Below are 576,716 nucleotides of genomic sequence, written 5' to 3'. Positions count from 1 at the left end.
AATCTGCTCAATTGTTTTCCGATACCCCTTGATAAAAATGAACCTCACCCCCCCCCCTTTTTTGCTTTATTTAGGGTCACGGGTTAAACCGCGTAGCTAATAAATTTATATACACATTATTATTTATATCTCTCTTCCCTTCAGAAAAAAGTTTCTATCATTTTTCTCCATTTGTCAAGAAAGAAAAAAAACCCCAAAAAAATCAACTAAACGGATGAAAGATTTCTTAATTCAAAATTTAACAGATTATTTAGCTATTCAGTAAAATTTTGTTTGCTACAAAGAACAAGGATCACTTTACCCTTTTTTTGTTAAATAAAAAGGTGAATTATTTTTCAAACATAGCTGACAAGAATTTCGAGGAGTTTAATGAATTTAGTTAAAATTGTACTGAAAATAATTATTATTTTCAGTACAATTTTAACTAAACTCATTAAATTTCTCGAAAGAATTTAAATTTTCTTCGAAACGATTGAATTGCAATTTTTACAAAATTTAATAATTTTCCTATTATTTTCACAAATTATCAAGTTTAAATACTTTCAATATTCAATTTTATTTAAATTTCTCTAAAGAATTCAATTATTTTCAAAAAATACAATAAAACTCTTTATAAGAATTCAAATATTTTTATAAACAATAAAATTCTTTGTAAGAATTTAATTATTTGCAATATCTATTAAATTTTCATTAAAAAAAGGAAAGTAAATATCAAAGTACGATTTTTAAAATTAATATTCTTTAGCTCAAAAGAATTCAATTATTTTTATTAATAATAAAATTCTTTCCAGGAATTCAATTATTTTAATAAATAATAAAATTTTTCAAAAGTATTCAATTATTTTCAATTAAAGTTCTGGAATGAATTCAATTATTTTTATAAACAAAATATTTATTTCAATTATTGACAACATTCTTAATAAGAGTTCAAGAGTTCTTAATTTCTTTAGAGAAATTATTTTCAGTACAATTTTAACTAAATTCATTAAATTCCTCGAAAGAATTTAAATTTTCTTCGAAACAATAATTGAATTACAATTTTTACAAAATTTAATACTTTTTCTATTATTTTCACAAATTATCAAATTTAATTACTTTTAATATTCAATTTTAATTACATTTCTCAAAAGAATTCAATTATTTTCAAAAAATACAATAAAACTCTTCACAGGAATTCAAATATTTTTATAAACAATAAAATTCTTTGTAAGAATTTAATTATTTGCAATATCTATTAAATTTTCATTAAAAAAAGGAAAGTAAATATCAAAGTACGATTTTTAAAATTAATATTCTTTAGCTCAAAAGAATTCAATTATTTTTATTAATAATAAAATTCTTTCCAGGAATTCAATTATTTTAATAAATAATAAAATTTTTCAAAAGTATTCAATTATTTTCAATTAAAGTTCTGGAATGAATTCAATTATTTTTATAAACAAAATATTTATTTCAATTATTGACAACATTCTTAATAAGAGTTCAAGAGTTCTTAATTTCTTTAGAGAAATTATTTTCAGTACAATTTTAACTAAATTCATTAAATTCCTCGAAAGAATTTAAATTTTCTTCGAAACAATAATTGAATTACAATTTTTACAAAATTTAATACTTTTTCTATTATTTTCACAAATTATCAAATTTAATTACTTTTAATATTCAATTTTAATTACATTTCTCAAAAGAATTCAATTATTTTCAAAAAATACAATAAAACTCTTCACAGGAATTCAAATATTTTTATAAACAATAAAATTCTTTGCAAGAATTGAATTATTTTCAATATTAAATTTTCATTTAAAAAAAGGAAGTACATATCAAAATAATTGAATTCTTTTGAAGCATGTAAAATAATTTAATTCATTCATAGAATTTTATTAGAATTTTTAAAATTACGATTCTTTAGCTGAAAAGAATTCAACAAATTTTATTAATAATAAAATTCTTTCCAGGAATTTAATTATTTTAATAAATAATACAATTTGTTCACAAGAATTCAATTATTATTGTCATAAAAATTTCTCGAAAGAATTCAATTATTGTCAATAAAGTTTCTCGAAAGAATTAAATTATTTTCAATAAAATTTTTTAAAGAATTCAATTATATTTATATATATAATAATTATTATTTCAATTATTGATAAAATTCTTAATAAGAATTCAATTCTTTTTAATCCATTAATTTTTAATTAAAATTATTATTAAAAATTCTATTATTCTCAAAGAATTCAAAGAAATTATTCGAAACAATTAAATTATTTTCAAAAAATTTAATAAAATTCGTCGCAAGAATTAAATTTTTTGATAATAAAAATGTTAATTCAATTATTTTAAAAAATTTTAATAAAATTCGTTGTAAGAATTGAATTTTCTGATAATTTATAAAATTAGTCGGAAAAATTCAATATTTTCTATTCAATTTTAATATAATTTCTTGATAATAAAATTTTTGATTCAATTATTTTAAAAAATTTTTATTAAATTCCTTGCATAAATACAATTTTTTTTTTGAATTTTGATAGAATTCTTTAGAATAATATTCAATTTATTTCGGTAGAATTTTAATTAAATTTCTTGATAAAATTTAAGTATTGTCCAAAGTTTTTAATAAAATTCGTTTAAACAATTCAATCATTTTTAAAACTTAAATAAAATTCTACGAAAGAATTGAATTATTTTCAAAAATTTTAATAAAATCTGTAAAGAGAATTGAATTTTTTTCATAAGTTATACAAATCTTCGTAGAAATTCATAATTTTTTTCAATACAATTTTAATTAAATTTCTTGATAATAAAAATCTTAATTCAATTATTTAAAAAATTTATAATAAAATTCTTCGAGACAATTCAATTATTTTCTAAAGTTTTAATAAAATTCTTCGCAAGAATTGAATTTTTTTCATAAGTTATAAAATTCTTCAGAGAAATTCAATTATTTTCTACCATTTTAATAAAACTCATCACAAGAATTGAATTTTTTTTCTTAAGTTATAAAATTCTTCTGAGAAATTCAATTATTTTCAATAAAATTTTAATAAAAATTTCTAAATAATAAAATTTGTGATTCAATTATTTAAACAAATTTTATTTAAATTCCTTAGAAGAATTCTATTTTTTTCTAAAATTTGGATAAAATTGTTTAGAATAATATTCAATTCATTTCGGTAGAATTTTAATTAAATTTCTTGAAAAAATTTAATTATTGTCCAAAGTTTTTAATAAAATTCGTCCAAAAATTTTAATTCTTTTTAAAAATTTAAATAAAATTCATCGAAAGAATTAAATTATTTCAAATTCGAAATTATAAAAGTCAAAAAAAGGATCGAACTTTTTTTTAACAAAAATGTTTAAACTTTAAATAAATAGAAATTCTAATCAACTAAATCCGAGTTTAGTTAAAAATAAAACGAATTGGAATTCTTAAGATTTAAAATTTGGACGAATTAAATTCAAAGTCAATGCTAAGATTTTAATCGATTGAATTTATAGCAAATTAAAATTAAGATTTACAAAAATGTAAATTAATTAAAAGTTTTTAGAAGCTAAACTTTCGATTAAAAATATTTGAAAAATTTACAAAATAAGGGAAATTTTTTCCTTGCGCGTAAGCTAATTCTCTTTTTTTTGGCTGTGACAATTTACTAGTGTCACTATTAATATTTTATTAAATTTCGAAACATAAAGTCTTTCCGTTTAAGAAGAATTCCAAAAGTTAGCGTCGATGAAAAGCGTCAGGAAATTATCTCTTTCGCGAATTAAAAAAAAATTAAACAATTTCTACAAAGTTTTCAAAATTCGAACCGTTGTCAAAAAATAGAAAAATCTCCGAAATCGGTGACTAATTCCCTTTTTCATCAAAAATCTCGAAAACTAGTTTCCAATGCTGATCGTCGACGCCAACCTGAATCCAAATTCGAATTTCTCTATTTTAACAGAAAAAAGGACTAAATCAAAAAGTCACAGAATCGAACAGTAAATTATCAAATTACGATACGACTTTTTCGCAAAACAAAAAATGGATATAAAAACCAAAAATAGAGAAAAAAAATACTATTTTGGAATAAAACAAAAAAATTATCACCAAAGAAATAATTCATAGAAGGTACTTACTATAAGTCTGTTCTCTTTGTTTTCAAGGAGCTAGCGATAATTTCACCATGAATTTTAATTCAACAGCGCTCGAAGCGTTCATGAATTTTAATTTGCCTCTTTTCGCTTGGCCCCCGTCCTCTCCCTGCATCCTCTTTCCTTGTCTCGCTTCCAAGCTTTTTTCTCTTCTTCTCCGTCGAGAATCATCTTTTTTTTCTCTCTCTCGTTCTTTGCGCGTTTTTTCCTTTTGGGTTCATAGTAGTTGTGTCCCGTTACCAAAGAGAGAACAAGATTTCCTCCTTGAACAGCACTCGATGCCGCTTGTGACTCTTGGTCTCGCGTGTACGAGTTTTCGACGATTTCACACGTATTGCCATCACCATTCAGCGTCCCACTGGTCCTTCAAGTCATCTACAAGTTTATTCAAAGTTAGAATTTATCAATTTGGCAATTTAATTAATTTCATTTATTTTCATTATTTCAAACGAAAAATTGAATTTTTTTCTTAACTATTTATAATTGATTTCTCATTGTGCAATTTTTGCATTTTTTATTTTGTAATATTTAGATTCTTTCAAAACAGAATGAATTTTAGTTTTCATTTAATCGAATGATTCGCAAAAATGAAAATTAATTTTTATATACGAATCATCAATTCTCTATTTAATTAAATTGGAACTGAATTTCGCACCGATTTCCATTCAGGAATTTTTTCTAGACAAATTTTAATTTCATTTTGCAATTTTTCTGTTTTTTTATTATCAGAATTAGAAAAATAGAAAAATTATTCTGTTTGTTTTTCTTTTGTTTTTTATTATTAGAATTAGAAAAATAAAAATTGAAAAATTATTCTGTTTGTTTTTTATTATTTTCTATTATTCTAATTTTAAAAATAAAAAAAATCTATTAAAAAAACGGTCTGATTTTTTCTATTTTCTTTATTATTAGAATTGGAAAAATAGAAAAAACAAAAAAATCAGAAAATATTCGTCATAGAAAAAAATGTACAAGCTTCTATATTTTCGACTGAATTTTCATTATCAAAAGAAATATTTGCGATAATAACGAATAAAAAAAAGCACAAAACTAGAATGTCTTTCAAAAAAAAAAAAAAAAAAAATAAGACGTAAAATTGAAAATATTTTTAGAGATAGTCGCTGCATATGTAATTTTTACCTGGTTGAGACTTGGTTGCCTCTTGTTAGCACTTAATTAACTACCAGCGTCTTTAACCAGTCTCGAAAGATACGACTGTCTCATACAACAAAAAAAAAGGGAAGAGAAGAAGAAAAAAAAATCGTATAGAGAAAATGCATTTTGTGCTAAAAACGTTTCATATATTCTATGCACACGACAAAACCGGACGACATTCCACACAGCGAGGAAATAGAAAATAACAAGAATTTAATAACTTCCAGAAAAGTGACAATTTTTTTTTTTTAATTAGAAAATGAAAAAAAATTCGAAAAAGAAAAATCCAATTGTAAAAAAGTCTCCTAAGTGACACAAAACAAATTCAGAAAATGAAAATTCCAATTGTAAATTTTACTCTAAGATGACACAAAAAAATTCGGAAAATGAAAATCCAATTGCAAATTTTTCTCCAAAGCGACACAAAGAATTTATAAAATGAAAATTTATTTGCAAATTTGTCTCCAGAGCGACAAAAAGAATTCAAATATGAAAATTCTATTGCAATAAAATAATAATTTATAAAAATTTATAAATAAAAATTCAATTGAAAATTTGTCTCTAAAGTGACTTAAAAAATTCAGAAAATTTAAATTCTATTGCAAATTTTCTTCCATAGCGACACAAAAAAATTAAGAAAATTAAAATTCAATTGTCAATTTGTTTACAAATTTTTTCAAAAAAACTCAGAAAGTATAAAAATTCAATTTCAAAAAGCTACAGAAAGAATTTTAGAAACTAAAAATTCAATTGTACAAAATAAGCGACAATAAATTTATTAATAACAATTTAATTTCAAATTTGAACAATTTCTTTTCATTTAGAAAATAGAAATTTAATTGAAAAATAATCGACATAGAAAAATCGGAAAAGAAAAATTCAATTTGACAATTTTCCTTTACATAAAAAATTCAGAAAATTTAAATTTAATTGCAAATTTTTTTCCACAGCGATACAAAAAATTCATAAAATGAAAATTCTATTGCAAAATGCATCACAAAAAATTTAGAAAAAATTAATGAAATAGAAAATTCTAAGAATGCACAAAAAAAACTTTAATTGACTCAAAGAACCGATTACTTGTCTATTATATCAAATAAATATTTACACAAATTAAATAATTTTTATTTAAATCAAATAAATTGTATTGGAACCAATAAATTTTTTATTTGAAGCAAACACCATTAAATAAATAATAATTATTTAAATCAAGAAAAAATATATTTATTTGCTAATAGACAAGTAGTCGTTTATTTGAATGAAATAAATGTTTTTTCAGTGTGAAAATTCAATTCCAAAATATGTGATCTGATTAAGAAAATGAAAATTCAATTCAAAAGTAATCGAAATAGAAAATTAAGAAAATGAAAATTCAATTCCAAAATAATCCAAATACAAAAATTCAGAAAATGAAAATTTTATCCCAAAATATGCGACATAGTTCACAAAATGAAAATTCAATTCCAAAATAATCGAAATAAAAAATTAAGAAAATGAAAATTTTATTTCAAAATATGCGACATAATTTAGAAAATGAAAATTCAATTCCAAAATATGCGACATAATTCACAAAATTAAAATTCAATTCCAAAATATGCGACATATTTCAGAAAATGAAAATTCAATTCCAAAATATACGACATAATTCACAAAATAAAAATTCAATTCTAAAATACGTGACTTACATAAATCGCAGAAAATGAAAATTCAATTTCAAAATAATCGAAATAGAAAATGAAGAAAATGAAAATTCAATTCCAAAATGCACGACATAATTCAGGAAGTGAAAATTCAATTCCAAAATATGCGACATAATTTAGAAAATGAAAATTCAATTCAAAATATGAGTCATAATTTAGAAAATGAAAATTCAATTCCAAAATATGCGACATAATTCCCAACATGAGAATTGAATTCCAAAATAATCCAAATACAAAAATTCAGAAAATGAAAATTTTTATTCCAAAATATGCGACATAGTTCACAAAATGAAATTCAATTCCAAAATAATCGAAATAGAAAATTAAGAAAATGAAAATTTTATTCCAAAATATGCGAATTAATTTAGAAAATGAAAATTCAATTCCAAAATATACGACATAATTTAGAAAATGAAAATTTCTATTTTAAAATATGAGATACATAATTCACAAAATGAAAATTCCATTTTAAAATATGAGATACATAATTCACAAAATGAAAATTCAATTCCAAAATATGCGACATATTTCAGAAAATGAAAATTCATTTCCAAAATAATCCAAATAAAAAATTCAGAAAATGAAAATCCAATTCCAAAATATGCGACATAATTTAGAAAATGAAAATTCAATTCAAAATATGAGTCATAATTTAGAAAATGTAAATTCAATTCCAAAATATGCGACATAATTTACAACATTATTCAATTCCAAAATAATCCAATTAGAAAATTCAGAAAAAGGAAATTTAATTCCAAAATTTGCGACATAATTTAGAAAATGAAAATTCAGTACCAAAATAATTGAAATAGAAAATTTCGAAAATGAAAATTCAATTCCACAATCATCTTAATAGAAAATTGAATTGCAAAATAATCAACTAAAAAATGTGTACATTTGTCAGATATGGAAATTCGTCTCCAAAACAAAATTTTACACTCTTTTTTATCTTGATTTCACATATATAATATTGAAATAAAGTAAAAGTACATATCAGTTTGCACATTTCTCTCTCTCTCTCTCTCTCTCTCTCTCTCTCTCTCTCCAAAGTACTAAATAAATTATCACGTACTCATATCAAGTTTGATTGAGATCAACAACATTTGGTTTACATTTTGTGAACGAGCAATAGAAGAACAATCAGAGGGAAACAATATATAATATAGTGATTCTGTCTACACAAGGAAGATTTAAATAAAAAAATATTATGACTCAATATTTGAGAGGTAAATAAGAAATGTTGCCTTTGGTAATCGAAAGCTTATATATCGACTCACATACATATATATGTATATTCTTTTTTTTCGTATAATATAACCACACGCTTGTGTGTGCGCGCAAAATATGTATATACTCTCAAATAGGTGTCGTTTGTGCTTGGACAGGCGTATATTTGGTAAACATGTGTCTCACTTTTAGCTTCCTATCTGTGTGTGTATTGACAGTTGAAAATCCTAGATACAACACATTGCACGAGCAATGTTTACGGTATACATACAAATAATACACACACATACTTGTGTACATCATCATTGTTGTGTATTGCAAACGCAGGACAATTGCACCTGGTAATGTCAATTTGTTACCGTTTCTCTCTTTCTCTCTCTCTCTCACTCACTCACTCTCTCTCAATATAGTATAAAGATAAATATTTTACCGCTCATCGCGCGAGCTCACTTCTTTGCCCGATTTTCTTTTTTCGATATCAATCTCTCCAAACTCTTATAACGATTGACAAATATTTGCTGATATTGAATAATATGCCTTATAACATTTTTATCAACTTTAATTTTGTGTATTGTCCCTGAATACATATGAAATTAAGCTCAACATCTAAATTACACTCTAAATGCGATTTAGCAAAAACTAGCAACTTCTCACTCACTTTTTGAAAAATAAAATTAGCAATTTTTAAAATAATAGAACGTTAAAATTTTTAATTCAAATTTCTTTTTATAAAAATAAAATATAAATTGGAATATAATATTATTATAATATTTATAATATTTATAATATTTATAATATTTATAATTATTTTAATATTATTATAATTATAATAATCATATATTCTGACATATAAGGAATTCAGGGAAATGTCAGCAATTTTCATTACAATTTTTTAAAATTAAATTAATTGAAATTAAAATTAAAATTTGTATTAAAAGAAAAAATTTAACTTCTTAGATTTCTTAAAAAAATTCTGAATTTTTGTCTCTTTTTTGTTTGACTTATAAACTATAAAATTACCACGAATTCTAATAGAAAACCTTGAATTTTTTCCATTTCTGACAGAAATTTCTTTTTAAATAACTTAAATTTTGAACAACTGTCATAAAATAAATAAATAATTTTTTTCAAATATTTCAAAATTAATTCAATTTTAAAAGAGTTAAGTTTACAATTTTCATGAATAAAAATTAACTTCAAAAGGTTTCAATTTGAAATTTTATAAAAATTCAATGTTAAATAAATTTAATTAGAAATTTTTGAAAAATTTTAATAATTCAAAATCTTCTAAAATTAGTTAAATTTGTCAATATAATTTTAATTAATTATTGAAAATAATGGATTTGTAGAAGAATTTTAGTTGAAAACACTAAAAAATTGAATTTTGAAAAAGTTACAAATGATTGCAGAAATTCAATTATTTTTAAATTAAGTAATAAAACTCTTATCACAAAATTCAAATTATGTTCAAAATTTACACAAAAATCACGACAAAATCCCAATTATTATCTTTATAAATAAAAAAATTCTTCTTTGAAATTCAATTATTTTCAAAAATTTTAATAAAATTCTTGTCAAAATTTCAATTATTTTCAAAAATTTTCCTCATTTAATGATTTTTAATAGAATCTACTATTTTAATAAAAATTTCCCAAAAGAATTCAATTTCATAATAAAATATTTTACAAAAATTCTTTGTAAACATTCAATTATTTTTATAAATAATAAACTTCTTCGCAAGAATTCAATTATATTTTTATAAGTAATAAAATTCTTCGCAAGAATTGAATTATTTTTATAAATAATAAAATTCTTTGTAGAAGAATATTTATATAGAATAAATAGAAAATAGAAAATATTTTTTCAAAATATTTTCAATCTCGAGTATTTCAACAAAATTTCGCAAAAGAATTCAATTATTTAAAGAAAAATTTTTAATAAATATCGTCAAAAGAATTCAATTATTTTTATAAATATAGTAAAATTTCCATAGGAATTCAATTATTTAATTTACAATTTTCATAAAATTTTTCGACATAAAATCAATTACTTAAAAAGATTTTTACAAAATTCTTCGCAAGAATTCAATTATTTTTGTAAATAATAAAATTCTTCGTAGGAATTCAAATATTTTCAAAGAATTTTAATAAAATTCTTCGTAGAAATTTAATTTTAAAAATTTTTCGAAATATTTTCAATATTTACTATTTCAATAAAATTTCGCAAAAGTATTTAATTATTTTTAAAAAAATTTTAATTAAAATCGTCACAAGAATTCAATTATTTTCATAAATAATAAAATTCCCAATAGGAATTCATTTATTTAAAACACAATTCTCATAAATTAAAAAAAAATCAATTATTTAAAAAGATTTTTAAAAAATTCTTTGCAGGAGTACAATTATTTTTGTAAATAATAAAATTCTTCGTAGGAATTCAATTATTTTAAAAAAATTTTCATAAAATTCTTAATTTGACGTTAAATTCGTTTAACATAAATGTTATTTGACATAAAATTCAATTAACATAAATTTCTCTTGACGTAAATTTTATTCTAAATAAAAATTTTCATTTGTCACAAAGTTCATTTGACACAAAAATTTTGTCGTGAATTTAAAAAAAAACTAATCAGATATCAAGAAAATTGAGATGACCAATTTAAAAATTCGCTCCTATATTTTTATGTCAATTGAATTTTATGCCAAATAAGAATAATTATATTAAATAATTTTTATGTCAAATGAATTTTATACCAAATTATATTTATGTCAAATGAAATTTATCTCAATTATGAGTTTTATGTAAAATTAAATGAATGAAAAATGATTTTAATGTCAAATAAAATTTACATATGTCAAATGAGAATTATGTTAAGTTACTTTTATGTCAATTAAATCTTATGTCAAATGAAATTTATATCAAATAAACTATATACCAAATGTATTTTATGTCTAATTTAATTTATGTTAAATGAATTTTATTTCCAAGTCTAAGTAAATTTCAATCAAATTACATTTGTGTAAAATGAATCTAATGTTAAATGAACTTTATATCAAATGAACATATAATGTCAAATTAAATTTATACCAAATAACTTTTATATCAAATAATTTTTGTGTAATTCAATTAATGTCAAATGAATTTCATAGCAAATTCCTTTTATGTCAAATAAATTTTATATTCAATTTAATTCATGTCAAATGAATTTCATTTCTTATTTATTTATTTATTATTATAAAAAAAATTTTTAGGTCAAATGAAATTTCTATCAAGTGATTTTTATTTCAAAAGGAAATTCTATTAAATGATTTTAATGTACAACATGATATTTTCCAAATGTTAAATGAATTTTATGTTAATTGATATTTATGTCAAATTAATTTTATGCACAATGAAATTTTATCAAATAAAAATTATATGTTAAATAAAATTTATGTCAAATGAATTTCATGTTGAAGAAATTTAAGTGTTAAAGAGTTTCATGTCAAATAACAACTTTGTTAAACAACATTTCGGGAATATTCGTATCAAGTGACACAAAATTATTGTAATAAATTTTAATTCTAAGAAGAAATTCATTTGAACGTGCGGAACTTTAAAATAATACCAAAATAATATTTATTAATTTAGTAAAGATTTATTATTATTTGTTCAAAATTAATCGTTGTTTTAACAATAATATTTTTTAGTGTCCAGAGTTATTTCTCTAGATAAAATAAAAGCCACTTTTTTTCAAATTAATTCAGCAAACTAAATAAACAATTATAACTCACGAACGAATGAAGTAGAATTTAATTTAATTTTGATATGATGATATGATTGTACTTAGAAATGAGACAAGTGGATATAATTTGATTTTAGCAAACGACCGCAAAATGCTTTGTATTAGCACTGCACATATAGACACGTTCATTCCGCGCGACAGAAGTTTGACGACAAAATATTTGTCGTTCAAACAGCCCGGATCCTGAAAGTCCCTAGGATTGACGTTGCGTCAAGCCTCGATTTACTTGACCGAAGCACACTTTGGGAAAAAAATTTTCTTTTTTTTCTTCCAAGAAAAAATGACCTCATGGCACCATGACCTACCTCATCATTACATGAATAAATTCCCACAATATCATCTTCATCATCATCATCATCATTATGTACTTTGCAATTACAAATAAATCCTTCGAACGTGTTAATAATTCGCCAAGAAGAAATATTTTTTCAAAACATTGTCAGACTATAGTAGGATATAAACTAGAAAAAAACTAGTAGGCTAGAAAAATTAAAAAAAATTTGTAATACCAGAATCAAAATCAAAAGAGATATCAAAAACAGGGCTCGAACCAGTATTTTTGATTCAAAAATGAATTTCAGTTAAAATTTTGGATAATAATTGAATATTAAAAATACGGACTTTTATGAACCATTTACGGACCAATTACTGACAAAAATATAAACAATTCGAGTCAAATAAAAGAACATTTTTCTTAAAACTATAAATTAAATTTTTCATAATTCTATAAAACATGACCGAATGATAAAATCATTAACAATTTAATTATTATTTTTAAGAAAGTTTAACTAAAATTCTTCTTTAAATCAATTATTTTTAATAATTTTCGAAAAAGTTCTTTGACAATTTTCAAATCTATTTGTTTACAATATTCAATTTTATTTATAAAATTTTTTATTTTTTTTTTTATTTATTTACAATATTCAATTTTATTTCAATTTTTTATTTATTAATTTTTTATATTTTATTTTAATATTTAATTTTTTTTTTTAATATTTCAATTCTTTTATTCTTCAAATAAAAACTTAAAATAATATAAAAAAAAAATTCAGTTTAACTTTTTAACAAAAATTTCAAAATTCAATTATCTCTAAAAATTCACGCTATTTTGCTTTTAATCTTCAATTATTATCTAAAATTTTAACTAAAATTCATTTTTGAATCAAATTTCCTTGGAAAAATCTACTAGAATTAAATTATTTAAAGACAAAAATAAATAATTGAATGTTTCTTAAAATTCAATTCCCATAAAGAATATTCTATGAACAAATTTTTAAATAATTGAATTCTTTTGACGAATTTTGATATAATTTTTAAGAATAATTACATTTTTCGAGAAATTCGATTGAAATTGAATTAAAAATAATTGAAATTTTGCGATGAGTTTTATTATTTATGAAAATAATTGAATTATTTTTGATAATTTATGAAAAAGATCTTTGAGAATTTTCAAATTGATTTGTTTACAATTCAATTTTACAAAATTTCAATTATTCGTAAATTCTTCAATATTAAATATATATTAGAAAATAAAAACTTCAAATAATATAAATATACAGTTCAATTAATCTTTTTTCAATTCAATTATTTTCGATCAATATAAAACGAAATTTCGGCAAAAAATTCAATTATTTTCAAAAATAATAAAATTCTTTGCCGAAATTTAATTATCTTCAATTCAATCTATAGGTAAATAAAATTTCTCAAAAGAATTTAATTATTTTTATAAAAAATTTAAATAAAATTCGTCACAAGAATTCAATTATTTACATAGATAAAAATTTTATTCAAAATAATTGAAATTCTCCGGCGAGTTTTATTATTTGTGAAAATAATTGACTCCCTAACAAGAATTTTATTATTTTCGAACAATATTTAATTTTTGCGAAGAATTTATATTTATTACTCTTGAAAATAATTGAATTTCTGCAATATTTTGTAACTTTTCCAAAATTAAATTTTTCTTTCGTGTTTTTAACTAAAATTCTTCTATAAATGCAATATTTTTAATAATTTATGAAAATAAAAAAAATTTTAAAAATTTTCATTTGAAGAATTTTCAGAATTCAATTATTATTTCTAAAAATTCACGCTCCAATGCTTTTAACATTCAATTATAATCTAAAATTCTAACTGAAATCCATTTTTAAATCAATTTTTAATAAAAAATTCAACTAGAATATTCAATTATTTAAATAAAAAAAACAATTTATTGAATAATAATTGCATGCTTCTTAAAATTGAATTCTCATAAAGAATTTTATGAATAAATTTTTAAACAATAATTGAATTGTTTTGACGAATTGTATTAAAAATAATTAAAATTATGCAATGAGATTTATTATTTATAAAAATAATTGAATTCTTAAAAAAAATATTATTGTTTACGAAAATAATTGAATCCTTGTAAAAATTTAATTTTTTATAAAAATAATTGAATGATTGCGAAGAAATTTATAAAAAAAATTTGTAAATAATTGAATTTCTGTGAAATTTTTATTATTTTATGAAAATAATTAAATATAAATTTCAAGAATTTTGTTACAATTTTTGAAAATCAACTTTTGAAGAATTTATAATTAATTTTAATAAAGTGCAACAAAGCGAAATTTTGATATAGAAAATACTAAACTTTAAAAAAAGTTTTGTGAAATTTATTAAAGTTATATTAGAATTTAATTAATATTCTTGATATTTGATATAATTATACTAAATTTCACATAAGTTTTTTTAAAGTTTAGTATTTTTTATATCAAAATTTCGCTTTGTCGCACTTTTTCCCCAATTTGAAAATATTTTTACAAAATTTAATATATATTCTCTCTCCGTGTAGCTTCTAATTTTTTAAAATTCAATACTTTTAATATTTTTCATTACATATTTCCATAAATAATAACATTTTAGAATTATTTTTAACATTTTGGAGAAAACAATATTGTTCAAAATTTTTAATTAAAATTCATCAAAAAATTCAATAGTTATTCATAAATTTATTTTTTAAATTATACAAAAATTCTTTTAAGAAATACAATTATTTTCGAAAAATTACATTGATAAAATAATTTTAAAAACTAATTATTAGAATATTGTTTTGTAATAATATTTTAGGATTCAAAATTTACTTTTTGGACTTATTAAAATTTTTGAGAAATCATGGTCCTGTTTATAATTAAAATTCTTCCAAAATTTGTTCATTTTTATTTATACTTTTCCAAAATTCAATTATTTTTAAAAGATTTTACCAAATTTTAATTGTTTGGAAATTTTTCAAAATTGAAAAACTATTATCGTTCAAAAATTATTTAAAAATATTTTTAAAAAATTAATTGTAAGAATTTCTTTATTATAATTTTTTGATAATATTATACCTTAATAACTTAAAAAAATTATGGAGAGTCACAATTATAAAAAATTGAGTTTATGTATTTAAATAATTGAATTGTAGAAGAACTTTTGGAAAATTATTTAAATTAATTGATTCAGAGATGAAGTTTAGTTGAAAATTGTAGAAAATAATTTAAATTCAGGAAAGGTTGTAATTGTAATTTTTAGAAATTATTAAAATTCGTAAATTTTACTCATTTTCCGTAAACATTAATATTTTCCTGTAAAAAAAGAATTTTGTTAGGGAAAGTAATTTTAATGTCAGTAAATTGTCAGGGAAATTGATAAACTGAAACTTGTGACCACCCTGAGTAATAAATGAGCGCGAATTTCAATAACAAGGGTCTACAACAAAGACTAAAAAAATTCCATGATCCTATTAGAAATTCCGTAAGATTTCCATAATTCCATGAATCAAAATAAAATCCCGTGACAATTCCACGATTTCCAGGCTTTTCATGACTTATGTAAAAACCCTGTATATGCTTTTCGAAGAAGAATATATGTCTAAAGTAGAAAAATTTAAAAAAAAAATTACAGATTGCGTAAATGTTAGAGGCACGTGTCGTGGAATGTAAATACTTGGCGCTACCTTGGTGCCACGTGTTAACCAGGCTAACCGAGATAATCACTCATTACAGACATTTAGCGTCGAACACCGAGAGAGTACTTGCGGTTTTTCTCGAGACGTGCGAGAGACTCGCTCTCTTATTGGATAAGAATAACATCACGTCAATAATTCCTACAGCAAACATATCGGTCACTCTGTTTAGCGAGTGATCTCAAAAAATTTTTTTGTCACATCTTTTCGAAAAGAAAAAAAAACCACAACTGTCTCTTCTTTCCAAGAAATAGCAGACACTCGTCAAAAAATTCATTCCTCATCTCAAGTGCATCTTAATTATTCTTATTCCACATATCAGAACCTTATACGCACAAAATATATACCTTTTCTGTCTCTAAACATATTCTCTTTAATGAAAAAGTATAAAAAGAGAGAATTAGAGAGAATTAGAGAATTTAGAAACAAGAGAAAGAGAAATAAAAAATTTAAAAATTGTATTTAGGTGCATTTTTTCAGATATGACAATAACACAACGACCATGTATGACATTGCGATGTTCGATCGCATTCACATGTGTGTTTGGAAGGTCGAGTGACGTGGTTCCAGTCCCGGCTGCGCAAATATTGATCGACGGTTGTCGTTGCGTTCGAAAAATTCCACCAAACTGATGGCATGAAATATAATTGACAAGGCGGACGGGCATACAAACAGGACATATACGTATATATACATATACGTATATATACGTCCTCCTTGTTCTTCTCTATCCCTCCACACAACGATTATTTATAGCCATATCCGCCATACTCTCAACGAGCCTCCATTTTGCTTTGCACATCCCCCTTTTCATCGTCCAGTATTAATCATTTCTTCTCGCATCAAACATCATTTTGCATTCCATCAAATATGAACTGGTGCATTATATGAAAAACGAAAATAGCAAATAAAAAAATATTATTATATAGAAGAAAAGTGCTCTTTCACTTCGTGATAATTTACATCTATAAACAGATGTTCCTATATAGATATCTGCGTGAACATTTCATAACTTACAGCTGTTACCTCAAAAACCGGCCTAATTCTTGATTCTTCCCTTTGAGGAGCACTTTTAGAGAGGTACTATAGTAATTAATCAAGTTAAAACTCTCATAATCAGTAAAAAAAAAGTCGAGTTGAAGTAACTAGAATTATACTGGTTATTCTTTATTTTTTCCAGTTAAAATCTTTATATTATTAAATTTTTATTGAATCATCCAAACAAATGGGTACTACATTTGTTTAGTACAAATAAAATACAAATAAAATTTTTCCTAATAACCACAAATGTCCTCATGGATTAAAATTACCTACTTTTCTCGAAAGTCTACTTTGAAAGGAGTAATACGTTTCAGGCTAAAAAAGCGAGGCGAAAGTAGAACTTTTCTTAACTACTCTGAACAAAGTAGCGAAAGAATAAATTTAGCGTGGCGAAAGTAAAACTTTTCTCGACTCCTCTGAATAGAGTGCTCATTATTCTCCTAGGGCAATAATGGTCACTTTATTGACCGTTTGCTGGTCAATAACGTACCCATTATTATCCTAGGGCAATAATTGTCACTTTGTTGACCATGGTCACAGGCCAATAATGTACTCATTTCCCTAGGGTAATAATGGACACTTTATTGACCATCTGAGCAGTATGGATCCTTAGCTTAGCATGCAAGTCAATAAAATACCCATTACAGAATTCGCACTCGATAATTAATTTTAAAAAAGTAGCAAACAGTAGCTTTCAAACTTAAAAAAATTAGTAAAACAGTAGCTATCGAAAAATTAAACTTGACGACAAAAAAAAACTCGTTTTAGACACTTCACAAAACTGACAAAAATTCATCCATTCTATATTTTATTTTCCTGACTTTTTTCCTAATTTTCATCCCAAAATATTTACATCTCTTTTATCCTGCTAATAAATTGATTTAACCTGCACACAAAAAAAATATATCTTTTTCCAAAAGAAATTTTCCTCTTAAAAAAAGAATATTTTTTTCAGTGTGTAACGAATTTTATTATTCATGAAAGAATTTAAAACTTTAAAGAAATAATTTAATTTTTGCGAAGAATTTTATAAAAATTTTTAAATAATTGATTTCCTTCGACTAATTTAATGCAAATTATAATTTAAATAATTAAATTCCTGAGAAATTTTTATAATTCATGAAAATAATTAAATTCTTACGAAGATTTTTACAAAAAAATTTTTAAATAATTGAATTCTGTTTGGAAATCTTTTGAAAATAGTATAGATTATTGAAAATCATTGAATTGCGAAAAGTTTTTAAAAATAATTAAATTTTATAAACAATTAAATTTTTTGAGAATAATTGAATGTCTGTGTGGTATTTTATTAAATTTTTTTGAAAAAAAATTGAATTCCTAAAATGCATTTTATTATTTATGAAAATAATTGAATTCTTGCGAAAGATTTTATTAGAATTTTTTAAAATACATCATTTAATTTCCAAGAAGAAATTTATTACTTTTTACAAATAATTGAATTCTTGTAATGAATATTGTTATTTATGAAAATAATTGTATTTTACAAAGAATTTTATTAAAATGCCTCAAAATTCAATTATTTTAAAAGAATTTAATTACACACTAAAAAAAAAGTTTTACTTTCAGCCTCTTTTTGAGGCTGAATTTAAGGTGTAAACGGAGTCAGACTATTTTTTCCTGTGTAGAATTGTATTTAAAATAACTGATTTTTTTTGAAAAATTTTATTAAAATATTTAAAAATAATTGAAATCCTGTGAAAAATTCTAATACTCTTGTAAACAATTGAATTCTTCCAAAGAATTAAAAAAACATTTTTTTTTAAATAATTGATTTTTTCGAGGAATTGAAATTAAATTAAATTGAAACTACATTTCTTTAGCAATTCCTATTAAATATTGTATTAAAAATAATTGAAATCCTGTGATGAATTTTATTATTTATGAAAATAACTGAATTTTGCAAAGAATTTTATTAGAATTTTCAAAAATAATTGAATTTCTAAAAAGCATTTTATTATTTATGAAAATAGTTGAATTCTTATTGCAAAAGATTTAATTAAAATTTTTTAAAATAATTTTATTAAAATGCGTCAAAATAATTGAATTTTCGGGAATAATTTTGTTATTTATCTTTAATAATTCAATTCTTTCGAAGAATTATTTATGCAAATAATTGAATTCTCGGGAAGAATATTATTAAAAACTGAAAGAATAATTGAATTATTTCAAAAAAATTTCATTAAAATTATATTTAAAATAATTGATTTCTTTTGAACAATTTTATAAAAATATTCGAAAATAATTGAATTCCTCTGAAAAATTCTAGTATTTTTGTAAATAATTGAATTCTATTAAAGAACTTTAAAAAACATTTTTTTAAATAATTAAATATGTTTGACAAATTTTAATAAAATTTTTAAGAATAATTACATTTTTTGGGCAATTCTTGTAAAACTGTATTAAACATAATTAAAATCCTGCGATAAATTTTATTATTTATGAAAATAATTGAATTCTTTTATGAAATTTTATTAAAATGTTTAAAAAGAATTGAATTTCTGTGAAAAATTTTGTTATTTTTGAAAATAATTGAATTCTTGTGGAAATTTTATTTGTGACAATATTTAAATTTTTCTATTAATTAATGTAAAATAGTATTAAAAATAATTGGTTTAAAAAATTTTTTTTTTTGAAAATGCTAATTAATTGAATTCCTGTGGAAATTTTGTTAGTTAAGAAAGTAATTGAATTTTGGATGAATTTTATCAATTTTTTTTTTAAATTATTGAATTCATTTGTGAAATTTTATGAAAATGCTAGATATTGAAAATAATTTATTGAATTTCGAATACTTTTTGAAAATAATTGAATCGTTTTAAAGAATTTGATTATAATTTTTGAGAATAGTTTTTTGATTTCTAGTATTAGCGAATTTAAAGTAGTGGAAATTGTAAAAAAATAGAAATAGTAGTTTTTAGTTGCTGAAATCTTAAAAAGTACTTAAATAGTAGCATAATGTAAGAAAAGTACACTAGAACTCCGGTTTAACGGACATCGCTTTAGCGGATTTTTTGGGTTGTGATTAACGATTCTCTTTGTCCTTTGTCCACTAAACCGGCGTTCGAGTGTAGTAATTAGTAGGTTTTAGTAGATAAGTGCGAAGAGTTGCACTATACTATTTTCCGTCTATCGCCACCCGTGAAAAAAATAGAATAACAAAAACTACATAGCAGAAAATCATCGCACATGTCATCTGACAATATTTCCGGTTATAGTGAAAATTTAAACGACAGAGGGTTGATTAAGAGACGACGATGGACAAATTTAAATGCGTCAATAATATTTAAGTGTGTTTACAAAAACGGTTTAGCGCCATCCGTGAAGTTGGAAATTCGAATAATAAATACGAAAATCGCGTCCCCTGAATTTCGAACGTTGCTGCAGGGGGGCCTTTTTTTCAAGTGGCAGTGTACTACTTTCCTCTTTTTTTTTTTTCTTTTAAAGGGGTAGTGAGCATTTACACGGCACCCAGCTGTGCCTCCTAAACTCTAGGACATGGTGTATTACGTACCATGGCTTACCACGGGGGTGGTTTTGACGCGTGCTACCCTTCCTCGTCCGTCTACCACCTGTTCTTTACTCGATTCATATTATAACAACACAAAATAGGGTACTATCCTTCAATTATGTCTATACCTAACACTGACCGCCGACAAATTGATATCACGATAAGATTTATCTAATAAAGTGACTAAAGTGATCTTGAAACCATTGATTTTCATCCCCCACTAAACAATATATACTGTATAACGTCTAACCAATCAAGTATTATATACAGAATCTCAAGATCAAGATTTATCAGCAGAAGTTTAACAAACGACTTTTTCTTTAAAACACTAAATTCAAACACAAACTTAAAAGCATTAAAGTGCAACGAATTGATATCAAAAATGTGGATCAAATCAAACATTGATCCAAATTCTCGGCATCAATTTGATTCGCTTTAGTATCAATTTGCTACTTTCAAGAAAACTGTGAAATAATTCAATCGCCGCATTTGGTTACTATACCTGAAAAGATTAATTTTTGTTCCGTTAAAACATGGCGAAAATAACAAAATTCCTTTCTGACAAATAATGATCAACCAATTGAATCGCATCATCGTAATTTCGGGCATTATAATTGAAATTTTGTGTACTATTGCGAGGAGAGGATAGAGATTCAAATTTTCACCGAAGCAGAGAGCCGAATACAATGTTAATCGCATTATCGTTTTATTGTCGATAAATCAGACAATTAGCGACCGTAAGCGTATCGTAAATCGGAATTATCTCTCATCGATTGAACTGAAAAGCGCGTTAGTTCTCTTTCTATATATATATATATGCGAGAGAACATATTTGTTGCACGCATATCAGATATGAACATTTTGCGGTGACAAACCGATGATTCAACAAAAGTTATCGTAAAAATCTTCACAATTCGAAAATAATCCAATTGTTCTCTATATGTAGACAATTATTCATTCGTATTGTGTATTAATTTAATCTCTCAGGAGGTAAAAAGTGATCGAAAGTACCTGGGATAATTAGTGTGGGACAAATAGATATAGTGGAATTTTTAATTTTGTTTCTGGATTTTCGTTTTATTTAGAGGTATATTAGTTGTTTGCGCAAATTGCCACTACACCGAATTGCCATTTATCCGAACTGACATTTAACCATTTTGCCAATCAACCGAACTGACATTTAACCATTTTGCCAATCAACCGAATTGAAATTTAACCATTTTGCCAATCAACCGAACTGACATTTAACCGAATAGCCATTTGAACGAATGGCTACTAAACTAAAGTGCCATTTGTCCGAACTAAAATACAACCAAATCTGTAATTATTATTAACTAGTCAAGCAATAAAAATTGGTCGGCAAAATTTATGCCAATTCTTTACAACATTAAAAAAAGTCGAAGAAAACATCAGCGAATGAAGTATATATCTATATACAATGAGAAAGAAATTTTCTATTATAGTACTCGGGTGAGAGAAGACTTGTCGAAAATAATTATGTTATCTTTCTTCTCACACTCGGTCCCTTGGAATATATCTGAGCTTTCCCACACGCATAGTCCCGGCTACTTAAAAAGCAATTACCGTTGGAGAGGGGGAAATTAATCACGATTCGCTACTCGACGATGTAAACCACCTTTCGATGGTACTCCCTTATAAGGGTTCCGACGGTACATGAAACCACTAAATTCCCTGAGGCTTTTGTCGTCCACGTATGTCACAAGAATTTTACACACCATTTACCGCATTGATTCCTTTTTTGACTCAATTTGATATCCTTAGAAAAACTGTGTTAACAAATTTTCTTCGAAATATTCTAACACCGTACGGATGTAGAAATTACCATCCACGCGTCTCTTAATTCCTATGAACTCGTCTCATAATTAATTTATTCTCATGAATAAATAAAAAAATGGATTATAATAAAAAAACTTCAAGTGTCATATAAGGACAAGTTTCAGTCAACCATATTAGTCAGGTTATTAAATTCAAAAGGCACTTTCGAGTCTCGCAAATAGCTTATATATGAATGGTATTACTGAATTGATGAACACGCCCGAGTATTAATTCCCCGGGGCGTTTTTCGTCCTTTCCAATAAACGTTCACGTGAGGACGACTCCAGTTATTTCCCATGCATTCGTCACGATACGTCTTTCGTTTATTTCATCGAGAGAGTATATACTGTATTATACATAGTGTAAGGGGTGGATCAGAGTAGGAGACACGCGTATACCTACTGGACCACCGCACTGGACCCTTTGCGAAAGAAACTGATTTCCGTATGGTACACACGCGTGTACTAAAAGTACATCATATAAAGTTTGGTGTATGTGTGTGATACTAGGCCATAGGGTTGCTTCAGGGAAAAGTGGATACGAAAACTTGGAATGTTTTGACAGGGCGCGTACACGTGGCGAATAGCTGTTTGTAAAACATTGCAGCCGCCTTTGTTACACCGTTATTAACCGCCTTGCAGCACGTGACCTTTACGATTGTTCGCATTGTTGTGGCTTGAGGACCAGAGAGTGATATGCCCTTGTCACCTCTACGCTGTGATTTTTATGATTCCCTTTATTGAAACTCGTCTTGTCGATAATCTAATTGAAATTAAGTTCGAGATTATTATACCCTCTTGTATATAGGAGTAGCTTAAACGAGAATCATTGTTTCGATTCAAAGTTGTTTCTGTACCTGCAGATTTCTGCAGCGACAGTTACCCAGCCCCCACTCTGGACTAAAAAAGCGTCGGTAAATGTCGGTGCAGGAATCTGTAAAGAACCAGCCTTGCCAAAGTGCCTTTGTTCCCCCTCCTATGGTTTAAGTCTAGGCTAACAAGTGTCGGTAAATGTCGGTGCAGAAATCTGTAGATAGAACCAGGAACCTAGCAATTCGTTCGAGTATCAATTTGATGAAACTAAATTCAATTAAATAGCAAAATAAACTCGACTGCCATACAAATCCAACAAGTCAATCATCAAATCTTCATTATACTTTAATGAAAAATGAGCAATACTTGAAAAATTCAAAAACTAAAATTTACTATCGACGCACAAACTTTTGATACACACTCTCTTTCTCTTTCTCTCTGAAAAACTCGAGGGATATACGATGAGAGATGAAAAGTTTGAGGAGTTTTCAAGTACTTACATTTTTTTTTCTTTGTTTCTCTCTCTCTCTCTCTCTCTCTCTCCTTTTTTTTAGATGGTGAGACCAAAGTGAATCGCGGTGAAAACGTGACGGATACAATGTCTGTATTGTTTGTGTAATGAAAGTAGTAACCCACAGTAACCCGCATTTTGTTTACACGAAGTAAATAAGCAAACAAGAAATTGCAGCGGCTCGTCCATTGACTTTGCCTGGAAGGCCTCTCCTGGGCGACGATTAAGAACACCCCTTTGATGGAAAACAAGAAAAAAAATAAGACTCTTCTTTTTAAAACCTATATAAGATAATAGAAATAAATTTTATCAACAACGTGGTTCACTTGTCAAGCTATTATCTCATCGATCACAACAGGAAAATGTATAGATTCTCCGTAGAGACAAAACTTGTTTTGGCCTCAACATTAATAAAAAGTTTAGAACAGAAAATTTTACAATAAAATCAGTTTGCAAAACTAAAGACTAAATTAAGACTAAATTAAAACAAAATTAAAACTAAGATTTATGTTTAAAAGATTCATTTCCTTACGGATTTCGTCATAAAAATTAATTTAATTCACAATTCATAAAAAGTAACCACAGCCGATAATCAGCAGAAGATGAAAAATTATTTTTTGAGCGAACTTTAACAACTTTAACAATATTTAATAATTGTACTAACAATTATTGTTAGTACAAGAATTATTTGCTGGTCCCAAACTGTAGCTAGAAGAATTCCAATTAATGTCTGCGTAATCAAAATTAATTTAATTTGCAATTCCTAAAAACAAAAAGTAACCACAGCCGATAATCAGCAGAAGATGAAAAATTATTTTTTGAGCGACCTTTATCTTCTGTTTACTAACAATTGTTAGTACTAAAATTTGTTACTGGTTCCAAACTATTGCCAGAACAATTCCAATTAATATCTGCGTAATCAAAATTAATTTAATTTATAACCTTTTTCTAAATTCCATACCTTTTCCAGGTTTTCCAGGATTTTCAGGCTCTGTGACAACACAGTTTTCCTGAAAGTATCAAATTGATACTAAAGTGGATCAAATTGATGCCAAAAATTTGGGTCAATCTTTGATTTGATCTCTATTTTTGGTATCAATTTGTTGCACTTTGATACTTTTAATTTAACAGTGAACCATGTATAAATTAATGGGGAAGAAATTTTTACATTGTAGCAAAGAATAAAATTATTACGGAGGTAAAAAATAAATCTCGTGTATAATTCATTTTGATCTAAAATGAAATGAATTGGTTATAACTTGAGGTTATACTTGTGGTCAAGATGACCGAAGAATAAGGTCACGAAAAGAATAGGGCTTATAAACGTGATGATTCCGAATGGCCCTCTCGCCATTATATTATTAGCCCTTCTCGGGAAAACTATACCGACAATAACCATCATCACATTTCTTCTTCTTTTTCTTCTGTCTGACAAATGGGGATCTTTATTGGCAAAAGCTGCTAATTTGACAAATTTTTCTTTTTCTAATTAATTAATTCTTTTATGCTATATGACAGAAAAAAATCAAAAGGCTGCCTTTAAAATACTTTTCAGCATTCTGCTAAAATTAATAATTTTAATTTACCTAACAAACCGCTAATGGAGGTAAATTTTTTGCCCATCGTAGACTATAAACCTCATCAACCAAACTAACAAACTTTGAAAACGTTCGGGTACTCAACGTTTAACTTGAACCTCCTCCAAAATTAAGAATTCCTTTATCAGTAAACTATCAAATTGCTTCTAAAACTATTCAATTTTCACGGCATTAAAAAAAATCGAAATTATCCAGTGTACAATCAGGTCATCGTACTGAACACAGTGTTACAAAAAAAAAGAACACACCGAGTGCTTTATAACAATTGTTTAGATTTGATCGGTGAGTTAATTGCGATAATTCAAAAATAAAGGGGACGTGTCTCCTATAGTGCGACAGGGGTCATATATAAACTATAACATATGCCGTTCTCCATGTTAAATAATCAGACCTGTACCTCGTCAAGATCTCAACGTGTATTCGTATACGTATATATGAGTGACGAGGTTTCGTGCAACACGTTAGGTTGTATAACTTGCTCTGTCCGAGTAAACTTGCGTCACACGATATCCGCCATATGCTTTGCTTTTGCAAACGGCGTCAATCCGTAGTTCGTTTGCTCTCGCTCTTTAATTATTCGTCGAGCTGCCTAATTGCAAATTTCGCATGCTGTACATTTTCCACCGTTTCTGTTTCATTTATATAATACATCTTCTCTTGATGATAAAAAAAAGCAACAAAAAAATTATAACTCATCGAAATTATAATTTCAAAATTTAATCTCCTTTATTGCATTTAATTTATCAAGTAATGTTCATTTAAATCATAATTCAACATTGATTCAATAATTAATCATTCAATAATCATTCACAATTCCATAATTGAAACTGCGGAAAAGCAGAAAAAAGGAAACAACGAATATTATTCCTAATATTCCGTAGTTTTCTTATTTGATTACTAAAGAAAATTAGACCAAAACGGAAATTTTATTGAGAAAGAAAGATTTTTGCGAATATAAGTTATAATACGTGGCTAAAAATAGAATCATACACCTATATATATGACTGTGGGATTTTATCGGGGAGAGATTAAAGAGGGTCAATCGTCGGCTAATCTTTCGTTTTCTCTGGTGGGTGCTTCGATAAAACGATGAACTCATATTAGCAGCGAGCAAGTCGATACCTCGATAAGGTTCTAATCGATAAACGTTGGTTGGTGGGTGAAATTGGTTGGTTGACTGAGGACTGACTAGCTGCCAGGGGTTTTGTATGTGAATATATACATATATACCTTTGGATAGGAAGACTGCCAGGGCAAAGCTGCCAGTATAGATTGAGCAAACAGTGCATTTACAATATATGTATGGAACTCAGCTAGCTTCTGAATTTTCTCACCGTCAATCGATAACGGTAATCGATTTCCGATTAACGATTATATCACGGAAAGAAATAGTTATATACTTCAAATGTATATTCTCGCTTTTCACTTCTCCAGACACCTGTTCTTCAAATGCTTTATTTAAAAATACACTTTTCTAAAAAATTTATACTATGTTCTCTTATTGACACTCGACAAAATTCTTAGTCGATTTTAGTACATCTTGGGAGATTTTAGCAAATTTTTAGCAGATGGACAATAAAATTTCTTCAATTTTATGAGATTTTTGTACCGATAAATTTGGACCTATTCATTGGAGTCGGCTCTCCATTATTCGCTAACGGATCTTTTGGCTTAAGGTCGTAAAAAATTCATTACTCACCCGAGGAGGAATCGATCGCGAGTCCATGTAATTACGTATACCAATTACCAGGGACGTTGATCTCCAGCTTTCGAGTGACCATCCCTTGAAGACATAAGATCGCCATCCACCATTTTCTAAAAAAAAATAAACGAAAACTTTATGTATTTTTCCTTTACGCTACGCAATTTTACAACATTTGACGGGATTAGCCCCTTGAGTCACTCGGATTTTTTCCCAAACATTAAAAATTACTCATGGGAGAATCTAGTGTATCACCTTTTTGAAGAATTCATCACTAAAATTACTGACTCAACCTATAGATTAATCTACGATTTTTGTTTTATGATTTTTAACCTACGATTAACGGATGAACGTTTTTTTTTATTAACAGATTTATAAATTTATAGAATTAACGGACTTTTTCTACATTTGATACCATTTAACATTTTCGGACAATTTGTAATTATCAATTATTATAATTACAATTTGACAAATTGTCTGCTTTTTGTATATAATTTTCGTTTCCTCCTATAAATTGAAACAAGAGAAAAAAAGAATTACCCAACAATTTCCTGAAGATTTAAAAGCAATGCAAAAGAAAAGAGAACATATAACTTGGCGCGAAGAGTTATTTACTTATTCACTTGGTTGAAAGATAAGATTTGTACCAACATACCAGATAAGATTCTTTTCTCAGAAAATGACTCCAAAGATGCCGTGTACCGTCGACTAAAGCCATTACCACGCAGGAGGCGAAGGAAAATGATTCACAATCCTCTAATGACCCCAGGAAATTTACTCTTCGATTTCACAATCGAATATACTTCCGTCACAAGCATCATCCGTTCCCTCCTAAATTTCTCTCCACGTCATAAAAAAAGTCCAAGAACTAAGAAAAAAAATAAATAAAACACGAAAAATGAATAAAAAAAACTTGAAAATATTTATTAAAATAAAAATTAAATAAATTCTTAAAAAAAAAACCCCCAAAATACGAATAAAAATAAAAATAAGAAAATCATTACCACAAACGAAAGAATACTAAAAAAGAAAGAGATTTTCTTAATTAATCGTCATCGATATGCGGAAAAAATGGTTCTCATCCTTGACAATTAACAAGGGAAATAATTAAACGAATAAAGGAAAGTTAATTTAATTTGCCAAAACTCGTTCGTTGAACTAAATACAATTTCGTTAATTAATTGTATCAACTGCTGGCAAGGTAACGAAGCAACGAAGTGAACCTGATTTGGCTAACGAGGCAAAATCTTCTTAAATTAAAGAAAGCACTCGCCGTACCTTTCCGCCATTACAGATTCACTTTGTCCTCCTCGTTCCACACCCGCAGCTCTGTTCAACTTTAACGAGAATCGATTCACAATTATTTCCTTTTAATTCATCATCATTATTTGCCACTCACTCACGCGAACTTTCTTATTTCAACTATTTTTTTTCTTTTGCTATTTTTTTTCTCTTATTATTTTTAATTCAAAAAACACGGACATTAAGTCTCTTCTATATAGCTCAACGGTCAATAAAGTGCCTATTATTATCCTAGGGCAATAATTGTCACTTTATTGACCATGATCACAGGTCAAAAATGTACTCATTACCCTAGGGTAATAATGGGCACTTTATTGACTATTCTATATTTTATTTTCCTGACTTTTTCCTAATTTTCATCAAAAATATTTACTTCTTTCTTATTCTGCTAATAAATTGAAGAATTTTAAAAAAAATTTTAAATAATTGAATTTCTGAGAAATTTTTATTATTCATGAAAAGAATTGAATTCCTACGAAGATTTTTACAAAAAATTTTTAAAATAATTGAATTCTGTTTGGAAATTTTATGAAAATATAGTAGATATTGAAAATCATTGAAATCAAATGCAAAAAGTTTTTAAAAATAATTAAATTTTACAAAGAATTCTATTAAAGTTTATGAGAATAATTAAATGTCTGTGTTGCATTTTATTAAATTTTTTTAAAAATAATTAAATTCTTGTGGTAAATATTGTTATTTATGAAAATAATCGAATTTTACAAAGAATTTTATTAAAATTCATCAAAATAATTGGATTTTGTTATTTATCTTTAATAATTCAATTCTATGGAAGAATTATTTATGTAAATAATTGAATTCTTAGGAAGAATTTTATTAAAATCTAAAAGAATAATTGAATTATTTCAAAAAAATTCAATTAAAATTGTATTTAAAATAATTGATTTCTTTCGAACAATTTTATTAAAACATTTGAAAATAATTGAAAAATTCTATTATTTTTGTAAATAATTGAATTCTTCCAAAGAATTAAAAAAAACATTTTTTTAAGTAACTGATTTTTTTCGAGGAATTGAAATTAAATTAAATTGAAACAACATTTCTTTAGCAATTCCTGTAAAATTGTATATCAAAAATAATTGAAATCCTGTGATGAATTTTATTATTTATGAAAATAATTGAATTATTTTTTAGAATTTTATGGAAATTTATAAAAATAATTGAATTTCTCAGAGGAATTTTATAATTTTTGAAAATAATTGAATTATTGCGAAAAATTGTATTAAAATATTAAAAATATTTGAATTTCTGTGAAAAATTTTGTTATTTTTGAAAATAATTGAATTCTTCATAAGAATTTCTTAAACATATTGTTTTAAATTAATTTTTTCGAAATATAATAAACATTTTGAAAATATTTTTTTAAATAATTGAATTCTTGGTGATAAATATTGTTATTTATGAAAATAATTGAATTTTGCAAAAAATTTTATTAAAATGGCCTCAAAATAATTATTTATGTAAATAATTGAATTCTTGGGAAGAATTTTATTAAAATCTAAAATAATAATTGAATTATTTCAAAAAAAATTTAATTAAAATTGAATTTAAAATAATTTATTTTTTTCGAACAATTTTATTAAAATATTTGAAAATAATTGAATTCTTCCAATGAATTTTATTAAAATTTTCAAAAATAATTGAATTATTACAAAAAATTTTATTAAATTTTTTAAAAAGAATTGAATTTCTCTGAAAAATTTTGTTATTTTTGAAGATACTTGAATTCTTCATAAGAATTTTATAAACATTGTTTTAAATAATAAATTTTTTCGAAATATAATAAGTATCATGAAAATTTTATTTTACATAATTGAATTCTTGTGGAAGACTTTATTTGTAAATATAATTGAATTTTCCGTTCAATTAATTTAAAATAGTATTAAAAATAATTGAAATTCTTCGATGAGTTTTATTATTTACGAAAATAATTGAATTCTTGCTTAAAATTTTATCAAAACTTTTGTTAAAAAATTAAATTTGCATGAAAAATGTTATTATTAGCGAAAGTGAATTATTGTGAAGAATTGTATAATAATTTTGTTAAATAATTGATTTTTTCGAAATTCTTTTGAAAATGCTATTCTAAATTAATTGAATTCTTGTGAAAATTTGATTATTTATAAAATAATTGAATTTTGGATGAATTTTATCAATTTATTTTTTGCTAAATTTTATGAAAATACTTAGGTATTGGAAATAATTGAATTGAATCTAAAAAAGGGGACCCAATTAGTAGCATAACGTAAAAAAAGTGGTAAATAGTAGGTTTTAGTAGATGAGTGCGAAGCCTGCCATTATTTTATTAAAATCTAAAAGAATAATTGAATTATTTTCAAAAAATTTCATTAAAATTGAATTTAAAATAATTTATTTCTTTCGAACAATTTTATTAAAATATTTGAAAATAATTGAATTCCTGTGAAGCCTGCCATTATTACCCTAGGGCAATAATGGTCACTTTGACCTCTAAGTCTGGTCAATAAAGTACTTATTCCCTAGGGTAATAATGGTCACTTTATTGACCATCTGAACTGTATGGAGGAACATAGCATACATATAGGTAGCGACTATTATTATTATTTTTATTTTCTCACACTATAATTATTAATATTATTTCGCATATATTAACAACAACAAATGTGAAATCTTGATGGGATATCTATATCCAATGGTTATAGAAATATTCTCTACGCTAACGAAACTTACACACGCGAACATCTTCACTTTCTTCGACGTTATACCACTCCGAATAATTGAGGGGGGCTAATGGATACCCGCTTCGAGTTTTGTTTGCACAGTTTTAAAACACGAGCGTGGAGTACGGACGTTTTTCGCGAAAGAGCCGAGGTCGAAGGGGCTTCGGTATATATCTTCTCTTTCTGTCTCTTCTTTTTTTTTCTCTACTTTGCGTGTGACTGGAGTCAAAAAAAAAAAAAATAAATAAAAAAAATAAAAAAAAGAATCCAAAGATAGCTCTATAATAGATATTTAAAATGACTCGAGTAAGAGAAAAATGCAGAGGCGAAAACATCTTCAAATAAAAATTTCTTAATCGGAAATTAAAAATAAAACATTTTATTATAATTTTAATTTCACTGGCAAACTATTTATTGAATATTACATTTCAATACTTATTAAATATTAAATTTAAAGATTTATTAATTAAACTTTAAATATTAATATTTATTTAGCATTAAATTTTAATACTTATTAAACATTAATTTTATAATATTTACTTAATATTAAAATTCAATGTTTATTATTTATTCGAACTGCCAGTAAAATAAAAGGACTTAAATGTACTTATAAATTCTTAAAAAAGTACTTAAATGTACAATTATTATAAATTGTTAAAATTTAAAAATTTACTTAAATGAACATAAAAATTGTTATAAAATGGAAATATTATTTTTAACGCTTTGCGCGCTATAAAAGAGAGACCATTTTTTTTTTACTGAACATCGCATGTTTCTCAGGGGCCATACTATCTTATCAAGACACGACGCAGTCTCTCTTATCAGAGAAATATATTTATGGGATGGGACATGAACCTGGAGGATAGGTAGATATTAAACAAAAAAGTTCATATACAATGAACTGAAAGTGTAATATAACTTTGCAATATTTTCACGTACCTTTCCTTATACTATTAAAAACGAACTTAAAAATTAAAAACTAAATAGAGAAATACATTTTTTAAAAGAATAATTTTTTCAAAAAATTAAAAAAAATAAAGTTGTAAAAATACTGAAATTTATATCAAAAATTTATGATTTCTTGAGCAATTTTCTAAATTTCCACTATAATATTAAACCGAAGCATTGACATATACGAAAACTATGAAATAAACTAAAACACGATATATAAGGTTATTTACTCAAGTGTCAGGCGTTTCGTCAATCAGTCCTTGCCACTAATTAGGCGCCATAAATTTTAATTCACTGTTTCGATCGTTGCGCAATTACAAATGCGCGCATCAAGGCGAGACACTAAAATATTCACGTTCTCGTGATATAAAGTACACAAGTATATAGAAAAAATATAAAAAAATATTTTCTATTTAAATTGAAAAATTAAATTAAGAACCAAAATTATTGTTTTTACAAATGCCTTATAAATTTTTTCTTTTTTTTTCGAAACTTCAATGAAAAATTAAATGCGTGTATTATGTCAATTCATACATTCGTATATTATATAGTTTGCAGAAGAAATTATAAAATTAAATTTACAAAAAGAATAATTATTATTTAACAATATTGTGAGAGCTAATAAAAGTTTATTTGAAGAAATCAAAATTTGTTTGCATTTAACAAATTTTTTATGTAAATCAATAATAAAATTTCATTCTTTTGTTAGACAGTTGCTGCGCTTAATTAAACCATATTTCTTTAAACTCAATTGGGATATTTGTTATTATAAATTTATAAACGGATTATTTTTTCTCGTTTAATATAATCATTATATTGTATATTTAAAAGAGAAACAAAAAAAAAATGTTTGAAATAATTTTCTTTAATTCATTGAATAAAAGATTTAACCTAAATTGACACAGACAAATAAAACACATGTTTTTACAGAAAAAAAGAAACTATTTATATCTGGAATGAAAGATTTCTTGTTTTTTCCAATGACTTTCAAGTTATTGTATATATGAGTAATATTTTTGTATTTTGGGACAATAAGAATTGGGTGACCTATTAAAATTGATCAGAATAAAAAAAGAAGAAATTATTATTTAAGAAATGTTATTATACCTATAATTGACGTTCAAACTTCAAACTAATTTCCATTTAAGCAAATTGTCATTAAACCGAATTTGATATCAGGGTTGCAACGTTTTTGCTCTTTTCAACTTCCCTGACTTTTCCAGATTTTCCAGGTTAAAAAAAAGGAATTTTTCCAGATTTTAAAACGAAAATTATTCGGAAACATCAACAACTTCATTTTTAAATAAATATTTAATCATTATTTTTTTTATAGAAATTAAGATATTCAAAAATTTGAAATTCAATAACATATAAGAATATTTATTATAAAACATGAAGATATCGATCACTCCGAGTCGAAGACTCGAAGAGATTGCTTTCTTCATGTTTTATAATAATTAAAACTTGCTACTTTGTTACTGTAACTTCTTCAATTTTTTTAAAAATAATTTTTGAAAAAGTTCTTTGAGAATTTTCAAATCCTTTTGTTTACAATTTAATTTTACGAAATTTCGATTATTTTGAACAATTTTTAATTAAATATTTATTAGAAATTAAAAACTTCAAATAATTAACAAAAACTTCTACTAAACTTTTTGAAAAAGAATTAATTCTACAGAATTCTTAATTCACACATCAGAATTCTTAATATAATACTTTTAATATTCAATTATAATTAAAAATTTCTGACTGAAATTAATTTTTAAATCAATATTTATTAGAAAACTCTAAGAGAATTCAATTATTTAAATACAAAAATAAATAATTTATTGAACAATTAAATGTTTCTTAAAATTTAATTTTCATAATGAATTTTATCAACAAATTTTTTAATAATTGAATTCTCTTGACAGATTTAAAAAAAATTTTTAAGAATAATTTCACTTTTCGAGAAATTTGATGAAAATTGTATTTAAAAAACATTGAAATTCTGCCAAGAATTTTAGTAAAATTTTTGAAAATAATTGAATTTGGGAAAAAAATTTTATTGCTTACAAAGATAATTGAAATTTTGCCGAGAATTTTTGTAAATTTTTGATAATAATTGAATTTCTGCGATGAATTATAGTATCTTTTGAAAATAATTCAATTCTTGAGACGAATTTTATTAAAATTTCATTTTAAATAATGGGATTCTTTTGTGAAATTTTATTGAAATAGTAGACATTGAAAATAATTGAATTTTGACAAATTTTTGAAATTAATTAAATTTTTACGGAGAATTTTATTAAACACTAGCTATCGTGCCCGTCTTCGACGGGTTTTAGTTTTTACCGATATATTCAACATTTTTTCTATTCTTTTATGGCATTTAGTTTCAATATTTTTGGGCTCTTAAAAAATACTTTACTTATTTAATAGTCTCCATTTTTTGGTAAAAAATCTAAAATTGTCAAAAATTCGAAAACCCGAATTTCTTAAAATTCAACATTTTTTCTTTTCTTTTATGGCATTTAGCTTCAATATTTTTGTGCTCTTGAAAAATACTTTACTTATTTAATAGTCTCCACTTTTTGGTAAAAAATCTAAAATAGTCAATAATTCTCAAAAATTCGAAAAACCAAATTTCCTAAAATTCAACATTTTTTCTTTTCTTTTATGGCATTTAGCTTCATTATTTTTGGGCTCTTCAAAAACTTTTACTTATTTAATGTTGCCAATGTTTAATTTTATGGAAATCTATGAAAATAATTGAATTCTTGTGAAGAATATTTTTTAAAAATAATATTCAAAAGAATTTAGTAAATCGGAAGAATTTTGCTATTTATGGAAATAATTGAATTCTTGTAAAGAATTTTTTTTACAGTTTCTAGAAATAATTGAATTCTTTTGACGAATTTTAATAAAAATTTTTAAGAATAATTACATTTTTCGAGGAATTTGATTAAAATTGTATTAAAAATAATTAAAATTCTGCAATGAGTTTTACTATTTATGAAAATAATTGATTATATTACGAAGAAATTTCTAAAAATAAAATTATAATTACGGTGACTAATTTCCTTTGATTATTTTCGAAAAATTTTAATAAAATTCTTTAAAAGAATTTAATTATTTTTAATAGAATGTAAAGAAACTTCAATTATTTCAAAGATTTTCAATTATTTGTTTATAAAAATTCAATTATCTTGAAACAGCAGAATTGAAAATTTTTAAAAATCTTATTTTTTAGAATTTTCAAAAAAACTTTGCGAAAATCCGTTTTTATTAAAAAAATTTAAGTGTGTATCTTTTTTTAAATTAACTAATAAAAATTTTAATTATTAATCTTCGCACAAAGAAACACGAATACATTAGAATATGACTCTTTATAAAATTCAATTGTTTATTAATTATTAAATTAAAATACTTTGAAAATCTGATTTGTTAAAAAGTTTTTAATGAAATTCTTTAACAAATTTAATTATTTTCAGTTGAATTTCACAAAATTTCTATTAATTCGATAATTTTTTAAAAAGTTTATTTACATACTATATTTGAATCAGTGACTGATTGTTTACTATCAAATTAATTATTTTTAACTAATTCAAATTGCCATTTAACCGAATAGCCACTCTAGTGAATTCTATTAAACCAAATTGCCATTTAACCGTTTAACCGTATAGTGACAACTCGGCCAAATGGCAACTCGGTTAAAGAGCAATTTTCTTTTATTCGTTTGCAGGAAAAGAATATATTTTTCCCTCAATTTTGTTGTGACAGTATAAATATCGACCATCATAGATATACTAAATATATAAAGAATCAATTGAAGATCTTGTTAGAGGACGATTTCTGTGTTAGTTTTTACTGATTCTCCGGCATATATTTGGAGAGACCTTAGTTTTATTTGTTGGCATTAAAAATGTCAACCCCCTAGTACCGTCAAGGAGCACGCTTTTAAAGGAGGTGGTTTAGTCTCTTCTCCTTTCCCTTTTAAAAGAATTCAACACCTATTTTATTGTCCCTGTGATGCATAATGTGGCAACAATACTTCCTCCCTCATTTTCTCCTCACCCTTTTATTGTTTATATATATATGTAGTTTAGATATTTAAATCAATATTTCTTCTTGTTGAAAAAAAGCGAAAAAAAGAAAAAAAAAATTTTTTCCTGAATGCCTATACATACAATTTACTTGAAATTGTGAAAATTTATTGTTGACTTTTTGTTTACGTGTCTCATGTTGAAGATCACTAAATTGTAGATATTTGCTGTTTATTCTAGAGTTGGCAAAATTAAATTTACTATATTATCGGGTAATTTTTGAATTCAGGTAACCTTATGAGTATTTTAAATTTCCTTTTTTCACCATTTGGAAAATTGATAATTATATGACACTGTCAAACGTTTTGACGTTATATTATCGTTAATAATACCAATAGGTGATTTATCGAAAAGTAATGTAGGTCGGGTGTAAATAAAACTCATTCATTTTATCAATTGATTGTTATCGATGATAAAAACTATCAATGATATCAAGCTACTGACATTCTCTAGAAATGAATATACATCTAACGACAATGATGTATATTATTTATATATATTAGAGTGTGCGGAACATATATATATATGTTGTATAGTGTGTACATTTGTCTCAACAGATATTGTTCTCCCAATGATCAAGGCTTATTGCTCTTAAATCCGTAACTAAAGTCAGTGTTTTTATCGTTGAAAGGGTCGAGAACCTCATATCGGTCAATGATGAGACAATAAGCAAACTTTCTTATAGAGAGGATATTTTTATTCCCTTTTTATATATATATATATATATATATATATATATATATATATATATATATATATATATATATATATATATATATATATATATATATATATATATAGATGCATTCTCATCACATGAGAAGGTATTCATTTACAAATGACTTATTTATACACAATACACCTTGCTTCTATTACAGAATTTCGTTTGCATAATTTTCGCAAAGCAAATGAATAATTTCATTCATTCATTTGCTTTGCGAAAGTCGAACATTTAAGCATGTTTCGAGCACGTGTTCTTGTTTCTTTTTTGGGTTAAAAATTTTGAGACGTTTTAGGGTTCGAACTAGGTACGTAAATCCTGTAAAGGTCCGTAAATTTGCTCAAAGTCCATAAAAGTCAGTTTTTTTTTAAAAAAAGATCTTTAAAATCCGTAATTTAATTGAGAGAAGACGAAAAGTTCGTAAACTTTACGATATAATTTGGAGAATTTCAGAGAAATTGATGCAAATGATTGCAGAAATTCAATTATTTTCAAAAGTAATAAAATTCTTCGCACAGAAATTCAATTAATTCCAAAATTTTTTTAAATTCTCGTAAAAATGTCAATTATTTTTAGAAATAATTAAAATTTTCTTCGTAATTCAATTATTTTCAAAAATTGAAATAAAATTCTTGGCAAAATTTCAATTATTTTCAAAAATTTTCACAAATTCAATGATTTTTCAATATCTACTATTATAATAAAATTCTCCAAAAGAATTTAATTATTTAAAAAAAATTTAATAAAATTCTACGCAAACCTTTAATTATTTTCATAAAATAATAAAAATTTCACAGGAAATTAAGTTATTTAAAAAATTTTTTTATTAATTTCTTCGCAATCCTTCAATTATTTTCATAAATAATACAATTTTTACAAGGATTCAATTATTTTCGTAAATAATAAAATTCTTTTTAGGAATTCAATTATTTTAATGAATAATAAAACTCGTTGCAGAGTTTCAATTATTTTTAATAAAATTTTAATCAAATTCCTCGAAAAATGTAATTATTCTTAAAAATTTTAATCAAATTCAACGCAAACATTTCATTATTTTTATTAATAATTAAGATATCACAGAAATACAATTTATTTATTAGAATTTAAATATTATTTTCAATACATTTTTAATTAAAATTCTTCAAAGAAATAAATTATTTTCAAAAATGTTAATGAAATTCTTTGTACTTATAATGAAATTTTTTTCAAAATAATTTTAACAAATTTCTCCGTAAAAATTTAATTAATTTCAAAAATTTGTCAAAATTCAATTATTTTCAATGTCTACTATTTCAATAAAAATTCACAAAAGAATTCCATTATTTAAAAAGAAATTTTAATAAAATTCGTCTCAAGAATTGAATTATTTTCAAAAGATAATATAATTCATCGCAGAAATTAAATTATATTCAAAAATTTAAAAAATTCTCGTAAAAATTTCAATTATCTTATTATAAATAATAAAATTTTTCACCCAAATTCATTTATTTTCAAAAATTTTAATAAAATTCTTCGCAGAATTTCAATTTTTTTTAAAATACAATTTTCATCAAATTTCTCAAAAAATTAAATTATTCATAAAATTTTTATTATAATCTGTGAAGGGAATTCAATTATTCAAAAATTTGTTGATAAAATTCTTTACGAAAATTCAATTTTAAGAAACATTCAATTATTTTATAAAATATTACTTCCTCATAGAGGAAGTATTTATTTTTATATTTAAATAATTGAATTCTCGTAGAAATTTCTTATGAATTTTAGTTAAAATTTTAGATTATAATTGAATATTAAAAGCATTAAAGTGCGAATTGAGAATTCTGTAGAATTAATTTTTTTCAAAAAATTTATGAGAATTTTTTTTTGATAATTATTTCAAGTTTTTAATTTCTAATAAAGTTATAATTTAAAATTGGCGCAGAATAATAGAAATTTCGTAAAATTAAATTGTAAACAAAAGGATTTAAAAATTCTCATAGAACTTTTTCAAAAATTATTTTTAAAAAAAATTGACTTAAAGAAGAATATTTTAGTTGAAAATTCTAAAAATGAATAATGAAAATCAATTGTTATGATGAAAATAATTTTTTGAAGAAATTACAGTACCAAAGTAGCAAGTTTTAATTATTATAAAACATGAAGAAAGCGATCACTTCGAAGTCGAAGATCGATATCTTTATGTTTTATAATAATATTCTTAAAAGTTATTGAATTTCAAAAGGTTTAAATTTGAATTTTTTTAAAATCTTAATTTCTATGGGGAAAAAAATGTTTAAATATTTACATATTTAAAAAAGAAGTTAAAGGGTGCGCTGAAACAAAGCATTAAGCGACAATTTTTCCTACACGTTAGATTCGCATCAAATTTGCAAAATCCTTTTCTGTACAATATAATATAGTTAAATCAGTAAGAAATTCTTACTTAGTTAAACTTTATGATGATTACAAGAAATTTTTTATTATCAATAAACTGATATTAATTATTGATATTTGGCTCTAAAAGTTAAAGTGTCGTGTTGGCGGATACATCTTTGTTTCAGCAGGCACCCTTCAGTTATTGATGCTTTTGAATAATTTTATAACTAGAGAAATTCGTAAATACAGGACATTTTATTTGAGTATATCTAATAACTTTTAGAGTGAATCCAGAATATTCGTTAGGGTCAAGAAAAAAATCAAAATCAGTCACGAAAAAGTCTGGAAAATTAATTTTTTGTAGCAACCCTGTTACAGCAAACTCACAACATCTTATTATAATAGTTATGTACATATATATTTAAAACAAGTGTCTCCAATATTTGTACATAGTATGAAGAAAAGGATAAGACTCGAATTATCCGGTGTGAACGAAGCTCCCGGGTACCCAAAATATTTAACCTGCGATTAACCGCTCGTCGTATACAGAGTGATTCAAGAATCAAACACCAGAGAGTCAACCGCGGGGTATACTGGGTACATATTGTACCGAATACGAACTTAGGTTTACATATATATATATGTAACTTGGCATATATGTCTATAGATATGTAGAATATAATAGTATGCACACATTCACATGTTTAATCATACACGCACACACATATATACATATTTTGACAACTTTGTGTGTATATATATATATCTATAAACCTTCAAGTGCTCCATAGTAAAGGGAGAAAATGGTGAATCAAGAGAGAAAGCGAGATGGAGAATTTTAGTGATTGATGTTTGAAAGGGAGGTGCAATAGAGAAAGTGAATGTGAGAGAGGAAGACGATTTGTGGAAACAGAAGGAGAAAGAGAGAGAGAGAAAGAGAGAGAATGAGGGAGAGAGCAATAGACGCGTAAATGGAAAGAGAGAAATGGAAGAGATGTTGCTGACATTGCTTGAACATATTTGAGTTGCTCTGCTCTCATGACCAAATATTTATTTATTTGCCAGCGAATACATCGCATTTGTATTAACTTGCGCAGTGCAATTCTCTTCTCTTTCTCTCTTGCTCGCTAATTTTCATCGTAATTCCCCTAACTGCTAATTAATCGCGTATTCCATTACCTCGCCTCAATCATAAAAATTATCAACTGGTTAAAATTCCTCTCAAACGATTAGTTAACGATTCTGATTGCGTACTTGCTATTTTGCATAACTTATACCGCACGTTACATTATCACTGCAGCTATTATTAAAAAAAAAAAAACACTTCGTTTTGTAATTAATGCCAAATTGCCAACTATTTGAACAGATCTTTCACATTCGTGCATTGACCATTACTAATTAGTAATTACTAATCACTAATTAGCGGTAGTTCATAGTTTCTTTATTTCAAAACAAACAAACCTTTTTTCCACACAACAGAAAAAATTCGAATTTATTCTAATCTTTACCATATTTTCAAAGTTAGGATTACTATTATTTTAACCGAAACAACTAAAAGTAGACATTTTGTACTTCCAAACTTTTTATACCATATTACCAGAGTTAGGATTAGTATTATTTTAACGAAAACAACTAAAGTAAACGCATTTAAACAAAGATTATTTAAACAAATGAATCAGTTAAAATCAAGCATTTTTCGATTATTTTATTGATGTGTTATTTAAACATAACTTATTAATAGAAGTTTGTGAATTTGACAATATTTCTGTATATATATTATTCCGTTTCTGGGAATATTTGTTAGCAAATAATTGCAGAGTCATAAATGGCACGTGAGCTCAATTGAGCCAAGTTACGTTATTAGGATAAGTTGAGTTAAGAAAGGTCAGGACAGGAAGTCAAAGTTACAATATTGCCAACAAAATCCAGTAAACTCTCGAGCCAAGCGTTACTCCAAATATTACCAACTCAAACAACCATCCAAGTGAACCTCTCATTCTCTCTCTCACTCCCTCTCACCCCCCCGAGTACTCCCCACCCTCGAATCAAAGGCAAAGATTTGTTCGGTCAAATAATAGCTTGAGCGAGTGAGTGAGACAGAAAGAGCGAGAAAACCATTTTCAGTGTGTCTGCTAGCTGATATGTGTGTCTGTGTGTGTAATACGAATCTTATGAGCTGATAAACCATCATCAAATACGCGAAATCGAAACGAAAATCAAGTCAAACACTTTTCCGAATAGAATTCCCCGAAAAACATTGTTTTACACAGCTATTAAAAATAATTCATTATTCTATTAGTGCGGGTGATTTATGGGAATTTTTATTATTGAGTTTCTTACGCATATTCTGATAAATAAAAACGGGACAGTTGCATTTGACCACAATTCAAACTGTATTTATAGAAAAACTCCAAACTAAAAAATTAATTTTTAATAATAACTGATACCGTTCTATAAAAATTTGTCAAGAGAAAATTCTGCCAAACGATTTTTAATCACCGGAATATACCAACAAATGACATATATATATACAGGGCTGCCAGTGTAAAAAATTAATTTTGTTTTTCCCTGACTTTTCCCTTATTTCCAGACTGATTTTAACATTTTCCCTGCGACCTTAAAAAATATTCTGATTAACTCTAAAAATAACTAGACACTCAAAAAACTGTTCTATTACATTTATATACAAATTTTTTTTAAGCTAAAATTATTCGAAAACAATTTTTTTTTAAATATATTTAACCACTATTACTATTCCATAGGAATTAAACATTTCAAAATATTTCAAATTCAAACCTTCGTAAAATTCAACAATTTATAATTTAAATTTCCATTATATAAAAAAAAAAATTTACAAAAATTTTAATAAAATCCTCCCCAAGAATTCAATTATTTTTACAAGTAATACAATTTTTCACATGAATTCAATTATTTAAAAAAATGTAATAAAATTCGTTGTAAGAATTCAATTATTTTCATAAATAATAAAATTTTTCATTGGATTTCAATTATTTTTAATACAATTTTAAATAAATTCCTCGAAAAATAAAATTATTTTCAAACATTTCTTTCAAGAATTCTATTACATTTTACAAATTTTAAAATTCTTCGTTGAAATTCAAATTTCAAAATCTACTATTTTCATAAAATGTCTCAAAAGAATTCAATTATTGTTATAAATAATAAAATTCTTCACAAGATTACAATTATTTAAAAGAAATGTAATAAAATTCGTTGCAGGAATTCAATTATTATATTCATAAATAATAATATTCTTCATAAGATTTCAATTATTTTTAAAAAAATGTAATAAAAATTCGTCGTAAGACTTCAATTATTTTCCTAAATAATAAAATTCTATGAAATTCTATGATGAGTTTTATTATTCAAGAGAATAATTGAATCTCTGTAAAAAAATTTTATTACTTATGAAAAATAATTAAAATATTGCGAAAAATTTTATAAAAAAAACTTGTGAATAGTTGAAAAATGTAAATTGTAAATAGTTGAAATTTTTATAATATATATATGAAAATAATTGAATTTTGGAGAAGAATTTTATTATTTTTAAAGATAATTAAAATTTTGACGCGAATTTAACTGTTTACATTAAAAATTTAAATGTTATATTACAGTTATACAACAATTAAAATTTTTAACGATTTCGATTTAATAATCTTTTAAAATTTAGTTACTTCTAAAAAAATCGTACTATAACGCTTTTAATATTCAATTATTATTTAAAAATTCTACTAGAATTTGTTTTTAAATCAATTCTTATTAGAAAATTCAACTGAAATTAAACTATTTAAATACAAAAATAAAATAATATATTAAATAATAGAATATTCCTCAAAATTTAATTCTTATAAAGAATTTATCAATTTTTAAAAAAATAATTGAATTTCTCAGAAGAATTTTATTATATTTACGAAAATAATTGAATTTTGGCGAAAAATTTAATTTAATTTTTTTTTAAATAATAAAATTCTAGTTGAAAATTTTATTATTTATGAAAATAATTGAATAATTGTAAAGAATTATCAATTTATTAAAAAATAATTGAATTTCTAAGAAGAATTTTATTTATTTATGAAAATATTTGAATTCTTGAGAATAATTTTAAAAAAATTTTTAATTAATTGAATTCTCGTGAAAAATGTTATTATTTGGGAAAAAAATTGAATGATTGTAAAGAATAAAAGAAAGAATTCAAGAATTTATCAATTATTTCTAAAAATAATTGAATTTCTGAGAAGAATTTTATTATTTCTGCGAATAATTGAATTCTTGCGAAGAATTTTATTTCTTTTTAAAAATAATTCAATTTTTGTGAAGAATATTATTAAAATTTTTAAAAGCAGGTAATTGAATTGTTGAGAAGCATTTTATAATTTATGCCAAAATAATTGTATGCCTGGAATTTTATTAAAATTTTTATAAATAATTGAATTTTCGCGAAAAATGTTATTGCTTGTGAAAATAATTCAATTCCTGTGAAAATGTTATTATATATTATAAAAAAAAGTTGAATGTTTGCGAAGAATTTTATCAAAAATCTTTTGTGGAATTTTATTAAAATTGCAAAGTTATTGAAAATAATAAATTTTCGTAAAGTTTTTAAGAATATGTAATTGAATCATTTTAAATAATTTTATTAGAATTTTTAGAATATTTTTTTATTTCAACTATTAGCGAATTAAAGGTGATGTAAATTTCCCCAAAAAATAAAGAAAAAACTACTTTTTTCTTTATTTTTTGGAAAAAATTTGTCTGAAAAAAAATATCCAAATAGTTTATTTGACCACTAGGTAAAAATAATAACAATTCTCTCCCGTTACGTGCAAAAATTCAGCCGAATTACATCAGAGTTCAAGCATTGAAAAAAAATACTACTTCCTCTCTAATTTTTCCAAGAAGTTTCAAAAAATAACGCAACATACTCCATATCTCTTTCAATTATAACCTTTTTTTTCTCTGTTTTGACACGTTACCTCAAAGTGAAATAAAAGAGGATGTTTTCTCAACTAATAGAACCTAAATTTCTAGATTACATACAGAAAAAAAAATCGAAGTCTTGTTTTTGTGCAGGTGCAGACTTTGAAAATATATAATTCAAGAGAAGAAAAATATATTAACGAAAATGAGGAACAAGAGTTTCAAAAAATAAAAAAAAAACCTATAGTTTCTCATCGTGTGGCCAGGTGTCTATTTGCGTATGTCGAAGATCGTCAAGTGGCGAAAGATTTTCCATATAAACACACGATCTTTGTCGGCACAGTGGGTGGCTTTTTTTTACCTATATATGCTCTCCAAAAAGTTGGTCATCTTTTTCTCACACATCTATATTTCATTCTTTTATGTTTATCAATCTCATGAGAAAATTTTCCTCGGCAACAGGTCTGCTTCTCTCTCACTCTCCCTCAGCTTCAATTATAATATACTATATTTGTTCTAATTTTTAAACTGGTTTTTATGAAAATGAAAACTTATACTGAATGAATGAAATTTCCCACACTTATTAGAAATTTTTTTTAGTATACTAGTAGTGAAGGGGTTCATTCACAAAACGTATTTTTTAACAATCAGTTAAGTTTCATTGTTTACCATTACGAAAATTTTTATGATCGAATAAACATTTACTGAACTGTAAATTTATTAGATGTACTTTCAAACCAGAATTTTTGGTGAACTAAATTTTCCTACGTCGCAAAAAGTTTTAAGCAATTTAAAGCAGAAAAATTTGGTGTTCCTCATGAACATTTGGTTTATGAGGGACACCAAATTTTTCTGCTTTAAATTGCTTAAAACTTTTCTAAACCAAAAATATTGAAAAAATACTGATTCCTCTAAATTGTTTAGTAGAATTTTCATTTAACATATAGAATTTTTGTCAACGAACCTACGGACCATATTTTTTAGAACTCAAAAGCAGAACTCGGAATTCAGAATCAGATTTTTCATTCAACAAAACATCCTAATGATTTTTATTTAACTGCATTTTTTTTTTATTTATCAGTATGCGGTTTATAGATCTTTTTGAAAGGCAATTAAAGCAAAAAGCTTTTTTTATTATTGAAAATGCTCGAGGAAAAAAATATTCACATACACTCATGTATCTTAAAAGTTTTCTATATATATTGATTGATATATGTTTGTGATGAACACAAAACTATATAACCAACGCGAATAGACTCGAGCCCTGAAACGACGATGAAACACACCGAGCCAATATTGGCGCGGAAATTACGTAAAACAAAGGAAACGCTTCTCTCTCTCTCACTCTCGACAATTCGCTCAATCGATGGCAGTTATTGTGCAGCAAAGAAAAAAAAGAGCAAAAAAACCGAATCAATGAAAATGTTGATAAATTTCTATATTCATTGATTGAAGAAAATAAATTTTTCACCATTTTTCACTTGGTTTACAACAATTTTCATCAGAGTTACCACAAATATTTAATTTTATTTTTCCCCGACTTGTCCCTGATTTCCAGACAAAATTTTGACTTTTTCCCTGACCCTGAAGAATATACAAATTTCTTTAATTGTAAAATTATTCAAAAACATCAATAACTTCTTTTTTAAATAAACATTTAATCATTATTATATTTTTCCGTAGGAATTAAAATTCTTCAAAACAAATTAACCTTTTTGAAATTCAATAACTTGTAATAATTTAAATTACCATAAAACTTTTTAAAAAAAAGTTAATTATTTACAAAAATCCTTCGCAAGAATTCAATTATTTTTACAAGTCGTAAAATTTCTCACAAAAATTCAATTATTAAAAAAAAAAAATGTAATAATATTCGTTGCATTATTATTATTTGGTATAATTCATTTATAAATCAATTTTTATGAGAAAATTCTAGAAGAATTTAATTATTTAAATTAAAAAATAAATAATTTATTGAATAATTGAATGTTTGTTAAAATTGAATTCTTCTAAAGAATTTTATCAACAAACTTTTAAATAATTTAATTCTTTTGACAAATTTTAATAAAATTTTTAAGAATAGTGACATTTTTTTATTCAAATTTTTTTAAATAATTAAATTTGACAATAATCAATTATTAATTGTAATTAGTTGTTTTATTAATTGTATTCTATGATCAATTTCATTATAATTGTTCAAATTCATAAAGCATTTTATTAAAATTTTGTTTAAATATTGAATTCTAGAGAAAAATTGTATTATTTATGAAAATAATTAATTTCTTGTGAAGAATTTTATTCCAAATTTTTTAAATAACAGAATTCTTAAGAAGAATTGCATTGAAAGTAATTAAATTATAAAGGAAATTTTTATAAAAATTGCAATTTTATTAACTAAATCTTGTAAAGAATTTTAGCAAAATTTTTTTAAATAATAGAATTTTTTAAAGAATTTGGATATTTTATTTAAATTTTACGAAATAATTGAATTTCTCAGAACTATTTTTTTCAATTCTCTGAATATATTTGAATTCTTTCGAGAAACTTCACCAAAAAATTAAAAATGATCGAATTGGTGTGAAGAAATTTATAAAAAATTAGTATTTGAATTCCTGTTAAATTTTTATTAAAATTTTGTTTAAATAATTGAATTCTTTTGGAAAAATTTATTAAAATAGATGTTAAAAATAATTGAAATTAGGAAAACTTTTGAAAATAATTGAAATTTTGTCCAGAATTTTATTAAATTTTTTGAAAATAATTAAATTTTTGAGAAGAATTTTATTATTTTTAAAAATAATTGAAATTTTGACAATAATTTTTTTTTAATTTTTAAACATAATAATTCAATTTCTACGAAGAATTTTATTACTTTTGAAAATAATTGAATTCTTGCAATAAATTTTATTCACGTTTATAAAAATAATTGAATTTCGATGAAGAATTTTATTATTTATAAAAATAATTGAATTCTTGAAATAAATTTTATTCACGTTTATAAAAATAATTGAAATTTTTCAACAATTTTTATTCCAGTTTATTTTAATAATAATTGAATTTTGGAGAAGAATTTTATTATTTATAAAGATAATTAAAATTTTGACAATATTTTTTTTAATAATTTTTGAACATAATTGAATTTCTACGAATAATTTTATAACTTTGGAAAATAATTCAATTCTGGCAATAAATTTTATTCTCGTTTATAAAAATAATTCAATTTCGGTAAAGAATTTTATTATTTATAAAAATAATTGAATTCTTGCAATAAATTTTATTCAAGTTTGTAAAAATAATTGATATTCGGTGAAGAATTTTATTATTTATAAAAATAATTGAATTTTTGAAAAGAACTTTGTTAATTTTTTTTTAAATAATTGAATTCTTGCAACAAATTTTATAAATATCGTTTTAAATAATTGCTATTTTTCGAAAAATTTTATGAAATTTTGTATTTTAAATAATTGAATTCCTGTGAAAATTTTATTACTTATGAAAATAATTGAATTATTTCGATGAAATTTATAAAAAATTCTCAAGAATTTTATTAAAATTTTTTTAAATAATTGAATTTCAATGAAGAATTTTCTTATTTATAAAGGTAATTGAAACTTTGACGAGAATTTAAAAAAATTTTCAGCATTTTTCCTTGATTTACAATAATTTTCTTCTAAATACAGTCGAACCTTAATGCAGTTTTTGACCAATGGATAATTTTTACAATACCAAAAAGAAAAACCAGCTAATATTAAAAGACCACCAAGAGAGATAAACCAATATTATGAATGACACATCATTTTCCCTCTATATTTTGACTAACCTTCTTAATATCCCAAAGTCAAAAATCAAAAGTGCAACCGACACTTTAAAAAAAGGATTTTCTCCTCTTGATCTCAAATTTTCAAATTTCTACTGTCAAAAAATATGAGGGACCCTTTTTTTCAAAGACTAAAGATATCTTTGGTTTTTTCAAGTGCCTTGAGGTCCCATTACACACACTGCAAGTAGTATATATCACTGTCCCTTCCGACAAAATTCAAAAAAAAAAGAAAGAAAGAGAAAAGACAAAAAAAATGCCGCTGTTTGTAGCGCAAACATTGGATCGTGCGCTCTCGTCTCTTTTACCTGGGCCTTTTGGTGCCCAGGTCCTAAAAAAAATATTCCAACAGATTGAGATTGTACCTAAAGGTACTTAGCGGCTTTCTCAAAGTTTTTTTCCTTTTGATTTTATTTTATTTTTTCAAAAGAAAACGCGACACTCTTCATGTGTCTCTTAAAGTACAATAAAAAAACTAATAAACGTGTCGCGTGTATTTAGCGTGATTGCGTAATAATGAAATATAACCTTGAATTCTAAGTACAATTAGATGTACCATGTTAAAGGTGAGTGGAAAAATAATTTATTTATCGCAATGTATAAAAAATTTAAGAATAATAAATTATTATTTTTCCCCTTAAAAAACAGATGATATTACATTTTTTTATATTTAAAAGAAAATTATTCTTCTTCTACTTTAAAAATTGAAAAATTGATAATAGAACGAAGGAGAAACTAATTTTATGTTTACACTAGTGACAGAAAAATTTAATATTCAAATTAGACGAAGGTTGTGAAAAACTCTTAATTTCAAGCTATAATTATGCGGAGGCTATCTGTATAAGACATATTTTCAACTGATAAAAAAAGTGGTTATTTACGAAACCTGTGGTAATTTTACCAGATGTTTTTTTTCATTTTCCAAAAAAGCAGGTCTTGTCTTTATATAAGAAACTATATTTCATATTTGAAAATATTTCTGTTAATAAATTTTTCGTTCAATTTCAAAGTTCTACTTTTCCGAGGATCCATTTTAATTATAAATGAAAAAAATTCCTTTTATTTATAAAATTATATTTAAGAAATATTTTCCCCTTTTTTATTAGTAAAATATTACTAATTGTTAGAAAAGTTTTACTTATTTTCTACAGTAGAATTTAATTAATTGCAATGAAAAAAAAAAATTATTTGATTCAAACAAACGATATTATACTTGACTTATTATCAATTAAATATTTACTTAAATCAAATAATTTTTATTTGAGACAAATAAATATGCGGTAATTGCTTCAAACACTGAAATTATTGGTTCAAATACAAAGTAACTTAAATAAAAATTATTTGAAGTAAGTAAATATTTTATTTGAAAATAAGGCAAGTAATCAGTTATTTGATTCAAATTATTTTTTTTCAGTCTGCTAGTTATCTATAATTCACTAAATGAATTAGTAAAACTTATTTATATCGACTTTTAATAAAATAGTTCTAATATAATCATCAGTTAAAAATCATTGTTTTAACTGGCAATCAGTGACACACCTTTTCCTTCTGAATCAGTTAAAATTAAAAATAACTGATTTTCAATGATCCACAAATTTTGAACTGAACGAAATATCTTTTATCACAAATAATTTCGTAAATTACTGATTTGCAATGAAAATTAAAATCTTTAATTTTACATTCAGAAACTTTGCAATTAATTTTTTTGATAGTAACGAAAAATTATTGATAATAATAATAATGATGATAATAATAATAAAAATAATAATAATAAAAATAATAATAATAATTAAAAATTGTAAAACCGACAACGAATATATATATAATACCTATAGAATATTGTCGTGATATACTGAAAGCTGGCTTATTTGCGTGACGACAGGGCTTGTTTGATTAACGATAAACGAACTAGAATCCGGCGCCCGTCGCTTATGATACTCTTCAAGGTGCAACACTTTAAAGCTTTGCCTGTTCTCTCTTCCATTTTATAAACACATACATATAAATTTTTATCGTCGAAAATACATTCCCTGGAAATGCATCTTGCATCTGATAAGTAAAATATATAATCTTCCCATAATATTTAACATTTTTGCTACTATTTTATAAGGCAATAAGCTGCCTAGGTAATAAATAAACTCAATTCTGGCTATACAGCAATTAGTAAAGAATTTTACAGATATAATCAAATCAAATTTTACTAGTTCAAATTTAAAGAGTGCCTGATATCCCAGTAGCCGTTCGCATTTCTTAAGATTTCTTCTATGATACCCGTTCAGAAATTTTCCTAGTTCTTCAAATTGAATTGGTGGTTTAAGGGGCCAGACAGTTTTCCTAGTTTCTAGGCCTACGCTTAGAAATTTTCCTACTTTGCCCTATTTAAAATAATAAGGTTTTAGTATTTTAGTATGGTTAAAGCTTTATTTTTAATATGGCTTAAATCCTTATTTTTAATATTGGTAAAGCCTTATTTTTAACATGGCTAAAATGTAATAAAAAAATAATTGTGGACTAAACTAAAATAAAAGTGGACAACAACTGGTACATCCACAGTATACCTATACACAAAAACGAAAAATTTGTCAAACTCTTCCGAAAGAAAAAACACGTCTTTTATCTAAATGTATATATGTGTATAGAGCAATAATAAATCTTTTATTTTCAAGTACAGGAGCGCTTCCTTTTCAGAGGGATGATGCCAAATGACTGGTTGTACTTTAGGGATGGTTGAATAGGAATACGGCTTAAGATCGCACCGTTTAACACCAGGGTTTTTACTTCGACCCCCGCAGACACACCGACTCGTCACACCCCCAAATAAAGCCCCCATGAAATGCTAACTATACGTGTTGCGGGCTCGCCCTTTTTCTCCTCGGCATTCATCAAGTTCACACGAGCACACATCCATATATACATATATATTTGGAGAAAGAGAGAAAAACAGAAATGCATACAAGATCGCGGGGGTGCATTCAGAAATGTAGAGAGAGAGAGAGAGAGAGAGAGAAACAGAGTCGACGTGTATATATATAGTTGTCAGTGATTCAGTCGAGGGACCGATGCTGAGGGATTGTTCGTGGAATTAGCAGGAATATAGCAGCATTTAGTAGCCGGGATAAATCGTTCCAGTTGTTTGTCGCGTCTCCAGCTTCCACGGGACATTTCCCGCTTCGGCGATCAAGCCAATAATTTCGCCATTTGCTTATTTCTCAATAGATGCTGTACAGCATCTATATGCTGTACAGCATCTATATGCTGTACAGCATCTATGCTGTACAGCATCTATTGAGCAATAAACAAATGCCGAAATTATACTCACATTCCAGTAACAATAATCGATTTCTACGATAGATACCGCAAAACCAGAAAGAGAAACAGTTCGAACTGTCTTTTTTAACTCATTAGTTAAAAAAATCTGTTCGAACAAAAATTTTATCACAATTTTAACATCTTAAACCCTCTTCTGATACTAAAGGCACTTATGGTAAAAAATCATCATTTTGAACGGTAACAAATTCTATAGTACATTAAAAGAAACTGAACATTATACTTAAGTACATACACTATTTTAGTTTCAAGATAAAATTAGTAACGCGATGAATAAAAAGCCAATTGATTTAACCCAGCACACAACATACAACAGAAAAGCTAAAAATCAAAAATGATGGACGCCAACTATTCCTATCAGAATGGCACAGCCCGATCGACGCTGGGTTGAATCTATTATCCAGACTGACCTCCCGTCACGGACTCGATGATGGATGATGGTGATTAATAATACCATGTCCTGAATCTCTCTGAAACCATCCGCCCACCTCCTCTCATGTAAATATAATGTCCTTCCTTGTTTATCCACATCGTCGATATTTCAAGGAAGAAGCAAAAAAAAAAAACCATACTCATCAAGCCAAAACACTATCTATACATAACACTGCGGGAAATTTTAATCTCCTAAATTGCCTTCTATCATAATTACGAAAAATAGGTACGAAAAATAGGTACAAAAAATCGAGCAAAAGGAAAAAAGTCAGAAAAATGAAAAAGAGAAAAAAGAAACAGAGAAAAGAAGAGAAAGAGAAAAAAAGAAACAGGAAAAAAGAGAAGAGAAGAGAAAGGTTCAAAAAATCGAGCAAAAGGAAAAAAAAAGAAAAAGAGAAAAAAAGAAAAGAAGAGAAAGAGAAAAAAGGAAAGAAGAGAAAGAAAAAAGAGAAAAGAAGAAAAAGAAAAAAACAAAATTGAAACACGAATTATGTACTATATAGAGATCTATCAGTGCAACGTGTCATAGCGAACGGCGCGTGGATTTGCGGGCCGACGACCTGGGGTTGACCAGGCTGTCGATGGTCATTCCGGAAACCTGAGGCAAGGGACATCCCTCCTCTTTATCGTTCATGACGATCGATCCCTCAACAATATTCATTTACTCTAGAAAATATTTTTGCATGAAAACAAAAAGCAGCATTTATTTTGCGCAGCAAAAACGAATAAAGCAACTTTTACTATACTTTCAACAACACTGCGAGAAAAACAATTGATATTGACTACTGTTCAGTTAATAAAACGATCACTACTAATTTTTATCACTTTAGCCATTTAAATAGTAACCTAACTACATCCAGTTTCACCAACTCCGATTAAAAGTTAATCAATGATTAATGACATCAGTCTAACGACTCATGTTTGGTCGGTTAAGGATTACTGATTAACTTTTAATCGCGGAGTTGATGAAACTGGCCCTTGGTATACAATATGTTGCCACCAAAAATTTAATGTTGTTTTCTCTGATTTCCAGGCAGAATTTTGATTCTTCTTCCTGACCCTAAAGACAAAAAATTCACTCTCAAAATTTAACTCAAAACAATGTTTCCTGATCTGTGGCAACCCTAATATAGTTTAGAACTCTTCTTAGTTCAAATCAAAACTAATTTATATATCGAAAAGTACAGTTAAAAGAATAAAAAATACAGTGAATATACAAAAGAATAATTTCCATCCAAAAGAATATGAGAAATCAGTAGTCAATGTTTATTCTTTGAGAAGAAAAAAATAAAAATATTGTGACGAGAGATTAATTCGTAAACATTAAATCTCGAATTATAAGAACACAGTGGATCTGGCGTTGATCCTATTAAGGACAATAATAGCGCATAATTGGGTATGGTCATGAATTTAAGCTCTCGGCATCATTCTCGCCAGGGGAGCAACACGAGAAATGCAACATGTGCGATCTCTGATCCCTTACACCTGATATCACACTGACACTTATTCCCTTTTCTGATTTCCACTCATTTCATTTATCCTCCAATTTATCCAAACAAGAAGACAAGCCAAATGAAAATGAAAATCAAAAAAATTAATTCGCAAATTAACCATATAGTCAAGGGAAAAAAAGGAAAAACAATGTACATCTATATAAGTCATGAAGAAAAATATTCCCTTGGGTATAAAAATTCATATATATTATACTTTATATAGCGTGTATTCAACGTTTAATAATGTATTTCGCGTAGGATAAAAGAGCGTTCTACGCGGATATATGTACGAAAAGATAAAAAAAGAAAGTATACCCCAAATGAATTTCTGGAGAATGAAAACCGCAGATTTAGGGAACCGAACTCTCCGCTTTCATACATGTATGTTGTGTATATATAGGTATATAAAGACGTGATGGAATTTTCTACTATTGAAATTAACCACCAACCGCGCAAATCACAATTGGAACTGTAAAAAGCGCGAAAACGGGAAAATAGTATAATGAAAGAGATGCGTAAGTTTATACCAGTCACAAAATTGTGAAGCGCGACGCGACGTGAATAAAACGATATTAACTTTAGTAACCCCACTTTATTTTCTCTAACTTTATCCAAGTTAAAAAAAACTATAAGAAATAATATTTATAACAATAACAATAATATTAATAATAATATTAATAATAATAATAATAACAGTAATGGTAACAATAAAAATACAAATTATAATTACAATTATCAATAATAATAATAAAATTGCTAAAAATAATAAATTAGCAAACTAGTGTTCGAAAAAAAAGAAACAAATTGACAAAGTTTGTCAATTTTCGTCCCGAAATCTTTGTCCCGAAACGAAAGATTAGATAGTCATTCATAAAGTGTGAACAAATAATTAAAAAGTAATTACGAAAAAAAATAAATATTAAACTACATATATAAATAATCAAATAAATTCGATAAATAATATACAGCGAAATTGAGTGAAAAAACAAGAAAACAAGAATCTCTGAAGAAAGCAAAAGACTAAATTATCCCTTTCGTCGTCTTTTAGACAAACCCTTAATTTAAATAACTCTTCTCTTTACAGAGGATATGCAAACAATTTCAAATAATTGTTCAACATTTTTTTGGTATTCAAATATTTGAAAGCTGAAGGTTTTAATTAGTTCAACGCGGGTACTGGAAGTAAAGAGAAGTTCCATTTTTTTCTATCGCACTTACATATACATATATATAAAACCTTTTAATATTAGAGGTTATATATATACGCGACGAGGAATATATAAATTTTTATTAATCTTTTTTTCTCCCAGTTTCCTTTAAAGCCACTATTCATAATTAATTGGAGCTAATAAATATACAAATGCTTCCGACAAAATATATATATAGAAGATATATATATGCGTAAATATAATCTCTACGAAAAAATGCTAAATTATAAATTCTAATAATATGTGCGAAAAAGATTTAATGCACACTAAATTATCATATTATTAATCATTGCTGGCGATTAGAAAATTTTGATGATTCATTATTATTGATAACAGTGAGAGGAGATTAAATTAGAATTTAAGTTGAAAGTAAGATTGATATCACTTACACCTGTATACAAATATGAGAATTAGCATTTGGCATAGTAGGCGAATTCTTATTTTATAGAACTAATGTTTAAGTGGATTTCGGATTAATCGTATATTGTCACCGAATCGAATTGCCATTTAACCACGTGGTCTGATACTTCTTTGAATTGCTATTAAGCTAAATTGCCATCTTACCGAATGGGCGAATTGACAATTTGCCATTTTACCGAATTGCCACCTAATTATGCCATTCAACCGAATTGACACACAATTTACCATTTTACCGAATTGCCACACAATTTGCCATTTTACCGAATTCTAATTATATGTCATTTTACTGAATTGACATACAATTTGCCATTTAACCGAATTGCCACACGCAATTATGCCATTTTACCGATTTGCCATTTAACCGAATTGCCATACAATTTGGCATTTAAACGAATTGACACTCAATTTTCCATTTGATCGAATTGCCACCTAATTATGCCATTTTACCGAATTGTCATACAATTTACCATTTAACCGAAATGACATTCAATTTGCCATTTGATCGAATTGCCATACAATTTGCCATTGAAACGAATTGACACTCAATTTGCCATTTGCTCGAATTGCCACTTAATTATGCCATTTTACCGAATTGCCATACAATTTGCCATTTAACCGAAATGACATTCAATTTGCCATTTGATCGAATTGCCATACAATTTGCCATTTAAACGAATCGTCAACTGATAGAAATTGAAAGTTAACTAAATTGCCGCGTTCAAACAAATTGCTTTTCAACCGATTAGAAAACTAACTGAACTGACACAAGGAGCAAATTGCCAATTAATTGCATTGTTACTTATCCAAATTGTCATTCAACCAAAATGGTATTTAACCGAATTGTCATTTGACCGAATTGCTATTTAACCAAATATCCATTTTACCGAATTGCCTCACAATTTGCCATTTGAACGAATTGCCGCACAATTTGCCATTTGAACGAATTGCCGCACAATTTGCCATTTTACCGAATTGCCTCAAAATTTGAATGCACTAAAGTATTATACCAACGAAATTGTTAAACAATTTCGCTAAACCACCAGCTCGATAAAGTGCGTATAATATGGCAAATCGGTCGAACGGCTATCTGGCTATTTATAAATACAATCGATTCCCAATTTGTTCAATTGGAAGTTAATTTTCCCGCCGACAATTTGCATAGAGTCAAGTGCCATTCCAGTTAATTCCCAATTGGCTCAAGTACCACTTTGATTATTTGTCACTTTAGTGCCAAATACTTCGACAATTTGGTATTTCAGTTCAAATTCGCCTTGAACCTTTAGGACAAGAAACGGAACCTAAATTGAAACCGCAAACTTAAACCAAATCAAAATTTGAAACACATGATACGAAAAAAGAAACTTGCTGAATGGATCGACTTTTCCAGAGAAACTTCCCATATCAATTTGAATGCATAAAAAGAATGCATAAAATAATTAGATATGTTATCCATAGAAAATAATTGATAGAAACCTAACGTGAAGCCAATTGTAGGAAAAAAAAGACAGTACACTCCTTTTAGTGAACAAGAATGAGTGAGTAGAATTCTCCTCGGCACATAGTGATAGTGAGGAGGAAATATATACGTGTGTGTGTATATATTTGTGTGGGTAAAGAGTTCGAGGGCTAGTTGGTGCGTGAGTGCATGGGAGGAACACGGCCATGTTGAATGAGCCTGCGTAGTGAGGTCCTCCTCTCTCCTCATGGCAAGTCAATACCTCGTACATTGAATCCCCTTACCCCGTACACTTCCTCGAGGTTCTCGCGAGAACATTTCTCTCGTCCAACCAGAAAGCGAGCTGATATACCCGCCGTAGCGATGGCAACGCTTGTTCTTCCTTGCTAAAGTCGCTTCGCGTTCTCCCACCTCCTACACACCAATATATATATATATATATATACATACATACATACACACAATTCTCCCTCCTTGCCCCTCATAGTATTTCAGCGCAGAGAAACTCCATCCTTTACCCAACACCTTCTTTTCCTTTTATATTCCATACATATATATTTATACGAAAAAGTAGGAAAAAAAAGAAGATAAAGAAGAGAACCAAATACGCAAGAAAAGCTCGTCTCTACTCGCCTCTCTAAATCCACTATACATCCCGAGAGTGACGCCAAGTCGACAACATTTTCATCGCGCATATCGACTACTATTCTTAGTTTTTTCCCTTTAAGCCACGTTCGCGTTTATGAAAATCATGGAAAATGTAAAAAAAAAAAAATACACTCTTGTTGTTGTTATTATTATTGTTAATAATTATTATCACTATTATTATCATAGTTATTATCATTGTTTTAATCTTTGTTATTATTATTGTTACTGTTACCATTACTATATTGTACGGGAAAAGAACCGAACCCAAAGCTAAATGCTACAAATGTCACTAAATTAACCTTTAGAGGGCCGGTAAATCTGCATAAATTTTAGTAGTTTTTTATTAAGAAAAATTTATAAATAAGAAGTCAATTCGATAAAAAGATGGTGGCCACCATTTATTTTGACGAATCTTTTTATTGAATTGACTTTTCCCCGGCCCTCTAAAAGTTAACGAAATTTTTAGTTTCAACTAAACAACTTGCTGCAAGTTTGCTGTAAACTAACAGGTTACTTGCCCCCCAATTTTGGGGTAAAAGTGTCAATTACTGCCCGATTGCAGTCAATTTGCCGTTGAATATCGCAAATACGACATTTAATGTTTATTGGAGGGTGTTTAAACAAATATACTTCCAAATAGATGAAGAACATTTGAGCTCAATATTGTGTCCATGCTTCATGTCAATTTTACCAATATTATGTCGGGCAATATTGCAGACTTCGCATTACTCATCTATACTAAAACCTACTATTTACTATATACTTTTTTCACAATTTGCTACTATTTGAATACTTTTTTTTTAGATCTATGACACTAAAAGCTACTTTTTTCCTTATTTTTTGAGGAAATTTGCATCACTTTAAATTCGCTAATAGTTGAAATAAAAATAAATTCTAAAAATTCTAATTAAAATATTTAAAATAATGATTCAATTATTCTTACAAACTTTTCGAAAATCAATTATTTTCAATATCTGTACATTTTAATGAAATTCCACAAAAGATTTTTGATAAAATTCTTCGCAAACATTCAACTGTTTTTTATAAATGATAACATTTTCACAGGAATTGAATTATTTTCACAATTCACAAGCAATAACATTTTTTGCGAAAATTCAATTATTTATAAAAATTTGAATAAAATTCCAGGCAAGAATACAGTTATTCTCGCATACATAATAAAATGCTTCTCAACAATTCCTCTACAGGGTGTCTAACAAGGACTGAGAAAATAATTCCCTGACTTTTCCATGACCTTTCCCTGACTTTTAATAAAAAATTAAAAAACCTAATTTTTTAAAAATTCAACATTTTTTCTTCTCTTTTACGGCATTTAGCTTCATTATTTTTGGGCTCTTCAAAAACACTTCACTTATTTAATAGTCTCTATCCTTTGGTATAAAATTTAAAATTATTAAAATTTATCAAAAATTCAAAAACCCAATTTTTTTAAAATTCAACATTTTTTCTTCTGTTTTACTGACATATTCAACAATAAATTAATATCTAATGATAGAAATACAGACTATAATCAAAAATCTTCTAAGTTTTGTTAAATTAAAAAAATTCTTTATTCACAAAAATTTTATTTATTTTTGTATACATTTTTAGAAATTTTTCTGACTTTCAATGAAATTCTCCGACATTCCTTGACTTTTCCCTGACCAAAAAAATTCCCTGACTGTTAGACACCCTGCTCTACTTTTAAATATTTTAATAATATTCTTCACAAGAATTTAATTATTTAAAAAGAATTAAATAAAATTCTTCGCAAGAATTCAATTATTTTGCAGAAATAATAAAATTCCTCTTAGAAATTCAATTATTTTTTAAAAAATTGATAAATTCATGAATATTTTATGCAACTCAGGCGTATAATGGTCACTTTATCTACCTGTACAAGCGCCTACTATATTTCCCCATTATAACCCAGCTGTCAATAAAGTGCTTATTATTACCCTAGGACAATAAAGTACTAATTATTGCCCTAGGATAATAAAGTACTAAATATTGCCCTAAGATAATAAAGTACTTATTATTGCCCTAGGACAATAAAGTACCAATTATTACCCTAGGGCAATAAAGTACCCATTATTACCCTAAGGCAATAAAGTATACTTTATTGACCAGCTGAGTTACATGTATTTTTTTAATTTAATGAAAAATTAATTAAAAATAAAGCAAGAACTCTCTAAAAAAGATATTACTATACCAGGGGACAATTCTTCTACTTATACGTGCTACAAAAGATGTTAAAACAAATGAGAACCTTTTACGTCGAAGAGAATAAGTGTCGAAAAATGTAGTACTATTACTACTGACGCTTTTCGGTATTCATGAATGAAGGACAAAAGTGAAAAATTCTTCATTCGAGTATATCAAATCGTATACTTTTCCATTATTCCCTTCTCGTATCTTTCCTTTTTTTTTATTGTCTTTCTTCCTTTTTCCCCAAGACTGACTTATCATGAGTGTCTACGCGCGCACATTGAAGCTTTACTCTCCTACTCTCTCTCTCTCTCTTTCTCTCTTTCCCTCTCTTTAAATATGCAAGCACCCGCGAGACACGTAAGTCTCCCATGTTCTTCGTGCTTTCTTTCCCTTTTTCCCATTTCCTCTCTCCTCGTCTTTCTTTTATTATTTCTCTTTTTCTTTCACATGCACATTCTCTTATGATGATGACTTCTACGAAACTACGGAGAGTATAACTACTAACGCCTTAAATAAACTGCTTCCGGCTAGTTTACGCCAAAAGCAGGCGACGGGGTTTACTGCGCGATATTTTTTAGTTTTAGTAGTTGTTTTTTCTTTCTTTTCTTTTTTTTTTCTTTTTTTACTTTAGAATTCGAGGTGCGGCAACGTAAACGTTTTAAAGTGTTTCCTCGCACTGTGTGACTCTCTCCAGGGAATAAATTATTTCCAAGTCCTATAGCTCCATCAGGAATTCTATATTATATTATTCTTTATTTTGTCTCGCAGTTTTTAGTTTGACTTTTTTATTTTCGACAATTTTTACTTTTTTAGATAGGCCTGATTGACATTAAACGATAATTGAATTAAAAAGAGGGAGGTAAATAATTATTATGTACGAAAAACTAAATTTTTACAGGGTTGCCACAATTCAGGGAAAAGTCAGGGAAAGTAGAATTGGTCAGGGAAAAAGTCATCAGAGATTTTTATTAAAAGAACTGGAAAAAATCAAATTTTTAGAATTCATATGAAAATTCAGAATTTTTGGTGTCTTTTTTGTTTGCCTCATAAACTATATTATAAAACTACCACGAATTATAATTTTTTCTAATTCTGACAAGAATGAATTTTTTACTATTATTTAATCAATTCAAAAGTTTTAACGCAATTATCTTGATACATAACAAAATTCTTCGAAGAAATTCAATTATTTCTAAAAATTTTAACGAATATCTCGTCAAGAATATTCAATTATCTTTACAAATAGCAAAATTTTTAGCCAAAAATTCAATTATTTTCGCAAAAATTTAAATAAAATTCTTTGCAAAATTTCAATTATTTTCAAAAGTTTCTCTCAATTCAATAATTTTTAATACTTACATAAAATTTATCAAAAGATTTAATTATTGAACAAAATTTTTGATAAAATTCTACGAAAACATTCAATTATTTTCCAAATTCATCACAAGAATTCAATTCTTTTGAAAAGGTAATAAAATACTTTGTAAAAATTAAATTATTTTCAAAAAATTTTTTTTAAATTCTTGTCAAGATTTAAATTATTTTTATATAAATAGATAGGAAAAATTCTTCTCAAGAATAATTAAGTTACTGTCAAAAATTTTAATAAAATTATGGCGAAAATTATAATTACTTATACAAAATTTAATAAAATTCTTTTCATGAATTCAATTATTTTCAAAAAAATTCAATTATTTTCATAAATAAAAAAATTTCTATAAGAATTTCAACTATTCTATAAAAATTTTAAAACAATTATTCCAAGAAATACAATTATTTTCAACATTTTTGATAAAATTCTTTACAAAAATTTAATTATTTTAAAACATAAAAAAATTCTTCACAAAATTTCAATTATTTTCATAACCCAATAGGAAATTTACAACTGGCGTAGTACTGCGCCAGCACTGGCAGCACTGGCGGCAAGGCTGAGAGCCAGCACTGGCATGGCACTGGGATGATAACGCCGTCTGGCGCTGCCGAAGTACTGTCTGTCAGTGCTGCCAGACAGCGCTGGCGCAGCACTGGAGCAGTGCTGGCTGAGAATATATTGCCGCAATAAATGCCGTATTGTTATTAATTAGTCGTCAATTCATAATTATAAATAATTTAACAGCAAATTGGTAAATAATATTAATAAATAGTTATTATTCATAAAATATTTATCTTCTTAAAGAAATTGTATTAAAGATGGAGACTAACAATGGATATAGTAAATGAAGTAGAAAAAAATTGTTTATAACATTTAAAAATTAAATAATAAACAATTACAGTAAGTGTGCATTAGATTTTCATAGTTTAGTACCTAACGATTGGAATCTAGAAATATCGCAAACCTATGAAAATAAACAAAATTGCTGACGAGGGGAATCGAACCTACGACCTACGGACTAACAGACTAACGCTCTAACCACTATGCTAACGACACATATGTACAGTAAAGTATTAATATCTCAGTATCATTCAGACATACAATTATTGAGTCAAAGATGAGAAAAAAATAGGGATACGTTAGAAATAGTAAATTGAAATAAAATAAATTAAACTAAATTTTTAATAATTAAATTAAATTACTTTACTTATTGCATTTAACATTTTACGTAATTCTTAAATTACGTGGTAATTTTTTAATACTTTTTTATTCATAGTAAGAAGTATAATAGTATTTTAATAGGAACCAAATTATTATTGAGATTAAAGTTTAAATTTTGTTTATAATTTTAATTTGTTTAAATAATTTATTATTTACAAAATTAGAGAATTGTGTTAAATTATTATTAAATTTAATAAGAATAAAAAATGAACAACTGAAAAGTAAAATATTAATTTTTTTCAATAAATTTATATTTATAAACATTTATAAACTTTTTTTATAATTTTTTTCAAGTTTATGTCAATAAAGCAATGTTGGCAAAGAGCGTCATGAACAATTTTTCTCTACTCAGCCAGCACTTGCCGCCGTGGCTTGTCCAAGCTTTGGCGAAACAAAAATTCTGTACTGCGCCAGCACTAAGTGTCGAGGCTCGGCTAGACTACGCCGAACAATCGTCTGAGTACTAAGCCAGTGGTGAACATCGGCACTACACTGGCATTTCCCATTGGGAAATAAAAGAATTTCTAGAAGAATTTCAATTATTCTATAAAATTTTTATAACAATTATTTCAAGAAATACAATTATTTTCAACAATTTTGATGAAATTCTTTATAAAAATTCAATTATTTTCAAAATTTAAAAATTTTTTCACAAAAATTCAATTATTATCATAAATAAAAAAATTTCTAGAAGAATTTCAATTATTTTATAAAATATTTTAGAAAAAGGACAATTTCGTTCAAAACAACCATTTAAATTTTTATATTACAATTTTTTGCATTGGATTTTTAATTTTTTTTTTTTTTTATAGTTTTTGACCAGGACAAAAAATCCAAAAAAATAAATCCAAAGTGAAATTTTTTTTTTACTATTTTGGATTTCATTTACTTTGGATTTTTTGATTTGGACTTTTTGTTTTGGATTTCTTTTGTCCGGATACCATTTTCATAAATTATTATAAATTCATCTAAGGAAATTCATCTTAAATTCATCTCAGGAATTCAATTCCTTTTCAAAATTTTAATAAAATTCTTCAAAAAGTGTTCAATTATTTTCAAAAATTGTTATACAAAATTCTTCAATATAATAAATTTCAATTAAATTTTAATTAAGTTCCTTAAAAAGAAATTAAATGTTTTTAAAAGTTGATTAATAAAATTCTTCGTAAAAAATAAATTTTAAGAAACATTCAATTATTATTTTTCGTACTTTTAACTATAACAATACTGTAGAATTAATTTTTTTAAAAAAAATTTAATTCAATTCTCTTTGTTGAAATTATTTGAAGTTTTTATTTTCTAATATATATTTAACTGATGAAGAATTTCCGAATGATCGAAATTTCACGTAAAATTGAATTGTAAACAAATGGATTTGAAAATTCTCAAAATTCTCAAGAAGAACTTTTCAAAAATTATTAAAAAGAATTTTAGTTAAAAATTCTAGAAAATGTTAATTGAGTTGAAATGATGAAAATAATTTTGTAGAAGTTATAATAACAATATTCTTATAATATAAAATAATGATTTTGTCACTCGACCAGTTTTAATTATTTTAATTATAATATAAAACTCATAAGCTTATGAGTTCAATTTGAAAAGGTTTGAATATGAAATTTTTGAACATCTTAATTAAAAATAAATAAATTATTATTAAAAATAATGATTGAATATTTATTTAGAAAAGAAGTTATTAATGTTTTTGAATAATTTTACTTTTGAAGAAATTTGTAATTAAATGTAATTTATGTATATGTATCAAATGTAATTTGAACATTGTTTTGAGTATTTAATCATTTTTAGAGTAAATCAGAATATTCTTTAAGGTCAGGGAAGAAATCAAAATTCTGTCTGGAAATGTCAGTGAAAAACAAAATTAAATTTCTGTGGCAATTCTGTTTTAACAAATTTCGACAAAATTAGACATAACCCGCACGAAATTATTTAAACTGTTCTTCCTATTCAAATGGGGAATTAAATTTAAATTACACGCCAGGTACAAATTCCGCACAATAATGGAATAAGTAACAAGGGTCCTTAAACAATCCTTTTTGCAAATATATAGTGAGCCTAGTGTGGTAAAACTTATCTTGCTTTTAATTCATATCGGGGTGGACCCTATAATATTAAGACCCTGGATTACATTCTAATTAACAAGGAGTTTGTCGTGGTGACCATTTTCTCTGGCTCTAATCCGTTTACGAAAATTTCAATTTCTCTCCTCACTTAAGTAAACTACAATTTCTATAGTTTTATCTGTATAGATATATTTTCACATACCTTATGTAATACATCTGTATATATATAGATCCACATACCTTAACACACGAGATGAAATTGTTCCTCCAATACTGAGATCAAATTATAAACGATAAATGATAGACTTTATCTTTCTCCGCAGGACCGCAGTGGCACTATATAGATGATTAGAATTCTGCAGCTTGGGATGAAATGTCCATATCAAGAAAAAGGAGCGCACTTGTCGAGGAATTTAATTTTCATTATTATCGGCGCGATATTGTCTTCCACTCTTCCACATACACACTCACCAAAAAAAAAAATGTATCTATAACAAAAAATAAAATACACACTTTAAAAAAAGTATTCTTCGGTAATTAGTCCTGAGATCTAAATTTTAGCGCAGTCAATATTTAAATATATATATATCAAAGTTATAGTGACACTCTTTTTGTAAACTATTAAAAACTTTAGAAATATTTTTAATAAAAATTTTAATTTCAAAGAATTTAAATATATTAATCAAATTTTTAGTTCTATTTATTAATTAATTTTCAATATTTATAATTCTATAATTATTTATAATCAAATTTAAAGAGTTTGACAATTAATATAAACGACTTTTAATTTTTAATTTACTTTCCATTTCTAAATTTTTATTCTGCTCAATTTTTTTACTGCGTCATAGAATTAATTTCTTCACTATATAAAATTGATATTTAAAATATCCTATTAAGAAATAGTATCATTTGTGGATTTTTTAACGAAAAAGGTTCTTTTTTTTTTCTTTAGTCCGTAAATTATAGGATATAATTTGGAGAATTTTAGAGAAATTACAAATGATTGCAGAAATTCAATTATTTTCTAAACTAATAAAACTCTTCGCAAAAATTCAATTATGTCAAAATTTTTTTAAAAATTCTCGACAACATCTCAATTATCTTTAGAAATAATTAAATTCTTCTCCGAAATTCAATTATTTTCAAAAAATTTTAATAAAATACTTGGTAAAATTTCAATTATTTTCAAAAACTTTCCTCAATTTAATGATTTTTAATATCTACTATTTTAATAAAATATTCCAAAAGAATTCAATTATTTAAAAAAAAAATTTAATAAAATTCTACGCAAACTTTTAATTATATTCATAAAATAATAAAAATTCGCCAGAAATTCAATTATTTACAAATTTTTTATAAATTTCTTCGCAATCATTCAATTAGTTTCATAAATAATAAAATTTTTACAGGGATTCAATTATTTCCAATAAAATTCTTTTTAGGAATTCAATTATTTTCATAAACAATAAAATTCGTTGCAGAATTTCAATTATTTTAATCAAATTCCTCGAAAAATGTAATTTAAAATTTTTATTAAAATTCGTCAAAAGAATTCAATTATTTAAAAAAATGTAATAAAATTCTACGCAAACCTTTAATTATATTCATAATAAAAATTTCACAGGAATTCAATTATTTACAAATTTTTTGTAAATTTCTTCGCCATTATTTAATTATTTTCATAAATAATAAAAATTTTACGGAAATTCAATTATTTTCGTAAATAATAAAATTTTTTTTAGGAATTCAATTATTTTCATAAAAAATAAAATTCGTTGCAGAATTTCAATTATTTCAATATACGATTTTAAACAAATTCCTTGAGCAAAATGGAATTATTTTTAAAAATTTTATTAAAATTCGTCAAAAGAATTCAATTATTTAAAAATTTATTGATAAAATTCTTTATGAAAATTCAATTTTAAATAATATTCAATTATTCAATAAATTGTTTTGTTTTTATTTGAATAATTGAATTCTATAGTAGAATTTTCTAATAAAAATTGATTTAAAAATGGATTTCAGTTAAAATTTTAGACAGCAATTGAATATTAAAAGCAATTAGCGTGAATTTTAAAAAATAATTGAATTTTGAAAAGGTTTCAAACTAAAATCTTTGAAAATCTGAAATTTTCATATTTTTAACTAACAATTCTGTGGAATTAATTTTTTTGAGAAAGTTTAATTGCGGATTTTTTAAAAAATTATTTGAAATCTTTATATTTTCTAATATTATATTTTAATAAAGAATTTACGAATAATTGAAATTTTGAAAAATTGAATTGTAAACAAATGAATTTTAAAATTCTCAAAGAACTTTTTCAAAAATTATTCAAAATAATTGATTTATAGAAGAATTTAAATTTAAAACACGAAAAAAATTTTTTATTTTGGAAAAGTTACAAATTATTGCAGATATTTAATTATTTTCAAGAGTATAATAATGCGTTCTTCGCAAAAATTAAATATTGTTCAAAAACAATAAATTTCTTCTTAGGTATTCAATTATTTTCACAAATACTAAAATTTATCGGAGAATTTCAATTATTTTTAATACAATTTTAATCAAATTCCTCGAAAAATGTAATTATTCTTAAAAATTTTATTGAAATTCGTCAAAAGAATTTACTTTTTGAAATATTTATTGGTAAAAATCTTTACGAAAATTGAATTTTAAGAAACATTCAATTATTCAATAAATTATTTATTTTTGTATTTAAATAATTGAATTCTAGTAGAATTTTCTAATAAAAATTCATTTAAAAATAGATTTCCGTTAAAATTTCAGATATAATAATAATAATTGAATATTAAAAGCAATATAGCGTGATTTTTTAGAAATAATTGAATTTGAAATTAATTTTTTGAAAAAGTTTAATTGAATTTTTTTTATATTATTTGAAGTTTTTATTTTCCAATATATTATTCAATTAAAGAATTTACGAATAATTGAAATTTCGTAAAATTGAAATATTGTAAATTTAATTTGAAAATTGTCAAAGAACTTTTTCGAAATTTATTAAAAATAATCGATTAAAAGAAAAAATTTAGTTAAAAACAGCGAAAAAAAATTTAATTTTGGAAAAGTTACAAATTATTGCAGAAATTCAATTATTTTCAAGAGTAATGATATTCTTCGCAAATATTAAATATTGTTATCACTCGGTCATCTTTAATTCTTATAAAACATGAACGAGTCGAAGACTCGGAGTTATCGATTTCTTCATGTTTTATATTTATAAAAAATTTAATTTATAGTTTGAAGTAAAATGTTTTCTTATTTGACTCGGACTGATTATATTTTTGGCAGTAGTTGGTCCGTAATGTTTCATTTTTGGTCCGTAAAGTTCGTATTTTTAAATACTTTCACTGGTTCGAGCCCTGCAATTTGGCAACGTATATTTTGCTCTATTTGCAATTCCGAATTCGGTTAAATGCGGTAATTTGGATATACAAAACGAAAATTTACTATTTACTGCACTGTAAAACATTTAGAGAGTTGACGGTCAATGGAGTTGGGAGTGAAATTTTTCTAGTTAAAAATCAACTCCAAAAGGGAGTTAATTATTAAATTAACTCCCTTTTGGAGTTGATTCTCATTTTTACTGTGTAAATTTTAACTCCCTTGGCTTTAACTCCCAAATGGGTGTGACTTTTATAGAATCCCCTGGGGAGTTAAACTTTAATTCCCTTTTTTTGCAGTGTACGAAAATTTTTCTAAATCAATAAAAAAATGTTACTATAATGTAGGTAATCAAATTTTTATGTTTCAGCTTTCCTAGATCATGGTAAAGCTTTCTTTTAAGCTGCGAGACATCAAGTTCACCCTCAAGCACTCACTAGAATCACAATAAGCTAACTTATATCCAATTTATCATTTATATTAAGCAAAATTGATATCCTATCTATACAACTTTCATAATACATGAATAAAATGGATCGAATTTTTTTTCCTTATCGATTACAAATACGCGAACGATTATCATCATAGAGAGTAAAATTATACCCAAACACATATGCACTCACAGCGAGCATATGCACGAATCATCCCTTTTTCTCTCTTATACACACCGACATACCCAATTATGCTTTATGCATTTCCCTCTATACTCTCTCTCTCCTCCACTAGTATACCCAACCCAATATATCGAGCAAAAGCTCGTTTCACGTTATTTATGTATGTGTGCATGCAGGTGTAATGCTCTGCCTGTTTCACATACACTCATATACATATAGCATATACATATGTATAAAAGTACACAAGTACGCGTGGATCCAGATGTATGCATGCGAAAGTGTGTACAATCAAACATTGTTCATGATTTAGTCAAATATTGGCGAAATACACAGCTTTGTAGTACCTCCCTCTCGATGTATCTACCTATGTATCATCGTGCCAAATAATCCGCGGTAGATTGCACTTCGATTGTCCATTGGTTAAATAGCACTCTTTTTTTTTTAGTATATACACATATATATTCGACAAAAAAAAAAAAAAATTTTTTTTTCTGTTTTCATGTCAATAACGATAAATATTTGCTTAAATATATGTACACAAAAGCTCATATTGTATATTAAATGTTACACTCTATTAGTAAAGCAATATATATACACAATTTAAAAATTAAATAAAAAAGTAGCAAATAATTTCTCCGCACTGTTTGTTGTTTGCCCGAAAAGAAAAAAGGATCTCTAATTTGTTTAGCATATAAACTACAAATGCAATCTACTTATAATGTAATTAATATACAACTAAATCATTATAATTTGAATTCTTCGTTCTTGTAATTAAAAATATTATTCGAAAAAAGAGCCTAACACTACTCTCTAATTTTTAATTTTTAATTAAGTAAAACTGTTTACTAATTTGAATTAACAACAAATTTTTTGCTTTTGAATTAGTAAATTTTACTTTTCTGACTTTTTTTTTTACTTTTCTGAATATTTATTATATTTTTCTGCTTATGATTTTTATTATAAGTAAAATATTTCTGCATATTAGTAAAACCTAATTCAGAAGCAAAAATTAAATCACTAATTCAAAGAATATGTTTTACGAATTCAAATTAAGAGAACAGACTTTTTTTATTTATTGCAAATAAATTTTATATTAATTAAATTTCATTTGGTTCAAATAAATTTTCTCTGGGAGAAATAAATGTACAAATTCAATTATAAAACACAATTTTTCTGCAGATATCAAATTGAGACAAAAAAAAGGAATCAAAACGTTGCAACGTTTTGATTCTTTTTTTTTTGTCTCAATTTGATATCTGCAGAAAAATTGTGAATCCGCGAAAAGTGGAAAAATTCCTAATGACAATTTTCATTACAAATTTCTTATTTTCTTGCAATATCTATACATTATATTAATTTATCAATATAGAATTTATCTATACATCAGTTTCATCATACTATTTTATTGTGATTACAAGTATAAAATAACTCTGAAAAATATATTTATATATCTATATACCTTCAACTAAAAAGGATTTCTGAGGCTGACGTCAAAAAAAAAGATAAAATTCAATGTCATTTTTAAGCTTTTGTAATAGAACTCTAAATATTTTGTGTACTATACACATATATGTGAACGCCAAAGGTGTAAATGTGTATAATAAAGTGCGAGTGTAAGAAAGTTAATTATAGAACGATTATCATTCTCGATATCTCAATGCGAATGTATGTCTGACTAAATAAAAAAATAATTTTTTTTTGTAAAAAGAAAACATCTTATTCTTTAGAGGGCGAAAATTTTGCACAAGTCTCGTATGCAAATTGTATACATTGTAATTAAAATTTTTTTTAAAGAATTCAATGGCATTACGAAATTATAATTCTTAATTTAATATTATTTATTATTTAATTAATGTTTAATTTAATTTAATTAAAATATTATTATAAAATTAAATATTATTATTATTATAATAAATATAAAATTGTAAATATCGAAATTATATATATAGAAATATTGATTAATTATAATTAATATTAATAATTAAGATTTCTCAATTCAAAAAAAATTTCTCTGATTTAACCAATTTTTCTTTGATTCAAACAAAGTTTCTTTGAATCCAAGAAATTTGTTTTTTAAAACAAAGAAATTTTATTATTGATATAGGACGGAAGAAATAATTATTTATTTTAAAAAGAAAAATATCTTTGAAACAAAAAAATTGTTTTTGAATCAAATAAATTTCTTCCTGAACACCGTTTTTCGTCTCAATTTGATATCCTTAGAAAAACTGTGAATCAAATAAATTTTCTTTGTATCTAATAAATTTCTTCTTGAATCAAATATATTTTCTTTGTATTGAATAAATTTTTTCATGAATTAAATAAATTTTCTTTGCGTCAAATAAATTTTTTCATGAATCAAATAAATTTTCTTTAGCATCAAATAAATTTCTTCCTGAATCAAATAAATTTTCTTTATATCAAATAGATTTTCTTTGTATTGAATAAATTTTTTCTTGAATTAAATAAATTTTCTTTGCATTAAATAAATTTCTTCCTGAATCAAATAAATTTCTTCTTGAATCAAACAAATTTTCTTTGTATCAAGTAAATTTCTTCTTGAATCAAATAAATTTTCTTTTTATCAAATAAATTTCTTCCTGAATTTAAAGCGAAGAAAAAAATCAAAGCAATAATAATTTCTCCATAATTGTCACCAAAATCATTTTTCTGGGTAAATTTTATAACTATTTATTAAAATAAAATATAATTATATAGTCACTTTAATATTATAAATAATAATTAGCTGTTAATTAATTTAATTAAAATAAAAAAAAATTTTCCATTCGGAAAATAGAAAAGGTAGAAAAAAATATTCGAAATAGATGTTCATAGAAATACGTGAATTTATTGAAACATGTACACCTCTCCTAGTTCATCTCGTCGTCATCGTTTTTTTTTTTTTATTATTTTTTTTCTTTATTTTTCGTTTCATTTTCATGATGGACAAAAAGGTATTTTCTTTTAAAATCAAATCTCGATTCTCGTTTAATATTTATATTTATATGTATATGCAATGTTAGAAACTACAAAGAAAAAAATATATATTTTATAATATAAGAGAAAACAAAGATTCAACAACGATGAAAAAGTCATGAAGTGTTTTTTGAGATTTTTTTTTATCCAAAAAAATATACATTTTTTTTCTCGCGCGCACTCTCAATATAATTTCACAGAAATTTTCACAGTAATTTTTTATTTTTTTAAATTTTTTTTTCTCTCTTTTATTGCTGCAGATAAACTGAAAATTTATTGCGAAATAAATCTTATAGATAAATGTGTGTTACTAATAATGTACAATTAATAAGTGTCAATAAAGAAAAAAAAATTTTTTTTTCTTAATATTCTACATGTGTGTATTGTTTTTTTTTGTTTTGTAAATTTTTTTTTAAATGTCTGATATTTACAGATGCATTATCGATTTTTGGGCATACTTCAAAGGTTAAAAAATTTTTCATTCTTTTTTTGAAAATAAAATTTCGATATTATTATAATATATATGTATAATATACATATATTTTTAAAAATTTCTATCAGAATTATTTTCGTCAATAAATTGCGTCTAAAATACCTTATCAAAGTTGAAACCGTTTAGGATGAGTTTTATCTTTTTGATAAAACGAGTTCGGTATTTTTAAATATATTTTCTATAGTATATATATAAACGCACCCCGATTATGAGGAATAAAAATTTGAAACTAATTTTCCATAGCCTTTGAAATATGCAATAAAAAGTATTTCTTTACGTCGTTTCTCTAGCTCAATAATATATATCTATATATATATAATATCGTCAAAGATTCCATTTACATATATATCTATATATTTATTTATAATATTTATATTTTTTTTTATAACATGTATATTACTGTGCATTATACGCAATAATGTCCGTGCGACTATCTACAGATATTGTACAAAAGCACCAAAAAATGACAAAAAAAACGTTCTTTTTTCGGTGCTACTTTTCTCTTAAAAAATAATACAATAAGAAAAACGAAAAATATAATTTACATCATTGCAGACGAATATTAATATATTTTTTTTTTTTTATTTTCTTTGTAATATATATCTCGCGAGAGTCAATATATACATTTTTCATTCAATATAATATATAATATAACGTCTGTGAATTTTTCTTATCGCAGGTTTCTTTTTGTACCTTGAAAATAAAATCCGTCAAATAACTTATATTATTATATGTACAAGCCTTCAAAATAACGATTCAATTTGACTATTGCCTCTCTCATTTTTTAAAAAAAAGAAAAAAAAACATTTAATCTATTTTTATTTTTAATTTAGTCCCATTTTTGAATTTTTCTTTTTTTAATTACACCGAAAAGAAATTAGCAAATTGTAGAAAAAAAACTTTACAAATTATACTAAAGGGAAAAAATTTAATTTTCGAAAAATTTTAAACTCTTGACTAAAAAATTATTCTGGAAATGTTTCCTTCAAGTATTATTATTTAAATTAATATTTGCGAAAAATAAATATTTACCAAAAAAAATATTTAATTAAAAAATTATTAAAATAATTATTAGTAGATTATTAATAATTATCAATAAATGTTAAAAATAAATATTATTAATAAACATTATTAATAAATATTGATAATTTTAATAAACACTGTTGTCAAATAAATATTTATTTGATATACAATCTTTTTAATTTGATTTATGGATTCAAATAAATTCAATTTCTTCAAATGCATTTTTTTCTTTTCAAATATTGTAAATTTTGAAACATTTCCCCTTCTCATATAAATTGTAAAATAATTTTATAAAATATGATAATTATTTTTTAAAATACAAAAATTTTTTTTTGGTCTAAATTGTGTAGAATTATTATAATTTGTAAAAACGGTGAATTTTTTTTTTGCATTTTTTTTCGTTAATATTTTGTGAATAATATGGGACCTAAACTACAACTCATTACATATAGATATATGTGCAAATGCGTTCATTTTGTTAACTTAATTTTCATTTCACGAATTATCACAATTTTCGCTCTTCTCAACCAACACCATCGTCGTATCGTTCAATTTGCACCACACACTCGCGATTACGTTAATTTAACGCTTCTAGTTTTCAAATAATAAACTTTTTTTTACGAGAGACTCAATACTGTATATAATTGTCGATGACTTTTCAAAAAAGATCATTTCTTTTCAATAATAATTTATTTCAATAATTTTTTTTAAATCATTTTTTAATCATTTTTTAAATCATTTTTTAAACCATTTTTAAATCTCATTTTTTAAATCATTTTTTAAAATCATTTTTCAAATCATTTTGTAAAATTATTTTTTAAAATCATTTCTTAAATAATTTTTTCAGTACACAATTTTTGTCCAGTTAACACACACAATTTTGAATTAAAATAATTTTAACTGACGAAAATTGACTAACGAATAAAATATTTTTTAATTCGGAGAGAAGAATTTAAACAATTTTTTTTAACACTATTACAAACAGTGACATTTTTTTTATAGACAAAAAATGAAGGATCGTTTTATAAAGATTTACATATTATATATATTTTTTCGTATTGTAAATAAAATGCGGAAATATACTGTTTGACAATATACACATGTTTTGTTTAAGGTTTATAAATCAAGCGACGATAACTTGAGGACACTCGAGAGATCAATGACCACAAAAAAGAAAAAAAAAAAAATTACTCTTACAACAATCATTATGATCAAACAAAAGTCCACGCTAGAGAATGTGTTTGCTAGTGCTAATCTAAAAATCAAACACCGATATCGCTCTCTATCGTCTCGATCTTGCAAAGTCTGAGCGTATTACGAAGTCAAGTTCGAGGATAAATTGGCATTTTCATTTTCATTTCCGGCAATAAAAAAAAATCAGTTTTTGATTTGGAAAAATAATTTTTGAAATGTTTTCACAATATTTAACAATAAACTATTAATTCTGTTATTTAAGGTCCGTGTAAAGTTAGCGTCGACGTTGAGCGTCGCAAACGATTTTTTCAGCAAAAGTTTTTAGCAAAAAAAAAAAAAGAGAGAAACAAAATTGTGTTCTGAACTTTTTTTTAATTCCCTCGGTGAATGAAAATTAACCTCTTAGTTTAGTCAAAAAATCACAAAAACTCCAAAGAATAGTTTTCGAAGTTTGCGACGCTAAACTTCAGGGACAATATATACTGAACCCTCAATAATTGCAAGAAAATTTTTTTCATTGCATAAAAAAATTAGTCTTTTTTTATATTTCCTTGTCATTAAATAATTTTAAATATTCAAAAACGAACGAAACTTTTTTTTTATACATCAGTTAAAAATCCTATAGATATAGTTTTGAAAATAAAATTTAAAAATAACTAAAAGTTTTAAAGCCATTTAGAAGGGCGTCGCTACTTTAAAAGAGAAAAAGCAAAAAAAACTATAATAAACGATTTTCGAAATCAAACAAAATAAAAGTTAAAAAAAAATTAAAATATTTGTTTTTTAAACTACTTTTTTATAATCAACTATATCGTAGGAATTCTAACAAAAAACAAATTTCGTCAAAAACCAGCAACTATCACGATTCAAGTATTTACTTTCCTTCATTTTTCACATAAATATATTCAAATAAATAAATTCGTTTAACGAAAAAAGACAATAGATTAAAAAATTCAATAACGTGTGGCATTTTCGTGGTCAATGAGAAAACAAATTTTCAAATTTTTAATTATATTCAAAATTCAAATTGGAAGATTTCAATTAAATTATCTGAATGTTAGCGTCGACGCTTGGCGTCGATAGCAATTATTTAGTTTTTAGCAACGAAAATTTCACTAAATTCACTTTTTTTATTCACCTGGGGACTTAAAAAAATTTTTCAGAACACTTTTTAACTTGAAATCTCTGAAAAAATTGTTTAATTTGGTTTTTGTATAAAAAAAAGATGTTTTCCGACGCTTAGCATCGACGTCAACTTCAAGGACCAATTAAATTGTAAATTTGTTCATCAATTGTTTCCATAAACTTTAATTTTCATTTTCTTTTCAACTTTTTGAACTTTTTAAACATTTTCACTGCTAATAAGTCACTCGTTGTAAGAATATATTTTCTGAATATTAGAAATGAAAGTTTCTATAAATTTACAAACAGGGATTGTAAAAATAACTGTATATAATAAGTGTGATTTAAGTGAAAAAAGCGACAAATAAGTCAAAAAGTGCCAATAAATTTATTTAAGTTCAAAATAAGTGATTTAAAGTGATCTCTAAATCTGAATTAATAGTTTTCTACTAAATTAAAGAATGCGAATTCGTTTACCATTTAAATTGATAAAATTTTACTGATTTTCAGTAGAAAACTACTGCATTTTAGTAGCAAACTACTCATTTTCGTAGAAAACTACTAATTTTAGTTGAAAATTACTAATTTTAGTAGAAAACTACTAAATTTTTATAGAAAATTACTGCACTTTAGCAGAAAACTATTTTTTAGTTCGAAAACAACAAATTAATAGTAAAAAAAACTACTAATTGAATAGTAGAAAAATATTAACTGAAAAAGTAGTTTGACTCTTTTAATAATTATAGATTTTTTTATACATTTACTAATTTACTATACGAATTTAGTAATTTTCCTCTATTAAATTAGTAGTTTTGTACTAAAAAGCAGCAAAAATCTTTGCTATTTAATTAATAAACAAAATCCGTTGCCTCTAATTAGTAGAAAACAACTAATTTATTATTTTTCTATATTAACTATAATTTACTACCAATTAGTAGTTTTTGACTATCAAATTAGTAGTTTTTTACTAAAAATTAATAAAATCTTTGATGTTTAATCGGTGAACCAATCAATCTTCTACTATTTCTTAGTAGAAATCTACTAAATTTTAGTAGAAAACTACTTTTAAGTTTGAAAACTACGAATTGACAGTAAAAAAACTACTAATTTAATAGTAGAAAAATATTAACTGATAGAATAAAGTTTCACTCCTTTAATAATCATAGATTTTTTCTATATTTACTTTATTTAAATTAAAAAAATTTTTTTTTCTATATTAGTAGTTTTCTACTATCAACTTAGTAGTTTTTTTTTTACTAAAAATTAATAAAATCTTTGCTGTTTAATCGGTGAACCAATTCGCATTCTTTAATTAGTAAAGAAAACTACTAATCAGATTAAGAGTGACAAATAAATGTCCCAAAGTTGTTGAAAATTAATGAAAATAGCAAATAAAAAATTATAAACCAACTTAAAAGTTGCAAACAAGTTACTAATGAAGTAATACAGTTATTCTGCAGAAATCAAATTGAGAGGAAAAACGAATCAAAATGTTGCTTCGCAACACTTTTGATTCGTTTTTCCTCTCAATTTGATATCTGTAGAAAAACTATGATAATCAAGTCATAAAAGAACATGGAAGAATTTAATTAAAAAGTAATCATAAAAAGTAAACAAAAATTAACAACAAGTGACTTAGAGCATCAAAGACACTGGGAAAAAAATTTATTTGTGAAGTTTCTAAATGTAAAATTGAAGTTTTCAAATTTCACTGTAATCAGTAATTGATGAAAATATTTTTGATAAAAAATATTTCTTTCATTTGAACGCTCAAAACTTGTGGACCATGAAGAAAACATTGCTGAATAAATTACCAAAAATGAATATAATATTTAAAAAATTTTGTATAGAATTGAAATAGAGATAAAAGTGGACCTAAAAGTATAACCTACAGACATCGAATCACCTCGTTAATGAAAATTATATAATGAAAAAATTAAAAACGTTCCTACAGAGTGTCATCTTCATCCTCGTCGTCCTCCTCTTCTTCAACGTCGTTCCAACATGAAGCACCATTATCGTTATCAGCCCGACGACGTGAAATGTAATCAGAACAATTTGGGACGGTGTTGGAAGCGGCGTAGGCCGCGGCAGCGACTCAGGCCAGAGCGTAAGGATGTGTGGCGTGATGTCACAAGCCCGGCGTGGCCGTCACAGAAGGAGGCGGCGGTGCACTTGATGCACTAACACTACTATGATGATACAATTGACTGTGATAATAATCCTGATGATGATTGGCCATATTGTGCATTGGTCCAGGATTTGAGCTGTGTAATCCATTGTGATGATGATGTCCAGGTGGTATCGAATGTGGATGTGGATGATGTGGTGAACCATAATTCGAGTAACTTTGATGTAATTGCTCGTACATTTTTATTTCTGGTGGTTTTGTATCCTGGGCACCTGGCGATGTACCAGCTGCGCCTGGAAGTAGCCTCGTGATACTGAAGGGATGATTTGCAGCCGGGAATGTTGGCTCTTGTTTCAGTGTTCCCGCCATACTGTGATGAAGACCATTGGGATCGCTGAGAAGATGTGGATGAAGACTTCTTCCAACCATTGCGGCTAATTCATCGTGCGCTGCACCGAGATCGGTGCCCAATAGACCGCCAATGTCCGATGTATCACTCTTGAGATTCGTGTGATGCGGATGAATACCGCCGGCATGGTGATGATGGTGATGATTCACGAGTGAATGGAGATCTTTCTCATCTTGCGGCTGACCGTGATGTAGGGACGATGGTGTTTTCTTGCCATGACTGAGTTCATGGGACGGAGGACTTCCGTGACCGGAACCAGCGCCCGAACTATGATGACCTTGATGTGTGTGCTTTGTGGTTTGCCTGGTGAGTTCTTTCTTCTCGTCCTTGAACCTCTTCTGACGTCTCAGGTAGCAGCCATTTTCGAACATGTTCCCACTTTCTGGATGCAGAGTCCAGAAGGAGCCCTTGCCGGGCTTGTCGGGTGTTCTTGGTACTTTGACAAAACAATCGTTGAAACTGAGCGAATGCCTGATGGAATTTTGCCAGCGTTGTTGATTTTGTCTGTAGAATGGAAACAGGTCCATTATGAATTGATAGATCTCGGAAAGTGTGAGCATCTTTGTGGGTGCATTCTGTATGGCCATGGTGATGAGGCTGATGTAGGAGTACGGTGGTTTCGCGTGGGTGTAACTTCTCCTGTATGATTTGTCAGTTCTGGCTCGTTGTAATGCTGAATTCGGTGAATCTGGTTCGGTAAGTGAAATTCCCGAATCGGTGATTCGAGAGCCAGCTGTTGATGCAAGGGATGCATAGCCGCCGGAATTCATGCAAGCACCACCACCACCCATCACCGAACCACTGTAACTCATTCCTCCACTTCCCATTGACGCCATTCCGATTGCAGAGCTCATGCTACTAATGTTAAAGGCCCCGGGACTTTGAGGACTGCAATTGGGTCCAACACCCATTGACATCCTCTCCATTGGCATCATGGGCACACAACTCATTGAATTAATGGAGCTGTACGACGGCGCCATGCTGCCCATGTTTGACATGGCAGCGCTCGTCATGGCACCGCCAAGGCTGCCAGCATCGCTGTACAGCTTCTGCGACTGAAGCATTGTCATAGAGCTAATTGGGGGTGGGAAATCCTGTTGTTGTCAAACTGGAATCATGTAAATAGCCAGCGTGGCGATATAATGACGACAAAATAGTTCGTCAACACACTGAACCCCACAGTCACTGACGATAAACACTGATCCGTTGCATAATAATGTTTTAAAGACAAAGTCACACTAAGTTTAATTTCTCAATCACTTGTTTCACACTGTTATCACTGTTTAGTTATACGTCACTATGAGATTCTTCAACACAATCTATTTGCAATTGTCACAAGTTAACTGAAATGGACAGTTGGTTAGATTGCCAAAAGTAAAACAACAAACAATCGCGACCGATCCGCCTACGAATAAACCAACCGCAGTCCTTAGCGAACAATGTCCGCGACACACGACACTCAATGACGTACCGATAGGGGTAATTGTTGTTCCAACACAACACGACGCTCTATGTAACGACACACGTTTGGAATCGCGGTTATTTGCAGGTCTGTTTGAGCGGGCGCACCCTCTCACACTCACTCTCTCCTTCTTTCTCTTTTTCTCTCTCTCACTCTTTCTCCTCTCTCTGTGTAATGTAGTGTGGATGGAGGCCGGTTAGCGAGTGTACTCCGGTACTCTTGAGCTGCCGAGTCTTGTTCAAACATCCCCCTCTATAATGACTACGCTATCGAGGTTCTAAGCTCCTCCTTCACGTTCCCTTCCAGCCAATCGTGTCACAAATTCATGTTTCAGCTGTGGGAAAACTTCCCTTACGAGCACCAGTGACGTAACAAAATGGGCGTGTTCACACGATAAACGTTTCGGATGTAGGTGGCCCCATCCCTGGGACATGTGTTACATGTGACGCTTAACGGATTTCTCTAAACGCAGGCGCATCGTACAGAAAAAAAAACATGAAGCTACTTGCGCAGTTTGCAATGCCTTTTACCTGGTGATATCCGACGTCACGACGATCGCGACGACGACGAAACGATATACCAAGGCGTCGCGTGTCATGTCAACTGCCACTCATTTGACACATCGCGAAACGCATCCTTGTGAAATTTTTATCTTTCTTTTTTTACTAATATTTCCCTAAATACCCTCTCTTTCACAAACGGTCGCATATAGAAAAAACGTTGCAATTATTTTTAAAGAGGTTTTTGCGAAAAATTCTTGTGAAAAAAGTATGAAAAAAAAACGGGAGCCTCTTGGAAATAAACATGTGTCACAATGAAAGGTAATTATACTCGGAATTAATAAGTAAAATTACACTGGTTTTCAGTAATTTAAAGTATATTGTTCTTTCGATTTTATAGATCATAACGCGAATAAATGAATCGCTGAGAGAAAAAAGGATAATTCTGTAATTTCCAATTCAGCAAAATTTCTATTTGCAACAATCAAATTTTGCTTCAAAAATCAAACATTTAATTTCTACACTAAAGATTACAGATGCAATTTTCAAAATATAATCAAAAATTTATAGTTTTCGATAAGGAAAAACTGGTTGCACGAGTTTTGTTGTTGGCCAAATATTTTTCTCCTGTTATCGCGAAACAATTAATTAGCCAAACAAAACATTCAGATTTGCTATCACTCAATTCGTTTCTGTTTGTTTGCTACAATAAAATTTTGCCTCAACAATATACTCTTAATCCCTCAACTATAATTTAAACAAGTTTTTCTGTATGTTATTTAGTTCAGAGTTTTCTTGAATGTATCAAATTGATACCAAACAAAATAAGTGTTAAAAAATTGCTGTTAAATTTTATAGTTGAACTGCATATAAGGAAAAATGTTTGACAAAAAAAAATAGTTGTAGAAAACAAAAAATTTTTAGTCATACAATAATTTTCTTTGACACAATAAAATAAATAAAATGTATGCTACAATAAAATTTTCATAATATAGTTTTGCTCCTTCAACTAAAATTTAAACAACAATTTCACTGTTTTAAAGATGTTTCATTTAAAGATGATCGAAAAAATTGCAGTTTTGCATTAAAAATGTGGATTAGCAACTATAGTTACTAATAATTGAAACTCTATTGAGACATTTAATTTTGCATTGTTCAAAACAAACATTCATTAAACAAATACAAACCGAAATCTGTTTGTTGTTGAGAAAATTTTTCTCTAGTTTTCCTCATAACTAAAACATGTTCATTGATCTACACACGGAGAAAAATATAAAGTAACTTTTACTACTTTTATAGTAAAAAATTTCCGGTAGATCATTTCTGGTAATTTTTACTACTTTTGGAGTAAATTTTGCTATGTTTGAAGTACATATTTCTAAAAATTAGTAAAATTTACTTCGAACGTAACAAAATTTACTCCAAAAGTAGAAAAAATTAACGGAAATGCTTTACCGGAAATTTTTTACTATAAAAGTAGTAAAAGTTACTTTATATTTTTCTCCGTGCAAATAAAAGTACGACTTCAAAATCTTTCTGCCAAAACGAACACGAACATCATTTATTCATTCAGAAATAAAAAAATATTTGATATTATAATCATTTTCATCATCATACTACATATTCCATTTATCTTTATTCAAACAAAAAATCCCGTGTATAAATTTAATGTAATTACGCTTTTATTTGCCAACAAGACAATAATCTGTTAATGTCATTAAAATAGTTTGAAAAATTTTGTCGATTCAATTGCAGACAAGACGAAAACAAACACCACCTAAAAATCTACATCTTCAAATCTAAAAACAGGTACTAAAGGTTATTTACTTTTTGCGGCTTTTGCGATAAACACTTAAAAGGTTTATTATACACCCCAGGATTATCCTTTTCTTTGCTTTGTAGGTGTGCATTGTACATTCGTTGCAAGCGCAACTATAATAGAAAGTGATGCACAAAAAGTTGGCGCCCCAAATCTTCATAAGAAACTCGGGGTTTCTTAATATTCTCTTTTTTCAACGTCTGTCGAGAGAATCGCTTTTTGCTATCTTTCTTGAGCGTCATCACTATATAGCAAAGTTTATCTATTTCAATAGATTCCTTCACTATGTCCTTAAATACAAATTCTTTAAAAATTTGTCTGATGACTAATGGGAACAACAACTACAACGACGACGACGACGAAGACGAAGACGTCGACGAGGAAATATTTATCTACATACCATCTCTACTGCACTTAGAATGAAATTATGCACAGATACGTCATTTATTTAGACACACAAACATAATATAAAAGCAGAAAATATTTCTTATCAAAATTTTTTTTTCTCCAGGACAAACTTAATTAAATCTCTTATTATATGATGCAGACTTTTCCTTGAGGAAATTGTATATATTATCTTTAAAAACGAGAATATGTAGAAAAATGTTTAAATTTTTCTTTCAAATCCTAAGCAAATAGGGAATTTTGTATATGAGGAAAAAGAAAAATTTTCCTTTCCTTCAAAAAACTAACATTGCGGATATGCACTTGTTGTATAAATAAGGTGTAAATTTTCGCTTATTTAATTTTCTTCTGTTTGTTGCATTTCTCTTATATACAAACGAGTATTTGATCCGATTTTTCAAGTATATGTAAAAATACTAAAAGATTAAACGAAAGGGTGCGAAAATGTCGAGTAAATAAATTCATCATCTCATATAATAATGGTATAAATGAAAGTATCGAGAAAAAAAGTTTAGAGAGTGAGAGTGGGGCATAAAGAGTCAAGATGAAAAAGCAAACTCAAATACCAATAAATATGCATAGCTACTTATTTGGTATGTATTTCCAGAGACCGCGACTAGTGCATTAAAGTTAGATCCATAGTACCCACCTGAACTGGGGGTCTTTATCGAGCCTCGAATTGTTTGCGGAATGAAAATATTGTCCTTGTAAACAAGTGGTCGTATTGTGCTATCCCAGTATTCTCGGTTGTAACAAATCGTCCTCGCGGTAACAAGTGTTTCGAGTCGACCTCCTATCGAAATGCGACTTCAGAGATAAATTATTATATGTTATAAAAGGTACTTTTATTGTTTAATTATACGAAAACAAGAGGAATTATATGATAAATAGTCGTAATTATCGACAAGTGTATATCTTTTATGGAAATCTAATAGAATTTAATGTAGAATAATTTACTAAATTCACTAATAGCAATTTTACTACCAACTTACTGACAATTTACTGTCAGTTTACTAACAAATTTATTGTAAATTCACTACCAGTTTACCACCATTTTACCAACAGCTTACTACCAATTTTCTACTAATTTACTACCGCATGATTTTTAGTCCATACAGTAGGTTTCAATTCAATCAAATTTGCATTTAACCAAATTATATTTTAATCAAATACTTAACATCCTAACTTTTTTGCTACAAACTATATCAGGACTCGAACCAATGATGGGAGTATTTAAATTCCAAAATTAAATTTTTTTTCGTGTTTTTAACTAAAATTCTTCTTTAAACTGATTATTTTTAATAAATTTCGAAAAAGTTCTTTGACAATTTTCAAATCCATTTCTTTACAATATTCAATTTTACGAAATTTCAATTATTCATAAATTCTCCAATTAAATATATATTGGAAAATAAAAACTTTAAGTAATAAAAAAAAATTCAATTAAACTTTTTAAAAAAATTAATTTCAAAATTCAATTATTTCTAAAAATTCACGCTATTATATTGTTTTTAATATTCAATTATTATCTAAAATTTTAACTGAAATTCATTTTTAAATTCAATTTTTATTAGAAAATTCTACTAGAATTCAATTATTTGAATACAAACAAAACAATTTATTGAATAATTGAATATTTCTTAAAATTGAATTTTCATAAAGAAGTATATCAATAAATTTTTAAATAATTGAATTCTTTCGACGAATTTCAATTAAACTTTAAGAATGATTACATTTTTCGAAAAAATTCGATTAAAATTGTATTAAAAATAACTGGAATTCTCCGATAAGTTTTATTATTTGTGAAAATAATTAAATCCCTAAGAAGAATTTTATTATTTTTGAACAATATTTGATTTTTGTGAAGAACATTATTACTTTTGAAAATAATTGAATATCTGCAATAATTTGTAACTTTTCCAACATTAAATTTTTTTTCCGTTTTATTATAACTAAAATTCTTCTTTAAATAAATTATTTTTAATAACTTTTGAAAAGTGCTTTGTGAATTTTCAAATTCATTTTTTACAATTCAATTTTATAAAATTTCAATCATTCGTAAATTTTTTAATTAATATATATTAGAAAATAAAAACTTAAAATAATTTTTTAAAAAATTCGCAATTAAACTTTCCCATAAAAATTAATTCCACAGAATTGTCAGTTAAAAATATAAAAAATTAAGATATTCAAAGATTTTAATTTGAAACCTTTTCAAAATTCAATTATTTCTAAAAATCTACGATCTAATGATTTAATATTCAATTATAATCTAAAATTTTAACTAAAATCTACTTTTAAATTAATTCTTATTAAATAATTATACTAGATTAACAGGGTTCCTACAGAATCTGGAAATCATGGAAATGGTACGGAATTTTTAAAAGGCTTCTGGAAATCAGGGAAATCATGGAAAAGGCCTGGAATTTTTAAAAGTATTCTAAATTTTTCTGTTTTCTATTTTTTCTCTTGAATAGAAATCCAAATAATAATAAAGCTAAATGGCATAAAAGAGAAGAAAAAATGTTGAATTTTAAGAAATTCGGATTTTTGAATTTTTGATAATTTTCGATAAATTTTAGATTTTTTACCAAAGAGTCGAGAATATTAAATAAGTAAAGTATTTTCCAAGAGCACAAAAATAATGAAGCTAAATCCCATAAAAGAGAGGAAAAAATGTTGAATTTTAAGAAATTCGGATTTTTGAATTTTTGATAATTTTCGATAAATTTTAGATTTTTTACCAAAAAGTCGAGACTATTAAATAAGTAAAGTATTTTCCAAGAGCACAAAAATAATAAAGCTAAATACTATCAAAGAGAAGAAAAACTGTTGAATTTTAAAAAAATCGGTTTTTCGAATTTTTGATAAATTTTTATAATTTTAGAATTTTTACCAAAGGGTGGAGACTATTAAATAAGTAAAGTGTTTTTAAAGAGCCCAAAAATAATGAAATTAGATTTAAAATTCCACTGGAATTTCGTAAAAATTTGACCTGGAAATCATGGATAAGGTAATGGAATTTTAAATTCGGATTTCTGTAGGAATCCTGTAATTAGAATTCAATTATTTAAATACAAAAATAAATAAGTTAATGAAGAATTGAATGTTTTTTAAAATTCAATTCCCATAAAGAATTTTATGAAGAAATTTTTAAATAATTTAATTATTTCGACGAATTTTAATAAAATTATTGTAGAAAATAATTGAATTCTTTCGTGAAATTTTATTAAAATTTTGTTAAAAATAATTGAACTTTTGCAAAAAATTTTACTATTTATAAAAATAATTGAATTCTTCCAATGAATGTTATTATTTATTTAAAAATAATTGAATTCCTAAGAAGAAGAATTTTATTATTTTTGAAGAATATTTAATTTTTGCGAAGAATAAATTCTTGAAAATAATTGAATTTCTGCAATAATTTGTAACTTTTCTAAAATTAAATTTTTTCTTCATGTTTTTAACTAAAATTCTTCTAGAATGCATTTTATGAAAATAATTAAAGGTTTGCGTAGAATTTTATTAAAAGTTTTTTAAAAAAATGTAATTCTTTTGGAAAATGTTATTAAAATAGATATTAAAAATCATTAAATTGAGGAAAGTTTTTGCAAATAATTGAAATTTTGCCAAGAATTTTATTAAAATTTTTAAAAATAATTCAATTTTGGAGAAGAATTTAATTATTTCTAATTTTCTAAAGATTATTGAAATTTTGACGAGTATTTTTTGAAATTTTTGAACATAATTTAATTTCTGCGAAGAATTTGTCTGTATAAATAAAATTTGGTCGAAATGTTTGGTAATAATTTAATGTTAGATCATTATTTTTTTCAGACATAATATATAACTTTCTGTTATAGTGTATGAAGAATATATTTATATGCGCAACATTAGAGCGCATATGATTAAAAATGCAGAAAGAAATTTTTGAACACACGATTAGTTTTATCAAGTGAAAGGATTATTCTGAAAGACTGTTTTCTTTTTTTCAAGTTTGAAGAGCCTGACCTAACAGGGTGCCATGCCGCTTGATAAAAGTGTTTTGTCATTTTTATAAGCGAGACAATAGAAGAGCGGCACGGGCGAGCACTAAAGTATATATCTACATTCGGCATTGTCAGCGAGAACTTTGTGAGTATAGAGATCCTTCAGTTTAGAAGAGATGACTACCTGGTACTGAATGTGGGTGGTCCCATCTTTTTCTTGTATTATTAACACCGATGATAACCAGACGCATGGAAAAATGACTCCTCTCTTATCCCTTTTCCTCACATATACACAGACACTATCATCATAAACTTCAAGATAATATTTAGACACTTTATTAGAGACTATAATGTCTCTAATAAAGTTTCTACCATCATATAGATTAAGATGTTAGGAAATTATTCTTTTTTTTTTGAGAATTCTACATTAACATTGAATTCGAATAAACTAATAAAAAGAAAGAGATAAAATTAGTCAATAAAAATATTATCAAGTTTAAAATTTAACACCTATCTTTTAACAACATTGTAACAATACTTTCGGTCCGAAAGAGTGAACGAAAATTGTCAAATAGTACAAAACTTAATTTATACGCAACAAAGCAAAGCTTTTCCTCTTACAATAAAAAAAAAATATGTAGTAAAAATTAATTTGCTTATTTATAAACTATTCAAAAAAGCAATAAAACCAATAAACAATAAATTAACCGTCTATCAAAAAATAATGTCCAAACTTCTTTGCAAAAAGGAAATTATTTATTTTTTTTTTAGGGGAAAAATCAACAAACTGCATATATACAGTATCCAATAAAGAAGGCAATATCAAATATATTTCGTAAACAAAAGAGAAAGAAAAATATCAAATTTTCATGATACGTGATATTTTTAAACTTTTCCCTCGAGTCCTTGTCAATTATTGTTTTTGAACGTGACCAAAGGAGCAGCGCACCTGATTTTACAAGAACGCCGCGGCATTTCTTTAAGGGGGAAAAAAAGAAGAAGAAGAAGAAAAAATTGACTTTTGCTCGGGATTTTCGTTTTTGTTATTCGTACGCGTTAAAACAACAAATGTCAAGGAGTTACAAAAGGCAAAACCTTTCTAATCGTATATGACAGGTATTTTTAACTCACACAATTCCCATTTTCCCCTAAACCTTATTTTAGTAATACGCGATTCTCGGTATATATATTTATTTCTAGGATTAAATTGACTTTTGCCGCATATATTATTGAAAATTAAAGTTAATTTTATATGTTTCATAAGTTCTTTCTTACCGAGAAGAAAATTAAATTATTAGTGCTCACGCATTTTAAAATTGCATTGAGATTCCTTGGAAAATAATAGAATTAATTAGTGCAAACGACAATAATAATAATAATAATAATAGTAAATTCTGAAAAGAATTCTGGAATTCCCTGCGTGCATTATTAGTTGAAACCGTATATTTTCAAACGTGACCTGTTCCTCACAGCTTAAGTTTAATATCTTATGACAACAAACAAACAATGGCCAAATTGCTAAATCACTACAAATCCGATGAAAAAAAGACAAGAAAGATGTTTTCAAAATCAACATTCATACATATTTTTCCTGCACCTTTCAATTATTTGCTGTAATTATTTTACCGAAATTTGTATATAATTACAAATTTTTATTGTCCCGGAATTCTCTTTAAACCGAATTTTCTTCCATTTCTTACACTTTAACAAATTTTTTTATATATTTAAAGAAACACTTTTCCTTTTCTCACTGTAAATTTAACTTTATGAAAAATGTTAGCCAAATAAAAAATTTTATAATAGCCGATAAAAAATTTTTATTAAGCCACATTTTTATTCTTCCAAATATATGTGCGGATTTAGCACAATTTTCCTTCAAAAAAAATTTATTTATCCTAATTTTTTTTTGACAAATTAAAAAATTTCTTTGCCATATAAACTAAAATATTTCGTTTTACCAAAAATTTGATTAATGAAATTATTTAAATGCAAAAGTTCAATTATTTTTAATAATTCTAGCAATTGATAATTTCAACACTTCATGATTTCTCTTTAAAGTTATTAAAATGAATTATTAAAAATATCCAACCGACAACATTGGAAATAATTAAACTTTAAAAAATTATAATAAAAAAATCCCTAAAATTAGTTTTTAAAAATATTTCAAAATAATTTTTTAAATGATAATACATTTTTCAATATTGTACGTAATTAAGAAATTTCCAAATTGTTCAAATTTAGTAAAATCTTTTGACAACAATTGACTTTTATAAAAGAATTTTTAAAAAATATTAAAAAACAATCAAGTTTTTCAGGAATTTTTATTAAAAATTAAGAAATTTTTTAATTTTCTTGAAAATATTTAAAATAATTCTGAAAAATTAGATTTTATTAAAACATTTCTTGTAACTAATTATTTTTTGATAAATATTTGATTTTTTAGAAATATGTAATTGAAAATATTGAAAACAAAATTGAATTTTAAAAAATTATAATTAAAAACTTCTTAGAATTAGTTTTTTAAAATAAATATATATAAATTTTTTATTGAAGTTAATTTTCATTTTCTTTTCATTAAAATTTTTGAGAATTAAATTGTTATAGAAATTTTGCAATTAAAATTTTTTTAAATTTTATTTTCAGAACTGTTAATGAATTAATTAAAAAAAACAATTGTTTTAAATAAAATTTTACGAAATTTCAATTTTAATAACAAGCCTCGGACTTTTTTTTCTCATCAAATTTAAATTTACTTGATTTCAAACATATAAATAAATCTACAAATGGATTCCAAAATTTTTACTATTATAGTTTTTATGAATAATTAAATTCTTTCGACGAGTTTCTTTAAATTTTTTGAAAATAATGTTTTTTGTAATAATTTTAATTAAAAATTTGGAAAATAATTGAATTAAACAAAGAATTTTTTCAATTTTTAAAAATAATCTTGTCTGTTCATAATTATAATTGAAAATTTGATTAATTCAATTTTATTAAAATGTATATAATTGAATTTCTGCAAAGAATAATTTTACTATTTATAAAAGTAATTGAATTCTTCCAAAGAATGTTATTATTTATGAAAATAATTAAATGTTTGCGTAGAATTTTATTAAAATTTTTGAAAATAATTCTTCGACGAATTTTAATAAAATTTTTAAGAATAATTACATTTTTCGAGGAATTCGATTAAAATGGTATTAAAAATAATTGAAATTCTGCAATGAGTTTTACTATTTATTATTTTCGAAAAATTTAAATAAAATTCTTTAAAAGAATTTAATTATTTTTAATAGAATGTAAAGAAATTTCAATTATTTCAAAAATTCTCAATTATTTGATTATAAAAATTCAATTATCTTGAAACAATAGAATTTTGCTAAAATTCAATTTTATTAAAAAATTTTAAGTGTGTTCCTTTTTTTAAATTAACTAATAAAAATTTTAATTATTAATCTTCGCACCAAGAAACATGAATTATTTTATAATTAATTATTATATAAAATTTATCAATTTTTAAATTAAAATACTTTGAAAATTCGATTTGTTAAAAAGTTTTTAATAAAATTCTTTAACAAATCTAATTATTCTCAGTTGAATTTCACAAAATTTCTATTTATTCGGTAATTTTTTTAAAATTTATTTACTAACTATATTTGAATCAGTGACTGATTTTTTACTATCAAATTGATTATTTTTAACTAATTCAAATTTAGAGAACAGTATATATAAATATCTATAAAAATTGTAATAAAAAGCGATTTTTTAAAAACAAATTAAAATAATAAAACTTTTTTTAATTTGGTGAAAAAGTTCCCAGTTTGGCATAAAATTCCTATACCTTATTCCCGGTCAAATTAAATTCCCGGCTAAACTATACTAAATTAGATTTAAAGAGTACAAATCCGTACAATTAAATAATTTCATGTAAATTAAAATTTTAAAAAATGCAGGTATTTGAAAATTTACTTATACAAATTTCGGTTAAATGAATAATCTCGGCAATTGAAAAGCTTCGGGAAAAATAAATTTTACCCTACGGTTTCTGAAATAACAATAACAATGAAACGTGAGAAATAGTTACAGCAAAACATTAAAAGCGCATAAGAGCAAAAAAAAAAAAAAGAAAAAAGAAAAAAAAACGCAAGCAATTTTTCCATTGCGTAAACCCATTGCACAATATTCTCACTTTCATAATTTTCACCCTTTCACAATTTCCACTAGGCTATAAACATTGAATTTTCGAAAATGTGCAGATTATAAAGGATTTGTAAAGGAATCTACGTCTCGGCTTAGGATAATCCCTATACAAAGCGCGCGCCCAACGGATAGTATCACAGTGTAAACTAAAAGATGTCGCGAGACTCTCGACATTGCATTTTCAACCAAAAAGCCAGCCACACTTTTGCACCATGAACATCATGTGCCTACCTACCGAAAATCTTTATCTTAATTGCTCGCCCAAAAAAAAAAAAAAAAAGAAAAAAAACAGAAAAAAAAACCGGAAAATTTCCCCTTTTCCTCCAAAAATTATACCAAAGATACATTTCTCGAATATAATACAAAAACGTGATTTTAATTTTGGGATTCTTATAAGAAGATTTAGGGATCTACTTAAAGGACTGAAATTTAGTCTCTGAAAAAAAATCATGATTCGGGTGTGCCCTATCAGTTGCAACAAGAAGCAGGCGTGAAATCACAGTGAGTGCGTGCTTTCACAGAGTTTTCCCAGATTTGCAACCCCAAATTATTGACCCCTCACCTTTCTCTACCCTCTCGTATAGCCAATGGATCTAATCAAAATAAAAATAATAGACTACTCTCCCTCACTCCCCTTTCGTACTATATATACACTATGTGAATTTTTTTATTTCCTCTAAAAAGAAGATCCCACATATATACAGAAATTATAGAAATCCTCCCACGCGTCGTCAAATCGTAAATTTCCTCTTATCACAACATTTATAAACTGCAAAAAATATATAAATATTTATATATATGAGAATGCATAAATTAATTGGAAATAAAACTGCAATATTTTATGAATATATAGGGAATTCAATCAAGGGTGCATAACAATATTTCAAATAATGGTATTATTGAAAAAATTTCCGCCTTAATAAAAAGAGGGTGTGACTAAATATTTATTTAACCCACTTGACACTTGACCCTTCGCTGATATTTCATCGAATTTTCATTCAACCAAAATCTTACATATATCAAAAATCAGGCACTGAAAAAAATTTATTTGCATCAAATAACCAATTACTTGTCTATTATCAAATAAATATTTCCTTAAGTCAAATAAATTTTACATATTTAAACCAATAATTTCAGTATTTAAAGCAAGTATCATTTAATTGACTTAAATAAAAATTATTTGATTCAAGTAAATATTTACTTGAATCAAATAAATTTTATTTGAACCAATAATTTCAGTATTTAAATTAAATATCATGTAATTGACTTAAATAAAAATTATTTGATCCAAGTAAATATTTAATTGAAACAAATAAATTTTATTTAAACCAATAATTTCAGTATTTGAAGCAAGTATCATTTAATTAACTTAAAAAAATTAGATTCGAATAAATAATAATACCTAACAATAATAATAAATTTAAAAATAGACAAAAGTAATCGGTTATTTGATTCGAATAAATTTCAATCAGTGTAAATTTTATAAAAGTATTTTACAATTTCAAGGAGAAAATGCAACACAGCCAACTAAATTATTTTTAGTTTTAAATAAAAATGCTATTCGAAACAAAAAAAATGTTGTTCAAATTAAATTTTAATTGTTTAATAAAAATGTTATTAATAAAAATGTTATTTGAAAAAAAATTGTATTAGATAAAAAAATTTTTATTTGAACCAAATAAAACTTAATTTAAACCAAATAAGATTCATTTGCATCAAATAAAATTACTATTAAACCAAATAAAATTTATTTGAAGCAAATAAAATTTTTATTAAACCAAATAAAATTTAACTTGAACCAAATAAATTCTAAAAATAAAATTTGGTTCAATTAACATTTAATTTGAACCAAATAAATTTTAAAAACAAAATTTGGTTCATGCAAAATTTAATTTGAACCAAAAAAGACTTTATTTAAACCAAATAAAATTTCTATTAAACCAAATAGAATTTTATTTAAACCAAATGAATTTTAAAAACAAAATTTGGTTCAATTAAAATTTAATTTGAACCAAATAAAATTTAAAAATAAAACTAGGTTCAAACAAAATTAAAAAATAAAATTTGGTTCAAATAAAAATTGAATTGTTAAAAAAAACTTTCATTTGTAGGGGAATGTAGTCAAGGTTGGCCTACTGTCTAGGTAGGCCACTCGCGTTTTTTTGTCAAGTTCACTAGCGCCACCTACGCGCATTTTTGTCGAAGCTTGTCTTAGTGAAACCTAACTTTTTGTTCAATTACATTTTCGGAAAATCGAAAATTGTGTTTTCTGTGACGTCGGTACAAAAAAAGCTCAAAAAAAGTTTTGTGCATAATGTGAAAAACCATTAATAAAAGATAAAAAACAAATTGAATCGTCAAGGCAAGTATGCAGAAAATTTGTGGGACTCATGGTTGAAAGGAAAACAAAGTAAAAAATCGAATCCCGAAACGTATTTCTTTATGGTTACAACAATTCGGTAATGTTACTTACTGTCAAGGTCGGCCACTATGTGTTTAAAATGCGCAAAGTTGAGGACGAGCTACTTCATTTGCAAAAACTGCAATTCTGTATAACTCATAATATAATTGATCATCTTATTAATATTTTTATTTAATTTTATTAATATTTTAGTGCAAAACTTTTTTTTATTTATATTTATTTTTTTATATTGTTTATTGTTATTATTTTGTTATTTCATTAAGTTACAAACTGTAAACAATAAAGAATCAATTTTCCGTAACTCCAAACATGTTATTTTAGTTTTTAACGATTAATGCCCTTTGAATTTTAAACATGGCCGACCTTGACTGTAATGGCCAACCTGGACTACAAATTTTTTTTTTTTAAATCTTTATAACTTTTTCATTTTTAAACCTGTCAATTTACTTTGTACAGAAAAAATGTTCCTATTAAACAGGACTTTCCAACCATATACTTCAATTGTCCAAATTCATTTTTAAAAAAAAGTTATAAACAAAAGTCAAAAAGGTGGCCGACCTAGACTATGTTCCCCTACCAAATAAAATTTCTATTGAAGCAAATAAAATTTTTATTTAAAACAAAAAAAATTTAGTTTGAACTAATTAAATTTTATAAATAAACTTTGGTTTAAATGAAAATTGAATTGTTAAAAAAAACTGTTTTTAGAAAAAAAAAACTTTTTATTTGTGCAAAATAAAATTTCTATTAAAGCAAATAAAATTTCTATTTAAAACAAATAAAATTTAATTTGAATTGAATAAATTTTAGAAATAAAATTTGGTTAAATTTTAATTTTAATTTGTTTTAAATAAAAATTTTGCTAGTCAAGAAAACTTTTATTTGAACCAAATAAATTTAAAAATTTTGAAACAAATAAAATTTAAAAATAAAATTAGTTTCAAATAAAATTAAAAAATAAAATTTTGGTTCAAATTAAATTTTAATTGTTTTGAATAAAAATTTTGCTAGTCAAGAAAACTTTTATTTGAACCAAATAAATTTTAAAAATAAAATTTGGTTTAAATAAAAATTAATTTGAACCAAATTCAATTTTAGAAATAAAATTTGGTTCAAATTCAATTTTAATTGTTTTAAATAAAAATGTTTGTTCGACAAAAAAAACCTTTATTTGAACAAAATATAATTTCATTTGAGCCAAATACAATTTACGTTCAATCAAATAAAGTTTTAATTATTTAAAATAAAAATTTTATTAGACAAAAAAACAATTATTTAAAATAAAATTTCTAGTATTTTAAATTTTATTAGACAAAGAAAATTTCACTTGAACCAAATAAAATTCAAATTGAATCAAATAAAAATTGAAAAACAAAATTTTGTTCAAATTAAAGTTTAATTTGTTTTAAATAAAAATTGTATTAGACAAAAAAACTTTTATTTGAACCGAATGTATTTTAATTTGCAAAAAATAAATTTTAAAAATAAAATTCTGTTCAAATGAATTGTAATTTGAACCAAATAAAATTTAAAAATAAAATCTAGTTCAATTTAAATTTAAATTTTATATTAATTAAATTTTAATTGTTTTAAATACTAATTTTACTCGACATAAATAAAATTTTTTTATTCGAACCAAAGAAAATTCAATTAGAATCAAATTAAATTTTTATATTTGAACCAAATAAAATTTTACTGGAATCAAATAAAATTTATATATTTAAATAAAGAATCAACAATGCGAAAGAATGAAAAATCGAAAAATCGCAAATATATATATATAAAACACATATTGTTGCGCTGCTCACTTGATCAAATTACCAACAGATATATTTAATTTGTGCAAACAAATTTAAACAGAGAATACAATTATTGTCACAATCTACTTATCAAGATACACATATAAATTACTTTTCGCGCTATGAAGTACACACCGTACATACATATAGTTTGCAAGCATGTGAAAATAATGAGGTTATTTAAATTCTCTTATTACTTTAAATAAATGAATAAATATAAATATATACACAACAAAAAATAATCAATGACTACTCTTTTATATATATATATGTGATAGGTGAAAATTTAATTTACGTTTCTTTTTTCTTACTGCGTTATAGTTATTTATTTATTTATTTTATTACTTCTGAATATAAGTCAAGTGTTTCAACAAACTTTATTTATCCCAAATAAAGAGTTATTTGCTTCGAATCAACATACATCCTCTTACATCTGATGTACATAAAAAGTGTGCTTTAAAAAGTAAATCTATTATTGCATTTATTTAATGGATGAATCAATATTTTTCAAGATACTTTCACAAATATACATAATATGCGTATATATATATACTTCATTGTTTAATGGCAGATTATATACTGTTCGCACAAATCTTTTGCGGTATTTAATTTTTCTCTTTTCTAGAAACTCATTTCTTAATCGTTTTTAATTCTAATTTATTTATTTATTTATTTATTTATTTATTTATTTATTTATTTATTTATTTATTTATTTATTTATTTATTTATTTATTTATTTATTTATTTATTTATTTATTTATTTATTTATTTATTTATTTATTTATTTATTTATTTATTTATTTATTTATTTATTTATTTATTTATTTATTTATTTATTTATTTATTTATTTATTTATTTATTTATTTATTTATTTATTTATTTATTTATTTATTTATTTATTTATTTATTTATTTATTTATTTATTTAACAATAGGGACATTTTTTCGGAAATTAGCTAAAAAAGAAAAGATTTACTGATTTAAATTTACACCCAGAAAAAAATAAATTTGACAACTGAAAATTGTATTTGTTTCAAATAAAATTTTATTTGGTTCAAAAATAAAAATTTTATTTTTGTCGAACAGATTTTAATTAAAATCAAATATTTTAATAGACTCTGAAATGAATTTATTTTCATTTTACCGAAATAAATTCAATTCGGTTCAAATTAAATAATTAATAATATTTTTTTCCATAAACTGGCTTTCCTAAAAAATAAAAATGAATGAAAATTATTCCTATAGGAGTCATTAAACAATTTTCATGAATGAAATCTTGAGAAATATATATAAACAAACAAGAATGCGGCACGAGCTCCCGTCTTTTGTAATATCCTTTAACGACTCTACTATTATATATAATTATTATATTATTTTGAAAACGACTGACCGAGTCATAAATTATTCTATCTCAAAATTCTTTTCACCAAAAATGTGTCATCTGAATCCTTGGTCCATAGGTCCTTAATTTATGACTCAGTTTTTTTTTTTGTTACAAATACAATATGAATTAGTCACACAATATATAGATCAGTCACACTATAATTATCGCAGTTTAAAAAGTGATACAGTTCTTCTTTTTTCCGAATGACGTGTTATTTATTCTTTAAGCATAAATCTGTATTTTGTCGATATAGAGAAAAAACGATAATATAGTGTCAAAAGAAGAAACTGAACAAAAGATTTTGAGTCAATCTTCTGGAAACTTTCTCTCTTTGACTCAAGACCAATAATATGATGATAATATAATAATGAAAAGGCGCGTATCTTAAAAATGTGTTTTTCTCGACTATATAAGATAAAAAAAATTCCATCAATATATTTATTTAATTTTCAAGATTGGAAAATAATTTTTCAATTCTACTTCAAATATCTCACAAAATTCCAATAATTAGAGTCAAATATATTATAAATAATTTAATCTACAAAATTGATAATTGATAATTAAATGTGCAATGTTAAACTATTAGATCATTAATGTTCATTTACAAAAAAATGAAATTAGAATAGAATATATTTATTAATTTAGAAAGTTTAATTATAAATATTAAATTAATGAATAAAAAAATAATTACAATTGAATTTGTTTATTTAAAGTAAAAATAGAAAGTTTAATATTAAAAAACAATAAAAATTCCAAATCGACAAAATTGATAAACATTTTCTTTTCTTTTCAATATTGCAATGAATCACGTTTACCTTCTATTATATACAACAAAAATAGAAAATTTCAGTTAAATATTTGTTTCGAATTTTTTTTATGAGTAAATGAGAAAATTTTTAACTTGATATTTGGTATTTGGAGTTTCATACTCAACAAAAGCTGCGTTCCACAGTTATGTTAAACTACGTGCGGATCGATTGTGCAAACAAACGAACCATCCCCTCGCTTTTTGAGTCTCTCTCATCCTCACTCTCTCTCTCTCTCACTCTCTCCTCTCTCTCTCTTACACTCACTCACTCACTCTCATCACAATTCTGCCTTTTATATTTCAGTATATATCGTTGAAACGATGAAAAAAAAAAATTTAACCATGAGTAAAAAATTGAGACAAACGTAAAGTTTGCAAATTTTTTTTTCAATTTGCTTTAAATATTTCGTTTATTCATAAATAAATATTTATAATTTGCAGCCGGAGGAAACTTTTATTTGAAGCAAATATAATTTATTTGAGTTAAATAAAAGTGTATTTGTCTCAGAATCTATTAAATTATTTATTCGTTTTAAATACAAATTTTATTCGATAGAAACTTTTTATTTATAACAAGTAAAATTTTTTTGCCATCAAAATCTATTCCAAAACTACTAAATTATTTATATTAATTAAAAAATTTATTCGACAAATAAAGTTTATTTGGAAATCACTAAATTATATAAAATTATATAATTAAATTATATTATATTAAATTATATAATTATATTATAATAATATAATAATAATAAATAAAATTTATTTGAAACACAAATTTTTCTGCAATCAAAATCTATCCGAAACTACAAAATTATTTATTTATATTTGAATTGAAAATTTTATTCGACAAATAAAATTTATTTGGAAATCACTAAATTATTTATTTGTTTAAATTTAAAAAACTACCAAATACCAACAAATAAAATTTTTAATTCAAGCGAATCAAATTTATTTGAAACAAATAAAAAGTTTTTTGTAACAAATAAAATTTATTCGTAAATTACTAAATTATTATATTTCTAATTTATAAATTATTTGATTTAAATTTTTAAAAAATTAACAATTTATTTCAAGCGAATAAAATTTATTTGAAACAAACAAAGTTTTTTGGAACAAATAAAAGTTATATTTGCGATTTACAAATTATTTGTTTAAATTAAAAAAAAAAAATTAACAAATACCACCAAATAAAATTTATTTGAAAGAAATAAAAAGTTTTTTGAAACAAATAAAATTTATTTGAAAATTACTTATTCATTTGTTTTAATTAAAAAAAAACTACCAAATAAAATTTACTTCCAGCGAATAAAATTTATTTGGAATTTACAAATTATTTGTTTAATTAAAAAAAATTAACAAATCACACCAAATAAAATTTATTTAGAAATTACGAAATTTGTAATTAAAAATGTAAGTTTTAATTAAAAATTTTATTCAACGAACAAAAAGTTTAGTATATGCTCTGAAACAAATTATATCTTTTTCTAAATGTATTTTTTTGTATGTATAATTTGTTTATTTATAAAAAAGATAAATGCTCGGCATTAATTAAAAATCACAAATTTAAAAAAAAAAATTTCTCGTGATGGAAAAGTGAATTAAGTTTTTTTTTTATCAGTGAGCAGGTGGTGAATGAAATGTCGAATTAAATTGGCAACGATTTCTTGACGAGAACACCCCCTTCTAACTTTCACGCTAACTCAAGATCGTGTCAAGTCGATTTTAATAATTCCTAATATAACTCAATCCGATGACTTGGCTACAATTTTCACTCTATACTCACATCGCACGAGACTAATAATTTAAATTCGAAATTAAATCATCAAATTAAATAAATTGATTCCTTCAAACCTTGCACATAATCTCAAAAAGAAGAACTATTAATATCATAACCGTAATTATAATTAAATTAATTTTTATTAATAATTCAATGAAGAATAAAATTGTTTAGAAATGTTTCAATTTTTCATTTTCCTGCAATAATTCTGCATATTTTTCTAGTTTAGAAAATAAAAAAAATTAAATCCATTTAAAAATTTAATCAATTTAGAAATCAATTTTTTAGACTAAATATTTAAGCGAAAAATTACTAATTATCGCCGAATAAAATTTTCTACTAATTTAAATTAATGAACGACTAAACAATTCAAAAAAAAATTGATTCAGTGAAAAGAAACAAAATTTGTCATTTTCAAAAAACTAATATATATAATTTTTTGAAAAATATTTTCCCTTTTTTCCATTTACGATCCGTTTATCGTACAAAGAAATATAATGGAACGAATAAATAAACTTTATTATTGTATAACGTTAAAACTGTTATTTAAGAAATGAGTTGTGAAAAATTTACGATAAAACATATATTTTAGAAGATCTCTTTGTTGTTTTTGTTCTTTTCCTTTTTTCTTTTTTTTTGAAAAAAATAGAAGTAATGACAGACCGCAGTTGTAAAATGATAATCTATTTAAAGTGGCGGTATTCTTTTTGATCGTTTTTTTTCTACGTAACAATTTTCGACTACTTTGAAAATATTAGAAGATTCTATCTTATATATACCATATATACTAACGGCTATAAAGTATAAACTCACAGCAGACCTAACACTAAGGTGTCATAAATGCAGATAAGAGAGAATAATGGGCTTTCCGGTTTTTACCCGGGTGAAAAGCATAATTTACTTTACGACATGTAAAACCTGCGAAAACGCCAGTCTCCAAAAAAAAAATAAAAAATTTTTCTGTGTTTTATACGTATACTTTTAAAAAGTATTATCTCCGAAAAAAAATAATTTCTCAATTGTGTTTTTCGTTGGGCAGATAAGATTTTTTATTTCAAATGATGGAAAATAAGTAATTTTTATATAAATTTAAACGAATCGTTTTGCTTAAATTTACAATTAACAATTCACTAATTATTACGAATACGAAAAATTGAAAATTAATTTCAAATCAAACAATTTATCTAATATTTAAAAGTGCGTGTGGTTTATTTTTCTTTTTTTTTTGTAAACTAACCACTTCTTTGTTATTACTTTGGGGATTTTCTTTTTGGAAAAATTGTCTTATAACAATAATATATACGAACAGGGTCGATTATAATAACTCTCGAGTTCAGTGGTTCTCCCTAAAGTATTTCTAGAACGCGCGGGGATCTTTTATAAAAACACTTTATTCAGGAAAAAAAAATTCAACTTCAATCAAAAGGTCACTTTTTTCATGTTTCGAGAAACTCCAAAGGGACCTCTGAGATTTTACATTTTTTTTTCTTTGTGAAAAATCCCTAACGAATAAAATCAAGTTTCTGATGTTTCACCACATACTTTAGAGAAAAGAATATCAATTTAAATATTTAAGTATTTAACTTTTTTTTTGCTTTTTTACTATTATTTACTAAATATTATTTAAATATCTAGAATTTTTTTTTGAATTTAAAATTATTTTTTTCATTTTTATTGAGAAAGTATTGTTTTTCTATTTTACGAAAAATTAAAGCAAATCCCGCAATTAGCCCTTAAATTATAATTTATTTAAGAATTTCTGTATAATTGTAAAATTAATCGAAAACATCAATTATTATTTTTCCATAGGAATGCAAATTTTAAAAAATTTAAAAAATTTTAATTTGAAAATTCTACGAAAATTTAATTATTTAAATACAAAAATAAATAATTTATTCAATTCTCATAAAGAATTTGATGAACAAATTTTTAAATAATTAAATTCTTTTGACGAAATCAAATAACATTTTTAAGAATAATTACATTTGTCGAACAAATTGGATTAAAATTGTATTAAAAAGTAATTGAAATTCTACGATGAGTTTTATTAATGAAAATCATTGATTTCCTAAAAAGAATTTTATTATTTATGAAAATAATTAAATTTCTAAAAATAATTTAATTATTTATGAAGATAATTAAATTCTTGACTAGAATTTTATTAAAATTTTTGTAAATAATTTAATTCTTTAGAATAATTTTAATAAAATTATAAAGAATTGAATTTTTTGAGAAATTTATATTAATTATTATTTAAAATTTTAACTGAAAGTAATTTTTAAATCAATTTTTATTAGAAAATTCAACGAGAATTAAATTATTTAAATATAAAAATAAATAATTTATTGAATATAATTTAATGTTTCTTAAAATTGTACTAAAAATAATTGAAATTCTGCGAAGAATTTTATTCCTAATAATATGAAAATAATTGAATTCATAAAAAGAATTTTAGTATTTATGAAAATAATTTAATTATTGCGAAGAAATTTATAAAAAATTTGTAAATAATTGAATTCCAGTGGAATTTTTATTATATTTATGAAAATAATTAAATGTTTGCCTGGAATTCTGTTAAATTTTCTAAAAATAATTAATTAAAAAAGATTTTAACAAAATTCGACGCAAACCTTTAATTATTCTTTTGGAAAATTGATCATTGATATTGAAAATCATTAAATTGAGGAAAATTTTTGTAAATAATTGAAATTTTTGCAAAGAATTTTATTAATATTTTCGAAAATAATTGAATTTTGGAGAAGAATTTTATTATTTTTAAAGACAATTGAAATTTTGACGAGAATTTTTTTTAATTTTTGAACATAATTGAATTTCTGCGAAGAATTTGATTATTTTTGAAAATAATTGAATTTCTGTGAAGAATTTCATTATTTTTGAAAATAATTGGAATTTCTGCTATCATTTGTAACTTTTCTAAAAAAATGTAATTATTTCAGTGTTTTTAACTAAAATTCATATTTAAATTTATTTTTTATTAATTTTTATTCATAATTTATTGAATTCAATTAAAATTATAATTTTGCGTGAAGTTTTTTTTTCTATTTTTCAAAAATCTAAATTCTTTAAAATTTCTAATTAATAAATTCATTGAAAATTGAAATTTTATAAAATTTTTATTCAATTAATTTTAATTTCTTTATAATTATAAATAATCAAATTAAAAAAATACAAATAATACAAAAATGGATAAATAAATAAAATAAAAATGTCCTTCGTCCAAAACAGTTTTCTGAAAACCATAAAAAAAATAAATTTTTTCCGTCGTTAAAAAAAATTGTTTTCACTTCCTTATAATCGTGTTATTATCACTATCAACACGCAATTATTTTTCATGTTTCAGGGGATTCTCGGTGGAAGTGGATGAGACATTTATATATAACCGAAGATACATACGCAAGAAAAACACTATTCTCTTCCGGTTAATCATAACATGAAGTAGATCCAACCTTTACCAATAATGTTTAGAAGAGAAACGATGAGACTATGTATAAGATAATATTTCTCTACTTGATATTACTTTTCGACAAAATAAGATAAAATATAGATTTTTGACAAAATATGTTTTATATTTTTTCAATAAAAATGAAAAGAATTAATTTTGAATATAAAAAATATATATTTTATTTCAAATATTACGACTTTTTAAAAAACCTATTCCTATTTATATTATTTTTTCAGAATTTTCTACGCATATTTATAATTTTTCAGACGTTTCCATTTTATTTTACGAAATTAAAATTCGACGCCATTGAATTCTTTTTATATTTGTATAATAATAAAATTTGTTTTAAATTTCTACTTACTCATTTAAAAAATTTGTTGTAAATTTCTACTCACTCGTTTAGTTTCCGGTTCAAGTACCATTTTCCCGAGTTTGCCATCAACAGCAAAAATAACTATTTCGATGTTTTCGTCTTTTTATGTAGATTAATTGCAAATTGTAAATGTCCAGTCTTCCATTTTTTACCTACAAAAAAACATATCATAAGAAACAAGAAAATAATAAAATACTTATAAATAAAAATATAATATTAAATACGAATTTAATTAACAAAAAATTTGTTTATTAAAAAAGTAATTTCAATTAAATTTACCGCATTGTTATAGATAAAAATAATTAAAATAATAATAGCAGAAAAACTGTCAAGATAATTTTCTTCAACAATTTAACAGAAAAATAATAACTTGTAACATTCGTAATTTTTTTTTATCTCTTAATACTATGTAAAGTTTCCTCATTTTTCAAAGTTATAAAAAAAAACTCTTCTAAAGATACTGATGTGTTCTCTTTGCACAGTAATGGGATTTATACAATTAACCTACTTAAATTTAAAATAAGATAATACGAGAAGGTATAAATTAAAAGAAAACATTTAGTATTTTGAAGTTCAAGTAATTTTGAAAATAATTGCGAAAAATAATATTCCTGTTGTCCAAAAAAAGAGGAAAAAATGTATGAAATTAAAAAAATGTAATTCTTAGTGCGATATATATAGCAAAGAATATAATTTCGTTTATTACGTTCAATTAAGAAATTAAGTTTATAGAAGCAAGGAGAAATATAACAGCCATTGCTTCGCATGATGAGGCTAATGGAAGGTTTGTAACCTGAGAAGCTATATCAAGAGGAGGAAAAAGAGGCCGAGGGAGAGGCCCCCCTGACAACCTCTAAGTGACCCAAAGCTCTTTCTCTATCAACCAGACCCCTTTCTTTTCCCTCCACGCACATCCCTTTATATGAAATCTAATAACCATACACTTAATACACATTTTACCTTTCCACCCTCAAATAATCCCTTAAATTCCAAAATCCTCTCATATTCATTTTAAAACACATTAGAATCCATATAAATTATTTCATTTTTAATTAATTGACAGGCACATTTTCACGGAAAAATAATTTCAAAATCTTATTTTTTAACTAATATATATTCGTATTTTCTTCTTTATTTTTACTATTTTAAAATTTGCCTTTTGATATTTTATTAATTTTCTTTTATTATTTATTTACAATTACAAATTATTATAACAGGGTTGCCACAAAAATTTATAATTTTGTTTTTCCCTGATTTTCAGACTGACTTTTTCCCTGACAATAAAAAATATTCTGATTCACTCTAAAAATGATTATTAGATACTCAAAAATATTTAATCATTACTATTTTTTCATGGGAACTAAGATTTTTGAAATTTCTAATTCAAATCTTTTGAAATTGAATAACTTACAATAATTAAAGATGACCGAGAAATAAAATCATTATTTTATATTACAATATAAGAATATATGTTACTAAACTTCATTAAAATTATATTTTCATCATTTCAATTCAATTATTATTTTCTAAAATTTTTAAATAAAATTCTTCTTTAAATAAATTATTTTTAATAATTTTTCAAAAAGTTATATTTGAGAATCTTCATATAATTCATTTGTTTACTATTCAATTTTACAAAATTTGAATTATTCGGAAATTCTTCAATTCAATTCCTGTGAACTTTGTCAAAATTGTTTTTAAATAATTGAATTCTTTTGGGAAATTTTATTAAAATAATAGATATACAAATTATTTAATTAAGAAAAATTTTCGAAAATAATTGAAATTTTGCAATGAATTGTATTAAAATTTTTGAAAATAATTGAATTCTTGCGATGAATATTATTATTTATGAAAATAATTGACTTCCTCCAAATTATTTTATTATTTATAAAAATAATTAAATCCCTGAAAAGAATTTTATTACTTTTGAAAAAAAAATTGAATTACTGCGGCGAAGAATTTAATGCCAAATTTTAAAACATTTAATTTTTTCGAAAAAATTTATGCAAATTCTATTTTAAAGAATTAAACTTTTGTGAAATTTTTATTTGTTTGGAAAATAATTTAATGTTGGTATTACTTTTAAAAATAATTGACTTCTTGTGACGAATACTATTATTTATGAAAATAATTGAATTTTACAATCAATTTTATAAATAAATTCCTGAATATAATTGAATTTCGGTGAGGAATTTTGCTATTTATAAAGATAATTGAAATGTTAACAATTTTTTTTTTAGATTTTTTGAAAATAATTGAATTTTTGCAAAGAATTTGATTAATTTTGAAAATAATTGAATTTTTGTGATGAATATTTGTGAAAATAATTAAATTTTACAATCAATTTTATAAATAAATTCCTGAATATAACTGAATTTTGCTATATTTATAAAGATAATTAAAATGTTGATCAGAATTTTTAAAAAAATTTTTGAAAATAATTGAATTTCTGAAAAGAATTAAGATACTTAAATTCTTTCAAAGAATTGCGTTAAAATTTTTTAAATAGAAAATGTTACAAAACAAATGGATTGAAATTAAAGTCCGAAGAAAAGAAATTTAATCACTAATTGAAAAAATTTGTTTAAAATTATTTAATTCAATATTAACAAAATTCATTATCAAAATTTAACATTAATTGTATTCATTATTGAAAAAAACAGTTCACTGTAGTGACACCAGTAAAACATTGTTAAATAAATGATTCCAAAAAATAAATTGAAACTTAAAGTCAAAAAGGAAAGAAACATAACCTCAAATTAGAAAAATTTTAAATTAGTAAATTAAATATTGACAAAATATATAAAAAAAATTTTTTTTAACGAAATTCGGAGAAAAATATTGTACTTTTCGCTCAGACTATCGTATACCATGTTTTAAAAATGAAAAATGAGAATAAAAACGATCCGTGGTGATCGGTCACCACCTGGCTTGTATGTCCTAATCAAACATAGGTATACAAGAAAAATTGTGCAAACAATATTCACCCGTGAGTAGAAGCGGAAAATGACGTTAAAATTGATGAAATTATGATCAATTGGAATAAATTTTGTTTTTTCACTTCGAAAAAGAAGTGAAATGTTGAAACCCAAAACACGTTTTTGTCTAAATCGTATCAATTACCTATATATTATTTCGCTCGCTTCGATTATTTTTAACCGCAATTACCATTTTCGCCTTATTTTCTCACATTGTTTGCCTATTTCTAGCAAAAAAAAACGTTAAATAAGCTTAAACTGTAAATTAATTGATAATAATTAAAGTTCCAATCGAACTTTTTATGTACAACGAAATGTACGACTGGTTGCCTGATCAAGGGGCATTAACAAGTACGTATCCAATACATACATATACTGAAAATTTTACAATCCCAAATCTGAAAAATATTGATTTTTCAGATTTAGGATGAAAAATATTCAGTATACCAACAATTTCCTTCGTATATTGCGAATACAAAGGGAAATAAACATATTTTTGATTGCAAATTTGCGTAAGTTCGCAATCAATGCCTTGAGTATTGTCTTACCGTATTTGACTCAATCCATCAATATTTTTATCAAATCAATACAATATTTGTCGTATTTTTCACAAACTATCCATAATTGAGATAATTTATGAAGAAAAATAAACTAAAAGCTGTAAAATACTTACTAAAAATGAAAACTTTTGAGAGAGAGGAAAGAATACGTCCGGATTGATCGGCAGCCATCTTGGTTATATCTCGAATGCTGCAATCGATTGTTGGGCGCGACTCTCTCGAAGTTTCGATATTCGATATGGACTAACTTCAGAGCACTCCGCGATTCTAACCTGAAAAAAACAGTTTTGTGTTATTTGTGTTGTTGGTGTTATTACAACATTGACAATTAAACGCACTTTGCTCTTTTATTGAATAGTATATCTAAACATGCATGTTTGAGTTTCTGAATAATTTATATTGATTTTTAATATTATTAATTGTGCAAAAAAATGGGAAACAGTTCCAGTTTATTGTTGCGGGAGGAGGAAATTGCTCAAATTCAGGAAGCAACTGGATGTTTGTATTATAAAAATTTTATTATTTACATTATGATATGATTATGGTTATCAAAAGTGTAATTTAAAAATAATGTCCTACTCGTTAAGTATTTTAAAAAAGTGGAACATTACATTCTCAGCATATTTTTGACATCGAAAATCAATTTTTTTTTTATAACTATTAAAACTTTTTATTATTGCAATAATTATCAATAAATGTTACGTCATTTTTTATTGTTACGTCAAAGTAAATTGTCATTTTTTGCTCTTTAAAATTGAATTCTCTGAAGTATTTTATTAATTTTATTAATAAAATAAATGTATTGAATTTTTTCTTATTCAGTTACTCCGAATCAAATTGAACGTCTCTACAGTCGATTTACAAGTCTTGATCGTGGAGATTGTGGAACATTGAGTCGAGAGGACTTTTTGAGAATACCGGAATTGGCAATAAATCCCTTGGGTGATAGAATTGTTAATGCATTCTTCGATGAAAGCGGCAATGATCGGGTTAATTTCCTTCAATTTATGCAAGTGCTTTCTCACTTTAGGCCTATTAAGAAGAATAGTCCTAATCGTTTAAATTGCAGACAGGAAAAACTGAGATGTAAGTCAAATCAAAATGTAAAAATATAAATATAAAATATCTTTATATACTTTGAAAAATATTCAAAGTATATTTTTCTTTCAGTTGCATTTAAAATGTACGATCTGGACAATGACGATTTAATTTCAAAAGAGGAACTATTGGCTATTTTACACATGATGGTTGGGGCGAATATAAGGTAAACAATTTCATCAAGTTAATAAATAATTTCAATCAAATTTCTCGATTACTAAAAAAGAAACTTGTATTATTTAGTGAGGAACAATTAACGAGTATTGCAGAGCGTACAATTTTGGAGGCAGATGAAAATGGCGATGGAATGATATCGTTTGAAGAATTTTGTAAGGCACTGGAAAGAACGGACGTCGAGCAAAAGATGTCTATTCGATTTCTCAGTTAAATTAAAATTTTATTTATTAAAATTCTGGTCAAGTGGAAAAAATTTTTAGAACATCTTGTTTTGAATTTAAATCCATAAAAGCAATTGGGTAAATTATTTTTTCCCGATTGGCCAAATCAAAAATAAGTTCTAAATTAACGAGCAATAAATTAATTGCAAGCTTCTCCCAAAAAAAAAATTAATATAAAAAGCATTTTTTGTTTGTAAAGAGAAAATTAATAGACGAATGTATTTAAAATACATTCGAATTATTATTTATTAAAAGTGACCTTGTGTTTCTATAATGTAGTTATGTAAAATATTATTTTTGGTATTGAAACAACAATACCATAAGTGTGTAAAAAATGGTTAAAGTTTGTGAAATATAAAAATAAATATAATAAATTAAAGTATCAAACTTATTTGTGTTTATTTTATATTAATAGTATTAATATATTAATTTATTAACTTGATATTAAAATTATAATATAATAAAATTATGTAAATGTTAATCACATTAATAATAAATTAATATTAATTCAAAAGATTATTTATATTAATAAACAAATTTGGAAATTTGGTAATATCTTTTAGAAAAATAATTGAAATTTGGTAAAATCTTTAAAAAATAATTTAAATTTGATAAAATCTTTGAAAAATAATAATTGAAATTTGATGAAATCTTTGAAAAATAATTTAAATTTAATATAAATTTTTTTAAAATAATTGCGTTTTTAAAAACTATAAAGAAAATAATCAAATTTTTGAAGAATTTTAATTACCTATAAATAATTTCTCCAAAATTTTAATAGGTTTTAAAAAAATTTTAATTTACTTTGTTTAAAGGTAATTGAATTTTAAACAATTATTATAAAACAATTTTAAAAATTCGTTTTTTATAAATATTTAATGTAATTTTTCGAAAATAATTGAATTTATAAAAAGAAGTTTTGTATAATTTAAAAAAAATATATTTAATTTTTTGAAGAATTTTAATTAAACATTTTGAATATGATTATTTTCTCCAAAATGTTTTTTTTATTATTATAAATAATATTATAAATTATTATTTTTTGTATTTATTTGAATTTTCGGAAATATGTAATCGAAAATATTGAAAATAATTGAATTTCAATAATTAGAATGAATGAAGAATTAAAATTTTTGAGAATTCAATTATTTTCAAAATTTTGCAAATTGAAAAGTTGATTTTTCAAAATTTATAATAAAATACTTGAAAAAAATCAATTATTTTCAATTGAATTTTACAAAAATAATAATAATATTATTGAATAATTATTATTAAAAATAATGAAATAATATTAAGTAATATTAATATTAAAAATAATAAAATATAAAATAATATTTTTAAATAATTTCTATTATTCAAAAGCTTTTTAATTGTATATTTCGAAAATTTCATTAGAAAAATTATTCAAAAATAACTTTTCAAAGAATTTTGTCTATTATACTTTTCAAACTAATAAAAATCGAAATAAGTTGCAGTTTATACCAAAAATGTGGTATTTTGTCGCATTTGTAAAAGAAAGTCGAAAAAGTCGTATTTTTTAAATGTAATTCGATAAAAGTCGCATTAAAAACGAAAAATGGAAATTATCAAGTCACCTATTTTATTAATAATTATTTAATTTTATAATTTTTTTTACAATACGAGTTTTTAAAAAATGCATTGTGGTACATTACATTGGAATAAGTTCACGACAATAACCTCCACTTTCTTAATATACGTAAACTTGTTTCATTAAATTAAATTTAAGATTTATAATTACAATATAAATTTCTTTCTTCTTTTTTTTTTGTTGCACATACTTCTACATAATCTTAGAATTTAAATTTAAACAGTGGACGAGACAGCTAATTTTTTTAGATGCTCCATAAACACTTGAAGACTCACATCGTCTGTTAGAACAGGAGCTCCACTTTCCTGAATAAAAAATAAAATAACAATCAGAGAATAGAAATTAAGAGAAAAATATCACGTAAAAAATCATAGAAGCAAATATCAAAAAAGCACCTTCACCATTTCGAAAAATAGATTATTTCACGTGTGACTTTTTTAGCATTTATTTTCTTTTAATTTTAATTGCGCATATTTCTCAATAAAATTATATACATTTTATTATTATAACATTTATCAAGAATAATTTGACATTAATTGATATTTACAATATTATCTAATATCAAACTATTTTGTGATAAAATTATAGTTTTCTTGTTAATGAAAAGCGTAAATATATATATACAAAGATGTTATGTTTGAATGATAATAATTCGAATGATAAAGGGCAAAGTAGAGGTGATTTAAAAATTTAGTGTTAGTTTAAAGTGCGAAAAATTATGAATTAAAATAATATCTTTTTTTTAAAAAAAGACATTTCACCAAAAAAGACCCCATAAAAAAGTATTCAAAGGAAAAAAAATTTTATTTTCTTAAAAAAACACACCCCGCTAGGAATCGGCATCCCCTGGTTCACAGGATCATGGTAACATAAAATATCATTAAATCAAATGATTGAAATGATGTTACATTTACAGCTTTATTAAATGATTTTTCAATAATTAAAAATTGTCTCTTATTTTTGATAATTATGAAACAAAAATTCTTTTACATTCTCGTCAGATGAGAAAGTATTAAATTCTTTTCTAATTAATAAAATAAAAATTGAATATTTGAATAATTTTAAAAAAAGTGTCAACTTACCGCTCCATAAGCGTACATATTATTATGTGTTTGACTTGGATTCACTTTACTCAATAGAAAACGAGCTTGCGAGCCACCTTGTTCCGTGTCAATGTACCTGGGAGCAGGAAATCTTACTGCTAAAATTTCATCTGCATCATCTTTTGGAGCAACGAGCAATTGACGGAAATTCTCATACTCTGGAAGATCCTGATATTTGGACTGTCGCCATTGTGCTATTGTCTAAAAATAAAAAAATATTTCGTGTCAGTTTTTAATTAAATTAATTCTTTTCGTTACTTTATTAAATATATTCTTTTGAATTATTAATAATCAATGATAAATAAATAATCACAACATACTTCTCCGTGGAATATTAAAATTTGGAAAAAGGTGTCCATCAAAAGAATTCTATCAGGTTGAATTGACGAAGTGTCAAGTAGAACTGGTTCAGGTGGACCACCAAAACCATAACTGTACAAAATGGGCTGAACCATAATCAAGGAATTAGTTAGGTCTTCTCTCATTAACATATGCCTGAAACAAAATTATATTAGCATTCTCCTCTCAGATAATTATTTTAGTCTTATTAATACTTATTTACTAATTAATAAGAAAAAAAGTTATTTTTCTTTAAAAATTGCTCACCTGTAGAAACTTGTTTCATCAGGAGAATTATTAAATACTTGAAGAAATTGCGATCTACGCAGATGATACATAAACTGAGGGTATAAAGAGAAATTTTCAGCGAGTCTAAAGCTGTTCGGATCGTCTTTCGAATATTCTCCGAACTTCTGGCACTAAAAAGTTATTTCAAAAAAAGATTATTAATTATGGAAGATGATTTTCGTTTTTAATCAATTTTTCCAGACATTAATAAAAAGAATCATAATTCAAATAAAAATTATTATAATTTATACTTGTCTCTACAGGGCTCGAACTGGGTCCGTAAATCCTGTAAAGGTTCGTAAATTTGATTCAAGTCCGTAAAAGTCAGTTTTATAAAAAAAAAAGGTCCGTAGAGTAGGTAATTTAATTGAAGAAAGACGAAAAGTTCGTAAATTGTGCGATAAAATTTGGAGAATTTAAGAGAAATTACAAATGATTGCATAAATTCAATTACTTTCTAACGTAATAAAATTCTTCGCAGAAATTCAATTATGTTCAACAATTTTTTTAAATTCTCGTCAACATTTCAATTATCTTTAGAAATAATTAATTTCTTCTCCGAAATTGAATTATTTTCAAAAAGTTTAATAAAATTCTTGACAAAATTTCAATTATTTTCATAATTAAGAATATTCATCGCAAGAATTTAATTAATTTCAAAATTAATAGAATTCTTCTCCGAAATTCAATTAATTTCAAAATTAATAGAATTCTTCTTCGAAATTCAATTATTTTCAAAATTAATAAAATTCTTTGCAAAAATCCAATTATTTTCAAAAAATCTAAAAAATTTATCAACATTTCAATTATCTTTATGAATGCGAATAGCAAAATTCTTCAACAAAATTCAATTATTTTCAGGAATTTTAATAGAATTTATAGCCAAATTTAATTATTTTCATAAATAATAGTATTTGTCACAAGAATTCAATTATTTTTAAAATTAATAAAATCCAATTATTTTCAAAAATTTTAATAAAATTCACAGCAAAATTTAAATTATATTTTCAAAAATTTTTATTAATTCAATGATTTTCAATATTCTACTATTTTAATAAAATTTCCCAAAAGAATTCAATTATTAAACAAAAATTTTGTTAATATTTTACATGAACATTCAATTATTTTCCAAACAAATAAAAATTTCATAGAAATTTAATTATTTAAAATAGAATTTGCATAAATTTTTTCGAAAAAATCAAATGTTCTAAAATTTGGCATTAAATTCTTCGCAGTAATTCAATTATTTTGAAAAATTTAAAAATCATTTTCAGGAATTTAATTATTTTTATAAATAATAAAATTATTCGGAGAAAGTCAATTATTTTCATAAATAACAATATTCATCACAAGAATTCAATTATTTTCAAAAAATTAATAAAATTCTTAGCAAAATTTCAATTGTTTAAGAAAATTTTCCAAAAGAATTCAATTATTTTAAAAAAAATTTAATAAAATTCTTTGCAAGCATTCAATTATTTTTATAAGGAATAAAATCTTTCGGTAAAGTGCAAACAATCAATTATTTAAAAATAAAGAATTTATAGAAGAATTTTAGTTGAAAACACGAAAAAAAATTTAATTTTGAAAAAGTTACAAATTATTGCAGAAATTCAATTATTTTCAAGAGTAATAATATTCTTTGCAAAAATTAAATATTGTTCAAAAATAATGAAATTCTTCTTAGGGATTCAATTATTTTCACAAATAATAATAAAAATCATCGCAGAATTTCAATTACTTTTAATACAAATTTAATCGAATTTCTTGAAAAATGTAATTTTATTCTTAAAAAATTTATTAAAATTTGTCGAAACAATTCAATTATTTAAAAATTTGTTGATAAAATTCTTTATGAGAATTGAATTTTAAGAAACATTCAATTATTTAATAAATTGTTTTGTTTGTATGTTAATAATTGAATTCTAGTAGTTTTCTAATCAAAATTGAATTTAAAATGAATTTCACTTAAAATTTTAGATAATAATTGAATATTAAAAGCATTAGAGCGTGAATTTTGAAATAAATTTCGTAAAATTAAATATTGTAAACAAATGGATTTGAAAATTATTAAAGAACTTTTTCGCAAATTATTAAAAATAATCGATTGAAAGAAGAATTTTAGATATTCTTGAAAATAATAATTGAATTGATAATGATTTTATCACTCGGTCATCTTTAATTATTATAAAACATGAAGAAACGATCACTTCGAGTCGAAGACTCGGAGTTATCGATATCTTCATGTTTTATTGTTAAAAAATTTAATTTATAGTTTTAAGTCTTACTAAGTCTCTTATTTGTCTCGGACTGGTTATATTTTTGTCAGTAATTATTAATCTTTGGTCCTTAAAGTCCGTATTTTTAAATACTTTCACTGGTTCGAGCCCTGTCTCTGATAAATGAAGGGAAAAAAACTCACGAGTCTAATTAGCATTCTATCAACCCAACGAAGAACATCAGCTCCATCGTCAGATTCACTTCTAAATACTGCTAATCTCGACATTAAAACTGCAGCTGCCTCTTGATCGAATCCTGCACTCACGTGATGTAAAGACGTCGATGCATCAACCCAACTAAAAAGAAAATTTATATTCAATTTCAATAACTTAAAAAAAAGAACCTTTCTTAAAAATAATTTATTATTATCACTAATTTTGATTAAAATTTTTGAATTTAACTCACTTTCTCGCAATTGTCGTGACACGAATTCTCCGTTGACCGCTGCAATGTTGATACTGAGTGATAAATTGAATACAACCCCGACCACCTTGAGGAATTGGCGCTGCCTGTTGATTGACGACATCGAAAAATAATGCCGTCGTTGTCGAGGGTGTTAATGAGCAAAATTTCCACTGACAAGTACCACCCAAACCAATTTCCTGATCAGCGACACTCGCGCCCTTAACGCCAAGCGACACACACGGACCAATTGCGCCGCAAACTTTTATTTCACGCGATGTTTTCACCTCGAGCGTTGCATTAAATGCCATTTTCAAATCGCCCTTTGAATCCTTTGCAAAGACACGTTGCCACGTTTGTTTGAATAATGTTGAATTGAATGAATCGCCCATCACCATATGACCGCCGGTTGAATTGCAACATTGTCGCATTTCCAAGAGGCCAGTTTGATCGAGAGCACAGGAATAAATATCAATGACGTGACCATTTGCCGCTGCACGCGCAGCTAAACCGTCATAATGTTTTGTCGCCTTTTTCAAATGTTTCGCATTGTCCTTGTGTATGTCGTGATGGGATCTTATCGGTTGACGGAGATCGTCAGTGACAACTTGGCCCGGTCCTTGGGAGCATGGACCTCCAACGAAGAGCATAATTCTTTAAGAAAGAAAAAAAGAAGAAAATATTAGCTATGATTAATTAAATTAACAAAAAAGAAAATAGTCAAAATTAGCTATTTTTCAGTTAAAGAAAAGAATAAGAGAGGAAAATTGTTGGTATTTTTCTATTTACCTTGCGCCAGTATTTGCGTAACTGGCCTCGAGTAATCCGGTCGCAACCGCGAGGGCAACGCCCGTCGAGCGGAGATAACGTTTACCGGACGCAACTGGCCAAGGATCTTTTTGCAATTCTCCTAAAAGATCAGTTAAACTCATGTCACATTTGTGAATCGGCTGAAGGAATCGATTCGCAGGTGGCAACGGTTGTGCGTTTGGTCCTCTTTGCTGATTCGGATTTTGTCCGGGAACTGGCCTTCCAATGCCTGAAAATACGAATAAAAAATAAAATAAAAATCCAAATGAAAGAAAAGAAAAATATAAATGCAAAGCTAATAAAAATGCGAATGAAAAAAGAAAAAATCCAGATTGTAAATAAAAGGCGAAAGGCAAATGATAAATTAAAGAGTTCGGAAAAAGGCAGAGCTCGAACTAGTGAAATTATTTAAAAATACGAACCAAACATGAAAAATTAAGAACCATTCAAGGGCCAATTTTTATAATTTTCGAAAAAGTACTTTGACAATTTTCAAATCTATTTGTTTACAATATTCAATTTTACTAAATTTCAATTATTCGTAAATTCTTCAATTAGATATATATGTGAAAATTAAAACTTCAAATAGTATAAAAAAATTAAATTAAACTTTTTCAAAATAATTAATTTTAAAATTCAATTATTTCTAAAAATTCACGCTACTAGAATTCAATTATTTAAATACATAAACAAATAATTTATTAAACATTTGAATGTTTCTTAAAATTTAATTCCCATTAAGAATTTTATCAAAAAAAATTTAAATAATTGGATTCTTCTTCCGACGAATTTTAATAAAATTTTAGAGAATAATTGAATTCTTTCGTGAAATTTTATTAAAATTTTGTTAAAAATAATTGAATATTTACCGAAAGTTTTACTATTTATAAAAATAATTGAATTCTTCCAAAAAATGTTATTATTTATATAAAAATAATTTAATTAATTTTTTTTTTTAATAATTGAATTTTTTTGAAAAATGGTATTAAAATAGTAAATATTAAAAATCATTGAATTGAGGAAAATTTTGGAAAATAATTGAATTTCGGAGAAGAATTTTATTATTTCTAAAGATAATTGAAATTTTCACGAGAATATAAAAAATTTTTTGACTATAATTGAATTGTTGCGAAGAATTTTAGTACTTTTGAAAATAATTGAATTTCTGTAATCATTTGTAATTTCTCTAAAATTCTCCAAATTATATCGTCCAATTTGTGAACTTTTCGTCTTTTCTCAAAAAAATTAAGGACCTTTTTTTTAAAAAATTGACTTTTACAAACTTGAAGCAAATTTACGGACCTAGTTCGAGCCCTGTCAAAAAGGGAAAATAAATTTTGTTTAAATAGTGAAAATACAAACCTAACATATCTTGGATTTGCTTAGGTTGAAGGTCCTTGGTGCCTCGGAATACGTAACTTTTACTGCAACCCTCGCAACCTAATTCATGAACTTGAACCATTTTGCCGAATGTAATGAGTCCAATTAGAGCATTCGGTGGAAGCAAAGACAAAGACATTTGTAGGGAATCTTTCAAAGCGCCCAATTCTTCATCATCCATACAGGTATCGACGACAAGTAAGAAAATCGGTGGCAAACATTGTGCTCTCTATTGAAAATTAAAAAAAATAAATAAATAACAAATTAAAAATACACTCGGTTCAAGTAAAATATTAATAAACCGATTAAATAAATAAATAAATTTCTATTTCAATTATTGTATAGAAAATACGTTAATACTACTCTCGAAAATAAACAGAAAAACTCACCATAATCGTATACTCGATTGTCGAGTACATTGGAATTAATTCAGCCGGTTGATGTTGTTCAGAAATCGCAGCATATTGAGGTGGAAACTGTTGACGATAATATTATTAGAAAATAGAAATAGAAATAAAATAGAAATAAATATAATATAAAAGATAATATAATAGAAAAAATAATAAATCATTAGATTTTCTATCGAATAAAACGGAATCTTACTGGATTTCTTTGAAAGCAAAAATTGCAAACCCAGAGTTTTGCACGATAATCAACTTGACAGAGAGGATTTAAAATTGCTCTGCAATTTGGCCTATTACATGGCACCGGATCATATTGAATAGCTGGAAGATCGCTTCTTTCTTTAATTGGCTGATAAAGTGTTCCTAATGACACAACAAGTCGTGTTGCATCAACTCGTGACAATGGCCAAACATTCCATGTAAATCGAACACCATCGCGATCCTCATTTTGCTGTATAAATTCCTCATAAGTTGTCATTTTACTGGAAAATAATCGTCTCAATAAACAAACAAAATTTGCTTATAAATAAAGAAAAATTACATCCTAATCAATTTGTCAATTAAAATTCCTCTTCAATTCCAATTAATTAACATTTAATTATTAACGAAGAATAAATAACACAAACGAACTAATAATACAAACTAGAAATAATAGAAACTAAAAATAATAGAAACTAAATATAATAGAAATTAAAAATAATAGAAACTTAATATAATAGAAACTAAAAATAATAGAAACTAATAATAATACAAACGAACTAATAATACTACAAACAAAGTAATAATAATACAATAAAATTAACAAATTATATTCAAATATAACAAAACAGATTGAATACATATGACAAGTAATAAACCATACCAGATTGTTAAAATTGACCAAATTCCGAACCAGAAAGAAAAGACAAAAAATAATTGTTTCGAAATTTGGGTAAATAAACAAAATATTAAGGAAATATAACAATTAAGGAACAAATTGAAAATCTGACAACTTTACAATGATGGGTAAAAGGGAGGAAAGAGGTTAGAAATGTCAACTTACCAGCGATTACAATTCCCTTGTCGTTTATATTGACAAAATTAATTAACAAAAATATTTTAAACACTTTCTAACACATTTTTTTACAACATTTTTCACAAGCAATTAACAAAAAGAACTTATTAAACACACATTTTTTTTTTAATGACTCGTGTAGCCGTCACTTGGGCCACGTCACACTCGAATCTTTTGGTAACGATTGCAACCACTAGAGGCGTAAGAAGAGAGAAAAAAAAATTCGTCTGCTCCTTCAACAATAAACAAACAAAAATGCAAGAAACGCAAGGAACGCAAGAAATAAACAATAGGAAAAATATTATTATAAATGTTATAAAATGAAATCAACTTGAAAAATTGTTCTAATACGGGTCGAGGAGATAAATATTTTATTCACGATTTCAAAAACTTGAAAATAAGGTAAATTTGCAAAAACATAACCTCAAATGTCAAAAAAGTGTCAACTGTCAAATCATAACTAAACTTCTTTGATTAAAAATTATTATTATTGTATTTTTTTCATGAAATACAATCAATATTTAAAAGTATCTTCAATAAAATAAAAACCCCATAAATTCTAATTTCTTTTTCTTGTTTTTCTTTCAGATTTTAAATTCCCCGCCACAATAAGTAAACAATGCTTTTTACCATTAATTAAAATTATATTTTATTCCTAAACAATGAAATATCAATGTTCCAATTGTCAGAGTTGCTTATTCTATAAATATAAATAAAAAATTACCGATTGCGGGGCTGTTTTATAATTATGATGACGTAATCAATCCCCCTTCTCTCTCTACAATAAAATTGCCTGTTGATTGAGGGAGTTGGAACTCGGACTTTTACCCCAAGCTCCAGATCATTGTAAAACATTCAAGACGTTCTGCTTTTAATTATAATTCTGATTCTAGGTCAATTTAGTGTTAAATTGTTTTTTCTGTAAATTAAATTTATTTGTTAAAAATAAAAGAAAAAAAATGGCACGAGTTCTTGTTGGAGTTAAAAGAGTAATCGACTATGCAGTTAAGGTAGGAAAAAAATGACATCTGTCTGTATTTTTAAAATTATCTAGTATCCCCTGAATAAATTTAATTTTTTTGTTAAATTTTCTATTTAATCTTTAAATAAGAAGTAATTACAATAGTTTGTAATTACTACAATAATTATGCAAGAGATAATTATTTTTCAATGGAATTTTTTTATCTTTAATTATTTATAAATCAACATAAACGAAGGTCATCAGTTTTTAAATAGCTAAAATTAAATTAATTTTTATCGAAAAATACCTCTTTTGTATATTTTTAATTTTTTCGATCGTCTTTTTCATTGTTGAGAAATTATTTCAGATTAAAAACTTATTTGGACGTAAATTTTAATTTTAGAATTCACTGCAATTAATAAAATTAAGTTGTTTAATTAGAATTATATTTAATTAAGTTATTTAATTTTATGGATTTAATTTAATTTGGAATATAGATGTTAATTTCAATTTTTTTTTATCGATAGATTAGAGTAAAGCCGGACAAGACAGGAGTGGTAACAGAAGGAGTGAAACACTCGATGAATCCTTTCGACGAAATTGCCATTGAGGAGGCAGTTCGAATGAAAGAAAAGAAATTCGCTCAGGAAGTAATTGCCGTTAGTTGTGGACCAGCACAATCTCAAGAGACAATAAGAACCGCCCTCGCAATGGGCGCCGATCGTGGAATTCATGTCGAAATCTCCGGTCCGGAATACGAATCCCTACAACCAATTCACGTATCAAAAATTCTTGCAAAATTAGCACAAGAGGAAAAAGCAGATATTGTTCTCGTTGGAAAACAGGCGATTGACGATGACTGCAATCAAACGGCACAAATGATTGCCGGAGTATTGGACTGGCCGGCAGGAACATTTTGCAGCAAGGTAACAGATTTCTTTTTTTTAGTCAGAAAAATAGAAAATCATGGTTGCCACAAAAATTTAATTTTCTTTTTCCTTGATATCCAGACAAAATTTAGACTTTTTCTCTGACCATAAAGAATATTTTGATTCACTCTAAAAATTATTAGATACTCAAAAATGTCATAAAAAAATACAATAAAAAATAAATTTAACCAATAAATAGAAATTAACTACACGGTAAAAAAATATTTAAAAAAAGTCTCCAAAAATTTGATTTTTTGTTCAATTAATTTGAACCAAAAAAAAATGATCCACTAGTTTTGAACTTTCAAATGAAGGAAATATTTTTTATTAAAAATATTTTCATAAACAAAATAATCTATCTTTTTCTATCTATCTATCTATATTATAATAATCGTTGTATTTCGGTAGTAAGTTCGCGAATTGTTGTTGATTGCTTTTTTCTTTTCTAATTTTTTAAAAAAATTTTTCTTTTTAAATATTTTCAATTTTAAAATTAATTTATTGAAAAACATTGAATTCTTGCACAGAATCTTATCAAAAAATTTCAAGAGAATAATTGAAATCCTTCGAAGAATTTTTTTATTTATAAAAATAATTGAAATTTTAAGAAATAAATTAATTTTATGTAAATATTTAGAAATAATTAAATTCTTTTGAGGAATTCTATTAAAATTATTTTGAAAAGAATTAAATTTCTGCAAAGAATTTTACTATTTATAAAAATAATTGAAATGATCGAAGAAATATATTGAAATTTTAGGAAAAATTAAATTGTTTTGAAGAATTTTATGGAAAATTGAAATTGTATAAAGTTTCAAATTAAAAAATTTTTGAAAAACAAAAAAGACACCAAAATTCAGAAATTTCTTAGGAAATTTTATAAATTTAATTTTTCCAGAACTTTTAATAAAAATTCCTTAAAAATTCCCGGATTTTCCTAACTATAGACCTGACCTGACCCTGACCTGTGGCAACCCTGAAAATTAATTTCCAAAATATTCTCACAATTCTAAAATTAAATATTCAAATTTAGATTGAACATGGTCAGGGTGATTTGACAATAACCCGAGAAATTGACGGAGGATTGGAGACAATAAAAATAAAAACACCAGCAGTGTTGAGCGCCGATTTACGATTAAACGAGCCACGCTATGCGACACTGCCGAATATCATGAAAGCAAAAAAGAAACAAATCAAGAAAATGACACCAAAGGATCTTGGCGTTGACACTTCACCAAGAATAGAAGTCGTTTCAGTCGAAGATCCACCTGTTCGACAATCGGGTTCAATTCTACCCGACGTCGACACTTTAATCACAAAACTCAAAGAAGCCGGACACGTAAAATAATAATCAATCAAAAATTAAAAAAAAAAATTGTTCATAGAAACAAATTCTTAGATAAAAAAAATATAATACAATTTAAAGAAAATTTTTCGATAAACTTACAAACTAGATATTAAAAAGATGAAATAATCCTTACAAACAAGAATAAAAAGAACTATAAATATAAAGAAATTATAAATAAAGAAATAAAACTTACGAGCTATTAAAAAAAATAATTATTGAACAACGTGTGAATGAAAAAAACATTTTATCCGATTGCTACACTTTATTAAATAGTGATATAAACAGAATAACATTGTTTTTTGTACATTTTCAGAGATATATAATAATTGTACATTACACATTGTTTATAAATTTGTACCGCTCGGAGACGTAAAAAATGTCTCATAAAAATCATATTTTTTTAATAAAATACTCTCTTATACAATTACATATAGTGTTCTTTGGTAAAATTTCATATATTATAGATAAAATCTCTAATTTTTGATTGAATCCTGTCTTTCTAATTATGAAAAAAAAAAGAAAATAAAATTACTGCCATAAAAATCTTCTTTTTTTTAATCTAAATTTTCCTATTCTTCTCTTGGAAAATCGAAATATTGTGTAATTGACCTCTCTAAGATTAACATTTTGAAGAAGCGTAAAAGTGAATGTAGTTTTTTTTTAGGGAAATTGCGACAAAAATTGACGTCCACTAAAGTGTGATATTTTTTTTTTCTCTTTTTTGTTTATTTTGTTTCCCTTTCTATCTAGCTACATTTAAGGCCATAACATTAAGATTTGTTATACTAGTTTCTTTTAAAGAAATTTAGCGGTTGAAAATTTCTCTAAATCGAAAAAAACGGGAGGAATAGACATTTTACTAGATGGAAATATTTCTAACATTAAGATATAGATAATATTCAATTCGTATATAAGAAACAAAAATAAAATTTCCCCTTTGGAGAATATTTAAATATATATCTACGTTCATTAAAAAATATTTTGTCTACAATCTAATCCACTTTACAGAACGATTTTTCTTTTATCTCCACTGACGAAAACTTCTTTTTTTGTTCCGTAAATTTGAAACATTTACTCTACTTAAATAATTTGATTTTCCATTCATTTTTTTTATAAAGTACACTTTTTGTGGTATGCTTTTTTTTTAAAGAACAACTTTAACATTAAATGTATATTTTTCTCTTTACTCCCCTTAACAGAAAGTCGTCAATATTCGATGTCAGAAAAGAAAGATTTCGCAAAAATATAAAGTTTTAAATAATCAAAGGAAACAATTGTGAAATTTTGAAAATAATTTTTAAAAATAATATGACGACAATCTTTAAATGGTGTTCTTAATAAATATTTTCTTTAAATTGGTATTTATAAACTTCCTAGCACCATGATTTGCATGCAGGTTATTTCTTTTAAGTTAATTTTCAACTGCAAAAATTCTCATAAAAAAGAAATAAATTTCTTTCCCAGAGAATAAAAATCTTTTACTGAAACAAAATTGACAAATCAAAATTTTTGCTTAAATATAAAAAATAAGTTTCAAATTTAAATTTTACCAAAAGGTAAAATTGTGTATAAATTTCTTGTCCCGCATAAATCACACTTATAGAAAAATTAATATCGTTGTATTTAAATGTACTATTAAAATTCATTGGTCTGGACCACGCAGTCACGTTAAATATCATCAAAATTGGAAGAATTTCACGTCAAAACAGTAACTGACCTCGAGCCACAAGTTTAACTACTTGTAATTAAAAATAATGCAATAAAAAATAATACAAAAAATGTATTTAAAAAAATACAATACAAAATGTCATAAAAAAATACAATAAAAAATAAATTTAACCAATAAATAGAAATTAACTACACGGTAAAAAAATATTTAAAAAAAGTCTCCAAAAATTTAATTCTTTGTTCAATTAATTTGAACCAAAAAAAAAAAAAAAATGATCCACTAGTTTTGAACTTTCAAATGAAGGAAGTATTTTTTATTAAAAATATTTTCATAAACAAAATAATCTATCTTTTTCTATCTATCTATCTATCTATATTAATAATCGTTGTATTTCGGTAGTAAGTTCGCGAATTGTTGTTGATTGCTTTTTTCTTTTCTAACTTTTTTAACAAATTTTTCTTTTTAAATATTTTCAATTTTAAAATTAATTTATTGAAAATCATTGAATTCTTGCACAGAATCTTATCAAAAAATTTCAAGAGAATAATTGAAATCCTTCGAAGAATTTTTTTATTTATAAAAATAATTGAAATTTTAAGAAATAAATTAATTTTATGTAAATATTTAGAAATAATTAAATTCTTTTGAGGAATTCTATTAAAATTATTTTGAAAAGAATTAAATTTCTGCAAAGAATTTTACTATTTATAAAAATAATTGAAATGATCGAAGAAATATATTGAAATTTTAGGAAAAATTAAATTGTTTTGAAGAATTTTATGGAAATATTTGAAAATAATTAAATTCTTTCGAAAAATTATATTAAAGTTGTTTCGAAAAAAATTGAATTTCTGTAAAGAATTTTTTTTAAATTAAGCATCAGAAGAATTTTATTATTTTTTGAAAATAATTGAATTCTATCAATTTTTTAGAAGAATATATTTAAAAATTGCATTGAAAGTAATTTAATTTTCATATAGAATTTTTTAAAAATATTTTGAGAATAATTCAATTATTTTTAGAAAATTTTTAATTCTTGTTGAAATTGAATTTTATGGAAATTTTTGAAAATACTTAATTTAATTCTTTCGTGTAATTTTATTTAAATTGGATTAAAAATAATTTAATTCCTGCAAAGAATTTTACTATTTATAAAAAGTAGTTGAATTGTTTCAAAGAATTCATTAAAATTTTAGGAAATAATTGAATTTTATGAAAATATTTCAAAATATTTTAATTCTGCCGAGGAATTTAATTAAAATTGTTTTGAAAATAATTGAATTCCTGCAAAAAATTGTATTATTTATAAAAATAATTGAATTCTTTCGTGACATTTTATTAAAATTTTGTTAAAAATAATTGAATTTTTGCAAAAAAATTTACTATTTATAAAAATAATTGAATTCTTGCGAAGAATTTTACTACTTATAAAAATAATTGAATTCTTTCGTGAAATTTTATTAAAATTTTGTTAAAAATAATTGAATTTTTGCAAAAAAATTTCTTATTTATAAAAATAATTGAATTCTTCCAAAGAATCTTATTATTTATATAAAAATAATTGAATTCTTGCGAAGAATTTTACTACTTATAAAAATAATTGAATTCTTGCGAAGAATTTTACTATTTATAAAAATAATTGAATTCTTTCGTGAAATTTATTTAAAACTCTGTTAAAAATAATTGGATTTTTTGTAAAAAATATTACTATTTATAAAAATAATTGAATTCTTTAGAAAAATTATGTTAAAATTTTTGTAAATATAAACAATAATAATTAATTTTCTTTTGTACTTAATAAGTGAATATTAAAAATTTTGATTATGAAAATATTTTACTATTAATTTTGAAAGTGACACAAAATTTAACTTGAAGAAAAAATAAATAAATCCCTTTCATTTGAACATTCAGAACATTTCGGATCATGAAAAATAAAAGAATTCCAAAAAAGTAGCGACAAAAACGTTTGCTAAATATCTCAGAAGGATAATAAAATTCTGTACTAAAAAATTATCTACATTAATATTTTCCAATCGAATCGACTATTACTTGTATGAGTGACCGGTGGAAATGGCGGTGGATGTAATTGCCAACCATCAATACTCTCACGTGCCGTCAAACACGCTAAATATGGAACTCTTTGCACCAATCTGGTAACTTCCGCTGCTGGCGGTACTTTACCACCAGTCAATTGTTTCGTACAAGCCGCCAACGATGCGGCATGCGCAACAATTAATATATTACCCCCCGTATTATCAATAATATCCTTCATTAATGCATAACTTCTTTCATAATACTGAGCGGCATTTTCTTTCGATGGTAAATTTTCCGCCTTTATCACTGGACAATAATTAACGTCAATATTAAAACCAGCTTTCAATAATTCATCGGCATTCATCCATGTTGGCGTTCCATTTGGATACCAAGCGAGCCATTCAATTAAACCCGGTTCAATTTTAATCGGTACATCCCAATCGAGACCCTTGAGTATTTGCGATAATGTCTGAATACAACGTAACGATGGCGATGCAAATGCAACGTCGATTTTCACATTTGCCGCTTTCATTGCCTCGCCAACTAGACTCGCTTGTAATTCACCCAGTGTCGTCAATGGACAATCATTTTGAAAGTCTTGAATATTTCTCTGTGGTATTTCTTTCGGCATATTTAAATCACGACGTATGTAAGAGCCATTTGATTCGAAACAATAGGGAATCCATGCACCGAATGTAAAATCAACACGTTCCCCATGTCGGCAGATGAAAATTTGTCTCGAGGCAGTTGATGGCGGTTCAGACGCTTCCATCTGAATAAAAAGTGTTTGTTAATATACAGAAAAATATACTAGTACATTTTTAAAATAGTGACAAAAAAAAGTAAAAACAAGGTTGCCAGAAAAAAATAATTTTGTTTTTCACTGATTTCCAAGAAAAAATTTTGACTTTTTCCCTTGACCTTAAAGAATATTCTGATTCACTCTAAAAATTATTAGATACTCAAAAAAATGTTCTACTACATTTATTCACGAATTTTTTTAATTGTAAAATTATTCAAAAATATTAATAAACTCTTTTTTAAATAGAAAAAAGAATTCAAAAAAAAGAAAATAAAAAAAAGAGTTCAATTATTTTAATAAGTAATAAAATTTTCACATATGATTTTTCATATAAGATTTTAATTATTTTTAATACAATTTTAAATGAATTCCTCGAAAAATATAATTAATTTCAAAAGTTTTTTGCAAGATTTCAATTACATTTTACAAATAACGAATTTCTTTGTTGAAATTCAAATATTTTCAAAATCTACTATTTTAATAAAATTTCTCAAAAGAATTCATTTATTTAAAAAAATGTAATAAAATTTCTTGCAAGAATTCAATTATTTCCATAAATAATAAAATTCTTCACAAGATTTCAATTACTTAAAAAAAAATGTAATAAAATTCGATTCAAGAATTCAATTATTTTCATAAATAGTAACATTTTTCACAAGATTTCAATTATTTAAAAAAAATTCAATAAAATTCGATGCAAGAATTTAATTTTTTTCCAAAAATAGTAATTTTCCACAGAATTTCAATTATTCAAAAAAAATGTAATAAAAATTTGTTGCAAGACTTCAATTCTTTTCCTATTATCAATTATCAATTATTTCTTATAAATTTTACAAAAGTTCCTTGAGAATTTTCAAATACATTTGTTTAAAATTCAATTTTACGAAAATTCTATTATTCGGCAATTCTTTAATTAATTATTTAGAAAAAAAGGTAAAATAATTTTAACAAAAAAATTCAACTAAACTTTTTAAAAAAATTAATTCGTCAAAATTGTTAGTTAAAAGTATGAGAAATTTAAATTTTCAAAGATTTTAATTTGATACCTTTTCAAAATTCAATTATTTCTAAAAATTTATAATATAATGCATTTAATATTCAATTACTATCCAAAATTTTAATTGAAATTCATTTTTAAATCAATTTTTATAAGAAAATTCTACGAGAATTCAATTATTTGAATAAAAAAAAACAATTTTACTATTGCGAAGAAATTTATAAAAAAATTTGCAAATATTTGAATTTCTGTGAAATTTTTATTATTTATTAAAATAATTAAATTTTTGCAAAGAAAAAGATTTTTAAATAAAGATTTATCTTTATCTTTCTTTATCTTTTTTATAAAGATTTTTAAATAATTGAATTCTAACGAAGATTTTTACAAAAAATTTTTTAAATAATTAAATTCTGTTTGGAAATTTTATGAAAATAGAACTATTTTATTTTATTAGAATTTTTTAAATAAGTGAATTTCCAAGAAAAAATTTAGAATTTTATTAAAATGACTTAAAATAATTGAATTTTCGGTAATAATTTTGTTATTTGTCTTTAATAATAATTGAATTCTTGCGAAGAATTTATTGAAATTTTAAGAAATAAGAATTTTATGGAAATATTTGAATTCTGCCGAGGAATTCAATTAAAATTTTTTTGAAAATAATTGAATTCCTGCAAAGAATTTTACTATTTATGAAAATAATTGAATTCTTTCGTGAAATTTTATTAAAATTTTTTTAAAAATAATTGAATTTTTGCAAAAAATTTTTACTATTTATAAAAATAATTGAATTCTTGCGAAGAAGTATAAACAATAATAATTTATTTATTTATTAAATAAGTGAATTTTTCAAATTTTGATCATGAAATTATTTTAAAACTTTGCTAGTTTATGAAATAATTTTTAAGTAATAATGTTATGATAGTCCTTCAAGAATTAAGTTATTTAAAAAGGAAATTATTGTCAAAATAGAAAAAATTGAAGGTTTTGTATTAGAATTCGTGGTAATTTCCTAGTTTTTGATGCAAAATGGTAATTTTCTAGTTTATGACAATAAAATATTTAGAATTATTCTAAAAATTTAATTTTTTCCAGTACTTTAATAAAAATTTCTGACTTAGTTCTGATTTCGCTGACTAATTTTGCTTTCCCTGATTGTTCCCTGCCCTGTGGCAACCCTGAAAAAGGCAAAAAAATGACTTACAGGATTATTTTCAGGAGCGATTCCATCCGGAGTGTCAAGCGATTCAGTGCTCGATAAAACAGGAGGCCTTCGATTCTTAGGAATTTCATGTTCAACATTCTCCGTATTTCTATCAGCAATTATCGAAATTGACGTGTGCAATGTCCAGGAATCAGATTCCGCTGATCGTTTCGTATAATTCAGAGGCAAATAGCCAGAGATTCCGGTTAACCATGAAATACCCTCGACCCAACCATCGGGCGATTCATTGCATGCTCCTTCCGGTAAATAAATATAATCACCAGGTCTTAATTCCAATTCGTCATGTTGTCTTGGCCCGTGTGTATGCAATACCCCATGAACATGCATATTTCTCAATCGTGAATCCCTCGAGTACAATCTCAATTCCCAATTAATCGCTTGACTTGTCTCCAATTTTTCCACCATTGAACGAAGATGTTGAAAATGATTACTCGAAAATTGATAGGCAAGCGAAAGATGCAATGATTTCGTGTGCGGTTCAACTGTTATTCCGAGATTTGTTAATTTCTTACAATATTGGACGGCTAATGATTTCAACCATTTTGCTTGTTTATCCTCAACAAATAGTCCCATAAAATTTGGCGACACATAAGTTTCTAAATTAATGTACTCTGGACATTCGTTGCGATTCACTAAATTTTCAAGAGCACTTGCCATTTTTTCGGCCGTTTCGTCCGGTGCCTAAAAGAAAATCAGAAATTTTAAAAATAAGGCAAATTAATAATTAACAATTTTGATATATTTTGAATGTATTTTTAAAAGATTTTTAGTTTTAGCTTCTACGTTCAAAGATTGTTGGGTATACTTTGAAGAACGAGATGAGAGTAATGTGGGGCATGTAATTATGAGCTCCATTCCAACCAAGTTCTTTACTCTCGGTCCAAAATTTCACGAGACTTTCGGCAAAATGTCCAGTTGGACAGGCATACAATACGTATTCTCTGGGTTCATCGGAATTCAATGTTGGATCACGAACATGAGCAAGAAGCCAATCTGAAGCAAGTTGAACACTTCGATGTCCCGTTGCCGTCAATGCTTTCTCTCTATATTAACAAAACGAAAATGAGAACGTAAAAATTCTTAACCTTTCAAGAACAAACACAAAAAACTCCAGACAAAAAAGCAAAAATAATATTTCCCAAATGGAAATTTAGGCAAAAAGTACGAATTTTATAGTAAAACAAAAGAATTAGAAAAAAGGAAAATCGTACAGAACATTTTTTGACAGCTGTTTGTTTACACTATGAAAGAGGTGAAATAATTTCTGAAAAAAGGTGCTCTCTGCACTAAAAAATTTGTCTTACAATAAATGTAAAAAAAACACAAATTCACTTACGCTCTATGTTTTGGAAATCCTAATTGTAGTAAAATTTGCAACGGTGTGAGATGTTCTTTGGATATTTTTGTTGGAGTTGGATTCTTTCTCGGCGGTAAAGTCGCCATGACATCACTAATCACACAATTTTAATTCAGCTCAAAATAAAATATACACTTTTCTTTGGATATTATGCGCGAAAATATCAACAAAAATAAAAGAAACAGGTGTGTTACTTTCCAGTATTTTTTTTATATTCACACATAAACTCACACACACACACAGACACAGTTTCACAAAAGAAAAAAAGGGAAAAATAAATTATCACCCGTTTTTTTTTCACACGTGTCGTAAGCACGCGAAGAAATAAAAAAAAACCGAATTCCAGAAAAACCTATTTATTTATATATTTATATATAAATTATTTTCTAGTAATATTCATGCGTAAGCGCAATCGTGTAAACAACTTTAAAATCACAATCGTCTGAAATTTTCCCTTTTCTCACGTAAGATAGCGCTGGGAGTGAAAAATTCTTGTTTACAAATAAATGTCAAATGTCAAACGTGAGAATCATTTTTGTTTCCAAAAAAAAAAAGGGAATTCGGTGAATTTTAAAAAAGAGCAGGTATTTTTTTCTAATGTAAGTATAATTAACATTTTTGTTTCTTTAAAAACAGAAAATAATTAGTTGAATTTGGAATTCGAATCGAAATAAAAAATTCTAACCTCACTCTTTGACGGCGATCACATTCACGACGATAGAAAATAAAAAATAAATACAAAAACTGATAAAAACTAAGTAATGTAAATAAAATATAAAAATTATACAACTGTATATTCATATTTTATACACTTTAATATTGTCCCACGATTTTCTTCTATTTCTACTTTTTAATTTGATTTTTCCTCTTATTTTTTTTTTTTTTTAATAAAAAAATGTCGATAGTTATGTAATTTAATGAAATATTGCAGTTTAGATTGCACAATTACATTTTAGTTCGCTACTCTAAGAAATAATTCTACTAATTTTATAAATTACTGAATACTATACTAATTGTGTAAATATAGAAAATAAAATTGCATTTTATTTAGTATTAAAACAAAAATGTTACGTTTTACGAAATTTAAATTGTAAATTAGTATCAGAATATTATCAAGAATTTCAAATCAATGTCTAATTATGAAGAAAATACCAGGATTGAATTTTAAAGATTTCAAGCATGTTTTGGAGAAATTGAAAGAATTAACAACCCTAAGTGGATCTAAAGGTATTGTAAAGATGTAAATTATAAATATCAAGTGCTTAAAAAATAAATTCTGTTTCTAATTGAAAATATTGAAAATCACTGAATTCTTGCAAAGAATTTTACAATTTATAAAAATAATTGAATTGTTTTAAAGAATTTTATCACAATTTTAATAAAATTGAATTAAAAATAATTGAATTCCTGCGAAGAATTTTATTATTGACGAAAATAATTAAATTCCTTTGAAGAATGTTATTATTTATAAAAATAATTGAATTCCTTCCAAGAATTTTATTATTTTTGAAAATAATTGAAGTCTTGAGAAGAATTTTACAATTTAAAAAAATAATTGAAATGTTTTGAAGAATTTTATCCCAATTTTTGAAAATAATTGAATTCTTGAGAAGAATTTTACAATCTATAAAAATAATTGAATTGTTTTGAAGAATTTTATCCCAATTTTTGAAAATAATTTAATGTTTTGAAAGAATTTTATTAAAAGTTTTGAAAATAATTTGATTCAATCGAAAACTTTTATTAAAACGTTTTAAAATAATAAATTTTTCTTAAAAATTTTATCAACACTGTTGAAAATAATTGAATTTTATTTAATATTTTTAAAAATAATTTTATTTTTCGAGAAATTTTATTAAAATTTAATTAAAAATAATTTTATTCTTCCGAAGAATTTTAGTACCTATTTATAAAAATAATTAAATTCTTTCTAAGAATATTATCAGAATTTTTGAAAATAATTGAATTTAATTAATTTTTTTAAAAATAATTATATTCTGTCGAGAAATTTTATTAAAATTGAATTAAAAATAATTTTATTCCTCCGAAGAATTTTGTTATTGAAGAAAATAATTAAATTCCTTTAAAGAATGTTATTATTTATGAAAATAATTGAATGCCTTCGAAGAATTGTATTATTTTAGAAAATAATTGAATTCTTAAAAAAAAATTTTACAATTTATAAAAATAATTGAATTGCTTTGAAGAATTTTATCTCAATTTTTGAAAATAATTGAATTTAATTAATTTTTTTAAAAATAATTTTATTCTTTCGAGAAATTTTATTGAAATTGAATTAAAAATAATTTAATTCTTCCGAAAAATTTTGTTATTGAAGAAAATAATTAAATTCCTTTAAAGAATGTTATTATTTATGAAAATAATTGAATTCCTTTGAAGAATTTTATTATTTTAGAAAATAATTGAATTCTTGAGAAAAAAATTTACTCAAAAATTTTGAATATAGTTGAATTTTTCAAAGAAATTGTATTTAACATTTTGCAAAAAAAAAATTTTTAATTCTATAAAAATTAACTTAATTTTTCAAGAATTTGATTTAAAAATTGTGTCATTTTCTAATTTTTATAGAAAATAATTTAATATTTTACAAGAAATTTCTTAAAAATTGTGAAAATAATTGAATTTTTAAAATAAATTTTACAGCCAATTTTAGAAATAATTGAATTTTTGAGATTAACTAAATTTTAGAATTATTTTAATTATTTTTTAAATAATATTGAATTTTGGAATTATAATTGAAATTACCTAAGTTTTAAAGAAGATATTTGAATATTTTTCAAGAAACGAGAATGAAAAAATTTAATAATTGAAAATAATTGAATTTTTGCAAAGACTTCACTATTTAAAAAAATAATTTAACAGTTTAAAAAAAAATGAATAATTGTTTGAATAATTTGCATAATAATAATAAATTGAATACCAAGTTCCGCGCGCTAGTAATAATTTATAATTAATAATTAATTTAAAATTAAATAAGAAATGGAAACTTATAATCTAAAAATTTTTTTTCCTCAGTGTCAAAATTATTAAACCAGCAAGAAATGGAAGCGCTACCAAGACACGAAGCTCTAGAACCAATTTGCTGGCTAGAAGGAACATGGACAACGAAAAATGCCGGAAAAGGAAAATTTCCAACGATAAGTCCTTTCGAATATAACGAAAAAATGTCATTCAGTTCAGTTGGCCAACCAATGTTTAATTACAAATCAGAAACCTGGCATCCTGAGACAAAAAAGCCACTTCATTATGAAACTGGATTTCTAAAAATAATTCCAAATACAAATAAATTAAATTTTCTCTTGGCTCACAATTTTGGAGTGACGACAATTGAAGAAGGCGAAGTTTGCGATAAAAAAATAATACTGACAAGTCTCTCTGTCGAAAGACCGAGAGAGGGTACAAAACCACCGAAAGTCCTTCAGGTAATTCAACTTTAATTCCTTTTAATTAAAAAAAAAAATTTTTTTAATTTAATTAAATTAAAAGTTCAAGTTAAATTAAATGTTTAAGTTTTTCAATTTCTAACATTTAATAATTATAATTTTCATTGATTCAATGTAGACAAAACGAGAAATCACGCTGGTCGAGGATAATTGTCTAGAATATGTTTTCTACATGTCAACGGAAAAAACACCAGAATTAATGGAACATTTGAGAACAATTTATCATAAACAATAAACAATTTTGGTCAGAGAAAAAAAATTGGATCTATTCCTTTTAGTTTAGTCGCACAAACGAGATGCAATTTTAGAGTGAAGAGACGTAAAGGAATTCTTGTAACGAGCCTCCCATTATAATCTACCAGTGTCCTTGTTCTTTATTTCGTTTAAAGTTATTTCCATACTTTTTGTTTTCAACTGAAAATTAATGAAACTATAGTCTGGAAAGTAAATTTACGCCTGACACGCAACATGCCAGCATGCTTTAACATTTAAGCTTTTATGGGAGAGTGAGAGAATTACTCGACTTATTTGGCCCTCGGGGTCGTCTTCGATAATGAAGACAAAAAAGAAAAGAAAAATTAGCGACTAATAAGAATTCTGTAATGCAATTCAAAAACTCGACAAATTAAACGATTCAAATTTTTTAATTTAAGTTTCAAGACAAAATTTTCACTATTTTCGGAAATAATTTTTCTGTCAATTAAAATTTTTAATTTTAATTTAATTAATCAATTAATTAATTAATCAAATTAACTAAATTAAATCTCAGAAATCGTAAAGTTCATAACGTTTATAATCAACGACTTAGAAGAAAAAACATTTCTTTATTTAAATTTTTATATATTTTCGTATAAAAAATGTTTTACTCAAAATTGATTAAATTTATAATTTTATTTTTCAGAGAAAATAAATAATCAGAAAAAGTATTTATTTAGAAAATGTAATTTACAATTAAAAAAAGTACAAATATTTCAAAAAATAGATTTAAAAACTTCATTTGGAAATTAATTTTCAAATTCGTTTCGAAATAGAACAAAAAATGAATTTTGGAAAAAAATATAATGATTGAGAAAAAAATGAGAAAAAATATTAATTGCTGCAGTTCGGTGCTTTATAATCTCGGAATATTATTGCAGAGTCATTAAAGCATTATTGATTTTCTTATCTAAATCATGCGAAGTTGAAGGTATATGAGGTATAATGGTATTGGGAAGGGGTAGCACCTGTACGTCGACCTGCTGGAACAACCCTCCGAATGCGACAGTTGTTCATCGCGTCGAACTAACGAATGGTCGTGCCAGGAAAAAACTTATTTGCTTCCTGGTTTTTATAAATTTTCTCATAAAAATTATTTTTTCCCCATTGACAAAATTCTCTATCAATTTTTCACAGAAGCTTTACACACGTTAAATTAAAATTTAATCAAATTTTTTTCTTCAATATTTTATACTATAATAAAAAAATTTAATAATGCTTTGAATCATAATTTTTATGTTTGTTTTCTTTGATACGAATAGAAAAGAATTAAATCGTTTCAATTTAAAATTATTTTTTTATTCAATGAAATTTTTATTTTTTCAGTGAAATTTTATTTTTTTTAATGAAATTGAATTAATTCAATAATAATTAATTTATTCAATAAAAATAAATTTATTTTTTCAATTAAATTTTATTTTCTCATTCAAAATTCTGTTTTCAATGAAATTTTATTTTCTCATTCAAAATTTTGTTTTCAATGAAAATTGAATTTTTTTTAATATTAAAATTGTTTTCAAATAACAAATTTTTAGCGATAGCCTTTAAAATCTAACGCGAGAAATAAATTTATATTTCATAATTATATTTCTCGAAAATTGATCGAAAAAGATAATTTTTTAGAGAGAAAATTTAATAATTAAGTGCTACAGTGAAAATTTTGTTTACAGGAAAATTCCCTGAATTTTCCACTATTTGAAATGCAAAAAATACACTCTCTCAATGTCGCAGATTTTTCTAAAAGAAACGTTGTCAATGTGGCGTTTCAAATTCGAATTGTTTCGAATTTTTAATCTGTGAATTTTTCGTTCGTTTTGTTTTTTGCTAAAAAAAAAAAAAAAAGAAATGACGTTTCTTTATTACGACAAACGGGATTTTTATAAAGGAATGTTGGATATTCAAGAAAAATTGAGAAAGAGGTGCGTGAATTATAAATTTTCATAAAAAAAAAAATTCCCTTCTTTTGACAGTTGATAAACTTTTTTTGATTTTCATTTATTTTCCAGTGAAGAGGAAAGAATACGATTGGAGGAACGATTCAAATTATTGATACAAGAGTCAAAGAACAGGTACTTATGAAAAATGAGTATTTTTAGAAAAAAATTTCAAAAGAATTTTGAAGAATTATTTCTATTTTTTTGTCTTTTTTCGTGTCCCACTTTTAGAAAACTATCAAATTCTAGTCGAGATTGATGACTTTAGAGAATCGATAGCTCAATAAAATTTTGAAGGTAAGAAAGAGATGGAGAATTTTTCCCAAAAAAATAAATTTATTGTTTGCTTAATCGATTCTGCGACAAAATATTTGAATTAAATGCTGCAAAATTATTTTGTATATATTTAGAAATAGAAGAATTAAAAGCGACCTTCGTCTATCTCGTGACATAAAAATCACGACCAGTCGTTCAATGTCAAGCTATCATGTTTTGGGACTATAAAACTTCGTATTGTTATTTCTTTTTTCGTTTTCAATTCTCTTTTTATAGTTTCAGATAGAAATTAAGTCATTCAAGGTTTATATCGATTCGTCATTTTATTGAATATTGGGAATTTTTGAAAATAACTTTTTGTAATGATTGTAAATTTTGTTTCTTTTTTTTCTTTTCTTCTTCTAAAAGCTAAATGATTAATATTGTTTTTAGGCATGACGCTTGTATTAATAGACTTCGTCTAAGGTACATTGAATTTCTCGAGGAGCAACGCGATCGTGAAGAGAGGAATAATAAATTACGAGGAGCACTTGATAAAGTGGATAACCATTTGGCGTTAATCACTGCAAAAAGCAATCGTTTAAACGCACTTCGAGTAAGTTTTACTGCTTTTTGACTTTTCAATTGTCAATTAAGAGAAGAACGCGAGAGTGTTGCCAAAATCGATTTTGAGCTTTACTCAAATTAGGACTGCATGTTGGCTTGGAAATACATACTCAAAACCTTGAATAATTCAAGGTTACACGCCAAGTGCATACGTCCTCTTCCTATACTAATTAAAACAAAGTTTAACTTTTGTCTATTTTAACCAAAACTCTCCACCTGCCGAATAAACAAAATTTCTTTTCATAAACGCATTTTTTAAATTAAGAAAAATTTTCAGCTATTTTTAAATCACTTTAAATTACATTAAATTACTCGAAATTACTTTAAACTACTTTTTGGAAATATTGAACACGAATTTTCGTTTTCAGAAAAATTACGAGATATATCTTTTGCAAAATCGGATCAATCAACGTTCAACGGGAAGTTACACCGCTGACAGTGGAATAACGAGTCAAGATGAAAGATATTTTCGAAAAGATTTAATACCCTACAATCGGAGATATTCAGTTCAAAGTATTTCAATACCGCCGAGTACGCCAACAATGACAAATTTTCAAAGTCGAATTTTAACACCAACTTTACCAAAATACGAACCTAGATTCATTGATACTCCAAAGAAGGAAACATTAAATTTACCCTCACAATCATTCTACACTTCTTCTTCTTCGAAAATAAATCAAACACCGGAAATATTTTATCAACAATCGCAAATTATTCCCAAAATTCACATAACTCCATCCGTTTCAAAAAATATTCAAACCGATAATAAACCAATTAATTTATTTTTCGATCCATCCGTCATTTCAATGGAACCTGGCCAAATATCAGGAATTGGTCGAATTTCTTCTTATCAACCTTTATCCCAATATTCCAGTCCACGTGCCGACAGTAATATCAGTCAATATCTCTATAGCCTCCCCTTGCCAAAGATTAACGATTTTTTGGAAAATAAACGACAATCGAGTAATTTTCCATCAAAAATTGATAGCACTTATCCCGACTATTCGTGGAGGTCAATCGGCGAGTCTAGATTCGAGACCAAGAGTCCTCAATTCGAACGAAATTACAGACAGCAAAGTCAACGTTACGAAAATAAAACACCAAATCGTTTCTTCAAGAGATTTGATTTTAACACAACATTCAAGAGAAGTGATTACTCTCTACCATCGTCCAGAGAGATATTAAATTCCTCAAGGGGGAAAACTTCATGGAAACCAAAATCGAGTGGATATAAAAGTGACTATGATGTTTATGAACGATCAAAGAGAATGAATAGCGAAATTGATAGATATATCGGGAAAATAAGAAATCTCTACAGGGATTTAGATATTCATCATTATGACGATTTCGATCAGGAGCAAAATACGAGTGGCGATATTCTCAATGTTACACTATCCGACGACGAGGACGAGGAGAAATTTAAACAAGTTCCGAAAAAAGGGGATGAAAAGAAACAAATTGAAACAAAACGTTCGGATGTGAAATTATCTTCAGAGTCGCTTTCGAAGGAGGAGAAAACAGAAACTGAGAATGAAGTTGAGAAACTTCGCGAAGGTTTAGATCTAAAGATTAAACTTCCTGACGGTTCGGATCCGAAGAGTAAACTTCAAGACGGTTCGGATCCAAATATTAAACTTCAAGACGATTCAGATCCAAAGAGTAAACTTACAGACAGTTCGGATCCAAAGAAACTTCAAGAAATTGAAAAAAAGGAAAAAAAGGAAAAAAGTGAAATAAATGGAATAAATGGAACAAGATTGGTAAATATTCAGGAAGAAGTTAATCAAGAGGGAAGTAATGCGGAAAAAGAAAAAAGTGAGGAGACAAATGGAGAGCAAAAAGAAGAAACTGCGAAAGAAGATAACAGTGAATTAAAATCGGAGCAAGCGGAAAATTATCAGTACAATCAGGATTATAATTACGATCCAAATTACGAACAATATTCTGCTTACCCCGAAATGTATGAGCAATCCTATCAGAATCAAAATCAAACCTCTGATCAACAGGATCCCAGTCAACAATACGATCCGACTCAATATGAGCAAAATCAACAATACGATCCGACTCAATACTCTGCTAATCAGTACGATCAGGATCCTAATCAGCAATACGATCCGAATTCCGAATATAATCAGACTTCAGAACAAAATCCGAATTTGGAATATAATCAGAATTTGGAACAAAATTCAAATTCGGAATACATACAAGAGGGAAGTAAATTCAAAAGCGAAGAGTTGAAAGATTCAAAGCAGCACAGTCAGGAAATCGATCAATATAATCAGGATGCTAAAAATTCGGGGGAACCTTCGAAACAAGGAGATGGGAACCAATACGCACCTGCTGCGGCAGAAGATTATGCTCTGAATTCAAATCAGTACGATGCCAATCAACATTATCAGGATCCTAGTCATTACGATCCGAATCAGCAGTATCAGGATCCTAGTCAGTACGATCCGAATCAACAGTATCAGGATCCTAATGTTCAGTACGATCCAAATCAGCAATATCAGGATCCCAGTCAGTACGATCCCAATCAGCAGTATCAGGACCCAAATGTGCAATACGATCCGAATCAGGTTTATGATGCGAATCAGCCTTATGATGCTAATCAGCCTTATGATCCCAATCAGGTCTACGATCCAGCTTATGAAACAAATCAGAATTATGAGACAAATCAGACTTATGATTCTAATCAGACTTACGATCCTAATCAGACTTACGATCCTAATCAAACTTACGATCCAAATCAAACCTACGATCAAAATCAGTCCTACTATCCTCAATCACAGGATGAATCATATTCTCACCAAGATGAATCGTACAGTCAACAGGAACAACAAGCTTATAATTCTGATCAGTCTCATAATCAGAATTTAACATCGGACGTGATTCTGGAAGAAAGTTCGAATATCAGTGCTCAAGAGAAGAAGAATAATAAAGTGGAGGCGAATATTAATAATAGCAAAAAGAGTGTAATTACTTTAGAATCAGATACGGAGAGTACAATAGAGAGAAATGCATCGAATACTGAGAGTGATTTTGATTTTAATTAATTCTACAGTATATAGAGACTATATTCTATACAGAATATAGAGAGAGGTAATTTAGATAATAGGTATTTTAAGAATGAATTTTTTTCTCTCGTCCTTTTGGGTTTTTTTTTTAAAGAAAACAAATCTATATTGGACAAGTAGACAAATATCGATCCTCAAGTTGTTTTTGTCGATAATATTATTAATTATTTTGTCGATAGAAAAAAGAAATTCTAAACTAGATTTTTATTTTAGAAACTGAAGAGATTATCAGTTTTGTTATTATTTGTTAATGAAGAAGACAAATTTTCCGTCCATGAGAAAGAATATATTTTTTGTTAAGATCTAGTCAAATAGATTGTATATCTTTAAATTTAGAAATAAATTTAGATTAAGAAATCTTTGGCATTTTTTTCTTTTAGTAAACTTTAAATTGTTCTTTAAGCAAACATTTAGTGAACTTTAAATTGTAATTATTTGTAAATTTAATAATTGTTTTATATTAATTTTACTTTACGAACTTAAAGAGTAAAGATTCTTTTTAACGTTCAAATACTGATTGTAAAAAGAATTAAAAACCTAAAATTTCAAAACTATAATTAGTGACGCAAAATTGAAAAAAAAAAATTTTAATTCGAAAAAGAAATATATAAATTTCGTTATTTATTTGAACGTTCAGAACTTTAAAATCCTATATAGAAAAAAGTTCGTATTAATTAAATTTTACAAATAAATCTAATTTTTTCGGAATTAAAATTAATTACAAAGAAAAATAATAAAAATTATCTAATTAAATAAATCTTTCGAGAAATTTTTTACCCTTAAACTTTTTTGATGACATTCGTATTTCATTGTTTAGAATAAAAATTCAGTGAATTTGTTGTACATTCTGAAAATTGATTTTTAGCAGTTTAGTTTCGTGTCGACTCAAAACTAAATTAACAATCTAATTTAGTTTCGTGTCGACTCGAAAATAAACTAAAAAAACTAAATTTGTAAATAAAAAAAATTGAATTTATTTCAGTGCAGATCCAGGGTTGCCACAGGTCAGGGAAGTCAGGGAAACTAAAATTGTTCAGGGAAAAGTCAGGAATTTTGATTAGAAGTAGTTGAAAAAATTGAATTTTTAAAATTCATGAGAAAACACAGAAATGTTAATGTTTTTTTTTGTTTGCCTCGTTGCCTCGTTTTAAATAAAAAAACATTCAATTTTGTCTATTTCTGACAATAATTTCTTTTTAAATAACTTAATTTTCCAAGAACTATCATAAAATTATGACTTATAAATTATTTAATGAATAATTTTTACAATTTTCATAAAATACTAGATTGATAGAAGAATTTTAGTTAAAAATACTAAAAAAAAATTGAATTTTGGAAAAGTTACAAATAATTCCAGAAATTCAATTATTTTCAAAAGTTATAAAAATTCTTATCACAAAATTCAATTTTATGTTCAAAATTTACAAAAATATCTCGACAAAATTTCAATTATCTTTATACAGAATAAAATTCTTTGTAGAAATTTAATTATTTTAGAAAAATTTCAAAAAAATTCTTGGGAAAATTTGAATTATTTTCATAAATAATAAAACTCATCGCAGGATTTTAAATATTTTTGATACAATATTTTAATCGAATTTCTCGAAAAATATCATTATTCTTCAAAGTTTTATTAAAATTTGTCAAAAGTATTCAATTATTTAAAAACTTGTTGATAAAATTCTTTATAAGAATTCAATTTTAACAAACATTCAATTATTCAATAAATTATTTATTTTTTAATTTCAATAATTGAATTCTCCTAGAATTTTCTATAATAAAAATTGATTTAAAAATAAATTGCCGAAAAATCGATTTATCATTTTTGAAAATAATTGAATTATTGCAACGAATTTTATTACATTCTTTTTAAATAATTGAATTTTTTGAGAAATTTTACTACTTGTAAAAAAAATTAAATTCTTGCGAAGGATTTTATTAGGATTTTTGTAAATAATTAACTTTTTTTTGAAAAATTTTACGGTAATTTATATTATTACAGAACATGAAAAAAATTTGAATTTGAATGTTTTGAAGAATTTTAATTCCTAAAGAAAAGTAATAACAATGATTAAATATTTATTTCAAAAAGAAGTGAAAATTTTGTCTGAAAATCAGGGAAAAGTCAGGGAAAAATAAAATTAAATATTTGTGGCAACCCTAAGATTGAAAATAAATGTCGGAAAGAAATTTTTTGACTGACACTAAATGTTTAAGTTTTTCGGACTTTAGGCCGATAAAAAATAAAAGTAAAAATTAATTTAGTTTCGTTTTAGAATCGGTCCCTGCTAAAAATTGAATTTGACCTGAAACTCTTTCGTAAGTTTAATATAAAAATTCAGTCAATTTATTGTAAAATTCATTAAAAAACGAAATAATTTTCACTCCCTGACTGAAAATATTTTAATTCTAAACACTTATGTTTAAAATTAAAATAATCTTCTCCAATGGAATGAAAAAATAAATTAGTTTTAACGAAACATATGGTTTCAAAATTCTAATTGAATAAATTCGAGGCGAATTCCCGAGAAAACGAAAAAATGAGATTGTAGATAAATTTGAGAATATAAAATTATATCCGAATTTTACTTTACAATATATAGATATATATATGTATTGAAAAAAAGCCGGTAAAAAGCAGTCATTCATTGTTCTGAGGGGTTTTATGGATTTTCGCGGGGTCGAAGGCGTGAGTCTGCGCCAATCATTTGTCCCAATTCAGTGGCATCGTCGACAACGCTCCGCCAATGGTTGCAAACAGCGCAAAACTCAGCAAAACATTACGTGTATATCAACCATCTCATCTCAACTCCATACGCATTAAAACATTCTGTGTTAGTTTATAAAGAACAGTCCTTGACTTTATAACGTTTTCATTCCAGTAACTAATTCTATTTTACTGCATACAGTGGCGACGTGTCAACAAAAAAAATTATTCCATTCGAATTAGATTGAAAAAATTGTAATTTTCCCCGTTTAATTATATTTTTAATATTGCAGCAATTCTACCGACAAAAAAAAAACTTCCTCAAAAGTTATTTTCCCTTTTGACTTCTTTTCTTTGGATATTATTTCTCTCTAAAAGTAAAATAGTTCCATTGTTTTTAAATATCGTTATTATTGGCTAATTTAGAAAAAAGGTGCAACAAAGAGTGACCAAAAAAAAGTGTTGACAACGTGCGCGTGGTGAGAAAATTATAGTTGAAAACTGAAAAGAAAGAAAGCTATTGGTTGTGTCAGATTCCACGCTGTCAAACTACGTACACGCGATTCTTTAGCGGCACCCACGGAAAAATCGAAACTCTTTGTTTTGGTGGCTCATTTACAATTTAGAACAAAGAAAAAATTATTTTTCTAAATAAACAATTAGGTAACAATTTTTTATCTAAAAATAAATAATTTAAAATAATTAATTCTGAAATTTACGTATATTAATAAAAATATATAAAACGTAGGTATAACGTATATAATAAAATTATCAAAAAATAAAATATTTATAATTAGTAATTATTAACAATAAATAATTTAAAATACGAAAATACACGAATTAGCAAAAATTTATTTTTAATACTGTTAACGAAAAGTTACTCTATTTTCTTTTTGCATGTTTGGAAAAAAATATTCGAATCGTTTGCTTTTCCTTCCAAGAATTATTAAAAATTTTAAATAAATATACTTTTTTCAACCAATAGCTTTGTTTCTTTCTTTCTTTGTATTTTTGATTCGCTTTTACCTCGAATATATATCATCAAAAAGATTATTCGCGCTTGATTTATTTAGGAATGCCTTTGATTTCAAATCCACTCACCTGAAACAAAAAACAAAAACCAAACATCATAAATAAGTTATTATAAACTAAACGATTCGAAAGCCAGAACCCTCTCATTAAAAAAAAATAAATAAAGTAAAATTATTTCAAACTAAGATTTTAGACAAAAAAAAAAATTAGAAATGCTTTTCCTTTTTGGAAAAGAATTCTTTTCGGTAACTAATTAACAATTAAATAAAAAAAACTACAGTTTTCGATTAAAAAAAGATAATTACCACGAATTTCAAATCATATTTCAGGTGAAAATTATTTACGTTATTTTTAAGAAAATCGATAAAGAATTTTTGTTTCATGAAAAATAAATGACTTTCTGTATTATTAAGTATATTTCTGGAAATTATTTCCCACTGAGATCCAATGAAAAGGTTTCTCGCTTAAAGACTAAAAATATCTTTGATCGACCAGAGCGACCTTCTTTAAAATTTAAATGATTCACAAAATATTGCGAATAAAATAAAATATTTAGCAACATTATCTTTAGTTTAATGATTTATTGAGAAAAACGTATTTAATTAAAAGCGAATTGGAAAATACATTTTTTAAAAGGAGATTTTAAGAGAGAAAAAAAGAAAGAATTTTTTTATTTGCTAATTTAGTCATGGAGGATCCACTTTCTACAAATGGCAATATTAATGGTGAAAATGGTGCAGTTTATTTTGGTTTAAATGAAAATGAAGATGCTGACAGTACGAATCAAGCAAGTAACATCGATTCCAATGGCAGTAAGTAATTTTTAATTTATAAATTAATATAAAGATAAATCAGGGTTGCCACAAAAAAAATTTCCGAAGATAATTGAATTTCTGCGAAGAATTTTATTACTTTTGAAAAATAATTTAAATTTTGCAATCATTTGTAACTTCTCCAAAATTCAATTTTTTACAGTACTTTAATAAAAGTCCCTGACTTTTCCCTGACCTGTGGCAATCCTGTAAATTAAAATAGTTCACATTTTCTAATCATCACTTTTTAATTTTTTATCCCATCCATGAAAAAATTGACTTAATTATACATTAAGTTAATAATTGATTTTTAATTTTTAAATTAAATTAAATTTAATTTCAGCTTTTTAAAAAAAAAAAACCTAAATATATTTTATTTTTAAAATTCACTGATGAATTTTTTATTTTTTTTCCGAATAGAATTTTTAAGTGACTTAGATTCTTGCTAAAAAATATTTATATTTTATTAACAAATCAAACCTTGAAAATTTTGAAGGTTCATATGAACGACAGTATTTTTATTACTTTATTAAATTTGAATTACGAAATAAAAAAAATGTATAAATAAAATAAAAATAAAAAGGGTTTTACAAAATATTGTTTTTAAAATCAAAAAATTCAGTTTTAACCTAAAGAAATGGTCAGTTATAATATTTTTCATTTGAGTTTAATAATTTTTAAAAATATGGGAACAAAAAAAAATATTTCGTTAATTGAACGTCCAAAAATAGAAAAATAATAAATCTTTTTATGAATAAAAAATTACCTGGTGTTTGGCGATTTCTCGAAGAAAGCTCCAACTTGTTTGTGGCTATGAAAATTTCCTATTGTTTCCAACTTATTTCCGATTTGCAACGAGTCTGTAAAAAAATAATATTAATGAAAATTGTAGAATTTAAAAAATTTGAAATTTTGAATATTTTCTCTTTTTCTTTTGTATATAACACTAGAATTCTTCAAACAACAACAACAATGCTTTTACTATTATAATATTATGAGACGGGAACTTATGAGTAAACAAAGTAATTTAAAATTAAATTGTAGTCAGTTTAATGAGAGAATTTTTCTAAAACGTGTTAAAATTTTCGAAAATTTGAATAAATAAAAATAATTAATAATTAATAACAATAACATTAATACAAAAACAAGGAATTAATTTAATCCAATTTTTCAGTTTAACAAGAATTCATAAAAAAAATAATAGTGAGCAGATTTAATTTTAAAATTTCAAAAAAAGGAATAAATTCTATATTCAACTAACTTCATTTTTTTTAATTACTGAAAATTCATAGTTCTTTTAAGTGACTCAATAAATCGTTGTCAGATAATTTAAAAAAAACAAATTTGAAAGAGTGATTTTTATATTAAGATAATTATTATTTAAATAGTAACAAACAGAGAAAATTTCGATACAAAATGTATAGGAATTTAAAAACTCATTCTGTGGATTCTGATTCTGTAAAGTCTGATCGATCATTTGATTCAGAAGGTTAGTGACACGTTAAATTTTTTTTTTCTTACAACTAACAATAATTATTGTTGGAAAATAAAAAATTTTGCTTCCTCACGAGAAAACTTAATTTTTTTTGTATTTTCGAAACTGAAAAAACTTGTAAATGTTACTTTTTTTGTCACGTTGATTATTTAATTTTCCCTATCGAAAAATAAATTTTTGTCTCTCATTCCTTACATCAAAAATTTTTTTTGCAATCTGACAAAGATTTCTTTAAAATCCAGAATATAAAATTCATAACTGATAAAAAAAAGATAGAAATAATAATTAGCAAATAATTGATTTTATCAATTCAATTAACAGATTTATCTAATATTTTTATTTTTATCAATTTTTAATATCAAATTATGTACCTGAGTTTATTTGCTTTGAATAGAAATCGTTTCAAGTAAATATTTATTTGATAATTCATGATTCGCAAGTTTTGAACGTTCAAATGAAAAAAATATTTCTTTTAATAATAATTATTTTCAGAAATTATTGATTGCAATCGAAATTAAAAAATTAAATTATTTATTTAGAAACTTTATTAATAATTTTTTTATTGTGACGCAAAATTATTGTAGTAAAATTTTAATTTCAAGAAGAAGGAAATTAATTTCTGTCATATGAACTTTCGGAAATTTATTATCATAATTCGTTAAATAAACCAAAAAATAATTAATAATTAAATCAGAGTTACCACAAAATTTTAATTTAACCCTTTTCAAAATTCAATTATTTCTAAAAATTCACACCATCATGCTTTTAATATTGAATTATAATTTAAAATTTTAACTGAAATTCATATTTAAATCAAATTTTATTAGAAAATTTCCCGAGAATTCAATTATTTAAATACAAAAATAAATAATTTATTGAATAATTGCATATTTCTTAAAATTGAATTTTTATGAAGAATTTTATCAAAATTTTTAATAATTGAATTCTTTCGGCGAATTTAAAAAAATTGTAAGAATAAGTGCAATTTTATTTAAAATTGTATAAAAATAATTGAAATTCTGCGATAAGTTTTGTTATTTATGAAAATAATTGAATTCTTGCAACGAATTTTATTAAAAATTTTTTTAAAGAATTGAATTCCTGTAAAGAATTTTATTTGTAAAAATAATTGAATTCCGGAGAAAAATATTATTATTTATGAAAATAATTAATTTCCTGCGAAGAATGTTATTCAAATTTTTTTAAATAATTAAATTTTTTAAAACTTTTTAAAAATAATTAAATTTTATCTAGAAATTTCATTAAAAAATTGAAAATAATTGAAATCTGACAAAGAATTAAAAAGAAATTTTTTGTAAATAATTGAAGTGCTGTGAAAATATTTATTTTTGAAAAGAATTAAATTCTTGGAAAGAATTTTATTAAAATTTCTTAAATAATTGAATTGCTTCGAAGAATTTTATTTTTTACGAAAATAATTAAATTGTTTCGAAGATTTTTACAAACATCTTTTACAATAATTGTATTCTTAGGAAGAATGTTGTATTTTACGAAAATAATTGTATTCTATGATCAATTTTATTATAATTTTTCAAATTTATAAATTATTTTATTAACATTTTTAAAAATAATTGAATTCTCAAGAAAAATTTTATTATTTATGAAAATAATTGATTTCTAGCGAAGAATGTTATTCAAATTTTTTTAAATAATTGAATTCCCATAAAAAAAATGTATTATTTTTGAAAATAATTGAATTCTTAAGAAGAATTGTAAAAAAAATTAAATACATACATTTTGCAATAAAAATTAAAAACTTAAATTTTACATTTAGAAACTTTATAATTAATTTTTTTTACAGTGACGCAAAATTATTGTAATAAAAATTTATTTTGAAGAAGAAATTAAATAAATTTCATTCATTTGAACGTTCAGAACTTTAGAATCATATTACTAATAATTTATTATTATTATTATTATTATTTAAATTTTAATCATAAACGATTATTTTGAAACAATTACATACATTTTTTGGAAGTGTATAAAAATTTAGAAAAAATGAATTTTTCAAGTATTTACTAAAAAAAATATCTCAAGGACGAATCGAGTGAATTTTTGATAATTCGGATAAAATTAAGAATGAAATTTTGGCTTGATTATTAACTGAATGAGATGTTTAAAAACAGCTGACTGGCTTGAGTCCCATATTCACTGTTCTTAACATTCCTGATGCTTTTTATCACCTACAACTGACGTTTTGGCAAGTTGTTAAATGTGCACGTGTATTAGAATTGGAGTTTGTGGTACGTGAATAGAAATAAGACAAACTAGAGCAGACTCACGGCAGTGTCTCGGAATCGTCAGTTACGAATTGGCCATTCATTTAAACAATTTCCCATTTTTTTTAAAACAAATATTTGAATATTTATATTTATTTTCTTTATATAAACATTTATGTAAGTTATTGATTTCTACTCAAATTACCCAATATTGTGTTTCATATTTCACAGTGTTTGAAAAATCGATTTTACATAAAAAAAAAGAAAGAAAAGCGAGCGCAAAATCCACTAGTGCTATTTCGTTCATGCGACAAAAATGTGATTTTGTTATTTTGCGCAATATTCTTTTTTCTCGGGCAAGGAAAAAATTTACCTTTTTTTCTTTAAAACATACCGACACGAAATATTTAATTAACAAATATTTAATTAAATATTTCCTTTTAACACAATCGTTACTTGTTAATTAATTTTTAACTTTCTATTGGACGAAACGACAAATGTTTTGAATTTTTTTAAAGCTCTGAGTTTTTAGAATATTAAAAATATGAAAATAGGAAAAAAAAAATTTCTGGCACAATTTAACACTTGACTCTTGAAAAGGTATACTAATTTTTAATTTACACGTATATTTATCATAAAATCCTTCACGCTGGCTTTAGCACAGTGACGAAGTTGACGTCGATTAGTGCGCCAAAGGAATTTTTTTCAAGTGACACTGCAACAATTATTCCCGATCTGAAAAAGTGTTACAATTTTAATTTATTGTTTAAATAGTAAAATTTGCGAAAAGAAGTAGAATTTTACGAAATGTCTAGTAGAGGAGTTACTACTTCGAGGGATAGGCCATTCATTAGTATTTTGATTCCACAAAATCTTTTCATCGATCCTGATGAAGGTAAAAATATTATTTAAAAATCTATCTATTTAATTCAATTGAATTAACAATAATTGTTAAATAAATCCTAGATTTGTAAAATTGCGAGTAAGAAGAACAAAATAAAATTACTGACGAAATTCAAATAAATATAAAGCTAAGATATTTTTATTCTTTCTTTTAAAGATATTTTTATATTAAATTTTAATTTAATTTTATTTATTTTGGTTATTTTATATTTAATTTAAAAAAAAGTTAAAAATAGATTTTTCTGTCGTAGATTTTGTCTCGCGATTTTATAGGCTCGCGTTATCTTATCGTTTACTCTGTCGATACAGTGAATTTACTCAACTATTCCGCAGAGCTGATAAATACGTTTGCTGACATTCTAACATATAGAATTACATTTATCACTTGTGCAATATAATTGGTAATAATTTGCAGTCGCGTATTTTCATTGCTTTGGTAACTTTTTGATAGCTTAAAAAAAAATTTTTCTTTTAAAAAAAATAAAAGTAAAGTAAAATAAAAATAGAAAATATAAACAAAAAATAGAAAATAAATCTCATGGATATTAAGAACTTTTGGTTAAATAATGACAAATTTTCAACGTCTAAAAAAGGTAAATAAAAAAAAAATTGGTGGTAATTTTAATTTTTCTTCTACTAATTTCATTCTTTTGTACGAAATAAGATTAAAACTCTAGAATAGAGATTTTTATATATGAAATTATTTTTGCAAAATGAATTAAATTAAAGAGAAAAGGGAAATATTTTGAAAATCATTAAAATAAGTTAAATTTTTAGAATCGAAAGAAAATAAAATAATTTAAAAACTATTTTTTCGTCAAGAATAGATTTTCTGAAACTTTACTTCTTTGTTCAATAATGAAGATATTTTTTGACACGACGCCAATTGAGAATTCATTTAGAAATATTATTTTAACCACGAAAAATTCAATCCATTTTTCAGTATTTTTGATATTTTCTAAAAAGTCAATTTCAATATACACGTTTATTAATTAACAAAATTATTGATTCAATGAGGTTTATATTAATTTTCAATTTTATATTGTGGTTCACAAAACGTTTATAATCAACGATTTCAAAGAAAAAATGTTTTTTTTTTAATTTTTACTGTTTTGTACAAAAAATGTTTTGCACAATTTTTTCAAGAATAATTTGTAAACAAAATATTTTATTGTTTTCTTTAAGAAAAACATTTTCTTATTTAAATTTTAAATTTTGTACAAAAAATGTTTTGCACAATTTTTTCAAGAATAATTTGTAAACAAAATATTTTATTGTTTTCTTTAAGAAAAACATTTTCTTATTTAAATTTTAAATTTTGTACAAAAAATGTTTTGCACAATTTTTTCAAGAATAATTTGTAAACAAAATATTTTATTGTTTTCGTTAAGAAAAACATTTTCTTATTTAAATTTTTAGTTTTGTACAAAAAATGTTTTACACAATTTTTTGAAGAATAATTTTTAAGAGAAAAATTTGTAAACAAAACATTTTATTGTTTTCGTTAAGAAAAAATATTTCCTTAATCAAATTTTTATATTGTATTTCTGTATAAAAAATCTTTTACATAATTTCTTTCAAGAATAATTTGTAAAAGAAAAATTTGTAACAAAACATTTTATTCTTTTCGTTAAGAAAAACATGATTATTTAAATTTTTATACATTTATGTATAAAAAATGTTTTGCATAATTTTGTTAAGAATAATTTTAAAAAGAAAACTTTATTGTTTTCGTATAAAGAAAAACGTTTTCTTCTTCATATTTTTATATATTTTGGTATAAAAAATGTTTTGCATAATTTTTTTATCAATAATTTGAAAAAGAAAAATTGTAAATAATAAAATATTTTATTATTTACGAAAAAACAATTTTTCCCCTTCAATCGTTGAGCATAAACATATTGTGAACTCTATTGAGACGTAATTTTATTGGAAAAAAATATTATTTTAATTTTTTTCTTTTATAATTTCTCGGAAAAATATTCACTGATTCATCATTTAGTACAGCTGCTGAAATATATATAAAGTAGAATAATCAGAGGCTTATAACGAAGTAAAAATTATTAAAACTATAAATAAAATAAAGTATTCAATATTTTTAAGGAAAAATTTAAAAAAAACAATATTGATAAGCTTGTCTAAAAATTAAAAATTCTGTTAATTATAATGTATTTACAAAACAAGTTACGCAAATTCCAAATATAGTAAAAAAGATTATTTTATTCTGGTGTCAGATTGCAAATACTCGATTTATTCAGCAATTTATATTCTGAAAACTGAACGACACTATAGGAAGTCTATAGAATCTAGAAAATAGCGAAAGAAAGTTTTCTTCGGAATTCATTTGGTATTTTTCCACGATGAAATTTATTTGATTATTCACTTTGACACAAGTGTATATAATATTGAATGTCTCCACGTGTCTTTAATTTTGCTTCTTCGTGAGAAAGCTTTTTTTTTTAATATTTCGATATTAATAAAAAAAATTCTATTAAGAAAAAATTAATAAAATGAATAAAACTAATTTTTAAACGAATATAATAGTTACTATTTGATAATAATTATTTTAATAATTTTAGTTATAAAAATAATAATAAATAACTGTTATTACTCTATTAGTAATAATAATAAAAGAAGTACTAATAATAATAGAAATAATAAAAATTGTAATAATAATAAAGAATATCTATTATTACTAGATATGAATAATTCAATATTTCTCGTTTTAACCGTTATTTTCTCGCATTTATTTCAATACAAATGCTCTAGTTTTATTAACGTTCAAGAAACTCGATCACATTCCTAACATCGAGTACTTTCATCAAGAAAAAAAATTCTTGTTCAATACTCTTATCATTCTGAAAATAAATTTAAATAAATAATATTATTTTTCGCGATTTTTTTTAAAAAAACATAAATTGTTCACAGGAAAAAAAGAACTTTTTTCATTCGTATTTTTCAAATGGCGTGCATAGTAGTAATTTTATTCAATGTTTTCGAATGCGATTCTAAAATAGAAACGCAGTGTTACTATTAATAAAATCTTTATGCTATTTTGAATGTAAACATTTGTCTCTCGCTAGACAAAGAGAGTTCAAGTTCCTTCAATTAAATATTACTACTGAATGACTCGTGTGTCGTAATTTAAAATTTAATTTCATTTAATATAATTAAAGGGTGAACAATTTTAGTTAAAAAAAACTCGGGCTTTTCTATATTTTCAAAATTATAAACATATTTTGTTCGTGGCGAGGTAAAAAAACGTGCTTTTTTGCGAGAAAAACAAATCATCATTTTATGAAAAAAGATGCGAAATTGTCGCAAGTGGAAAAAACGCGGAATTGTAACATAACCTAAAAATTTTGTCTCACAATACTTATCAGTATGAATATTTTTTTGTGTAATTTTATATTTACCTCTTTAATAATCGTTAAAAACAATCTTTTCTTTCTTCTTTGGGACAAAACATTTCGTAAATTCACGAGACGATTACAGATGAACTTTGTGTCCCTGAGGTCCCTGAATGTGCTCTCTATCATTTCCAAATTGCAACTTTTTATCAATTTCCCCGTCCATAATTGAATTTCCCATTTATCACTTTTGAAATAGATGCAATTTTAGTTTCAAATGACGTATTTTATTATATTCTGGAATGTCCGATGGATGAAATAATGGTAAACTTTCGCAACAAACAAGCGACAAGACAGGCCAAGAGACGCTACAATGAACCGGAAGTAACAAAATATAACCGACAATCCCGCCATAATGATTATTGATTTTTTTTTCAAGGTCGTAATTCAAAATTCTTTTTTATTCCAATTAATTTAATTCGAGAGACTTTAAATAACTTCTATTAAAAATATAAAAAAAACAGTATATTTCTTGAAGAAACTTCCGTTTTTAATATTTCTATTATATAAACACAATTAATATAGAGATTATAAATTTTTAAACTTTTCCATCCCCTCTAAAACCCTTTTAACGAACTTTACAGTATTTCACTTCCGGTTTTTCAAATAAGTCAAATGTCCAACTATTTAATAAAAAAGTATTTTCTAATTAATTAATTAATTAATTTTCTAAACAAAAATCAATTTGAAAATTTATCATATTAGTAGAATTTATTATATCTTTATATAATTATACTAGAATAAGGAATATTTTAATTATAGTTTATATAAATATTCACGTAGTAGTTGTTACCATATATAGTAATATTTATTAAAGCATTTAAAGGGAAATGAACTTTGACGTGCAGAGAAATAAACAAAGATTAAATAAACAATTACGAAATGAATAAAAAAGAATTTTGAAATATATACAGTGTATATAGTAAAAGAATGAAGTTATCAGTGAAAAAAAGGAAATAATCTAAGAAACAGAGAATTGTTTGTTAATAACAAAAATGCCGCACGAAAATAATTGCAAACATGGAATTACAAAATTTATTCACGAAAAACCTCTTATTTTTATATATGTGTTTACAAGTGCGTGAATGCGGCCTTGATTATTCATGAAACATTTATGAGAGTACGAAGAGTGTTTTGTGTGCCAGCTGCACACACGAGCAGTCAGTAATTTCTATACTGGCGAAGGGGATGGTCAGTGCCCTTTATATTGTTGTGCGCATTTTTCTTATTTAAATCAGTGATTTTTTTCTCAGTGAATATATCCAATCAGAACTAAATTAAAAAAAAGGGAAACTGTGATTCAATATTCAACTCCCGGCGTATATTTTATTTCTTTTAAATTCGATTTTCGTGCTTTTCTATTTATAATCGTATTTGGAGGTTAGGAATTACTTTGTTTATTTTTGGTTTAATATTCATTGTGTCTTATACGCATTTAAAATATTGAGAAAGGTTAAAAACAGTGTTATATAACTTGATTGTTGTAAATTAAATTGTTTTCATTTTATTTTTTCATTATTTCACTTTTTTTCTTCTTTTATTGTTGAAAACTTTTTCTGGCTGAGTTAAGAAAAAAAGTTTATTTAACTTCTTTCTGAAAGTGTCACAAATAGTTTTATGTGATTCACGTATTTTATACTTTATTCTCTGGAAATTGACTCATCCTTGTCTGCTGTATTGCATTTTACGTGCAGAGATTCGAAAAGTGTGTTTTTGTAATAAGATTCTTGAATTTGATTTTAACTTCTAGTGAATCATAGTTTCCTATACTACAGATTCAAAATTTAAGAAGAATTTTACAGTTAATATTGTGATTATTAATCAAAAAATAGTTTTAAAAGGGGAAATTTTACTTTTTGTTTTTATTTTTTTACCTCTAGTAATTTTTTTCTGTGCAAATATATTAACATTATGGTTTTGGAGCGAGAAGATGAACTGTTTAAGACCGATTCATCAAGTATTGTAGAGTGGTTGCAGAAAAGTGGTCAATTGAAAATCGAGGGTAAAATTTAAAAAAAAAATACTTATTTTAAAAGGGATGATAAATTACGTAGAAAACCTTGAAAAAACCTGGAAAAGTCGGGGAATTTTTATCGGAATCCTGGAGAAAATTGTTGTTTTCTAAAGTTATTGTGATTATTCATGAAATCTAATTAATTTTTAGAATTCATAAGAAAATTTTGAATTTTGGTGTCTTTTTTTTGTTTGCTTCATAAACTAACAAATTTCCACGAATTCTAATACAAAACCTTCCATTTTTTTCATTTCTGACAATAATTTATTTTAAATAATTTAATTATCTTTAACAACAGTCATAAAGTTTTAATTCATAAATTATATTTAATGAATAATTTTTCTTAAATATTTCAAAATTAAAAAAATTCAATTCTTTATAATTTTATTAAAATTTATCTAAAGAATTAAATTATTTTCGAAAATTGTAATAAAATTCCAGTCAAGAATTTAATTATTTTAAAAATTTGTTGATAAAATGTTTTATGAGAATTCAATAAATTATTTATTTGTGTATTTAAATATGTGAATTTTCGTAGAATTTTTATATTAAAATTTTTGAATATCTTAATTTTTCATACTTTTAACTATAACAATTGGGTAGAATTAATTTTTTTGATAAAGTTTAATGGATTTCTTTTGCAATTATTTCAAGTTTTTATTTTCTAATTTATATTTAATTGAAGAATTTCCGAATAATTCTTATAATATAAAATAATTACTTTATTTTTGTAATTATTTTATTTTTATCTAGTTATAATGATTTTTCTCTAATAATAATATTTTTTCTAATAATAATTTTTCGATAATTTTCAGGGAGTGAAAGTCCGGTATTTGGTCATGAAGGTGGATCGGGAAGATTAGCATCTCATGAACTACCAAATGAAATTTCTGCACCATACGAAGTGCCACAATTTCCAATTGAGCAAATTGAGAAAAAGCTTCTTATTCAACGACAACTTACAGTAAAGTAAGCAATTTTTTTTCCCCAACGAGAATAATTTGAATTCCTCTTTTATGACGTGTTTGAAGAACAAAAATCCAAAAAGAAAAGAGATTTTTTCATTTCAAATAGCTTTTCATCATTTTCAACAACTTCCTTTTTTTTCGAGCTTAAAAAATGTTTCCTTTTCATAGTCGACAAAAAAGCTGCTATTTCTTGTATAGAAATTGAATCCTTCACACTTTTTTTTATTAGAAATTCTTAAACCTAAGAATACTTTGTGGATCAATAATGTTCCGCAGTACAACTCACGTTGCTTGATGTAACGCCCGAAACTAATTTAATAAAAAAAAAATTTTATCGGCACAAAATTGGAAATTTTAATAAATAAAAAATATTAATTTAAAAAAAAAATTGAAAAAATTACCTTGTTAATTATTATTGCTAGAGTATTTCTAATTTTTCCTTCTTTTTAAAATAATCTTTACTGAATTTGATTCATGATTGATTAGAAATTAATTAATAATTATTTTTGTCGTTGAATTATTAAAAATTGTCTAATTGGGAATTAATTAAAATTGATTAGTTTCAGTTTTTATTTACAATTGTAGAATTTTTATTGATAAGTGTGAAAAAAAGGTGTTCAGTTTGGTCATCAATTAATACACTGTATGTATATAGTTGTGTAAAGTAGGGGTTGCAACAACCGTAGGTCATCTCAGTCTTTGCGCGTCTGCCGAGTTGAGTGCAATGTTTTCGTTCTTCTTAACAACCCTTGGCATTCATTAAGAAAGAAAATAATACTTTGTAAATTTGTTATTAGGAAAGATTTATTAGTGCGGAAATTTATTCTTTTTCATTTATTTACAAACATTTTTATTTTTTCGGTTAATATTTTTTATCTAATTTATTTATTTATATGATGCTTTTTATTTAAAAAAAAAATTGTTCGTTAAGTGTTGTTAAATTTGAATCACCGGAGGGATAAATTCCATGACATCTACAATGTACAGTGAAAAATTTACGAGTAATAATTTTTATTTTGTTAATTATGTGACACATGTTGATTGTATTGAGAAAATAATTTACAGAGATTGATTAAATTATTTTAAAGAAAATAATGTTTGCCGGTGCCATCGAATCGAAACGATGGTTGAGAGATTGTAAAATACTCGTGAGGTAATTGTTATTTAAATTTTCATAGAATTATCGCAAAAGATAATTATTAAATATTATTCACTGTTTAATAATTTTTATCTCTTTTTTTTCTAAACCAAAAAAATTCTATTTCGTTTTGTCTACGTAAAATTTTATTTGATAACGTAAATTGAATTTTTAATACAAATTTAATTTTTGTTATGAAATTTAATTTATAATACAAATTTAATTTTTGTTATCAAATTGAATTTATATTAAAAAAATTCGTACTATCAAGAAAATTTTTCTTGCTTTGGAATTTTTATTTTAGTCTTATCCTTGAGAAAAGGGATATCTCGAATTTAAGATTGCAAAGTATGTGTTTATTTGAGATGAAAAATGTTGCATTAGATGATCTCTATCTGATATATAGTATTATCTGACGTCAATTCATATAATGTCTTATGCAGTTTATTTTGGAATAGTTGATATAGAATATCGTTCCATGAAACTAATGTTGGCGTGCGAATACTTATTATTGCTTCAACCTGATAACAAAATCTTCAAAATTAACAATCTAAACATTAATTCTCGTATCTTGAAGCTTTAATGGATTATCATTGTTGTTCAATTGAATATTTCAATTTAAATTAAATTACATACTCTCAATATTTTAGTAATAATTATTTAATGATAATAAAATTTACTTTTCACACTAAAAAATTAATAATGATAATAATAATTAATAATTAAATTTTGTTTTTAAATTTCATAACTGTAAAGAATTAACAACCTTTTTTTTTCTCATATTCTTTCTGTTTAAATTACGAAAATCTATTTTTAAATTGTCATTAATTTACCTATATTTGTCGCGAGGGTAGTTATGAAGTAAATTTTTGGCAATAATCATTTCTTAATGGGGAATGTAATTAATTAATTTAATAAATTACCCTGATAGAAGTGGTCAAGATATTTATGTTTCTTGAAACATGATTAATTTATTAGCTATAATTTATAAACAAGATTTGATACATTTATTTATTTCCTGAATAAATTTTAATTTTGCAGCCAGACAAGTTTATCAGCTTCTGTAAATTTTTCTTTGATATTTATATATTCGTTTATATTTATTAATTTTATCAATCAAAAACTTTAATTATGTTCTCTAAATTTTTTTTCACCAAACTATGAAATAATTTATAATAAATTTTGTTTGGTATAATTATTTATTTAGAAGAAATTTAAACGAATAAAATATTTTAGTTAATAACAGTGATAAAAATTTAAAGGCGGTAACAATTTAAAAATTTTTGTTTTAATTTAATTTAATTTTTAATTTCATATAAAATTTGTTGTATTTGAAATTAAAAGTTTTCTAATAGTAAAATGATTCGATTTCAGGGCTGCGAAGGATCTCGAGGAAAGACGCAGTCATTATGAGCCATCTATTGGACCAGGAGTGCCGGATGATATCGAACATCCCTTTAAACTTGAAGAGAATGACTTTGTACCGCATTTCCAACGAGTTTCCATTTCTGGAGAGGATACTTCCGGGGTAAATTTTACATACTAGGACAAATAATAATAAATAATAATTATTACTAGTAATAATTTTAAATTAGTAATATTATTACTAATAATAATATAAAGATAGTAATTATTACTAGTAATAATTTAAAATTAGTAATTATTACTAATAATAATATAAAAATAGTAATTATTACTAATAATAATATAAAAATAATTATTATTTCTAATAATAATTATTATTAATAACAATTATTGTTAATATCAATTATAATATTATTAACAATAAATATAAAGTAACAATAATATAATTGATAATAATAGAGAGAGATTTAACAGCAAAAAATTATTTTTCATTATTAAACGAATTATAAGAATTCTCTTCTCATTTTTCGCAAATTTATTAATGTTAATTTATTTTGCCAACTCTTAATTTTAAGGAAATTGTAAAGTGAGAAAAATAATTAAGAGAGATCAAGTTGTTAGATTAGTGAGCTTGATATACGTATCTCTTAATAGAAAAAAAAGATTCTTAAAAGAGAAGCCTGGAAAAGTCGGAAGAAACCCTTGTTAACAACCACCTTTCATCCCTTTCTCGATACGTTGCCTTGAAAGTCTCTTTAATCCTCACTTTTATAATCAACGTAGTTCACATTGACCTTGTCAGATGATGTCAGTCAATGGAATTTTCAATTAAAAGTGCTCAAAAATATCTCTATGAAAAAAATATGAATTTTCCTTCAATGTTGATGATAAAATTTATGAACAGAAAATTATTTACGAGCTGAGGAAAAATATTATTATTAATATTATTTTCATTATTAATATTAATGTTACTATTTTTATTATAAATATTAATATTATTTATTATTATATTATTATTATAGAGTTAATAATTCTTAAATTCTTCTTCTTAATTTCATTATTTACAGGCCTTGGAAATTATGACTTTTTCGACTTTTTTCGACTATTTTCAAATAATGCGATTTTTATCGACTTATATTAAAAAAATGCGACTTTTTCGCCTTTTTTTTACTTTTTATCAAAAATTTTATTTTTATTACTTTTATCATTATTAGTATTTGATTTGATTTATTGTAAACATGAGTGTATTGTTATAACTTTTTTAAATTATTTAATTTATAGTAAAAGATGAAAAATTTGTTTTAATTAAAATAATATAGTAGGAGATGTCAAATTTGTTTTTAAAAAATCCACATAGTTAATATTTTATATTTTATATATTTTTAGCTTTCGCCCCTGCACGAAATTATTTAATTTATATTATTATCTGAATAATAATCTAATAGTTAATTCGAATTATTATTTATTAATCAAATTAATGGGAAAAAGCTAATGATATGGAATTAAATTTTCGACGCACACATTTATAAAATATTATTATGTATATTCATATAAGTAGATTCAATTTGAGAGCGAACATAATCCTCATTGTGTAACTTTGATTGCATAATTTCTTAGTTCCTTACAAAGATAAATCTTTTGTTAAATGCAACAATAATTATTGTATTAATCGTTATAGAGAGGAAAAAAAAACAATCCAACTACTAAACTAGTCTATGATATTAAGAAAAACTAATAAACAAAAAAGAAAAATACTAATAATTCTAGAAAAAATATTAAATACTCGGGGGAAAAAAATATGAGAATAAATTTTTATCCTTAAGAATTTTGTTGTTTGGGAAAAAATTCCTTTTTAAATGAAAATTAATTGTATAATAGTTTCATTCGCATAATACATCCCTCTTGAAAAAGCGGTTCGATATGACTTACATCATAAGGAGACAGTGAAGGTCGTAAAATATGAATTAAGACAATAGAATGTCTTAGTTAATTTTTTTTTTATTTATTCATTTTTCTTTTTAAATAGAGCGATTAGTATTAGATATTTGATATTTATCTTTTTTTGAAATTTAATCGCAATAATAATTTTTCAAGTCTTTATATTTTTTTTAGTTTCTTTATTAATATTTTTTATTTAATGTATCGAATTATTTGTTATAATTATTATTTAGTCTTATTTATTAATTTATAATATTTTTCAGGTACCATTGGAAGACTTACATCAAGCATCGCAATTATTGGTTCAGGCACTGGCAACTCGCGAGAAATACATGAATAATTCCAAACAAACATTTCCGACAATTACGTCAAGATTTTTGCGAAGTGTTGACAAAAGGCCTCACTCGACAGGAGACGATTTTCAACACGATGATCGAAAGACCATTAAAGGTAAATGAAAAAAAATTATAATATTAATTAATTTTATAATTTTATATTTCTATATTTAATTTAATACTTAAATGAATTTTATTTATTTAGTTATTCCATTTCTACTTTTGGAGATTAATATCATAATTTGTAATAAAGTAATGAATAATTATTATTTAAATAGTAATCATTATTTTTAATTAAATAAAAAAATAACTTTAATTCATTAATTTTGCGGTTTATTTCTCAAGGAGCGAGTTCAACTTGTCTCAGTGATGAAATCTCAGAAATTCGCTCTGACGCAGACATCGACGCCGTCATCAAGAACTTGAATTTAACAGGTCCTTTTCCCTTCCCTTCCTTGTTTTATTCACTTCATTTAATCTTCTTTTTATTATTTTTCCTTCTTCCTTGACTAATGATTGATATTTTAATTTTAATAATCAAATTTTGTTTTATCCTCGTCTGTTGTCATGTTTCATAATTCTTTTTTTTTCTATTTTTTTCTGTCTGTTTTTTTTTGGAATTTTTTAAATACGTGTAAAATAAAAAAAGAAATATAATTTTGTCAAATACATGAATTATTAATTGTAGAATTATTTTCTCTCTAGATCATCCAGTTCACGTGCCAGCATCACGTGGCGATCCATGGGAATGTGAATTCCCACCGACGAAAAATTACCGAATTGCGCCTATTAATGGAGTTTTTAATTTATTCGCCACTGATGAAGATTTAGAAAATAAAAAACCAGTTCCTTATTCATATCCAGATTTAGCGACATTTGTCGGTGATATGAATGTTCTTTGTGCAATGATTGCCGATGGACCATTGAAATCATTTTGCTATCGAAGACTGAGTTATCTCTCATCGAAATTTCAATTGCATGTTCTTCTCAACGAACTTAGGGAACTCGCGAGTCAAAAGGCGGTTCCTCATCGAGATTTTTATAATATTAGAAAGGTAACGAGTTCATCATGATTTTTTTCTTTCGAATTTGAGTTTGAATTTCAATTTGAAATTTAATTTAGAATCGAAATAAAAATTTGAAAATTAAATTAATTAAATATTTCTGAGATAATGAGAATATGTTTAAAGAGATTGTTACTATTTTTTTTGAATAAATAATTTTTCTCTTTTAGGTTGATACACATATTCACGCGGCCTCTTGCATGAATCAGAAACATTTACTGCGATTTATCAAAAAGACGCTTAAAAATCACGCCGATGAAGTAGTGACATGTTCGAAAACTGGAGAAACAATGACACTTCGAGAAGTATTTCAGTCAATGAATTTGACAACCTATGATCTCAGTGTAGACATGCTTGACGTTCATGCTGTAAGTTTTCTCATTTTTCTAAATTCAAATAAAATTTTGAACCACTCACGATCAAAAAAAAAATTACAAAATAAAATTTCTATCGAAGAAAATTCGCTTAAATGGAAAATAAAAAATTGAAAAATAACGTAAATACAAATAAAAGAATAAAATTTATGTATTTATGTATTAATTACGTATTTTCTTTCAGGATCGAAATACTTTTCACAGGTTTGATAAGTTTAATGCAAAATATAATCCAATCGGTGAGAGTCGACTGCGTGAGGTTTTTCTAAAAACGGATAATTATTTAAATGGCAAATACTTTGCGCGAATAATTAAAGAAGTGTCGAGTGATCTTGAGGAATCAAAATACCAGAATTCTGAACTTCGTCTTTCAATTTATGGAAAGAGTCCCGACGAATGGGACAAATTAGCGAAATGGGCAATTGAAGGCGATGTTTCTTCTGACAATGTTCGCTGGCTCATACAAATTCCCAGATTATAGTGAGTTTATATTTTTAATTAAATTGATTATTATTAAACGTAAATTCTAAAATTTTTTATTTTCAAATTTAAATTTTTAAATACTTTCATAATCAAAATTTAAAAAATTCACTTATTAAGTATATAATTAATTATTACTGTTCATATTTTCAAAAATTTTTATATAATACTTCGCAAGAATTCAATTATTTTTATTAATAATACATTCTTCGGAACAATTCAATTATTTTCATTAATAGTACATTTTTCGGAACCATTCAATTATTTTCAATGCAATTTTAATAAATTTCAATATCTTTTTTAAAACTTCAAAAATTTCAACTATAATTCCAAAAATTTAATTTTTTAAAAAATAATTCTAAAATTGAGTTAATCTGAAAAATGCAATTATTTCTAAAATTGTCTGTGAAATTTTATTTTAAAAACTCAATTATTTTCAAAATTTTGAAGAAATTTCTTGTATAAAATATTAAATTATTTCTATAAAAATTAAAAAATAACACAATTTGTTTATATAAATTTAATTAGGTATGTCAATTTTTTAATTAAATTATTGAAAAATTATATTACTTCTTATAGAATTTAAATACTAATTTTTCAGCATTTTAAATACAATTTATTTTAAAGAATTCAAACTATATTAAAAAATTTTGATTAAATTCTTCTTAAAATTTTAATTATTTTCATAAAAATAAAAAAATTCTTCAAAGGAATTAAATTATTTTCATTAATAATAAAATTTTTCGGTGGAATTAAATTATTTTTAATTCAATTTTAATAAAATTTCTCGAAAGAATTCAATTATTTTTTAAAATATTAATTAAATTCAATTATTTTCGAAAATTCTGTTCAAATTCTTCGAAAGAATTCAATTATTTTTATAAATAATAAAATTCTTCAAAAAAGTTCAATTATTTTTAAATGCAATTTTAATAAAATTTCTCAAAAGAATACAATTATTTTTAAACATATTAAATAAAATTCAATTATTTTTATATAATTGTAAAATTCTTAGCAAGAATTCAATAATTTTAAAAATGAAAATATTTGATAAAATAGTTAGAAATTAAAAAAGCAAATATAATTTTATTTTTAGATTCTAATTACTTTCTTATATTTACAGTGATATTTTTAAACTAAACAAACTTATGAAGAATTTTCAAGAGATACTTAACAACATATTTTTACCGCTTTTCGAAGCGACAAACGATCCTAATTCGCATCCGGAACTTCATAAATTTCTTCAATATGTGAGTTTCGTTCAAATCAATGGTTCGAAATTTTTTTTCTGAAAGACTAAATTTTTTAAATTTTATTATTTTTATACTGAAAAATTTGTACTTTATAATAATTTTTAATAATAGGTGATTGGTTTCGATTCCGTCGACGATGAGAGCAAACCGGAGAATCCTCTCTTTGACAAGGACGTGTTTCCACCGGAAAAATGGGATGATATTGAAAATCCTCCTTATGGATACTATCAGTACTATACATACGCAAATATGACTGTTCTCAATCATTTCAGAGCGTAAGAAATCACTTGAATATTTTTCTATAGTAATTTATTAATAATATAAAATTAAAATAATAAAAAATAAAAATATAATATTCATCATTTTTAATTAATTAAAATTTTAAATTTAGTTTGGTCTTCATAAAGCTTTTTGGCTTTGAAGTATGACAAAAAAATCCTATTTCACAGTTTTGGCCCTTTTTTGGAAAAAGAATTATGAAAAATTTAATTTTATAAATAAAAAATTAAGTGTGAAAATAATGTTATTTATAGAGAACAAGGACTAAATACGTTTGTTTTGAGACCACATTGTGGAGAGGCAGGACCGATCCAGCACTTAGTTTGCGGTTATATGATGGCAGAAAACATCTCCCACGGTCTTTTGCTAAGAAAAGTACCAGTGCTTCAATATCTTTACTATTTGGCGCAAATTGGCATTGCAATGTCACCACTCAGCAATAATTCCCTATTTCTCAATTACCATCGCAATCCACTACCGGAATATTTGGCCAGAGGACTTTGTGTCAGTCTCTCAACTGACGATCCACTTCAATTTCATTTCACCAAGGAACCATTAATGGAGGAATACAGCATTGCCGCTCAAGTTTGGAAATTAAGCTCATGCGATATGTGCGAACTTGCGAGAAATTCTGTCATTATGAGTGGATTTCCACACAAGGTATACAATTTTTAATTCTTATCACTTTATTAATACACTGGCAAATGATACGCAATAATAAAAAATTACAAAATTTTTTATTTTCAAATATAAATTTTAAAATAATTTCATAAACAAAATTTTTTAAATTTACCTATTACGTACAAAATTAATTATTATTGTTTATATTTTCAAAAATTTTAATATAATTCTTCACAAGAATTCAATTATTTTTATATAAATAATAACATTCTTTGGAAGAATTCAATTATTTTTATAAATAGTAAAACTTTTTGCAAAAATTCAATTATTTTCAAATAAAATTTCACGAAAGAATTCAATTATTTTCTAAAATTTTAATAAAATTTCACGAAAGAATTCAATTATTTTTAAAAATAGTAAAATTCTTCGCAAGAATTCAATTATTTTTATAAATAGTAAAATCCTTTGCAGGAATTCAATTATTTTCAAAAACCATTTTAATTGAATTCCTCGGCAGGATTAAAAAATTTTCAAATATATCCATAAAATTCAATTATTTCCTTAAACTTTAATAAATTCTTCGAAACAATATTCAACTATTGTTATAAATACTAAAATTCTTTGCAGGAATTAAATTATTTTTAATCCAATTTAAATAAAATTACACGAAAGAATTTAATTATTGTCAAAAATTTCCATAAAATTAAATTTCATCAAGAATTTCAAATTCTCTAAAAATAATTCAATTATTCTCAAAATATTTTTAAAAAATTCTATATGAAAATTATATTACTTTCAATGCAATTTTTAAATATAACCGTCAAAAAATTAAAAGAATTCAATTATTTTCAAAAAATAATAAAATTCTTCTGATGAATACAATTATTTTGAATATGCTTAATTTTAATAAAATTATTTACAGAAATTCAATTATTTTCGAAACAACTTTAATTCAATTTCTCGAAAGAATTTAATTATTTTCAAATATTATATATAATAATCGTCGTGATTCCAGATTTCCGGATCTCTGTCCACACTTGAAGTTAGTTATAGTTATTCTTTTGTTTTTTATACGTTTTGATAGAAAATAGAAATATACATATACATATACATACATTATAATAATCGTAAGTTTCCTTTCCGTTAGCAAATTATCTGCATTCATTTGTTTGTTTTGAAAATTTAATTTTGTGGGTTAAGTATTGGCATTTTTTATATATTTTTTAATGTCAAACTTTTTAATGTGGAAAATACTTTACTTATTAAATTGTCTCGACTCTTTGGTAAAAAATCTAAAATTATCGAAAATTATCAAAAATTCAAAAATCCGAATTTCTTAAAATTTAACATTCTTTCCTCTCTTTTATGGGACTTAGCTTCATTATTTTTGTGCTTTTGGAAAATACTTTACTTATTAAATTGTCTCGACTCTTTGGTAAAAAATGTGAAATTATCAAAAATTCGAAAAAATTCAAAAATTTGATTTTCTTAAAATTCAACATTTTTTCTTCTCTTTTATGGGATTTAGCTTCATTATTTTTGTGCTTTTGGAAAATACTTTACTTATTTAATAGTCTCGAATCTTTGGTAAAAAATCTAAAATTATCAAAAATTCGAAAAAATTCAAAAATCCGATTTTCTTAAAATTCAACATTTTTTCCTCTGTTTTATGGGAATTAGCTTCATTATTTTTGTGCTTTTGGAAAATACTTTACTTATTAAATTGTCTCAACTCTTTGGTAAAAAATCTAAAATTAATGAAAAATATCAAAAATTCAAAAATCCGAATTTTTTAAAATTCAACATTTTTTCCTCTCTTTTATAGGATTTAGCTTCATTATTTTTGTGCTTTTGGAAAATACTTTACTTATCAAATTGTCTCGACTCTTTGGTAAAAAATGTGAAATTATCGAAATTATCAAAAATTCAAAAAATCCGAATTTCTAAAAATTCAACATTTTTTCCTCTCTTTTATAGGATTTAGCTTCATTATTTTTGTGCTTTTGGAAAATACTTTACTTATTAAATTGTCTCGACTCTTTAGTAAAAAATCTAAAATTATCAAAAATTCGAAAAAATTCAAAAATCCGATTTTCTTAAAATTCAACATTTTTTCTTCTCTTTTATGGGATTTAGCTTCATTATTATTGTGCTTTTGGAAAATACTTTACTTATTTAATAGTCTCGACTCTTTGGTAAAAAATCTAAAATTATCAAAAATTCGAAAAAATTCAAAAATCCGATTATATTAAAATTCAACATTTTTTCCTTTCTTTTATGGGATTTAGCTTCATTATTTTTGTGCTTTTGGAAAATACTTTACTTATTAAATTGTCTCGACTCTTTAGTAAAAAATCTAAAATTATCAAAAATTCGAAAAAATTCAAAAATCCGATTTTCTTAAAATTCAACGTTTTTTCCTCTCTTTTATGGGATTTAGCTTTATTATTTTTGTGCTTTTGGAAAATACTTTACTTATTTAATAGTTCGACTCTTTAGTAAAAAATCTAAAATTATCAAAAATTCGAAAAAATTCAAAAATCCGATTTTCTTAAAATTCAACATTTTTTCTTCTCTTTTATGGGATTTAGCTTCATTATTTTTGTGCTTTTGGAAAATACTTTACTTATTTAATAGTCTCGACTCTTTGGTAAAAAATCTAAAATTATCAAAAATTCGAAAAAATTCAAAAATCCGATTTTCTTAAAATTCATTATTTTTTCCTCTCTTTTATGGGATTTAGCTTCATTATTTTTGTGCTTTTGGAAAATACTTTACTTATTAAATTGTCTCGACTCTTTAGTAAAAAATCTGAAATTATCAAAAATTCGAAAAAATTCAAAAATCCGATTTTCTTAAAATTCAACATTTTTTCCTCTCTTTTATGGGATTTAGCTTTATTATTTTTGTGCTTTTGGAAAATACTTTACTTATTTAATAGTTCGACTCTTTAGTAAAAAATCTAAAATTATCAAAAATTCGAAAAAATTCAAAAATCCGATTTTCTTAAAATTCAACATTTTTTCTTCTCTTTTATGGGATTTAGCTTCATTATTATTGTGCTTTTGGAAAATACTTTACTTATTTAATAGTCTCGACTTTTTGGTAAAAAATCTAAAATTATCAAAAATTCGAAAAAATTCAAAAATCCGATTTTATTAAAATTCAACATTTTTTCCTTTCTTTTATGGGATTTAGCTTCATTATTTTTGTGCTTTTGGAAAATACTTTACTTATTAAATTGTCTCGACTCTTTAGTAAAAAATCTAAAATTATCAAAAATTCGAAAAAATTCAAAAATCCGATTTTCTTAAAATTCAACATTTTTTCCTCTCTTTTATGGGATTTAGCTTTATTATTTTTGTGCTTTTGGAAAATACTTTACTTATTCAATAGTTCGACTCTTTAGTAAAAAATCTAAAATTATCAAAAATTCGAAAAAATTCAAAAATCCGATTTTCTTAAAATTCAACATTTTTTCTTCTCTTTTAAGGGATTTAGCTTCATTATTTTTGTGCTTTTGGAAAATACTTTACTTATTAAATTGTCTCGACTCTTTAGTAAAAAATCTAAAATTATCAAAAATTCGAAAAAATTCAAAAATCCGATTTTCTTAAAATTCAACATTTTTTCTTCTCTTTTATGGGATTTAGCTTCTTTATTTTTGTGCTTTTGGAAAATACTTTACTTATTTAATAGTCTCGAATCTTTGGTAAAAAATCTAAAATTATCGAAAATTATCAAAAATTCAAAAATCCGAATTTTTTAAAATTCAACATTTTTTCCTCTCTTTTATAGGATTTAGCTTCATTATTTTTGTGCTTTTGGAAAATACTTTACTTATTAAATTGTCTCGACTCTTTGGTAAAAAATCTAAAATTATCAAAAATTCGAAAAAATTCAAAAATTTGATTTTCTTAAAATTCAACATTTTTTCTTCTCTTTTATGGGATTTAGCTTCATTATTTTTGTGCTTTTGGAAAATACTTTACTTATTAAATTGTCTCGACTCTTTGGTAAAAAATGTGAAATTATCGAAAATTATCAAAAATTCAAAAATTCGATTTTCTTAAAATTCAACATTTTTTCTTCTCTTTTATAGGATTTAGCTTCATTATTTTTGTGCTTTTGGAAAATACTTTACATATTTAATAGTCTCGACTCTTTGGTAAAAAATCTAAAATTATCAAAAATTCGAAAAAATTCAAAAATCCGAATTTTTTAAAATTCAACATTTTTTCCTCTCTTTTATAGGATTTAGCTTCATTATTTTTGTGCTTTTGGAAAATACTTTACTTATTAAATTGTCTCGACTCTTTGGTAAAAAATGTGAAATTATCGAAAATTATCAAAAATTCAAAAATCCGATTTTCTTAAAATTCAACATTTTTTCTTCTCTTTTATGGGATTTAGCTTCATTATTTTTGTGCTTTTGGAAAATACTTTACATATTTAATAGTCTCGACTCTTTGGTAAAAAATCTAAAATTAATGAAAATTATCAAAAATTCAAAAATCCGAATTTCTTAAAATTCAACATTTTTTCCTCTCTTTTATAGGATTTAGCTTCATTATTTTTGTGCTTTTGGAAAATACTTTACTTATTAAATTGTCTCGACTCTTTGGTAAAAAATCTAAAATTATCAAAAATTCAAAAAAATTCAAAAATTTGATTTTCTTAAAATTCAACATTTTTTCCTCTCTTTTATAGGATTTAGCTTCTTTATTTTTGTGCTTTTGGAAAATACTTTACTTATTTAATAGTCTCGAATCTTTGGTAAAAAATCTAAAATTATCGAAAATTATCAAAAATTCAAAAATCCGAATTTTTTAAAATTCAACATTTTTTCCTCTCTTTTATAGGATTTAGCTTCATTATTTTTGTGCTTTTGGAAAATACTTTACTTATTAAATTGTCTCGACTCTTTGGTAAAAAATCTAAAATTATCAAAAATTCGAAAAAATTCAAAAATTTGATTTTCTTAAAATTCAACATTTTTTCCTCTCTTTTATAGGATTTAGCTTCATTATTTTTGTGCTTTTGGAAAATACTTTACTTATTAAATTGTCTCGACTCTTTGGTAAAAAATGTGAAATTATCGAAAATTATCAAAAATTCAAAAATCCGATTTTCTTAAAATTCAACATTTTTTCTTCTCTTTTATGGGATTTAGCTTCATTATTTTTGTGCTTTTGGAAAATACTTTACATATTTAATAGTCTCGACTCTTTGGTAAAAAATCTAAAATTATCAAAAATTCGAAAAAATTCAAAAATTTGATTTTCTTAAAATTCAACATTTTTTCCTCTCTTTTATAGGATTTAGCTTCATTATTTTTGTGCTTTTGGAAAACACTTTACTTATTAAATTGTCTCGACTCTTTGGTAAAAAATGTGAAATTATCGAAAATTATCAAAAATTCAAAAATCCGATTTTCTTAAAATTCAACATTTTTTCTTCTCTTTTATGGGATTTAGCTTCATTATTTTTGTGCTTTTGGAAAATACTTTACTTATAAAATTGTCTCGACTCTTTGGTAAAAAATGTGAAATTATCGAAAATTATCAAAAATTCAAAAATTCGATTTTCTTAAAATTCAACATTTTTTCTTCTCTTTTATGGGATTTAGCTTCATTATTTTTGTGCTTTTGGAAAATACTTTACATATTTAATAGTCTCGACTCTTTGGTAAAAAATCTAAAATTATCAAAAATTCGAAAAAATTCAAAAATCCGAATTTTTTAAAATTCAACATTTTTTCCTCTCTTTTATGGGATTTAGCTTTATTATTTTTGTGCTTTTGGAAAATACTTTACATATTTAATAGTCTCGAATCTTTGGTAAAAAATCTAAAATTAATGAAAATTATCAAAAATTCAAAAATCCGAATTTCTTAAAATTCAACATTTTTTCCTCTCTTTTATAGGATTTAGCTTCATTATTTTTGTGCTTTTGGAAAATACTTTACTTATTAAATTGTCTCGAATCTTTGGTAAAAAATCTAAAATTATCAAAAATTCAAAAAAATTCAAAAATCCGATTTTCTTAAAATTCAACATTTTTTCTTCTCTTTTATGGGATTTAGCTTCTTTATTTTTGTGCTTTTGGAAAATACTTTACTTATTTAATAGTCTCGAATCTTTGGTAAAAAATCTAAAATTATCGAAAATTATCAAAAATTCAAAAAGCCGAATTTTTTAAAATTCAACATTTTTTCCTCTCTTTTATAGGATTTAGCTTCATTATTTTTGTGCTTTTGGAAAATACTTTACTTATTAAATTGTCTCGACTCTTTGGTAAAAAATGTGAAATTATCGAAAATTATCAAAAATTCAAAAATCCGAATTTCTTAAAATTCAACATTTTTTCTTCTCTTTTATGGGATTTAGCTTCATTTTTTTTGGAAAATACTTTACTTATTTAATAGTCTCGAATCTTTGGTAAAAAATCTAAAATTATCGAAAATTATCAAAAATCCGAAAAATTGAATTTCTTAAAATTCAACATTTTTTCCTCTCTTTTATAGGATTTAGCTTCATTATTTTTGTGCTTTTGGAAAATACTTTACTTATTAAATTGTCTCGACTCTTTGGTAAAAAATGTGAAATTATCGAAAATTATCAAAAATTCAAAAATTTGAATTTTTTAAAATTCAACATTTTTTCCTCTCTTTTATAGGATTTAGCTTCATTATTTTTTTGCTTTTGGAAAATACTTTACTTATTAAATTGTCTCGACTCTTTGGTAAAAAATCTAAAATTATCGAAAATTATCAAAAATTCAAAAATCCGATTTTCTTAAAATTCAACATTTTTTCTTCTCTTTTATGGGATTTAGCTTCATTATTTTTGTGCTTTTGGAAAATACTTTACTTATTAAATTGTCTCGACTCTTTGGAAAAAAATAAAAAATTATTAAAAATTATCAAAAATCCGAAAAATTGAATTTCTTAAAATTCAACATTTTTTTTCTCTTTTATACCATTTAGCTTTATTATTATTTGAATTTTTATTCAAGAAAAAAAATGGAAAACTGAAAAAATTTAGAATTTTTTAAAAATTACAGGCCTTTTCAATGATTTCTCTGATTTCCAGATTCTGTAGGAACCCTGCTTTTGTCTGACTTTCTTCTAAATTATCGAATTCAGTGATTTCTGGGGTGAATTTGGTTAAGTTTTAAAATGATTAATTTCTATTTGAATTCGTTTTTTTTGAATGTAGAAAATCTGATGTTAATTTATATCTTTTTTAGTTATGCACGGCAAAAAATATTTAGCTGGATGAACTACAGATTTCACTTTAGTAGCGAAATTTTTCAGTGCTTCAATTAATACTTTCGTTATTCTAGAGAAACTTATCGCCATTTCAAGTAAAACTTTTTTCAGTGTGTAATAATTATTATTTCTTTAAAAAGTATTTAATTTAAAATGGCTTTATAAAATAAGCAATGCAAAAGATGACCCAGATACTAATTGTAATTGTTCTAGCCATAGTTTAAGTCTAGTAATGTAAATTCTATTTAAATTGAGACCATTGAGTGAAATTATTTGAATTTTAGTTAGTTAAATCTCTTTGTTAGGTTATAATAATTATTTCTTTAAAATTTTTTAAATTGTTTAAAATAAGCAGCCCCATACAACATTCCCGCGCGCTTGCGCGCGGATAGTTTGGCTAGTTTCTATAAAATTCTTCAAAACAATTCAATTTTTCCTAAAACTTTAATAAATTCTTCGATCATTTAAACTATTTTTATAAATAGTAGAATTCTTTGCAGAAATTCAATTATTTTCTAAAATTTGAATAAAAACATTGAAAAAAATTATTTTTTTTTAAATAGTAAAGTCTTTGCAAACATTCAATTATTTTCAATTATTGAAATTTTTTTCTTCTCCTTTCCTTCTGGTTATTTAAAATATTTTTTTTAATAAAATTCCTTAAAAAATTCATTTATTTTTAAAAATTTGAATAAATTTTTGAAAACAATTCAATTATTTTCATAAATAATAAAATTCTTCAAAGGAATTCAATTATTTTAATTCAATTATTTTTAATTTCAATTCAATTATTTTTAATTCAATTCTAGTAAAGTTCTTCTCAAGAATCCAATTATTTTCTAAAATACTGAAATTCTTCGAAGAAGAATTATTATTATTATTATTTTTATTTTCATAAACAATAACATTCTTTAAAGAAATTCAATTATTTTCATCAGTAATAAAATTCTTCGGAGGAATTCAATTATTTTTAATACTATTTTAATAAAATTTCTCTAAAGAATCCAATTATTTTCAAAATTTTTAATAAAATTCTTTCAAAACATTAAATTATTTTCAAAAATTATGATAAAATTCTTCAAAACAATTCAATTATTTTTATTATTTGTAAAATTCTTTGCAAGAATTCAAGATTTTCATGACATTAATTTTAAAATAGAAATGATTTAAAAAGAAAAATCATTAAAAATGTTAGGAAACAAAAAAACAAACAACAATTAACTTCAAACTACGAACAGATTACCGGAATACAACGATTATTAATATAGATTTTCTTTATCTTTTTAGAGCAAACAATATTGGCTGGGTCCAAATTATACAAAAGAAGGTGTCGCTGGAAACGATATCACTCGAACAAATGTGCCAGATATTCGTGTTGCTTATCGATATGAGACAATGGTCGATGAGCTCTCCAATATTTTCAAAGTCGTTGAAAAATTAGATTCATTCTAGCGTCTACCGTTCTCTTGTGTTCCGTCCCTCGCCATCAATAGAGTTGAAATTTAATTGTTTCAACTCTTCAAATCTTATAAAAACGAACACAAGAACAAAATCGACAAGCTTAATTAATTTTCAAACGGATTATAAAATCCATTTTCCGCTTTGCGGCATTTATGGAAATTGATTTTCTCCAAAAAAAAAAAAATTTTACCTCGCAAAACCTAATGTTATCTCATATAAATAGTTTCTATTTTAACAATGGCTGTTAAATCATGTTTAGCAATTAAGAAAAATTATATTAAAAATCTATTTCTTATAAAGACGAAAAAAAAGTTGTACTTTAAAAGAGAGAAGATATTGTAAAAAAATAAAATTGTTTCTCAACAGACTTCTATGAATGACCAAAATAAATTTTTTAGTAACAGCTAAATTTATTAAAATGTTCAATTTTGGCTGAAATAAACTAGTAGATTGAATGAAAAATAATTTTTTTCCAATTTGCATAATATATTAAATGAGAGAAAATTTTAGCTAAGGCCTTTAAATTTATTTTATTACATTTTTGTACATTTATACCGCCATAATTTTTATTTCTTCATTAGAATTTCATTACAAGTGAGAAAGTAGGAATTATTTTATATTGCCAAATTGTAAAAAGAAACTTTATGACGCATTGCGATTGAAACTATTGTAAATTTCAATCATATAGTTTATATCCTCGATGATTTGCTTTAATTTGTATAAACTAGTTATGTACATCATATTTCACAAATTGGTTATTACATTCTGTAATAAATATTATAGACAAACATATTTTTTTTTATTTGATTTATTCAACGAAATTATAGAATGTATCTGTTTTTTTCTAATTTGATGCTTTATAATAAAAATTGTGTTTTTTCTCTAATTCATTATTGCGTTAATATTTCTGTTCCTTATCGAAAAAAATTGTCTAAAATTCTCTAATTATTTACAATTTCTAACTTTAATTAAAATGTCAAAAATATCAATTGTAATATACAATTGATATTTTTTTCCGAAAATATGTAATTTCTCTAGTTATTTAAAATAAAGCATTCGGTAAAAAATTTATTTTATCTAATTAAATAATTAAAAAAAAAAAATTTTCGTTATTAATTGTCTAAATTCTTTGGTTATTTCACTTTCTTTTCACTTGGAACACTTATTAAGTTTTGCTTAATTTTTGGTAAAATTTCGGTGAATATAATTGTTCCTATAAAAACGAGACTCGTTCCAACCCAATGGTATAGGGTGAATGGATTTTTAAAGTACAATATAGAAAATATAAGTGACAAAAATTTACGTAGAGTTACCACAAGTGTTACTGTGAGGGAAGTACACTCTGTCGTCAAAACGTACACCGATCCAATGCACATGTATCTGTTTGAAAAGAAAATATTAAGGAAAATAACAAAAATTAAATATTTAATGTAACAGTGAATTAAATTAACGATTTAATTAAATAAATCGATGTGTAGAATGTATAACTATTACTATTAGATATTTTTACTTTAATATAAATAAATAAATAAATCTTATCTAAAATAAATAGTGATCTAGTTATTAATTAATTAAATTTGAATAAATTAACAGGGTTGCCACAAGTCAGGGAATTCAGGGAAAAGTCAAAGAAAGTAAAATTGGTCAGGAAAATCAGGGAAAACTCAGGGATTTTTCTTAAAAGTACTGGAAAAAATTAAAAGTTTAGAATTCATAAGAAAATTCTGAATTTTTATGTTTTTTTTCTGTTTGCCTCGTAAACTATGAAATTACCACGAATTTTAATACAAAACCTTCAATTTTTTCTATTTTTGACAATAATTTCTTTTTAAATAACTTAATTTTTCAAGAACTATCATAAAATTATGATTTATAAATTATTTAATGAAACAATTTTCATAAATACTAGGTTGATAGAAGAATTTTAGTTAAAAATACTAAAAAAAATTGAATTTTGGAAAAGTTAGAAATGATTCCAGAAATTCAATTATTTTCAAAAGTTATAAAAATTCTTCACCGAATTTTAATTATGTTCAACAATTTTTAAAAAATTCTCTTCAAAATTTCAATTATCATTAAAAATAATAAAATTCTTCACCGAAATTCAATTATTTTTTAAACTTTTAATAAAATTCGTGGCAAAATTCCACAGGAATTCAATTATTTACAAAATTTTTAATAAATTTCTTCGAAATAATTCACTTATTTTCATAAGTAATAAAATTTTCACAGGAATTCAATTATTTAAAATACAAAATTTCATAAAATTTATCGACAAATATCAATTATTTAAAAAGATTTTTATAAAATTCGTCGCAAGAATTCAATTATTTAAAAAAATTTAACAAAGTTCTTTTCAAGAATTCAATTATTTTTATAAACTTGAATAAAATTTGTTGCAAAAATTCAATTATTCATATAAATAATAAAATTCTTCACAGAAATTCAGTTATTTTTATAAACTTAAATAAAATTCGTTGGAAGAATTAAATTATTTTCAAAAGTAATAAAATTCTTTGCAGAAATTCAATTATGTTCAAAAATTAAAAAAAAATTCTCTTCAGAATTTCAAGTATCTTTATAAATAATAAAATTCTTCTCCGAAATTCAATTATTTTAGAAAAATTTTAATAAAATTCTTGGGAAAATTTTAATTATTTTCATAAATAATAAAACTCATCGCAGGATTTTAATTATTTTTGATATAATATTTTAATCGAATTCCTCGAAAAATTTAATTATTCTTAACAATTTTATTAAAATTTGTCAAATGAATTCAATTATTTAAAAATTTGTTGATATAATTCTTTATGAGAATTCAATTTTAACAAACATTCAATTATTCAATAAATAATTTATTTTTTAATTTAAATAATTGGATTTTTCTTAGAATTTTCTAATAAAAGTTAATTTAAAAATGGATTTACAAATAATCGATTTATTATTTATGAAAATAATTGAATTTTTGCAACGAAACTTATTACATTTTTTTAAATAATTGAATTTATTTGAGAAATTTTACTACTTGTAAAAATAATTGAATTCTTGCGAAGGATTTTATTAGAATTTTTGTAAATAATTAATTTTTGTTGAAAAATTTTATGGTAATTTAAATTATTACAAAACATGAAGAAGGCGATCACTCCAAGTCGAAGACTCGGATTGATCGCCTTCTTCATGTTTTGTATTCTTTTAAGTTGTTGAATTTCAAAAAGGTTCGAATTTGAATGTTTGGAAGAATTTAATTCCTACAGAAAAATAATGACCTACACTGGGGTCAAAAAGTTTCAGTACATTTGTACTGATTACTGTTAAGTGCTCGCTTCACTTCAAATTCAAATATTTCTGTAAAAATAGATGTTAGAGCTATCAAATTAGGATCATTTTAAAGTTCAATAAATTTAGAGTCAAATAGGCTAAGATATAACCAATTTAATAGTGTAAATATTGAAAATATAATTCTTTAATGTTAGAGATTTTTCGTGAAAAATTTGATTTTGAAATCTGGAATTCAAGCGCACGCCAATTGAAGAAAATTTTTTTTTAAGCTTTGATAGTTGCACAATATCAAGTACAAATTCCATTCTTTAATTCTGGACCAAAATAATTCACATATATTAAGTATTTTCTTCAAATTCTATAAAAATAACTTCCTTTGCTCTCGAAATTTTTCAAAGAATATTAATTGCAAATTCGTCGTTTTCGTTCACTTGTTTTTTCAATTAACCACACTTTTGAAAAATATGCACCTTTTTTTTATTGAAAAATAAAAAATAGACACCTAGAATGAAAATAAGGAATAATGATAGAGTTAAAATTTGTAAAATTATAAGAAGAGGGATAAATTTCATGTAAATAACTTAAATTTCCTAAGATGAAGAGGTTCTATATTTTTCAAAAGTGTGGTTATTTGATAGAACAAGTGAATGAAAACGACGAATTTGCTATTTATATTCATCGAAAAATTTAGAGCAAGAGATATTATTTTTATAGAATTTGAAGAAAATACTCAATATATGTGAATGATTTTGGTCTAGAATTAAAGAATGAAATTTGTACTTTTTATTGTGCAACTATCAAAACTTAAAAAAAATTTTTCTTCAATTGGCGTACGCTTGAATTCCAGATTTCAAAATCGCAATTTTCATAAAAAAATATCTAACTTTAAAGAATTATATTTTTAATATTTACACTATTAAATTGGTTATATCTTAGCCTACTTGACTCTAAATTTATTAAACTTTAAAATGATTCTACTTTGATAGCTCTTACATCCATCTTTACAGAAATATTTGAATTTTAAGTGAAGCGAGCACTTAACAGTAATCAATACAAATGTACTGAAACTTTTTGACCCCAGTGTAAATATTTATTTAAAAAAGAAGTTATTGATGTTTTTGAATAATTTTACAATTAAAGAAATTTGTAAATAAATGTAATAGAACATTTTTTTGAGTATCTAATAATTTTCATAGTGAATCAGAATATACTTTAGGGTCAGGGAAAAAGTGAAAATTTTGTCTGGAAATCAGGGAAAAATAAAATTAAATATTTGTGGCAACCCTAATTAAGAAAAGTATTCTAATTTAAATTATTGTTTCTTAAGTCAAATTTTTTTAAAAGAAAAGGATACTGCGTGAGGACATTTCCAATTAAATAGACGACTAATTTTGGTAATTGCACTCCAATTAAGGGGACTGCTATTGGTGCAGAAGCTAATGCCACATTCCAATGTTGCCATATATTGGGTCCCAATGTGAGAAAAAATGGCAGTGGCAAAAGATGCTGAAAAATTAATAATTTAAATTATTTTAAAAATTCAAATTCAAATTATTGTTATTCAAATTATTATTTTTTTCAAAAAGGAAAATTATTTGTTTTACGAACAGTATAAAAAAGAGCTTCCTTAGGATGCTTTCCATAACGTTTATATAAAACTTCCTGATAAAGGCCCATTCTGGCACTGATAAAAAGTGCAACAGTTAATAAAATAATTCCAACAGTCCACCAAAAGAAATCGTCCCAAGGCGTCGTTGGCTGAACATTAACTGTTTGCGTCGATTTAATATCCTGTCCACTTATTAACGTACACAATGCAATTCCAACAGAAATCATAAAAACTGACAAATATTTACTAAAAGTATACGTCTTTTGTAAAATAATTATACCCATTATCATATTTGCTATAAGAGAACCCTGAAAAAGAAATAATTACAATTTTTCATTTCGTTTATATTCAAAATTTACAACTTTAATTCTTTTTATTCAAAATATCTTCTATTCAAAATTATAGTTGAATAGTTAGAAGAATTATTTTAAATAAAAAAAATTATTCATAAACAGAAAAATATATACTCACTGCTCTGAATATCATGTGAAGTGGCATAGGCACATTAAAATCGAATGCATAATTATTACATACACTACTAACGAAAAACATTGTAACTAAAATTGTATAATCCTTTAGTCCTATTTTTGGTTTTACAGTACCACATTTTGATGTAAATAAAAATCCTTCTATTGAAATGAATAAAAATTGGGCGAAAGTTATAAGATTCCCACTGCCAGGATCTCCACTGAAAAAAAACATTAATTAATAAATTAAAATTGTTCATTAATTACAAAAAAAAATTGTTACCCTATATTTTCTATATTTAAATTGAAAAAATCATGTTAAGAACCATTCTGCGATATAATAATCAAAAAGAGGTCAAAGAGATAAATTTCAATCGTTATATTAACATGAATATCTAAATTTCATGTGATAAATACGCTTCAATAAAGAAACTATTGAGAAAAGAAAAAAGTAATTCATTTAAAGCTTTATGTAATAAATCTTCTTTATAGATAATGTGAAGAATAAATTACAACTCTTAGTTTATTTATTAAAAAACTATGTTTCCAAAAAGTGAAATAATAATTAATAAAGGAAATATATTCTTTCTTATGTAATATGTAAATATTGCAAAATATGTCCTTTCGAATATAAATATATTATATGACTAGAATTACTAGTAATAATTTGCCAAATAGTTTTATTAGTAAAAGTTCACCTAATAAATGAAAATTTACCTAATAGAAGGTACTAATAGTAATTAAAGAATAATAAAATACTAATAGTAACAATTTTATTAGTAATCGTGATAAATCAATTATCATTTTTGAATGACGTGTCAGTTAAACGACTAACTTATGTTTATATAAAAATACTTCCAGTATTATTTTCCTCAGAATCTTCCAAAGTTTGATAAGTAATAATGAATGTAAATAACAACAATAGAATATAAAGTACGTAGAATATTAGGAATATTAGTCAAAATTATCAAAATAATTCTACTTGACGTTGACTATACTAGGTTAGAAAAGCATAAACATTTTAAATTCCATACTTACATGACAAGTAGTTCCAGAAATATAACATTTAAACAACAACCCAGAAAAACTAGAAAAATTGCTAAAGGTGCCTTGTTCATTTTCTTTTTGCTAATTTAAAAAAGAAAAATACTGTCTTTTATGTTCTAACCTATAAATTGCTTCCTCACTAAAAGAATATATAAAAATCACGAGCAAACGCTTATAACATCTGATTATGAACTAATATTACTCTGACGTTCTTTAAAGATAAGAAATAAATACTTTTGTTGCACTGTCATTTAGGTATATAGTCTTAATATACTTGAAATTACAGTTAATACCCATCATTACACACTAATTAGAAAACTTCATATTTTAGCAATGTTTTTGCATTGAAATGACCTTGAACTTTAAATTTATTTTTTGTGGAGAGGGAAAAAAGCGGCAATTTTCAAAAATTGTAAATCAGAAATAATTTTTATCTGTTACTATTTTTTTTTGTTTAAACAAAAATTATACGTAAACATTTTTTTGAAATAATTTCTTCTTTCCATCAGTAATAAATTTTCAAAGATGTTTTATTCAGAATTTTCATTGTGTAATTTCATTCATTTCATTTCATGCACTTCAAGCATTTCATGGTAAATATAAAAAAATTTTGTAATCTAATTTGAAATACAACTTATAAGTTGTTAATTAATTTATTTTATTATCATAATAATCTTTTAATAATATTTATATTAATTTTAGTAAAAGTAATGTTATAGAATTTAAAATTTTCGCGCCATTTAGTAACTCTCTATTCCGCCAGGTGGCACATTTTGGCGGTTAGTATTTATTGAAATTGTCGCAAATGTGTCAATCGTTTCGTTGTTTTGTTAATTAAAAAAGTATATATTAACCATTAAAATAGTGTACGGTAACTTAAATTTACTTTAAAAAGTTTATTTTTACTTATTGATATGTGAAATTAGTTTTGGTTTACTATTTTGATAGTGAAAACGGTCAAAACTCAAAGAGCGAAAGATTGCATACTTTCTAACCTAAAAAATTTAACGTGCAGCAATTTTAATAATATTATAGTTAAAGTGTAATTTTTAATTGTGCAAGTGTTTTAAAAAGTGAAATGAACTGATGTTCGTCTACGTGTAAATAAAAAGTGCCTTGAGATGAAGAATTTGAAAATGACAAGTGTGCCATCATTTCTCGTGAGTCAAAACAAAAACTTTTAGTCCTGATTAGATTTACAATTTATAAAATTAATTATGCCTTAAAATAAAGAAAAAAGTTGCCGAATAAGAATACATAGAGAACACTGTTGATTCGGTTAATAATTTTTGTAATAAACTAAATTGCGAAATTAGATTATTGTAACAAGTTTTGAATTTTCGCGCCAATTTAGTAACGCTCTCTTCCGCTAGGCAGCTCTGCTATTTTCCGTTTTGGCTTTTTGGCGCGCTGAGTAGCCATCAGTAGCCATTAAACGTCATAAGTAAACAAATTTATACAGTTCTCAATATTTCTTCATGTTTTATTTTATTGAAAAAGTGTATTTTAGTACAAATTTATACTATACAGTGACTTAAAATAACATTAACGAGTTTATGTCTACATAATGAAGTATAGAATTACTATTGCATTTCGTTTGTGAGTGAAAATTTAAACAGTGAAAGAAGTCGTCGAATTTCCTAACCTACAAATGTTAAAACCAAAATAATATCAATTATTAATGTTCAAATAACTCAAATACTTAAAATTAATTAAGTTTCAATTAAATAATTAAATTCAATTCAATTTCAATTAATTAACAAAGTAGTGGATCGTTGTTACATAATATTTGTAGTACACAAGAAGAGCGACGATATCGAGGTGAGAAATGTCTATAAATCTTTTAGTCAACATTTATTTCAACAAATCACTTGTAAGTAACAAGCCATTATTTCTACATAGGCATATTATCAGGGCCATTATTATTCCTATGCAATTTATACGCTTTTTTTTATAATTTATACAATCAGCCTTGAAATTAAGGCAAAACTCTAAACAATAATACATTTTGTATATACAATGTTTTTATTTTCACTTGTTGAAAATAATCACTTACATTAAAAAAAAAAAATATGCGCGTGCTTATAATTGTTAAGTTTTCTATATCACGTACATTTAATTAACTAAATAATCGACTAGGTAATATACAATTTTTTCTAAAATGGTAATTTTTATTTAACAGTCTTCTTTTTGGAAAAAATTAAAACAAACATTTTCTATTATTTCCCCAAAGTTCGTCCGATTTAAATAGAAGAATTTATGTTTTGTTTCAATGTTTTCAAATATTACACACTGGTAGAAAAATAAATTAACCATAAAAATTATGGAAAAAATAATTAAACATTTTAGTCAGGAAATTAATTATTTTCAAAGAATAAAATCAAATTAGCGGAAACTTTAGGGAAATTTGACCAAGTTGAAGTCCACAACGTTGATAAACGAAAAAAAATTGTTCACTTAGTAAATTAATTAAAAATGACGCATAAATATTGACACAAAAATATTTAGAAAAAAAATTGGTGTTTATATTTTGATAATAATTATTTTACAATTAAAAATTAAATTAAAAATAATACTTGAATGCATTAAATAAATTTTTTTCGTTGATAAACGTTGTGGACTTCAACTTCGTGAAATTTGTCGTTGGATTCTCTCGATCTCTCTGTATTATTCTCATAATTATCTTTTACTGTCTTGAAAAACAAATTTTTTTTGGTATTTTTTACCATCCGCCATTGCCTCTATCTTTTTTCAATATAATAATATATCGAGTGTTAAAAAATAATACATTACTTTCTCAGTGAAAGAGTTTTTTCTTCTCCTCCTCGCATTTTGTTGTATACTTTAAAAAATACTTATATATTTGTTCTATAGTATCGTAGATAATATCGAATAAAAAAAATGAATTATCAGTCATTTGTGCAGATCATAATTTTTTTTTACAGTTGTCTCGGTTTGATTTGAATAGGAATTCCACCAGCGTTATCAAGCACAAGATTTGCAACAAACTTGAGTTGATCTTCACTTTGAATGGAATAGACTTCAAATGCTCGAAGTATAGATAGAATTGTGACTTTAACTTCCATTTGAGCGAATTTCCAACCTATGCAGTTTCTTGAACCGGCACTAAATGGAATGTAGGTGAATGGCGGTGGTTTTGGTTTGTCAGGCAGAAAACGTTCGGGCATAAAAATATCGGGCTGAGAAAAATATCTTGGATCACGATGAAGTATGTAGGAATTTATCAACACTGTCGTACCCGCTGGAATTTCTTGTGCAGCTGAGGAGAGAATTTAAACAAAAATTTGGTATTTATTATTTAAAAACAATTTTTTTGTAAAATAATTTCTATCATAAAACAATTTTTTCGTAAAATAATTTTTATCATAAAACTATTTTTCCGTAAAATAATTTTTATCATAAAACAATTTTTTTCATGAATAATTTTATTTAATAAACAGGGTTGCCACAGGTCTGTAAAGTCAGGGATAAGTCAGAGAAAGTAGAATTGGTCAGGAAAATTAGGGAAAAGTCAGGAATTTTTAGTTAAAGAACTGGAAAAAATTGAATTTATAAAATTCATAAGAAAACTATGAATTTTGGTTTCTTTTTTATTTGCCTCATAAACTATGAAATTACTACGAATTCTAATAAAAAACCTTCAATTTTTTTTTATTTTTAAAAATAATTTCTTTTGAAATAACTTAATTTTTCAAGAACTATCATAAAATTATGACTTACAAATTATTTAATCAATAATTTTACTTAAATATTTCTAAATTAATTGAATTTTAAAAGAGTTGCGTTTACAATTTTCATAAATATATCAACTTCAAAAGGTTTTAATTTGAAATGTTAAAGAACTTAGATTTTTGAAAAATTATAATTATTCAAATTTCAATATTTATTATTTAAATTAAATTTTTCGAAAGAATATTCAATTATTTAAATAATAATTTAATAAAATTTTTCGCAAACATTTAATTATATTAATAAATAATAAAAAATTCCACAGGAATTCAATCATTTACCAATTCTTTATAAATTTTTTAGCAATAATTTCATTATTTTAGTAAATAAAAACATTTTTTAAAGATAGATTCAATTATTTTCATAAATAATAAAACTCATTGCAAAATTTTAATTATTTTTAATACAATTTTAATCGAATTCCTCGAAAAATGTAATTAAAAATTTTATTAAATTTCGTCAATAAAATTTAATTATTAAAAAATTTTTTGATAAAATTCTTTATGAGAATTTAATTTTAAGAAACATTCAATTATTCAATAAATTATTTATTTTTGTATTTAAATAATTGAATTATCTTAGAATTTTCTAATAAAAATTGATTTAAAAATGAATTTCAGTTAAAATATAGCGTGAATTTTTAGAAATAATTGAATTTTGAAAAGGTTTCAAATTGAAATCTTTAAAAATTAAAATTTTTTATACTTTTAACTGACAATTCTGTGGAATTATTTTTTTTTGAAAAAGTTTAATTAAATTTTTTTAAAAAATCATTTCAAGTTTTTATTTTTTAAAAATTGAATTGAAGGATTTGGAAATAATTAAAAATTCGTAAAATTGAATTGTTTACAAATGTATTTGAAAAAGTTCTTTGAGAATTTTCAAATCCATTTTTCTTTCGATGAATTTTAAGAATAATTTTTAAAATAATTACATTTTTCGAAGAATTTACTTAACATTGTATTAAAAATAATTGAAATCCTGTGAAAAATTTTATTATATATGTATTTATAAAAATAATTGAATTCTTACAACGAATTTTGTTACATTTTTTAAAAATAATTGAAATCATGTTAACAATTTTATTGTTTATGAAAATAATTGAATTCTCGCAACGAATTTTATTACATTTTTGTTAAATAATTGAAATCCTGTGAAGGATTTGATTAATTATGAAAATAATTGAATTCTTACAACGAACTTTATTACATTTTTTTTAAATAATTGAATTCTTTTAAGAAATTTTATTAACATAGTAGATTTTGAAAATATTTGAATTTCAGCGAAGAATTTCATTATTTGTGAAAAGTAATTGAATTCTTGCAAAAATTTTCCGATACTTTTTGAAAATAATTACATTTTTCGATAAATTCATTTAAAATTGCATAAAAAATAATTGAAATCCTGTGAAAAATTTTATCATTAATGAAAATAATTTAATTTTTATAACGAATTTTACAATTAAAGAAATTTGTAAATAAATGGAAAAGAACTTTTTTTGAGTATCTAACAATTTTTAGAGTGAATCAGAATATTCTTTAGGGTCAGGGAAAAAGTCAAAATCAGTCAGGAAAAAGTCTGGAAATCAGGGAAAAACAAAATTAAGTTTTTGTGGCAACCCTGATAAAATAATTTTTATCACAAAACAATTTTTTTTCATGAACAAAATTTTATTTAATAAAATATTTTATAAAATTTCTTTCATAAAAAAAATGTGATTTGGGGTGAATTATTTATTTAGTAAAATTAAAATTCCGTGAGTCGAAATTTTAGAATATTGTTTAGTAATTTTATTGTGAATTTTGTGCTAAATTTAGTGTTAGACTATTTCAATTAGTAGAATATTTTTCAATTAAAACTTACATAATTTAAGAGGACTGTAGATTTGTCTCGCAATTATTGGAGTAACTGGATAAATTCTCCAACTTTCTTTTAAGCAAGCATCCAACCAAACTAATTTCTGAAGAAGGTCCAATGTGAGTTCTTGCGTACCAATTACACTTTCATATTCGTCGATGATTAATTTCTGTCAATCATTAAATTCAATTAATTAATTGAGATAATTAGAAAATATAATTAAAAGAATAAAATTTTTATTTTGCATATAAGAATATTTTTTTGCTTATAAAATATTTATTTCGTTTGTAAAATATTTATTTTGCTTAAAAAATATCTATTTGGCTTAAAAAATATTGATTTTGTTTGTGAAATATTTATTATTCTAAAAAATTATTTTTTTGATTACAAACTATTTATTTCGTTTGTAAAATATTTATTTTGCTTACAAAAAATATTTACTTTGCTTGTAAAATATTTATTTTGCTTATAGAGTATTTGTTTTGCTTATAAAATATTTAATTTGCTTACAAAAAATATTTATTTTGCTTACAGAAAATATTTAATATGCTTATAAAATATTCATTTCGTGAATATTTAATTATTATATTTTACTTTTTCTAGTATAATTACCTGATATTCGGGATGTCTTCCTAATGCATAGAGAAACCAGGATACACTCGTAGCGATAGTGTCGTGTCCGGCGAACATAAAAGTATTCACTTCATCTCGCAAATCTTCGTCAGATAATGTTTCCCCATTGTGTGTCGCATCTAATAACAAGTCCAGCAAGGCTTGGAATTTTTTCGGTGTCTCATTGCAATTTCCATCGAATTTCATTGACCACTCTAGTTTCCTTTCGAAAATCACCTGCAGAAGTTGAAATTTTATAGAAATGTTTGGACAATTCCCTGAAATTTTCTTTTAAATGAAAGACATTTATTTCTTTGCTTCAATATTTTAAAAAATTGTAAAACAATTTACAAAAGAGAATAATAATTGAAATTAATTCACTAAATTGAGAATTAATTTCTTCACAAATTTAATTTATAAAAAAAAAAATTACATTTAAAAAAAATATAATTAAGAAAAGTAAAAATTCGTTTGACAAAATTGCAAATAAAATTGAAATGCCAAAAATTAAGAAAATACAGAACTATTAAAATTTAACACTTTTAGTTTCTTGAATAAAAATGAAAAATAGAAGATAGTTTCCTATATATTTAAAAATTGAATTTAAAAATTGACACAAAAGTTGGTCACTTGAAAAGATTTTTTTTTTTCGAAAAAAGTTAATGAAACCTTGAAGATTTTTTTTTCGCTTAAATATGATAGATTCTTTTTTTTTTACTCTTGCACTGACCTTGTCGACAAAACTGTGAATTATGTTGATCGAGCGTGCCTGTTCCTTTCCCCAAGAAGTCCTGTTAAAAATAGGATCCCATTTTATCCAAATGTTCGTGAACCTCATCTGCATGAGTTTCGATAATCTGGAAAAAAAGGAGTTCTTTATTTTTAATCCTTTTTTCTTTTTTTGTATTTTTTTTGTATTTTTCTATTAATAAATTCGTTTCTTTTATTTTTAAAATTTTTTCAATCAGTTTTTTTTTCTTGCAATTTTCAACTCACCTTTCAACAGCCAAGACGTACTCGTTTTTGTGATTCGTCTGAGCATTGATTGGATAGCCCATGGCAGTGTCTGTTTTAAAAAAGAAACTAAATTTAGCGAAAATGTTTTATTATACTGACGTAATAGTAACAATTTTAGTAAATAAATAAAAAATAGTAAAATTATTGAAGAAATAAAAAAATTGAATTAAAATTAGTAAAATAAAATAATAGAAAAATATAAATAATAAATAATAAATATTAAAATATCTTCTAATATTTTTTATTATTTATTCTTATTTATATTTTTCTATAATTTGATTTTACTAAAATTGAATTTTTTTTTATTTATATTTTATTTCTCTTATTTCTGAAACAAAATGTAGAAAATTAAAAATTTATAAGAATAAAATATGAAGATCGACAAATGAACACAGTGCAAATAATTTTTCTCTTTTTGGCAGATTTTTTTAACCTTTTTTTTAAGAAAATTGATATAACTACAATAAAAATGAAGAACAAGTCAAAAGAAAAAATTGATTGAAAGATAAAATTAATTACCAAAAAAAAAAAAATCAAATAGTAACTCTTCTAAAATGTGACTGATTGAATATAATTTTAATTCATTAATTACTAAGTTAATAAATTTAGAAAGAAAAAAATGTCTTTTGAAATAAATCTCTCACAATCGAATTCTACAGATTCTTTAGGAAGTATTCTACTTAGAGAAAATCCTCTTTGGAATCATCGCGTTAAACAATATGTCAGTAAATAATTGTTTTGAATATTAAGAAAGAAAAATTTTTATTTATAAAATTTATAAAAGAAAAATTAACCGCCATGTAAAATAAATGACAAAAATATTTAAATTCTCAGGAAAAACGTCCAAGGAAAATAAATTTAAATAATACCATTTCAAAGGCTTTAATTTCTGCAGTAGAAAGAACGAAAAAGGAAATTAATAAAAATCCTATCAATAATATATTTCGAGTGCGTAAATAATTTTAGTGAAATTTTTTTTTTTTTTTTTATAAATTCAATTCAATTATTAACTATTTCAAATAAAAATATATATGCAAATAAATTAAAAAACTTTTTTTTATAATTATAATTAGAAAAATAAATTTAAAAACTTTTTTTCTATAATTATAAAATTAGAGAAATAAATTTTAAAACCTTTTTTTCTATAATTATGAAAATAAATTTAAAAACTTTTTTTTATAATTATAATTATAGAAAAATAAATGTTTAAACTTTTTTTTTATAATTGTAATTAGAAAAATAAATTAAAAAACTTTTTTCCATAATTATAATTAGAAAAATAAAAAAAACTTTTTTATAATTATAATTAGAAAAATATATCAATAAAAACATATTTTTCAAATTTAGGTCAAATCGTCCGCATTGTTATATAAAATAACAGAACGAACTAATAAATTAGCACAACCAAGAATTCATATAAATCGTGAAAATAAATCTCCCCAAGAAACGGATTTTAATAAAATTAATCAAATTCTCGTCGCATCAAATCGTTTAATTGAACTCGCTAAGCCAAGAGTACCTTTTAAACAAAATTTAAAACCATCATTCAGCGTTTCTCCAAATGCCTTAAAAGCTATCGGTTTGTTTTCCCAAAACGAAAAAATAAAAACAATTATTTTTTGAATTTTCCAAAAAGGTCCCTTTTTTATTATTTAAAAAAAATTAGTTTATTAAAGGAATTATTATTTTATCATTTTATTACTTATTATTATTACTACTATTATTAAATATTATTAATATTATTATCATTAAATATTATTATTAATATTATTATTATATAAAAATTTTTTTCTTTTTCTTGTTAGCGACTCCGAGAATTCTTGAACTTTCAAAGCCTCGAATAAAAAAGAAATTAAAATTACAACGTAAAAGGAATTTTAATTTCTATGCGACTTGTAATTCACGAATCGAATTTCTCGCAAAGCCAAGACTTTATCACCATTATCATCATGAAAAAGTGAAAAGAAAATTTCCGAACCGAAAAACATTGTCAAAGAAAGCAAAGTAGGCTTTTATTTTTATAATTTTTCTATTTTTGTTTATAAAATTATTTATTTTTTTAATTATTATAAATATATTTTTTTGTTTAATTTAAAATTATAATCGTACGGTAGTTAATGATTAATTAATTAATTAATTAATTATTGATTTTGATGACCTAGAGAAGTTACTGTTCAATTTATTCTTGACGACATTTTTTTTTTAATTTATAAATATATTCATTTTATTCTTAAAATTAGAATTTAAATTTAGAAAATTCTCAACATTAAATGATTGATTAATGAATTTCAAAAATTGAAATAGTAATTATATATGAGTATTTAAATTATTATTAGAAACATTTAAATTATTTTTATTAGAAATATTTCAATGATTGTTATAAATATTTGAGTTATTATAAATATTTAAATTAATATTAGAAATAATTAAATATTTATATTATTAAGAAATATTTTAAACATTTTTATTATATAAATTAATCTATTTTTAGAAATACTAATATTTAAATTAATTTCAAAATTCTTGAAATAAATAAGTGTATTAAATTTATTTATAGACAGTATTTCTAATTACAAAATTTTCCAACTTCTAGAATTTTATTTTAATTTTAATAATAATGAATGATTTAATTTTGGAGTAAATTTTCTTTTCTCGATTTTAAATTCTATAAAATATTGTTGTATAGGAAAAAATATTTAATTTACCTCCCAAAATTTTTAATTGACAGAAAAAGAAATAAGAAGTCGCGTGTTAAAGAAAATTTCCAGAGAGAATATCAAAATAGTGAAGAGAATTATAATTTACATTCAAATTATTCGAGTAGATCGGTGATTTTAATTTCAAATTTTGATGAATCTTTGGAAAAAGTGAATTCTCGAAGAAATCGTTTTAAGAGAAAAATGAAAAGAAAATTAACATGGATGAGAAAATTTATCAAAAATTATCCGTTGAGCACTTATTAAGTAACAGTATTATTATAATATTTAATCATTGTGTCACATCTTAAAAAAAAAAAGATGCTTTCGATTACGATTATTATGATTAAATCATTGTATATCGAGAAATATATAAATAACATTTTTCTTTTAAATTTAGCAAACAATTTATATATTTAATCGAATTAAAAGTTTATTTTATTTCTTTATTCATATTTTGGAAAATAATTTTAAAAATATAATAATAACAACGAAATAAAAATTTAAAACAATAAAAAAATAATAATAGAAATAATAATAATAATAAAAAATAAAATGTTTATTTACTGTCCCTACTACTGTAGGGTTCGAGGCTATATAATAATTAAAATGGAGTAATAATTAAAAGTATAAAAAATGAAAATTAATAATAATAAAAGTATTTAATCAATTTTGCAATGTTGCAGAGAAAAATTAAAGCAATATTGTTGGATATTTATGGCGATATTTTTTTCTCCTATTTTGAATCAATTCAAAAATATTTTCTACATTTTATTCCAGTAATTATTTAATTAATAATAATAAATCCAACTTACTGCAAATAACATCGAGAGCCGCTCGTTTAGCATAGGGAACAATATCGAAAGCATTTTTTCCAATTTCCTGTTGCAAACAACCTATCAGAATATTAACTTCCTTCATTGTTATTTTGAGATAATCTCTCAAAAGTTCACAGTGAAATGTTGGCGACAGTAGTTTTCTTCTAGAGTGCCATTTTAAACCTAAAAAAACAGAAAATCAGGTGTTTTATTTAAAAATAAAAATTAGATTCAAGTAAATATTATATTATAATAATTTATTTAATAATGGACAAGTAATCGGATAAAATACATTTTTTTTCTCAGTGCATATATTTAATAATAAAATTTTCATTTAAAAAAAAGTACGATTTTTGGAAATTTAGACATTTTTTCTTTACTTATTTTGGTAAAAAAAAGAAATTTTTAGTTTATTTATTGTTTATCTTTTTAAAGCAACCTTGTGTATGTCTGCTCAAAGATTTTCGATGGAAAATAACATCTTGGCACGCGCGTTCATTTCTTTATCCATGAAACTTGTATAAAACGATAAGAATGCATAAACGCGATATTTAGCCTCGGGCTAATCAACAATCAATAAATAATCAATAGGGCAACTAAATTTACGTAAAACGTTCATCAAAAGTAAAAACAATGTTCATCATAATTTTATCCACACGTGGAACCTTTTAGAAAAAAAAAGAAAATACTTTTACTCCTTTTTGCTTTGCTTATGCAGCTATTATTTATTTACTATTTCTGAACTTGATTTCTGAAAATAATATAGATTTATTTTTATTTTATGTAGACTAATTAATTAACTAATCAATAATCACATACTTTTTAATTACTAATTATTATTTAATACATTAATAATTAAATACTTTTAATTTACTAACTGGTAAATTAATTAAATTAATAATAATATAGTAATTAGTAATTTCATTTAATTATAGCAAATTATTAAAATTATAAGCAATTATTAATTTAATTATTAGTAATTATAATTATTAGTAAATTATTAACTAATTAATGATTAAATGTTTTTTTAATTATTAGGAAAAGAAATTTAACCTGAAACAGCGATAAATTTCTCTAGAATAGCGATTTTATTTTCAAATAATACATTTTTAAAATAATTTCATAGTTAAAATTTAAAAAATTCTCTTATTAAGTACAAAATTAATTATTGCTGTTCATATTTTCAAAAATTTTAATAAAATTTCACGAAAGAATTCAATTATTTTCTAAAATTTTAATAAATCCTTCCAAACAATTAAATTATTTTTTTAAATAAAATCTTTTAAGTAAAATCTTTACAAAAATTCAATGATTTTCAAAACAATTTTAAATGAATTCCTCGAAAAAATTCAATTTTTTCTAAAATTTCAATAAATCCTTCGAAAAAATTCAATTATTTTTATAAATAGTAAAATTCTTCACAAGAATTCAATTAATTTTATAAAATACTAAAATTCTTTGCAGGAATTCAATTATTTTCAAAACAATTTTAATTGAATTCCTCGGATGAATTCAAATATTTAAAAATATTTTTATAAATTTTTCAATTATTTTCTAAAATTTAATAAATTCTTCGAAACAATTCAACTATCTTTATAAATACTAAAATTCTTTGCAGGAATTTAATAATTTTTAATACAATTTAAATAAAATTACACGAAAGAATTTAATTATTTACAAAAATTTCCATAAAATTCAATTTCAACGAAAATTTAAAATTCTCTAAAAATAATTCAATTATTTTCAAAATATTTTTAAAAAATTCTTTTTAAAAATTAAATTACTTTCAATGCAATTTTTAAATATATTCGTAAAAAAATTGAAAGAATTCAATTATTTTCGAAAAATAATAAAATTTTTGTGATGAATTTCAATTATTTTGAATAAACTTAATTTTAATAAAATTCTTTAAAGAAATTTAATTATTTTCGAAACAACTTTAATTGAATTTCTCAAAAAAATTTCATTATTTTTAAATATTTCCATAAAATTCTTCATAACAATTTAATTATTTCTTAAAATTTTAATAAATTCTTCGAAACATTTCAATTATTTTTATAAATAGTAAATTTCTTCGCAATAATTCAATTATTTTTATGAATAGTAAAATTCTTCGCAAGAATTCAATTATTTTCAATACAATTTTAATGAAATTCTTCTTCAGAAAATTTAATTGCTTTCAAAATTTTCAATTAAAATTATTATAGAATCTCCATTAGTTTAAAAAAAAATCAAAGAAATTCTTCAAAAGAATTTAATTAGGATTTTTTAAAATTTTAATAAAATTTTTCGCGAGAATTCAGTTATTTTTCTAAATAATAAAATTCTTTGAAGGAATTCTATTATTATCAAATATTTTGATAAAGTTTTTTGCAACAATTCGATGATTTTCAATACATTAATTTTAAAATTGAAAATATTTGCAAAGAAAAATTATAAAAAAGTTAAGAAACAAAAAAGCAAACAACATGTACTTTATTATTATTATTATTATTATTAGGTATTATTAATAATAATTTGTAGTTGTTTCAGGAAAAAAAATTTTTTTTCGTGTAATTAGTTAACTTTTCTAAAAAGAATTATTAATTTGGAAATTTATTAAACTCTAACTTGCAATTTTTGTAAAATAAATATTTTTTTCTAGATTTCTGAAAATTATTTCCGCATTAAATTAAAATTAAATAAAGTTGATATTATTGCAAACTAAGTAAAAAAAAAATTACCAAATAAATTGATTAAGAATTTGATAAAATTTTAATTATTAATAAATAAATAAAATTTAAATAAAAAATAGTGAAATTAAAAAAATTTGCATTTATTCAAAATTTAAAAAAAGGATAAAAATTTTTCTTCTTTTTTTTTACAAAATTTCTCTCTGTGTATTTTTATATTTTCTCGCGAGTGATTCACACTTTATTTCAAGTTCAATTTTACGTTACTATATAGATTTTGCCGGTGTTATAATTTAAAGCGAAATGCAAATCTATTTTCACATACAAATACACATTTAGATACAGTAGCGAGAATCATCGTCATTGATAAATTTCTGATTACTGAGGAATTATTATCTCGCGAAAGGATCTTTTATATTTCATTTCTGATTTATATCTTTTTCTCTTCTAATCTGAAAACGCGTCAATGAAAAAACTTGATTTTTTTTATTTTGTTATGTAGAAACAATAAATAATTATTTTTTTTAGAAATATTATTTCTTTAGAAATAATTAGGAATTTTTATAATTTATTTACTTACTGTTATTAATTTATTTGAATTAAAATTTAGAAAAAGAATTTTAATTTAAATAATTCGAGAAATAAAATATTTATTTATTTAGGTACAAAAATTAATAATCTATCGGGTGTATTTTTTGGTCCAAATAAATTCATAATAAATTAATAATAAATAAGAAGTCGAAAGATTTTTTCAAAAAAATATAAATTCAGTTTTCGAAAATTTGATCAGTATTTTTGTCCGTCTCTAAATTTTTGATCGTCGATAGAATTTTTTTTTTCTCAACCATTAGAAATAGGACTTTGATACCTAAAATCTGGTTTTATATCCTTTAATTATTCTCTCGATTCATTCACGATTTCACGTTTTTAATTTCGAGCGAAGGATTAACAGGATATGAAAGAAAAAAAAATAATGACAAATCCTTACCGTTACTTGTTATTAGTCCTGTACCAATCCAGGGCCTTAGGAATTCGTATTCTAGACTTTTGTCTATGTGAATGTTACTGCTCAGCAATGGTTGAACTTGTTCCACTCGATAAATCCACAAAAATGGCCTCATGCCAACCCAAGTTATAAAAATGTCTCCAAATTCTTTGCTCCATTTTATCAATTTTTTGAAAAATTCTGAAAATATATGCATTTCTTATTATTTCTCTGAAAAAAAAATTATTTTATTGAAAAAAAAACAGATTAATTGTTTATTATTAAATAAATATTTTCTTGAATCGGTTAATTTTTATTTAAATCAAATAAATATTTACTTGGATCAGTTAATTTTTATTTAAATCAAGTAAATATTTACTTGGATCAAATAATTTTTATTTGAAGCAAATAAATTTTATTTGAACCAATAATTTTAGTATTTAACGAAAATAAATTTTATTTGAACCAATTATTTCAGAATTTAATGAAAATAAATTTTACTTGAACCAATTATTTTAGTATTTGAATTAAATAAATTTTAAATTTAAATAACATTTAACTGATTTAAATAAACTACTAATTTAAAAGTAGAAAAACTACTAATTTAATAATAGAAAAACTACTAATTTAATAGTAAAAAAAATATTAATTTTACAGTAATAAACTTTTAATATTTTACTAAAAACTTAGTAGTTTTCTACTAAAAAATTAATAAAATCATTACTATTCAATTGGCAAACGAATCCGTATTTCTTTAATTGATAATTAAAATATTTAATATTAATTAACTGGTGAAAAAAGGTTTTTTCAAAACGTTGCGAACTTTAGCCTCATTAATTCGAATGAGCATTTTTGACCCGTGTAATTAGAAACAAATAAAAAATAAAATATTCATTATTATTTTGTTGCAAAAAAATAGAATTGTTTTCGAAATGAACGAAGTTAAAATTGTTGAGTGAACAAAATTTATTTATTTTTAAACTTTAAATTTTATTCTAGTATTATTGTATTAAAAAAATAATTTCCAAAATTCATTAATTTTTTAATAATTCAAAAATTTCCAAAATGTTTAATTTACTTTTTTTTTATTTTTTAAGACAGACAGTAATTTTTGAAAATATTTTTGTATATTATTATTGAAAAAATATTTTGTTCTTTTGAAAAATTCAGAATTTTTTGAAACTTCTATAATAAAATGAAAGATTATGGATTAATTTTGATATGTAGTAGTTAATTGAGAGTTCGATGACCCGATTTGGCAGAAAAAAAAAATGTTGGCAGCTTCCTGAGAAAATAAATTCGGTATTAGGCAATGATGAATTGAAGGTACAATATATGGGTGATACTACGATGAAAGATAGATTTTTTGATCGTTTTTGATTTTGTGGTCTTTGAATTTATTTAATTTTTCATGTTTTTTTTATGTTTTCTTAATTTTAAATTGATGTTTGTTATTTTCTTTTAATTTTAAAAGTGTATAGAAATTTTCCTTTGTTAAAGCTAAAATCAGTTTTTATTAATTATTTTTGGTGCAATGAAGAGTTAAACATCAGTAGTTTATACTGAAAATTGATCTTCTTTACGTATTTTCATTAAAAAAATAACTAACATAAGCTCAATTTTATTTGCTTCTTAGGAACCTTTCTCTGGAGCGCGTCACAATAATTAGTTAATAATTAACTATTAATTGTTAATTAATAATTAACTTTCAACAATTAGTTAATAATTAACTATTAATAATTAATAGTTAAATTTTTTTTCCTTTTCTTAAAAATTTTAGTTTATTTTCTCTAATTTTGTTTTTTTATTTATTATTTTATTTTTAATTTTAATTTATATATAGTTAATTATTAATAATAATTAACTAATTAAATTAATTAACTATATAAATTTAAATTAGAAATAAAATAATAAATAAAAGAACAAAATTCGAGAAAATAAACAAAAATTCATAAAAAAAAGAAAAAAATTTCCCTTTGAAAAAAATCTACTGTCCTTATTGTAGAATTGCCCTTAGCGATTTACAATAAAAGGATTATGATGTCCCGATCTTTGATCATAGAAAGTAGCAATGAGTGTGCAACGTGCAGCCATTTATAGTGCCGCTGACCGGACATTGACCGGAAAAAATGGCACGCATTTTTCTCGCGGAACCAGTTACATAGATGCATCGAGGGAGATGTCTTATGTATATGGCGTCCTTCGTTTAGAAGACTATATATATATACATATATACAACCATACGTATATTAATGTATTTAAAACTATCACTATATAATGCACGCAAGCAAAGTCATTCTCATCGTGTCATTGCGCTGCCAAGGCTGCACGTGTACGACCGCTTTTTTTCACGGGAACTTTCGATTTTTAAACGTCAAACAAAATTTCATTCATCGCCGTTCTCATTGTATTGACCCTCCTCCTCCCCCCCTCAAAAAAAAATGAAACGAAAATTACGTAATTTTATTTTTACTTCATATTTTTTGCAAAAAATGGGATAAACTATTTTTTTTTTTTCTTAAAAGCGGGAACTGAATGTAAATTAAATCGAAAATTCAAAATTTTTAATTCTTTTCTTCTTTTTAATTTTAATTTAATTAAAATATTATTTTTTGTTAGATTTATTATTATTTTATTATTTTTTGTTAAATTAAAAAGAGTGATAAAAATTGTAGCGTTCCGGGACATAATTTATTTTGCTGAAGTTAGCGTCGACGCTCGGCGTAAAAACTTATTATTTGAGGTTTTTAGAGATTTCCCTAGAGAGTTAAGAAAATTTTAATTCAATATAGGTTAAAAATCTGTAAATTTCGAAGGTTTTTTTAATTTTGACAAATTTTTTTTTTTATTACTATAAGTGGGAAAAATTGAAGTAAAATTTACTGTACTGTTATGGTAAAAGTTACTTTATATTTTTGTCCCTAAAAAGAAAATTACGAAATTTTATGTAAAATATTTTCTTCTTTTTTTATTTTCGGATTTAAAAAAAAAATTTTTTTTTTTTAATAATTCTTATTCTTCTTGTGACAATAAAAAATCATTTTGCCATCACTGTTGCTCTTATTTTACACGTGTGTGCTGTGCATTATTTGATAAGAGAAGTAAAGGGGGATAGATACATCGTAAGTCATTTTTTTTTCGACCCCAATGTACAACTTTTTATTCATTTCACGTCCTCGACCTATTTCTTCCAAATCATTCATGTACATTATTAACCATCAGTAATAATAATTGATGACTCTAAGTGTTGATTGAATGGAAAAAAAATCGCGCTCTTAGACTTGAAAATTGCATTTTCTTTTCTTTAAAGAAAACTTGCGACATATAAAATTTGAAATTTTTTTTTAATTCAGAGAAAATTTTCTTTTTTGATCAAATTTTTTGATTTAAGTTTTTTTTCAGTTAAAGTGAATAAAATTTGATTTTTGGTAAAATTGTTAATATATCGATGGTATATTATTATAAATGATAAAGAGTTGTAGAGAATAAATAATCGGGGAGCAATTTTATTTAATCGGAATCATGCGCGCAATTTAAAATTTTTATAATGTTACAATGATACATGTGTTATTTTGCCAAGAGTGCAATGATCGACCTTAATAGAGCGAGTATTCAATGAATTTGCTGAACGCTTGTCTTCCATGTCTAGTTTGTTATATCTTTGTTCTGATGGTTCGAGAAGAAAACCCTTTTTTTTAATTATAAATTTACTTTATAGTAAAATTTTTACCAAACTTTACTTTTTTCAATTTTTTTTTTAATTTTCTTAATAATTTTCTTAATTATTAATTATTTTCTTAATTATTAATTATTTTCTTAATTATTAATTATTTTCTTAATTTTCAATTATTTTCTTACTTTTTAATAATTTTCTTAATTTTCTTAATAATTTTCTTAATTATTAATTATTTTCTTAATTATTAATTATTTTCTTACTTTTCTCAATACTTTTTTCTAAATTCTTTTTCTTGAAACAAAAGAAAGGAAAATTTTCTCATTCAGAAAGAGAACTGAAATATTAATTTATCTTTGAATTTTTTTACGAATAAAGTATATTTTTTAATGTACAGAAAGAGCGCGCACAATTCAAATGTTTTGAAATTCAAAAAATTTTTCTCGAAATTATAGATGAAATTTGCAAATAATTTGAAATATGTTATCAGTGATATTTCAATCGTTTTCACTGATATCTAAAAATTTTTTATTGATTGTATCTCTATAAGAATTTATATATCTAAAATATTGCGGAATAAAGATTTTTCATTTTGATAAATTAATAAAATTAGTATTCATTAATTATAGGGATATTTATTATTATTTGTATAATTAAACAAATATGAGGAATTAATTGTTACTTGATATACTCGGCAGCAAAAATTTTTGTTCCCCTCCCATGGTAGTAAAATTAAATTTTTATTTTTATAAAACTTTATAGTATGTACTGAAAAAATTTATTTGATTCAAGTAAATGATTATTTTTCTATTTTGAAGTAAATATTTATTTGTCATAAATAATTTTTATTTTAATCATATAATTTTTATTTGAATCAAATAATTTTTAATTGAATCGAATAATTTTTATTTATATCAAATAATTTTTATTTGTATCAAACCATTTTTATTTGTATCAAATCATTTTATTGTCAATAAAAATTTTTTAAAAATTTGTCAAATACTCAAATTTTTGGTTCGAATAAAATTTATTTGATTCAAATACTGAAATAATTGGTTCAAATAAAAACAATTTGATTCAAATACTAAAATAATTGGTTCAAGTAAATTTTCTTTTCGTTAAATACTGAAATTATTGGTTCAAGTAAAATTTATTTTCTTCAAATACTAAAATAATTGATTCAAATTCTGAAATAATTGGTTCAAGTAAAATTTATTTTCGTTAAATACTGAAATTTTTGGTTGAAATAAAATTTATTTTCGTTAAATACTGAAATTATTGGTTAAAAAACTAAAATAATTGATTCAAACTCTAAAATTATTGGTTCGAATAAAATTGCTTTGCTTCAAATACTAAAATTATTCGTTTAAATAAAATTTATTTGCTTCGAATACTAAAATTCTTTGTTCAGTTAAAATTTATTTCCTTTAAATACTAAAATTATTGATTCAAATTTAATTTATCAGATTAAAAAGAAAATTGATTTAATTCAAGTAAAGCGCGCGTGAAAATTATATTATTTAATAGTAGACAATTAATCGGTTATTTGAATAAAAAAAATTTTTTTTTTCTCCCTCTATAACTATAATAAAAATGTCACTTTCAATAAATGCGAAAAAATTTTTAAAATCCTACCTTCCAAATCACAATTAAGTTGATGCGCGTTTCCAATAATTGGCACAGCAAACGGTGAAGGCACTTTTCTCAATGTATACAAAAAATGCGCTCTTTTCGCCAAAAGCATCAAGAAAATTGATGAAAGACAAAGCGAAAGAAGAACAGTAGTCCAAGAATTTATTATAAAACTTGTTTCCAAAATTGCCGCCATTTTTTCACTTGAAAAAAAACAAAAACCAAAAAGTTCTTTTTTTCCCGTAAAAATTCGTCTATTTTATCCGATCACAAAAATGGGGAAAAAAGAAAATTTTTTCAAAGGGTAAAAAAACACTTAATAATTCACGAAACCATCGTTTTTTTTGTTTGGAATTTTTTTTTTTTTTCGAAAATATTGCGGATGGAAAGGAGATGATAATTATTTAATTTTTTGAGTCGCGATGAGAAGACGGTAGAGTTGTATATCGTGAATCTGAGAAGAACGGTGTGTATATATACCACACGACCAGTGGCTAGCTCTCAGCCAATAAAGAAACACGTGGTCGGCTTCAACCTCCCCGATAACGCACACGATCGGTTAAGATTTTCTACAATCCAGTCCACGTGACACAGAACCACAAAAAAGAAAGAAAAAAAAGGAAGAATCACTCTATTGACCCTATCCTAAAATTCATCAGAACCATTTCAACCCCCTTTTAGTTTTTGTTTTTTTTTAATTTAATTTCGTGGTTTTATTCTCTTTCCTTTTTTCTTACGATGTACAATTTTTTTTTCTTACACTATACGTACTCGATAGTTCATTTCATATAGACAAGAATTTCTGTTTCATTTAAGCAGACTATACAAATAAGCTGTTATGCAAATTTTCGTAAATTTACTTGAATAAAACCTTATCGGAGTTTAGATTAATATACCTATATAAAAATGTTTTCAGTCACAATTCCGTTGATTTCGAAAAATGATTTTTGGTTTTTTCTTCGATTCACAATTGCAAGAAAAAGGAGAATTTTTTTTTGTTAAAATTAAGATCAATTATTGAAACTATTAAATTTAGAAATTTCTAATAAAGATATAATTACATGAAATTTAGAAAAAAAATATAATTTAGGCGATAAACAATTATTAAAGAAAACAATTTTTAAACAATACACATTGAAGAATAAACAATTAATCAATTTAGACGATAAACAATTATTAAAAGAAAACAATTATTAAACAATGAAAAATATTGAATTCAAATATTGAAGAATAAACAATTAATAAAGTTGTCGTAACGTAAAATGTTTTTATAGAAGATAGCAAAACTTTTAGGTTCCTTAGTAGATAAACATAAAGAAACCTAAAACTAAAATTTTAAAAAATTGTCCTTAAGGGCATTTGAATCATTATGACGTCACAGTTTGTTCAGTTCAAAGCATTTTGTTCTAAAACTAAAACGTCATAATGATTCAAATTTAATCAGTTCTACTATTGTTGACTTAATTGATTTTTAATAATATGAAATGAACTTTGAAAGAACATACAAACAAAGTTTGTTTTAAATATTTTACGCGTGCACTTTTCCCAATTAGAATGAAAGAAGCATATTATTAAAAAAAATTTAGGCGTAGATGCTTTCTTTATAATGTTAAAAAATTTAAGAACTGGAGGATAATAGAGGATTTATTCATTTATTTTTATGCAGTCTGAGTTTGAAAACGAGAACCAAGGACGTCTGGTTTTAGAAAAGAGGAGTCTAGACGAGAAGACCCTTTTTTTTGTACTAGACTAGTAGTAGGTCTTTGAGAACCGGGATTTCCCTATCTGCTAATGGTCTTATTTATTTTGTTTCGGAAAATTTGTTTTCTTTACTCAAACCCCTTTTTTCTCAAACAACTTGTTTCTGAAAAATGAATTTACTCCTTTAAAATAGAGGAATTTCGATAAAAATGAAAATAAAATTCTACTACTTAATTGCACTGTTAATACAGATCAAGATAATAGAAATTAGCTGACAATAGGTACCAAACAGGATATGAAAATTACTCAAAAAGCATATTTAGTGTAATTAAACTGAAGAATTCATTATCAAATATTCATACATAATACATTCGATATATGAATGAATAACATCTGCAAGTTTGTATTTTCCGAGAATAATAATAAAAAGAAAGAGGAGAGAATGTAGTACTGAATCTAGAGTATGTCAAGTATGAAAATGAAAAAAGTATTATATCTTATCGCAAAATCCCAAATCTCTATAGTTGTCATTGTTAGTTTAATGTTTTTTTTTTCTTTTTGGTATCTGTAGAAATTCAATTGCAACGAGTTTCTTTTTTTCCATCTCGATAGACACTTCTATGGCTGCTTTTGTTATTAAAAAAGGAAAAAAATGACATGTATCCCCAAAGAAAAGTATATATGCTTCTTTAGAAAATTATACTGTGAAAAGTTGAATTTCCATAAATTTTCGTTGCGGGGAAAATATAAAAGGCGAAAAATATAAAAATAACTACTATTGTCTTCTATAATAAAAATTGATTATAAACAGACTAATAAATATCATTCAATTTGATAAATGAGGATAAAAAACAAAGATTTAAAGCAATTTTTTTTTATTCTGACTATTATAATTAGGATTCGACACGTGTTTCATGACTTGACGATTTAAATCCACGAGGCGAATATGATATTATGAGAGATGAAGATTCTTGCAGGAGCAGTTTTAAATTAGTCCCACCAAAAATTTCGAGGAAATATTTTTCTTCTTTCGTTGATTTCTAACTGCTGGAGTAAATTAAGAGTTGTTTTGGATCTAATTATAAATTGAATACTGATCATCTGGCTATTTTAAACTTTTATTGGTAGTGTGAAAATTAGTATTTTTTCTGACAGTGAAAATATTTTCGATTGTCGCAGTTAGAAATATTAAATTCAACTCAATTTGAATTCCAAAATAAATTATAGTTTTTTGTTTCAGAATATCCGAAAGTGGTTTACGATAAATCAGAAATGATTCGCAACAAATTCGAAATGATTCTATTCTTTTCGAATAAGAACAAGGCTAAAAAGTATTATTTATAATTAGTAGAAGAAAAAACTAAAACTCACACACAGGGAAATTATGCACTAGAAAAGGCTATAAATTTCACTCTATTAACGAAATTTTAGTTGTTTCCCTTAACCCTCCATCCGTCGCACCTTTTTTTGTAACGCGATCCGTCGCAGGTGAGAGAAATTCTCACCCTCATAAATTAGTCCAAACTTGTTTTAAAATGCCAAATTTTTTTTTAAATGTTCATTAGAATTTCTAAACAACCTATTGGCAGTAAAATTAACTTTTATTTTCTGTTAATTATTTAAATAAAAAATTAATGACAAATGAAATCGAGTATACGCGGTCAGTCGCATGGTGAGAAGTTCCCTCACTTCGCGTCAAAAATCCTCGACATTTGCTGCTTTCAAATTCAATAACAAAGAAATTAAAATATAAAAAAACACAAAAATTGTTTTAATGTAAAGAAGAAGAGTGTTGTGAAAGGTAATGAGAATATGAAATTATAATTTTTTGTATTTTAAAAGTTATAAATAAAAAAAGAAACTGGGTGAGGGAAATTCTCACCATGCGACGGATGGAGGGTTAAGACTTTCGCTATTCTGTAAAATAGAAGAGAAATTCTCTATCAAGAAATTTTTAATTTTCGAATGGAAGCTCTTTTTTTGTTAGATCCAAAATCGAACAGGAACGTCGCTTGGAATCTGCAAATCGTGTTTAGTTTAGAAAATAATCTATATCGGAAATCAGCAGCACTCTATAAAATCTTTTTGTTATAAATCAGCAATTCATAAAAATATGATTCGTTTCAATGTTGTAGTTTACAATGTAGTAGAATTTTCCTTTGTTGACAAGAGTAACAAGAAACTGATTCAGCAGTCATTAGGGATTCTTTGTGGAAAATTTCTTTGATTTCTTGCATAACACTTCTGGATTTATTAATTATTCCTGAAGATAGAACGCAAACTGTTGTAGACTTTGTATTGCTTCAAAAATTTCAGACTTTACTAGATTTTGCTTCGAAATTAGTTGAGACATTACTGTACGAATTCCAATCAGAACAGCAACCGGACAATGTCTCCTAAGTTAGCGTCTTCAAATCATCTTCAAACTATTATTTCGGGTCACGAATTTCGATTCTTTCATTCATAGGACACCTAGATCTAGGGAGCTAAAAAAAAGTTCAGAGTAAATTTCCAACCTGTAATCTTTGATTCTTTTCGATTTTCGCGAAAATAAGTTTTCGACTCTGATGCGATAGGGATTTGTTGGAGTTCACAAACCTCCTATTTTGTGAACTTGGTTGCTAAAATCGATAGTAATTTCAATTGCTTAGTTCTCGTAAACTAATTTAGTATCCAAAGTTGTTATTGTTAATCCGAAAGATTAATAAAAATAACTATTTTTCGTATGCCCAAATGACCAAGTATGTAAAGAAATAGAAAATCTACATATTGTAATACCATCTGAATTGAGACCCCAGATGAAAAAATTTCGATTGGCACGTGGATGTAAATAATTCCCAAAAAGCCTTAGAATAAAAACAAGAATTCTTAAAAATACAGGAGCGGTAATAATTAGTATACAATCAATTCAAATAAAAACTGTTAGACAAAATTATCATTTCGTCATAATTTTATTCATGTTTCCCTATATAATGCTGCATAAATTAATACGGCATTTTTGCTAGATTGGATACATTAAATCACACACAATTAAATTTCTACGAAATTATAATAATAAAAAAAAACTTATTGACATCCAGTACGGTGAACTTTTCTCGATCGGATATCGAACTTTCCTCACGATATTTGTATAAATTAGATGGGCTTCCACGTGTGCGACCTCATCTTATTTGAATCATTGATCGTGCAAACAACAGTATTGCATAATGTGAACAGGTTTCCACGTGTAATTATAATAAGGACAGTATCTCAGAATATTTTTTCAAAAAAAGAAAAATTGCTTTTTTGTTTATATATAGGCATTGTTAATATTCATTTTGAAAATTTTACGCAATAGAGAAAAGGAATAAGTAGTATCGCGAAGGTGGAAAATCGTTACGTGCGGAAAAAGAAAAATTGTTCGTCTTTTTTCTATGTTGTCTAAAGATTGTTTAATCGATTTATCATTTTTTTTTCTAATGTCGCCTTTTTGACAAATTTAAAACCTGAATCATTTAGAAAATGTAAATTAAAACTTCTTTATTGACATGAATTATTTGTTATTTCATTTTGTAAAATTGTTAAAGACTATTATGTACGTCATCATTAGACGCGACGCACTTTTTTACTTTCTGAAAAATAATAGCAGGTATAGTTTGATTATTTTTTTTTTTTTTGCTTTTCGTAACTTATTGATTTACATAAAGAATAATGAGTGTTACATATATTTGAAATTTGGATTCGACAAATATTTGACTAACGTCACGATTTTTATGACCTTCGATTTATATAGGAAAACTACAACGAAGTTTCCAAAGTGTCTCGCACATGTTTTTTCGGGAATAAATTTTTTTTTAGTCCCTTTTTCTACTTCCTTGTGTTTAATTATAAAATTGAATAATTAGAATGCTATTAATAAATTTTTACGAGTCAGTGAACAGCTGCAATGTCTTATACAGTGAAATTAATTACATACAAGTGAAATTATATTGATTATCTTTAATGATAAATATGATCGTTTGCGATAAATTTTTTTCGTTTCTAGTTTTGTATATCGAGTACATTTTGCAGTCACTTAAGTGTAGACGAATTTTTGATAGTGAGTTAATTGATAATAATGACATACATAACTTATGATATAACTCGCATGTCAAAAAATTTCTTATCGCATAATTATTGTAGCGTTTCCTTTTCGCATATCAGCTGATTTCGAATTGATCATATATATATATTGGGTGGCTGTCTGGTCCACTAGCATAGATAACATTTCTAATTAAGATCCATTAGCGAAAATAAATGTTTCTAATTAATTTCGTGACTTGAAATCGTATCTTCTTGAAAATTCTATTGTCTGCATAGAAATTGATATTTAGGTACAATTTTCGTCTGCGTACAATAATTACTTGATCTAAATCATTGATCAAATAGCGATATAAATAGCGTTTATAAATTCTTTTTCTATTTATTTTTAGTTTAATTAAAGAAATTAATTTTTTGTTATCTTTAATAAGAATAAGATTCATTGGATCCAATTATACATTAGAGATTTATCTGACAATGCTGATCAATCATTTTATATAAAACGTTAACTATTTCAATACTTTTCTTGAAGGGGAGTGATATTAACTTATTTTATATTTCAAGTTGATTGAAACTTCTTTTTTTTGAAATTGAAATCTCTTTTTTTTCCCGCGATGATGATGATTCAAGAAACTGGGTCGTACTTACGATTCAGAAATAGTTTGATCAATAAAAGAAATTGACCGGTTATATGTACCATATACTGAATGCGCTCTTTTGTAGCGCACGTGTCGATCTGACTTCATCTTGTGTATTGAGTTTGCAAAATGAAATAAAAACTTCTTTCACAGACTTTGCAGACATATAGACAGATACGTAAGCGCATATAATGTCCAAACTTTCGCGATTATATATCCAGTCAATGAAAAAAAATTGTTTCCGCCTCAAACTGGTTTTTAAAATTTGCATATTTTTTTGTTTTTATTTATAGATTATTATATTTATTTTATTCATTTTATTCATATTTCATTGAAAGCAAAATGGTTGATGAAATTTTCTTTCTTCATTCATGCAACAAAATTCGGAATCACACATTTTTGTTGTGATCTCTTCCTGTTTATATACGCGGTATGCAATTTAAAGAAAAGAAAGTTTTAGTTTGTTCTCGATGGGCTGTTTTCGTTGATTACTTTTCTTCTTTGGTGAAATTGTGTTTTGGAAAAAAAAGTTGCTTTATCGTTACTAATTATTATGTTTGTGGTATTGTAATTTTTTCGGTTCGTTTATATTGCTTCGAGGAAGAGTGTAAAAATTGAATATGATTTCGGATTGTATATTTGAAATAACCCACTTATTAAACCCTAAATTTGAGTAAGGACGACGGGTCGCTTTCGAGTGCATGTTTTTTTTTCATGAAATCGCTTCGAAATGCAACATAACGTGTATTATGTGCCGAAATTTCGTTACCTCATCTCCTATCACCTGATCTGACTTTCGAAGGCCATTGTCGAGGATTTCCCCCTTAAAATATTCATTTTTTGCAATTCGGAAATTTTTTTCTGAAAAAAGGAGAGAACTTTCAATTATGCAATAAGTTTTCTTTTCAATTTTTTCAATTTAATTCCTCTGACGATAAACTACAGGAAATTCTATTATCACCGTAAAAAGATAAGTATCAATTTAGAATCAATTTTGGGTATTAAGGAGTCAATTGGTTCCAGTTTATTACCAGAAATCAGCTCTAATTTAGCACTTTCTTTTTACAATGATACTTTAGTTTGTAACTTCGAAAATCCTTTACTTAAAATAAAAATTTAATTACTGAATATTTTAAATTTTTATTTTTTACTTTCAAAATTGAAATCATGTCAAAAAGTCCGATTAATAGCATTGGACTTTTTGACATAATTCCAATTAGAAAATTGTTTTCATTTAGATTAGTTAAAAATTAAAAATCTATTAATAAAAAAAATTCCCAACTGTTGTTGTTTTGTTTGTATAAATTTTTTTGTTGAGAAAATTCTTTTGGTGAAAATATTTTACCTGGTCCCCAGTGTCTATAATTCCAAGGACGTGGCAGGGTTACACGTGCCAACGATTTCAGGGCGACAACCCCTGGCAAAACAATGTCAGTTTCAGACGGTTATCTCTAAACTGCATTCAATTCGATGGTATATTTAGTTTTACTGCCGGCGAATATTCATCAGGAAAAAAAATAATTCCTGCATCCTTTCATGCAACAGATACTATAATCATTGAAAAAAAAAAATCCCCTACCTTTAGAGGTATCGAGATTTAGCTAATAATAATAGATAATCAAGATAAGGGATTTTAGATTTTATCAACAAAAAATTATTTTTTTTTTGTTGTTGATCTTCTTTCTTAGAGAGACAATTTGTTTTGTGTCTAGATTATTGAATTGAGAGAAAAATTTGCGGTGCAAAGTACAAAGTACAGGAAATTTGTAACAACTTTTTTTTAGAGAGAGAGAGAGAGTTATGTAAAATTGTTTTTATTGTGTTACGAATTTTTTTCGTTTATGATTATTATTAGTTATGTAATTTCTTGACAAATTTTTCTCTAAATTTGTTTATGTTCAGAGAGGTGTATTTTTGTATGTTCTTTCATTGTTCGCATTCAAATCTCCAGTATTCGGTGATATTTTTAATGAAATAGCTACAGATGTTATATGTTAGAATTAGTTGTTCATTCGAAAATTAGTTCGTTAGGTTTTTTTCTTCAAAAATTGGATCAAAAGTTGGATCATTATCTAATCTTTGATCCTGTTTTGATTTTGGACAGAAAATTTTGATTCAAGGCAAAAATAGTTCGAAAATTTTGTTTTCCATAATGACATCATCCGGCTTTAATATTTCATTTTCTTTTTTTCCGTTATGCAAGCAATGATGATTCAATTTAAAAAGATCTTACTCGAGAAAGAAAAGATCTGTAGGTATAATACTTTTTGGGCGCGGAAAATTAAAAAGAAACTGAAAAATATGGAAAGCGATTAGGAAAAATTGTTCTAATATTACGTAAGCTTGAAATTTTCTGAAAAATGATATTATCTCATTATTTTTAAATGTGTCATATTTCTGTATATCTGGCCACGTGGATTTATTCAAATTTCATAAAAATTAAAAAATTAATCGTTTTTTAAAATGTGAGAAAAAGGAATCTTTCCTCAAAGCTAATGATAGTGATATACATTTATTATACTATGTTGTTTATGGAATGTTTACATTTTATTTTTTTTAAATAGAATTTTTAGGTACTGACTCAATGTTCTTTTGTTTTATTATAATATTGTTATCTTATGTTTCTAAGAATTGTGTATTCAATCTTTTCACAAAATTCTCCGTAGTAATTAAAATAAGTTATTATTATTTAAATTTTAACATTGTCTTTTTTTATAAATTTTTTCTTAAAAAAAAAATGGAATAGTAGAGTCAGTTTAAAAAAAATATAAATACACTAAATTAAGAATGAAATATTGTATTAAATCACAATAAATTGCATTGAAATAAATGTCATCGATATATTCTTATAATTTTAGAATGTATATATTTTTTTCGGCGAAGAGAAGCACGTGTTTGACCTTCATTTGACTTAAATGGGACCATTTTAATGCATTTCTGTATAACTGCATTAATATGCTGCGTTCTTTATTTATGGACAAAATGAGTGTCTTCATTTGGAATGAGACTGAGATAAGTGTGTTTCTTAAAGAGCATCATTATTATATAAAAGTTTCAAAAAAAATAAATAAATAAATTGTAATCATTAATAAATTAACAAAGTATAATGTATACAAAAACTATTCATTAATGCTAAAAGATTTTTGAAATTCTCATATTTTATTTATACCATATAAAAGGGCAGATAATGTTAATTGAAAGAAGAAGAAATTTTAGCGCCTATATTTCGGTTTATTAAATAAATTTAATTTATTTCTAATGTAATGTATAATATTTAATTTTTTGTCCTTAAATTTTATGTCTGATATGATAAATATTTTGAATTAGGTATACATGTATGCCTTCTAACTAGATTTGTCTGGAAAAACTGACTTTTCTTCTCTTGAGAAAAATTTACGTATTACCTTGACAATAAAACTTAAAAAGTATACATTTGTCAAAACTATTTTTATTTTACTTGAAAAGAAAGTTGTTTCACTTGAAAGAAGTCAAAAAATTATTGAAATTTTTTTCGATAATTTATTATTATTAATAATTTAATAATTAAAAATATTTAACATATATAATCATAAATATTTTATTGTGTTGTAATCTAAAATTATTATACTAAGGCGTCATGGTAGGCATTCGCATTAATATTTGAAACTTTTCAAAACCGAACGATATTCATCGCTGCAACAACAATTGGCTATTAATCGATGTTCGCGACAAGTATTCGCGTGTAGAAAGCTGCAATCGGCGAGTTGACATTGATAGGGTAATTGATAATTAGATGTCTTAGTACAACAGCAGGCGTCGTGCAAAAGTCTTTCTCCACAATAGGAATAAACTGAACTGTCGCACAATGGGCATCTTTGACTGTAAATGGAGTTTATTGTTTATTAGTCATTAGTAGAAAATTAGCATAATTAGAAAAAAATTATTCTCTAGTAAGAAATTAAGTTTTGTAATTTTAATTATAAGATATCTATTTTCCAAGTGTCTAGACATTAATTCAGAAGAATGATTAAAAATCATAATCATACTTACAATTAATTGAGTAATAATATTATTATAATTATTTGTTAATAATATTAATAATTAATAATTAATCAATTATTAATATTATTACTTATTAATTGATTAATAATTAAAAAATAAGTTTTATAATCAGTAGAAGAAAATTGAAAATAAGAAATTCATGTGCTTAATTAGGCAAAAGACAACAGCTTCCTTGTGAATGATTCTTAATTTTTTTATTTAATATTATTTTTCATTATATTTATTTATTTATTAATTTATTGATCAAACGAGACTATCAACTATTATTATTTATTAATTGATGAATATAATTTAAAAAGGTATAAGTTTTATAATCAGTAGAAGAAAAATTAAAGATATTAAATTCATATGCTTTAATAAAACACAACATAGATTCCTTACAAATAATTCTTAATTCTCTTATTTAATATTATTTTTAATTCCTTAATTTAATATTATTTTTCATTATATTTATTTATTGAACAAGCGAAACTAAATCAGGGTTTCTACAAGTCATGAAAAACCTGGAAATCATGGAATTATTGTCATAGGATTTCATTTTGATTAATGCGATCATGGAAATCTCATGGAATTTCTAATCGAATTATGTAAATGTTTTAATTTTTATTATAAACCCGTGTGATTGAAATTTGCGCTCTTTTATTACTCAGAGTGGTCACAAGTTTCAGTTTATCAATTTCCCTGACAATTTACTGACATTAAAATTACTTTCCCTATAACAAAATTCTTTTTACAGTAGAAAAATATTAATGTTTACGAAAAATGAGTAAAATTTACGAATTTCAATAATATTTATAAAAATTACAATTATAACCCTTCCTGAATTTAAATATTTTCTGCAATTTTCAACTAAACTTCATCTCTGAATTAATTAATTTAAATAATTTTCCAAAAGTTCTTCTATAGAATTCAATTATTTAAATACATAAACTCAATTTTTTATAATAATTGTGACTCTCCATAGTTTTTTTTAAGTTATTAAGGTATAATATTTTCAAAAAATTATAATAAAGAAATTCTTACAATTAATTTTTTAAAAATATTTTTAAATAATTTTTGAAGCATAATAAATTATTAAGCATATTAAATTATTATTATTAAATTGTTTTCCAATTTTGAAAAATTTCCAAACAATTAAAATTTGGTAAAATCTTTAAAAAATAATTGAATTTTTCAAAAGTATAAATAAAAAAGATCAAATTTTTGAAGAATTTTAATTATAAACAGGACTGTGATTTCTCAAAAAATTTAATAAGTCCAAAATGTAAATTTTAAATCTTAAAAAATTATTACAAAACAATTCTAATAATTAGTTTTTAACATATTTTATTAATGTAATTTTTCGAAAATAATTGTATTTCTTGAAGAAATTTTTGTATAATTTAAAAAAACTAATGAAGTTTTTGATGAATTTTAATAAAAAATTTTGAACATTATTGTTTTCTCCAAAATGTTAAAAATAATTCAAAAATGTTATTATTTTTGGAAATATGTATTTAAAAATATTAAAAAATATTGAATTTTAAAAAATTAGAAGCTTATTTTCATTTTTAAATTTACCTTTAAAGATTTTTCATTAAAATTAAAATTTCTTTCTTCCTTAAAATTTAATTTTTTTCACAAATAATAAAACTCATCGCTGAATTTCAATTATTTTTAATACAATTTTTTAATCAAATTTCTCGAAAAATGTAATTATTTCTTAAAAATTTTATTAAAATTCGTCGAAAGAAATCAATTATTTAAAATTTTGTTGATAAAATTCTTTATGGAAATTGAATTTTAAGAAACATTCATCAAATTATTTATTTTTGTATTTAAATAATTGATTTTTAGTAGAATTTTCTAATAAAAATTGATTTAAAAATTAATTTTAGTTAAAATTTGAGATAATAATTGAATATTAAAAGCAATATAGCGTGAATTTTTAGAAACAATTGAATTTTGAAAAGGTTTCATATTAAAATCTTTGAAAAATTAAAATTTGATAAAATCTTTTAAAAATAATTGAATTCTTGAAAAGTATAAATAAAAATGATCAAGTTTTTAAAGAATTTTAATTATAAACAGGACCATGATTTCTCAAAAAATTTAATAAGTCCAAAATGTAAATTTTAAATCTTAAAAAATTATTACAAAACAATTGTAATAATTAGTTTTTAACATATTTTATTAATGTAATTTTTCGAAAATAATTGTATTTCTTAAAGGAATTTTTGTACAATTTAAAAAAACTGATGAATTATTTGATGAATTTTAATTAAAAATTTTGAACATTATTGTTTTCTCCAAAATGTTAAAAATTATTCTAAAATATTATTATTTTTGGAAATATGTAATAATTGAAAATATTAAATTGAATTTTAAAAATTAGAAGTTTATTTTCATTTTTAAATTTAAGTTTAAATATTTTTTATTAAAATTTTTGATAGTTGAATTATTTTCAAAATTTACAATTCAAATTCTTCAAAAGATGATTTTCAAGAATTGTAATAAAATATTTGAAATAAATTAATTATTTTCAATTAAATTTGTAGAAACCCTGTAAATGCTTTATAGATCTTTATAGTCCCTTTATAATGTTTTATAGTTCCTTGACCAAAAAATGTATTCTTAAATTAAAATAAAAATATAAAATATTATACAAAAAAAATATATATCAAATACTTACTTAAATGGTAATGATATGTACGTTTTTGGGTCTTGAGTCGGTATCAGTTTTTGTAAGAAAGAAATGACGCCTAACTGACGACCACTTGGCATTACAGTCGTCGTGTTGTGGTCCTCAACACTCAGGGGCACTAAAATTAAAATTTTCTTTTCGTAATTTTAGCGATTATTGATAGTTAAATTTTCTATACTTCATGAATATGGATTTTGAATTTTAAAATTAGACCGAGTAGTGTAAAAATATCGATTTAGAAGGTTAATTTTAATTCACAGTTTTATTTATAGATAGGTATATAGATAGAGTTTAAAAAAAAGCTTTTGATAAATATGTTATTAAATAAATTAAAATAGCTAAAAAAGATAAAATCTAATAAATTGTAAGCAGAATAATAAATTGTTAATTATTTTTTCTAAAACAAGGAAAATTGTTAGTAAATATTTTTCGCTATTTCAGGAAAATATTTACTCTCTTATTCTCATTTTCTTTTTTTAAATAATCTAAATGTAGATTAATTAATTATTATTGTATTTTCATTTTAATTAGTAGCGTTTTTTTAAAAATAATTTTCTCAATTATTAATTTTTAAAAAAAAGTTTTTAATCATCTTTTTTATTCTTGTGATTTTGTGAATTATAAATATTCTACTAAACAAATGTTCTACTTACGTTCGTCGTCGGCGAAACAAAAATTTATAGAAACAAATAGAAGAATCACTTTTTTAAAAAATGGCATTTTTACTAATATGCTTTTAAAAATTAAATTGTTTAAAATTTTTCTAATTGTTTTTTTGCGCTAGGGATTTTTTTCCTCAATAAATTTCCCTTTTTGTTTGTGGTCCACGTTTAGCACTTGAAACTTAAAAGAATTGTGGACAATAAGGACTAAGATTTCTATGTAGATCAACGCGATTCCGTTATTCATAACTGCGAAAATCCTCCACTCTATTCTTGAATTTAAAGGAGCATGGCAGAAAAAAAGTTAACTGACTGTAAAAATTTTGTTAACTGATCTTGAAAAACAAGAGTTTTTTTAGATCAGTTGACAAAATAACGCAAATTGTTCTGTACTTTCTAATTAAAATTATTGCCTTTCTTAATTAGTAACTAGATTCTTTTTCTTTTTTATTTTGTTCAATTTTTTCTTTCAATTATTCAGTAATTGCTATTAAACTTTGAAACATTTTTCGCATTTTTTAAAAATTTGATTACTTTTTACTGTTTAAAATTTTCGCCTAATTTTCTAAAAAATTTTAAAACGATTTATTTTATTAAAATCTTGACATAGCAGGTAAATATTTATTTGGAAAAAATTGCTTTTGTTTCAATAACACAAATCGTTTTTTTTTCTAAATAAATATTGTTACTTGGAATAAATAATTACTTGGTAAAATTAAATATTCATTTGATAGTATAGTCATAAGTAATCGCGCGCAAGTAACCGATTATTTGAATTAAATAAATTTTTTTTTGTTTCCCTTGTAATTTAGTCATTATTAAACTACCTAATAGTTGATAGGAAATTAATCCCTGAACTTTTAATGATTCCCATGAAATTACAAAATGCTCAAAGGATACATGACCTTTGTATAATAATGATAAAATGTAGACAATGCTTTGCGTGCATGGTAATTTGCGTAATCGATTTTATATCCTATTACTTTCAAGTATTACCAAGAAAACTTTAAATTATAGTGCTAAACTTGCGTCGATAATAAAGCTCTCTGTCCTATCATTTTATCATAAGAACAATTATACACAACTTTGATTGTAATAACAAAAAAGCAACATTTCACATTTTTGAAAAATTTAAAATTCTCTTTTTAAAAAATGATTGTTTTTAAACATATTTTCTATTATTTTGCAGTCGTTAACATTTTTTTTTACTGCATGTTTCGTGTATGTTTAAAAATTGATATCCTTTATTAATATTTTGGAACAAGTAAATATTTTAGGGTTTAAATAACATTTTTTTATAAACTGTTTTAAAAATGGTCTTCAATTTTAATAGAAGTTATCGACGTTAAATAATAGATTTTTTTTTTTTAATTTTTCTAAATTGTTTAAAACCGTAATTGCACAGTTCAGCTTGAATGTATCAAATTGGATCATACTAAATTGAATCATATTGATGCCAAAAATTAGGATTAGTTTTTGGAACCACATTTTTGGTATCTGGTTGCAGTTTGATAATTTTATGTTAACAATATAATTATCAATTATTGCGAATGTGAAAGAAGTAAACAATGAAATAATACTATATTGAACAGAAAACTTATTTATAGCATTGAAAAAATAATTTATTAAAATAAATGACGCTGTACAGTTTTTTTCTTTTTTTTTGGTGTAAAAAGCTATAATTATGAAAATAATTTAAGCATCAGGAGGACGGTCAAGATCGTTGTAAAATTTATCTCCATGCGTGATGAATCTCCTGCTAAATATTTCCCTGAAAAAGAAAATGAATTATTTCAATTATTTTGTATTCTGAAAAGTGATTACGTGGATTATAAAAAATGCTCTCCTCTTATTTTTACTTTAAGATTTAATTTATGAAAAAATTTTTTTCCCCAAACATGCAGATTTTTTTCTTTTTTTTTAAACGAGAAAAACAGAGACATAATTTTGCATAGGAAGTAAAAATAGATATTTATTTGTATGTACTTACAATAAGAAGCTAAATGAGCATGACAACAGCATTCGCGAAGTCTTGTATATTCGGCACAATCTTTGGCCAGTACTTTACACATTTCCGGTCCTACTCTACATTCATGTTCCACGAACGGAAAAGCTTCTGTAAAATAAATAAAAATTGTTAGAAGAATAGAATATAGAATTTAGACCAATTTTTATATTTTTAAATGACTATTTCAGTGGTTAATTCTGATTTTTCCTAATTTTTCTTATCGAATTCTCATTTAGCCTAATGGTCTGATTCTTATTTGTCCTTATCTATACTTGACCTGAAGGCAAGTTAAAATTAGGTCAGAACTATATTAAGAAAAATAGGAATTAGGTCAAATTGAATGCTGTAAAAAGTTTCAATTTAGATTCGATTTTGGGTGTTTCAAATCTAATCGTTATGTGCTTCCACTTTGATACCTGCAATCAGCTCTAATTTACCTCTAATCAGCTCGATTTACTTTCCAAATATCAGGGCACGAACTAGGTCCGTAAATCCCGTAAAGGTTCGTAAATTTGTTTGAAGTCCGTAAAAGTCAGTTTTTTTTTAAAAAAAAAAGTCCGTAAAGTCCGTAATTTGATGGAGAAAAAACGAAAAGTTTGTAAAGTGTAAGATATAATTTGGAGAATTTTGGAGAAATTATACAAATGATTGCAGAAATTCAATTATTTTCAAAAGTAATAAAATTCTTCGCTAAAATTCAATTATATGTTTAAAAATTTCAAAAAATTTCAATTATCTTTAGAAATAAATAAATTCTTCTTTAAAATTAAATTATTATAAAAAATTTTAATAAAATTGTTAGCAAAATTTCACAGGAATTCAATTATTTACAAAATTTTTAATAAATTTCTTCGAAATAATTCAATTATTTTCATAAGTAATAAAATTTTCACAGGAATTCAATTATTTAAAATACAAAATTTCATAAAATCTTTCGGAAAATATCAATTATTTAAAAAGATTTAACAAAGTTCTTTTCAAGAATTCAATTATTTTTATAAATAATAAAATTCTTCACCGAAATTCAATTCTTTTTATAAACTTGAATAAAATTCGTTGCGAGAATTCAATTTATTATTTATATAAATTATAAAATTCTTCACAGAAATTCATTTATTTTTATAAACTTGAATAAAATTCGTTGAAAGAATTAAATTATTTTCAAAAGTAATAAAATTCTTCGCAAAAATTCAATTATGTTCAAAAATTAAAAAAAAAAATTCTTGTCAAAATTTCAAGTATCTTTATAAATAATAAAATTCTTCTTCGAAATTCAATTATTTTAGAAAAAAATTTTAATAAAATTCTTGGGAAAATTTTAATTATTTTCATAAATAATAAAACTCATCGCATGATTTTAATTATTTTTAATACAATTTTAATCAAAAAAATTCGTCGAAAGAATTCAATTATTTAAAAATTTGTTGATAAAATTTTTTATGAAAATTGAATTTTAAGAAACATTCAAATATTCAATAAATTATTTATTTTTGTGTTTAAATAATTGAATTCTAGTAAAATTTTCTAATAAAAGTGGATTTCCAATTAAAAATCTGAATTTTTCATAATTTTTTACCAATAATTCTGTGGAATTAATTTTTTTGAGAAAATTTAATTTTGAACTTATTTGAAGTTTTTATTTTCTAATATATATTCAATTGAAGAATTTACAAACAATTGAAATTTTGTAAAATTGAAGTGTAAATAAATGAATTTGAATATTCTCAAAGAACTTTAAAAAAAAAAAAATTAAAAATAATGAATATATTTATTAGAAGAATTTTAGTTAAAAACAGGAAAAAAAATTTTATTTTGCAAAAGTTACAAATTATTGCAGAAATTCAATTATTTTCAAGAGTAATAATATTCTTCTTAAAAATTAAATATTGTTAAAAAATAATAAAATTCTTCTTAAAACTTCAATAATTATTTTCACAAATAATGAAACTCACCACTGAATTTCAATTATTTTTAATACAATTTTAATCAAATTTCTCTAAAAAATTTTTTTTTTAATTTATTAAAATTCGTCGAAAGAATTCAATTATTTAAAAAAATTTTGACAAAGTTCTACACAAATATTTAATTATTTTCTAAAATGTAATTGTCCTTAAAAATTTTATTAAAATTTGTCGAAAGAATTCAATTATTTAAAAATTTGTTGATAAAATTCTTTTTGAGAATTGAATTTTAAAAAAACATTCAATTGTTTAATAAATTATTAATTTTTTTATTTAAATAATTGAATTTACTAATAGAAATTGATTTAAAAATGAATTGTTAGTTAAAATTTTAGATTATAATTGAATATTAAAAGCAATGATATAACGTGAATTTTTAGAAATAATTGAATTTTGAAATTATTTTAAAAAAAAAATTTTTTTTTATATTATTTTAAGTTTTTATTTTCTAATATATATTTAATTGAAGAGTTTACGAATAATTGAAATTTTGTAAAATTGAATATTGTGAACAAATGGATTTAAAAATTGTCAAAGAACTTTGTCCAAAATTATTATAAAAATAATCGATTTAAGGGCATTTGAACCATTATGACGTCACAATTTGTGCAAAGCGTGTGTTCTAAAGCTGTGACGTCATCATGGTACAAATTCCCTTAAAGAAGAATTTTATTTAAAAATTCTTGAAAACAATAATTTAATTGACTGGTTATATTTTTGTCAGTAATTGGTCCCTAATTTTTCATTTTCGGTCCGTAAAGTCCCTATTTTTAAATACTTTTACTGGTTCCTAAAATAATTTCTTTCTTTCATTTTCTATACTATAGCGAAATAATAATTAGGTCAAGTGAAGTTAGGCCAAATAGAAATTGGGTCAAATAAAACTAGTCGAAATAAAATAAAATAAATAATAAAATAATAAAAATAAAATTTAGAATTTAAGAGTTTGATTAGTAAAATGTGATCAGTATAGAGAAAGAGAAGAGAATATTAGCAAATTCATTCACTGGAACTAAAAATACTTGACGTAGGTATAAAAAAAATCACCCACGTTCGTTTTGCTAACATATGTATAATTTTTCCCTCAGTACCTACTGATTATTCTTTATCATGAATACAATTATGGTTATTGAGGATCTGTCGCAAGTTGTATGTACCGAAGACTTTTTATCAAATAAGATATAAGATTTATCGTGCATGTAGTTTAAGAAAATATTAGGTCATACGAGTCGAGAAATGGGTAGCGTTTAACAAGCGACACGAGAAGGGATTTAACACCGTCTCGTTGACAACAAAACGATCCCTCCGTTATATGATGAGATATCGAAGTTTCCGCTCGGATATCAATTTCACGTTGACAATATGCCGACTATATGCTTAATAATAATAATAATAATTTCAATATAAGATATAATTCAATCGGTTAATAATTTTCCATCCGTAATCTATGAGCTTTGAATACATTTCTTTTTTCAATTTTTGTAACATTCGCAGTACATCGCAGTTAAAATGAAAAATATGTTTCTTTTAAACTATTCCTTTTGTATCTTTTTGTATTTTTTTGTATCTTTTTGTATCTTTTTGTATCTTTTTGTACCTTTTTGTATCTTTTTCTATCTTTTTGTATTTTAAAGAATGTATAAAATTTTTAAATATATTATTCATTTCTATATTGTTGCATTTTATAGAAAATTGTATTTTCAAAAGACTTTTGCATTTAACTGAAATTGACAAGAAAACATTTACAATTCATAGAACATGATATAGTCGATCTTGAGAATTAGTTTGCATTATTCTGCACCAAACGTGTAGTATGCGTGTTGCAATGCAATTTTTTTTCTAGACTATCGTAGTATACGTGAGTTGCCTAGGTTAACCTCTGAAAATTTTTCGTTTAAATAAATTTGCAGCGAATATAAAAAAAAAATTGTAAATATCCAGAAATTAACTTCTAATATTTAATTTTGCAGCTAATTTATTTTATTTAATTGTAATAAAAAAATAAAGACTAAATTCTCCTCTTTCTTTCTTTGGTATAAAACTGGTAGTCTTGAATAAAGGAAACATTGCATAAAGATAACAACTTTTTTTTTTTTTTGCTTTTGTAGAATCGATAATTGAGAATAATACGTTTGAATTCGCGAAAATATTATCTAAACGGCAAGTTTATTGTGAATGATTCACGTCAGTAGTGAATCACACACTGTATCATTCCCCTCTTAAGAAAATTCAAGAAGTGCACACGTGCATTTATACGCATCGTACATACGTGAGTTTAAAATAAGCAGCTTGCAATTTGCGATACGAACGATTAGTTTCCTGAACAGGTGATTGCCCTTCCGTTCCAGCAATATTGTTCGGTTTAGAATAACAATTAAATGAAAACCGGTAAAGATAACAACAAAAAAGTGTCGATTTTTAAAGAAACAATATAGGTACGCAAAAACTAGAAAAAAGTATAGCGTAAGGTTTAGAGTTCTACTACTTTCTTTGATAATTTTTAATAATAAGTTTGATTCTTCAATATATATTATATACGAAAAAATACATAGGATAATACAAAAAAAATTAAGTTTAACGTAGAATAAATAAAATTAACGCAGGAGAGGAGAATTGAACCTAGAACCAACGCACTTGAAGTGCAACGCACTAACCACTAGACCACGTCACTCACTTAACTGTAAAAAACTAAAAATATTTTCAGTAATAATATTAATATAATAATATAATATAATAATATATATATATAATATATATAATATATATAATATATAATATAATATAATAATATAATAATATTAATATAATTATATTAATTAATAATATTAATATAATGATATTAATTATTAATTAATTATATTAATTTAATTTAATTTATTAATATTAATAACTTATTAATTAACTTATTAATTGTGTTATTATTATAAATGTATTAATTGTATTATTAATTTTAGCGAAATTGTAAAATAATAAAAATTTAAAAACTTATATATAGAACACAGAGTAATTAAACAAACAGAATATAGAATTGAGTACAAAGTGAAATCAGCAGAATTTTTGTTTCTAATAAATTAATTGCTTCTCTTTTTTTTAAATATTTTAATTTATTAACTGCAAGCTATTCGCAAAGAAAAAGTTCATAGTCGAGTAATAACATCACGTTTCTCTATTCACATAATATCATCGCGAAATATATACGCAGCTATAATACTGCATCGATCGTTTTGATATAGCAGGAGCGGATTTATGTCGTATTTTTGAGTTTAGAAAAGAAAAAAAATTTTAATAAAACTTTAATCTGGAAAGGATGGGAAAAATTATTAAAAAGTCGTCCGCTATTTCGAATTTTGAAAAAGTAACATCATCAGATTAGTAAACAGTGACTCCAAAAAACCTCCCGAATATCAAGTTTCAAGCTAGTTCAACGAATTTAAAATAATTTGTTCGCCATATTGCATCCGCCATTTTGAATTTTGAAAAACTGAATCTAAATATGAATTAGTTAAAAATAATTAATTTGATTGTAAAACATCAGTCACTGATTCAAATATAGTATGTAAATGAATTTTAAAAAAAATTGTGGAATTAATAGAAATTTTGTGAGATTCAACTGAAAATAATTAAATTTGTTAAAGAATTTTATTAAAAACTGTTTAACAAATCGAATTTTCAAAGTATTTTAATTTAATAATTGATAAATAATTGAATTTTATAAAGAGTCACGTTCTAATGTATTCACGTTTCTTAGTGCGAAGATTAATAATTAAAATTTGTATTAGTTAATTTAAAAAAACATACACACTTAAAATTTTTTAATAAAATTTAATTTTCGCAAAGTTTTTTTTTAAATTCTGAAAAATAAGATTTTCGAAATTTTTCAATTCTGTTGTTTCAAGATAATTGAATTTTTATAAACAAATAATTGAAAATTTTTGAAATAATTAAAATTTCTTTTCATTCTATTAAAAATAATTAAATTCTTTTAAAGAATTTTATTTAAATTTTTCGAAAATAATCAAGGGAAGTTAGTCACCGTATTTATAATGTTATTTTTAAAAATTTCTTCGCAATATATTCAATTATTTTCATAAATAGTAAAACTCATTGCAAAATTTCAATTATTTTTAATACAATTTTCATCGAATTCCTCAAAAAATGTAAATATTTTTAAAAATTTTATTCAAATTCGTCGAAAGAATTAAATTATTTCTAGAAACTGAAAAAAAATCTTGTCAAGAATTCAATTATTTTCATAAATAGCAAAATTCTTCAGATTTACTAAATTCTTTTGAATATCATTTTTAAAAAATATTCTACACAAGAATTCAATTATTTTCATAAATTTCCATAAAATTCTAAAAAAATAATTCAATTATTTTCAAAAGCAATAAAATTCTTCGCAGAAATTCAATTATGTTAAAAATTTTTTTTAAATTCTCCTCAAAATTTCAATTATCTTTATAAATAATTAAATTTATTGTTCTCCACAATTCAATTATTTTAAAAAATTTTAATAAAATTCTACGCAAATATTTAATTATTTTTATAAATAATAACATTCTTTGGAAGGATTCAATTACTTTTATAAATAGTAAAATTCTTTGCAGAAATTCAATTAGTATCAATACATTTTAATAAAATTGAATTAATCAAATTTTCAATTATAGTTATGAACAGACAAGATTATTTTAAAAAATTGAAAAAATTCTTTGTTTAATTCAATTATTTTCCAAATTTATAATTAAAATTATTAAAAAAACATTATTTTCAATAAATTTAAAGAAACTTGTCAAAAGAATTAAATAATTCATAAAAACTCTAGTAAACATTTTGGAACCCATTTGTAAATTTATTTATGTTCGAAATCAAATAAATTTAAATTTAATGAGAAAAAAAATGGTTTGGTTTTTAAAAATTTCTTCCTCCGTTTCCGAGGGCGTTAAAGGGTTAAATGGAACCAAATGTTTATTTAGATCAAATAAATATTTATTTGGTTCAAATAAACTTTATTTAGAATAATCCAAAGATAGGGTTTATAAAAAAAAATTTGAGTATTTTATTCAAACATAATTTTTCTCTAAGTGCATACAGACTGAAGTTCAAATATATTTGACTTAGAACCAACAAAACTTTTTCTTTGATTCAAAAAATTTGATTTGGGTTAAACAAAATTCTATTTGGTTCAAATAAATTTGATTTAGTTTAAATAAAATTCTATTTGGTTTAAATAAATTTTATTTGGTTTAAACAAAATTCTATTTGGTTTAAATAAATTTTATTTGGTTTAAACAAAATTCTATTTGGTTTAAATAAATTTTATTTGGTTTAAACAAAATTCTATTTGGTTCAAATAAAAGTTGTATTCTTGTGGATTAAAATTTTTATTTAAAACAAATAAATAACCAAGTTGGGTCGGAGACAGACTTTTATTTAATGGTTTAAATAAACCTTTTCTTTAGGTATAATATGTAGTACCTAGTAAAAATAAAATTTTATTTTACGATGAAAAAGGTAAAGTACGAAAAATTGAAATATTTTTCTTGTTTCTATATCGGCTTTTCTCCCAGGTGCGAATTTTGGTCGGCCGCCAGAGTTGGCAGGTCGGGCCCAGGTCGGCCCATCTATGGCTGCCAATAGGTCGGCAGCCAAAGTCGGGCCGACTTTGGTTACTGTTTCCACCCAAGGTTGGGCCGACTATGGGTGCCAGAGTTTAGAGAACCTAATTTTAGTTGGTCGGGCCGACTCTGGCCTGAGTCGGGCCGATGGTCGGCAAAACTATGGCAGCCAGAGTGTAAAAAACCTAATTTCTGTTGGTCGGGCCGACTCTGGCCTGAGTCGGGCCGATGGTCGGTAAAACTATGGCAGCCAGAGTTTAAAAAACCTAATTTCTGTTGGTCGGGCCGACTCTGGCCTCAGTCGGGCCGATGGTCGGTAAAACTATGGCAGCCAGAGTGTAAAAAACCTAATTTCTGTTGGTCGGGCCGACTCTGGCCTGAGTCGGGCCGATGGTCGGTAAAACTATGGCAGCCAGAGTGTAAAAAACCTAATTTCTGTTGGTCGGGCCGACTCTGGCCTGAGTCGGGCCGATGGTCGGTAAAACTATGGCAGCCAGAGTTTAAAAAACCTAATTTCTGTTGGTCGGGCCGACTCTGGCCTGAGTCGGGCCGATGGTCGGTAAAACTATGGCAGCCAGAGTTTAAAAAACCTAATTTCTGTTGGTCGGGCCGACTCTGGCCTCAGTCGGACCGATGGTCGGTAAAACTATGGCAGCCAGAGTGTAAAAAACCTAATTTCTGTTGGTCGGGCCGACTCTGGCCACGGTTGGCCCGACCATCTTAAAAAACATTTCTATACTGCCATGGTAGAAATTAAAAGTTTTTGTGTTAATTATTTTAGCTAAAATGGATTAAACAAAAACTAATAAACGTTATCTGATTTATTAATCGTTATGAATTACAAATTTCTTTTTTTAAATTGCAGCTTATAAATTCATTTTTGTTCTTAGGCTTTCATGTAAGCGTAGCGTAATGGTTAGCGTGTTAGACTTCGGTGCGTTAGGTTGCGAGTTCGATCCCTGCGAGCGTTAGAAATTTTAATTTGTATTTATGTATAAGATTGCGTCTAGTGTTAAGATGAATGCGATAAATAAATAAATAAATAATGAATATTAAGATATCACTTAATATCTGTTAATTGTAAAGTTAATAATTTTTTGCAAACGGTCGGCCGACTATTGGCTACCAAGGTCGGCACGACCATGGTTGCCAAAATGAAGCCGACCTTCTTTCTCATGGTCGGGAAAACTTTGGCACCCCTGGTCGGCCCGACTTTGGCAACCATAGTCGGCCCGACCATGTCAGCCACTGGACGGCGGGTGTTACAATTCGCTAGTTCGGCCGACCTTTGGCTGCCAAGGTCGGCACGACCATGGTTGCCAAAATGAAGCCGACCTTCTTTCTCATGGTCGGGAAAACTTTGGCACCCCTGGTCGGCCCGACTTTGGCACCCATGGTCGGCCCGACCATGTTAGCCACTGGACGGCGGGTGTTACAATTCGCTAGTTCGGCCGACCTTTGGCTGCCAAGGTCGGCACGACTATCCACTTGGTCGGCGCGACCATGGCCCGACCAACTTTTCGCACCTGGGCTGTTGCGTACTATTTTTTAAAAAACCATCTTGACATTATTCTTTAAAGTATATTGTGTATACTTTTAAAAAAAAGATACAGTCGTTACGCCACTACTCGTCTTAACCGAATTATTCATTATTCTCTCGTCCCCTATATCCAAAGAAGAGAAGCCTATAACGTTCGTAGTATTATTTCTAAGGTTCTATTCGCTTTATGGCATTAGATGCGCGACATTCAATGCAGCTCTATATATTTTCTTTAAATGTTGTGTAAAATTCAGAGAAAGAAACAGATGAATGCACACTGACAAAACAAAATTTGACAATTTTTGTTTATTATTTTTTTTATATAGTCACTTTTTTGGTATATCCTCTTGTATAGCCTCGAAGATTTATGTTTTAAAAACAAAAAATCACTAGTTTTTTTCCCTTTTTTTCTCGATCTTTATAGCATCGATGTTTCAAAAAACAGTGCAAACGTATAAAATATAACCTTTGTTTCTATAGCTTTCCCTACGGCCTTTAGTGCGACGTGTGATATTGTACTTTACGGTAATTTGAAACGACATTGATTGTTGTAAATGTATGCGCAATCGTTCTTTAATTTTTTTTTCTTTTGACACTTTACGCATGAATTGTCACCTCTAATTTTCTGTTTTTAGCTCGCAATAATTCAACCGTTTTAGGGTCAAATTTTTTCTGTAGCATACATTGACCATGTATTGACCTTTTTGAGATTTTTTTGTTCTTGTTTGTTTATTATTTGTTTTGTTCCGTTCGGTTTTTTTTAGTTTAAATGTGTCCTTGAAGTCTATCATAATATTTATTTATACCACTGAGGTTTTCAAAAATTTAGAGCGCAGTAAGAATTTAAATCTAATTTCAAATTTAGAGAATCTGTTTTAATTAAATTAATTTTAGATTAAGAGATTTTAGTTTTAAATTTAGAGAATCTGTTTTAATTAAATTAATTTTAGATTAAGAGATTTTATAGTTTTAAATTTGGAGAATTTGTTTATTTTATTTGTGAAAGAAGATTTATTTTATTTTTTGCAATAATTTTCTCACCATTGTAACTAAAATCACAGCAACAATGATCGGCAATGACACTTCCATCCTTGCAGTACATCATCTCCTGGGAGGTGCAAGCCTTACATCCAGGAATGACTCCTGTAGAAAAAATTCAATTATAGACAAATTTGCTTTTGTTAAATTTTTTACGCTCTTTCTTGAAGCTAAGAAACAAAAATATTAGGAGATTTTTTAAATATCTTGGATCACAAACAAAAATATTAGAAGAATTCTTAAAAATCTTGGAGCAGAAACAAAAATATTAACAGATTTTTAAGAAGCATTTTTAAAAATACTGGAGCAGAAACAAAAAGATTAACAGATTTTTAAGAAGAATTCTTAAAAATCTAGGAACAGAAACAAAGATATTAACAGATTTTTAAGAAGAATTCTTAAAAATATTTGAGCAGAAACAAAAATATCAACAAATTTTTAAGTAGAATTTTTAAAAATACTGGAGCACAAAAAAGATGAATCTGAAGTTACCAACGTTGATTCAACGAAAAACTTAAATAAAAATTTTCTCAGGATATAAATTTTTCTTGTATATTTTTAACCCAAGTAAACTCTCCAAACCCTAAAATAAAAAAAACGTGGGTAAAAAAGTGATTTTTTTTTTTTGACAAATTTTTTCCAAAAATCACGAAATTTTAATTAAATTCATAATTCCTCGCCTCGGTAGTCATTTTTTTCTTTTGATAATTGTTTATTCTAATGTCGAGTGCCATTTAAAAAAAATTCCAAGTAGTTCCAAGTCGGGGAAAGCACTGATTTTGGTTTTTTTATTGAAATTCCAAGATTTTTGGAAAAAAATTCGACAAAAAAAATAAATATCACTGCTTTCCCCGACTTGGAATCACTTGAAATTTTTTTAAAATAACGTCTAATGTCAAAATAAACAATTATCAAAAGAAAAAAGTGACTACTGAGGCGAGGAATTATGAATTTAAATGAAATTTCGGAATTTTTGGAAAATTCGTGACACAAAAAAAATTCAAAATCACTGCTTTCCCCGACTTGGAATTACTTAAAATTTTTCTTAAATAACGTGTAATATTAACATAAACAATTATCAAAAGAAAAAATTAACTACCGAGGCGGGGAAATTATTAAATTACTTAAAATTCCCGGATTTTCCAAAAATCCGTGACAAAAAAACCAAAATTACTGTTTTCCCCGATTAGGAAACGTACAAATTTTTTTTAAAATTGCGTCTTATATTAAAATAAACAATTATCAAAAGAAAAAAATGACTACCGGGTCGAGGAACTATTAATTTAATTAAAATTTCGTGATTTTTGGAAAAAATTAAAAAAAAAGAATAAAAATCACTACTTTCCCCGACTTGGAATCACTTGAAATGTTTTTAAAATAACGTCTAATGTTAAAATAAACAATTATCAAAAGAAAAAAATGACTACCGAGGCGAGAAATTATGAATTTAAATGAAATTTCGGAATTTTTGGAAAATTCGTGACAGAAAAAAATTTAAAATCACTGCTTTCCCCGACTTGGAATTACTTAAAATTTTTTTTAAATAACGTGTAATATTAACATAAACAATTATCAAAAGAAAAAATTAACTACCGAGGAGAGGAATTATTAAATTACTTAAAATTTACGGATTATCCATAAATCCGTGACAAAAAAACCAAAATTACTGTTTTCCCCGATTAGGAAAATTACAAAATTTTTTTAAAATTGCGTCTAATTTTAAAATAAACAATTATCAAAAGAAAAAAATGACTACCGAGGAGAGGAATTATGAATTTAATTAAAATTTCGTGATTTTTAAAAAAAATTTTAAAAACAATAAAAATCACTGCTTTTCCCACGTTTTTTTTATTTTAGGGTTTGGAGGGTTTACTTGGGTTAAAAATATACAAGGAAAATTTGTATTCTGAGAAAATTTTTTTTTAAGTTTTTCGTTGAATCAACGTTGGTAACTTCAGTTTCATCAAAAAAGTATTCAAAGATTTATTATTATGTATATAAATGAATTGAAAAAAAAGAAACAGTGGCACACTTTGTTTTATACCTGCACGTGCTTTTTAATTGAAAGTTACGTTTTCATTATATTCCCGATCGAAAGAACATTTATTAATCCGAACGGCAGTTGCATAAATACAAACGGTTATGCATACCATTTACATCTCTATTAGTTTCTCGTCACTTTACGCAACTGAGGGATAGAGACAGGCGTGTTAATTATTGTCAGACTTCTTTAATTCCTCTTTCTTCCTTTTATCCGGCTTCCAAGTGCTTTCTTCTATTTTTTTCTCAGCAAAAAGTTACGACTACAAACTTTATTGTATTTATTTTTTTTTATTTTCGCCTTTTCTTCCTCATACTATGGTAGAAAGTCATAATTTTAATATCGAAATTAATAAGGAAAAAATCAATATCAAGCGGATTCGAACGCATGACGATTGACCTGTGAACTATCAGCGCCCTAACGATCGCGACCAACGCAAACTCGACATTTTTTCCCCCCTTTTCGCAATTTTTTAATTTAAAAATTTATTTAAAAAATTATTAGTAAATTAAATAAAGTTGTAAAGCATTTGCAGTTTTAAGAAAAAATTTATTTTACCGAAAGCAAAAAAAAAAAAATTGTTTTGAAATATTTTTTATTAGGAAATCTATTATTTGGTTATTATTAGTTTGGAATTTATAGTGACAATGAGTAAACTTTGGATTTACAGAAATTAGTACATATTAACAAATAATAAGGATAAGATTAGATGAAACTAATTTTTTTTCTTGTGATTTTTTAAATAGAAAATATCTAACGTCTCTAATCTGTACAGAGGTGAAGTAGGGAATGTTTGCTTAAGAAACAAGGTGTTCTTTCAAGAACTGCAAATTCTAGGCTTGACTTTTCGAATATAGAAATACGTGTGTGGTAAATATTGTTTCTGCTTACACGCGTTTACTAGTTTTGTATATATAAATCGTACCTTTTCCGTCCTTGCCAACTGTCCAGGCAAAAAGAACGGTATACAATAAAATTTATTTCCTTTTTTTATCAAAAACGAATTTTTAGCTTTTTTTCGAGAATTTAAATAATTTGAATGAATTGGGTCCATGATGTTAACGTCGACGTTAAGTGTCTAAAAGAATGTCTTCCTGAAACCAGAAACAATTTTTTCGAAGACTTTTGGTTGAAGAAGTTATTCTGGGAAAATTTATATTGAAAAATTATATTTATATAGGTGAATTTAGCAATATTTTCGTCTCTAAAAGCGTTAAATGATGGTTTTTGACGCTTAGCGTCGACGCTAATTTCAGGAACGTAATTTTTTTAATTGTACACTAAAAATAGAAGAGTGCAAAACTTACCCGGATAGAGAGTGAGATTATGAGCCTTATTAATGGCATCTTGATAAATGACTCTGTGTTCCAATAAGTACTCATCATCGTGATGATGTTTTACCACAGAAACAGCTTCCAAATTATCGAAAATGGCGACTGTTAGGGCAAAAATTATCCAACAGCCAAAGGGGAACATGCTAAGGCCTCTTCTTCGTCATTCTTGAGTTCTTCAGTTCGTCACTAGCTCAAAATTTTGAATCTATCGAAAAGAAAAAATTGTCAACTTTCGTATTTCAATTACGTTCCTACTTTATGCAAAAAAAAAAATAATAAATAAAACAAAAAGTAATTTTTACTATACATTTTATAGCAGAATGAACTTGAAATTTTTACGTTGGTGGAAGTTCCGAACTCTCTAAATTTGAATTAGTAAAAATTTTTACTAATTTTAATTAGTGACTGACTTTTTGCTTTTGAATTAGTAAATCTTATTAATAAATAATAATTTCTACTAATTTATTATCATTATAAAATAAGTTGTTTTTCATTATTGACTTTCTGCGTAGACGCCTAAATTTTTATAGGGATCTAAAATTTTACCAGAAAAATTATTTTTTATATTATAGTGACTGACTTTTTGCTTTTGAATTGATAAATTTTACTAACAAACTAGTTGAAATTACTATTTTCTACTAAATTGTTAGTAAAATTTACCAACTCAAAAGCAAAAAGTCAGTCACTAAATCAAATTAGTAAATTCCGTTTTTTTTCTCATTAAATTTAAATTTATTTGTTTTTGAACATAATCAAAATCTACAAATGGCTTCCAAATTTTTTATTAGAGTTTTTATGAATAATTAAATTCTTTTGACGAGTTTCTTTAAATTTTTTGAAAATAATGTTTTTTTTAATAATTTTAATTAAAAATTTGGAAAATAATTGAATTAAACAAAGAATTTTTTTGATTTTTTAAAATAATTTTGTCTGTTTATAATTATAATTGAAAATTTTATTAATTCAATTTTATTAAAATGTATTGATACTAATTGAATTTCTGCAAAGAATTTTACTATATTTATAAAAGTAATAATTGAATCCTTTAAAAGAATATTATTATTTATGAAAATAATAAAATGTTTGCGTAGAATTTTATTAAAATTTTTGAAAATAATTGAATTGTGGAGAACAATTTAATTATTTATAAAGATAATTGAAATTTGGAGGAGAATTTAAAAAAAAATTTAAACATAATTGAATTTCTGCGAAGAATTTTATTACTTTTGAAAATCATTGAATTGATCTTTAGAATGTTATGAAAATTTAGAAAAATAATTGAATTCTTGTGTAGAATATTGAAAATAATTGAAATTTTGAGGAGAATTTAAAAAAAGTTTTAAACATAATTGAATTTCTGCGAAGAATTTTATTACTTTTGAAAATAATTGAATTGTTTTTTTTAGAATTTTATGGAAATTTATGAAAATAATTGAATTCTTGTGTAGAATATTTTTTAAAAATAATATTCAAAAGAATTTAGTAAATCTGAAGAATTTTGCTATTTGTGAAAATAATTGAATTCTTGACAAGATTTTTTTTTCAGTTTCTAGAAATAATTGAATTCTTTCGACGAATTTTTATAAAGTTTTTAAAAGAAGTTAATTATTTTTAATAGAATTTAAAGAAATTTCAATTATTTCAAAAATTTTCAATTATTTGTTTATAAAAATTCAATTATCTTGAAACAACAGAATTGAAAAATTTCAAAAATCTTATTTTTCAGAATTTAAAAAAAAAACTTTGCGAAAATTAAATTTTATTCAAAAATTTTAAGTGTGTATCTTTTTTTAAATTGACTAATAAAATTTTTAATTATTAATTTTCGTACAAAGAAACATGAATACATTAGAATGTGACTCTTTATAAATTTTAATTATTTATCAATTATTAAAATAAAATACTTTGAAAATCCGATTTGTTAAAAAGTTTTTAAGAAATTCTTTAATAAATTTTATTATTTTCAGTTGAATTTCACAAAATTTCTATTAAAATTCGATAATTTTTTTTAATTTCATTTACATACTATATTTGAATCAGTGACTAATTTTTTACAATCAAATTAATTATTTTTAACTAATTCTTTAGTTAATATAAATATCTATGAAAATTGAAATAAAAAGCGAGTTTTTAAAAACATATTAAAATAATAAAACTTTTTTTTAATTTGTTGAAAAAATTCCTGATTTGGCATTATGATGATAATATCAACTCTAAAAACTCCAAATAATTGTTTTCTACGCTAAATTTTGACGCTAACTACAAGAACATAAAATTTTCATAAATTTTTGTCTTGAAACAAAGAAAAAATATTTTTCCCACTGTTAAAATTTTTACAAATATGTTTGTATTAATGTTCTTTAAATTCTTTCTAGATTTATTATTAATGATTTAATTTATTCTTAATTTGTTAATCAAAAAAGTATTTATTATTAATGATTTAATTTATTCTTGATTTATTAATCAAGAAAGTATTTTTAAAAACAAGTTTAAAAAAATTTTTTTTAAATAAAAAATTTTATTGTTTTTTTTTGTGAAAGAAAATGAAATTTTCCTTTCGTGATTCTGTTACGTGAACAAAATGTGATACACTCAGAATAAGGGAAGTGGCTCCAACTTGGGTCACGGTTTAGATATCGATCGGCGAGGAATTCTCATCATTTTGAGGGGTGATTCATCCCCTTGACCCCCAGCACCCTTGATACTTAATTTTATTTTCCCTCTTACTACGCGGAGTCACGCGAAAGAACGCAATTTCTTTGTAAAATCAGTGCAAGCGTATATTTATATATATAGTAAACATCTGTTTCTGTTATATAATTATACACGCCATGTATAATAAATGCATTTCTGTTAATGACCTTTTTCATTTTTAATTCGTGAATTTTAAAAAGCTCTGAATAGAAAATAAAACCTGTTTTCTTATTACAAATTTTAATCCTGGTGACAATTTTATTTTTATGATTATTTTTCTAGCCAAAAAAAATTTGTTACATTTTTATTATTATTTTTCTAATAAAAAAAAATTTTGTTTGGCCTAATAGTCAATAAAAAATGAATAAAAAAATTTTTTTAACTCCAATATAAAGTAAAGGTTTATGAACAATAAATTAATGGATGAAGGAGAAAAATAAAGACAGTAAGTAAAAAACTTTATGTTTTTCTAAATTTTTTCTTCAATTAGTGCACTTGAGTTCTTGAAAAAAAAGTCTATAATAATGAATGATTAAATAATTGGACATTAAACCATAAAAGTGTCATGAATGTTTATTTCCCCTATATATATGATATTAACACGTGGGAATTATTTGGACACATAAAAGTGCCTAAGAACATTATGTGAGTCATGTGGTTTAACAAGAAAAGCGATCGGTAATTAAGTTCAATTAAAGACATCGTCCAAAGACTATGAAACTTGATCCCCCATAGAATATTGTTTTTTTTTGTCGCGGTTAAAAAAAAATTGTTTACACTTCAAAAATTTGGAAATAAGAGAAGAGATGAAAATACCGAATTTGGTTATTTCTAAATAATAAATATAAGGTCTAATTAATTATAAATTTATAATAATTTCATATTATAGTCAATTTAAGAAAATTTTTTAAAAAAGAGTCCGAATTAAAGTAAAATTGTCGAAATTGTATATATAAAAATTGCAATTTAAAATTTTTTATGAACCCTTTTGGTGTAAAAGACCCTTTTATACAAAGAAGCATTTTAGTTAATTAGAGGAAAATTCCACAAGAAAGCGGATGTACTTTATACAATTTAAATTATTATTTCATGACGTAACTATCACTTTCATTTAAAGAAAAATATTAACTATTTAAGTTTGAAATAAAAGTAGTTTTTAAATCATGAATAAAAATTGAATAAATGAAAATGTTAAATAAAAAATTATTGTTGATAAAAGAAATTTTTGAAGCCAATATATTTTTTATTATTATTATTATTATTATTATTATTATTACTATTATTATTTATTATTATTTATTTGTTGAATAAAGATCTTTAACTTATTTGTTTGGCCTATAATGACTAAATAAGTTTAAAATCTTTATTATTTAAAAAATATTATTAATTAAATAATAGTTAAAAACAAAATATTAAATGAAAAGAAGAAAAATGTTTGCCAATTCCATTTTTTTATGTATTACGAATTTTAGTGATGATAATAATGTAGTTAAATATTTACAGATACAATTAATAGACTAAAGTTTATCTTATTAGTTTATCTCATGTATTATTATTTAACTTGTCCGGCAATAAGCAAACAACACTATTTGTATTTTCTATATAGAAAATTTGTAAAGATTAAGATGTATTTATCTTTTGCTCTTTGAACTACTTTACACTTTTTCGGGTTGCGAGAGAGTCTATACGACACTTTTTTTTCTTATTTTATTCTCAAAAAAAAAAAAAAAATGATTGTCAAAGTAAAGGAGTTATCTTTCTATAGCTATCGATAAGGGCATGACCTACTCACGAAAAATACAATCATAAATGATGATGTTAATATTTTGTAACGTCTTTCTTCAGTAATAAAAATTTTTTATTGACAAATTTTAAAATTCTTTTAACAATATAATATCTTTTTTTAACAATAATATTATCTTTAGTAAATTATAACAATAATAATAATAATAATAATAATAAATATAATAATACCTAAATATAGTAATAATAATAACAATTTAAATATTATTATTATTAAATTAGAAAATTTTTTATTTTCAAATATAAATTTTTTAAATAATTTCATAATCAAAATTTAAAAAATTCACTTATTAAGTACAAAATTAATTATTACTGTTCATATTTTCAAAAATTTTAATAAAATTTCACGAAAGAATTAAATTATTTTCTAAATTAATTATAATAAATCCTTCGAAACAATTCAATTATTTTTATAAATAGTAAAATCTTTGCACAAATTCAATTATTTTCAAAACAATTTTAATTAAATTCCTCTAAAGAATTCAATTTTTCCAAAAATTTTTAATACATTTCGAAGAAATTCAATTATTTTTTAAAATGTAATAAATCCATCGAAACAATTTAATTATTTTTATAAATTGTAAAATTCTTCGCAAGAATTCAATTAATTTTATAAATAGTGAAATTCTTTGCAGGAATTCAATTATTTTCAAAACAATTTTAATTGAATTCCTCAGATGAATTCAAATATTTCTAAATATTTCCATAAATTTCAATTATTTCCTAAAATTTTAATAAATTCTTCGAAACAATTCAACTATTTTTATAAATACAAAAATTCTTTGCAGGAATTAAATTATTTTTAATCAAATTTAAATAAAATTACACGAAAGAATTTAATTATTTTCAAAAATTTCCATAAAATTAAATTTCAACAAGAATTTAAAATTCTCTAAAAATAATTCAATTATTCTCAAAATATTTTTAAAAAATTCTATATAAAAATTAAATTACTTTCAATGCAATTTTTAAATATATTCGTAAAACAAAAATTGAAAGAATTAAGCTATTATCAAAAAATAATAAAATTCTTGTGATGAATTCAATTATTTTGAATATGTTTTAATAAAATTTTAATAAAATTCTTTAAAGAAATTCAATTATTTTCAAAACAGCTTTAATTGAATTTCTCGAAAGAATTTCATTATTTTCAAATGTTTCTATAAAATTTTTCATAAAAATCTAATTATTTCTTAAAATTTTAATAAATTTTTCGAAACATTGCAGGAATTCAATTATTTCCAAAACAATTTTAATTGAATTCCTCGGATAAATTCAAATATTTAAAAATATTTCCATAAATTTCAACATATTTCCTAAAATTTTAATAAACTCTTCGAAACAATTCAACTATTTTTAGAGTCAAATTCTTCGCAAGAATTCAATTATTTTCAATTCAATTTTAATAAAATTCTTCTTCATAAAATTCAATTGCTTTTAAAATTTTCAATTAAAATTATTGAAGAAACTCCATTGGTTTAAAAAAAATTCAAAAAAAAAAAATTCAAAAAAATTATTCAAAAGAATTTAGTTAGGATTTTTAAAAATATAAAAGAAATATTATCTTTAATAATTATAAAATATTAATAATTGAATTATAATTAGAAATAAATTAATAACAATCTAATAATAATAATAATAATAATAATAATAAAATCAAATGTAAAGAAAAGAAAAAAATAGAAAAATAGTAATTAACAATATAATGAATAATAATAAAATTAATATTAATAATTATTAAAAATTATTTAAATTTTGTTATAATGTTATTAAATCGTTTTTTAATTCTTCCTCCAACTGTTTGGCTAAAAAAAATAATATAAAATTTTGTTAATGTTTTTTCTTGTTTGTTTATGTTTTTTTATCATTTTTGAATAATTCCTCCTAATGTTTGATGTTAAAAAAATATTAGAACAAAATTTTGTTAAATAAATGAAGTTGTTGAAGTTGAAGTCATTGTGAATGTTATTTTGTTTATGTTTTTTTAATAACTTTTGAATTATTCCTCCAAATGTTAGGTGTTTATCAAATAGTAATATAAAATTTTGTTAAAGTTTGCTAAATTTTGTTAAATTTTGTATAAATAAAGTTTTTGATGTTTAATGAAGTTTAAAGTTAAAAGAAAAAAGTTTCATCTGGAACAGCGATAAGTTTCTCTGAAATAGCGAAATTTTTAACTGAATCAATTAAAAATTTAGCTATTCTAACAAAAATGTTAGCTGCTCCAAAAAAAATTTCTTTTTTCGTGTACAAAATGATAGAAATCATTATTCTTACCGGCATCTCATTTACAAATCGAACACTTTTCCCCATAAATCCTCAATGTCGTCGCACCTCTTTCCACATTTCATTTAAAAAATTTCACTTCACTAAATGCATTTTATTTTTTTTTTTTTTGTTTCAGTTTACAAGAAGAGATTATTTCTACAAGTGGAAAAAAATATTGTAACAATAATTTATTGTTATTGACAATATTTATTTTTATTCTTTTGTTGAAGAATAAAAACTATGGCACGCAATCAAATTAGAAATAATGGAACTAGAGGAAAATTGTCATCTTTATAAGTCAGGTATGTGATTTTATTTTTTAAATTATCAAGAGCACTTTTATTCTTTTTTTTTCGTTTTGTTTGTATTAATGTATAAGTTACCGCCGCAAAACACAGTTGTCAATCGAAGGAACGAAGGCGCTCAACTGCGCCAATCGAGAATGGTTAGATTGGAGGGCTGAAAAGACTATCCACCACTAGCGACACACGCTTACCACTACCACGACAATCACTAAACATTTCTTATTCGCACATGTTTTATCTTGTTTTATCGTGCCGGGAAAAAAGAATAGACTATGCTCGTCAAAACACTTGAAAATTACAAATTTTTTTAATGGAGAAAGATTTTTCATTTAATTATTTTATTACTTAGCTGGAGAAAATTAAATAACTCTAATATTGAAACAATCCACTCTGTGAAAAATTGTTTTCTTTGAAATTTTAATTTAAATTTTATTTTTAAATTTATTAGTAAAAAAAACCGTTTACAAGAGCACTTAAAAACTATTTTTGACTGAATTTTAAACTCAAGAGAATGATTTTAAGTTCTAAAATTACCTAAATTTGGTTTAAAAACAAAATCTGAATCTGTTTATTTTTTAAAACCAAAATTATTGAAAAGTAGCCTATTTTTAAATTTAAAACTATGCAGGCTTCGCACTCATTTACTAAAACCTACTATTTACTACTTTTTTACGTTATGCTACTATTTGAATACTTTTTTTAGATTTCAGCTATTAAAAGCTACTATTTCTGTTTTTTTTTAGAATTTCCACTACTCTAAATTCGCTAATACTAGAATTAAAAAAATTTTTCTAAAAAATTATAATCAAATTCTTTAAAACGATTCAATTATTTTCAAAAAAAAATACTCGACATTCAATTATTTTCAATATTTAGTATTTTTATAAAATTTCGCAAAAAAAAAAGCATTCATGAAATAATTCAGCTAAAATTCAATTATTTTCATAAATAATAAAACTCAACAAAGAATTTCAATTATTTTTTAAACGATTTCAAATTAATTAATCGAAAAATTCAATTATTTTCACAAATAAAGTTTTCCAGAAGAATTTAATTATTTAAAATAAAATTTTCATAATATTTATTATATTTTGAAAAAATTATTTATTTAAAAAAATGTTTGTAAAATTTATATGAAGAAATCAATTATTTTCAAAAATAAAATTTTTCAATGAAATTCAAATCTTTTTAAACATTTTAATAAAAATTTTTGCAATAATTTAATTATTTTCGTAAATAATAAAATTCTTCTCAGAAATTCAATTATTTTTGAAAATTTTAATAAAATTCTTAGTAACTATACAATTATTTTCATAAATAATGAAATTTATTGCAGGATTTCAATTATTTTTAATACAATTTTACAGGAATTGCTTAAAAAAATGTAGGTAATTATTTTAAAAAATTTAACTTCAATTTCCCGAAAAAATCAATTATTTAAAAAATTTTGTTTTTAAAATTCTTTGGAAGAATTTAATTATTTACAAAAATATTAGAATTTTTCACAGAAATTCAATTATTTTTAAATATTTTAATAAAATTGTTTGAAAGAAATCAATTTATTATTTTAAATGCAATTTTAATAAAAATTTTTTGAATTAATTCAATTATTCTTTTATAGATTTTAATAAAATTCTTCCCAAGAATTCAATTATGTCGATAAATAACAAAATTATTCCGAAAAATTCAATTAATTTGAGGCATTTTAATAAAATTCTTTGCAAAATTCAATTATTTTTATAAATAACAATAGTCATTACAAGAATTCAATTATTTTTTAAAATGATAAATTTATTCTTGGAAATTCAATTATTTCTATAAATAACAATATTCATCACAATAATTCAATTCTTTATAAAAGTAATGAATTTATTCTTGAAAATTCAATTATCTAATTAAAATTCTAATAACATCATTCGCAAAAATTAAATTATTTTCATGAATAATAAAATGCTTTCTAGGAATTCAATTATTTTTGAAAATTTTAATAAAATTCTTAGCAACTATTCAATTATTTTCATAAATAATGAAATTTATTGCAGGATTTCAAATATTTTTAATACAATTTTACAGAAATTGCTCCAAAAATGTAATTATTCTTAAAAATTTAATTTCAATTCCTCAAAAAAAATAATTATTTAAAAGAATGTTTTTTTTTAATTCTTTGGAGAAATTCAATTATTTACAAAAATATAAGAATTTTTCACAGGAATTAAATTATTTATAAATATTTGAATAAAATTGTTTAAAAGAAATCAATTATTTTAAATACAATATTTTAATTAAATTTTTTTGAATTAATTCAATTATTCTTTTAGATTTTAATAAAATTCTTCGCTAGAATTCAATTATTTACATTAATAATTCTTCGAAAGAATTGAATTATTAAAAATAAATAACAAAATTATTCCCGAATATTCAATTATTTAATGAATTTTGAGTCTTTTTAATAAAATTCTTTGCAAAATTCAATTATTTTTATAAATAACAATATTCACCACAAGAATTCCATTATTTTTTAAAAAATAAATTTATTCTTGGAAATTCAATTATTTATAAAAATTCTAATAACATCGTTCGCAAGAATTTAATTATTTTCATAAATAATAAAATGCTTTTAGAAATTCAATTATTTAAAAAAAATGTAATAAAATACTACACAGACATTCAATAATTGTACAAAATTTTAATTGAATTCTTTGTAAATATTAATTATTTTAAAACACTTTTCGCAATTCAATGATTTTCAATATTTACTATTTTCATAAAATTTCCAAACAGAATTTAATTATTTAAAAATTTTTCTGTAAAAATCTTCGTAAGAATTCAATTCTTTTCATGAATAAGAAAAATTTCTCATGAATTCAATTACTTAGATTAGAATTTTCATAAATTTAGTCGAAAAAAGTGAATTATTAAAAAATTTTTATAAAATTCTTCGCAAGAATTAAATTATTTTTATAAATATTTAAATTCTTTCATGAATAATATAAAATTCGTTGCAGAAATTCAAGTTATTAGCAGGATAAGAAAGAAGTAAATATTTTTGGTGAAAATTAGGAAAAAGTCAGGAAAATAAAATATAGAATGGAATTTTTGTCAGTTTTATAAAGTTAAAGTCAAAGTTTTATAAAGTCAAAGTAGCATTAAAACTAAAAAAAAGTAGTAAAAAAGTAGTCATCGAAAAATTAAACTTGACGACAAAAAAAAAACTCGTTTCTTTTTGTCGTCAAGTTTAATTTTTCGATGACTACTTTTTTACTACTTTTTTTCAGTTTTAATGCTACTTTTTGCTAATTTTTTAAAATTAATTATCGAGTGCGAAGTCTGACTATGGTTTAAGTCATAACTTTAGTTTACTATTTAAAGCAGAAAGGAAGTCTTCACTTAAGATGCAACATTTTTAAGACAACCAATGCTGAATTTACTGTACAAATTTTTATGTTCACTGTTAACTTAATAGCATCAAACTGCAACGAATTGATACTAAAAATGTGGGTGAAATCAAAAATTGATCTTAATTTTTGGCATCAATTTGATTTTATTTTAGTATCAATTCGATGCTTTCAAGAAAACTGTGTTGAGAATTTCACAAGTATACGCAAACCTGAATTTAAGACTATTATTGCCTTGAAATAAGACCTTCTTTTTACACAACTATCAACTACACCCAGAGAAATGTTTTTATTTAAAGTTAAACCAATTTAAATAAAAATTTGTCTTCACACTCTAAATTTTGTTGAAACAAGTGCGCAGTTGAGTTTTGAGAACAAACGTATTTGTTATTTAAGAGAAAAAAAACTGCGTTTTTTCTACAACAAAGAAAGAAAAAAAGCGCCCCACCCTGTATATATAAAACAAGAAATCCCTTCTCACAGGATCAATAGGTAACATAACGAAAAGCAACCAGACCCTTTTCTTATACACATTCGAATATATGTCGTCCCTCTTTGACAATCTTCCTGCTTCCTCGTCTGTATAGACATTATTTTTTTCTTTCTATACTTTCAAATAAAAATATATACACATATAGAGAGATATGTGTTTGTGATTCACGCGCAAAAGGGATTTTCAGCTGCTTGAATAGATCCCCAATGTACATGATAAAGGAGCCTGCATGCTACGGATGAATGGTACAGGAGTTACAGACTCACAGTGACCGACGACGGTTTACTTTATGGTTTTTTTCATCATAATGAAAAAGGATCAAAGATCTTCTTTCAATCTTTGCTTTTTCTATTTCCAAAACCACCTTAAAAACCTGACCTTCTTTTCTCAAAAAAAAAAAAAAAATGTGGCATTGAAAATGTCTAATATCAAGACACGTGAATTCAGGGCATCGAAGGGGAATGAAAAAAATTATTTGGTATTTGTTGTTGATTGTTGAAACCGAATATCTTCTTTGATGCAGTGTATACGAGTGCTTGTATTTAGAAAGAAAATACCGCAATAATTTTGAAACAAAAGATGTGTGTTTCTTTAAAAAAATTATTTTTAGTTATATAGTGTTTCCATCACGATTAATATGGTTTACAAACTAAAATAATTATTTAACAAACTAAATTAATTATTTTGACCACATTAACTACAAATACAGTACAACTAATATTCACTAAAAAGAAGATCTTAATTTAAGATCAGTTTTAAATTCATCATTGTTTGCTTGAATGCATAAATGTATTATATAATCTAAAAATATTGCCCTTCAACAATTTTTATAATCATTGACTACACAAATTATTATAAGAATTTTGACAAATGAAAATCGTGTTAATTATTCTGATAAATCTGCTATTAAACAAGATTTCCTTTTAGTATACAAATTAAAAAATAAAAAATAATTTTCATCAGGGCAGAATGATTTTCTGCCCTGATAAAAATTATTTTTAAAAAAGTAATTATTAAATTAATAAAAAAAAAATTTTTTTTTATTTTTCATAATTTTTGTAAAGAATTTTACAAAAAAAAAAGAGTAAAGAGAGTAAAGAGTAAAGAGTAATTGTATTTAATTATTCAGATAAACATTTTGCTTTCTATATTAAAACAGAATTCCTTTAAGTATAAAATTATAAATAAATAAAAAGTATTTTTGAATTGTGTATAAAAAAACACTATTTCGCAAAAATGAATAGAATATATAACGAAAAAGATTGAAGGATATATGAAAGAATTTTTAATTTGTATGAAAAATGAATAGAAAAATTTCCAATATAAAAAGAAGTGCTTCCTTTCAGGGAAAGAGAGAGGAGGTAATAATTTAAATGTAATTTTTTCCGAGAGGAAGTTATATATTGACGAATTGAATATTGAATTTTACGAGTAGATTGAATTACTGCCATTGTTCATCAAATAATGAAAAAAAAAAAATAGTCGTATGGTATTTTATTGTTGCATGTCATCTTGTGATCATCATCTATGTGCAATAAATTCGTTATATTGTTACGTCTATATACGAGCAGCTTCCTGAAGAAGTGAATTTATTAAACGTTAATAGATCGAAAACAAAAATAGTCGACATTTTTCAATATAATTGTGAGAATAATGCATTATTTATATTTTCTCCTTTAATATTAATCACTTTCGATATTTTTTTACATTCTCATAAAAAAAAATGAGAAGATATTTTTTTACGCAAAAAAATTGTTGTAGATTCAGATTAAAAAAATTTTTCTATTGACATTCTTTTCAGATTAAGAAAAGATTAAAGTTATACAGAATTTATCAGTCATGTGAAAAATCTATTAGGAAATGAATAAAAAGCAAATAATGATTTTATCACTCGTTTATTAACAATTGTTAATAAATAATTTTTTAATGGTGCTAAACTATTGTTAAAACAGTTCTAAAAATTATCCGGGTCATTAGAAAAAATTAAATTCAAAATTAATAAAAAGTAACCACAGCCGGTAATCAGCAAAAGATGGAAAATTATTTTTTGATCGAATTTTATCCTTTATTTATTAACAATTTTGTTAGTAAATAATTTTTTACTAGTCCTAGACTATTGCTAGAACAGTTCTTAAAATTATTCGGGTCAACAGAAATAATTAAATTCAAAATTAATAAAAAGTAACCACAGCCGACAATCAGCAGAAGATAAAAAATTATTTTTTAATCGAATTTTATTATTTGTTTATTAACAATTGTAGGTAAATAATTTTTTACTGGTCCTAGACTATTGCTAGAACAGTTCTAAAAATTATCCAGGTCACCAGAAATAATTAAATTCAATATTAATATAAAGTAACCACAGCCGACAATCAGCAGAAGATGAAAAATTATTTTTTGATCTAATTTTATCATTTGTTTATTAACAATTTTGTTAGTAAATAATTTTTTATTAGACCTAAACTATTCATAGAACAGTTCTAAAAATTATCCGGGTCAACAGAAATAATTAAATTCAAAATTAACAAAAAGTAACCACAGCCGATAATCAGCAGAAGATGAAATATTTTTTTTTGATCGAATTTTATTATTTTTTTATTTACAATTGTTAATAAATAATTTTTTACTTGTCTTAAACTTTTGCTAGAACAGTTCTTAAAATTATCCAGGTAATCAGAAATAATTAAATTCAAAATTAACAAAAAGTAACCACAGCCGATAATCAGCAGAAGATGAAAAATTTTTTTTTGATCGAATTTTATTATTTTTTTATTTACAATTGTTAATAAATAATTTTTTACTTGTCCTAAACTTTTGCTAGAATAGTTCTAAAAATTATCCAGGTCATCAGAAATAATTAAATTCAATATTAATATAAAGTAACCACAGCCGATAATCAGCAGAAGATAAAAAATTATTTTTTGTTCGATGTTTCGCATTTGATTATGAACAATTGTTGGTAAATAATTTTTTGCTGGTCCTAGACTATTGCTAGAACAGTTTTTAAAAATTATCCGTATCATCAGAAATAATTAAATTCAAAATTTAGAAAAACAGGGTAGCCGCAAAATTTTATTTTTAAAATTCCCTGACTTTTTCCTGACTAATTTTTTATTTTCCCTGACTAACAAATTTTTGAATTATTTAATATTCTACATTGAAATGTCCGTAAGAAGGTATAAACTTATAAAAAATGTCACGTTCTAATCCTCCTGGTAGTAAAAAATTTTCCAGTCAGATTTATTATTTTTAACTGAAAATAAAGAGAGCATATTTGTGTATTAATTTTAAATCAAAGATTTTTAGTCATTATTCGATAAGAGCAGTAGTCAAATATTGAAATTAAGGTTGTTTTTCTATAATTAAGGCTTGCAAATTTAAAGACGTTTAATTACTTATTAAATAATTGGGTAATAATTAATTATTAAAATAACTAATTATTTACTTAATTATTAAAGTTATTAATTATTTAATTAATTGTTCAAATAACTAATTACTGAAATAATTATTGAATTGCTTATTAAAAGAATTAAAAATTGAATTATTGATTAAAATAATTAATTAAGGACTAAATTAATTAACAGAGTTGCCACAAATAATTTTATTTTTCCATGACTTTTTCCTGATTTCCAGACATCAGATTCAGAGTTTTCTCTTGAATTTTAAAAATTTAATTTTTTCCAGTACTTTTCCCTGATTTCCCTGACCAATTTTACTTTCCCTAATTATTCCCTGACTTCCCTGATTTGTTGCAACTCTGATTAGAGACCAAAACGAAAATTGAGACCATCGAAAAAAATATAAATTCAAATTTATATCGAGATTATATTTAATCATTTTAGTAAAAATTAAGGATTTAATTTTTTAAATTGATTTCAAAGACGTATCTTGAAATAAAGATTGAATTTTTATAGTGAAGATTTTTTTTTTGGAATATTTAGTGATTCGTAAAGAGCAGTGATATTTTTAATGTTAACCCGCATGCGTGTTTCATTAACATAATGTATTATTCTGTAAGTCGGAAATGGAATTTTTATCTTTTTAACAATTTGCTGTCCTCTTTTATATAATAATGTTAAAAAGAATATTGAAAATATCGTGCATTTTTTTTCGCTTGAACTAATTATAATTATATATCTGTATGATTATATTGTTAGAGTTAAAATTTTTTTTTCGTTGGAAGTAATTTAATGCATTTTTTATCTATCATCTATAAAATCATGGGTGTGTCATCAAATCACATAGCCTAGCCCACTTTTTTACATGCTCCAGTTCCATTTCATTGTTTTCGTACCATACACATTATCGGGATGATTAAACCATTTGTATTTAATTTTTTTTTGTTTTTATTAGTTTTTTTTATTGAAATTTAATAATAGTTTCATATGTCGCCTTTTTTGGATCAAAATTGACGCCTAGTGGAAAAAAAATTAAAGAAAAAAATTTTAATCCATTTTTGGTCACAAGTGCTAAGGCGTGATGTATACGAGATAGTGTCGTGCGTTCGAATCTTGTCTAATGTTACATTTTTTTAATTGCTAAAAATTTTAGGAAATATAATTCGAATTGAGAAAAAAAAACTTTTACACTCAATTGTTATGTAAAAAAAAACTTAAAAAACATTTTTTTTAAAAAAAGGAAAGAAATAAAATAATTGAAATTAGTGATGAAAGTGAAAAAACTTATGTATGAATGGAAAAATTAAATACAAATTGCTTGCTAAGGACATATTACTGTAGGCGGATTTAGTCGTCTTGTTAATTAATTGAGCGTTCTTCACTTCACCTTAATAGAACATAATCGACGTAATCTTTTTACTTTATTTCCAAGAATAATATTTTTTTATAATAATATAATATTTTGTATAGAGATATATAATTTCATAATAGATTATATTTTTAGATTTAACACATGTACATAAGTTTTATAAATAAATTTTTTCTTTATAGAGAAAAAAATACAAAAAATTAGAATGATTCAAATAAACTTATCTATTATAAAATAAACATTTATTTATATCAAATAATTTTTATTTAAATCAATTAAATCGTATATTTGCTTGAAATACTGAAGTTATTGATTGAAATAAAATTAATTTGATTGAAATAAAAATTATTTGATACAAATAAATATTTATTTAGACAAGTAATCGGTTATTTGAATCAAATAAAGGATCCTAAAGTTCTGAACGTTCAAATGAACGAAATTTATTTATTTCTTCTATAAATTAAATTTTTATTGCAATTATTTTGCGTCACTATCCAAAAAATTAATAACTGAGTTTCTAACCGTAAATATTTCGGTTTTTAAATTTTTTGTGATTATAGTAAGTAATTTATAAAAATATCTTCAATAAAAAATATTTCGTTCATTTGAACGTTCAAAACTTGGGGATCATAATTATTTTTCAATGTACTAATATCAATTGGAATATTATTTTTAGAATCAAACATAAAGTAATGAAAAATAAGAGAATTATATTCTTTTTTAATAATATTTTTTTTTATACGCGAAACTCTTTTTTATATCTTTTGGATGATTATTCACCCACGGTTTCTGGATGCGAGATAAGAATGGCAGTATATTTATTTTCTTGGTAGCCTTCACAGTTTATAAGGATCACGTTTCCAAGATATTCCAAATGAATGAAAGCAGAGCAAATATTTTTGCTTTAAACATACAAGAGCGAAAACTTTCTCAATAATTTATAGGAAAAATTTTTCTAATTTTAAAACAGAAAATTTTGAATCTATTTGGAATTTATTTATTATTTTTTTTTATCTCTTCTCATGGATTTTGTCTGCTAAAATAAATTTTATAAATAATTTTTATTCACGGCTAAAATTTTAGACAAAAAAAAATTCGGGAAGAAAAAAATTTTATTTCTTTTAATCAACTTTTTTCTTCGTTTTATTTATTTATAGACACAATTTATTGATTCTCTAGTTATTATTCTACTTATAATGGAATTGGTCGCAGGTGTTGAGTCGTTTAAAAGTGTGTTTATGTGTTTTGCGTTCGAATCCTTCTGACTTGGAAAAATTTTTTCGCATATATTTACACATATTTTTCACATATTCACAATTAATTGCACTTATAAATAATAAACAATTGAATCTATTTATTCATTAAACATCATTTTTAGGTTTAATAAACAATTTTTTAATAACAATTGTTAATAAACAAAAGATAACCTTCGATCAAAAAATAATTTTTTCATCTCCTGATGATTATCGACTGTGAATGCCGAGAATTTTACAATTTATAAAAATAATTGAATTTTTATTAAAACTCTTGAAAATAATTGAATTTAATTATACTTTTCAAAATAATTGAACTCTTCAGAGGAATTCAATTAAAATTGTATTGGAAATAATTGAATTCCTCCGAAACATTTTATAATTTATGGAAAATATTTTAATTCTTGCGAAGAATTTTCTTCTTCATGAAAATAATTGAACCTGTTAGAGAAATTTTATTAAAATTATCTTAAATAAAATTGAATTTTTTTCTAGAAATTTTATTAAAATTGTATTGAAAATAATAATTGAATTTATCAAATGAATTTTATTATTTTTACAAAAATAATTGAATTCTTGCCAAGAATTTTACAATTTATAAAAATAATTGAATTTTTATTAAAACTCTTGAAAATAATTGAATTTAATTATACTTTTCAAAATAATTGTATTTTTTCCAGAAAAGTTATTAAAATTGTATTGAAAATAATTGAATTCCTGCAATGAATTTTACTATTTATGAAATTTATTGAATTCTTGCGAAGAATTTTATTATTTATAAAAATAATTGAATTTTTTCGAAGGATTAATTAAAATTTTAAGAAATATTAATGAAATTTTTTCGAGAAATTCAATTAAAGCTGTTTTGAAAATAATTGAAATTCGTTTTAAAGAATTTTATTAAAATTAAGTATATTCAAAATAATTGAATTCACCAAAAGAATTTTTTTATTTTTTGGAAAATAATTGAATTCTTTAAATTTTTTTACGAATATATTTAAAAATTGCATTGAAAGTAATTTAATTTTTATATAGAATTTTTTAAAAATATTTTGAGAATAATTGAATTATTTTTTAGAGAATTTAAAAATTCTTGTAGAAATTAAATTTTATGGAAATTTTTAAAAACAATTAAATTTTTTCGTGTAATTTTATTTAAATTTGATTAAAAATAATTTAATAAATAATTTAATAAAACTTCTTTTGAAGTTTCACTTGCTAATAAATAAGAAAAGAAAAAATTTATTAAAATTTTAAAAAATAATTGAATTTCTGCAATGAATTTTACTACTTATAAAATTAATTGAATTCTTGCTTAGATTTTTACAATTTATAAAAATAATTGAATTGTTTCGAAGGATTTATAACATTTTAAAAAATAATTGAATTTATTCGTAATGTATTAAAATTTTTTTAAAAAATCTGAATTCTTCAGAGGAATGCAATTAAAATTGTATTGAAAATAATTGAATTCTTGCGAAGAATTTTACTATTTTTATAAAAATAATTAAATTGTTTCGAAGGATTTATTAAAATTTCGGAAAATAATTGAATTCTTTTCAAAAATTTTATAACGAATTAAGAAAAAAATTTAATTCTTTCGCGAAAATTTTATTGAAAACAATTCAATTTTTGCAAAAATTTTACCTAATTATTAATTTCGTACTTAATACGTGAATTTTTTAAATTTTGATTATGCAATTATTTAAAAATTTATATTTGAAAATAAAAAATTTTGTAATTTGCATAAGAATAATAAAATTAATTAAAATTGAGTAAAAATTAGATTTAGTTTCAAATTAATTAAAAATTAGAGTTAGTTAAAATTATAAATATACATATATTTATAATTTTAACTAAATAATTAAATAATTAAAAAATTACTAAATAATTCATTAAAATTATTAATAAATTATTAAAATTAGAATTTGTTAAAATTGATTAAAAATTGAAATTATAGTTAAAATTAATTAAAAATTAAAACTCGTTAAAATTAAATAAAAGTTAGAATTATTTAGTTTAAAAAAAATAGTTTCAAACTGTTGAGAACTTTTGAAACTATTTCGAAAGTAATCAACGCGACTCCGTTGATAAACTGTTGACGTGAAACTATTCTATCAGCAACTGATACATAAATTTTGTTTAGAAAACATTTTCCTAATTTAAAAAAAAATACTAATTTTATTGTTAATTTCTCTTTTTCCTAATTTCAGAATTTTTTAAATTTAGTTTAATTTAATTTTTCATAGTAAAATTTATATTTTTCTTATGTAGTTTTTTTTCATGAATTTATAGCTCATCACGTTTTCCCCTCTTTTTTCCCAACTAAATTCCTGAATCTTCAGATCAATTTCTACTCGGTTTATACTAATACCTAAAACGTCAGTGCTGTAAATAGAAGAGAATGTAATTGTCACTGTTGTAATATTGTAAAATCAAAAAGGCGCTGGTCGTCTCAGTGTATGCGCAGTAATTTTCTAAAATTTTAGTGTGTTTCAGTATATTGTAGTGTGTTATTATTTTGGAGCACATTACACGAAATCTTATTACAAGAATAGTGCGCATTTTGGAATTTTTAGACGAAAAAAAATGTCCTTTCAAGAAGTTAATAATCCTGTGAGTATAATTTGTAATTTATTTTATATACAAAAATATTTTTAATATATATGACCTACTTGTTTTCTTTTCGATAATTATTTGAAATATTGATTACAAACTGAAGGAAAAATTTATCAATACCTCTGCAACCTGTGAATATTAAATATTGTTTGAATACAGTTATAGTAATATTTATATATCTATATTTTTAATGTATATGTAATACAGCTTGTTGGTTTAATTTTATTTTCACTGTCAATTAAATTTTTCTGCTATGAATTTGGAAAGCGATGAACGTAAACATTTGTTAGTGCCAATAAAATTTATCACTCGTGGCAAAAGGAAAAATTTTCTTTATTTTTTTACAAGGAAGTTTGTTTGAAAATTTAGTTTCTTTTTACTGCATTAAAATAAGGAAAGAAATAATTTTACAATTATTATTTTATTTATTTATGTACATATATATTTTTTTTCAAAATTATATTTATTTCAAAGTTTTGTTTGTTTAAATTTTGTTTTTCATTAAAACAATAAAGAAAAAGTTTTACAAAACAAAACTATTTGTATGCAAATTTAGTTTTTTATTACATTAAAAAAAAAGGAAAAGAAATAATTATACAATTATTATTTTCTGAATTCAGAATTATTTTTTTCAAAATTATTTTGTATAAAAATTTAATTTTTCATTTCATTGAAAAAAAGGAAAGAAATAATTTTACAATTATTTTATTTATTTATTAATATATTTTTTTCTGAATAAACATTTGTTTCAAAATTTAGTGTTTTTATTGTATTAAAAAAAAATGAAAAGTAGTTGTTCAATTATTATTATTTTATTTATTAGCAAAATTATTTGTATGGAAATTTAGTTTTTTATTGCATTGAAAAAAAATGAAAAAGTTTTACAATTTTTACAATTACTATTATTTTACTTAATAACAAAATTATTTCTATGGAAATTCAGTTTTTTGTTGCATTTTAGAAAAATGAATAGAAATAGTTTTACTGCATTAAAAAATACTATAAGTTTACTTTAATTTGAAAATTTTTTATTTTTCCCGAATAATTGAGAGAAATTTTTTTTCTCCAGGATATTCCATACGTGGGAGAAGTCGAGGGCGGCGTTTTTCCAGGGAAAATGGTGAAAGTTCAAGGAAAAACGTCATCGGATGCTGTGCGATTTGCCATCAACTATCAATTGGGACCAAATTTAAATCCCAGAGATGATATTGCAATTCATGTGTCGCCACGTTTTAATGATGGAATCATGACGAGAAATCATATACAATTGATGAATTGGGGCGAGGAGGAGAATTTTGGTCCACTATTGATTCAACCTGGACAGGACTTTGAAATAATTATTCTCTGCAAATACGATTGTTTCAAAATTGCCGTTAATGGACGACATTTTGCCGATTTTATTCATAGACTTCCATTCCATAAGATTAGCCATTTAACAATTGACGGCGATGTGGAAATTTCTTCTATATTCTATGAATCAATTCCCGATCCACAACGTTCACAACACTCCTCGGCACCGCCTCCCATTCCTCATGATCTTCCACCAGCTGATTTTGGTCCACCGAGTAAGTTTTCTGTGAATGGAAAAATTTTATTTATTATTATTAATTAAAATTAAAAAAAAAAAAATTCATCAGTTTTTTTAAATTATATACAAAAATTCTTTTGAGAAATACAATTATTTTCGAAAATTTTTTCAGAACCTGGCAGTTTATATCCAAGTTTGGACCCTCAGGCTCCGAATGGAGCGCCACGTGGATTTCCTTCTGGAGGATATGATCAGCCTTCGAATTATGGACCAGGGGCTAATAATTCCGGGGGTTATAATTATCAACCTGGATATCAAAAGCAAGAACAAGAGGAGGACTCTGGTTTGGATAAAATGGGATTGGCTCTTGGAGGATTGGTCGCTGCTGGTGGAGCAGCGGCAGCTATTTATGCCTACAATGTAAATATTGACTTTGAATTTTTACAAAGCAGAAAATTCAGAAAATTCCAAATTTCTCCATTGATTGATAGACAAATTTCCTTTTTGTCAAATTTGCACCTTAGTTTAATTTCTAATTAGACGAATTTCCAGTTTACTCAATTTTCTATTATCCGAATAATTCGGATAATAATAAAATATGAATGAAAATTGAATTTAATGGAAATTGTCAGAGAAAAATTATTTTTCTCTGACAATTTTCATTAAATTCAATTTTCATTCATATTTTTTTTATATTTAGCAAAATATTTGCTAGCGAAAAGCAAAATTAATTAATATTTCGTTTTAAGAAAAGAAACTTAAATTTTTTTGTAGAAAAAAAGGAAAGGAAGAGGGAGGAAGAAGAAATAATTAAATTAACGAGAGAAAATAAAATTTTTCTTTTACAGAAGAAAAAGCAACGGGAGAGGGAGGAAGGTGACGGCGATCACGAGAAAGAGGACGCTTCCAAATCGCAAACAGAAGGTGGATTAAATTTAGGATCACTGGGCGCTGCCCTGGCGAGTAGTTTGGCAGCAAATGCCCTCCAAGGAGGAGGTGGTACCAGACCACAATCGGCTGGATATCCATCACAGGAATCCGGAGGCTTTTTGGACTCCATTCTTGGTTCACTAGGTACATTCTGAAAATAGAAAAAAAAATATTTTTTTCTTTACATTTTAACTCCTTATCTAAATTATTCTGAAAACCCACTAATTATTTTGAATAACAGATTATCTATAATTATACTACTAAAGTTACTAATGGACTCTCTCAAATATTTTCTTCCTAATTTCTTTCCTTAATTTCTACAAAATTATATATATATATATATATATATATATATATATTTGTAAAAGTACTTGAGGAATTTTTAATATGAAAGAAAAAGGAAAATATTTGAGTAGCAAGAAAAATCCATGTAATGAGTCACGCAATTGCGTGTTCTATTAAAAGAAATCTATTATTAAATTCAAGGTTCTATCAAAAAAGTCATCACAGATCATGAACTTATCACGAAATATTGTTGGAATAAACAAAAATTAATTTTAATCCAAAAATTTGAAAATGTATAGACTTAAAAATTTATATTCAAGATGGAGATTATTATCTTCATCTTGAATTTAAATTTATATGTCTCTCTCATTATTTTAGTTGACTACAAAACTTGATCTTAGATAAGAATGATTAATTTTTCAAGTAATTTAAACTTATTATCTTCATTTTCTATTCACTTCATTTTATTCTTTAACTACATAGTTCATTTTCGATTTTAGTACGTCGAAATTTTAATATATGAAAATTTCTCGTAAGAAAAAAAGGATTTTGAATTTAATATTTAGAAATTCCAGAACAATTTTTATATTACAATTTTTTCGAATATTTTTACAAGAATCTGTATTAATAATAATCGTATTTCGGATGAATGTTTTCAATTTGAAGTCGTTTTTCTTTCCTTATTTTGTTGGTATTGAATTTATTTATTGAATCGTTTCGAAAAATTTTATTACTATTTTTGAAAATAATCAAAATTTTTCCGAAACATTAAATTAAAGTTTTATTGAATGTAATTTCATTCTTATATTTAAAGAATATCAAAATTTTTAAAAATAATTGAATTCTTTCGAGAAATTTTATTCAAATTTCAAAATATTTAAATTCTTGCAAAGAATTTTATTATTTAAGAAAATAATTTAATCCCTTACTAAGAATTGAATTATTATTATTAGAAATAATTGAATTTTTGCAAGGAATTTTATTATTTATGAAAAATAATTGAATTTATAAGAAGAATTTTATTTTTTAGCAAAATAATTAAATTTTTTGCAAAGAATTTTATTAAAATTCTATAAATTATTTGAATTCAAGAAACTTTATTAAAATTGTATTGAAAATAATTTAATTCCTTGCTAAGAATTGAATTATTTATTGGAAATAATTGAATTTCTTGCAAGAAATTTTATTATTTATGAAAAATAATTGAATTTTTCAGAAGAATTTTATTATTTAAGAAAATAATTAAATTTTTTCCAAAGAATTATATTAAAATTTTGAAAATTAATTGAATTCGAGTAACTTTATTAAAATTGTATTGAAAATAAATTAATTTCTCGCTAAGAATTGAATTATTATTGGAAATAATTGAATTTTTGGAAGAAATTTTATTAGAAATTTAATTATTTTCATTACAATTTTAATAAAATTTCTCTAACAGGTCCAATTACTTTTAAAAATTGTAATAAAATTTTTATAAACAATTCAATTGTTCTCCATATGTTTTAATTAAATTCTTTGTGAATTTCAATTATTTTCGAAATTTTCAATTAAAATTATTTTAGAAAATTTCATTATTTTTACGGAATTTAATAAAATTCTTTAAAAAAAATATAGTTATTTACAAAAACTCTAATAAAATTGTTTAAAAGAATTTAATTTTCTATGAATAATTTTAATATAATTTAATAATTTAATTATTTAATTATAAATTTAATAATAATGTTTTAAAATACTCCACTATTTTCAAGAAAACTGAAATAAATTCTTCAAAACAATTCAATTATTTTCAAGAATTTTAATAAAAATCTTGACTAGAATTAAATTATTTTCAATACAATTTTAATTACATTTGCTCAAAAGAATTCAATTGAAAAAAATGAATTAATAAAATTCTTGAAATGAATTCAATTATTTTCAAATTTTTTTATAAATATTTTACAAGAATTCAATGATTTTTATTACATCGACAATTAAATTATTTCTTAAAATATTTAAATTCTTGAATAGAATTTTATTAAAACTTTTTTAAATAATTGAATTTTTGTCAAATTTTAAAAAATAAGTGAACTTTTGAGAAGAATTTTATTAAAATTGTATTTAAAATAATTGAATTTCTGTGAAAAATTTACTATTTATTGATATTATTGAATTTTTTCAAAGAATTAAAAAAAAATGTTTAAAAATAATTTAATTTTCCCTGAAATCCAATAAAAATTGTATTTAAAAGAATTGAATTCCAGCGAAAATTTCATTATTTTTATAAATAATTGAATTTTTGAATTGGATGTTATTAAAATTTTTTTAAACAATTATTGAACTCCTGTGAAAAATTTAATTATTTTTTAGAATAATTGAATTTTCTCGGAGAATTTTTACAATAAGATTTTTAAAAATAATTGAACAAATCAATTAAAATTGTATTGAAAATATGTGAAATCCTGACAAGAATTTTACTATTTGTATAACAATAATTGAATTTTTTACGAAGATTTTTATTATTTATAAATTGACTAAAGAATTTTATTAAAATCATTCAAAATTATTGAATTCTTCGCAAAATTCAATTATTTTCAAATTTTTATATAAATAAATCATTTTTTTATAAAAAGTTTTATTAAGAGAGTTAGGAAACAAAAAAGCAAACAGTAAGTAACTTCAAATTGCGAACAGATTACCGGAATACAACGATTATTAATTATAGATTATTAAAAAAATGAATTTTTGTAAAGAATTTTATTATTTATGAAAAATCATTGAAGTTTTGTAGTTGATATTTGAAAATAAAAAATTTTTTGTATATTAATAAATATTGTAGACGAACCTAAAATTTGTTAGAATATTATATCTTTAATAAATTATTTTTAATTAATTAGGTGGAGGAGGAGGAGGAGGACATCAGCAGCCATCCTCAGATCCTCTCGGTGGATTGGGTGCACTTTTAGGTGGAGGAGGACATCAGCAACCATCCTCAGATCCTCTCGGTGGATTGGGTGCACTTTTAGGTGGAGGTGGAAATCGTCAGCCATCGTCAGATCCACTCGGTGGATTAGGTTCACTTTTAGGTGGCAATCAATCGGGTGGTCATTCTGGCTCCGATTCTCTCGGTGGTTTGGGATCACTTTTAGGTAATTTCATGGGCGGTGGACATCAACAGCAACCCGCTTATCAACCATCAGGAGGCTATGGAAATAATCCACAGCCACAAGGCTCTCAAGGTTCCGATCTTCTATCAAATCTCGGATCATCTCTCCTCAGTTCGGCTTTCGATGGTCTAAGCAAACGCAAGGACGTGAGTAAACGAATACACAGAGTGTAAAATAATCTTCCACGAAATCTTCAAATTGCTTATTTTTTTAAGCCGCTCAATTTTATTCTAATCCTTTTCTTTTCTTGACTTTAGTTTAAAATTAGTTTCAGTTTAAAATTCTGTGATATTTGCATGTAAATATTTTTTTATACAATTAATTTTAATTCAAGACTGAAATTGTATATTTTTCTAACAAAAAAAAATGTAATTTTGCATGTTGAATTTTTGTAAAGAGTATTTAATAAATCAGTGAATTAATATTTCGGCTTTGCTCCTTTTTGGGGGTGAAAAGCAGCTTGTGACTAACCCTGAAAAATGCGATTTTTCCATGTAGGTCGACGCTTTTGTAAAAGAAGTTCGTCATATCTTAGAAGAGGTATGGATGTTGTTAATTTTTCCGATTTTCTGCTTCTGAATTTTTTTTTAAAAACTAACCGCTAATAGGATAAAAAAATTTCTGTATTGATTTAAGGATATTTTCCGCTTCTGAATTTTTTTTTTTTGACTAACGACTAATATAGAATCTGAGGATAAAGAAAATTATTTTATTAAGGAATTTAAATAATTTTTATACAGAATCCTCCTACACCTCATCATGAAGATCGTCCCTCGTACGCTCCGCCTCAAAATCCAGGAAGGCAACACGATTCAGGACCTCCACAATCTTCTCCACGATCACCGAGCCCTCCAGCGCCCGGTGGTGGAAAATTGTCCGCCGCTGAAATTTCCCGGGGGCTTGGTCTTGGAGACGATGAAGATTAGAAATATGCTTTTTTTTGCCAACAAAAATTGAATCTCAATTTCGAGGATACTTTACCAAAATTATTTATTTAAAAAATGAAAATTAATATTTGCAAAGCAAAAGAAAAAAGTAGAAATAGAAAAATTTTACATTCACAAAAAAATGTTTTTGCTGCGCTTTTAACACAAAATAGAACAAAATATATTCCGTATGTTGATGAATTACAGATTTTAAAAATAATAAGCTATTTTTTTACACCATGTTGAGAAAAATGCTACGATTTTTGATTTAAATGACAAAATCGGTGCACTAACTAATGTTTTTAAATATTTATGTAAACACGATTGCTTTTTTCAAGAGAGAGAGAGAGAGGAAAACAAAAGAGAATAAATAAATATTAAGGAAAGTTAAAAATTTATCAATCATTTTGACTCGATGAACTTGATTGTAATTTTTGCTTTCGTTTTCTCTGCAAAAAAAAGAAAGAAAAATAACATTAATGCATTATTTTGGTTGAAACCAATTTTTTTTAAATTTTTAGAAAACTTACTCTTCTATCGGCTTTTAAGGCGTGAAGTTGTTGTCTTCGTTTTCGTGTGAAAAAACCAAATTTCGTTAAAATTGAAATTAAAAATATTAAAAGAAGAATTCCAAAAAGTGTTGATAATATTAAAATCCAGGTGGCAACTTTTTGCTTAATAGGCAATCCTAAAAATGTTGTTCCCACTAATACGATGTTAGTTTTTGTCTCAATGACATTTGAAAATCCCTCGGATTTCGTGACAGTTACTCCTCCTTCCGTGATGAAGAATAAAATATCCTTCTCTTGCAATTTCATCGCTGAAAAAAATTTTCAGACAAAATTGAATTTTTATTCAAGTTTGCAAAATTAGTTTTCAAACTGTGACAGAAAATTAATTAAAAATTAAATATTTAAAATAAAAAATAATAATTGTAAATGAAATTAATATTATAGAAAAGAATAAATTGAAAAAATTATAGATTACAAATAAAAACAATTATAAAAAGTAAATTAAAATAATTTTTATTATATTTTTTCTTTACTTTTCTTTTTTTTAGCTCGCACACTTTATAATATTAAATCTTTATTAATCCATAATAAATGTTACAATTTTTGTAACTTTTATCATTTTTAATCTGAAATAAGTGAATTTTTAAAGAATTTTATTACATTTTTTCAAAATATAATTTAATTATTTTGAAGAATTTTGTTTCAAAAAATTTAATTAATTTACTAAAATTTTTTAAAAAATTGAATCATTTCAGAAATTTTATTAAATTTTAATTCCTGGGAATAATTTTATTATTTTTTTTAAATAATTGAATTATTTGGAAAAAATGAACTAAAATTGTAATAAAAATAATTGAATTTAATAAGCGAATTTTACCCAAAATTTTGAAAATAATTTTAAATTCTTTTAGAAGAATTTTATTAAAATTTTTTAAAATAATTGAATTACTGTGAAAAATTTTATTATTTTTAATAACAATTGAATTCTTGTAAATAATTTTAATAAAATTTTGGAAAATAATTGAATTCTTTTGAAAAACTTTGTTAAAAATGTATTTTAAATTAATAATTTAATTTTTTGGAAGAATTTCATTAAAATTTTTGAATATAATTGAATTTCTGCGAAGAATTTTATTATCTTTTTTGAAATAATTAAATTGTTTCAAGAAAATTAATTAAAATTCCCAAAAAACAATTTATAAATAAGTCTTGATAATTTTTTACTTACATTGAAGAATTTTCGGCTGAAATTCCATATTGAGAACAATTTTCATTGACGTTGAATTTAAAAGTCCCGTTAATTTACACTTGAAACTAAGACAGGAAATTATTGAATTTGAACAATTGACATATAATGTTCTATTTTCAGGTGGCATGTACTTAAAGGAATTCTCTCCATGATGGAAATTCTTGAAAATTTCGTTTTTCATTAATTTTTCAATATTCGTTGACATTGAAGAATTATGATTTTCTTTTGGAATTAAATTTTCATTATTTAATTGAGAACACAAAATTTCACGATCATCAATTAATCCTTTAATTTGTTGAATTTCAATAATTGGAAAATTATTTTTTCCATCTTTCAAGAGAATGGGAATTTTAAACAGTGCTTCAATTTCATCAATTGAACATGAGCCGAATTTTTGTATCTCATAAATGTGAGTGAAATTTTTTATCTTCATTATATTTTCCTCTTCTGTATAGGAATACGAATCCTCTTGAGCTTTCCTTAAAGAGAAATACAATTTTTTATTTTTCTGTTAATTTAATTTTGAAAATTAAAATTTAAAAATTAAATTAAATTTATTATAATTCAAATTAAATTAATATAATTTAATTTAATTTTAAAATGAAAAGAAAGTTAGTAAAAATCTTTTGAGTATTTTAAAAAAAATTAATTTTCAGTGTTATAGAATATTTATTAATTTATTTACCTAGTTAATTAGTTTCGTGCTTATTTTTATTCTTTTTTTTTCATATTTTATTTTTTATATTAATTTATTTTTTATATTTTATCAATTATTATATTAATTTTGTTTTAATTATTATATTTAATTTTATTAAACTCACCCCAATAAAAGCATATCGAGATCAATGGCAAAATGAATCGCGATTTTGAAATGATTATTTTCGTTTGAATTTTCACTTTGAGTGAAAATCAAAACTTCCAATTCACTTGATGTTGAATTGCACGTGACGCCAATTGTCGACAATTGTAATTCTATTGTTTTCTGTAATAATTCCAAAACAGTGAATTAAAATTTTAACTAATTGTTAAAATTAAAAGCAAAATTTAAATTAATAAATGTAACACAAAATTTTAATAAAAATTTTAAGTAATTTTAACAAAAATTTTAAGTAATTTAAATAAAAAATTAAAAATAATTTTAACTTCTCTCCAATCAATATTAATTTCGTCTTACGTTTTTTCGCAAAGGATTTCCAACATTACAAGTCATGTCAATTTCATTTTCATTGCAATCCGGTGGAATGTTCGCCAATTGTAAAGGCCTAGGAATAATTATTCGAATTTCACTTTTATACGCGGGTTCACCATCATTAACAATATTGATAAATAATGAAAAAGTCTTTCGTGATCCAAGAATAAAATGATTAATCGTCAAATCCGTGAACATTGTTATTGTTAAATTCGAAGTGCAAATATCATCATAGCCACACTCGACGGCAAATGGTAGCAATAATGATTTTTCAATTATTGAAAATTCTTTATTTATAACCGGACAGTTTTTGCAAAATTCGTCCTTGACAGTTGTTGAATTATCATTTGTATTTGTTGTTGAATTCAATTTCATTGAATTTAAATTCAATGAGAGCCATATTTCAAGTGGATTCATAAATTCTTGAATTTTATTCTGAAAAATAAATAAGTGAAATTTAATTTTTTTCAATATAGGTAAGAAAAAAAGAACTGGAAAAAATAAAAGAATTTGAAAATAGAGAAAAAGTATTACGTTTAAGTATATTTTAAAATTGTCACATAATTGTGTATCTTCGATTAAAGTTCTCTCGAGTTCATAAATCGTTGCATTGTTCGCTTCAGGTGAAAGTCTCGCCCTACCGAAAATTTCGTCGATTTTCCACTTTAATGTCACATCTGAAAGGTGAAATTCAAATTGAAATTAGTTTGAATTTGAATCTTTTGAAGAATTTTAATTCCTATTGAAAAATAATAATTAAATATTTATTTGAAAAAGAAGTGGCAACCCTGAAAAAGGAAACTTACTCAATTTATTCGGCACGTGTTTGCCACTGTAATAAAAGCAAACTTCAATGTCGAAAAATGAAGAACTCGCTTGTAATTTCGTTCTCAGGAGGGCTTTCATTTTTGTTATTTTCAAAGTAACAATTGGTTTTGTACGAAGAAGAACAACGGCGTCAGATAAATAGGCTCCAACAGCAATATCGGGATATCCATTTTTATCAATATCACGAGCTTCTGAAATTGAATTTCCAAATCCTTGCAAGTGTGACGAAATTTCCGAGGCGAATATTTTTTGACTCAATTGTAGACCATTTTCCGTTCCTCGATAAATAAAAATTGCACCACAATTATTTTCATACGGTGCTCCAATCGCAATATCGCCATAATTATCATAATCAATATCACCGATACAGGCTAAAGTTGAGCCAAATCGTCCTCTAATTGCCTCGCCATGAATGTACTGAGCTTCCAAATAATCCTGAAAATTAGAAAAATGGAAAATAGTATTATAAATATTTTATCAACTAAAATTCTGGTTTTTTCCAAACTACATCGTAAATTAAACTATTTTTCCTTAGAATTAGTTTTCTAATTATAATTCTAATTAAAATAAAAATGTTGTTAATTAAAATTAAAATGATATTAACTTAAATTAAAATTTTGTTAATTAACAGTAAAATTTTGTTGAAATTAATTAACAGTAAAATGTTGTTGAAATTAATTTTTCCAAATTGTTTCTTACATTATCGTTGCCCTTGCTACTGAAAACGTAGACTCTGCCCTCTTCCAAATTATTCGTCCACAATGGAGCACCGACAACTAAATCGTCTTTTTCGTCATTATTCAAATCGCACGACGCCAAAGTGTAACCAAAATATTCCCCGTGCTGCTCTCCGTTCAATGTATTTTTTATAATAAAATCCTGCTTGGTGCTTCTGTTCGGATGGGAGAATATTAAAACTCTTCCATTTAAATTATCCCCTCTGGGAATTCCCGACGAATACCATCGTTCTTCTCTTTGAAAATAACAACCAGAACTCACCGAGTATCCTAAAGAAATATTCAACATTAATATTAGTAACAATTTAATTTCTTCTAAATTCAAAAATTGCAAATTACAAAATTTTTTATTTTCACATATCAAATTCAACTAATTTTTAAATGATTTTATATTTAAAATTTTCAAAAATTAATTTATTAACTAAATAATTAATATTGTTTATTATTTTCAAAAACTTTAATAAAATTCTTCGCAAGAATTCAATTATTTTCAATACAATTTTAATAACGTTTCACAAATTTAATTTTTATTTTAAATTTTAAATAGATTCTTTGCAAAAATTCAATTATTTTCTTAAATAATAAAATTCTTAGCAATTAATTCAATTATTATTTTCAATAAAATTTTAATAATTTTTCACTAATTAAATTATTTTTTAAAAATTTTAATAAAGTTCTTCGCAAAAATTCAGTTTTTCTTATAAATACATAGTGAAATTTTTTGCCGGAATTCAATTATTTTCAACAAAATTTTAATGAAATTCAATAATGAAATTTTTAATTATAATTATTAACAGAAACGAATATTTAAAAAAAAGTTAAAAAAAATTCTTTGTTTAATTCAATTATTTTTATGATTTTCAATTAAAATTATTAAAAAAATTACATTATTTTCAGAAAATTTAAAGAAATTGTACCAAAGAATTTAATTACTTACAAAAACTTTGTTAAAATAAGAATTTAATTTTCTATTAATAATTTTAATAAAATTTAACAGTAAAATTATTTATTACAATTATTAACAAAATCGATTTGTATTAAAAAAATTAAGGAAATTGTTTTTAAAGAATTCAAGTATTTTCAATATTTTAATGAAATTTCTTGAAATAAATTAAATTATTTTAAAAAATTGTAATAAAATTCTGAGAAGAATTTAATTATCATTTAAAATTTTTAGGAAATTTCAACAAATCTGTATAAGTTATCACTCTATTGTTTTCAAAAAATTCAAAGAAATTCTCTAAAAGAATTTAATTAGGATCTGCAAAAATTTTAATAAAATTATTCGCAAATATTCAAATTATTTTGAAAAATTTTGATTAAATTCTTTATGAGAATTGAAATATTTTCAATAAAATTTTAATAAAATTCCTTTGAAAAATCCAATTATTTTCGAAAGTTTTAATAAAATTTTTTATCAAAACTTTAATTACATTTTAATAAATTGGAAAGTTTTAATAACATTTTTTAGCAAAATTTTAATTATTTTTATAAAATTATAAAATTTTTAGAAATTTGGTATTTACTTTATTTACCAGATTTTTGAAATTTAATTATTTTAAAGAATTTTAATAACATTTTTCACAAAAATTTTAAATAAAATTATTTAAATACTTTGAAAAAATTTAACTCTTTTTCTGAATAATAAAATTCTTACCAATATTTTTATTATATCATAATTAATAACATTTCTCGAAAGAATTCAATTATTTAAATAAATGTTAATAACATTATTTGCAGAAATACAATTATATTAAAAAGTTTTGATAAAACTTTAAGAATTTAAATATTTTTAATGTTATTTTTATCAAATTATCATGAGAATTCAATAATTTTTGAAGATTTTAATAAAATTTTTCGCAATAAAATTTAATTATTTTGAAAAATTTGGATAAATTTCTTTCCAAAAATTCAATTATTTCAAATTCAAAATTATAATTAAGAAATATTATAAGATAAAAAAATTTAAAACAAAATGATAGAAAAAATTTATAAATACCAAAATATTCATTGTAATGAATCGAAGGTTGCTCTTGTATGGCTTCAATTGTATCGTAAACATTATTATATTTAACTGAGAAACTTTTGATATTTTTGTAAATAATTTCCTCTCGCGTTGGCACACGCTCCTCGACTTGTACCAATAATGGAACACCAGTCCAATTCAAAATTCCCGGACTGCCAAGAATTAAATCCTCATTATTTGGCACCATGTGCAATGAAAAGCCCGCTTGTCCCATGGCAAAAAAATATTGATAACGTCCATCGACCATTTTCACTTGACGATAATAATAAAATGGCGATATTTTACTCTCAAACAATGAATTGATTTCCGTCTCGAAAAAATTCGAATCATTCGCACGCGTTCGATAGCAAATTCCATTTAAAAACCAATCATATTGATTTGATCTCCGTCGAATTCTCACCTTCCAACGAGGCGCACAAACCTTCAACAAAAAAGCAAAAATTAAAACTAAAATTTAGAAATTAAATTAGAAATGGAATTTTTTTTCTTTTTGAAAAATAAATAATAATAAATACCACAACTGTGGGATTGATTCCACTTTTGACAGCAATTGTAGCTCCGGTCCAGGCGTTATCTCTCAATTGAACAGCAGTGAGACTTCGAAATTTAATATCACCATCCTCGGTCGGATCCAAAATCCACTCCTTACAGGATTCATTTGACTGAATTGAACATTTAAAGATACTCCCGGGTTCAATGACCGTTTTAATTTGACTCACATTTGCCCGCGGTGCACCAACGAGAATTAAAGAATTTTCCAAAAAATTCTCATCAACATATAAAGCAACTGAAAAGCCAAAATAATTTTTCCTCCCATTTTCATTATTATCCTTGGGATAATGGAATATTTTTGCATTATCCACGTCGACATTATAGGCCCACAATTTAACAATCGACAACAATGAAATTAACAATAAAAACATTATTTGCTTATTTTAATCACAATATTTTCCTTTGATATTTAATTTTTTCTCACGAATCAAATTTAGATGATTTATTTATGAAACAATAGAATCGTCACTGTTTCCTCCCACACACTCAAGAGTTGTGATTTTGATAAGAGTAGATGACTAATTGAGTGTTTTTCCTTTTTTTAGAGAAGATTTTCAGAGAAAAAAAATCTTAAAGAGAGAAAGAAAAAATACAAGTTAGAATTAATTTATTTACTTGGAAATATTTTTTTTTAACTGTTTTTATAAAAAACAGCGATGGTGAATACAAGTACATATATGTGTGTTTATATACAAAGTAGTTTGCAACTATTGTATAACTATATATTGACTTCGAAAATTATCGAAGTTTAAAAAATTTAAAATTCAAAAATCGATAATTCTCGAGTTTTTTTTAAATACATCAAAGTACTATTTTAGTTCACCTAAAAACATTTAGATAACTATCTGAAAAATATTTAATCATTTTTAATCAATTTCTGACTCAGTTGTCGAATAAAAGAAAAATTACAGTTTTTATATTTATAAATAGAAAAAAATACAGAATCGTATAAGTTTTTTTTTTTCTTTAAATCAATTTTGAATCGAAATTTGAATAAAAATGATTGTTTTTATTTTAATTGAAAGCGATGATGGGTACAATGAACAATAAAATGTTAAAGAAAAGAAAAAACGCGAAAGAAAAAAAAATGAATAAAATAATTATATTATATATATGATAAATTTTCGTTTTGTTTGGGATTTTAACTTAGTATTAGAAAAATATCTCAAGGAAAAGGAATCACAGCTCCATTATTTACAAAGAGGAAAAAAATAAAAAAAAAGTGGTTAGATTTTTTTGTTTTTAGTCAGAAGAATCGGACGCTTCTGACATGGTACGTTTACGATAAGTGCGTTTTATAGCGTCAACTTTCTTTTTAAATGACTGAAAAGTTCGTAAATTTTCCTCGTCATCTGAAGTCTCGGCACTTTTGCTATTACTTTGGGCGGACGATTGACTTTTTTCTGATGTCGATATACCCATTCCACTGTCTGGAGTTGAACATAATTGTTTCGCTAATTTATTCGTTCGTTTTGCCGGCGTTTCATTTTGATTGCTTTCCGATTTAGTACCTAGAACTGTAACAATTTTTGATATTTTATTTTTAGTAATTTTATTTTATTCTGTATATATTTATTATTTATTCTACTTTTTTTAATTTTTGTTCTATTTTAGATTTTTATTAGTTCATTTTTATTAGAAAACAAAAAAATTAAAATTAAAATATACAAAATCCATTCAAAGTTTTTTTTGAAAATTATTGGAAATAAAAATAAAAATATTCGATTTCTAATTATTAATTCCAATAAATTGTAGGTACGTTATTAATACAATTTCAATGGTTTCTCTAAAGTCTTGAAATTTCAAAATGAAGAAAATTTATTTTTCAAATAAACTTTAATTTCTGAATAATTTCATTTTCAAAATTAAAAATAAATTCACTTATTGAACAAGTAAATTTTCGAAAATTTTAATATAATTCTTTGCAAGAATTCAATTCTTTTAAAAATTATAATAAATTTTTTTGCAAAAAATCAATTATTTTCAAAAATATTAATGAAATTCTTCCCAAATATTCAATTATTATTTTTAAACCAATTTTCATCAAATTCTTTGACAGAATTCAATTATTTTTTAACATTGTAATAAAATATTCGCAAAACCCGCAGAAAATCAATTATTTTCAAAACTTTTAATAGAATCATCTCAAGAATTCAATTATTTTCAAAAATAATAAAATCATTTGCAGAAATTCAATTATTTTCAAACAATTTTAATGAAATTCTTCTCAAGAATTCAATTATTTTCAAAACAAGTTACTTCAAATTTTTCGAAAGAATTGAATTATTTTCAAAATTTGTAATAAAATTCTTCCCAAGAATTCAATTATTTTCAAAAATATTCAAAACAATTTTCTTTAAATTTTTTAAAATAATTCAATTGCTTTTTAAAATTGTAATAAAATATTCACAAAACCTGCAGGAAATCCAATATTTTCCAAAATTTAAATAGAATCGTCTCAAGAATTCAATTATTTTCAAAAATTTTAATGAAATTCTTCCCAATAATTCAATTATTTTCAAAACAATTTGCAGCGAATTTTTCGATAGAATTCAATTATTTCTATAAAATTTAATTAAATTCTCCCCAATAATTCAATTATTTTTAAAAAAATGTTGAGCAAATTTTTCGATAGAATTCAATTATTTTCAAAACTTTTAATAATATTCTTCTTAAGAATTCAATTATTTTGAAAACAATTTTCAAATTTTATGAAAGAATTAAATTATTTTTTAAAATTGAAATAAAATATTCGGAGAACCCGCAAAAATTCAATTATTTTCAAAACTTTTAATAAAATTCTTCTTAAGAATTCAATTATTTTCAAAACAATTATCAAATTTTATGAAAGAATTCAATTATTTTTTAAAATTGAAATAAAATATTCGGAGAACTCGCAGAAATCCAATTATTTTCAAAACTTTTAATAAAATTCTTCCTAAGAATTCAATTATTTCCTTAAATTTTAATAAAAGAAATTTTTTGAAACAAATTACTTTAAAAAATTTTAATAAAATTCTATGCAAGAATAAAAATATTTCAGATCCAAAGTTATAAAAATTACAAAAATTATGAATTAATTTTAACAAACATATTATGTTTTATATTCATGAAGGAAATTTTTAAGCTATTTTATTAATTATTTAATTACTTACTTAATCTTTATTAATTAAGAATTATTGAATTAATCAGTTCAGTAACAATTTTCATGTTATAGAATTTTAAATTAAATTTAAAAATTAAATTCTGATTTTCAATTCAAAACATGAAATTTAAATTTCATTTATTTTAAAGTTCAAAACATTTTGAAATAAAATATCAAAAGAATTAGGAAACAAAAAAGAAATTGCGCTACGTGTATAAAGTTAATTTATAAAATTCTTAAATGTTTAATTTACGCTTTCGATTTTTAATAAAGTTAGAAATTTTTTTTAAACATTTTTGTCGAAAATAATTTATTCACTTGAACGTTTAAAATTTTTGGAACTTCACTAGAAATTAATTTGGAAAAAAAGAATTGAAAATATTCGCAAACGAATTCTTTCGAAAATCATAAATATAAATAAATAAATATAAATACCTATAAAATATTTATTTTTTAACATAATTATTTTGAATATTTTTTTAAATATTATTTTGAATATTTTTTTGAAATTAAAACGTATTAATTAAATAATTTGTCTTTGTTAATAAATAAAAAATGGTTACATACCCATTTCTTTCCACCACTCATCATCGCTTTCGTTTTCAACTTTTTGCTTCTTTTTACAACTCTTTCCACTTTCACGTTTAGCATGATGCTTACATTTTTTGTGCTTCTTTTTTTGACATTTTGGCGAACTATCTAAATCAACTTTTGTTATTTTCCTCTTAACTGCAGCACCATCATTATCATTATCATCAGAATTACTCTCACTCGATTGTTTATCCGAATACGATGTTGAATTGTATTTTGAAACCTGTGAAACAAGACCTGAACTTGTACTCGGTTGCATTGTATCCAATTGCTCATCGTTTTGAATTTCAATCAATGTCGATGATCTTTTTCTTGTTCTACTAGCACTCGTTGTGGTTGTTGCTGTTGTTGTTGCTGCTCCTGTTGTTGTTGTAGTCGTTGATGAAGATTTACTCGTTTTTCTCTTTGCGCCTTTTAATTTTGATTTTAATTTCGATGTACTTCCAGTTTCAGAAGCAGTAACAACACTGGCACCATTTGCATTCGGTGATATTGTTGCTGCCTCCGGTATTTCCTTACCAGCCAATCTCATTAATTTTGTTCGACAATTAATTATGAGACGTGTTATTCGATTTGGAGATTTTGATGAACGCTCGGGTGCCATTCCAGCGGATATATTTCGTGAATTAACCGTCGGGCCGAGAAATGAGAGCATTAATTGACGATCCGATGCTGTTGAATCTGGAATATTTTTTATATTAATAATAATTAATAATTATTTTTTTTTAATAAATATTAATTAATAATTATTTAATGAGGAATAAATTTGATTAAAACTACCATCTGAATCGGTTGCGTTGAAAGTATTATTCACGAGGGAATTATCATTATCGCTTGGTGTTTGCGGCGCTGTTACGTCCTCGGAACTCCAGTCTTCGATTTCACGTTGAACGAGAGAATCAAAAAAGGCCATCATTCGAGGATCTTCCTTTGTCGATTGATGACTGTAGTCGTGAGTCATAAAATGTCCACTTCGTAGAACCAATTCAATATATTCACTGTGCGCGAATACTCTTCGTTGCTTTTCCTGAATTCCGCAATTTTTCTACAAAAAGAAAAGAATTGTAATTTTTTTTGTATCCTCTATCGAAAAAATTCAAAAAATTAGTTCTTCAATTTTACTTTTAGTCCGCCCAAACATTCATAGCCCAGGGAAAATGGACTCCAGAGTTTGATCATTTTTTCCACTCCCGAGGATGCGAGAATACAACTACTTTTATTGTAACGCACTTGATTTACAATCGATCGATGACCGCATAGTTTCATATGTGCCGAATCTACCCACTGAATGTCATCGGCTGGTATTTTCCACATGTATAAATTAAAATCGTCAGAACCTGTAAGAAAAAAGAATTTTAAACTTTAATTTATCTCTCTCTTTAAATTAATTGACAATAATTCGCTTAGATTAAATATAAAACAAGGTAATAAAAATTAGGTATAAAATTGAGTTTAAAAAAATAAAATACTATTTATAGTAAAAATACTATTTTTGATTAAAAAAACATCTTGCCTGATAGAACATATTCATCATTGTCTCCTGCAAAGCAACAGGATTTCATGGTACAACTATTGTAGTACTCGTAGTGATCGAATTGACAAAGATGTTTCGGAGAATCGATTGAATACAAAATCGGTGGTAATCGCCTTCGAAGGGCGAGTAATTTATTTCCCGCTGAATTAAATCTCACGTACATACAACTTTGCGATGGTCCTTCCGTTCCATATTGTAAAACGGGTCTGAAAAATTGTACACAAATTTATAAGAATTTATTCTAAAATAATACAAAACAAACATAAAATTTATTCTATAATAATAATTCAAGAAATCGATATGTATTCGAAATCGACATATTTATATTATAATAAAAGTATTTATTATAGTAAATCGAGATAAAAGTATTTAAAAATCGAGTAACTTTTTGACCACTACTTTTTTTCAATAAGAAAAATTAAAAAATTAGAATTATTAAAAATTAGAATAGAATTAGAAATTTAAAAGAAGAATTACTTTAATGGTTTTCGAATGTCCCATATGCTGGCGCCTTCTTTTGCGTTTGCAGTTGCCAACATTTTCGAATCAATTGGATTGAACATAACAGAATGAAAAGCACTTTTATATTGTGCCAAACACAGAGACTCCTTGGAACCTCGAATATCGTAAATGAGAATTCTCCCATCGTCGCAAGCACTTCCAAAAACAAAATCATTTTGCGGATGAATTGACAGACCAAAAACTGCCTTCTCGTGGAGAAAATAATTTAGTGGATCTCCCCTAAAAAACAGAGAATCAAAGTAAAAGGATTTGTCAAATCAAACGAAATAAATTACAATGATAATAATCAAACTTTTTGAAAAAAATAAATTTTAAACAGAAAATAAAAATAAAAATATTTTAATTACATTTTTTAAAAAACCTAATTTATTCACAATTTCTAAATTAAATTATACAAAAATTCAATATTTTTGTAAAATTAACAATTTAAAATTTCATTATTTATTTTTAGACAGGAATTGAAATTTCAAATAAATTCAATGTAAAACCCTTTTCAAATTTAATTATTTCTAAAAATTAAAATTGCAAGTCTTCCAAAATTCAATTTTAATTAATTAATTCAATTCTTACTTGAATTCAGTTTTATAACATTTTTTTATTAAAATTATTCAAAACTTTAATTATTTTTATTGGAAAATAATATATTAATAACTTTTTATAATAAACATTTAAATACAATTATACTTTTACAGCGATTACAATTTTCAAAGTTTTGAATTAAAAAATCTTTTAAAATTGAATTATTTCTTAAAGTTACTGTTATAGTGCTTTTAATATTTAATTATTTTTCTAAAATTTCAACTAAATTTTTTGTTTAATTTATTTTTACCAGAATTCAAATTTCAAATACGAGAATTTATTTCATTAAACATCAAATTTTTTATAAAATTCAATTATTTTCAAAATTTTTAGTTAAAAAAATACAATTATGTTTTGAAAATAATTTTTAAAAGTGAAAAATAAAATTCTTCAAAATTTAAGTTTTATTTTAATCAAATCTGAGAAAAATTCCAATTGTTTAAATTTTTTAAAATCATTTTTGTAAATTAAACTAAAAATTTTAATTACAATTTTTCAAAAACTTATTTTTTTCAGAATTTCTAAATTAAATTTTTCAAATTGAAATAATGTTTGTTAAATAAATATTTAAATCTTACGTATTGCTATATATTTTTTCAAAGGAATTGAAATTTCAAATAACTTCAATGTAAATCCTTTTCAAATTTGATTATTTCTAAAAATTACAATTGCAAATCTTCCAAAATTCAATTATTTTATAAAATTTTTGATTAAAATTATTCAAAACCGTAATAACTTTTTAAAGGAAAGTAATATCTTAATATTACTTTATAATAAACATTTAAATATTATTAGATATAATTTTACAACGATTATAATTTTCAAAGATTTAAATTTAAAAACCTTTCAAAATTGAAATATTTCTTAAAATTCCTATTTTATAACGCTTCTGATATTCAATTATTTTCTAAATTCTCAATTGAATTTTTTTTAAATTAATTCTTAGCAGAATTTAACTACGAGAATTTAATTATTAAAACATGAAATTTTTTGTAAAATTCAATTATTTTCCAAATTTTTAGTTAACAATTCTTCAAAATTACAAATGTTTTGAAAATAATTTTTAAAAGTGAAAAAATAAAATTCTTAAAATTTTTTATTTTATTTGAATGAAATTTGAGAAAATTTCCAATTGTTTCAATGTTAAACATTATTTTTAAAACATAATTGTATTTTTGAAGAATTGTTAACTAAAAATTTGAATTACAATTTTTCAAAAACCTGGTTTTTCAGGATTTCTAAATTAAATTTATCAAATTTAGATATTTTTTGTTAAATAAATATTTAAATCTTACTTATTGTTATTTATTTGTCAACAGGAATTAAAATTTTTAAATAAAATGCAAAACCGTTTGAAATTTAATAATTTCTAAAAATTATAATTGATATTCTTCCAGAATTCTATTAGTTTTTTGAATTTTTAAATAAAATTAAAGAACATGATATTATTTTGTACACAAAATTAATTAATTCAATTAATTCTAAACCAAGTAAATGTTAAACTTACATTTTTTACAATTTAATGATCAACAAGTTTTGAATGTTCAAATTACAGAAATATTTTTTATTAAAAATATTGTCAGAAATTACTGATTGGAATAAAAAATAAAAATCTTAAATTTTACATTCAAAAATCTTAATTTTTACATTTTTTACTTTAAAAATTAATTTTTCTCCTCGTGAAGGAAGCTTCTTTTAAAGTGATGCAAACTTACTGAGATAAAAATTTAATTTAAAGAAGAAATAAATAAATTTCGTTCTTTTGGATATTCAGAAATATTTAAATTGAAAATAATTTAATAAATTTAATAAATTTAATTAATTTTAAATTGAAGAAGAAATTCCGTTAAAAATTTTAATGCAATTAATTATACAAATATTATAATAATTAAAATTGAAAATAAATTGTAATGGATTTGTTTTGAAACTAAATTTTCGTTAATTATTTTAGTAATTAATTTTCAGATATGAGGAGATGATTATTCTTACGTTTGAAGATTATGAACAATAACTTGATCGTCATTTCCGGCTGAAAATATTTTTGATGTACTGTTATCGAAACCTAAACAAAATATATTGCTTGAATGTTCGGCTCTCATCACGGCAGGTTTCTCCGTTCCCTGAATCGCTTGTTCCACTTTCCATAATAGAACTCTTCTGTCATCACCTCCTACAAAAAGATTTTTTTTAAAAAACATATTTCTCTTTTTAACATTTTTTTTTTACTTATTCCGTACTTTGGATTCTTTTTTTTTGCAAATTCAGCAAATATTTGATAGTTTAAGCAAGAAAAAAATTACGAAAGTGGAAAAATGATTTTAAATTAATATAATTTTTTCTAAAATTGAATATTTAATTAATTAAAATGGTTCCATATTGTAACGATTTTTATACTATCAATACTTGTTTTGTTAAAATTTCAAAAAAAAAAAAAATTAAAATAAAATCAATATGAGAATTGGGGAAAAAATAATTATTTTTATTCTTAAATTTAAAGGAAAGAAAAAATGTCACAATTGACATGAAAATATTAAACATTTCTGTAAGAATACATTTAAAAAAAGAATGTAAAAAAATATCGAAAAAAAGATTTTACTATCACTAATGATATCGAAATATTTAATGGATATTAATCGTTTTATAAATATTCCTTCAGTACTTCAATAGAAAGTGTTTTTAAAAATAAAATAAAAAATACAGAAGAAAATTAACATACATTATGGTTCGGGCCCAGAATATTCTCTTTCAAAAATAAATGATCGAACCAAATCGAGTCTTCGTTTTTATATAGAGAAAAAAAAATCTATTGAATAAAATTTTTTACCTGACACAAGAAGATCGCCGTACTTTGAAAATTCGATTGCATTCACGCATCCATAATGTGAAAGAAGATTTTTTCTAAAGAGATTTTCCGAATGTTCAAATCTTGCCTTTACCAATCTTTGACGATGATTAATTTTATCATTAATTTGTCGATTAATAACAAACGACAATGGATTGTAAAGTGTTGGATAAGCCATTTTCTTTTCGACTCCAAAATTTTATTTTTCCTCGCTATTATAATCTTTCCATTAGATTCTCACCATTCTCGAGCACTGTTACTTTCTTCATATAATTAATAAACCATTATTTGTTTATCAAAATTCTTCACCGTTTATTTAAAATAATTATGTTTGATTATCAAAAAAAAACCAATCTTAAATTCTCAATAATTTTGCAAATAATTGTGCAATTGAAACAAACATCGGACAAAATGACGGAATACACATACACACAATATATACTTGAAAAAAAACGTACACAGGAATATCCTTTCTTTGAAATCAGCTGATCTGATTTGTTTTCAGTCACTTCACTTTGCTCCAAGTTTGTGAATATTTTTCATTTCTCAACGTTTTCTGAAAGTTCTTTTGACTATTTACTTGGTCCATTATTAAAATGTTGAAAGTGTAAAATTTAACTTCGCATTAGAGAAAATAATTTTTATTGGGAAAAATTATAATTTATAAAGACAACCGGTGCTACTACTTTTCTGAAAGTGAATATGACAACTGGCGACGCGACACGGTTCACAAGAATACTTCTCACTGGACCACCAGGTATATATTTATTAATTTTGAATTATTTATTATAATGATTATCAATTTTAAAAAACACAAGATAAATCTTTTATAATTATAATCCGTATGTAATTGTATAGATAATTTTGACAGTATTTTTTTCAATTTTTTATTATTATTGACAAAATAATTATTCAGTAAGTTGTAAATCAATATTATTTAATTAATTATAATTGTTAATTTTACTGGTAATAAAACTGATTGCTCAGGGAGATCGATTCTAATTAAAGTAATTTATTCATTTTAATTTATTTCCAACTTCTACGATCGAGCAATTCTTTTGAGAAAGAGAAAAAAAATTAAGTAAATAAATTGAAATTTTTAATAAAATTATTTAATTTTTATGAAAATCTCCATAATTTTCTATATACTTTTGTGACGAATTCCAAAAAGTAGCAATAAATTATCACAGTTCAGTTATTTTTAATTCAATTAAACATTTAATTTTTCAATAAAACTCAATTTACTAAACTTTCAATTCTTATAACAATTAAAAATTCAATTTTTAAAATTAAGAAAACAAGTAAACATAACCTCAAAATTCAATTTATTATTTTGTTTAGTAATTTAGATAACTTGTAATTTCTTTAATAATTATGTAAATGAACTATCTTTAAATATTCTCCGATCATTTTAAATCAATAACTTTTCTTTTTAAATTAAACGAACACTGACAAAAGTTTGTTTACATTCATACCCATAACGTAGTGTCAATAACAAAATTACATTGCACTTAATGAAATGTAAAGATAATAAAACTCTTTTGATAAATAGCTTAATTGTGACCTAGTAAATGATTTACAATCACATTACAATTGTAAAGTCAATTAAAAACTTGGAATTAATTAATGACAAAACACGTTAGATCCAGTTTCTACTTTGCGTGCTCTGCATAGACTGACAGTTCTGTCAAGATTTTTCTAACTAATATAATAATATAAAATATAATACTAATATTTTTTAATAATTAACTAAATTATACCTTTTTAAATGATCTACAATCATATTACAACAATAAAAACAATTATTAATTGCGTTAATTAATTAATTTAAGTTAAAAGTCGTTAGTTCCGGGTTTGTCCACGAGATATAGGTAGATGTCGCCCCAAAAAACAGCCTTTTTTGGTAGTTTTTGAGTTTTCCATTAAATTCGTCTTCGTCCAAACTAGCGCCCTAATTGGCTAGATTCAAATTTGCGCGCGAACTGAGCCGGCCAATGAGAGTATTGTAAAACCTAAAGGCGCATTCACACATGGCACGCAGTAATTGGTCTGCTATTCCCGCGCTAATTTAAATCTAGCCAATGAGAACTCTAGTTGCGACAAAGGCGAATTCAATGCAAAACTCGAAAACTACAAAAAAAGGACGTTTTTTGGGGCGACATCTACCTATATCTTGCGGACAAACCCGGAACTAACGATTTTTTACCTTAATTAATTAATTAACGCAATTAATAATTGTTTTTATTGTTGTAATATGATTGTAAATCATTTACAAGTATATAAATTAATTATTTATCGAATAAAATTATTATTATGATGCTAAATAGTATATGGGGCATTCCACGCCAAGTCGGACACCTTTTGACTTTTGCATCTCCGATTTTTTTCAAATATTTTTTTTCTTTTAGTGCTCGTTGAAATGAGCTACCATGATTTTTTTGAAATTTTTTCATCAAGCGGTTTAAGAGATACAGGTTTTTGAAAAATCACGTTTTTTACGTAAATTTTTTTCTGAAATGCTTAAACTCGGACAAAAATTGATCAATTTTGACGTTCGATATATGAAAATTTTTGTTTTTACACGTAGTTTTTGATAAAAATATTAAAAAATTTTTTTTTTAAATTTACCAAAAAAAATTTAAATTTTAAAAATAAAATTTAATTTTTAAGAATGTATGTATCGATCGATTTTTTTCAAAATTTTTTGTGAGAAACTGGTACTAAATTAAGAATTTTTAAGCATAGTCTGATGATGGGCAAACGATGGGATCTATTTGTTTCTGATTTTTCAATTTTTATATTTATAGCTAAAAGTATGAAAAATGAATGAATTATCGTAAGAATGCAATAGAGAAGGACAGACAAAGCTCCTGTCCTCTTCTATCTCATTGTTTTGTTATAAGTTCACGTCTTAAGATTTCATTGTGCGTTGGCCTTTTTCTATTTTACGCGCTGCGTTCATCCGCTACATCTCAAACCTTTAAAATATTTAAACGGTCACGAAATTAAATGTTTTTCTACATATGAATATGCTTTCTCAAAATTACAATAAAGTAATTAATATCCTGAACGTCTTGTAATTCATTTTTCATACTTTTAGCTATAAATATAAAAATTGAAAAATCAGAAACAAATAGATCCCATCGTTTGCCCATCATCAGACTAGGCTTAAAAATTCTTAATTTAGTACCAGTTTCTTACAAAAAATTTTGAAAAAAATCGATCGATACATACATTCTTAAAAATTAAATTTTATTTTTAAAATTTAAAATTTTTTTGGTAAATTTAAAAAAAAAAATTTTTAATATTTTTATCAAAAACTACGTGTAAAAACAAAAATTTTCATATATCGAACGTCAAAATTGATCAATTTTTGTCCGAGTTATAAGCATTTCAGAAAAAAATTTACGTAAAAAACGTGATTTTTCAAAAACCTGTATCTCTTAAACCGCTTAATGAAAAAATTTGAAAAAAATCATGGTAGCTCATTTCAACGAGCACTAAAAGAAAAAAAATATTTGAAAAAAATCGGAGATGCAAAAGTCAAAAGGTGTCCGACTTGGCGTGGAATGCCCCATATATAATCATATTAGTATATGTTCCACCTGTCAGCTGTCAACACTGTTATTCTGTGTAATTGTTTACAAGTTTTACAAGTGTAGAAAAATCTTTAAAAATGTTTTATATAAAAAATTATAGAAAGAATAACAAATTTCAAAGATTGTTAATCATAAGATGGTATTTTAAAGAAATGTTATTACTTTTTTTAGTATGAATGAATAACATAAAAAAAACTTGTGACTGCTGATAGGTAATAATAAATATGTTTCTAATTATCCTAATTATTAATTTAAATTGTTTTCTACGAATTTAACATTTCTGCAAAGTGATAAATTTTTTATTATATTTTTTTGTTTTAAATAATGGTAAAATTTTTTAATTTTAGTTCAAAGGAAAAGAAATGATTTTTTTAGGTTATGTTTACTTTTTTTATTTTAATTGTAATTTAAATAAAGATTCTATTGTAAAGTTATATTATTATAGTTATGTTTTATAAATAATGAAATTATTAAATAAATTTTTAGATTGTCTTTATTAAATACTCGAAAAAGAAAGGTTTTGTTTACATTATTATTTAAAGCAATACAATATTTTTATTTTTATAGGAATTGGAAAAACAACGATATGTAAACAACTAATTTCCTTGTTAGAGAAACAATATTCCATTGATGGATTTTATACAGAAGAAGTTCGTGATTCAAGTAAAAAAAGAATTGGTTTCGATGTAGTTTCAATAAAAAATTCTGAAATTCGATCTCCACTTGCTCGTGTCGCGTAAGTGTTTCAAAATTCTAATTTTCTTTTTAAAAATTTCTAATATTGTATTTTTGTGTTTGATTGTAATTATAAAATTGAAAACCAGTTATGAATAATAATTATTAAATTTATTTTTTTTTCAATTTAGGAACGTATTGAAGCCACAACAATTTCAAAAACATTGCGTTGGAAATTATCACGTCTTTATTGAAAATTTCGAAAGCACTGCATTAGCAAATTTGGATTCAAAAATGGTGAATATAAATAATTTACAACAAAAAAATAATTAAATTTGCAAATTAGTTATTTAAAAAATATTTTGAAATTATTTCCTTTTTTTGCAGGACGTATTGTTTATCGATGAAATCGGAAAGATGGAATTATTCAGCGATAAATTTTTTTCTACTGTGAATAATCTTTTTTTTGAAGGAGACATTAAGAAGAACATTATTATCGCCACAATTCCTCAAATGCATAAAGTTCCACCGAAATATATTTCATTTTTTAAAAAATTTTACCAAGACTCTAGATGTAAAATTATTGATGTTAATCGTGAAAATCGAAATATTTTACCAAAAGAAATTTACGAAACCATTTGTCGAACATCTCCAAAAAATTGAAAATATAATTAAAAATATACCTCTAAGAATATAGATTTCGATAAAATTTGTAAAAAAAAATGTTACTATTTAATTAAGAAAGAATAAAATAATGATTTAAAATATTTTAGTCATGTTTATTCATTTAATTTTTCTTTTGCAATAAATCTTTTTAAATTTTAAACTTTGAATTATTCAAAACTAATATTTTCTTGGCAAAATTTTACAAGAATTAAATTATTTACAAAATTTTAAATAAATTTCTTCGAAATAATTTAATTATTTACATAATAAGTAATAAAATTTTCACAGCAATTCAATTATTTAAAATACAAAATTTCATAAGTTTTTTTTTGAAAAATATCAATTATTTAAAAAGATTTTTATAAAATTCTTCGCAAGAATTCAATTATTTAAAAAAAATTTAACAAAGTTCTTTTCAACAATTCAATGATTTTTAGAAATAATAAAATTTTAAACCGAAATTCAATTATTTTTATATTGAATAAAATTCTTCGCAAAAATTCAATTAGGTTGAAAAATTAAGAAAAAAATTCTTATTAAAATTTAATAATGATTATATATACTATTTAGCATTATAATAATAATCTTATTCGATAAATATTTCATTTATATACTTGTAAATGATTTACAATCATATTACAACAATAAAAACAATTATTAATTGCGTTAATTAATTAATTTAAGTGAAAAATCGTTAGTTCCGGGTTTGTCCGCAAGATATAGGTAGATGTCGCCCCAAAAACGGTCTTTTTTGGTAGTTTTCAAGTTTTCCATTGAATTCGCCTTTGTCGCAACTGGAGCTGTCATTGGCTAGATTCAAATTAGCGCGGGAATAGCAGACCAATTACTGCGTACCATGTGTAAATGCGCCTTTAGGTTTTACAATACTCTCATTGGCCGGCTCAGTTCGCGCGCAAATTTGAATCTAACCAATGAGGACGCTAGTTTGGACGAAGACGAATTAAATGGAAAACTCAAAAACTACCAAAAAAGGCCGTTTTTTGGGGCGACATCTACCTATATCTTGCGGACAAACTCGAAACTAACGATTTTTCACTTAAATTAATTAATTAACATAATTAATTATTGTTTTTATTGTTGTAATATGATTGTAGATCATTTAAAAAGGTATAATTTAGTTAATTATTAAAAAATATTAGTATTATATTTTATATTATTATTGTATTAATTAGCAAAATCTTGTCTGACCTGTCAGTCTATGCAAAGCATGCAAAGTAGATAAGCTGGATCTAACGTGTTTTGTCATTAATTAATTCCAAGTTTTTAATTGATTTTAAAATTGTACTGTGATTGCAAATCGTTTATTTGGTTACAATTAAGCTATATTTATCAAAAGTTTTATTATGTTTACATTTTATTAAGTGCAAGATTTTATTATTAACACTATACACATGTCATAGGAATAAATAGAAACAAAATTTTGTCAGTGTTTCTTTAATTGAAAAAGAGAAGTTATTGATTTAAAGAGCTCAGAGATGCGATAGTTTATTTACATAATTATTATAGAAATTACAAGTTCTCTGAGTTATCAAACAAAATGAGAAATTGAATTTTGAGGTTATGTTTACTATTTTTGTGTTGACAATTTCGTCATTTTTTATGGGCGCAGAAAATAAAAAAACATTTGAATAAGTATTTTAGAATCTTTGATTTATATATTCTACGTTCTGGATATGAAATCTTAATTAAACAAGGAAGAACACGACAAAATTAATGTTTAAAGAAGAATAAAATTGAAAAGTTTTTATTAAAAATTTGCTATAGAAAAAAATGCAGAATATGGTAAGTTTCAAGAATCATTTTAATTGTACCAAAATAAGAAAAGTAATGAAAGATAAAAAAAACTGTTCTTGTAAAACAGATTTATCAGTTTAAATATTCCCGGTCATTTTGTAAATTAGAGACGAAGTCTCTTTAATGGAAACGCGACTTAAAACTTGACTTCCCAGATGATGATGACTCCGATGACTCCCAAATGATTTACGACGTCAAAATAGGAGTGAAAAAAAATCGGAGCATGTCGCTCAGAGGTGGACTGATATCAGACGATAAGTGAATGTGTTTTACAAAGCAGTTTATTTATCGAGTTTAGTTTAATGTTTAATCACTGTTACTTTAGTTTGTGTTGACGCATAAGAAGAAGCCTTTTTTAATTCTATAATTGTTAATAAACATTTAGATCATGGCGTCCGCGAAGAGAAAGCAAGATGAGAAAAACCTGAAGACGTTACGCGAGCTGGTCTCGCAACCGGGAAACAAAGAATGCTTCGATTGCCGGCAACGAGGTCCAACTTATGTGAACATGACAATAGGATCGTACGTTTGCATGTCCTGCTCAGGATTATTGTAAGTTCATTCATTTTTCTCCACTTCCTGGTAACACACAAAAGACATCCGTTAATTCTGACTTTATCTCAAAGTTGTTTCCTTTTTTGATAAAGAGAAAGAGAAAAAAACGAAATAATTTTTAAATCAATTTTTTAACTATATAAATGTAAACCTTTAATTGAAAATGTTTTATTCTTTTTTGGTTTCATTGGTATTTTAAACTAGAAGTTTCTTTAAAGAATTTCCACTGACAGGTGGCTTTGTGTTTTTGAGAGTATGAATCAGAGTATAACAGTTGATGGAATTTCTCAGAAAAAAGAAAGAGATTTGACTCACAAAGTACAATATTTAGATAAATAATTTTTTTTTTTAATTTTCTTTTTTCGAAACAATTTTTTTTGGTCCAGTTTCATAACGTATACGTTTAGAAAAAAAAGATTAATTGCGTAAACGCAAAGTTTTGCAAGTTGTTTAATTTTTACTTGAATAAACAATAATTTTTCTTAATGCATTCTCACTGAGTTGTGTAATTTTCATTTAAATTGCAAACAGTATTTCCATAACCTTGATCAGAAATTTAATTTTTCTTCTCAACTATACTTTTTTTTTTATTTTTATTACAAATAATTTTCAAAGAAAAAAGAATAACAAATAGTTAAATACAAAAGGGGAATAATTTTTTTCCTATCAATTTTTTTAAAACTATGAGTCATAAGTGTGACAAGTAGGAGAGATTTTTATAGAAGAAAATAAATTTTCCATTATTTAAAAACAAAAGACCAATACTAAAATGATTTAGCACCTGGAATTTTTAATTTTTGTATCTAAACAAGTTTGCATATTATTTGTAGATATATGTTAAACGAAGAAGCATTAGTTTTTATAAATATATTACACAAATGCAACCTTTCACTCTCGACCTCGTGTTTATAAATGCCTAGCATTAGAAAATGAATTTCTAAAACAAACAGACACTGTCTAGACTTAATATTACATTTCAAAACTAAAATTCTGTGGAATCAGCAAAATCCCAAAGATATAGAATGTAAACTTTCGAGGAATGTGTGATAAAATATTTTGAAACTACTTTTTGAACTAATTTTTATGAACACAGGTCAGAGAAGTCAGGGAATTCAGGAAAATTAAAATTGATCAGGGAAAAGTCAGGAACTTTTATTAAAAGTACTGGAAAAAATTAAGTTTTCAGATTTTATAAAAAAAATTCTGAATTCTGAAGAAATATCAATTTTTTATCAATTTAAATATTGAAATTTTAAGAACAACTACTGCTTACAAAAATTCAATTATTTTCAAAAAATTTTTAAAAATTCTCGTCAAAATTTCAATTATTTTCAAAAATTTTCCTCATTTCAATTATTTTTAATATCTACTATTTTAATAAAATTTTCCAAAAGAATTCAATTATTTAAACAAAATTTTAATAAAAACTTCACAGGAATTCAAGTACTTACTAATTTTTTTATAAATTTCTTCACACCAATTCAATTATTTTTAATGTTTTAATGAAGTTTTTTGAAAGAATTTAAACATATTCAGAGAATTGTAAAAAAAAATAGTTCTGAGAAATTCAATTATAATTCGAAAAAATTAAATTTAATTTAAATTAAAAAATTTTTTAAATTAATTTTAAAAATTCTATTATTTAAAAAAATTTTGACAAAATTCTTAACAAGATTTATTTAATAAAATTGCAATTTTAATAAAATTTTCCTATACAATATAATTATTTTAAAAAATTGAAATAAAATTCTTAGCAAGAAATCAATTATTTTCATTAATCCTAATAAAATTTTTCTCGAGAATTCAATTATTTAAAAAAATTTGATGAAATGCTTTATAAATTTCTAAAAATCTTCGAAACAATTCAATTATTTTCGTAAAAAATAAAATTCTTCGAAACAATTCAATTATTTAAGAAATTTTAATAAAATTCTTTTCACAGATAAACATTTTCACAGGAATTCAATTATTTAAAAAAAAATTTCTTTTATTCTTCCTCAGATTTCAAATATTTTCAATTTTTTAATGAAATTTCTCGATGGAATTTAATTATTTTCAAAAAGTTTTTAAAAATTCTGAGAAATTCAATTATTCAAAAAAAATTTGAATAAAATTCTTTACAAGAAATTGAATATTTTCATAAATAATAATATTTTTCTCCGGAATTCAATTATTTTCACAAAAAAAATTCTTCACAGGAAATAGATTCTTTAAAAAAATGTTTAATGAAATTCGTTGCAAGAATTCAAATATTTTCATAAATAAAACTTATCGTAGAATTTCGTTTTATTATTTATACAATTTTAAATAAAATAATAAAAAATTGCATTTATTCTTAAAATTTTTGTTCAAATTCGCCGAAAGAATTTAATTATTTTTTAAAAATTTTGATAATATTCTTCATAAAAATTCAATTTTAAGAAATATTCAATTATTTAATAAATTATTCATTTTTGTATTTAAATAATTCAATTCTCGATAAATTTTCTAATAAAAATTGATTAAAAAATGAATTTCACTTAAAAAGTTTAAATTATAATTTGAATATTAAAAGCATCAGGTATATAGCGTGGAAAATAAAAGTCGGGGAAAAATAAAATAAAATTTTTGTGGCAATCCTGATGAAATTTCCTTTTTCTATTAATTTCTTTTCTCTTTCAATTTTTTGTTTGTTTGAAAATATCCTTAATGAAAACTTGTTGTTTGAAAGTAAAACTACCGTTAGTTGGAGAAAAATAATTGCCGTTATTTGTAATTTTGACTCTTTACTTTTAATCAATTTTCTAATATTTTCTTTTCGTAATAATAATTCTTGAACTTGAAATTCAAAATAGTAAAAAATTCGAATAAAGTAGATCGATAAGCATCGATAATTAGAAAGTCTCTCGAAACTGAAAGGAAGCACTTGAACGATAATTTTATCCTTAGTGACACAGTGACATGAAAAGATACGTGATGTTAAATAGAAACAAAAAGAACTTGTTTTTACAAGAGTTAATTAGTTGATTATCTGTCGTATGTATTTCTTTTTTTCTCTTTGACTAGAAAAATCAATTTTATTCTTCATGTTTCCTTTGTCTATTCATAAAATAGAAACAGTGTAATTAAATTTATAATTTGAGAGAATTCCAAAAATTTGTTGTTAAATGGCAACAATAGTGAACAATTACTTCTTTTTTTGTCCATAAAATATTTTTGTCCACTATTTTATTTACTCAGTGTAAAATAAAATATTGTTAGAATATGAGAATAAAATATTTGAATTCTATAAATATTTATCGAATAAAATATTTAAATTCTATAAATATTTATCGAATAAAATATTTAAATTCTATAAATATTTGTCGAATAAAATATTTTAATTCGACAATTAAATATAAACGCATTTTTTCTTTTTTTTCAGACGAGGCTTGACGCCACCACATCGAGTTAAATCAATTTCAATGGCAACATTCAATCTGGACGATATTAATTTTCTCAAGGAACGTGGAAATGAATATTGTCGAAGTACATGGCTCGCTTTGCAACCACACAATGATTTTACGTACGCCGATTCGAAGGATGAGCAAAAAATGAAGGAAATGATGATTGAAAGGTATGAAATGAAGAGATATTACATAACTCCGTCCGAAGTTTCAAAAAAGACAACAACAAAAACACAATCCAAAGAGTCGAATAATTCGAGCCTTACGAGAATTTCAAATTCTGAATCGCCACAAGCAACGTCCACGCCAAATTCAACATTAATTAATAATGAAACATCAAAATCAAATTCCTTTGGATCCATGGATTTTGTCGCAGATTTTAGTAAAGTTCCTGATCCCTATCTTCCAGCAACGCCAACCAACTACAATCAGCCTATTATTTCTCAGCCGTCGTTTGCGAATTTTGACAATAATCCTATTTTCAATTCACCTAAAGGTAGATTTTCTAGTTTTTTTTCAAAAAAAGAAAGAATTAAGAACGTATTTTTAAAAAATATAATTGAAAAAAGTATTTTATAAAATATATTTTATTGAAGAAAGTATTGAAAGAAAATATATTTTATTGAAAAAAGTATTTTATAAAATATATTTTATTGAAAAATTTCAGAATTGGGGTAAATTAAGAAATTCTAAAAAAGAAACTATTATTTCCAGGCACTGGAAGTATGAATCAATCGGCTGGTTGTTTATCGCCGAATTTTAATGGAATTAGTTCCCCACCATCGGAGGATCGTTACGCTGCACTAAAGGATTTGGATTGCTTAATGAAGCAAGCGCAAATAAAGGAAGAAAATCCTCCTGTTGGATCTACTACTTGGAATACGAATAACTCCAATTGTGAGTTTAGTTACGCACAAAATAAATTTTCAATTTTTAATTATTTTCCAAATAAACTATTTCTTTTTAAATATTTTCAATTTTAAAATTAATGTCATGAATGTTTCAATGAAAATTCAATTAAATAATTCAATGTTTTAAAATAATTGGATTCAATCCAAAACTTTTATTAAAACGTTGAAAAAAAGATTAATTTTTCTTAAAAATTTTATCAAAACTGTTGAAAATAATTAAATTTTATTTAATATTTTTAAAAATAATTCTATTCTTTCAAGAAATTTTATTAAAATTGCATTAAAAATAATTGAATTCCTTTGAAGAATTTTATTATTTATAAAAATAATTGAATTCTTGCGAAGAATTTTATCAGAATTTTTGAAAATAGTATTCTTTCGAGAAATTTTACTAAAATTAAATTTAAAAATAATTGAATTCCTCCGAAATAATCCTGTTTCTTAACAATTGAAGTTAAACATTTAACTAGATATTGAAGTTTATTAAAATTTTTAGAAAATAATTAAATTCCTTTTAGAATTTTATTACAATTTTCTAAAATATCAAAAAATTTTATTTATTAATTATTTTCATTATTAAATTTTTTATTCAAGAAATTTTATTAAAATACAAAAATAATTAAATTCTTTCGGAGAATAAATATTATTAAAGGATTTAACAATAATTGAATTATTTCAAAAAATTTCTTTAATTTATTGAATATAATCGATTTTGTTAATAATTGTTTAGAAAATGATTGAATTCTTTTGAAAAATGTTATTAAAAATTGGAACAAATTTATTTGAAATATTTCGTGGAATTTTATAAAAATTGTATTGAAAATAATTGAATTCCCATAAAGAATTTATCAAAATAATTGAATTTTTCCGAAGATTTAAAATTCTATGAAAAGAAATTTAATTCCCATAAAGAATTTATAAAAATAATTGAATTTTTGAAATAAATTTTACAATTTTAGAAATAATTGAATTTTTGAAATAAATTTTATAGACAATTTTAGAAATAATTGAATTTTTAAAATATTTTTTAATTTTAAATATTTTTCAAGAAATTTATTAAACGTTTTGAAAATTGAGGAATTTTACTGAAAATAATGTTTAATACCCAGAAGGAAACGAGAAGGAAAAAATTGAATGTTTGCAAAGATTTTACTATTTAAAAAAATAATTGAATTTTTCTGAAGAATTATATTAAAATTTCTGAAATTTTGATTACGAAATTATTTAAAAATTTTTGTAATTTGCATAATAATAATAAATTGAATAATAGCGCGTAACATTTGCGAGCAATAATAATAAATAATTAATAATAATTTTCCATTATAATTAATAATTATATTATTTCCAGTATCAAATTCCATTTGGGGTGGATATAATAATCAAGGATCTCAAGTTATTTCCAATCCGTTTACGGCTAATGATCTATGGCGACCGTCCAATAATTTAATCAATAATAATGTGCAAATTTCTGATAACACTCTTAATAATTCGGCAAATCCGTTTAGACAAATTCAATTTTCAGTCAATAACGGCAGTGCGTTTGGTAATGTATTTGAAATTTAATATTTAAAATACTTTCTTTTTATTCTTTCAAATAATAAACGAATTAGTAATAAAATTAATATTTTATTAATTAATAAAATTTAATGATTATAGACACACTTTGGGCATCGAAGGAATCGCGAAATAATGAGGATGTTATTCCATCTAGTCAACTAATGACGTCATTCCCGAACAAAACGTGGCAACCGTCAGTTGCCGCTTATCACGCAAATCCATTTGTCGTAAGTTAACATTTTTTTTTTTTTTTGCAACAATTTTACATTAATTATAATTAAGATGATTTTTAAAATTATATTGAAAAAAAAGTTGTAGCACTATAACGTAAACAGTGACTATTTAAAGCTGTTTTACTCATGACTTGAATATAATTAATTTTACAATGCGCTCATTCAGAGTCCATTAGTATTTTTATTATCGTATCAATTGAAAACAAACATTTAGATCATTCTTTGACAAATGGCAATTGACAAACGGAAAAAAAGAATGCTTTTAACACTTATTTCGAAATTGAATCAAAATTTTCTATAATTAAAAAATCTACTTTTTTCTCACTAATTTATTAAAATTTCATGATTCTAATTCTAAAGTTCTCAATTTGTTAAGAAACGAAAGAAAGAATTAAAAAAAATGAAAAGAACGGAATTTGTTTATTTAAAGTTTTTCGTATTTATTTATTATTTAAGTTCTCATGATCCTAAAGTTCTAAGAATTCACTTGAAGGAAATTTATTTATTTCCCTATCGAATTTACTTTTATTGTACAATTTTTGCATCATTCGAAAAAACTGAATTTTAGCTTCTTTTAATTAATTTTAAAGTTCGTATATGCAGAATAAAGAAATTTTAGTTTCTATTGCAATTATTGTTTATTTAAAAAGGTCATTTTGATAATACTGGAAAGCCCCTTGCGTGGTATTTAATTGAGATACGATCAATTTGCTCAATTCGGTTATTAGTATCTTGGCGCTTAAGTAATAAAGATGTTTATAATTTTTTTATCAGCAAATTTTCTTTCTCTCTTTTTTTTTCTTTCTTCTTTGTCTTTTAACGTCATAAGTCTTTTCGCAATACGCGTGTCAGAAACGTCATTTGAGCCGACAGTGCAATGTAGGAGCTTTAAATAGACTCGCAAATATATAGAATAAAAGCAGAAAGTACCTTATATAAGAGTTTTTTTTGTTTTTAAATAGCAATTGTTCGAAGCAAATTATTAGAGGACCTTTTCAGAATTAAAATTATATAAATTATTTATGTTTTCCTTAAAATATTTCAATATTCTTCAATTTATATTAATAATCGTTGTATTCCGATATTTTTTTCGCAGTTTAAAATCAATTATTTTTGTTTATTTATTTGTTTACTTTTTGGTTTCCTAATTTTTTTTCTCAATTTTTCTTTTTAAATAAAGTTTCGAATTTTTAAATTCATAAAATTCTGATTTCGTGCTTTAAATATTAAAAACTAACAAAAATTAATTAAACAAAATTGTTTTTAATTAAAAATTATTCTGAGTTAAAATTTTTACTAATTCAGATTTATCTAATACTAATTCAAATTTATTCAAATAATAAGTTTTTTAGAAATATTATCTCAAGAAAAATTTAGAAATTATATTATTTTCCATAATTTCTCGTTAGTAAGTGAATTTTTTAAATTTTTAAATTTTTGTTTAAAAAATGTTATCCTAATTTTATTAACTTTTATAAATTCCAATCAGAAATAATTTTATTTTATTAAAATTTTTGAAAAGAATTGAATTGTTTCGAAGAATTTTATTAAAAATTTTATTGGAGCAAATAATTCAATTCTTTCAAGAAATTCAATTAAAATTGCACTGAAATTAATTGAATTCTAATAAACAAATTTTATGGAAATAATTTTTGAAAATAATAAAATTCTGTAAAAATGCAAATTCAATTGTTTCGAGAGAAATTTTTTTCAATTCTTTTGAAGAATTTATGAGTTAAAATTGTACGGAAATAATTTAATTCTTTCAAAGAATTTAGGAATTAAAATTGTACAGAAAATAATTGAATTATCTCAGAAAATTTCATTAAAATTTTTTTAAATAATTAACTTCATCAAGAAAATTTGTTGAAATTGTATTGAAAATAATTGAATTTCTCTAACTAATTTTTTATTTACAAAAAAAAATTGAATTCCAGCGAAGAATTTTATCATTTTTGAAAATAATTGAATTCTTGATAAGAATTTTATTTACTTTCAAAAATTATTGAATTCCAGCGAAGAATTTTATTAATATGTTATAAAGTAGTAAATAATAATTAGTTAATAAGAAATCTTATTATCTTTTTTAATTTTGGAATCTAACATAATTCAAAAATTGTAGTTAATGTTTAAAAAAAAAAAAAAATTTGGCATAAATTAAATACAGCTTTCCGCACGCGTAACATTTGCTAATTATTAATACTTTGTTTTTCCATTACTCGTTTTTAATTTTTAATGCCAGTCACGAATCGATCGTGAGTTGGAAAAATACTCAAGTGATAACATTTAAAAATGTTTTGTAATCCTTCTTTTCAATTATCGCCTTTTTTTATATTTTATTCGTATTTTCAGTTTTTTTTTCCACAGAATTAATTTTCTCTTCATTTTATTCATTTCATTCACTTCATTCAGATTCTTTTGTGAGAATTTGAATTGAAATTGAATTAAAATACTTTCTAGTTGAAGTAAATAAAAGTTCATTTATCTAAAATTATGAATTTTCTTTCAGGTGGGATCTGGTATTGGCGACATGACAAGAAATTCGAACAATCCATTCTTGTGATCAAGTTATAAAACTCCTTAAAAAACAGACTTACGAACAAAAAAAAACAAATTTGCGAAAATTTAATTAAGCTTAGCTTAGTAAAAAAAATTGTTTTTTTAAAAAAGAAACATGACTTGATTGGCAATTAGTGCCATTAACGTTTACCCTTAGGAGCACCAATCTCTTCTATTCAATATAAAATAAGTAATGCGTTTATTTATGAAAAAATAATTTACAAATTAAAATATTACTGTTACCAGGTTTAATATATTAATGAAATATTTCAGCCACTTGCGACAATTTAATAAGTAATTTTTGTTTTTAGAGCTTTAAAATTCAATGGGTGAATGAAAATTAAAAAAATGCAAATCGAAATGAAAATGAAAAAAGAATTCCGTCGTTTCATTCCATCTAAATATTCAATGACATTAGATGTCAAACTAATTGTAATTTATATCAAATTATACGTATAAATTATTGTAATCGATATTTATGAAAATAATTTGAAAAGAAAAAAACTATTTCGAACAAGAAAGTATTAATCTGTTTTAGATTGGATCGCATGTGATTAGATAAGGGATCTGATTAGGAAAAATCGTATTATTTTTATAGTGGCGTTAGATAAAACAAAAAAAAATCTATTTTTGCGAATGTTCTAGTTTAAGTGAATTAAAAAAAAAATTGTTTTGGAAGCACACAGACTAATGTTTTCGAGAAATAAAATTACGACGATGGTAATAGTGCACACTTAAATACGTTTTATTCGCTTAGAAACTTTCTAATAAATACAAAATCACAAATGAACACTTAGTCTTTGTTTTTTTATTTAACTTATTACTGGTAGATCGATCATCATACTTGCATATTACAACTATAATTACTTGTTCGTTATACTTGAAGGCTAGATTATTGTGTATTTTACGAGTAATAAATTGTAAAAATGTGTTTTTTTTCTCGCGTCATTGCTGTTAAAAATTTTGGTATATAAATATGGAGTTTGACGCGGTTCTATGAGTATAAATTTAAAAAAAAAAGATTAAAAAGTACAAAAAAGAAAAAATCCTAGTTGACAATTTTTTTTATTTTTCGCTAATTTGTTCGGAAGCGTCGATGAGTTATTTTTGTTATTACTTAGAGTAATAAATTATTGGGGAGGGGGGGAGAGAGAAGGGAAATTGGTAGAGAGAGAGAGAAAGGGAGGAGAAAAATTATCGTGAAAAAACACACTATTATTACGACTTGACCAATTATGTGTTAATCGTTATTGTATAAATGTACGAGATGATATCGATATTATACTAGGCAGAGGCATCGCTTTTCACGATTATCCTAAAGCGCTCGAATCATTGCTGAGGACAAATTATTAGTTTAAATGAGATTATTAACCTAACAGCCGTTACTACTGGGATTGCCCTTTGGCAGAGGCCGCACCAGATATAATTTTTCGCCTTGTTTATTCGTGTAAATTGGAGCCCGCTGATAGTGATCGACAAGCTGATCCAGCGTGTGGAATTTCCTCTGTCCGATACAATACAAAGCGCCCTCGACATGTACCCTAAAATGTTTATTCCGTCCCGGTGCCTTTAGAGATACCGAATAGTCTCCCATCTGGAAAAAAAATTGTTTTTTAATTCAAAAGAACTTTTTTTTTCGAAAACTTAATTTCAAATCAAATGACAGGCTTTATTCTCGATGATTTACTTTTAAAAAAGTAGCTTTATGAATGAAAAAAAAGCAGTAAAAAAGTAGCTATCGAAAAGACTCAATTTTTTCATTATTTCTAAATTAAATTACATTTGAAAAATAGAATACTTTTTTTAAATATTTACAGGCCTCGGATGAGGTCTTTTTTGACTTTCTTCGACTATTTTCGAATAATGCAACTTTTATCGACTTAAATTAAAAAATTGTGACTTTTTCGACTTTTCTTCCAGATTTTGCAACAAAATACCACATTTTTAGTATAAAATACAACTTATTTCGATTTTTAAACTATGAAAAATATATAACTAATAGAAAAATGTTTCAAAAGTTATTTTTTGGATAATTTTTCTAATTAAATTTTTGAAATATACAATTAAAAAGATTTTAAATAATTGAAATTTTGTAAAATTTTATTAAAAATTATTTTTTTTCACGTATTATATTACAATTTTTGAAAAGAAAAATAACTTTTAAAGAATTTTAATTGACAATTTGGGAAGTAATTGAACTTCAAGTGTGAAAATAAAAATGAAACCTAACGAAAATTAGGTTATAAAAATAATATTAAAATATTTTTGAATAAACTAATTCTCAGAATGTTTACATTCAAATGTTTTGAAATTCAATTATTTTCAATATTTTTGATTTTCGATTAAAAAAATAATGACATTTTACAATTATTTTTAACATTTTGAAGAAAAAAATCATGTTTAAAATTTTTATTTAAAATTCTTCAATAAATTAATTAGTCTTTTTTTGAAATTATACAAAAAATCTTTTGAAATTTAATTATTTCTAAAAATTCACACTTCAACGCTTCTAATATTAAATTATTATCTATAATTTTTACTGAAATTCAATTTTAAGTCAATTCTTATTAGAAAGTTCTACGAGAATTCAATTATTTAAATAGAAAAATAAATAATTTATTGAATAATTGAATATTTCTTAAAATTGAATTCTTATAAAGAACTTTATCAACATTTTTTTTAAATAATTAAAACTAAGTAAATTATTTCAAAAAATTTTGTTAAACTTTTTAAAAATTATTAGATTCTATTTTATCAAGAAAGGTTTTTCAAATTCTATTAAAAATAAGTGAATTTTTGCGAAGAATTTTATAATAATATTTAAAAATAACATAATTCTTTCGAAAAATTTGATTAAAATTGTTTTAAAATTGTTTTAAAAATAATTGAATTCTTGCAAACAATTTTATTAAAATTTTTAAAAATAATTGAATTCTGGCAAACAATTTGATTAAAATTTTTGAAAATAATTGAATTACGACAAGTTTTTGAAATTAATTAAATTTCTAAGAAGAATTTTAATAAAAATTTTCAAAAATAATTAAATTCTTTCAAGAAATTTAATTAAAAATGTATTTCAAATAAATATTAAATTCTAATAAACAAATTTTATTAAAATACTTTTGGAATAATTGTATTCTTGAGAAGAATTTTATTATTTATAGAAATAATTGATTTTCGACAAATTTTTCAAATTAATTATATTTCTACAAAGAATTTTAATAAAAATTGTTGAAAATAATTGAACTGTTACCAAGAATTTCATTAAAATATTTGAAAATAATTAAATTCTTTTAAGAAATTTAATCAAAAATATATTGAAAATGCTTAAATTATTATTATTAAATTCTATTATTAGATTCTGCTAAACAAATTATGTGAAATTTTTTTGGAATAATTGAAATCCTGAAAAAAATAATTGAATTCTTGCCAAGAATTTATCACAATTTTTCAAAATAAGTAAATTCTATACACAAATTTTGTTCAACTTATTAAAAATAATTGAATTCTAAATTCTATTAAATAATTAAAATAAAACTAAATAATTGAATCAAATTCTATTGAAAATAATCGATTGTTTCCAAAAATTTATGGAATTTTTTGAATTCTTGAGACGAATTACATTAAACATTTTTTTTAAATAATTGAATTCTTCTGGGAAATTCTATCTGAATAGTAGATATTGAAAACAATCCAATTTGGACAAATTGAAAATAATCAAATTTTTACCATGAATTTTATTAAAATTATTTGAAAATAATTGAATTGTTACGAAGAATTTCATTAAAATTTTTTGAAAGCATTTAATTCTTTCAAAAATTTAAAATTAAAAACGTATTAAAAATAATTATCAAATTCTAATAAACAAATTATATTAAAATTTTGTTGGATTAATTGAATTCCTATGGGAACAATTTTAATGTTTATGAAAATAATTGAATTCCTGGGTAGAATTTTATTATTTAGAAAAAATAATTGAATTCCTGACAAGAATTTTATTATAAACAAAGAATAATTGAATTCTTGCGAAGAATTTAATTACAATTTTTTGAAAATAATTGAATTGTTATGAAGAATTTCATAAAAATTTTTAAAAATAATTAAATTCTTTCAAGAAATTTAATTCAAAAATGTATTAAAAATAATTATCAACTTCTAATAAACAAATTATATTAAAATTTTGTTGGAATAATTGAATTCCTATGGAAAGAATTTTATTATTTACGAAAATAATTGAATTCATGGGAAGAATTTTATTATTTACAAAAAATAATTGAATTCCTGGGAAAAATTTTATTATAAACAAAAAATAATTGAATTCTTGCGAAGAATTTTATAAAAATATTTTTAAAAAATTGATTTTTTTCAAATAGCTTTATGTAATTTGAGTTTTAAATAATTGAATTCCTGGGAAAATTTTATTATTAATGAAATTAATTAAATATTTGTAAATAATTTTATAATATTTCTTTTTAATAATTGAATTTTTTTGGGGAAAAGTTTTTATTATTAATATAGTAGATATTGAAAATTGAATTTGGAAAATGTTTTCGAAAACAATTGAATCGCTTGAAAGAATCTTATTAAAATTTCTTGAATTATTTCTAATTGTATTAAAACTTTTGAGAAGGATTTTTTTTCAATTATTAGCGAATTTAAAGTAGTGTAAATTCTCGAAAATAGAAAAAAGTGTCTTTTAGTGTAAAAAATCTAGAAAAAGTATCCAAATAGAGTACCAAATCGTTTTGAATTCAAATTCAATTTCGTTTTTTGAATTAAAAAAATAGTAAATAGGTTTTAGTAGTACGAAGCCTGAAATGAAAGTAAATAACTCACATTGGTTTCGCTGTCTCGTATCAAAAAATCGCCATCGTGTCCATGTTGATTGAGAAGCGAGTCACATTGCAAACGAGTGATTCTCCCATAGTACCAAGGTTTTCCAACGAGATGTGGCCTGTCACCAGGATCAGGCCTTCTTTCCAAAGAGTCGCCGACTCCCATTTCATTGCTCTGCATTCCCCGTTCGCGATATGGCTGCGTGAGATATTCACTGAGTTCCTGGAGGTAATTACGTGGAACAAGACCAATTTGTCCATGGCCATTTCTCGCCTTATACCATTCTGGATCGGCAGGTGGACGATCTAAAATCTCAAGTCTGTCGCCCTTCTCAAATGAGAGTTCCTGATCGTTATTCGACGAGAATGAATATAAGGCGACAACAATATCGAGAACATTCTCGGCCATTGCGTATGTGTGTAACGTATCGTCGGCGTCGCCCTCCTCCTGCGTGTAATTCGATGGGAACCATCCAGCTTGATTGCCACTTTGCCCTCGCCACCAGCCATCGTTACTCTTTTCGAGAATTAAAATTCGCGTTCCCTTCACTAAAGAAAGTTCATCGGCTTGTTGCGCTTGATAATTGTATTTAACGACAGCGGTGCCAATTGCTTCACTAGGATCTGCCGGCAATCGCCTTGCCATTATTGGCGATTCAACAGCACGGGACGGTGAATTACTTGAGGGCAATGTCTTTGAACCGGAACCTTTTTTAACCTTTTTCTTGATACTATCGAATATTGAGGGTTTCTCCTTTTTCACGTAATTACTCGGCACGTAGCCCGCTTGACCTCTTGCACTCTGTACTCGCCACCAATGCTTCGAGTCGTCCAGCAAAAGGTATCTCTCATTTTTACGAAGGTCCAACTCCTGTGCACCCTGAGCTTCGTAATCGTATTTGGCGACAACGTAACACACGTCGTCTTGACTCGTTTTACCTGCAATTATTCAATTCATAAGTTTTCCAATATTTTTTCTTCCAACAAATTTACTAAAATTTAAATATTCTTTCCGTTTTTACTAAATTTACTCAAATTTAAATATTCTTTCCTTTTTTTTACTAAATTTACTAAAGTTTAAATAAAATTTTTACCAAATTGACAAATAAATTTCAACACTTTTACTAAATAAACTTTTAAAATAGAAATTTTACTGGTAAAAAAAGAAAAAAAAGGTCAAACATTTAAAGCAAGTTTCAACAACAGAACAACAACAACAACAAAATAAAAACGTACCATGCTTCATGGCTGCCATGTGCGAAAACAGGAAGGTTTATACGACTGAGAGTGGTGTGAGTTCCGCTACTCACGTACTACTTGAAAGAATTGTAAATCTGCTTGTGTTGTGTCGACAGCACGAGTGCACCCGGCATTCATTATTTTGCTTTTTGTATTTAATCTTCCTACACCTTCTGATTTCTTGATTCAGGATCCATCGGCAAACAAGTGCGTTACCAACACTTTGAAGAAGAAAATAATTATTACATAATATTCGAATTTAACTGTGAAACTCTTCTAATTTTTATTTTCTTTATATTTTTCTTTTTAATTTTCAGTCTTGTACCGTTTTTTGTTTAGTAATTAACAAAATTACGAAAAATCCTTTTATTGCTGCGACACAAACTTTTATGTTTATTTAAAAAAAAAAAATAAACATGCAGTGCGGACTAACTACAATATCAGGGTTGGCACTAAAAAAATTAATTTTGTTTTTTCCTGATTTCTAGAGAAAATTTTGACTTTTTTCCTGAATCTAAAGTAAAATTCTGATTCACTCTAAAAATTATTAGATACTCAAAAAAATGTTCTATTTAATTTATTTACAAATTTATTCAAAAGTAAAATTATTCAAAAACAATAACTTCATATTTAAATAAATATTAAATCATTAATATTTTCCCACAGGAATTAAAATTTTCAAACATTCAAATTTCACGAATAATGAAATTCATCGCTGAAGTTCAAATATATATTTTAAAAATCTACAATTTTAATAAAATTTCTCAAAAGAATTCAATTATTTTTATAAATAATAAAATTCTTCTCAAGAATTCAATTGTTTTAATGAACTTTAATACAATTTGTTTATTAGAATTAAATAATTAAGTCAATTCTTATAAGAAAGTTCTACGAGAATTCAATAATTTAAATAGAAAAATAAATAATTTATTGAATAATTGAATTCTTTCGAAGAATTGCAATAAAAATTTCAAGAATAAATTGCATTTTTCGAAGAATTCATTTAAACTGTATTAAAAACGATTGAAATTAAATAAGTAATTGAATTTCTGCGACAATATTATTATTTATAAAAATAATACACAAAAATAAAAAAAAAAATTTGTAAAAATACAACTTCAATTATTCAATATGAAAAGAATTCAATTATTTAAAAAATGTAATAAAATTCGTTGCAAAAATTCAATTATTTTTATAAATAATAAAATTCTTCTTGGGAATTCAATTATTTTAATTAATTTTGATATAATTTGTTTATTAGAATTAAATAATTATTTTAAGTACATTTTTAATTAAATTTCTAGAAAGAATTTAATTATTTTTAAAAAAATTTTAATGAAATTCTTCATAAAAATCTGAATTAATTTCAAAAAATTTTAATAAAATTCTTGGTGGAAATTTAATTTAAAAAATTTGTCAAAATTCAATTCTTTGCAATATCTATTCTTTAAATAAAAATTCTCCAAAAAATTCAATTATTTAGTTTTATTTTAATTATATAATAGAATTTAGGAATTTATTTATTTTTAAAAAGTTGAACAAAATTTGTTGATAGAATTCATTTTTTTTAAATGTGATAAATTCTTCGTAAGAATTCAATTATTTTAAAGAATTTTGATATAATTTGTTTATTAGAATTTAATAATTATTTTAAGTACATTTTAAATTAAATTTCTAGAAAGAATTTCATTATTATAAAACATTTTTATTAAAATTGTTCTTAAAAATTTAATTAATTTCAAAAATTTGTCGAAATTAAATTATTTACAAAATTTTTAATAAAATCCTTCCCAAGATTCAATCACTTTTACAAGTAATAAAATTTTTCACATGAATTCAATTATTTAAAATACAAAAATAAATAATTTATTAAATAAATGAATGCTTCTTAAAATTTAATTAATTTTTTAAATTTTTAATTAATTTTTTTAATTTAATTACATTTTTCGAAGAATTCGATTAAAATTGTATTAAAAATAATTGAAATTCTATGATGAGTTTTATTATTTATGAAAATAATTGAATTATTGCGAAGATATTTATAAAAATTTTGTAAATAGTTGAATTCCTGTGAAATTTTTATTATTTATGAAAATAATTAAATGTTGGCCTAGAATGTTATCAACATTTGTTTTAAAATAATTGAATTCTTTTGAAAAATTGTATTAAAATAGTAGATATTGAAAATCATTTAATTGAGGACAATTTTTGAAAATAATTGAAACTTTGCCATGAATTATATTAAAATTCCTGAAAATAATTTAATTTTATCGAAGAATTTTGCTATTCATTTTGTATAAAGATAATTGAAATGTTGAAGAGAATATTTAAAAATATTTCAACATAATTGAATTTCTACAAAGAATTTTATTACTTTTGAAAATAATCGAATTTCTGCAATCATGTCTTCCAAAATTCAATTTTTTCCAGTATTTTAATAAAAAAATCTCTGATTTTCCCCTTATTTTCCTGACCTATGACAACCCTGTGTATAAATACATATTTCTAAGTGTCAAAAAATTATTTGGAAATCGTTAAAAAGAACGAATGAAAATAAATTACATACATACTGAAGACTAAAAGTTTGATAAATGATTAACTGAAAAAATAAATAAATTCGGAAATCTTAATTGAAACAATACGTGTTGTATCATCCAAAAAATAATTTATCGTGCAACTCAAACATTAACAAGACCAATATTTTATTTACTTTCACTGCAGATAAAATACAGAAGTTTTTGAAAAGACTTTTATGATTCATTAAACAAAATCTGAATCACTTTTAAGTTTGCTTACAAAAATATTATCACAAGTTTTATCAATTCTTATACTGCATTGTCATTCATTTTGTTTTAAAATCAAATAAACAATATGTTATTTAAAAATTCATCCAACTTTTTATTTGAAAAAAAAGTGAATAATTAAATTGAAAAAAGTAAATAATTAGTTCAAAGAAACGAAATATTCTTGTCTTATCATATAGAATTTAAAAAGTTAACATGAACTTGAACAGAGTGAATTAAAATTCGTAAAGTTATTTCTGGTATAAGCACTGAAAATCAATAATTCTAACCTCAAACTTGACATTTGGAATTCAACTCTCAACGATTTCGATTTCAACAAGTTCACAAAATACTTATCGATTTACAATTATACTATGTTTATTTTCGCCCAATAAACTAGATATTAAAAGCTTTAAATGCATGTGATGTTTATATAATACTTTAAAAAAAAACTAAAACAATGGAACTATCTCGTAAAAGATGTCATTAGAAATTCAACGCTCTGTGCACACGACGAATATTACATTGTAATAAGTATATTGTTTATTTCTGACCATGAAAGTTTAAAAATAATTTTTACTCTGTTAATTGTTATTTAGTATCATTAGAATAAAATAGAAATAGATAAAAATGTCACAAGTCCATCCAGTTTATCAGAGTGATGATTCATAGGCTACTCTACGTTTTTACTTTGTATTTAAATTCTTCCTTTTACATTCTCATTTTTTTTTTAGGAAAATTTCCAAAAATAGATTTTAAATAATAACAAACACTTAAGGAAATAAACACTTCACCAAATTTGTACTTTTAAAAACTAAATTCTAAGAGTAAAATTTCCAAAAATTGAAAAAAAAAATTTTGATTGACAAAAAAAATGTTTTAAAGTTTAAAGAGAATAAATACTTTATAAAGAAATAGGTAAAAAAAATACCGAAAAACTGTCGCATTTCATCAGAATGCACACAGATCGTAGAGGGCTTCCGGCAGGAAATACAACATAAAAATTCACAGAACTCAAAAAACTAAGTGCTACTAAACTAAATGATGGCCAAATGACAGCTGATCTGACACTTACCGATTTTTAAACTTGACATATTCCTTCATAAAGTACTCCAATTTCAAGCAGACAGGGCCGCTTGTTTTTCCCCCTCTCTACAAAGCAGCAGCAGCAGCAGCCATGAACTGCTGTGGACTTTATGGGGGAGCCGTTATGGGGAAAGAGGGACGAAATGGATACGGGGTACAGGGGAAAGGGAGGTATTTCGATTGAGGATATTATTATTCATCCATGTACGAGCCGGTTTTTTTTTCCTCGAGGATAATCCTGGAGTTCCAAATATCCCATGTACAATTCTTTATACAATGATAAAAAACACTCTTGAATTTTTCTACTCTTTTTCCAACGTCCAGGGTACGCCCTATTCACACGCCGAGAAAGCTACACACTGACACTGTTTATTATTTCTTTTCGAATTCAATGGATCTTTTTAGTTAACAAGACTGCTTACCCGCATGCAGAATAGTTCCGTTAAAAATGCGTTGGACCCACCCTTAAATATGTTCAGGAGAGAAATGATATTTCGCTCCCCGTGGCGAAGACGAAGACGTCCTCGTCGAGTGATTTCCGTCACTGATGGCGCCACATTCAACTAAACTTCATTGTTGAAACTTTTTTTGACACCGGTCATACGAGTTTATTCAAAAATATTTACAACTGAGTCATAAGTCTATTTATTTTCTCTAAAAATATTATTAATATAGAAATGTAATTTCAACTCTGGTTAAAAGCGTCAAAACATCACGATTTTGAGGTTATGTCAAATTTTTTTTTCGTTATTAATTTAAAATGTTTAAAATCCATAGAATCCACATAGGTAATTAAAAGAAATAATTTGTTAACCATTTTTAAGTATTAAGTCTTTAATTTACGAAAACAAATTCAATTTTTTGTTTTTTAATAATTAAAGGTAATATAATATATAAGAATATTGTTACTGTAACTTCTTTAATAAATTATTATCTTCATTTCAATTCAATTATTATTTTCTAGATTTTTTAACTACAATTATTTCTTAAATCAATTATTTTTAATAACTTTTGACAAAGTTCTTTGAGAATTTTAAAATTCATTTGTTTATAATTCAATTATACGTGAAATTTTGATTATTTGAAAATTCTTCACCTACATTAGAAAATAAAAATAATTTTGAAAGAATTTCGATTAAGTTTATTGAAAAAAAAATTAATTGCATAGAATTTGTAATTAAAAGTATGGAAAATTCAAATTTTCAAAGATTTTAGTTTGAAACGTTTACAAAATTCAATTATTTCTAAAAATTGCAATTATTAGTAACTTCTCTAAAACTCAATTCTTATTCATAATTTTATCAACAAATTTTTAAATAATTGAATTTTTTTGACGAATCTTAATAAAATTCTTTAAGAATAATAACATTTTTCGAGAAATTCGATTAAAATTGAATTAAAAATAATTGAAATTCTGAAATGAGTTTTATTACATTTATGAACATAATTTAATTATTACGAAGAATTTTATAAAAAAAAGTTTCAAACAATTGGTTGTTTTCGAAAAAATTTAAGGAAATTCTATTTTTAATAATTGAATTTCTGTGAAATTTTCATTATTTTAGAAAATAATTGAAATTTTGCAATGAATTTTATTAAAATTTTTGAAACTAATTAAATTATTGTAATGAGTATTGTTATTTATGAAAATAATTGAATTTTGCAATGAATTTTATTAAAATTCCTGAAAATAATTGAATTTTGTCGAAGAATTGTATTAATTTCTGAAAATAATTGAATTTTGCAATGAATTTTATTAAAATTCCTGAAAATAATTGAATTTTGTCGAAGAATTTTGCTATTAGTTTACAAAGATAATTGAAATATTGACGAAAATTTTTTTTAGATTTTTTGAAAATAATTGTATTTCTGAGAAGAATTTTATTAATTTTTGAAAATAATTGAATTCTTGTGATGAATAATATTAGTTTTGAAAATAATTGAATTTTTCAATGATTTATATTAAAATTCCTGAAAATAATTGAATTTCTGCGAAGAATTGTATTAATTTCTGAAAATAATTGAATTTTATTAAAATTCCTGAAAATAATTGAATTTTGTCGAAGAATTTTGCTATTAGTTTATAAAGATAATTGAAATGTTGACGAAAATTTTTTTAGACTTTTTGAAAATAATTGAATTTCTGGGAAGAATTGTATTAATTTTTGAAAATAATTGTGGCAATCCTGCAATATAATTACATAAAATTTTGTTGTAAATTTAATTTTTACAATCATAATAATTAATTCAACGTGTATAAAAATTAGTATTCATAATTCGTGCAAAAAAAACGTCTGAGTTTAAAAAGGCAAAAAAATTAAATTATATATTCAAACGTTATAATAAATAGATAATTTTATAAGGTATTTCTTTTTATTACAGATGTTTCATTACGTTAACATAACAAAGTTCTATACTTTCAAGGTACATGATGATCGTTACAATATGACGTCTACCTGTGAGATCTTTAAGGACCAAACGTAATGTTGGTGTGCGATTTATTAACAAAAAAAAAAATTGTCTCGATTCATTTATGAGAATCGTCTCTGGGGATTCATATTAAGGAAGCTAATTTCATTTAAATCTACACCACAATCTAGTCGTTGTATGTTAAGTCATCTAGTTTAAAAGTTGCTTTTGTTTGTATTTCTTTTTTTACATTTTAAGGCGTGTTTCAAACTTCTTAATAAATTCATTGTTTGCAGTTTACAAAAAACATTTCACACTCAATTTTCTCTTGCTATTTATCGATATATTAGAATACACTTGATTCCCTAAATCAAAGATTAAAATATTAGGGAAGAATAAATTTTTTATATTGTTCGACAAAAAAAATTATACACAGTATGGAAAAATATTCTCAAAGAAAAATTTGTGATTATTTGAAAATTTCGATTATTATTTACAATGTTTGCACATTTATATGAATGATTTTTTATAGCAGATGAATAATAAAGAAAAGCTTTTGTGAAAATTAATAAAATTAGAAAACATTCAGCAGAGACGATTCGCAACTAAAAGAATCGCAAAAAAAATATATACAAAGCAAAGTGTGAATTAAAAAAAATTAGAAATTGAATTTATTTTATCGAAAATATTGAAATTTTCAAAAATGATATGTTTTTTCGTCATTAAAATAAATTATTTTATTTCGAAATAAATTAATTCTCGTTTATTTAAAATATAAGAAAAAGTTCTGAATTTTTTTCGCTAATGGAAACTTTGTAACAAAAAAAACAAAAGCCAAATAAAAATTTATATTATTATTTTTTTTTTATTTTTTTATTTTTTAATAAACGCTTGGACATCTTGATAAAAGATTTAAAGCGATCACAGACAGAGGCATAAAACACGTGGGCGAGAAATCTGTGATTGGCAAGACGACAGCGGATTCTAATACTTTTCTAAAATTTCTTTTTTCATTCAATAAGTTTTAATCCGCCATGCAACTCTCTCATTTTTCTCGCCATTTCTATATCATTATAATAAGAGACTTTTCAATCGAATTTTCCTTTTTTCTATCACCAACTCTGTGTTTAAATTTTCAAAAAAATCTTCCTATATATGGAAATTATTAGTTGAATTAGTAAATTAATTAACTTTAAAGAAATCAATTTCAAATAAGAATGACTTCATCGATAAAAAATAGTTTACAAAATCCGTGCATTTTAAAAAACCTACGTTAAAAAAATTATAGGAAAAAATATAAAAAGGGTTTTTCTTCTTTTGTTTTCTGAAAGAAAAAAAATCGCACGTGTTGTAATTTCTTATTGGCACCACGTAGAAAAAAAATTCTTTCTCACAAAAATAGAAATCTAGCGAAATTTTTGTTTTGGAAATTTTATAAACTTAGTTGAAATATTATCTATGAAAATAAAAATACAAAAATTTCTCGTACCAGCGATTGTTACATTATTTGCAAAATAAAAAAATAGGAAGCATGACAAAAAACAAGTGCGGTTTTTTTCAACCTCTCGATCACAAATCTATTGGTATAAAACGTTATTTTAAAATTGCCGTCTTATACATTTGAAGGCACTGTTCAGGGGTTTGAAAATTGAAGAGAAAAAAATGTTTTTTTTTTCAAATTTGCACACAGAGTTTGATAATAGAATTTTCTCGATTTTCAAGACTCAGCACAATCCATATCACAAAATTGAAAATAGAGCAGGTTCAAGGTTTTTCTCTTCGATTATTGTTCCTAGTGACGAATAATCGAAAAATTGGGTCTGTGATCGGGACATGGAAATGCGTTGTCAGCGTTTAAAATTCAGGTTTCACTAATTCTTCTCACGTTTTTATTAAATATTACCAGTAACGCTATATTACACAAACGCTTATTAATTTAGAGGCACATTTGCTAAGGGTTTCGGTGCTTTTTTTTTGTTACTGAAAAGTTGCTCCCCCCGGACACGACAAATAAAATTTTCTTTTTCAAATTTTTCACTCGATTATTAAGCAAATTGTAAATAATTAAATATTTCTTGTATTTAAATAAAAAATTATATGGCTCGTGATTTATTTATTTGATTATAATCAAGTAATTTATTATTTTGAATAAAAAAAACTTTTTGTCGATAATGAACTGTGTATAGTTTGCTAAGACTAAAAAAGTAAAAATTTATTTTCAATTTTCAGCCTTTTTGACTAAAATTAGTTGTTCTAACTAGACAAATATTTTAATTCATTTAAGACTAGGGACGTTTTTGGAGAATAAAAGATCAAAACTTGAGAAAAGCGGAAAAAGTTTTGCGTTATTAGGAAGACCTTATTATTTATTTTCTAAAAATGCTCCCGATTGGAGAAACCTGAATTCCAAACGCTTTTTTTTACAGCACTGGTAACATTTACATCTCGAGTTTTTCACGGAATGTTTTTTTTTTGCCTTAATAAACTTGTCAGGAGTTTCGTCAAAAAGTTTCGAATGTTTTAAAAAGAGTAGAAAAGAAATTCCCGAGTTGTAAATGTTTCGTAAAAAACGTGTTGAGGCAGCTAAAGCATCTAGACCACAGAGCGTTTTTAAATTTTGCATGCGCACGACAAAACCTGCCACACATTTAAAAAATGATTGGACTAATCGCAACAGATTTATCGCGATAAAAATAAAAAAAAAAGGAGGTTCAGCCTTCTTTTCAAGTGTTCATTTTAAAAAGGTCCTTTGGAACGTAAGCTCAATAAGTAATCTCATGATTAAGTCGTTCCCGCCGAAAATCGCTCGCCAAACCTTGGAATCCAATTAATTTTTTTTCCAAGGGAAACATAAAGATTCTATAATATATTTTTTTTTTATCATAAAACTGCGGTACGTCATTTGGAAAATTTAACCTGCCGGATTCACCAGATCACGAAAACAGTCATGTTAACTCCATAAAGTTTAGATCAGGCCCTCTCTTCTTGATCCAAACATGTGGAGTCGATTGTTGAATCACAAAAAATATGGTGTGGTGATTATTGGAGGAATCACACGCTCCGAATCTGGCACCGCTTGAAATAGCACCGGTTTTCTATCGTCCACTGTTGTGAATTGCAATATACTCGCAATATTACCGCAACGATAACAATAATTCGGCGCTGACCACACTGTTATTAATTTATCATTGAACATGTACCTATAACCTAAAATTCGGTAAATTTATATTTTAGTATTGAATATTAATTGAAAAATACTATCAGGGCTCGAACCAATGAAAGTATTTAAAAATACGGACTTTACGGATCAAAAATTAAAAATTACGGACCAATTACTGACAAAAATATAACCAATCCGAGTCAATAAAATTCTTGCAACGAATTTTATTTCATTTTTTTAAATAATTAAATTCTTTTGAAAAATTTGATTAAAACAGATGATATCGAAAGTCATTGAATTGAGGAAAATTTTTGAAAATAATTGAAATTTTGTCAAGAATTTTATTAAAATTTTTGAAAACAATTGAATTTTGGAGAATATTATTTATAAAGATAATTGAAATTTTGAAGAGAATTTAAATAATTTGTGAACATAATTGAATTTCTGTGAAGAATTTTATTACTTTTGAAAATAATTTAATTTCTGTAATCATTTGTAACTTATTCAAAATTCAGGTTTTTTAGGGTATCTAAAATTTTTTAAATTATTAAATTTTAAAATGTTTTTATAATTCTCTTTTAAAACAATTATTTTTAATAATTTTTAAAAAAATTCTTTGCAAATTTTCAAACCGATTTGTTTACAATTAAATTTTACAGAAATTTGTATTATTCAGAAATTCTTCAATTAAAATATTATCTGTTAGAAAATAAAAACTACAAATAATTTTAAAAAAAATACAATTAAACTTTCTCAAAAAGAAATTAATTCTACAGAATTGACTTTATCAACCAAATTTACGGACCTTTACGGGATTTACGATCCTAGTTCGAGCACTGACAAATATATTTTATTAACATTAAAATTTAAAAAAATATACCTTCTTGGACTAATTGATGCGCTCTACAAATTAATTTCAGGTCATTAATTTCCGTGAACATGTGAGTTGCCTTACTCCCAAAGAGCCAACCCGCTCCACGTGGGCTCACAGTCCACGTGTCAACGTCATCAGGATCTGACCAAACCAAATCACAAAATGCACCTCTATGCGGTATTTCCTGATTTCTTTCAATCGTTCTAATTTGATCTAATGTCCTAATTAATGGAGATAAACCACCGTGTACACATAGAACTTGTTCATCGATTAACTGCAATAAAATAATGAATATAATATATTAACTCGCCAACAATACAGAAAAATAAAAAATAATTTTTGTTTACTTACGGCAGCAATTGTGAGCAGATCAAATACCCTACAGCAATATTTCCATGCATTCGCATTTCCATATTTATTTTGACACTCGTCTGGAATTTAATTAAAAAAAATAGCGCTTTAAAGAAAAGTGTGAGGAAAAGTAGTATTTTCTAATTGCCACCGTGCTTGAATGTCCTGCTGTTACATCTAAGACTCAATAAATTTTCCGTTGCTCTATTAATTACAAAACTAAATGGTGTCTGCTCTTCGCAATTGTTACTGAGTACCAAAGATGCTCTCAATCGAATGTAAGATTCATTACTACAACGAAGAATTATCTTCTGATTAGAATCATCGTACTTGAGAATCTCAAATTTATCCTTGCATCCCTCTTCGCCGACAAACTGTTTCAAACACTTCATTATGCAAGTTTCGATTATATTCGAATTCACCGATATTTGAGGTTCTTTTATAATCACAGAAATTTCTAAATAATACATTTTAATGATTTTTAGAAACTTTCGTTTGTTGTTCGTTCGAAATTTTAGGTTAGTTTCTTAAAAACATGTGCACTTCCGGCGTTATAAACATAATTATGCAATATATTTACAAATTGCAATTAAATAAGTATAACACTAAATTATCATTTAATTCAAGTATTCAAAGGGTTCAAGTATACAAAATATTCTCGAACAATTTGAAAGAACCGGAGAAACCGCAAAAGAACCACGTTTTCGAAAACTGATAATTAAACACTGTTGCCAAATTGAGCACAAAAAAATGGCACATGCGTAGAAAAAATGCCGCGTAATTTAAAAAAGAATGAGTAATGATTTTTGGAGCACAAGAAGCACAAGAGACACTATAAGGAAAAACTAAGGTGGCAATTATTGAAACAAAAATAGTTTCATTGCCGCAGAAGAAAAATTTGAAAAGAAATTTAAATTCTTATCGATTCAAAAGTGAAAAATGAATAGGAAAATAGAGAGCTTACCATAAAATCCATAAACGTGCGTAATTTGGCGAGACTCGTGATTTCCTCGCAATAAAGTTATTCTGTTGGACCATTTTGCCTTTAATGTCAAAAGACGAGTAAAAGTTTCTAAACTGTAATACCCTCGGTCCACAAAATCTCCCATAAATATGTAATTTGTATCGGGAATGGGACCTCCATTTCGGAAAAGTTCCTCCAGATCGTAAAACTACAAAAAATTAACTTCAATTAACTTCATTTTTTTTAAAGGAATTTATATTTATTATTAAAAAAGAAAACTAAATTTTAATACGATTTCTAAATTATTTTTCGACTTTTACAATTTCAAATTCTAAATTTTTCATCAATAGAAATTCACTAAAAAAATATACTTCTTTTGTTGAAAAATACAATAATTATTTTTAAATTTTCGGATAAAAACTTTGCAAGATTTTAATAATTTTCAGTGCAATTTTTAAAATTCAAAATATTGAAAAAGAAAATCTGAAGAATTTTTTTTTGTTTAGTTTAAAGACTTTTGAAGATAAATAAGAAAAGTTTGAAGATTTGTCGTTTTAATCATCTAATAGAGAGTACAACTGCAATTTACCAGGAGCACAAGAAGAGAAAGTTTTAATAATAAATAATACAGATTTACAATAACGAAAAAATTGATGCCATATCGTAAACTTTGATTTTGAGGTTATAAAAAATAATTTAAACTAACCTGGCCATGAATATCTCCACAGACGGTTACAGGTGTAGAAACTGGTTGAATATTGGACTCCTCTAGCAGTAAATCACAAACAATGTCACAAAGTTTCTGTTTTTTGAAAAGAAAAACGAATTAATAAGTGATAAGCAATAGGAAAATGTACGTAACCTATAAACTGTCATGATTGCAAACATCGCAAAGATTTATCAAAATTACAGCAAATATAATAATTTCCAAATGTGGAAAAATGGAAAAAAACGTTGATTATTTACCTTGAGATCATTTTCAGGTAAGTATTTGCATTCTTTAGCAATATCTATCCATTTATCGATGTCTGACATTTTGCTTTTGTGACGTCAAAATTTCACCGTAGCATTTACTTTCTATACTATTGTAAATTTTCGCAACCAAGTAAAGACAATTTGAAAATTTAAAGTGTTGAAGACAACAATTTACTCATTCGTGATTCAATGAAAAAGAATATATTCTTTAATAAAAAAAACGGCTATAGCAAATTACTCTGATTATTATGTGTATACATTATTCTGAATTTGTGTATGACTGTATGTGTGACATTAACACATAAAGTGGCGTTCACATTGTTCACATTAAATAGAAATAGTTCCAGTTTCCAAGACTAGAGGGACAAGAGTGACTAGAGGTGCTGTCATTTATCTGTCAAAATTGATCAAAATAAATGGATACATGTTAGATTAAAGTTTTTTATATTATTAAAAAGAGGTGTAGATTTACGACCTCAAAAATTGTATGTTGGGTGAGTTTTCCTTTTTTTTTAGTGAAGTTTTTATCAACAATTAACAATATAGTAATGTAGGAAATTCCGGTTTGACGGGAAGTAAAATTAGATAAAGACCCCTATGTTTGATTAACTTCTGCCGTTGATAATTAGTATTTAATGTATGTTAAGACGAAAATACATGTGTCTGGAAAACATATGTTTGTTATGCTAATTTCTAAGATCGAAATCAAATTTGTTTTCGGCCTCTTAAATATACTTAGTTCTCCGAACGTAACACTTAACCTCACATGTGAAATTCTTCAATAGTTTCAATCAGAAATAAACGTGTTTTAAATGTTTTACAAAATTTATTTTTGATTAATTTGCCCTAAAGAATTGAAAAAATTGTTTCTACATTTTCCGTAGCTTTTTTATTTTAAGAGTGAAAATTAATTAAATTTTTTTTTGCAGCACAATGTCAAGTATATATTTTGTCAGTTATTTACTATTCCTGAGTGTGTGCTTCGGTGAATATGAATGGAAGACGAAGAGACAGACGATATGTGGAGGATTGTTTCCAAAAATTTTCACAAGTTACGCACCATTGGGTAATTTAACGGAATATTTGTTTTACACGCCAAAAGCAGATATAAATAATTTGAAGCAATGTGTCGCTGATTGTTGTCAACAATCGCAATGTAATGTTGCTATGATTCATAATAGTACATGTTATAATGTACGTTGTGCAAATTCGAAAATGTGTATACCATTATATAGACCAGAATTTGCGAATAATAATCCACCGAGTATGGTACTCGTTAAGCCAGTAGAGGATGATGAAGAGTGGCAAGATATTTTAGAAATGGAGGATACAGAGTGAGTAATATGAGATTATCTCTCATTTGCATTACATTAAGTCACGAGTATATAACTCAATAAATTCAAAATTAATCATTTAAATATAAATTAATAATTCGAAAAAAATAATTATTTTCTCAACAATGGAAAATTAGGGAAATTTCAATAGTTTTTTCTTTTTTTTACAGGATTGGCACAAATATTTTAATTTTGTTTTTTCCTGACTTTTCCCGGATATCCAGAGAAAATTTTCACTTTTTTCCTGACACTAAAGAATTTTTACGAAATTCCAGTGAAATTTTAAATCTAATTTTTATTATTTTTGGGCCCTTTAAAAACACTTTACTTATTTACTAGTCTCCACTCATTGGTAAAAATTCTAAAAATTATCAAAATTTATCAAAAATTCGAAAAACCGAATTTCTTAAAATTCAACAGTTTTTCTTCTCTTTGATAGTATTTTGCTTCATTATTTTTGGGCTCTTCAAAAACACTTTACTTAATTAATAGTTACCACCCTTTGGTAAACAATCTAAAATTATGAAAAATTCAAAAAACCGAATTTCTTAAAATTCAACATTCTTTCCTCTCTTTTATGGGATTTAGCTTCATTATTTTTGTGCTCTTGGAAAATACTTTACTTATTTAATAGTCTCGACTCTTTGGTAAAAAATCTAAAATTATCGAAAATTATAAAAAATTCAAAAATCCGAATTTCTTAAAATTCAACATTTTTTCTTCTTTTTTATGGTATTTAGCTTCACTATTTTTGTGCTTTTGGAAAATACTTTACTTATTTAATAGTCTCGACTCTTTGGTAAAAAATCTAAAATTATCGAAAATTAACAAAAATTCAAAAACCCGAATTTCTTAAAATTCAACATTTTTTGCTCTCTTTTATGGGATTTAGCTTCATGATTTTTGTGCTCTTGGAAAATACTTTACTTATTTAATAGTCTCGACTCTTTGGTAAAAAATCTAAAATTATCCATAATTATCAAAAATTCAAAAATCCGAATTTCTTAAAATTCAACATTTTTTGCTCTCTTTTATGGGATTTAGCTTCATTATTTTTGTGCTCTTGGAAAATACTTTACTTATTTAATAGTCTCGACTCTTTGGTAAAAAATCTAAAATTATCCATAATTATCAAAAATTCAAAAATCCGAATTTCTTAAAATTCAACATTTTTTGCTCTCTTTTATGGGATTTAGCTTCATTATTTTTGTGCTCTTGGAAAATACTTTACTTATTTAATAGTCTCGACTCTTTGGTAAAAAATCTAAAATTATCGAAAATTATGAAAAATTCAAAAAACCGAATTTCTTAAAATTCAACATTTTTTCCTTTCTTTTATGGGATTTAGCTACATTATTGTATAGTCTCGACTCTTTGGTAAAAAATCTAAAATTATCGAAAATTAACAAAAATTCAAAAACCCGAATTTCTTAAAATTCAACATTTTTTGCTCTCTTTTATGGGATTTAGCTTCATTATTTTTGTGCTCTTGGAAAATACTTTACTTATTTAATAGTCTCGACTCTTTGGTAAAAAATCTAAAATTATCGAAAATTATCAAAAATTCAAAAATCCAAATTTCTTAAAATACAACATTTTTTCCTCTCTTTTATGGGATTTAGCTTCATTATTTTTGTGCTCTTGGAAAATACTTTACTTATTTAATAGTCTCGACTCTTTGGTAAAAAATCTAAAATTATCCATAATTCTCAAAAATTCAAAAATCCGAATTTCTTAAAATTCAACATTTTTTGCTCTCTTTTATGGGATTTAGCTTCATTATTTTTGTGCTCTTGGAAAATACTTTACTTATTTAATAGTCTCGACTCTTTGGTAAAAAATCTAAAATTATCGAAAATTATGAAAAATTCAAAAAACCGAATTTCTTAAAATTCAACATTTTTTCCTTTCTTTTATGGGATTTAGCTACATTATTGTATAGTCTCGACTCTTTGGTAAAAAATCTAAAATTATCGAAAATTAACAAAAATTCAAAAACCCGAATTTCTTAAAATTCAACATTTTTTGCTCTCTTTTATGGGATTTAGCTTCATTATTTTTGTGCTCTTGGAAAATACTTTACTTATTTAATAGTCTCGACTCTTTGGTAAAAAATCTAAAATTATCGAAAATTATCAAAAATTCAAAAATCCAAATTTCTTAAAATACAACATTTTTTCCTCTCTTTTATGGGATTTAGCTTCATTATTTTTGTGCTCTTGGAAAATACTTTACTTATTTAATAGTCTCGACTCTTTGGTAAAAAATCTAAAATTATCGAAAATTATGAAAAATTAAAAAAACCGAATTTCTTAAAATTCAACATTTTTTGCTCTCTTTTATGGGATTTAGCTTCATTATTTTTGTGCTCTTGGAAAATACTTTACTTATTTAATAGTCTCGACTCTTTGGTAAAAAATCTAAAATTATCGAAAATTATGAAAAATTCAAAAAACCGAATTTCTTAAAATTCAACATTTTTTCCTTTCTTTTATGGGATTTAGCTACATTATTGTATAGTCTCGACTCTTTGGTAAAAAATCTAAAATTATCGAAAATTAACAAAAATTCAAAAACCCGAATTTCTTAAAATTCAACATTTTTTGCTCTCTTTTATGGGATTTAGCTTCATTATTTTTGTGCTCTTGGAAAATACTTTACTTATTTAATAGTCTCGACTCTTTGGTAAAAAATCTAAAATTATCGAAAATTATCAAAAATTCAAAAATCCAAATTTCTTAAAATACAACATTTTTTCCTCTCTTTTATGGGATTTAGCTTCATTATTTTTGTGCTCTTGGAAAATACTTTACTTATTTAATAGTCTCGACTCTTTGGTAAAAAATCTAAAATTATCGAAAATTATGAAAAATTAAAAAAACCGAATTTCTTAAAATTCAACATTTTTTGCTCTCTTTTATGGGATTTAGCTTCATTATTTTTGTGCTCTTGGAAAATACTTTACTTATTTAATAGTCTCGACTCTTTGGTAAAAAATCTAAAATTATCGAAAATTATGAAAAATTAAAAAAACCGAATTTCTTAAAATTCAACATTTTTTCCTCTTTTTTAAGGGATTTAGCTTCATTATTTTTGTGCTCTTGGAAAATACTTTACTTATTTAATAGTCTCGACTCTTTGGTAAAAAATCTAAAATTATCGAAAATTATGAAAAATTCAAAAAACCGAATTTCTTAAAATTCAACATTTTTTCTTGTCTTTCATGCCATTTAGCTTTATTATTATTTGAATTTCTATTCAAGAGAAAAAATGGAAAACAGAAAAAATTTTGAAAATTCTAAAAATTCCAGGCCTTTTCCATGATTTCCCTGATTTCCAGAAGCCTTTTAAAAATTCCATACCATTTCCATGATTTCCATGATTTTCAGATTCTGTAGGAACCCTGAATTTAATCAGATGTTAATAAAAAATTCTTGAAAATAATTGAATTTTGTCGAATAATTGTATTAATTTCTGAAAATAATTGAATTTTGGAATGAATTTGATTAAGATTCCTGAAAATAATTGAATTTTGTCGAAGAATTTCGCTATTCATTTATAAAGATAATTGAAATTTTGACGTCAATTTTTTTTAGATTTTTTGAAAATAATTTAATTTTTGCGAAGAATTTAATTAATTTTGGAATATAATTGAATTCTTACTATGAATATTGTTATTAATGAAAATAATTGAATTTTACAATGAATTTTATTAAAATTCCTGATCATAATTGAATTTCGCTGTTTATAAAGATAATTGAAGTGTTGACGAGATTTTTAAAAAAGTTTTGAAAATAAATTAATATAATCATTTCGAATAATTTTCTTTTCCAGCAATAGACTGATGGATGTGGAAAACATAAATCACGCAGTTTTCGGGTTCGATGGAGTTCGATGCATAAATGGCCAAACCGATTGTGCAGAAAATGAAATCTGCCGGAAACGAAATACAAAATCGGAATTTGGTATCTGTGAGTGTTCGCGAGGATCTACTAGAAATATCGCCGGTGAACTTCTTTTTAAATTCTTCTATTCAAAAAGATTAAAAAATATTCTATTAAAAAATTGAGACTTATTTTTAAATTAAGAATTTAATTTTTCTTCTTTACATTAATTAGAAAATTTAATTTTCCTTCTTTAAATTAATTTAAAAATTCAATTTTCTTTCTTTAAATTAATTTAAAAATTCAATTTTCCTTCTTTAAATTAATATTAATTATATTTAATTTCCCTTATTTGATTGAGTTCTAGTTTTCTTTTTTAAAATTATTTTTAATTGGCAGGATTATGTACACAAAGTGAAGAGCAGGAAAATCGCGACTATGGAGTCACGCCGGAATATGCACAATATCATGGGACAAAAGAATCTGGTGCGTCGTCGATAAAACCCCCAATGAAGCAACTATTAGTTTCTGCCGTATCGAAAGAAGTGCGACTTCCTGAAAATGAAGTCACACTGTCGGCTTTTACAGTTCCTGCTGAATTGTCAGGGGAACATTATAATTATGCGTGGAGCCTCTTGAGTCAACCGGAAGGACACACAGGCACTATGACAGATCAAAATAGTAATACAGTTAAATTAAGTAACTTGTCTGAGGGCTTGTATAAATTTAAAGTCGCCGTTAATAGTCCAACTGCTTATGGAGAAGCTTATGCAAATGTCAGCGTTTTACCACGTAAGTTTTCATTAAAAATCTTATCATCATTTTATGGAAATGAACTTAACTATATTTTTTATTATTAACTATATTAATATAATTATTATAATTATTGAAGGAGAAAAAATATTTTTTTTCGAAATCCCCTTGTAGAGGACAAGTGTAAAATAAAATTTGTGATTTTTGTAGCAAAACGGATAAATCAAGCTCCGATTGCAATAATTTCGCCAGCATCGCAAGTCGTGAAACTACCAAATACCGGAGCCGTTCTCGATGGATCTTCAAGTAAAGATGACGATAAAGTTATTGCCTACCATTGGGAACTCCAACAAGGACCTATTGGCTATCAACCTAATCTTGTCGACACGCCTACTCTTCAACTCGACAATCTCATTCCCGGAAATTACACTTTCAAGTATGTTTTGTTCTTAATTTCCTCTTTAAACTTATAAACGTTTCCCTTGATTTCTTTCCTTTTCTTTTCCTTCAAACGAACCGATTTTTTACTTCTAACTTTTTTTTTCCTTTTGTTAGTTATTTACTATATAAATGTAGATATTTCATTATAAAATTTCCATTTTAAGTTTTTCACTCAGAAAAATTATTTTCGTGAATAAAAAACTATAAAGAAAATGAAAAATTAAAAAACAATGAAATGAACGAAAAGTAAAAAAAAATTATTTTCTACTTTTAGATTAACCGTTGAGGATTCGGATCACGCGACAAATTTCACAGTGGCAAATATAACTGTCCTGAAAGTGACTGATTATCCGCCAAGTGCGAATGCAGGACAGGATATAATTATTTACTTACCGCAAAATACTTTAACGTTGAATGGAAGTTTGAGCACTGACGATCGAGGAATCGAAAGTTGGCAGTGGACAAAAAGTCCATCGGACCAAAATAAAGCGGTTGATATGCAAAATACGCGAACGCCGTATTTACAATTGTCGAATTTAGAAGAGGGAATGTACACGTTTGTTTTGAAAGTCACTGACAATTCGGATCAGTCGTCGACGGCGGAAGTTCATGTTTTCGTTAAACCACCCACTAATAAACCTCCAAAAGGTAAATTATTGCAAAGAAGTCCCATTATTTACAAAATTAGTTAATTAATTATTAATAAATATTAATAATATTTACAATTACAAAATTGATTTTTTTACAGCAAATGCTGGAGATGACATAACAATTGCTCTACCACAAACTGAAACTGTTCTGAATGGCAGTCGCAGTAAGGACGATATTAAAATTGTTTCCTATCATTGGGAACAAATACGGTGAGAATATTTTTACCAATCTGAAAAAAATATTAACAACCTAATGAATAAAATAAAAAAAATTAATAATCTAATGAATAAAATAAAAACAGTTAATAACCTAACGAATTATTCATTGGTTATTAATTTTTTTATTTTACTTTATTCAACGAATTGTATTAATGGTTAATAATCAATTTTTCAATTAAGAGGACCCAGTAAGGCGGAATTTCGTGCAGTTAACGAAAGTATAACGAACATTACGAAACTTACTAAAGGAGATTACGAATTCAAATTAACTGTTATTGACGATAATGGAAATAAGGATTCTGATAAAGTGAAAGTGAGAGTAACGCAAAGTAAGTATTTTCATAAATTAAACATCAAAAAATAGTAGAAATTTTAAAATTTATATTTTTTCAGCGAAAAATGCTCCGCCGAAAGCAAACGCCGGCGGTGATCAGACATTTGTTGCTCCAATTGCGGCTGTGATATTAAATGGTTCACAATCCAGTGATGATTTAAGAATAGCGCAATGGTTATGGACTCGAGAACCAACGAGTCTTGCTATTGGTTCTATCGTTGAGGGAACTGATAAATCTCCAATTTTAATAGTCAGTATTTTTATTTATTTAAACCTAAAAATTTAATTTATTAAAATTACAGAATTTTAATTTATTTTTTTTTTTGTATTATATATTATTAAAGAAATATACATAAATTTCTTGGGATGTTTCGTTTCACTTCACTTGAGTAAATTCTTAGAAAACTATAACGAATTAAAAATTTTCGAAAGATTTTTTCATCAAGAGCTCATCAAATGAAATGTTTCTTTTTCAGCTAACAGACGTTGTTCCAGGCAGATATGTTTTTAAATTGAAAGTAATAGACGATGATGGTCTCACTAATGAGGATACAGTCTCTGTTATTATAAAACCTGGTAAAAATTGAATTAACTAAATTCTAAATATGAATTTAAAATTTTGTTCAATCACAAAATGATTCTTCAAATTAAAGAATTTTTATTTTTGATTAAAGTAAAGTAGAAGAAAGTAAAAATATTTTAATTTAATATAATTCAAATCGATACTTTAGTTTTTAAATAATAAATTCGATTAAAATTACGCCACGAATTATTTAATACGAATAACGTAAACTTTTTTCAGATCCACAACTCTATAATTTAGTTGAGCTGACGTTAAATGTTGGAGCTCATTTAATAACTGAATCACAAAAAAATTCTCTAGTTGTCAAATTACAAATGTTGCTTCGCGAGGAAGTGACAATTGTCGTTCGAAACTTAAAATCAGAGCCAAGAACTGGAAAACTCATTATCTTTTTCTACGTCGAGAAAAAAGATGGAAAATCAACAATGACTGGACCAGAAGTTGTTGACAAATTGAAGGAGAAAATGAGACAAGATTCGGGAATTTTACAATTGTCAGTTGCTAGAATTGAAACTGCCAAATGCCAGAATAATTGTTCCGGTAAACAAATTTAATTATAATATATTATATAATAATTATAATATATATTATAATTATTTCCTTTTGAATATTTTATATATTTTTTTTTATCTATTTTTGATAAATTTTTTATTCGTTTTTTTAACTAAAGTGGTATTTTAAACAATAATATGAAAACATTCTATTTAATAAGAATAAAATAGTATTTAAATAAATAGTAATAGCAAATTTTTAATTAACGAAGAATTTTTAATTATTAACTACCAAGAAGAGTGGAATAAATTCGAAATTACAAATTTTTAATTATTTTCTCCATTCAGGACACGGGGGTTGCGATGAAGAAACAAGAGAATGCATGTGCGAGGCATTTTGGATGCAAAATCTAATTCAAAAATACTTTGGCAATGGTGAATCGAATTGTGGTAAGAAATTTATATGTAAAAGATTTATTCCTTTGATTCGCTCCAATTTTTTCGTTTAATTGTAAAATAAATAAAAAACCATTTTTTACAGATTGGAGTATTTTGTACGTGATAATAGCTTTACTTTCTTTGGTTTTATGCTGGGTGGGATTCCTATGGGGATTAATATGTTTATGCCAGAGAATTTGTACTGGAAAAAAGCGAAATTCTCGCTCGAAGAAGAAACCGCCTCGTTATTCACTTCTTCAACCGGACGCTGATGAAGAAAGCAGTACATGTAAGTTTTCAAAAATTTTCAATTAATTTTAAATTAAATTATATTTAACATTTTCTCCATAATTTTATTGATTTTATTTCGATTAAATTCGTTTAGATTTTGAATTAATTCAGTAAGAAAATAATACAAGGTGTCTACAAATTTCTCCTTATAAAATTCTTATTAAAAGACAATTAACTGAAAATTATTTTTCAAGATTAAAATACTTCGATTGTGTAATAAGATAAATTTTCGTTTATCGAAAACAATTTTCTTTTTAGTCTCGCCGCACAAAATGGTTTTATCAGAATCAGACACGGATTCAGATGATGTTTTATTCGAGCATCGAAAGGGAAAAGTGAACGGCTTTGCGAAAAATGGCAAAAACCGAAATGGATTCATCAAAAGTGGCTTGAAAGTGAAAACATGAGGTAATTAACATTTTTCTAAATGAGACATATTTTATCATCATTATTTAATTAATCGAAGCAAATTTGTTTTACAGGAACAAATTAATAAACTGCGAGTGAGTTTTGCCAAAAAAAAAGAACATAAAAATAAACTAGTCAGTGAAGAGCTGTCATTCTCAAATCACAAAAATGAAGAAGAATAAAGAGAGGAAAAAGTGAGACGATACAGTGATAAAGGGAAATATTTTATTTCTCTACAGTCGACATCATTTGTAAAATAATTTTTAGTGAATACGCAAATAAGAAAGAAAGGATTGTCTCTTTCTCTCTCCATTATTTTAATAACGTACTTTACAATAATGTAATTCACACATTTGTATAATAGGTACGTATATAATAGTTACATAAGTAATGCATTGACTTTTTTTTCTTTTTTTTTTTATTTAAAAAAAAATCGAATGCAAAAAAAAAAAAATTTCATATGCTCCTCACAGATAGTTTAAATCGTGTATACAATATTTCAAAAAAAAAGAAAAAGAAACCGTAAAAAATTGGATTTTAAAAAAATCCTACGATTAGATTTATCTACTGTTAATTAAAAAAAAAAGTTTTTATCTTTGCAAATGTGATGAAAATTTTTTTTTTCTCAGGAAAATATTTTTCTAGTCCAATTTTTAACTTACTCTACTCTAATTTACTTACTTTTGCTTAAAAACTTGAAAAGTGTGTAAAAAATTAAGAAATATAGAATGGTTTCGTATCGTGCCAAATTGTTATTTGAAATATGTAGAGTATTTTTTTTTTGGTTAAATCAACAGTGTCTGAAAGATACTTTTCTAAATTTTGTCTAGTGTATTTCGAATATGTAATATTTAATATGCATTTATCGATCAATGAAAAAGGAATTTTACTGTAAATCGAAATTCAAAATGAACAATATTGTGTTTATTGTTAAATTTTTCTTTTAATTATTTATTTTTAGATTTTTAGAATTTTATTAATTGTAATTATTTTTAAACAAGTTTTTAATTCTCGACATTTTGATTAAATTTTCAAAAAAGGTACGATTAGGTTCATGAGACTTTTTGTCATTTTCTAAATTCATAGAAAGTCAATAATGAAATTGATGAAAGAAAAAATGTATTTTTAAGAAAGCAGACGTCATAACGGTTTTTAAATAAAAATTGTATGGTTTAATTTTAAGAATAGTTATAAATGAAGAGTCTGCATTATTTATTGATAAGTTTCGTTAGTTGAAAAAAAATAATCTATAATTTCGATGTAATTGACTAGTAGGGCATTTCCACGAAAAGAAATTCTATCCGCTGGATGATAAAAGAATTTAATATTATGCTGAAAATTAAAAACTAATTTGAAATTTTCAAGTCAATTTTTTGCTTCTATATTAATTAGAAGAGATGCACGGACAATTTTTTCGTGGAAATGCCCGGTACACAGTTTATTGAAGCACAAAAAGAAAAGTGAAAAGCTTTCTGGAAGCTTCTCGTGTGATAACATTCTTTTTAATAAAAAGACAATGTTTTAATATTCAACGTCGTGTGTAAAAGTGAAAAATATACGCAAATTTAAGAGAAGAAAGTATTAATGCAAACTTGTAGAATCTTTACTTTTGTTAATAAATATACTTTAACAAAACTATCTGTGTTTTGTTTTCTTTTATTATTCGTAGTCAACAAATTTTTTTCGACAATTTTTTTTTGTCAGTCGGAGAAAAGAAAATAAAAAATATCAGAGTCCAAAAAAGACTGATTTTTGTTGAATTAATGTAAATTTATAGAAAAAAAAAATGATTGTACGTCACTTACTTCCAATATCTAACTATTATTAGAAGTTTCATCCTTGGGTAGAACTCCATGTTCCTGATATTTTTTGTACAGAGGATCATTTTCCGCTACGGTAAATGTTAGAGTTACTTTTTGATAGTAATCGGGCATCATTTCGATATTTCCAATTACCGTGGAAAGTAAATGTGCCTTCTCGACAAATATTCCTGTGGAAATATTTTTTTTTTATTAGAAAGACTTTCTAGAAAAAACTTGAGAATTTACAGGCCTCGGATAGACTTTAAGGAGCAAAAAATAGTCTTTTTAGTCGATTAAAAATACAAAAAAAGTCGAAAAAGTTGTTTATTTAATTCATATGCAATAATTTCACAAGAATTTTATTTTGTTTTCTTCTGATTTTCCCCTTTCACTGATTTCAAAATTAAATTATTCAAAACTTGAATAATTTTATTAAATAAATATTTAAATAATTATTATTATTATTTATTTGTCATTTTTTTTTAAAATACTTGAAAAAAGTCATAATATCCGAGGCCTGAAATTATAATAAACAGTAAACTGTTAAGAATAAAAAATTTACCTGGACTGTCGAACATAATGTACGTGATATGAACGTGAAGGTGATAATAAGACGGACGATAATGTAAATAAAGTCGGAGACGATCTGCACTGATATTGTACTTTTTACGAATTGTCTCAATTCCCACGTCTCGAATGTTCTTAAGCAATGGCAAATGTGAAGCATTAAGCTCTCTAATTGATTTAATTCTCTTCAATGAGAGTACCAAAATATTCAAGGACTCTGGACTACCGTCCCATTTGAGATCAGGTAACATGATAAAACCATTTTCTTTATCTTTATCCTCATAAATTATTCTGCCCTGTTCAGCTTTGTGCTCCAAAATATTGTCCACCCACTGCAAACAAATATAATTCATAATATTCAAGATTGAATCCCAACTATTAGAATTTTGTAATTCTTTTATTAATTAATAATTTAAATATTTTATAATAATTCCGAATATATAATTAATTAACTTACTGTTAAGGAGAATTGTTGTGATTCTATAAAAGGAAGTGTTATATTTTTATAGATCTCGTAAGTCTCTTCTACGAAATGAAGTTCTTTTATGGAATATTTGTCTACGTGTGATTGGGTAGCGGGATGAATAACAATTGCATTGACACCTTGAAAAACAAAGGACGAACAATAATTAAAAAAAACTATTTATCAAATGAGAATAGTGAGTGCAAACAAATATACTTACCATTATGCTCCCTTGTCGGAAAACACTCATAATTCCCATAAATTCCATTTCGGAAATTTTGCCGAACAATTGTACCCTCATTGAGAAATCCACGATTTAGAAATATTTCCTCAGTGGGAAAGCATTTTTTTTCAAAAATAACAATTGCCGAACTATCGTGGCCGGCAAAATTGCCTTCAATAATAACTTGCTTTCTTGTACTATTTACATTGAGGATGCGTTTCATTTGAAAATTTGATAATTTAATAACACCCTTATGTATACTTGTGTCATTTTCAGGATTATCAGGATCCACTTTTTGCCTTTTTTTTGCTGGAGAATCATCCTTTAATGTTTCGACAATGTTTTTGTCCGCCATGTTTAAATGTACACTGATGATATGATACCATTGTGACGGACGCAATAGCATCAAAACTTTAAGGTGCACTCAGAACGTGCTCAACGCTCATTGGTGAATCAATCATTTACAGACAACTTCACAGTTTACCTATCTAGCAGACGATATAAACATAACCTAAAAAATGTTTTTTTAATTTTTCGAAAACTATTTTTATAATAATAAATATAAATAATAAATAAATAATACAAAACAAAGGAAAAAATGATATTTCGTTTACGACATTTCTCCACACAGTGTCTTCAGAATCTTAGTTCACCGGTTACATCAATTAAACGAATTAAACACCTTCGGTTTAAAGATTATCGATCTCTTTCTGTACAGTGAGTATATAAATAATTAATAAATAATTAAAATAACTACTATTCATAATTGAATTATTATTATTGTTTTTATTATTATTATTAATATTACTATTATTTATTATTCATTGAAACAAGTTACGTTAACTTGTTATTAATACTGTTTTTTAAATTCTTATTTGCAATATTATTATTAAAAAAATTGTATTTAATTGTATTTAATTAATTAGATATTTAATTAATGAATTAAAATGTTTACAGATCACGACCTGTTAAATTAGCCTTTATTTCCTACGAGTCAATAAAAGATGTGACACAAACGTCGAATTTGTGTCCAGTTATAATAATGCACGGTTTGCTTGGATCAAAAAATAATTGGAATTCATTGTCAAAAACAATTCATCAACAAACTGGTCGTAAGGTATAATTTAGAGAAATTAATATATATTTTTTTATGGAAAAAAAGGAAAGAAAATAAAAGTTCTTTTATGAAAGGAATCGTTGCGTGATTTGAAAAAAAAGAGAAGAGTTTTTTTTGCCGATCGAAATATAAGTGTATAATTTATTAAAAATTATCAATTAAAACGCATATAGGTGATAACTGTTGATGCAAGAAATCATGGAGATTCGCCTCATTCTACAGACATGTCATATTCACATATGTCTGAAGATATTGTGCAATTAATAAAAGATGTAGATTTGAAGAAAGTTATTTTAATTGGACACAGTATGGGCGGAAGTACAATGATGTATGTGGCATTAAATTATCCTCAATTAATTGAAAAATTAATTGTCGTCGATATGTCACCAGTGAGAGTGAGTCCAAGTCTCACTGAAATGATTAAATTATTTCACGCAATGAAAACAGTGACACTCGATGGTATTTTGACATTATCGAAGGCACGAAAAATTGCTGACGAACAATTGTCACAGTCAATTCCCTCGGAGAGAATTCGTCAGGTAGGAATTTTTTTTATCCCTCATTTCATTTTCTAATTTCTTTATTAAATACAGACAAAAAAAAAGTAACAAAAAGAATAATTCTTAATAATTATTTTCAGTTTTTGCTCATGAATCTTGTAGAAGCGAAGGCTGGTGTTTATAAATGGCGAGTGAATTTACCAATTTTAGAACAAAATTTCGCATCGAATATCGCTGTGTTTCCACAAGTGGAAGATCGTGTTTACACGGGACCAACGATATTTATCGGTGGCGAGGAAAGTGATTATTTAAAGAAATCAGATCACGAGAGAATTAGAAAATTTTTCCCCACCGCCGAATTTCATTATATAGCAGAAGCAGGACATTGGGTACATGTTGATAAACCCGGTGAATTTTTGAACAATGTCATCACTTTCATCAAGGAACCGTTAATTAAAGAATTCACTAATAATTAACCAAAAAAGAAAATAGAAAAAATCTTCCAGAACGGAAGACTTTTAAAGAATGAACTGGAAAAAAAAATATTTGTAAATTATTGAAATTTTAATAAAACTTAATTAAGGAATAGAGAAGGAAAATTTTTTTCGAAAACACAAATTCAGAGGTGAATTAACAGTGTGTATATTTTCATTTTTTCATCATCATCATCGAAGTAAAAACAAATTGAAAATAGAATGTGCAAATTTCATAATAGCCTAGAAAGCTTATTCTCTATGTACATTATTATAGTAAAATTAAATATTTTGTACAATTATCACAATTTTATAAGTGTAAAAGTGAATTCAATTTTCTTAATTTCAAATTAAGAAAATCTTGAAAGAAAATAGTATACAAAAATAATGTGCTTCTAAAAATTGAGTAACGCACTTGAAAACAAAACTTCAAAAGTGAGAATTACAGTGATTTTTTTTTGTTGAAAAATATAAAGATTGCAGTGAGATTGTTGAAAATTCTTTTTTTCAAAAAGTATTTTCACACACGTATGAAAAATCTAAAGAATACTATTTAAATTTTTTTTCAGTTTTGAAGTTCTTTTTTTAGTCTTTCTTTTCCATTCCTCCATTATAAGCGTAATCTGCTTTATTGTGCATTATCAATCGATTGTCAACAAAATAAAAAGAATCAGATCTCGTTTCGAATGGATTCGCTATCATTTCTGCAACTATTAAAAAACGATATTAGATTTTTTCTTATTTGAAAATTTTTATACTTTAAAAAAAGGAAAAACAAATATTTTCTGTGAGTAAGTTACTTTTGAATACAAAATCAAAAGAAGGGAAAAAAATATTTTAGAATAGTTTCGAAAAAAGAAATACTTACTCAAATCAGCAGGAAGTGTTGGAAATTCGTAAATATGTTCGCATGTATTTTTACTATTCGGTATGCAAAAGCCAAATTCAAAATCAAACGTCTTTAGTAATCGGTCACGAAAAAAGTGACGTTCAATCATTCTTAAATTATTGACTGGTTGATTTCCAACTAGAAATTCGACAGTTGCGCCAACAGTTTTTAATTTTAAAAATTGTGGCGTAAATTGATATCGAACAAAACGTCCAGCATTTGGATCTAAACGACCAGCCTCATCCTGCTGTGGTTCCTTACGCGGTGTATCATGTTCTAATTCGTGGAAAATAAATTGTTTTTACAGGGTTGCCACAAACGAAATTTCGATTATTCGAAAATTCTTCAATTATGTATTAGAAAATCAAAACTTCAAATAATTTTAGAAAAAATTAATTAAACTTTTTAAAAAATATTAATTCTACAGAATTATTAGTTGAAAGTATAAAAAATTAAGATTTTTAAAGATTTTAATTTCAAACTTTTACAGAATTCAATTATTTCTAAAAATTGTAATAACTAGTAACTTTTTCAAAATTCAATTAATTATCTACAACTGTATCTAAAATTAATTTTTAAATCCATTTTTATTAGAAAATTCTATGAAAATTCAATTATTTAAATAAAAACATAGATAATTTATTTAAATAATTGAATTCTTTACACAAATTTTAATAAAATTTTTAAGAATAATTACATTTTACAAGGAATTCGATAAAAATTGTATTAAAACTAATTTAAATTTTAAATTCTACAACGAGTTTTATTATATTTATGAAAATAATTGAATTATTGCGAAGAAATTTATAAAAAGGTTTCAAACATTTGTTTTTTAGAAAAAATTTATGAAAATTCTATTTTTAATAATTGAATTCCTGTGGAATTTTCATTATTTTAGAAAATAATTGAATATTCGTGAAGAATTTTGACAAAATTCTTACCATTCACAGGTGGCTTTGCAATTTCAAAGAGAACTGTTCCAGTCTCCAAGTCTCTTATTTGAAATCGTGTGAAATCAATTTCGTAGGTATTTTTTTCTGGTAGGCAAAAATATTCTGAAAAATAGGAGAAATAATCAAAATCAACAAATTAAAATTGAAATTTTTTTTCTTATTTCTTTAATATTTTAACATTTTCTTGAAACGTTTTTTTATAAACGAAATAAACTAAGATGAAAAATTAGAAGAAAAGAATTAAAAATCTTATTTTTATAAATAGAGAAGACATGATAAAAAGACACGTCAGCTTTTTATAACAAATACTCACTGTCTGTAATTGTTGGTAGTCGAAGGACCATTTCAGGCGTAACATAATTATTTTCATTATTTCCATTATCATTATCATCCTTGTCTTCTTCACAACTATTTAATGCAACATTCTCTTTATTTTTTTCCTTTATAATACTCATTATTGTCACTTTTTGTATATTATTTTTAACAAAAAAGACAATTATTTTTTCTGTTAAAACTAGTCAATTCTTGATGCTTTTAGTGTAGTCTTTTATTTTTTATATTTATAAAATGGATTGTAACAATAAATTCATTTTTTTTCTTTACCTACTTTGAACACTTGGAAAAAAATGTGTATTGTTTAGCTGTCAAATGTCAGGCAGTACATCTTTAAAATGACAAAAAAAAATCAATTTAAAGTGTGATGCAGGTAATTAAATGTATTAAATGTATTTCACATGCGTGACTTTTAAAATTCAACCAATCGCTGTGAGAAGTTTGTGGATATTTTTATTTTCTAGGGTTAGAAACTTGCATGTCAAGTGAATCCGACTTTGTGTTTTTTTTTATTTTTAATTTTTGGAAGTATTAGAATTTAATTGCAGACGAATGTTAAATAATTTTTTTGTATATTGTTAAAATATGTGCACAAACAGAGTTGCGATTGTTGCGATCACTTTGACAGATGATTCTAACCTATAAATTGTTTACTTTTCGTGCCACTTCTTATTTAAGGAATATGCATCTGTTCCTGATACAGTATAGGAATTACTGGCGCATTTTCATTCAAAATTTGAAAGACTCGGAATAGGAATATAGAATATTAATCGACCAATAAGAATGCTTCTTTATTATTTTCTAAGAGAATGCGCAACCTCTGTTTGGTTCTGCTGTACTCCTGATACTGCCCGCGAAAATTTAAAATATACAAGTAATGGCTAAAGGGGCAATTTGATTGGTCGTACATGAATAGTAATTCGAATTGCCTACATTTAGGGGTTAGATCCAACGGTCAAAATACGTGAAAAACGTAAACAAACAATTATTATTAACTTATTAATTACTGAAAATAAGTGTGTTTTATCCGTGAAACTAATTAAAAGGTTTAAAATAATTGAGAGCAGCAGATATACGAAATATATTTGTTATTCAATTGAAAAATCGTTGCAAAATTAAAATTTAACCCACATAACCTCAAAATACTTGCAAATTGCATAACAAAAGTAGAAAATTAGTTAAAACAATAATTATTGTTGCCGTATAATTATAAATAGTGGTAAAAAATCGTCAGTAAATATATTTTCTTGTATTTTATACTATATTTTTAATGCATTATACAAAAAATAAGTAACAATTAAACCGGCTTAATAAATCATGGGCGAAGGTAAGTAAATATCAATTATATTTTTTATTATTAAAATATCCTTTTTTGTTACTTAGCTATTCATTTTTATCTGTAAAATAAAATATTATAGAAATTAACTATTAGAAATTTATTAGAATTAATAGAAAATTAGATAAATGTAATTAATAGAAAGAAATGTAATTTATCCTTGATATTTAAAAATGTTATTCTACAGGTATAAATAATTTTATTAGAATGACACATTTTTGGAAGAGGAGAAAATATAAACATTTTTAGTGGAACAAATTGAACTTGAAATTTGACTTTTACAAATAATGCAATTCTGAATGAATATTGAGGGGAATTTTCTCATTCATTAGAACGAACAGGAAGTCCATATCCTCCGTTATACAGGAAAAGACGAACAATTGAGTTTTATAACAATTTGCACATATTGGAAAATATTTTTTCAAACTTCGTGGACCAATCGCCAAGAGTTGAGTGTCATGTCGATTAAAAAAAAAATTAATTCTCTATTGAATGTCTCGAGTCTTGAATAATCGTCGCCCTTACAATTTAAAACATTTCACCGTCCAGAATGAAAATAACAAAAGAATTTGTTTCAGGTAATTTTTAAATTTTATTTTGTTATTTTAAACAATTATTTAACAATAGATTTTTAAATTTACTTGTATTTTATTTTATCTAATTCATTATTTTTTTTATGCAATAAATTGCAAATTTCTCCAGACAAGAAATAATTTTACTTCTACTTTACTTTAATTAATTAACTGAATTATTTTTATTTTTAATTAAATTAAAAGAAAAACAACAAATTTTTTTAAAGATAAAAGAATAAGAACGATATATATGTAGAAAAATAGTCGAAAAAATTTCAAAAATATTCTTCGCGTGTTAAAGGTAGATAAAAGTTATTGTAATTTAATTTATTTCTTTGTTTATTTATTTATTATCAAATATCAATCAAAGATTTATTTTATTGTTGACGCAAGCGTATTTTAATTCTTTCTACACCCTTTTGTTGTTTATACGTTACCACGGAAACAATTGTAGTTGTTGAATGTGTCTAACATAATAGTACTAAGTTTATAGACAACTTTTTTTTATGAAACCATAGTGATCGATAAAATATGTTCAGGTAAATTTAATTTAATCCTTTAATTATAGAATAAGTTGAAATATTTTCTCTTTGAAAACATCTCTTTTCTTTTCATTTCGCGGTTTGTAGAATTCGCGACTAAATTGCACTTGGATTTTTTTTGCCGGCAGAAACATTTCGTTTCGAAAACATTGTGACGTCATAATTGTATGCATGTTACACAATATAGATGACCAAAGGGATCATTGTACTTAACTAAGGAAGTTGTTATCACAAAAGGGAAAAACCTGTATTTATGTCCTTAAGACAAATTATTTTTTTGAAATATTAGAAAAAATTTATTACATTTTTTTTATTTTTCTCCTTTCTTTTTTTCATTTTTATTTTAATTAATAATTAATTGTTTAATTACTGTTATCAGTACTTAATTGAAAAGTAATTTAATATTTAACTTCTATTAATTTTAAGTTCTTAGTTCTGAAAATAGTTTTTAATAGCTTGAAGAATTTTTTTTTAAAGTAATTTTCTTTCTTGAAAGCAATTTTCTATTTGAATAATTATTAATTTAATAATTAAATTAATTTCTAGTTCTTAGTTTTGGAAACAATTTTTAATTGTTTGAAGATTTTTCTTTAAAGTAATTTTCTTTCTTGAAAGCAATTTTCTATTTGATTAATTATTAATTTAATAATAATTTCAATTTCTTAGTTCTGGAAACAATTTTTAATTATGTGAAGAATTTTTTTTAAAGTACTTTTTTCTCTTGAAAGAAATTTTTTATTCGCAGAATTATAAAATTTAATAATTAATTTAATCAAAAAATTCGTTTTGTTTTCAGATTTTCAAAATGTTTGCTCGAGGGAAGGAACAAGATTATTTTAATTTTACTCTCCACTTTTTTTATCATCACAGTTTCGTCGACGATTCATTGTAATTCTCATCCTTGTGTGAATGGTATCTGTTTAGACGAAAACAACAGGTAAATATAAAAACAAAATGTATTTTTTCGAAATTTGAAAAATTTCTTTTCTATAAAATTTGTAATTATTTTTTTTTCAAATATTTACAAGCAAAGTCTTGATCATTATAATAATTAGTTTAAAATCTAATAACAAAAAAAAGGTTACATATTTCAAAAGTGTAACAAATTTTTGTTTGAAATTGATATGAAAATAAATAAAATTATAGAAATGGCAAATTCAATATTAAAATTAAGTAAAATTTATAAATAATTTATAAATAATTTATATTGTGTACGTAATTAAAAGAAAATTATTTTAAAATAGCTCATACTCGTGCTACTGTATCGATGGCTATACGGGACTCAACTGTGAAATTAATTTTGATGATTGTTGGTCTAATCCTTGTGAAAATGGTGCTACATGTTATGATGCTGTTGCAGCCTACAATTGTTCATGTCCTGAAGGCTTCGTCGGTAAGAATAAATTATCTAATTTCTGAAATAAAAAAATAATCATATTAATATTAAGATTATATAATAGAAATAATTTTTTTATCTTAATTCAGCCTTCTAATATTTATAATCTATATTAATAATCGTTGTATTCCTTTTTTGTTTCCTAACTTTTTAAATAATTTTTCTTCTTAAATGTTTATAAAATTTTTAAATTAATTAAATTCTTGTAAAGTATTTATAAAAAAAATTTGAAAATAATTAAATTCTTTTGAGAAAATGTAAATAAAATTGTATTGAAAATAATTTAATTCTTGGCAATATTTTTATTAAAATTCTTTAAAATCAAGATACTTAAATTAATTTTCAATTGTTTTAAATTTAAATAGGTTCTAATTGTGAGCAAAAATACAGCGAATGTTTAAATCAACCGTGTCTGAATAATGGAACTTGTGTGGATTACAATGGATTTATGTGCCAATGTCCTGAAGGATATTCAGGTTTTCTTTTCATATAATTTATAAAATTATAATTACAATCATAATTTACCAAGAAATATAATTAATAACAAATTTCTGTAATTTTTCAGGCGAATATTGTGAAATTGATGTTTCCGTTTGTAATGAAACAATTTGCAAAAATTCCGGCGAGTGCGTGGAAGGCCCGGGATCGACATTTTCTTGCCGATGCCCAGAAGGTACGTATAGAGAATATCTATACCAGATAATTAAAAAATTTTTTTTATTTAATTACCGAATATTAATTTGAATTAAATTCTCAATAGAAATTTTTTTTTGCAGGATGGACTGGAGAATTTTGTGAAGAAGATATAAACGAATGTCTAGGATCACCCTGTCAAAATGGAGGCCTTTGTATAAATATTCCCGCATCTTACACTTGCGCTTGTTTATTCGGTAAATTTAAATTATAAACAATTCGAAATATTGTTTTATTTTAATAACATTAAAAAATTCCGGAAAAAATTTGAAATACGATTAAAATAAACAGGAAATTTGATTTAATTTTAGGTTTCACCGGAAAAGATTGTGATAAAGTGATTATTCTCTGCGATCCAAATCCTTGCAAGAATAATGCAATTTGTCTATTCGAAGATTTTCAACCGATTTGCTACTGTGTTCCCGATTATCATGGCGTTCTTTGCGAATTAAAATATGACGATTGTGCGGCAAAATTCGCCAAATGCGAAAATGGAGGCACCTGTATCGATGGAATCAATTCATTCACCTGTTCCTGTCCAATTCAATACTCCGGCGAAATGTGTAATGATTATATTGGTTTTAATTTTTCGACAATTCCCCCTGAGATTGATGACAATTTCTCAAAATCAAGACCAACGACAATGCCAAGTGAAACGACGAGTGTTACAATTTCATCTGAAAATGTTATCACAACACCACCGACTTTTATCGATTCAAATGAAATTAATTTCACCGACAGTCCTCCGTTAATACCAATCACGAAAAGTGTTAACGTAACAATTGACATTGTCAGTCCAACAATTCCTAGCGTAAGTTTAAAAAAATTTGAATCAAAATTTTCAGAATTTGAAATTTGAACGATTATTGTACAAGTTTTCCGAAATATTTAATTAATTTTTAATTTTCAGACTGTCATGGGTCAGGTGACACCGAAACAAAATGAAACTAGTTTTGGTAATTTTTCAACACAAACGACAACGGAAATTTATGGGAAAAGTTTTAATGGTAATACAATTTTTATAGAAGAAACGATAACATCTGGTTTTAAGACAATGCCAATGACAACGACGATTTCATCGAATTTTTCCATTTCAACGACTGATCAGAAGAATTTATTGGAAACGACAAGTCCCGAGGAAATGACAACGATTGAGGATAAAATGCCAATTTTAACAACGACAATGAAATCAGTGTCGGTAACATCTTCCACTGAATCGAGTATTTTAACGAGTGAACTTTCAACATCATTCAAAAGTTCAATTACAACTGAAGAATCATTTCCAAAATCGACTTTTACAACTTTTGAAAGTATCACAATTACACCACCTACTGATGGCTATTTATTTGCCTGTAATCTTCAACAATGTGCCAATACCAGTCTTTGTTTGTTTAATTTCACAAAGGTAGGTTTATTAATTTTACTATCAAATAAAAATAAATTTTTTATTTACAATATAAACGGGACAATATTTATATTTATTTCAGTGCGATTGCAGTTATGAAAACAATTGCAAGCTAACTTCGAGTATAAAAAATGCCGCATTCAATGGAAAATCCTACATAAGACAGCAAGTGCCTTTTGCAAAAAATGACACTTTTCATATTGCATTGACAATCAGAACAAAAGCGAAGAGTGGAATTATTATTCATGCATTTTTCGATGACGAGAGATTTATTTTACTCTACGTAGAAATGGGACAATTGAAATTTCAATTTTCCTGCGGTCTTCAAACAATGCTTTTTGGAGAAATTGACTCGCCAATCAATAATGGTTTTAATGTTAATATTGAAATGAGGTAAGATTTTTTGCTATTAATTATATCTTTCTTCTATTATTAATGATAAATGAATTAATTTTTCCTTTTAATTAATTCTTTTTTTTATAGATTTCACTATATAGTGGAGGAAAAAACAGATAAATGCTCAGCGACATTATTATTAAACAATACAATGGCAATGAGTGGAGAACAAATTTTGCCGTCTCACGAAATTGTACCGCAAATCGCGAGACTTCATTTAGGTGGCATACCCATTGCATTTACTTACAATTTACCGGAAATTGCACTAGGATTTCTTGGCTGTATGAGTTCACTGAAGGTACAATATTTTTAAAATTCTTAATTTTAGAAAAAAGATTCAATTTTAAAGTTTGTAAACATTTTGGAATTAATTTTCTAAGTATTTTATTTGTTTCTTATTTATTTATTATTTATAATTATATAATTACGTAATTAAGAAAAATTAAGTAATTCTACAAATGCTTAAAAACTGTAATTAAATTAATTTATTCGTATTAAATTTATTGTGGCATTGAAATAAAATTTTTGTCTATTTTCAGATAAATAATATTGACAGAAATTTTGCGACAGATTCAATTGAAATATTCCAAGTAGAAGAATGTACATCATTTTTGTGTTTATCAAATCCTTGCAGTAATTCTGGAGCCTGCGAGGAAATGGACGGAACAATTCGTTGCAAATGTCCACTGGGGTAATAAAAAATATTTTTTAAATAAATAAAAAATAAAAATTATAATTATTATAATTATAATCATTAAAATTTCATTTTGCCAATAGCTTTTCAGGTGATTTTTGTGAAAAATCCGCATGCGACAATAATCCGTGTCATTTGGGGGCGACTTGTATAACATATCCAGGAACAACTTTTCTTTGCATTTGTCCTCTTGGAATGCATGGTCTTTATTGCGAAGAGGGTAAGAATTATTTTCTCTTTCCAAGTAAAGAGAATATAAATTGTAAAATTAATGTTTAATATTCTGTTTTAGATTTTGCGATATTACAACCATCTTTTTCAACATTCATGTCGAGTTTATCGTCCTATATGGCCTATGGTGTTCCTGCTAGTATAAGAGATGGAATGGAATTAAAATTCAGCGTATTGCCTCACACTGTCGAGCAAATTTCTCTAATCGCTTATTTAGGACAATCAGGAACTCGAGCTGAGATAACTGATCATTTTTCAGTAACTTTTGTTCGTGGCTATATAATGCTGACATGGGATTTAGGTTCTGGTAAGCGACAATTATCAAATTTAAAATTAAAATTTAAAATTAAAATTTTAAAAATTAAAATTTCAAATTTCAAATATAAAATAATAAATTTGTTATAATTTGGACAAAATCGATTTCCGCCAGGTATTCGAAGAATATTTACCGACAAGCCTTTGAATATGAAAACTCAAAAAGTTCATATTTTGCGAGTTGGGAGAAAAGGAAGAGAGGCTTGGCTCTCAATCGAAGGCATTGGAAATATATCTGGAGAAACTCCTGGTTCTCTCACAAGATTAGACGTCGCACCGATACTTTACATTGGTGAGATTTTACAATTATTAAAAACTTAATTTATATGAATTTTTATTATAGGAACCATTTAATCAAGAATCAAAAATTCTTTTTGCGAAGTTTGCGTAAAATTGAGATTTTCTGTGAAAATTCTTTTCAAATATTCAAAATATTCAAAATATTCAAAAAATAATGAAAATTTTTTTTCAGGAGGTCACAAATCGAAGAATTTTGAAAATCTTCCTCACGATTTGCCCCTTCATACGGGATTTTCGGGTTGTATATACGATATCGAATTACGCACAGAAGATAATGTCTTCCCAATTACTAAATCGAGTCCAGCGACCGGAAGAGGTGTCGGCGAATGTCATCGTGTCGAATGTTCACACAATTCATGTAAAAACGGTGCCGTTTGCTTAAATCACGGTCCAACGTACAGGTAAAAGAAAAATGGCCAAATTTTTCCCAAAAATGGAAAAAAGTTTCAAAAAAGCAAAAATTTTCTAATAATTACATTTCTTTCTTTCTATTTTCTTTCTTTATTTAATTTATTAATAAATAAAAAATTTATTCATTACGTTTTTAGTTGCATCTGTATGAAGGACTGGGAAGGAACCGATTGCTCGATACCTTCAGTGAATTGTACTTCGTCAAAGTGCCAGAAACTTGATAACTAGCGATTTTAAATACGTACAAAATTAAAAAAAAAGAAAAAAGCGCCAATTTAAATCAACTGAGAAGATTTGGTAAGCATTTTTTATACCTTTTTTTATATTTCCATTTTTCTACTTTCATCTAGTTTCGGTTGAGAGGTCTTAGAATTGGAATTTAAATGAATGAAAATTATTGCGGCGGCCAAACGTGTTTGCAAATCGTATTTACTAAGCTCGTGTGACCATTCCACGCGTCCCCAATGACTGATCTGAAATTTCATACAAAAAAGAATACATTTTAGAGATTTAATATTTATTAACAGGTAATATTATTTTTTTTTGTTCCGTTAGTAGTAAATAGTTATTCAACTTTTAGTTAATTTTATAACTACAGATAAAATTTATATTGATTTTTTATTGAATCGTTACATTCCAATTAAGTTCTTAAGAATCTAGAATACAATTTATGCCTAAGTATTTTATTTTCAAAAACTAGTTTTACTTTTCGATAAAGAAGTTCAATTTCAACAAAATTAAATTCATTTTTAAGTGATTATTCCCTGAAATTTAAATCTATAATTCTCTGAATTTTACTCTCTAAAATTGTTTTGTTTTTCGAATCAACAATAATTAATAAATTAATAATAAATTTTAATACCTGATATTCCTCTTCTAAACGAGAAAGATCAACGGCTTCTTCGACCCCGATCACATTTTCCGAAGCGGCTAGCGTTAGAATTACCGATTTTATCGTGTCCACGCCGTACTTAAAACCTGTGTAAAAAAAATTTCTTTTTTCACATTTATATACGATTTATAATTTTTTATACCGGTAGACAAAAAAAAAAAAATAATAATCTTACCGTGGATAGCTTCAAAATTATAAGAAAGTAAATGCTTTGTTATAATGTCTTTTGTATCTGACGTAACTATTGGAGCTTCTATACTACAAGTTTTAATAATGTCCACTTGAAATCGATCACAAAACCATTGTATTAAAGGATCCCATCTATTTTTCTGCAGACTATACAATTCCTCCTCGTCCTGAAAGAAACGATTTTTTGTTTCAAATCTTTTCTACATTTAAATATACAGTAAATTTTCGAATAAATATACACGTTAATTAAAAGAAAAATTCTAATTTAGAAACATTCTAATTTAGAAAAATTTTAATTTAGAAAATTTTTAATTTAAAAAGACTGTAATTTAGAAAAATTATAATTTAGAAAATTTGTAGCTTCATTTAGATAATTATTTGAAATGAAAAAATATCAATTTGATAAAAACTAAGATAATTAGATTATTACTAATTAGGATTGTCATTAATTGAAAGATAAATGAAAATTACCGCAGATTAATAAAATAAAAAGAAGGAAGTAATTTATTGAATAATTAGATTTTCATTTGAATCGACAAAAAAATGTGATAGAAAAGAAAAAAAATTTGCTTACATTTGACTGAAATAAAACTGTGTCTGTTTCTAAATACTGAACAATTCCGGATACAATATCCTCTTTTGTATTATTGTGAGGATTGTCCAAAACCGTGTTGCATAATGAGGTCTGAAAAGTAATTAAAAATACGTATAGAAAATAGCCAAGAAAATTAACAATGTTAAAATGGGTAGTTCTCTACAGATAAATTCTGTTTCGAATGAATAGAAAGAATATATATTAATAATACATATTAAATTACAAGATATATAAATAAAATAATAAGATTTAAAATAAGATATAAATTAGGATATAAAATTATATAAAAGTATACAAAAGTATACTAAAATTATATTATAGAATTAAATTAAAAAATAAGTTATTATAAAATTGACATGAATTATATAAAAATTATTATACAACTAATACAAAAAGTAGTATTTCAAATAATATTTTAAGTTTGTGAAACAATTTTATTAGAAACGGTATAAAGGGCAGTGGCAATAGTTTAATGATTTAAGTAGTTTATGTATAAGTTAATAAAAAAAATTATTGTACTTGTTGTTTTTGCTATGTAAATAATAAATAAGAATATAAATAATTTATTCTGAATTTTTATTTCTTTACCAAATGCATTCCACTTCTATTGATTGTTTCTTTTTGACTTTCCCATTCAACGGCTACTGCAAAAGCCAAAGGTTCACTGGAAACTTCAAAAACTTTTCCCTTTGGAGTTTTTAATTTTCTATGATCAAGGGCAATTTCAAATTTATCACCATTCGATAAAACTGTCGCCTGCTTGTAAAATCTTTTGACTGTAGCTGAAATATAAACAGTTTACAAAGATTAAATAAATAACATACAAGATAAAAAATAATAATTATAATAAAATAATAATAAAAAAAAAATTAAAAACAATAATAACAACAACGTAGGAATAATCATGTCAATAATAATTACAATAAAATAAAAAAATAACAATAATAACAACAACGGTAAGAGTAATCATAACAATAATAAAAGTAATCGTAATAATAAAAATAATCGTAATAATAAAAAGAATTATTTAATAAACTTAAAAGCATATTATTAAATTGATCTCTTACACAGTGATTTCAAAATAATTCAATAACAAATGACAGAAAATTTATAGAACAGTGTACGAAATTAATAATATTTATTGCACACATAATACTAAAGTAACATAAATGAAAAATAAGTAAAAGTATTAAAAATAAAGTAACATAATCATAAAAATAATTGAAAAAAATATGAAAAAACACATGTAATGAGAGTGAGGTTATGTTTACAATATTTAAAATAACTTTTTCTTACCCATATTTCTCACTTTCATTGTAGAGGGAATTAAAACTTTTAACTTGGTAAAAAACATTGTGGAAATATTTAACTGTCATTAATGATAAATGAGAATTATTATTAAAAAAGACTCGGTTTATAAATGTTATTTATGTTCGTCAGTCTCTTTTCCATTTATGGTACTCTCACAGCACTTCTGTAAGTGCAGTTGCCAACCAAAAGAAATATGAAAGGGCCTTTAATAAAAAATTTAGCGCCCGTTTTTGTTTGTGTAAAAATCGTCTAATTGAAAGAAAACAAAATACTAGACAATCAATTTTGACTTAACAAAGACAAAGTTATTTTAATATTAATTTTTTTAATTTGTAGCTACTTTTTTTCAATATTTTTTATTTTGTATTCAATATTTAATGTATAATTTAATATTCTATTCTGTATAATTTAGAATTGTAAAATACATTTTAATTTTATGTTTAAGGAATAGAAAATATTTTTTAAATAATAATTTACATTTTTCTAATTTGTATTTAATCTTTTTTTAATTAAACGGGAAAAATTGAATTCAAACGTTCCCGCCGTGTATTTTCATTCGCATGGGTTGGTAGCCCTGCTTCTTTCTGATGGCGTTGTTAACTTCACATATGATGCCGCCATTTTAGTTGTGTCTTTGGTGTCATATCGATCGCATTGCTGGAGCGCAATCCTGATCAATTAATCAATAAAAAGGTAAGATTTTCGTTAGTTTGATGTTCAATTTTGTACTAAATAGTTTATTTATCACTTGATTAATGTTTATTTCGTATATTTTTGATAAATTCTTGTTGCACTTTTCCTATGTCAAGAATCGAAAAACTCACCATTGTTTGGTTATGTTCTTTGAAACTTTTTATATTTTCTCCGTTTTTCCAATAAAAATATCAACTAATTCTCATCATTTGTTGAAAATTGAATGGAATTTATGCATTTTTTCTAAATATTGCTTTTGGAATTTGTGAATTTTCCAAAAATTTTGTTGCCATGTACAAGGGGCAATTCATAAATTACATAACGCTTTTTTTGGTCATTTTAGACCCCCCCCACCCCCATGTAACAAACTTTTACATAAATTAGCGCCATTTTTATAATGAGTGTAACAAATATCTTGACCCCCCACCCTTCCCCCTGAAGCGTTACGTAATTTATGAACGGCCCCCAAGTTTTTCGATTGTTTGACCATTGTTGCTAATGTTTTAATTCAACGAAAAAAACTTATTATTGTGTGTATATGTTTATTGTAAGCAGCTCAAAAATACAAATTAAAATGTAAAATAATAAAAAATTTTTGTTTCAGATTTACTCCTTTTCTTTAATTAAACGGGAAAAATTGAATTCAAACGTTCCCGCCATGTATTTTCATTCGCATGGGTTGGTAGCCCTGCTTCTTTCTGATGGCGTTGTCAACTTCACGTACAACGCCGCCATTTTAGTTGTGTCTTTGGTGTCATATCGATCGCATTACTGGAGTGCAATCCTGATCAATTAATCAATAAAAAGGTAAGATTTTTGTTGGTTTGATGTTTAATTTCGTATTAAATAGTTTATTTATCACTTGATTAGTGTTTATTTCGTATATTTTTGATAAATTCTTGTTGCACTTTTCCTATGTCAAGAATCGAAAAACTCACCATTGTTAGGTTATGTTCTTCGGAACTTTGATATTTTTTCCGTTTTTCCAATAAAAATATCAACTAATTCACATCATTTGTTGAAAATTGGATGGAATTTATGCATTTTTTCTAAATCTTGCTTTTGGAATTTGTGAATTTTCAAAAAATGTTGTTGCCATGCACAAGTTTTTCGATTGTTTGACCATTGTTGCTAATGTTTTAATTCAACGGAAAAAACTTATTATTGTGTGTATATTTATTGTAAGCAGCTAAAAAATACAAATTAAAATATTAAGTAATAAAAATTTTTTGTTTCAGATTGCTATTGTTCACTAGAGGAAAGTGATGTTGAATGCTCCCAAATGACAAAAAAGTAAATTTGAATGGATTTCATTGAAGGAATTCAGGGATTTAATTCTATGAATAATTTAAAGTGTGTTAGAAAGGTATAATGGTTTTTTGGAAGACCATCGTAATATTCTAAAGTGTACCAAAGATTATTGGTTTAAAATATTTTTTATTCGAAATTCTGGCTAATCGAAAAGATTATTTCTACTTTCATTTTTTGGATTTCAAGGTTAGTTTTTTTTCTATTACAAAAACTTTATTGATTAAGGAAATGTTTCATAATTTTTACATTGAAAATATCTATTTTTATTATGATTTAAAATGAATTTGATATTTTTTAAACAGTTTATTAATTTACTGTTTACAATTTTAAAATCAATCGGTGATTATTGATTAAAATTCAGTTAAACAAACTATTAAAATACTATTATTATTATTATTATTATTATTATTATTATTATTATTATTATTATTATTATTATTATTATTATTATTATTATTATTATTATTATTATTACTATTACTATTACTATTATTATTTATTACTATTGGTCGGTTAATAATTTAATTAATTATTAACTTTTTTGCTGATTTTTTTCAAATGAAAAGTATTTTTTTTACCTGAAAATAAACTTTATTTTAAATAAAGTCGATATTTTAAATTCTTTATCTGTTTATTCAGACTAAAATTTTTTGGAAGTTAAAAAATTATGTTTGCAATTCTTTATTGAAATTTGCTGAAGAATTAAAAAAATATTAATTATTTACTATTATTAATTATTATCATTTGCTAAATTATGTTTGAAAATTTTAATAAAACGGAAGAAAATCTTTCTTTTGTTTTAATAAGAATAAAAAATAAAAGAAAAAAACGATAAATATTTGGAAAAAAATGTTTTTTTTTGTATTTAAAAAAATAATTTTGTTTTCAATTAATATTTTAATTTTAAAAATATTTCTTAAACAAAATTTAATAGATAAATAAATAAACAATTAAAATTTGAAAATATAAATAAATTGCATTATTGGCACTGGGATATTTTTACAAAGATATTTTTTTAATTTTCAAAACGATAGGAATTAAAATATTTTCTTTTTAATGAATCAATTATTTAAAAATCGAATTAAAAAAATACCTTAATTATTTTCTGTCAAAATTGAAAATTACTCTATCAACCAGGAAATTTGTTTCCATCAGTTGGTAAATGGTTTTCCTACAATGCAAATTTAATTGATTAAAAAAAATTATTTATGACAAAATAATATTCTTATCTTCAAATTTTGTTTCGTAAATACAAACAAAAATTAATAATCACAATTCATTTTTTTTAATTTGATATCGATAGATGATAAATGAAATTTCTTCTTCTTCGAATCATTAGTCGGCAATATAATTTCCCGAAATTTCGATATCCACTGAAAATAATCCAGGGAACTTTTAAAATAAACGTAGCTTTAAAAAAAGAAATTTAAACGAAAATTTTAATTTCCTAAATAAATTTTAAAAAAAATTTTCTTGCTCTAAAATTGTTTATAGGACAATGTAAAGAAATTCTTCACTATTATAAAACAGAGACCGAAAAAATTTAATTATTCTAATTATTTATTATTTTCACTATAATTTTATGATCTTTTTTCATTCTTTTTTCTTATTTTTTATATTCGCGACTTCCGAATAAAATAAGGAAATAAAATTTAGTTGAAAAAATTAATTCTAGAGAATATATTTAAAAATAGGGTGAGGTAGCGAATAATTCACGTGACGTGTTTAATACAGGTTTTTTTTAATTTAGAAATTGTTCAAAGGAGACAGTGATATGAATAATATAATTATATATAGTTATATACAATGAAGAAAATCTTCCATTTATATTTTGTCTGAATAGCGATTTGTGCACCGACAGAATTCACCTAAGAATATTTAAATTTGACTCTTTAACGCAAAATTTATTACAAAATTAATCAATATAAACAATAGGATAATTATTTAATTAACGTTCTCACATATTCCAAAATATCGAGGTTTATATATATATATATTTTTTTTTTTATATTTTATATATATATAGAGAGAAGAATCTATATATAAAATATAAAGAATTAAATAAATAGTAACTGATTTTTATTTTCTTTTCGATTTTTATAATCAGAGACAATAACGTAAATTTTTTTTTTATTTATTCTATATATATATTTATAATAGTCTTTTTTTTTGTTCGTGCACTTTTGAACTTTGATTGAAAAAGAGTTATAAGTATAACAATTAATTAAGGGCTTTTTCTGCTCAATTAACACATCGGAGCTATAATGCAATCTTATACTTGGTGCATGTTTTTTTATTATTTTAATTTTTTTTGATTTGCTATATATCGAAACGCTCATTTTTTTTTCAATGATAAATAATATAATGGCAATAATGAATATCGATAACGATTGTAGATTGTATTTTTTTGTGGAAGATATGGATGCTATCGTATTTTTTTTTTTGGTTTTTTAATTAAATTTTTTATGAAGAGACGCTGGCGCGTAATTAAGGAGATGTCAAAGATCCTTACAAGCTAGATCGTCAATAAATCTCTCATATATCTTCAATATTTTTGTATACCTTATTTATTTTCTTTTTTTATCTTCGTATAATAATCATAAACGTACAATTTAAAACAATAGTGCAATAGTGTTTATGCAATGTACAGGATAATCTTTAAGCTATAATACAGTTCGAAATGAAATACAAATCAGTAAACTATTATTGCAGGTAATCGTTTCATTCTGCGTGTGATTTTTTTTTAAATACAATTATTTTCACTACTGGATGACAATGTCATTATAATTCATGTTCTTCGGTTCTTTTAGTTTTTTTTCTGTTTTTTTTTGATCGTACAATTATAGACCTCTCTGTTTTTTTTACGTGAAAGGATTTCTTTCTGAATGTTCTATCTACATGGTTTTTTTTATAGTTTGTAAAATATTATTACGTTTTAAGATATGATTTTTTACCTCGATCTCGATGTTGGCGAAATTGCTTTTTTCACTAACATCTCACGAGTCTGCGCTTTTTTTAATAATATACACCTTGCTCTTTCGAAGCTGTACCTTTTCTTTTAAATAATTAAAGCTATCGTCTATTTTCTATTCAGTATCTAAAAGAACCTATTTATGATTCGATGATTGAAAAATTAGACCCTTCTTCCTTTTTTTATTTTTTCCCCTTCGACCTCTCTAATAACCACTTCAATATTATTTTGGTAATTAATTCTTGAAAAGAATTCTAAAATTAAAATATGTAAATAAAAATATTTAAAAGAAAATAAAAAACCGAAAATAAAAGTTTATCTAAATCAGTTAAAAAAATAAAAATTAGATAAAACGAAAATAAAAAGAAATACAATTTGGAAATTAATGTTTGCTATTTTTCAGTCTTTCGTTTCTACTCTTCAATCCTTACAAATAGGGTTTCTAAAAATTTAAAAGAAAAATGATTGAGCGGTTCTTTAGGTGAGGGGAAAGGGGAAAATCGTCACTCGTATACATTAAAAAGAAAAATTATAAATTGGAAGAACGTCTTTAGGCTAAGATGATTTCTTTCTTTCTTTCTTTCATTTTTTTTTTAAATAATTTAGTTTGGTATTAGTGGTCTGAGATCGTATTTTTGTTTTGTTCTCTTTGACAGACCAGTGAAGGTCGGTCCCCGAAAGTCAATTCTTTTATTTTTTTTAAAAAAACGTCGAGTGTTTGACAAATCGAGCGTTTTCTATTGTTTCTTTTTTTTCTAGACGAATTAAGTTACAAGACGCTTGTAATATTTACAATATTGATATCGCATTTTTTTCGCAGTTTCGCTGCATTATTTATATATATATCATACTTGGTATGAAACTAAAAACAGAGAAAGAGATAGAGAGAGAGAAAAATAGGAAATTAGTACATTATTAACAAAAAAATTATAAGATCACTGGTCTCTCATTTACAATGCCCTACGATTTCAAAAAAAAAGAAAAAAAAACCAAAAAAAAAAAATGAACTTAGCTTTTTCGGACTAGAATTTAATCGAAGATTAATCGTGGCTTAATCTGGTAAATACTAGTTTGATTCATAATAGCGACATTATTTCATTCATTCGCTTTTTTTTTATTTATACACATACATTTTGACATTCGAAGAGAAGAAAAAAAAACATTTGAAAATTTATTCACAATCATTCGTTCCCTCAGTCGGACCCGCTTTTATCGGACTAATACAATTTTCAGTATTTTTTTTTTTCGACGATCATTTTTCTCTCGGCGGTTATTTTTGTTAGGCCTAAAGTCGTGTTTGCGTGTTCACGATTGTATCGTCCCTTATGCCGATAACTGCATTCGCGTGCGGGCAAATATATATATATATATTTATATGTATATATATTTTTTCCATATATATATATATATATATATATATATATATATATATATATATAGTTGAGGATTAAACTGTGATAAGTTAGTACACTGTACAAATGGTGTATTCTGTGTATTATAATTTTGTCTGTGTGTCCGTTTTTTTTCAATGTCCCGTCTTTTATATATATATACAATATTATTTACATGTGCGAGTTTAGAAAAAAAACCGCATTACCAACTCCCTAAGCTTTGTGCGTCGTCGTGGTAGGGGAAAGAAGAAGGGGGGGATTTTTTTTTTTTTTTTTTTGCAAATCTTTCTGTCTTGTCTCCACTGTCGCGCCTAAGCTCTATCACATTGGCTTCTCAAGCCTTTTCATCTCTCATTATTAACACAATAGCAATTAATAATTGTTTTATAATATTTAAATATATTGACTGTAGTCGTTATATTTTTTTAAAAATTTTATTTTTTTTAAAAAAAGGAACGAAAAATACGATTTTTAATTAGAATAATCACTGTGTTTAAAAAAAATATATTCAAAAATCATTTTCAAAAATTTTATTTCTCTAATTTAAAATAAGGAAAATAAAATATATTTACATTTTTTCTCGATTATTAATAAAAAAAAGAAATTATACATTTTTTTACTATTAAAAAATTACTTCTTTACTATTAAAAAATTAATTTTTTTGCTATTAAAAATTACTTTTTTACGATTAACGAAAAAATTACATTATTTTTTATAATTTAACAAAAAAAAAACCTTTTTTTACAATTAACAAAAAAATTGCTTTTTTACGATTAATAAAAAATTACTTTTTTACTATTAACAAAAAGAGTTATTTTTTTACTATTAACAAAAAGAGTCACTTTTTTTTACTATTATTAACAAAAAGATTTACTTTTTTACTATTAACAAAAAATTACTTATTAAAAAAAATTACATTTTTTTCCATAAAATTTAGAGGTGATTATTCTCTTAAGTAACTAAAAAAATTAAAAAGAAAAAAATTTCCGTTAAGTCTGAATTTTTGGCTAATAGGTCTTTACAATTCGCTACAATAGGAATTGGTAATTATAATACAACTAATTACAGAATAGTTACAATAATAATAGTAATAATAATGATAATTATTATAATTATAATTATAATGATAATAATAATAATAATAATTTTAATAATAATAATAATAATAATAATAGTAATAATAGTAATAATAATAGTAATAATAATAATAGTAATAATGATAATAATAATAATAATAATAGTTATAATAATAGTAAAATAATAATAAAAATAATAATATTAATAATATTAATGATAAAAGTAATAATAATATTAATAATAATAATAATAATGATAATAATTATAATTATTATAATAATTATAATAATAGTAATAATAACATTGGTAACGGCCTCAGTTTTTTTTTGCACGATTTCGTCAAACGAATCTCTTTCGAGCAAAAATTCTCTTTTTAATTCAATTATAAATACTCGGCAAGCAAAACGGACGAAGGTGTGTGTATTTGTTTTTTTTTATGCACGAAGAAATAGTTGTCTTTGCGCATTTTTTTTAAATAACGAATAAAACGAAGATAGGTAAAAATTCGAATTGGAAATATATGTTTATATATATAATAATATTTAACGTCAACAGCTTAACGGCTAAGAAGGAGAGAATGAGGGTTTTCAATATAAACGATATAACTTTTAATCACAATTATGCGACATCTCGCGTTCTTTTCGCATTTTCGTTAATTGCGCGAGATTTTTTTTTCAAAATTAATAATAAAAACTTGATCTAACAATTTTTAATATATAGAAGATTGCACTGATAACGAGAATTCATACAAAATTGGTTTATTGTGAGCTTTGATTTTTTTTTTTTTTTTGGTTTAGAAAGAAAAAGAAACCAAAGATGTATGAGATTCTCTTTTGAAAAATTCATTTTAAGGGCGAATCACATAAAATAAACGTTGGCTTTTAAGCGAACGTTAATATCGCAGTCCTTTAAAAGGAGTGAAATAGGCGCGTTTCGACACTTTCCTTATTCTTTTTTTTTCCTCTCAAAAACTTTGTTCGTTGCTCACTATCTTCTCATGGAGAAAAATGTCTCGTTACATTTACAACAGCCTATATATTTTTTTTGTGGTAAATGCAACATATCATGTTTTACTATATTTACAAGATTCTAATTTTACAATACTCTTGTTATACAACAGACTGTTGTAATGCTTATTTTTTGACAACAATAACTTTTTCCCCCCCAGTCATCACTTATAAATTTTTTTTTTTTGATTTTTTGTTGATCCACGGCCTTTTTTTTGCAAAAGAATCCTGATTTGGTTTTTGTTGATTCAGGTTTGTTTTGCTAATGCCCTGTCCTAGGCAGGACTCAGTCGTGACCGAATCCTATTGTTGGCTTTTTCGTTATAGAAAAAATAAAGGGGTAAACTTAACTTATTTATTAATAATCCCACGTTTCTTCGGGTTCGTGTTTGACGAGTTCTTTGGGACTCTCCTCGGTGGATTGTTGTGTCTGTTGTAAGGATGGTGGTCGCGGTGATGTTACGGGACTTGTTTGACCTGATTTTGGACTTGGAAGGGGACTGTCTCTGTCTTGGGGATTATTACCGGAGACGGATGAGACATCACTTTGAGCGTCATCGTCAAATCTGTCTTGTACGGGCGTTGGTTCGACCCTTACAGTCTCCTCATTTTCTCTCTTAACACCGTAGTCGTCGGTTTGCATAACACACACGCCGTTGATGATAACCTCATCGCCTGTTCTTGTTGGCTCTTGCCATTCGGGATTTACCCATTGGGGGGCTGCAGGTTTCCGCCTACTTGACCTGCCGGTTGTTGGTGCTGGTGTTTCGGTTGGTTCACGTTTAATACTGCCCGCTGAACCTTCGGAGTCTTCACTACCTAGATTACTCATTGCGTCGTCCTCGTCTTCGAATTCTTGCATTGGTTCACGTTTTAGTGAGCCCATTGAGAGATCAAGACCGGAACATTGTTCCTTGAGGGCATTGCCGACAAGGGCGGCGAGATTGGGATTGAAATAGGGTGGATAGGACATTGGTACGTTGCCTAAACATAGTCTTTCTTTTTGAATGTCGAGTAGTTTTTGATTTAGCATTAATCTAAATTGTACGGCGTCGAATGGTTGTCCGGGTTCACGGGGCGATTGTGGTTCGGGTTGACCGTGGGGTGGTTGTTGTTTTAACCTCATTCGATGATTGTGGAACCAGTTTGTTATTGTTCTTGATGAGAGACTCAATTCGCCGGCTAGGAATTCGATTGTTGAGACGTTGGGATATGGATCTAAGGCAAATGCGAGTCTTAGGGCTTCTTTTTGCTCCTCGCTGAAGAGAACTCGTTGTTTTTTGGCTGATGTTGGTCCGGGTCCGGGCGATGCCGAATGGTAAAATTCGGCAGTGTCGTTGCTCGATGTGTCGGAACTGTTGTCGTGTCCTGGACCACTGCTTCGTCGTCTTTTGTTAGCCTCTCGTCGTTCGTTCTTTAGGGCTTGCAGTCTATCGACATTGTGAGCGTCAGACAGCCAGAGTTGCATTCTGATGAAGGGTTCTCTTCCCTTTATACTCAGCATGTGCCAAGGTTTGGGTTTACTCAGGAGTTCACTGACGGAGCCTTGCGATAGTCCCAGTACAGCTTCGCCGAATATTTTCTGTCCGATATTGTTCGCTAGTAGAGCCTCCTTGATTTTTGTTGTTATTGTTTGGGTGTCGAGATCTTGGGTCAGGGCGGCCATTTCGTATACACTTGGTGATATATGAGGATGTAGACTTCTCAGTGGCGATGGTGCCATTTGATGATGGGGAGAATGGAGATTGATTTGTTGTTGTTGTTGTTGCTGTTGTTTTTTCTGGAGTTCTTGCATACTGAGTTGAGAATGTTGAAGATGGGGTCCAGATGGTGTTAGCATCATTGGTGGTGGTGGTTGTGGATGTTGAGAATGTTGAGGATTTTGTGGCGGTGGTCCAAGTTGCATCTGACTTTCCTGTTGATGCTGTGCTGCAGCAGCAGCTTGAGCTGCAGCCTGTACCGCCGCTTGAGCCTTGGCTGCATTTTGCAGTTGTTCCTGAACCAATTTTGTCGGCGGCATCGGTTTCATAGGTGTCCCACAAGCTGTAATTGAAAGAAACAAATATTTTAAAAATCCGCTTTTTTTTGAAATTTATAGTCTCGAAGCTCGTCAGAAAACTCAAGGTCCTACAATTACTAGAAAAATTCTAGTCGTGAGAGCTGTAGGGTCAAGGTTGGTTCTTTTTCTAGCTTGAGGTAATTAGTCTAATGAAAAAGTGACTATTTTTAAGTTTGTTTGTACAACGCAAATTGGTAGAATAACTTGGTAAAATGATAATGTATTCTAATTTGAAAATAATTACAGTCAATTACTTGGAAATTACGTGATAGTTAGCTACGACAAAAGAGAGCTCCCAAACTACGATTGAATAAAATAACAAAACATCTATATTGACCTGAGTTAAACTTACGAGGCAGGCCGCCGTAGCCGCCGGTCCTCATCAATTTCTCGGGTGCGATTTTGTACTGACTGGCAACCAATTTATGAACCGCGTTGTCGTCTTCGAGGAACATTTTCATCCTGATGAAGGGTTCGCGTCCCTTTTGCGTGAGCATGTGCCATGGTTTAGGTCTGGCGAGTAGGTCAGACACTGAACCTTGCGATAATCCCAATACTGATTCGCCAAACAATCGTTGTGAAATTGAATACTGTGAGAGTTGTTCTTTCACCTGGAAAAAATGAAATGAAATGTAAGATTATTTTTATACTTTTAATTATGGAATCGAATTGAACAGAACTTACCACTTTACTTACCCTCTTGACAATATCTTCGGTATTTAAATTATTGTACATGTCAAACTGCTGTTGCGTTATTGGAGGAAGAACGGCTTTAAGAGGTCTTTGGTTTGCCGAATGATGCGTCGGCGTGGACGGTTGACTGATCAAACTATTAGTGATGGATGCCATCCTTTGAAGGGGACTGGCTGCGGCGGCACCGGCAAATTCTTCACTCGGCGTCATTGCAGGTGGAAGAATTGAATTGCCTAATGGTGAACTGGCACTGGAACCACCTGGTGTCGATTGTGGACCAGTTGGTTCCTGCTTAGGCCTCACCAACGAAAATGCACTTCCAGCATGCCTCATAGCCTCCTCCATTTTCTCTTTCTCTTCCTCTGTCACTCCGTTCATCATTTTATTTCTTGGATCTAGTTTTCCTAAACTTAAATCTTGAACAACGCCACCATTTGTCGCGAGATGATGTTGTTGAAGTGCTTGTTGTTGCAAAAGAATACTCGGTAAACCAGACAGGGGAAGTCCACCTAACGTCGGATTTTGACCAGAGGCGACATTCAATTTTTGTAATTCTCGATGATAAGCGTCCAATGCCATACGGATTTCGTCCTGTGAACGTTCCATACCTTGGAGACCAGGCGTGCCACTGAAAAAGTTTGGAAACATCGCGCTACATTAATCGACGTCACGTGCTGTCCTCAATAAATTTCAATCGGGTCCTTATCTGAACCTACTTTTCTTTCGATTTTATAAATTTATAAATATTAACTTCCATTTTTATAAAACAAAAACTAAAAACTTTCGAGTAAATGATGATTGACACGTGTGGCATTTTTTGTGTCTATAAAAATAATATTGAAAAACTTTTAACATAAATATAATTCATCAATAATTAAAGAAGAGTAAGGAATTTTATAAAAATGAATGAAAATCGAGTTTCATTTATTTAAAAGTAAAAAATTTTGAATAAGTAATATTTTTATTGGAATTTTTAATAGAACATGTGACAGGTGCGATGAATATATTTCTTAAAAATATTTTAATTCAATTATTATAGATTCTAAATGTGATTCTAGTATAAGTTATTATTCTTAGATGATATAACATTCATAAATATCAAAAATAAACTGTCTCATTATTGGGAAAATCAATCATCACTTGTGTGTATTCACTAGTGGATTTTCATTAATATTGAAATTTTTCAAATCTTTTTTCAAATTTGATTTTAGAAGAAAATTTGATGGACGTAAAGAATTAAAATAGTCGAAGAGATGACCCGATTGAATCTCTTTTAAATGTTTAAAGTTAGGTTATAAATTTAGTTTTATTAAAAAATGTATCGCGATGGGAAATGTTGAGGATGAAATATATTATTTAGAGATGTGTCACCTTTGAAGGAAGTCTCGCGGTCCACGAAGATCGTCGACTCTTCGTCCCATGAGTTTAGCTAATTCTTCATGATAAATCCTTACAACTTTTTCCTGGGGAATGTCATCGTTCTCGTATTTCTTCAGTCTACGATTTTGACTGTCAAGCCTTTCCTTACTGAATGGACTTGGACAGCCAACACGACTTGGACTCTTGCTATCGGCATCGTTTGAGATCTCGTGTTCACCTCTTAATTGTAGGTGACCAGATTCCGAAAGAATATGAGCAAATCTTTCATCGTTCATGTCTGGTGGGCCGTCCTGAGGACCGCGAGCAAATGCTGGCATTCCCTGCTCCTTGCCTGAAACATACTCTACGGGTGAGGCACAACTTGTGGTGTGTTCTTACTCGGTCAGGCGTTTATAGAAATACGATTACATATAAACGTGCTGGGATGTAGTTATATCCAAACTAATCCTGTTCGTTTTATGAAATTATAAAAACTGCCATTGTCAATCATATTTTTTAAAGAGAGTATTTTTATATGCATCAAGATTTTATTTTAAAAGTTAACAATTGAAAATGGTAGTTTTGAATTTATTATAAAATTAGAAAAATCATACCCAAGCGATCGATTTACATTTTAGTGTTTTTGTAATCTTTAATGGAATCTTATATCAATCATGATCTTGGTATAAAATGGAGACTTTTTTTTCTCGCGTGACTGTTTAAACGCATTTGAGTTTAATTTACAACACCAAAAAATCTGAATCGATCGCATGTTAATGTCAAATAATTATTCAAAATCTTAATCTAAAATTCGTAATGTGATAATCAATATTCTAAATCTTGACAAAAAAAAAAAAGAGAGAGTTTATTATTACAAAAATACTTCGCACTGCCATTTCAAATATTTCCCTCATTTTCAAAGCGACGTGCCAAGAAATCAATCAATTAGTCTATTTTCGTTGACAACTGTCGACCTCGTGTTTCCGAGGAGTTTATCCAAAAGTCAATTGGATGTGTTACAAGAGGTTTCTTGTATTTTCAGAAATTGAGACAATAATAAATAAAATTATTTATAATTAAGAAAAATTTCGAAATGACAAATCAAATACATAGAGAGGATTGAAGAAAATAGAAGAGGGAAATGTTAAAATATACTTGAGAATTCAATATATATATCCTGGAGGTTCTTGAACACGATTTGCAATCAAGATCGTAAAAACAATTCTGATAGCCATAGGGGTCGAGGTTGAGAGCAATTAATGTAACGTAAAATCAATAACACCTTGGTGAATATGACACTCGAGTGTATTCCATCGACAATTAAAATTTCCTCTTCTCGGGATCTACTCCTATGGTCTTCTTCCCATATCCTCCGAACAAGATTTGTCCTACGTGATTTCCATCTAATTGACCAATCAGACGCATAACATTCGGTCAAATCAGCTTTTTGCTACCCGATTTTTTTTTCAAAAACTCAATTCAAATCAAGAATTAAAAAAGAGAAATTATATTAGTGATAAATTGTTCTTTAGAGAATTTTTTTTCGTTACAGTTACAAGGGAGTAATTATGCTTCGAGAGGCGTGGAATAATTTCTTGTTTTTAAAAAGTTTGAATTTGTTTACACGATGGTAGCATTTAAAGGATTCGAGAGACACGAGTGGGAGGAGTGGTGAATGCAGGATCGGTAGAAAGGAGGTTCGCGATACGAAGAAAGCCAACCATAACTTTGTACACCCAACACTTTGGTGCAATATGTCTGTGTGTACTGTCGCAACGTTTGAATCCTTGCCAGACATCGAAGAGCAATGGCTACTCGTGTGATTTTCATCCAACTCCGATTTCCAATCTAAACTAGTATCCGGAAAACAAATACTGAAATTTAACTACCACTACTTGAAATTCAAATCGACAATTAGAAAAAATCTAATACCCCTACCTCACAGAGTGAGACGCAGAGAAAATTGGTTCTTAATAAAGTGTTTGGAAAAATAATAAATACACAAAATAGAGCGAGACGCAGAGAAAATGTATCCTTAATAAAGTGTTTGGAAAAATAATGAATATACAATATAAAATTATATTCAAATTTGAAAAAATGGGATCAGATTTGTAGATTTAGTGATTGAATGTGACCGCCACTATATGCTTATTTGCCACGGATTGCGTTGAAAAAGTCAGAGCGATTTACGTTCCGCGCGATAAACAATAAAGAAACTATAATGCCGAGGAAGAATAATAAATAACGCGTGTACATGTATCACGCTCGGTTGAACCGACGCGTTCGATGACTCACTTCTCCGCCGATTTCCATTTCCGCAGGATGACGAAACGTTATTAATAACATAATTATTACAAACGTTACGGTTCGTTTCACGAACGCCTCAAATTGACTCTCCGACGCATTGAAATCTAGGTGCCAAGATATTTTTCACTAATAAGAATGAAAAAGAAAAAAAAAAAACAATCGGTCTTTTCTCGAGGACAATGAAGATTTCACGTGGAAAGAAAAAGAACACAATAACTATCATGAAGGAAATCATATTTTGCGGCAATTATAGTCTCGTAAAATTATCCCCGTGACATTTGTTTGTACGGCATTTAGATGCAATTCCTTTTTGATGAAATTCTATTCAAAAGTCTATGAATGATTTAGAAATTATTGATATGTAAATTACAAATTAGTTTTAATTTCTAGGATTCGTTTGTATTTATCTTGAATCTGAGTTCTTTATTAGGTCTTATTTCTTTATTAGAAAAAAAAATGTTGAAAAGATTGTTTAGAATCATGTGAGTGTAATTAGAATTTCATAATGATTTTTTTTCTCTCGCATAAATGAAAATTTAACGGGGGCGATATCTGTGGTTTTTTTTCTTATTGTTAACTGACAAGTGCGCGACACGATATGAAGAGTTAAATGAAACACAATAACGCGTACTGACAATAAGTTACAAAATGTGGTATAATTTCGTGGGAATGCGACCGATATATCCGCGCTGGAGTCTTAAGAAATTCACCGATTGTTGCCTTCTCGTCTTGGCGAGGCATTGAAATACCCACTTTGGTCGTCATTGTTGCCTGCGGAAAAGGCAATATGTACGCGAGCACCGACCGACGCTAGAAATCCGATAAAATCACCCGAGTCCCGCTAATGAACGAAATGAAACTCGTTCGCACCCGGTAGTTGTAAGTATTATGAGTTGTTCCAAGAGTGCTGTAATTGACGATGAAATACACACGGTTGGCAGTCCTCATTCCATTGCTCCTTAACAGTTTTCCCCGGGCACAATTAAAAAGCACCAGTTAAAATTGCTTAATAGAAAATACCACAGGTTGACACTCGCGGCAAAACCAAAAAATTGTTGCATTCCAATTATCAGTTTGGAATGTTGGGAAATCCTCTATATGGAGTTTATTACAAATTCCAGTGATGAATTCGATTCATTACGAAATCTTTTTATTTTCTTAGTTTTGTGAACAATTTTTTTTTTCGGGTGTCGTAAATCATTACTTGAGGTGCTTTTGTAAATTTTGCTTCTTTTGTATCTATTGAAATTTGAACAAAAACTTGATAACAATGATGATGGTAAGAGGAATAAGGTTTTCTTTAGAGTTTGATTAATCATCGGGGACTAATCGAGTGATAAACTAATAGGAAAGCTTTTCTAAATCTTTCAGCTATTTTAATCCCTATAAAAGCGATCAATGGGAATAATTTGTGAGATAGTGAAGAGGTTAAATGGTTAAGGGTTACTCTCGTTAGGAAACTTCCTTCCTGTCCTCATTGACCCTTTTCAGAGAATCCTCGCACTTGATTTACTGACAATGCTAACATTTTCATTCCATGTTTCGATACCTGTTACCGTAAATCCAAAGTTTTATTCTATTTTGTACTTAACTTTGAAACTAATTCAAAAATTAATTTGAAATTCATAGAAAAATATATTTGGTTCAAAATAAAATTTTGATTGACTCTGAGGTTGGTGCGATAAATAAAAATTGAATGTTTTGAAGAAATTGTGGAGTGACACTTCCGGTAAAAGTGTAATCAACGTAATCAAGCAAAAGTGTAAATTACCTTTCACGTAAATACAGAGCTGCTGGAATCTCTTCGGGAGTCTCTCCTCTCCGCGAAACCATCCAACCTACCCTCTAAACCCCCCTCCCCCCTGTTCTAAAACCCTCGCTTTCTATTCCCAAGAGCTATTAGTCTAAACAATATGGCTGCTAAACGCGGCAAAAATCGATAACAGCGAGGATGCAATCAACCTGGGAGATGTTGAAGAATGTCAGAAAAATAATTTTAACTTTCAATTTGTTTTTTTTTGAATTTTAACAAAGTGCCAACGAGTCCTATATATTAGCAGAATAGGTTTGTTAGTGGATCGATGAAATATTAATTTTCGGCAGTGCAAGGCGAAGAAGTATTTAGATTCCATTGTCATATTTTCTTTTTTCTTTTTGCTTTAAGTTGTCATAGTTTTGCTTTTTGGAAAAATATTTTTTAGTGACAAAAATATAAATTGACAATGGAATCTATTGGAAATAGACAGAGAGAGAGAGAGAGAGAGAGCGAGAGTGAGTGAGTGAGAGAGAGAGAGAGAAGAACTTACCTTTTTTAGGAATAAGGGACTTGAGTAGTAAGACAGCATTATCGTCGCAAGCCCAGCCGTGCATTTTTCTATAACTGTCTCTTCCTTTTTCAGTCAATTTGTCCCATGGCTTTGGTTTACTCAAAAGTTCACTAACTGTTCCTTGACTTAGACCGAGAACATATTTGGCAAATAATCTTTGTCCAATGTTGTGTATTGACAATAATTCACGTACTCTTCTTGCAATGTTTAATGTATCCAAGTTTTGTGATGCGTACTTGTCCATGTTGTACCGTAACATTTCCTGTAGTCTCGCCTCCATTGGATCGCCTTTTGGTATTAGGGATTCGCCGAGTCTTCCAGCCATGCCGGCGGCGCCGAATTCGTCACCAAATCTGAAGGGATGTGTCCTGTCGTCGAAACGAAAGGGGCCCTTTAGACTGTCGAGTACACTGAGTGCGCCAATGTTGTTGTTGGTTAAGTGATGACTATTGTTGTTGTTGTTGCATGATTCCTCGGCTGGACTTTTAGGTGTTTGGTTCGATAGATTTGAACCGTTGAGGGTTGAATCGATTGGTGTTGTTGTTGATGTTGGTGGCGGTGGTGGAAGAGTGGCTGGCGGTGATGTTAGTGCCGTTGATGATGGCGTTGGTGGAGCTGGTGTTTCATGACCGGGTATTGGTGTTAAGGCTTTTTCGGTTGCGTCCAATGAACCCAATGGTGTACTCGATTTACCAGGTGTATTTGGATCTGTTGGTGATGGAAGGTGATTTAGATTACTTGGTATTGTTGGCGGATGGAGTCCTAGAAGGTTTGATTGTGCTTGCTGTTGTTGGGAAGCTTGTGAGGTTTGTTGTGGCTGCTGTTGGCTCATGATCGTCTTTTCCAACGATCGCCTCCAGTTTGCGACAATCTCCTCGCCGAGGAAGGAACCGAAGGTTTCAACGTTTTGGAGAGGTGGTGGAAATAGGAGACTTGAACTTGTCGATGTTGCTGATGATGGTGTTGGAGTGGAGCGTGTTGGGAGAGTTGTTTGGGAGGTTACGAGGGTTACTGGTGGTGCGTTTACAACCCCGTGGGGCGAGGCGGTCGCGGCACGCTGCAGGGGTGACGATAGTCCACCTGCAACCACCAAACAAAACAAGGGATCCGGTCAACATCAAGACGTTTTTAAAAAACTTTTTTTTTTGGGAGTTTTTTTTGGAATATTTGGTTTTTTTGAAAGAGTTTTTCCCTATTTCTGAAAGAGTTTTCTCTTTTAAAGAGGTTTCTTGTTTGATGTGACTTTTCTTTTAAAGAAATTGTTCTTTTAAAGAAACCTTTCTTTCAAAGAGACTTTTCTTTTAAAGAAACCTTTCTCTTAAAGAAACCCTTCTCTTAAAGAAACCTTTCTCCTAAAGAAACCTTTCTCTTAAAGAGGCTTTTCTTTCAAAAGAGTTTTTCTCTTCTTCCTATAAAGCTGATCGAACACTTCGGATCCCGACACTCTCTTTTCAACCATTGAATCTTTATCATGAACCACTGAAATATATTGACTCGAGAATTGTAAATTTTGAGAATGGTATACATGGGATAATAAGATATGAAGGTGAGGGTTAAGTGTGTTCACAAAAAAATGGGGTTTAATTTTGGGAAATCCTGGTGTTGGTTTGAAGGATTGGGATGACGTTGCAGTATCTCCCTCTGCCTCTCCGTCTCGTTTTCACTGTCCTCCGATTTCGATTCGTAATAAACTCCGGTACACGAGACAATGGTTTTGGTACTGGTGCAAATATTGCGGAGGGGAAACAAAAACCGTCTAGAAAAAAATTTTTTGCGTGCTCGGAGATTTATCAGTTTCGGTTGTTTGCAGGTTTTGGTCGAGGTGATGGGAACTCCAGAATTTGGAGAGATAGAGAGAGATATATATATAGAGAGATAGAGAGAGAGACAGAGGAAAATTGACAGTAGGTTTTGTTTGGTTGCGTTTCTGTAAAAATATTTGGAAAAGGGCGGAGAGAGCTCGAGAGGTGATTGTGCAGCCTAAGCAATGTAGTGAGATTAAGAAAAACAAAAAAGAATTTTGGCAAAGGGAAGAGGCAAAATGAATTGATTAAAAAAATAGATAAAAAATGGATTCAAAATTGATTACAAAATTGATGAATAAATTTTGTTAGGTATTTAAAAAAAAGTTTCAAAAATAGTTTTTAAGTAGTTTTTTTTGATGGGTAGAAAAGAAATAGAATAAATAATGAACACAACCAAAAGCGGGGTTAGCTTTTTTTTTAGTGTATACTTGACGTTTTTCTAAAGGACTCGATTGGCCCCATTTTTAATTATTTTTTTTTCATGACGGAACCTCGGAGAGAGAGTCAGGGCCGAAGATCAGAGCAGCAGCATAGAAATTAGTTAGTCTTCCCTTTTTTATTTGGAATTTTTCGATTTCTTTTTAAAATTGTTGTCTTTATAGAAATTAGTATATTAGGGAAAAATTTACCTAGATTGTCGGGTGTGTTTGGTGGTTTGAGATTCTCCGCCTGTTGAAGTGCTTTAGAACGTTCCATTAGAAGGTGTTCTAGACTTTTTCCAGGTTCACTGGTGGGTATTTGCGAAAGATCGACAGACCTTACGACGCTAATTTCACGTTTGAGATCATCATAGTCTTTTTGCTTTTCTATTTTACTCTCCAGTCTACTGATGTGCTGTCGGCGCGCTTCTAATTCGTCCTCTAAACGCGCCGCTGTCTGCGCGCTCGATTCTTGAAGTCGCTGTAGACTTTGTTGAAGCCTTGATATTTCCTCCACCAATTGGCTAATCTGTAAATAGAAAAATTAGAAAATTAATTTACGAAAATTTATTTAAGAAGGTTTAGGAATTAAATTGTAAAAATTGAAGTGTAATTTTAGAATTCTTCTTCTTGAGAACCCCCTTATTGAGAAGAGGGGGAGGTTCTCAAGTTCTCTCAAGAGCTAATCCATTATTAATTTTATTGGAAATGCATTTCACTCGGGAGACTCTGTTGTAAGAGCATTAATTACTGGCATTGAATATAATTATCTGGGGTATTCAATTGATGTCCGATCGAGACAAAATGCCAATCAAGAATGAGTTCATCATCTATTTATTAATTACCTTATTTAGAATTGGAATTGTGTCTAGAAAAGGGTAGGAGAATTTAATTAGCATTCTTTTTGGAATTTTTGTTAAATTAAAAATTTGTAAAGTTTTGTTTATTATTATCGCACTTTTGGAAATTTGCGTGCGTATTTAAAAAATAATCGAGAATCCTTGACGAAGAGTTTAACTTAGTTTTCTTTTGTTCGTTTAGTTTATTAATCGAGGGCTGTTCAAGAGTCGATTGACCTCTGGTTATTCATAATCGATAAATACGAGCAACGTGTGCTTGACTTATAGGTATTTGCAAAGGTACTGATGTGCCATACATCAACTTCGATACAGCGAACGGCCACGTGGCCAAGTTCTCAAACTTGGTAATAGCGGTGACCATTAGCGCCAGTCCGGGGTCTTTGCGTTATAGTCGACAATTCCCTGCAATGGACAGGTGGAGTTAACACCCTCACGTTCGATGACCTGATGTCGATCGTTTTAGATTCATCTGATACTTTTTATTAGGAAATTGGAAAGAAAAAATAATGAAGAGAATTTGGTGTATTGAATATTATTAGGGCAGTAGGAAATTTGATGACTTTTCATCTTCTGGTATAGAAGTTACGTGAATTATAAAGACAATAACTTGAATTTGTTTCTATCATTAAGAAGTGAAATTTACAGTCTATAGTCGGTAAACAGTAAACGAAACTATAAGTAGCTATACCTTAGTGACATGTTTCTTGTATAGATCAAGTGTGTGGTTAGAATTAAATATTGAGGTGTCAAGAAGTTGTTGGTACAATTAGTAACTGATAAAGTTGTCACCATAAAACCGTTTAGGGTATATTTATAGTTTATTTATTTATTCCTAGTTTACCACTTTTCGAATTGAACATCTTTTATAAGTACAAGCAGAATTTCTTTCTACTTGTTCTAAAAAAATGTTTAATTCGAAAAGTAAATATATTAGACGATTTATTTACATTTCCGAGTAAAAATTGGTTTTTCAAGTAAAAATTAATGAATGCATAAAATAAAATATGTATACAAGTATAAAAATTAGGGAAAAGAGAAAAAAGTGGTGTAGGGAAACGACTTGATAGATGATGGGAGAAATCGGTGCGAGGGTGGAAAGTTTCTCGCGATATATAGGTAAATGTGACCGATGGAATAATAAGTATAAGCCAAAGCCGCGATGGCTATTGTTTTCTTGTGCTGTATATAAAACGGAGATAGACGGGAGGTGAGAAAAGAGATGGGTGGGGCCCTAAATCCTCAGTGATTTTTGCTATTTGCATTATGGGCGTCGAGCTTTTGTTTGTTGAGCTATTGATCACATTTTCTCCCGCGGTATAATCAATCTTCTCGCACACAAGGAATACTCTTGACACTTATGTGTATACTCTTATACACATATGAAACGTATACGAGTTGCACACGTTCGACAAATACGTCACACGTGAGCTTATATTAGACCTTCCCCTCATGTGCGTCTAATTTTTTAATCTTCATACATTAAAAACAAAATCAAAATTCTTCTCTAAAATCTTTTTCCGCGTTTATAACCCATCCCCTTTCTCTCTCTCTCTCTCTCTCTCTCTCTCTCTCTCTCTCTCTCTCATCTCGCCGCAGGAGAATGCCAATTAAAAGCCAAGCTGGAAAAGAAAGTTCAATCAATAGAAGGCCTTCATTTCTTTATCTTTCTCTTTTGCTGACTATCTCTCTCTTTATCATTTCTCTTACTGGTGAAACGAAGGGTTGCCGAAACTGGAAGTGGAAATTATGGGTAGGATTAATATGCAAGGACTGGATACGTGCGGTAGCAGGAGGATGCCAGTACAGAAGGAAGAACGGGGATTTGGAAGGGTAGTTGGCCAAGGCTGTAGGTTTCGATGGGGGAGGAGAAGGAGAAGGATTGAAGCAACAAAAGGGGTCGAAGGGGAAATATATAGGAAAAGGAGGTGGGGTGGGGGGGGGGTCTTCTCTCATCGTGGAATCAAAAGGGGTGTATGGTACTCGCATCTCATCCCCACTATTTTACCCTCCTTACAGGATACACGACTAACGGACACCCCTATCGATTTTACAACTCGATATATGTGAATACCCACTTGTCTAATGACTGATCGGGTTTAGTTCTAGCCCCCTCTCCTTCTCCTTCAGCCTCTCACTCTTTCTGTCCATCTTTCTCTCTGTCTTTCTCTCCATCTTCTATTCTATCCTTCTCTATTCCTGTCTTTCTATCCACTGTTCCTCTTTGTCTCCTCTTCGTCCCTTCTCGCTCTTCTTCTATTGTATCTCGTCTCATTACGTCATGTCTTCAACTAACATTTTCCTAACGGTGTGTGTGATTAAAAAATTCGATTTTTGTTCTTCTTTTCGACAATTTTTTATGGCTTAAGGGAAGATACGAACAATAGCTATCTGGCAAGGTACATAATGGTATTCGAGATGAAAAGGAAGGACAAAAAGAGATGGTCGTAACATAACGTAGAGGGTAAAAGGTAAAATGTATGATATTTTATTTTAGCGTTCATCTGGGCGCCGCTAGATAAGCCTCTGAGGATTTATGCTTATTACGAGAGTGCGGAGGGGTGGAGGAGAGGGATATCGAGGGCGAGATGAAGAGGGAAGGGTGGAATCTCTGCTCACTTTTGCCTGCTTTTGCCGAAACCATTTCTACATGCAGGATGTCTCGATATATATATACATAGAGAAAAAGAGAGAAAGAGTGGTCGTTGTGCGTATAATATGAAGGCCAGTTGTATAATACCAATGGAGAAACGACTTGCGACCGCGTGATATTGCCTCGACGTTTCAAATCATTTCGGAAAATCTCTCTCGAGTCCTTTCCCCGTGTACTTTCATTTTCGCTTCTTCACTTTCTTCTTTTTTCGGTCCTTTTTAAAAAATTATTTTTTTATACTAAGGGGTATTGTTTTATAAAAATTTTCTTTAATTGCTCATATTTTTGCTTGGGAGAGAAATTTTTTTTTTCAATTGCAGTTTTTTGGGGAATAATAAATTTTCAATCGTGCATGAAAGTGGAAAAATGATTCTCTCACGATCGAGTGGATTTTGCAAGTTTGGCGAATAAGTAAACTTGATCAGGCATCAGGGAAGCCGAGAATTAATATTAACCACATACACCCTATGATTCCGCATTACGAGGACCTACACGTTTATGAATACATACTTGCGCCCACCCCGGTTTTGCTATATACATACGTCGGTTCGGCAGAAGCCATATATTAGTCGGAGTATTCGCCGGAGAGAAATATTGAAACGAGAGAAAGGAAAAGGGGTAGAGAGAGAGAGAGAGAGAAGGAGAATCGAGACGCCCGTTCGACCGTGTAATACTCGGTAAAATTCGTAACAGAGGAGAACAAAAAAAAAAAGCAGCAAGTTTTCTAAAATGCCGATAAACGTTTTACCAATTTATAATCCTATTAATTTTTATCCAAAACATTGGATATTTTAAAAAAAGTATATATATATTGTGAATGTTAATTATTGCTATGCTGTGTGATACTTTTCTGAAAGTGTGAAACGTCAAAAACGCCTGCCAAGCTTTCTGGGGTCGTTTATTTCATAATCAGCCGGCTTTCGAATCGTCCCTATTGTGTCTGCCGCCTCGCATATTGACAGAATTGCTCGATACGAAATGCACGGCCGCTAATCTCTTGACATTTATGCGCGACTTCAATTTGTATACGTGTGCAATTCTTGTTTTCGTAGGTGTGAATCGTGAAACGAGAGAAGAGCTAGAAATGAAAGGGATGAGAGATAGAATTGTACAACTAGGTTCATATTGTCCTTTCTATGGCTAATGAGAAACTTGCAGATTTTCTTTTTTTGTGAATTCTCTCTATATGTGTGTTTCTCGAGAGACATAAGTCGAATTAGTATTCTCTGATGCGAAGGGAGTTCTCACGTATGAATTTTTTTTTGTCCTGTCATTTGTCTCCAATATCTCTCGCCGTCCAACGGACCCCTTTTGCCCGTGTCCATGGGGACGATATATCGAATAAGCCACAATGACAAAAAGAGTCAGTGTAGAGGAGGAGCCGCTCGTCTCTCGTCGAGTGGTGGTAATGGTGGCAGAGATGAGGAACGAAGAGAGAAACATTTAAAACCGAGATGCGAGGAGAAAGAGATTTGCATTTTGCTACAAAAGCGATGGGAGGGAGACAAGGGAGGAATGAGTAACGACACGTATCGTAACGTAAGGGCGATCAGGTGTGTGTATATATATGCACTTACACAAAGGAAAACTTTTAACGGCAGGCAAGTTCTTCTTCAATTAAAAACCCACCCTCGTCAAAGGGATGATGAGTCATCCTCACATCGACTTGTTTTTGCAAATAATTTTTCAATTCCCATTACGACCGTTTGTTCCAAAGTATATTCTTCGACAAAGGTCATCTTTGTCATCCCTCCCCCCCTCTCTCCCTCCTTCCGATGACATAGAAACAACTTCCTTTTTTATTAAAAGAGGAATTCACCTGAGGATTTTGGAAATAAAAATAAGGATATGTGCGGTCAAATAATAATATCATATAGAGTATGGAGATCCATAAATATATTTGACCGGTGCTTTAAAGCATTCATTGATCTAGTGGTCTTCTCTAAGGTACAACCCCCTTATCGTATAACACCCTTTCGGACGTTTCGACCCCTTGCCCTTCTCTCATCCTTTCCATTTCCATTCTCCCTCTTCCATCCTTTTGCCGTCGCTCACTCTCGAAATATTACCGTCGTCGGTGCGCATCCCCTTGGTACACTCTTACCATATACCTGTGCGCAGACGTCAATGACGAATCTCTAATTTTAATATCGCTCTAGTTCACTTTGAAGTATCGTTGTCAAGGGTAGAACACCCATTCTTATATTCAATCAACTCTTATCAAATTTTTTTTTCTCTTTCATTAATATTTATTTAGACTTGAATTTGTGATTTCAATTTGTGTATTTGTAATACAAAAAGATTGCAAATTTTTTTATATCTTATATTGAGTATCGATGTGACACTCTTGAAACATAAACTTAACTCTCTCTCTCCCCGTAGACCAAGTTAGTTTATTTATGACCGATCGAATCAATCGTTCTCGCCACGACATATCGCCACGTGTGCCAATCACATATTCTTAATGCTAAAGCAAGGTACATAAGAAACGACCGCGTAAAAGTATATAATTGAGTCGTTAAACGTTAGACCGAACAAATCGATAGGTTAAAAAAAATACTGTTATTTAGTTTGGTCTCATTTATAATAGAAAATAATATCAGGGACACTAACTGGCATGTAAAAACTCATCAAAACACGTCAAATATTTAACAATATTATAGGAACTAAATTTTAAAAGATTGGAATTTAGGGAAAATAAAAATTTGTAAAAGTCTATTTATAAATTAATCACTATGAATACGGTGAATAGTGATTTAATGCAGTCTTTAAAATTGATGGGTACGAAAAAGGATGATAGAAAAGGACGACAAGGGTTATAACGTCAATAGCGTGCAATCCAGCATATCGATAGCTAAATTGCTTCTGAATACGTATTTTTTACCCACGAAGTCAACTTCTGAATTGGTACCTTCATCTGTCAAATAAATCATCCATAATTTTTCAATTTACGATAAACGGAAATTATTTTCAATCTGACCTAGCAAAAAAGAGAGAGAGAGAAAGGGAAGAGGAGAAAAATCGAAATTACAAAATAAGAAAGGAGTAGAAAATAAGGAAACAGGATTCGGTTAGGTGGGAAACTTTTCGACATGAAAAAGTAAATAAGACAAATAAGAGAGAGGAGTGAAGGAGGGTGGGAGGGAGGAGAAAAGAGGGAAGAAAGTAAATATGGAAGAAAATATACAGAGAAGAATTAAGAACAAAGGATAAAACCAAGAAAACACCCTAACCTCAGGCAATGTCGTGGTGTTGGAAGGGTCGAAAGAAGTTTCTGACCCGCTTACTACAGGGGTTGCACGAGTCCGGAATTCCCGCTACTTTACAAGAGTTTCCGAAGTGGCGAAGTAGACGCTCTTCGACCCTCCACACCGCGTTGCTCTCCGTCTCTGTCTCCCTTAAGTCTCACCACCTTCCTCTTCCCCCCTTTCACTCCAGTTTCCTTTCCCCCCGTTTCGCCATTCAAAGCGCTTTCTTGCTCATAGTCTCTACGTTCTACGTTTAACCCTTTCCACGTGGTGAATGACCTACCCCCCTTTTAGTTTTGTCGCTCGAGGTTGAAAGTGAATGCGCCAAATGTGTTCAACTGGGACGTAATTATCGGGTGACACACATTACGCACTTGAGGCGTTCAACAAATACATACATTATCTATAATACCTCTCTCTCTCTCTTTTTTTTCTCTCTCTCTCTCTTACTTTCTATTTTTCTTTCTCTCTCTCTCTCTCTTTCTCTTTCTACCTCTTTCACCCCTCTGTGTATATATCCAGAGCAAATAATTTTATAAATAACAACACATCAATCATGCCTGTTTTTTTGCGATGATTTAAAAATCAAACCCGAATTGATTCCTCTATTTTTACTCCTTTTGGATTAAATATATTTTTCCGAATGACAAAGAGTAGTTTTTAATTCTTACGATATTGCTCTGTCATTTCAGATTTGATTTAGATATTGCGATTAATTTCGTTCGGTAGAAGTAGAAAGAGAATGAGAGAAGGAAACGCGTGCCGACTTGGCCATATTGGATATTGGAGGTGATTAATTAGCCATACTGTGAATGCGGATTTTTTTGCATCGATCAGAGGGCACTTTTCTTGTTCCTTCATTGCACCCTTCTTCTAGAATTGTGTTATATATATATGTATCTTGGAAAAGTTTAAAAGTTAACTTTTTCTTGAAAAAGAAAATCAGTTCAGTGGATCGACAGCCCTGATCATTGAGTATATGAATGTAGAAAGCAAGTCAGAAACCCGCATTGCTTTGGGCTAGCAACATAAGGGAGGGGGAGAGAGAGGTTGAAAAGGGTGACTTTGGTGGTGACTGTCGTGGTGGTGGTGGAAGGAAACAAGGTGAATCGGGTGTGAGAGAGAAATATATAGAGGAATGATGTGAGAGAGAGAGAGAGGAGGGAGAAGTCCCGTGGAGAGAGAAAGGAGCCGAGTAGATGGTTTCTCTAGTTTTGTCTCTCTCGGTATCTTATACTGACACGATAGCTCGTGCTTCGTTCCCTAACCCTTTGCTGGCAATTCATCCATCCACGTTCTCTCTCTTTATTTGAGTATAATTATTGATTATTGGACGACGGAAGGCTGGCTACTCTAGGAAGAGACGGAGGGTCTGGAGTAGGAGGTAGTGGAGAAAACCGGTACCACGTTCGAGAAGGGTTGTTTGGGGGTAAAAGGGGGTTGAAGAACGGTACGGGAGGATGATTAAGCTATATGCCTGGCATATCCCACCCTCTGTGTGTCTCTCTCCCTCTCTTTTACTCTCTCTTTCTCTCCTTTGCTCTCTCTTTCTCTCCTTTACTCTCTCTTCCTCTATCCTTTACTCTCACTGCAAAAGAGAGAGAGAAAGAAAGGGAGAGAGTAAAGGAGAGTGAAAGAGAGAGTAAAGGAGAGAATGAGAGAGAGCTCCTCGTCCCATTCCACCTTTCCCTTCCGTCGTTGGCCCCCTTCTTCCGATAGCCCTGTCTCTCTCCGTCTTTCTGAACTGACAATTAGACTGATAGGTATATCTTAGTCTGCTATCGATTTGATTCCACCCTATCGTGTGAGTATACACCAGCACAGCGGGCAAAATTTACATCGTGTATGCTACAACAGCAGCAACGTAGATGTGGGGCTGGTTTTCCAGTCCACCCTCCCTTCCATTCAGCGTCTCCTCCTTCGAATTCAAGTTTCTCCCTTGACCCCTCGCAGTCCATATACCCTTCTGCGTTCTTCCCCAGTCATCATACACCCTCGAGCAGCCTTCGATTATAACGGAAACCCCTGTACTCGTTTCTATAGCGGCAATACATCCGCCTTCCAAGGGGTTGATTAGTGCATTACCGCTTCGACTTATTCTTGTCAGAAATCTCGTGACATTTCAGAGTCTCCGATACCATTGCCACCTTTAGTCTCACTTTTTTTTATCTGTCTATTGCTTCGATATTTTCAATCTGTTTTATTTTTTACTTTATAACACAGTCTTTTTGAAAGTACCCCAGGTGGAAAAGTTAACGTTAGACTAACTTTAATCTCACGAAATTGTTTAGTTACTATCGTTAGTCTAACGTTAGTCTAACATTGGCCTAACGTTAGTTAACGTTAGTATCATTAGCTAACGTTAACTTTTCCACTTGGGATCAAATTGGTGCCAAAAATTAGGATCGATTTTTGATTTGTTTCCACGTTTTTGGTATCATTTCTTTTGCAATTTGATACCATTTAGTTACTATTTATTACTATATTGATACTATTTATTATATCGGAGCTTCTTTTTAACCCTCATTCATTTTTTGTTACAGACTTCATGGATTTGGTTGTGATTCAAAATACAAGGATTGATGTCATCCGGAGCTGATTGGAGACGCTGGAGATTCTACAAGGTTGGTGAAGCAGTTTTCGAACGGTATTTATTAATGACTGAGTTGGAAAAATAAAAATTTTAATTCAGGGGTCAAAATAAAACACGAATCACGAAATTCATGTCGAAGGATGATGACCCTTAGATTTTGGTATTTTTAAACTTTAGTAATTTTTGACTTTGGTTAAAGTTTACTTAGTTTCCCCCACAAGCAGGAAAATGCTGATCCTTTCAATCCAAGGCGATTGAACCCGCAATTTAAGATTTATATTAAGGGATAGGAAAAATTTTTGAAAACCGAAAATCCAGGACACTAAAAACCCCTAAAAGATTAACCGATTTTTTCCCTTCAATTCTAAACAATCGGTAGTTTGCACTTCTTTTAAAGTTAGAAAAAGCTAATTACAATTTTAACTTCCAAACCTTGTATTGTTGACAATTTAAGGAAGAGAATCCAATATTTACCTGCAACAGAAAAAGAAATAATTTGTTAGTATTTTTGAATTAGGCGTTTGCATAAAAAAGGGTGACGGTTTTTTTCAGTTTCTAATTTTAATTGTAATCAAATTAAATACCAAGGATATCAAATTGAGACAAGAAACGTATCAAAATTGATGCAAGGCAACAATTTTGATCGTTTGTTGTCTCAATTTGCGTACATGTTACAAGTAAAAACATTTCTACGGTTAATTAATTTAATTTTGCTAAAAATCAAGAATATCAAGTACCAGTAGCTCAAGAATAAAATACTTATCATAATTTTATTCAGAAAATATATTTTGATTATAGAAGAGTAAAAAAGAAAGAAAATAGTCCGGAAATTGACAATCATAAAAAGAATCGACACCCTGAATAATTTACTTGGAATTTTAAATAAAGATAAATAAATTATACGAGTATTTTTATCGACTTCCTTTCTGTAGGAACGATATCTTTAATAGGTTAATAATTTCATTAATCAATGATAGAAATCAAATATATATATATAGTGTCAATTGGATTTTGTAATTAGAAGCTTTAACTGACACGATTTTAATGTATAATTTTCTCTCAATTCAAATCTGAATTGAATAAATCTTTGAAAATATGAATTATAATATGAAAGGCAATGAGAAATAGTCATGACTTATTCTGTTCGAGGGATGAAATTAAAGTCGTATGATGATTAAAATCTGATTGAAAATACCGGTTATCGATGGTATTCAGACAATTCTCTCGTTGGTAATGTCGAATAATAATTAACGAAGTTAATCGACAGCAGGACGAGTGTCGACGGTACTTCAACACCATATCCCTCTATTTTTTTTCAACTCTTTTTTTTTCTACACTCCAAGCACTTTATATCATTATAACGCCGATAATGAAATTTTAACAGCATCGAATATCGATACGTCGACGTTATATCGCGCGCTATCAATCATTCTCTAATATGCATACACGAATATCTATAATATTAGCCCCTACACCCTTTTCACTTGATTTCGGTATAATTGACACCTGTCCGCCCTTACGAGGGAGAACGCACCTCTAGTTACTATTTATCCCTTTAAGTCAATTCTTCCCTTATATCAACATATTAACAATTTTTTTTCGAGACAATTTACTACATTTTCCAGATGATATTAAATTTAAATATTCTCTCTTTTTGTTAAAATGGAATTTATCTAATTATGCAATTATATTTTTACTTTATTAGATGAAAATTTATTTTCTGTTAAATTTCCATAGGTATTGGATTTATTTTTTACGAATTAAAGTTGCTTATCTTTCTTTGAATAATCTATTGATGTTTTCTTTTGTTTCGAATGAACGTTCAGGTTAAATATAATTTTGACATCTGGATATTTTATTGAAATTATTTTATCTTCATTTGAAGTAAAAACAATGTTTCGAATTTTTGGTAGACGGTTAATTTTTAACGTAAAACAGCAGTAAGTTTAATTATTCAATAATTTACATTACTCTTTCGATATAAATAAATGGAGAATTGATTCTTTCAGAGTTTTAAATCACAATAGATACAAAAGTAATAAATTTACCGATAAAATAGTATTTTATGAAAGCAAATTTTATAACAAACAGGTATTTGATTTAGTCATTTTAAAAATTTTTTTTACCACATTATTTATTATTTAAAATATTTCAAAAAAATTTTAATATTTTTTAATTATTTAAAATATTTCTAAAATATTTTTTTGTTTTGTAAATACTTTTTTTTAAAATCTTTTTAAGTTTTTTAAAAAACAAATTTTTTTCTTGAATAGAAAAGAGAGTTGTTGAGGCAAGTGAAGATAAAATTACAAGACGAAGTGATTCTAATGAAAGATGAAATATTTGCTCTTGAAGAAAAATTAGACGTTTATATTCGTGACATAAATGAAAATATCCGTTATCTGAATGAAATTGAACAATGTTTGGATACTCCGAAAACAAAAGATTCATAAAATTAACATTTTTTAAAAAAATGTTTGTATTCGATATGATAAGAATTAAAAATAATTACGGGTTTTATCTTAGGAATCAGAAAAAGAAAAATTTTCCACTAGCGTGAATTTATTTACGATATAAATGTCCGAGTTTTTTTTCCTTTTTTTTTTTAATATAAATATTACTTATTTTGCTTACAAGAATCATAAAACTTTGTCACAATATATGTATATGCTTTTGCAGATTTTGGCTTCGCTTGACATTTATTCAATTTTGATCAAATTGTATTTCTACATTGCAGTCATGTTACGTTATAAATTAGTTTAATTTCACGTAAATGAAGCGTAACCTCGATTTTAATAAAAGTCAATTTTCATCGTATGTATGCGTTCTTTTTTTTTTGTTTTGAAAAATTGGTAGTTTTCAAGTTTTCTCAAAAATTGAAAATTTGATTGAAATTTGATTGCAAAATTTTGTAGGTGGGTTTTATTTTGTAAATTGCTGAATTTTATAGTTGATTTATAAAGTTGGATTTTAATTTCAAAGAAGATTAACAATTAGAATAACAATTCGTGTTGTGAGAGAATTTTTTTTTGAGAAAAAAAATGTGTCAGGGTCAATTTGTTTTTATGGAGTAAATTGTTTCGAAATTTTTTCTATAATTGAATTTATATTTTTTCTAAGGATATCATAAATTGAGACAAAAAACGATTAAAATTGTTGCGATGCAACAATTGTGATACGTTTTTTGTCTCAATTTGATATCCTTAGAAAAACTAAATTGGTAAAAATGGTCTCTATAACTTTGGTGATTGACTTTTTGTTTTAGAATTAATAAATTTTTGAAAAGATTTAAATTGGTTAACGTTTTTAATTCTCCCTTTTATGAAAGTGAATCAGTTTTAAACTAATCAAAGTGGGTTATTGATGGACAGTGTGTGTGTGTGTTTTATTAACAAAAAGAAAATTATTGATTGTTGCGTGTTATAGTTGGGGGGTCGCGCGGCTAATGAACCTCGTCGATTCACAGAGACGTTAATCCCGCGAACAGGAGCGTTTTATCGCTGGTAACCCTCTCCCAAGTGACACGATGAATACACAGCTCGTCGTAAAAATCTCAGATATACCCATATGGACAGGTAAACGAAGCTTAGAGAGAGAAGGGGGTGTGTAGGAGGAAAGGGGGAGGGTTTACTCTCTCAGGGGTTGTAAATGTCCTGCTATGGTGTTTATATACACACACTCGTAAGTTTATTACTTTATGAATGATAGTTCGCCGGTAAACGAAAGGATCTACCTTAGCCCTTATATCTTGACGTAATATTTCGCCACACTGATCGGATAGAGAATCATCAAAGTGCAAGTGTGTACACCAGTACAAACGCTCTTCGTTGACAACCTTGTAAATCCATAAAGAAATTTGATAATAAATAGAGGGAAAGGGCGCAAAAAAAAAAACCCGTTTCATCCGAGAGGGTGTTCTATTTTATAATGCCAAGGGTTGTAAAAAGAAAACAAGATAAACAGCGAAAACAGTCAACTAACACTTTTTCCTCCTCTCCAGGATTGCAAGGTGAAAACAAATTTGATTTTTCCTTTTTTTATTGCCGTGAGAAAATTTTGGACCATTATTGATGATGTTTTTTTTTGTTATTTTAATTGGATTGAAAGATTAGAATTTTGTGTAGTATCAGAAAAAAGATGAGTTCTTTAATTGTTTAATTTTCTTGTTCCGTGGAAGCAATTGATAGGAGACTAGATTGAGTTTAGTTTGAGTTGGTTTGAATTGGTAAAGATTTAGTAAAAGTATGACCCTTTGGAGGTACTTGAGCGTGTTAAAGCGGGAGAGAACACCGAGTGATTGATCGCATATATTGTAGTCGTGTGTGTTAGTCAGGTTTCTGACATAATGCTCTCGTTTATACTCCGAGACGTTAGGCAGTGTCGGCGGCTCTATCGATAATGCCCGGATTCTAACAGGACGTTCAATAACGCGCGTCCAATCCATAAGTTATTAAGGCTTCGTGTGCGTTCGTGTAATACATAGGCCGATGTGTTGCCTACATGCGGGTGGCTTCTGGGATCGGTTACAATGACCCCGCAGGCCGCTTGAGTAAAATGAAATTACCTATATCCTCTTGCCTGATTGGCCGATCGTTCGACTTGTGAATTAAAAGTGTCCCCCCTCAAAGTGGACATCCTACGGGTCGTCGTCGTAGTCGTAGTCGTTCACGATTCATTCTCTCTTCCCCCTTTCAAAAGTTAGATTTACTCCAGAATGCGGGACTCTGATTTAAACCACTTAAATGTCGTTCATGATTTTTCGAAAAGGAAAAAAGAAATCATTGGCATTGTCTTGAATTTCTATAATTTTTAATTGTTATATTGTCGGTTGGAGATATTCCTGCGGGTTAATTACTAGGGTTTTTGTACAAGTCATGGGCTAATGCACCTTAATAGGTGGCGATTCTTTTTATGATTTTTAATTCCTGATCATTTTTCGGCTAATTCTCGTTATTATTCAAATAGGAATTTGTTTTTATCTTCTTCTTCGCGATTTAGAAATTTAGATGTTCGAAAATTTTGTTAGAAATGTAAGAATAATTGTCGGTTGGGTTAATGTGCGGCAGAATCGCGAGTTGTTTTTTTATCAGCACAGAGACACCGTGGGAACATAAAGGAAGGCGATTAGTGTCATTTGGAGAATGTTGGGGGACGCTTTTTTTGTTGCCCTTCATGGAAGAAATTCTCGATGTCTCTTTGGGGGCCTCTCTCTCTCTCTTTCTCTCTTTTTTTTTCTCTCTCTCTCTCTCTCTCTCTCTCCTCTTTTATAAACTTGATTCGGTGTAACGATGAAAGAGAGAAAAGTGTATACGCAATTGAACCACCTGCACATATAAGTGCATTTCGTGCGCTTGATATCAGGGAGGGATTTTACTTTGAAGATTGTGCAGGTGTCGAGTTTATCGACGCCGATAAATCCAATTTAAACTTACTGCGAGAAGTTTAATCGATTACATAGCTTATAGGAGCAAGTGGCCCTAACGAACCTTCTATTTCTGAATCGTATCAAACCTAATTATAACCACACCCGCGATTGTTATATAAAATTCAACCTCTGCACCGATATTTTCTTTACATCAAACCAAAAAACTAGGAAAAAGAGTAATCGATGTATATATCAACCCCCATGAGGGAGGGGGGGGAAATATCAAACCTTTTTTTTCTTTTTTTTATTGGCGTTCCGACGTAGTGGGTAAGATACGAGGGCTGATATAGCCATCACTGCACCCGGGGGGCCTACTCTGTTCAGCAATTAGAATATCTCAATTTAATCCCGTTAACCAATGTTTACCTGATTTTTTCGAGTTTGTAGTATTTATAATAAAGAACTTTTTTTCTCTTCTTCTTCTTTTGCAAATAAATCCCAAGGGTATTTTTCGCGGTAAGAACCAAAATCACTCGCCTTCTTATATTGATATAGCAGGACTATTAAACTAATGAATTTAATCAGAACGAATGAAAATGAGGCAGAACCGTGATCCCAATGTCGTATTTTCGTCTGGGACGATTATTGAAGATTAGATTTTTAAATTGAACTCGATATATAGAGAGAGAGACCTTTACCCTGGGTAAAGATATAGTTCGGGCTAAGGTCCCTCTTCGTAAAATTAGCATATCTCGCAAAGTGATCCCCGGACCCTAATTGAATTATTCTTAAATTCCCATAAAATCGCGCGAAAATTACCAGCTGTGAAAAAAATCCACCGCCCATTGCCATCACGAAAGCTACCGTGCGCTGATATCAGATGCCGAAGACTATCGCCTTGGGGGCATGAGAAAAAGGAGAACGAGTTTCGGCATATTGGACACGACTCATTTTCCGGAACGTTACACTCGCCTTTTCGGTGAGACGGAGGGGGGGGCAGGGGTCTCCTTTTTTTTACGACGTCGGTATTATTGATCGCTGATTTTTAATTGACGAGAAATTTATTGCCCCCAGCACGAGAGATTTCTTCCATAAAGTTTTCTTTTTTCTTTTCTTTTTCAAAGTTGCCACGGGTCAGGAAAAGTTACATATAATTGAAGAAATTCAATTATTATCAAAAAGTAATAAAATTCTTCAAAAAAATTCAATTATCTTCAAAAATATAAAAAAAAATTTCCGTACAAATTTCAATTATCTTTAAAGTTAATAAAATTCTTCTGCAAAATTCAATTATTTTCAAAAATTTGAATAAAATTCTTAGCAGAAATTCAATTATGTTCAAAAATATAAAAAAACTCGCGTCCAAATTTCAATTATCTTTAAAGTTAATAAAATTCTTCTGCAAAATTCAATTATTTTCAAAAATTTTCCTCAATTCACTGATTTTTAATATCTACTATTTTAATAAAATATTTCAAAAGAATTCAGCTATTTACAAATTTTTTATAAATTTCTTGTCAATAATTCAATTATTTTCATAAATAATCAAATTTTTTTTACAGAGATTCAATTATTTTCATGAATATAATAAAACTTGTTGCAGAATTTCAATTATTTTTAATACATTTTTCATTGAATTCCTCGAAAAATGTAATTGCATTTTTCAATTCTTGAAAATTTTATGAAAATTCGTCGAAAAAATTCAATTATTTAAAAATTTGGTGATAATGTTCTTCATGAGAATTCAATTTTTAGAAACATTCAATTATTCAACAAATTATTTATTTTTGTATTTAAGTAATTGAATTGTCGTAGAAAAAATTCAATTATCCTCGAAAATAATAAAATTCTTCTCTGAAATTCAATTATTGTCAAAAATTTGAATAAAATTGAATTTGGGACAATTTTCAATTATTTTCAAAAATTTTAATAAAATTCTTAGCAAAATTTTCAATTATTTTCAAAAATTTTCCCCAACTCAATAATTTTGAATATCAAATATTTAAATAAAATTTTTCCAAAAAAATTGAATTATATAATATAATTATTTTTATAATATTGAAAAATAAATTTAAAAATGTTTCGTGAAAAATTTTGTGAAAATTCAAATTACTTTTATATTTAAATAATTCCATTTTCGTAGAATTTTATAATAAAATTTAATTGAAAAATTAATTTCAGTTAAAATTTTAGATAATAATTGAATTTTTAAAAGGTTTCAAATTGAAATTTTAGAAAATTAAAATTTTTCATACTTTGAACTGAAAATTCTGTATAATTAATTTTTTTGAAAAAGTTTAATTGAATTTTTTTTAAAAATTATTTCAAGTTTTCATTTTTTAAATACATATTTAATTAAAAGATTTTCGTATAATCGAAATTTCGTAAAATTGAATTATAGACAAATTGTATTTAAAAATTCTCACTGAACTTTTGCAATAATTATTCAAAATAATTGATAATTGATTTTTTTCGAAGAATTTTAATAAAAATTTTTACAAATAATTACATTTCTCGAGGAATTTACTTAAAATTTTATTAAAAATAATTGAACTCCTGTGAAGAATTTTTTTTATTTTTGAAAAGAATTGAATTCTTGCGAAGGATGTTTTTTTATTGGTGTTTTCGAATAATTTTACAATTAAAAAAATTCATAGAACCTTTCAGGGAAAAACAAAATTGATTTTTGATTTCAACCCTGTTTTTTCAAAATTTCTTTTCGTATAATAAAAAATTTACTGTATTGAAGGAAACTTGATTTTTACTTTCGGATGTTTCGTTATTAGTTTTAGTGCTTTAGTTTACGTTTATCTTAGTTTCGTAGTATTTCTTGTTTCACCCATATTGGCTCTGATCGTGTTGATATAATGTATATATATAAGGGCAATCGACTCGGTGGTTACATTAGGCGAAGACGAATTAATTTCGTTGGTCATGAGATTAGGAATTCCGGCGGGGATCTCCTTCTCGTTCTCTCAAACCGTTTTACTTTGATTACATACCTAGCCATTAGATTCTTGAATATCTCAATGTTTATACAGATCGAAAATATAACATAAATAACAAAAAATATTTTTTATAAAGAAGATATTTTTTCTTATAAGAAGATTGAGGCGCATAATTTTGTTAAAAGGAATTTTGTTTATCCTTATACCTAATTTGTTTTTATTAAAAATCTTTTTTTTTAATTTATAAAGCAACTCCTTGAAGAGCATTTATGAATTCTTTATTTGAAATGTTCAATGAATATTGAGAGAAATAAATTCTTTTCTATATAAAGGGAAAAATGAAAAGCGATATATTGGAAAATGGCATTTCCGGTGTGTGTGTATGTAGAAAATTATTGTTTCACAGGTCAATCGTGGCAATAGAATGCGACCCATAAACGTCCACTTTGGCACGAGTCAGGTTATAATATGTGTAGTACCACTACGCAATCAATTACTAGAGCTAGTATCACAACTGCTCGATATAACGCGCGGGTGCCAGCATGTCACTACTACGTAACAATGAGTTTAGCGGCTATAGATTTTTTTTTCTTCTTCAGTTTATTAAATGACGTGGCTATCTTATGTTTATTTCAAGAAACCTTCTAGCTTAGACACACCGGAAAAAGGAACTTAAAAGACCTCGGCCGCGAACTAGCAAGCGCCGTCTTAACTCTATAACCCTTTCAATATAAATGCGAAATATATTATTTAAAATGTTTTTTTTATCCGCTAAATTATCCCTATTAGGGGAGTTTAAAGATTTTTATTTTCGATAAAGATTATTACATTTTTTATATATAGTGCTTTAACGTTCGACTTGGCCGAATGGGTAAAATTTACCAAATTAAATAAAAAAAAAAAGTTAACCATTTTTTAAAATTTAATTATTTTTTAATTGACTTAATATTTAATAGTTTTTAAAATTAATAACAAATTTTAAAGTAAGGACAACTCATTTTTCATTTGACTTAGCCAAATGTGTTATATTTTTCCAAATTTAAAAAAAAAAAAAAAAAAAAAAAAACATTTTTCTCAAATTTAACCACTTTTGAATTAACTTAATATTTAACAGTTTTTTAAATGAATAACAAACTTTAAGGTAAGGTCAAGTAATGTTTTATTTAACTTAGCCAAATGTATTAAATTTTTTCAAATTAAAAAAATTTTTTTTTTTTAATTAACAATTTTTTTTAAACTTAACCCCTTTTGAATTAACTTAATATTTAACAATTTTTTAAATAAATAACAAATATTAAAGCAAGGACAAGTACTTTTTCACATGAGAATAGCCAATTGTGTTATATTTTTCCAAATTAAAAAAAAAAAAAAAAAATTAACAATTTTTTTTTAAACTTAACCCCTTTTGAATTAACTTAATATTTAACAATTTTTTAAATGAATGACAAATTTTAAAGTAAGGACAAGTATTTTTTCGCATAACTTAGCCAAATGGGTAAAATTTACAAATTTAAAAAAACCATTTTTTTAAATTTAACCAGTTTTTTATTAATTTAACATTCACGAATTTTTAAATTAATAAAAAATTCTAAAGTAAGGACAAATATTTCATTTGTCACATTTTTGATAGTAGAGAAACGAGATTAATTTTCAAATCGAAGGCGGATTGAAAAGTTTTGCTGTCAATCAGTGTCGAGTTTAAGAGTGTCTGTGGCAAATGGCTTGAGGGGTCGATGCGATTGATTAAAAAGGGGGAGGGGGAGAGGACGAAAGCTTTTTGGTTCTAATTGCAGTAATTAAACTGAAGGACTTACCTCGACTTTGTATTAATTCAGAGACGGAAATATCCTTAGATTCTTTTTTTGTAAAAAATATTTTCTATTTTTAAAAAAATTTCTTTCCAGACTGAATTAATTAACTTTCTATTTAGTTGTCAATAGTTAAAGGTAAATTTTCTTTTTCTTGAAAAATTAGAATACGTTTGTAATTCACATTGTGCTATTTACGCGCTACACGAAGTGGCCGAATGACTTTGGATACTGAATGTGAATACGAGTTTAGTGGTTCTATCTCCGGTCCTTTTTTTTTTTATTGACTCCCAAATACAGTAACTTATTTCATGAAATCGAACTCGAGAGAAAAATTATGATTAGCCGAAATAAACTTATTTATTTCATCGTGATTGATAACCTCGACTTCCCGTTTAAATAAATCGCGTTAATACCATCGATTTCCTAATCGAGCTTAATATACAAATTATGAAAGATGTCTTTGTTTCGTATTTTATTTTTATTCTCAATATTCATTTAATAAGAAATTAATCGTAGTGTGTGGAAAAAGAAAAACAATATGTGGGAATTTTTAAATATTGTTTAATATTTTATTAGTTTATTATATACACTTGGGGCTTAAAAATCAATGATATTTATTTTAAGAAATTTTTATTCAATTATTAATTTGAAAGTAGTTTCTTTACAATTTTTTTCTTACATCATAAATTAAATAATTTTATTGAATTATTAAAAATTTGTGATTAATGATTTACAATCGTCGCGAAATGGTTTATATTTGTCTGGAAGAAAAATAGAAATTTATCTGTTAGTGAAAATAAATCTGTTTGGAAAAATTCCTTTGGTATAGAAATTTTCTTTATTGCAAATAAAATATCTTTAATTAAGAATTTTTTCGAAAAATGAATTAGAATCAATATAAGGAATAGATTTGAGAATAAAAATATCAATGATTCATATATATATGACAGTGGGAAGAGGTCAAGTGTTAATATCCATTGAGAAAAAAAGAGACCAATACAAATTTAAGTTCTCGAACTATTATCGTATCTTTGCGATAAAGATTCGTTTGGTTTCTTTTTAGTGTCGAATTACCGCATTGGTATTCATATAATTTCAAGCTTTGACATAATATAATCCCATACATCTTCATTGCTTCTTTGAGTTGAAATTATTTTTTGTTTTTTCTTTTTGTTTCGTCGACCTACTTCTCGCTAATCATTATATGGCAAAACTTTTTCCGTACACACAATATATTTCGAATTATCAAACTCACATTCTTCTCGGGCTTATATTTATAAACACTTAACGAAATTTTATCGATAGAATTCTTTTAAAAAATTTTTAATTCATCTTTGCATTTTCTATTCTTCTTTACTTTTTTTTTATTGAACAATTTTTTTACATTTCAAATATAAAAGAGAGTAATTTTTTTTAAGGTTGTTTCAAATTAAACGAATGGTAACAATTTTTATGGATTTTTTTTTGTTTTTATAGATTGAAATTGAATTTCAGTTTCAATTAAAACGAAATAATGATAGTTTTCTTAAGGATATCAAATTGAGAGCAAAATTGAAAAGAAAATTTTCCTAAAAAGAAAAAGAAAAGGGATATTGTATAAATAATAATAGGTAAATTGAGGGAATTGGAAGAATTTGCCATAAGTGTTGAGGGAAAGATAATGTTGGAGAGCGATCGGAAGACAAGTACTAACACGAAGCTACTTAGTCAATCGACCTCCTTTGGGCTTTGTGACCGTACTGAGATTGAATTACGATCAGTGATCGTCGGACAGAATCGCCCGAGGGATTTCTGACGGTCAGCGCGGATTGGATCTAAGTAAATGACAAAGCAGAGACACCCGGTATAGCAGGGAAGGAACGTGGCGACCGACCGGGAGTCGAGGACATAACAGACCGAAAGTGGCGAAGGAAGAGGGTGTATTGGGGGTTGGGGAGAGTGTTAGAGCAAGGGTTTCCTCGGCAAACCGCAATCTGTCCGTCCGTCCTTCCAAACCTCCATCTCCTTCTCTTTCTCTTTGCGCGTCGTCGTACCCCCCCCCTTTCAAGAATTCTGCCAGCTATCCTTTCGAGTTCACTTCTAACCAACGGTACGACTACGACGACGACGACGACGGAGCTCTTCTCTCCCTTATATACATTATCGGCGGGGGCGGTCGAGTGTGGCGGAAATCAAGTCCAATCCTATCTATCACTGACCAACAGTGGCTCTCTATCAACTCATTTCATTAACTGATATCAAACTCTATTCAAAACTGTGTATATATATACTTTCTAGTATCCAAATCAATGATCCAGTTTCAATTAATATTGTTTATCGTTGAAAAAATGGTTAATTGTTGAAAAAACTGGTGGATTGTTGAAAAAAATGGTTGACTGTTGAAAAAAATGGTTAACTGTTGAAAAAAATAATTATATGTTGAAAAATATGGTAAACTGTTAAAAAAAATGTTATACTGTTGAAAAAAATGGTTAACTGTTGAAAAAAATAATTAACTGTTAAAAAAATGTTATACTGTTGAAAAAAATGGTTAACTGTTGCAAAGATTGGTTAACTGTTGCAAAAAATGCGGTTAACCGTGGAGAAAAATGGTTAACTGTTGAAAACAGATAATAAACAGTAAAAGCAAATAGTAAAATAAGTAATAACGAAACTGATAAACTAATAATTTAATAACAGTTAAATTATAAAAATTAAATAAAAAAAATAAAAGTTAAATATAATCAAATTAAAAATTGATCTAAATTTTAAACATCAATTTGATCTAATGACACTAAATACTACTATTTTTCTTTATTTTAGGGGGAAATTTGCATCACTTTAAATTCGCTAATAGTTGAAATAAAAACAATAATTCTTAAAATTGTAATAAAATTCTTCGCAAGAATTCAATTATTTTCATAAATAATAATAATTTTTCACGAGAACTCAATTATTTAAAAAATATTAAATAAAATTCTTCGCAAGAATTCAATTATTTTCATAAATAATAAAATTCTTCTCAGAAATTCAATTATTTTTTTTAAAATTGATAAATTCTTGAATTCTGTCTTGAATTCTTGACAATTATTCAATTATTTTCCAAAATAATAAAATTTTTCACGAGAATTCAATTATTTAAAAAATATAAAATAAAATTCTTCGCAAGAATTCAATTATTTTCGTAAATAATAAAATTCTTCTGAGAAATTCAATTATTTTTTTTTTAAATTGATAAATTCTTGAATTCCGTCTTCAAATATTATTTTGCCAATTAATAAAATTTTTAACGAGAATTCAATTATTATTTAAAAAAATATTAAATAAAATTCTTCGCAAAAATTCAATTATCTTTAAAAATAATAAAATTCTTCTCTTCTCTTATATAAAAAAGTGATAAATTCTTTATAATTAAATTTTGAGAAACATTCAATTTTTCAATATATTATTTATTTTTGTATTTAAATAGTTGAATTTTAGTTGAACTTTCTAATACGAATTAAGAATTGATTTAAAAACGAATTTCAGTTGAAATTTTAGATACTATAATTGAATAGTAAAATTATGAATTTTTTAGAAATAATTAAATTGTAAAAGATTATTAAATTGAAATCGCTGTAAATTTTAATTGTTGTAAAATTGTAATAACATTTAATTTTTACTTTGAAAAATTGTTAATTTATTTTCTTAAGGGGATGTCAAAGTCGATGCGATTTTCCCATTGAAGCTCAATGCAAAAATCCAATCGACTTTGACATCCCCTTAATTCCTTTGAACAATTTAAATTGATTTTCATTAAATAATTTTATTTGTTTAGTTTTAAAAATTACTTTTAAATACAATTGTATTTTTTAGGATAAAAATTTAGAAAATAATTGAATTTTTCCAAAATTTAGAAGCAGGATTAGAATAAAAATAATTTTTTTTGATTGAAATCAGAAAATAGTCAGGGAAATATTGAATCAAATTTTTGTGAATCGACTAAAATAGTTTTTTTTTCGTTAAAGTTAATTTTTCAATAGATACTTTTTTTAGTATTAAAGCTGCTTTTTGATACTTTTGAGTTTTTAATTCAAATTTAGAGTCTAAAAATAGCAAATTGAGACAAAAAACGTGTTTTTGATTCAAAAGAGCCTAAAATTATCAAATTGAGGCAAAAAAACGCGTTTTTGATTCAAATTTAGAGCCTAAGGTTATCGAAATTTGATCCAAAAAAAAAAACGAATCAAAAGTGTTGCGAGGCAACACTTTTGATTCTATTTTTTGTCTCAAATTTTTGTAAACCTTAGAAAAACTATGTGATAAAATTCTAAAATTAACACAAAAACTTTTGCAATAAACTTCTAATAAATTACTTTTCACGATAACAATAATAGTAAAATTTTATGATAGACAATAAACGTCGAATAACAATTAAACTTTTAATTATTATTCGTTAACAGTTGAGCATCACGGAATAAATCGTATAATCAGTATTTCCGCTTTTGCGGTTGAATGTCCCTGTTTTCTAGACAAGGTTCACTAGTTGAAAACTTTACATGTAAGTAAACGCGATATGGCAATTTATTTCATCAAAAAAAAAAGAAGGAAAGAAAAGAAAAGAAAATTTTGCAAATTGAGGCAATGTTGGAAGAAATAAAATGAGGGGAAAAGAGTGGAGGGGGTTAGGACAAGAATGAAAACATTGCGAGGGAGATTTTCATGTCGAAAGTTTGTGAACTAACGGGGGGATGATTTTCAACGTTAATTTAATTAAATTAATTATATGCACACCTCGTCTGTAATGTAAATTGTGAGCAACTATTTATGTATATATGTACGAATGTATATATGTATATTTATATATATGTACATATGTATATAAAATATATATATAAAATATATATATATATTTCTGTGAATGTGTGTAGAAATGGAGTAAGGGAAGTAGAAGATAAAAGGGTGAGGGAAGGGGGTTAGAAAGGGGCTAGATGTGCGATCGCCAACTTTGATAGTTACATTTCGTCTGTCTATTCTGGGTACATTTGTCTATAGGAAAGTACACGCTCCACTGAATTTGGATTATATAAATTTTGTCCCGCAACAATCTGAAATGAGTATAGTTAATGTTAATTTATTTTTGACTCTAAAAGTATAGGTATTATTTTATGGTCAATTGTAAAGAAATTGCGGTCCTATTTTTTTTAATCAAATTCAAAATTTCATTATGTTAACTAATAATTAAATTTTGAATTTAATTTGATAGAAGGCTTGAGTATTTAATTTTGAACATTTTAAATAAAAAGTTGCATTTGAATAAATGTTACAATTTTTTGTTAGTGAAAAATATTATTGTTAAATTTTAGTTTATGTTAACTAAAATTATTATTAAATATTATTATTATTATTAATTATTATTTGACAAAAAATTTTAATTTTTATTTAAATCCAACTTTTAAGTGTCCAACGTGTTCAAAATTAAATTCTTCACCCATCGAAATAAATTTAAAGTTTGCCTTTAATTGAAGAAATTTTCTAACAAGAAGATATTGGTAAAATATTTGTAATAAATAAATAAATAAAGATTACTGGAAATTTTTAGTGGAAAAGAACAAAAAAAAGTTAGTTTACTCGTTTTGTGTGGTTGATAAAATAAATTAGTATTCATAGGAAATTCATAATATTAGTATTCATAGGAAGAGGGAAACGTTTTTTGTGAATTGACGATTCTTATCGAAGGCAAAACTTGTTGGTTATTGTAGAAAAAATTCAAAGCGATTGGGAAAAAAAGTGTAACACGACTATTTCGTTCATCGAGCGGACCAATTGCACGGTCGCGAATATTGCAGATTTATAACGGCAAAGTTGGAGAATAAGCCCTCGCACCCCTCTCACCCAACTTCTGTCGAGGTAAGCCGCGTAATCAAAAGGATGGATTTGGAGGAAAAAGGAGAATTTTCCACGCTTTCTCTCTCTCTCTCTCCCTCTCTTCCTCTTTTCTCTCTATTCGTCCAAAAATCGACACATTAGTGTAGAAAATATTTTCCTAATTTTTACGAATTTTGATTTTGATTTTTTTTTTTTGAAAAACTAAACTGAGTTGCAAATTTTGATTCTTGTTTTGAAAAGCAGAAACAACTGCGATACAATTTTGACTTTTGTTTTTAAAAACTCAGTCAGGGTGTCTACTATTTTCGTTCAAGAAAATTCCCGGTTTTTCCCGGCTTTGTCGTAATTTTTCCCGGTTTTTTAATCAAATTTAAATTTATTTGATTTCGAACATAAATAAATGTACAATTGGCTTTCAAATTTTTTATTAGAGTTTTTATGAATAATTAAATTCTTTTGACAATTTTAAATTATTTGAAAATGTTTTTTTAAATATTTTTAATTAAGAATTTGGAAAATAATTGAATTAAGCAAAGAATTTTTTCAATATTTTAAAATAAATTTGTCTGTTCATAATTATAATAGAATTATAATTAAAATTAAAAAATTGTCATTAAAAATTATAATTATAATTGAATCCTTCAAAAGAAAGTTATTATGTATTTTTTTTAAATTAATTGAATTGTGAAAAATAATTTAATAATTTATAAAAATAATTGTAATTTTGAGAAGAATTTAAAAAAATTTGTAAACAGAATTGAATTTTTGCGAAGAATTTTATTACATTTGAAAAAAATTGAATTATTTTTAGAACTTTATGAAAATTTATGAAAATAATTGAATTCTTGTATAGAATATTGAAAATAATTGAATTGTTCTTTAGAACTTTATGAAAATTTATGAAAATAATTGAATTCTTGTGAAGAATATTAAAAATAGTTGAAATTTTGAGGAGAATTTAAAAAAATTTTTAAACAGAATTGAATTTCTGTAAAGAATTTTATTACTTTTGAAAATAATTGAATTGTTTTTTAGAATTTTATGGAAATTTATGAAAATAATTGAATTCTTGTATAGAATATTGAAAATAATTGAATTGTTCTTTAGAACTTTATGAAAATTTATGAAAATAATTGAATTCTTGTGAAGAATATTAAAAATAGTTGAAATTTTGAGGAGAATTAAAAAAAATTTTTAAACAGAATTGAATTTTATTACTTTTGAAAATAATTGAATTGTTTTTTAGAATTTTATGGAAATTTATGAAAATAATTGAATTCTTGTGAAGAATATTTTTTCAAAATAATATTCAAAAGAATTTAGTAAATTTGAAGAATTTTGCTATTTATGGAAATAATTGAATTTTTAAGAAGAATTTTTTTTTCAGTTTCTAGAAATAATTGAATTCTTTTAACAAATTTTAATAAAATTTTTAAGAATAAATACATTTTTCGAGGGATTCGATTAAAATTGTATTAAAAATAATTGAAAGAAGAATTGAATTGAATTTTTTTTAATAAAATGTACAGAAATTTCAATTTCAAAAATTTTCAATTATTTGTTTATAAACATTCAATTATCTTGAAACAACAGAATTGAAAAATTTTTAAAATCTTATTATTCAGAATTTTTAAGAAAACTTTGCGAAAATTCAATTTTATTAAAAAATGTTTAGTGTGTATCTTTTTTTAAATTGAGTAATAATAATTTTAATTATTCATTTTTGCACTTTATAAAATTCAATTATTTATGAATTATTAAATTAAAAAAATTTGAAAATTGAAATTGTTGCGATGTATGTATAATGGTCTTAATTTGAGAATCTTAGAAAAACTATGAAAACAAAACGGTTCCAATTTTCACTTTCGTTTCGAGAATATATCGAGAATATTTAGAAAAAAAAGAGTTTTAAAAAGCTAAAAAAAACATTGTTACAATTTTCACTTTCGTTAAGTAGGCGACCCCCAGAATATTTGCTAAAAAAAAAGTAGAAAAAGAAATGAAATAAGGGTAAATACTAATGGATTTTTTTTTTTTTTTTTTTTTTTTTTTTGAGAAACGTAATGTGAAATAACGGTTTTGATGTTTATAGAAATACAAGAGGAGAGAGAGAGAGAGGCTCGTTTCGCGGGATTGAGTGTATAACAACTTTTGTCAGGGATGACGATTCTTGTGAGCCAGACGGTAAATACATTTTTAAATAAGAGTTTTTTGCCCTCTCTCATGGTCTCGGGATTTCGTCCCCGTATCGGGAATTATCCTTCGGTTTGTGCATTATCCTTCGAAGGCCAGGGTGGGGTAGCATCAAAAGGTAGCTTGACTCTGGATGGCTGCCTCATCCGCAACTCAAACCACTGTCTGACTTGCGCGAGCCTTCACTACTTAGTGCGCGAAACCAAAGGGAGAGAGATATCCTTCCATACTTTTCTCGTATTCGGACCAAAACTTTCACAAACATATATATTTCCACACAAACACACTCACATATCTATATATACACACACAATGGGAAATTTATCCCCGACAAATGTTTCCGTATTTGCTTTATCATAAAATAAATTTTTTTTTGGTTTTAATTAATTTTTCTTGGTTTTTTATTTTTTTTTTATTTTTGTGTTAAGTTTCATTTTATTTAAAATTTAATTTGAATTTGCAAAAAAAATGATTTGTATGTATACAATTTTCTTAATATAATTTTCTTAATACAATTTTTGAATACTATTTTTGAATACTATTTTTGAATACAATTTTTGAATACTATTTTTTTTCTTCGGAATATAATTTTAATTCTATCAGGAAACAGTTTCTTGATTCTTAAATCTAGAGAAGTAAATTTTGTTTTTTAAGGCGTCAGCTTGTTTTTTTGGTCTAAACTTTTTCTTCTTCTTCGCTCCTTCTCTTTTGAGCAACCTTTCTCTTTTTTACTGAGTTCAATTGTGATTGATCACCGACGGTGATTGAGGATTCGAAATGAAAGCCTCACGCGGTTTAAAGCCACAGAGACAAAAAAGAGGGCCGAGTGGAACCCTCATCTTCCTCTCTTCCACTTCTTTCCACAATGTTACCAGATGAATATAGTAAAATTTATACGAGTCCATATCGAGTCGATAAAAAGAGAGACAGACTACGGCGTCAACACAAAGGAGGGATTAATTTTAAATATAGTATATATATAGAGAGAGAGGGAAAGAGAGAGAGAGAGAGAAAGACGAAAAAAAGGGGTGAGTTTTGTGGATTGAGGGTCGAGAGAAGCCCTCCAGTTTGATAAGTAATGTCTTTCGTCGAGTGTATCCGAATATCTCTCGTAAAATGGAAGGTAGAAAAGATTAAATTATCCAGAGTGGTAAAAATCGATTCTTGATCTTTTGAATATTGTTCTCAAAGAGTTAATTATTAGATTAAAGGGAATATTTTTTGTGAGCTATCAAAATATTTAAAATGGACCATTGAATAATCGGTAATGGTTTATTTTTAATATTCTTACTGGTTTTCTAAAAATATTAAATTGAGACAAAAAACGTATCAAAATTGTTAACAATTGTTAACAATTGTTAACAATTTTGATACGTTTTTTGTCTCAATTTAATATTTTTAGAAAAACGTTGCTTCCCAAAAATTTTTATAAGTTTTCTTTCTCAATTTGATATCCTCAGAAATACTCTGAAATGGTAGTATAAAAATTAGTATAAAAAATCAGGGGATTTAGTAAAGATTGAGAAAAAAATTTCCTGACTTTTTCTGACTTTCTGCTAGGCTAACTTCTTATGCTATAATTGCTCCTTTCTTGGGGACAAATATTTTGATACTATTAAAAGAGTAGTATTTAAGAATATAGTATTAAAAACACCTGGCCACCCAGACTATTATTTCTTCTATTATTTACAGATTTACACTATTTGTATAGTCAATTACTTACAAATATACAATTTAAAATTACTAAATAATAGGATAAATAACAGTATAAGTGGAAATAATATTTTGATTGAAATTAATCTCACACTAAATATGTTTATTCAAGTGCAAAAATTTTCCAAGTGTCGAAATAATATTTGAAATAAACAAGTGTAATTTTTGATTTTTTGCCAAATCTACCAATCACAATTTGTTTTGCAGATATTTTTGTCTTCTTGACACACGTCTAGAATCAATTTCTTTTATTCTTGACAAATTTTGACATTTATTTCATATAATTATTTATTTACTTATTCCTCTCTATAATATCAGTGCTCGAACTATGTCTGTAAATACTGTAAAGATTTGTAAATTTGCTTGAAGTCTGAAAAAGTCAGTTTTTTTTAAAAAAAGGTCCGTAATGTCCGTAATGTCCGTAATGTCCGTAATTTGATTGAGAAAAGACGAAAAGTTCGTAAATTGTACGATAGAATTTGGAGAATCTTAGAGAGATTACAAATGATTGGAGAATTTCAATTATTTTCAAAAGTAATAAAATTATTCTTCGAAAAAATTCAATTATGTTCGAAAAATTTTAAAAATTCTCGTCAAAATCTCAATTATCTTTAGAAATAATTCAATTCTTCTCAGAAATTAAAAAATTTGTAAAGAATTGAATTCCTATGAAATTTTTATCATATCAAGAAAATAATTAAAGATTTGCATAGAATTTTATTAATTTTTTTTAAATAATTGAATTCTATTGGAAAATTTTATTAAAATAGTATATATTAAAAATCATCGAATTGATGAAAATTTTTGAAAATAATTGAATTTCTGAGAAGAATTTAATTATCTCTAAAGATAATTGAAATTTTGGCGAGAATTTTTAAAAATTTTTGAACTTAATTGAATTTTTGGGAAGAATTTGATTACTTGTGAAAGTAATTGAAATTTTACCAAGAATTTTATTAAAATTTTTGAAAATAATTTTAATTTCTACTCATCGTAGAAGTTGAATTATTTTTTATACAATTTTAATCGAATTCCTCTAAAAATGTAATTATTTTAAAAAATTTTATTAAAATTCTTTAAAAGAATTCAATTACTTAAAAATTTGTTGATCAACTTCTTTATGGGAATTGAATTTTAAAAAACATTTAATTATTCAATAAATTTTTTATTTTTGTTTTTAAATAATTTAAATTCTAGTAGAATTTCCTAATAAAAATTTATTTAAAAATGAATTTCAGTTAAAATTTTAGATTATAATTGAATATTAAAAGCATTAGAGCTTAAATTTTTAAAAATAATTGAATTTTGAAAAGGTTTTAAATTAAAATCTTTGAAATTCTGAATTTTTCATATTTTTAACTAACAATTCCGTGGAATTTAATTGTTCAAATAAATTATTTATTTTTGTATTTAAATAATTGAATTCTAGTAGAATTTTCCAATGAAATTTGATATAAAAATTGATTTAAAAATGAATTTCAGTTAAAAGTTTAGATAATAATTGAATATTAAAAGCAATACAGAATTTTTAGAAATAATTGAATTTTGAAATTAATTTTTTTGGAAAAGTTCAATTGAATTTTTTTAATATTATTTGAAGGTTTTAGTTTCTAATAAATATGTTTAATTGAAGAATTTACGAATAATTGAAATTTCGTAAAATTCAATATTGTAAACAAATGGATTTAAAAAGTCAAAGAACTTTTTCGAAAATTATTAAAAATAATCGATTTGAAGAAGAATTTCAGTTAAAAATTCTTGAAAATAATAATTGAATTGATCGGTAATTTTTTTATTATTATTATCATGTTTTATAGTTATGAAAAATTTAATTTATACCTATATAAATTAAATTTAAACTATTTAAACAAAAAATTATAGTTTTTAGTAAAATGTTTTCTTATTTGACTCGGACTTGTTATATTTTTGTCCGTAATTGGTCCCTAATTTTTCACTTATGGTCCGTATGGTCCGTATTTTTTTTAAATACTTCCACTGCTTTGAGTCCTGATATAAATATATATACATTTTCTATTTCTCTATTTATTTATTAATGTAATTAAAAAAGTTGTATTCGATTTTTCGTTTTTTCTTGACGAAAAAAATTATGCAGAAGAGAGCTAATTAATCCTGGGGAAAATCCTGAATTGAAACAATTTCATCATCTGATAAGGGAAAGGAAAGTGTGTGTGTGTGAGTGTGTGTATGGAATAAAATGTACGAAAATTGCAATTTTTTCGTGGGAATAAAATTAAAAAGCGAAGGACAAGTGGCTTGACGCGAGTGGCAAATTATCGTCGCTAAAGGGTTTTAAAAGGCTGGAGACGAGTGAAGAAGAGAGTGAGAGAGAGAGAGAGAGAAGGCTGAAAAGCGTTTCGGCTTAATCGCGTTTGCGGAAAAACCGAGATAATCCACGGTCCTCTCGTTCGTCTGGACGATGGTTAGGTCCGCACCCGAGACGATGTTCGTATGTAGAGTCAGAGAAAAAGGGGGAGAAAAGAGAAAGAGAGAGAGGAAGAGGGAGGAAGGGTTGGATATCCGGATTGATATTCGCGGGCACATGGAATTTTTAACTAGCCTGTGTGTGGACCCCTTTACTCATAGCGTGGCGAAAGCGCAGCAGAAAAGTTATGAATCTAATTTTCAGCGTGTTTGTATCCTTCTCTCTCTCTCTTTTTTCCTTCTCTTTCTCTTTCTCTCTCTGTCTTTCTCCTCCTTTTCTCTTTTCCTACCAAACTCAAACCCCCTTTCACTCAGTCAACGCACGTTTCCTCGCGATTTCTCCTTTTTTTTCCCTCCCCATTTTCTATCTCTTTCATTATCCTCTCCTCCGCATCTTTCTTTCTCATTCGTAAAATTTCCTCGGGATTTTTCTCCCTACTATATACCCAACCTCTTTTCCTTTTCCATGATCGGGTGGACTCCGCGCTCTCTGCCTCTTCTCTACCGTTTGCTCTCGCGCAATAAAGCGCGAGGCTTCGTTAGGGTTTTTTTTTTCTTTTTTTCTTTTTTTTTATCGCTGGACGGATTAATTTCGAGATTTTCACTCGGACGAAGATACAGAGGAAAAATGTATCCCTGAATACGCCGGCCTGGCCGGTTCTTTGTTTCCTTTCTCTTTTGCGTACAGTGTTCGGTGATTTAAAGCCCAATGCAAATTCGCTCCGCTAAAGTTGAATTAGGAGCCGATCTACGTTATACTCGCGCGTATCATACAGAGAGGAGAGAACTATCTTTGTTAGCCGTTTCGAATTTCCACTTGTCATTAAGGTAATCCATTATCGGGACTTCCAGTCTTTACTATGAAGCATGGCTGTTAATTCAATTAATGGTTCAAAAGTACATCCGATTCGCTCGGGTGTCTTCATTCTCACATGCAAATATGTATATAGTCTATAGTGAAATTCATTTTGTCTGCGGGGTAAAATTTATTTATCAATTCTAAGAGTAAAAATAATATCAAATTCAAGTTTCATACAATAAATTTTGATGATGAAAAGTTTCATTCTCATATAGCGAGAGCAGAGATATTCATGGTTGATTATATAATTTTGTTATTAATTGTAATAATTTTGAATATATATATACAGAAAATCTATAATATATACGTAATATTATTACATGCGAGTATAACAATAGAAAGTGACTCAAGTATGACCATAAATCACGAATGACCTAATAGGGAAAATATCGCGTTGTTTCTATCGCACGTGCGCCGCGCGGGTAGATGGAATAATCTGAAGAACTATATAGAGGAGGAGGGGGGGGGGGTTTGTTGGTCAACCCTCCCAAGCGAGGCTGACATTAAAACAGAGGGCATAGGTATTACCCGCTTTCACCCTCTATTGTGTATATATCTATATATATTCCCAGGCAAAACACTCGCAAGCTCGCGTGCTTGATGAAATATATTTAAAACCGTAATTACGATACAATCATACGTCCGGCGTGACCAGATATGCATCTCAGAAAAGTTGATCGATTTGTTCGAAACTAAAACCAAACTCGCACTATTTTTCACCTCTCTACTAATTTTAGTTTCATAATGATTAAATTTTGGTATTATTTATTATTTTTTATTCATTAGCATAGTTTTTCTGAGGATATCAAATTGTGACAAAAAACACAACACTTTTTATTCCTTTTTTGTCACAATTTGATATCTTGAAAACTGAATTCAAATAAGTTAGTTTCTTTAGAAGGGTTTGGAAAGGTTTAAAAAGAAGATTTAAATTTGAAGTTTTAAATTCTAGTTTGGAAGGATTTAAAAAAGGTTTAAATTTTAGGTTTTAAACTTTAGTTCGGAAGGGTTTAGAAAGGAAGGTTTTTTTTACAAAGGAAAATATAAATATTTTGGGAAAATGAGTAAACTTTATGAATTTGAATAACATCAAAAAATTACAATTATAACTCTTCCTGAATTTAATTATTTTCTACAATTTTCAAACTTAACTTTATCTCTGAATCAACTAATTTAATTTTTCAATAGTTCTTCTAGAATGCAATTATTTAAATACATAAACTCAATTTTTGATAATAATTCTGACTCTCCATAGTTTTTTCTTAAGTTATTAAGGTAAAATATTTTCAAAAAATTATAATAAAGAATAATTCTTACAATTAATTTTTTAATAATATTTTTAAATAATTTTTGAATGATAGGTAATAGTTAAAAAAAAAAAATTTTTTTTTAAATTTTCAAACAATTAAAATTTGGTAAAATCTTTTAAAAATAATTTAATTTTTGAGAAGTATAAATAAAAATGATTAAATTTTTGAAGAATTTTAATTATAAACAGGATCATGATTTGTCAAAAATTTTAATAAGTCCAAAAAGTAAATTTTGAGGCAGAATCTTAAAAAATTATTACAAATCAATTCTAATAATTAGTTTTTAAAAATATTTTATTTATGTCATTTTTCGAAAATAATTGTTTTTTTTTAAAGAATTTTTGTATAATTTAAAAAATGAATTTATGAATAACTAATGAATTTTTTGATGAATTTTAATTAAAAATTTTGAACATTATATTGTTTTCTCCAAAAAATTGAAAGTAATTCTAAATTGTTATTATTTTTTGGAAATATGTAATTGAAAATATTAAAAATATTGAATTTTGAAAATTAGAAGCTAATTTTCATTTTTAAATTTACCTTTAAAGATTTTTCATTAAAATTTTTGATAATTTAATTGTTTTCAAAATTTGCAATTAAAATTCTTCACAAGTTGATTTTTAAAAATTGTAACAAAATCCATGAACTAAATTAATTATTTTCAATTAAATTTTACAAAATTTTAATTATTCAAATACAATTTTGGAAAGATTTGTTTATAGTTTATAAAAATTTGTAGAAACCCTGTTAAATTTTAGTTTGTAAGGGTTTAAGAAAAGTAGATTTAAATTTTACAGACTGGACGCTGGACCAGGAAAACCGGGAAATGCAAAAGAAATTTTTTGAACCGGGAAAAACCGAAAAATGACAGTGAATTTTGATCTTGACCGGGATTTTGGAAATTTTTTTTTAAAAACACTGATTATTTTGTGAGAAAAAATAAAAAAATTTATTTTATGTAGTTATATTTTTAAATATATCATATTTAATTGAAAAACTTTCAAATTATTCAAAATTTCATAAAATTGTTTTGTAAACAAGTGAATTTTTGAAATATTTTAGTTTAAATTTCTACAAAAAAAATTGAATTGAAATTTTGAAAATAATTTTTAATAAGTTACAGTAGTAATTCTTAAAAATTATTCGAATTTTGGGATTTGAAATTTTGATTTTTTTTTAAATCTTCGATGGCAAAATAATGGATAATAATTAAATATTTATTTGAAAAAATCTATTTAAGTTCCAAATGATTTTACAATGAAAGATATTCAAAAAAATGTATTATAAACATATTTTGAAGTTTCAATTATATTTAGAGTAAACTAAAATATTTTTGGGCATAGGGAAAAAGTCAAAGTTTTGTCTAAAAAATCAGGGAATTCTTTCAATCTTTCATGGAATCATTTATTTTCACATTTATTTTTTATGGCAGGGAAAAATAATTCATGACCGTGATTTTTTTTTAATGAAAAAAGTGATTTTAGTTTGGAAAGGTTTAAAAAAAAGGTTTAAATTTTAAGAATAAAGTTATAGGTTACGATTATAAATAGAAGTAGGGATAAGCTAGCAATAATGGTACTAAACTCTAGAGAGTCGTGTCTAAACCAAATATAATAGTGCGACCTACCCATTGAACGAAAAATGTATCATTATAAGTATTATATTTAAAAAATTATGTGGACTCGTATATTTTATATTAATTTGTGTCTATATATATATATATAATACATGTGGAAATACGCTCTGAAAAGTAACTTTGTAATTATTCAGATTTTCTAATTAACGTTTCAGTCGGCGATGATGGAGCATCCGCACACTGCGTCTTTCCACCACCCCTCCCCCCTTTCCCTGCTTCAACTCGTTTGGTCTTTCTTTTTGTAGCCCACGGCCTTTTCCCTTTTGCTTCGAATTCGCCCTCTGGTTTGCGTACGTAATTTTTGCCGATCATATTAAGGATATTTTTCTCCCCCTTATAACAGGAAAATTTTTTTCGAAAACGAACAATCCGCTTTGCGAGATAATATTTCTTTTATAAATATTAGTATAATTATAGGTATACTAGAAATTATAATATTTTGAAAATCAAATCGTTTTTTGTCTCAATTTGATATCCGTAGAAAATCTGTGATTGCATTATAAAAAAAAAAATTGGATAGGCATAGGATGGTAGAAAGAAATCTTATGATTAACAAACAGAAATCTTATAGAATTAATAGAAATTGTAGAATAACAAAAAGAAAATTGTTTTTAGTTTTTTTATAATGAAAAATATTAGAGGAAACATAATGAAACATGCACTGGTCCTTTTTCTGCGAAAGTAATTTTGTAGGTTAGTGTGTGTGTGTGTGTGTGTGTGTGGAGGACCTTTGAAGTTTAGAGAGAGGGTAAATGAGCTTCTAACGAAAAAGGTTTTTGAAAAACGTTTGCTTGGAGATAGTCTGATATTTCACCGCAGTTTCCATATTTTATTCTACTTGAAACTTACGAAATGAATATCTAACGATATTGGCTCAACTCCGAGTAATCCGCAAACTACTCATATCCGGCCCATACGAACGTATCCCCCCACCCTTCCTCCATCTCAGTATCTCATCACGAGTCATTACATTCTTTTAAATACTGATATTCCATTTTGTTGGTCTTTATTTATCGGGAAAAAAAGAATTCTACTTTTTTAATGTTAATTTTTTCTCCTCGATTTCTTTTATCTACAAAAATATTTATTTGCCTATGGGCAAATTTTTGTTGTTTCAATCAAAAATTTGTTTTAAGAAAATTTTTCTCTGAGTTATAGTTTTGACAACAAAAACATTTTGGTTAATATACTTGAATACAAAAATTGGTATACCAAAAAATACTTTTTGGATCTTTTTGGTACCGTTAATGTTTTGTACTGTTTGGTACTTTTTGGTACCCTTTCTGTTGGGTACTTTTTGGCACCAGGTTTTGTTGGAACCGTTATTGTTTCGTACTGTTTGGTACCAGTTTGGTACCAGTTTGGTACCAGTTTCCGTTTGGTACCCCTTTTTTGTTTGATAATTAATTTTGGGTACCCTTTTTGTTTGGTACGACTTTTGGTATACCAGTTTTTGTTCGGTATCATCAATTTTGGTAGAATAGAAAATTTATTTTTTCCACGCGGGGTATGCATCATATACTTGTGTTATTTCTATTCTTTAATTCGGTCAATAGATTAAAACAATCTCTGTTATATTGTCACGATTTACAAATCGGTATTTATTGCTGTTTAATTAATCTACAGTCCGAGGCCTAATCGTCTTTTATGACACGCGGCGCCCAGAAGAGCGTGCGAGAGGTGTTCTATATATATATATATAGACGTACGGTTCATATAATCATTATTATTTTTTTTTTGGTTCATATAATCATTATTTTTTTTTTGGTTCATATTCTGTTTGTTTGAAATTTATTGTCGCGCCATTGCGCACTCAATATTGCTTCTTATCGTTTAATTATCTGCAAATCTTCCTATCAGGACAAATATATGGTAATATTGTATAACTGTAATTTTACCAATATGGCGATTAGAGAAAACATTCTTTTTTTTTTGTGTAACAATAATTCGTTATCTAATCTTTCGATTGTTTTTTTCTATCGTAATAAATTTGTCGAATATCCTCGAATTTATTTTTGAAATGCGCTCGTTGAAAAGTTTTCATGTCTGGAGAAAGAAAAAAAATTTCTAATTTTGGGGTAAATTTGAAATGTAAATCAAATTTAGGAATTCCAGTCGGCTTAGTTGTTTATATAAAGTTGACGACGTGGAACCTGCAAAATTTTCTAATTTTGTAACGGCGAGTATCGCACGGCCCATTAGAGAAACGAAATTACCTTAGCGACTATTTCTCTCGTTCATCTTTCTTCTCTCTTTCTCTTTCTTGTCCTCTTCTTTAGAGAGGATCGACCTGCAAATTAGCCGTTGCCTTTTCAAAAGCGGAATCTCTTTTTCGTGGTATCATGCGGATGGATTGGGGTTGAGAGAGAGAGGGAAAGGGGACAAGAGGTTTGACAGAGGTTTTGCTAAAGTTTTCAGCGTGGAGAGATGAAAGAGAGATCGGGGTACTTGGTGCCAACGCAAATACGCATGGCGAGTGTTTCAAAACACGTTGGCTAATGTACCAACCACGGGGGATCAAGAAATAACCGCGTGACTCTTCCTTCCCTCTATTCTCCAAGTCTCATAAGTAAGATTTTTGAGTCGAATTTCTTTTTTTTTTCTCGTCGATGACGAATATTTTTGTAATTGTAAAAACTTTTTCTTTTCGCAAATAATCGAGTTTTTGCCACAAAGAAACGATTATTTAAACTCGATTATTTAAAATTAGGTTCCTGCACTCTTTTGTCCCCTATATTTATCCTGTACTTTTGATAAGATTTTTGTCTTAATTTGATATTATTAGTGTGGCTGAATAAATTAAAGTAGCAAAATTTGTCATAAAAGTGTAGCAAAAAAATTAGTGTAGGAAAATAAATCAGGAAAGTGTATGGGGGGAATAATTTAGGAGAGTCTAGGAAAATAATAGAAGATTCGGACAATTTGTTGACCGGAAGCGGAAGGAATGTTGACATTATCGAGACATTATCAATTGCTTACTTTGAAATATTTTTTTATCCATAATGTAGAGCGGTTGCCAGCCCACTTCCCATCCGGAAAGGTTATACTGGGTCATTTACTATCATCATTCATCCTTTGTATTTACAATTTTTCCGAATTTCGTTATATTTGATTTTTTCACATTTTCGACTTTAGCAGTTTTTTTTAAAAGTATCGAATTTATACCAAACATTTAGATCAATTTTTTATTTGATTTATTTTTGGTAGATATTTGTTGCAATTTCATACTTTCTTAACAGAATTTCGATCTTTTTTATTTTTACTTTTGGGTTATTTTACTCGGTATTTTGATTCTTTCCGTTACATCGATTTTTTTGTCATTTTGGTTATAACTTTGATTCTGAAAAAAAAATTTGAATTGTTTGTAAAAAAGGAATCTTTGTGAAAAGAATATAGTTCCATTTGGTGCGGGGGAAGTGTATCAGAAGGATGCCTCTCAACAAATTTCCCATTGGAAAATCATTATATCTTATACAAATAACCATTAACTTTGAGCGTGGAGGCATCGAGAACAATAAGAAATAACGACAGGCTGTGCGAAAATTCACTTAAGCGCACTGAATTTCCAATAAAGACATTATCCATGAAGTAAATTCTTATCCGTTGAAGCGTCCTGTTTCTTCGACATCTATATAGAGAGAGTTTTCGATGGTTGGGGTAAAAGAAGAACAAGAAGAAGAAGTAGAAGGGGTGCATTTCGAAAGTGGTTTGGGGAAGGTTCGACGATTATCGGCTTCGTGGATTACAACAGGCTGATGCTTTGAGCAAACGATTTTCTTTAGGGGGTGTAGGTTGAGGCGACAAGGAAAGGGGATAAAGAGAAGAGTGAAAGAGAAATAGAGCTATTATTGGCTCTAAGGAGAATACTTATTGAACTCTTAGCGCCGTTTTTATCACTCCTTTTCCCGCGATTCAAGTGTTTTCGGGCTTTGTTTAAGGAGTCAAAGTGGCCCTTCTACTTTTCAAATCCCTCACCTCGTGGTTCACCCTCTCTTTCTCTCTCCCCCCACCCCCTTTTGAAACTTTCTGAAAATTCTTTTTTCTCTATTACCACCTTTAGTCAAATGTTTGTCAAAATCATTTTCTTTTGCTCTCCTTTGAATTATTGAAAAGCGCCGCTAAAACTGAATTTTGATTTTTTACATTTGAACTCTGATATCATTACTGGATATTATTATTATTATTATTAACATTATTTATTTTAATCATTATTATTAAATATTATTATTGTATATTACTATTATTACTTGATTATCTGTATGGATTTTTCGCGTTTGAGGTTATTTTAGTCACCCTTGCCTTGTGTCGATTATTATAGGAGACAGAATCGTTATAAAGTGTGCGGTTGTCGTTTTCGTTTGTTTTGCGCTCGGTATGTCGCGTTTATTTTTGCCCAGGCAAATTGGCTGGCGTATACACTGTGTCAGTTATTTACTCTTTCTCTCTCTCTCTCTGTCTTTCTCCCCCCTCTTTTTCTCTCTCTCTCTCTCTCTCTCTTTCTTCATCCCTATTCCAATAAATATACGATAATGTTATCGCTGTTAAAACCCGCGCAATATAACGAGTGTTCGAATCGTTGATGGGAAATTATAAGAGGCAAGAGAAGACGTCGCATACCGTCGTCTTAACGGGCCGTTCGGTCTGAAAGTTTCAAATGCCTGGCTAAATATACTTCCATTGCGACTTCGACTTTACTTAAAGATTAATGTCTCTCTGCGCTCTTTGGTGAGAAAAAAAGAAAAAAAAATCTCAAAAAAAAGCATTCCTAAACGATTTACCATTAATTATTTATTTATAAAGAAAAATATTTCATTCTTTTGGAAAAATAATTATTGTATGTAGAAAAAAAATTGCGCGTAAAGTTGTTTTATTGAAAAGTGTTGATAAAATAGGAGGAAAGAGACATATTTTCGAAGGAAGAGATAAATATTTTCATACGCGTTGGGTTTTTATTTTCAAATTCTATATATGATGGATCTTTTTTTTTCTATTTTCAAGATCAAAGAAAAACGGTGTATAATTCACGGCAAATGTGACTTTCTCCCTCATCTATCGGAAATAAATTCATAGGAATAAAGATTCAGTTTAGTCGACGCGCCGCGCTTTTGCCTGCGTGAGGGAAGAGGCGATTATCACCATTAAAAAAAAAGAAGGCTCTCTCTGAATACCTTTCAATTCAACCGCATCGATATGATGCTGCTACATTCCCAGGGAAAAATTGAAACTAAAATCGACACGGTATGCGTTTTTCATCGGCAAATACTCATTGAATCTTTTCGTGTAAAGCCCCTCTCGGTGTTTTTTTTTCTCTTTTTCGATTCAAAAAGTATGAGTGCAAACTTCTCTTATGATAGAAAAGGCGAGCTGGTGTTTTTTACGCCCTAACCCCGCGAGAGTACCCTTAAGTGTAAATAGCGAGTCATTTACATGAAAAAAGAGGTTTTTAACACTGTCTGAATTTTTTATATGGGAATCAATATTTACAAGTCTGTATTTGCATTTTTTTTTGCTACTGACCTCTTTGTCCTTGGTTTGTAGTTCTTGTTCAAGGTTACTGTTTGGCGTCCTCCTTGGATTCGAATCATGACTCTGCTCTGTTCCTTGAGGATTCTGGGACACATTTTGTCCCTCAGTCTTTGAATTGCCATCGTTTACCGCGGCAAGCTGCTCCTTTAATGCAGTGACCTCCTTTTCAGCCAAACTTGCTTTCTGTAAATGCCAAAAATTGCGCAGGTGTTAGAATTTTCAAACATTGAAAAATAGAATACGAAATTGAATTTTTTTTGGAAAGTATGAGGTCAGTGTCCCAGAAAAAGAATGAATTTTAGGTTATACGACTAAAAGATTGAAATCAGTGCTTGAAAAGTTTTATTGAAAACGAACTAACAGAGTATTTAAGTCTGTAAGTTTACGGCCCATTCGGCGCCGATATTCTTATAAAATCCAATGACGAACGGAAATAGCATTTGAGCCCTATGTATACGGCGTTACCACCTATCCAAAGTTCTTGTGGTGGTTAACGATCCTCAACCGGTCGGTTGACCACTTTTAAACAACACATATACATATGAAGACACACAACTCTATTAACAACTCTGTAAATTTTCCCGATCGTTAAAGCAAGTGCGGTGAAAATCAATCAATTTCGTTTCGCGCGAGTCTTAATTTCATAAATGAGAAACATAAATGAGAAAATGAAAGACTAAAAATAATTTTGACAGATTTGAAATTAAGAAAGGGGGCGAAAAAATTTTTGTACTGGGAAAGTTATATTCTATTGTGATTCTTTTCTTTTACAATTTAGCTTTGTGAAGGAAGCATATAGAGAGAAAAAAAGAGAGAAAGAGGGGGGAAGGGCGATAGGCCAGTACCGAAGGTTGGGATTACCTTTTTAAACTTTCCCCATAAAGTATCTAATAAATATTGCTCGCGGGCTCGTTGTTCTGCTCGGTCGGATATTAATTATAGATGCTTTTATATTCAAAGTAGCTTTCTATCTCCCTGTTCCTACCCCTATTCTTTCTTTTCGTCTTTCATTACCGACAACTGTAAGTTCGATTCAACTTTTGAGTCCTGTTTATGAATTTTGCAAATTCGTAATTTTAGGAACTATTTCGAAGGGTTGATAGGACCTACAAGAAAAGCTTCGCGTCTTTCTTTTCTCCAAAGTGGATAATTTCTATGCAGTTTTTATTGGTTTGAAATTGTTTTCATTTTTCAAGGTATAAGAGTTTGGCGAAGTATGCAGAACAGCAATTTCGGAAAATTAATTAACAATTGATTCGAGTCTTGAAGAGATTTTTTTCTTTGGTGTTAAGTGTAAAACAAGTCATTAGGTAGAGTTTTGTTAAAAGTTTTGAGCTAGAAAAAAAGAAGTGCTATTATTTTTGCGTCAATGCGATGATTTGTGGAAGATAGAAATCGAACGGATTGTGAGGAGGAAAAGGGAAGACAGATCATAGAAGGGAGAGAGAGAGGATAACCGACGGCTAGTAATGACCCATTGTTTCCTGCAAAAAACCTTGACGATGTTATCGATAATTACGAAATGATATGGGAAGCATAAATACATATCCGCGCGGCCGTTAATTCGCGGCTGCTCTAATGACGGAGACGGATACGTATCGATAGTCAACAATTCACATCCGGTTTATTTGTCACGTGGAAAATCACAAACACAAAAAAATGGAATTCCAATTATTACAAACATAATATGTACCTATAATTTTGACTTTCAATTTTTCAAATTGATATATATTTTTCAGCAAGGTCGAAACAATAATTGAATATTTAAGAATTGATTTGGTAAATTACAATTGATAGTTGAACATTTGCCTTTATTGATGAGATCAACAGCGGCACGAAGTTTGAGTCTGCCGGACGATATTTTACTGCCGAATTCGTAATTACTTTAATTGGCTCCAGATGCTAATTAATGACCTAAACATATGCCGCGCTATATAGATCAAACCCGATAGGAACTTATGGCGTCACGGGGACAGAAAGGGATTGGGGTGAGAACGCATGTGTTTGTCATTACAGAACCGCGCGACGATGCTATCGAAGTTAAAGAAACTGTACATAGAATATAGAAAGAGAGGGACGGACGGGTCAATTCTGTGATCGATTAATTATATAACCTTTATATTTTCATGACGAGAAAATACCGAGTCACTCGGTACATTACGTTTTGTGTCATTAACTAAATTACCATTCTCTTTAATACACTCAAATCTCTTGTGAAAACCGTGAAATTACTCCTGTATTGTTTTTTGAAAGAAAACATTTTTATGGTGTTTTTTTGTGTTTTATTTTGTTTTTTATTTTGTGGAAAAAACAGGAGTGATTCTTTTTTGGATCAAGTGATATGCCCGAGGCAAATTTGCTGCTGGGTAACGAGAGTGAGAGAGTGAGTTTGGTTTCGTGACGCGAGTCATTAGGGACGCAACTTTTACACAAGTAACGACCAGAGCGAAGGTCGAACAGAGAATGAAAGGCACCTATCATTAGGATGGCTACTGGCAATAGCCTGATCCACGATCATCGAAGATCGATTATCATTTTTCTTCTTCTTTTTTTTTTTGATTATGAGAAAAAAGGCCGCAGGCAGTGTCTATATAGGAATATACCCACAATAAGTAATAAGATTCGAGACCATGATCGACGATTTGGTCTCCATTTCGTCTCGCTTCTTGATCCTGTATTTTCAAATTGATGGTTAGTTAGTATTTGCCGCCAAGGTTCCACTGTGACCCGGATCGATCGGTATTTATCGATTCGATCCGGAGATCAAGATTTTTTTTTTTGGTTGGTAGTATAGATTAAGTGAATAATTACTATCATTTGGGGAAAGGATTTTATTTTTGAAAATTGGAACTGGAAAATGAAAGTCAAGGTTGAGAAGAATTTTTTTTTGGGAATTAGAGTAAAAAAGCACAAACGGATTTTATGGGGTTTTTCTTTCTTCTTTTGTTCTTTGCTTGAGTTGAAAGTCCACACGTGTGATGGCTCATGTACGGACATAAATGCCAGTATTAAGCACCGTTCACACGTGTGAGTAAACGTGTATGTCTTTACCGTGGCATGCGAGTAACAGCTGGCATTGGTACGAAGTAATACGTATATAGCAGTCGTGCCCCGTCAAACGTTGAACATTCTTTGTGCACCGAGAAGCGATTCGAATAGATCTCTTTTCTCTCCTGACTCTTCTTCCTTCCTTCTTGTCATTCTTCTTCCCTCCCACCCCACTCTTTCTCTCTCTTTTCTGTCCTCTTTATTTCTTTACACTTCTCCCTTCGTATTGCTTCTTCTTCTTCTTCTTTTTTTTTTTGTCATTCTATACTTGAGAGTGTGTCTCACACACTCGAAAATCCTTTTTCGTCGATCTATAATCGCAACACATGCCGGGACCGCAACATTAGAAAGTTAACTTTTTTGCTTGTTAGAAGCTCTCATTGAAATTACAGTCCCTTTAAGACATTCGTTAGTGAGAAAAAGAGCCGATCCACCATTCGTGGTCGAAGCAAATGCAGGGTTGCCGCAAAAATTTAATTTTGTTTTCCTAACTGTTCCCTGATTTCGGAGAATAAATTTTGACTTTCTTCCTCCTACAGAATATTCTGATTCACTTCTTTTTTTCAATAAATATTTAATCCTTGTTATTTTATCATATGAATTGCGATTTTCAAAAATTTCGTATTCAAACCGTTTGTATATGGTATGGTAACTTTTACTATACTTTCAGAGTAAATTTTATTACGTTCAAAGTACATATTTGTAAAAATTAGTAAACTTTACTTCGAATTCGCAGCAAAATTTACTCCAAAAGTAGTCAAAATTACCAGAAATTACCATCATTTCGATTCTTCATTACTAGAATTTTCAAACTCGAATTCTTTTTTAAATCAATTTTTTTTAAGTAATTCTTGAAAAAGTTCTTTCAGTGTTTTGAAATTCTTTTGTTTACAATTTAATTTTAGAAAATTTGGATTATTCTAACATTCATTAATTAAATGGATTAGAAATTAAAAACTTGAAATAAGTAAAAGAAAATTCCACTAAAATTTTTGAAAAAAAATAATTCTACAGAATTCTTAATTAAAAGTATGAAAAGTTCAAATTTTCAAAAACTTTAATTTGAAACTTTTCGAAAAATCAATTATTTCTAAAAATCCACGCCTTTAATATTCAATTATAAATTTTAATTGAAATACATTTTTAAATCAATATTTATTAGAAAATTCTATGAGAATTCAATTATTTAAATACAAAAATAAATTATTTTTTGATTAATTGAATCTCTCTTAAAATTCAATTCCCGTAAAGAATTTTAACAACAAATTTTTAAATAATTGAATTCTTTCGATGGATTTAAATAAAATTTTTAAAAAATAATTACATTTTTCGAGAAATTTGATTTAAATTGTATTAAAAAAATAATTGAAATTCTACCAAGAATATTATTAAAATTTTTGAAAATAATTAAATTCTTGAGACGAATTTTATTAAAATTTCTTTTTTAATAATTGAATTCTTTTGTAAAATTTTATTAAAATAGTAGACATTGAAAATAATTGAATTTTGACAAATTTTTGAAATTAATTAAATTTCTATAAAGAATTTTGTTAAAATTATTTTGAAAAAAATATTGAATTGTTACAAAGAATTTCGTTAAAATTTTTGAAAATAATTTAATTAAATTGAGGAAAACTTTAGAAAATAATTGAATTTTGTGATAAGAATTTTTGAAAATTATTATTCAATTCAATTATTCAATTATTTTTGAAAATAATTAAATTTTGTGATATGAATTTTATTATTTTAAAAAAAAATTGAATTTTGTAATAAGAATTTTTGAAAATTATTCAATTCAATTATTATTCATTCAATTATTATTTAATTATTTTTGAAAATAATTGAATTTTGTGATACAAATTTTAATATTTTTGAAAATAATTGAATTTTGTGATAAGAATTTTTGAAAATTATTTTTCAATTCAATTATTATTCATTCAATTATTATTCAATTATTTTTGAAAATAATTGAATTTTGTGATAAAAATTTTAATATTTTTGAAAATAATTGAATTTTGTGATAAGAATTTTTGAAAATTATTATTCAATTCAATTATTATTCATTCAATTATTATTCAATTATTTTTGAAAATAATTGAATTTTGTGATAAAAATTTTAATATTTTTGAAAATAATTGAATTTTGTGATAAGAATTTTTGAAAATTATTATTCAATTCAATTATTATTCATTCAATTATTTTTGAAAATAATTGAATTTTGTGATGAGAATTTAACTATTTTTGAAAATAATTGAATTTTGTCTATAAGAATTTTACTATTTTTGAAAATAATTGAATTTCTGCAACCATTTGTAATTTTGCTTCAAAATTAAATTTGTTTTAGTGTTTTTAACTATAAAATTCTTCTATAAATCCATTATCTTTAATAATCAATTAAATATATTATATATTAAAAAATTTAACTAATTTCAAAAAAGAATTTTAGTTATTAAAATTTTTTAAAAATCTAGGTTTTTTAAAATTTCCAATTAAATTTATTTAAAATTGAAATTTTACTAGGTATGGCACCATTTGCTATGCTAGGTATGGTAACATGTTCTATGCTAGGTATGGTAGCATTTCCTATTATGCTAAAAGTTGCAATGGTAGCATTTACAATTTCAACGGTTGTTGTGGTTAAAAATAGCTTTTCCTCCTAATAAATTAGCATTAATCCCAAAAATGTTTATGACACATCAAAACGAATTGAAAAAAAAATAAATCCAAACCGATTAAATTAAATAATTAGTGAAAACAAAAAGAGGCCTCCTCATAATACATTAAATTACCAATTCAGAAGAGACGAGAATAGAAAATCGCCTTGACATTTCCTCACCTTTCATCTCAATCTAAAAAGCCAAAAGAAAGAGGTGTCGAGAGCAAAGAGAAGAGAGCGTGTCATGTTTCCCTCCTTGACGATTCGTGTATGCTCCGAGTGTTTCCAAGCCGCATAATATTGCAGTGTCTAGAGGGTCTAGGGCCGGTCGATATCTTAATAATAAATACAAGAGGGGTTCATTCTGATGGCTGGTTGGTGTGAGATTGAAAAAGGGGAGGTGATTGGAGGACGGAGGGGGGCTTCGGGTAGAAAGATGAGACGCATGGATAACTCAAAAGCTTAAAGAAGAAAGAAAAAAAGAGTGTGTATTAGAGTAAGAGAGAAGGGCATATTACAGGATGTGAGAAGGAGGTGATTGCAATAGAGAGAGAGAGAGAAGGCGAGAAGATTCGCACCTCGTGGTGTAATGAGAAAATTTGAAATATCGCACACTTCCTCCCCACAACCCTCTACCCGAAAAAAAATAACAGCCCCGTAGTCATAACCGACTGATCCACCCTGCCTCATCCCTCGGGAGATTATAAGAGGGCGGTATAAGAACCTCTTCTTCTTCTTCTTCGTCCTCTTTTTTTTTCTCCACTATAACTCCCTCTCCCATTTCGTGGCGAACCAACAATATTCTCTCATAACCAAAGTCCTCAGGGTGTATTTCAATCCAATGGAAATACTAACATTTAAAAACTCATTCCTCTCTCTAACTCATTTAGTTTCATTAAGTTGAAAATTAAAAATTAAAAATTAAAAACTTTTTTAATTAAAAATCTCTGTGTGAAATTTAAAAATTTTATAAAATAAAGTTCCGGTTGCTAAAAAAAAAATAAAATCTGGATTCTAATACAATATAAAGGGATAATAAAGGAAATTTATAAAATTAGACTCTCTATTGTCTTTGTTGGATAAAGTTTGCTTTTGATAATTGGACATGTGCGCGCAAACAGAAGATGTAGCTTTCTGATTGGGCAAATTTTTTTTTGAAAGTGTTGAGAGTGTTTCAGAATTTAAGAAATGTCAATATATCGGAACAAAGAAAATTTTTTGAATCCAGGGGGAGTGGGGGACAATATACCGCAAGTATCGCTAAGGAAAAAATCACCCTCAATCTAGCCTCGAGGCATTGGCTAAAAAATGAAGAAAACCCTTTGATGTGCTCTGTTGTCCTAATGAAAAATTAAAGCCCCTTCTTAAACATCATTAAACACAAGTACTCTTTCAGATTTTTCTATCTTCCATTCCTGTTTTTTTTCTTGTGGCTTATTTCCTTCATTATAAACCTGTTTTTTTAATTTAAAAAGGAATTGGTTTTTTAAAAAACCAATTTCTTTTTAAATAAAAAAAATTCAGTTTTAAAAAAATTCTTTTCTGAAAAAATTCTTTTTTAAAAAAATTCCTTTTTATAAATTATAATGAAATTAAAAGCTGTTGTTTTTTTTTTGTTGGATTCGAAACTGAATGATTAGATTTTAAATATATATCGATCATATGTAAATGACAGCGAAGGCACAGTAATTATACCGAGTATACCCACAGAAATTATAGAACAGACTTCCGGTCGAGGCCATTTGGAGACGGAGACTAAAAATTCTCACGACTGTTTCTAATAAATCAACTACACATTGTAAAAAATTACCGATCATCCAGACCCTAACAAGCGATGAGAGATCCTCCACCAAAAAGAATATACTTATTTCCTACAAGTCGGTGCGATTCTCGAGAAGATGTCAACGTCGATTTTCTCTTCCAAGAGTATATTAGTTTGGCAGTAAAAAAAAAATTCCCTCCTCGCGCAAAAGATGTCAAGAGTAAGAGAGAGAGAGAGAGAGAGAGAGAGAGAGAGAGAAAAAATGTTTAGAACTTGAAATATTACTCATGATGGAACAAAAAATAAAAAAAAGGTTTCGTTTGGTGAACTTGTGTCGTGTAAAAATGCATTTGCTTTCAAACAATAGTCCGATATGGACGAATGACAAAATCGGTAAAGGGAGAAATAACCGATTGTTGAAATTTGCATGAATCGATCACGATTGTTTGGTCGCGGAATGAGCAGCCGGCCGATGCACGACACACAGGAGAAATAATTCGCAATCCATACGGGCTGCTGGGCAATCGAGTTACCGTTTTGCCATTTCCATTCCGCTCGGTCCAACGAACGACAATGGCCTTTCGTCAAAAGCCAATCATCTTTATGTTCCTTTCCAATCGATCGTGTCCAGTTGTAATTCGCAAAAAAAAACCTCTCCTATAGTTATTAATTTTCAGCCGGGTTTTTTGTTTTTCTCCCCCCCCCTCTCTCTCTCTCTTTCTCTCCCTCTCTCTTTTTTTTCTCTTTTCTCTCTTTTTCCTGGTAAATAATCTTCAAAAGCTGTACCCATTCTTTTAGAGCAGAAATTGTCCCTTAAAATAGGGTCAAAAATGGACTGAAAAGTAAGAATTGTTTTTTACAGAAGAAGAAATCTGGAAAAATTGAAACTGACTTAAAATTGAAATTAGAAATAGGAATAGGAATAGGAATAGGAATAGGAATAGGAATAGGAATAGGAATGGAAATAGGAATAGGAAGTTACAAGTAGAGGGGCCTTCCGGAAAGAATCGAAAACAAAAAAAGAAATCAAGTCTTTGAAGAGTAAGTTTGAAGTCAAAAGTAATAGTAATACCTGAGCGCGGCATGGTGGAGCGACTATATTTTTATGATTCCACCACAGGGGTCTAATGGCACCCTGTGGAAAAAAAAGAATAGTACAGGGATTTGGTATAGACGTCATTGTTTCTGAACGCGTTCGACACCCTGTTGGTGAACTCCCCCATTTGAACTCCCCATTTCCCCCCACCCCACCCCATTCTCCTTGCCGCGAAAAACTACCCTTACAAAAGGGGGTTCACCATTCAAGCCACTTTTTCATCCTTTTTCCCTTCCCCCTTCCCACTTACTCAAAAAAAAAAAACCTCGTGCAGTCTCCATTCTGTTTCGCTCTTCGCGCATTCTTCCACACATAGATTACAATATTACCACCTCACCAACCCCCCTCTCTTTTTTCTCTAACATGCAGGACCCACGCCAACTCATATATATATATATTTTTTTTGTTTTCTTTTTTTGCGTGAGCAAGAGACGAACAACAACCCTCTTTTACCAGCGAGGAAACGCTGATGTATAGGCGCACTTCTGATCATAACATAAATTTTAATGATGACCCGTGATGAAAATATAAGAACACCTCGATATTTATGGCGTCTGTTTCATGTGTCCGCTTTGGTTCCTCCTATTCCGCGTCGCGTTCATAGCGCGAATCTGCCTACGCCATCTCTTTCTCAAATGCTGTTTCGCATTTATTTAGAGAAATGCTTGTTTGCTGTGTATATATATATGCGCAGGATAATTGATGTTTTTGGGGTCTTAAAGCGGTATGCTACACTGTTTCTTGAGAGATGATGATGATGATGATAATAATAATATGAAGGAATTTTTTTTTAAGAATTTTTTTATAGATGCATTTTTTTCAATGAAAGACTATTGGAATTTGATTTTTTGGAAATTTTCCTATGGTTCTCCTTGGAGTTTCTTTGGGTTCTCTTTTTGGGTTCTTCTTGGACTCAATGAAAGCCTATTGGAATTTAATTTTCCAAAAATTTTCCTGTGGTTCCCCTTGGAGTTTCTTTTCTCTTTTTGGGTTCTTGTTGGACTATTCGAATTAGATATTCCAAAAATTTCCCTTTGGTTCTCCTTCAGGGTTTTTACAATTTTCTCCCTAGAAAATTACATGATTTTTCCATGATTTCCAGGTGATAAGATAATGATAAAATTTCCATGACACATTAAAAAAAAATTTTTGTCAGTTAAATCAGGTAAATGTCATGACACAAATTTTTTGTCAAAGAAGTTAAGAAAATTGAGACTTTTTCGATTTATTTTCAAAAACTGTGACTTTTTCGACTTTTCTTCCAAACATTGCAACAAAATACCAGTTTTTAGTAAAAAAAAGTGCCACTTATTTTGATTTTTATAACGCGAAAAATAACTATAAACAAATCTTTCAAAACTTGTTTTTGAATAGTTAAAATTTTGTAAAATTTAATTGAAAATAATTTATTTATTTCAAGTATTTTGTTACAATTTTTGAAAATCTACTTTTGAAGAATTTGAATTGAAAATTTTGAAAATAAAAAAAAAAATAAAAAATAAAAAAAAAATATTATAAAAATATATATTATTAAAAATATTATACCTTAATAATTTAAGAAAAAACTATGGAGAGTCACAAAAATTTATTATTTATGTATTTAAATAATTGAATTCTTGAAGAACTTTTGGAAAATTATTTAAATTAATTGATTGAAGATTTAGGGTTTTTTTTTAAGAAATTAATTAATTTGAGAAATTCTTAAGAAATTTTTTAATTTTCCAAAAATATTACATTTTTGACATTAAAAAACAATAAGATTATTGATGACGATTTGTTAATTTTTGTTATCAGAGGTTAAAAATTATAAAAATAAAATAATATTATATTAAAAATTACAAGCGAGATTTTCTATCAGAATTTCCTAGGAATTTCTGTCCCGGAAACTTTTTCAAGTGGGGAACCACAAGAAAATTTCAGAAAAATCTATAGATTTTCCTGAAATTTTCTTGTGGTTCTCTTTAGGTTCTCTTTAGGTTCTTTTTGTTCTCGCAATGAAAGCCTACTATTGGAATTAGATATTTCAGAATTTATTTTGTGGTTCTTCTGGGACATCTTTGGGTTCTTCTTATAGTCTCCCTTGGGTTCCTTTGGATTCTCTTTGGATTTTCCTTAAAGATCAAAATTCAGATTTCGAATTACGATAGAAATTTAAAGAAGTCACTTTTTAGTCTTTTTTTCGAAGTTGAAATCGATCTTTAACCTATTGCTGACTTATGGGGATAAGTCAGCAACAAGCCTGACGATTTCTGACGATAACGGTCATTAGCAATAGCAGAATGTTAAATAGAATATTTTTCGTTGATGCTTTTCGAAAAATTCATATAACCCTCGACATGAGCAATTCGCGAACGAAGATTCATCGTCTCTCTCTTGAAATTTTTTATTTATTTTTTTTTTTTGAAAAATATATATTCGAGTGCGGTTCCTCGTTAGCAGGGTGAATTGGATGGTAATTACTGTCGAGTCTCGGTTATCACTGCGTCTATATGTCTATATACAGTCTGCCCATCCTAAAACTGTCGAAACTGGGAGGTGAAAATCGACAGTCAAGTTGAGCGATTTTCCGCAAGGCTCTTTCGATGAATCCGTATATAGACGGTAACATCAGGTCTTTGGCTCCTTCATCGAACTCTCCGAGGGTTCTGGAGTACGCTTCGAGGGTTGAAAAGACAGAGTGCATCCACTAGTTCTCCCTCTCCCTCTCTCTCTCTCTCTCGCCCACAAACCCCTTTAACTGCCCCATCTTTCTCCATTTCGCTTCTCTTTTCCGATCCTTTCGTTTTCTCTCCTACAAAACCATCCCCCAGCACTTTTGACGCTTCGCTCTTTACAAAATCCTTTGATTTCCATCTTTTCGGGGTGGGTTTCTCTTCGATGTATGCCTATAGAGGAGAGAAAAGGGTTCCTTTTCCGAACCCCTCAGTACACGACCCCTGATTGGGACGATAAAGGCTTTAAGGTGGGGGAGTGGGAGGTAAAACACTAATTAGTTATCAAAGGGGTTTTTTTGGGGATGAGAAGAAGGGTTTTGGTGACAAAATAGTCGATTTCAGCGTCATTGCGGGTGGGGGGAAGGGGGGAGATAGTCTTCTAAAGACCTCGTCTTGGATAATGTCCTTCTATGTCTTATAATATACACTCAAGAGTCTCGCATTGCTTGTGTTGTGTGTATTGATTTTCGAATCATTAATTCTACGTCTAATCAGAACTTGTGTGATATTGAGGGGATGTTTCTGGGCTAAAGGAGTGGAAGGGGGGGGGGTGAGGGAAGCTTGTACTATCGCCCGTGACTCGAGGGGGTGTGAGAGCGAAATATACGTGTTGCTGACTGAAACGTCAAACTCCTCATATACGAGCGTGCAATGCAAACAACGGCAAATACTAATATCCACGTGCACATACCAAGCACGTGTAACCCCTTCGGATATGCCAATCTACCACACCTGACTCCGTCAGTTATGTAGCAATTCGAAAAAATACCGAGTTTAACGGATATATAAAAACTGTCCATTACAGATTGTGTCTTTATTTGTATATGTATCGCATGTAAACCTGTAACGGAAGTTAAAATTTTTGGATATTAAATTGATTTGTAGAAAGGATCTTTATTATAAAGATTTTTGGCCATACACCACGTGGTCACCCCCCCCCCTCCTCCCGTTACTGCAGTAATGTTACATTTTTTTTTTTTTTTTTTTTTTTTTTACAGTTTTCTTAAAAGTGTCAAATTAATACTAAAGCGGAACAAATTAATTCGAAAAAATTTGATCTGTTTTTTATTTGATCCACATTTTTAGTATCAATTAGTTGCAATTTCATACAGTGTGCAACAAAAAGTCATAAATATTGAAATGATTTAAATTTTTTGTTATCAATTTGATACTTTCAAGAAAACTGTGCATATTTGTAAGATATTCTTATTTCTAATTCAGGGTAGACACTTTTTTCGTAAAAAAGAATTCACGGTCATTTCCCGGTCATGAATTATTTTTCCCGGTCATAAAGAATAACTCTGGAAATAAATTATTCCATCATGAAAGATTGAAAGAATTCCCTGATTTTTAGACAAAACTTTGACTTTTTCACAAAACCCTAAATATATTTTAGTTTACACCAAAAATAATTGAAACTCCTAAATATATTTATAATGCATTTTTTTGAATATTTTTAATTGTAAAATCATTTGGAACTTAAATAGATTTTTTGAAATAAATATTTAATTAATATCCATTATTTTTCCTTAGGAAGATTTAAAAAAAAAATCCAAATTTTAAATCCTAAATTCGAATAATTTTTTTGAATTGCTACTGTAACTTATTAAAAATTATTTTCAAAATTTCAATTCAATTTTTTTTTTGTAAAAATTTGAACTAAAATATTTCTAAAATCCACTTGTTTACAAAACAATTTCATGGAATTTTGAATAATTTGAAAGTTTTTCAATTAAATATTATATATTTAAAAATATAACCAATTTGAAAAAAAATGTGAATACAAATGTTTCAAAAAACTAACTTATTCAGAATTTTTAATTAAAATCTATTACAATTCAACTTTTTTAAAACTTTAATTTGAAAGTTTTTAAAATTCAATCTGTATTAATATTAGTAATACTAGTTTAACATTTTAAAATAAAAATAGTTGTTTATGTTTAATTGTAAAAAAACGAATTGAAAATGCAAAATACGGTTATTTAAAAATTTATTTTTTGAGAAAAGAAATTTTATTTATTTTTATTTTTTATTTACTTTATTTATTATTTAAAAATTAATTTTTATAAATTTCGAATCACTTTTGTTCTAATTAGTTGAAATTTTTACTAATTCAAATTTGTTTTGTTATAATATTATTGCAAAAAAAATTTATAAATTGATTTATTTTCCACTATGTTATAGGATGTGAAATTTTTTCTCCTTAAAATTTTTTCGACGCATTTAATTAAAATTATATTTTGTTTAATTATTTTTTTTTTTTATTGTTTATACTCAACAAAATTCATAATTTTCTTATAAATTCTAGAAATTGAATATTTTTCCAGTACTTTTGATAAAATTCTCTGACAAAATAAAACGATTTTATAGAAGATCATTCAATCTTTTTTAATGATATATAATTAATAAGTCGTAAAATAAATATTTCTTTTTCTTCTCACAAAATAATCAGTGTTTTTAAAAAAAAAATTCCAAAATCCGAAATTCTAAAATTTTTGAATATCAACTTTTCAAGAATTTTAATTGCAAATTTTGAAAATAATTGAATTATTAAAAATTTAAATGAAAAATCTTTAAAGGTAAATTTAAAAATGAAAATAAGCTTTTAATTTCTTTAAAATTCGATATTTTTAATTTTTTCAATTACATATTTCCAAAAATAATAACATTTTAGAATTACATATTTTTAACAATTTGGAGAAAACAATAATGTTCAAAATTTTTAATTAAAATTTATCAATAAATTCATTAGTTATTCATAAATTTATTTTTTAAATTATACAAAAATTCTTTAAAGAAATGCAATTATTTTCGAAAAATTACAATAATAAAACATTTTTAAAAACTAATTATTACAATTGTTTTGTAATAATTTTTTAAGATTCAAAATTTACTTTTTGGACATATTAAAATTTTTAAAAAAATCATGTTTATAATTAAAATTCTTCAAAAATTTAATAATTTTTATTTATACTTTTGAAAAATTCAATTATTTTTAAAGAATTTTACCAAATTTTAATTGTTTCGAAATTTTTCAAAATTGAAAAAGTATTATCGTTCGTAAATTATTTTTAAATATTTTTTAAAAAAATAATTGTAAGAATTTCTTTATTATAATTTTTTGAAAATTGTTTTTGAATAGTTAAAATTTTGTAAAATTTAATTGAAAATAATTAATTTCTTTCAAGTATTTTGTTACAAATTTTTGAAAATCAACTCTTGAAGAATTTTAATTGGAAATTTTGAAAAGAATTGAATTATTAAAAATTTTAATAAAAAATCTTTAAAGGTAAATTTATAATATATATATAATATAATAATATATATATAATTCCCGGTTTTTCCGGGTTTAAAGAAATTTCTTGTCATTTCCCGTTTTTCCCGGTCCAGCGGCCACCCTGTAATTTATGTTTTACTATCCTAAATTCAAAGAAATGGAAATTAAATTTTACCCACTTTCTTATAATATAATTTTCTTTCTGATCATATCTGAATTCGTTACGCTTTACAATTTTACAAACTCGAAACTCCCGACGAGGTCTAATATACATTTATATATATATATAAATGTATGCGTATAAGTGAAATTGGGAACATCGAATTTTACGAATATTGGGAGTACTAATTAATGGCGACATTCGAAATCTCGCGGGAAGTTTCCAGCGATTAAGCCCGCGGCCGCGCGCGATCCCGAGTGAAGGCAGTAAGAACGAGCGTTAAGCTTAACAGTGGAAAATTGCCAATTTTCTCGATAATGAAAACTCCCATCGTGGTTAATTCAATTCCCTTAATTTCGTCGCATTGAATTCGACGAAGCTTGGGTGAAGAAAGAGAGAGAGGGCGAGAGGGGGGGGGGAGGACTATACCCTGAATATACTAAACGCTCTGCGAAGGGAATCAATTATAAACCAATCGATTTTGAGATCTCCAAATAGAGAGACTAAAATTGACAATTTGAAATTATTAATTTCTTTTCTTTTTGTGTGACTTTTCAATGTTTTGAAAAAAGAAGGGATCCCTCAAAATAAACGTTATTGATTAAATTATATAGAATTCGCGTATACGATGACAAAATGTATAGATATTATGAAATTTTATGGCCTTTGTATTTAGAAAATTTTTTTTTCTCTCTTTTGTACATATACAGTTAATAAAATGGAATTATAAAGTATTAGAAATCCACGTGGCCGGGTAATCAGTGTTAATCAATGTCAAGTAAGTGACAAATTGTGTGATCTATTCTTTTTATATATACATACAAGTAGATATATGTATATATACAATTTGCAGAGTTTATCGTTCGATTTTTGATCTCGCGCACATATCGTCATGGAAACTTTTCGTTTGTCCTTCGACTCAAATAATAATTAGCCATCATCGTCAAAGCAATATATGCGTGAAACATGATTTACGAGTGGAGCTCTATTAGATAAACAAGATTTCGTGCATTGTATACCGTTATACAAAAAATTAATTCTTTTATCAAAAAAAAAAGAAGAAAAAAAATTTAGAATTCGGAAAAAAATTTATAGCTTTAATTATTATGAAATGTGATTTGTGCTTGGAATTTTTTTTTACATGTTCAAAGCAGAGTGATTGAAAAGTATCTTATTTTTAAATGTTTTTATGGTAACAAAAAACTTTATACATATAGTTTTTCGAAAGCTATCAAATTGAGACAAAAAACGAATCTTTGAATTCTTAGTAATTTTTAGGAATATTAGGATAATCAAAAAATGAAAAAAAAATGGGGATTAAAATAGCAATTTAATTGATGATGTTACAAATGGGGGAGAGTGAGGAAGAAGGGGGTTGGAGAGGGGGAATGAAAAATTAAACACTACAGAGACAAAGGAACGTTAATTTAGCAAGCAGTGTATCTGTTAACTGAATCAATGAGTCAGCGAGGTTGATTATAACACAAGCAGTCGACTCGGGTGATCGGAGAGAGAGAATATACGTGACATTTTCAAGGAGCGGGATGTGCGGTGGAAGAAAGCAGTCAAGATCAAAACTATATGTCTACTCCCGATACGGAGGGAGTGCGTGTTTGTATATGTGTAATGCGTTAACACATGTATTATTATAACTTGAATCAGTAGCAAACACGCGTAATTCATATTATATATACATACAAGTGCGTATATACGTATATTTACGCTTACATATTTAGAAACAAAATGAAAGACTCGTCGATAAAGTTGCACACGGCCTATACGTCGACGCAAAGTGAATTTTCAAATGCGGGGGAAGAAAGGGGGTGGACGGGCGGATATATAGGGTCTCTCTGATGGAGGAGGTTAATATCGATTTTATCCGTGTTTTAAATTATTACTCATTGTACCTTGTACACCGCGCGTGTATTACGAGGGACCAGGGTCGGAAAAAAGGGTTAAAGGGTGAGTTTCGGCAGCACCCTCTCTTCTTTTTCTCTTTTGTTATCCAATCTTCATGAGAAAGCCGCCGAGAGATTAAAAAGAAAAAATTTGATAATTCGAAATTATTGAAAATTACCCTCATCCTCGTAAAAGCGTTTTCAGTTTTTTTTAATGGTATCAAATTGAGACAAAAATACAAATTAAACTTGTTACGATGTTATGGTATGCGGTCGGAATTTGAAAATCTTAAAAAAACTGTATTTTCAGGTCAGGGAATCATGAAAGTTGCGGGAATATTGCCAACGTTTCCTTAGTGTTTCTAAATGTTGCCGCAAGTTTCATTGCACGGCGAGAGAAGTTAGGAAGCTGGGCTATGAATTTAGAAGTCGATCGAATAAAAGAAAATTGAAAAAAATTGAAATTGAATACCAGAAGTAAAAAGTCAGGGTTTCTGTATGTCATAGAAAACCTGGAAATCATGGGATTTCATTTTGATTCATGAAAAATCATGGAATTTGTAGAAACCCTGAAAAAGTTATGAAAGTGAAAATTGTCTCTTTATAAAAGAGGAGAGGGAGATTTTTTTTTGTGTAAAATTAAAGAGAAATTGATCGGCAGAATTCAATAGTTGGCCATGCTGTAGGAAGAGTAACTTTGTATTTTGTTAAAGAGAAAGAGAGAGAGAGAGAGGAAGAGAATGGAATAGGGGCGTAAGGGATTGAGAGGGAAAGATAAAGAGAGACGGGGTTTAAAATAAGCGATAATGCTCGAGCTTTACTTAGCTAATTAGGGCTCTCTTCCTCTCTGTATCCTGTATTCTCTTTTCTCTCCCTCTTTCCCTCATTTTCCTCCCTTTTTCTTCCTTCGCTATTATATAATAAGAGAGACTATACATTCAGTCGATGTCGTTCGCGACTATTTATCTCTCTCGATCTCTACCGCGACTTGACGATGGGTATTAATTCATTTGGATATTATTTCGCGAGATAGCGGTATTAACAATCTCAATCAGATTAATTAAATTATTTTCCTTAGCGGCGAGAAGCTTTTGGAATTGACGGTCCGCGCAGGTCGAGAAAAGGGAACGAATCGCAGACATGGTTGAGAGAAAGAGAGTGGTGTGGGATTTGGGCAGAAGAAGAGGGACCAGAGGGGGAGAGAGTGTGCGAAACGACGGAGAAAACCAGACGAGGCAAGGGGTTAAAGCAAAGGTCTAGGATAATTACCCACATGGCTGCTAATGCGTATTTTACTTTGATCAAGTCCGTGTTTTTCTTCACTCGCCTATCAAACCACCATCGTCCATCCCTCTTGCCTGCTTCTTTTTCAAACCCCTTACGAAACCTTCTAAAACCCTCGCGCAGATGGGTATATAGGTAAACCCCCCATGCGGCTTTTGTCTTTTGCTCCGGGACGTTTTAATTATTTTTGCTCTTTAGTTCAATTTTCCAATCCGAATTTATTCTTTTTTTTTTGGTATATTTAAAGAGAAATTATACTGATAAATTCTGTGTAAATATTTTATAATTATGTTTATTATCTGGTCATTTATTGTATTATTATTTATTAATTATAATTATGTCTTATTAATTAAAGATGATAGTAATTTTGGAAATCATTTTTCTGTTTCAGGAACGACATCAACGAGCGGTGAGTTACTTTTAGTAACATATAGTGACACAATGTTGCCAACAACAAATTATTAGTATGTTTCTTTCCTATTAGAGCTATCTACGCCGGTACGAACCTCGAAAATGGAGAATATGATTAGTAGCGTTGTGCTCCTAATGAGATTCTTCGTTATGAAAGTTCGTATCACAGTTTTATCAATATAGCAAATCGCAAGATTGCGAAGGTTCATTGTGTATTGATTCGATTGCAATTGATGATTTATGGGATGAACCAACTGGTTAGGGTTTTATTTATAAATTGAATTAAATTGGATCAAATCGATACCAAATTGGATCAAATTGAATCAAATCGATATCAAATTGATATCTAATTGGATCAAATTGATGCCTAATTGAATCAAGTTGATACCGAATTGGATCAAATTGATACCTAAAATTACAGTTTTCTTAAAGATAGCAAATTGAAACCGTGAATTGTTGTCACAATTTGACCTAATTGAAATAGAATTTTAATAAGTAGGGCCAACGTAGGTCAAAAATAAAAATTAAAAACAATTGGGATTTAGAACTAAAAAACACCTTTACTCACATTTATCCGTTGTGTAAGTTTAGACTTATTATCAGGACTCACCTGGAACAGAAAGAAATTCATCATTAATTAAACAGTTTTCTAATTTTTTTTTTATAAAAAAGTTACGCGAAAGTATATAATGCTAAAAGTCAATCGATCGATATGGGAATTGTTGCGCAACTGAATAAAAAAAAAATATGCAAATAATTAGTGGAAAGTAATACAATGCGTGCGATGAAAAAAATATATATAACGAGAAGGTGCCCGTCACTAATCAGGAAACTGTCGTTGAAATAGAAGGCGAGATAATTAATGAGCCACGATACGGTAAATATCGAAGGCGTCAGAGATATTTCCCGTTAGTAGGCCTCTCTCGTTGAATTGAATTCTATATATATATATATGTTTGTTGGAGATTCTCAACATCAATATGATCGGCGCACCTCGTTACCAGCCCTTATTAATCAGCAAATTGTATTCAACGGAAGACACCGCACGGTTCAATTGAAAATTTAACGAATGACTCATCATAAAATAATTTTCCTTTGCGCCTATATCATTTATTAGTTATAAATAGTGTGTGTCAGCAAATTATAAAGTCATCAAGATTATAACACATATTTACACATATATTTCAATCCACTAATTGAAAACACACAATGATAAGAGTTTTTTTTTATACTATTTTAGTTTTCTTGGTGAAAAATATTTTTTTGTCTACAGGCAAAATTTCTCTATAATATATAGATAGGGGCGGTAGGAATTTTTTTAATAAGAGTCCAATAAATTCAATCAAGTTTATTTTCTCATTACAAAACTGGTCGCCTTTTGTCTCATGATTTATTTCATTTGATTCATTCTTTGGCTTTATTCTGGAAATGTGAATTAAAAACTCGCGGTGAGGAATGCTTTTGTCGATGACCCATAGGAAAGTGAGGGTCGCTTGATTAGTCGAGAGCGTTGACAGGCCGTCGTCGTCGGCCAGTTGCCGAACTTTTTTTTTTTATTTAGTTTTCGCCATCGAACATCTCATTTTGGTCCTTTCGTGTTCTGTCTATGTCGTTTAAATATCATGGAACAAAAGGAGAGAGAGAGAGATTCCCCCCCGATGTCGTGGCATAGAAATGTCATTCAAAAAACGGTTGTTTGTTCCCTTATAGCTCTATGAATATAATGGCACGCACTCATTGTTCTAATTTGTGCATACGATTAACGCGTCTGCCGATCATTTATGTGTGTGGCATGTGTTTCTCATTTGTAAAAAAGGAGTAATGCGAAAAAGTAAGCGCGCGGCGACGGTTTTTTTTTCATTTTGTGGGGGTAAAATTCTCGCGACGAGAGGTACACACGACGATCAACTCCCACACAAACATCTGCGTAGATAGATTTTTGTGTACAAAGCGTGTCAACCGGATACAATGCACACCATCTGACGCTCAATTAACGAGTTAATGCGGTACCGTTGATAATTAAACAAATACGCGCGATTTTTTCTTTTCTCTCTTCTTGCCATGTACTCTCAAATCATCCAAAAGCGAGCGACATCGTTCCTCTATACTTTGTCTCGTTACGGACATTTTTTTTTCTTTTTGGGTTTTTTCTATCGCATTCCAAAACTCTTGTTGTTTTCTTCGCAATTGCTGTCGAGGGAATATCATATGTTTATAGAGAATTTGCATTGTGTTATTATTATTTTGCTGAGCGGAAACGGATATGTGTGAAAAGCAAGTATGCATGCGAGCAATTTCAATTTTCGATTTCTTCTCCTTTTTTTTTGGTTCTATTCTCTCTTTTGAAAATGGGCTTTCTCTTCTTTTTGATGATTAAATGTATAGATGATTAAATATATAAATTTAGATATAAAATATAAATAATTAAAGTTTTCTTGAAAGTATAAAATTTATACTAAGGCAGATCACATTGATGCCAAAAATTTGAATCAAATCCGAGATCAAATCAGACACTGATCCAAATTTTTGATCCACATTTTTGGAATCAATTCGTTGCTATTTATATATTTATATATACATTTATTGCATTTATAAATAATAATGTATAAATAATTATATACATTTTTGAACAAAATAGAAGTAATGAAGAGAAAAGTTGATTACAACATGAAATACTAGAAGTGCTGTGTGTGGTATTTGAGTAGGAGGAGAGAAAAAAAATTGAAGCGCATTATAATAAATGCCTTCGGTTTAAGCTGGAGTGTTTTGTCTTCCTCTGGACCATATCGTATCGCAATGCTTATCAACTTCGATACCGTGCTATCGACTCGAACGAATGTTCGCACGAATAGCTAGCAACACCACCGGAAGCACAATATCGACACCATTTGTACACCCTCGAATCGCTTTTTCCACTATTCTTCTCCTTTCGCCTCAAATTTTTCACTATTAAAAAAAACCAGATAACTCGATAAAATTATTATCACCCTCGCATTATTTTTATTCCCCCATTTAAATATTTAGCCTACTTTTTCAATATTTTTGGTCATTTTTCTTTTGACTTCATTTTCGATTACTAATCTTATTAATGTTATTCGTAATTATTTTTAATAATAATTACAATTATTTTTTAGAAAATAAATTGAAATGTTAAATTTATAGTATAAATTAAAAAGTTAAATTATAAATATTGAAATCTTAAAATAGTACGTATAAATTAAAAATGTTAGTATAGTATAAATGAAAATGTAAAATTTACAGTAAAAAAACTGTAATTATTTGCCATTGTGGGGGTGATAAGAATTTATTTTTATCTGTAGAGCACGTTGACACGCATATAACATGATGAAATCAAACATTAAACAATATAAATAGTTATCGTTTCTTTTCTTTTTGATTCATTCTCACTTTAAACATATATATATACGATTTTAACTACTGGTATTGTTTTCGCTTTAACAGTCGTATACGGTACTGATTGATATCCGTTGCCGGGAGGTAAAGGGAGTTTTATCTCGGAATGGCGCGTCATGAAAAATGATCCTTGTGAGAGAGAGAGCCGGTGGCCAGAAAACATTGAGAGACCTCTACTACTAAGCACATCTTTGCCTTTAATTTAAAACAAACATTGCCTCCGTTTTCTAATTCATACACTTAACCATGCTTTCATCATTTTTTTTTTAAATTCGTCATCAAACAATCTCTAATTCTTCATAATAAATTTATTAATATTATAACCATTCTTTGTCATCGTTCATTTCATTTATTTCATTTATTTTCACCACTGAGTCACGTCTTTCTATTTACAGTTTAAAAAAAGAAAATAATTTTCGTTTATTTTTAATTTATTGAAGTTTTTATTTATAATTTTTTTTTAATTTTTAAAATATTTTTAAATTTTTTACTTGTTTTTAAAATTTTTTTGTTCACTAAATAATATTTATTTTAAAGTCATAATTTTTATTCGATTGGAAAAGAATGGAATTTTTTTTTCGCTGTGTGTATGTGTGTATTGATTGAAAAGAGATTCTTTTTTTTTAAGTGACCGTGAAAACCACTGACGATCGAGCGTCAGGTGCAAAGCTGAACGTGTCGCGTGTCCGTGTCAAATCCCCTATAAACTGACCGAGCGAAATGACCAAAACGAAGCGAACGAACGGCACGATGCCGACAGCCAATCATACGCACTGACAAAGGGGATGAGGTGGCACACGGATATATTTATTTTTTTGTACATTTTTCTTTTCCATTTCTCGATTTACTGGAAAATCAACTCTTTTTCCACGAGGTTGAATGTGATCGACAAATTTTGTTTAATTTATATATTTATAGCCGCGTCTGGTTCGGTGACTAATTTCATCTTCTCAAGGGTCAAAATAAAATTTGTGAGAAGAGATGTTCTTTAGTTATTCATAAATTGAAGTCAGACAAGAAAATAATTTATTAAGTTGTTAAGTTAACGATGGGAATGAATTAAAAATTTAGAGTTCGATTGAATTATTAAAATTATATTATTATTGAAATAATTCAATATTATTTTGAATATTGTAAAGAAACTTTTACATTTATGATTATTGAGGGAAAAAAAGAATTAACATCTGAAACAAATTTAATTATCAAAGAAAGAATAATTTTTTATATTCTCATATAAGAGACAGGAAATGTGTTTTTAAAGAATGAGCGAGAACTCATCTTTGAAGGAAACATGGTCTGAATACTGGAGCGAGACATCTGTTTGACATCCCTGTTTGTCAAGGCGTGACTCGGCACTTGCGAGTCCCTTTTAGTTATTACAAAAGCTATCGACAATCTCATTCGAAAACGATTGGCAACTAAACCTTTAGAGAGTGAGAATTGTATATGATCGATCTTATGAAATTTTTTCGCTATTCGTGATCAATTGCACGTGAAAATTGGAAACAATGCCTTCGAAGAAATACACTCGGAACAAAAAAAAAAAAAAGAAAGGGCACCCAATATTTTTCCAAAGCAGATGATATTGTTGTCAGGTAAATTTTTTCCACCGGCTAATGCTTATAAGAAATCAATGATAAAAAAAATTCTGTTTAAAAAAAACTGAACCAGCACATCTGCAGATTCACGGATCGTAAAGATAAGATCGACCAAAGATATCGTTCGCTTATGATGTAATGATTATCAAATAGGGTTTCTTTCTTTTTTTTTATTTTAATTTATTAATCGCTCAACCTTGGGAAAAAACCTCAGAGGAGGATAATTTTAAAAATGAAAATTATGATTGAGATATAAATAACCGAACCGAAAAAGTTTAATTTAATTGAAAAATTACGTTTTTGTACTTTTTGAACACCCGGTATGTGTTTTTTTGTTTTTATTCATTTCTGTCTGTTTTTGTCAATTCTTTTTAATCTTTGATTCGTGTTTAGTGTTCTTAGTGAAATCTTTATTCAAAAACTGAGTAAAAATTGAAATGGAAGACTTTTTTTAAGCTTTTTAAATAAATTATTGTTTAAAAATTAAAAACATCACGTACCGGGTGTTAAAAAAGTACGCAAAGGGAATATTTTTTCTTTTAGTGGTAATTCTTTTGGGAAATGGAAATAATTTTCTATAATATAATCAAATTTCTTAAATTGTTTATTTTAGTAAAAAAAATTTATTAATTTGTTTATATTAATAAAAAAAATATTAAATTGTTTATATTAATAAAAAAAAATTCTTAAATTTTTTATTAAAATGTAAATTTATGCAATTATTTATTTTAAGAAATCTTTTCAATTATTAAATAATTTAATTTAGTTAATTTTGTAAATTTTTATACAAGTAAATTAGATTTTGATTGAATTTTGCTTTAATTTGATCGAATTTTTTAAATAAAATTAGATTGAATTTTTATAAAATTTGATTGAAGTTTTATAAAATTAGATTGAATTTTTATAAAACTAGATTGCATTTTTATAAAATTTGGTTGAATTTTGATCGAATTTGATTAAATTTTTATAAAATTTGATTGGGATAAAATTGAATTTGAATTGTTTAGTTTGAAATAAGAGTTGAAGTTTGGATTATTGTTTAGAAAAAACTTCCTTCAAAGACCCTTGAAAAGTAGAAGACTACAGTATTAAGAATATTGACACATTCCAGACAATTTTCTCGGAAAACAGAAAGCAATAAAAGAAAGGAAAAAAATCGTAAACTGAAGTATCTCGAAATAGGATATGTCAAGAATCGAAGAAACGACGCCCAGACTCTTCCAACACGCACACAAACACACATGGTCTTAATCATCTCGATGACATGGAATAGAGAAAAAGAAGCTAAATAACAAAGTATAAGGAAATTAAAGAAAATTTTTTTTAAAAATCTTTCTACAACTTCCAACTCCACCTACTTTAGGAAGAAGGGGGCGGGGGAGAAAGAAAGATACAGGTGTCATTTCCTTTTTCGAGCATAGGATGTAAAGATTAATGTTTTAGTTATCGATATATAGAATCTTTTTCTTTGTTGTGATTGATTTATCGATTCCACGTGGCTATTCAATTTTTGAAAATAGAATCATTTCCTCTTCTATTTATCTTGTTTTTTTCTTCTTCTTCTTGAGATATTATTTTTGTCGCATTCTCATTGAATCTTTTTTTTTATGATCCCCCGCGCACCCTTTACATTTCAAGCTGTTAAGGAGCAGTGGAAGAAAGAGGACTTGGTATATCTAAAAATATTTTTATGGCGCTCCCGCTGTGATTCGGTGCAGTGACTATATAGACTGCATTGCTTCTGTATTGAGGCTTTTGAATATCCCCCCCCCTTTTTTTTTCTTGTAAAAGATCGTTGGAACGTGTGTTTTCTATCATTAATGACAAAATGTATGATATTTCCGGTGCTGTTCTATTTTTTCCTTTTTTCTTAAGTCTGTTTTTTCAAATATGTTCATTTTTGGTGGTGCTATCACTGCCTAACTAAGCCTAACTAAGCGTAACTAAAAGTTTCTAAAAGTAACTAAAAGAAACTAAAAGCAACTAACTTAAAAGTATCGAATTGCAAACGCATTGATACTAAAAATTTGGATGAAATTAAAAATTGATCGAAATTTTTTGCATCACTTTGATCCACTTTAGTATCAATTTGAATTTTTCTTTTAAGAAAACAAATGCGTTTGTTTTGAAAACCCAAATTTTTAGTATTTGAACTTTTTCTAATTTGTACCTAGGGTTTATTTTTATTTTGAAATTTGCATTTTGACCTATTTTAGAATTAGAAAAAAAAACCTAGAGCTACTTTTATAAAGTTCGGGAAAGATAGTAAAATCGTAAAGTATAAGGAGAATTTAAATATTTAAAAAGTAAAGATTTTAATGTATTCAAAAGTTTGAAAATTTTAAAAATTACCTTCTCGGATAGGATGTGTAAATTGTGCATCATACATTCCAACATCTTCCCCCTCTTTTTGGAATTTGGTATTTTTTTGCAGTCAAATTTCATGTTTGCACTATATAGTAGAAAAAAAAAATAAAAGTCAACACACACTCACACACTTTCCCAGGACGATGATAAAAAAAGAGTGTATCGAATGAAACGCGGTATGTCCCACGAGTTGTCAACGTCGATTGCCATTCCCGGTAATAATACCAAACTGGAATCACGTCAGTTTGTTATACGAATATACACACAAACATAAAAGAGAGAATCTCACACATGCACATGAGAGATGTTTCGGTCAGAAACAGTAGAAAATTATCGAGAGACGGAGAATGCACTCTCCTCCCCTCTTATTTTTAAAGGAGAGATAAAGAGAGAGAGAAAGAGAGAGAGAGATAATGTTGTCTCTCTTTCTCTTGTGATCCCCCTTCCACCTGCGCGCAACTCGCGTTGATATCAAACTCTTCTTCTTCTTTTTCTCCTTTTCGTTCGTCCCTTTCTTTCTTTCTTTCCTGTTGGTATCCGTCACTCTCGTGCTCGCGCACGCCTCCGATAAACCGACCGTCTTCCACGGCGAGCGGAGTTAAAGTGCTTAAAGTGTGTTGGTAAAGGACTCGGGCGATCCGCGGTTCTGAGTTCGATGCCTCTGAGGTACGTGGAGGTGGGGTGTGAGTGCCACCGGCTCCGCCCCCTTTTTTTAAACCACGCCTCCCGTCCACATAATATAGATATAAACACACGTAACACATGTGTTTGTGTTTATACTACTTGTATCCTCGAGACGTACGTATATATGAAACATATGATACTATCTAAGGATTTGTCGCGTACCTTGGCTATTTACTCTTGCCTTCTGATCTTTTCTCTTTCTCTCTTTATTTTTCTTGTTCTTTTATCTCTCTTTCTATTTTTCTTCTTCTTTTACTTCTCCATTTTTTTTCTTCTCTATATTTCTTTTTTCTTCTCTCTATTTTTCTTCTTCTTTTCCTTCTCTCTATTTTTCTTGTTCTTATTCTCCCATTTCTCTCCTTCTTCTTTTACACTTAATCAAAAAAATTAAACGAAACCAGTTTTAAGTATTTTTTTTTTACTATTTTTGATTTACCCTTTTGTATTGAAACTATTTTGACCTAGTAAGAGCCCTACCTATAGGTCTCAAAGAAGACTAGCTACTTTTTACCAAGAAGATGATTAGAACCCTGTCAGTTCTCAAATTAGGTTCTAATTAAGTGCCCAGTTTTAACCTAGGATCTTGTATTTCCCGACAAATTTTAAAAATTTTCTATTTTGATTCCTAGATCCTTTCCTAGATAACTAGGAAGATTTCACGAAGACCCTTATTAATCCTTTTAGTTCTTAAGCACAGCTTTTTTTGTCTCAATTTGATATCCTTAGAAAAACCATATGCGAGGACCTTTTTCTAAATTAGAATCAATTTTTGAAAAATTAAAACACCATTCTACATATACTATTCAGAATATAATTCGCGTAATTTTAAATTTACCTGCTCTGCGATAATATTTGTGTTATCAAAAGGCAATACAAATAGAGATGATGTAAATTTAGAAAATCTGATATTACAAAATGGAAGTGTGAAAGAAGAAAAAAATGTGAGTCAAATGTTATCAAAAGATGCAATATCTCTTAGGGTAAACTTTCGATAATAGTGTTTGTCCGATTACGTGCGCGCGTTTGGCTGACGATTTTCGCGAAAATTCTTTTTTTTTTCTTTCTTTTCGAAAACTGAAACGAGGTCTCTTGAAAATTGTGCCAACAATAAGAGAAAGAGAGAGAGAGAGAGCCTATGAGCGCTACGCGGAATTTATGGAACCTGTTATCAGAATTATAAAATTTAAAAAAAAGTGTAATATACCAACGAATCGAATTAAAGTCTTACGTAAAATGTAACATAATGACATTTTTTTTTGTTATAAAAAACGTGAAATTACTCTTTTCCTGCGAGTCATCAAATTATCGTTTTTAAACTGATTCACACAAAGTACTAATAGACCTGGAGTATAGTTGTAGATTTATCCGTATCTCTATAGAACGTCGATTTAGGACTTAGGTAAATTTTTCTAATTTCAAATATAAACAAATTTTGAATCGATTTTCATGTTTTTGAATTTAATATAGTTTTCTTTAGATCAAAATTTATGAGATCGACTAGGACCCAAAAATAATGTATTTTCTATGGTGTCCTTTAAAAAATTTATTTTTAGAATCTCAACATTCTTAATGGATTTAAGTTGAAGAGTTTTTTTTGTACTAAGGACAATATTAGCAATTTGAAAAATTCATTTATGCACTTATAGAGAATATATTTTTTTTAAAAAGATGAATGAGAATTTGAAAATGGTCATGATTTATTTGTCGTTCAAGAGTGCGACTTTGGTGAGGCGAAAAGATCTGTCGTTAAATAAATTTGCTTTCTAGAACGGCTTACACGTGTCCACGGGGTTTCAAATAGTGTACATCATACATATATATATATTTATTTATATATGTATACATGTTGCTCGTTTCGTCACTTATATATACTCGTTGCGTGTGGTCCCCATTGCAATTCTATATGGAAAATCGCGACATGACATATAGGGAGAAATGAAATAAGTGTGATTTGAAATTACCCGATTCCACCTACGTGAGAATATTCTCCTGCTGAGATTTCCAACCCCAAGGAACTAAGTTCCTGCTTTTCTCTCACTCTCACACCCACGCGAGACTCATTCCGAGGGTGAAATTCCTTGTATTCAAACAACAGTAATCAACCAGCTTAAGAGAGAGAGAGAGAGAGAAGATTTAATCATTCAAAAGATGGAAAATATATAGTTACACTTTAATTTTAAACCAACAATTTTTATACACTTTTCTTATTTTTATACACTGGCAACTTGAAAGTAACAAATCGTATCAAAACGAATTGATACCAAAAATTTGGATCAAAACATAGATTTAAATTTTTGGTGGCCATTTGATCCACATAGATTTAAATTTTTGGTGTCAATTTGATCCACATTGGAATGAATTTAAATTAAGCGTTAAGATATTTAAAAAAAATTTCATAATTCCAAACTATGTTAATATTTAAAATATAACAAAATGATTCATAAAAATACAATGTGTAGAAAATAATACCATTGAACAATTAGAATAATAGATGAAAGAAGATTTAACAAAATAACTTTTTTTTTAAATTAAAGAAATGTGCGGCTAATTATATATATTCTCCCTGTTTTTTATATTTGAAAAGAAAAAAAAAAGAAAGATAGTCATTAATTCGTATTCAAGTTACATTTTTTTAAAAAGCGAATGAATGTCATGTGCATAGATACAAATGGGGTAGAAACGAGCGTCCTGTCGGTGCATACCACGTGCTTTAGCCCTTTTTTTTCTTCTTCCTCTCCTTCTCTCTCTCTCTCTCTCTCTCTCTCTCTCTCTCTCTCTCTCTCTCTCTCTCTCTCTCTCTCTCTCTCTCTCTCTCTCTCCAACCCTCTATTCCCACCTCGTTCGCTTTCGTTTTGATCGCTTATGTATGTGCCTCGCCTCTCCCAACCCTCGAATGAAAACAAAATCCTACGAGACATCACGCAATATCCACCTATGAATCGCAAAACGATGTGCGGAAATGCACAAACTCCGGCGTTAAACTTTATCGCCACTTTTTTTTTTTTTTTTTTTTTTTTTTTTTTAACTCGATCCCATTCAATTGCATACACACAATATGTATACGTAGCTTCGAGGATTTTTTTTTATGTGCATTTATTCAACAATACCAATATTTCCTTCACTAAATTCCGCACAAATAATCTTCGCGGTAACGCCAATTAGTCATCGCGACAAAATGTATCTTTGTTTAAGAGTTAAAATGTTATTGAATGAAAAAAAAATTGTGGTAATTTTTAATAGATGGGGAGATGTAAAAGTGAAATAACCCTTTCGTGCCTCTGGTACAAAAAGTTAAACTTAAATTTAAACACTTACAAAATTTTATATAATTCCTATATAAATTTAAACCAATTAAAAATGAATCTATAGCTTATTGTTTTAATCATTTTTTCAAAATTGCTCAAATTCGCCTGAAACTTGATACACTGGGTCATAATTTTTAATTTTGAAAATCTGACTTCAGATTCATGATCAGGGACCCCAAAAACCCCCGAGTAACAAGTTTTATGCGAATTTGATCAATTTTGAAAAAAATGTCTGCGCCATATTGGATCCGCCATTTTGGATTTTGAAAATCTGACTTTAGATTCGTGATCAGCGACCCCAGAAACATATCCGAATAAAAAAATTTCAACAAAATCTATTTGCTCGATTTCCCGGGGGCATACAAAAGGGATAAATAAAGATGGGAATATTTCAATTAAATTTCTGGAATATTTCTTTCGAATAATTCATAAATATTCCATTGAAATTCTGGGAATATTCCTTCAGAATGTTTCAAAAATATTTTAAGAATATTAAAATGTCCAATTTCGGGATGTCCCTCTGGAATATAACAGATGATATTCCAGGAATATTAACGATATTCCAGGAATGTCAATGGAATATTCTAATTTTGAGTGAAATATTCGAGGAATGGAATAATGTGAAATATTCTCTTATATTCGGATAGACATAAAATTTCAATAACAATGTAAAGTATGGGAATTGTTTTAAAGAATGAAGCTGACAAAATTGTTTTTCGTTTGAAAAATAAATCGAAACTTGCATATCTATGAAGGCGAGTACACACTCATCGAACTTTTTATTTTCATGATCTGTAAGAAAGATACATTTGTAATGACGGCGGGGCAGTGAAGCATAAATCCTTTCTGACCTCCGTGCCATAATCACGCGTCCAAATGCATCAGGCAGTTACTCTTTCTCCTCATGTGATTCCCCCCGCCTTCTTGTGAACGAAAATTTTTCACCAATCGTATTTTAAATGGTTCACCATACAAACTTGTAAATTCCTCTGTTTGCAATATCAACTAAAAGGGAATTAAAAAAAAAACTTTCGAATGTTTTGAATTTCTTTAAAATATCTTTCCATATTCCAATCACAGAAATATTCAATCCATATTTCTAGAAATTTAAAAGAGGGGTGTTCAGGTTTTCTAAAGGTGTTAATTTATAGAAATATTAAAATTCCTTATAAAATTAATATTTTAACAATTTTTTGTTTTTTCACATCCGAGTGTGAAAATACTAAACAAATATATATAGTGTTCTTTAACTTTTTTCTTTTTCATCTTGTCACTGTTGTTCTGATCCCTTTGAACCGTATATATAGCTGAGAGAGATAAGCTCGATGTCAGGTTGGTTTCATTCTAAGAGAGAGAGAAAGATCCTCCTCGACGTATCAATTTAACGTCGTAAAGACGGTTAGGGATTATCGGTTTTACATAGACTTACTGTGTACCCCTCCCCTCCCCCTCTGGATTCACATCCCTTCCCTTCAAAAAGCTCCATCAATATGCACCCCCCTGTGAAACAGGTTTCCGTCAAGGAAACCAGGCCTCTTAAGCGGGCGCGTTCACGCGAACAAAATCGGATCCTGGGAAAAGGATGCGCGCGACAGAATTTTTAAAAAGGGAGATCTAATGGTAATATAACTTTTTGTGGGACACTGGTATTTAAAGGGATGGTGTTATGCGGTTCGAAAGAGAGAGAGAGAGAGAGAGAGAAAATCGTGTAGCTCACTTGACTGGTGATTATTCGTTGAACACTGTCCCTTCTTGATTTTCTGTCCCTCTCTTATTCTCGTGGTCTTTGACTATATATATACTCGAAACTTCTCTCGTAAAAGAGGTGAGGAGAAAACGGAGCTTTAAGCGCAGGAGTCGTTGTAAATCCAATTAGCGCGAGACTTTGAAGTGGCTCCGGCACTCCCGAGGTCCCAGTTACCTCCTTCGCGGGTCAAGGACTCGGAAGTATTTTTCACTTTGAATAATTTTACTTTTCTACGAAGGTTACTCTCTTCATTTTGCGAGTCACACATTCGTGTGCATGGTCTTGACAAGACGCTTTCCTGTTTCCTGTATACTTCTTCTCCTGCTCCTTCTGTTTATTCTTCTACTTCTTTTATTATTTTTATTATTCCATGAAAGATTGAAAGAATTCCCCGATTTTTACATACGGAGAGAGAATATATATTAAATTTTGTAAAAGTATTTTACAAATTGGGGTAAAAGTGCGACAAAGCAAAATTTTTATATAAAAAATATTAAACTTTAAAAAAACTTATATGTGAAATTTAGTAAAGTTATATTGAAATTTAATTAATATTCTTGATATTTGATATAATTATACTAAATTTAACATAAGTTTTTTTAAAGTTAGTATTTTTTATATCAAAATTATAAAATTAAAAAAAAAATATTCAAGGTCTTTTCCCGGTCATAAAGAATAACTGAAAATAAATTATTCCATGAAAGATTGAAAGAATTTCCTAATTTTTATAGACAAAACTTTGACTTTTTCACAAACTCTAAAAATATTTTAGTTTACTCTAAAATTAATTGAAACTCCAAGATATGTTTATAATAAATTTTTTTTAATATTTTTAATTGTAAAATCATTTGAAACTTAAATCGATTTTTTGAAATATTTAATTATTATCCACTATTTTTTCATAGGAAGATTTTTAAAAAAATCCAAATTTCAAATTCTTTAAACTCGAATAATTTTTAAAAATTGCTACTGATGTAATTTATTAAAAATTATTTTCAAAATTTCAAATCAATTTTTTTTTTTGTAGAAATTTGAACTAAAATATTTCTAAAATCCACTTGTTTACAAAACAATTTCATGAAATTTGGAATAAGTTGAAAGTTTTTCAATTATAAATATTATATAGTTAAAAATATATAACTAATTTTTGAAAATAATTGAAATTTTGCGAACGATTTTATTAAAATATTTAAAAATAATTCAATTTCAAAGAAGAATTTTATTATTTATAAAAATAATTTAAATTTTGACGAGAATTTATAAAAATTTTTGAGCATAATTAAATTTCTGCGAAGAATTATTTTTATTAAAATTTTTTTAATTAATTGAATTCTTTTGGAAAATTTTATTAAATGGTATAGATATTTTAAAATCATTGAATTAAGGATTATTTTTGAAAATAATTGAATCTCTGTTAAAAAATTTTATTAATTATGAAAATAATGGAATTATTGCGAAGAAATTTATAAAAGATTTGTAAATAATTGAATTACTGTAAAATTTTTATTATTTATGAAAATAATTAAATGTTTGCATACAATTTTATTAAAATTTTTTTTAAATAATTGAATTCTTTTTGTGAAATTTTATTAAAATAGTAGATATTAAAAATCATTGAAATTAGAAAAATGCATTTTATTTTTGAAAATAATTGAAAATAGGACAAGAATTTTTTTGACATTTATGAAAATAATTTAACTTTGGAGAAGAATTTTGTTATTTATAAAGATAATTGGGTTTTTTACGAGAATTTTTTTTTCAAATTTTCAACATAGTTGAATATTATAAGAAAAATTTTATTTATTTTTTTGAAAATAATTGAATTTTTGAATTCATTCATAATTTCTCAAAAATTGAATTTTTTAGTGTTTTCAACAAAAATTTAAATTTTTAAATTCTAATATTTTTCAAATTGATAATTTTATTTAAAAAAAGGTAGTAAGAAAGTAGTGATTGTTGCTAGTTAATTTTTATAAATTTCGTATCACTTTTGTTCAAATTAGTTCAAATTTTTTACGAATTCAAATTTGTTTTATGATTAATATTATTGTGAAAAAAATTTATAAATTGATTTATTTTTCACTATTTTATAGGATATGAAATTTTTTCTCCTTTAAAGTTTTTCGACGCACATTTAATTAAAATTATCTTTTGTTTAATTATTGTTATAGAAAGAATTTAAAATTAAATATTATCTTTTTTAAGTCTGTTATACGTTCGACAACAAAATTCATAATTTTCTTATAAATTCTAGAAATTGAATATTTTTTCCAGTACTTTTGATAAAATTCCCAGACAAAATAAAACGATTTTATAGAAGATCATTCAATATTTTTTTACTGAAATATAATTAATGAGTCTTAAAATAAATATTTTTATTTTTTCTCACAAAATAATCAGTGTTTTTAAAATAAAAATTTCCGAAATTCACTGTCATTTCCCGGTTTTCCCGGTTCAAAAAAAATTCCCTGTCATTTCCTGGTCCAGCGGCCACCCTGTTCTTCTTCTTAAAGTAACCAAATAATTTTGTTTGGTTAGGATAACTAAGTGATTTTGCATCAATCATCCGTAAAATTAGGTGAAGTCAAGCAGCACTAAATCTTTTTTCTCAGTGCGAGTTCGATTTTTTTTTTAATAATTTAAAATTCCAATGAGAATGTTTTATTAGAAGGAGGCATTGTGATATTTTTGAGGAAAAAAAAAATGATTCTGGAATGGTTTGAGAGAAAACGATGGGTCAAGGGGTGCATATTTATTAGATAAAGTTCACACGCTGATCAGTCTTAGAAATTGAGGTTATATTATTGCTTGTCCATACGTGCGTCCACCGTGTGTGCATCCCTTAAGCGTGTTTTACAAAAGGCTGATCCATAATAAAATGTATAAAGAGCGAAGAAGCCGATATATTATCGAGACAGGTATAATAATACCAAGAGTATGTATATATGTGTATACAATATAGTGAATCTATATATATCTATATATAGATATATGTATATAGATTCATATTTAAAGTGTGAGTTACGTGTCTGGATTTTCGTCTCCTGATGTATACAGCTGAGCATTCAGACGTGCTCTCTGGCGAGAACCAGTTTTCAGCGGCCAATTCTTTTTTTTTTTCAATAGTGTTTTCTCTCTCTAGCGCGCTGCTTTTTTTTCCCTCACTCACAATATTCCCAGTTGGTCCTTTGCGTACCTCATATGTACCATATAAACCATGGCGTACCGTTCACAATTTGCATAGATCCTGTCGTGCTGAGCAGATCTGCATATCGGGTGTCGTTAAAATTAGACGTGTACAGGGCACAACCCTCGTCACCCTTCTTGCTTGGCGAAAAAAAAAAATCGCCCTTTTCTGAGCTACCCAACTTTGATATATGTCCGTTTCAACCATGACTCTCGCGATTGGTCCGATTTCTCCAATTTAGTTACGCGAACCAAAGACTATTATTTCTGAATTTTTAAGCCCCTTGGTTGGGGATGATTGCAAACGAGTTTTTTTTAATTTTGAAGCTCTGTGAATAAACCAAAAAGGTTATTATAAGGTACTAACGTTTTTGTTTTATGGTTATTTATAGAACTTGGGTTATTTGGTGCTGAATAAAATCGGTGGCATAGAAAACCGTTATAGATTTTTTCTAATAGTATAGTTTAGTATAAATATTCTTTATTTCTTATTCCATATTCAAATAATAATGATGGTTTATGCATTTCGGAAACCGAAAAACAAGAGAAGACCCGCAAATGTCGTTAAGATAAGAAGAGCTCTGCGTCGCGACACCGGAAGCAGGAAACGATGCACAGAGACGCTATGCCTCGAAGTCATTAAGACGACACCGAATCATAACCGTACAGATTCACCGGAAGGGACAACGAGTCTTTGATACAGAAATATTCCAGTTCGAAATTACAAATTTTCCTTGCGATTCAATGGATGATTTTTGGATAGTAGAAAATATTAGAAAATATTAAAAAATATTTGTGAAAAAAATATTTAGAGATATATTTAAAAATATCCGAGAAACGGAAGTACGCTTGAGGTGTTACAATTCCTTATCAGAGAAGCTAAGAAACGATTCCATTGTCCGTGTGTCCGAAATGTATATGTCCAAGGCCATGAATTAGTGATTTGTGCGCTTAACAAAAAAAGAAAAAAAAAACCTCATGGTCTTTTTTCTCCTTGGGCTTTTGCTATTCTTTCGTCTCACTTTGAGGTATTGCCTTCATCTTTTACGACCCCATTTGCATTGCCGGTGGAACGAAGCCACAGACGTTCGAAGAGAGAGAAAGAGAGAGAGAAAGAGAGAGAAAAGGTAAAGAAGGGGTGAACGTGTGAACGGCGTTGCTTAATAACCCGTATCTACGTCTCTCTGTGTGCGTAAAAAGACCCGAGAACATTACGATAGAATGTCTAAAACTCACCCACACTAGAAAGAAAAATTGACTCTCACGCATAAAACTTTTGGGACGATATAGCAAACACCAACACAAGATTTCTATATATAATAGTTTGATTCTAATTATCGCAAAGAGTTACAATTAGAAAGCGCTTTAATTGAAAGCGTTTCGCAAAGAGTAACTTGCGCAAAACATTCTCATTCCCCTCTCTCTCTCTCACTCTCGTCATCTTTTTGTCTTGATTACTGATTCGAATAATGAAAGAGAAAGAAAAATAATACTTATTGCCAAACTTTAATCCAATCATTTTCTTGTTTGAAAAAAAATGAATCTTAATTCTTTTTTTTTTTGTCAAAGAATCATTAAGATAATGTTTCTTTTTTTTGAAATAGGAGGAAGATGAAGGTAAATTATTATTAAGAGGAGAGACAGATCTCGAATTGTCAGTTATTGGATATAATTCTCCCGCCACGCAGGCGTGGAAACAATGATGCACCTGTTTCCCCCAAAGAGAGTATATAGTGCTACCATCTGTATACTATAATATGGTAACTCCCCCTTTGGCGAAAGGTTATTTCACCAAAGGCCTTTTGGGCTTGAAACTGTATACGAGAATTGTCCATTGTTTTCCAATAATATTATCCGGTGTATAAACTCGCTTAAATAGCACTCTGTGATACGATAACTGTAATTATGAATGGACAGAAAATAATGCAAGTAATTGTTGCACGCACAGATCTCGGAAACAATTGTCGATTGCGAGCACGTTTGAAATCGGCTTTTAAAGACCCATTTCCAATGGACAAAAGTCAACCCCCAAATAGAAAGACAACATTTTCCATCTGCATTGTTCGGTATGACATTGCATACATACATAGATATACGTATATATATATAAACATAAATGTATGCATGTAAATATATGTGTACATATGTAAATATATATGTATGTATGTACGTGACAAAGAACAATTAGTGATCGAAAAATATTTTTCAATTATGCTTTGTAATTTAGCAAATGAAAAATTTATTTTTGCAATCAATTTTCAGTCTTTTCTTTTTTTTATATAATACTGTTTTAATTTACACTCGTAATTCATGTTTACAAGTGTAAAAAAAGGGAGATTGATTTTAACTCAAGGCTATTTATAGTTTACTCTTTAAATATCTGAATAAGTGAAAATTCACTTAGAATGGGTCAAAAGTTGTCAACGTAAGACAGTCTGTTTTTTTGCACTTGAAAATAAGTGATTTTTCCCTTATTTTTTTAGTGTAAATGACTTATTTTTACATTTTACGTGATCTTAATTCTAAGAGAATATAAATTTACAGGGTTTCTACAAACTTCTCCTTATAAAATTCTATAATTTTTCCATGATTTCCAGGTGATAAATGATAAAATTCCCATGACATATTAAAACAAAATTTTTGTCAGTTAAATCAGGTAAATATCATGAAAAAAATTTTTTGGTAAGGAAATTAAGAAAATTGAGACATTTTCGACTTATTTTTAAGAATTGCGATTTTTTCAACTTTTCTTCCAAACATTGCAACAAAATACCACAATTTCTAGTAAAAAAGTGCAACTTATTTTGATTTTTATAATTCGAAAAATAACTATATAAACAAATCTTTCAAAAATTGTTTTTGAATAGTTAAAATTTTGTAAAATTTAATTGAAAATAATTAATTTATTTCAAGTACTTTTTTACAATTTTTGAAAATCAACTTTTGAAGAATTTTAATTGCAAATTTTGAAAATAATTGAATTATTAAAAGTTTTAATGAAAAATCTTTAAAGGTAAATTTAAAAATGAAAATAAGCTTCTAATTTTCAAAATTCAATATTTTTAATATTTTCAATTACATATTTCCAAAAATCATAACATTTTAGAATTATTTTTAACATTTTGGAGAAAACAATAATGTTCAAAATTTTTAATTAAAATTCATTAAAAGATTCATTAGTTTTTTTAAAATATACAAAAATTCTTTTAAGAAATACAATTTAAAAACTAATTATTAGAATTGTTTTGTAATAATGTTTTAAGATTCAAAATTTACTTTTTGGACTTAATAAAATTTTTGAGAAATCATGCTTCTGTTTATAATTAAAATTCTTGAAAAATTTGATCATTTTTATTTAGACTTTTCAAAAATTCAATTATTTTTAAAAGATTTTACTAAATTTTAATTGTTTTTAAATTTTTAGAAATTGAAAAACTATTATCGTTCAAAAATTGTTTAAAAATATTTTTTAAAAATTAATTGTTAAGACTTTCTTCATTATTATAATTATTATTATAAAAAATTGAGTTTATGTATTTAAATAATTGAATTCTAGAAGAACTTTTGAAAAATTATTTAAATAATCAGAGATAAAGTTTAGTTGAAAATTGTAGAAAATAATTAAATTCAGGAAGGGTTATAATTGTAATTTTTAGAAATTATTAAAATTCATAAATTTTACTCATTTTCCATAAACATTAATATTTTCCTTTGTAAAAAGAATTTTGTTAGGGAAAGTAATTTTAATGTCAGTAAATTTTTAGGGGTTTACAACAAAAACTAAAAAAATTTCATGATGCACTTGAAAATAAGTGATTTTTTCTTTATTTTTATATTGCAAAGCACTTATTTTTAAGTGATTCTACGTGAATTTATAGATTTTGTTTTTTGCTTGGACGAATTTTGATCTTAAAATAATACTCTTAGGAATAAGATTAAGTAAAAATAAATGATTCTAATCCAAACGGTTGTATAGTCAAAAGTCTATACTGAAACTAAGATTTATTTTCTACAGTGTTAAGAAGTGTTTCTTCTTACATTTTTCAAGTTGAAAATTATCGAGTAAAACGCATAAATACGTTGCGTGTAACATACAAAGTGCATTTAGTCCGAGGGTATTATATAGAGAAGGTATAATGTAATAGGAGTGACGATGGTTTCACATTTCGAAGCTTAAGGCTTTCTACATGCATTTAGCGATGAAGTTTTGCCCGGAAGCAGACTGATTCAGTTAGAATTGAAGGAACTTTTCACTGATTGGTAAACTGATTTTGCGGGCCAGCATAAGTTAACCGGACACGAAATGGCCATACGAGTTGAAGGCATTATCCTATTTTGTAGGAGACACTAATTAAGCCTGTTTCAAGGCACTGCATTTCTAGCCCTGAATAATATACAGTATATATCTCTTCTCATTTTCCACCAATCCAATTCGCTTTTCAAACATTTTTTGTAAAAAAAAAATTTCTATACAAAAAAACCGAAATTGATGAAAATTTAGTTTTGATGAAAGGAAAGATTTTTTATTATATTCTATATTTAAAAATTGATCGAATTTATGAATTAGTGAATTAGTGATTATTTTGGAACACAACGTTCTGAAATGAGAAGCTTCATAATACAATAAATTATTCCGCCTGAGTGAAAACTTTGATTAATTTTATACATTGGTTTAAGTCGTGCGCGGGATATTTGTAAGTATAGAACTGTCAGGACAGAATATAATAATTGTTATTCAGGAAGAGGGACGACGACGACGTTCGATCCAGTGATATAAGTCTATTGAGTTTTCGTATATATAAACTAAAATTAATCAGTTATTTCGAGGTATAACTGGTTTCGATTAAAACAGAGAGGGGGAGAGGGTATTTTTTTTGTATTGTATAAAGAATTTTGAGTCGATATTTATCACGTTAGGTTTTGTTGGATATTACCTAGTAATTGCGTGTTGGTGCTTACGATCCGGTCCTCTAAAGTGATGACGCAACAGCGAACGGGACCCCAATAGGTCGAGATGAGAGCCATTGTATGGCAATCTTATAATTTAGACAATCACCGATCAATTGAATGGGCCTTTACTACTGATATACATGCAGCAACCGTACACGCGGCCCGAGTGAATGATGAATGAATGAAGGGACAGACGAATGAATGGACAGATAGTTGGCTCGGCTTAAACGTTCGTAAATAACCGACCGCTTCATTCAATTACTTTCAATCGCTTCGAGCCAATAGATACAATTTAAAAAATCCCGCGCGCTCTTAGTCGATGCGCAATAATTTTTTTTTTTTTAATTTTACCTCCTTCATGATCCATTTTAGCAAACAGTTTCGAATATTGTTTCATACATTTATTTCCCATACTTGACACAATTTTGAAACTTTGTATTTTTCTGTATTTTCACTTTGCATTTTCGATTTGTATCTTCATTTTGTATTTTCGAATCATATTTTCGATTCGGTTTTCGAATTATATTTTCGATTTGTATTTCCAATTTCAATTTCAATTAGATTTTTTATTTTTACATTTCAACTCTCGTATTTTTAATGCAAGATTGTATTTTTAATTCAAGATGATTAAAATCTATTCGAAAATGATTGTGATTTATGTGACGAATATATATAAGAATGGTGTGCTTAATATTTAGAGATATGGATCGAGAAAAGAATCTATCATGAACGTGTTAATGGATGGTAATTGGTATAATTTTAGGTTGCCTGCATGTTGATGTGTCACATCCGGATGATTCTGTGTAACACTAGCAAAAGGCAAATAAGAAACCGTTTCCGTTAATGATGAATTTCTTCGAATCGATCTTTATAATGCCTCTATTTATTACCTCTCTTCTTCTTCTTTTTCTTTTTTTTTTCATTCTGTTATTCGTTTTATACATTATAGCCGCAACCGTTATAATCGAATTTAGATGATTTCGATATGCGAAATGACATGACTCACTTATAAAATATAAATTGATCAATGTCTCGAAAAATAAACTTCATATTTATCCCTGGTATAAAATTTTTCTTTATTAGTGACACGTTTGGAAAAGAACTTCTCGGTATTCGATTCAGAAAAATTAATATTTGAAATTTTTATATTATTTTAAAGAAATTGTATTGCTTTCTTTCTACGAACTTGAATCACATCTTCATTAAATTCCTCGATTTGGTTCCAACAATAAAATTTGATATAAATTATCGTTTATCCTGCCACGCTGGTAATTTATCAAATATGAAAAAAAGGAAAGTTTGCCACCAGCTTCCTGTAACTTATCAATTTCTCATTTCCGTTGGTGCGCACATATTTCGACAGATCGTTGATCCATATTTATATATTTTTACTTAGAATCAACAACATATTTTCAAATCTCTTTAATTTATTTCAATTTCTATATTATGAGTGATGTGATAAACTTTTTTTTAATTTATTAAAGATAATTATAGTAAATTAAACAATTATGAATTAATAATTAATTAGGTAATTACAATTGAAAAATTAATTATATTTACAATTAAATTATTAATTATATAACTACAATTAATTAATTACGATAATTAATTATAGCTACAATTAATGAATTATAACTAGAATTAATTAATTAACAACGATAATTAATTGTAACTACAATTAATTAATTAACTACGATAGTAAATTATAATGACGATTAAAGTATTAATTATGTATTAGTAAAATAATTAATTTCAATTAATGAATTATCCGAATCAGTAAATTGAAAGCCAATTATAAAAGCGAAGATATGAATAGCAATATAAGAATAAAAAAAAAATTGTATGTCAAAAAAAGGATTGCCTAAAGGTTTTAGGTTTTGTGAGTTGTGTTCGCGTGACTATGATGTTGGCGGTCGAATAGACGGTCTGTCGCTCGCGTGAATATTCATTTGAGACTGGGCGCTAATTGGCGCTACGATGACTATTCATGATTTAACGATTTTCAATAGCTGTTACTTGACACAACGCGGTGTTCAACGTATATACGACAGTATGTGTCTATCGTATATATATAGTCACACAAGCAGGGCCTATATATATACATATATATATATAAATTGTATAATGCCGCACGAGGTTTGTTTGGTCTGTTATGTGCGCGCTGAGAGTCCCGCGTACTTCTCTACTCGTATTCGCGTAAATTATGTTTCCTGGATAATTGCTCGCACACGGCTGGTTACTAAACTCCTTGCTGGTGGATGTATCTGCTAATCATGTAAAGTAGCTGCGGTATCTGTCTGCAATAATTGCATATTGTCGAACATAAATTTATATTCACGCGGATATATACGCGTGTCAGTATTATATATAAAATAAATAAGGAAATAGCTAAACTTGAAAGTGCTAAAAAAATTCATATAACGAATTCAGGAAATATGTAGAAACTATAAGAGGATGGTTCAAGATTTAAATGTTCTGGACCAAATATCCATTTTCTTCAAAGGGTCTTTTTTTCTTCAAGCCTTTTTTATCTTATATACGCGAATATTATTCTTATCCTTTCGATTTAAAATACTTTGTCTTACTTTAAGTTTTACTTTAAGGCAAAAAGGAAGTCTCGATTCAAAATTAGTGGATTTCACTATAGCAGATTTAGAAATGATAAGAATTTCATTTAACCGATTATTAATTTTTCAATTCATATTTTCAACCTCGATATATGTATATTCATTCATGTCACTATTGCATCAATGAACTGAATATTATAAAATTCCTTCTATATATTATTGATTTTCAATATTTTATTCTATTAGATTATTTTAATCTTTAATTAAACGTTATAAAATATAGAAATGCTTTTTGCATATTCATATGTGCAATAAATTTGGAATATTTTGAAAATGAATTTTAGTTTTTTTGCGCGAAACTTTTATTTAGCGTATAAATTGAATATTTACAGTAGATTTATTTTTATGTATACTTGTATATACAGTTTATTTAGACTATAATATGTAGAAAATATTCTTTGAAATCACTTAGGTCACTTCGCCCTCTTTACACTCTTCTTCTCTATCGTAAGTAAATCCTTTCGAGAAATGAGGCTTAGGTTTATCCGAACGATATGCGTTGTCGTATATATCCATGTGCGGATGATCCGCGCGGAATTTTTGGAACAGGTCCAAGCGACCTTTGAAGAATCTTGAAATTGAGCGGCACAACGAAAGATATGCCTTCTCAAACGACCCTAATCTACGACCTCTGTTATCGAGTTGCATTATTTTTCTTCGCGATGAGTGTCACGGATGATTAAAAATATTTATGCGCTTTACGCGTAAGAAAGGAAATATTTGGATTGTTGTTTGAAAATTGTCCTTATTGCTGTTTGTTAGTTTATTTTTTTTTACCAAAAATACTTTTGGTATCTAGTTTGTAGTTAGTATAGCAATTTGATTCTTTTGGTATAGTAATAAATACTTTTGGTAGTAATAAATACTTTTGGTAGTAATAAATACTTTTGGTATCAAATGAGTATTTTCGGTATTTCCTGAACAAAAAAGGAAAAATCACAAATGACCTTGAGGGGTAAAAAAACAGTGACAAAATGTCGGTGTCACTAGAGTACGTTGCCAAATATTCGGAAGGGTTGTAGGTCGAGATTCGAACCGGAAGGTTCGGAGTTCGCGACCCGCACGTCCCGTGAAGTGCGGCTCGCGTGCCTGGCGCATCTGTTGCACACACGACCTACACGACACACGATATGTGTATATATATTTATATATACATGTGAGTGTGTATATATACGTGTATATAAGCTTCTTTCGCGTACGTGCGTTTACACTGACAACCGCGTGTGGACTCGAGTCAATGTGTGGTCAGTGCCAATTTAACCATTTGCTTCTACCTACGAATTAGCGTTTGGCCACATACGTGCATGGGACCACCGCTAACCTCTCGAGTTTATGGTTTCGGCACGCCTTTGCATTCTCGCCAACCATAGGTATATAACACAGAGCGTTATCGGCTTGAGAATAAAGGCCCTCACTCGAGCCATCAAAACATTTTGAGTACACAGTAAAAATCTTCATTCTGGGTGGCTGCCTCACAAAAGTATATAATATATATAAAGAGCAGAGCACATCACTATTCTCATGTTGTCAATCATGCAAATTGGTATTTATGACACTTGATGGGAAAAATCGACTATGCAGATTCTTTTTTTTGTATTTTACAGTATTCATTGTAAATCTCCCAGATTGTATACAGTATTCACTGTAAAATACAAAAAAACGATTTTCCTTCCAAAAAGGGTAAATTAAGGGCAAATGATAATATCAATCGGTCGTAAGTGCAGTGACCCGTGAACCCGTACTTTTCCAATGAAGCGGCTTTCACTTCTGTCTGATGGTGAAGTCGATCGAAAGAGAGTGACGTTTTCAGGTCTTGAAATAGGAAGAAGAAGCTTGTCGAGGATCGTTGTGTCCAAGCGTGTGTAAATAAATATATATAGTAGTAGTGTGCAATAAGCATTTAGATCACAAAGGCGTGTTGTCTGTGAATGAAATTATACGGCGGACATTCGATCGAATTTTACGTAACGCTCAAGGTATATATACATATACATAAGATTCTATTACAATTCAGGCACTGTTAATCGATTTTATATATATGTCTCGGTAACGTTCATTTGAAACCATCGCCAAATGAGATTTACAATGCAGGAACAAGTAATGAGATCTAAAGTAAACTAAAACCGAAAATCGCCTCTTAGAAATCGAACTTTGTATTTAAATATCAAATTACAATATTAAAAATAATGTCACTGAATTTAAAGAAATTGACTAATAATAATAGATCTTTATTATCTTTAATATCTTTAATATTTTTAAAAATCTTTTAAGAACGAAAAATAGAAATTCCGTGTAGTAAGCAAGAAGAAGTATAAATGGGTATTATATAGTTAAGTACCGCTAGACGTATCTCCGTTTATTTGGATATTTTTGGAGTGTGGGTGAATCAGAGTTTGGCCGGTGAATTGCTCGCCACTTGTGTGCCCCTCTAGCTAAATCACTTATTTCAGAAATAACGCCGCTAGCAAATTAATAATCGCGAATCCTATTCTACCAGAGAGAGAGTGTTGCGCTTTTGGTAGCAGCTTGTATAAGTAGTCGAGAGACCATGATGCTGTCTCCAAAGCAGGGAACGCAAAAACGAGAAACAAGAAAATCTATGCTGCTTCTAAAATCGCTCGCTTGCACTTTGCCAACGATCTTAAGATTCGATACTCCTCGACGACACTTGTACGATCCCTCTTCTTAATCGTATTAATAGATCCCTCGACCATTTGGTATTATAATCCACAATATTCTCCAAATGGAGAATTTTCAATTTTAATAATTGACTTGACAAAAAGTAAATCTTGACCTCAACTTTTCTCATTCTCTAAACTTTGTCTCCGTAAAAGAGGAAGAATGAAAGATTTTCTATTTAAAAATTAGTTTCTTTTTGTAAAATAAACGGATTTAAATTCAATAGGAATTATTTAGAATATAGTTATTAGAATAGTTAAAAATATAGATAAAATTGTTGAAATGAAGCTGAGAAATAATATATATACGCTCGGTGTTTATGTACTTATCATCTCTTTTACGAGAGGACCGCGTGACTCATGTTCAAGTTTTAACGTTCCACGGAAAGTGGTGCCGCCAGTCGGGGATTTCGTAAAGCTTGTCAGGGATTCCCCTTCCGATACGGTGGAACTTTGTGTTGAGAGTGGGGAGTTCCCCCTAAAGGGAGTTTCGAGACGAAAGGGGAAGCTGCCCGATGGTATGCCTGAAAAACTTTTGTCCATTCAAGAGAATGCATGCACCCCAATCGGAAGTACGTTTGTGAAAGATATCTTTTTCCTATACACACATACCTGGACCGGAAGTAACGACATTTTTTTTTCTAATCACTTATATAACAGTCGTAAGAATATTCTAATCCACTTTCTTTAAAAAAAAATTTTTTTTAAAGTTGTATTTTTAAATTTTTTTAAAAAAGTTGACTTTAAAAAATAGGCTATTTGGATATTGAATGCTTGGAACATTATTACTAAAAGGGTTTGAAAATTGAATGTTGTATCGAATGTTTAGAAATTGGATCAATTGGATATTTCCGATAGGAACAAAAGTGTTTGCTTCTATAATTGAAACAATTGAAAAATTCGATAGTTGATGGGTGAGAGAAAGACGGGCCTGTATCTATATATGTAGTGAATAGTTGTGTTCTCATTGGTAATCAAGAAACGTTCGAAACGGACAGATGGACGAGTTCACTTTGAATAATCTCGTAACTTACGAAGTGCTCAGAAGCACTTTAGCAACGTGATGTTTATCATTCAATATACCCTGAAAAATACTATATATACACAATCAAGTAATTACATTTTCATGTACAGAATTTTTACCCCCCCTGATTGCATATTGTAAATCATTCTTTTTATTTAAAATCTATTTTTCAAACTTCTTCAATTTGTTTTTCTGTTTTTCCGCATTGCTATCAATTATAATTTTTTATAATTATTTATTTTGTAATTTTTTATATATTACATTTTAGGTTAGGTCTTCAAATATCGGGTGGATCAATCAATTATTCGATCAGAGTCAATGTTTTCTTGAAGGTTTCCAATGGATACCAGAGATTGGACCAAGTTTTTACAGAATAGGGGCAAATTGATACCGAATTCGGTCCAATTTAATCAAATCGTTAACAAATTGAATCAAATCGGTACCAATTCAAATCAGATCGATATCAAATTCAATTAAATTGAAGTAAATTGATATCAAATTATAGTAAATTGATATCAAACTGAAGTAAATTGATACCAAAAATTTAAATTAAATTGATAGCAAATTGAAGCGGATACTAAACTTTGAGTTAAATTAAGATTTGATCCAAATGTTGGTATCAGTTGGTTGCAATTTGACACTTTTAAATTAACACTGCTAAATTGATGTTCAGTAAAAATTCCCTTAACACTCTTAACTTAAAAATATCAATTTGCAACGAATTGCTACCGAAAATGTAGATCAAATCAAAAAGTGATACAAATTTTTTTGCATCAATTTGATAATTTTAAGAAAATTGAGAAAGGAAGTACTTTTTCAGAAATGTGTTTCTGCCTTAATGCAACAATAATATTCTTATAATGATTATAGTGCGACGTGTATGGGATTTCGCTTTATTCTATCAGTGTCGTGAAGACTGATCAATAGACATAATTATGGAACTATGCACTGTTAATATAGTACGCACACACTGGCATACGGAGCTTGCGGCACGGTTTCTCTACTAATTTGCGCCTTATTAAGCGGGCGTATTTTATTGGAAACAGGTAGTTGGGCAATAACTAGCATATGTTTGCCAACGGTTTGTCACTTATGATCACTTAATATTAACATTGACGTGGAAAATTACAACAAAGTGGTATAAAAGCTGCAAAGCAATTCCCATATCATTTACTATAAAAATCTTTGTTGGAAATTGTTATTTTTATTATTGTGGAAACGAAAATCTGTGCTGGAAAAATAAGCACTTCTTGGAAAAATATAAATTCTTTTCGAAAAATAAATTCTAATAGTGAAAATAAATTCTATGAAAATAATTTCTATGAAAATAAATTCTTTTAGGAAAGTATAAATTCGTTTTAGGTCAAAAAAAAAAAAATGCAAGTGACACCGGAAGGTGTCATTTTCAAAAAAAGGATCGCATGTTTATTTTGAGGGATGGAAGATGATTTCAAATTTAATATGTTTACACGCATTTCAAAATACACTTAGTTTACTTAACAGGCGTGCGTCGTCGAGTGCGCGCCTTGTTTCAATTTTGACACGAGAAGCGCGACAATCTCGCACATAGACATATCTATAGATTCAAAAGCCACATTCCCACAAGTTGGTTCGATTCCCTTGAAATCTTCCAACTATCCATACCAAAACAACAAGCACAGCACCCGGCAAACTTCTCGACCCCAAACGATCAACCCCAAATCGCCCAAGTGACCGAAAATCTGACCAACGACCAATTACAACAACACTCCAAAGGATTCCCCAGATACAATTTCAAGACGCTATTAAGATCTATATTCAAATTGAGATAAAAAAATTTTTTTAGTCTTATTAGAATTTTTTTTTGAATTAAATTGTTCCCTAGAGTGGATTCTGATTTGTTTACTCTTCTGTAAAAATTTGTTAAAAAGTATAAAGTAGTTGTAAATTCGCTCCACTCATAATAATTTCATGCCGAACGTATTTTTAAACAGCCTAAGCTAATAAGGCGTACACCTAAGATTATCCTCAACTAGGTAAAATGTATATTATCGAGACTGATTCGACCGAAACGAATAACATACATCGAGCGTAAAGCCGTTAATTTACCGCGGATAACTTATTCCTTAAACGCCAATCAAAGTCAAATAATTTGTTCCTTCCGAAATATTATATTATTCACACTTTTCGGAAAGTATAGAAATATCTTCTAAAATGAAATTATCAATGATTTTCGATACAGTTTCTCCATGACGGTATTATATAGTTTCTCTCATCTTTTATTCGTTATACAAGAATGTCATTTGCGATCATTTTAAACGTTTATTCTGTGATGGTGTCAATCATATCTGATTTCGAGTAAAGATTTACAAATTTAATGTTAGCTTTTCGAGTGATACCGAGAGTGAATTATTTATTAGTACTATAACGCGGTGCTTTATTTCAAAAGTAATTTAGATCTTTGGTAATTGGGTATTACACAAGTATCTTTCTGTAAAATTATTGGTTAGTTATTTAATTTTCCATACTATAACGAAAGAGATCGGTCTCGATTAAACACATCATCCCTTTTGAAACATTTTCTCTCTTCGTCCATCAAGTATTATAACGAGATTCATCGTCAAAACGAATATTCTGTCGGAATTCAAATTAGTACTGGAATCTTATTTGTCAAATTAGAGAATCTTATTTATAAACTGTACTCGAGTGCTTTTATTGGCTATATATTTGACAAATTTGATTTGTCCCGTTTTAACAATGGTTTAATTCTTTCGGATTGATTTTAAAATCTTGATCACAGTTTTACAAGACTGGTAAATTGAGACTTTTTTTTCAATTTGACATTCTTAGGAAAACTACTACTAATACTTTTAATTTAAAATCGAGAATTTGTGATTTTAAAAATGAGTTTTGAAAAACACTGATTTTGAAGTAAGAAGAAATTATGACACTTTGGGTACACATCAGTTTTCTTAGAAGTATCCGATTGATATTAGTGGATCAAACTGATACGAAAAATTTAGAATTTCTAATCCATATTTTTGGTATCAATTTGATGCTTTTAAATCAACAGTGCAGTTGAGATATTTATGGAAGAGATGTGATGATGTGCCTTTTGATAATCCGTATGATTCGATATTTAATATTTCGCAATTTTTGTTTTCAATTCAGAATTCATTGACAATAGTTTTCCCGGCAGGGTAATGTTTAGTTGCATTCTACGTTCGACCTCGTTCCCTATCCAGATCGGACTTCCTGACAGTTAAACGTTCGACCTACTGACGCACAACATTCCAACCCTCCGGATTATCTCACCCCTGGTCAGCCGCCAACATTGCGGTCCACTTCCGAAATTTCCGCATTTCACTATTTCGCGAATTTCACCGTCTTTTTCAAGAAAAAGTTTCACGAAAACAACACTCGCAATTTTTTTTTGTAAAAAAAATCTTCTTTAGAGAAAAAGAGTTTCTTAAAGGGGAATTTTTCTAAAAACCGGGGGGAAGTGATAAAAATGATAAATTCTTACCTGTTGCCAAAATTGCATCAGCAAGTAGATACGTTCCTTTCTGAAGAGCCATTCCATCGACTGCATGGCCTGGAGGTCGAAGGTACTTGCTTCAGCAGAGGCCTGCATGTCTTTAAGTGACACAGCAGGATTTAAAGAATTGAGAATTGGCTGTTGAAGTGCCGTTGTCACGATGTTATTATTGGTACCAGCTACCAGATTCGCGTGATAAATTGTTGAGGGCGCATGATTTTCTGTACCGCCAGAAGCCAATAATTGGGCCCCGATCGGCGCAGACGGCCCCTGGAGCCCCAGTGACGAAGCCACTTTGACGGCTTCGATCTTCTCCGGCGGTCCCAAAACAAATTCACGCCACAAGTTCCGCACCAAACTCTAAATTGTGAGCAAATCACTTCAATTTTCGTTTCGGCATCGATGCCGTTTCACTGGTTCAAATTCAAAAAATTTCTGCCCCCACCCAAGGAACAAAAAGAAAAATTGTAAAAAAAAATAATTTTGGTTCTTGGTTATCACTGTTAGCCTTTTTTTTTTAAACCAAAGGTTTAAGACGTCGCACTCGACAACGAGGCATTGTTATCATCATCAGTTCTTAATTTTCGACACTTTTTTCTTGACACTCACTTTTAAACTTTAGTTAATCCCACGTTTCACTTTTTTTTGCACAAAGGAGAATCACACTAGAAATCGTTTTTAAATTTTATCCGATTGTTCCATTAATCAACCGTACTGGGTGATTTAATTAATCCAGAGAGAGGCGATTGATCACTTAATCAGTTTTGTTTTTTTTTTTTTTTTTTGAAAAAAAGTGCTCCTTTCGAATTGAGAAGAGAAAGAAGACCCTTCCTAGCAGGCTCCTAACCTGAAACTAAGAGCTACCGGAGGACCGATGCATTGTCTGGAGGAGGGCAATGGGGTAATGTGGAGGGGATGGGAGGTGCTTAGTGGCCAAGGTGGGGGGTTTGCCAGCCCACCTTGTGACGAATCGAGTAGCAATACACATCCCCTCCATTGTGAATGAACCGCCGACTGAAAGCAACATTTGACATAGTGGGGATATAAATTTTGGAGTGGGGCACTCTGGAAAGAAGCGGAGGCTGGCAAGGTGGCACCTAAACGAGGATCTCGTAGTTTTAACTCCCCGACCTAGCGCCTGCCGCCCCTTTCCAATCCCGTCCTGCCAATCGCTAGTTTTTCTCGAACCCCTTTTCTTGATGTTGAACGAATCGGTCGCCTTTTTCGATACCGGATAAAGTAATGTCCCTGAGGTGCCCTTCGGATTTGTACTTGAAATGTCGGGTTATCCCTAGAATCATCAGTACCGACATTCTGACAATCGTTTTCTTCCATTTTTCCCTTTTATTTACAATTTACAATAACTGCAATTAATTATTCATCAATTATTCAAACTATTTACAATTTTTATTTATGATTTAAAATTTTAATTTACTGTCAAATTTATAATTTCCCGTTCTAATTTTCCTATAATTAGTATCGATTTCTAATTATCAATATTTCGTCCGATTTTAATGATTTCTAAATTTTTTTCAACAATGCGAAGACCAAGTTCACCTCCAGGAAAAGTATGCATTACAAAACTTAAAAAAAAACTGACAAATTGTCTTTGAATTTATTTATAAAACAAAATTTGATTGCATAAAGATTTATTTATATTTTCGATTCATTTAAAGTTGATATTATCTTTCTTGTGAATCTACTTAAAAAATAATTATAACATATAATTTTAATTGTTCGAGAAATGAAAATATCGTTTCTAAGGCGACCGATTCGTGTTAAATGAAAATTCAAGAAACTCACCAGTTATTCTCGTGGAATATTATTTAAAAATAACACACAATCACATCTTTGCTCAATTTTTCTCTGAAAAGTGCAAACTTTTTTTTACCGCAATATAAAATTATCGAATATTAATAATTCACAAATTATAGAGTAATAGACGATAAGTTCACACCTTTCACTTCACCGCTACACCCTTTTTTTCCGATTTAAAAAAAAAAAGTTCGAAATGGGGGATGGTAAATATAATAATTTTTTTTTTTTTTGTTGAAAATCTCTAAAAACGTGACATATAGACGATTGCTTAAGGTGAGAAGATGGTTAGGTGTTTTAAACAAGGCGAACCCCTTCAGTTTGTGTCATAAATAAAAAATAGGCTAATAGTACAACGCGTGCGGATAATAGCTGTTCAAGAAAGGGTTACCTCACCTTTTAACCAAGTGAGAGAGGTATATATACGAGAACTTCACACCGTTAATGGCAACGTTTGGTTTTGCACCTAATATACTGTATATATATACACACACACGTTATTACCTCATAGAAGGCAGAAAACGATGAAATAATTAATTTAACGAATAGTTTAGTGATTTTCGACTCATTTTGTTTCAAAGCGCGCTCTATGTTGTTGCGGTAATTTTCGACTCGTTTTATTCGAATTGCGATAGGTTTTTTAATTTTCGACTTTTTTTCAAGTGCTGCGTATTTTTTTTAATGATTTTCGACTGATTTTTTCTCTCTTTTATAAAAATGAGATTTTTTATATACTTTTTTTTATATTTTTTTTATATTCTTACTAAAGAATATATTCTCATTGTAAGAATATTTCCACTTAATTTAAGTGAAGAATATCCTGGGCACCTTTTTTATAGTGTATATTCTTAAATTAAGAATATTTTTTTTCAGTGTACTGTATTTCCTTGTTTTTTTTTTATATACTATTTCTATATTTTTGCTTTGATTTTAAAAAGGCCGAAAGATCTGGATGAAATTTGGAAAACCGAACAGAAATTTCCTGAGAATATTTTAAGATTTTTGTACTCACTTGATAAACTTCTATTCAAAATTTATTATTCGTTTGGATTGTTTCTATTGAAAGAGAAATTATTTCTTTTGAAGTGAGAATTATTTCTTTTAAATGTAATGCAGGAAGGAAAATAAAATAAATGTAATAAAAAAATTAAACAAGTATAGAAAATACACTGAAAAAAAATATTCTTAATTTAAGAATATATGGTGCCTAGAAAAAAAGGTGCTCAGGATATTCTCCTTTTAAATTAAGTGAGAAATATTCTTACTATAAGAATATATTTTTATTGTAAGAATATTTTCTTTAATTTAAGTGGGGAAAATCATGGGCACCTTTTAATATTATTAATAATTTGATTTTATAATATTATAAAATAAAAAAATATTTTATATTCTCATTACTATAACTATATATTATATTTGTTATGAAAATATATAACAAATATAGTATAGTTTGAAAGTAGAAATTATTGTTCGTCAAATAAACTATTTAAAAAGTTGAGATTGATTTTTAAAGATAAATATAAAAAATTGAGAGGTTTGAGGGATTAATAATTTATTAAGTATAATGTATGGTGTAAAGACGCAGATATAACAAGGGTCAAATTGTTAAGTTGGAATACTAGTAGGTCTTTGGTTATGAGTTGAGTGCTACCAATATTTATCGTTTCTACACGCAAAGTGGGAATGTATGACAATCAGTTGTCAACGCTTCTTTTTAAGATCACTATGAAAATAAAGGATTATTTTGTCAACGCTAAGAAGTCGTTCGTATTTATCCGCCGCGTGCATTTATCCGCGTCTGAATCTTTAGTTGACTGATGCTGCATCAAACTCTCTTCCCGTCAATCTTAAAAATTCTTCTCCTTCAATCTTTTCCCAAAAAAAATTCGTTTTTTCCCAAAAATTTTATATCACAAAATTATTCTTTATAAAAATAGAAAAAGAGAAACTAGAGAATGAATTTAGTAAAAATTTAATGAATTTAGTAAAAATTTCGTAAGTCTATTGGCAATTTCGTAGCTTTCGAATTTTAGTGAAGGATTAAAAAATATTGGATTAAATTGATTATTCGATTTTAAATATCAGTAAATAAGGATTTTAAGGTATATTTTCGGTTTTTTAATTTTTTTTTTATGAGATAATATTTAGCCTTATTCGCACGCTACTCGATAGCATTTCACGTTAATAGTGGTTGGCATCAAAAGGGGGGGACAGGCCTCGTCTTCATCTAGCGATTGTAATAATATCTTAAAGGATAAACGCCTTCGTCGGTTTCTTCACAAGTTCAAGAGCCGCGCTCAGGGACATCTCCCTTTCCAAGCGCAGGAGTAAGCAAATTTTTCTCCAACGATAAGATAAAGCACCATGAGAAGTTGGTTTTTCACGAATGTAACTAATTTGCAACGTGATTTTTTTTTTAACTTTCTATCCACTTTACTAATGTCCGGAAAATTTAATACACATTACCCAAAGGGTTGTTGTAATTTGTCACATGTTCGAATTTTTTTCAAATTACTTTCCTTTAAGAAATTTTTTTTGAATTAATTAATAATTCCATTAAATTATTAATCAAAGAATTATTAATCCGAGAATTATTAGTTCAAGAATTATTAGTTCAAGAATTATTAGTTCAAGAATTATTAGTTCAAGAATTATTAGTCAAAGAATTATTAGTTCGAATTTAAGAATTAGTTAAAGAATTTAAATTCCAATTTAGGAATTAGTTAAAGAATTGAAATTCCAATTTAAGAATTAGTTAAAGAATTATTAGTCAAAAATTTAAGAATTAGTTAAAGAATTATTAGTGATGTGAAGAATTATTAATTCCCGAATAAAAATTAAAAAGCAAAAAAAAATTGTGGGAGCGAAAATTGAATTTTTCTTTATCGCGAGTCTCAAATTTTTTATGAGAGAAATCTTCTCGCGAGAGGCGGAGCAAGTGAAGTTGGTTGACCGCACATTTCTTATATAGAGATAAAGGGGGCAAGAGTATTAAATAGTCGAGACGATCAAGAATCCGATCTATGATCACGTTTCTGGCAACTTGGACATTCTTTAATACAAAGCACTCGTTTTCTCAAAACAAGAATTAATTTCTTTTCAGTCCCATATACTTGTGAAACTAGAACTTTTTCGAAAAAAAAATTTTCTCGAAAATTAGATTTTTTTTGTTGCACTTTTGGGGGGAAAAATTGAGCTAAAGAGTGGATCACTAAAAAATCACGAGGCACACTGTAAACACAAGACACTGGTGGTTTTCTTAAATTTCACTCTCGGCGGTTCAAAAATTCAGGGGGGGGGGATTTTTTTTTTGGGAAAAAATAGAACACTGGTCAATGGTACGTACTAGGTGATAAAACTGGAACGATGTCACGAGAGATTGAGTTGATGATATAGATATATATTTTGACAAATATTTGACGTTACGATAAACGAAGGGTCCTTCTAGGCCTGTGTTCTGGCCGAGACTAAACTCGGAACTCGGTTTCTGCAGCCCTCGCTAGTCATCCCTCCGCGGTACGCACTTTCATCCCCCGGCAAAACTATTGACATTGTGAGTTTTGGAAAAAGTATTTTCTTTCCAAAAAACACCACCTTTTCTTTCTCGACAACCAAACGGGAAGAACCGATTTTCTAGAATGTGAATTTTAAGGTAAACTTTTCTCAGTAAAAAATTTTGGACAATAAAAAATACCCTTTGGATTATTATTCAGCGATGGGACAATAGTTGTGCGGGTTGTGTTCGTAGGGAAAGCAAGAGTGTAGGCCGGTCGGTGGCGCCGTGCAGCGGATTGATGATAAAACTTGGGAAGACAGCATACGGGGGTGGCAACCCCCACTACTGAAAATTCATCGAGAGATGCGATGCGCCTTTACTCTCTACCCCCACCATTTCCAATCGTCGCACACTTTACCCTTCGCTCCACCGGGATTCACCACCAAGCGAGAAAACAGGACCTATCGGGGATGTCCTATACCGAGAGATATTGGAAGTATCGGTGACTTTAACGGGACGTGTGCGACCTTCGATTTTGATGCGTTAAACTGATCCGAATGCATTTGTGATTATAGGCTGAGGGGTAAATATACTATTTTTCAGGATTTTCTCTTTAGTAAAAAAAAAGTCATTTTTTTCTGTTTTCCCAACAGGATATAATATTGGGAAAAAAATTAAACTTACTGGATTAAGTGAGTTTTTTTCTTATAATTTAGTAGATATTTTTAATGCCCTGGTGATAAAATAAAAAAATATGTTAATGAGAAGAATATAGATTTATCTGTTTATAAAAAATTGATATTTTATTATCCCTGGGATGGTGGTCATTTTTAGGGACGTTCTAGAGATATCCTGATTTGCGAAAGTCCCCGTAGTTTTTAACGATATCAAATTGAGACAAAAAACGAAGTGTTGCGAAAAGTGTTGCGATGCAACACTTTTGATTGGTTTTTTGTCTTAATCTGATATTTAGAAAAACTTTGCTTAGATATAAATAAATTCTGAAATAGGTGCTTTTAGGGATAACATTAATATTATTTAATAGTTCCTTGGAGCCTAAGAAACTTAAATGGTCCATATAATTTTAGCTTCCTAATGTCAATGTGTATTTTTAAAGTATATTTTACTCCTCTATCTACAAAATTTTTTAAAAGATACCAAAATGAATCAAATTGATATTAAATAAGATCGAATTGAAACCAAATGTATAGGATTAAAATCATATCAAAGTGAATCAAACTGGTACAAAATTAAATCAAATTGATCCCAAATTGAATTAAGTTGATACCAAAGTAAATCAAATTTTAATTATGTAAGATCAAATTCATACCAAATGGGATCAAATCCATTTCAAATTTTAATTATGTAAGATCAAATCCATACCAAATGGGATCAAATCCATTTCAAATTTAATCAAATCCATTTCAGATTGAATCAAATTCGTACCAAATTAAATGAAATTGATACAGAATTGAATCAAATTTTAATTAAATAAGATTAACTTAATACCAAATGGGATCAAATTATATCAAATTGATCCGAAATTGACTTAAAGTGAATCAAGTTAATACCAAATTGAATCCTCAAATTTTAATTAAATAAAATCAATTTGATACCAAATGGGATCAAATCCATATAAATTTAAGTCAAATTGATAACAGATTAAATCAAATTGATCCGAAACAGAATTTAAATAAATTAAATTGATATATCAAAGTATAAATCAAATTTTAATTAAATAAGATCAAATTTATACCAAATAGGATCAAATCCATTTTGAATTTAATTAAATCCATTTCAAATTTAATCAAATTGATAGCGAATTAAATAAAATTGATCCCGACTTGAATTACATTGATACCAAATTGAGTCAAATGAAAATTAAATAAAATCAAATTGTAACCAAATAAAATGAAATCCATATCGAATTGAATTAAATTGATTAAAATTGATAACAAATTAAATCAAATTTTAATGAAGTAAGATAAAATAAATACCAAATGAGATCCAAACCATTTCAAAATAAATCAAATTGGTATCAAATTAAATCATATTGAATTAAATTAGTACCAAATTAATTAAATTGATTCCAAACTAAATTAAATTGAATAAAAATGATTAATAAAGATCAAATTCATACCAAATGGGATCAAATCCATTTCGAATTTAATCCAATCCATTTCAAATTTAATCAAATTCATTTTCGATTGAATCCAATTGATACCGAATTAAATAAAATTGATCCGGAATTGAATTAAATTAATACCAAATTGAGTCAAATTAAAATTAAATTAAATCGAATTCATAACAAATTAAATTAAATTTTAATTAAGTAAAATCAAATTCATACCAAATGGTATCAAATTCATATCAAATTGAATCAAATTGAAACTCAATAAAATCAAATTGGCCCAAATTTAATTAAATTGATAGCAAATTGAATCAAATTTTAATTAAATAAAAATAAATTATTACCAAATGGGATCAAATCCATATAAAGTTGAATCAAATTGATACCAAATTAAATCAAATTGATTTGAAATTGACATAAATTAAATCAAATTAATACCAAATTTAATCAAATTTTAATTAAATAAGATCAATTTGATACCGAGTAGGATGAAATCCATATAAATTTGAATCAAATTCGTACCAGATTAAATCAAATTGATCCCAAATTGAATAAAATTGATACCAAATCGAATGAAATTTTGATTAAATCTGATTAAATTCATTTTGAATTGAATCAAATACATTATTTCAAATTAAATCAAGTTGATGCCAAATTAAATCAAATTGATCCCAAATTGAATTAAATTGATACCACAATTTGAATTGAATCGAATTGATACCAAATTAAATGAAATCGACACTGAATAAATCAAATTGATTTCAAATTGGATCAAATTGATACTAAATTTTTCCAAATTGTTTGTATAATTGTGATCCAATTGGGTATCAATTTGATACTCAATTATCAAACTGCAATAAATTGATATCAAAAAGTGGATTAAATCATAATTTGTCCAAATTTTCGGTTTAATTTTGATCCAATTTGGTATCAATTTGATACTTTTAAGAAAACTGTGAAGGGTATAACCTTTTAGAAACTATGATGATCATCGGATAACCTAAAAAGTTTGTTATTATTAATTCTTTTTATTCGAGAAGGATGTTATCTGAAGAAAATAAGACAAAAATTTGCAGAATGTCTCGTGCGTGATATATTATAGTTTAATTGTGAGAAATATTTCCAAAATGCTCCCCTATACTTATTGAATAAGCATAAATGTGTATTAAGTATATTTATATAAGACTTTTGAGGGTCTCTTGTAAAAATATATAAATAGCGCCACTTTGATCGTCCAGCGGATCTTATTTCCAATCGCATTGGAAGTCAAACCTTGGTAGGGTGGCGGTAGGGTGTACTATATAAAGTGAGAGCATGCGCCCAAAAGGGGTAAACTCTAGCGCAGGTGCTACTCTTTATCTCCCCACTTTCCACGAGTGCGGACAGTCATTCTGTTTCAAGTTTTTTTCTATCTTGAGAAATTTCAACTCAATCTAGAAAGTCTTTCAAAAAGTTGTTTTCTTTCCCTAATACTTTCTTCTATTTCGCTCGCACTAGTTAGTTATTTTACTTTTATCAGTAGTTAATGGTATATATCTGAAATTTATATTTTATTACTGTTATTTTTATTGTTATTACTATTATATTATTTATAATTATTTATAATTATATTATTATATTATAATTATAATTATTATTATTATTATTATTATTATTATTATTATTATTATTATTATTATTATTATTATTATTATTATTACCTATTTAATAATAATAATCCTGATTTCTAATTTTCTTTTTGAAAATAATACAATTATTATAATAATTATAATAATACACTCGAACGCCGATTTAGCGGACTGCCTGGAGGAGTCGTCCGTTAAATCGAACAATTTCTTAACAATACCTTTAACGGGAGAGGACAAAGAAAATCGTAAATCACATTCAAAAAGTCCGCTAAAGCGGTGTCCACTAAACCGGCGTTCGAGTGTAATAATAATAATAATAATAATAATAATTATTATTATTATTATTATTATTACTATCATTATTATTATTATCGTTATATATTATATATTATATTATATACACCCAGAGAGATGATTTATTTATATTAAAATTAATATAAAAATAACCAAAGTATTTAAAACCTATTTGATATTTTATTTGCCAAACTTGCTGTTAGTTTATGTATATAGCGATAGGTTTTTGATTCGAATAAACGGAAGGAGTTCCCTTTTTGATTCAGTTTGGAAAGATCTTTCGAATAAGTACTTCCGGCTTAAGACGCGCGCAAGGAGCTCGTCGGCTAAGAACAGAAGCTGGTCTTTTTTTTTATTTTTTTTTTTATTTTAAATCAAGATTGAAAATCTTATGTATCATTTGCAAGCGAAGCATCTGGCTTCCATGCAGTAAAAATGAGTTTGTTGTAATATTCTTTCGCAAAACCTGCTTCCCAGAAATATTACCATATACATTTTTGCAGTATTCAATTGCCGGAATCGTTAATGTGTAATACTGAATTCAGTATGCTGCCGTGTTTAAACAAAAAATGTTTCAAAATGCTCAATCAATTATATTTGTATTACATAAATTCGTGAATTATTTCTTGAAATTCTTATCACGGTAAAAAGAAAGTCTTGATATTTTAAGATGAGTAAATTCCGTAGAGAGCTGATCTTGATGTTGAATCTGTTTCTGATTTTAGAGGTTGTCTTAAAAATATTGTTTAAATTAAGACTTACTTTAAGACAGAAGGTAAGTTTTAAATTGAGATGTATGATAAATATATTTTAATAAATAGAAATAAATAATAATAAATAATAATAAATAATAATAAATAATAACAATAAATAAATAAATAATAATAAAACATGAAGAAATAGATCACTCCGAGTCTTCGACTCGAAGCAATCGATATCTTCATGTTTTATAATAATTAAAATTGATCCGACTGATAAAATCATTATTTTATATATTCTAAAAATATTGTTACTTATACTTTCATCACTTCAATTCAATTATTATTTTCCAGAATTTTTAACTAAAAATTCTTCTTTAAATTAATTATTTCTAATAATTTTTGAAAAATTTTCAAATCCTTTTGTTTACAATTCAATTTTACAAAATTTCATCGATTATTTAGAAATCAAATATATATTATATTCTTCAATAAAATATATATTAGAAAATAAAAACTTCAAATAACTTAAAAAAAATTCAATTAAAGTTTTGAAAAAAAAATTAAATCTACACAATTTTCCGTTAAAAGTATGAAGAATTCAAACATTCAAAAATAAAAAATAAAAGTGTTTACTAATTGGAATTAATGACTGACTTTTTGCTTTTGAATTAGTAAATTTTACTATGAAATTAGTAAAAATGATTATTTACTAGTAAAATTTGCTAATTCAATAGCAAAAATTCAGTTACTAATTCAAATTAGAAAACATTTTTACTAATTTTAACTGAAATTCATATTAAAATCAATTTTTATTAGAAACTTCCATACGAGAATTCAATTATTTAAATACAAAAATAAATAATTTATTGAAGAATTGGATGTTTCTTGAAATTGAACTCTCAAAGAATTTTAACAACAAATTTGTAAATAATTGAATTTTTTTGACGAATTTTAATAACATTTTTAAGAATAATTTCATTTTTCGATAAATTAGATTAAAATTGTATAAAAAATAATTGAAATTTTGCCAAGAATTTTATTAAAATTTTTGGAAAAATAATTGAATTTTGGAGAAAAATTTTATTATTTATAAAGATAATTGAAATGTTGACGAGAATTTTTTTTAAATTTTTGGAAAAATAATTGAATTTTGGAGAAAAATAATTATTATTTATAAAGATAATTGAAATGTTGACGAGAATTTTTTTTAAATTTTTGACCATAGTGGAATTTCTGCGAAGAATTTTATTACTTTGGAAAATAATTGAATTCTTGAGACAAATTTTATTAAAATTAAATAAGGTTTTTAAATAATTGAATTCTCTTGACAAATTTTAATAAATTTTTTAAGAATACTTTTATTTTTCGAGAAATTTAATGAAAATTCTGTTACAAATAAATTGAAATTCTGCCAAGAATTTTATTAAAATTTTTGAAAATAATTGAATTTCGGAGAAAAATTTTATTATTCATAAAAATAATTGAAATTTTGACGAGATATTTTTGTAAATTTCTGAACATAATTGAATTTCTGCGGAGAATTTTATTACTTTTGAAAATAATTGAATTCTTGAGACGAATATTTTATTAAAATTTCTTTTTAAATAATTGAATTCTTTTCTGGAATTTTATTGAAATAGTAAACATTGAAAATAATTGAATTTTGACAAATTATTGAAATTATTTAAATTTCTTAAGAATTTTATTAAAATTATTTTGAAAAAAATGGAATTATTAAAAAAAGAATTTCATCAAAATTTTTGAAAAGAATTTAATTCTTTGAAGAAATTTAATTAAAAAAGAATTGAAAACATAGGCAAAGGTTTTAAAAATAATTGAATTTCTTTGATAACTTTTAATAAAAATTTTAAGAATAATTACATTTGTCGAGGTATTCCATTAGAATTGTATTGAAAATAATTGAAAGTCTGCGATGATTTTTATTTATTTATAAAAATAATTAAATCCGTGTAAAAAAATGTTTATTTATTTATTTATTTATTTATTTAAAGTTTGGACTGACAAAAAAGTCCTTAACAAAAGTGTTCTTATAAAAATGTTATTATTTATGAAAGTAATTTGTAAATAATTGAATTCCTGAGAAATTTTTATTATTTATGAAAATAATGAAATGTTTGCGTAAAATTTTATTCAAATTATTGAAAATAATTGAATTGTGGAGAACAATTTAATTATTTATAAAGATAATTGAAATTTTGAGCAGAATTTAAAAAAGTTTTCAAACATAATTGAATTTCTCCGAAGAATTTTATTACTTTTGAAAATAATTGAATTGTTTTTTAGAATCTTATGTAAATTTATAAAAATAATTTAATTCTTGTGAAGAATTTTTTTTAAAAATAATATTCAATAGAATTTTGCTATTTATGGAAATAATTGAATATATTGCGAAGAAATTTATAAAAAATTTAAATAATAGAATTGGTATGAAATTTTTATTATTTAATTAATTCATTCAAAATTAAAATTTTACAAAATTACAAATTACAACCTTTAAAATTCAATTAATTTTGAAATTTAAAAAAAAACTAGATTTCAAGAATAAGCACAATTACTTTAGAAAACAATAATTTTTCCTGGATTTCGATCAAAATTTCCTGACTTTTCCAGATTTTTTCAAGGTTTATAAAATTCCCTGACATTTCCAGATTTTCCAGTAGATTTCCAGGTTGCGTGGCAACCCTGAATTAGTACTGGATAATAGAATAATAACGCTAATACTAATGACTAATGAAATAATTATTTACAATTAAAAAAAATCACTTGAGTCGCATTTTTATGAATTTGCGCAGATAATAGCGCGAGAACAATTGTTTTGAATAAAATTTCTATAAATAATCGGAAAATAAATAATATATATATACATATTATCCATATCAGAATGTTTGATATGATGCGGCAAATATTTTTCTTCTCTTTTTTGAATCAACTAAAAGGAATTTGTTCTGTCATGAAAGTGTCTTGAACTATCTTTTTTCTCTGTCTCTCCTCGTGGAACATATAAAACAAAAGTTTTGTTTGCGATGTTTTCATTTTCGCTTTATAAGATCATTAAATGAATACATGCGGTTACAATGTGACTCGATTATAAAACGACTGGCAATGTAGGACAGGATAACCATGAGATCGTATTTCGCATTACGTGTGACACTTAACACCAGTCTATACTCATAGGGAGGGAATAGACGATTACAAGCGATAGCACTTTGTATTCCTGGAATTTCAAAGGTATAATGATGCTTTCACGTTTTTAACTCTCATTTCCAATTCTCGAATGGCATCCAGTAGTAATATTTGTAAACTATATATGTTATATATTTTATATTGAGGTAAAATTTTTTCATTGAAACCCGAATCCGATTATTTGCTTTTGTTTGCTTATTATATCATACACTATAAAAAATATCTTACTTTCATTTTTTTACTATGTTTGCTATGGAACCATTTTAAACTGAATTTTAGATTTTAGGTTCTAAAAATGACATTAGTTTAAAAATAAATAAAATATTTTTGAGAAAAGTTAAAAATAACTTTTGGGTTAAGAGTACTATTTTTGGAGATCTAAATGGGTTTTAGCTTCTTTTTCTATATTGTGATTTGATAATAATTGCTCTATTCATAAATTTTGGCTTATCTTAATGTGTGACTTACCGTTATTGGTATTATTTCTTCCATCGTCATCATCATCATCTTCATCACATCAGATGAACTAAGTGGAAAATATTTAAATCACTTTTAGCACAAAAGATAATATTTCGGGGGGTTGCAATAAGGAGGAAAATAAATTGCAAAACGGTGATCTAATCTGCTGGTAAAAATGCAATACATATTAAAATAAACATAGGTTTCTTTTTTAGGAATTGTTATTTGAAATTTCTCATCGACAATAATGGTTTCTTTTGATGATATCCGGTTTAATTTATGCAAGGCGACGCGATCGAACAAACAGAAGGCGATTGTCATTATGATTTATACACGGCTGCATTGCAAGTATAACATGTATGTATATACATATATATAACACAGTAACCTGATGAGCGCTCTCTTGAAACTGTCGAGAGTTAAACGTGCAGTTTGATTGGTTGACCTGCTTTGGTTCTCTAATTCTCGTATATAATTTGCACTTTTTAACACGTGTGAGAATTTTTTTTTTGCTTCTCTTCCTCCAACTGTTATTTGTCCTTTGTTTCTCATAACATTTTGTCCTCTATTAAATGTTTGTCCTCTTATTTTTGAAATAAAAGGATAAATCGAAGAGTTTTTGAAGGGTCAAATTTTATCAATTGGCCAGGGTGTCTGCTAACCGGGAAAATCGGGAAATAGCCGGGAATTTAAATTGACTGAGAAAAAACCGGAAATAAGTCAGGAATTTTATGCCAAACCGGAAATTTTTTCACAAAATTAAAAAAGCTTTATTTTAATTTTTTTTTTAAATCCACAGTTTTTCTAAAGATATCAAATTGAGACAAAAGACGTATCAAAACTTTGCTTCGCAACTATTTTGATACGTTTTTTGTCTCAATTTGATATCCTTAGAAAAATAATGTCGCTTTTTATTTCAATTTTTATAGATATTTATACTGCTCTCTGAACTTGAATTAGTTAAAAATAATTAATTTGATAGTAAAAAATCAGTCACTGATTCAAATACAGTTAGTTAATAAATTCAAAAAAAAAATTATCGAATTAATAGAAATTTTGTGAAATTCAACTGAAAATAATTAAATTTGTTAAAGAATTTCATTAAAAACTTTTTTAATAAATCGAATTTTCAAAGTATTTTAATTTAATAATTGATAAATAATTGAATTTTATAAAGAGTCACATTCTATTGTATTTTTGTTTCTTAGTGCGAAAATTAATAATTACAATTTTTATTAATTAATTTAAAAAAGATATACACTTAAAATTTTTTAATAAAATTGAATTTTCGCAAAGTTTTTATGAAAATTCTGAAAAATAAGATTTTTGAAATTTTTCAATTCTATTATTTCAAGATAATTGAATTTTTATAAACAAATAATTGAAAATTTTTGAAATAATTAAAATATCTTTTCATTCTATTAAAAATAATTAAATTCTTTTAAAGAATTTTATTTAAATTTTTCGAAAATAATCAAGGAAAGTTAGTCACTGGAATTAGAATTTTATTTTTAAAAATTTCTTCGCAATATATTCAATTATTTTCATAAATAGTAAAACTCATTGCAGAATTCCAATTATTTTTAATACAATTTTAATCAAATTCCTCGAAAAATGGAATTATTATTAAAAGTTTTATTAAAATTCGTCGAAAGAATTCAACTATTTCTAGAAATTGTAAAAAAATTCTTCTCGAGAATTCAATTATTTCTATAAATAGCAAAATTCTTTAGATTTACTAAATTCTTTTGAATATTATTTTTTAAAAATACTCTTCACGAGAATTCAATTATTTTTATAAATTTCCATAAAATTCTAAAAAACAATTCAATTATTTTCAAAAGTAATAAAATTCTTCGCAAAAATTCAATTATTTTTAAAAAATTTTTAAATTCTCCTCAAAATTTCAATTATTTTTATAAATAATTAAATTGATCTCCAGAATTCAATTATTTTCAAAAAATTTTAATAAAATTCTACGCAAACATTTCATTATATTCATAAATAATAAAAATTTCTCAGAAATTCAATTATTTACAAATTATTTTCATAAAAATAATAAAATTATTCATCCAAGACTTTCAATTATTTTCAATTCAATTTTAATAGAATTCGTCGAAAAATGTAATTATTCTTAAAAATTTTATTACAATTTATAAAAGAAATTCAATTATTTTAAAAACCTTTGCCTATATTTTCAATACATTTTTAATTAAATTTCTTCAAATAATTATATTTTTTTGAAAAATTTTGATGAAATTCTTCGTAACAATGCAATTTTTTTCAAAATAATTTTAATAAAATTCTTTGTAGAAATTTAAATAATTTCAAAAATTTGTCAATAGTCAATTATTTTCAATGTCTACTATTTCAATAAAATTCCACAAAAGAATTTAAATATTTAAAATGAAATTTTAATAAAATTCGTCACAAGTATTCAATTATTTTCAAAAGTAATAAAATTCTCCGCAGAAATTTAATTATGGTCGAAAATTTACAAAAATTCTCGTCATAATTTAAATTATCTTTATAAATAATAAAATTTTTCTCCGAAATTAAATTATTTTCAAAAATTTTAATAAAATTCTTTTCAAAATTTCAATTATTTTCAAAAATTTTCCTCAATTTAATGATTTTTAATATCTACTATTTTAAAAAAATTTTCCAACCGACTTCAATTTTTTAAAAAAAAATTCCTTCTTAGGGATTCAATTATTTTCAAAAATAATAAAACTTATCGCAGCATTTCAATTATTTGTAATACAATTTTCATTAAATTTCTCGAAAAATGAAATTATTCTTAAAAATTTTATTAAAATTTGTCAAGAGAATTCAATTATTTAAAAATTTGTTTGTTTAAATTCTTTATGAAAATTTAATTTTACTTTTGAAATTAATTTTTATTTTGAAATTTAATATTCAATTTTTTAATAAAGTATTTATTTTTGTATTTAAATATTTGAATTCTCGTAGAATTTTCTAATAAATAGTGATTTAAAAATGAATTTCAATTAAAATTTTAGATAATAATTGAATATCAAAAGCATTATAACGTATATTTTTAGAAATAATTGAATTTTCAAAAGAGTTTCAAATTAAAATCTTTGAAAATTTGAACTTTTCATACTTTTAATTAAGAATTTTGCAGAATTAATTTTTTTCAAAAAATTTAATGGAATTTTTTTTAATTATTTAAAGTTTTTAATGTTTAATATATTTAATTGCAAAATGTCAGAATAATCGAAATTTCGTAAAATTAAATTCTAAAAAAAGGATTTGAAAATACTCAAAGAACTTTTTCAAAAATTATTTTTAAAAAATTGACTTAAAGAAGAATTTTAGTTCAAAATTCTAGAAATGAATAATCGAAATAATGTTGAAATAATTTTTGAAGAAGTTACAGTAACAAAATATTAAGATTTAATTATTATATGTTATTGAATAAAGACTTTTGAAAACCTTAATATTTCTATGAAAAAGTAATAGTGATTAAATATTTATTTAAAAATAAAGTTTTTTAGAGTCAAGGAAAATGTCAAAGTTTTGTATGGAAATTAGGAAGTTAATTGTACCAATGAATAATCGTTTCTAATAATTTAATAGTATTATTTACTAATTCAAAAGCAAAAAGTCAGTCACTAATTCAAATTAGTAAACATTTTTACTAATTCAAATTTAGTGAGTAAATAATTCAATTATCATAACTAAACTTTCGTGTTAAAAAAATATATGCAACAGTGCATAAATATTGCGACAAGAATCAAACCAGAATCTAATATTTAATTCATCTTTTTATAACTGTCTTATATATATACATGAAAAGAAACATGTTACGTGAAAATATAATTAAAAGCAATGATCAAATTTTATATAACGAACGGAAGTAATATAAACGAAGTTAATAAATTATCAGGAGGAACGTGAGAAAATTTTCAGAAACACAACCCTAATCCCAAAAGCGAGTCGTTGAAACCCTAACGTGGTTGGGATTTTTGCTAATTAGCATATCGAAATTACAAAATAATCGAGCATAGATCGAAGAAGTCTATATATGCAACAGTATAAACTCTCTTTTTTTTCTCTTTCTCTCTTCTATTCTCGCAACAATAAGACTGTATGCTTTCGTAGTCATTTTTCCTATTGTTTGAAACCAGTTCACATACACATTTTTATGGGCGTATCAAATCTAGACTATGCTCCTCTCAGCATCCCTTATTCCCTACGCGAATTATAATTATCGTTCCCCATACATATAAACTCTCATTGATTCTTATTTTTATACTACCTGGATTGTAATTCTTATATGAAACAAAACAAAAACCGTTTCATTTTTAAACTCTCCATTTAAATTTTAACAGATATCACACTAAATTGTCCTTCATTTTTAAAATTTAAATCGTTTTTTTTAACAAATTCATATTCGGTTATCTGTACAACTGTTATATGTATTATAAATTTATAACTATATGTATAAATGCAAAACCAAGTTCTTAATTGTATGTATCAAAAATAGTGTATATACTTATAATTGAATCTAGAGAAATTTGAATTTGTGAAAGTTATTAAAATCTTTATGGTATTTTAATTAAATTATTTCATTCAGGTGAGTAAGTTGAGAAGGGGGGTGAAAAGGGAGGCAAGGGGAGGGGATTTTGCGCGCAAAGTTCCATTTTAGCATCGCGCACGAGAGTGGAAGAGCTGTGAATTGCGTGAAGACGGTTGCAGCATGCTGATTGTTTTACAATGTTACTGAATAATTGCTGGAAAATGGTTTTCGCGGCGACCAAGCGAACGCCGCCACTGATACACTGTATACACGTGGGCCACAACGATGGCCGACGAGATAGGTGCTAAATTCCTCTTTGCTCCGAATTAATCTCGGTTGGAATGTGACTCCCACTATATAGTATGGCTTATGTATATATGTACACTATATATATACTAAACTCAACTTCATGAACTTGCCGGTGCACCGGACTTTCTCTCTTCCCACAAATTGATTCTATAAATCGTCTCAAAATCAATTATAAACTTTTTAATGACTCCTCTCTCTCTCTCTCTCTTTTCTCTCTTTTCTCTTCTCGATATTTCTTTTATTCTCGCAGCAAATGTTTCTTTTTTCTGTAAATTCGAACTTTTCGTTTTTGTAATGCAATAACAAAGTATTTGTAACGTAATAAACAAAGTCTGATACCGTTTATATCTTTAAACTAAAAATTATTAAAATATTAGCCTTATTTTTGAGTTTAACACTAACCGTGTAGAAATTGCAGTAGGATTATCATAGGGGCCTCGTAATATTTGAAAATTTTATTAAAATTTAAAAATATTATTAAAATTTAAAAATTTTATTAAAATTTAAAATTCGTCAAAAGGATACAATTATCTAAAAATTTATAGATAAAATTCTTTATCAGAATTCAATTTTAAGGAACATTCAATTATTCAATAACTTATTTATTTTTTGAATTTAAATAATTGAATTTTCGTGTAATTTTCCAATAAAAATTGATTTAGAAAATGTTTCATATATTAAAATCGTCTAAAATTTGAATTTTTCATACTTTTAACTAACAATTCTGAAGAATAAATTTTTTTTTGAAAAAAGTGTAAATGAATTCTAATTATATTTGTAACGAATTATAATTAAATTTATAACTAATTATAAACTTATTTGTAACTAATCATAATTTTACAACTAATTGAAATTTTTTTTCTATTTTCCATTTTATAGTTGTGGCATTTTTTTCGATGAATACCCTACTTGGACTATACACTCTGCCTGCAAATGAAACGATGGGACTGACTTTAGCAGTCGGTGAGTCATTTTTTTATATTATCTATATTTATATTATTATATTTAAATATTTCAATTATTATTATATTTAAATAGAAGGAATTGATGAAATATATTTTAAAATATCAATAGAAGGATATTTTTAAAAACTTTCTTATATATTCAAAAAATAGTTAACAAATTTGCATTGAAATGAAATTTAAGAAACTTTTACTAAATTAACATTAGTAGAAACTTATGAAGATTCTACAGCAATTTTTACTATTCTCCGAGTAAATTTTTTAAATACATTATTTTAAATTTCGTCGAAAGAATTTAATTATTTAAAAATTTGTTGATAAAATTATTTATGAGAATTCAATTTTAAGAAATCTTTAATTATCCAATTGTATGTTTCTATTTAAATAATTGAATTCTCTTAGAATTTTCTAATAAAAATTGATTTATTAATTAATTTCAGTTAACGTTTTAGATAATAATTGAATTTTGAAAAAGTTACTATTAATTGCAATAATCGAATAACTATTCTCAAAAATTATAATCAAATTTTTTAAAACGATTCAATTATTTTCAAAAAATATTCGAAATCCAGCATTTTCATAAAATTTCACAAAAGAATTCAATTATTTAAAAAAAAAATTGATAAAATTCATCCTAAATTCAATTATTTTTATAAATAATAAAATTTCCACAGAAATACAATTAAATTAGAATAGCATTTTCAAAAAAAATTTTGAAAAAATCAATTATTTAACAAAATTTTTATACAATTTTCCACAATAATTCAATTACTTTCACTAATAATAACAATATTCATGGAAATTTAATTATTTAAATAATTTTTTGATTAGATTCAATTCAATTATTTTCAATAATAAGAACATTTTTCACAGAAATTCAATTTATTCTTTTTAAACATTTTAATAAAATTTTTCGCAATAATTCAATTATTTTCATAAATAATAAAATTCTTCTCAGGAATTCAAATATTTTTGAGAATTTTAATAAAATTATTTGCAACCCATCAATTGTTTTCATAAATAATTCTTCAAAAAATTCAATTATGTCGATAAATAATAAAATTATTCCCGAAAATTCAATTATTTTTAGGCATTTTAATAAAATTCTTTGCCAAATTCAATTATTTTTAAAAGTAATAAATTTTTTTCTGGAAATTCAATTATTTTCAAATATTTTAATAAAATTCTTCCCAAGAATTCAATTATTTTCATAATTAATAAAACTTATCGCAGATTTTCAATTATTTTCAATACAATTTTAATAGAATTCGTCGAAAAGTTTAATTATTCTTAAAAATTTTATTAAAATTTATCAAAGAAATTCAATTATTTTAAAAAACCTTTGCCCATGTTACCAAAAAATTTTTAATTACATTTCTTCAAAGAATTAAATTATTTTCAAAAATTTTGATGAAATTCTTTGTAAAAATTCAATATTTTTTCAAAATAATTTAAATAAAATTCTTCGTAGAAATTTAAATAATTTCAATTAAATTTGTCAAAATTCAATTATTTTCAATGTCTTCTATTTCAATAAAATTTCATAAAAGAATTCAATTATTTAAAAAGAAATTTTAATAAAATTCGTCTCAAGAATTCAATTATTTTCAAAAGAAAGATAATTTTTTTATTTAAAAAACTGTTTTTCTTAAATTCTTTGGAAAAATTCAATTTTTTACAAAAATATTAGAATTTTTCACAGGAATTCAATAATTATTTTTAAATATTTTAATAAAATTCTTCCCAAGAATTCAATTATTTTTATAATTAATAAAACTCATCGCAGATTTTCAATTATTTTCAATACAATTTTAATGGAATTCCTTGAAAAATTTAATTATTCTTAAAAATTTTATTAAAATTTATCAAACAAATTCAATTATTTTAAAAACCTTTGCCCATGTTACCAAAAAATTTTTAATAACATTTCTTCAAAGAATTAAATTATTTTCAAAAATTTTGATGAAATTCTTTGTAAAAATTCAATATTTTTTCAAAATAATTTAAATAAAATTCTTTGTAGAAATTTAATTTAAAAATTTTTTTTTTTATTTTTAAATTTTTTATTTAATTTAATTTTTATAATTTAATTTTTTTTTATTTAATTTAATTTTTAATTTATTTAATTTTATTTTTTAATTTTTTTTTTATTTAAATTTAAATTTCAATTAAATTTGTCAAAATTCAATTATTTTCAATGTCTTCTATTTCAATGAAATTTCATAAAAGAATTCAATTATTTAAAAAGAAATTTTAATAAAATTCGTCTCAAGAATTCAATTATTTTCAAAAGAAATATAATTTTTTTATTATTTAAAAAACTGTTTTTCTTAAATTCTTTGGAAAAATTCAATTTTTTACAAAAATATTAGAATTTTTCACAGGAATTCAATTATTTTCAAATATTTTAATAAAATTCTTCCCAAGAATTCAATTATTTACATAAATAATTCTTCGAAAGAATTTAATTATTAAAGATGAATAAAAAAATTATTTCCGAAAATTCAATTATTTTGAGAAATTTTAATAAAATTCTTTGCAAAATTCAATTTTTTTCATAAATAACAATATTCATCACAAGAATTCAATGTTTTATTAAATATTAATATTAAATTGACATCAAAACGTTTCTTTCACAGTTTTCTTAAAAGTATCAAATTAATATCAAAGTGTATCAAATCGATACCAAAAAGTTAGATTAATTTTTAATTTAATCCACATTTTTGATATCAATGTATTGTAATTTGATACTTTTTTTTTTACTTTGATACTTTTTTAATTTGATACTTTTTAGTCAAAAAGTGATTGTAAATATAGTAGCTTACAATTTACTGGGTTGTAAAAAAAATAAATAAACCTTGAGGCCTAATGATTCGAATGAGGGGCAAAAGGGGTATATTTTTATCGAAAGAAGAAATAGGAGTATGGCGCAGCATTCATTAAAAAAAAAAAAGAAAAAAAAATAGTCGCGTGGTATATCCTGGGAACACTCAAAGCTATCTGTCAATCCGTCTTTAGATTCAAAAGGAGATTCGGATTAATGGTTTGCATCCATGATCGGAAGGATCGTCCCATGCATCCGGACGCGAGGAACCCACGGTACAATGGTCCCAATACAATGAGAGGAAATATCCAAGATATGCAAAATAGCGTTCCGATCATCTTCGAAAGGGCGGAGGGTGGAAAAGTGGTAAAGAGGGGGGGCAAAGGGGGGGAGGGATCTAAAGCGCGAAGAGGGTACAGAAGAAGGGTTCGGAGACGAACACATGTTTAGACATTTGCATAGCTCCCAGTAATTTACATACGAAGAAATTTGCATCGTCCATGCATTTGCGCAGGCGACCCAGGTTTATAAACTTCTTTCTCTGTCACTGTCCATATCTATTGAATGTACAGACGATCCGAAGGGCGAGAGCGTCATTCTTCAAAGAAGGAATAATAATATATTAAGGGGTAAAATGCTACTAATGCCTTTATATGTCCCAATGGGTTGGATATAATTTTCCCCTCTCTGGAAAGTTTTGTAATGTGTTTTTTCCAAGGTTTTCAAAAGGTGTCACCTGAAGTGGTTGCTGATCTTTCTGATTCGAGTGGTTCAATCACTGCTATTCATATTTTTTTTTGTTCTCATTGTATATGTACTCTCAAACATATTTAATAGTTTATTTTTTTTGTCGTCTATACACTATCACTAAGGGGAAAAAGTTTACTTTGTCTAAACAAACAAATTTTATCTTAACAAAATTTTTTTATTTTTTAACAAAAATTTTGTTCGAATTTAAAACTAACTCTCTAATTCTGAATTAGTAGTTTTCTACTAATGAATTAGTGCGATTGAATTAGTAAAAAATACGTTCTACTAATTGAATTAGTAAGTTTCTTCTAGCAATTAGTAAAAAAACTACTAAAAATTAGTAAAAAATGTTACTAATTCAAATTGGTAAATGAATCCGCACTAATTCAGAATTTCAGATTTAGAGAGAACAAGACTACTTTTTTTTAAAATTCATTGGTTCGAGCCCTGATAATTCTAAATAATCTTTATGATAAATCATAAAGAATTATAGAATTTTTTTTTTCTTGTATTTTTCTGCATAATTCTCAAATAGAAAAGAAAAATATGATAAATGAAGAACTTGTTGGAAATAAAGTATATATAATAATAACCGATGATAATTTAGGATTCGAATAAAAATTTTCTAATTCTTATAATATCTCTTTAGCCTTGGAAGTGGCACGTCTATGAATTTAATTTTTGTTTTCAATATCAATATAATGCTCATTTTTTTTTCTCTCCCGTGAAGAATAGAAAATAAAATTCCCTGAGGGGTTCGATGATAGAAATCATAAAATCGGAAAAGTCATTGGAGAGGAAGCATTGTTGGTTGAAAGTTATGTAATATATCTAGATCGAAAGAAATGCGTGGCGCGTTTCAAGCGGAAAGCGATATCCATTCAACAAATGTCTTCTACAATATATATATATAGTTATAGGTGACAGGGAATAGGAAATATGAGACGATGGTGCTTCCAACAATAGACGACAGGTAAAAACACTCCCGAAAATCCACAGAGCGTATTTTCCTCAAAATTTATATGAAACTAAAAAAGTCATTTTGACGTATATCTGAAGGTTTTTCAAGGTTCGATTATTAGTAACTATTATACCAAATATAGATAAACCTGGCAAATCTCGAGTTCAAATGCAAAACCTCAACCTTCAAATTTTTCAATTTCTGACAAAAATTTCTTCTTAAATAACTTTCATGTTGAACAACAATAAAATAAATAAATTATTTAATGAGTGATTTTACTTAAATATATCAAAATTATTTCAATTTTAAAAGAGTTGCGTTTACAATTTTCATAAATAAATGAACTTCAAATTGTTTAAATTGGAAATTTTTATTAAATTTCAATGTTGAATGAATTTAATTAGAAATTTTAAAGAACTTGGATTTTTGAAAAATTTTAATAATTCAAAATCTTCTCAAATTAGTTAAATTTGTCCATATATATTTAATTAATTATTAAAAATACTGGATTCCTAGAAGAATTTTATTTAAAAACACTAAAAAAATGGAATTTTCGAAAAGTTACAAATGATTGCAGAAATTCAAATATTTTCAAAAGTAATAAAATTCTTATCACAAAATTCAATTATTTTCAAAATTTACAAAAAAATCTCGTCAAAATCCCAATTATTATCTTTATAAATATTAAAATTCTTCTTTGCAATTCAATTAATTTCAAAAATTTTAATAAAACTCTTGGCAAAATTTCAATTATTTTCAAATTTATAATAAAATTCTTCGCAAAAATTCAACTATGTTCAAAAATTTTTTTAAATCCTTGTCAAAATTTCAATTATTTTTAGAAATAATTCAATTATTCTCTGATATTAAATTATTTTTTAAAATTTTGATAAAATTCTTCTTCAAAATTCAATTATTTTCAAAAAATTTGAAAAAATTCTTGTCCAAATTTCAATTATTTTCAAAAATTTTCCTCTTTTCAATGATTTTCAATGTCTACTATTTTAATAAAATTCCTCAAAAGAATTCAATTATTTAAAAACAATTTTAATAAAATTCCAGGGAAACATTTAATTATTTTCATAAATATAATAAAAATTCCACTGGAATTAAATTATTTACAAACTTTTTATAAGTTTTTTCTCAATAATTCAATTATTTTCAAAAATAATAAACCTCATCGCAGAATTTCAATTAATACAATTTAAATTAAATTCGTTGAAAAATGTAACTATTTTGAAAAATGTTATTAAAATTCGTCCAAGGAATTTAATTATTCAAAAATTTGTTAATAACATTCTTTATAAAAATTCAATTTTTTAAGAAACATTTAATTATTCAATTAATAATTTACTTTTGTATTTAAATAATTGAATTCTCGTAGAATTTTCAAATAAAAATTGATTAAAAAATAAATTTCAGATAAAATTTTAGATAATAATTGAATATTAAAAGCAATATATATATAGCGTGGATTTTTAGAAATAATTGAAAAACACGAAGAAAATTTAATTTTGGAAAAGTTACAAATTATTGCAAAAATTCAATTATTTTCAAAGGTATAATAAAATTCTTCGCAAAAATTCAATTATTTTCAAAATTTTTTTAAAATCCTCGTCAAAATTTCAATTACTCTTAGAAATAATTCAATTCTTCTCTGATATTCAATTGTTTTTAAAAATTTGGATAAAATTCTTCTTCAAAATTCAATTATTTTCAAAAATTTTCCTCAATTCCATGATTTTTAATATCTATTTTAATAAAATTTTCCAAAAGACTTCAATTATTTAAAAAAAATAATAGAAGAAAAAAAACTTCTTTTCATTAAAAGACTAAAACTTTGTTAAATATTTTGTTTTGTCAAATTGAAATTATGCAGATTTTTGTTTTTTCATTCTAAACAAAATTAGAAAATTGTTAAACAACTGTGATTGAAAAATAGAAAATTTATTTATTTTGTATTATTTTTCTTTATGAATCACAATTTTTTTAACAAAATTATCATTTTGTTTTAGAAAAAGAAGAAAAATATTTGCAAAATTCCTATTTATAATCTTATTTTTGCAACAGGATTTTCCACAGGAATTAAGACATCCAAAATATTCAAATTCAAACTTTTTTCAAATTAAACAACTTATAAAAGTATTTCTTCATGCTTTCTAATAATTAAAGATGACCGAGAGATAAAATCATTATTTTATATTATAAGAATATTGTTACTGTAAATTCATCAAAATTATTTTCATCATTTTAATTCAATTATTATTTTCTAGAATTTTAAATTATTTTTTATGAAAATAATAATTGAATTCCTTAAAAAATTTTTATTATTTATGAAAAAAAATTAATTTTTGTGAAATTTTCATTATTTATGAAAATAATTAAATGTTAGCATACAATTTTAATAAAAATTTTTTTTAAACAATTGAATTCATTTTAGAAAACTTTATTAAAATAGTAGATATTGAAAATCATTGAAATTAGAAAAATGCATTTTATTTTTGAAAATAATTGAAATTAGGACAAGAATTTTTTTCACGTTTATGAAAATAATTGAACTTTGGAGAAGAATTTTGTTATTAATAAAGATGATTGGGATATATTGGAATTGGGATTAGGATGATTGGAAGATAGTTGAATTTTATAAGAAGAATTTTATTTTTTTTTGAAAATAATTGAATTTCTGTAATTATTTGTAATTTTTCCAAAATTGATTTTTTTCAGTGCTTTCAACAAAAATTTAAATTAGAAAATTTTTAAATTCTATTGTTTTTAAAATTGCTAATTTTATTTTGAAAAGGTAGTAAGAAGTTAAAGTTAGCCTTTAATAAATATTGAAAAATAAATAAATTTTCTATTTCTTAATCGCAGTTGTTGCTAGTGCCTGTATATTTTCGATTTTGTCAAACAATATTTTTTAATGAAAAAAAAAAAAAAAAAAAAAAAATACAGACTGAATGAAAGAATACGAAGATTAATAATATAGTTAAAATTCATCGGAATAAATAAAAGAAAAAGGAAAATTGAACAACAATGAGCCAAAAGTATGATTCTTGAAACTTGTTTTCCAGTGACTTTTTGGATCCTCTTTTTCCTTCGACTGCCTTCGACTTTCGATCCCTCTGAAGGAACCAATAAATCTGGATCGAGACGAGCAGATCATGCGTGACTACTAAGCACTAAGAAGCTTAAGCCAATATACTCAACCCCCTCCCCCATACCCCTCGTATCTCTTTATTCTCGAGTGCTGTCTCTTTCATATATATAAATATATATATATAGATTCCCATCGAAGTTCCCGGCGTAACAAAACTCAAATCTAACTTATTTACATATCTGGCGATGGTGGCAGGAATTACCATATTCCACGTACCTATAACGTGGAATATACGTGCCAACGCATGCGAAGCAAAGAGTATATGAACTTACGACGATTCGATATAGAATAAAGAGAGAGAGAGAGAGAGACAGAGAAAAAAACCAAACTAAGGGGATTGTATATTTTTTTTATTTTGAATTCGATAAAAACGTACCTGCAAAAGTAGATCATATGACACATGCGAAAAAAAAGAAGAAGAAAACTACAATATAGAATGATGGCTCTTTAGACTGATTGAATTGGTGATGAGGAACCTATTTATTGGTGGGGTCTCTCTTTTTATTCGGCCAGGTGAAGGGACCGGCCAAGGACGACGCTTCTTCCTCTGTCTTCCGATGCGATGGTCCTGCAAAGGAGGGAGAGGAAAAAAAAGGGGTTGCGGATCGATGAGCACGGATTAGCATTACTTGCTCGGTTTTTAATGTCTGCATATCTTACCAATTTATTTCAGATGAATCACACGGTATAATTCAATTTATTACCTCTTCACTTCTGTGGGAATTCACCTTTTATTTATATATACTCTCATTCACCAAAATTTTTCTAATCAGCATATTATGAAAAATCGATAAATAAAATGTGTGTACACTTTTTCAATCAATATATAAATAATTCAGGGCTCGAACTATAGGTCCGTAAATCACGTAAAGGTCCGTAAAAAGTCAGTTTTTTTGAAAAATGGTTCGTAAATTTTGTAATTTGATTGAGAAAAGACGAAAAGATCGTAAATTGTACGCACGATATAATTTGGAGAATTTTAGAGAAATTACAAATGATTGCAGAAATTCAATTACTTCCAAAGGTAATAAAATTCTTCGCAAAAATTCAATTATTTTCAAATTTTTTTTTAAATTCTCGTAAAAAATTTCAATTATTTTTAGAAATAATTAAATTCTTCTCAAAAATTTAATTATTTTTAGAAATAATTAAATTCTTCTCAAAAATTTAATTGTTTTTAGAAATAATTAAATTCTTCTCGCAAAAATTTTATTATTTTTAGAAATAATTAAATTCTTCTCAAAAATTTAATTATTTTTAGAAATAATTAAATTCTTCTCAAAAATTTAATTATTTTTAAAAATTTTGATAAAATATTTGTCAAAATTTCAATTATTTTTTAAATTAATTTTGAAATTTAAAAAAAATTTTAATTTAATTGTATGCTAACATTGAATTATTTTCATAAATAATAAAAGATTCACAGAAATTTAATTATTTTCATAAATAATAATTTTTTTTTTAAGGAATTCAATTATTTTCATAAAAAATAATTTAAAATTCTAGAAAATAATAATTGAATTAAAATGATGAAAATAATTTTGATGAAGTTACAGTAACAATATTTATAATTTATATTTATATTTATTTATATTTATAATTGAATATCACAGAAGAATTGAATTATTTCTAAAAATAATTGAAATTTTGACGAAGATTTTAAAAAAATTTTGAAAATAATTGAATTTTTGCGAAGAATTTTATTATACCTTTGAAAATAATTGAATTTTTGCAATAATTTGTAACTTTTCCAAAATTAAATTTTCTTCGTGTTTTTCAATTATTTCTAAAAATCCACGCTATATATATTGCTTTTAGTATTTAATTGTTATCTAAAATTTTATTTGAAATTTATTTTTTAATCAATTTTCATTTGAAAATTCTACGAGAATTCAATTATTTAAATACAAAAGTAAATTATTAATTGAATAATTAAATGTTTCTTAAAAAATTGAATTTTTATAAAGAATGTTATTAACAAATTTTTGAATAATTAAATTCCTTGGACGAATTTTAATAACATTTTTTAAAATAGTTACATTTTTCAACGAATTCAATTTAAATTTTATTAAAATTAATTGAAATTCTGCGATGAGTTTTATTATTTTTGAAAATAATTGAATTATTGAAAAAAATCTTATAAATAGTTTGTAAATATTTGAATTCCTGTGAAATTTTCATTGTTTATGAAAATAATTAAATGTTTCCCTGGAATTTTATTAAAATTGTTTTTAAATAATTGAATTCTTTTGGGTAATTTTATTAAAATAGTAGACATTGAAAATCATTGAAAAGAGGAAAGTTTTTGAAAATAATTGAAATTTGGACAAGAATTTTTTCAAATTTTTTGAAAATAATTGAATTTTGAAGAAGAATTTTATCAAAATTTAAAAAAATAATGTAATATGCCAAATAAATATATGTATTATTCTTAGTATTTTTTTATAGTACTTTTGTACAAATGGGCATTGCCCGTATATTTCTGAATAAATAAATAAATAAATATCAGAGAAGAATTGAATTATTTCTAAAAATAATTGAAATTTTGAGGAAGATTTTAAAAAAATTTTGCGAAGAATTTTATCATACCTTTGAAAATAATTGAATTTTTGCAATAATTTGTAACTTTTCCAAAATTAAATTTTCTTCGTGTTTTTCAATTATTTCTAAAAATCCACGCTATTTATATATTGCTTTTAATATTCAATTATTATCTAAAATTTTATTTGAAAATTATTTTTTAATCAATTTTCATTTGAAAATTCTACGAGAATTCAATTATTTAAATACAAAAGTAAATTATTAATTGAATAATTAAATGTTTCTTAAAAAATTGAATTTTTATAAAGAATTTTATTAACAAATTTTTGAATAATTAAATTCCTTGGACGAATTTTAATAACATTTTTTAAAATAGTTACATTTTTCAACGAATTTAATTTAAATTGTATCAAAATTAATTGAAATTCTGCGATGAGTTTTATTATTTTTGAAAATAATTGAATTATTGAAAAAAATCTTAGAAATAGTTTGTAAATAATTTAATTCCAGTGGAATTTTGATTATATTTATGAAAATAATTAAATGTTTCCGTGCAATTTTATTAAAATTGTTTTTAAATAATTGAATTCTTTTGGGGAATTTTATTCAAATAGTAGACATTGAAAATCATTGAAGAGGAAAATTTTTGAAAATAATTGAAATTTGGACAAGAATTTTTTCAAATTTTCTGAAAATAATTGAATTTTGAAGAAGAATTTTATCAAAATTTTAAAAAATAATTTAATATCAGAGAATAATTGAATTATTTCTAAAAATAATTGAAATTTTGACGAGGATTTAAAAAAATTTTTGAACATAATTGAATTTTTGCGAAGAATTTTATTATAAATTTGAAAATAATTGAAATTTTGCCAAGAGTTTTATTAAAATTTTTGAAAATAATTTAATTTCAAAGAAGAATTTTAATATTTATAAAGATAATAATTAGGATTTTGACGAGATTTTTTTGTATATTTTGAAAATAATTGAATTTTGTGATAAGAATTTTATTACTTTTGAAAATATTTGAATTTCTGCAATCATTTGTAACTTTTCGAAAATTCCATTTTTTTAGTGTTTTTAAATAAAATTCTTCTAGGAATCCATTATTTTTAATAATTAATTAAATATATATGGACAAATTTAAGTAATTTCAGAAGATTTTGAATTATTAAAATTTTTTAAAAATCCAAGTTCTTTAAAATTTTTAATTAAATTCATTCAACATTGAAATTTAATAAAAATTTCAAATTAAAACCATTTGAAGTTCATTTATTTATGAAAATTGTAAACGCAACTCTTTTAAAATTGAAATAATTTTGAAATATTTAAGTAAAATTACTCATTAAATAATTTATTTATTTTATTGTTGTTCAACATGAAAGTTATTTAAGAAGAAATTTTTGTCAGAAATTGAAAAATTTGAAGGTTTTGCATTTGAACTCGAGATAATTTTATAGTTTATGAGTTAAACAAAAAAGACCCAAAAATTCAGAATTTTCTTATGAATTCTAAAAATTTAATTCTTTTCAGTAATTTTAATAAAAATTCCTGACTTTTCCCTGAATTCCCTATGTCAGAATATATTATTATAATTATAATTATATTAAAACTATATATTCTAATTCATATTTTATTTTTACAAAAAAAAATTTGAATTAAAAATTTTTACGTTCTATTATTTTTAAAATTGCTAAGTTTATTTAAAAAAAAGTGAGTGAGAGGTCATCCGCTCACGAATTGTTGGTAGTACATAGGGTTTATTTATCACTATCCAGTGATTTAATATTGAAAAGGTGTTATTTAAATTTTGCAGTTAATAGTTAAGTTTTTGCTGGTTAAAAAAAAAACCTCGTGACTGATATAAAAACAATGTTTTAGAGATAATATTGTTGCGGGTCTGCAATACATTTATATATCTAACTCGATTTGACGATTTCTATAACATATACTCCAAATAAAGTTAATCAAGCCCAAGGTTTACTTAAAAATTCTTGAATTTTACATATCGTGAAAACAGTTCGCGGAAATGTCTATCAAAGTCACGTATTGGTTGCGACTCTACCAGATATGCACGTAGTTTACAAATTAGTTCGCCTCTCGTTAATAAAATCACATTTTTTTCAAATGCAAACAGAAATTATTTCTATTTTTCCTTTTTTTACTAATTTTTCGATAATGAACAATTAATTAATTTTTAAATTTGAAATTTTAAAAAATTTCAATTTTGCATGAATTTAGTTAGAAATTTAAAAAAAAAATTAAATTTTTCATAAATAATAATTCAAATTCTAGTGAAATTAGTTAAATTTGTCAAAATACTTTTAATTAATTATAAATGAATTTTAAGTTAAAAAGACTAAATCACACATTTATACAGTTTTACCCCTCTTTTCTTTTGGAGAATGGGGTAAATGTCACACGACCCCTAAAAAATCGCTTTGACAAACTTATTTTTATTTTTAACCGATTGAATTTTTTTTTAATATTAAAATAATGTTCTAAATTCGTAAGTATTTCCTGAAAAAAATGGTAAATTTTATTCCAATAACATAAAATTAATAAAATTAATATTAAATAACAATGATGCATGTGCTATTGGTGTACATACATATGTTTAGTATATAGAATGTAGCAAAACCGGAAACAGAATTTATTGGCTTCACAATCAAGCTTTACCTTGATTCCTTCTCATTCTCTCTCACTCTTTCTCTCCCCGGAAGCGCTCGACTATTTGCTTGAGTGTTCTCGCTAATTAGTCAACATTTTACGGCAAATTAGTAAACATTTTTTTAAAAATTGCGAAGCGAAGAATCGGAGCGAACAATTCTGTAATGTTCTTGAGTTTAGGAGAGATGGTATAGTTGAGGGAGTGTGTGGGGGGAGGGGGGGGGGAATCGTTAAAAAGTCGTTAGCGGTTCTTGTTATTATATCGCATGAATTCGTCTACCGAACTGTCATGGCAACTGGAGCGAATCGAACTATATATCTATATAGCTTATGGCAAATTCAATATTGGCTCGCGATGATCGAAGCCGTGAAATTTATTAACCACAAAAGAGGGAGAATTCATTAGAAGATCATTGTGCCGTGAAGGTAATAACGATATCACGCGTCAAACAGTATTATTTTGTATATGTGTATAGACTTTGGGAGTATTAAATTATTAAATATATGATTTGGCTTCCTTCGTAGAGGAAGTGTTTTTCTTACGGAGGGTTCCTTCCCTAACGTCTGATGGGTTTATCGAATGAGTTTTATTTTTTAAATTAAGGGTCTTGGCTAATTTTTTTCTAATCCTTTTTTTCTCGCAGTTAGTGTTTAAATTGCAAACTTGCTGCTAACTTCATGTCCGAAATGTCCGTTATTTACTATTTTTAAATACTTTCCCTATAGTTCGTGCCCTCAAAATTCTAAAAATAAATATTACAACACCAATATATGGTGACCACACATATAAAAAGCAATAATTGTCATTCATAATATAAAAAAAAGAACTCGAGATAATAAAACAGAAAAATTTTATTATCACCTTTATATTGTAACCATATTTTGATCGACAAATGTACAAAACCAACCGGAAACATAACTATATTGAATTCTCTTATTCTCTCATAAAAATAAAAAAAAACAAATGTTATTTTTGTTCATAAAAAGAAAATATAATATGGGGGAAAAAAAATACACCCATTTTTAGTAGACTATATATATATAAAATAAATGAGTGATAGGGGCGATAAGGTTATACCTATACATATATAGAGTATACCAGGTGTCTTGTAAGATACTTAAAAAAAAACTTTTACACTTGAATCCAAGGTGGTCGGCATTACAACTATTAGAGAATCTTATACCAAAGAAACGAAACTATAGACGGTCATATCCGGCGGGTACCGTCAATTAATAACTCGCCAGGGCCTATTAATGCCATTGTTCAGAGACGCGTGACGAACTTCTCTCCCCCCCTTCTCTTTTTCTCCACACACCATTTCATTGTGTGAGAAGGTCCCTGACCACAGGTGCTGCCACCTCGTGCACAAAATTTAATCGCACCGGTGGATCTGTCGATCGATATATGGGATCGAATTGGTTTTTGTTGCAACGGAAAACACCTTTCCGGAGAAAATATGAGAAACGCAGATCATTATCAACGCGATTTGCATTCTAATGTATATAGCTCGTCATATATAATATATACATATATTTAACCATATGACGAACTATATATATATATTGATATTATAAGAAGCTTTTTATGTCAGATCGTAAAGATACGGCATTTATTCAATAATTGAAATAATTTCATTTTCAGTTGCATATGAATTTAAATTTATTGTAATATTTTAGATTTTCTTTTTCGATAAGAAAAAAAAAATAAATTACTATCGGGAGGATCGACTTTTTGATGAAAAATAAAAGTTTTCTGTTTAAAGGTATAAACCTTCTGTTTGAAGGTATAAAAGGAAATAAAAGGTATTTATAGGACTATAGGTAAAAGAATAAAACTGAGTAAATAGAACTTAAAGGAACGCAACGAATATAGAAAATAAATAAATCGAAGAGAAAATAAAAAGGGATAAAAAGAAAAAATCTTTTTCCAAGTTCTATTGCGAGGCTTTGGTCCGCAGGTCAAAATCAAATGTCGGATTAAGATAACGTCAATGTTTCTATACATTTCAAGGAAAATTCAATAGAAAAATTCTAAGATTTCATTTGTCTTTTTTCAAAATAATCAACATTGTAAAAGTAAAAGTCGTAAATAATTTTCGAAATAATCAATTTTTCTTCTAATGGAAAAAGAAAACAAGCATGGAATATTACTGTTATATTAGTGCAATAAGTTTCCTCAAAATAAAAACTTTTTTAAAAATTATAATCTTAGGCTTGATGGTATTATTTGAAGTCCTGTGACTAAATCAAAAGCCAGACTTCGCACTCAATACTTAATTTGAAAAAAAGTAGCAAAAAGTAGCTTTCAAACTAAAAAAATGTAGCTTTAAAACTAAAAAAAAATTAGTAAAAAAGTAGCTATCGAAGATTAAACTTGACGACTAAAAAAACTCGTTTTAGACACTTGACAAAACTGACAAAAATTCTATTCTATATTTTATTTTCCTGACATTTTCCTAATTTTCATGAAAAATATTTATTTCTTCCGCATCCTGCCACTAAATAATTTATTGCCAGGATGCGGAAGAATTATTCGTAAATTCTTCAATTAAATATATATTAGAAAAAAGAATTTGAAATAATTAAAAAAAAAAATCGGCAATTAAACTTTCTCAATAAAATTAATTCCACAGAATTCATAGTTAAAAATATGAAAAATTCAGATTTCCAAAGATTTTATATTGAAAACTTTTTAAAATTTACGCTCTAATGCTATTAATATTCAACTTATTATGATCTAAAATTTTACTTGAAATCCATTTTTAAATAAATTTTTATTTGAAAATAAATTCTACACTAGAATTCAATTATTTAAATACAAAAAGAAAAAATTGAATAATTGCATGTTTCCTAACTTTAAATTCTCAAAAGAATTTGATGAATAAATTTTTAAATAATTGAATTCTATTGACGAATTTTAATAAAATTTAAAAAAATAATTACATTTTTCGAGTAATTAGATTAAAATTGTATTAAAAATAATTGAAATTCTGCAATCAGTTTTTTTATTATATGAAAATAATTGAATTCCTAAAAAGAATTTTTTTATTTACGAAAATAATAATTGAATCCCTGTATAAGTTTTATTAGTTTTGAAAATAATAGAAATTTTGCCAAGAATTTGATTAAAATTTTTGAAAATAATTGAATTTCCGATAAGAATTTAATTATTTTGAAAGATAATTGAAATTTTGACGAAAATTTTTAAAAAAATTTAGAACATAATTGAATTTCTGAGAAAAATTTTATTACTTTTGAAAATAGTCAAATTTCTGCAATCATTTATAATTTCTTGAAAATTTTCTAAATTATATCGTATAATTTACGAATTTTTCGTTTTTTCTCAATCAAATTACGGACTTTACGAACCTTTTTTTTAAAAAATTTGAATTTTACGGACCTAGTTTAAGCCTTGGAATTTATATTTACTTTTGGAGGTTAATAAACTTTAAGTATAGTAAACTTTAGGCTTAGTAAACTTTTGGTTTAGTAAACTTTAGGCTTAGTTAACTTTAGGCTTAGTAAACTTTACGTATAATAAATTGTAGCTTTAGTAAACTTTATTTTAAGTAAACTTTAGGCTTAGTTAACTTTAGGTTTAATAAACTTTAGGTTTTTTAAACTTTAGGCTTAGTTAACTTTAGGTTTAGCTAACTTTAGGCTTAGTATACTTTACGTATAATAAATTGTAGGTTTAGTAAACTTTAGGTTTAGTAAACTTTAGGCTTAGTAAACTTTAGGCTTAGTAAACTTTAGGTTTAGTAAACTTTAGGTTTAGTAAACTGTAGGTTTAGTAAACTTTAGGCTTAGTAAACTTTAGGTTTAGTAAACTGTAGGTTTAGTAAACTGTAGGTTTAGTAAACTTTAGGCTTAGTAAACTTTAGGTTTAGTAAACTTTAGGCTTAGTAAACTTTAGGCTTAGTAAACTTTAGGTTTAGTAAACTTTAGGTTTAGTAAACTGTAGGCCTAGTAAACTTTAGGTTTAGTAAACTTTAGGCTTAATTAACTTTAGGTTTAGTAAACTGTAGGCTTAGTAAACTTTAGGCTTAGTTAACTTTAGGTTTAGTAAACTGTAGGTTTAGTGAACTTTAGGCTTAGTTAACTTTAGGTTTAGTAAACTTTAGGTTTAGGAAACTTTACTTATAGTAAACTTCATTCTTAATACACGGAATCAAATTTTAGTTCGGATAAGAGCCCTTTAATCATATTTTAAAACAAATGTATGTTAACACCTGACACTTATTTTCAAAACAACTATTATTTCGTTCTCAGTTCTTGACGCGGGAAAAAACTTTAACACAAAAATAGATAATTTAAGGCAAATTATCGAGAACACGTTCACAGTATATATATATATATTGCTTTCCTGAAAAGTCAACGACAAACCGAAACAGCCTGTCGTTTCCTTTCGAAATTTATCGTTCTTCAGTTCCACACAATGAAGGAAACAATGGACTGAATGCCCGCAGGTTGTTGACTTAGAGTCGTTACCGTTTCGTATATATATTTTTTTTCTTTGTTTCTGAAGAAAAAGGAAATCACCCGTGCAAGTGAAGTATATATACTATATATATAACACGGGCAATTAAAATCCTTTTCACACTGGACTTACAATTTCAAAGTTTTATTTTTTTTTCCATTTTTTTTTTTTTGGTCCAACTCTGAGAAAAAGTTTCTTTTGATGTAAAAAGATTTTTTAATCAAGAGTTTATTTTACTTTTTGATAACATAATTAGATTAATTTCGTAGTTTTTTTCAAACTGTAGGAAATTTTACATTTAGTTAAATTAAGGAAAAAAAAGAGTTGGGAAAAAAATGGTAATTTTAGATTGGAGGGTACATCAATTACCATTTGGGGGACAAAAAATGAGTTTTTTAAAATGTGAAATGAATTGAATCGGAGAAATAAGGAGAGAAGGATACTTGAAACGAGTAACGAAGTAAGAAAGGAACATGCGAGTTGGATTGAAATGAGTATGCAACGGAGTATTTGGTGCACGGTACGAGGGACATGGAGAATGCAGTAATGACAGGAAAGCGCACAGTCGAACAGATATACTCGGTTGGATAGGTAACGAGTAGAGAACAGATCCCTATTCGGTGATCTTTCGCTTTGTATTTGCCTACAGCCTGCCTCGAACCGAGCGTTTTAAGCTCTTAAAGCTCTCCTTTGCTAGAGACTCGATCGACACTTCGTGTTCTAAGCTCTTGAAAGCTGTAGTTTAAACGTTAAACGAACCAAAACTTCGTTAATCACACTGTTCACTTCTATTGTCTAATCTTCGTCATTCAATAATTTATTGTCATTATTTTCGTTACTCAATTATTTTTTATCACGAGAGAGAGTTAAAAAGAAACTAGAAACAATTCGCGCGCTTACGAGCGCGGATGACTTCTCGCTCGCTTTTTTTTAAATAAAATTAGCAATTTTTAAAATTAAAAAATTAAATTTTTCAACAAAATTTTTCAAAAAAATAATATGCGACAAAGGAAAAAAGAATTGACGATTAGAATCGTTCGACGTTTCGAATGAGCGAATATAAGAATCGACCACGCGTGGAGAACTCTCAGCTGCTTGGTGGCATGGCACGCAATTACAATATACGACAGGACTGCGGCTTATTTTCTCGTATAATAAACTCAGCATTCATTTATCGATACAGGTACACAACAAACGAGCTATATACTTTGCGTGTACCCAAAGGTTTTGTTTCCCTCTTTTTTTTCAACTGTATGTGTATACATCTCATTAACTTCAATCTCCGAACGATATATCGAATTCGACTAGGAAACAAATCATGCCAGTTCACCGTCCACTGATTTCTAGAATTCCTTTTTCTTTATTAACTGAAAACAATGGCACAATTATTACAATACCGGAAAGAAAAAAATTCTACCAAAGGAAATCCTTAATGACGATTTTTTTTTTTGCCTTCTTATCTTCATCTACAATATCAAACATATATCACAACTCCGAAATTAGACCGCAAAAAAGAACAAATCCCAAAGAAACAAAAAACATTTGTTGATATCTAAAAAAAGACGTTACGATTTCCAATTAAAAATGCAATTTTACCAGGCGCGCAGGCAAATAGAAAATAAAAATTCACTTCGCAGATTACATCGATATAATAAATAATTTATAAACTCGAGAAATTCCATATAGATCTTTCATATATGCATAAAAAGTAAACTGCAGATAAATTGAAAATGTCCAATTACGTATATATGTGTTTCTATATACATAAACCTGATATACTTTTTCAACTTGGCTGAACCTAACACGCGGGACATAAATTACGTGCAGTCATTAAAAAAAAACAAGAATCATTTTCTTTTTAAAAAATTTTAATTCAATTGGCAGTAGCTAGAAGAAGTTGGAGGAGAAAAAAAAAGAGTTTATATATCTTAAAATGGGCAAAATGACGTCAATTTGGATAATTAAATGAAAGGAACGAATGGGAAATACAAGTCTGACGACCGAGTAATATGGGAGATTCAGTGAATTAATTAGAGATTAAACAAAGTGTTGTACACTGAAGGAAAAGCAGGTTATAACACGCACATAGGTGTATACCGAATTATCTTAATAGTTTCCGGAGCTAGTCTCTGATGCCTGCCCCCTCGACCCTTCTTCTTCTTCTTCTTCTTCTTCTTCATTTTTTTTCTTTTTTTATTCATTCGCTCGTCGACTTATATATCCTTCGACGATGTCAGCTACGCGTAACGAAAAACCAAGCTTTACACGCCGAGAAAACATAAATTATCACGAGCATCGAATTATTATAACTATTCGAGTAATTTCCCGAGGGCAGGCGGCCATGAAGTCGACCTCTCGATTCCATCGCATTGGCTTCTTATGTATACCCTTTTCTTTATTCAATTTTCGTTACACTTCCTTTCGATTATCTCTCTCACGACAAGTGTGTGATAGAGTGGTGGGGAAATTCTTATTTTTAACACCTATATGGTAGATTTTTTTGATATATTCTAAATAACACTATATACTAAGCAGCGGTACTTTTTAATCGGGTAAAATCTACAGTTGATTGGTGTTAAAATAACACTTTTAACTAAAGTTTACTAAACCTAAAGTTTACTAAACCTAAGGTTTACTAAAACTGTAGTTTACAAAATATCTAGAGTTTACTATATTAAAAGTTTACTAAACCTAAAGTTTATTAAACCCGAGGTTTACGAAACGTAATAACTAAACCTAAAATTAACTATAAAAAAAGTTTACTAAACCTAAAATTTACTAAACCCGAAGTTTACTAAACCTAATATTTACTGTAACAAAAGTTTACTAACCCCGAGGTTTACTAAACCTAAAATTTACTATAACAAAAGTTTACTATAACTAAAGTTATTACTAAACCTAAAATTTATTAAACCTGAAGTAAAACCTTAAGTTTTACTTAACCCGAAGTTTACGAAACCTGAACTTTACTAAACCTAAAGTTTATTATAACAAAAGTTTACTATACCTAATGTTTACTAAACCTAAAGTTTACTAAATCTAATGTTTAGTAAACCTGAGCTTCACTGAAACTAAACTTTATTATAACAAAAGTTTACTATACCTAAAGTTTTCTATACCTAAAGTTTACTAAACCTTAAGTTTAGTAAACCAAAACTTTACTAAACCTAATGTTTATTATAACAAAAGTTTACTATACCTAAAGTTTACTAAACCTAAAGTTTAGAAAACCTGAACCTATAAAGTTTATTTTAACAAAAGTTTACTATACCTAAAGTTTTCTATACCTAAAGTTTACTAAACCTAAAGTTTAGAAAACCTAAACTTTACTAAACCTAAAGTTTACTAAACCCGAGGTTTACTAAACTTAAAAACTAAACCTAAAATTTACTATAAGAAAAATTTACTATACCTAAAGTTTACTAAACCTGGAAATGTCAGGAAATTTTATAAACTTTGAAAAAACCTGGAAAAGTCAGGGAATTTTGATCGGAATCCTGGAAAATTATTATATTATTATAAATATTTCAAAATTAATTGAATTTTCAAAGAGTTGCGTTTTCAATTTTTATAAATATAGATGAACATCAAAAGATTTTAATTTGAAATTTTACAAAACTTCAATTTTGAATGAATTAATTAAATAATAAAAATTTCACAGTAATTCTATTATTTGCAAAGTTTTTTTTATTTTCTTCCCAATAATTCAATTATTTTCATAAATGATAAAGAATTAACAAGAATTCAATTATTTTCATGAATAATAAAATTCTTTATAGGTTTTCAATTATTTTCGAAAATAATAAAACTCATCGCAGAATTTCAATTATTTTTAATACAAATTTTTAATGAAATTTCTCGAAAAATGTAATTATTTTTAAAAAATTTTTATTTAAATTCATCAAAGAAATTCAATTATTTTAAAAACCTTTGCCTATATTTTCAATTCATTTTTAAATAAATTTCTTCAAAGAATTAAATTATTTTTAAAAATTTTGATGAAATTCTTTGTATAACGATTCAATTTTTTTCAAAATAATTTTAATAAAATTCCTCGTAGAAATTTAAATAATTTCAAAAATTTGTCAAAATTCAATTGCGTTTTCAATGTCTACGATTTCAATAAAATTTCACAAAAGAATTCAATTATTTAAAAAGAAATATTATTAAAATTCGTCTCAAGAATTCAATTATTTTCAAATTTCAATTATCTTTATAAATAGAAAAATTCTTCTTCAAAATTAAATTATTTTGAAAAATTTTAATAAAATTCTTGGCAAAATTCAATTATTTAATATTTTTAACAAATTTTCTCAATTCAATTATATTTTTTACAGAAATTCAATTATTTTTAAAACAATTTTAATCGAATTTCTCGAAAAATGAAATTATTTTTAAAAATTTTCTTATAATTCGTCAAAAGAATTCAATTATTTAAAAATTTTTTGATAAAATTCTTTATGAGAGTTCAATTGGAAGAAACATTTAATTATTTAATATATTTTTTATTTTTGTTTTTAAATAATTGAATTGTCGTAGAATTTTCTAATAAAAATTAATTTAAATATGAATTTCAGTTAAAATTTTAGATAATAATTGAATATTCTAAATTTAAATTTGTAAAAATGGTTTCTAATTTGAGTTAGTGACTGACTTTTGTCAATTTACTAATTCAAATTAAGAGAGAAAATATTATATATCGTGAATTTTTAGAAATAATTGAATTTTGAAAAGTTTTAAATTATCATCTTTGAAAGTTTGAATTTTTCATACTTTTAACTGTGAATTGTGTAGATTAAATTTCTTTTTAAAAAGTTTAATGGAACTTTTTTGAAATTATTTGAATTTTTTATTTTCTAATATAGGTATATTTGATTAAAGAATTTCCGAATAATAATCGATAAAATTTCGTAAAAATTAAATTGTAAACAAAAAAATTTGAAAATTTCCAAAGAAATTTTTCAAATATGATTAAAAATAATTAATTTAAAGAAGAACTTTAGGTAAAATTTTAGAAAATAATAATTGAATTGAAATGATAAAAATAATTTTTATGAATTTACAGTAACAATATTATTGTAATATAAAATAATTATTTTATCAGTTGGTCTAATTAATTAATTATTATAAAACATGAAGATATCGATTGCTCCGAGTCGAAAACTCGGAGTGATCGATTTTCTCATGTTTTATAACAATTTTTTCGAAAATTGTTTAATTTCAAAAAGGTGTGACTTTGAATGTTTTGAAAAATTCTAATTCTCATGGAAAAATAATAATTAAATATTTATTTAAAAGAGAAGTAATTTGAATATTTTTCAGAGTAATAATTTTTAAACTCAATTAGAATATTTTTTAGAGTGAAGGAAAAGTAAGAATTTTGTCTGAAATTCAAGGGAAAGTGAGGGATAAACAAAATTAAATTTTTGTTGTCAACATAAATGTAATTTTAGAAAAACCTTGGAAAACTTTCGTTTTTTAATTTGAAAAACTTGGAAACATAAAAGGAATTTGAAATGCAAAAGCATGGCAAAAGCGTGACAACCCTACAAAAAAAATAATTTTACAAAAAAAAAAAAAATTATCTCAAAATAAGCGAAACAATAATATTCTAAATCTCAACGAAACCGAGGTTTTCGTTCGAAATTGATTGAAATTTTTTTCTGATTATTTTTTTTTTTTTTGCAAATCTTTCCATGACAGCCGCACAGTTCAGTGAAACTGAAAAGCGCATCCAAGCTTTGAACAAAACCAATATGGCAATGTTCCATCGTTGAAAGTTTGCCGGTAATGCCATACAGTATCTACTGCAGCTCCCATTACTCCGGCCTTCTCCCTCCCCCCTACCTCTCTCGATTCCCCGACCTTCTCCCTCCCTCCCACTCACTCACTCCGTCCAACTTTAACTCTTCACTGTACCTTCGACTCATGAAATACACTCGCCTCGCTGTGTGGATACAGAGTTGGTCCAGGCGGGGGGAGTCTGTGTGTTCCATAAGGGGTGGGAGGGAAGAGGGATAAATTCAAGAGATTCAGGGGTAAAAAGGGGGGGAGGGGTGGGGAATACAGAAAAAAAAGATGGATAGACAGATAAATGGATGGAGAAAAGTAGAGAGAGAGAAGCGAAAGGAGATGAGTAAAGAGAAGAAAAAAAAAAGGATATTGGTGGGGTTGGTTGGAGAAGTCGGGGGTTGGGGGGGGTTGGTAAGGAGAAGAGAGGAAGCGGTCGCCCCGACGTCGTTTGTACCTTTTTTCCAATTATCGATAAGACCGAGACGGCGCAATACCGCGAGTTCGTTGTATATATATACAGAAAGGTATGAATTCTTCCCTCCCACTTTGAATTTTTCTGATAAAATTACATTTTTTTCGCTTTTCCCCATAAATTTAGGTCCAGCCCTTTTTTCTTCTCTCTCTCCCTCTTTTCTTCGTTCTTTCCCCTTCTATTTTCTTTCGTATTTCTAATTTTTTTTCTAGTTCTGTATTTCTAATTTCTTTTTCTTCTTTTCGTTCTTCCGTATTTCTAATTTTTTTTCTTCTTTTTTCCATTATTTCACCATCTATTTTCTTTCGTATTTCTAATTTTTTTTTAGTTCCGTATTTCTAATTTCTCTTTCTTCTTTTCGTTCTTCCGTATTTCTAATTTTTTTTCTTCTTTTCTCCATTATTTCCCCTTCTTTCTTTCGTATTTATAATTTTTTTTCTACTTCCGTATTTCTAATTTCTCTTTCTTCTTTTCTTGTTCTGTATTTCTTCCGTATTTCTAATTTCTTTTCCAGTTGCGTAATTCTATTTTCTTTTTCTTCTTTTCTATTTCCGTATTTTTTCCGTGTTTCTCATTTTTCTTCTTTCTTCATTTTTACTTTTTGGTCTGTTAGATCTTTTCTTAGATTTCCATTCTCTCATTTTCTTCGGATTTTGTTTTATTTTTTGGACCATTCGCTTATTCGGGAATTTTCCATTTTTTTTTATTTGTTGGTTGTGCTCGGTGCGCTCTCCGATACTCGACGTCCAGGGAGAGGAGGCAGAAACGATTTAACACGATTGGCCAGTGGGAATAGACGGGCAACACGCGCATTGGTTCTATTGGCTCTTGTACCTTCTCTCCAGTGGGTCCTTTCGCTCTCTTTTACTCTCAATCGCTCTCTCGACTGGCTCTCTTTTATTTCGCTATCGAATAGAGAAAAAAATTTACATATTCTCTTCTTTCTTTTCTTTCTTTCTTTCTTTTTTTTTCTTTTGATCCATAATCTTTAAGGACGAATTAGTCAGACAGTGCTAATCAGAAATTGGTCCAAAAAAATATTTTCCTCCTTCTTTAATTTAAAAAGAACTGAAAAAATTGAAAGTAAAATTTTTAATGAATTAGGGGGAGTTAGAAAGTAAAAAATTATATGTTATGTTTGTTATTTTTAACTATTTAATTATTTAACTAATTTTTAACTAATTTTAAGTGTATTAAAGGCTCAAGCTTCATTCAAACTAATTTTAAGTGTAATAAAGGCTCAAATTTATCAATTTCCCTGACAATTTACTGACATTAAAATTACTTTCCCTAACAAAAATCTTCTTAACAGAGAAAAATATTGATGTTTACGAAAAATGAGTAAATTTTATGAATTTTAATAATTTCTAAAAATTACAATTGTAATCCATCCTGAATTTAATTATTTTCTACAATTTTCATTTAAAATCTCTGAATCAATTAATTTAAATAATTTTCCGAAAGTTCTTCTAGAATTCAATTATTTAAATATATAAACTCAATTTTTTATAATAATTGTAACTCTTCATAGTTTTTTCCTAAGTTATTAAGGTATAATATTTTTTAAAAAAATTCAAGTAAAAAAAGTAAAATTTGAATCTCAAAAAATTATTACAAAACAATTCTAATAATTAGTTTTTTAAAAATATTTTATTAATGTAATTTTTCGAAAAAAAATTGTACTTCTTAAAAGAATTTTTGTATAATTCAAAAAAACGAATGAATTTTTTGATGAATTTTAATTAAAACTTTTGAAAATTATTGTTTTCTTCAAAATGTTAAAAATAATTCTAAAATGTTATTATTTTTGGAAATATGTAATTGAAAATATTAAAAATATTGAACTTTAAAAATATTTTTAAAGTTTTTATTTATGTTATTTTTTTTTTAATTTTTTCTAATATCAGAAGATAATTTTCATTTTTTAAATTATCTTTAAAGATTTTTCATTAAAATTTTTTAATAATTCAATTATTTTCAAAATTTACAATTAAAATTCTTCAAAAGTTGATTTTCGAAAATTGTGCCAAAATACTTGAAATAAATTAATTATTTTCAATTAAATTTTACAAAATTTTTACTATTCAAAAACAATTTTTGAAAGATTATAATAAAGAAATTCTTACACATAATTTTTTTTTAATATTTTAAAATAATTTTTAAACTATAATTGGTCTTCAGTTTTGAAAAATTTCCAAACAATTAAAATTTGGTAAAATGTTTTAAAAATAATTTTGAATTTTTGAAAAGTATAAATAAAAATGATAAAATTTTTGAAGAATTTTAATTATAAACAGGATCATGATTTCTCAAAAATTTTAATAAGTCCAAAAAGTAAATTTTGAGGCAGAATCTTAAAAAATTATTACAAATCAATTCTAATAATTAGTTTTTAAAAATATTTTATTTATGTCATTTTTCGAAAATAATTGTTTTTTTTAAAAGAATTTTTGTATAATTTAAAAAAAATAATGAATTTTTTGATGAATTTTAATTAAAAATTTTGAACATTATTGTTTTCTTCAAAATGTTAAAAATATTTATAAAATGTTATTATTTTTGGAAATATGTAATTAAAAATATTAAAAATATTTAATTTTAAAAAATTAGAAGATAATTTTCAGTTTTAAATTTACCTTTAAAGATTTTTCATTAAAATTTTTGATAATTTAATAATTTGAAAAATTTGAAATTAAAATTCTTCAAAAGTTGATTTTCAAAAATTTTAACAAAATACTTGAAATAAATTAATTGTTTTCAATAAAATTTTACAAAATTTTAACTGTTCAAAAACAATTTTTGAAAGATTTGTTTATATAGTTATTTTTTGCATAATAAAAATTAAAATAAGATGCACTTTTTTTTTACTAAAAATTGTAGTATTTTGTTGCAATGTTTGGAAGAAAAGTCGAAAAAGTCACAATTTTTGAAAATAAGTAGAAAAATTCCCATTTCTCTCAAATTCCCTGACAAATAATTTTTCTCGTGATATTTACCTGATTTAACTGACAAAAATTTTATTTTAACGTGTCTTGGAAATTTTATCATTTATCACCTGGAAATCATGGAAAAATCATGGAAGAACATTTTTACCAATTCTTTAGAGAGTAATTAAAGTTTCCAATTTTTTAACCCTTTTTTTATTTCATCTTAATGATATGGAATTATTTTCCAACTCTAAGAAACAAAAAGAAAAAAAAAATTAAATTGGTTTTTGTGTCTCAATTTTTAGAATCATATTTCCTTCCGAGAATTCAATTCTTCTTCCATTTAATGTTATATAGTATATGCGAACAATAATTCTCTATAGAAATCAAAAAGTGATTTTCCATTCGTCAGATTAAATATCGCAAAAATTAAAAGTCGAATAAAATATGCCAGAGGTTTTCTGCGAATATCAAAATTATTATAAAGGTATATAAAAAAAATTTTCCTGGAAGCTGCGAGAGGGAACATGCTCGCATCTTTGTTCAGGATTCAAATTCCTAGTATATATTATCAACTTACTTCGTTATATTAATAGCGAATATAAAATATCTATCTACATATGTAATATTATCGAATCTTTCTTTATTTTCCCAGAATGCTGTCGCGACAAATTGAATTGAATTTTCGGGTTTATTTTCTTTTATAGAAAAGTAGATTAAAATACATTATAGCCAATATTTTCGAAACCTATATTTATCTGCGATGTCATTGAATCAGCGGAAAAAAAGATTCTAAACACAATTTTTGAAAAGCGATAATAAAATTTAATTAAATTTCGAGACATCGTTTTTGCACATATACTTGTTGTCATGAAATTGATACGAACTTTTTTTTTTTATATGTTGACTTTTAATATTGCCATATAAGTATATAAAGGCAAAAAAGTATATATATTCATACTTTTATTATCTAGATCGTGATAAAATATTATTCAGTTTTTTTTTTTTTTTTTTGATGAAATTCGTGCAAATTATATTAAGCAGTAATCACATTCCCGACAGAAAATTATCTGCTTCGTCTCATTGTAAATGTCTTTCACGTAGATATCGAGGATAAAGATAATAAATTATACACTTTCTTAGTGACTTTTTCTTAACAGTTATTTTTATTACGAACTCCATGCGGTAGTTTGTATTCTGTACCTGTCTGTAGGATTGTTAATATCTCTCATCAGTCATGCAAAGTGGCGTAACCAGAAAGGTTGCGAGAAAGTTTCACTCAAAATATTGACCGCGCGACAATATATATATTTGTACATATAAATATATCATAACTATATCGTTTCACATTAAAGTTTAAACATGTAATTCCAATAATAACGAAAACATTATTTATACGATTCGTCTTCTCGTAAAATTACAAATTTAAATATAAAATAAATAAAATAAAAAAAATAAATAAAATAAATAAAATAAATAAAATGTCAGTTTTTTTTTATTGTTTGTTTGATATTTATAAAAACGAGAACAAAAGAAGGCCAGAAATTAATTTTTATACATTGATCTTTAAATGTGGAATAATGTAAATAAACAAGAGATGTTACATGATAAAGTTAAGCAAGCAATTTTTCTCGAAAAAAAGAATCGACCAAGTTTGAATGCAATTTTTTTTTTGTCTGGAATTTTGCAATATTAAACTTTCTTTCGAGTTTAAAAATTATATTATCAAAGGTGGAAATGTTTTAAGTGTTTCGAAATTGACAATAAGTCTCATTTTTAGAAATTGAATCATTATTATTCTAGGTCTTAATTTTAATTATAATCGAAAAACTATGCTTGCTACTGATAAAAATCTAGAATTATGTATATATTTCGAAACTAGAACAGAACTAGATCAGAATATGATAACTAGCCTTTAGATATATAATTAAAATTAGGATTCTTCCCTAATTTTAATTTTCCTATTTTAGGGTTCTAAACAAATGGGATTCATAAAAATCATTTTCGTTTATTTCTAAAAAACTTCGAATTTTTTTTTCGCCTTTTTTAAATAAAATTAGCGATTTTAAAAACCATAGAATTTAAAAATTTTCTAATATAAATTTTTCTTGAAAACAGTAAAAAAATACAATTTTGGAGAAATTAGAAATAATTGCAGAAATTCAATTATTTTCAAAAGAAATAAAATTCAACTATATGTTCAAAATTTGAAAATTGAAATGTTTTAATTTTCAAAATTTACATTTCCGTTTTTAAAAGACCCCATAAGACGCCCACTAAATTGTAAGTAGAGAGAATTAAAAAAAAGCAAAATTCAAAATACAGTAAGAATGTTTAAAAAATAATTTTAAAGTAAGAAAAAAATGGCAAACAATTAAAAAAGAAAAGAAACATTTTCCATTATAAATTTGAAATGCAAGGGTCAACCTGGGAACTGTTCGTTTCAAATTAGAAACATAAAGCGAATAACGCAAGTTTTCTCTATCCCTCTTACGTGAATGTAGACGCGAATCTACGTTTCCTGTATTTATCTTGTGAATACGAAGCACGCTCGCGCGCAACGGGCATTGTATTATAATTTACTTACCGATGTTATAATTACAATTTCGAGCAAGTGGCCAGCAGTCCACGGGCCTGACCTCTCCGAGCTACGACCCTGAGTCATAGGAGTGAGAGAGCAAAACCCGCGTGTGGATTCTGTACCACAGTAATATGCTCACTTCAACGTTTCCCACTGTTTACTCTGCCCGGCATAATATTCAATTCCAATTCGTCCAGTATTAACCTTGCATGCCTTCATAGCACAAGTATCAAATCCACTGTTTTAGTATAACAATACCAACATTAAATGTTCTCTATTAATGTATTCCCTTGTATGTACTTGTACAAAAGAAGACGAAAGTTTCTTTTTTCTTTCTTTCTCTCTTTCCTTCTTTTTTTTTGGAAACAAAAGGAGAACAAAAACTTAGTTTATTAAGATTATTTTTTACTCATTCTTTGGGAAAATTTATCAAGTATTTTCGGATTGAAATCCATTGTTATTTATTTTACTTTTAGGATCCTAAGCTCGATCTTAAATAAATAATCCATTTTGGACCTTTATTGTAAACTTAATTGAAAGTAAACCTAGATTTTTATCATTCTACCTGTATATCTTATTTTATTTTCAAGTATAAATAATCCTGATAATTAAATTGTAATATCTAATTGTATGTTGAATTCTGCAGCTAAACAAAACTAATTAAAACTAATCAAAACTAATTAAAATGAATTTAAACGAATTAAAACTAATTAAAACTAATTAAGACTAATTGAAACTAATCAAAACTAATCGAAACTAATTAAAACTAATCAAAACTAATTAAAACTAATCAAAACTAATCAAAACTAATCAAAACTAATTAAAACTAATCAAAACTAATTAAGACTAATTGAAACTAATCAAAACTAATCAAAACTAAGTTAAGACTAATTAAAACTAATGAAAACTAATTAAGACTAATTCAATTGAAAACTAATTAAAGCTAATCCAAACTAATTCAAACAAATCTTAACTAATCCAAACGACATTTTTAATCGCAAAGGATCCTAAAAATTCTTATGATAACTAATATTTACTATAATCTTACTAATTTACATAATAATATTTTCTGTACTGATTTTTGAACCTAAATTTTAATCAATCTGAACTAAATATAATCCTATAGTCACTAAATCTCTAATTTATTACGAACTTAATCCTTTATTATATACTTCTAATTCAATCTTTTAAATCTGTAAAATCTTTACAAAAATTCAATGATTTTTAAAAGAATTTATTTAATTGAATTCCTCGGATGAATTCAAATATTTTTTAATAGTATATTTCCATAAATTTTAATTATTTACAAAAATTTTAATAAATTCTTCGAAACAATTTCACCATTTTTATAAATACTAAAATTCTTTGAAGGAATTAAATTATTTTTAATCAAATTTAAATAAAATTCATACATGAAAGAATTTCAAAAATTTCTATAAAATTCAATTTCAACAGGAATTTCAAATTCTCTTAAAATAATTCAATTATTCTCAAAATATTTTTTAAAAAATTCTATATATAAAAATTAAATTACTTTCAATGCTAATTTTAAATATATTTGTTCAAAAGAAAAAAAAATTGAAAGAATTCAATTATTTTCAAAAAATAATAAAATTCTTGTGATGAATTCAATTTTTTTTAAATATAGGTATACTTAATTTTAATAAAACTCTTTAAAGAAATTCCATTATTTTCGAAACAACTTCAATTGAATTTCTCCTAAAAATTTAATTATTTTCAAAAATTTCTATAAAATTCTTCGCGAAATTTCAATTATTTTCAATTCACTTTTAATAAAATTCTTCTTCATAAAATTCAATTGCTTTCAAAATTTTCAATTAAAATTATTAAAGAAACTCCATTCACTTAAAAAAAAATCAAAGAAATTCTTCGAAAGAATTTAATTAGGAATTTTTAAAAATTTTAATAAAATTGTTTTTAAGAATTCAGTTAATTTCCTAAATAATAAAATTCTTTGAAGGATCTATATTATTATTAAATTTTTTTTGATAAAATTCTTTGCAACAATTCGATCATTTTCAATACATTAATTTTAAAATTGAAAATATTTGAAAAGAAAAATTGTAAAAAAGTTAAGAAATAAAAAAGCAAACAACTAACTTCAAATTGCGAAAAGATTACCGGAACATATACTTTATTATTATTAATTTTATAATTATTTTTATTTTATAATTAATTCAAAATTGTAATGACAAATAAAAATCATCAGAATTTTTTTCACTTCTTTTCATTAAAAGACTAAAATTTTGTTAAATATTATGTTCTGTCAAATTGAAATTATGCAGATTTTTGTTCTTTACTTTCTAAACAAAATTAGAAAATTGTTAAACAACTGTGATTAAGAAATAGAAAATTTATTTATTTTGCATTATTTTTCATTATGAATCACAATTTTTTTAACAAAATTATTATTTTGTTTTAGAAAAAGAAGAAAAATATTTAAAAAATTTCTATTTTTAATCTTATTTTTTGAACAGGATTTTCCACAGCGAATTAAGAAATTCAAAAATTTCAAAATCAAACCTTTTTTAAATTAAACAACTTATAAAAGTAGTTGCTATAAAACATGAAGTTATATCGATTGCTTCGAGTCGAAGACTCGGTGTGATCGATTTCTTCATGTTTTCTAATTAATTAAAAATGACCGAGAGATAAAATCATTATTTTTTATAAAGTTTTTTATTTCTAAAATTACAGTTGATATAAAAAAATTACTAGAATTTCGGACTCTTAATTTTTTAATAAGTTCCCAGTTGCTTTATAGTTTTAATCAAAATTCGAAAATAAGGAACTAATAACTATAACTAATAACTATTTCATATTTTTTTGAAATTTACAAAAATAAACAATTATAGTTATTAAGATTCTAAGTTAAGGTAGAAAAATTACTAGAGTTTTGAACTTCTAATTTTTTACTATAGGTTCATAATAACTATATATTATAGTTCTAGTGAAAAATAAAAATTACTAGAATTTTGAACTCTTTATTGTTTACTAGACTTTGATTAATTATGGTTTTAGTTAAAGTTGAAAAGTTACTAGAATTCTGAACTCTTAATTTTTTTTATAAAGTTCCTCATCTTTAAGATCCTATAGTTAATATTAAAAATTACTATAGTTTCGGACTCTTAATTTTTTACTAAGTTCCCAGTTGTTTTTTAGTTTTTGTGCAAAATTCGAATATTACTAGTTTTTCGTAATTAAAGAGAATGGAATTATAGTTCAAGTGAAAACGAAAAATTACCAGAGTTTTGAACTCATAAATTTTCACTATAGGTTCTTAATAAGTGTAGCTCTAGTGAAAACAAAAAATTACTAGAATTTTGAACTTTTAATTTTTTAATAATTGAAGCTCTTTATTTCTAAAATTCTAGTTAATATTAAAAAAAATTACTAGAGTTTCAGACTTTTCATTTTTTACTAACACGCGGAGAAAAAGGAATTGTTAAATCTACTAATTAATTGTTAATATAGAACTAGCAAATCTGATTTGTTGTTGCAACAATTTTTTTTTGTTCTACAAACAAATTAATTGTTATCACAACAATTTTGATTTGTTAGGAGAACAAAAAAACTGTTTCAACAACAAATCAGATTTGCTAGTTCTATATTAACAATTAATTGGTAGATTTAACAATTCCTTTTTCTCCGTGAAGTTAACAGTTGCTGTATAGTTTCAGGCAAAATTCGAAAATTACTAGTGGTTTGGATTTTGAATAAATAGCTGATAAATAGAAAAATTCTAGTTATGATATAGAAAAATTACTAGAGTGACTAATAGTAACTAAAGTTTCTGGATGGAAACTAGTAATTTCTATTAACTCTTATTGACTCTTACTATGGTCTTTATCGAAATGACGTATAAGATTAAAATGAGAATTAATATGATCCAGTGGGAAATATGAAAGTATTTATTGATATATGTAGATGTAGACTCGATATAGAAGTATATATAAGCTTCTTGTTTGATGTAAAAAGAAGATATTAAATGATACATTATAGGCGACTGGTAGCACACTCTTTGAAAAAAAGGGTCGTAGTTTTTGATCGGTGAATGATTATCGAATACGCCTGCATCTGGCGCACCTGACGTATATTGGGGTAGGGAAAGCCCCCTCCCCCTCCACTCTCCTCTATACCCTTCTTCTTCTTCTTCTTCTTCTCCTTTTTTTTCACCGCTTCTTAATTTGACCTTCTCTTTTCTTCCCTCTTTTATACTCTTTCTTTCCTCTCTTTTCTTTATCGTGACCATTCCCATGCACCTTAAATGAAGAAGGCTTCGTAACGTCCGCTATATAATGACCATTATTGAAATTTTACTGCTTCTTAATTGGAAATTAATGGATGGTTCGCAAACAGGGCATCACTCGTTGGTTAGTTAGTATATACACTGTAACTAGCACCATAATACACAAGTTATAAGGCAATGGAGTTTAAAAGATTGTATCTTTATCTTCACGCTATCGGTGATGTGTGCTGAGAGGAAAAATTCTTTTTCTCAATAATTTTTTTCTTTTTCTTTTCAAGTTTGAATTTTTGGGTATACGAATTTTTTTTCATTTTGTATTTCATTTAATTGGGAGAATATTTATTGTGACAATATGAGTGGTGTAATAAAAATACACGATATAGTGGAAGGGTGTGTTATTACTTTGATGTCACGTCATAGATAAAGGAAGGAATAATTTTAATGAAAATTAGTAAATTTTTGTTGACCTCGCCCTCAAAGGGATAATTTATTTCGAACTGTTGTCGTAAATAATGTGTTGTTATATGGAAAAAACATTGGATGATAGTGACGCAAGAAAATTAATTAAAATGTTATTGTCACTTTTGGCAAATATTGGAAATTTGAATGACTAAAAATTTGTTTTGTTTTTTTTTTTTTTGGTCCTCGTGTAAATAGAAAATAATGTATACAAAAATATCGCGAAAACTCGTTACGAATTCGTGTGTAGCAAAGTACCAATGGCAATAAAGGAAGAGGTTTTCAAGTGGGTTGCCTTGTCCACTTATGCACGTGGTGTCGCTCCAGTGACTTTTCGAACGGAATTTCTCCGACATCTGCGTCTCTGCCGTTTCCTTTCGTACACGCCACTGGTTTCCACCCTGTATACGCATCTATACAACCACTGTTGTCGTTCTTATATATATACAATATATATATACGTCGTCTGAGAACACGTTTGAAAACTTACGTGCTGCGTCAGGGGTGAGTGAACACGACGGTACGGATGCACCTACATATGTTTCGCGCTTGTATGAGTTTCTTAGATAAAGTATATCCACGTGTGCATTATACATTTTACGTGCATTACACTCGTGGAAGCGATAACCGCGGGGGCAATAACTTCCTTCGCGACTTCATCATAATATATCCGTTACGAAGAGATTTTATCTCCGTATTTGAAATATTTCCATTAAAACCTTGGTTAAATAATTAACTGGACTCACTAATAATTCGTTGGTTTTATATTATAAGAGATTTCTATCTTTACATATATAGATGTCTATGTGTGTAAATGTGCCTATATGCGCACATGTGTATATGCGCCTATGTCTATGTGTGTAAATGTGTCTATATGTGCACATGTGTACATGCGCCTATGTCTATATGTGTCTATATGTGCACATGTGTACATGCGTCTATGTCTATATGTGTAAATGTGTCTATATGTGCACATGTGTATATGCGCTTAAATCTATATGTGTAAATGTGTCTATATGCGCCTATGTGTAAATGTGCACATGTATTTATGCGCCTATGTGTATATGTGCACATGTATGTATACGCTTATGCATATATGTGCACATGTGTATATGTGCGCCTAAGTGTATATGTGCACATGTGTATATGCGCCTATGTGTATATGTGCACATGTATATATACGCTTATGCATATATGTGCACATGTGTATATATGCGTCTAAGTGTATATGTGCACATGTGTATATGCGCCTATGTGTATATGTGCACATGTATATGTACATGTAGACATGACTATGTCCACATGCGCCTATCTCTATATGTGTAAATATCCGAATAATATATATACCTAAATGTATAATATTATATAGTCTAGTTTTTCACCCTATTTTATATTTTCGGGGAGCAATGTTGTGTCTCTCATGTGCGAGTGAATTCACTGAGACGTGTCATGTTCCAGTGGGAATTAAAACTGATACTGTATTAATCATCAAAGGTTGATTAATATTCATTTTATGCTAATCAAGTCCTATGTCGGGGTAATTTTGCTTATCTAAAATCTCCCTATTACATATATATTGAGAGCCATTTTAATTTCATGTCATTTGGACATTTTTTTTTGTTTCGTTTCTTTCATTCTTATTTGCTTTTAAACTAATTTGTTGAAATTTATTAAGAAAGGCACTTTAGTATTATTCCTGTATTTTTTCTTTAATTTTTATCTCCTTGACAATTGATATTTAGTCACGTTTTTGCTGTGTCCGTTCACTGTTGGGTAATATCTGCGAAAAAAAAGGTTAACTGGACTTTTGACGCAATCATAAAATTTTTGTTACTAGGGTTTTTAGGTAAAATTGAAAAATTGAACTCTTCAGATTTAATTAAGTTTTCAGTTACTTACGTAACTGAAAACTTGATTAAAACTGAAGAGTCTGTTTCAGTTACGTAAGTAACTGAAAACTTAATTAAAACTGAAGAGTCCTAGTGGAGGTTAAAAATGACTAGAGTTTCAGATCCTAGTAAAAATTAGGATTTTTGATACTAGAAGTTTAGTTAAGGTAGACAAATTTACTAGTCTCTGTTACTAGGGTTCTAGATTCAAGGATAAAAAATCACTAGATTTTTTTTTTATTAAATAAAATTACTAGAGTTTTGAGTTATTATTTTTTTTACTAGGCTTTTAATAATTAGAATTCTAGTAAAGCGTCGACAAATAATACTCTTTAGTTTTAATTCAGTTTTTAATTATTTACTAAAAACTTAATTAAAACTGAAGTCAAAAATTCGAAAATTACTAGTGTTTTGGTTTCTAAAAAAATGGAATTTAAGTTATTATAATTCTAGTTAATTAGAAAAATTACTAGATTTTTTAACACCTTACTAGATTTTGAATAATTGCTTAGTTCTAGTGAAAAAGAAAAATTACTAGAGTCCTGACCTCTTAATTTTTACTGGGGTTTTAATAATGCTTCTAGTCAAAGGTTTAAAAAATTATTAGAGTTTTGAACTTCTAATTTTTCACTAGGTTTTTAGTCAAATATAGTTCTAGTAAAAACGAAAAATTACTAGAGTTTTGAGTTATTAACTTTTTACTAGACTTTCAATAATTAAAATTCTTGTTTGGGTGTAAAAAAAATTAATTAAAACTTGGCAGTTTTAATTAATTTTTTAGTTATGTTACTAACTTGATTGAAACTGAATAGTCTTAGTTGAGCTTAAAAAGGGAGTTTCGGATTTGAGTTATTAATTTTTAACTAGGTTAAAGTTCGACAGTTACTAGAGCTTTGGATTTTAGTAAAAAATGCAGTCTTTAGTTACTAGGATTTTAGTTAAAAATTACCAGAGCCTTAGACTAAATTTTTAAACGAAATCCATAGTTACAAAGGTCCTAATTATAATTTGAAAAATTACTAGAATTTCTTTTTTTTTAATTTCTAGTAAAAAATAGTAATTTAATTTCTAGTAAAAATTAGTAATTTATTTTCTTGTAAAAATTAGTAATTTAGTTTCTAGTAAAAATTAGTAATTTAATTTCTAAATTCCTATATTTAAGATTTAATATTCACGGGATTTTGACTCATACCCAAGTAGAAATGTAATACTGGCATAGTACTGATCTTGTACTGACTGCCAGTATTGCAGTACTGACTCCAGTACTAAGTCAGTACTGGGAAAACCCTGGCTGGTAACGCTGTCCAGTACTGATTTTTACTGGCGGTCAGTATAAGCTCCTTATTTAATTATTAAAGCATGGGGAGTAATTTATTGAATACTAATAATTATTATTAGTATTAATTATTATTAATTAATTATTAGAATTCCTTTTATTAAAATAAGTTTTAAAAAAATATTTTTCTTATTTTTTCATTATTTATTTAAATCTTATTTATTTAAATTAATGACTAAATTATTATTATTACTGGTTATTAATTATTTAAACTTATACTTTATGTAACACTGTTAAGAATTATACACAAAACACTTAAAACTAAGACGGAAAAATATCGCACGCACGGGGAACCGAACCCTAGACCTCGAGGACGCAAGTCGAATACACATACCGCATAGCCACGCAAGCTCGGGAGTTATCTCGCATAAACTTCCTTTTGAATTGTGGGACCGATATATACAGTGCTTTAATAATAAATCCACTGCATATTATATTTATTTCAAGAAAAATTATTATACATATATCTTTATATACATTTTATCAAGTCATTATGTAGTAATTAATAGATACATCATAATAATATGATAAAAATTATTAATATAATTATTTATTTATTATTTATAATCTAATTATTTATTAAAATAATAATAAAAAAAAATTTATTTAAGAAAAATTTTTGTTAAATAAATAAATAAAAATATATATACAGCTTTAAAAAATAAAATTTTTTTTATTATTAATAATACGTAATAATTCTAAAAATAATTAATTAATAATAATTTATTATTATATTCTTAAAATATATCTATTAGTTAATAATAAATTAATAAAATGTTTGATATTATTGTTGATGAATAATGTTTTTACAAATCTTTGCAAATATTTTAATTGTTAATAAATCAAACGATGTTTACCCAGTGGGCACAAAGACAAAAAACGTTCTTTAAACGTCTTTAGAACGTTTAATGTCTGCCAATTTATGTTTTAAGAACGTCCGACTGTTCCAAAAATGTTTCGGAACATTCGGATGTTCTTTGAACGTAAATTGTCAGACATTAAACGTTCTACAGACGTTTAAAGAACGTTTTTTGTCTTTGTGCCCACTGGGTAATGTTTAATTACATTATAACAAATTTTGATTGTTTTTTTAACTCCTTCGCAGTACTGATTTAGTGTTAAGCCAGTTTTCTGCCAGTACTGATTTTAGAACTTTTCTAACTCCGACATAGTACTGATTCGGTTTTGGAGTCAGTATACTCCCAGTACTGATCGGGTTCCGAAAGTCAGTACCGACGGTCAGTACTGAGTCAGTACCATGTCGGTGTTTAACTCCGTCCTAACTCCGGACATTTCTACTTGGGATATAATTCTTTCCTAGGTTTCTGTATAATATATAGTTAGGAAATAATTGACCCTTTTTTATAATCGAATTTTGTAAGGTGGCTATTCAATAATAGATTGACCACCGACAACGGAAGTAGCCGTCGATATAATTAATATTAAATTTCGTTTCGGATACTTGCCAAATATAATTGAGTGTCACAATTAGTTCCGGACGATGAGGTACCACCTTGATCTCAGGGCTCATGTTTTTAGGGCGTTTCAATAACTCGATTGTGGTCGGAAGTATATTCAGCTTTACGCTTTTGTAACTCTAAAACTGTTTCTCTTGAAAATTGTTCCACGATGTCTCTATAGGTTCCTATATTTCTACCCGAGTTGTCACATTATAAAAAAAATATCTCAAATTTCTTACTGTAGTTTATTCTCATACTCAAGGACCTTAATCCCTGAAGAAATTTCTTCATAAAAATTTCTTCGACAAAAAAAAAATTAGTCGAGAAAAATTGATAGAACACAATTTGCTAAGGATATAGAATTGAGACAAAGAGTAATTTATTTTAAAGGCTATAGTATTTTTTTTTTTTTTGAAAAATGATTAGCTCACATGTAGATTCTCATTTGTTGGTACTAAATTCGTTTAAAAGGGGGAGGGGGTGGCAGGGGGGATGGTTTTCCCTAAGGACCATTAAGTTTCTGTAAAGTGCGAAAACGGCTGTAAATTTAGATGCGAGAGTAATGGATGTGAGGCTTTAAGGATGTAGAAGACTGTTATAAAGGCATGATTCGCTGTCCCCAATTGTGCCGAAACTGCTTCCAGCACGCGCCTTTCTCGGACCCTTTTCGCGCCGTAAGAATGTGTAGTAATACACTCCGCACTCGGGGCGCGAGCTCAAAAGGGGTAAAATAGTAAAGCCAGAGGCTCCCACGGCCACATAAACATAAATTATCGGCTGGTAATTACGAGATACGACCCTACACCCGCGCACCTTCGTTGAATGCTCCTTTCTTACACAAACTCATATAAAGAGGGTAAGAGACTTTGTTGAAACCCCCTTTAACACCCTCTTTCTACCTCCTTTCCTCCCACCTCACCTCACCCCTCTCTCTCTCTCTCTCACTCTCTCAACTCCTTCATTAATACAAGCAGAACTCTATGTAACGGAACGACTCTTAATTGTTATATACATTCCATTAGACTAATTGCTGAATTAAGACTTCTGTTTCATACCAAGAGAAAGAGTTTTATTTGCTGAACTCAATGATCAGATAATTATTATACGAATTCTAAGATGTTGGAAAATTTTGATTGATTTAGTTATAATCATAATTTGTTTACAACTTAAAATCAATATGAATCCCAAGCATAAACAAATTGATTTTAAGCAAAAATTGATAATCTAATGATAAATAAAGATAGATAATAAATAATGTAATATCAGTAACAGTGTTCGATTGAATTTGGTGAGGAGTTGAGGACCAAAAGGTGCGATTGGAGGTAGATGCATGAGACGTGTGTGTATATACGCCTTTTGGATATTTCTTATGTCCGTGGAGTTTACTTGTATGCGTGCAAGTAATTAAAGAGAGCGACTGTCACATCCGGCGACCCACGCGAGAAGGGTGCGGCATCGGTGGTCCTCCCTGCTGAGCAGCCCTGTAGAGCCACGTCACTCTTCTCAATCTCTTTCCCCCTTTTTCTCCTCGTCTAATTTTCACTTGTTTCGTATTACTTTATCTTTCAATGTCCACCTATATCTCTTCGATTCAATCTCTTGCTGAAATCCGAAATTTTTTTCTTTTTTTCACTCTAATTTCCTTATTCCTTAAATTGCTTTTTAAGGTACCAAAGAATTAAATTGTTATCAAAGTGAATCAAATTGATACCAACTTGATACTAAATTGCTACCAAATTGCTACCAAATTGAATAAAATTGCTACCAAACTTTGTAAGTAATTTAAACACAGTTTTTTAAGGTATGAAATTAATACCAAATTGGATTAAATCGATACCAAATCAAACGTTGCAATTCGATACTTTAACCATAGTTTTTATAAGCATGTCAAATTGAGCCAAACAAACGTATCAAAATTGTACCTTCGCAAATCAAAAGTTTTGATGCATTCTTTGTCTCAATTTTGTATCATTAGAAAAAATGTCACCATTTCATATAAGATTAATTTTATGATCTCTTGAATGCCTAGAGATGGAATTACGGTATATATAATAACTTTATTAAATATAAAGTAATAATAATAATTTAAAAGGGTCACTGTGGGGACCAGGGAAGAAGTTTTGGAAAATTGGCGCAGTTTAGGGAACCGAAAATTTTGTTGAAAGCTTGATGTATACTGGAGGCTGCAATAAAGCATCCTTGGAAGTATACGGTGGTTCACATTCACCCCGTGTCTCAGCTAATAAATAATTAAAACTTTTGTTTCGAAGGTGCCGCTGATGCACGACACCAGCCTGGCTTAGTGCGTTTCATGCCGCCTTTGAATAATCGCACTTTATAAATTAAGGTTATGCTTTATGTTAAAAGATTCTGCTCGGCATCTGTTTCTAATTACCCGCTAATGGCTATAGCGTCGGCAGTAAAGCATTTGTTACCATTAGCCTCCCACCTATATTACCTCTTATTGGAGTCATCTTATTTTTTTAAAACTCCTTTTTTGCGTCACTTACTCAGTTTTCTTTGTTTTTTTTGATTTTTAAGATTTTGGTACTGCAATCTTTTTTCTCTTCAAACAGATAACAGAGAGTAAAATGTTAGCTAACACTATGAAAGAGGAAATATTAATTTAAAAACCCTAAGCACAGTAAATCGTGAGGTATTAGAAAGTGTTGCAGATTAAATTCACACCAAAAAAAGATTAAAATAATCAATTTTGGTGTTAATATTTAATAATGAATGATATTTTAGTTCATTAAATATTTTTATAACTATAAAACATGAAGATATCGATAACTCCGAGTTCGGAGTGATTCGACTCGGAGTGATCGATTTCATCATATTTTATAATAATTAAAGATGACCAAGTAATAAAATCATTATTTTATATTACAAGAATATTATACTTCTTCAAAATCATTTTCATTATTTCAATTCAATTATTATTTTTCAAAAATTTTTAACTACAATTTTACTTTATATCAATTATTTTTAATAATTTTCGAAAAAGTTCTTTGGCAATTTTCAAATCCATTTGTTTACAATATTCAATTTCACGAAATTTCAATTATTCCTAAATTCTTTAATTAAATGCATATTAGAAAATACAAACTTCAAAGAATATAAAAGAAAATTGAATTAAACTTTTTCAAAAAAATTAATTTCAAAATTCAATTATTTCTAAAAATTCACGTTATATTGCTTTCAATATTCAATTATAATCTAAAATTTTAACTGAAATTCATTTTTATGAAATGAAAATCAATTTTTATTAGAAAATTCTACGAGAATTTAATTATTTAAATGCAAAAGTAAATAATTTATTGAATAATTGAATGTTTCTCAAAATTCAATTCTCATAAAGCAGTTTATTAACAAATTTTTAAATAATTGAATTCTTTTGTCGAATTTTATTAAAAGTTGCATGAACATAATTACTTTTTTCAATGAATTCAATTAAAATTGTATGAAAAATAATTGAAACGCTATGATGAGTTTTATTATTGGTAAAAATAATTGAATCCTTAGGAAGAATTTTATTACTCTTGAAAATAATTGAATTTCTGCAATAATTTGTAACTTCTCTAAAATTAAATTTTTTTCTCGTGTTTTCAACTAAAATTCTTCAATAAATCCATTATTTTTAATAATTTCTAAAAAAGTTCTTTGTAAATTTTTAAGTTTATTCGTTTACAATTCAATTTTACGAAAATTTCAATTTATTCGGATATTCTGCAATTAAATATATATTGAAAAATAAAAACTTGAAATAATTTCAATAAAAATCCTATCAAACTTTTAAAAAGAATTAATATTCTACAGAATTGTTTATTAAAAATATGAAAAATTAAGAATTTCAATGATTTTAGTTTGAAACTTTTTCAAAATTTAATTATTTCTAAAAATCCACGTTATAATGCTTTTAATAATTAATTATAATCTAAAATTTTAACTGAAATTCATTTTTACAACCATTTTTATTAGTAAATTCTACGAGAATTCAATCATTTAAATACAAAAATAAATAATTTAATAATTTCATTTTTCTTAAAATTAAATTCTCATAAAAAATGTTATCAACAAATTTTTTAAATCATTAAATTCTTTGGACGAATTTTAATAAAATTTTTAAGAATAATTACATTTTTCGAGGAATTCGATTAAAATTGCATTAAAAATAATTGAAATTCTGCGATGAGTTTTAATATTTATAAAAATAATTGACTTCTTACAACGATTATTATTAAAATTTTAAAAAATTAATTGAATTTCTGACATCAATTTTATTATTTATAAAAATAATTAAAATTTTGACGAGAAGTTATAAAAATTTTTATAAATAAATGATTTTGTTCAAAAAATTTTTTAAAGAAATGATTCTGTTCAAAAAATTTTATAAAAATTGTGTTATAAATAATTGAATTTCTTTGAGAATTGTGTATTATTTATGAAAACAATTGAATTGTTTGAAAAAATTTTAATTATTAAAAACAATTCAATAATTATAAAGAATTTTATTAAAATTTAAAAAAAAATTAAATTTCTTTTAAAAATTTTATTCAAATTTTTAAGAATAATTGCGTTTTTAGTGGAATTTAAATTTAAATTATATATTAAAAATAATTGAAATCCTCCGATGAATTTTATTATTTATGAAAATAAATGAATTTTTGTCATCGAATTTTAATAATCTTTTGTAGATAATTGCTTTCTTGAGAAGCGTTTTAGAAAAATATTTTTAAAGAAATGATTTTGTTCAAAAAGTGTTATGAAAGTTGTGTTTTAATTTTAAATAATTGAATTTCTTCGAAAATTGTATATTATTTATGAAAATAATTGAATTCTTTCAAAAAATTTTATTAAAATTACATTAAAAACAATTCAATTATTATAGAGAATTTCATTCAATTTTTAAAAAATAATTCTTGCGAAGAATTTTATAAAAATCTATTTAAATAATTGATCTTGGTTCGAAAAAATATTATAGGAAAATTCTGTTTTAAATAATTGAATTCCTGTGAATATTTTTTTATTTATGAAATTACTTGAATGTTTGCGTAGAATTTTATTCAAATTTTTTTTAATAATGGAATTCTTTTGGAAAATTTTATTGAAATAGTAGACATTAAAAATCATTGAATTTTAGAAAACTTTTGAAAATAATTGAATTTTTGACAAGAATTTGATTAAAATTTTGTAAAATAATTAAATATCAGAGAAGAATTTTATTATTTATAAAGAGAATTGAAATTTTTACGAGAATTTAAAAAAATTTTTGAACACAATTGAATTTAGTGACTGTGTTACAAAGTTAGTTAGTAACTAACTTACTTACTATTCTCCCTGGAGAAGCTAAATTCGTTGATTTGTTACAAATCGTTGATTTTTGTGTTTTATTTAAAGTAAAATTTCATTTATAGTTAAAAATAACACCAAAATAGATTATTTTAATCCTTTCTGGTGTTAATTTAATCCTAGAGGTATTAAACTGATGCAGATTATTTTTATCTATTCTGGTGTTATTTTAACACCTCTCATTTCACTGTGAGGGTATTCAATGAATTAAAATCCGAATTACATTCGATTTTTTATCGAATATAACTATTTATCGTACTTTTTGTAGAGAATAAATAAGATAAATCGAAATTCTTTGACAGTCGTTAAGTGCAATTCTCGTGATGCAAAAGGGATGCTATTGCCTTAAGCTCTCTTGTAAACTTGGGACTAAGAAGGGGTTTGAAACCGGTTGGCAAACGTTATCTCAACCAAAAACCCCCCTTCATCGCTCGCCATAAATCAAGGATTTCTTTTAACGAGCATTAATTGTTTTTGCGATAGTGAGAATCGCTCGCGATACTAAACAGCTTTTCACGCTCGATATTTCCCTGAGAATTTCAACTCGAAAATATTTTCCTATAATTAACAGGAAAACATTTATTTTCCGTTTCTTCTAAAATATATAGTGTTTCTACTATGTTATTCTCTTTTAAACTTTTTTTTTTTTGTTTTTGGACTCATTTTCTTTTTGGACTAATTTTTTTCATTCTGTAAAATACAATACACCGATAAAAGGGCAAAGTATAAACAATCAGGGACGAAAGTTTCTCAGGTTATATACACGTTAGCCGCACTGAGAATTACTTTAATGCCATCAGTGCAATGTATCCCACCTCTCTGGTTCGAAACATTAAACTTTGTATTAGGAGTGCGGGAAAGTAGAGGGAATAATGGAACAGCAGCGAATACAACTCTTTGGTTTATAGATCAATGGTTGGCAATTATTGTAAGTTCATTAGACTTGAAAGCTTCCCTTTCTCTCTTTATATACGCATCCCTTGGAAACCCTTTCTTCTTCTCTTAGGGGTAGAGAAGATGCCTTTACCTTAAACACCCCCCCCCCCTTCTCTTCTTGATCTCCCTCGAGTGTATCCACACACCCCTTTTCGGTGAGTTGAAATTGCGACATTCCGGCGTGAAACGCCGAAACTATTTGACTCTGTAATTTGTGATTGTAGTTTATTGCGCGAATGGACTAACACACTCCTATGGTAACTTCTGGCGATGCTTGCAAATGTCCCCGGAAATTAAGGTCGAGACTGCTCTTGATGAACATGATCAATGATTATTATTATTATTATAGAGTTGAAAGGAGAAAAAAAAGTTTTTTTTTGCTCTTTTCTGGGGGGTAATTGAAATACAGAACAGTAGCATCTTTATTCTAAAAATGGTAACCAAAAATGGTTAAAATGGCTAAAATGGCTAAAATGGTACCAATTTTAAGGCCAAATGGTACCAAATTTACGAAGCAATAATTTTATGACCCGATGTAGAAATTTCCCTAAAAATTAAGTAACAATTTCTTAAAACTTATAGGAGTGATCGAGAAAAAGAAAAAAAAAAGTTTGGAAAAATTACTAGAGTTTCAGCGAGAGTATATGAAAATTATCAACGCACGAATTTTTGATGTGTTAAGAATATAATTATAGTGTAAAAAATTGAATTGTTTTAGTTAAGACACTCGGATTGAAGTAGTAGTTAAAAGTTACAAGACTTGTCGAGTGTAATTCTGTTTCTTCGCAAATAGGTTTAAATTAAAATCGTGATAATTTTCGTTGTGTTGCGTAAGCCTATTTTTCTCACCAGTGTTTTGTTTCTAATAGCTGTCAATTGTTCTTCACTTTATTTTCAAAACACTTCACTTAATGTCTATTGCAAAGTAAATTATTATTAAAAAAAATCTTAATTAACATCATTAAAGTAATTTTAAAACGAATCTTTATTTTGTTTACTCTTTACTTTAATTTTTTTTACTTTATTTTACTCGGAAAAATTGTAGTTGTAACCAAATGTTAAATTAAATGTAAGTAAAAATATTTTTAAACATAGTTATTTTCTAAGGATAATAAATTGAAACAAAAAACAAAACATTAATTATTTAAAACAATGTTTATAAAATTGTTATGAAGAATTCAATTATTTTCAAAAATAAAAAATTTTTGCGCAGAAATTCAATTTTAAAAAAATTTTCACAGTAATTCAATTATTCACAAAAATATTAGAATTTTTCACAGGAATTTAATTATTTTCAAATATTTTAATAAAATTTTTCGAAAGAAATCAATTATTTTAAATACAATTTTAATTATATTTTTTTTTGAAAGAATTGAATTATTCTTTTAGATTTTAATAAAACTCTTCCCAAGAATTCAATTATTTCGGTAAATATCAAAATTATTCCCGAAAATTTAGTTATTTTGAGGCATTTTAATAAAATTCTTTGCAAAATTTAATTATTTTCATAAATAATAAAACTCATAAAAGAATTTCAATTACTTTTAATACTATTTTAAATTAATTAATCGAAAAATTCAATTATTTTCACATATAAAGTTTTCCACAAGAATTCAATTATTTAAAATAAAATATTCATAATATTTATTATATTTCGAAAACATTAATTACTTAAAACAATGTTCATAAAATTCTTTGGAAGAATTCAATTATTTAAAAAATTATGATAATTTTTCACAGAAATTCAATTATTTTCAAATATTTTAATAAAATTCTGCACCAGAATTCAATTATTTATACATAAATAATTCTTCGAAACAATTCAATTATCTCGATAAATAACAAAATTATTCCCGAAAATTCAATTCTTTTTAAACATTTTAATAAATTTTTTCGCAATAATTTAATTATTTAAATAAATAATAAAACTCTTCTAAGAAATTCAATTATTTTTAACAATTTTAATAAAATTCTTTGCAACTATTCAATTATTTTCATAAACATAATAAAATTCATCTCAGGATTTCAATTATTTTTAATATAATTTTACAGGAATTGCTGAAAAATGTAATTATTCTTAAAAATTTAATTTAGATTCCTCGAAAAAATCAATTATTTAAAAAACTGTTTCTTTAAAATTCTTTGGAAGAATTCAATTATTTACAAAAATATTATAATTTTTCACAGAAATTCAATTATTTTCAAATATTTTAAATATTATTCTCCCAAAAATTCAATTATTTTGAGGCGTTTTAATAAAATTCTTTGCAAAATTGAATTACTTTTTTTATAAATAAAAAAAAAACTCATCGATGAATTTCAATTATTTTTAATACTATTTTAAATTAATTAATCCAAAAATTCAATTATTTTCACAAATTAAGTTTTTAAAAAGAATTTAATTATTTAAAGTAAAATTTTCATAATACTTATTACATTTCGAAGAAATTAATTATTTAAAACAATGTTTATAAAATTCTTCTGAAGAATTCAATTATTTTCAAAGATAACAATATTTATTAATGAGATTCAATTCTTTTTAAACATTCTAATAAAATTTTTCACAGAAATTCAATTATTTTGAAATATTTTAATAAGATTGTTCGAAAGAAATCAATTATTTGAAATACAATTTTAATTATGTACATTTTTTTGAAAGATTTGAATTATTCTTTTAGATTTTAATAAAATTCTTCCCAAGAATTCAATTATTTCGGTAAATATCAAAATTATTCCCAAAAAATTCAATTATTTTGAGTTATTTTAAAAAAATTCTTTGCAAAATTCAATTATTTTCATAAATAAGCATATTCATCACAAGAATTCAATTATTTTATAAACATTTTTTCTTGGAAATTCAATTATTTTAAAAAATTGTAATAAAATCGTTCGCAAAAATTCAATTATTTTCATAAATATAAAAATGCTTTTTAGGAATTCAATTATTTTAAAATTTTTTTTTTAAATCTTCTTAAGAATTCAATTCTTTTCATGAATAATAAAAATTTCTCAGGAATTCAATTATTTAAATTAGAATTTGCATAAAATTAATCGAATGAAATTAATTATTTAAAAAATTTTATAAACTTCTTCGCAAGAATTAAATTATTTTTATAAATATTTAAATTTTTTCACAAATATTAAAACTCGTTGCAGGAATTCAATTTATTAGCAGGATAAGAAAGAAGTAAATATTTTTGATGAAAATTAGAAAAAAGTCAGGAAAATAAAATATAGAATGGAATTTTTGTCAGTTTTGTGAAGTGTCTAAAAAGAGTTTTTTTGGTCGTCAAGTTTAATTTTTCGATATCTACTTTTTTTCTACTTTTTTTTAGTTTGAAAGATACTTTTTTAAAAATTAATTATCGAGTGCGAAGTCTGATATATATAGATTTGTTATGAAATATAAAGTAGAATTCTCCCTTCCCCCCCCACGAATGATAAAATAGAATAACAAAATTTTGATAAAATGGTGGAAGGTGTTTGAAAATAAATTTCACGTTGAAAAGAAACATTCAGTCTTGAAAAAGAAACGTTCATCCTTCGTCGCAACAAATAATAAATAATTCTTAAAACAGTCGCCTATACATCATTGTGTCATTTCGCGGGCGCGATGCCGCGGTAACGCGGAACGACGTGCCAGAAAATTTATCGATGCTAATTTCCCAACCTGCGGTCTCCAACGTCACTGAAAAGAATTGTATCCTGTCCCGTCTTACTGTGTGTCCTGAAACAGTGTTATGCTGCTTCTTCCTCCTCCTCCTCCTCCTCCTCACTTATAAACACCTAAAACGAATACAAACCTTCTCCTCTTTACAACCGAGTTTTTCCTTTCCTGAATCACGCTTCAAATTTCCGAGATGTCGACAGACCAGAAAGTAGCAATATATCTACGAAAAAGAAAAAACGAAAAATATATTTACCCTCTCGTTTCTTGTTTAAAAGGAAAAATTTTCACATTAGAAAGAATATGAAAAAATATAAAATACAAAAAATATATCTGCAAAAAATTAATTAAATGAATATTTTAATTTTGTGCGAGAAAAATTATTTGCGGCAAAAATCATTTTTTGTTGCACAAGATTTTTTTTTGCGCGTGCTATAAACTTTGAAAATGTGGTTTTTTTTAATATTATAAACGACAATTTGTATTGTTATTGCACTGTGGTTTATGATTTTGTAAATGTATTATTAACACACCGATTAGATTTTGTCATCGCGCTCACACAAAAATCGTTTTCTTAGCATATCTGTAATTAAATACAAAATTGAAACACGTCTGAATTGTTGAAGAATTTGGTAATATTTAATTTTTTTCTAACCACTAAAGAGATTTTTCCCCTTTTCATCATCTCACTTTTATAAATGTTTATAAATTTCGTCACCCACCGGTTTAGCATCTTGTATTTTTGTATATAAGTCATATTTAGAGAATTTCTGAAAAAAAAATCGAGATGCAAATTATTTATATAGAGTCACACAAACAACGACGTGATTGCATTTTAATTCACGGTGACGATAATCGTGTGCCCCCCTTTCCCCCCGTCAGACACGATGAACGTGTAGCAATTTGCAGATCGCATCGCGTACCTATTTCGCCCGCGCGCGTAATAAGAAATTAGCAACGCGACATTCCACAAACCGAGAGTTACAAGTATGAGGATTGTGTATACTATATGCAGATGCTGTTTTGCAGCACCTTCACCTGCACTTTCATTTGAGTATATGAATATATCACATTGTGGAAGCGTTTCTAAAGGCGTACGTTAAAATGACGCAGGTGCCAAGTCCATCCGGTATGTGTTGATGTAAAGGTCGTAAAAAATGAGTACGTGTCATTATTTGATATCGAAGAACTTCCTCTTTGCACTGAGCAATTATTTTTCTTTCGGTTCCCTTTAGTTTTTTGCCGAAAAGAGAAGAGACCGAAAAATGGTCGAGACACATTAAAATATTGAGAGGGAATTTTTCTGTTTGTCACTCACTGATATAACCACTAATTTTTGTTCAATTTATATACTAAAAATCAATTAGTTAAAATTAATTTAATAAAAGAGTTCAAAAATCTTTAACACTGAAAAAAAATATTCTTAATTTCTTTTCCCTGATTTCCAGACTTTTTCCTGAATGATTTTGACTTTTTCTCTGACCCTAAAGAATATTCTGATTCACTCTAGAAATTATTAGATACTCAAAAAAAATGTTCTATTACATATTTACGAATTTCTTTAACTTTAAAATTATTCAAAAAACACCAATAACTTTATTTTTAGATAAATATTTAATCATTGTTATTTTTCCATGGGAACTAAGATTTTCGAAATTTTCAATTCAAATCTTTTGAAATTCAATAACTTATTATGAATAAAATTATTATAAAACATGAAGAAATTGATCATTCCGAGTCTTTCACTCGGAGCAATGAATTTCTTCTAGAGCTGTGCAAAATTCGAACCGAACCGAATTTTAGCCCCTAAATGTACCCTATTTTGAAAATTTCCCCTACTTTTTTCTTTTATCTTTTAATGATGAATTCACACCAAATTTAGCTTCGTAAACTATAAAACTGCCACTATAATACAAAACCTTGAAAAAATTTTTCTATTTCTGACAAGAATTAATTTTTTTAATATTATTTATTTATTACAAAAGTTTTAATGCAATTATCTTGATAAATAACAAAATTCAATAATTTCTTCACAGAAATTCAATAATTTTTAGGAATTTTTATTAAAATTCTTTACGAAATTCAATTATTTTCATAAGTTACAATATTCATCCCAAGAATTCAATTATTTTCAAAAGTAATGAAATTCTTCCAAAAAATTTAATTATTTAAAAAAATTTTCAGGAATATCTCGTCAAGAATTCAATTATATTTACAAATAGCAAAATTTTTCCCCGAAAATTCAATTATTTTAGAAAAAATTTAAATAAAAATCTTTGCAAAAGTTCAATTACTTTCAAAAGTTTTTTGCAATTCAATAATTTTCAATATTTACTATTTTCATAAAATTTATCAACAGATTTAATTATAGAAAAAACTTTTTGATACAATTCTACGAAAAGATTAAATTATTTTCATAAATAATAAAATTTCATTTACGAATTCAATTATTTTTAATTGAATCATCGCAGAATTTCAAATATTTTTAATAAAATTTTTTAAAAATTCCTAGAAAAATGCAATTATTATTATTAAAAATTTTATTAAAATTTGAGGAAAGAATTCAATTTTAAAAAACAATTAATTATTCAATGAAACAATAATTTAAATATTTTCATAAATAATATTTTATTCCTCGCAGAAAATCAATTATTTTCAAAATTTTTAAGTAATTTTGCAAAAGAATTCAATAAGTTTGATAAACAACAAAATCGCATAAATTCTTCCCATAAAATCAATTATTCTAAGGAATTTTAATAAAATTCTTTTCTAAAATTCAATTATTTTGATAAATATCAAAATTTATCACAAGAATTAAATTCTTTTGAAAAATAATTAAATACTTTGCAAAAATTAAATTATTTTTAAAATTTTTTAAAAATTCTCGTCAAGAATTTAAATTATCTTTATAAATATATAGGGACATTCTTCTCAAGAATTAAATTATTGTCAAATTTTTTTTTAAAATTCTTCTCAAGAAGTCAATTATTTTCAAAAATTTTAATAAAATTCTTCTTATGAATTCAATTGTTTTCAAAAATTATTATTTAAATTCTTCTCAGGAATTCAATTATTTTTAAAAAATTTAATAAAATTCTTCAAAAAGTTTTCAATTATTTTCAAAAATTGTTATAAAACTCTTCAATATAATAAATTTCATTAAAATTTCAATGAAATTCCTTAAAAGATATTAAATATTTTCAAAAGTTGTTAATACAATTCTTCGTAAAGATTAAATTTTAAGAAACATTCAATATTATTTATTTTTTTATTTAAATAATTGATTTCTCGAAGAATTAGATTATTATTTTTTTTAATTAACAATTCTGTAGAATTAATTTTTTTGGAAAAAGTTTAATTGAATAATAATTGATGTTATTGATTTAAAGTAGAATTTTAGTTAAAAATTCTAGAAAATGTTAATTGAATTGAAATGATACAAATAATTTTGAAGAAATTACAGTAACAATATTCTTATAATAATAAACTAACGATTTTGTCAGTCGGTCATCTTTAATTATTATAAAACATAAAGAAATGTTTGTTCTTTGTTTTATAATAGTATTCCTATGAGTTGTTCAATTTGAAAATTGAATTTAAAATTTTTTAAATAGCATTTTTCGAAGAATTCGATTGAAATTATATTAAAAAGAATTGAAATTCTGCAATAAGTTATATTATTTATGAAAATAATTGAATTATTGCGAAGAATTGTTCTATTCATTTTATAAAGATAATTAAAATGATAACGACAATTTTTTTTTTTAGATTTTTTGAAAATAATTGAATTTTTGCGAAGAATTTTATTAATTTTGAAAATAATTGAATTCTTCTGACGAATATTGTTATTTATGAAAAATAATAGAATTTTATAAAAATAAACATTTAATTTTTTACAATACTTTTTAGTAAAAATCCGTGACTTTTCCCTGAATTCCCTGACATGTGGCAACCCTGTTAATATAATATTTTAGTAATAAATATAATTGAACAATTATAATTACAATTATAATTACAATTAATTACGATAGATGATCCAGAAGAATTATTCGTAATTCCATTTCTTCATTAAATTTAATTTATATTTTATGTGATTTAAAAGCTTTAATTAGTTATGTCTGACTAAATATGACGTTGACTACTCAATATTATTAAGGAAAACATGTTTAAATTGGTTACAAAAAAAATTTAAGTTTTAAAATATTTTTAAAGGTGGAAAAGCTGATAATTTTGTTCTGAGTAGTAAAAAGCGTGTATAGTCAGACATGTAAATATTTTGTTTTATTTTTTAAAAAACCGCTGACAAGCTAGAAGTTTTTGTTTTACTTCATTTTACTAATTAGAATTATCGCTTGACTTTTTTGCTCTTGAATCAGTGAATTTTACTAATAAATAGTAATTTATACAAATAAATAGTCATTTCAAATAAATAGTCACTTGACCTTAGAAATAAATTATTAATTTTTCCAATTACCTGTATAATTATTGTATTTCTGAACTTGAGAACTTGTGTAAGTATTTATTAATTAGTAGTTTAAATGCATTTGATAATTATTTATCTTAAATTCAATAATATAATTTCAGTGAATGTAAAATGAAAAACTAAAATAGTTATTCAAAGTCCAGGAATGTAATAAATTTTCGATTATGAAATCATCATTCTTCTATTTTTGCTACTTTATTATTATTTAGTTGTATTTATTTTCACAATTAATTTATGTTCTTTAGTTAAAAGAAAAGTTTATGTTTCTTTAGTTAGTATTTTTTGTTTATATTTTTAAAATTTTATTATTTACATTTTTCAATTGGTAACACAGAAGAAACGATTATCTAATTTTAAGAAGCTCCTACTTAAATAGGAACCAAGAATATTCCCTACTTAAATTAAGTGGCCCCACTTAATTTAAGTAGGGAATATTCTTACAATAAGATTGATATTCTTATTGTTAGAAAATTTCCCAATGAATCTAAGTGGGGACACTTAATTCAAGTGGGGCCACTTAATTTAAGTAGGAAATATTCTTGGCTCCAATTTAAGTATATAGGCGCTTCTTAAAATTAGACTATCGTTTTTCCTGTGTTTATAAATAACATAAAATGATGATTAAAAAACAAGGATGGAAAAATTAAATTTTTCGAAAGGTCCGTGTGAGGTCCTTGCTACATTTCCTTGTAAAACAATTCTTACAAGATTCGAGCGTCACAGAAAATGGTGCGCCCAACTAGTTCCCTAAATTTTTCCTTACAGGATTCTTACTAGAATTCAATTTTTGATAAGGAAGTTTAGGTAAATTTCTACTTGGAAATGATTTAATTTAGGAGATCAGTATTTCGAGAATCCAAGGTTTTGGCTCGATTTGGAAATGTTTGTTTTAAGAAAAGCAGAAAAAGAAGAGGGGGAAAAAAAAAACATGTGGGTGTTAGCGAGAGAGGGTGTTTGGCTGTTAAGTTGTGAACATGCAGGGGGTGTGTGCGGAGTTTGACAGACTTTGCAATAGAACCAATAGACTTCCGACCCTTGCGACTTGTATATGGCCTTCCGGCGTGGGGTGGCAAGTGGCCATGGATAAGAAGGTGGCTGTCGAGAGGGTTGTGCGGGATGGAAAATATGCCTTTCTCTCTCTCTCTCTCTTTCTTAGTGTATATGTGTATATAGGAGACAAGGATGTGCGAGCGAGAGTGAAGAATAGGAGGGAGTAGTACTCATCCGTTGCAGTGTTGCAACTAATGAGACATCGCTAAAGGGCACAGGATGACTTGGTAGGCATAGCTGCGAATGCATACGAGGTTGGCAGGCGATACACTTCACCTGAGACTCGCTGTAGACTTGTAAGAGATAGAACGACGTCGTTGACGACTCGTGAGGAGAGAGGAGAGAGATGAAGAGAGAAGGAGAGAGAGAGAGCTAGAGAGATTGAGAGATTGAGAGAGAAAGAGAGAGATGAATATAGAGAGATGGATAGAGCAGGCACAATTAAAACTGACGCTCCTAATGGCAAGTCAAACGCCGACGGGCTCGAGAGATTCTTGACTTTCCAATGAAGCGATTGTTTCATATTCCTCCGCGCTTCTCCTCCCACCCATATACTCTCTTTCCCAAGCCAACGGTTCCTGAGAGCGAAAGAGACGATTCAAAAGGGGTGAAATGGCTGTAGAAGAGAGAAAACAAGAGAGGAATGAGAAATTGAGAGAGGGAAAGAGAGAGAAACAGAGAGAGAGAGAGAGAAAGGAAGAAGGACGTGGATTCGTGGAAGGTCTGGAACGGAGACGTGTCGAGCAGACTGCCTGTCGTTCGCAGGGGCAAACTGCGAACTCTCTACTACTCTGATCTCTCATTTTGAATCTTATTCAAGTTTCAAGTTCGAAAGATATTGTCTACAGGCACTAGTCGAGAATCTAATCTTTTGTCTATCAGCAATCATCATTTTCTTTAAAATCAATCTGTCATCATCACTTTCTACATTCCTTGATAGGGAGGATGCCACTTTTCTCATTCTATACTCGAACCATACCAAAAGAGTACAACGAGACATCAATCCCAGGTGGAAAATTTAACGTTAGCTAATGCTACTAACGTTAGACTAACGTCAGGCTAACGTTAGTTATCAGATTATAATGTTAGTTAACATTAGTCTAATGAGTCTAATGTTAGACCAACGTTAGGCTAACGTTAGTCTAACGTTAGTTATCAGATTATAACGTTAACATTAGTCTAATGAATCTAATGTTAGACTAACGTTAGGCTAACGTTAGTTATCAGATTATAACGTTAGTTAACATTAGTCTAATGAATCTAATCTTAGACTAACGTTAGGCTAACGTTAGTCTAACGTTAGTTATCAGATTATAACGTTAACATTAGTCTAATGAGTCTAATGTTAGACTAACGTTAGTCTAACGTTACTAGCATTAGCTAACGTTAGCTAACGTTAACTTTTCCACCTATATATTTAAAATATAATTTAAAAATATAAAACTGATAAGTTTGAAAGTCCTAAGTAGTAAAAATAAGTCTTAGTCTGACGAAGGTAGTAAAATATTGTTGAACTACAGGAATAGCAGTAACAAACTCACCATTTAATTGCAATCCAATAATTTTCAAATTCTCAGAAAAAAAATATAAATTCTCCTCTTCCATTTTTTCAAGAAACAGAAAATCAACTATAAGCAGAAAAGAAGGGAAAAAATGAGCTTTTTCTAGAAGAGCAAACACACCCGGAGGCGCATACAAGTTCTCTTAAAACTTTCGCTTACAAGAGACCATACTTCTTAATTGCGAAAGGTATACGTATCGCTTTTGTATACTTGCACGTATAATAAACATTTTTTGGTCGGTTGCAAAATGAGAAATTTTATATTTTTGCCCCTGGTTTTCTCATCAACCCTAAACCCCCACTCCCCTCTCGATTTTCTTTTTATTTTGGACCACTGTAATCGCAAATACAAGTATTGTTTTCCTAAGGCTAATTTTTTATTTTCGACCACTTTTTTTTTGGTTTTGAAATTCTACTCTGACTAATGAAGAACAAATCTCAAGATAACTGCGGGAACACGCACTGAGAATAACAAGAGCTCATGGAAAACTGAGATAATTGTGTGCTTCATTCTAAATCCAAAGCAAATATCCTGAATGACCACTTTACGTTCGATGTAAATTTGAAGATGTGAATAACGTGAACGCCATCGAAGAGAATATAGAATTAACGAAAAGTTTTGGGATATTTTTGTATTCAAAAAATTTTTTTTTTAATTACAAATTACATTTCTTGACATTTTTGTGGTGTTTGGAATAATATTAAGTAGTCAAAGTCACGTTCAGTCAGACAACTAATTGAATTTAAAAAATATAAAACTAAATTTTTTTTTATTATTCTTTTTGTGGCTAGAATTTTTATATTCGAGAAAAAATTTATTAAAAGTACTGAAAAAAATTGAAGCTTTAAAATTCATAAGAAAATTCTTGATTTTTGTGTCTTTTTTGTTTGACTCATAAACTATAAAATTACCACGAATTCTAATACAAAACCTTCAATTTTTTCAAGTTCTGACAAAAATTTCTTTTTAAATAACTTAAATCTTGAACAACTATATCATAAAATAAATAAATTATTTAATTCAATTTGAAATTTTACAAAGTTTCAATGTTGAATTAAAAACACTAAAAAAATTGAATTTTGAAGAAGTTACAAATGATTCCAGAAATTCAATTATTTTTAAAAGTAATAAAATTCTTATCATAAAATTCAATTATATTCCAAATTTACAAAAAATCTCGACAAAATCCCAATTATTATCTTTACAAATAAAAAAATACTTCTTCAAAATTCGATTATTTTTAAAACTTTTAATAAAATTTTTGTCAAAATTACAATTATTTTAAAAAAATTTTCTCATTTCAATGATTTTCAATATTTACTATTTTAATAAAATTACCCAAAAGTATTCAATTATTTTTAAAAATTTTCCTTATTTTCAATGATTTTCAATATCTACTATTTTAATAAAATTAACCAAAAGAATTTTATTATTTAAAAACAATTTTAATAAAATTACACGCAAAGATTTAATTATTTTCATATAAATAATGAAATTTTCACAGGAATTCAAATATTTACAAATTTTTTATAAGTTTCAATTATTTTCAGAAATAATAAAACTCATCGCAGAATTTCAATTATTTTTAATACAATTTTAATCAAATTTCTCAAAAATGTAAAAATTTCTAAAAAATTTTCTGAAAATTCGTCAAAAGAATTCAATTATTTAAAAATTTGTTAATAAAATTCTTTAAAACAATTAAATTTTAAGAAACATTCAATTATTCATTGTAAACAAATAAAGTTGAAAATTCTCAAAGAAATTTTTAAAAAATTATTAAAAATTTTTTTTTTTTTTAAATTTAAAAAATTTAATTTTGGAAAAATTACAAATAACTGCAAAAATTTAATTATCTTTCAAGAGTAATAATTATATTCTTCGCAAATATTAAATATTGATCATCGCAGAATTTTAATTTTTTTTAATACAATTTTAATCAAATTTCTCCAAAAAGGATAATAAAAATTTAAGGTTTAAAAAATTTTCTGAAAATTCGTCAAAATAATTCAATTATTTAAAAATTTTTTAATAAAATTCTTTATCAGAATTTAAAGTTGATTAATTTCAAAAAGGTTGGAATTTGAATGTTTTGAAGAATTTTAATTTCTATGGAAAAATATTAATAATTAAATATTTAAAATATTTAAAAAAGAAATTATTGTTTTCGAATAATTTTACAATTAAAGATATTCGTAATTAAATTTAACAGAACATTTTTTTCAATAAAATTTTTTCCTTTATTTTCTAAAAATTCAAAAATTTTCAGTTTCATTTTAAATCAAATTTTCTAACAGACAAATATGATTTATAAACCTTTTTTTCTTTTATTTTTAAAAACATTTTGAATTTTATTAAAACAATTGAAATTAAGAAATAGAATTGAAAATTTTTGTAGAAAATTGAGAATTTTCTACAAAAATATTAAGAAACGGGAATATTTAATTTTTTTCTTCCGAAAAGAAAAAATTGAGTTTGTAAACAAAATTTTTATTGAGAAATAAAAATTATGCATAAAATTGGTATATTGTCTACTTCTTAATAAAAATTTTTTTAACAATTAATAATTTTCTAGTATTTTTTATAAATAAAAAGGAGAATAATTTGCATTATAATTTATAGATCAGTCAAACGAAATTTGTTATAGAAAAAATATAACAAACAAAATGGATATATTTTTTATTTGTTAATCATAATTTTTTTTATTAAATTTAGTTAGAATTTCTTGAATTTTGTTTTATGGACAAAGGACAACAAATAAGGATATTCATATTATCAAAATATCAAAAAATAATAATTATTTCCAGTGGCAATTTAGATAGAAAAATATTTTTTATTTGCAAGGCACTCATTTGGTTTACTAGTCGTTGATGTGTCTACTACCCATAGAGGGATATATCCACCAACACTAATAACAACGACTTGAATCAGTCCAAGTGTCCTTCTTCTTAACAAGCTTTCGCGTATTGTAGAGGAACATGCTTAAAAGGAAACCAAAAATGGGGACAAGTAGCTGGGAGTAGTCGACGTCTCTGAAAATTGTGTGGAAGGGATTTTGAAAGCAGGGGTGGATGACAAGCCGAGGTGTGAGATCAGTGAAATCAACGTGACACCTTGAGGCGCCCTCTCGTATCGCTCTCCTTTTTCAAGCTTGAGTACCTTACAAACAATAACAAACAGCACTAATGAGACTTGTCAACGTGTGAGACTACATCGCAAAAAAATAAAATAAAAAAAAAAACCAGTTCATCCAAAATAACAACTGTTGTCATCAATAGAAAAAGAAAACAGAAAAGAAAAATGATTCTTCGAAGAATCATTTTTCTTTTCTGTGTCCTTCCACAAAAAAAAAGATTAATATACCTAAGCTTCGCTATTTCTTTTTTTTTAAACAATTCTTTAAACAAAAGAATTGTAAATCTTAAGACAATATGCAAGAAATCTTGAGATATGTACATCTACAGAGAGCATAGTCGATGACAGTATCTCCGAAGAAAAATGTAACTAATTGGTCTTAGGAAAGATGGGGGACTTCTTTTTGAAACAAAACAAGATGAGAAAGAGAGAGAGAGATGCCGAAAAAAAAGAGATTGAAGAAACAAGTAAGGATCTTCTAGTATCTAGAATTCTGGAGCATACTGTACGATGTGGAGTGTGTGCCGTAAGACTTGGAAAAAGATAGTTGGAGCTCTTCAAAGATAAAAGCAGGAGGACCGTTTCTTCTATTATTTTTTATTTTTTTTTTTTTTAGGAAAGCAAGCGAAGAAATTAGAGCATAACGAATACCAACGAATCGCACGTACTGTAATATATTATTTGTATTTTTCTCTCCAAAAATATTTCAATTTCCCTCCGTAGAAAAAAAGAATTCCCTTTTATCCGAAAATGAAGATTGATTATATAATTTACAATACTTTTTTTTTTTGAGAAAGAGAGAGAAAATTTACTTTCCAGAATTAATTATACACAAGAGAGAAGAGGGTATTTATCAAAAATAATAAAAATAGACATCGCGATGTCATTGAAAGAGGAGGGGAGAGGGTTACCTCATTGTGTATCGACTAGTGAAAAGCAATTTGGAACGATTTATCGCGAAGAGTAACGCTGCATTATGGATCGCTTAATGCGGATAGACTTAACAATACACAATAGCGGGTCTGTATCGGGTGTACCGAAGGCGAAGGTGGGAGTTAATAGGACCTCATTGTTACGGGAAGGAAATTCGATAATCGCTTGGCACACACAGCCTCGCGCGAGAAACTAGTAACTGGGGTAGAGAAAGAGAGAGAGAGGAGGAGAGAGAAGATGTGAGTATAGATGCCTATGGGGATGTTAGAGAGTGAGAGAGAGAAAGAGATTGTCTAAGGGGAAGTGTAGAGTGTGAACCTTAGAGAGAACTTTGACTAAATGCTGCCACGCTTCCTTAACCTCCCATTAATCAATATTATATCGCCCAAAACGCTCCTTTGTTTATTGACTGAATCCTAATAGGTTTTCATCAAGCCAAAACTCTCATCAAAAATCATACATATACATCGAAACATTATTATTATTATTATTATTATCAAAATATGAAATAATTATCCAAATATGGATTACATTTTAACGAATTGCATTTATTCGAACTGTTATTTTAACGAAATGTCACGAAATGCCATTTTTGCAAATTGACACAGTTGCGAAAAGTCATTTATGCGAAATATCATTTTTACGAATTGTCATTTTTACAAATCGTTATTGTTCCGAAACGTAATTTTTACGAAATATCATTTTTGCAAATTACCATTTTTACGAATTGTCACTTTTGCGCAAAGTCATTTTTGCGAATTGTCATTTTTACGAATTGTCATTTTTATGAAATGCCGCACTTTTGTGAATCGCCATTTTAACGAATTGCATTATTTGAACAGTTTTTTAACGAAATGTCACTTTTGCGAATTGACACATTTGCGAAAAGTCATTTATGCGAAATATCATTTTTACGAATTGTCATTTTTACAAATCGTTATTGTTCCGAAACGTCATTTTTACGAAATATCATTTTTGCGAATTGCCATTTTTACGAAATGTCACTTTTGTGCAAAGTCATTTATGCGAACTGACATTTTTTCGAATTGTCATTTTTACGAATTGTCATTTTTATGAAATGCCGCACTTTTGTGAATCGCCATTTTAACGAATTGCATTTATTTGAACTGTTATTTTAACGAAATGTCACTTTTGCGAATTGACACATTTGCGAAAAGTCATTTATGCGAAATATCATTTTTATGAATTGTCATTTTTACAAATCGATATTGTTCCGAAACGTCATTTTTACGAAATATCATTTTTGCGAATTACCATTTTTACGATTTGTCGCTTTTGCGCAAAGTCATTTTTGCGAATTGTCATTTTTACGAAATGCCGCACTTTTGTGAATCGACATTTTAACGAATTGCATTTATTTGAACTGTTATTTTAACGAAATGTCACTTTTGCGAATCGCCATTTTTTTTCGAATTGTCACTTTTGCGAAATATCATTTTTACGAATTGTCATTTATGCGAACTGTCATTTTTTCGAATTGTCATTTTTACGAAATGTCAATGTTGCGAATTGTCATTTCGTAAACATGACAATTCGAAAAAATGACAGTTCGCATAAACGACAATTCGTAAAAATGACAATTCGCAATAATGACTTTTCGCAAGAGTGACAATTCGTAAAAATGTCGATTCACAAAAATGACTTTTCGTAAAAATAACAATTCGAAAAAATGACATTTCGGAACAATAACGATTTGTAAGAATGACAATTAGTAAAAATTATTTTTCGCAAAAATGACTTTTCGCAAAAGTGCGGCAATTCGTAAAAATGTCGTTTCGCAAAAGTGACATTTCGTCAAAATAACAGTTCGGATAAATGCAATTCGGTCAAATGAAAGTTGGGGAATAATCATGCGCCTCGAAATTATTATCGAAATTTGTAATTATTTTTTATTTAAATAAAAATAATATTTATGTCTGACTATACACGCTTTCTACTACTTAGAACAAAACTTATCATTTTTTCCATCATTATAAAGATATTTTAAAACTAAAATTTTTTCCCTGACCAATTTAGAGATGTTTTCGATATTTTTCTTAATAATATTGAGTAGTCAAAGTCAGGTTTAGTCAGACATGACTAATTAAATTTTACGAAATTTATGATCGAGAAATAAATTATGAATTTTTTCGACATTAAAGATATTTTAGAATTGGAATTTTTTTCCTTACAATTTAAAAATGTTTACGAGTTTGTTCTTAATAATATTAAGTAGTCAAAGTCAGGTTAAGTCAGACATAGCTAATTGAATTTTACGAAGTTTATGAACCGTAAGTACTGTAAGTAGTGCAAATAAAACCTAATCATAAAAAGGTATTTAAATATTTTGAAATATTAGATTTTTAGATTCTATTTTGATATAACGAAGACAACAATATTGTGTCAAAATTGCAGCAACATTACTCATTATCTTCGCATGATATTAAAAATTTTGCACTCAAGGAAAATATTTTTACCACTTAGGGCTATAAAAAATAAAAAATATAAAAAATATAAAATATTATTAAAATATTATTTTAATTAGCTCAACAAATGACAAATTTTTTTTTATAAAAAATTTTTTAGTTGTCTGACTAAACGTCTTTCTTACTACTTAAAAATAAAAATATTGTGACATTCTCGATATTTATTGTTTTTATACCATTTTTCTGCTATTTAGGATAATATTAAGTAGTTAAAGACACGTTTAGTCAGACATAATTAATTGAACTTTTAGACCATTTGTTGACATTTCTTGTGCTACTTGGTATATTATTCAGTGGTTAAAACCATGTTTAGTCAGACGTAATTAATTGAATTTCAAAAGGTTTGATAGTCATGAGTAGTAAAAATAAGTCTTAGTCAGACGAAGATAGGAAAAAAAATTTACGCCGTTTGTTGTCATTTGTTGGGCTAATTGGAATAATATTAAGTAGTTAAAACCACGTTTAGTCAGACGTAACTAATTCAATTTTAATTATGTAAAATTTAACTAAAATTCATTTTTAAATCTCAATTTTTTTTAAATTCTACAAGAATTGAATTTTTTCGACGAATTTTAATAAAATTTTTGATATAATTATAATGAGAAAAATATATACTTATAATTAAATGAAATTACTCCACACATTAATGAAAGTAATTATTTCACTAAGTGGAAAATTATGACAATGTTAGGGAAATAAAATGTTTTTCAAGTATATCTAGTGGAATATGAGATAATGTTATTTTTTATCGATTAGAATAAATTCCGGTAATTACAATCTCTATCTTATTGCTTTTGTTCACGACACTCGTGTAATATCCAACCCTCCTGTCGTTTTATAAGTTAGCCACTAAAATAGTGAAAAAAATTAAAGGAATACTCAAAAAGAACAAATTGATGTTAATTTTTCTATTTAGAAAAATTAATGTTATTTCTTCTATTTAGAAAAATAGAAATTAATAAAATCAAAATTTTTCAAATATGAACGACCCAAAAATGCATTTAGAGATGTATTAAAATTTAAAATAAAATCGAAATAAATATATGGATAATTTCCGAATGCGGAAATATACGTTTACCATTTCAGTAAATGATCACTGGGTTTTACCAACCCTGAGCCAAAAACTAACAATTAAAGAAAATAGTTACCATTATGTCCTCGTCATTAACGCCTTGTTCTTCTAAACCAGCCAAGTTGAAACAAAATTTTTTTTTTTTGCTTATAGTTAGTGTATTTTGAATTTTTAATGGGTAATTGAGATGTTAAGAATATTCTTAGTTAGTGTATTTTGAATTTTTAATGGGTAATTGGTTAAGAATATTCTTAACATCTCAATTACCCATTAAAAATTCAAAATACACTAACAATAGGCAAAAAAAAAAAAAAAAAAATTTCCCCAATTACAATTTCAAGTTAAAGGGTAAAAAAAGATCCTAAAACTGAAGAAAGGAGAAAGTAATCACTCTAAATCAAGTCGTTCCTCTAAGAGAAAGGGAAAGAGAGTATACACTGGTCGTAGAAAGTTTAATGACTTTTTGTTAATTAATGCGACACTGGACAGGCTTAACACTGGGGGAGGTTTAACTCCAACCGCCATATCATCCCTGTTGAGGACAAGTAAAAGAGGAATAGTTACAATGGGAGACGATGAAAAAGAGATGGGCGTTTGTATATATAAAAGGAAGAGAGAAATGTTTCTCTATATGGTCATCGAATGTAGGGAGATGTGTGTTTGTTATTTGTGTACAAGAGAGAGAGAGAGAGAGATGAGGCTAACACGCAAAACAATTTACCAGTCGATAAATTTTTATAGAAGGGCAAATTCAGAGAGAGAGAGAGAGAGAAAGTTTTGGGAATGGGACACACAAAAGGGGAGGGTGGTCTCTCGTCGAAACGCAATTGAATCGATGTATTTATGTGCCGTTTAGAGGGCAAAAGGGTTAGGAGTCGACAATCGTGTAATTGCAGTGGCGTTACAGACTGCACCAAACGGTGAAAATCCACCCTGCGGTGTTTAGGGGTTGTTCCATCTCGACCATGTCCTGCCTCTCGCTTCTCAAACCTTCTGAATGACTTTTGTTACTTGATCCTGACGATCAAAGTCTCTTTTTATTGTTGACCATAAAGCTTTATGTGGGAGTGTGTGTATGTGTGTGGAACAAAACGCCCTTGTTTTTATCAAGACCCTTAAGTGACAAAACATTCTTCTTGTATTTTTTAGAAATTTTTCCAAGTCTCTTTTTCTCTCTTATTTTTTTGACTTTTCATTCGAAATATTTTACTTTGTTTCTTGGATTCAATTTTCTTCTTTGAGTTTCAATTTCTTAATTTTATATTGTAATTTATAAATTTGTAATGAAAAATAAATTTAAAACTATAAAAAAATTTTTTAAACTAATTAAATTTTGGAAAAGAATTTTTGTTATTTCTAAAGATAATTGAAATTTTGACCTAACAATATAAAAATTTATCTTTAATATTTTATTTATTTTTAATGTGGGACTAACAGAGTTAGTCCATTAAAAAATTAAAAAAAACACATTAAAAATAAATAAAATATTAAAAATAAATTTTTATATTGTTAGATCAAAATTTCAAATACCTTCAGAAATAACAAAAATTCTTCTCCGAAATTCAAAAATTTTAATAAAATTCTTGGCAAAATTTCAATTATTTTCTAAAAATTCCCTTAATTCATTATTGATATTGAAATATATTTTTTTTTTGTAAAATTAAAATGTAAACAAATGAATTTGAAAATTTTCAAAAAACTTTTTCAAAAATTATCAAAAATAATGCATTTATAGAAGAGTTTCAAAATAGATAAAAAGAGTAAAAAAAATCTAAGTTTGGAGAAGTTATAAATTATGGCAGAAATTCAATTATTTTCAAAATTAATAAAATTCTTCGCTAAAGTTCAATTATGTTCAAAATTTTTTTTAAATTCTCGTCAAAATTTCAATTATTTTAAAAAACTTTCGTCAATTCGATGATTTTTAATATCTACTATTTTAATTAAATTTTTCAAAAGAGTTTAATTATTAAAAAAAAGTTTATTTTATTTTATTTACTTTCATGAAATGATAAAAATGTCACAGACATTCAATTATTTACAAATTTTTTTTATAAATTTCTTCGCAATAATTCAATTATTTTCATAAATAATAAAATTATTCAGAGGAAATCAATTATTTTCAATTATTTTCAAATAACAATATTGATCACAAGAATTCAATTATTTTCAAAAGTAATAAAATTAAATTATTTTTAAAAATTTTGAATAAAATTCATTGGTAAAATTTCAATTATTTTAAAAAATTTTTCTTAATTTAATAATTTTGAATATTCTACTATTTTAATAAAATTTCTCAATAGAATTTAATTATTAAATACAAATTTTGATAATATTCTACACGAACATTCAATTATTTTCTAAAATAATGAAAATTTCACAGGAATTCAATTATTAAAAATAGAGTTTTCATACATTTTTTCAAAAAAAAAAAACTAATTGTTCGAACCTTTTTTATAAAATTCTTCGCAGAAATTCAATTATGCTAAAAATTTTTTTTTAAATTCTCGTCAAAATTTCAATTACCTTTATAAATAATTAAATTCTTCTCTGAAATTCAATTATTTTTATAAATAATAAAACTCATTGCAGAATTTCAATTATTTTTAATGCAATTTTAATCGAATTCCTCGAAAAATGTGATTATTCTTAAAAATTGTATTTAAATTCTTCAAAAGGATTCAGTTATTAAAAAATTTGCTGACAAAATTCTTTATGAGAATTCAATTTTAAGAAACATTCAATTATTAAAAAAAAAATATTGTTTTTTGTAATTATATAATAAAATTCTTGAAAAATTTTCTAATAAAAATCGATTTACAAATGAATGTCAGTTAAAATTTTTGATTATAATAATTGAATATCAAAAGTATTATACCGTGAAGTTTTAGATGTAATTGAATTTTGAAAAGGTTTGAAATTAAAATCTTTTAAAAATCAGAGTTTTGCATATTTTTAACTAAAAATTCTGTGGAATTAATTTGTTTGAAAAAGTTTAATTGAATTTTTTTTTACATTATTTGAAGTTTTTATTTTCTAATATATATTTAAATGAAGAATTTCCGAATAATTAAAATTTTTAAAATTGAATTTTTTAACGAATTTGAAAATTCTTAAAGTACTTTTTCAAAAATTATTAAAAAATAATGCATTTATAGAAGAATTTGAGTTAAAAACACTAAAAATAATTGAATTTTGGCGAAGTTAGAAATTATTGCAGAAATTCAATTACTGACAAAAGTAATAAAATTCATTGCAGATATTTAATTATGTTCATAAATATAATGAAATTCTTCTTAGGGACTTAATTATTTTTACGAATAATAAAACTCATCGCCGAATTTTAATTATTTAAAAATTTTTAATGCAATTTTAATTAGATTTCTCGATAAATGTTGTTATTCTTAAAAATTTGTTGATAAAATTCTTTGTGAGAATTGAATTTTAAGAAACATTCAATTGTTTAATACATTGTTTAATTTTTGTATTTTGTATTGAATTGTAGTAGAATTTTCTAAAAGAAATTCATTTAAAAATGAGTTTCAGTTAAAATTTTATAATAATTGAAAATATTAAAATACAGCGTGAATTTTCAGAAATAATTGAATTTTGATATTAATTTGTTTTATATATTATTTGAAGTTTTTATTTTCTCGTACATATCTAATTAAAAAATTTACGAATAATTGAAATTTTGTAAAATTGAATTAAAGAAGAATGTTAGTTACTAATTGTTGAAAATAATAATTGAATTGAAATGATGAAAATAATTTTGGAAAAGTACAATTTAAAATAATGATTTTTTCTCTGGATCATCTTTAATTATTACAGACTTGATAGTTGATTCATCTTCATGATATATCTTTATGTTGTATAGTTAAAAAAAATTTAATTTACAGTTATAGTTAAGTTACAGTTTAATTTATAGTTGAGTGAAATATTCTCTTATTTGACATGGACTTTCACTGGTTCGAGCCCCTGCCTATTATTTAAAATATTTGTCCTGCTAGGCTAAATTTATACCCTAATTATGAGTTTAACATTAAAAATATGCTTAAAAACGAAGTCGAAAAAAAATTGAATTGAGTTCAAAATTCAAGAAAATGATGAAAGTAGAGAAAAAAAAAATGTTTGTCAGTCTTTATTGTCACTATCTTTTTCGGCCATCGATTCTCCTATATGAGGAGGCCTTCGGGCAATTTCCAACGACGTGAGCCTATGAGTATGGACACGAGTAACCATAACAGACGGCAATGCTAATAAATAACCTACAATGGGTCCCTGTGCTTGATATTCTAATGGAGTTCCATTGAGATTGTAGTTAAAAAATTATTTATATTTACAATTCGCCACCGCAAAAACTAATTTCTCATTCTAGAATTTACATTTATTACCATTTTCTCTATATCCATATAAAAATCATAAAAGCCATAAAATATTTTTCCGCAATTCCATATTTTTTTCTTTATCTTTTTATAATACCAGTTAATTTTTATTATCTATTTTTTTATTCTTTTTTTACTTTTATTTTTATTGTTTTTTTGTTTAAACAGTCTAAATAAAATAAATAATTTTCTATTTCTATTCTATTTCTATTCTATTTCTATAATAATAATAATTCTATAAATATAATAAAATAGAAAATACTTTATTTATTTTATTTAGAAAAGAAGTTTTTTTAGTTTTGTTAGTTTTTTTAGTTTATCGTTTTGTTGAAACATTTATATAAAAAAAAATACGACACAACAAACGTTTTACATAATATAAACGTCAAACTAAACACTTGACCTAACCAAGAGTATTAAACTTGTGTATAACTCGAGACCATATACTCTTAAAATGTTATGACGTGGAACCCGTGATTTCATGGAACATTTGATCACTATATCGGTAAATAGCCGAAATAGGGGTTCTCGACAGTTAGCAAGCTTAACTGATATTATAGCCAGCGAATATCAGTAATTTTCCAATGACAACTTAATTTAGATTAAAATTTCCCAAAAAAAAATACAAAGAAAAATTAATTAATATTTTTTTTCGAAAACTAAGAAGTAAGAACTAACAAAAAATAATATTTATAATTAGTAATAATAAATAGTTGGAAATTTCCCTCTCTCTCTCACTTTTTGTGAATGAGAATCTCTGAGAAGTCGATTCTCTTGGAAGTTACTCGTGCCAAAATACTTAAACTTCAGGGTGGTAGGCGTTTGATAGAGGAAAGGTGGGGGGGGGGGCAACGGGTGTGTGTACCAATTATACAGACAACTATTGTGCGGCTCTCATTAAACGACGGCAACAAATTCGATTACTTCTGGTTCCAAATTTCACCGCTCGGTAAATGGCACCGAAACCACCTTTCCCCCCCTCCCCTCTTATTCTACCTCCCGCCGAATTCAGTGTCGCCCTTCGAAGAGGGTAGAAAATACACACGAGACCATTTTCCCTGGGTCGAAACACCACCCGGATTCTCCGGTGAATTTATTTTACGACTAAACAGAAAATTAGTGAACGTTTCGGGGTTTGTGGTGTTTAGGCTTTCTATGTACAAAACAAGCGGCAAACTTCGGTACGCGCCCTATATATATATATATTTAAGAGAGAATTCGAAGATTAATCGAAACAAAAGATTCAAGTCTTTGCTGCGCAATCTTGTATTAATCTCACATGTCAAAATTGAAAGTAACTTTCATGGTAAATTAATAACAATACAATACCATTTTGAAATTGTACTAGGATTCTCATAGGCATGACTTTTCCCTGATTTTCCAGACTTTTTCCTAACTGATGTTAACTTTTTTCTTGACCCTAAAAAATATTCACCCTAAAGAATTCACTCTAAAAATGATTAGATACTCAAAAAAATGTTCTATTACATATTTAGGAATTTCTTTAACTTTAAGATTATTCAAAAAAACACCAATAACTTCATTTTTAGATAAAAATTTAATAATTGTTATTTTTCCATAGGAACTAAGATTTTCGAAATTTCTAATTCAAACCTTTTTAAAAATTAAACAACTTATAAAAAAATTGTTATAAAACATGAAGAAATTGATCACTCCGAGTTTCGACTCGGAGCAATGAATTTCTTCATGTTTTATAATAATTAAAGCGATGAACGAGTGATAAAATCATTATTTTATATTATAATTAAAGAGTATTGTTACTGTAACTTCTTTAAAATTATTTTCATCATTTCAATTTAATTATTATTTTCCTAAATAAATAAATAACTAAATAAATAAAAAAAATTTGTCTTCAAATCAATTATTTTTAATAAACGATAAAGTTCTTTTGAAAATTTTCAAATCCATTCCATGAATTTTAATAACATTTTTTTAAAAACATTTTTCGAAGAATTCGATTGAAATTGCATTAAAAAGAATTGAAATTCTGCAATGAGTTTTATTATATTTATGAAAATAATTGAATTATTGTGAAGAATTTTTCTATTCATTTTATAAAGATAACTAGCAACAAATCGCGCGGCTAACTTCTTACTACCTTTTTTAAATAAAATTTAAAAATTCTTCTTATTAAATTCAACTATGTTCAAATCTTGAAAAAAATTCTCGTAAAAATCCCAATTATCTTTATAATATAACAAAATTCTTCTCCAAAGTTCAATTATTTTCAGAAATTTTTCTAATTTTAATAATTCACAATAGAATTCAATTATTTAAAAAGAAATATATTATTAAAATTCATCTAAAGAATTAAAGTATTTTTTATAAATAATAAAATTCTTCTCAGGTATTCAATTATTTTTAGTACAATTATTAAAAAATTCGATTGTATTCAAAAAATTAAAGAAATTTTTCAAAAAAATTCAATTATTTTCCAAAATTTTTTAATAAAATTCAAGAATCAAATGCTTATGCTAAAATTCGTCGAAGAAATTCAATTATTATCAAATTTTTTGATAATATTCTTTGCAAGAATTCAAATTTGCAAAAATTTTTTTTAGGTTTTTTGAAAATAATTGAATTTTTGCGAAGAATTTTATTAATTTTGAAAATAATTGAATTCTTGTGACGAATATTGTTATTTATGAAAGTAATAGAATTTTATAAAAATTTATGAATAGGTATAATTGAATTTCAGTGAAGAATTTTGCTATTTATAAAGATAATTAAAATGTTGAGAGATAAAATAATTACTTTATGTTATAAAAATATTGTTACTGTAACTTCTTCAAAATTATTTTCATATTCCATTATTATCTAAAATTTTAACTAAAATACATTTTTAAATTCATTTTTATTAGAAAATTCTATGAGAATTCTATTATTTAAATACAAGAGTAAATTATATAATTAAATGTTTATTAAAATTTAATTCTTATAAAGAATTTTATTACCAAATATTAAAATAATTGAATTCTTTTGACGAATTTTAAGAAAATTTTTGAGAATAATTAATATAATTATTCATTTTTCAAAGAATTCGATTCAAAATTGTATTAAAAATAATTGAAATTCTGCAATGAGTTTTATTATTTGTGAAAAAATTGAATTATTGAGAAAATCTTATAAAAAATTTGTAAATAATTGAAATCCTAGGAAATTTCTATTATTTATGAAAATAATTAAATGTTTGCGTACAATTTTATTAAACATTTTTTTTAAATCATTGATTTATTTTGGACAGTTTTATTAAAATAGTAGAGATATTAAAAATTATTAAAATGAAGAAAATTTTTTAAAAATAATTAAAATTTTGCCAAGAATTTGATTAAAATTTTTGAAAATAATTGAATTTGGAAGAAGAATTTTATGATTTATAAAGATTAATGAGATTTTGCAAAGTTTTTTTTTTAATTTTGAACATAATTGAATTTTGTGATAAGAATTTTATTACTTTTGAAAATAATTGAATTTCTCGTATCATTTGCAACTTCTTCAAAATTCAATTTTTTTTTATGTTTTTAACTAAAATTCTTCTATAAATCCATTTATTTTTAATAATTAATTAAATAAATATTGACGAAATTTAACTAATTTTAGAAGATTTTGAATTATTAGAATTTTTCAAAAATTCCATTTCTTTAAAATTTCTAATTAAATTAATTTAAAATTGAAATTTTATAAAATTTCAAATTGGAACAGTTTGAAGTTGTCTTATTTTTGAAAATTTTAAACACAACTCTTTTATAATGAAATTAATTTTGAAATATTTAAGTAAAATTATAAATTTAATAATTTATGTGCAATTATTTTATGATAGTTGTTCAAGAGTTGAGAATTATTTAAAAAGAAATTATTTTCAGAAATTGAAAAAATTGAAGGTTTTGTATTATAATTTGTGGTGATTTCATAGTTTATAACAAAAAGACACAAAAATTCAGAATTTTCTTATAAATTCTAAACATTTAATTTTTTACAGTATTTTTAATAAAAATCTCTAACTTTTCCCTAATTATCCTGACAAATTCTACTTTCTTTAATTGTTTCTGAATTCCCTAATTCTCCTGATCTGTGGCAACCCTGTTAATATAATATTTTAGTAATATAATATATTTATTTCTTCAAAATTTGCATTTTTTTCAAACCAAATCAGTTTGAAAAAATTTAAATTAATTAAAGAATTATAATTTTATGTAGGAAATATGTATTTTTTTTCTTTTTCTCGATCACCCGTAAGTTTTAAGAAATTGTTACTTACACTTATAAATAAATTATTAATTTTTCCAATTCCCGAGGCCCAACTAGTTCCCTATATTTTTCCTTACAATATTCTTACTAGAATACAATTTTCGAATAAGGAAACTTAGGGAAATTTCTACATGAGATTCTTCCATTTCTTTTTCAATTCTGTTATTGCGCTTATACAGCAGGAGTATATGAATATAAAAATTGGTAAATGTTGTGTTCAAAATGACTTCCTATCGTGTATGGAAAAACATGGAGATAAATTTACTTTAATGCATATTTGTAACTAGTAAATGTACGTATGCATATAATATCGTTGAAAATAATTGATGGGACTTTGACTTTCTTCGAGGTTCATTGGCAATTGAGGTATTATATCACTTGCACTCTAGTGTTAGGGTTGAAAATATTGTCAGATTATACTTAAGATGTCTATTGGATTCAAGCCAATCTTTGGGGTTCAGAAAGGTAGAAGGGGATTGGAGCAAAAGAGAGAGAGAAAGCGAGAGAGAGAGAGAGTTGGGGTTAAGTATATATCGGCATGCCAAAATCTTGGGCGACAATGAAAAGCTCTAAAGAGAGAAAACATTTCTTTACGAAGTATAACAAATGACAAAAATTCCGGATATGTTGTTGCTTTCTACTCTCCCTCTCTCTCTCTCTCTCTCTCTCTTTCTTCGTACCTTCTTATCCCTCTCTTTTTTTATTATCGCTCTTTGATTTATTTTAGCTGAAATTTATTTTTTAGTAAATAGAAAATTTTTCGAGCAAAATTTATAGCACTTGAAATGAAAATTTAATAATTTTTTTCTCACATGTCGCGCAATATTGACTCAATGTTGTCGAGTAATATATGTTCAATGCAACACTGAAAAAAAAAATATTCTTAATTTAGGAATTAAGAATATATTTTTTTGAAACATTAATTGAAAATTAACGTTTTAAATATATAGATACAAAAAAAAAGTAGAAACTCAAAAAAATCTATAAAATAGAAAAATAATAGTGATGTGGACACGAAAGGGGAAGAGTTTTGCTTCGGGCATAGCTTGATTATTTTCCGCCAACTCGTTCATTCAGGTGGAGCGTGCGAAGCGCATGGTGGTTCAATTGGAAACAGCAATCACTGCTTGCCTGTATTTTGTTTCTCTTATATACCGGGAGAGCGGCGTATACTCCAATAATAAGCTTTCTCCTATATTGCCTCTTCAACCCCTTTGGCCCGTTGTTACAATCCTCCCCCCACCCCTATTCTATTTCTTCCCCTCCCCCTTCTACCCCCCCCCTTTAAGGCACCCTATCGTCATTTCCAGTTTCCTTCCGTTTTCCAACAACATTTCGTCCCTCTCTCTCTCTCTCTTTCCTATATATATTCTTACCACATCCCATTTCCGACTGATTCCGAGTCTAACTTCAAGAGGTGTATCTTCAATTTTCTCTATATTCGTTCACGGCTCGAACCATGTGAAAGTATTTAAAAATACAGACTTCATCAAAATTATTTTCATCATTTCAATTATTTAATTATTATTTTCTTGAATTTAAAAAAAATAATTCTTTTTCAAATCATAAATGTTATTAATAATTTTCAAAAAAGTTCTTTGAGGATTTTCAAATACATTTTCTTATACAATTAAATTTTGCAAAATTTCGATTTTTCAAATAAATTCTTCAATAGAATATATATTAGAAAATACAAAAATTCAAATAATTTAGAAAAATAAAATTTAAAATTAAAAAAAATTTTTATTAAACTTTTTCAAAAATATTAATTCTACAGAATTATTAGTTAAAATAACTATAACTATTTTGTCGAATTAATATTTTTGAAATAGTTTAATTAGATTTTTTTCAACTATTTAATTCTTATTTTCTAAGATATATTTTAATTGAAAAATTCTCGAATAATCGAAATTTAATAAAATTTAATTGTAATTTGTAAGCAAATCGATATGGAAATTTTAAAAGAACTTTTTCAAAAATTTCTTATATTTATTTTTAAAAATTCAATTATTTTCAAAAGTAATAAAATTCTTCGCAGAAATTCAATTATGTAGAAAAATTTAAAAAAATTCTTGGCAAAATTTCAATTATTTTTTTTTAAATTCTACGCAAACATTTAATTATTTGCATAAATAATAAAAAATTTCACTGGAATTCAGTTATTTAAAATTTTTTTTACAAATTTCTTCGCAATAATTACATTATTTGCATAAATAATAAAATTTTTTAGAGGGATTCAGTTATTTTCGAAAATAATAAATTTTTTTTTTAAATTGAATTATTTTCCCAAATAATAAAATTCATCGCAGAATTTCAAGTATTTGTAATGACAATTTTAATCGAATTCTTTGAAAATTTAATTATTCTTAAAAATTTTATAAAAATTCGTCAAAACAATTTAATTATATAAATATTTGTTCATAAAATTCTTTATCAGAATTCAGTTTTAAGAAATATTCAATTATGCAATAAATTATTTATTTTTGTATTTAAATAATTGAATTCTCGTAGAATTTTCTGATTTTTTAAAAAATGAATTTTAGTTCTTAGATAATTAAATATTAAATGTATTATATCATGAATTTTTAGCAAATTATGCAATTTTGAAAAAGTTTCAAATTAAAATCTTTGAAAACTTTGAATTTTACATATTTTTAACTAAAAATTCGGTGAAATTAATTTGTTTGGAAAAGTTTAATTGAATTTTTTTTTTATATTAAATAATTTATATTAAATAAATAAATATTATTTGAAGTTTTTATTTTATTATATATAATATATTTAATTAAAGAATTTCTGAATAATTAAAATTAAAATTTAACTGAATTTGAAAATTTTCAAAAAACTGTTTCGAAAATTATTAAAAATAATTGATTTAAAGAAGAATAAATTTTAGTTACAAAAAACGTTAAAAAAATTGAATTTTGAAGAAGTTACAAATAATTGTAGAAATTCAATTATTTTCAAAAGTATAATAAGATTCTTCGCAGAAATTCAATTATCTTAAAAAAATTAAAAAAAATTCTCGTAAAAATTCAATTATCTTTAAAAATAATAAAATTCTTCTCTAAATTTCAATTATTTTTAAAAAATTTAATAAAATTCTTTGCAAATTTTCAATCATTTTCAAAAAAATTTTCTCAATTTAATGATTTTCAATATCTACAGTTTTAATAAAATTTTTCAAAAGAATTCAATTATTTAAGAAAAAAAAATTTTGACAAAATTCTAAGCAAACTTCGCAATAATTCAATTATTTTCATAAATAAGAACATTTTTTACAAAAATTCAATTATTTTCATGAATAATGAAATTCATCATAGAATTTCAATTATTTTTAATACAATTTTAATTGGATTTCTCGAAAAATTTAATTATTCTTGAAAATTTTATTAAAATTTCTCGAAAAAATTCAAATTTGTTGTTAAAATTCTTTATGATAATTTAGTTTCGAAAAACATTGATTTATTCAGTAAATTATTTATTTTTGTATTTAAATAATTGAATTCTTTCGAAGAATTTTACCAACATTTTTGAAAATAGTGACATTTTTCGAAGAATTTACTTAAAATTGTATTAAAAATAATTGAAATCCTGTAAAGAATTTTATTAATTTATGAAAATAATTGAATTCTTGCAATGAATTTTTTCAAATTTTTTTAAAATAATTGAAATAATGTAAAGAATCTTATTATTTATGAAAATAATTGAATTTCTGCATTAAATTTTATTACACTTTTTTTAAATAATTGAATTCTTTTGAGAACTTTTATTAAAAAAGTAGATTGTGAAAATATTTGAATTTCAACGAAGAATTTCATTATATTCGTGAAATGTAATTAAATTCTTACAAAAAAAATTAAGAGAATAATTCCATTTTTCTAGGAATTTAGTTTAAATTGTATTATAAATAATGTGAAATCCTAAGAAAAATTTTATAATTTTATGAAAATAATGGAACTCTTACAACGAATTTTATCAATTTTTTTTTAAATAATTGAATTCATGTGAAAAATTTTATTACTTGTAAAAATAATTGAATTTATACAACGAATTTTATTGCATTTTATTTAAATAATTATATTCTTTTGAAAACTTGTATTAAAAATGTAAATTTTGAAAATTTTTGAATTTCAGCGAAGAATTTCATTATTTGTGAAATGTACCTAATTTAATTATTGCAAAAAATTTTTTGAAGCTAATTTTATTTTTCGAGAAATTTATTTCAAATTGTATTAAAAATAATTGAAACCGTGTGAAGAATTTTATTATTTATGAAAATAAGTGAATTCTTTCAACGAATTTTATTATAATTTTTGTAAATAATTTAATTTTTTTTTTGAAAAATTTAATGGAAATTAAAATTTGTATAGGTAAGTTGTTGAATTTTAAAAATGTTTGAATTTAAATGTTTTGAAAAATTTTAATTCCTATGAAAAAATAATACGTATTTTGTTTCTTGTTTTAAAAGATATATCAATAATTAAATACAAAACTTAAATTCTAGATCCACTCACAATGGAATCACGACGATATTTAATTAATTCCTTTTTACAAAATATGTAAAAAAATTTATTTAAAAAATATTTCTCCACGTATTTGTCTGCAAAGTTTCCTAAAGAGTTTACGAGAAGAGAACTAACTCTAGGTGGGCAGGCTGTGATGGTAGTAGGTACTCTAGGTTGTGTGTCGGTATTACTGGTACACTCGCTTTCCTCCATCTCACTTTCAACTAGTCTCGCACCCTCTCCCACTCTCCCTCCCCCCTGCCCTTGTTTTCTCTTCCTTGATCTGCTCGCGCGACTCATTCTCGACCCCTGAAACCCCTGACGCCTTGTACCGACACCCCGCGAAAATCCACCCCCTATTTCCCCCACAGAATGCCCCCCAAGAGTGCACGTGACCGCAACCAACAAGAGAGTACGAATCATTCTCTCACTCTCTCGCTCGCTCTGTGAGTGTATAGTATTTCTATATGCATTTAACTCACCCACACAAATGCAGAAAGTTGTGCCAATGATAGTCGCGAAGAAGCTACCGACACGACCGCAAAACTTACATAATACATTTTAATTTATAATAATATATTAATTTACAACTTTGTTGCATGTCTTCAAAGTATAAAGATCACGTTCAACGTCATTTTTCAAAGCTTTCTAAAAATTATTCTATTCAATTTAAAAACAAAAGGGAACTATTTTATCTTGTTTTAGAATTTTATGGATTGTACTATTTTCCAAACAGTCAGAAACACGATGTTTAACTTTGGGAAAAAATTAGGTTTAATTATGTTTTATAAATCAAAATAAGTTTGTTGTAGAGAAATTTCCCTAAGTTTCCTTATCAAAAATTGAATTTTAGTGAGAATCTTGTAAGGAAAAATGTAGAAACTATAGTTGGGCACCGGGATTTATTTTGTGACGCTCGAATCTTGTAAGAATTGTCATACAAGGTTTTTGAATTTTACTAATAAATTAATACTAATAAATACTAAGATTTTACTAATAAATATTCGTTTCTACTAATTTAATAGTAAAATTTACTAATCAAAGAGCAAAAATTCAGTCAATAATTTCAATTAGTAAACAATGTTATTAATTCAAATTAAGAGAAAAAGTACTATATAGCGTTAATTTTTTTTTAGAAATAATTAAATTTGAAAAAGGTTTTAAATTATCATCTTTGAAATTTTGAATTTTTCATGCCTTTAACTGTAAATTGTGTTGATTTAATTTTTTTTAAAAAGTCTATTGGAACTTTTTTTAAATTATTCAAAGTTCTTATTTTCTATATTTAATATTGAAGAATTTCCGAATAATCGATAAAATTACGTAAAATTGAATTTGTAAACAAAAGAATTTGAAAATTTTCAAAGAAATTTTTCAAAAATTATTAAAAAATAATTCATTAAAAGAAGAATTTTAGTTAAAAATTTTAGAAAATAATTGAATTGAAATGATAAAAATTATTTTTATAAAGTTACAGTAACAAAATTCTTGTAATGTAAAATAATTATTTTATCAGTCGATCATCTTTAATAATTAATTTATTATTATAAAACATGAAGATATTGATTGCTCCGAGTCGAAGACTCGGAGTGATCGATTTCCTCATGTTTTATAACAATTTTTTCCAAAAATTGTTTAATTTCAAAAAGGTTTGAATTTGAATGTTTTAAAGAATTTTAATTCTTATCGGAAAAATAATAATAATTAAATATTTTTTTAAAGAACAAGAAATAGAATATTTTTCTGAGTAATAATTTTTAAACTCAATCAGAATATTCTTTAGAGTGAAGGAAAAGTAAGAATTTTTTCTGAAATTCAAGGGAAAATCGGAGAAAGACAAAATTTAATTTTCTTTGTCAAGAAATTTAGATTAAATTAGATTTCTTTATTTTGTTTATTTTTTTTGTAGTTTTAAAAACCTGGAAAACTACCGTTTTTTAACCCTAAAAACCAGGAAAAGTCAGGGAATTTATTGAAATGTTTTGATTCTTCTGTTTATATAATTTTATGGCTTTCAAAAATATTGAAATAATTTAATATATTTATAATTTATAATTTAAAAAATTTTTGAAATAATTTTCTTTTTTACATGTTTTTAATTTTAAAATTTAGAGAATTGAAAATCATTAAATTTTTTTTATTGAAAAAAGTTAAATTCTTGGCCAAATTTTTATTAAAATTCTATAAAATAATTGAATTTTTTTTTTTGAAAAAATTTATTTCAATTTTCTTGAAAATAATGCAGTTTTTTTTAGAATATTTTTTAATGAAAATTTTGAAAGTAGAATTTTATGAAGATTTTCTTTTAACTTTTTCAAATAATCGTGTTTATTATTCATTGTAATTAATAATTCTCCTATTAAATATTATATTAAAATTATTCATTGAAAATTAAATTCTTTTAAATAATTTTACCAGAGTTTTTTGTAAATAATTACACTTTTTTTTTAATTTTATGTATTTTCGTAAAAATAATGAATTTTTTAAAAATAATTTTAATTGAAAATTTTGAAAATAATTGTTACAAAGAATTTTATTAAAACTTTTTGAGAACCATTCAATTGAATTGTTTAGAAAAATTTTATTACAATTTTCAAATAAAATTGAACCTGTTTGAGAAATTTTATAAAAATTGAATTTCTCATGAGAAGAATTTTATGATTTACAAAAATAATTGAATTTTTGGCTAGAATATTACAAATTTATAATAAAATCATTGAATTGTTTCGAAGAATTTTTTATCAGAATTGTTGAAAATAATTAAATTTTTCCGAAACATTTTATTATTTATGAAATTATTTTTATTCTTGCGAAGAATTTTCTTTTTTTTGAAAATAATTAATTTCTTGAGAAGGATTTCACAATTCATAAAAATAATTGAATTGTTTTGAATAATTTTATCTGAATTTTTAAAAGTACTTGAATTTTTTGAAAGAATTACATTAAAAATTGTGAAAATAATGATTTTTTAAAAAGAATTTCATCAAAATTGTTGAAAATAATTGAATTTATATTAAAATTCTTGAAAAGAACCGAATTTAATTGATATTTTTAAATAGCTCTTAAATTTTAAAAATATTTGCTTTTGTTTAATTTTAATTTTTAAATGATTCATTTTAAAATTTTTTACAATTCGAAAATTAAAGATAAAATTTGATTTTTAAAATTTGAAATCAAGGAAAGAAATGCAAGCAAATGAATGTTAAATGTGGAAAATTTTCAACTCCTTGATTTTCATTTAACTTAATTTGGCTCTTACTTTAACTTGTGATGCTGGAAATAGTCGAACTACAGCAATCAACAGGATCGTAATATCCGCCTTCGAATAGAGAATTTCAACGTCTTATATAGCAATTGCCTTCGTGTTTTCGAAGTCCGTTTTTTGTCCCTTAAATCTTTTTCTCCTTTTCTTATTCTGTAGATTCTAAATCTCGAAATTGAATTTTTTTTTCCCTTATCTGAAAGTCAATTACTTTTTTTTATATAATCTGCAAGTAGTGGAAAAGTTTTCCAATTTTTAATCATTCTTTTTAAAAGATTACTATTATTTATTATTTATATAACAACATTTTTTTATTCTTCGGTACCTTTCTTACACTAAAAAAAAATATTCTTAATTTAAGAACATTTCCACTTAATTTAAGTGGGGAATATCCTGGGCACCTTTTTTATAGTATATATTCTTAAATTAAGAATATTTTTTTCGTGTTGCAGTGCGTCACTACACTGTAAAAAATTTGGGGAGTTAACGGACTCGGGAGTTGGGAGTTAAATTTTTTGAGTTAAAAATCAACTCCAAAAGAGAGTTAATTTCTAATTCCCTTCATTCAACACCCGCGCGAGTTATTTTTTCCTTGGGGAGTTAGCATTTGGGTGTGAAATTTTAACTCTCTTTATTTAACTCCCCTGGCATTAACTCCCCAATGGGTGCGACTTTTATAGAATCCCCTGGGGAGTTAAAATTTAACTCCCTTTTTTTACAGTGTATTATTATAATTATTTACTTAATTATTTACTCCTTTAAAAAAAGGAATATTGAAAATATTTATTTCGACACTTAAAACAGTATTTAATACAGAAAACAAAAAAAAAAAAATGACTGAAATATTGAGGATTTTAGGAAAATCTTCTAACATGCATTTATACGAATATGCACATGTCGAGCACGTTTGCGACGAGTAGTTAAAGTCCATCTGAGTGCCACCGCGTGTACTGACAGATAACTGTCGTACGTTGAAATTAATCGGCGGTCACGGATTCTATATTTCAAATTCAAATATATATACATGTGGTCAAAATGCTTTGCGAAGCCATCGTCTCAAAATCTTGCTTTACTGGCAGCTATTCAATGAAAAAAAAAAAAAAACAAATTGCACTATAATGTTTATCGAAAGACATAAGTTGATGCGTATAATATTATCGTTCACATATATACGTTTACCCACAAAAATGATTCATGGATCGTTCTTGTCGTCTACGAGAAATGTTGATTTTGCGCTGAGGCTTCAAGAAATTTTCTGCACCAGTAACTATTCTTCGCTGTGCATGTCTGGTCTATTAGGTATTTTCGTACAGTGATCAAAATCAAAAGGATTTTCTCTCACTTTTTCGATGTCAAATTGAGACAAAAAATAATTTTTGTACACTGAAAAAAAATATTCGTATTTGAAGAATGTATACTAAAAAAAAGGTGCCCAGAATATTCCCCACTTAAATTAAGTGGAAATATTCTTACAATGAGAATATATTCTTATAGTAAGAATCTGCCGAATTACCTAACGAATTGGATTATATTAAAATTATCATTATACTAAAATTATTTAAACATTTTTTCAAGTATTTTTAAAAACACATGTATAAAATTCATTTGGAAACTGGAATTTATGTTTGTACACTGAATAAGGAGAGTTTGATTGTAAGGAAAATATAGTTGATTCGCGCACTTTGAGGTGACTGTACGACGATTTCGGTAAAATGTGTGACGGGCAAAGTCGCTTTGAGACTTCTCTCTGTGACCATAAACCACTGATTTATCCGCATTTCAAACATAAATATATATGCGTAAAGTTGAATTGTGATAATTCGTGTGGTTCATTTAAATATAGAACTATTCAGGCCCTATCCTCCAGATCGAGTCGTTCGATTTATTTGAAGATAATTGTACGCTTCCTGTGTAGGATATATATATTTATCTCGAGCTTAGAATAACTCTCTCAACGAGGTTAATTGTTAATAATGTTAATGTACACTTAATAATTTCAATATGACTATATTATATATTATGTTAATATGCTCAATACTTTTAATGTCAGACTTTGCAATCGATAATTAATTTTAAAATACTAGCAAAAAGTAGCTTTAAAACTAAAAACTAAAAAAAACTCGTCTTAGAAACTTTACAAAACTGACAAAAATTATATTCTATATTTTATTTTCCTGCATTTTTCTAATTTTCATAAAAAATATTTACTTCTTTATGATCCTTCTAATAAATTGAATTCCTGCAACGAAATTTTATTATTCATGAAAGAATTTAAATATTGATAAAATTAATTTCATTCTTGGGAAGAATTTTATAAAAATTTTTTAATAATTTATTTCTTTTGACTAATTTTAAGCAAATTCTAATTTAAATAATTGAATTCATGAGAAATTTGTATTATTCATGAAAAGAATTGAATTCTTACGAAGATTTTTACACAAAATTTTTTAAATAATTGAATTCTGTTTGGAAATTTTATGAAAATTGTAGATATTGAAAATCATTCAATTGCGAAAAGTTTTTAAAAATAATTCAATATTACAAAGAATTCAATATTAAATTTTTTGAGCATAATTGAATGTCTGTGTGGCATTTTATTATTTATGTAAAAAATTGAATTCTTGCGAACGATTTTATTACAATTTTTTAAAATAATTGAATTTCCAAGAAAAAATGTTTATAAAATAATTGAATTTTTGTGATGAATATGCTTATTTATGAAAATAATTGAATTTTGCAAAGAATTTTTGTCAAATGACTCAAAATAATTGAATTTTCAGAAATAATTTTGTTATTTATCAACATAATTGAATTCGTTTGAACAATTATTTATGTAAATAATTGAATTCTTGGGAAGAATTTTATTAAAATCTAAAAGAATAATTAAATTATTTTTAACAAATATAATTGAAATTGTATTTAAAATAATTGATTTCTTTCGAACAATTTTATTAAAAATTAAAAGATTTGGAAATAATTGAATTCTTGTGAAAAATTCTAATATTTTTGTAAATAATTAAATTCTTCCAAAGAATTTTAAACAAACATTTTTTTATATAATTGATTTTTCGATTTTTGATTATAATTGGTTTTCCGAGGAATTGAAATTAAATTTTTAAGAATAATTACATTTTTTGTTTAATTCCTGTAAAATTGTATTAAAAATAATTGAAATCCAGCGATGAATTTTATTATTTATTAAAATAATTGAATAGTTGCAAAGAATTTTATTAAAATTTTCAAAAATAATTGAATTCCTAAGAAGAATTTTATTATCTTTGAAAATAATTGAATTATTGTCAAAATAATTGAATAGTTGCTAAGAATTTTATTAAAATTTTCAAAAATAATTGAATTCCTGAGAAGAATTTTATTATCTTTGAAAATAATTGAATTATTGCGAAAAATTGTATTAGAATGTTTGAAAAGAATTGAATTTCTGTGAAAAATTTTGTTATTTTTGAAAATAATTGAATTCTTGTGGTACAGTTTGTTTTTATGAAAATAATTGAATTTTGCAAAGAATTTTATTAAAATGTCTCAAAATAATTGAATTTTCGGGAATAATTTTGTTATTTATTGACATTATTGAATTATTTCAAAAAATTTAATTAAAATTGTATTTAAAATAATTGATTTCTTTCGAAAAATTTTATTAAAATATTTGAAAATAATTGAATTCCTGTGAAAAATTTGAATATTTTTGTAAATTAATTGAATTCTTCCAAATAATTAAAAAAACAATTTTTTTTAAATAATTAATTTTTTCGTGGAATTGAAATTAAAATTTTAAGAATAAATAATTTTTTTAAGTAATTCCTGTAAAATTGTATTAAAAATAATTGAAATCTATCGATCAATTTTATTATTTATGAAAATAATTGAATTATTGCGAAAAATTTTGTTAGAATGTTCACAAAGAATTGAATTTTTGTAAAAAAATTTATTTTATTTCTTTATTTTAAAGAGATCAAGTTCCTAGGGCTGTCAGCCCACCAAGGGCTACAAAATTTTGTTATTTTTTAAAATAATTGAATTCTTTATAAGAATTTTTATAAACATTGTTTTATATAATTAATTTTTTCGAAATATAATTAATATTAAGAAAATTTTATTTTAAATAGTTGAATTCTTGTGGAAAACTGTATTTGTGAAAATAATTGAATTTTTCGATTAATTAATTTAAAATAGTATTAAAAAAAATTGAAATTCTTCTATGAGTTTTATTATTTATGAAAATATTTGAATTCTTGCTTAGAATTTTATCAAAAATTTTTTTTTAAAAATTGAGTTTCCATGAAAAATGTTATTATTAGTGAAAATAATTGAATTATTGTGAAGAATTGTATAAAAATTTTGTTAAATAATTGATATTTTCAGAAATTTTTTTTAAAATGCTATCCTAAATTAATTGAATTTCTGTGGAAATTTTATTATTTATGAAAGTAATTGAATTTTGAATGAATTTTTCTGAATTTGTTTTTTAAATAATTGAATTTTTTTGCGAAATTTTATGAAAATACTAGATAATGAAAATAATTGAATTTTGAATATTTTTTGAAAATAATTGAATTGTTTGAAAGAATTTGATTATAATTTTTGAGAATAGTTTTTTGATTTCTAGTATTAGCGAATTTAAAGTAGTGGACATTCTAAAAAAAATAGAAATAGTAGCTTTTAGTGGCTGACATCTAAAAAAAAGTACCCAAATAGTAGCATAACGAAAAAAAGTAGTAAATAGTAGGTTTTAGTAGATGAGTGCGAAGCCTGTAATGTGGTCAATACTGTTAATATGATCAAAACTTTAATATGGTCAAAATACTGTTAATATGGTCAATATAGTTAATATGGTCAATATTGTTAATATGGTCAATATTGTTAATATGGTCAATATGGTTAATTCTCTAGTATGGTCAATACTCTTAATATGGTCAATATTGTTAATGTGGTCAATACGGTTAATTCTCTAGTATGGTCAATACTCTTAATATGGTCAATATTCTCAATACTGTTAATATGATCAACATTGTTAATATGGTCAATACACCAACAACAACAACAATAAATTAGTCTTGTCAATTTCTTTTTCCATCTTTTCTCCAGAATATATACATGTTGTCGAAAGATTATATAGATCCGGCTCTTTGTTTTTTTTTTTTCATTTCTTTTTGTCAAGTTGATTTTTGATGATTTTCATTGGTGCTTGGCTCGTGAAATTGTTACGGCTTGAGTAAAATGTACGTGAAGTGAAGAATGTAATTAAGAAAGGAATTATCGTAAAGAAGAGTCGGATACAAGAAATCCATTAACACGATCGTATCCTTCTTGCCGAATGAATAAATATACCTGCTTGACATCAAGTCGCAATGAGCTCAAACATTAAGAGTTTTGTTCGGTTCCGTTCGCCGTGTGTTTATTTATAGTTTAATTTGTGGCTTAGGGCCTCGTTGAGGGTCGCGGGTATATTTACTTGGTCGCTCGAGTTTAGGAGACTTCGGGTCTGGAGATGTTTCCACAAAAAAAAAAAAGAAGAAATTAGTAAAAAGGGAGCAAAACATTTTCATGTCACTATCGAGAGATTTTTGGACTAAATTTTAAAAATACCGAAGTGATATCAAACTAATACTGAAGCAATACTAAAGGAATACTAAAGGAATACCAAAATAGTACCCATTTGATACTAAAGAAGAGAGAGAATACCGAAGGAATACTAAAGCTAGCAAAATAATACTAAATACTAAAATTGAAAACTAAAGGAAAAGAAAGTTGTGCTAAAGGAAGTTATTGTTCAAGTTACAGTTTTGTAGCAAACCTTTAGATTTAAAGTTTATTTTTATACACAATTGTCGGGGGAGCAGGATTCAATATCGAGTTTGTCTCGCATATCGTTTCTCTCATTATAAATAAAAATGAGATGAGAAATACGCGAATAGCATGTGCGATACACGCGTTTTACGATATATAATACTCCTTCGGCATGAATCTGGTAAGTTTTTTGTCAGTCTGAAAAGATCTCTCTGAGCTTTGCCGACACACACACACACCGTCACATTGTAAATGTGTTATTCTTTGGTGATGTCGAAAACCGCGGTTATAATCTCCTCCTTCTTTTGCCCACATCATCAATATCATCCACTGGAGTAAAGTTAACTTGCAATTCGTTTACTTACGCACATGCATAATCGCACGCACGTGCAGCGTTGCGAACATTGTAGATTCGCCTTATTTCATTCGCTAACTTAAACGCTCCCGTTTATTAATCTGCGTCAACGCTACGCCATCATCTTCCAACTCATAAATTGCTTTCCTTGAAATTCATGATAAAAAAAGTCCTTTTATGAGAGATGCGACTGTCTTCTCCATTTTTTTTTTTTGCGTTTTCCTTTCATTTTTATTTAATTGATTTCATTTCATTTTAGTTTAATTAAATTTTCATCTCAGAAATGGATTTTCTGAAAAAATTTCTTTTTTTGGGGAAAAAATATTGATGTAAGGTAGTTATAAGGTTGATAATTATAAAGTTAATCGAGACAGGAAATGAAATTAGAGGATAGAGGGAAATATTAATAACTGAATCTAATCAATTCTGTGAAATGAGAGCTTGGCCACCCTGAGAATTCTTCTTTGGAAGTGAGACTCACTCTCTTTCGTCTTCTCTCTCCTCGTTCCCTTTTTGACACCCTCGCTGATTTTCTCTTACCAGTCTTTCTCTTATTTAAGCTCCAATTCACTCACTCTCTTGCAAAAGTGACAGGCTCATGGACGATCTAATCAAATATATCGCATTAAGCTAATTTAGTGGCACACTTGCGAATCCGTGGCAAAGCAGACTTCGTTATAACACGTTGCGCGCACCTCGCAACGGATTAACGTCCGACCGCGTAACAAACAAATTTTCGATTATTCACCGCGACTTGGTTTCGTATTTATAGAATGATCACTTCTCTGTCTCTCGCTTTTTCTTCTTTCTTTTCTTTTTTTTTGAAAACTTTTCGGTCAAAGTTTTCAATTTGAATGAACATGTGAAAGAAAGAGTTACTTTTTCTATTTAGAAACTAAAATCTAAATTGTCGCGTTTCTAAATATAGTAACTTTTACTATATTAGGGGTAAATTTTCTTATGTTCGAAGTATAATTTTTGTAACTTTCCAAGTAAAAATCGCAGTGAGAAAAATAATAGAATTTAAAAATTTTCTAATTTAAATTATTGTTGAAAACAGTAAAAAAAATTCAATTTTCGAGAAATTAGAAATAATTGCAAAAATTCAATTATTTTCAAAAAAAAAAAAATAAAAATAAAATTCTTCTCCTAAAATTCAACTATGTTTAAAATTTGAAAAAAATTGTGGTAAAAATCCCAACTATCTTTATAAATAACAAAATTCTTCTCTAAAGTTCAATTATTTTTATAAATGTCAAAAAAATTATTGTCCTAATTTCAATTATTTTCAAAAAAAAATTTCTAATTTCAATGATTTTAAATATCTACTATTTTAATAAAATTTGCCAAAAAGAATTCAATTCTTTAAAAAAAAATTTGTAAAAATCTTCGTAAGAATTCAATTTTTTTCATGAATAATAAAAATTTCTCATGAATTCAAATATTTAAATTGAAATTTGCATAAAATTAGTTGAAAGAAATCAATTGAAATTTGCATAAAATTAGTCGAAAGAAATCAATTGAAATTTGCATAAAATTAGTCGAAAGAAATCAATTATTTAAAAATTTTAATAAAATTCTTTGCAAAATTCAATTATTTTCATAAATAACCATATTTAACACAAGAATTCAATTATTTTTTATACATTTTTTCTCGTAAATTCAATTATTTTAAAAAATTCTAATAAAATCGTTCGCAAGAATTCAATTATTTTAAAAAAAAAATAAAATTCTTCTGATAAAATTCAACCATGTTCAAAATTTAAAAAAAATTCTAGTAAAAATCTTAATTATCTTTATAAATGACAAAATTCTTCTCCAAAGTTCAATTATTTTCATAAATGTCAAAAAAATTATTGTCCTAATTTTAATTATTTTCAAAAAAAATTTCTAATTTCAATGATTTTCAATATCTACTATTTTAATAAAATTTTCCAAAAAGAATTCAATTATTTAAAAAAAATTTTCTAAAAATCTTCGTAAGAATTCAATTTTTTTATGAATAATAAAAATTTCTCATGAATTCAATTATTTAAATTGAAATTTGCATAAAGTGAGTCGAAAGAAATCAAATATTTAAAAATTTTAATAAAATTCTTTTCAACATTCAATTATTTTTAAAAATAACCATATTTAACACAAGAATTCAATTATATTTTATACATTTTTTCCTGTAAATTCAATTATTTAAAAAAAATGCTTTTTAGGAATTCAATTATTTAAAAAAAATAAAATTCTTATAAAATTGAACTATGTTTAAAATTTGAAAAAAATTCTCGTAAAAATCCCAATTATCTTTATAAATAACAAAATTCTTATCCAAAGTTCAATTATTTTCCTAAATGTCAAAAAAAAATATTGTCCTAAATTAAATTATTTTCCAAAAATTTTCTAATTTCAATAATTTTCAATATCTACTATTTAAATAAAGATTTCCAAAAAGAATTCGATTGTTTAAAAAAAAAATTTAATAAAATTGTATACAAACATTTAATTATTTTCATAAATAATAAAAATTTTACAGGAATTCAATTATTTTCATAAAAAATAAAATTTCTTTAAGGAATTCAATTATTTTCATAAAAAAATAAAATTTCTTTAAGGAATTCAATTATATTCATAAAAAATAATTTAAAATTCTAGAAAATAATAATTATAATTGAACAATTATAATTACAATTAATTACGATAGATGTGCCAGGAGAATTATTCGTGATTCCATTTCTTCATTAAATTTTATAAAACTTTAATAAAATTCTTCAAAGCAATTCACTTATTTGCAAAAAAATGTACAACACTCATCGACTTACACAAATTCGATTATTTTCATAAATAGAAAAATTCTTCGCTGAAATTCACGTATTTTAATTGATTTTTATTTTTAATTTTAATTAAATTCTATATAACAATTGAATTATATTCCATACATTTTTAATTTAAATTTTGTCAAAAAATATACAAGAAATCAATTATTTTTATAAATAATAAAAGTCTTGGTAGAAATTCAATTTTTTTTCTAAATTTTTCCGAAAAATTCAATTAATTAATAAATAATTGAATTTTTTAGAAGAATTCAATTAGTTTTCAATTATTTTGAATTAAATTTAAATAAAATTTGAATAAAATTTGAATAATATTCTTTAGAACAATTTTCAATTATTTAAAAAAATTGTTATGAATTTCTTTTTAAGAATTCAATTATTGCCAATAAAATTTATAATTGAATTCGCCGGAAGAATTTAATTATTATTTAAAATTTCCATAAAATTGTTCAGAAAAAAAGTGTTGGCAGTAGTTTTAACACCACTTTTGGTGTTAAAGAAAATACTTCTTTTTTCCTGCGGAAAGGAATTAATTTTTTTTTTTTAATTTTAATAAATTTTGAACCAAAATTTCAATTATTTTCATAAATAATTAAATTCTTCAAAGGAATTTTCAATTATTTTTAAAAATTTCTATGAAATTCTTTATAAAAATTCAATTATTTAATTTCCAATACAATATTATTGAATTCCTCGAAAAAATTGAATTATTTTCAAAAATTTCTTGAAAATTTTTCAAAACGATTCAATTTTTTTACAGAAATTTTAATAAAAGTCTACGCAAGAATTAAATTAGGTATTTCAGATTTAAAATTATAAAAAATTTACAAAAATTACAAAAAGTAAAAAAGAAATTCAAAAGGTTTAAGAATTAAAGTTCTAGAAAATTTGAATTTTAATAAGTTTTTAATAAAAATTCTGAAGAAGTTAGTTTTTTTTGTAAACAAATTTTTGTTAACATTTTTTTAAAATTGGTTAATTTTTTGAATATACAGTGGAACATGTCGGAATGCAATTTTTTAAATTTCATTTCATTAAACAATATGTACATAAAAAATTGTTTTATAATTTGGTTTTGTAATATTTTGTAATATTTTGTAATATTTTGTAATATTTTTACAATATTCTAAAACTAGAAACTAATTTTTGTTGGAAATTTTAAAATATAAAAAATTTTTACAATAGAGTTGCATTCCGACAGGTTCAACTGTAACTTGAATTCAAAAATTTCATTTTTGTTGAAATTTTGATGAAAATGGACTTAAAATAGAAATAAAGTCAATGACAAAGGCAAAAATCGAATTGAGACTTGAGAGTGAAATTCAAATTACAAAATCCCACCTCAGTTGTAGTTTTACTGTCACACTTATTTATATTCCCTTTTTCCTTGCTTACATTTTCCATTTTTGAAAACAAAAAAAAAACTTCCGAGTATTTTTGAAATGATAATTTATTGGCTATTAAGAATATACGTTTCGCGGTAGCGAGATGATTCTCGTTTATATAAGTAATTTTAAATCCGAGAAGACAAAAAATCCAAATAGTAATTTACAAATGCCAGTATTTTAAATCGACATGAAGATTCATGAGGTCATTAATCTATTTCCACGTCTGTTTCAAAAGAGGGGGGGAAGGGGGAGTTTCGCGAGTGCCGATTTCCAAGAAGAGTCCTTTGATCTGTGAAGATGAATCGGCATAGTGTAAGTTTGGTTTTAGCAAACGCACTTAATGTCATACTTGAAAAATTATAAAATCAGGTGCAAAAAAAAATTCAAAATTTTTCAATTTTTTCTTTTTTCCACATTTGATAAATTTTTCCAAAAAGAAACACTGGAAAATTTTCAACAATAAAAAAATACAATTTTTGAAAATTCGCTTCAAAAATACACGTTTTGAAATGTGCGACAATATTGCGTCTTAACTTTATTGTAAAGTGTCGTGGTCCTAAAGGAGATTATTTGGTCGGAAAATGAGGAGAAAGAGAAATTAGCCTGTTGAGAATAAATCTCGTTCCGTTAAATTACAAAGTCTCATCGCTTCAACCGTTTAATGTTGACTCAGGAGCGCGTTACAGAATTGCGTCCGGTTTTTGGACCGACTATTAGTTGCTCTTTCAAAAAAGGAACCGACACAAATGTAAATATTCACTCCGCTCGTCATAACATCCGGAAAATACATTGGTATTGCGTGTTTAACATCTTTAAAATAAAAAAACAAAAATTCTTCTTCTTTTTGATAAATGAGATTGGAATTGAAAATTTATAACCTGTCTTGTAATATATTAACCTTATGTTACAAATATGATATGGGAAATTTACGATGTTTCAAAATTGTCATATATTTATGAATAAATAACAGTTTTTGAATATGAATGTGGTAAAGAGGAATTGTAATGGATATAAATTTTTAGAAACGGAAAGAGAGAGAGAGAGATCAGAAAATTGAGAAAATTTACAGAAGGCGCACTAATTTTAAAATCCCCTTTCTCGGTTATTAGCACTCTCTTTGATTTAAAGGGGTCCGAATGAAGAAAGTTGCCACATGCTCCGAGAATCGTCTATTTATTCAACTCCCAGAAGACTTTACTTGAGCTTATGTTTTTAATCTTATAAGGAAAGAAATTATTACTGGGACACGACCCATTTGGAAAGATTACCAGGAATTTTTGATTCGATGCATGCTAATCGGAAAATTTCGTTTTAAAAAAAAAAATACAGAAAATATTGTTCTAATTTTAAGAGAATACTTCTAAATAGGTGAGAGTTTAAGTCGGGTTGTTTTTTATTAGAACCCCCCCCCCTTTTTTTTTTGTCAATTTCGGACAATTTAAAGTGCAAGCTTCGCAGTCATCTACTAAAACCTACTATTTACTACTTTCTTTACGTTATGCTACTATTTGGGTACTTTTTACATTGCAGTCACTAAAAGCTACTATTTTTGTTTTTTTGAGAATTTCCACTAATTCGAATTCGCTAATACTAGAAATCAAAAAACTATTCTCAAAAATTATAATCAAATTCTTTAAAATGATTTAATTATTTTCAAAAAAATATTTGAAATTCAATTATTTTCAATGTCTAGTATTTTCATAAAATTTCGCAAAAGAATTCAATTATTTTCATAAATAATAAAATTTCCACATGAATTCAATTAATTTGGAATAGAATTTTCAAAAAAATTTCAAAAAATCCAATTACTTAACAAAATTCTTATATAATTCTTCACAATAATTCAATTACTTTTACTAATAGAAACATTTTTCATGTAAATTCAATTAAAAAAAAAAAATGCTGATAAAATTCTAAGAAAGAATTCAATTATTTTCATAAATAATAAAACTCATCGAAAAATTTCAATTAGTTTTAATACTGTTTTAAATTAATTAATCAAAAAATTCAATTATTTTTACAAATAAAGTTTTCCACATAAGAATTCAGTTATTTAAAATAAAATTTTCATATTATTGATATTTAAAAAAAATTATTATTTAAAAAATTTTTTATAAAATTCTTATAAAGAATTTAATTATATTAAGAAACACTTTACTTATTTAATTGTTTCCACTCATTGGTGAAAAATCTAAAATTATCAAAATTTATCAAAAATTCGAAAAACCGAATTTCTTAAAATTCAGATTTTTTTCTTCTCTTTTTTGGCATTTAGCTTCATTATTTTTGTGCTCTTCAAAAAAATTTTACCCAATTTTTTATCTCAGTCCTTTGGTTAAAAATTTAAAATTATCAAAAATTTTCAAAAATTCAAAAAACCGAATTTCTTAAAATTCAAGAGTTTTTCTTTTCTTTTATGGCATTTAGCTTCATTATTTTTGGGCTCTTTAAAAACACTTCACTTAATTTTTTATCTCAGTCCTTTGGTGAAAAATTTTAAATTATTAAAAATTATCAAAAATTCAAAAAACCGGAATTTCTTAAAATTCAAAATTTTTTTATTTTTTTTCTGGCATTTAGCTTCATTATTTTTGGGCTCTTGGAAAATACTTTACTTATTAAATAGTCTTGACTCTTTGGTAAAAAATCTAAAATTTTCGGAAATTATCAAAAATTCAAAAAACCGAATTTCTTAAAATTCAAGAGTTTTTCTTTTCTTTTATGGCATTTAGCTTCATTATTTTTGTGCTTTTCAAAAATACTTTACTTATTTCATAGTCTCCACCCTTTGGTAAAAAATCTAAAATTATGGAATATTATCAAAAATTCGAAAAACCGAATTTTTTGAAATTTAACATTTTTTTCTTCTCTTTTTTGGCATTTAGCTTCATTATTTTTGTGCTCTTCAAAAACACTTTATTCAATTTTTTATCTCAGTCCTTTGGTGAAAAATTTTAAATTATTAAAAATGATCAAAAATTCAAAAAACCGGAATTTCTTAAAATTCAAAATTTTTTTATTTTTTTTCTGGCATTTAGCTTCATTATTTTTGGGCTTTTGGAATATACTTTACTTATTAAATAGTCTTGACTCTTTGGTAAAAAATCTAAAATTTTCGGAAATTATCAAAAATTCAAAAAACCGAATTTTTTAAAATTCAACATTTTTTCTTCTTTTTTTTGCATTTAACTTCATTATTTTTGGGCTCTTCAAAAACACTTTACCCAATTTTTTATCTCAGTCCTTTGATGAAAAATGTTAAATTATTAAAAATTATCAAAAATTCAAAAATCCGAATTTCTTAAAATTCAAGATTTTTTCTTCTCTTTTTTGGCATTTAGCTTCAATATTTTTGTGCTCTTCAAAAAAATTTTACCCAATTTTTTATCTCAGTCCTTTGGTTAAAAATTTAAAATTATCAAAAATTTTCAAAAATTCAAAAAACCGAATTTCTTAAAATTCAAGATTTTTTCTTCTCTTTTTTGGCATTTAGCTTCAATATTTTTGTGCTCTTCAAAAAAATTTTACCCAATTTTTTATCTCAGTCCTTTGGTTAAAAATTTAAAATTATCAAAAATTTTCAAAAATTCAAAAAACCGAATTTCTTAAAATTCAAGATTTTTTCTTCTCTTTTTTGGGATTTAGCTTCATTATTTTTGTGCTCTTCAAAAACACTTTATTCAATTTTTTATCTCAGTCCTTTGGTGAAAAATTTTAAATTATTAAAAATGATCAAAAATTCAAAAAACCGGAATTTCTTAAAATTAAAAATTTTTCTTCTTTTTTATGGCATTTAGCTTCATTATTTTTGGGCTCTTGGAAAATACTTTACTTATTAAATAGTCTTGACTCTTTTGTAAAAACTCGGTTTGGTTCGAATTTTGTAGTATAACTCGAATGTCGAATATTCGACATTCGAAAACTAGGCGAATAAATTCGAACAGTTCTGTTTTTTTTTTATCTTTTAATTTAAAATTAGAAAGGAATTGAAAGGAAGAATAAAGATCATTATTGTCACTTTTAGATATTTTCCCCTTTATTTTAAGCGAAGGGTTCGCCTATATTTCATATTCTTTTTTTTTTAATATTATCACCATATTATTTCTTGTGAACTTTATACTATCAATTAGAAGAACTGTTTCATTAATATTCGATAATTCAGTTTCACTAATTTATTCAGTGAAATAAATGCCCAGCAATTAACTGAAGTTCTACTATTAAATTTAGTAAAATTTAATAATTTAAAATTTAATATAATTTAATTTAATTTACCTAATAATTTAATAATTAATATTCTATCTAATTGAAATGGGCAAAAGTCGTCGCAATGAAAACTACTATAAATGATTAAAATTTTACTATTTGTCAGAGTAGAATTCTACTAGATGTAGAGTTTTATTAATTTCTAGTAATTAAGAAAAAATTTTAAGAAAAGAAAAAAAAGGAATCAAAAATGAAACTAAATATCTCAACATTACGAGGCAATATTAGCAATATCGTTTTGCCACACCTTACTGCGCTATTTGGGTTTCCCAAACGACAAGAATGCAAAAAAAAAAAAAAAAAAAAAAAACTGAAGTAAATCTTTGTTTAGAAGTGTTGCTACCGAAACACTCTAATTTCAGGAGAGTCGTCTCATTTTGGCATACGTCAAATCCTTCATGGCGTCTTAACGCATGATGTTAGGGATGTACCCAGACTCTCTCTCTTTCTCTCATTCTCTGTTTGCAACAAGCATTTCAAACAAACGTCGCAAAGCGTCCGAGTTTATTTCTGAGTCAATTAGGCTCGTTTATTTGCTGGTAAGTTCTTCCCAAGTAATTAGGTGTCCGTTAATAGTTAACGACATCTTTCGCGGACAGGTGGCCCCGCAAAGCCAAGAGAGAGATAGAGAGAAAGAGAGACCGATCAAACTCTCCAAGAGAGTGACGTGTTTGCGAAATTGCAAATTCTCGCCGTGTGTACCGACCGGTCTGACGACCCGTTTTCAAGCGACGTTTTGAGGAGCCATTAACCGTTTCTTCTCGATTCGACGAACTTGAAGTGAAACCGCAGGAATCTTTCTCTCGTGTTTAATTATTTTTCCCACCGCGCGAGTAAGCGAGCGAACGCGCGCGCGCCCTTTCAATTTTTTTTTGAAGAAAAAAGAAAAATTTTTATCGAAGCACACACCCTGGAATTGTTATACAAGAAATACAGTGAAATGTCGACAAGAAAAAAAAAATTGTTCGAACAAAAAGACAAGAGAGAAAATTCTAGAAAGAAAAAAGGGTGAAGGGAGGATTTCAAATTGAAAAATAGTGGGGGGAGGGGGATTTATTCAAATCCCCCTCCCCCCACTATTTTTCAATTTCAAAATTCTTTTGGACTGTATATTTTTTTGATGAGTAGAAATTTTTTTGTTGAAGATTACTCCTCTTTTTCGAAGAATTAAGTACATAAAGTAATCGTAATAATCACATTCGTCAACTAAGTAAAAGTAAACGTATAAATTTTCCAAGATTCCAAGTGGCGCTAAGCCGTGACGTATAAGACCATGGTGCGTTTCAGCGATAAATAAACGCTTAATGCAAACGTCGTCCGTCCGTACAGGGCAGTTAAGATATGATGACATACTTATAGCACGACGATGTCGCATTGCGATGTATTCACATTGCGCCTCGTTGAATATTCTGATGCATTTTTTGACAATATGAAATTGAGTTTTCTGAATAACGAGAGGGGAGAACATTTTCTTTCAGTACTCTGGTATTCAGTATTCTGTATTCGGTATTTAATATTCTATAATCAATATCTAGTATTCTGTATTCAATAAACATTATTTAATATTTAGTATTCCGTATTTAATAATCTGTATTCAATGTCCAGTATTCTGTATTCAGTATTCGATATTCAAGGTCCAGTATTCTGTTTTTTGGATTCAATATTTAATATCTAGTATTCTGTATTCAATATTCAATATTATGTATTCAATATTCAGTATTTTGTATTAAATATTCAATGTCCAGTATTCTGTATTCAATATTAAATATCCAGTATTCACTATTTAATATCTAGTATTCTGTATTCAATATTTAATATCCAGTATTCACTATTTAATATCTAGTATTCAATATTCAATATCAAATATCATGTATTCAGTATTAGGTTTTTTGTATTAAATATTCAATGTCGAGTATTCTGTATTCAGTATTCAATATTCAATATCTAGTATTCTGTATTCAATGTGCAATATTTATTATTCAGTATTCCACATTCAATATTCAGTATTCAGTATTTAATAAATAGTATTCAGTATTACACTTTCAATATTCAGTATCAAGTATTCAATATTCAACATTCAGTATTCAGTATTCAGTATTTTACTGTATATTATCAACTTACAGTTTTCAATATCGAGTATTCAGTATCCAATACTCTAATATTTTCCTAAAAAAATTCCAAAATTTTTAAATAATAGGTAATCATTTCCTCTCCTTGAAGTTTCATTGCTCCTTGTGAAAAGTCAAATAATATATGTCCAAAACAAATTGAATAACAAATAATTTTCAATTTAAAGTTTCATTTGCGCACGCCTTCTGAATTAAATTCTTCTCACAGTGACAAATCATCCGCAACTATTTTAAAACCAAAATGAAAATGAAGAATAAAGACAAAAAAAAAGAAATAAAAAGAAATTCTCGTGAAATTTTTATCTTTCACAAAAAACGAATCCAAAAATAATGATCGATTCCCTTTTCCACTTGCTTTTATTTGAGTTGTATTTTTGGAGTTTCGGGTTTCTATATGTAGAGGTTGGAAACGAATTATTTATCGTTTCAGAGGTCAATGAATTCGCGATGTGTAGGAGACACTCTTGTTCTTTTCAGAGAGGGCACTCAACCTTTTCTTTATCAATTTTGCACAATTTCGATCAAGTAGATTCCTTTTTTTTTTGCTTTATGCTGAAACAGTTTCTCAAAGATTCTTATAGACGAAAAATTAAAGAGTAATTGGCGTCTGTTTTTTAACAAAAAAAAAAAAGAATAAATAAAATAGAAAATGTTGAGAATTTATAAATTTTGATATAGTTCACAATTTTTAAAAATCTAATTCGTTAGCAGATTCTAATCCCTTTGATCCGACGTAAAATTAGTAAAATTTTTTAAAATATACTTGTATGTTAATTATTAGAAATAATAGATCTATAGAAGAATTTTAGTTAAAAACATAAAAAAATTGAATTTTGGAGAAGTCATAAATTATTGCAGAAATTCCATATATAAATAAAAATATTTTCGACAGGGATTCAATTATTTTCGTAAATAATAAAAATTCTTTTTAGGAATTCAATTATTTTCATAATTAATAAAATTCAACGTAGAATTTCAATTATTTTTTAATACAATTTTAATTAAATTCCTCCAAAAATGCAATTATTCTTAAAAATTTTATTAAAATTCGTCGAAAGAATTCAATTATTTAGAAAAAATGTTTGCTAAAATTGTACCCAAACATTTTAATTATTTTTATAAATAATAATATCACAGAAATCCAATTATTTACAAATTTTTTATACATTTATTCGCAATAATTTAATTATTTTCATAAATAATAAAATTTGTTTAGAAAGATTCAATTATTTTTAAAAATAATAGAATTCTTTTTAGGAATTCAATTATTTTCATAAATAATAAAATTCATCGCAGAATTTCAATTATTTTTAATATAATTTTACAGGAATTGCTCTAAAAATATATTTATTCTTAAAAATTTAATTTCAATTTCAAGAAAAAATCAATTGTTAATAAAAATTTGTGTTTAAAATTCTTTGGAAGAATTTAATTATTTACAAAAATAATAGAATTATTCACAGGAATTCAATTATTTTAAATACAATATTTTAATTAAATTTTTTTTTGGGAAATTATTCCCAAAAATTCAATTATTTTGAGACATTTTAATAAAATTCTTTTCAAAATTCAATTATTTTCATAAATAAAAATATTCATCACAATAATTCAATTATTTTTAAAAGTACCTAATAAATTTTCTCTTGGAAATTTAATTATTTTCATAAATAATAAAATGCATTTTAGGAATTTAATTATTTTCAAAAAATTTAATAAAATGCCACACAGAATTTCAATTATTTTTAAAATAATTTTACTGAAATTGCTCAATAAATATAATAATTTTTTGAAAATTTAATTTTAATTCCTCGATAAAATCAATTGTTTAAAAATATTTTTGTTTAAAATTCTTTGGAAGAATTCAATTATTTACAAAAATATCACACGAATTCAATTATTTTCAAATATTTTAATAAAATTGTTCGAAAGAAATCAATTATTTCAAATACAATTTTAATTAAGTTTTTTTTAGAAATATTTCAATTCTTCTTTTAGATTTTAATAAAATGCTTCCCAGAAATTCAATTATTTACATAAATAATTCTTCGAAAAAATTCAATTATGCCGATAAAAAAAATTATTTCTGAAAATTCAATTATTTTTAGGCATTTTAATAAAATTCTTTGCAAAATTCAATTATTTTCAAAATAACAATAGTCGTCACAAGAATTCAATTATTTTTAAAAGTAATACATTTTTTCTTGGAAATTCAAATATTTAAAAAAAATTTAATAAAATAGTTTGCAAGAATTCAATTATTTTCATAAATAATAAAATTCATCGCAGAATTTCAATTCTTTTTAAAATTTTTTTAATCGAATTCCTCGAAAAATGTAATTATTCCTTAAAATGTTATTGAAATTCGGCGAAAGAATTCAATTATTTAAAAATTTGTTGATTTAAAAATTCTTTATGAGAACTCAATTTTGAGAAACATTCAATTATTCAATGAATTATTTATTTTTATATTTAATTAATTGAATTCTCGTGCAAGTTTCTAATAAAAATTGATTTAAAAATGAATTTCAGTTAAAATTTTAAATAATTAAATATTAAAAGCTTTATAGCGTGAATTTCTGGAAATAATTGAATTTTGACAAGGTTTCTAATTAAAATTTTTAGAAATCTAAATTTTTCATATTTTGAATTGAATTGAATTTATTTTTTTTTTTAATTCTACAGAATTAATTTTTTTGAAATAGTTTAATTCAATTTCTTTTTGAAATTATTTAAAGTTTTTAATTTCTATAGTATGCAATTTAAATATAGAATTTCCGAATAATCGAAATTTCGTAAAATTGAATTACAGACAAATGTGATAATTCTCAAAGAACTATTTTGAAAATTATTAAAAATAATTGATTTAAAGAAGAATTTTTTCTTTAAATTTTAGATGATAATAATTGAATTGAAATGGTGAAAATAATTTTTTTTTTTTAAGTTTTGAAAAGTTTTAAATTTTGAAATGTTTTCAGAATATTCTTTAGGATCAGGGAGAAAGTAAAAATTTTTTCTCGATGTCAGGGAAAAAAATTAATTTTTTGTGTCAACCATTATTTTATTTTGAGAAATGTGAAAATAGTTTTCGTTTTGAATGAAAAAAAAAGAAAAAAATTGGGTGTAAATTGATGTTTTGAATTTTTGACTTTAGAGTCATATCTACTCCCCTCTTTAATGAATTACAGATGTGTATTTGTGGAGGGGTTAATTTTGAAGGGAATCAGAATTGATACGTATGGTTGCAGGTGTCCTTAAGACATGCGTTTTAAAAGAATTCGACTGCATCTATTCCTGGAGACCTTGCACACAGATTAGCCGCCCCAACGACCCCCGGGGAAAAGACAGATCGGTTCTCTAAATAAAATGACTTGGTTATTCATCGACGCATTTGTACTCGTCTGAGGCCGCCCTATATATTTTTTTTCTCAACGAGCACGACCGATTCCCTTTTGTTTGCCTCATAAAGAAGACAAAAAATGTTGATTGTCAATTATTTTATAAGGAAGAAAGAAAAAAAAAATTATAAATTACAAATTATCGAAAATAAAATAAAATTTTTGCTATATTTCCTTTTTGCTACTTTACGTTTTATTTTTTTATTTACTTTTATTTTCAGTTGGGGCTAATTTTGTTCCAGTTACTAATCGTGCGTCCTAGTATCTGGTAAGAGTAATATTACTGTCTTACGATAGTTGTAAATTTTTCTTTTTCCCTCTTTTTTTGAGAGAGGGGCTTATAATGACAATTTAAGTGTATTTAAAATTATCTTTGCTTTTTGGTTCAAAGGATGTTTTTGTAGAGACAGATATGGTCGACTGGCCGTGTCATCTTTACTGACATCTATGAGCGACTTAGTAAAGCGAACGAGACTAAAGCGAGAATAGATGAATTTTTTTCGTTCTTTTCGCGACATGTTTCTTGTAGACATAATACGACTCGTAACAACGGGGGCGGCTTTCAAAAAGGAAGACATCGCGGAATGTATGACCGATACTTGAAGTAAGGCGTGCTTCACTCGTTTAGAACTTGAGGAGAAAGCAAGACCCAAATAGACGCCAAAACGTCTGTTACAAATAAATTCCAACAACACTGGAAAACAATTTTTCTTTTTCCCGCACGCAGAGAGAATAAAGTATTTTACTTTCCTCTACTTTTTTTTTATCTCACGGAAAAGGAAAGATTCAAAAAGATTTAAAAAGATTCAAAAAGATTCAAAAAGATTTCAAAAGATTTTAAAAGATTTAAAAAGATTCAAAAAGATTCAAAAAGATTCAAAAAGATTCAAAAAGATTCAAAAAGATTCAAAAAGATACAAAAAGATTCAAAAATATTCCAAAAGATACAAAAAGATTCCAAAAGATTTAAAAAGATTCGAAAAGATTCAAAAAGATTCAAAAAGATTCAAAAAGATTCAAAAAGATTCAAAAAGTTTTTACAAGTTTTAAAAAGTTTTAAAAACTTAAATCTTTCTTTTAAAAATCCATGATTTGAGAAGAATTTTGAAAACATGTTTTATAGACGAAGGAAAATCGATTTTTCAAAATTTATCTTAAAGACTTGCAGTCTCAGGAGCGCCAATTACGTCGGGGTTGATAAATTCTGAAGCGTAAATATGGTCGGCCTTTGTCGTGCCAAATTCTCGCGAATGATATGTAGAGGAAAATTGTTGATTCGGACCAAGAACAATCGAAGTACACAGCAAATTTAGAAGTGCATGCAATTTACACGGACAATGCCAATTTGTCCGTTTGCGTGAATGAGAGAGAAAAAACAAAACCTTCGCCTTAAAATTAGAATACACAAAGGAACATAAAATTTGCCTTCGTTAACGGAATTTGGTTCTTATTATTCAAATTTAGATTTAAAGGTTATAATCCTCGAACTGTGAGGTCTGCAATGCTGTGGAAAAAAAGACTGTATGGCTTTTAAGGTTGTTTTTCCCGTAGTCTGACAGGGTAAAATCGGCCTAAAAAGGCTGATTAGACCTAAAGAGACTAAAAATGGACTAAAAAGGCTGATTTAGACCTAAAGAGACTAAGAATGGACTAAAAAGGCTGATTTAGACCTAAAGAGACTAAAATCAGTATAAAAAAGGCAGATTAGGTCTAAAACGCACTAAAATCATTCTAAAAAAGGCTGATTGGGTCTAAAGAGCATTCAATCACAGGCTTTGCACTCATCTATACTAAAACCTACTATTTACTACTTTTTTCACGTTATGCTACTATATGGTACTTTTTTTTAGATTTCAGCCAATGAAAGCTACTATTTCTGGTTTTTTTTGAGAATTTCCATTACTTTAAATTCGCTAATACTAGAAATCAAAAAACTATTCTCAAAAATTATAATCAAATTCTTTAAAACGATTCAATTATTTTCAAAAAGTATTCGAAAAATTCAATTATTTTCAATATCTAGTATTTTCATAAAATTTCGCAAATTAATTCAATTATTTAAAAAAAGATTGGTAAAATTCATCCAAAATTCAATTATTTAAAAAAAGATTGATAAAATTCATCCAAAATTCAATTATTTTCATAAATATTTCGAAAAAATGATTTATTTAACAAAATTTTTATACAATTCTTCACAATAATTCAATTACTTTCACTAATATTAACATTTTTCATGTAAATTCAATTTTTTAAAAAAAATTTTTGATAAAATTCTAAGCAAGAATTCAATTATTTTCATAAATAATAAAACTCATCTAAGAATTTCAATTATGTTTAAAACTATTTTAAATTAATTATTTGAAAAATTCAATTATTTTCAGAAATAATGTTTTCCACAAGAATTCAATTATTTTCATAAATTATAAAACTCTTTTCAGGAATTCAATTATTTTTGAAAATTTTAATATAATTATTTGCAACTATTCAATAATTTTCATAAATAATAAAATTCATTGCAAGATTTCAATTATTTTTTATACAATTTTACAGGAATTGCTCAAAAAATGTAATTAATCTTAAAAATTTAATTTCAATTCCACGAAAAAATCAATTATTTAAAAAAATGTTTGTTTAAAATTCTTTGGAAGAATTCAATTATTTATAAAAATATTAGAATTTTTCACAGGATTTTAATTATTTTCAAATATTTTAATTAAATTTGTTCGAAAGAAATCAATTATTTTAAATACCAAAAAGTTTTTTGGTTTTTTAATTAAATTAAATTTTTTTAAAATAATTAAATTATTCTTTTAGATTTTAATAAAATGCTTCCCAGGAATTCAATTATTTATATAAATAATTCTTCAAAAGAATTCAATTATGTCGATGAATAACAAAATTATTCACGAAAATTCAATTATTTTGAGACCTGATAATAAAATTCTTTGCGAAATTCAATTATTTTCATAAATAACAATATTCATCACAAGAATTCAATTATTTTTAAAAGTAATACATTTTTTCTTGGAAATTCAATTCTTTTCATAAATAATAAAACTCGTCGTAGAATTTTAATTATTTTTTATACAATTTTAATCGAATTTCTCGAAAAATGCCATTATTCTTAAAAATTTTATTAAAATTCGTCAAAATAATTCAATTATTTAAAAATAATTTTAATAAAATTGTACCCAAACATTTAATTATTTTTATAAATGATAATAATTTTCCAGAAATTCAATTCATTACAAATTTTTTTATACATTTATTCGCAATAATACAATTATTTTCATAAATAATAAAATTTGTTTACAAAGATTCAATTATTTTTAAAAATAATAGAATTCTTTTTAGGAATTCTATAATTTTCATAAATAATAAAATTCATCGCAGAATTTCAATTATTTTTAAAATATTACAAGAATTGCTCAAAAAATGTAATTATTCTTAAAAATTTAATTTCAATGCCTTTAAAAAATCAATTATTAGAAAAAAATGTTTGACTATTTTGAGGCATTTTAGTAAAATTTGTTGAAAAATTCAATTGTTTCATAAATTACAATATTCATCACAAGAATTCAATTACTTTTAAAAGTAAGAAATTATTTCTTGGAAATTTAATTATTTAAAAAAGTTTTATTAAAATAGTTTGCAAGAATTCAATTATTTTCGTAAATAATAAATTGCTTTTTAGGAATTCAATTATGTTAAAAAAAAATTTAATAAAATGCCACACAGACATTCAATTATTCTCAAAAATTTTAATAGTATTCTTTGTAAAATTTATTTATTTTCAAAAACTTTTTGCAAATCAATGATTTTCAATATCTACTATTTTTAAAAAATTTCCAAATAGAATTCAATTATTTAAACAATTTTATTTAAATCTTCGTAAGAATTCAATTCTTTTTATGAATATTATAAATTTCTCAGGAATTCAATTATTTAAATTAGAATAAAATTAGTGGAAAAAAATCAATTATTTAAAAAATTTTATAAAATTCTTCCCAAAAATTAAATTATTTTTTAAAGTATTTAAATTGATTTATTAATAATAAAATTTTGTGGCAGGGATTCAATTTATTAGCAGGTTAAGAAAGAAGTAAATATTTTTGATAAAAATTAGAGAAAAGTCAAGAAACATATGGAATGGAATTTTTGTCAGTTTTGTGAAGTGTTTAAAACGAGTTTTTGTAGTCGTCAAATTTAATTTTGCGATATTTACATTTTTACTACTTTTTTTAATTTGAAAGCTACTTTTTTAAAATTAATTATCGAGTGCGAATTCTGCAATCAGCCTAAAAATGGTTGGTTAGGCCTAAAGAGTATAAAATCGCAGCTTTAAAAGGCTGATTAGGCCTAAAGAGCCTAAAGAGCCTAAAATCAGTCTAAAAAGGCTGAATAGGTCTAAAGTGCCTACAGTCTGTCTAAACAGGCTGATTACACCTAAAGAGCCTAAAATTAGTCTAAAAAAGGCAGATTAGGTATAAAGAGGCTAAAATCAGCATAACAAATGCCGATTAGGCCTAAAGAGCCTAAAATTAGCCTTTTTTTGGTTTAAGATTTAGCTTTGTTTTTCGCTTTCCCAGTAGCCCGTAATGTTTCAGTAACATTGACTCAATTCTGTCACATTGAGCCAATATTGGTAATATTAAGGCTGTGTTCTCAATATTGCTGCATAATATTACGTGGTACTGGGTTTTATACAAAAGTCATACACTCGATGTGTGCACTTGCGGGAAAAGTTACAGCACCGTCGTGCTATTAATTTACGCAACTATTTCATAACCTTATTCTCTTTTCCCACCTTTAAATATAATAATGCTTGAGTACTCACCTTATTTGCTTATTTGCCTTATTATTTATTAATGTAACCACTGACATTTAGTTCAATAATGCTAATAATTTTCGTTTAACAACATTACAAAATTGTCATATTGAAATACGATGTACATTAAAGTTAATCTCAATTTTCCTGCGGAGACACGCATTTAAAATGTCAACATAATTTTGTCTTCTCTATTTAGACTTTATCCCCTTCGGTCAGTGAGCTCGAAAATAAAGTCCCTCTCTCTCTCTTTCTCTTACACATTAATATCGTGCGTAAAGTTGCTTTCGGATGATATTTAATCGAGTAAATCGAATCGTTCTTATAAGAGAGGAGCGTGTGAGTAGTTATGAATTTTCGTTGGATATATAAACTCGCTCTCGCTAGATATTATTGGATCGAATGCATCACGTCAAACGATACGTGAAATAAGTTATAGGTTAGTGGCTGCATTGGCACTGCTTGTGACATAGCCTATTCCTGGAATGCCTTAAACTTTCTATAGTTATATTGCAAACGTCTTTTTACCTCTTTAACCTGCCATTTTGATACCGTGTTTGTATATATATATATACACATTAGGCCTAATATACATATATATTTATATACATATATATGGACCATTAGATTCAAATCATTTACTTATTCACTTGTTCACTACAAAGTCTACTCTTCAGGCTTAGTTTGCAGATGTACAACTTGAAGATATATACGACGTCATTTAATTGGCTTTCTAGGAATAAAGTCTCGGGCTTGAGTCTTTTTCGATCTGCGGTATAATTAATGAGAACCATCAGTGTAACTTCACTTGAGTTTAACTTCATTTTGAAGTTAATTGAGTACTTACAATTCTCCACTTCTCTAAAGTTTAAATTGTATAAAATTCATACTGAGAATAAGTATCAATTAATAGAATGAATTATAATTGATTTCATTGAAATTCATTTTATAGAAACTAGCAACAATTCTAGGCTAACTTCTTACTGCCTTTTTAAAGTAATGTTAGCAATTTTAAAAATTATAGAATTTAAAAATTTTCCAATTTAAATTTTTGTCGAATGTTTTCAACAAAAATTTAAATTTTGAAAATTCAGTTTTGGAGAAATAACAAATAATTGCAGAAATTCAATTATTTTCGAAAAAAAAAGAAAATTCTTATAAAATTCAACTATGTACAAAATTTGAAAAAAATTCTCGTAAAAATCCCAATTATCTTTATGAATAACAAAATTCTTCTCCAAAGTTTAATTATTTTCATAAATTTCAAAAAAATTCTTGTCCTAATTTCAATTATTTTCAAAAAAAAATTTCTAATTTCAATGATTTTCAATATCTACTATTTTAATAAAATTTCCCAAAAGGAATTCAATTATTTAAACAACATTTTAATAAAATTGTATGCAAAGTGCAAACATTTAATTATTTTTATAAATAATAAAAATTTCACAGGAATTCAATTATTATTTTTATAAACAACAAAAATTTTTTAAGGAATTCAATTATTTTAATAAAAAATAATTTTAAATTCTAGAAAATAATAATTGAATTAAAATGATGAAAATAAGTTAACGCGACTAACTTCTTACTGTCTTTTTAAAATAAAATTAGCAATTTTAAAAATAATAGAATTTAAAAATGTTCCAATTTACATTTTTCTTGAGAACACTAAAAAAATTCAATTTTGAAAAAATTACGTAAATAATTCGAAAAAATTCAATTATTTTCAAAAAAAAAATAAATAAATAAAATTCTTCTTATAAAATTCAACTAAGTTCAAAATTTGAAAAATATTCTCGTAAATATCCCAAATTTATAAAAATAACAAAATTCTTCTCTAAAGTTCAATTATTTTCATAAATGTGAAAAAAAATTATTGTCTTAATTTCAATTATTTTCCAAAAATTTTTATAATTTCAATTATTTTCAATATCTACTATTTTAATAAAATTTCTCAAAAAGAATTCAATTATTTAAAATAAATTGTATGCAATTTAAATAAAATTTTATAACATTTAATTATTTTCATAAATAATAAAAATTTCACAGGAATTCAATTATTTTCATAAAAAATAATTTAAAATTCTAGAAAATAATAATTGAATTAAAATGATGAAAATTAAATTTCTTTGACGAATTTCTTTGAATTTTTTTTTTAAACTAATGGAGTTTCTTTAATAATTTTAATTGAAAATTTCGAAAGCAAGTAAATTTTATGAAGAAGAATTTTATTAAAATTATTGTTTTGAAAATAATTGAATTTTTGTGAAGAATTTTACTAATTATAAAAATAATTGAATTGTTCCGAAGAATTTATTAAAATTTTAGAAAATAAATTAATTTTATGTTAATATTTGAAAACTTTAATTCTTTCAAGGAATTTTTTATAAATTTCGTCACACCAATTCAATTATTTCGAAAAATTTAAATAAAATTCTTTTAAAAATGCAATTATTTAAAAAAATTTGAATAAAATTCTACACAGAAAATTACTTGCTTTCATAAATAATAATATTTTTCTCTGGAATTTAATTCTTTAAAAAAAATTTAAATAAAATTTGTTGCAAAAATTCAATTATTATCATAAATAACACAACTTATCGCAGAATTTTTTCGAGAAATTTAATTAAAGTTGTTTCGAAAATAATGGAATTTCTTTAAAAAAATTTTATGAAAATTAAGTATATTCAAAATAATTGAATTCATCACAAGAATTTTATTATTTTTTGAAAATAATTGAATTCTTTCAATTTTTTTTTTTTTGACGAATATATTTTAAAATTGCATTGAAAGTAATTTAATTTTTATATAGAATTTTTTAAAAATACTTTGAATATAATTGAATTATTTTCAGAGAATTTTAAATTCTTGTTGAAATTAAATTTTACGGAAATTTTTGAAAATAATTAAATTCATTTGTGTAATTTTATTTAAATTTGATTAAAAATTATTTAATTCCTGCCAAAGAATTTTAGTATTTATAAAAATAGTTGAATTTATTAAAATTTTCTGGGAAATAATTGAAATTTATGGAAATATTTAAAAATATTTGAATTCATCTGAGGAATTGAATTAAAATTCTTTTGAAAATTATTGGAATCCTGCAAAGAAGAATTTTTTCGAAGGATTTATTAAAATTTTATAAAAACAATTGAATTTTTTCGAAATGTGTTGAAATTTTTTTAAAAAATTGAATTCTTCGGAGGTATTCAATTAAAATTGTTTTAAAAATCATTGAATTCTTGTAAAGATTTTACTATTTAAGAAAATAATTGAATTGTTTAAAAGGATTTATTAAAATTTTAGAAAAAGTAATTGAATTCTCTCGTGAAATTTTATTAAAATTTTTGAAAATATAAACAGTTTCGATGGTTTAAAAGAGATTCTTTAGTTTTTAAGTTTTTATTTAATTTCCCAAAGATTTCTCGAAATAGAAAAACGTTTATCGGGGAAAATGATTTAAAAATTTGATGAAGACAAAATTTATATGATTGTAATTTAATTTATAACAAGTGTGGTATAATGCTTAAATTTAAGATCATTCGCTTAAAAATAAAGCAGGGATAAAAGAGGAAAAATTAACCCCCCACCCATCCCCTGACTTGAATCTGGTAATGTGTCTGATTATTTTTAAAATTTTGTCAATTCTCCCAGACGGTTAAATAAATTATTTTGTGGGGTAAAAAATAGAATAAATTTTACTGTTGCCATAAAGTAGAAGAAGATTAATTAAGAACATGACGAGACACTATTGAATTAGAATTCATTTTTAATTTTTTTTTTTAATTCAACGATCGACAGGTTCGAAATGACATTATAGTTTTTACAAGAGAAAAATTTCTGTACGATGTTTGGAGAGCGCTATTTTCAACTTTCGGAGCGAAGACATTAGAGATATGCAAACGAGTCGCGAGAATGGGGGAGTAAAATGGGGGGGGGGGAAACGAAGAAAGGAAGAGTTTCTCTTTCTCTCTCTGTCTCACTCTTTCAGTGGGCGTCGCGCATTAGTGATAAATTGGACCAGATCACAGACGTATCTTTGCGTGGCTCATACCTTCCGGGTGTCGTTGGCCAACTGGTTAACGATCACCTCTTTGGAATATTGTCTCCGATCTAAAGATATCGTTTTCTCAAAAGCAATTTGACTTTTGTCAATAATCGATCGTTGATTTATTACTCAGAGTGGTCACAAGTTTCAGTTTATCTCCCTGACAATTTACTGTCATTAAAATTACTTTCCCTGACAGAATTCTTTTTACAGGAAAATATTAATGTTTATACGGAAAATGAGAAAAATTTATGAATTTTAATAATTTCTAAAAATTACAATTATCTTCCTGAATTAAATTATTTTCTACAATTTTTAACTAAAATCTCTGAATCAATTAATTTAATTTTCCAAAAGTTCTTCTAGAATTCAATTATTTAAATACAGAAACTCAATTTTTTATAATAATTGTAACTCCATATTTTTTTCTCAAGTTATTAAGGTATAACGTTTTCAAAAAATTATAATAAAGAAATTCTTACAATTAATTTTTTAAAAATATTCTAAAATAATTTTTGAACGATAATAGTTTTTTCATTTCTGAAAAATTTCCAAACAATTATTTGGTAAAATCTTTTGAAAATAATTGAATTTTTCAAAAGTATAAATAAAAAATGATTTTTGAAGAATCTTAATTATAAACAGGACCATGATTTCTCAAAAATTTTAATAAGTCCAAAAAGTAAATTTCAAATATTAAAAAATTATCACAAAACAATTCTAATAATTAGTTGTTAAATTATATTTTATTATAATTTTTCGAAAATAATTATGTATTTCTTAAAAGAATTTTTGTATAATTTAAAAAATGAATTTATGAATAACTAATGAATTTTTTGATGAATTTTAATTAAAAATTTCGAACATTATTCTTTTCTCCAAAGTGTTAAAAATAATTCCAAAATGTTATTATTTTTAGAAATATGTCATTGAAAATATTAAAACTATTGAATTTTAAAAAAATAGAAGCTAATTTTCATTTTTAAATTTACCTAGATTTTTTATTAAAATTTTTGAAAATTTAATTTATTTTCAAAATTTGCAATTAAAATTCTTGAAAAGTTGATTTTCAAAAATTGTAACAAAATACTTGAAATAAATTATTTTTAATTAAATTTTACAAAATTTTAACTATTCAAAAACAATTTTTGAAAGATTTGTAAAAATAATTTATATAATATAATTTATAAAAAATTTAATTTATTTACTAATTGTAGAAATTATTTTTTGTTTCAGCAACGAAATCAGCGATCGGTGAGTCACTTTTACTAACATAGATATTTAAAGTTAGATAGTCAGGGCTATTATTTATGTATTTAAGTATCAACGTGATTAAAAAAAAATCGCCTTTTCGATTATAAATAATTTTGCAATTATCGTTAGGTATTATTTTTATCATTATAATTAGTTAGCAATATTTTAAAATGTTTTAATTTTAATTGTACAAAACGGGGTAGAAAAAATCAGTTACAAAAAAATATTCGAATTTTAATATTTTAGTATAAAAACTGACACGCGAAGAATAGAAATATTTTTTTTAAATATCCAATTTTTGTATAATATTGGCAAGAAAAATCCAGTGATAAACATAAATTTTACCCCTAATGCCTTGCGGTTTTTGATAATAGTAGTAAAAGTCAGTTTCAGAAATTGTATTATACATATATATTTTTGTCTTTTTATGACTAAAAAGTCGTTACTCATGTCTCTATTTCAAGATTATATATATATAGGATCTTTTAAATAAAAATAAAAATTGAAAATTATTTACAGGTGTATGGCACTATTTTTTTTTAAACATTTTTTTTTTACTTTTTTTGTAAACAAATAAATAATTTAACATATTATATTATGATCATTAATATTAAAGTATACTTTTTTTGTAATTCTCTCAAGAGAAATATTGTATGTGGATGAAAAAAAAATCTAAACTACAATGACAGGTGCCATATAGTATCCACAAATAAATGCATCACTTTGATTTATGCTTTGTAATTCAAACTAAGTCTCAGTTTAAAAAACATCTTATAAATTATGTTTTGAAATTATCATTAATCTCCGATTAGAAAATCAACTCTTTTCGATCTTTCTTTTTTTCTGTCTTAATTTTATAATTTATACTAAAGCAATTTTGTTTGATAAAAAAATCAGAGGAAATAAATTTTTTTTTTCGTTTTTTTGAAAATGTCAATCGAAAAGACATGTGATTACGTAAAACGATTGATGCTGTTGTAAAATATAACCACGCTTGGGCTATTAAATTACAGTCGAATCTCAGAAAAAATCAGTTCAGAGAAAATGTTGGTGAAGAAATCGTCTTTGTAAATGTATAAAAATATGTATGTATTTATAAAATATGTGTATTTTAAGAAATGGGGAAAAAATATAGAATTATTGGAGTTTATTGTCAAATTAGGACTTTTTGGAGTCGATTATCAAATTAGTGCTTTTTTTGGTTAAAAAGAGCATTTTTTCTTAAAAAAGAATTAAAAATTTTTTTATAAATAATAAAATCCTTCAAAGGAATTCAATTATTTTCATAAATAATGAAATGTTCCGGAGGAATTCAATTATTTTCAATACAATTTTAATAAAATTTTTCGAAAGAATACAATTATTTTTAATAATATTATTTAAATTCAATTATTTTCAACAATTATGATAAAAAATTCTTGGCAAGAAATCAATTATTTTTGTAAATAATAAAATTTTTCTGAGAAATTCAATTATTTTCAAAATGATTAGTAGAAATTATTTTAAAAAAGTTCATTATTCATTGTTATATTAAAACTATTTAAAATAATTGAATTCATGCCAAAAAAAATTTATTAATTCTGCAAATAATTGATTTTTTGTAAAATTTTTAAAAAAAGGAAATTTTTCAAAAGAATTTTATGAAAATTGTATTTAAAATAATTGAATTCCTAAAAAAAATTATTATTTATTGATATAATTGAAATTTTCGAAGAAATCATTTGAAAATGGAATTCAAAATAAGTAAAAGTCTGATAACAATTTTATTATTTATATAAAAATAATTGAAATTTTTTACAAAGATTTTTATAATTTATAATTGCAAGGAAGTTTATTACAATTATTGAAAGTAATTGAATTCTGCATAAAATTCAATTACTTAGAAAATTTTCATCAAAAATTATTATTTAAAAAATTATTATTTAAAACTTTCTATAATATTTATTATATTTAGAAATAATTAATTACTTAAAATAATGTTAATAAAATTCTTCTGAAGAATTCAATTATTTTCAAAATAACAAATATTTCACGGAAGTTCAATTCTCGGAAATTCAATTATTTTTGAAAATTTCAATAAAATTCTTTGCAACTATTCAATTATTTACATAAATAATAAAATTCATAGCAAGATTTAAATTATTTTAAATAAAATTTTAGAGGAATTGCTCAAAAATGTAATTATTCTTAAAAATTTAATTTCAATTTCTCGAAAAAATCAATTATTGAAAAAAATGTTTTTTTAAAATTCTTTGAAGGAATTCAATTGTTTTCAAAAATATTATAATTTTTCACAAGAATTCAATTATTTTCAAATATTTTAATAAAAGTGATTGAAAGAAATCAATTATTTTAAATACAATTTTAATGAAGTATTTTTTAAATGATTCAATTATTTTTTTTAGATTTTTATAAAATTCTTCCCAAGAATTCAATTATTAAAATTCATTGCAGGATTTCAATTATTTTTAATATAATTTACAGAAATTGCTCAAAAAATGTAATTATTTTTAAAAATTTAATTTCAATATCTCGAAAAAAATCAATTATTTAAAAAAATGTTTTTTTAAAATTCTTTGAAGGAATTCAATTATTTTCAAAAATATTATAATTTTTCACAGGAATTCAATTATTTTTAAAAAAAATTTTTATAAAATGCCACACAGACATCCAATATTCTCAAAAATTTCACTAGTATTCTTTGTAAAATTTAATTATTTTTAAATAATTTTCGTAATTCAATGATTTTCAATATCTACTATTTTCATAAAATTTCCAAACAGAATTCAATTATTTAACATTTTTTTAAAAAAGAATTTTAAAGAATTCAACACTTTTTATAAATAATAAAAATTTCTCAGGAATTGAATTATTTAAATTAGAATTTGTATAAAATTAGTCGAAAGAAATCAATTATTTGAAAATTTTTATAAAATAAAAAAAAAAAATAAAATAATAATAATAATAATAAATAAAAAATAAATATTTAAAATTTATTCTTGAATATAATAAAATTCGTTGCAGGAATTCAATTTATTAGCAGGATAAGAAAGAAGTAAATATTTTTGATGAAAATTAGGAAAAAGTCGGGAAAATTAAATATAGAATGGAATTTTTGTCAGTTTTGTGAAGTTTCTAAAACGAGTTTTTTTGGTCGTCAAGCTTAATTTTTTGATAGCCGCTTTTTTAACACTTTTTTTTACTTCGAAAGCTACTTTTTGCTACTTTTTTAAAATTAATTATCAAGTGCAAAGTCTAAGAATGTCTTTAATTTTTGTAAACAATTTTTTCAATATTTACTCTCTAAATCTGAATCAGCGAAATTTCACTGATTCTCAGCGATAAGTATGCCACTATTTTAAAACAGCGTATATGCGCTAATTAATCAGTGAAGTTTCACTGATTATTTAGTGAAATTTCACTAATTCACAGCGCATATACGCTAATTGAAATAGTGGCATACTTATCGCTGATTCAAATTTAGAGAGTATATATATATATATATATATATATATATATATATATATATACATATTTTATAAACATCGATAAAATAAGAATATGGAAAATGAGTAATAATTAAGAAAATATAACGCCGAGGCATAGATTTCTCTCATTCTTTACGACATAGTGCTTTTGTCAAATGACTAATTGCAAGAACAACAATAGATATATTTTACAAAAGCGAGGGTTGGTAAAAGCGAGTAGCGAGTAGCGGAAAATACATTTATTATAAGAGTGAGACACAATCGAATCGCGTGGCGAGAGAGGGTGTCAGAAAAGGGGGCAGCGCGAGGGGGGAGGGAGGGAGGGAGGACAGAAACTGCTCTTCGTTATCTTTTACCGTAAATTAATCTCTCACTCGTCCTTCCTCCGGGCAGGAGCAGCCACCCTCTTCCCCCTCTCTAATATTTCTAAAATATACCCCCCTCCCCACTACCCCCCCTTTATTTCCCTATACCAGCAAGCAATGTGTCTCTCTGCACGTGTCATCTACTGCAATCTCAATCACTGATTATGTCTTATTAGATTTATAAATAAGAAAAAAAAAAAAAAAAATCTGTACTTTTTCATTTCGATGAGAAATGTATAAAAAAAATTAAAGTTTAATCTTATGAAGAAAAAGTATAATTGAGTTTTGTGATTTTATTTTGTGTTTTCTGATTAGAGGTTTGATTTTTTCGTGTTTTTGATTTTAAGTGTCTTTGTCTGATTGAAAGTTCTTTTTTTATACTTGAGGCTGACTTACTTTTAAAAATGGTATTTTTTATGTCTGATTAAAAGTGACATTTACTACTTATTTGTTTTTCATTTTTTACTCCGTTCAAATAGTAATATTATCTGTATTGTTAAAAAAGCAGATAATCTTGTTCTAAGTACAAAAAACCAGGTTTAGTCAGACATAAATATTAATGTTTTCCTTAATTTTACGAAAGTAGTTTATTTATTTCAATTTTAATAATTTCAAATTAATTAATTTTAATTAGAAGCTATTATTAATATTGAAAAAGAAGCTTTTTGTTCTAAGTAGTAAAAATCAAGTTTAGTCAGACATAAATATTACTATTTTTTAGTATTTCCAAATTAGTTTATTTTAATAATTTTAATAATGTTAAAATAATAGATAATTTGGTTCTAAGTAGTAAAAACCAGCTTTAGTCAGACATAATTGTTAATGATTTCCTTAATTGCACGAAAGTAGTTTGTTCTAATTTTAAAAATTTCAATTTTGTAAGATATTATTAAATATTGGAAAAAGGTATTTTTTGTACGAAATAGAAAAACCCAAATATAGTCAGACATAAATATTACTATATTTTTTTAAAATTTTTACAAAAGTAGTATCACTTTTCATAATTCCAATTTTATTAATGTTGAAAATTAAATAATTTTTTCAGTAGTAAAAACTAAATATAGTCAGACATAAATATAAATACTTTTCTTAATTTCTACAATAGTAGTTTATTTTAATTTTAGTAATTTCAAATTTATAAATTTCAATTGTAAGATATTATTAAAATTTGAAAAAGAAGTTTTTTTTGTTCTAAGTAGTAAAAATCAAGTATAGTCAGACAAAAATATTACTATTTTTTAAATTTTTACAAAGTATTCTGTTTCAATTTCAATAATTTCAATTTTATTAATGTTGAAGAATAAATAATTTTGTTTTAAGTAGTAAAAACCAAATATAGTCAGACATAAATATAAATATTTTTATTAATTTCCACAAAAGTAGCTTATTTTAATTTCAATAATTTCAAATATAAGAATATCAATTCTAAGGCATTAGAAAAAAAGTGGTTTTTAAAAAAAAGTGGTTTTCTTCTTCTAAGCAGTAAAAATAAAGTTTAGTTAGACATAAATATTTCTATTTTTTAAAAAAATTTTACAAAGAGGTTTGTTTCAATTTCAATAATTTCAATTCTATTAATGTTAAAAAATAAATAATTTTGTTTTAAGTAGTAAAAACCAAATATAGTCAGACATGAATGTTAGGGGAATGTAGTCAAGGTTGGCTTACTGTCTAGGTAGGCCACTCGCGTTTTTTTGTCAAGTTCACTAGCGCCACCTACGCGCATTTTTGTCGAAGCTTGTCTTAGTGAAACCTAACTTTTTGTTCAATTACATTTTCGGAAAATCGAAAATTGTGTTTTCTGTGACGTCGGTACAAAAAAAGCTGAAAAAAAGTTTTGTGCATAATGTGAAAAACCATTAATAAAAGATAAAAAACAAATTGAATCGTCAAGGCAAGTATGCAGAAAATTTGTGGGACTCATGGTTGAAAGGAAAACAAAGTAAAAAATTGAATCCCGAAACGTAT

The 576,716-nt window shown here is 25.7% G+C and overlaps 27 protein-coding genes and 4 long non-coding RNA genes across 60 annotated transcripts; 14 read left to right on the top strand and 17 right to left on the bottom strand.

The window, feature by feature from the left end:
• Positions 1–75,664: 75,664 nt before the first annotated feature.
• Positions 75,665–79,403, bottom strand: LOC122507869 (silk gland factor 1). The gene has a single exon (XM_043620827.1). The coding sequence runs from the start codon at positions 78,193–78,195 to the stop codon at positions 76,717–76,719; it is 1,479 nt and encodes a 492-aa protein (XP_043476762.1). The 5' UTR covers positions 78,196–79,403; the 3' UTR covers positions 75,665–76,716.
• Positions 79,404–105,316: 25,913 nt separating this feature from the next.
• Positions 105,317–106,950, top strand: LOC122507881 (calcineurin B homologous protein 1). The gene is made up of 4 exons (XM_043620848.1): positions 105,317–105,565; positions 105,890–106,153; positions 106,238–106,331; positions 106,409–106,950. Exons 1-4 carry the CDS (start codon positions 105,499–105,501, stop codon positions 106,551–106,553), a joined length of 570 nt encoding a protein of 189 aa, XP_043476783.1. The 5' UTR covers positions 105,317–105,498; the 3' UTR covers positions 106,554–106,950.
• Positions 106,951–108,142: 1,192 nt separating this feature from the next.
• LOC122507863 (protein transport protein Sec23A) lies at positions 108,143–116,410 on the bottom strand. 2 transcript variants are annotated; one of them, XM_043620810.1, is made up of 12 exons: positions 116,221–116,410; positions 115,378–115,660; positions 115,164–115,250; positions 114,757–115,003; positions 113,374–113,623; positions 112,588–113,238; positions 112,325–112,478; positions 109,882–110,033; positions 109,596–109,770; positions 109,255–109,476; positions 108,998–109,018; positions 108,143–108,477 (listed from the first exon to the last, which is right to left on the bottom strand). In XM_043620810.1, exons 2-12 carry the CDS (start codon positions 115,654–115,656, stop codon positions 108,388–108,390), a joined length of 2,328 nt encoding a protein of 775 aa, XP_043476745.1. In that variant the 5' UTR covers positions 115,657–115,660; positions 116,221–116,410; the 3' UTR covers positions 108,143–108,387. The 2 variants fall into 2 exon arrangements, with proteins under 2 accessions (XP_043476745.1, XP_043476746.1); XM_043620811.1 differs by lacking the exon at positions 108,998–109,018.
• Positions 116,411–116,490: 80 nt separating this feature from the next.
• On the top strand, positions 116,491–119,897 carry LOC122507876 (electron transfer flavoprotein subunit beta). Its single transcript, XM_043620837.1, has 4 exons — positions 116,491–116,634; positions 116,821–117,242; positions 117,721–118,119; positions 119,156–119,897. The coding sequence occupies exons 2-4, from the start codon at positions 117,192–117,194 to the stop codon at positions 119,468–119,470; spliced, it is 765 nt and encodes a 254-aa protein (XP_043476772.1). The 5' UTR covers positions 116,491–116,634; positions 116,821–117,191; the 3' UTR covers positions 119,471–119,897.
• A 3,091-nt stretch (positions 119,898–122,988) lies between these two features.
• Positions 122,989–127,671, bottom strand: LOC122507868 (protein UBASH3A homolog). The gene is made up of 4 exons (XM_043620826.1): positions 127,534–127,671; positions 127,003–127,240; positions 126,177–126,878; positions 122,989–123,945 (listed from the first exon to the last, which is right to left on the bottom strand). Exons 1-4 carry the CDS (start codon positions 127,638–127,640, stop codon positions 123,154–123,156), a joined length of 1,839 nt encoding a protein of 612 aa, XP_043476761.1. The 5' UTR covers positions 127,641–127,671; the 3' UTR covers positions 122,989–123,153.
• On the top strand, positions 127,646–131,277 carry LOC122507880 (peroxynitrite isomerase THAP4-like). 2 transcript variants are annotated; one of them, XM_043620846.1, is made up of 4 exons: positions 127,646–127,739; positions 128,654–128,781; positions 130,591–130,997; positions 131,137–131,277. In XM_043620846.1, the coding sequence occupies exons 1-4, from the start codon at positions 127,705–127,707 to the stop codon at positions 131,251–131,253; spliced, it is 687 nt and encodes a 228-aa protein (XP_043476781.1). In that variant the 5' UTR covers positions 127,646–127,704; the 3' UTR covers positions 131,254–131,277. The 2 variants fall into 2 exon arrangements, with proteins under 2 accessions (XP_043476781.1, XP_043476782.1); XM_043620847.1 differs by lacking the exon at positions 127,646–127,739 and adding an exon at positions 127,766–128,153.
• A 740-nt stretch (positions 131,278–132,017) lies between these two features.
• LOC122507860 (dentin sialophosphoprotein-like) lies at positions 132,018–137,521 on the top strand. Of its 3 annotated transcripts, none has more exons than XM_043620802.1 (5): positions 132,018–132,341; positions 132,944–133,192; positions 133,280–133,342; positions 133,916–134,078; positions 134,458–137,521. In XM_043620802.1, exons 2-5 carry the CDS (start codon positions 133,119–133,121, stop codon positions 137,140–137,142), a joined length of 2,985 nt encoding a protein of 994 aa, XP_043476737.1. In that variant the 5' UTR covers positions 132,018–132,341; positions 132,944–133,118; the 3' UTR covers positions 137,143–137,521. The 3 variants fall into 3 exon arrangements, with proteins under 3 accessions (XP_043476737.1, XP_043476738.1, XP_043476739.1); XM_043620803.1 differs by having other exon boundaries at positions 132,926–133,192; XM_043620804.1 differs by having other exon boundaries at positions 132,293–132,309.
• A 2,421-nt stretch (positions 137,522–139,942) lies between these two features.
• Positions 139,943–171,211, top strand: LOC122507864 (AMP deaminase 2). Of its 9 annotated transcripts, none has more exons than XM_043620812.1 (12): positions 139,943–140,349; positions 141,589–141,714; positions 152,592–152,745; positions 155,257–155,410; positions 157,449–157,635; positions 158,226–158,575; positions 158,755–158,952; positions 159,143–159,438; positions 160,562–160,688; positions 160,803–160,966; positions 161,225–161,630; positions 170,152–171,211. In XM_043620812.1, exons 2-12 carry the CDS (start codon positions 141,591–141,593, stop codon positions 170,314–170,316), a joined length of 2,325 nt encoding a protein of 774 aa, XP_043476747.1. In that variant the 5' UTR covers positions 139,943–140,349; positions 141,589–141,590; the 3' UTR covers positions 170,317–171,211. The 9 variants fall into 9 exon arrangements, with proteins under 9 accessions (XP_043476747.1, XP_043476754.1, XP_043476753.1 ...); XM_043620817.1 differs by lacking the exons at positions 139,943–140,349; positions 141,589–141,714 and adding exons at positions 150,957–150,974; positions 151,643–151,764; XM_043620815.1 differs by lacking the exons at positions 139,943–140,349; positions 141,589–141,714 and adding exons at positions 150,965–151,142; positions 151,643–151,764.
• On the bottom strand, positions 140,863–150,307 carry LOC122507884. Its single transcript, XR_006302177.1, has 3 exons — positions 149,769–150,307; positions 142,481–142,574; positions 140,863–140,971 (listed from the first exon to the last, which is right to left on the bottom strand). It is a non-coding gene; the product is annotated as an uncharacterized LOC122507884 (long non-coding RNA).
• Positions 171,212–171,437: 226 nt separating the features above from the next.
• LOC122507873 (UDP-xylose and UDP-N-acetylglucosamine transporter) lies at positions 171,438–177,062 on the bottom strand. The gene is made up of 5 exons (XM_043620834.1): positions 176,719–177,062; positions 175,685–175,901; positions 175,213–175,521; positions 174,959–175,110; positions 171,438–171,705 (listed from the first exon to the last, which is right to left on the bottom strand). The coding sequence occupies exons 1-5, from the start codon at positions 176,796–176,798 to the stop codon at positions 171,459–171,461; spliced, it is 1,005 nt and encodes a 334-aa protein (XP_043476769.1). The 5' UTR covers positions 176,799–177,062; the 3' UTR covers positions 171,438–171,458.
• A 469-nt stretch (positions 177,063–177,531) lies between these two features.
• On the top strand, positions 177,532–232,802 carry LOC122507969. The gene is made up of 2 exons (XR_006302182.1): positions 177,532–178,548; positions 232,662–232,802. It is a non-coding gene; the product is annotated as an uncharacterized LOC122507969 (long non-coding RNA).
• On the bottom strand, positions 178,557–196,908 carry LOC122507966 (cytochrome P450 4c3-like). The gene is made up of 8 exons (XM_043620992.1): positions 196,443–196,908; positions 191,138–191,335; positions 187,475–187,660; positions 183,943–184,012; positions 183,677–183,803; positions 182,947–183,183; positions 182,341–182,503; positions 178,557–180,007 (listed from the first exon to the last, which is right to left on the bottom strand). Exons 1-8 carry the CDS (start codon positions 196,633–196,635, stop codon positions 179,667–179,669), a joined length of 1,515 nt encoding a protein of 504 aa, XP_043476927.1. The 5' UTR covers positions 196,636–196,908; the 3' UTR covers positions 178,557–179,666.
• LOC122507968 lies at positions 206,343–210,452 on the bottom strand. The gene is made up of 3 exons (XM_043620996.1): positions 210,215–210,452; positions 209,550–209,679; positions 206,343–206,695 (listed from the first exon to the last, which is right to left on the bottom strand). Exons 1-3 carry the CDS (start codon positions 210,279–210,281, stop codon positions 206,470–206,472), a joined length of 423 nt encoding a protein of 140 aa, XP_043476931.1. The 5' UTR covers positions 210,282–210,452; the 3' UTR covers positions 206,343–206,469.
• Positions 211,824–232,675, bottom strand: LOC122507967. Of its 2 annotated transcripts, XM_043620994.1 has the most exons (6): positions 232,535–232,675; positions 225,734–225,965; positions 225,352–225,369; positions 222,389–222,490; positions 212,214–212,339; positions 211,824–211,994 (listed from the first exon to the last, which is right to left on the bottom strand). In XM_043620994.1, the coding sequence occupies exons 2-6, from the start codon at positions 225,900–225,902 to the stop codon at positions 211,906–211,908; spliced, it is 504 nt and encodes a 167-aa protein (XP_043476929.1). In that variant the 5' UTR covers positions 225,903–225,965; positions 232,535–232,675; the 3' UTR covers positions 211,824–211,905. The 2 variants fall into 2 exon arrangements, with proteins under 2 accessions (XP_043476929.1, XP_043476930.1); XM_043620995.1 differs by lacking the exon at positions 225,352–225,369.
• A 12,267-nt stretch (positions 232,803–245,069) lies between the features above and the next one.
• LOC122507916 (translation initiation factor IF-2-like) lies at positions 245,070–252,645 on the top strand. Of its 2 annotated transcripts, XM_043620923.1 has the most exons (7): positions 245,070–245,354; positions 246,427–246,922; positions 247,058–247,305; positions 247,734–247,959; positions 250,974–251,389; positions 251,742–251,783; positions 251,984–252,645. In XM_043620923.1, exons 1-7 carry the CDS (start codon positions 245,328–245,330, stop codon positions 252,167–252,169), a joined length of 1,641 nt encoding a protein of 546 aa, XP_043476858.1. In that variant the 5' UTR covers positions 245,070–245,327; the 3' UTR covers positions 252,170–252,645. The 2 variants fall into 2 exon arrangements, with proteins under 2 accessions (XP_043476858.1, XP_043476859.1); XM_043620924.1 differs by lacking the exon at positions 251,742–251,783 and having other exon boundaries at positions 245,074–245,354.
• Positions 252,547–259,796, bottom strand: LOC122507914 (integrin alpha-PS4). The gene is made up of 10 exons (XM_043620922.1): positions 259,226–259,796; positions 258,684–259,131; positions 256,647–256,954; positions 255,926–256,382; positions 255,654–255,796; positions 255,105–255,554; positions 254,752–254,912; positions 253,910–254,409; positions 252,700–252,989; positions 252,547–252,618 (listed from the first exon to the last, which is right to left on the bottom strand). Exons 1-10 carry the CDS (start codon positions 259,631–259,633, stop codon positions 252,568–252,570), a joined length of 3,216 nt encoding a protein of 1,071 aa, XP_043476857.1. The 5' UTR covers positions 259,634–259,796; the 3' UTR covers positions 252,547–252,567.
• A 554-nt stretch (positions 259,797–260,350) lies between these two features.
• On the bottom strand, positions 260,351–269,156 carry LOC122507912 (DDB1- and CUL4-associated factor 5). The gene is made up of 9 exons (XM_043620920.1): positions 268,934–269,156; positions 268,458–268,738; positions 267,623–267,803; positions 265,010–265,273; positions 264,512–264,738; positions 264,121–264,335; positions 263,779–264,043; positions 262,975–263,679; positions 260,351–260,779 (listed from the first exon to the last, which is right to left on the bottom strand). The coding sequence occupies exons 2-9, from the start codon at positions 268,651–268,653 to the stop codon at positions 260,505–260,507; spliced, it is 2,328 nt and encodes a 775-aa protein (XP_043476855.1). The 5' UTR covers positions 268,654–268,738; positions 268,934–269,156; the 3' UTR covers positions 260,351–260,504.
• Positions 269,100–273,516, top strand: LOC122507913 (cancer-related nucleoside-triphosphatase homolog). The gene is made up of 4 exons (XM_043620921.1): positions 269,100–269,232; positions 272,642–272,810; positions 272,941–273,046; positions 273,137–273,516. The coding sequence occupies exons 1-4, from the start codon at positions 269,178–269,180 to the stop codon at positions 273,410–273,412; spliced, it is 606 nt and encodes a 201-aa protein (XP_043476856.1). The 5' UTR covers positions 269,100–269,177; the 3' UTR covers positions 273,413–273,516.
• Positions 273,517–274,635: 1,119 nt separating this feature from the next.
• Positions 274,636–285,260, top strand: LOC122508084 (arf-GAP domain and FG repeat-containing protein 1). Of its 2 annotated transcripts, none has more exons than XM_043621183.1 (7): positions 274,636–275,218; positions 275,616–275,782; positions 279,189–279,706; positions 279,925–280,107; positions 281,470–281,664; positions 281,778–281,905; positions 284,421–285,260. In XM_043621183.1, the coding sequence occupies exons 1-7, from the start codon at positions 275,207–275,209 to the stop codon at positions 284,472–284,474; spliced, it is 1,257 nt and encodes a 418-aa protein (XP_043477118.1). In that variant the 5' UTR covers positions 274,636–275,206; the 3' UTR covers positions 284,475–285,260. The 2 variants fall into 2 exon arrangements, with proteins under 2 accessions (XP_043477118.1, XP_043477117.1); XM_043621182.1 differs by lacking the exon at positions 274,636–275,218 and adding an exon at positions 275,366–275,522.
• On the bottom strand, positions 285,192–294,977 carry LOC122508085 (cytoplasmic protein NCK1). Of its 2 annotated transcripts, XM_043621184.1 has the most exons (5): positions 294,836–294,977; positions 294,403–294,772; positions 290,542–290,765; positions 289,307–290,244; positions 285,192–286,064 (listed from the first exon to the last, which is right to left on the bottom strand). In XM_043621184.1, the coding sequence occupies exons 3-5, from the start codon at positions 290,558–290,560 to the stop codon at positions 285,843–285,845; spliced, it is 1,179 nt and encodes a 392-aa protein (XP_043477119.1). In that variant the 5' UTR covers positions 290,561–290,765; positions 294,403–294,772; positions 294,836–294,977; the 3' UTR covers positions 285,192–285,842. The 2 variants fall into 2 exon arrangements, with proteins under 2 accessions (XP_043477119.1, XP_043477120.1); XM_043621185.1 differs by lacking the exons at positions 294,403–294,772; positions 294,836–294,977 and adding an exon at positions 294,259–294,392.
• A 32-nt stretch (positions 294,978–295,009) lies between these two features.
• On the top strand, positions 295,010–297,043 carry LOC122508086. 2 transcript variants are annotated; one of them, XR_006302189.1, is made up of 2 exons: positions 295,010–295,138; positions 296,796–297,043. It is a non-coding gene; the product is annotated as an uncharacterized LOC122508086 (long non-coding RNA). The 2 variants fall into 2 exon arrangements; XR_006302190.1 differs by having other exon boundaries at positions 295,070–295,201.
• Positions 297,044–298,150: 1,107 nt separating this feature from the next.
• Positions 298,151–303,425, bottom strand: LOC122508081 (serine/threonine-protein phosphatase 6 catalytic subunit). Its single transcript, XM_043621179.1, has 6 exons — positions 303,138–303,425; positions 302,878–302,973; positions 302,172–302,379; positions 301,208–301,287; positions 300,863–301,130; positions 298,151–300,029 (listed from the first exon to the last, which is right to left on the bottom strand). Exons 1-6 carry the CDS (start codon positions 303,204–303,206, stop codon positions 299,839–299,841), a joined length of 912 nt encoding a protein of 303 aa, XP_043477114.1. The 5' UTR covers positions 303,207–303,425; the 3' UTR covers positions 298,151–299,838.
• LOC122508083 lies at positions 301,294–302,150 on the bottom strand. Its single transcript, XM_043621181.1, has one exon. It carries the CDS (start codon positions 301,675–301,677, stop codon positions 301,348–301,350), a length of 330 nt encoding a protein of 109 aa, XP_043477116.1. The 5' UTR covers positions 301,678–302,150; the 3' UTR covers positions 301,294–301,347.
• A 68-nt stretch (positions 303,426–303,493) lies between the features above and the next one.
• LOC122508078 (dyslexia-associated protein KIAA0319-like protein) lies at positions 303,494–313,077 on the top strand. Its single transcript, XM_043621176.1, has 15 exons — positions 303,494–303,640; positions 304,076–304,480; positions 308,315–308,487; positions 308,764–309,156; positions 309,328–309,553; positions 309,833–310,206; positions 310,307–310,418; positions 310,608–310,756; positions 310,821–311,011; positions 311,238–311,337; positions 311,564–311,884; positions 312,184–312,285; positions 312,377–312,562; positions 312,823–312,972; positions 313,047–313,077. The coding sequence occupies exons 2-14, from the start codon at positions 304,080–304,082 to the stop codon at positions 312,969–312,971; spliced, it is 2,877 nt and encodes a 958-aa protein (XP_043477111.1). The 5' UTR covers positions 303,494–303,640; positions 304,076–304,079; the 3' UTR covers position 312,972; positions 313,047–313,077.
• A 1,083-nt stretch (positions 313,078–314,160) lies between these two features.
• On the bottom strand, positions 314,161–316,408 carry LOC122508079 (m7GpppX diphosphatase). Its single transcript, XM_043621177.1, has 4 exons — positions 316,025–316,408; positions 315,799–315,944; positions 315,337–315,673; positions 314,161–314,962 (listed from the first exon to the last, which is right to left on the bottom strand). The coding sequence occupies exons 1-4, from the start codon at positions 316,380–316,382 to the stop codon at positions 314,787–314,789; spliced, it is 1,017 nt and encodes a 338-aa protein (XP_043477112.1). The 5' UTR covers positions 316,383–316,408; the 3' UTR covers positions 314,161–314,786.
• Positions 316,409–316,501: 93 nt separating this feature from the next.
• On the top strand, positions 316,502–318,235 carry LOC122508080 (protein ABHD11). The gene is made up of 4 exons (XM_043621178.1): positions 316,502–316,744; positions 316,985–317,144; positions 317,318–317,683; positions 317,785–318,235. The coding sequence occupies exons 1-4, from the start codon at positions 316,626–316,628 to the stop codon at positions 318,118–318,120; spliced, it is 981 nt and encodes a 326-aa protein (XP_043477113.1). The 5' UTR covers positions 316,502–316,625; the 3' UTR covers positions 318,121–318,235.
• Positions 318,236–318,262: 27 nt separating this feature from the next.
• Positions 318,263–320,990, bottom strand: LOC122508082 (protein unc-119 homolog). The gene is made up of 4 exons (XM_043621180.1): positions 320,273–320,990; positions 319,948–320,061; positions 318,986–319,282; positions 318,263–318,827 (listed from the first exon to the last, which is right to left on the bottom strand). The coding sequence occupies exons 1-4, from the start codon at positions 320,412–320,414 to the stop codon at positions 318,703–318,705; spliced, it is 678 nt and encodes a 225-aa protein (XP_043477115.1). The 5' UTR covers positions 320,415–320,990; the 3' UTR covers positions 318,263–318,702.
• A 249-nt stretch (positions 320,991–321,239) lies between these two features.
• Positions 321,240–328,891, top strand: LOC122507953 (protein eyes shut). Of its 2 annotated transcripts, XM_043620974.1 has the most exons (17): positions 321,240–321,619; positions 321,816–322,206; positions 323,539–323,679; positions 323,987–324,135; positions 324,504–324,614; positions 324,704–324,811; positions 324,915–325,028; positions 325,143–325,642; positions 325,742–326,236; positions 326,319–326,629; positions 326,720–326,930; positions 327,172–327,323; positions 327,410–327,546; positions 327,619–327,864; positions 327,988–328,164; positions 328,345–328,573; positions 328,721–328,891. In XM_043620974.1, exons 2-17 carry the CDS (start codon positions 322,121–322,123, stop codon positions 328,809–328,811), a joined length of 3,258 nt encoding a protein of 1,085 aa, XP_043476909.1. In that variant the 5' UTR covers positions 321,240–321,619; positions 321,816–322,120; the 3' UTR covers positions 328,812–328,891. The 2 variants fall into 2 exon arrangements, with proteins under 2 accessions (XP_043476909.1, XP_043476910.1); XM_043620975.1 differs by lacking the exons at positions 321,240–321,619; positions 321,816–322,206 and adding an exon at positions 322,664–322,739.
• On the bottom strand, positions 324,024–331,723 carry LOC122507954 (ATP synthase mitochondrial F1 complex assembly factor 2). Its single transcript, XM_043620976.1, has 7 exons — positions 331,556–331,723; positions 330,848–331,041; positions 330,239–330,349; positions 329,651–329,831; positions 329,446–329,561; positions 328,898–329,056; positions 324,024–324,157 (listed from the first exon to the last, which is right to left on the bottom strand). The coding sequence occupies exons 1-6, from the start codon at positions 331,611–331,613 to the stop codon at positions 328,904–328,906; spliced, it is 813 nt and encodes a 270-aa protein (XP_043476911.1). The 5' UTR covers positions 331,614–331,723; the 3' UTR covers positions 324,024–324,157; positions 328,898–328,903.
• A 479-nt stretch (positions 331,724–332,202) lies between these two features.
• Positions 332,203–570,943, top strand: LOC122507952. The gene is made up of 7 exons (XR_006302181.1): positions 332,203–332,263; positions 332,868–333,070; positions 333,502–333,760; positions 360,291–360,371; positions 410,280–410,297; positions 460,859–460,942; positions 570,878–570,943. It is a non-coding gene; the product is annotated as an uncharacterized LOC122507952 (long non-coding RNA).
• Positions 339,285–455,160, bottom strand: LOC122507939 (homeobox protein cut-like). 12 transcript variants are annotated; one of them, XM_043620954.1, is made up of 9 exons: positions 446,558–446,886; positions 441,385–442,256; positions 391,985–392,176; positions 351,200–351,518; positions 348,745–349,845; positions 344,144–344,495; positions 342,764–343,424; positions 342,417–342,690; positions 339,285–342,063 (listed from the first exon to the last, which is right to left on the bottom strand). In XM_043620954.1, the coding sequence occupies exons 2-9, from the start codon at positions 441,490–441,492 to the stop codon at positions 340,379–340,381; spliced, it is 4,692 nt and encodes a 1,563-aa protein (XP_043476889.1). In that variant the 5' UTR covers positions 441,493–442,256; positions 446,558–446,886; the 3' UTR covers positions 339,285–340,378. The 12 variants fall into 12 exon arrangements, with proteins under 12 accessions (XP_043476889.1, XP_043476887.1, XP_043476894.1 ...); XM_043620952.1 differs by having other exon boundaries at positions 441,385–442,249; XM_043620959.1 differs by having other exon boundaries at positions 342,764–343,400; positions 441,385–442,249.
• Positions 570,944–576,716: the final 5,773 nt, after the last annotated feature.

The sequence above is a fragment of the Leptopilina heterotoma genome, unplaced genomic scaffold, assembly GCF_015476425.1.
Source record: "Leptopilina heterotoma isolate Lh14 unplaced genomic scaffold, ASM1547642v1 Lhet_52, whole genome shotgun sequence".
In the NCBI taxonomy this organism is placed as follows: domain Eukaryota; kingdom Metazoa; phylum Arthropoda; class Insecta; order Hymenoptera; family Figitidae; genus Leptopilina; species Leptopilina heterotoma.
The sequence above is the reverse complement of the archived record's forward strand: the minus strand, read 5'-3'. Positions and strand labels throughout refer to the sequence as shown.

What these genes read in the sequence shown, in the direction of transcription:
- LOC122507953 (XM_043620974.1), top strand. Translation starts at nt 322,121, where the DNA reads ATGTCTCGAGTCTTGAATAATCGTCGCCCTTACAATTTAAAACATTTC. An exon ending in TTCTTGCCGATGCCCAGAAG is followed by an intron (nt 324,812 to 324,914) that starts GTACGTATAGAG and finishes TTTTTTTTGCAG; the next exon opens with GATGGACTGGAGAATTTTGT. An exon ending in TGGTCTTTATTGCGAAGAGG is followed by an intron (nt 327,547 to 327,618) that starts GTAAGAATTATT and finishes ATTCTGTTTTAG; the next exon opens with ATTTTGCGATATTACAACCA.
- LOC122508080 (XM_043621178.1), top strand. Translation starts at nt 316,626, where the DNA reads ATGATATTTCGTTTACGACATTTCTCCACACAGTGTCTTCAGAATCTT. An exon ending in ATCAACAAACTGGTCGTAAG is followed by an intron (nt 317,145 to 317,317) that starts GTATAATTTAGA and finishes AAACGCATATAG; the next exon opens with GTGATAACTGTTGATGCAAG. An exon ending in CCTCGGAGAGAATTCGTCAG is followed by an intron (nt 317,684 to 317,784) that starts GTAGGAATTTTT and finishes AATTATTTTCAG; the next exon opens with TTTTTGCTCATGAATCTTGT.
- LOC122507869 (XM_043620827.1), bottom strand. Translation starts at nt 78,195, where the DNA reads ATGACAATGCTTCAGTCGCAGAAGCTGTACAGCGATGCTGGCAGCCTT.
- LOC122507864 (XM_043620812.1), top strand. Translation starts at nt 141,591, where the DNA reads ATGGAGGATCCACTTTCTACAAATGGCAATATTAATGGTGAAAATGGT. An exon ending in ATACAAATTCCCAGATTATA is followed by an intron (nt 159,439 to 160,561) that starts GTGAGTTTATAT and finishes TTATATTTACAG; the next exon opens with TGATATTTTTAAACTAAACA. An exon ending in TTCATAAATTTCTTCAATAT is followed by an intron (nt 160,689 to 160,802) that starts GTGAGTTTCGTT and finishes TTTTAATAATAG; the next exon opens with GTGATTGGTTTCGATTCCGT.
- LOC122507880 (XM_043620846.1), top strand. Translation starts at nt 127,705, where the DNA reads ATGCGCGAAAATATCAACAAAAATAAAAGAAACAG. An exon ending in AACAAAAATAAAAGAAACAG is followed by an intron (nt 127,740 to 128,653) that starts GTGTGTTACTTT and finishes ATTGTAAATTAG; the next exon opens with TATCAGAATATTATCAAGAA. An exon ending in AACCACCGAAAGTCCTTCAG is followed by an intron (nt 130,998 to 131,136) that starts GTAATTCAACTT and finishes GATTCAATGTAG; the next exon opens with ACAAAACGAGAAATCACGCT.
- LOC122508083 (XM_043621181.1), bottom strand. Translation starts at nt 301,677, where the DNA reads ATGTATTATTTAGAAATTTCTGTGATTATAAAAGAACCTCAAATATCG.
- LOC122508079 (XM_043621177.1), bottom strand. Translation starts at nt 316,382, where the DNA reads ATGGCGGACAAAAACATTGTCGAAACATTAAAGGATGATTCTCCAGCA. An exon ending in TCCGACAAGGGAGCATAATG is followed by an intron (nt 315,945 to 316,024) that starts GTAAGTATATTT and finishes TTGTTTTTCAAG; the next exon opens with GTGTCAATGCAATTGTTATT. An exon ending in CACAACAATTCTCCTTAACA is followed by an intron (nt 315,674 to 315,798) that starts GTAAGTTAATTA and finishes ATTTGTTTGCAG; the next exon opens with TGGGTGGACAATATTTTGGA.
- LOC122507954 (XM_043620976.1), bottom strand. Translation starts at nt 331,613, where the DNA reads ATGTTTTTTACCAAGTTAAAAGTTTTAATTCCCTCTACAATGAAAGTG. An exon ending in ATAGAAGTGGAATGCATTTG is followed by an intron (nt 330,350 to 330,847) that starts GTAAAGAAATAA and finishes ATTACTTTTCAG; the next exon opens with ACCTCATTATGCAACACGGT. An exon ending in CAGTTTTATTTCAGTCAAAT is followed by an intron (nt 329,832 to 330,238) that starts GTAAGCAAATTT and finishes CGTTTCTTTCAG; the next exon opens with GACGAGGAGGAATTGTATAG.
- LOC122508085 (XM_043621184.1), bottom strand. An exon ending in TACGAGACAGCGAAACCAAT is followed by an intron (nt 286,065 to 289,306) that starts GTGAGTTATTTA and finishes TTTTTTTTCCAG; the next exon opens with ATGGGAGACTATTCGGTATC.
- LOC122508081 (XM_043621179.1), bottom strand. Translation starts at nt 303,206, where the DNA reads ATGTCAGACATCGATAAATGGATAGATATTGCTAAAGAATGCAAATAC. An exon ending in GCACGTTTATGGATTTTATG is followed by an intron (nt 301,288 to 302,171) that starts GTAAGCTCTCTA and finishes ATTAAATTCCAG; the next exon opens with ACGAGTGTCAAAATAAATAT. An exon ending in GCATCAATTAGTCCAAGAAG is followed by an intron (nt 300,030 to 300,862) that starts GTATATTTTTTT and finishes ACCGAATTTTAG; the next exon opens with GTTATAGGTACATGTTCAAT.
- LOC122507966 (XM_043620992.1), bottom strand. Translation starts at nt 196,635, where the DNA reads ATGGCGGCAATTTTGGAAACAAGTTTTATAATAAATTCTTGGACTACT. An exon ending in GGCTCTCGATGTTATTTGCA is followed by an intron (nt 184,013 to 187,474) that starts GTAAGTTGGATT and finishes TTTTTAAAACAG; the next exon opens with ACACTGCCATGGGCTATCCA. An exon ending in TTCACAGTTTTGTCGACAAG is followed by an intron (nt 183,184 to 183,676) that starts GTCAGTGCAAGA and finishes CAACTTCTGCAG; the next exon opens with GTGATTTTCGAAAGGAAACT.
- LOC122507967 (XM_043620994.1), bottom strand. Translation starts at nt 225,902, where the DNA reads ATGTTCCCCTTTGGCTGTTGGATAATTTTTGCCCTAACAGTCGCCATT. An exon ending in CTGTGATTTTAGTTACAATG is followed by an intron (nt 212,340 to 222,388) that starts GTGAGAAAATTA and finishes TTTATTTTACAG; the next exon opens with AAGCTTTTCCGTTCGTGGAA. An exon ending in TGCTCATTTAGCTTCTTATT is followed by an intron (nt 211,995 to 212,213) that starts GTAAGTACATAC and finishes TTTCTTTTTCAG; the next exon opens with GGAAATATTTAGCAGGAGAT.
- LOC122507863 (XM_043620810.1), bottom strand. Translation starts at nt 115,656, where the DNA reads ATGACAACTTATGAGGAATTTATACAGCAAAATGAGGATCGCGATGGT. An exon ending in ATAGAATGCTAATTAGACTC is followed by an intron (nt 110,034 to 112,324) that starts GTGAGTTTTTTT and finishes ATAACTTTTTAG; the next exon opens with TGCCAGAAGTTCGGAGAATA. An exon ending in GGATGCCGATTCCTAGCGGG is followed by an intron (nt 108,478 to 108,997) that starts GTGTGTTTTTTT and finishes TTTTTTATTCAG; the next exon opens with GAAAGTGGAGCTCCTGTTCT.
- LOC122507914 (XM_043620922.1), bottom strand. Translation starts at nt 259,633, where the DNA reads ATGTTTTTATTGTTAATTTCATTGTTGTCGATTGTTAAATTGTGGGCC. An exon ending in TCATTACAATGAATATTTTG is followed by an intron (nt 256,955 to 258,683) that starts GTATTTATAAAT and finishes ATATTTCTTTAG; the next exon opens with GATACTCGGTGAGTTCTGGT. An exon ending in GTAGCAAGGGCAACGATAAT is followed by an intron (nt 256,383 to 256,646) that starts GTAAGAAACAAT and finishes TCTAATTTTCAG; the next exon opens with GATTATTTGGAAGCTCAGTA.
- LOC122507881 (XM_043620848.1), top strand. Translation starts at nt 105,499, where the DNA reads ATGGGAAACAGTTCCAGTTTATTGTTGCGGGAGGAGGAAATTGCTCAA. An exon ending in AATTCAGGAAGCAACTGGAT is followed by an intron (nt 105,566 to 105,889) that starts GTTTGTATTATA and finishes TTTCTTATTCAG; the next exon opens with TTACTCCGAATCAAATTGAA. An exon ending in CAGACAGGAAAAACTGAGAT is followed by an intron (nt 106,154 to 106,237) that starts GTAAGTCAAATC and finishes TTTTTCTTTCAG; the next exon opens with TTGCATTTAAAATGTACGAT.
- LOC122508084 (XM_043621182.1), top strand. Translation starts at nt 275,493, where the DNA reads ATGTGTTTTACAAAGCAGTTTATTTATCGA. An exon ending in ATGTCCTGCTCAGGATTATT is followed by an intron (nt 275,783 to 279,188) that starts GTAAGTTCATTC and finishes CTTTTTTTTCAG; the next exon opens with ACGAGGCTTGACGCCACCAC. An exon ending in TATTTTCAATTCACCTAAAG is followed by an intron (nt 279,707 to 279,924) that starts GTAGATTTTCTA and finishes TATTATTTCCAG; the next exon opens with GCACTGGAAGTATGAATCAA.
- LOC122507876 (XM_043620837.1), top strand. Translation starts at nt 117,192, where the DNA reads ATGGCACGAGTTCTTGTTGGAGTTAAAAGAGTAATCGACTATGCAGTT. An exon ending in TAATCGACTATGCAGTTAAG is followed by an intron (nt 117,243 to 117,720) that starts GTAGGAAAAAAA and finishes TTTTATCGATAG; the next exon opens with ATTAGAGTAAAGCCGGACAA. An exon ending in CAGGAACATTTTGCAGCAAG is followed by an intron (nt 118,120 to 119,155) that starts GTAACAGATTTC and finishes ATTCAAATTTAG; the next exon opens with ATTGAACATGGTCAGGGTGA.
- LOC122507873 (XM_043620834.1), bottom strand. Translation starts at nt 176,798, where the DNA reads ATGAACAAGGCACCTTTAGCAATTTTTCTAGTTTTTCTGGGTTGTTGT. An exon ending in TTCACATGATATTCAGAGCA is followed by an intron (nt 175,522 to 175,684) that starts GTGAGTATATAT and finishes TTTCTTTTTCAG; the next exon opens with GGTTCTCTTATAGCAAATAT. An exon ending in ATTGGAAATGTCCTCACGCA is followed by an intron (nt 171,706 to 174,958) that starts GTATCCTTTTCT and finishes CTTTTCAAACAG; the next exon opens with ATACATGTGCATTGGATCGG.
- LOC122508082 (XM_043621180.1), bottom strand. Translation starts at nt 320,414, where the DNA reads ATGAGTATTATAAAGGAAAAAAATAAAGAGAATGTTGCATTAAATAGT. An exon ending in ACTACCAACAATTACAGACA is followed by an intron (nt 320,062 to 320,272) that starts GTGAGTATTTGT and finishes CCTATTTTTCAG; the next exon opens with AATATTTTTGCCTACCAGAA. An exon ending in AACACTTCCTGCTGATTTGA is followed by an intron (nt 318,828 to 318,985) that starts GTAAGTATTTCT and finishes GTTTTTTAATAG; the next exon opens with TTGCAGAAATGATAGCGAAT.
- LOC122507860 (XM_043620802.1), top strand. Translation starts at nt 133,119, where the DNA reads ATGACGTTTCTTTATTACGACAAACGGGATTTTTATAAAGGAATGTTG. An exon ending in CAAGAAAAATTGAGAAAGAG is followed by an intron (nt 133,193 to 133,279) that starts GTGCGTGAATTA and finishes TTTATTTTCCAG; the next exon opens with TGAAGAGGAAAGAATACGAT. An exon ending in ATACAAGAGTCAAAGAACAG is followed by an intron (nt 133,343 to 133,915) that starts GTACTTATGAAA and finishes TATTGTTTTTAG; the next exon opens with GCATGACGCTTGTATTAATA.
- LOC122508078 (XM_043621176.1), top strand. Translation starts at nt 304,080, where the DNA reads ATGTCAAGTATATATTTTGTCAGTTATTTACTATTCCTGAGTGTGTGC. An exon ending in TTAGAAATGGAGGATACAGA is followed by an intron (nt 304,481 to 308,314) that starts GTGAGTAATATG and finishes TTTCTTTTCCAG; the next exon opens with CAATAGACTGATGGATGTGG. An exon ending in CACTAATAAACCTCCAAAAG is followed by an intron (nt 310,207 to 310,306) that starts GTAAATTATTGC and finishes ATTTTTTTACAG; the next exon opens with CAAATGCTGGAGATGACATA.
- LOC122507868 (XM_043620826.1), bottom strand. Translation starts at nt 127,640, where the DNA reads ATGGCGACTTTACCGCCGAGAAAGAATCCAACTCCAACAAAAATATCC. An exon ending in CTCTCATCTCGTTCTTCAAA is followed by an intron (nt 126,879 to 127,002) that starts GTATACCCAACA and finishes ATTTTCTTTTAG; the next exon opens with GCACCGGACGAAACGGCCGA. An exon ending in TCGCTCCTGAAAATAATCCT is followed by an intron (nt 123,946 to 126,176) that starts GTAAGTCATTTT and finishes CTTTTTATTCAG; the next exon opens with ATGGAAGCGTCTGAACCGCC.
- LOC122507912 (XM_043620920.1), bottom strand. Translation starts at nt 268,653, where the DNA reads ATGGCTTATCCAACACTTTACAATCCATTGTCGTTTGTTATTAATCGA. An exon ending in TGATGAATATGTTCTATCAG is followed by an intron (nt 264,336 to 264,511) that starts GCAAGATGTTTT and finishes TTTTTCTTACAG; the next exon opens with GTTCTGACGATTTTAATTTA. An exon ending in TGAGTGGTGGAAAGAAATGG is followed by an intron (nt 260,780 to 262,974) that starts GTATGTAACCAT and finishes AAATTGTTACAG; the next exon opens with TTCTAGGTACTAAATCGGAA.
- LOC122507939 (XM_043620954.1), bottom strand. Translation starts at nt 441,492, where the DNA reads ATGCAGGCCTCTGCTGAAGCAAGTACCTTCGACCTCCAGGCCATGCAG. An exon ending in TGATGCAATTTTGGCAACAG is followed by an intron (nt 392,177 to 441,384) that starts GTAAGAATTTAT and finishes TGGCATTTACAG; the next exon opens with AAAGCAAGTTTGGCTGAAAA. An exon ending in GTCCCTTATTCCTAAAAAAG is followed by an intron (nt 344,496 to 348,744) that starts GTAAGTTCTTCT and finishes CCTCACCCGTAG; the next exon opens with AGTATGTTTCAGGCAAGGAG.
- LOC122507968 (XM_043620996.1), bottom strand. Translation starts at nt 210,281, where the DNA reads ATGCCATTTTTTAAAAAAGTGATTCTTCTATTTGTTTCTATAAATTTT. An exon ending in TTGTTTCGCCGACGACGAAC is followed by an intron (nt 209,680 to 210,214) that starts GTAAGTAGAACA and finishes TTTTAATTTTAG; the next exon opens with TGCCCCTGAGTGTTGAGGAC. An exon ending in TACATATCATTACCATTTAA is followed by an intron (nt 206,696 to 209,549) that starts GTAAGTATTTGA and finishes CTCCATTTACAG; the next exon opens with TCAAAGATGCCCATTGTGCG.
- LOC122507916 (XM_043620923.1), top strand. Translation starts at nt 245,328, where the DNA reads ATGTCCTTTCAAGAAGTTAATAATCCT. An exon ending in TTCAAGAAGTTAATAATCCT is followed by an intron (nt 245,355 to 246,426) that starts GTGAGTATAATT and finishes TTTTTTCTCCAG; the next exon opens with GATATTCCATACGTGGGAGA. An exon ending in CAGCTATTTATGCCTACAAT is followed by an intron (nt 247,306 to 247,733) that starts GTAAATATTGAC and finishes TTTCTTTTACAG; the next exon opens with AAGAAAAAGCAACGGGAGAG.
- LOC122507913 (XM_043620921.1), top strand. Translation starts at nt 269,178, where the DNA reads ATGACAACTGGCGACGCGACACGGTTCACAAGAATACTTCTCACTGGA. An exon ending in TCTCCACTTGCTCGTGTCGC is followed by an intron (nt 272,811 to 272,940) that starts GTAAGTGTTTCA and finishes TTTTCAATTTAG; the next exon opens with GAACGTATTGAAGCCACAAC. An exon ending in CAAATTTGGATTCAAAAATG is followed by an intron (nt 273,047 to 273,136) that starts GTGAATATAAAT and finishes CTTTTTTTGCAG; the next exon opens with GACGTATTGTTTATCGATGA.